Source organism: Schistocerca cancellata, chromosome 5 (genome assembly GCF_023864275.1).
Source record: "Schistocerca cancellata isolate TAMUIC-IGC-003103 chromosome 5, iqSchCanc2.1, whole genome shotgun sequence".
Classification (NCBI taxonomy): Eukaryota; Metazoa; Arthropoda; class Insecta; order Orthoptera; family Acrididae; genus Schistocerca; species Schistocerca cancellata.
In genome coordinates this window covers 648,225,157-648,801,872 of record NC_064630.1, presented here as the reverse complement: position 1 = coordinate 648,801,872, position 576,716 = coordinate 648,225,157, and the positions used below count along the sequence as shown (strand labels likewise).

The window sequence follows — 576,716 nt, the reverse complement described above, 5'->3', positions numbered from 1 at the left end:
TATGTGAAAGTTTCAGTGTTTACTTCTCCTTTACCAACAAACTTACCAAAACTGTGAGCTCATATCAAAAGTGCTTTGAACAGATAGGGACATACTATGACAAACGTGGGAAGAACTTGATTGTCGACTTGATATATCCAGAATCAATAGGGAGCGTGTTGTAATACGTCAAAAAACCTTTTTTAGTTTTTCTATGTGTGTGCAAAGCCTTGTGACAATATGTGCAACAACAAAAGCCACAGAAAATCCGTGAGGTCGCTTCATTCATTAATAGTAACCTTGTATAACTTGGGTTTTCTTAGTCGCCACTCTATTCGCGGGAAATTATGCTGTTTGATTGGTGCAGCTGCGGTTTTGGCGCCTTCCTGCAGTCAAGATGGATACGCACCCTTGCAGAACATTGCTGAAATAATTTCTTCAATTGATTTCTGTCATTTCCTCGTTCAGCCTTTAACGTGCTGCAAAAAAGGAGCCGGTTGAACAGCATGGCGCACAGGTTCGTTGCCTGTTCCCAGCACATCATAAACATGGCAGCCCTGTATGTGCCAGTCGTTCATTGACTCTTAAAACTATGCAGTCACCTAGTTGTTCTTCCGTGATTTCAGAGCGGCACTCTTCATGTCACAGGATGTCTTTGTAGCTGATTGCAGGATTGTAGGTAGGTACCTATCATGACCCCATTGCCAAGGACACTAATTCATCTACGACATTGTGGCACGATTTCGAGGCAGCCAGTTCGAATCCTGGTGGTGGAAGATATTTTCACCACCAGTATTTGGCCAGTAGTAGTAGGAGAGGTGATGGCGTAAAGTTCCTGATCTCCAGACTTTGCAGCAATGTCTTGAATTAAATTCGGTATCCCTTTACACGATTTCATGGTCTGAAGGCATGTGTTTTAGAATTCGCTTCAAAAAAATAATTTACGGAAGCTAATCATACATGTGGTATCATCCAAGGCTCATGGTGCCACACCAAAGTTGTCAATGCGCATTGATACCACAGATATTAGCAAAGTCTCGCTGCAATCCACAATGACCAATGGGAAGTGCTCCTGAGGACATACTCTTTCTCCCAGTACCACAACGCCATCACACGTATCCAATATATTGCGAGCATGGACTCGCTCTATTCAGTTCGTGATCTCTCATCCAGCAGTCAACATCATATAGTTAGGACACAAGCGTCATTCATATCTCAGATGGAACTATACTTCAAGAGAAGAGTTTGTAAATGTGTGAATCAAGTAAGACTTTAATCTTCAAAGACGGCTGTAAATATTAGGCACACTCCTGTGTCATTGGATTGTATAAAGTCAGGTAAACATTTTTATCATTCATTTAATAAAGTGAGCCGGCCGGAGTGGCCGTGCGGTTCTGGGCGCTACAGTCTGGAGCTGAGAGACCGCTCCGGTCGCAGGTTCGAAACCTGCCTCGGGTGTGGATGTGTGTGATGTCCTTAGGTTAGTTAGGTTTAATTAGTTCTAAGTCTAGGCGACTGATGACCTCAGAAGTTAAGTCGCATACTGCTCAGAGCCATTTGAACCATTTTTGAAATAGCTCAAGTGACTATCATATATGAGAAAGGTAAAAGAACCGACCCACAAAATTACAGACCAATATCCAACACATATCTGCAGAATTATTAAGCGTATTCTTTGGAGAACAATAAATTTCATTGAGAGAGAAGAGCTACTATCCACAAATCGACACGGAATTAGAAAGCACCGCTCGTGCGAAACTCAGCTTGTCCTTTTCTCACACAATATCCTGCGAACCACAGATGAAGGGTATCGAGCAGATTCTGTATTCCTAGATTTCCGGAAAGCGTTTGACATAGTGCCACAGTGCAGACTGTTAACGAAGGCTCGAACATGTACGAGTAGAATAGATTTTCATATTAGTTCTTTTTTCTCATTTTTGTTCGTTTTCGTTCGTTGTATATGCTCTGGGCGGACGTCGAAAGACACCCATTTCAGTTCGTTGTTGATCCATTAACTCAGTTTTTTTATTACAGAGGGCAGCTATCCCTCTGACCGAACACGCTGAGCTACCGTGCCGGCTGTTAGTAGCTAGAAGACTTTTTAAGTAAGACGACCTAGTACATTTTCTAGGAAAGCAAGCGTTGAAACTTCCTGGCAGATTAAAACTGTGTGCCGGACCGCGACTCGAACTCGGGACCTTTGCCTTTCGCGGGCAAGTGCTCTACCAACTGAGCTACGCAAGCACGACTCTCGCCCCGTCCTCACAGCTTTACTTCTGCCAGTACCTCGTCTCCTACCTTCCAAACTTTACAGACGCTCTCATGCGAGTATCTGCCCGGCACACAGTTTTAATCTTCCAGGAAGTTTCGTATCGGCGCACACTCAACTGCAGAGTGAAAATATCATTCTGGAAAGCAAGTGTTCATCGGAAACAAAGGCGTCAGAAGTGCCCCAGGGAAATGTTAACAGGACCGCTCTAGTTCTCTATATAGATAAATGATTTGACGGACGGGATGAACGCAAATCTGCGACTGTTTGCTAACGTCGCTGCAGTGTGCGAGGAGTGGTCGTCTTTGAGTGACTGTAGGCTACAGGAGAACTTGGACAGAATTTTTAGTCCAGTCAACGCGGGAAAGTTAGGAGGAAAAATTCTTGTAGTAGCAAATTTTTGTACAGTGGTAAGAACAGTGTCATAAGCAACATACTAAAACTTCTGACCGGACGGATGTAAGGCGTTTATGGGGCACTTATTTACACTCCTGGAAATTGAAATAAGAACACCGTGAATTCATTGTCCCAGGAAGGGGAAACTTTATTGACACATTCCTGGGGTCAGATACATCACATGATCACACTGACAGAACCACAGGCACATAGACAGAGGCAACAGAGCATGCACAATGTCGGCACTAGTACAGTGTATATCCACCTTTCGCAGCAATGCAGGCTGCTATTCTCTCATGGAGACGATCGTAGAGATGCTGGATGTAGTCCTGTGGAACGGCTTGCCATGCCATTTCCACCTGGCGCCTCAGTTGGACCAGCGTTCGTGCTGGACGTGCAGACCGCGTGAGACGACGCTTCATCCAGTCCCAAACATGCTCAATGGGGGACAGATCCGGAGATCTTGATGGCCAGGGTAGTTGACTTACACCTTCTAGAGCACGTTGGGTGGCACGGGATACATGCGGACGTGCATTGTCCTGTTGGAACAGCAAGTTCCCTTGCCGGTCTAGGAATGGTAGAACGATGGGTTCGATGACGCTTTGGATGTACCGTGCACTAGTCAGTCTCCCCTCGACGATCACCAGTGGTGTACGGCCAGTGTAGGAGATCGCTCCCCACACCATGATGCCGGGTGTTGGCCCTGTGTGCCTCGGTCGTATGCAGTCCTGATTGTGGCGCTCACCTGCACGGCGCCAAACACGCATACGACCATCATTGGCACCAAGGCAGAAGCGACTCTCATCGCTGAAGACGACACGTCTCCATTCGTCCCTCCATTCACGCCTGTCGCGACACCACTGGAGGCGGGCTGCACGATGTTGGGGCGTGAGCGGAAGACGGCCTAACGGTGTGCGGGACCGTAGCCCAGCTTCATGGAGACGGTTGCGAATGGTCCTCGCCGATACCCCAGGAGCAACAGTGTCCCTAATTTGCTGGGAAGTGGCGCTGCGGTCCCCTACGGCACTGCGTAGGATCCTACGGTCTTGGCGTGCATCCGTGCGTCGCTGCGGTCCGGTCCCAGGTCGACGGGCACGTGCACCTTCCGCCGACCACTGACGACAACATCGATGTACTGTGGAGACCTCACGCCCCACGTGTTGAGCAATTCGGCGGTACGTCCACCCGGCCTCCCGCATGCCCACTATACGCCCTCGCTCAAAGTCCGTCAACTGCACATACGGTTCACGTCCACGCTGTCGCGGCATGCTACCAGTGTTAAAGACTGCGATGGAGCTCCGTATGCCACGGCAAACTGGCTGACACTGACGGCGGCGGTGCACAAATGCTGCGCAGCTAGCGCCATTCGACGGCCAACACCGCGGTTCCTGGTGTGTCCGCTGTGCCGTGAGTGTGATCATTGCTTGTACAGCTCTCTCGCAGTGTCCGGAGCAAGTATGGTGGGTCTGACACACCGGTGTCAATGTGTTCTTTTTTCCATTTCCAGGAGTGTAGTTATTTCTTGAATTTCTAAAAACCATTGCTTCTAGCGAAAATGTTTCACAGTGCAAAATTAAACTGCATTAAATTTCCTACAAAAGTGGTCCGAATGATCTTTTGTCTAGTTCCCGCGTTGCAGGGTGCGTAAATATCGCAGATAATTAAAGATAGCGTTTTAATGGTGTCAAATCGATGTTTATTGTTGAATGAAGTAGATTAAGAACGAATTTTAAATGTATGTACCATATCTAAGTGCAGCAGAGCCATATTGATGGATAAGTGTGTTCTGAGGTGATGTAACAGGGTGGAAAAAGAGGAGGGGGGGAGGGCGGAGGTTAGAAGCATGAGAGAAGATAAGTGGCCGCATTGTGGTCATGCACTTCCCTCTTTCATAAGTCTGCGTACTTGAAAGCGAGCTGGCAATTCCCCCTCCTCTCCACACTACGTCACAAAAAGCAACTACGAGGTGTTTCACAAAGTTATACTGCCCCCACCACAGTCCGCCTTATGAATCACTGGTCACAGTGTGCAGACATGCGAAGGGTTTTTATTTTCCACAAAATGTGTTAACTTTACATACAACACAGATATGAATTACTAATAATACTGACACAAGAAATGCATGTGGATAGATTAGATTGGATTCATGATTCTCATAAGTGTGGAACACGTCGGAAAGTATAACTAGAAAAACATAAAAGATTTGAATATATACTCACTACGCAGATCATTTGTCAGAAGAGTGCCAAAATACGTGAATACATTACAGTAAACTTGAACTGCTAATAGTTACAGAATTAATACACTGTCAGAATGAAACATAGTTATGCAATTTTAATAATTGTGCCATACGCAAAGTACCTAATCTTGACTGTTGTGACAAAGTGATGTCAAAACTGAAACCTAGCAGACATTTTTACTTAAGCTGGTCTAACAGTTCCTGTTAAGATATTCATCTACAGATTACAACAAGTTGCCTATCAAAAGTCTTTCAAACTGTGTTTAAACTGTGCTTTATCTGAAACCAAGTTTTCAGTTGTTGCTGGCAATTTATTGAAAGTGTGTGTTTCTGAATATTGGACCCTTTTAGAGCAAGGTAAGTGATTTTAGGTCTTTATGTAGGTTGTTCTTATTTCTAGTTTGATACTATGTACGTCTGTCTAAGAAGAATCCGACCTTTGATTTTCCCGCGCAAAATAGAGACGATAGCGCAGCGCCACTGTACACAGTAAAGGAGGAGACCTTTATGCGCATGCGTGAATTCTGACCCCGCCTTCCAGCGCGTCAGTCGCTGCTTGTCGGTCGCTGAGTGAGGTGCTACACGACGTGTTCGTCGGATTACCGATTTTCTCAAGATGACTGAACGTGTTGAGCAAAGATACTGCATCAAATTTGGTCAACTCGTAAGATTTAGCAGGTGTTTGGAGAAGATGCGATGGGTGTAACACAAGTTAAGGAGTGGTTCAACCGATTCAAAAATGATCGCATATCAGCGGAGAGTGACCAGCGTTCTGACAGGCCCCAAACTGCTCGGAGTGCAGCTGTTGTTGAGAGGGTGCAAAATTTTGTGATGGCAGATCGTCGTTTGACCGTGCGGGAGATTGCCCAAGAGGTTGGGATGAGTGAAGATTCTGCACATGCAATTCTGCGTGATAATTTGAACATGCACAAAGAGGCTGCGAAATTCGCGCCCAAGTAGTTGTCACCAGAGCAAAAAGAACCCCGTTTTGACGTTGCACAAGCCCCAGCACTGATCCTGGCTTTCTGAACACCGTGGAGCCGGAGATGTGTCATGGGTGTACAGGTTCGACCCAGAAACAAAAAGACAGTCGTCGCAATGGAAGCATCCCGTGTCTCCAAGGCCGAAGAAAGTGCAGCAGGTGCGAAGAAAAATCAAGGTGATGCTGACTGTCTTCTTTGATGTCTGTGGAATTGTGCATCACGAATATGCACCAGGACAAACAATGACAAATGAGTACTATGAAGATTTTCTCCGGCGACTCCGTGACGCAGTTCAGCATAAACTGCACCACGACAACGCCCCTGCACATTCGTCCCACTTGATCCAAAATTTCTTGGCCAAACATGGAATTACAGCCGTTCGCCAACCTTCCTACTCTCCAGACATGGCTCCTTGCGACTTCTGGTTGTTTCTAAAATTGAAGACGGCACTGAAGTGATCTCGTTTTGAGAGTAGACAAGAGATAACGCGGAACACAATGACAGAGCTGAACACCATTCCAAAAGAAGACTTCCACAGGTTTTTCCGGCAGTGGAAGGATCGGTGGGCTAAGTGTGTGCAAGTACAAGGGGCGTACTTTGAAGGAGATTAGGGTCCCAACCCCATCAGATATTCGAAATACTTTTTTTGGCCAAAGGTCGGATACTTTTTAGAGAGGCCTCGTATTGAGTTATTGGCTGGAAAAAGATAAATATTACTTGCAACAAATTTAATTTAGGAATAAATATACTAAGAATCAATGGCTAGAACACAAAGTTCTTTGAACGGGTCTCTTCATGATATTCTTGAATTTAAACCACGAATGATTCTTATTACACGCTTTTGTGCACTAAAAGCTTTTGCTCGGTTTGATGAGTTACCTCAGAATATGATCCCGTATGACATAACAGAATGAAAGTAAGCAAAGTATGCAAGTTTTTTATATTTATATCTCCTACATTTAACATCATTATCACTGGAAATACAGACTTGTTTAGCCACTTCAGCAATTTTGTGGTATGCACTTCCAAACTGAATTTATTATCAAGTTGTAATGCCAGGAATTTAACACTGTCAACCTCTTCGAGCTGCACATGTTCATTTGTTATACACATGGTGGAAGGAAATCTTTTACAGGTTCTGAACTGCATATACTGGGTTTTTTCGAAGTTTAATGACATAAATTAGCTTTAAGCCATTTATTAATGTCAGTGAAAAATTGATTAGTAGCCATTTCTAAATCTGTGCTTGACTTGGTACTTATTGCAATGCTTATATCATCTGCAAGCATAACAAATTTAGCATCTGGCAATGCAACAGACGAGAGATCATTAATGTACACAAGAGAAAGCAACAGACCCAAGATGGAACCTTGAGGGACACCAAAAGTGATTAATTCCAAATCTATGTAAATCTCCACACACTGTTCTACACTAATAGAGGGAGATGGATTCTTAGGAATCCTCTCTGACAGCTATATCGTTCTTCTGGGAAAGGTAACTTCCCCCCTTACGACCGCTGCTTGAGTTTGAATGTACAAACAGTTGTGCCTTCCCAACAATCCTCGTCCATTTCTCTCGTGTGAGTAAACAAAATAACTTCACTGGACTCACGTTTACATAGTGCAGTTATTTTTATTTTATTAACTGAGTATTCATTTGCAGTTGTTAAGTGAGCCATCATGTATAAAAGCGCCACAGCTGATGCAGTCAAGTGTCAGCCACACTGAAGAGGAGGAGGAGGAGGATATTAGTGTTTAACGTCCCGTCGACAACGAGGTCATTAGAGACGGAGCACGAGCTCGGGTGAGGGAAGGATGGGGAAGGAAATCGGCCGTGCCCTTTCAAAGGAACCATCCCGGCATTTGCCTGAAGCGATTTATGGAAATCACGGAAAATCTAAATTAGGATGGCCGGAGACGGTATTGAACCGTCGTCCTCCCGAATGCGAGTCCAGTGTGCTAACCACCACACTGAAGAGACTGCCCCAAATGAAAATACTCGCAATATATAGTCAACAATGTTGATTTCATTGTCTGCACTATCAATGGTACTGTTCGAAGCATGAGAGGTATCAAAATCATCATCCCAACCTCAGCTCTCCCAACATCTGAAGAGGCCCACAGGCTTCAGTTAGCTCCTTCTGTACCAGAGGTAGTTCACCAAAGTGTTATGGAACTTCATATATTTGAACATAAGTCAAGCAATGCATTACAGCAAATTACTGTTCTACACTTGAACATGATCAGTTCCAATCTATCAGGCACACTGACACCCTTCTTACAAAGCATAATGCGAACGTGTTGCCCACTCTACAAGTGCCAGCAATTCCAGAATGGCCGGCCGGAGTGGCCGAGCGGTTCTAGGCGCTACAGTCTGGAACCGCGCGACCGCTACAGTCGCAGGTTCGTATCCTGCCTCGGTCATGGATGTGTGTGATGTCCTTAGGTTAGTTAGGTTTAAGTAGTTCTAAGTTCTAGGGGACTGATGACCTTAGAAGTTAAGTCCCATAGTGCTCAGAGCCATTTGAACCATTTGAATTCCAGAATGGACAAGTTTTATGCAAAATACCAACAACACAATTAATGGTGAGAGAAGTGCAGTAACTTTCTGATCATTCACTAATTCATCACCAAGTGACTACAACACAGTGACGTGGCTTTACAACATGCTGTCAACGACATACAGCAACAAGATGCCACATTTATCAATCCAACCTCTTTCCTGTCAACACTACAAGCGTCGCTCACAACATCACACTTACAAATTAAACATTTCCCAGCCGTTGTTTATAGGTTCATATTTTACATATAAGCTCAGTTAGCAATTGCAAATAAATACTCAATAAACTGAAAGGAAATCAGTTATGTAAAAACGAGCTCAATGAGATTCTTCTGTCTACTCGCTTCAGAGAACTGGCAATAAATGCTGGGGAAGTTTCGTCTGTCTGTAAACTGAAAAGCGAGCTGAACTCGTAGCGAAGGAAGCCACCTTCTCAGAAGAACGTTGTAACTGCCGCACTGGATGACTTAACACCCAGTTTCGCTTCTAATAGTTTAGAATAGTGTGGAGAGATTTACGTGGAATGTGTCGCAGAGGCGAATAGAGAGGGCGAGAGGCTGTTGGGCTGCAGCCCCCCCCCCTTCAAATACACCTGTTTCTCCACTTCTTACACCTCTTATACACTCCTGGAAATTGAAATAAGAACACCGTGAATTCATTGTCCCAGGAAGGGGAAACTTTATTGACACATTCCTGGGGTCAGATACATCACATGATCACACTGACAGAACCACAGGCACATAGACAGAGGCAACAGAGCATGCACAATGTCGGCACTAGTACAGTGTATATCCACCTTTCGCAGCAATGCAGGCTGCTATTCTCTCATGGAGACGATCGTAGAGATGCTGGATGTAGTCCTGTGGAACGGCTTGCCATGCCATTTCCACCTGGCGCCTCAGTTGGACCAGCGTTCGTGCTGAACGTGCAGACCGCGTGAGACGACGCTTCATCCAGTCCCAAACATGCTCAATGGGGGACAGATCCGGAGATCTTGCTGGCCAGGGTAGTTGACTTACACGTTGGGTGGCACGGGATACATGCGGACGTGCATTGTCCTGTTGGAACAGCAAGTTCCCTTGTCGGTCTAGGAATGGTAGAACGATGGGTTCGATGACGGTTTGGATGTACCGTGCACTATTCAGTGTCCCCTCGACGATCACCAGTGGTGTACGGCCAGTGTAGGAGATCGCTCCCCACACCATGATGCCGGGTGTTGGCCCTGTGTGCCTCGGTCGTATGCAGTCCTGATTGTGGCGCTCACCTGCACGGCGCCAAACACGCATACGACCATCATTGGCACCAAGGCAGAAGCGACTCTCATCGCTGAAGACGACACGTCTCCATTCGTCCCTCCATTCACGCCTGTCGCGACACCACTGGAGGCGGGCTGCACGATGTTGGGGCGTGAGCGGAAGACGGCCTAACGGTGTGCGGGACCGTAGCCCAGCTTCATGGAGACGGTTGCGAATGGTCCTCGCCGATACCCCAGGAGCAACAGTGTCCCTAATTTGCTGGGAAGTGGCGGTGCGGTCCCCTACGGCACTGCGTAGGATCCTACGGTCTTGGCGTGCATCCGAGCGTCGCTGCGGTCCGGTCCCAGGTCGACGGGCACGTGCACCTTCCGCCGACCACTGGCGACAACATCGATGTACTGTGGAGACCTCACGCCCCACGTGTTGAGCAATTCGGCGGTACGTCCACCCGGCCTCCCGCATGCCCACTATACGCCCTCGCTCAAAGTCCGTCAACTGCACATACGGTTCACGTCCACGCTGTCGCGGCATGCTACCAGTGTTAAAGACTGCGATGGAGCTCCGTATGCCACGGCAAACTGGCTGACACTGACGGCGGCGGTGCACAAATGCTGCGCAGCTAGCGCCATTCGACGGCCAACACCGCGGTTCCTGGTGTGTCCGCTGTGCCGTGCGTGTGATCATTGCTTGTACAGCCCTCTCGCAGTGTCCGGAGCAAGTATGGTGGGTGTGACACACCGGTGTCAATGTGTTCTTTTTTCCATTTCCAGGAGTGTATTTTTAAGAACAAAGACCAAACACAACTTCTTGCAATTCAGCTCTCAGACTTAACTCTCTCGAAAGTTTTCAAGTTATTGTAGTTGGTACACATGGCACAGTGATACAAAATATCAGTGTGCCCCCCGCGCCCTCCCCTCAAACTAAACTCCTGGAGTCCACTCTGATCTGACCGTATGCTTTTCTTGCATTAGTGTTATTAGAAACTCGTATCTGTAACCAGGGCAGTGTAGTGATAACACTCTTCGCCGGCCGGAGTGGCCGAGCGGTTCTCGGCGCTTCAGTCTCGAACCGCGCGACCGCTACAGTCGCAGATTCGAATCCTGCCTCGGGCATGGATGTGTGTGATGTCCTTAGGTTAGTTAGGTATAAGTAATTCTAAGTTCTAAGGGACTGATGGCCTCAGATGTTAAGTCCCATAGTGCTCAGAGCCATTTGAACCATTAACACTCTTTGTGGAAAATAAACACCCCCTGCATGAGTGTCTGCACACTGTGTTTTAAGTGATACACAAGGCGAGCTGCAGAAGGGTCAGTATAACTTTGCAAAATACCCTGTAGTGGCTTTTTGTGATATAATGGTGTAGAGAGAGTGGGGATTCGTCTGCTCGCTCTTCAGGTGCAGACCAACAAAGGAGGGAGGTGCATGACCACAATCCAGTGGCCTATTATTTCTCACGCTTTTAATCTTCGCACCCCTCCCTTTTCAACTCTGTTACAGCCTCAGAACACAGTTATTCCATAATAATAATAATAATGTCGTGTGACTAGGGCCTCCCGTCGGCTAGACCGTTCGCCGTGTGCAAGTCTTTCGATTTGACGCCACTTCGGAGACTTGCGCGTCGATGGGGATGAAATGATGATTAGGACAACACAACACACAGTCCCTGAGCGGAGAAAATCTCCCACCCACCCGGGAATCGAACCCGGGCCCTTAGGATTGTCATTCTGTCGCGCTGACCACTCAGCTACCGGGGGCAGACAGTTATCCCATAAAACTGTTCCACTGCACTTAGATGTGGTACACACATTTAATATTTGGTCTTAATCCACTTAATTTAACAATAGACATCGATTTATACTATTAAAACACTATTTTAAATAATTTGTGATGTTTACATCCCCTACAAGACGTATATTATTGGTTCGAGAGAAAAAAATGAATGGGGCCTTTTTTATAGGAAATATTACGTATTTTCTGCTTACTGGGAAATTTTCGCGGTAGCCTCGGTTTCCGAGATATTCAAGAAAATCCTTAAGATGCAACCTTTAAAGATACCCTCACCTCGCACTATTACACCCTAACGATAAGGATTTTCAGTACATTGTTCATGGCGCACCCTCCTACCACTGTTCCAAAATTTGTGGACTACACGAATTTTTTTCTCCCAATCGACCTTTTTGGTCTTCGTTGACTGGCTATTCTATTGGGAGAGATGTATGGTAGCGTGTTCTATAAGTGCAAAAATGTGTGTCAAGAAGACTGGGCACACAACGCCTGTACGACCCATTCTTGAGTGCTGTTCGAATGTTTGGGATTCCCACCAGGTCAGATTAAAGGAAGACATGGAAGCAATTCAGAGGCATGCTGCTAAATTTTGTAGGTTCGATCAAAACGCGAGAACTACGGAAATGCTCCCTGAACTCAGATGGAGGGAAGCTGGAGGGAATGGAAGGAAGAAGACCTTCATTTCGCGAAACAGTATTGAGAAATCAGAATGCAGATTTTAACAGTCAGTATATGCGTAACTGCTGATATCTTAGGCAGCTGTCTGATGACGTCACGAACTGGCTGTTGCGTAATACGTATAAACCGGCTTGCTGAGCTTGTTCGAGTCTGTAACTATTTTATGAGTCGTCGAAGCCTCTTGGTGAGGTCTCCAGCGTAGGAAGACGAAACGTTTAGGCAGAGAATTAGATCTTGGACCATGGCCTTAAGCACATAAAAGCAGTTATACGATTGAGAAACTTTAGATACCAGAATGAGATTTTCACTCTGCAGCGGAGTGTGCGCTGATATGAAACTTCCTAGCAGATTAAAACTGTGTGCCCGATCGAGACTCGAACTCGGGACCTTTGCCTTTTGCGGGCAAGTGCTCTACCATCTGAGCTACCGAAGCACGACTCACGCCCGGTACTCACAGCTTTACTTCTGCCAGTATCTCGTCTCCTACCTTCCAAACTTTACAGAAGCTCTCCTGCGAACCTTGCAGAACTAGCACTCCTGAAAGAAAGGATATAGCGGAGACATGGCTTAGCCACAGCCTGGGGGATGTTTCCAGAATGAGATTTTCACTCTGCAGCGGAGTGTGCGCTAATATGAAACTTCCTGGCAGATTAAAACTGTGTGCCCGACCGAGACTCGAACTCGGGACCTTTGCCTTTCGCGGGCAAGTACTCTACCGTCTGAGCTACCGAAGCACGACTCACGCCCGGTACTCACAGCTTTACTTCTGCCAGTATCAGCAAAGGTCCCGAGTTCGAGTCTCGGTCGGGCACACAGTTTTAATCTGCCAGGAAGTTTCAAACTTTAGATAACTGGCACTTGGCGGTATTGGGCTTATTTCACATCTACCCGGCACCGGCTAGCCGGTTGTGAGGTTGAGGCGCTTACGGGACGTTTCACATCGGGACGACAGACGACATGGGCGGCTAAACGACAGCCGACAGCCGGGGCCGAGGCTGTGGGATGCCCGTGGCCTCCATTGTGTCGGCCCGTTGTCGGTGTGCGGAAATACCGGCTCAGGCGGGGAGGCATGCAGGGGAGTAGAGCGCTACACATCTGCCCGACAACTATCGTGTGCCGGCCAGTTGTGTTTTGCTTTGTTGGTGGTTCAGTCTGTTCCTGGACATTTCTAGTCTGCTGTGTCATGGCGGAAATTGATATCGAAATCCTTATAACTTTAGTTCAGCAACGACCAGTTTTGTGCGACAAGACTTAAGGTACTTTATAAGGACAGGATAAAACAAGGAATGCATGGATCGAAGTTTGCAAGAAGAACTGAACGAAGGCCTTGAACGGATGTGTGACTAACACAGAGACGACTACGGTAAATACAAATCTTAAATTAAAAAAAAAATTACACCAGTGGCACATTAAATTTTAGATAATTGTCATTTCACAGATCCCTCAGGTGTCATAAACTAATCCATCATTTTTCGTACATTATTGGCAGCAATTCCCCCACGTACACATTCACTTCTTGTTATACTTTCAAGTCCAGTTAGGGACAGTGTATCCTCGGGGTTGTAGCCTTCTTTTTTAAGAATCACACACCTTGATAATGTCAAGAGCAAAATCGCGTTTTAAATTTATAGCTCTGTGGAAAATCCTCCATTTATTAGTCAGTATCCCATGTGAACATTCTACGTACCTCCGGGCTCTTGACAGGCGATAATTGAACGCTCTTTTAGCAACTCTTAAATGGTGTCCAGTGTATGGTCGTAGAAGGTGTTGATGCAGTTCAAACGCTTCGTCACCAATAAAAAAAAAAAAAAAAGGTACCGTCACAACAACACGTAATGGCAGCGAAAACTCCGCCTATGTTTTGAGATATCGAAAAAAGTGCAGTGCCAAGCGAACATAGGTTAAGAATAAGCCTATTTACATCGCCAACAACATAGGAGAACGCACCACAAATTCAAAACTATGACAAGTTGCATATTGTGTAGCAGAATAACTACCAAAATAAATGGATAATAACATTACGTAAGTTAAAAAAAAACTAAAAAAATTGAACCCACTGACGATAGCACAAAAGTGCTGAAACATGTATGGGTGAAACAAAAAAAAAAGTGTCTTGCATAAGGCGGAACTTCTCATCCTATTTTCGTAGCAAGAACGGATACAACAAGAAGAACTGCACCACAAGGTGCTTAAATAAGATACGTTTGGACTTTCTGTACTACGAAGACACCTGTCTTCAGGAATTACCAGTTTTTTCCCGTCAGTGATTTCCACAATGGACGTTCTTTAAATATAGTAGAGTCACTCTCTTTGCCATAACTGCCGATATCTACGCAGATAAATCTATAGTCAGAGTCAGCCACAGCCATCAACACTATTGATGAATATCCTCTGTAACTGCAGTATATTGAGTTAGACGACTACGACGTTGAGTTACATGGATGGACGGTATGAATGTGCTTTCCATCTACAGCTCCAAAGCAGTGAGGAAAATTTGCTCTTTGCTCAAATTTTCCAACAATGTTTTCAAAGTCGTCTTTGGTGGGTAGAGGCATACATTTATAACGTAGAAACCAAATAGCTTGGCACACACATCTGACCATTTTACTAATTATGGAAATGCCAAGTCTTTAACTATAATGAAGATCTGTGGACGTACAGCCACTGGCCAGACATCTGGAAAAGAAACTAATTGTTTCTGTAATAGTACATTGTTATAACTTTCTGGAAAAGTGGATGGTGCATACCTAACGTAAACAATAATGGAGAAATAAAGTGCACCATCCTACATTAGGACCATTCCGCGCCCAGTGGTCTAAAATGGTAAAGAACCCCCGCATGATTATCACAGTTATTGATGAAATTATGTACGAACATTTGTACATATCCCCAATTAACAATGGCAGTGTTCTGCTTTCGTGAATTAAATACTTGTGGAAATATAGTCACTTGTTTCACCCCATAGCGCACCTTTGCACAGTACACCCACAGTTTTCACAACACTGAGACATATCTCCGGCAAAATTTTCGTGAAAGATACACGTCTACGACATGTACAACGTTTTGCGCTATCTTAAATGAAATAATAAAAAAACGATTGCATTACCAACTTTCATATAGATAACTTAAAGCTGAATCAAGCGAAAAAATAGCCCCATGAAAAAAGTGTGAAGTTTGGCCTTTTATACCACGGGAAGAAATTGCGAAATACACCTGAAACTTTGTATGTAATAGCTTACTAACCTGTTGTTGTTGTTGTCTTCAGTCCTGAGACTGAAATCTACACTCGATGTTAACAAATTTCTCTTCTTCAGAAACGCTCTCCTTGCCATTGCCAGTCTACATTTTATATCCTCTCTACTTCGACCATCATCAGTTATTTTGCTCCCCAAATAGCAAAACTCCTTTACTACTTTAAGTGTCTCATTTCCTAATCTAATTCCCTCAGCATCACCCGATTTCATTTGACTACATTCCATTATCCTCGTTTTGCTTTTGTTGATGTTCATCTTATATCCTCGTTTCAAGACACTGTCCATTCCGTTCAACTGCTCTTCCAAGTCCTTTGCTGTCTCTGACAGAATTACAATGTCATCGGCGAACCTCAATGTTTTTATTTCTTCTCCATGGACTTTAATACCTACTCCGAATTTTTCTTTTGTTTCCTTTACGCTTGCTCAGTATACAGATTGAATAACATCGGGGACAGGATACATCACTGTCTCACTCCCTTCCCAGCTGCTGCTTCCCTTTCATGCCTCTCGACTCTTATAACTGCCATCTGGTTTCTGTACAAATTGTAAATAACCTTTCGCTCCCCGTATTTTACCCCTGCCACCTTTAGAATTTGAAAGAGAGTATTCCAGTCAACATTGTCAAAAGCTTTCTCTAAGTCTACAAATGCTAGAAATGTAGGTTTGCCTTTTCTTAGTCTATTTTCTAAGATAAGTCGTAGACTCAGTATTGCCTCATGTGTTCCCATATTTCTACGGAATCCAAACTGATCTTCGCCGAGGTCGGCTTCTACCAGTTTTTCCATTTGTCTGTAAAGAATTCACGTTAGTATATTGCAGCGGTGACTTCTTAAACTGATAGTTCGGTAATTTACACATCTGTCTACACCTGCTTTCTTTGGGATTGGAATTATTACATTCTTTTTGAAGTCTGAGGGAATTTCGCCTGTCTCATACATCTTGCTCACCAGATGGTAGAGTTTTGTCAGGACTGGCTCTCCCAAGGCCGTCAGTAGTTCCAACGGTATGTTGTCTACTCCCGGGGCCTTGTTTCGACTTAGGTCTTTCAGTGCTTTGTCAAACTCTTCACGCAGTATCGTATCTCCCATTTCATCTTCATCTACATCCTCTTCCATTTCCATAATATTGTCCTCAAGTACATCGCCCTTGTATAGACCCTCTATATACTCCTTCCACCTTTCTGCTTTCCCTTCTTTGCTTAGAACTGGGTTTCCATCTGCGCTCTTGATATTCATACAAGTGGCTCTCTTTTCTCCAAAGGTCTCTTTAATTTTCCTGTAGGCAGTATCTATCTTACCCCTAGTGAGATAAGCCTCTACATCCTTACATTTGTCCTCTAGCCATCCCTGCTTAGGCATTTTGCACTTCCTGTCGATCTCATTTTTGAGACGTTTGTATTCCCTTTTGCCTGCTTCATTTACTGTTTTTTTTAAATATTTTCTCCTTTCATCAATTAAATTCAATATTTCTTATGTTACCCAAGGATTTCTGCTACCCATCGTCTTTTTACCTACTTGATCCTCTGCTGCCTTCACTACTTCATCCCTCAGAGCTACCCATTCTTCTTCTACTGTTTTTATTTCCCCTATTCCTGTCGTTCCCTTATGCTCTCCCTGAAACTATGTACAACCTCTGGTTTAGTCAGTTTATCCAGGTCCCATCTCCTTAAATTCCCACCTTTTTGCAGTTTCTTGAGTTTTAATCTACAGGTCATAACCAATAGATTGTGGTCAGAGTCCACATCTGCCCCTGGAAATGTCTTACAATTTAAAACCTGGTCCCTAAATCTCTGTCTTACCATTATATAATCTATCTGATACCTTCTAGTATCTCCAGGATTCTTCCATGTATACAACCTTCTTTTATGATTCTTGAGCCAAGTGTTAGCTATGATTAAGTTATGCTCTGTGCAAAATTCTACCAGAGGGCTTCCTCTTTCATTTCTCTCCCCCAATCCACAATCACCCACTATGCTTCCGTCTCTTCCTTTTCCTACTCTCGAATTCCGGTCACCCATGACTATTAAATTTTCGTCTCCCTTCACTACCTGAATAATTTCTTTTATCTCATCATACATTTTATCAATTTCTTCATCATCTGCAGAGCTAGTTGGCATATAAACTTGTACTACTGTAGTAGGCATGGGCTTCGTGTCTATCTTGGCCACAATAATGCGTTCACTATGGTCTTTGTAGTAACTTACCCGCATTCCTATTTTCCTATTCATTATTAGACCTACTCCTGCATTACCCCTATTTGATTTTGTATTTATAGCCCTGTATTCACCTGACCAAAAGTCTTGCTCCTCCTGCCACCGAACTTCAGTAATTCCCACTATATCTAACTTCAACCTATCCATTCCCCTTTTTAAATTTTCTAACCTACCTACCCGATTAAGTGATCTGGCATTCCGCGCTCCGATCCGTAGAACGCCAGTTTTCTTTCTCCTGATAACAACGTCCTCTTGAGTAGTCCCCGCCCGGAGATCCGAATGGCAGACTATTTTACCTCCGGAATATTTTACCCAAGAGGACGCCATCATCATTTAACCATACAGTAAAGTTGCCCTCGGGAAAAATTACGGCTGTAGTTTCCCCTTGCTTTCAGCCGTTCGCAATACTAGCACAGCAAGGCCGATTTGTCCTTGCAAAAACATATGTTATTGTTAAAGCAAACACAGGCAAAAGAACTTCAACCTCAAGAAGAGTATTTTTAACTTTTCCTTTGTGCAAACGGTACCTCCAGATCCGTCAAGGGGGCTCCTATTCCTTCTTTGCTGATTTCCATCACCGTAACGGATACTAGTTTCCTCAAGGAAGGGAAGGAAGATTAGGTTAAGATTGCGTCGACATCGAGGCCATTAGAGATGGAGCAAAAGCTCCCGATTGGGTCTAGGTGGGGAAGGAGATCGGCCGTACTCTTTCGAAGGAACCATCCTGGCATTTGCCTGGAGCGATTTAGGAAAATCACGGAAAACCTAAATCAGGATGGCCGGACGGAGGTTTGAACCGTCGTCCTCCCGAAGGCGAGTCCAGTGTGCTAACAATTGCGCGACCTCGCTCACTTTTCTTTTCTCATTTGCCTACATCTCGTAATCTTCAAATAATTCTCACTTTGAAAGTAAAAAAAATCTAAATTCAGTATTTTTTTTTCTTTTTAGATTTACTGACACCATTGATTCGATCTAATATGGCAGCCCAGGATACTGCAATTACGGCATTTTCTTTTTTTTTCTCCCCAAGTCCATTAATAGACATCTGGGCTCGTGAATCGCTTGTGATGGCTGAGTCTCATCGATAGCAATAGACTGCGAAGCTTTCTGAAAACTTGTAAACTTTTGACAAAGCCTCAGTCGCATCGTCCTTGCACACCACTTTGTGTCGGATACTCTGTTCAGAACTCATGACTGGTATTGCTTACGTTCATCACCTTTTACAAGATGTCTGAGCATTATTGCCCAGCGATGAGATGACGCCGAAAAAAGTTGTGTAGTGCCTCTACAAATCCGAAGAATGAAATTGTCCCTGCGCAGCTCACCGCAGCACGTATTCCAACCAAATTCAGAGTGTGCACTGCACATGGAACGTAGTGTGCGGGGTGATTTATTTTCATGACATACGCCAGTAAGCCATTGTAACAACCAGAAATGTTTGATGCATTGCCGTAAGACTGGCCTCTCAAATTTTTTGATCAAGGTTATATTAGTTAAAAAATTTTTAAATTGTAATGTCTCGTTCTTCCCCTGTGACTTCCTATAGGATAAAATGTTACACCAATTGACGTAACGTATCCCAGCACTACAATCAATTTATCAGTTCGAGATATGTCTGGTGTAGAATCGGCGCTGATTGAGAAATATTCGGCTTCTGCAATTGCATTAACAGGCAGTTTTATTTCCCAATATATCAATAAGATCTTCGCAAATCATTGAAGATAAATATGATTGTTTTCTCTTGCCTACATTGCCATATTTGACTAAATGCTAACGAAGGAACGGGTCGTACTCCGCGATTAACTCTAAAATTCCGAGATAGTTGCCATAATGTCGAGAACCATGTATTTCATTATCCCATCGAAATGCTAATCCACGGTATGATAAAAATTTGATCACTGAGAGTATTCCTAGTAACCCTTTCATCGAATATTCTCTTTCTTTGTTGAATGTAGTTTCCAATGAGGTGTCGATTCGTTCGTGAATACGTCGTCTACTAACCAGTGACTGTACACTTGCTCGTTGTGTCGCATTATTCTCATGCGATTGTATTCCGTGCGACGCATGTTTCCAATTAGAAAATCCAGTTTGAAACTGTGGCTGACTTTGAGCATCATAAAAAAAGTCATATGGAAAACAATATACTTTTCTAGTAGACGGAAAACATATGAGCGACTCCCGTTTAATTTTAACACCACTTGTATGTTTCCGAAAAAAATCATAGATTGAGGAAAAAAAACTTTTTCTATCTTCACATTGTCGGCATGAAGCAGAAAAATCACACTCAAACAGTTGACATTCGTTGGGATCTCTAGCACATCAAAAATCTGGCATTTCGTTGGTAATTTTTTTCATACGCCATTGTCATTCTGGAATTCTGCTCCTAGATGGACTACGTTTTGATGTAGTAATTGGACTTCAGCCTCTGTCTCACTTTCCTCTTCACCCACTAAGGTAGCTGTTTCTCGATCCTGGCCGGTCTGACCAAAACACTCGCAAGGGATATCTACAGGGTACACCGCCATCGTGTGGGTGGAAGACGTACTTGGAGACGGATGAGGTTGATTTGCCATTAATTGGCGACTAGATACTAGCTTAAACAGGTTTTATTTCTTCTTTAATTGTTCGTGACTCTTCTGTTGTTGCTCTTGCCGATTTTTAAGTCTTTTGGAACCACTTAGGTCTTTTTCCCATACGGGTACCTCCGACATATTGTTCCTGAACAAAAGGTAAATAATCGTGTGATCAGTGTCGGACCTGAAATTTACAAATAACGTTTGGAAAGTTCTTGCTTATCTACTTAAATAAGATTAACTGAACCTGAATACTTACCTATTCTCCATATTTTAACCATTACATCGTTTATTATTTTTCTGCTTGCTGTTAAGCTAACAGAGAGGAAATGAAGATAGGCGCGAGATGAAATAGTTACAATTTCTACAATGAAGAGCTAAATAAACTGTGTATCTGCCTAATGTCGTGTAGGGCCACAGTGAGCACGCAGAAGTGCGGCAACACGACGTGGCATGGGCTCGACTTATGTCTGAAGTAGTTCAGGAGGGAACTGACACCATGAATCCTGCAGGGCTGTCCATAAATCAGTAAGAGTACCAGGGGATGGAGATCTCTTCTGAACAGCACCTTGCAAGACATCCCAGATATGCTCAATAATGTTTATGTCTGGGGAGTTTGGTGGCCAGCGGAAGTGTTTAAACTCAGAAGAATGTTCCTGAAGCCACTCTGTAGCAATTCTGGACGTTTGAGGTCTCGCATTGTCCTGCTGGAACTTGCTCAAGTCCGTCGGAATGCACGATGGACATGAACGGAAGGGGATCAGACAGGATCCTTACGTACGTGACACCTGTCAGACTCTTATCTAGACCTATCAGGGGTCCCACACCACTCCAACTGTACATGCCCCACACCATTACAGAGCCCCCACCCTGCTGACATGCAGGTTCCATGGCTCAGATGGCTCTGAGCACTATGGGACTTAACATCTGAGGTCATCAGTCCCCTTGAACTTAGAACTACTTAAACCTAACTAACCTAAGGATATCACACACATCCATGCCCGCGGCAGGATTCGAACCTGCGACTCTAGCAGCAGCGCGGTTCCAGACTGAAGCGCCTAGAACGGCTCGGCCTTAGTGGCCGGCGGGATCCATGGATCCATGAGGTTGTCTCCATACCCGTACACGTACATCTGCTCGGTACAATTTGAAATGAGACTCGTCCGACCAGGCAACATATTTCCAGTCGGTTTTGACGGGCCCAGGCGAAGCGCAAAGCTTTGTGTCGTGCAGTCATCAAGGGTACACGAGTGGGTCTTCGGCTCCGAAAGCTCATATCGATGATGTTTCATTGAATGATTCGCACGCTGACACTTGTCCTTGGCCTAGAATGAAATCTACAGAAATCTGAGGAAGGGTTGTACTTCTGTCACGTTGAATGATTCTTTTCAGTTGCCGTTGGTACCGTTCTTGCAGGATATTTTTCCAGCCTCAGTGATGTCGGAGCTTTGATGTTTTACCGGATTCCTGATATTCACAGTACACTCGTGAAAGGGTTGTATGAGAAAATCTGCACTTCATTGCTACCTCGGAGGTGCTGTGTCCCATCGTTCGTGCGCCGACTATAACACCACGTTTAAACTCACTTAAATCTTGATAACCTGCCATTCTAGCAGCAGTAACTGGTCTAACAGCTGCGCCAGGCACTTGTCTTATACAGGGTGTTACAAAAAGGTACGGCCAAACTTTCAGGAAACATTCCTCACACAAAAAGAAAGAAAATATGTTATGTGGACAAGTGTCCGGAAACGCTTACTTTCCATGTTAGAGCTCATTTTATTACTTTTCATCAAATCACATTAATCATGGAATCGAAACACACAGCAACAGAACGTACCAGCGTGACTTCAAACACTTTGTTACAGGAAATGTTCAAAATGTCCTCCGTTAGCGAGGATACATGCATCCACCCTCCGTCGCATGGAATCCCTGATGCGCTGATGCAGCCCTGGAGAATGGCGTATTGTATCACGGCCGTCCACAATACGAGCACGAAGAGTCTCTACATTTGGTACCGGGGTTGCGTAGACAAGGGCTTTCAAATGCCCCCATAAATGAAAGTTAAGAGGGTTGAGGTCAGGAGAGCGTGGAGTCCACGGAATTGGTCCGCCTCTACCAATCCATCGGTCACCGAATCTGTTGTTGAGAAGCGTAAGAACACTTCGACTGAAATGTGCAGGAGCTCCATCGTGCATGAACCACAAGTTGTGTCGTACTTGTAAAGGCACATGTTCTAGCAGCACAGGTAGAGTATCCCGTATGAAATTATGATAAAGTGCTCCATTGAGAGTAGGGGAAAGAACGAAACTAAAATGAGCTCTAACATGGAAATTAAGCGTTCCCGGTGACATGTCCACATAACATCTTTTCTTTATTTGTGTGTGAGGAATGTTTCCTGAAAGTTTGGCCGTACCTTTTTGTAACACCCTGTATAGGTGTTCTCGACCGCAGCGACATATTCTGCCTGTTTACATACCGCTGTATTTGAATACGCATGCCTAGACCAGTTTCATTGGCGCTGCAGTGTATAATATCTACACAAGTAACTTTTCGGCATTTCACAGTTCCCAAATTCTATAATGTTAGATGAAAGAAGTGTGTAAAATAAAATCTAGTAATTAAACTGACGTGGTAAATTTGACGTCAGTTTATTACACTCGTCGTCTTGACGATTTACCCGAAACGCTTGCAGTCTTTATAAAAATCTAGCACCCTTATCCAAAGTCGTAAGCGTTGCTGCTTGCCATGCGAACTACTACTACCAACCTTAATAATGTGACGTGGCCATAGGATAAATTAATACATGTACCAGTAAGTGTGAATGCAGAGCACGATATTATATAATAAATAAGTCAATAATATTGTCTTCGGAGGTTTGTTACATACTAATGTTCAAATTTAATTTTCATTGGAAGAAGTAGTTTTAAATTTTGTTCTTGGGGCTCGGGGCCGCTGGCCGATGCGGGGCTGTTAGGCCTACACTACCTAATGGAATATGCGGCCCTGGTTTCACCATTTCGCGTCTCTCATCATCGTACAACACAGACATGAGGACACACTACACACACACACACACACACACACACACACACACATATTACAGTCATCCACTCCCAAGAGATACACTTAAGACACAACTCACGCACTGCGAAGAAAGGGGCCATTGCGCGTGGAGGAAGGAAACAGTTTCCGATTAGGCGGGGCCTCCCAGCCAACAGTGCTACACAACTCCTTCTTTCCGTGCTTTAGCAGCTCGGTGGATCATTTTAGTAATATGGTACACCAATTCATGGATGTTCAAATATGGCAAGTCGATTGTACAACTTGCTGACACCTATCTAGGCAATTTCCTCTCAGCCAATGCCCTGACATGTGAACCGAAATGAAGAAATATCTTCCACTGAGTAGTGCGCGCCAAGGAAAGGAGAGGAAAGCGAGGGATTAGCATAGAGCATGTTAGCAACGCTTTGCCTCTTTAGCTCTGCCTGGTGTATATTAAACAGCTCAAGGCTGGAGCAGATGGTAGCACTAAAATTCCAACATAGGGAAAATGATTAGGGTGATGAATCAGCGAGAGCATCTCGCTCGAGGCCTCCATGCAACGGCAGGTATAAAGACCATGTTATTATTCTACTATGCACGTGCACTGATACAACGAATGATTGTAATCTGATTGTTAAGGGGTAAAGGAGAGGAGTGGAATGTCATATTTACGAAACTAAAAAATAACTCCTTTATTGCTGTCTTGCCACGAAAGTTGTCGATTTTTCGGAGTCTGTAATCACTTAGCACTGAGACGTCGGTAACTTTAAAGTGTTCTTTTTCTTCTTCTGCTTCTTCTTCTTCTGCTACTCCAGGGCTAAGCCTAGGACCTGTTCCGGTCTCGTTATCCCATCCTCGGTCTTCTCACACTTTCTTGCCCCACGGTTTATAATCCATTGCTAGTTTAGGAAGTCTTTGTGGTGACAAACTTTGTACATGTTCTCCCCGTTTTTCTTTGTATGGATGGTCTTCTGGGTTATTGGTTGGATCTCTAATTCTTCCCTTATTACTTCGTTTCTAATTCTGTCTTCCCTACTGCATCCTATCACACATCTTAGAAATATCATTTCTGATGCTTCTAGTTGCTTTAAATCTTTAATGCTCAGCTTACAACTTTCTGCCCTATATTGTAAAGCAGAAACTGCTGTGACTATAAAATTTCAGTTGTGGCTCTTTGTTTGTTTTACTCTTAAGTAGTCTCCTTACTGTGGCACATATACGCTAGTAAGTATTATTTTTCTCTACATCCATATCTTGCTCATATGATACGTTACATCCTAAATACTTGAAATTGGCTACCTGTTTTATCGGTTTATTATTGAGGACTATTTTTGTTCCTATATGGTGAATATCCAAAAAGGCCATGGTGTTATTTTTATTTATGAATATAGTCAAATTGTAGCTTGCACGTGTCTCATTTAGTTTATGTAAAGCTATTTATAATTTTAAACGTGTTTTTAGGGAAGTATTCTTACTGGTCTCCCTGGGCCAGCAGTATCACTTAATCCATAAGTATCCTAAACACGTTGGTATTCTACAGTAGTATGGGAGCCACGATGAGGGCGGCGCTTTTCCCTTTTCCCCATTTGCTTTTTCGCCAAGATAGGGAGTATAATATTCAGAGTTGTTTGTAAGTGTGTAGATACGGCGTACTCTGCTAGAGATTTTCATTTGATAGTTTCCATTCTTGGGCAGCTTGCTCTCTTGACTGCAAAACTGGAACAGTTCATTGATACAGACAGACGGCAATTTCTCTCACTTACCTCCCTTTTGCTATTTTTCATACGACGAGACCTGTTAGTGTTCTGTTGGGCATATTACCTTCTACTGAACGTTCATTATTAATTGCAAGTCCTCTTGACTCAGCAAGAACATTTCCCCAGATATAAACACTTTTATCAAAAATTTACAGCTTTAAATTGCTTAAGGAACATGGCTGTAACGATAAACATTGTTGTTCCTAGAGATGTAATTTATTCAAAAGGTAACTTTCTCGCTCAAACCTATTAGTTTTCACGTAAGGGTGACAGGTTGCTTGTTTGTCAGATCATAAGTGAAATAATGCCATGAACTGTACAATATATTCAATTGACAGTAAATAAAATTTCCTATCCTACAGAAAATTGATTAGGAGAGAAACGGGAAAGGTTACAGTTTAACATCTTGGCTGTAGCGAAGTATAGGAGACTGAGCCCAATCTCACTTGGAGAAGTAAAGGAAATGGAATCTGTCACGGCCTTAGAGAAGTATTAATTAGAGGGCACATATTGTAAATAGAGATACGCGATCTTTAGTATTTAATAACAGTTTATTTGCCATCACGGTCTCATGTCAATTATATGACGACAGGTTTCGGTCAATAATACATTCTTCAGACCTGTAGTCATCACTAAGCGAACCGTTTCAGATCTGCTGAAAGGCTCTCATTTTGATGACTTCATATCTGAAGATAATATTATTCATTGAGTCCTGAGATCATAAAATTAATGCTAAACTGTAAATCTGAACCTTAAATAATTTACATAAACTAAGGAAAGACTAAACTAGGATCGTCGGACAGTGATTTTAACTTAGCTCTCTCCGAAAGCAAGTGTAATGCCTTATTCACTGCGCATCGTCGCTCGGTAGAAGGGTGCGTATTCTTTACTGAACCAGTTGCCTTTCTAAGCACTCCTGAGTTCCTGATGAGTACGGACGGTTACGACGTGGTGCGCGCATTAGCTGAGGAAGTGGAGGCAGTACGTCACGTCAACAAGGTCTGCATTGTCAGACTAACGAGAGGCCCTGTCACACTCGGTGGATGACGCTCTATGTAACGGAAACACGAAGACCAATCTGCCAGAAGGAAGGAGGCCACGTTCTCCAAGTCCGACGTCGAGCGCTGGGGCTTCTGCACCGCCCAGGAGTCACGTATTGCGGTTGGAGGATCACCTTTCAGCAATTGCAGATAAAACAACACAATTACGAAGAATTTCTGCCTAGCCTACCATTATCTTTCCAACATCCTTTCTTTTTCCTCCCTTTACTGCCAGTCAGATCCTGCTCAGGGATTTCACCGCGCCGTGTGAAAATTTTTAATGACACCCCCCCTCACCGCATCGCCCCTTCTCCCCCCCCCCCCCCCGCAACACCACCATTGCGCCCACCACCGCCCGCGTCGTTGCATTTTCAGACATAGTCAACTTTTTTCACGAAGTCATTCATCCATGACTGTATCGTTTTTACATATCACACTTTCTAATGCGTCTTTATGACGTGAAGACGTCTTTAAGGCGTATGCCTGGTATGGGGCACCAATCAGTAAAATGGGAGTCAAACGTTTACAGTGCTCATTACAGTTATTCTTTATTTATTACAAAGTGTTTGTCTCAGTGGCCAACGACTTTGCCGCCGTGGTAACACCGGTTCCCGTCAGATCACCGAAGTTAAGCACTTTCGGGCTGGGCTAGCACTTGGATGGGTGACCATCCGGTCTGCCGAGCGCTGTTGGCAAGCGGGGTGCACTCAGTCCTTGTGAGGCAAACTGAGAAGCTACTTGATTGAGAAGTAGCGGCTCCGGTCTCGGAAACTGACATACGGCTGGGAGAGCGGTGTGCTGACTTCATGTCCCTCCATATCCGCATCTAGTGACGCCTGTGGTCTGAGGATGACACGGCGGCCGGTCGGTACCGTTGGGCCTTCATGGCCTGTTCGGGAGGAGTTTAGTTTTTTTAGTTTGTCTTCGCGATACTACTATAGCTGTTTAAGAATGCTGTCTAGGAACTGTTATGCCGTATTGACATTTATTTTTATTTTACGAGGGCGTGCTGATAAGTAATGCTTCCGATTTTTTTATTTTAAAACTCTTAAAGTTTTTAAATAAAGCAAATCTTATTAAAATTCTACATCTTGTCTACATGTTCACGCACATTTTCAGAAAAAAAAAACAGAACACCTTGAACGACTAGAGACAGGGTGCTCATATTCACAGGACATATACGTTAGAACGTTCTGCAGAAATTATTAGCATTTCAGTCACCTTACTTGAGTGTGCGTGCTGCTGCCTAGTAGGCACAGGGTCCGCCATGGGCCCTAGAAACTTCTTCCACGCGTGATGGCATCGACACGTATAAGGCGCTAATGGCGTCCTGTGGTATAGCCATGCATGCGGCATTCACCTGTTTCCAAAGTTCATCTGTTGTGGTTGACATTGCGTCAAAGCGCTCCACCCTTTGTTTCACCACAGACTGGTTACAAGTCTGCTGATCTGGCGGGCGAGGGCTCAAGGCTGGCATACTGTGTCAACAAGAAGGCTCGTATTCGTGCAGCAACTCGTGGTCGTGCAATGTCCTGCTGAAAAACGGCGTCTGCAGTGTTGTGCAGAAATGTTGCGGCTACTGGTCGCAGGATGTTCCGCATAGGTTACACTCTTTACAGTGTCCTGGACACGCACCAACTGTGATTTGTGGCTGTACCCAGTAGTACCCCACACATAAGGCCTTGAGTGGGCGCTGCATATCTTGTGCTAATGCAGTCACTGTGATGCCGCTCCCCTGTCTGCAGCGAACCAAAATGCGGCCATCATTTTCAAACAAACAGAACTTGGATTCGTCCGAAAACGCTATCTGACGCCACTCCTGTCACCAATGACGTCGTTCAACACACCACTGGCGTCTAGCATGTTTCTGCACATTCGTGAAGATAGGCAGAGAAGTGGACGACACACACGTAACCCATGCCATAATAAACGCCTGATAGTGTACGATGTGTTACACTCTTCCACTGTCACGCCAGAGCCCGAGAGGATGCACATCTGTCCTGCAACGCCATTCGGATGAGGTGTCGACCTTGTCGGGGGATAGTGTAGGTCAGGGGCGGGCAAACGTTGCACGCGGCTCATGAGCACACGGCGCTGCAAGTGTGCTGCTCGCGTGCAATCGTCAAACGGGACAGTGACGACAGCCGGCAGGTTGCGGCAGTGTAGTACCAGGCTAAGCTGCGGACGTTGAAGCGAAGCAACCACTACGTAGTGAACGTTGTATTTCAAGAACCGGATAATGCAGAGTGAATCAAGGAAACGGAGAAGTGGAGATTTTTAAAAAGGAATGGGAGAGTAATTTTTTCTTTGTGCAAAAACGTGAAAATTCGAAATGTATAATATGTGATAGTATTCTCGCTGGTCAGCGGAAGTTTAATATTGAATGCCATTATAATAAATTTCAATATGTTCCCGTACTTAGTGCAATAAAAGAAGAATTTCTCAAGCGATTTGGGGATATATCACCCTTATCCAAAGGTTTTGTATAGTTCTCGAGACAATTTGCTGTTTCTGTAGATGATATTCATCCCAGTTTGCAAATGGAATTAAAATAGATCTGCACTGTGGATTCTACAGCATAATTCTCGCCTGAGAGACAAGTTCCTTTTGGCAAGACGTGTAGTAGATTTTGATCACGACTTTCCACAGCAAGAGTTTCCTCGTCTTCATCGTGAAGCCGCGAAGATAATGTCAATGTTTGGCTCGACATACGTTTGTGAGAGACTTTTTCTGTTATGAAAATTAATAAGTCTCGGTTAAGAGCAAACATCAGTAATGAAAATTTACGTAACTGTTTGCGTTTGTCTGTATGTAGAAATTTTGTTCCAGACATTAAATGTATTCTAAACTCCACCTGTGATAATTAAATAAAACGTATCGTAGGTAATAGGTACTCTTTCAAACCACGATTTCTTTCAAACACTCCTACTAACCTTATTCCTTCATTCAATAAAACAGGCCAGGAAACAAAACGCATTGCAGAGGAAGAAGCGGAGAGACGGTATGGTGGGGAGTGGAGAGAAGCGCGTGGCCAGCTTGCCCCTGTGTGCACGCAGAACACCTGTTAACTGCACACGTGCAAGTGCATCGCACACGTGCAGGATTCCTGCCCGCCCCTGGTGTAGGTGGTGCGATCTGACCATCTCGTCGTGTTTTGCGGCCTGTAGTGAATCATTCTGCACACACCTGTTACACTGCCGAAGCTCTTCGTTCCACACGAGAAGCAATTTTCCGGACGGTTGCATCACATTCTCTCGTGCCAATAATGAGCTCTCTTTTAAACTCACTGATTTGACGGTTCGGTTTGCGCATCTTACACGTCTGCTCGAGTAACACTGGTTCATTACCTTAGGTTTGTAGTGACTACGACAGCCGCAGGCACGTATTATCGACAGGCGGTGTTGCATCGCGATATCGATGTTGACCAAGAACCCGTCGGCCGACGTGTTCCAAATGCTAATCATTTCTGCAGAACATGCTAATGCACATATCTTGCGAATATGAACGTTCTATTTCTAGTCATTCAAAGTGTTCTGCTTTTTTTTTTATGAACATAAGTATATTTCTCAACATAGTCACCGTGGCGACGAACATACACTAATGGCCATTAAAATTGCTACACCACGAAGATGACGTGCTACAGACGCGAAATTTAACCGACAGAAAGAAGATGCTGTGATATGCAAATGATTAGCTTTTCAGAGCATTCACACAAGGGCGGCACCAATGGCGATACCTACAACGTGCTGACATGAGGAAAGTTTCCAACCGATTTCTCATACACAAACACCAGTTGACCGGCGTTGCCTGGTCAAACGTTGTTGTGATGCCTCGTGTAAGGAGGAGAAATGCGTACCATCACGTTTCCGACTTTGATAAAGGTCGGACTATAGCCTATCACGACTGCAGTTTATAGTATCGCGATATTGCTGCTTGCGTTGGTCGAGATCCAATGACTGTTGGCAGAATATGGAATCGGTGGGTTCAGGAGGCTAATACGGAACGCCGTGCTGGATCCTAACGGCCTCTTATCACTAGCAGTCGAGATGACAGGCATCTTATCCGCATGGCTGTAACGGATCGTGCAGCCACGTCTCGATCAACAGATGGGGACGTTTGCAAGACAACAACCATCTGCACGAACAGTTCGACGACGTTTGCAGCAGCATGGACTATCAACTCGCAGACCATGGCTGTGGTTACCCTTGACACTGCATCACAGAGAGGAGCGCTGCGATGGTATAATCAACGACGAACCTGGGTGCACGAATGGCAAAACGTAATTTTTTCGGATGAATCCAGGTTCTGTTTACAGCATCATGATGGTCGCATCCGTGTTTGACAACATCGCGGTGAACGCACATTGGAAGCGTCTATTCGTCATCGCCATACTGGCGTATCATCCGGCGTGATGCTATGGGATGCCATTGGTTACACGTCTCGGTCACCTCTTGTTCGCATTGACGGCACTTTGAACAATGGACGTTACATTTCAGATGTGTTACGACCCGTGGCTCTACCCTTCATTCAATCCCTGCGAAACCCTACCTACATGCACGACCGCATGTTGCAGGTCCTGTACGGGCCTTTCTGGATACAGAAAATGTTCGACTGCTGCCCTGGCCAGCACATTCTCCAGATCTCTCACCAATTGAAAACGTGCGGTCAATGATGGCCGAGCAACTGGCTCGTCACAATACGCTAGTCACTACTCTTGATGAACTGTGGTATAGTGTTGAAGCTGCATAGGCAGCTGTACCTGTACACGCCATCCAAGTTCTGTTTGACTCAATGCCCAGGCGTATCAAGGCCGTACTTACGGCCAGAGGTGGTTGTTCTCGGTATTGATTTCTCAGGATCCTTGCACCCAAACTGCGTGAAAATGTAATCACACGTCAGTTCTCGTATAATACGAGGGCTATCCACAAAGTACATTACGTTTTGGACTTAAAAATAAATAAAGTATTGGAAATTTTTTTTATTATATACAGATGAAAGCCACACTTAAATACTACTTTTCTACATAGTTGCCATTTAAATTAAAGCACTTATCGTAGCGATGGACGAGCTTGGAAATTCCTTCGTCGTAAAATTCGGCCGCATTTCTCCGCCTTACACGAGGCATCACAACAATGTTTCACCAGGCAACGCCGGTCAACTGCTGTTTGTGTATGAGAAATCGGTTGGAAACTTTCCTTACGTCAGCACATTGTAGAAGTCGCCACCGGCGCCAACCTTGTGTGAATGCTCTGAAAAGCTAATCATGTGCATATCACAGCATCTTCTTCCTGTCGGTTAAATTTCGCGTCTGTAGCACGTCATTTACATGATGTAGCAATTTTAATGGCCAGTAGCGTAGCAACATTGTGAAGGAAATATGTTATTTGATTAAACTATCGCACAACTGAGGCTATGAAGAAAATATCCATAGCCTTTGCACCTTTAAAATGTATTTCGTAAGTGCAGATATGGGTTCAAAGCGCTTCTTTTTCTCTCTTGTTCCTGTCTGTTCCTCATCCTTTCGATACTAAATGCGAGGAACGCCACTTCACTAAAAGGAAGAACTGCAGTAGTAAAACATTAGCACACTATTTGATAATGTGGGCTCTGGCTCGATGGCTTTAACCGACGAAGGGTAAATACAGAAAAAGAAGTCTACTACGACAAATTGTTTCCTCAATTCGTGTATCAAAGAGTACAAAGCCAACATTTAGCTGCAACTGAGTGTAATGTTATTGTTCGGTACATCCTTCCTGGTCCGTATCATCGTAAGTCATATCACGTATCTCTGTTCAAAAGAGGAAGAGCAGATTTGGGCATGGGGAACTGGTGCAGCTGTCCGCCTACAATCCTAGCGTCACATGATGATAGCGGCGGTGCGTTAAGGAAATTGAAATGTTCGCCAACTTCCTGCCGCACCCACGACCTAACTTTATTGTTCTGCTTTTGCCTTCTTAAATTATACTTGAGTCTGGGTTGTGATCTAAACGACGACCAGTCTTTGTATTGGTATTATACCGTTCGCTATCTCGTTCTCTTGTGCGGTAGTCTTTTCATCTTTGAGTGCCTGTTACATCCAACATCCTTGAAAACATGTTCCTAATTTTTTTAATCTTCGTGTGGCCTCACATTTTTGTTCCAGTGCTGTTGGCTACAACATCAGTTTGATATTCATAAATGTCTTAGCACATCAAGTAGGTATGACAGCAAATCATTGAAAGAAATCACATCCTCTGCTAAGATCGTAGCACGCTAAATTGTGAAGTGCTTATGAGCACAAAAGAACTCGATACCACTGAAACGGTGCAAATCATTCGCTACAAACCTCATGCTGTTAGAAACTTTTTTTACGTTTCGCTACAATTCTTTTGATGAAGGCTGCCGACGCCAAATAGTGCTAGTGTAGAAAATGGCAACTACATTGCAAAAGAAGAGCTGATGCGTCCTTCAGTTATCAAAAAGGACGTCGGTAACCGCTGCGCAACGAGCACTTGAAACACATTTTCCCAGGAAACACCCATCAAAGTCTCCATTCACGCCTGGTGTAAACAGGTTGATGACCATGGCTGTATTTCAAAAGACAAAAATCATGGCCGGTCTCCCGTATTAAAGAGCAAACTGTTGATTGCGGTCGAGCAACATTATGGGGAGCCCACCTAAATCAAGACGTCGCGCAGCCCTTTCCAAAATCCCGCGTAAATTCTTGCACGTGAAACGGTGTTAATTGCAGTTGGTGCAGGCACTCTCTCCAGGAGATTATACTTCACGCTCTGACTTCTGTACCGAGATTTTGACAAGGATGGGCAATGACAGTGACACGCCAAAAAGGTTAATTTTTAGTGACGAAGCAACCTTTTACAATTAATGGTAAAGTTAATCGGCACAATATTCGTTTTTGGGGAGCAGACAACCCCCTCTTTTCCATCAAATATGAACGAGATTCGCTAAATGTATGTTCTGCGCAATGACGAGAGAGATGAATAACGGCTCCTTCTTCTTCACGCAGCAAACCGCCACAGGAATTTGTTGCCGCGACGTGCTTTCTTTGTGGCTTCAACCTCAGTTGCAAGAAGACTCTAACATTTCGTCTTGCTCTAAGGTGATGCACCTCCTAACTTCCATTTGGCTATACGGTAACACCTAAACCCACATCTGTAGGGCGACCAGTTCTCCCGTATATTCCGGGCTCTCCCGTATTATAGCAATTATTTTTTAATTCTCCCGGTCCCTTATTGATCGCCTGTTTCTTCTATATATGTCGCCAGTGATCGCTGTTATAAAAATTGATCCCACTATCTACGGTTCAAATGCTGTGACTGACAGATCACGGAAAGTTTTCATATAATTATTCGGTAGTAGTCTATTGTCGACTTATACTCTTTTTTTCTGTTCATGCTCCTACGAGAGAAAGACGGTTTAGCTCAAGCGAAGCGAGGAGCAGAGAAAATGGATGGCAGCCTAGGCGTCTAGAGGTATCGTGAGATTGGGAATGTTTACTTGTTTCTCGACCAGTACTGGCAAACCACGGATGCGCTCTCTCCTCGTACCAATCTGCAGCTATGGTATAAATGAGACACGACAGTAACAAGGACTGGCGGAAATGGATTACAGATACGTCCATGTTCAGTCACATTCGTTACATTGTTAGTTCTCAGTTGACTCACACAGCACAACAGTATTTCGCAAAGTTTCGAAAGAGCCAGCACTGCTAGATCGCTGAAAGTGGTTCAAATGGCTCTAAGCACTATGGAACTTAACATCTGAGGTCATCAGTCCCCTAGACTTAGAACTACTTAAACCTAACTAACCTAAAGACATCACACACATCCATGCCCGAGGCAGGATTCGAACCTGCGACCGTAGCAGCAGCGCGGTTTCGAACGGAAGAGCCTAGAACCGCTCGGTCACAGCGGCCGGCTGCTAGATCGCTGAAGTTGGTAGGAATCAAAAGTAGAGGACAGTCAACATAAACGTTCCAATTTGTGTAGTCTTCTTTCAGTAATCGTGCATACTACGCTGTACTATACTATACTGCGGCTTATTACACGCTTTTGCGCTCTAAAAACTTTCTCTTGGTTTGTTGAGTTACCCCAAAATACCGTATGACATAATACAGTAAACGTATGCCAGCTTATTATTATTATTACATGTATTATTATTATTATTATTACATATTAATATTTTAATACATTCATAAATAATCACTGAATGCAAATACAATTAACATAGGTGCTAGATTCACAAAGGAAATATTTTTGTACTGTATCCAATAGTTAAATGTGCAAACTGCATCATAGTTTACTTTATAATAAAATTTTCTTTATATGTGAACATAAAACTATGCACTGAATGCAGATACAGTTAACAGTTTATAAGAATTAAGTACGTTCACCAAAATTATTTTTGCACTGCATCCAATAGCTTTACGTTCAGACAGTACTTTAAGTGAAGAATTCATTTCCTTGTAGTAAATTGTTCCATTTCCATCATTGAACCACAAGTTACATTAATCACTTGTATACAGATTTCAACATATGGATCTTATGAAACACCCTTTTAGAATCTTTAATATTCCTCGCACCAGTGCCCTAATCCACAATGAGCTGGTTAGTTTTCAAGTCTTGAAATATTCGTGTTGATAGTTATCTTAGTCTTGCGTATAAATATAGGATGTTGGTATTTGTAGTGGTAGAGCAGGGGCTATTAAATTTCAAGCAGTACCCTGCTGTTGTTCACAAAGTAGTCTTCTACCGGATAGTTGTGAAACAGAAATTTTCTTTTTTTTCTTGTATCTTTCTTAACCTTTTCCGTAACTAAAAGAATAGTGCCACGTTAGTATGGCAAGTGATATTTGTCTTCAGGCAAATGAAAGTAATCTTCTCATGATTTAAAATGTATTCTTGTAGAAACTAAAATTGGCTCCTTGCCAAATAAAGTAAAAAATAAGAAATAATAGTAAAATTAACGTAGTGTAGTTCAGTGAGTTTTGCTGGTTTTTCTACACTCCTGGAAATGGAAAAAAGAACACATTGACACCGGTGTGTCAGACCCACCATACTTACTCCGGACACTGCGAGAGGGCTGTACAAGCAATGATCACACGCACGGCACAGCGGACACACCAGGAACCGCGGTGTTGGCCGTCGAATGGCGCTAGCTGCGCAGCATTTGTGCACCGCCGCCGTCAGTGTCAGCCAGTTTGCCGTGGCATACGGAGCTCCATCGCAGTCTTTAACACTGGTAGCATGCCGCGACAGCGTAGACGTGAACCGTATGTGCAGTTGACGGACTTTGAGCGAGGGCGTATAGTGGGCATGCGGGAGGCCGGGTGGGCGTACCGCCGAATTGCTCAACACGTGGGGCGTGAGGTCTCCACAGTACATCGATGTTGTCGCCAGTGGTCGGCGGAAGGTGCACGTGCCCGTCGACCTGGGACCGGACCGCAGCGACGCACGGATGCACGCCAAGACCGTAGGATCCTACGCAGTGCCGTAGGGGACCGCACCGCCACTTCCCAGCAAATTAGGGACACTGTTGCTCCTGGGGTATCGGCGAGGACCATTCGCAACCGTCTCCATGAAGCTGGGCTACGGTCCCGCACACCGTTAGGCCGTCTTCCGCTCACGCCCCAACATCGTGCAGCCCGCCTCCAGTGGTGTCGCGACAGGCGTGAATGGAAGGACGAATGGAGACGTGTCGTCTTCAGCGATGAGAGTCGCTTCTGCCTTGGTGCCAATGATGGTCGTATGCGTGTTTGGCGCCGTGCAGGCGAGCGCCACAATCAGAACTGCATACGACCGAGGCACACAGGGCCAACACCCGGCATCATGGTGTGGGGAGCGATCTCCTACACTGGCCGTACACCACTGGTGATCGTCGAGGGGACACTGAATAGTGCACGGTACATCCAAACCGTCATCGAACCCATCGTTCTACCATTCCTAGACCGGCAAGGGAACTTGCTGTTCCAACAGGACAATGCACGTCCGCATGTATCCCGTGCCACCCAACGTGCTCTAGAAGGTGTAAGTCAACTACCCTGGCCAGCAAGATCTCCGGATCTGTCCCCCATTGAGCATGTTTGGGACTGGATGAAGCGTCGTCTCACGCGGTCTGCACGTCCAGCACGAACGCTGGTCCAACTGAGGCGCCAGGTGGAAATGGCATGGCAAGCCGTTCCACAGGACTACATCCAGCATCTCTACGATCGTCTCCATGGGAGAATAGCAGCCTGCATTGCTGCGAAAGGTGGATATACACTGTACTAGTGCCGACGTTGTGCATGCTGTGTTGCCTGTGTCTATGTGCCTGTGGTTCTGTCAGTGTGATCATGTGATGTATCTGACCCCAGGAATGTGTCAATAAAGTTTCCCCTTCCTGGGACAATGAATTCACGGTGTTCTTATTTCAATTTCCAGGAGTGTATGTTCTTGTGGTACGTCGTTTTGTACTAGCACTCTGTCTTCAGGCTACAAGTGGCCCATCGGTACCTACGACCGCCATGTCATACTCACCTGAGGATGCGGATAGGAGGGGTGTGGGGATGGTCACCCATCCAAGTGCCAGCCACTCCGGACAGCACTTAACTTCGGTGATCTTGTTTTGTACTAAGTAGTGACTTAAATAAACGATTGACATCTGCACCATAATTTTCAAGATGTTACCATATGTGTCAATGTAATCTCTTTGTCCTCTTATCTCTGCATGTTCGTATTCCATATATGCACAGTATTCTTCAAGTGTTGTATGACAAAGATTGACACTATAAGCAGCGGTGTGACCCAAAATTCAAATGGCGAAATTTTGCTTCGTGAGAGGCATCGTATTTTTCCTGGTCTGGTTAATTCCGTGATGTCGACGTTGTGCGGACCCGTTAATTATCACCAGTCTACTTCGCATGTGCACCGTGATCAGTCTAGCTGTACCACAAGTGAACCTGTGAATTGAGGTGCCAACGTGACCGCGAATCGTACAGGTGGGTCTGGAGCTCAGGTGGATATTGTGGAGTTTCTCATTAGTTGGAACTTTGTCGTTGATGATTAGATAACATGTAGACCGGACGCATGATGGCAGTACAGAGCTATGGATATTTCACCGGATGGTATTCAACTTAGCTTGCGGGTATTTTTGAATGACTCTGTTTTCCGTAACATCTATTGTGGGAAAACTATAGATTTTCGCGTTGGTGTAAAGTGGATGGGTGCTGTCAGTTTGTCGTATGTAACTGAATTCGCAGTAGCAGAGTCTAATATGGCGAAAGGTTATTGGTATCATACCTTCGTACGAGAGGCGTTTGAATAGTCCGCGCAAAGTCCGAGAGATGGCACCACCGGCGTGTATCGAGGCCATGTTTAGTTAGTAGCATCTTTGGAAAGAACTTACACCAAGTTTCAGCCATATTGGTCTATTTCTTTGTGTTTGGCATTCGTGTGAATCAAGGAAGTCGAGTGATTAAACATGGAATTCTTTTAGATAAGCTAAATCATTATGGTTTGAGGGGGGCAGTGCACAAATGGTTTAATTCATACGTAACTGGAAGAATGCAGAAAGTTGAAATAAGTGGTTCATGTAATGTTAAAAGAACAGCTGATTCCTCAAACTGGGGGGCTATCAGGTACGGGGTCCCACAGGGTTCGGTCTTAGGTCCTTTACTGTTCTTGACATACATTAATGACATACCATTCCACATTGATGAAGATGCAAAGTTAGTTCTTTTTGCTGATGATACAAGTATAGCAATAACATCCAAAAACCAAGAACTAAGTGATATAATTGTAAATGATGTTTTTCACAAAATTATTAAGTGGTTCTCAGCAAACGGACTCTCTTTAAATTTTGATAAGACACAGTATATACAGTTCTGTACAGTAAATGGCACAACTCCAGTAATAAATATAGACTTTGAACAGAAGTCTGTAGCTAAGGTAGAATTTTCAAAATTTTTAGGTTTGTCCATTGATGAGAGGTTAAACTGGAAGCAACACATTGATGGTCTGCTGAAACGTCTGAGTTCAGCTACGTATGCTATTAGGGTTATTGCAAATTTTAGTGATAAGAATCTCAGTAAATTAGCTTACTATGCCTACTTTCATTCACTGCTTTCGTATGGCATCATATTCTGGGGTAATTCATCGTTGAGTAGAAAAGTATTCATTGCTCAAAAACGTGTAATCAGAATAATTGCTGGTGCCCACCCATGGTCATCCTGCAGACATCTATTTAAGGATCTAGGGATCCTCACAGTAACCTCACAGTATATATATATATTCACTTATGAAATTTGTTGTTAATAATCCAACCCAGTTCAAAAGTAATAGCAGTGTGCATAGCTATAACACCAGGAGAAAGGATGATCTTCACTATGCAGGGTTAAATCTGACTTTGGCACAGAAAGGGGTAAATTATGCTGCCACAAAAGTCTTTGGTCACCTACCAAACAGCATCAAAAGCCTGACAGATAGCCAACCAACATTTAAAAATAAATTAAAAGAATTTCTAGATGACAACTCCTTCTACTCATTGGCTGAATTTTTAGATATAAATTAAGGGAGGGAAAAAAACAACTTAAACATTAGTGTCATGCAAAGTTTTGTGTAATGTAATATCTTGTACAGACATGTTATATTAACCTGACACGTTCCACATCATTACGAAGTGTCGTATTCATGATCTATGAAACAAGTATTAATCTAATCTAATCTTACTTTATGAAAGGCAAAACGCCTCTGGAGACTAAAGAGAAGCTTGATAAACATTACAGTGCACCTTCGATTAGAACAGTTTATAAGTGGTTTCAAAATTTTCGGAGTGGCCATATGGACACAAGTGATGCTGAACATTCTGGACGCCCTGTGGAGGTTACGACTCCAGAAATCATTGATAAAATCCATGATATGGTAATGGATGACAGAAGAGTTAAGGTGCATGAGATTGCTAGTGCTGTGGGCATCCCAAATGAACGGGTACATAATATTTTGCATAAACATTTGGACATGAGAAAGCTATCCGCAAGGTGGGTTCCGCGATTGCTCACGCTTGACGAAAAACGCAATCCTGTGAAGTGTTGCAAGGATGGTTTGCAGCTGTTCAGGAAGAATCCGCAGAACTTTAAGCGTCGTTTCGTCACTGTGAATGAAACATGGATACATTCCTATACTCCTGAGACCAAAGAACAATCTAAACAATGGGTTACCATGGGAGAGTCTGCATCAAAAAAGGCAAAGATCATTCCTTTGGCCGGAAAGGTTATGGCGACTGTCTTTTGGGATTCGGAAGGAATAACCCTCATCGACTATGTGCATATTATTCATGGTTATTGGACCGTTTGAAAACCGAGCTGCAAGAAAAACGCTGGCGATTGGACCTCCAAAAAGTCCTTTTCCATCACAACAATGCACCATCACACACCTCAGCAGATGTGGTCGCAAAATTAATGGAAATAGGATTCCAACTCGTTTCAAATCCCCCCGATTCTCCAGACTTGGCTCCCACGGACTACTACTTGTTTCCCAATTTGAAGAACTGGCTCATGGGACAAAGATTTTATTAAAACGAGGAGGCTATTGCAGCAACTAATAGCTAGACTTGGACAATTCCTATTATTCGGAAGGGATCAACAAATTAGGACAGCGTTGGACGAAGTGTATGAGTCTAAGAGAAGACTATGTCGAAAAATAAAAAAGGTTTACCCCAAACTCGTAAGTAGATTCTATTTTTGCACGGACTTTTCAAACGCTCCTCGTAATCTCCATCGTCACCCAATCCAAGAAAATGCTATGTATTTGTGCAGTTGAAATTTTTTGCAACTAAATCTCCCTTAAAATACCCTTAAAACCATGGTCAGGTGTTGGTCATCTTCCTCAAAAGCATGATCAAACGTTGGTCGCCCTGCACATCTGTCTGTACGAAGATTCGTCTGCGCAGCTGCTGATGATGACGTTTGGTGCAGATGTCAACCAAGCTCTTCAGACTTAACCCCTTTTGTTTTTTATGGGGTTATGTGAAAGGCAAAGTGTTCGCTGCATCCCTGCCACAATCCTTCCTACAGCTACAGCAGCGAATCGCAGTTGTGGCAGAATCCACCACCACCGACATGTCGCACAAGGTTTGTTAAGAGTACGAACATCGTGTCAATGTTTGCCTTGTGACTCGAGGAGTAAATATCGAGTCCCTATAACTCGTAAAAAAACCTTTTAGAGGTACGCAGTTGAAGGGATAGGTTTGAAGTGAATCAGTTGCACTGTTTCGGCTGAACACTTTGTTGTCATCCTGTACATGCCCTGGGAACTGAGACGAGAGTCTTAGTTTTAAAAAAAAGAAAAAAAAGAAAAAAAGGAAAAAGATACCTGCAACGTTTTCTCGCCAACCTCTTGAGTAAATTTAGTGAATCGATGTTCGAGGAAGAGCATACTATACATACTGTCATTTTTTTCTCGCTCCATATGCATATGGAACAGGATAAAATGGTTCAAATGGCTCTGAGCACTATGGGACTTAACATCTATGGTCATCAGTCCCCTAGAACTTAGAACTACTTAAACCTAACTAACCTAAGGACATCACACAATACCCAGTCATCACGAGGCAGAGAAAATCCCTGTCCCCGCCGGGAATCGAACCCGGGAACCCGGGCGTGGGAAGCGAGAATGCTACCGCACGACCACGAGCTGCGGACTGGAACAGGATAATCAGTGCATAATATTATCATAGCCATGTAATGTGCAGCTGTGCAGTGACCAGAAGAATGTATAATAAGTTTATGATAGATCATACCCCAGAATGCTAGACGCTCTTATTTTATTTTACGTCGTGGACCAGTTACATGTGATAGGCACGTGTATAAATATGCGAACATTCATTGTGAAGGAACAATCCTTGATGTCGTACAAATAAAAGTTGGTCGAGATCTATGGTTCTGAAACGATACACTCATCAAACAATAGGGCCTGTGGCCTATAACAACAGTGACCCTTTTCTATTTACAACTGCTTGTCGGTGATTACAAAGCTCGCATATTTGTTATGCTACAGAAGACACAACTTTCGGAAGACGAAAACTGAGTTTAGGTAAACCTTTTTACGCTTTCGTATTTACATGTTAAGGCCTGAAGCGGTTTTGCTACATCCGTCAGATATCTGCTTTACGATCTACGGTTGTCTTACACAAATGCCTTCTGGAAATCATCTGTTGCACTTTCTGAATTAGCACAATGGCTGTTTCTCTTCACTTAAATATCGGAGTTAGACAACTTCACGCTGTCTACAATTTCTCCTTCACCGCTCAGAAAATCTCTCTGTCCAGATTAGCAGAAAATGTTTAAAAACAAGACGTAACCTGTCAACACAAGCACTTCTCAAAAACGACTGTACGTTTACAAGAGAGCGAAAATCGACTGTGGATGTGGAAATTCGGCTGCCAGAACCGATTTTCCATAATCGATATTGGGTGTATTTACACGATTAACCAGAAGCGATGTTAGGAAACCGATTTTCGAAATCCGGTTTTGAGGGAGTCATGTAGACGTTGTATGCACACCTATTGGCTATACATCCTAGTCGTACACCACTACCTTTACGTGCGATACTTCTTCCGAAAGACGAAAACCGAATTTCGGAAACCGTTTGCGCTGTGGTGTTTGCGTGTTAACTTCTGAAGCAGATTTGCTAGCCAAGTTAAATATGGCGTCTGGACAACAGCTGATACACTTTTGAATTAGCATAATCGCTATTTCTCTTCACTTAAATATTAAAGTATTCAGTTTCATGCTCAGTCTAATAGTTCTGCTTTTTCTTCACTGCACAATAAGTCCATAATAGGCGAATATTTTGAAAACAAGACGTAGCCTGAGAATCCAAGCACATTTCAAAAAGGGCTGTGCGTTTACATGGAAGGGAAAACCTATTGTAGAAATAGAAAACCGACAGCTAGAAACCCACTTCCAGAATAGATTTTAAAGTGTTTTCATGACCAACCAGAAACGGTATTGTGAAATCGGTTTGTTGGGAGCCCCATGGAAACACAGAGCATCGTGCGATTATTCGTACTGCGTTTTGATTAATAGGAAAAAGCGACCGTTATCGTTACTCGGCCGCGTTATCTTGAAACCTTCGATCAGAAATGCATATTATTCAAACACTTTGATATCCATATATGAAAGCCTGAGTACAGAGGCGGTGTAAATCCCCTGGTACAGCCTAACTCCTGGGTGCTAGCTGACGAAACATGAAGGTAAGTCAGTCCCGGATCGAGTGTGTGCGTTATGTCAACGGATGTTGGCCTGGTACACCGACCAGCCCGGTTGTGGTTTCTAGGCGGCTTCCTAAGTTTGTTTACGAAATGCCGAGGTTATTCCCCGATCTTTACCTCAGAAAAGACAACAGACAATGAGTTACAATACGAAAAGACACAGTAACAGGCTTAGACGATTCGTAGAGAGATAAAGGGTATGACTTACTAAAGTCAACTGATGGCTATGGCGGCATGAGGGGCATCAGGTCACAAAGTTAAAAACAGATACATAATTTCAAAACCATGAAAAAGAAAAAAAGTTGATGAATTCCGTAACCTTTTCAATCTAGCAATTAAACACTTATTCAGCTATTTATTTGTGTAGAACAATGACAGTCAAACTGCGGCCCGCGGGCCGCATGCGGTTCGCAGTTCTCAGCCATAATTTATAACAATAAGATTCTAACAACTAACAGCCGAATTTAAAAAACGTCAACTAACGTGAAGGACTGTCAGTGTCAATGAAATTCACGAACAGCTGTGTAACTTAAGATGCTATTGTATTTTATTTTGAAGGCTCCCAGTTTCAGCATTTCACTATGCCGTCTTCAGGCTCCATATGCATCTCCTCAAATAAACGAAAATGTCATATGGAGCCATAAATCTCTGGCTGTCGTGAATCCAGTCGTTACACTAGTGCTTCATTCGAAGACTTGATAGCAACTATTTAAGTTGAGATTTATGGCTCTTTATGTCATTTTCGTTTATTTGGAGAGTTACACATGGGGCTTGAAGATGGCATAGTGATATGCTGAATCTGGTAGCCTTCAAAATAAAATAAAACAGCATCTTAAGTTACACGGCTGTTAGTGAATTTCATTTACTTAACCAAGTAAAACTGGCCTCTTACCTCAGGGGAAGAGGGGTAAATAGTGTGGGCGCTGCGAGATTAACAGATTTGAGAAGGGGAATATTTCATTGTTTGTCTTACGATACTGACAACTCAAACACGAGGGCGACTCGTGCCGTCAGCTGCTACGGTATTAAAATTTCAAACGGAAGTAACGTGGATTCCTGAATGCGCATTACAGAGAGAGAGAGAGAGAGTCATCTTCAAATACGGTACGCACTTGTCGCACGGAATATGAAACTGAATTAAAGCAGTTGTAATACAAAACAATGAGTAGAACATAAAAACATCAAACCACGTAATAAACATTTGCGACCATGTGTCGAACTGCGTAGTACATTTAAATATAAGTAGAACTGTTGTTATTAGTCAGTTAATCATCCGCTGACACAGATAACACATCACCACTTCATCAGGAAATCAGAGCGTCACGATTTTGGAGTATCTGAGGATGACAACAGTCTGAAATAGAGAACAGTCGACATGAAGTGTTCCACATGTCGCCGACTTTTAACGATCAGTACTTGTGGGGCCGGCGGCCAACTTGGTCATGCACGTACTACACTAGTCTGTTGGCGCCTCATAACATACTTTATTAACAATAAGATCGGTATAAATGCGGCACGAGATGCCGCCCCACAACACCAGTATTGGCTCTTGAACAAAAACAATTGACTACTACTTGTGTAGAAGGTAAATACACGGGTGTACAAAACTCAACGACGAAAGTGAATTTCGCATGTTGTGTCACTACCAAGTAACATACACTATGTGATCAAAAGTATCCGGACACTTGGCTGAAACTGACTTACAAGTTCGTGGCGCCCTCCATCGGTAATGCTGGAGTTCAATAAGGCGTTGGCCCACCCTTAGCCTTGACGACAGCTTCCACTCTCGCAGGCATACGTTCAATCGGGTGCTGGAAGGTTTCTTGGGGAATAACAGCCCATTCTTCACGGAGTGCTGCACTGAGGAGAGGTATCGACGTCTGTCGGCGAGGCATGGCACGAATTCCGCGTTCCAAAACATCCCAAAGGTATTCTATAGGTGCAGGCCAGTCCATTACAGGAATGTTATTGTCGTGTAACCACTCCATCACAGGCTGTGCATTATGAACAGTTGCTCGATCGTGCTGAAAGATGCAATCGTCATCCCCGAATTGCTCTTCAACAGTGGGAAGCAAGAAGGTGCTTAAAACATCAATGTAGGCCTGTGCTGTGATAGTGCCGCGCAAAACAACAATGGGTGCAAGCCCCCTCCATGAAAAACACAACCACACCATAACACCACCGCCTCCGAATTTTACTGTTGGCACTACACATGTTAGCAGTTGACATTTACCGGGCATTCGCCATAACCGCACCCGGCCATCGGATCGCCACATTGTGTACCGAGATTCGTCACTCCACACAAAGTTTTTCCACTGCTCAATCGTCCAAAGTTTACGCTCCTTAAATCAAACGAGGCGTCGTTTGGCATTTACCGGCGTAATGTGTGGCTACTGAGCAGCCACTCGACCATGAAATGTAAGTTTTCTCACCTCCCGCCTGTCATAGTAGCTACAGTGGATCCTGATGCAGTTTGGAATTCCTGTGTGACAGTGTGGATAGATGTCTTGCTTATTACACATTACGACCCTCTTCAACTGTCTGTGGTCTCTGTCAGTCAGCAGACGAGGTCGGCCTCTATGCTTTTGTGCTGTATGCGCCCCTTCGTTTCCATTTCAGTGTCACATCGGAAACAGTGGACCTAGGGATGTTTAGGAGTGTGGAAATCTCGCGTACAGACGTATGAGACAAGTGACACCCAATACCCTGACCACGTTCGAAGTCCGTGAGTTCGCGGAGCGCCCCATTCTACTCTCTCACAATGTCTACTGACTACTGAGGTCACTGATGTGGACTACCTGGCAGTAGGTGGCAGCACAATGCATCTAATATGAAAAACGCATGTTTTTAGGGGTGTCCGGATACTTTTGATCTCATAATGTAGCTCCCTCAAACTTGGACAACGCGTAGAAGGAACTGCTGCAGTACTGCACAGAAAGTAACTGATAGACACAATGTGACGAACAGAAATGACACTTTTGTTCAAATATGGTTACACTGAAGCCACCACAATTCATGATTATCCCCTGGATATTACAACGGCGGGGCATAATAGGGTGTGTGACCAACAAAGACGGTAATGCATGCTAGGAAACGTGCTTCCATGGTGGCACTAAGTTGGCAAGGAGGTCTTGTGGTAGGGCGACATCATACCTCCGCAAACCACAACACCTGGACCACCAAGACGATAACGTTCGTAAATGCAGGACATACCCTCATTAGGCGAGAGTAAACATAATACCAGGAACATCATTGAACGTGATCGGTAAGATGGTGCAGGGAGGGTATGGGGGAGGCATAATGTTGCATAGGCGTACTGACCTTAAAATCTTTGAACACTGTACACTCACCAGTCAACGTTATAGTAACGATATGCTCCTTCTCCAAGTGCATCTTTTCAGGGGTTCAATCGGTCTGACTTCAGTTTTATGGATGGTCACGCGAGACCGCATCGAACAGCTGAGATGGAGCAGCTTTTGGAACGAGACGGTAATGGGCGAATGGACTGGCCTCCCCGTTCCCCTGACTTAACTCCCAACCAGCAAGTGTGGGATGCGTTGGAGAGACGTATGCAGCTCTACTCATGCACCAACGACCACCCAGCAGTTGCTAGCCGCTCTAGTGAAGGAATGGAACCCCCTACCACAAGAACTCGTTACTAAGCATCGAAGCACGTTGCAGGGCTCTCGACCAGTGTTTCCCTCGCTCTCGTCTGGTGATGGCTATACAAGAGTCCCTCCATACTCTTGCACGTTGCGGCCGCTCTGTGGTCTTTGTGTGGACCCCGGGTCATGTCGGCATCCCGGGAAACGAACGCTGGCCAAACAGGCTGTCGGTGCACCAGACTTGGAGATTGGCCTTTCGGAGAGTGACCTCAGGTCAGTTTTGCTGCAGAAGGTACTTCGCACCTGGGGTGAAGAATGGCGCACCCTTTCTTCACCCGACAAACTTCGGGCCATCAAGGAGGCTACCGGTGCGTGGCGCTCCTCCTTGTGGGCCTCTCGCAAAGACTCTGTTGTCCTCTGCCGGCTGCGCATTGGCTACACCTGGATAACGCACAGCTGTTTATTGCGCCGCGAGGACCCACCATTATGTCGCTGCGGGTCAGCTTTGACTGTGGCCCACATCTTGTTGGACTGCCCGCTTCTAACTCCGCTCAGGCAGACGTTTGCGCTGCCTGATAGGCTTCCTGTACTTTTATCAGATGACGTTGCGATGTCAGATTTAGTTTTTAGTTTTATTCGTGCAGAGGGTTTTTATCGCTTGATGTAAGTGTTTGTCCTTTTTTGTGTTGAGTCTGGCCTTTGGCCTACGATTTTAGACTGGGATTTTTAGTGCGTTTCTTGGTGGTTGGCTTTTCCTTTTTTGTTTCTATGGTCGGCCAACCACTGTCACACTCGGTGTGATTTTAATTCCTTTTTTCTGTGTCTGTATGTGTTTTTCTTGTCCTGTGTCGTCTCTTGTCATCTCCATTGTTTATTCTTATTCTTTGTGGGTGTTTCAAGTTCGTGGAAAAAGGGACCGATAGCCCTAGTAGTCTGGTCCCTTCAGTTTCACAAACCAACCACGTTGCAGAGCACACAGTGTCATCCGCACGTATCACACACAAAGCTAAGAGCCTTTCCCCGTCGTTTGTAATGTCCAGAGGACCATCATGAATCACGATGACTCCAGAGAAATAAAATTGCTCTCCATGTCCGTGTCACTGCATATTTTTTCCGTTACCTACTGCATTATACTGTAGCAGTTCTTTCTATATATGGCCCAAGTTCCAATTAGCTACACTATGTGGTCAGAGATATCCGGACACCCACAATAACACACTTTTTCATATTGGGTGCATTGTGCTGCCTCCTACAGCCATGTACTCCACATCAGGTATCTCAGTAATCATTAGACATCGTGAGAGAGCAGAATGGGGCACTCCGCAGAACTCACAGACATCGAACGTGGTCAGGTGATTCGGTGTCACTTGTCTCATACGTCTGTACGAGAGATTTCCACACTCCTAAACATCCCTAGGTCCACTGTTTCGGATGTGATACTGAAATGGAAACGAAGGGACACATACAGCACAAAAGCGTAGAGGCCGACCTCGTCTGCTGACTGACAGAGACCACAGACAGTTGAAGAGGGTCGTAATGTGTAATAGGCAAGACATCTATCCACACTGTCACACAGGAATTCCAAACTGCATCAGGATCCACTGTAGCTACTATGACAGTTAAGGCGGGCGGCGAGAAAACTTACATTTCATGGTCGAGTGGCTGCTCAGTAGCCACACATTACGCCGGTAAATGCCAAACGACGCCTCGCTTGATGTAAGGACCGTAAACTTTGGACGATTGAGCAGTGGAAAAACTTTGTGTGGAGTGACGAATCGCGGTGCACAATGTGGCTATCCGATGGCAGGGTGTGGGTATGGCGAATGCCCGGTAAATGTCAACTGCTAACATGTGTAGTGCCAACAGTAAAATTCGGAGGCGGTCGTGTTTTTCCTGAAGGGAGCTTGCACACCCTGTTGTTTTGCGTGGCACTATCACAGCACAGGCCTACACTGGTGTTTTAAGCAACTTCTTACTTCCCACTGTTCAAGAGCAATTCGGGGATAGCGATTGCATCTTTCAACACAATCGAGAACCTGTTGGTAATGCACGGCCTGTGGCGGACTGGTTACTCGACAATAACATCCCTGTAATGGACTGGCCTGCAGAGTCCTTACCTGAATCCTATAGAACACCTCCGGGATGTTTTGAGACGCCGACTTCGTGCCATGCCTCATCAACCGACATCGATACCTCTCGTCAGTGCAGCACTCCGCGAAGAATGGGCTGCCCAATTCCCCAAGAAACCTTCCAGCACCTCACAACATAACGCCTGCGAGAGTGGAAGCTGTCACCAAGGCTGAGGGTGGGCCAACGCCTTATTGGTTCCAGCATTACCGATGGATGGCGCCACGAACTTGTAAGTCATTTTCAGCCAGTTGTCCGGATACGTTTGATCACATAGTGTATGTTACTTGGCAGTGACACATCATGCGTAAGTTGCTTTCGCACTTAAGTTTGCACACCTGTGTGTTTCTTACAGAAACCTGTTTAATTTCGTAGCCTTTTGAAAGGTGTAGTATTCCAGCGGTATGAAGAAGCACTCGTTCACACATCGGTACTTCAATTTCACAGATCTCTAGCCAACACTGTAAAACTGGTTGTCAAACTAATCAAGTGTTAGTGCGACCCGCGGTTCTCGGCCCTATTTTACAAAAATATACAACTAGCCACTACCAGCACAATCCAGAAACGTCAACTAACAATAAGAGATTGTTAAGATAGTATTTTTCTTGCTCTGTGACAAACTAAAACGCTTACAGAGACAGTAATATTTTAAGATGTGCTTAATTTGAATTAACATTGGTGAGCTCGGCCGTGAGCTGAGTAAAGTTTGTCGCTTACTTCAAGGCTAGAGCGACATGCTGTTTGGCCACTGTGGAGTTAATAGAAGTCACAGGGGGAATATTTTATTATTTGTCTTCCAATGCTGAAAACTCACCAGCGTGCGTATCTATGTAACAAAGATCAGCTGCTATGGTATAAATGTCAAACGGAAGTATGCATTAGTGAATGCACATAACAGAGAATGTGGTACTTGTTCAAATGGTTCAAATGGCTCTGAGGACACTGGGACTCAACTGCTGAGGTCATTAGTCCCCTAGAACTTAGAACTAGTTAAACTTAACTAACCTAAGGACATCACAAACATCCATGCCCGAGGCAGGATTCGAACCTGCGACCGTAGCGGTCTAGCGGTTCCAGACTGCAGCGCCTTGAACCGCACGGCCACTTCGGCCGGCGTGGTACATGTCTGCAGCAAGTAATGTGAAGTCAAATAAAGGCTATTGTAATACAATGAAATGAGTAAACGAAAAATGACTTTCAAAACATTTGGCAAACATCTGTGACCGTGTCTCATATTGCAATAACCGTTATTAATTAATATAACTTAACAAATTGTGACGGTTAACAACAAATAGTAAGATCGGTAGGGGAAGGCGTGGTAAATGGCCAGGACGGGAAAAGTGGCCACAGAATATTTGTTTTGCTACGAACAGCACTGCTGTCTTCCAAGAAGTTGTTTAACTTATTCTAATATACAGCACATTGTTGTCAGCGAGATTGACAGAGGAAGCTTGTGCCGTTATTTTCAGTAATTTTTTGGTTTGTTTTTGAGTCATCTGAAGTAAGATAAGACGTTTATATAAGACATTTATATTATTCTTATTACCTTACGTGTAGGGAGAGTAAAACTTTTTCACAATATCAATGGAACGTCTTTAGACCTACAAATGCAGTTACTTGTTATTTCTTTCAGTTTGACAGTTTCTTCTGAGGATAGAGAAAAGTCGCCACACTACGCGTCTGGAAAAGTGGCGAACGTATTTACCTCTAATAAGCGTTACTTTCTTCCAAGAACATGCATACTGCAACAGATAAAAGTGACATATAAATTCTTTTCTATGCAAAGCTATGGCCAGAATTCTAGCCCTCATGACATTTTTGAATTAATTAATTGAATTAATTTTGAATTAAGTAAGTTATATAGTTTAAAAGCGTCTCTGTCCTGTTATACTGGGCCTAATACAAAATTCCGATTGTAAACTGTCTGCTGCAGACCCTTGGTAGTGTTTCGGATATTTTCCGAAATCGGAAAAACAAACGTGGGATCCTGCTGTGATGCCACTGGCCACAGGATACGCTTCAGTACGGAAAATTGTCCTTCACAAAAATACACGGAGCTCCAAAACATTATTCTCTTTTTCACTTGAAATATTTGTCGTGATACCTTATTTTATTTATTCATCGTATGGCAATACATGTAAAACGATTGCAAAACTACTACATGTCAACATTTAACCAAGGCTCTCCAGCGTAAAGTAACACAAATTACAACAGCTATATATGGATATCAAGGTCTTTTATGCATTTTATTACATAATTCGTCGTTGTCAGGAAATCTTCGAAAGGACCCCTGTAGACACGCGCGGGAGATGTTGATACAACTGTCAGTCTTTCCGCACCACAGTCACACGACAGTGATGAAGATTTGTCCAACTTGTTGGAAGTAACTGCACAACTTCCATAACCCGTTCGGATGTAGTTCAGGGTAGTCAAAACTACCAGAGGCTGGTCGACTCCAGGGGGTTTCTTCTGGATGCAACGCAGTTTCAGGCACTGTTGCCAGCAGCGTTTTCATTCATCGATGGTTTCCGTGATAGTCCTGGCTATGTTGAGAGTGGGAAGTCTTGATCTTTGTCTTTTTCGCTCCGCAGGGAAACACCGTTCTATATTGGATGGCCGTCGTTATCAGCAGTATTCTGGTATTCACGCACTAGCGGGCTCTTCCGTCTGATATCACCAGGTGGAATGTGGCTCGAGGTAACCAATATGTGGGAGCGGATCGTATTGACACACTAACAATGTGCATGGTCTCGTGCATCTTTTTTTTTCACAGTACTCTGCTGCTGAGTATACCAATCCGACCCCAAGAGTGTCTGCTCACAATCCCCAACGAGTGCCTCAGAGTTTATGAGAATGTTGTTTCTGCTTCTGAGCTTAGCAGATGTTCGCGTCAAGTGCTCCTGAAAAGAAAGTGTCCTATCTAATGTGATCCCATGGTGCTTTGGATACATGTTATGATGAAGTTTGTCTCCCTCAAAATAGACATCGAGGCCTCTGTGTGCCAGTCCGTTGGGTAGAGGACAACATGTAACTTTTGTTTTATTTGAGTTTGGTTATAACCTCCATTTACGGAAATATTGGCTTAAGATGTCTGGATCAATAGTTAGGATTTCTTCAGTTGTTTCATAGGTTTTGTGGGGGAGCTGTTGCCCAGTCCACATAGCCAACCTACATGGAATGTGTTGGAGGAATAACAGATACATATAAATTAAACATTAGAGGAGCAAGAATGGATCCCTGTGGTAAGCCGCTATGCTGTACTTTTGGGCAGCTATTGTCTTTTCCTGTAGTTACTATAAGTGTCTTTCCAGCTAACATGTCAACAAGTTTTGTTCTCCATTTGCATGGGTCAAGTTGAAATAATTTATAAAGCAATCCACGCCACCAAACCGTGTCGTATTTTGCACTCAGATCAACGAAAGCAACTGATGGTTTTCTGCTTCATATGGTATCCTGCTGCAATAAATGCTGCTAAAGATAAAGATTTGATCAGTGCAGCTCCATCCTGATCAGAATCTAGCCTGCTCAGTAGGAAGGTTCTGAAATTACACTGTATTAATCCGCTTGCATAAAATTCTTTCAAGGAGCTTATAAATAGTGCTCAACAGTGCGACTGAGCAACAGTTCTTAGACTGGCCTGACACCTTGCAGCTATGCTTTTTGATTGCTTCATTTTTGTGGGGTTGAACCACATATAATATCAGGGAAGAAATCCGCCAGCCATCTTTTTGCATAGTACGCACTATACAGAAGAAATTATGGGTGGATTCCATCATATGCCGGTGCCTTTTCAGGTTTTAGAATTTTAAGAGCACCAGAAATATCAGATAAAGAGAATGTTCCTGAGAAGTCACATTGTTCATTAGTGTTCTTTTTGAGCAATGTAAGTTTACATCTGATGTATCTCATTAGATTTTTATCCTTTGGTGCTCTTGATGTGGACAATAAATGTGACGAAATTCTGTTAGCTGATACATGAGGGTTGTCCCTTATTTTAATTTTGTTTCCATCCAACTTCTTTAGCAATGACCTTGCTTCTGTACTTGACGTTTAAAAACTGAGTGATTTAACAATCTCTATTCGCCTAGAACGTCTGGCTGTATCGAGTTTACGAAGTATGTTATCCGCTATTTCCGGGTCCCTACTTTTTAGAAATTCATCATATTGTTTCTCATTAGTTTGGCTCCAGCTTGGGATATATTGCTTCTGGTAACCCCTTTGGATTGCCTTTTTTGCTGCAGTTATCATAACTCCAACAAGCTTCTCACAGTTTTTTTGCTTTTGGGGCAATCCAACCAGGACATTTGTCCAGATATTTAGCAAATACATTTCACTTTGTTTTTCTAAAGTTCCATCAAGGCCGTGGAAAGTATGATACGAGAGGGACATTTGTCCCTATTTCAATCAAGATTGGACAGTTTTGGCTGCATGTGAAGTCTTGTAATAAGAACTGCGAACTTAGTTGTTACATAGCATAGATCAGGATTATACTCTTGTGTCCAAGCTGCCGATACATATGTTCCTTTATCGTTTGCATCAAACACCAGATATGAACTATTGTGTTCTGCCCAGTTTGCAACGGCTTCACCATTATCATCACTTTCCTTGTACTTCCATTGAATATGATGGCTGTTAAAACCTCCGAGGAATATGGTGGGCTGAGGTGATACCGGGATGACGTATGGAGGCCAAGAGATGGCTAGAGGTTTGCATATATTGATTACTGTTATTTCTCGAATTTTTACTGTAACTTCGTGGATGTCGTTGAGATCAGATACAGAGCACTGACGCACTGACGATCGTACATATGTTGCCACCTCGTAAGCACGATAGTAGGTTGCTCCTAGTAAATCCAAGCCAGGAATTTTTCCTCTCTGATTCATTTGCTCTTAATTTTCGGTATGTCCCTCCTGAACAGCAACAACATTGATTTTATATTTTGATAAAATCTTCTGTAAGATTTGGCATTTTGATTTACAAATGCTTTCAAAGTGCATCCGACAGCTCTTGATAACAGGTTGAAAGTTTATGGAGGGAGATTCCTGAGAAGGACCCTGTGAGTCCATTTCTTATGACAAATTCATTTTAGGCAGGACATCTTTGAGATTATGTGACTGTCTCTGCTTCCTGACTTTCCATATTTACATTGAAGTGAATGTTCTTTAGCACTACCCAGAGGGCACACGTGTGAATTATAGAATGCCACAGGCGCGAACAGTCATTGTTCTCAGGTGTGATACCTTGGTTACTGATTTAAGCTTACCACTTACATATTCTGAATCTACATATTATAAGGTGTGATATCTTATAATATGAAGATTCAAATTGTGTAAGTGGTAAGATGTGATAACTTATGACATGTAGATTCAAAACCTGTATTCTATCAATAACCATGGTTTGGTGGAAACTGAATTTCTGTTTGAGTGGCCACTTTATCCTCCTCCCCCTCCTTCCGCTTTCTTATGCGGCCTGAGATGTCGCCCTATATTGCCAATATTGGCTCTTAAGCTCAAAGGTTTGACGACCACTGCTGTGAAATGTGAAGAGTCTGTAACCAAGTACCCACCAACCCAGGAATGCTGGGATCTACAACTGTATTCGTCTGAGCCCAAGTGCAGAAACAATCGATCGTCTTGCGTTGTTGGAACAAAATTGTTCGCTGTACTCTGTTATCGCCTGTCGCCACTGTTATTGTTGTTTCGATCTTTGCTGTTTATGTTGTGCCAATAACCCTTAAATCACGAGGTGTGGTCTCTCAGACCACGCCAAATTGTCCGAGTCGCTCTCGTAGGTCAGCTATAGCGGAATGTTTTTATACACCACCTACTCTCCTTTAATCACCAACCCTACAAATTATTGTTGTCAGTTGCGTTATCACCTTATTTGATTGTTACTGACATGTGTTGTTGACACGTGGTGGGGTCTCCCAGACCGCGTCTCGTGAACTACCCACCTGATATCGTCAGCTCAGTACAAAATGCGTTCGCAAGAATGTTACAGTTTTACGCACTCTAAGTTCGATGAAATTTTTAGTCAGTGGATGGAGAATGAAGTCAATGACCATAATTTTTCAGCACGTAAAATACAGTTCTCTATCAGTTCATTTATGTGTACTACTGAAAAAGCTTCATGAAAGTATCTGGTTTTTGACTGATACAAAAATAAAATATGTTGACGTTATTTAGAGCAATAAAATCAACAAGGAGTATTTAAAAAACACTTGTATAGTTGTAACCATAAATGTTACATAACATAAATTAATTTTTCAAATGATTTACAGCAACTTGATTTAAAGACAGAGGTCTCAGAGATCACACCTCGTTGTATACATTACAGAAAAGTCACCTCATGAGTTAAGGGATAAGTAGCTTTTCGTTCAGGTTTTAGTCCACGTTTATGAATAGTGCATTCACTTAACAGTAAACTTATGTCTGGGTTAGAATGCTGAAACGCTCACTAGCGTTGGGAAATAATATGACGCGATAAAAAGTGAGCCTCAAGATAGATTTAGTGTGACATAAGTGTATGAAAGGTTGATTCGTACTCTAAAATCATAGTAATTAACGTTTTTTGTCTCTAAAAAAGTTAGCAACACCAGTCATGGTCCATGAAGAACCGAAAAGGGTAGACTAACATGTTAGTAAAATCACTGAAATTTGGAAGACTGAGTGAAAACATTCACATAACTACCGTAACGGTCAGAAACGTGTGTCGATTGTCTCTCGTAGATGGTTGTCCTTTTCACTGGAGGAGATTTTCCTGTTTTATTATAAGCGCAGGCATCTGCAGAGCCTCGCACGTCACAAAATTCTGCACAGAATTAGTTCGTTGTCTAAGGTATAAAGTAAAGGCGACTTCAAGTTTTGAAACGGGAGAAAGTAAGAAGATAGACAAGGATAACTTTCTATTCATTTCATAGGTCATGAAATGGTAATTTATTTTCGTTCTTCATTTTTGCTAATATTTTGTTGCTTACTGTAGCTCTTTCTTAGCGCACACTGACGACTTTTGCCTCTCCTGTTGAACGACTGACATCGATGCACAGCGACATTGGCAAGAGGTAAGCGACAAGAGAATGCAGTGTTACGTAAATGAAGGGGGAGGGTTGGGGGAAGGAAAGGAAAGGGAAGGAATTAATGATTCAGCTGTATCGGAACCTTGTGTGGAATCAGCGCCGACGAATGAAAATGTGTGCCGGGCCTCCTGCTTACAAGGCAGTTGCATGAAGCAGTAGCCCACTTGGTCACAGTGTTAATCGCAAATGCACGGATTATCTCGGCGCGCTCCCCGGTAGACTCACATTCGCACTTCGCGCTACCTATCCTCAGTCCCCTATCCATCCATGTCTTCCATGCTCGCTAATTTTAGATTCCCACTGGCGGTCGAACATAAGTGTATATCCGCACTGAAGTTTTGTGGGTTCATTGCACATTGAAGCTAATCAGTTACATGAATGCGTTGTCTCTCTTCTTTCGGCCATGTCAAAAAAAAAAAAAAAATAGACTACCGATTCATAGAACAGAATGCAGGCTTGTGCTGCCCCTCGACAATAGAGTCGTCACAGCCTGACTACTCAAAAGTCTAATAATTTGGTGCTAACAAGTTGTTGTGTCAGAGTACTATTAATGTGGATATACTCTCGCGAAACAATTTATTCTTTTTTAAGACCAAAGAAAGGTTCCTAAAGACTTCCTAATTAAGCATTTTCCGTGTCCGCTGCTTGATAAACTGATTTACCTCACGAGATTCAGCTGTGCACCACTGAGCCAGACAGCTTCTTGAAAAAGCCCGCTGCACGTTTTAAACACGATGTCTAACGTCAGATAATTGAGCGATCTTTTCCTTTTTCTTCTTCTTCTTCTTTCAAAAGGCTAAGATTTTCTCTGCAGCCAGAGCCCCCTCTCTTCAGCAGTTCTCTTCATTTCCATGTATGAAGGATATCCCATCTCCTTGATCCTATTTTTTTAAAAATAGGATGTTCCCTATCGTCTCCTCGTTTTCTTTCCTACGATCTTGCCTTCGAAAATGTTTTATAGCAGAATGTCGTGTCTGATTAACAGCCAACTGCACCAACTTCGATTAAAAGTTAACCACAGTTAAGTCGGCAATTAACCCTGGTCAAAGCAAAACCCTGTAAATTGTCGCCGCAACCGCACTGGTGTACTTGTGGAAAGGGGAACTACACCAATGATAAGTGTAATACATCGTGAGAAAATAATAAATAGGGTGGAAACTTCAAAATTATTAGGGGTCCATACTGATGAGAATTTGAATTGGAAAAAAACACATTTTGAACTCCTAAAACTACTGCGCTCAGCCACATTTGTGCTTCGAATCATTGCAAATCTTGGAGAGAGACAAATCGGCAAGTTGACATATTTTGCATATTTATATTCAACAACGTCATATGGGATAATGTTCTGGGGTAACTCATTTTTAAGAAAGCCTCCTTGCGCAAAACCGTTCTGTAAGGGTAACATGTGGGGCTCACTCATGATCATCTTGCAGACATCTCTTTGGGCATTCTGACTGCAGCTTCATAGCGTATTTATTCCGTCATGAAGTTTGTTGAAGATATCCACTACAGTTCACAAGGGACAATGAGGTACATAATTACAATACCAGAAGGAAAAATGACATTCATTACTGTACATTAATGTTGCCTTCAGCGCAAAAAGGGGTGCAAATGTTACAACAAAAGTTTTTTATCACTTACCCAGTGATATAAAATGTCTGAGAGACAACAAAGTAAAATTTGATAACAAACTGAGAAAGTTTCTTCTTGGCAACTCATTTTATTCCGTAGAAGAATTTCTAGTATCGTAAAGGGTGGTAGGGTGATGGGTAGGAGAAAAAAAGCTTAGAAATGTTCAGAATGCAACTTATGTACAATTTAATTTGTGATCATCATCATCATCATCATTATCATTTAAGACTGATTATGCCTTTCAGCGTTCAGTCTGGAGCATAGCCCCCCTCATACAGTTCCTCCATGATCCCCTATTCAGTGCTAACATTGGTGCCTCTTCTGATGTTAAACCTATTACTTTAAAATCATTCTTAACCGAATCCAGGTACCTTCTCCTCGGTCTGCCCCGACTCCTCCTACCCTCTACTGCTGAATCCATGAGTCTCTTGGGTAACCTTGCTTCTCCCATGCGTGTAACATGACCCCACCATCTAAGCCTGTTCACCCTGACTGCTACATCTATAGAGTTCATTCCCAGTTTTTCTTTGATTTCCTCATTGTGGACACCCTCCTGCCATTGTTCCCATCTACTAGTACCTGCAATCATCCTAGCTACTTTCATATCCGTAACCTCAACCTTGTTGATAAGGTAACCTGAATCCACCCAGCTTTCGCTCCCATACAACAAAGTTGGTCGAAAGATTGAACGGTGCACAGATAACTTTGTCTTGGTACTGACTTCCTTCTTGCAGAAGAGAGTAGATCGTAGCTGAGCGCTCAATGCATTAGCTTTGCTACACCTCGCTTCCAGTTCTTTCACTATGTTGCCATCCTGTGAGAATATGCATCCTAAGTACTTGAAACCGTCCACCTGTTCTAACTTTGTTCCTCCTATTTGGCACTCAATCCGTTTATATTTCTTTCCCACTGACATTACTTTCGTTTTGGAGATGCTAATCTTCATACCATAGTCCTTACATTTCTGATCTAGCTCTTAAATATTACTTTGCAAACTTTCAATCGAATCTGCCATCACAACTAAGTCATCCGCATATGCAAGACTGCTTATTTTGTGTTCACATATCTTAATCTCACCCAGCCAGTCTATTGTTTTCAACATATGATCCATAAATAATATGAACAACAGTGGAGACAGGTTGCAGCCTTGTCTTACCCCTGAAACTACTCTGAACCATGAACTCAATTTACCGTCAACTCTAACTGCTGCCTGACTATCCATGTAAAGACCTTTAATTGCTTGCAAAAGTTTGCCTCCTATTCCATAATCTTGTAGAACAGACAATAACTTCCTCCTATGAACCCGGTCATATGCCTTTTCTAGATCTATAAAGCATAGATACAATTCCCTGTTCCACTCATAACACTTCTCCATTATTTGCCGTAAGCTAAAGATCTGGTCCTGACAACCTCTAAGAGGCCTAAACCCACACTGATTTTCATCCAATTGGTCCTCAACTAATACTCGCACTTTCCTTTCAACAATACCTGAGAAGATTTTACCCACAACGTTGATTAAAGAGATACCTCTGTAGTTGTTACAATCTTTTCTGTTTCCATGTTTAAAGATTGGTGTGATTACTGCTTTTGTCCAGTCTGATGGAACCTGTCCCGACTCCCAGGCCATTTCAGTTATCCTGTGTAGCCATTTGAGACCTGACATTCCACTGTATTTGATGAGTTCCGACTTAATTTCATCCACCCCAGCCGCTTTATTGCACTGCAATCTATTGACCATTTTTTCCACTTCCTCAAATGTGATTCTATTTCCATCATCATTCCTATCCCATTCTACCTCGAAATCTGAAACATTACTGATCGCATTTTCACCTACATTGAGCAACTCTTCAAAATATTCCCTCCATCTGCCCAAGGCATCCACAGGATTCACCAGCAGTTTTCCTGGCCTGTCCAAAATACTTGTCATTTCCTTCTTACCTCCCTTTCGAAGACTGCTAATTACACTCCAGAAAGGTTTTCCAGCAGCTTGACCCATAGTCTCCAACCTGTTTCCAAAGTCTTCCCACGATTTCTTCTTGGATGCTGCAATTATCTGTTTGGCTTTGTTTCTTTCTTCAACATAACTTTCTCTGTCTACCTGGGTTCTGGTATGTAGCCATTTTTGATACGCCTTCTTTTTCCTTTTACAGGCTGCCTTGACTGTATCATTCCACCAAGCTGTTTGCTTCATCCTACTTTTACACACTCCTGTTCCAAGACATTCTTTAGCCACTTCTAGTACTGTGTCCCTGTACCTCGTCCATTCCTTTCCCAATGACTGTAATTGACTACATTCAACTAACTGGTACCTTTCTGAGATCGCTGTTATGTACTTGTGCCTGATTTCCTTATCCTGAAGTTTCTCCACTCTTATCCTCCTACATATGGACCTGACCTCTTGCACTTTCGGCCTCACAATCCCAATTTCACTGCAGATTAAATAATGATCAGTGTCATCAAAGAATCCCCTGAATACACGTGTGTCCCTCACAGCCTTCCTGAATTCCTGATCTGTTATTATATAGTCAATGACAGATCTGGTTCCCCTGCCTTCCCAAGTATACCGGTGAATGTTCTTATGTTTAAAAAAGGAGTTTGTGATTACTAAGCCCATACTGGCACAGAAATCCAAGAGTTGTTTCCCGTTCCTGTTGGCCTCCATATCCTCTCCAAATTTACCCATATCCTTTTCATACCCTTCTGTTCGATTTCCAATCCTGGCGTTAAAATCACCCATGAGCAGAACACTGTCCTTGTCCTTTACTCTAACAACTACATCACTGAGTGCCTCATAAAAACTATCCATCTTATCTTGATCTGTCCCTTCACAATGCGAATATACTGACACAATCCTAATTTTCTTGCTAGACACTGTCAAATCTATCCACATCAGTCGTTCGTTTACATACCTTATTGCAACTACGCTGGGTTCCATTTCTTTCCTGATGTAAAGCCCTACACCCCATTATGCTATTCCTGCTTTGACTCCTGACAGGTAGACCTTGTATTCTCCCACTTCCTCTTCCTTCTCACCCCTTACCCGAATGTCACTAACAGCTAAAACGTCCAGCCCCATCTTACTTGCAGCCTCTGCCAGCTCTACCTTCTTCCCAGAGTAGCCCCCATTGATATTAATAGCTCCCCATCTCATTACCATTTGTTTGCCAAGTCGTATCTTAGGAGTCCCTGGTTTGTCAGTTAGAGGTGGGACTCCGTCACCTCCAAAGGTCCGATGCATTTTGCTCTGATTGTTGCCAGCATCATATTTAAAGTACCAGGGAAGCAGGTTGCTAGCCTTACTTGCCCCGAGTCCCATTGAGTTTTACCCCTGACGGTTGAGGGACTAACCGGTGGATTTGGTAGTCTTTGCCGTATGAGCACAAAGGTGACCACGACTCAGAATATGTCCGAGATGCCCAGCCTTATTCCAAAGTAACTGGTATCCCGACAGTCGGGACCACTTACTTGGCCACTCATACGTTGCCTGTGGTTCATGAACTAGGACATGACTACAGGAACCCACACCATGAACCATTAATTTGTGATATGAATGTAAAATGACTCAGTCCACACTATCACTATCTATCGTGCAAAATGACCCATGGAACACAGAAGTAACTAACTTTCGAAAATTGTGGGGAAACGAAATACGAAAAGAGATTTCGTCGTTCCAAAGAAACTTGGTAGTAATAATGATGTCAGATCAACGAGAGGTTGGAATCTTCTACTCATCGTAACAACCATAGCTTCCCTGTGAACAGTCTTCCAAAGACATCAAAGACATGCAAATGATGTGCAAGGTGATCTATCGTGGATGGTAGCAGCAATGTCTCCACGATACATAAAATTTAATTTTCTTCACGAGCAGAATTACACTCCGTGGTAGATGATTTCAGTGTGTTGGATGAATTTCCTTGGAGTCACTGGTATAGTGGATTTCAGTGTGACGACACAATGAAGATATATCAAAAGCGCTCGCTTTTTATAGAATTTGTCACAGTTAAATCTCAAATAATAATATTTGTAGATACGGTCTTTACACAGTGTATACATATATGGAGAGCTTGGTATCACGTTGAACCAGTAACCTAAAAAAAAAAGACCTGTAAACGAATGGTAGTAGTAGGTTCGTGTCCGCGTCCTACTAAAATTTTTTTTAACCTTTTGTTTCCGGAAAGATTCCAGGTGTTTCTTCTTAATTTAATAACAGTATCACATGCCGTAGTCGATGTTATTTATTATAAATAATGTCTCTGCTGCTGTTGTTGTTGTAAAGGCCAACATCTGTAGTGTTACCCCAGTGGCCAGAAATCTTAACGCAGCTGTCAGTCTGTGACAGAAAATAAATACAAGTTACACACTGCAAGTTTTTGTTACTATGAACCTTCGGGTAATATTATACAATTGTACATGTGTAAGCTGATATTAGACGCTATAGTTTAACTATATTCAATCTAAATCCGAAATTTTTGTGTTAAAGAGTAAATTCTACTAATGTGTATCAGATAGTTGTACAGCATTGCCGGCCGGGGTGGCCGAGCGGTTCTAGGCGCTACGGTCTGGAACCGCGCGACCGCTACGGTCGCAGGTTCGAATCCTGCCTCGGGCATGGGTGTGTGTGATGTCCTTAGGTTAGTTAGGTTTAAGTTCTAGGGGACTGATGACCTCAGAAGTTAAGTCCCATAGTGCTCCGAGCCATTTGAACCATTTTTTTGTACAGCATTATTCGCTGTTCAAACCATCGACGAGCCCTGAATCTTCTTAACACTACACCAGTCGTCTTTCTGCATTCTAAAAGGTTCTCGTTCCAGCCGACCAACTCTAAAACGATACCAATTTCAAATTTTCTTGTTCTACACAGCGCGTTACTCACGTTACGTAACAAGCTGAAACGGACATGTAAGTACCACAGACAGCGATTATCATTATCTTTGCATGTATAATGGACGCCTTCCCTTGTAACACATGGAGTTAACCGTGGCCAGGTTCCCAGTTAGCTGAACATGTTTTTCTAACTGCATTTAACGTTGGTGCAGCGCAGGGACTACTTACTCACGATTTAGCTTTAACCGTGATCGCGGGACCCTCGGTTATCTTGCTGTTAAATCGACGTTGGTGCAGCCGGCCATAAGTGTCCAACAAGTTTTGCTTTGCGTAGACCTATAACTTTCAATAGTTCTTTCTTCTCTCATATTTCCTGTAGAACCGCCTCATTCGTTTTTCTGGCAGACCAGCTATTTTTTGTAATTCTCCCCCAGAATCACATTTCTCCAGCTTCGAAACGAGCTTTCTCGTGCTTTGCTAATGTCCAGGTTTCACATTCATATTTCAGGACACTCCACATGAAGGTCTTTACAAATCGTTTCTTAGTGTGGAAGCTGGCGTGTTTATTCAACAGAAGGTTCTTCATCTTTTGGATGGAACTCCGGCCACTGTTATCTTTCTCTTGACTTCCTTGAAGCATGTATTTCCTCCTCAGAGTTACTGCAGTAGTGAAATTCGATTACTTCATCAAGATGTTCACTTCCTATTTTGTGTCAGTCTTGTCTCCACTTCCTTTCTTGTCTATAACCATGACTTTTGTCTTCTTGGTATTCATTTCTACTTTTGTTTAAGTCCTGAAGCATTTTACTTAGTTCTTTCTCTGTGTCAGTCACTATTGCGTGTCATTGACAAATTTGATGCAGTTAATATAAATATCATTAATTTTGATTCCAGCTAACTTTTCTTTCATTGTGGTTATTCCCTCCTCGATGAACATATTAAATAAGTAAGGTGACAGACGGCATCCCTGACTTACTCCCCTTCTGATTTTTGCTTCCTTCTTTATACTATTGATATCTATACTCAGAATTAGTCGCCTGCTCTTCCAACCAAGCCCTACTTTGCACATTACTTTAAAAAATAATTTCCAATCGACCATATCAAAGGCAGTACACGACACGCTATTTATGTTTTCTGTTTTCTTCTAATCTTCTTTCCAATATTTGACTTAGTGATAATACTGCATTTCTTTCCCTGTTCTGAAGCCACATTGATTATTGGCTAAGTTCCACTTTGTTTTCTTTTTAATCCTCTCTGTAACTGTTGATTATAATATTTTTTACCCATGTCACAGAAGGGCAAGTGTTCTATAGTTTGTAAAGTCCTTTGCATTTGCCCTCTCGAGCAACGCAATAGTTCTACTTTTTGTGAAGTCAGATAGTATGATACCCTCTTCATAACATTTAGATACCATAGTAAATAATTTACTTTTGATGTAGTCACTACTGCTTTAAAGGAGTTGTCATCTAAACCCGTTGCTTTATTCAGTTGTAACCTATTTCGTACAAGAAAGAACTCTTCTTTTATTATCGGCGGCCCCTTATTGTTATCATCAATTAGTTTTTCATCTTCAATATTCTCTTTTAAACTTTCAATTTCAGCATCAGTCCATCTGCTGCTTACATCTTATGTGTAAACAGCAAGTCTTGTCTCTCACCATGTTACCCTTGGTTATCAGTGTTGCAACAGTTTAATTTTGGAGTAAACTTCATCCTTTTCCCCTATTTAGAATCATCTTCTATTTCTTTGCTAATTTTTGCAGCCACTATTCTTTTTCTAAATGCTACATTGTTGTTAGTTCGTTTTTTATTGCTTTATATTGATCACGGGGCTCTTTTTCTGTTTAGTCTATTCCTTTTGACAATACGTTCCAATATTTCGGGAGTCATTCAAGGATTCCTAGGCTCAATTTCTTATTCCTAATACGCCTGCGGCTGCATTTGTTATATTTGACTTGGTAAAAACCCAGCTGTTTTCTTCCCTGTCTGCTTCCATCGATGCATCCTTGAATTTCTGCACAACCTCTGCATCCTTCAATTTATATGGTGCCCATTTCTTTGGATACTGCAGATGGTGTTTAATAAATCTGATATTGCACTTCGCCACCGCAAGTGTATGGTCGCTATCTATATTATCATATGGATAACTATGACTAGATTTCACTTGGTTCCTGTACCTCTGCTTTGCTATTATATAATCAGTCATATTTCTCCCATTTCACCAGGTGTCTTCTAAGTGTAGCATCTTCTCTTTGAGGCTTCGTTATACGTGTTTCTTATAACCATTTCGTCTTGTTCAGAAATTTTAATAATTTCTCATCTCTTGAACTTTCCCATCCGAACTTCTCAGCACATCTGTGGTTCTCTTGTACGGCTACTGAGGCTTTAAAACCTCCCATGAGAATAACATTGTCTTTGGTGTTTATCAGTTTCATTAAATGTTCAATGGAATCATCATTTTTTTTATTTTTCTTCGCCGTTACTATTTGTCGTTGATATGTATACTTGAACTTTTTTTTTTTGAGAAGTGGTTTAGCTTTCAACTTTATCATTAATGTCCTATCACTTAAATGGTTGGTATTCATTCCATTATGTATCCATTTCTTTGTTAAGATAATAGCTACTCCATTGTTCTCTGACTGATGGCTTCCACTACGAATTATTCTCAAATCTTCTGATTTAAATTCACCATTTCGAGCTCATCTTGTCTCACACAGTCCTAGAATATCCAGTCTTTTTGACTTCCTACAGTTGTCTAAATTTAACGGCGTTCACACATTTCATGTGCCAATGCTAAATTAATCTTTTCCTACTTTCTCAAGTGTTCTTCCTCCCTCTCTGCGTGTGTTTCGCGGGATGGTGACCGGTGTAGTCTCGCCCCTTTTCACGCCAGACCTTGGGCTCCGAACGAAACCCATGATTCTCAAGGGTACATTCATATGGATGTACCGCGGTGGGGGGGGGGGGGGCGTCAGATTGGGGAAGCGGAACAAGTGAACAACTGCACTCCACCCCCCTTCAGAATTTTATATGCCTGCGTTCCTATTGTTGTCAATAAAAATTATGTTAGTCCCCCCCCCCCACCTTACGATTTACTTTACTATATATTTTGCGTTAACTTTTGAAAAAATCGCGTTGCGCACCCGGTCAACTTGCGTTAATGCAATACACTGAGCACGGAAAGCAAGCACCACGTTCGCCAGCCACCATTGCGTCGACGACAGACGAAGACTACCAAATCTGGCCGAGTGCGATCCAAAACGGTAGCAGTTGCGATCGGCTTGCAGTTATTTGCCATGTTGTTGTTTTGAGGGAACCGAACGTAGTTAATGAAAAATATTCATTAAATGTTCATATTACACTAATTGGTTGATACTGTGTTGTGATACGTTCATTCTGTTGAACGATAAAAAGGAGTGTCACGCTGAATAACAATGAGATTCGGAATTTTTTGCGAGTACTTTTTATTATTATTTTTAATATTTCTACTTAGAAAAGGAATTACCCAGATTTAGGTTAGGAAGGTATCTGATATTATGAATGTTGCAGCTAGAACTGATTTTACCTACGTAAACACGTTGCAGTTTTTCTATAGCCTGGATAACGAAAGATGAACCAAACGTTTTTACGAACGTCAACACCACACAAATCAAATGTCAGCTTTTAAGTCAAACTTGATGTTCTTGATACTTGATTTGATAAAATTTCGTTTTCATCCATCTCTCTTTTTTCACAATACTTTTTTTCTGTCTGTGAACAGGAACTTGAATAAAGATTATTTTGATACATCGCCCAACGTATTTCGTGATTTCAATAGTTATTTGAACTATTGAAGGGCGCCACGAGCAATGGCGAATGCGATACCGCTTGTAATCAGTCACTTGGCTTGATACCCCATCACACGGGCGATTTTGCCAAGTAATTTAAATCAGTATTAGGAACATCACTGTATCGAGAAGTTCTGCTATGAAAAATGAACTACGTTCAGCAGCAGGTGATTTCCGTATCCCAGGAATATTTGCAAAACATACATTAAAAATTCTTGAGAATTATAATTTATTAATTTTGTTTTGAAACCAATTTCTTGGTAACTATAAGTTACTTTACAGAATATATTACGTTTTTCACAGATGGCAAATGGGTTGTACACATCTCTCCAGCGTGCCAATACACGTCGTTTTACGTTTATTATTCCTCAAATTCTTTTTACTCATTAATCTTACAATTTAACTGCAAGTATTTACACAATGTACTCGGCGTGTCTATAGGGATGTTGTCAATAGCAGCACTACTGATTACCGTAACTCTTGTTATAAATTGTATGAAGGAGAGTTAGTTTACATGAAATGAGAAGGGATTTGAGTGTAACTGAAATGATAAAATCATAAACCCCTTATGTCCCATACCACAAATTTTTCAGAATAAGCAGAAACGTGGTTATCAGAAAGACTGATAATTGAAAGTTGTTGAGAGAAATCCCACATTTTCTACTACACGATGTGCTATTCTAGACCCAAAATGTTGCACGTATCTATTATAGGAACCGAAATGTTAATATATATATAAGTATTGGACATGATGGGTTTCTGCTCAAAAGTTGGACATGAGTGTTTCTACATCAAATGAACTGCAACAAATGGCGTTTTAGTGCGATTTATTAATGTATCAATAACAAAATAGTGCATTATATGTGCTACATTTAAACCATGAGCTTTGGGCAAAACATCCTTTCCCTTATAGTTCGTGTATTTTCTGTTGTTTAGTCTCGCTCTCATTATAACGTCACAAACATATGCTACGAACGCCTTTCCTTCTCTTTCTTGGTGATTCTACATCACTCATATTAGAAATGTTTTAACAATGCAGAAGTATGGTTAAACAATAGAATAATGTAATGAAAACTGAGTATTAATTGCACTACAGTCATACAACTTTTATGTATACTTTTGACTGCCATCTGCTTAGCGGCCCGGTACAATAGCCGTTGAAAACAAAGTGAACCGCCAAGGAAACGAAGGAAATCAAAGGGAAAGATATTTCAACCCCTTAAGTGCAGAAACTCCTCATGTCACTGGACATGAAGCGTTTCTGAACAAGAATAAAATTGACTATCTAATAACATGGAAATCATTAAGTGGACATGAGGAACTTCTATCACAATCAATGCAGCTGCCTTCAAAGATATGTAATCCACCATTACCTCACTTTGCAAAAAATATGGACGAGGGGTTTCTGATTTTATCAATTCAACATTTAAATTAAAATGTCCTCTTAAAATTGTAGTAGGTATGTATGTCATTCTGTTTATAAGTTAAAAACTTTAATAATGCTTATAATTATTTCACATACAACTCAGAATCATAAGAGGGAGTCTTTTGTATCACAACTGTTGACTTCCTACAAGTTTACTTCTATAGCACAAGCTTCAAAATGTTAATCACTGTATTTTGTATTATTTCTCAATATAAATGGCAACTTCGGCTTCCACTTCACTTCTCAGAGTGATTCGTGGTCATTGGATAACTTTAAATTCTATCGTAAATTTCCTACTCAAGGTGTAAAAATAAAAACGGAAGAAAACTGCAATGAATACAGAAACGGGTCACTGTCCTAATGCCACACACCTCTGGTAACTATCTAGGTAGTCATACTGGTTGCACAAATCGTATGTAATCCGTAAGATTGCCTGGGATTTCGACATGACCGGCGTTCAGCGACCGAGTGCTGGGTTTTGCTATCACACATGCGATTTACGAAGCGATCGGTGGCCCATGCTGCGGATCACTGCGATCCCTCGCTCAGTGTGGAGCCCTTAAAGGATGCTGACAAATACGCATGGTGCATAAGTATAATCAATTTATTACCTACATATATACAGCTCTAATAAATGAAATCTCCTTTTCTGAAGTCGGTTAAAAATATTGTTCAGCGAGGGTGTGAGATCAAATTAATTTATTAAATAAGCCAGCTTTCGCTGACGAGGCTATAACTGAAACATGATTTTTAGGCTTGTTTATTTATTTTTTCAGCCAAAGAAACAAAAATGGGGAAAATAACAAGAAAAGAAGATGAGTCAAGTGACAGTAAATCTAGTGAGGTGGATGCAGCGTCAGTTACACAATTTTGTTCTGGTCGTCTAAGAGAGAATAGTAATACAAATTTGTGTAACTCATTACTGAATCCCTTAGAAGGATCGGACGCGAAACCCCTAAATTCTGGCAATATTACTGACGAGGTAGCTTGTGGATCTAATGCATCTGAGTCCACATCCATTCTGGAAGATGGAGATAATTGTCATGAAAATGACATCGGCTGGTGAGTTGGACTGTCTTTTGTAATGAATACCGAAAAGCGAATGGAAATGTTAAAGCTGTGCTGGATACATCACGAAAACTATGATTATGCTGGTGATGCTTCGCATTTCAAATTCAAATTGAATCACACTTGGTTAGAAATGCACAAGCCTTGGCTTGCTTACTCAAAGAAATTGAAAGGTGCATTTCGTTTGTTTTGTGTTTTATTTCCGCAACACTCTCTAATTGTCCGACCATTAACTAAGTATAAAGATATAAAAATGGTTCAAATGGCTCTAAGCACTATGGGACTTAACATCTGAGGTCATCAGTCCCCTAGACTTAGAACTACTTAAACCTAACTAACCCAAGGACATCACACACATCCATGCCCAAGGCAGGATTCGAACCTTCGACCGTAGCAGCAGCGCGGTTCCGTACTGAAGCGCCTAGAACCGCTCAGCCACAACCGCCGGCTATAAAGATATAGACAATTATTGTAGGGCACATGTAGATAGTCAATGGCACCGAGAGTCGTGTGCGTCTGCCAGGTTTTTTGGCCATTCAAAAACAAATGCACGGGTTGCTCTCCAAAAAGACTACGCAAAAATTATTAAAGATAACAGAAATGCATTACAAGCTGTAGTCAATACAATTATTTTTTGCGGAACTCATGATTTGCCATTCAGAGGAAAAGAAAAACATAATGACGTATTTCAAGATTTGCTTAAACTAAAAACTGATTCAGATGTCGAATCTTTGAGCAAACACTTGCAAAAAGAACATACACATGCTCAATATACATCTCCAAAAAATCAAAATGGGATTTTCAACATATGTGGAGTCCTAACCAGAGAAAAATTAGTCGATAGTATCTAAGTTGCAAGTGCCTAAGGCATTTTGGTTGACGAATCAGCTGATATAAGTGGAAGGAAGCAACTATCAATAGGTCTTAGACATTACTATAAAACGGGAAAACTTGTAAGGAATAATTTATGTGTTTTGGCGAGATAGAAAGAATGAATCCCAAATTATAGCTGCTGAAAGTAATGGATTAATCAATGCATTAAACACTGATGTTAACAAGTGCGTTGGATAGGGCTACGACGCATGTGCTACGATGGCGTGGAAAGATGGCGGTGTTCAAAAAATTTTGAAAGTAACATATAGAAAAGCTTTATATGTTCACTGGCCTACCACAAAACAAACCTTGTAGTAAACGACTTGAATAACGCTCCTGAGATCCGCGGTGCATTGGAACTGTAAAAGACACGCTACATTTTTTAAAGGCAATCAGTTTTGCGTCTGAAATTAGCACCGGAAATACCATTGCTCTGTGAAGCAAGGTGGTCTCATTAAGGGGAAATAGACTTCCATTTTGAAGAAACGTAACGTCGAAATTGTGGAAGGGTTGGAAAAGCTTGGTCACGAAGGGAATCCTGAGACAAGAAAAGTAGCTTTCCAGTTGTTATCCACAGCTGGACAATCCACATTCATATTGTCTTTATATATTGCAGACAATTCCCTACTGCAACCGGTCGCAAACACACTGCATTCTAAGACCTTGGAAGTTATTAAGTGTGCGGAGCACGTCCAAACCATAACAGCTGCAGTTGCAGAACACAAACGTTCTGCCGAAGAAGGGAGTGGGGAATTATTAAAATCAGCTAGTGAAATTGCTAAGGCTTTGAGCCTAGAGTTCCGTCTTCCAGACAGCAAACCACCAACAGTATAAGGGGCAGATTATCCAGCTGGTTCGTTAATCGAGTGTTTCCGTCGCTCGCTACACGGGCCCTATTTAGTTCCGTTAACAGCCTCATTAGAAGTGAGGATCGGCAAAGACCAATATCTTTCATTGTTACTCTCTGTACAAAGAATGTATGGAGAAAGTATCTAATTTTATGAATTAGGAAGGATTACGCGAACGGCCTTGCCGCAATGGTAACATCATTTACCGTCAGATCACTCAAGTTACGTGCTGTCTGCTTTGGCTAACACTTGGATGAATGACCGTCCGAGTATGCTGAGCGCTATTAGCAATCGAGGTGCACTTAGACCTCGTGAGGCCAACATTGAGTAGCTACTTAATTGGAATGTAGCAGCTCTTGACATGAAAGCTGACAACGACTGGGAGGGTGGCATGCTGATCACATACCACTCCACATCCGCATCCAGTGACGACTATTGGCTGTCGGTGCCGTTGGACCTTCCGAGGTCTGTTCGGACGGAGTTTAGTTTAGAAGCAGCCGGATTGTGGTGCACTTATTACACTCCTGGAAATTGAAATAAGAACACCGTGAATTCATTGTCCCAGGAAGGGGAAACTTTATTGACTCATTCCTCATGATCACACTGACAGAACCACAGGCACATAGACACAGGCAACAGAGCATGCACAATGTCGGCACTAGTACAGTGTATATCCACCTTTCGCAGCAATGCAGGCTGCTATTCTCCCATGGAGACGATCGTAGAGATGCTGGATGTAGTCCTGTGGAACGGCTTGCCATCCCATTTCCACCTGGCGCCTCAGTTGGACCAGCGTTCGTGCTGGACGTGCAGACCGCGTGAGACGACGCTTCATCCAGTCCCAAACATGCTCAATGGGGGACAGATCCGGAGATCTTGCTGGCCAGGGTAGTTGACTTACACCTTCTAGAGCACGTTGGGTGGCACGGGATACATGCGGACGTGCATTGTCCTGTTGGAACAGCAAGTTCCCTTGCCGGTCTAGGAATGGTAGAACGATGGGTTCGATGACGGTTTGGATGTACCGTGCACTATTCAGTGTCCCCTCGACGATCACCAGTGGTGTACGGCCAGTGTAGGAGATCGCTCCCCACACTATGATGCCGGGTGTTGGCCCCGTGTGCCTCGGTCGTATGCAGTCCTGATTGTGGCGCTCACCTGCACGGCGCCAAACACGCATACGACCATCATTGGCACCAAGGCAGAAGCGACTCTCATCGCTGAAGACGACACGTCTCCATTCGTCCCTCCATTCACGCCTGTCGCGACACCACTGGAGGCGGGCTGCACGATGTTGGGGCGTGAGCGGAAGACGGCCTAACGGTGTGCGGAACCGTAGCCCAGCTTCATGGAGACGGTTGCGAATGGTCCTCGCCGATACCCCAGGAGCAACAGTGTCCCTAATTTGCTGGGAAGTGGCGGTGCGGTCCCCTACGGCACTGCGTAGGATCCTACGGTCTTGGCGTGCATCCGTGCGTCGCTGCGGTCCGGTCCCAGGTCGATGGGCACTTGCACCTTCCGCCGACCACTGGCGACAACATCGATGTACTGTGGAGACCTCACGCCCCACGTGTTGAGCAATTCGGCGGTACGTCCACCCGGCCTCCCGCATGCCCACTATACGCCCTCGCTCAAAGTCCGTCAACTGCACATACGGTTCACGTCCACGCTGTCGCGGCATGCTACCAGTGTTAAAGACTGCGATGGAGCTCCGTATGCCACGGCAAACTGGCTGACACTGACGGCGGCGGTGCACAAATGCTGCGCAGCTAGCGCCATTCGACGGCCAACACCGCGGTTCCTGGTGTGTCCGCTGTGCCGTGCGTGTGATCATTGCTTGTACAGCCCTCTCGCAGTGTCCAGAGCAAGTATGGTGGGTCTGACACACCGGTGTCAATGTGTTCTTTTTTCCATTTCCAGGAGTGTAGATAAACAAATAGGAGAACTTTGAAACTTTGGAGATAACAGAATTAATCCAACAAGCAGAGTATTTTCATTCTAAGTTGGAAACAGCCCTAGAAATTTTACTGGTTCAAATGGTTCAAATGGCTCTGAGCGCTATGGGACTTAACATCTGAGGCCATCAGTCCCCTAGAACTTAGAACTACTTAAACCTAACTAACCTAAGGACTTCACACACATCCATGTCCGAGACAGGATTCGAACCTGCGACCGTAGCGGTCGCGCGGTTCCAGGCTGAAGCGCCTAGAACCGCTCGGCCACACCGGCCGGCAAATTTTACTGACAGTGCTTTATGAGCAGTGGTAAAAATTGCTGTTTTGAAGAGTGAGCCGCAGCGCGTAGTGTGAAGTAGTCGCTCTCCGTTTCTGGCGGTGGCGCCGTTGTGGCAATCGCAGCTTTGGTGTCTCCCTCGGGTGGGAAAGGGGAAAGGTAGCCTGCTCACGTGCATTTAAGGGGCGCTACGAGCTCGCTAGGCGGCGAGTCTGGTTAGTTGGTCAGCCGGGTCAGTGTGGGGCAGTCAGTGTCTGTCTGTCGTCCGGAGTGCTAGTATGTGTTAGGCCGCCATCTGCTCGAGTTTGTTCAGGCAATGGTCATTGGCGGTTGGATCGATCGGTTGGTCGGTCGCGTACTGGAACACAAGATGACTTGTCCGTCTTGAGCGTCAGCGCATGTGAGGTCGCCACGTCAGTCCAGTGGGCCGCGCCGTATAGCGAGGGGTAGTCGCTTCGTGGCCGACACGAGAGCAACAGGAGCCAACCCACGACATCGGTCTGGCCGGTGCGAGCTGCGACGCCGTGAGACGGGAGATCGGCGTGCCTTCCTGCGTCCGTTGAAGCGGCTGGCAGCGGACGGTTCGGGAGAGCGTTTTGGGGGGTGCTGCGCCAGGTCTTCGCCAGACATAGCAGTTTATTTGAATTTAAGTTATTCGTGATATGTTGTTTCATTTACTTGCTAAATTCTACTTGTTTTCTTGGTCAGTCTCTCGTCCCTAGCTTGCTCGTCTGTCTCCCGTCCGCATTTGTTAGGCAGTTAGTGTCTGTCTGTCTGTCTGTCTGTCTGCCGTACGTTAATAGCTGCCTTTGTCATGTTTGTCGAATTTGGTGTTAACGAATTTATTCCTTGAAGTGTAACGGCCGAATTCCTGAAATGTTTTATCTTGGCCATCATCTTGAGAGGCGGTATTTGTGTAATGTTGGGCATGTTTATTAACCTTGTATATTTTATGTAAGACTGCATTTCATGGGTTTTTATTTAAATGCTTATTTTAGTATATAAAGTTGCCACCCTTCCACAGTAAGATTTTTTTTCTTTATCAAGTTGCACCTTCGGTGGCAAGTTAATCTTTTAATGTTAGTGTTTGTACCTTTTCCATCCCTCCTACAGGATGCATAGTTTATGTGCTTGTGTGAGTTGTTAAAATTTTTACTTTAAAGTAATCTGGTGTGTTGCAGATTTGCGACAGTGTAGTCTTTCAGAGGTTGTTGTCAGCAGTCGTGACTACGACCGTGTCAAAAGGGAGCGGCAAGGTTCTCAGCCCGAAAGCTCATACGGTCAAAAATTGTTCTTTCTGCCTCTGAATAAATTGTAACGTGATATTTAGAGGGTGCTTTCTGATTATAATTTTAAATCTGTTTCTAAAAAAAAGGACTTTTAGGAATAAAAATTTCCATTTGTTGAAAGAAATTTGATTTGTTTTCCATCAGTTACCCACTGGCAACTACTTCCACGCTCATATAGTGTGATTAAATGTGTTAATGTTCTTGATGAATTGCTAGTAAATAAAGTAAATTCTAAAGAAAAAGTTTTGAAAGTAAATTCACGGTTCACTTTATTTCACAGCTACAACTGAAATGTCATTCATTACATTCAGTCTCGTTAAATCATGGTTGAGATGATCGAAGACAGGTTAAATGGGCTCTATATACTCAGTGTAGATAAAAAAAACTTGTAAACAGTATGGGTGATTCTTTCACAGGAGACGTCATAAACCATTTTGCTGAAGATCCACGAAAATTATTTTTAAAACAGATGTCTGATCGAACAACTTAAATTAAGTAAATGCTTATTTATATTTATGTTTATTTATCTGACTACCTATAAAGCAAGATCTTGTGTGGGTGTTTACTGTACACACTACGTCCACCTAATGTTTCGTGTAATAGTCTTCGTGCAGGTTGCAGGGCATAACAAGAGTGGGAGACCCAGCTTAATAAATGTTTTAGTTGACTCCCCCCCCCCCCCCCCTTCGGCCAAAATCTGGGTACGCCCACGTACATACATTATTAGATTCTTACATGGTTACCACCCATGGAATATCCAAATGCATCTTTAATGTGGTACCTTCCCGTCGTTTTCCACATCTCCATGCCGTTGGCTTTTGTGGCTCATGTGCCTTCATGGACAGTTTCCTAACGCAGCGGGAAGGGGATGCCCTGCCTCTACCACCTCATCCGCCTGCCAAGGAGACTGTTTGCACATGCCAAAGTTTCTCTCTTACAACGGAAGACATTTAGTCCCCGCCTACGTTAACTGCCTGAAGTGTTGGCCGGTCCCCAACACTACGAGGTGTAGGTTGGGTTTTCGCTTAATTGAGGATGAGTCTATAAGGCATTCCTCATACTTCTCCAGTACTTCTAAGGAGCATCGAGCGATCACAGCAACAAAAATTATTTGAAGTCGATTATCCTTGTATAATGTCTTTCACGCGAAGTAAGTGTGTACGGCTCTATAAACTATTCTTTAGTTATGATAAATCCTCTTACGTGCAAAATTTTTTTTAATCCGTAACCTAACATTTCATATTAAGTGGAATAGCTGCAATAAATGGTTGTTTAAGGAAAGGAGGTCAAGTACGAAGGTTAATATATAACTGGGGCGTGAAGTGCCTATGGAATCTTTCGTCAGTATATACAGGGTGATTTATTCCACCGTGCACAAACTCTAGGGATTGATCGATGAGAGGATATGGAACAGAAAAGGTCTAATGAAGTTATGTCCGGAAATGCATGGTTTCCATACTGGAGACCATTTATTCAATCACACTTTGTTACAGAGACTGAGTCTAATACGCGCTCTACTATGCAGCTACAGTTACAGTATGTATGGCTTCCTCCTAGGGGGTGGTAATGTCACTCATACGTCACGCCCTAGAGGCGTCTCCTGTAATAGTTATTGGTATTGTTGTGTCCGATTTACTTCTTTTGCTGACTCACCTTGTACTGGACTAGATACGGCGTTGTACGCAGTGGTTCCGTATTCGAATTGAGAGCTCGCTGACTTGGAGTTTACTTACGGCAAGGCATATGGCATGGGACGGTGGGCAGCAAGTTTGTATCAGGAGACCTATTCCCACCGATAACAATCACAGCATTCAATGTTTGCAACAGTGTTTCGCCGTTTGTCTCAGACAGAGTCGTGACAACTGTTACTACCCTTATCACTTGTACCGTGTGCAGGGGTTACTAGCGACAGACTTTCCACATCGGGAGCAGTTTTGTCACTGGCTTCTTCACCAGGCAACCACAATTCCGGGATTTGCGTCATCCGTCCTATTCACAGATGAGGCCACCTTTACGTGGAGTGTTACCATTAACTTTCATAACAGTCATCTGTGGGATAGTATACATAACCACCACGGTATGGTGACAGCGAATCACAGCATCGGTGCAGCCGGAGTGTGTGGGCGGGGATTATTGGCGACTGTATTTTAGGACCAGTCTTCCTTCCACGTCGCCTAAAAGGCCGGAACTATCGGCATTTCTTGCGGGTGACTTTCCCACACCTGCTGGAAGAAGTGTCATTGACGATTCGAAAGGTTGTGTGGCTGCTGCATGATGGCGCTCCAGTCTACAGGGCTATTACAAATGATTGAAGCGATTTCATAAATTCACTGTAGCTCCATTCATTGACATATGGTCACAACACACTACAGATACGTAGAAAAACTCATAAAGTTTTGTTCGGCTGAAGCCGCACTTCAGGTTTCTGCCGTCAGAGCGCTCGAGAGCGCAGTGAGACAAAATGGCGACAGGAGCCGAGAAAGCGTATGTCGTGCTTGAAATGCACTCACATCAGTCAGTCATAACAGTGCAACGACACTTCACGACAAAGTTCAACAAAGATCCACCAACTGCTAACTCCATTCGGCGATGGTATGCGCAGTTTAAAGCTTCTGGATGACTCTGTAAGGGGAAATCAACAGGTCGGCCTGCAGTGAGCGAAGAAACGGCTGACCGCGTGCGGGCAAGTTTCACGCGTAGCCCGCGGAAAATTGGCTCATGCCAGAACTGGAGACCGACAGTGCCGACTTCATCTTTCAACAGGATGGTGCTCTGCCGCACTTCCATCATGATGTTCGGCATTTCTTAAACAGGAGATTGGAAAACCGATGGATCGGTCGTGGTGGAGATCATGATCAGCAATTCATGTCATGGCCTCCACGCTCTCCCGACTTAACCCCATGCGATTTCTTTCTGGGGTTATGTGAAAGATTCAGTGTTTAAACCTCCTCTACCAAGAAACGTGCCAGAGCTGCGAGCTCGCATCAACGATGCTTTCGAACTCATTGATGGGGACATGCTGCGCCGAGTGTGGGAGGAACTTGATTATCGGCTTGATGTCTGCCGAATCACTAAAGGGGCACATAGCGAACATTTGTGAATGCCTAAAAAAACTTTTTGAGTTTTTGTATGTGTGTGCAAAGCATTGCAAAAATATCTCAAATAATAAAGTTATTGTAGAGCTGTGAAATCGCTTCAATCATTTGCAATAACCCTGTACTTCGCCGATAACGTCCGGACGCATCTCAATCGCGTCTTCCCTGGTCGATGGATCGGACGAGGGTCCAGTTGCATGGCCTGCTCGTTCACCGAATCTCAACCTGTCTGATTTCTCATTATGTGGCTATCTCAAAAGTATCCTGTATGCAGAGCCCATTCCAAATGTGGAGACACTAGAGCAGCGTATTCATGTTGCCTTTGACACTGTTCGGATACAGCCTGGTCGATGTGAACGTGTAAGACGGAACATGCTACGGCCTGTACACGCATGCGTTGAGGCACATGCAAACACCATTTTCAACACAAGCTGCAACTGTAGCTGCATGGTACAACGCGTATTAGACGGCAGTTTCTGTAACAATAATGAATGGTCTCTAGCATGGAAACCACCCACTTCCGGACATCATTAGACCTTTTTTGTTCCGTGTACTCTCATAGATCGGTCCCTAGAGTTTGTATGCGGTGGTAAAAATCACCCTGTGAATTGGACACGGAACAGTCTGGCGTAGCGCTACCAGAAGGGAGATTGAAAAAAAAAAAAAAGTTCGCATCGGCGGAAGTTCTGTAATTGCTAAGTTTCTGCACCATCGGTACCATTAAAAAAATCTTACTTCTATAATTAATTCAGGGCTTCGCGGCCCTCTGCAGATTGCTGTGGTTTCCCCACAGGTTCCTTTCTTACAATCGCCGACAGCTTCCTTGTCAACCATCTACGAGGTGCGAAGCGAAGTGGTACTGAATGTGCCAGCGCTGTCGAAAATGAAAGGGGAATACGCTGAAGTGCCAGATAACCTGGTATAGGCATGCGTATTCAAATACAGAGACATGTAACCAGGCAGAATACGGCACTGCGGTCGGCAACGCCTATACAAGACAAGTGTCTGGCGCATTTGTTAAATCGGTTAGTGCTGCTGAAATGACAGATTATCAAGATTTAAGTGAGTTTGAACGTGGTGTTACAGTCGGCGCAAGAGCGATGGACACAGCATCTCGGAGCTAGCGATGAATTCGGGGTTTTCCAGTTCGGAATTTCACTAGTGTGTTGTCAATATCAGGTAAAACGTAAAGTCTCCCACATCGCTGCGGACGGAATAAGATCCTGAAGAATGGGACCAACGACGACTGAAGAGAATCGTTCAACGTGACAGAAGTGCAACCCTTCCGCAAACTGCTGCAGATTTCAATCTGGGTCAACAACAAGTGTCAGCATGCAAACCATTCAACGAAACATCATCGATGTGGGCTTTCGGAGCCGAAGACCCACTCTTGTACCCTTGATGACTGAACGACACAAAGCTTTACGCCTCGCCTGAGCCCGTCAACACCGATATTGGACTGTTGATGACTGGAAACATGTCGCCTGGTCGGACGAATCTCGTTTCAAATTGTATCGAGCGGATGGACGTGTGCAGGTGTGGAGACAACCTCATCAACCCCTTGACCCTGCATGTTAGCAGGGAGCTGTTCAAGTTGGAGGAGGCTCTGTAAGGGTGCGGGTCCTGTACAGTTGGAGTGATGTAGGACGCCTGATACGTTTAGATACGAATATGATTGGTGACACATACGAAAGCATCCTGTCTGATCACCTGCATCCATTCAATCCCGACGGACTTGGGCGATTCCAGCAGGACAATGCGACACCCCACACGTCCTGAATTGCTACAGAGTGGCTCCAGGAACACTCTACTGAGTTTAAACACTTCCGCTGGCCACCAAATTCCTCAGGCATAAGATTATTAAACGTATCTGGGATGCCTCTGACGTGGTGTTCAGAAGAGATCTCCATCCCCTCGTACTATTACGGATTTGTGGAGAGCTCTACAGGAGTCATCGTGTAATTCTCTCCAGCACTACTTCAGACATTAGTCGAGTCAATGCCACTTCGTATTGCGTCACTTCTGCGTACTAGCGGGGCCGCTACACGATATTAGGCAGGTGTACCAGTTTCTTTGGCTCTTCAGTGTACTTCAGACACTGCAGGTAGCACATGTCGAAAATAGTACTGCCGACCAGTGCCTGAAAAACGAACCAGTGGGAGTTTCTACAAGTTTTTATTCAGCAAAACGAACTCCAATTCGTGTTTTCTGACCTCTTAATATGGGCCAGTACTTTTGTGAACTGCAGAGTACATTTTAAAACTGATTACAGAAACAAATTCCAGGAGCAAAAATACAATAAACATTTCAAGATAAATATTATAATGATCAATCTCTTTACGCGAAACATGAAATTATGCACACAGAACGAAATATATACGTTTGATGATACTACAGAGATTTTCACACAGTAATAAAGGCGATAGAGGCAGAAGCCCGGTCGGAGTGCGTTCACAAAGCCGCGTTTTTGTGATTGCTCTGTGATATCGAGGGCTGGATAGTGACGTCCCAGACTGTACTGCATTCATAAAGATCATCTTACTTTTACACCCCGATCTACTGATTATAATAATTAAGAATTACGTTAATTAAATTCAATTGTTATATAAAAATCATATTATTTTAAAAAAAGGAGAAACTGTATTTGGCGACAAGTAAATAAAATAAGCTCGTATATACATCAGCACTGATTTAATTCTTTAAGAGACAGTTGTAGGTGGAAGGTCAACGCCTAGGGGCTCACTATTTCTGTTTTACGAAATAACACGTTTACAAAATGTTTCGTTTGTTGTAAAAGGCTACTTAATGCGTACTAGCCTTAACTTGCTCTTAATTTTTCTCCCTTTCTAGTGCTCCTCTTTTTCCATAATTTGCGCTAGACAGTTTTCTGTTTTTCAGATTTTTTTTTACTTTAGTTGGTTCGTCTTTACAAAGACAGTAAAAACACAAAGTAAGTTCACAAAAGTTCTGGACATGCAGACACATAGCAAAGGGCTGGCATGGAACGAGAGCATTCGAGGAGATCAACTGAACACTGCGGTCTGGAATCAGGTGTTGCTAACTCATTGTTTGAATGGGGAAGGAGGGTAGGAAGGCGCCACTGATGGTTAGAACGCGTGATTTTGCTTTCGTAAAACAGTTTATACAATCAGTATGGAATCTGCACAGTCTCTTTATGTGAATATGAAAGGTAGACACACTAAACATTTTGGTGTAGTTGTCAGTGGACACAGTGTACGTAACTAGTCCCTTAGTCTGACTACACTCTAACTTGTGTGTTCTCAAATGAATATATTAACATTTCGGTGTGGTTGTCGGTGGACGGCCGGCCGAAGTGGCCGTGCGGTTAAAGGCGCTGCAGTCTGGAACCGCAAGACCGCTACGGTCGGGGGTCGAATCCTGCCTCGGGCTTGGATGTTTGTGATGTCCTTAGGTTAGTTAGGTTTAACTAGTTCTAAGTTTTAGGGGACTAATGACCTCAGCAGTTGAATCCCATAGTGCTCAGAGCCATTTGAACCATTTTTTGTCGGTGGACATAGTCTGAGTTGTCCCTGAGTCTTCTGCACCTAAAACGTATGTTCCTTTACCTGGCTTTCTATTGCCAAATACTACTTACTTTCTTGAAGAACTGTAAATAACACTTTGTTATCTTGTCAAATGAACTACAGCGAGTGTCATGCAGAAATGAGTGCTTATATGCACAACGATAACTGTATATTTCTTTTCTCTCTCTTAGCAGTATTTGTAGTTCTATATAATATTTATATCTATACATCTGAGAGACATTTTTTACATTTTTAAAGAACTATAAATAACTTTTTGTTATCCTATGAAATGAAGTACTATCAATGCCATGTGGATATGAGTGCTTACATGCACAAGATGACACATGTATATTACAAAGCGTACAACTTTGCTTCCGCCGTTTGCCGATAGGAGGCGACAACGGTAGGTAGCGGTCGAAAGAAACAGATCGCAGACATCAGGCAGTTAGCTTGGACCTCGGTCAACCTAACCTCATTCAAACATTGGTCGATTTGTATCCGCATCATAAAGTTGTTCTTGATTGAAAATGTCAGTTTATGAGCCTGATTCTCGTCATTTGCGGGAGGTGTTACAGTCTTGTTTCAATATGAAGAAAACAGCGGCTGAGTCTCATAGAATGTTCTCAAGTACGTATGGTAAGGGCGCTGTTAGTGAAAGAACGCGTCGTGAGTGGTTTCAACGCTTCAAGAACGGTGATTTTAATGCCGTAGACTGGCATAGTGGTGGAAGAGAGAATGTTTTCGAAGATGCAGAATTGGAGGCATTGCTGAGTGAAGGCTCGCGTCAAACTCAAGAAGAGTTGGCACGATTAGTGGGAGTGACACAGCAAGCTATTTCAAAACGTCTCAAGGTTATGGGCATGGTTCAGAAAGAAGGAACTTGGGTCCCTTGTGAGCAGAAACCAAGAGACGTTGAACGGCGCTTGTGTGTTTGTGAACAGTTGCTTCAGAGGCAGAACCGGAAGGGATTTCTGCATCGCATTGTGATCGGGGACGAAAAATGGGTTCATTACGATAACCAAACCAAATATTCACGGCTCCAAGATCATGCTCTGCATTTGGTGGGACCAGCTCGGCGTCATGTACTATGAGGTGTTAAAACCAAGTGAAACAATCACAGGTGCTCGTTATGAAATGGAATTAATGCATCTGAGCAGAGCATTAAAAGACAAATGGCTGCAATACAGCGAGAGGCACGATAAAGTGATTTTGCAGCACGACAACGCTCGACCCCACGTTGCAAAAGAAGTCAAAACATACTTGGAAACGTTAAAATGGGAAGTCCTACCTCACCCGCCGTATTCTCCAGACATTGCTCTCCCTGACTATCACCTGCTTAGATCAATGGCGCATAGCCTGGCTGACCAACACTTCCGATCTCTTGAAGAAGTCACAAATTGGATCGATTCGTGGATCGCTTCAAAAGATGGAAATTTTTTTCGACATGGGATTCATATACTGCCCGAAAGATGGGAGAATGTAGTGGCCAGCAATGGAAAATACTTTGAATGATACATGTGTAACCAATTTGTTTCATTAAAACCTCAAATACTGTGGGAAAAAATGGGGGAAGCAAAGTTGTACGTACACCTTGTATTTTACCTGACTACATTGTACAGCTTATCAGTTTACTATTGTGTACATAACTTATGTATTCTTATACTTATGTTTGTATAATTTACCACTTCTGTAAAACATCTGACGCTATTTTTCCCAGTTTTGTTGTGTAAGAATTTGCGTTTGCTCCTTTCCAACGTGTTAGGCAAGACTAAACACACAAAATACTTTAAAGTTAGGGTGGGTTTTATGGAAGCTGGACGTCAATATTTCTTTGGAAAGTTGGCCGCGCGACATGAGAGGTCGCAGCCTGCCGTGATCGTGCTAGTAGCACCGGAGGAGACTTTGGTATTAATTGAGGATTTTTGGTAATTTGCCCTTTTGCTTCACGTAGTTGTTGCTTGCTTGCGCACTAGAGGGATTTTGTCTGATTTGTGTATGCATACATTATTTGTTGCGTACAGATATGTGGTTATTGATTATAGACGTTGTGGAATAATTAAAGTTGTTGCTAATCAATCCATCGAAGAAAAGGAAAGCTCCGAGGAAAGTTTGTCAGTGTTTAAACTGTCAATTTTCTGAATATAGAAAATTAAAACTTTTCATTGGTTTCTTTCATTTTTTTACGCCGCTTGTGATCTATTGACCAAGCCCCTCCTGATCATTCAATTTCTATATAAAAAATGGCAGTAATTGTGACCATGCAGTATACTCTGCATGGATCGCAGTATTCCTTCTGAATTAGTTTATTACGTTGCTGGACGCAGAATGTTCACGCAGTTGCAGCGGCAAGATGAGGTAAGTTGTCTGTTGCGTGCAGGAGCATTATTGTATCAATGTTAGGAGATACTAATATTGTCAGAGATGGAGCTTTGCACGTTTCCGTATATCTTTCACCAGAATTATAAAAATTGAAAATAGAGAAAAAAATAAATTTTCGTCCTGCCTGAGTGCGAAACACATTTGACCTACACTTTGAGTTATGGTCTAGGATTCGGGATTTCGTACGGCAGCAAGAACACTCTTATAGTTACCCCACTCAACCTGACTGCAAAACTGTATGTCAATCTGCGGTGCTGTCATTCATGAACAGCATTTCAGGGGATGTTTTCCAACAGGATAACGCTTGCTCACATACCGCTGTCGTAACCCTAGATGGTCTACAGAGTGTAGAAATGTTGCTTTGGCCTCTTCGATCATTAGATCGGTCTCAAATGGAGCACATATGGGACATCATCGGACGAAAGTTCCAGAGTCAGACACAAACAGTATTAACCGTCCCTGTACTGACCGACCAAGTGCAACAGGCATGGAACTCCAACCCACGAACTGACATCTAGCTCCTGTAAAACAAAGTACATGCACATTTACAGACTTGCATTCAACATTCTGGCGGTTACATCGGATATAAATGTATCGGGATTTCACATTTGCATTTCGGCGATTCTGTTGTTATCTCATCAGTCGTGGCAAATGACCTCCTCTTCAACCTCGGGAATAGAAAGAAGTGGCCGGGGACCATGTGCGGCGAATATGGTTCCTGAGGCAACATAGCGGTTTTGTTTCTTGCCAAATGATCACGAACAAGCGTTGATATATCAGCGGGAGCATTTTTGTGATGCAATTTCCACGAGTGTTTTTGCCACAATTGTGGTTGTTATCTTTGGATGTGCACTATCCTATTATAATCGAAGAAGATACTGAGAAGAATCTCCACATGTGATACAACTTGGTGATTTTTTTTTTCGGTTTTGGCTCTCTAGGCAGTTTCTATTCGGGCGATTGGGCCTTGGTTTCGACGTCATACCTGTGTATCCACGCAACCTTCTTTAGAAGTTCTAGATCGTTGTCGCAATTTCTGAGCGATATCTACGCGAGGTCGTTTATGATCGAAATTAAAAATTTCGGAACCGGCTTTGCTGCTACAGTTTCATGCCCAAAACAACTGAAAAAATTTCTTGACATGAGCAAAATTTCTTGATGTAGCAACTTCTCTGATGGTGACTCGTCGATTTTCCAGAGTCATTTTCTTCCCTTCTTCCACACTGTCGACAGAAATTGATGTGCTAGGGCGTCCGGGAGGTCGTCGTCTTCATTGTTTTCTCGACCCTCTTCGAAACGTTTATAACACTCGTAAACTCTTGTCTTACTCATTAAACTGTTGTCTTACTCATAGTAGATTCGCCAAAAGCCATAATCAACATTTCGAATGCGCAGCTGCATTTTATTCCGTTTTTAAACCAAATTTAACACAAGTTCTTTGATCCATCTTTTCGAAAGTAACAATTCGTTGAGCACTCGAAAACACTTATAACCTTTTCGATTGTCAACAATAAACTAAGTATTCAAAACAGTTGAAAAAGCAAATATACATTAGGAACATGTGGAGAAACAAGATAAAAAAATTTTAAATTGGATGTATAAAGCCCGCGAAATTAATAAATTCCCGTTACTTTTTGATCTTACCTCGTATGGTTCTAACTTTGTTTACAGCCGCTAAAGAATCACGATTACCGAACTTACTTGACTTGCTAACAAGCTTCTGTGCCTGCAACTGAGTTCTATTTTCTCTCCACAAGATATTTCAGCAACTTCCCTTGTTCTCTTCCTCCTCATCTGGATATTCGTGGTGTTGTTCCAATACTGCACGGAACCGAGAAAGGTTGCTAAATTCCTGCAGTATGTCATAGACCATCGAATTCAACGGCCTGTGAGGTACTCTGTGTTTATGGTACCGTCATTGGTACTCCATCCTTCCAATTACAGCGATCACCGACGTTCACCACATGATGAAACTGTTAATCAGAGAACACTTACGAAACGACAAGACCAGGCACTTCTTCTCTACACAAGCAGTGTGTAAATCTCTGTGTAAGTGATGGTAACCCGGCGTGAGTGTTAACCCGTTAATACCTGAATAGATTTTTAGGTGAAAGGCAAAACTCAAAAATCGTGGAGTTTAAGAGTTACGCGAAACACTCAGGAGAATGTAGCACTTGCCAGAATCAAAGGTCATACAGAATCAGCATCTAACGGCACTCATGGTCAAGAACAATTAACTTTCGTTTTATTATCGCACCACTGGCATGAAGCGAATTCGTGACATTCGGCCTTAAGCAGTTAAATAGGAATACCGCGAAACAGAACATTTACTTATATTGTTTTCATTTTAGAATTATTCACGCACTCTTTGAAATGCCTTCCTTTCCACTTGAAACATTTTGTATTCCTGTAACGTCCCTATCTCCTAACTGCAGATATAAAGGGCGAATCAGGAGGAAAGGTACATACTCTCAGGGGAAACAGTGATTCTGAACAAAAAACGTCATATGAGCAAATGTCCTGTTTTTAGAAACTAATGAAAACAGAAAACAATGGCCAAAAGGACAAATGCAGATAATAGAAAATGAATCATTGTGATGTAAGGTTTTTTCAATTGTGTACAGTTCCTCACAGAAGATGTTCAGAAAGTCCACCGCCAACTGCACTGCATTCTGCAGCTCTTGTAGACAGCTGCTGTTTTGCTAATCTGAGCTCATTCGTAAGTCCATTACTTGAGCACACGCATGTAAAATACGAGCGAGAAATTTATCCTTTGTGTCCACTCTGCGCTTGTAGACGTCGCTCTTAAGCTAAGCCCACAAAAGTAATCTAATGGAGAAAGATCTGGTGAGCTTGGTGGGCAAGAAATGACTCCACGGCGACCGATCCAACGCCCAGGATTCGTTTCAGGGATGTGCTGTGACTGGCTGTACGGAATATGCAGGAGCTTCACCGTACTGATAGTATATACGACGCCGTGTTGTCGAAGAGATTTCCTGCAAATATGTTGGTAACACATTTTGGAGGAAATAAAGATACCGTACTCAATTAAGAAGGTTATCCAAGACAACTGGACCGATGAGCTGGTCATCAATAACACCGCTCGCATTGAAATGTACAGTAAAGTCACCACTACGTACACTATGTACCTTCATAAAATCCTTTTAACATTACGTAGCCTAATGTCACTTAGCTGGTATTCGCATGTGAGTGCTGGTGAAGAAGGAAATGCGGATGACGCCCGTGGCTTTCAAACACTTACTTGTTGGATACAGTTAAGAAAACGGCATGTGTTCATTTTAAGTTTTTGTTCAGAATTGCCAATACTATCACCCCTTAAACGATGCACCTTTCCTCCTGACACACCCTCTATTTATTTTTCTCAAGGTACCTAGCTGCCTTTACACCCATCATCATGTCAGACATCTAGGAACTCCTTTCTTGTTGCTCCAAGGCAGTCGCCTGACTGAACTAAGCAGCTACCATCACATCTTGTCACACTTTTTACCGCTCTGAACGTGAAGACTATGTTGAAACGAGTCTGCTCTCCAAGTATTTCGAAAGCCTGCAGCCGAGGGTTATCGGATAGTAGCAGTGCAGGCAACCACGTAGTGACTTGCTGTCGCAATAGTGGCTCACGCTATCGATAATAAACCGGTAGCGACTCGGCGTGCTTCACAACACGATTCCAAAAAGGCCTACCGTTTATGAACATTTCTGACGTCTCGCCTGCGGTCATTTTTGGCGATCACGAGAACAGAAAATTCAGCCTTTTTTGTCTTATTACTGGTTTGATGAAACCTGTGCCACTTTCTGTCCTCTGACAACCTTATCACGTCAGAATAACAGTTGCGGCCAACGTCCTTAATTATTTGTTTGATATATTTCAATCTCCGTCTTCCCCCCCCCCCCCCCACTTGTCCGCAGCTCGTGGTCTTGCGGTAGCGTTCTCGCTTCCGGCGCACGGGGTCCCGGGTTCGATTCCCGGCGGGGTCAAGGATTTTCTCTGCCTCGTGATGACTGGGTGTTGTATGTTCTTCATCATCATTGACTCTCAAGTCGCACGAAGTGGCGTCAACTAAAAAAAGGACTTGCAACACGGCGGCCGAACTTCCTCGCATGGAGCCTCCCGGCCAACAATGCCGTACGATCATTTCATTTTTTACGTCTTCCCCTAACGCTTTTTTACCCTCTAGAGCTCCCTCTAGTACCGTGGAAGTTAATCCCTGAGGTCTTAACACGTGTCTTATCATCCTATCCCTTCTTCATCTACATCTACATGATTACACTGTAATTCAACTTAAGCGCCTGACAGAGGGTTCATCGAACCACTCTACCGTTCCACTCTCGAGCAGCGCGGAGGAAAAACGAACACTTAAATCTCTCCGTGCGATGTCTGATTCCTCTTGTTTTATTATGATGATCATTTCCTCTTAGATGGACGTCAACAAAATATTTCCGCATTCGGAGAGAAAGTTGGTGATTCAAACTCTCTTAAAATATCTCGCTCCAACGAGAAACGCTTTTGCTTTAATGATTGCCACTCCAACTCGCGTATCATATCCGTGACACTCTCTCCCTTAATTCACGATAATACAAAATGAGCGGTCTTTCTTGACAGTTTGTAATGTATCTTTCCTCGATTCTGCGGTGAGTCTCTTCATTTGTTACCTTAACTGTCTATCTTATTTCCAACATCCTTCTATAGAACATCTCAACTCTTCGATTATCTTCTTCTTCAGTTTCCTACAATGCTGTGCTCGAAACGTACATTCTCAGAAATTTCTTCCGCAGACTGAGGCCAGTAGTAGACTTCTTTTGGCCCGGAATGTCCTCTTCACCTGGGCCACTCTGCTTCTTGTGTCCTCGTTACTTCGCCCGTCACGGTATTTTGCTCCCACAGCAATAGAATTGCTTTACTTTGTTTACTTCTCGGTAACCAGTGTCGATGGGATCACTGGGCGCTCCGGCTCGGGGGTAAGCCAGTTAGAATCTTGGTGGTGGATAAAATTTTCACTGCCACTACTTGGCTGACAAGTGGAGGAGAGGTGCGGTGCTAAGTTTCTAATCACCAGTCCTCGCGCCAATGTCCTAGGTTAAATTCCAAATCTCTCAGCAATTTGGCATGAATTGAGGGCATGTGACACAATTGATGGCGATCCGTCCGTCGGATGGAGACGTTAACTTCGGTGGCCACTTTGTGCTTTTCGAAAGGAGTAGGCTTTGCGCCGGAACCGAGTTTCACGCTCTTCCTTCTCTCGTCAACCAATACTAACATGACACTATGCTCCATACATACACACACACACACACACACACACACACACACACACACACACACACATTACAGTCAATTTCAACACACAAACACACACACACATTACAGTCAATTTCTTTGTTAATTGTTAAGTTTATCGCTAATCTCATTTCTGCTACTCCTCATTACTTTAGTCTTTCTACAGTTTTATTTTCAATCCATATTCTGTCCTCGTTAGACTGGTCGTTTCCTGCAACAGGTCCTACAATTCTCTTCACTTTCACTATTGATGTAATCAGCGAATCTTAATAGTTCATATCCATTTACACCGAATTTTAATTCCACAGCTGACCCTTTCTTTTATTTCTGTCATTTCTTCTTCGGTGTATAGACAGAGCAGAAGTGGCGAGAGACTGCATTCCTGTCTTACGCCCTTTTTAACCCGAGCACTACGTTCTTGGTCTTCCATTTTTATTTTCCCTCTTGGTTTTTATACATACTGCATATTATCTGTTTTTTCCTATAGCTTACAGTTATTTCCCTGAGGATTTCAAAAACTTTGCACCATTTTAGTTGTCGAACGCTTTTTCTAGTTCGACAAACCCTGCGGCAGGGTCTTTGATTTTCAGAAGTCTTATTTCCATTATCAAATGCAACATCAGAACTGCCTCTCCAGTGTCTTTATCCAGAACGACCTCTCTGGAGCCTTTACCTTTCCAGAAGCCAAACTGATCGTCATCTAACATATCCTCAACTTTGATTTCCATTCTTCTGCACATTATTCTTGTTAACATTTTTGGTGCATGAACTGCTAAGCTGATTGCACGATAGTTTTCGCAGTTGCTATCTTCGGGATTGTGTGGATGATATTTTTCTTAATGTCTGCATATACCTTTATATCTATAGCCTCATAGAGTCTACAAACCAAATTGAATAGTCGTTTTATTGACACTTCCGTGAATAACATAGGAAATTCCGAGCAGCTTCCGCCTTATTTGATTTCAATGTCAAGAGATTTGGATCTCTTCTTCTATCAGGTCATCATAGGGCATCTCCAAATCGTAGAGGCCTTTAATGTACTCTTTCCACTATCCGCTCTCTCCTCTGCGTTTAACAGTGGAATTTCTCTTGATTCTTTATGAAGATGCCATAGGTTTTAATGTCACCGGGAATTGTTTTGACTTTTTTGCATGCCGACAACCATTTCTCTTTCGATTCCTTCACGTTTTTCCTGAAACCATTTCGCTTTTGTCTACCTGCAATTACTACTTATTGCATTCCCAAGTGACTTATATTGCCGTATTCCTCTCTTTTCCTGAACGTCTTTGTACTTCTTGCTTTCCTCGTTCTACTGCTGTATTTCTTCTGTTAGCAAATGTTTCTTCGCAGATATCTGCTTGCACCCATATATGGCTGTCCAACGTCTATGATTGTCCTCTTTAGGGAAGTCCATTTCTCTTCAACTAAAAGCCTACTGTGCTAGTCATTATTGCAGTATCTACAGCTGAGCCTCAAACGTCCCAAATTTCCTCATTATCCCAGTAATCCACTTCTTTCTATACTGATTCTTTTGGACGATTCTCTTATACTTCAGCCTACTATTCATCATAACCAGAGCGTACATTGGAGAGAATTCTGAACATTTGGAGAGAATGATTTGGTCACCCTGATAGCCCGACATGAAACCCATCTAACACGTACGGGGTATAATCGAGAGGTCTGAAAAGTTGAAAGGCACTTTAGGAAATAAGCAAAAGTTTTAAAGGGTTAATGGATGTGCTTAATACGTATTGCTTCATTAAGTTCTTATTGTGAAAAACATTTTTCTATCCTTTTCTATTTCAAATAAATGCGTTTCATTAGAAGAAATGCGTTTCAGTTTGCAAGCAGTTTTTTTTCCCCTTGTTGCAAGCATCTTTGTACTACATCTACGTATCTCAAATGAGTTTTGTAGCTGACACGACGGATATGCTTTCTGATCTACATCTGTTATCTCAGCTCTTTCTGCAGGACACTTTTGATTTACTGTGCCTTTCATGCCTCGCTATAACAGAAACTGTAGGTAAATTTAGTCCATTGAAATGAGTTTTTTATTGAAATTATCTCTAGTCACTAATTAACAGAGAGGTAGGTATACTGGTTCCAAAACAAGTAAATGTGTTCTTTTTCAGGAATTTCCAAATATAATATTTTTTTCAAAATTTAGACCATAAATATTTGCAGTTGAAGTGGAAGAATCTGATGTTACATAAGTAGTAATTGTAAAATAATTTTTCCCTCACTGAAAAATTAAATTCTGTATGATCAGTTATTACATAATATTTCAGTTTGGTTCAAATGGCTCTGAACACATCTGAGATCACAAGTCCCCTAGACATAGAACTACTTAAACCTAACTAACCTAAGGACATTACACACATCCATACCCGAGGCAGGATTCGAACCTGCGACAGTAGCAGCAGCGCGGTTCCGGACAAACGCCTAGAACCGCTCGGCCACAGCGACCGGCTTTTAGTTTCTTTCCTTAAATTGTAACACTTCACTATAAGGAAAAATATTTTAACGAAATCATCGAATCGGTTCAAAATTTCAAGAGGATTTATAGATGAAAGTGTCCAGTTTTGAGTGATCTACTCGACGAAATTGATTTTGCACTATCTTCTCAGTTGAAATTGCGAAGTCGACCAAGTTTCCTTCAGCTTACTAAGACCCTTGGCAATGCGAGTTTCAGTGTTCAATTCATTCTTCCTTAATAGTTTGCTCGAAATTCTTTTTCCTGACAGAGTTCAGGCGTGCCGTTTCTGAGTCATGACAGCTGCTACGATAGATGTCTGATCCCTAGAACTACACTTCTTCCACATCTAACAACCCTACCACAACAAAGGTCAAAAATTAATTATGATTGTAGTGTTGCTCACGCTGCTAAATATGCATTTTCGGGCAACAACAAAGTTATATTATGTGGCAGGTGTCATTAGAGTACAGTTAATAAAGTCATTTCTTGAAATAATGGATAAACTAGGCACTCATCTTTTCGTGTTTCCCACGCTGGTCTCGTTGTGAACTCATGGCTCAATCGTCGAAAATCTAGGTAGTGATGATTCCAAGCTCGGATGCAAAGAGGCCTAGGTGTTATTCTGCGATATTCAAAAGTTTTATAGATGTGTGTCATGAACCATTCTTGAAGATTAAACTTTTGCAAGTTAGGACAATGGTGATGTAAAAAAGTAATCAGCACTCCGAATTTAAGTAACACTTGTTTTTTATTACGTAACTCGTTCCAAAACATCACTTCATAATATAAAACATACTTGAAAATATCCTCCTCAATGTTAAAGTTCACATTTCATAAACTGACTACAATTTGCGTCTTTTTAACATGACGACCAATGTTTGACTCTCTAATAACCGCTTACGCGCCCAAAAATCAGAGTTACAAGTACGTTAATGATCATAGTGACAAAAAAATACACATAAGAATAATATCATTGCAATATATACGTATCGATGTATCGAAGTACCTCTACATTAATGAAATCAAATCTGAATGTTGTCATAGAAATATGTTAACTATTTTACAGAAACACAGTAGAATATTGCTGGTATCGAGAGGTTGAGGTGAGGTGCCGTAATGGTTACGTAATTCAAGTACCATTACACACATCAACGCGTATGCTCATTGTGTAACTTCATTGAAAATGAAATATTGCGATATATTAAAACCGTGTGCCTCACTAAGGACGGGCGGCCAAGTGAGCGTGTTTAGGATTTAACGTCTTGTGGACTGTGACCTCATTACAACTGAGCGGTCGAAACACCTTTAGTTGGACTCATCTATATATAGCCTACTGCTATTTACATACTCCGATAGCATGGAGGTAGCGACGGTCGTGCGGAGTGACACTATCGCGGAGACGGAACGTACTGACATTTCTCCGAACTTTAGGTAGTTCCTCCTTTCATATTCGTTGGCTTCACCAACCTAACCTAAACCTCGGGCTAACCTACGGATCAGTCTGTCACCACAATCTGGATTTTTGCTGTCACGTTCACCGTATTGCCCGATTCACAGACTGTCACCGTCCAGATTAATCTAGACCTTGTCTGAAGATGTGCAAGCCAGGCTGTAAATGGTAAAGGCGAAATAAATTACAAAAAGTTACTGTTGTAGTGTTTTATCGAAAGGGTATCTTCAACCTAGCGCTTTGATGGGAGGATTGTCTCAATGATTACAGCGATGATGCCTGATTGCCATAGCAATTCTGTACAGTACGGCCTTCGAACGGAAACTTTTTCGTAGCCCCTTATAGATAGAGAGAGGAATGTACATGGTATTTAACATAAACTTTTTTTTAGTGAAACAGAGAGAGAAACTCTTTGACGAGGCAGAATTTTAGGTACTTACGTAATTTGTAATAACACAATGTTACACCCACTATACAAATTTTTAAGTGCTACGTGTGAGAGCACAAGTGAGACGATTTTATTTATTTAATTTATTTAATCGTATGGTGATTTTATACAATATACAGTTGATATAAGGCAAATGATTTTATACAATATACATATGATATTAGACAAGATTAAATCTTAAAGTCCGTGTTTTTCAACCAGTTAATTAAGCTGGGTGTGAGAGTGAACAAGTCATCGGGAATTCCAGGGTATGAATGAAGTGGACAGCGTTGGACTAAATGTTCAATTGTCTGCTCTTTCTGATTACATTCACACATTGGTGAACTGATCCAACCCCATTTGTACCTGAAGTACCTACAACAACCATGTCCAGTCCTTAACCTGTTGAAGCGGCACCAAAGGTTCCTCGGTAGGTCAAAACCTTTTGGCTTCTTTGTGGGATCCAGGTGATGGGCTCTTGTTCCCAATGTTTCTGTTGACCATTCATGCTCCCAGCTTTCATTTAGATCAAAACCATCCGCGATGAATTGTCCTGCAGTAACACTTGCTGGTCTTCTTGATCGCAATCGTTGCTGTGGCGGATGACAGAATTCCTAGTGCAATGGTAGAGAGGGTGATGCAGAAATTTTCTTGGCCTCCCTCAGTAGAGTTTGTTTCCGCCTTAAGTGAGGTGGAAGAATGTGACTCAGTACAGGTAACCAGTGGCATGGGGTTGATTTGATGGAACCAGTAATGCAGCGCATTGTGTCGTTAAGTTTTGTGTCTACCTTCTTCACATGTACACCGTCCAACCAGACAGGTGCGCAGTACTCGGCAGCAGAGAACACAAGACTGATGCCAGTTAAACGCAGTCAGCAGGGGTTCCCCAGGTGGTACCACTGAGCTTATGTAGTATGTTGTTCCTTGCAGCAACTTTATGAGAAAGCTTGGTGATGTGCTCTTTGTAGCTCAGGGATCTATCTAGAGTGATTCCGAGATATTTTGGGAAAGGATTGTACCTCAACGTTTGTCCATGGAGCAGAACTCTTGGTTTGTAGTTCGCAGCACGATTCGCTAGATGGAAACAAGAGACTTCAGTGTTTGATGTGCCTGGGATCAATCTCCAGGTCTTAAAGAAAGCTGACATCTTCTCCAGATCCTCCGTAAGAATTTGTTCACCATCTTCGAAATTACTGCTCTGTGCTACCAGTGCGATGTCATCAGCATAGATGAATTTAGTTGATATTGTGGTTGGTAAATCACTAATGTATAAATTGAATAGTGATGGGGCTAAAACAGATCCCTGTGGTAGTCCATTATTTAGTTCCCGTTTGTGGCTTTTAGAGCTGCCTAGAAACACTTCAAATTGCCTTTCACTAAGCATGATGGATATTAGATGTAAACACTTTTCTGGCGATGTGTAAAACCAAGAGAGAGGAATTTACTGATGAGGCAGAATTTTAAGTGCTTGCGTAAACTGCGCAACAAAATTAAAGGGTCACTTTTTCTGGAATCACGTCATTTTCTCCCACTGCGACGCAGAAGTTTGAACTTTGGCTCGAAGGTGCACACAACCTTGCTCTGCAATGGTGCAAACGAATGACACCCTCTGACGTCACCCTCTGTCTCGGAGACGCTTTAAACAGCAAGGTGGCGACAAGTGCAAAAAAGACCAGAGCTCAGAAGTTCATGCTGGGTGTAAGATGAGTTAATGATGTCGCATTGGCATCACATTTCACCACAATTCTGCTCAACACCATGGAAAGATTGTGACACCCCCTCTTACTCACATCTACCTCTTCTCTTGACTCTTCTGCGACCGAGTGCAGAACCGCTACAAATAGTGTAGAAATCATGTGATTTGATTATGGGTGGTCAAGTGAAATATTTCGGGTACACCGTTGCTCACGATCGACGCGAAAACGCCTCAGGAGGTGCCACATAGGGCTGGAATGAAACCATCCTTTCCCTTGGTGCATTCGTTTCCACACCTTTCGTGGTCGAGAACGACTATTTGCAGGGCTAAGCATCTCCCGACGAATCCACCCTGCTCTTAGTACATCGCAGGACTGCAACCCTACCGGACATGATCTCACACTCCTTTGGAGTGTAGTGTGACCACAATTTTTGCTCTGGTGTATCGGGTGGAAACACTAGGGACCATTGAAAACCATTTGACGAAATTTGAACGTGTCCACGCTTTTTCATCCCTCCTGTTTGGTGACCCCATGGGACGGGTGCGTAGGATATGCGACATTGACAGGCGAATATATAAAACGACTAACGGTCCCTCTAAGGAGTCGTCGTAGGCCTTTTTGCTCAAGAGCCAACACTGACATTCTGGGGCGGCATCTCCGACCGCATCCGCGCCGATCTTATTATTAACTGGTAATAAAAAAAATGGTTCAAATGGCTCTGAGCACTATGGGACTTAACATCTGAGGTCATCAGTCCCCTATCTTAGAACTACTTAAACTGAACTAACCTAAGGACATCACACACATCCATGCCCGAGGCAGGATTCGAGCCTGAAGCCGTAGCGGTCGCGCGGTTCTGGACTAGAACTGCTCGTCCACTCCGGCCGGCACTGGTAATCACATAAATTAGTATATTATGAGCCCCCAAAAGACTAACTATAGTAAGGGCGTGATAAGCTGGTCGCCGGTTGGCACGTATTGATCGTTGAAAGTCGGCATCATTCGGAACACTTCGTGTCGACTGTTCTCTGCTTCAACTTGATGCCACCCTCGGCGACCGCAGTGTTGTTAAAATGTAAAACTAAAAACTCTTTAGCCATAATTATTTTTTGAATGTAATTTAATTTCCTATTCCTTGCTCCAACTATGTATTGCTTAAATACATTACATTCAAGTTATAGATGGTTGAAGGCGGTTTTAATTTTATATTTTATCTTGAACAGCCAAAGTCCCTCAACAATCTAGAACAAAGATGGACTTGCAGAAACCGAAAGCAATTACGTTGTAATTGCCTAATTGTGTTGCCTGAGTGAGCCGATTATTAATTGATTAATAATAGTAATTGTACTTAAATCTAATGTGTTATCCAGTGTGAGAGACGATCACAAATGTTTACTAGATATTTTGAATGTCATTTCCTGTTGCACATTGCATTGTATCACAACAGCCTTAACTTAATTTCACATTCCTTGCTACAACCATGTACTGCAGTTAAAGATGACCGTCTCCATAAAGGCGCAGTGACGACTCCGTGTTAGTTCCTTGTCAAAATTTACACCATTTTAAGAGATCGGTACGAGTTGAGCATGCCCGTGAGTTGTCGGTACTGGAAGACAAACAATAAAACATTCCCCCTCTCGTGTCGTCTAACCCCGCAGTGGCTGCGCTAGTTACCCCTCTATCCCAAAATATTGCTGTCTCCGTAAGTATTTTTGTTTGCTTCTAAGCAAAAACTACACTCTTAATAACCTCTTAACCTTAATTGACGTCTTCGTATTCGGCTATTAGTTGTTAGATGCAGGTTATTATAAAACACAGCTGACAATCGCAGGCCGCACGCGGGTCACATTTTGACGACCACTGCTCTAAGATCTACCAAACTGGCAACACTCTCGTTTGCACCCGCACACCTTTGTTCGGCACTTCAAAAATTTCCCTGTTCAGACACCCATTCACCGATCTGTAGGCACGGGATTCGATACCCCGCAGATTTCCCGTGCAGCGAGCGTGCGCCTGTGAGTCAGTATAGCACCACTCAGCTGTTTTGTTTTGACACACAATCAAATCATTTTCATGGCGAAGATAGGTACAAATTCTTATTTTATTGATTCTCGTAATGATTTGAATCAGTTTTTAGTAACAGGTGTCACCATCTCTAGCATTAATGAAAACAGTCAAGGGCGACTCCATCTGCCGTTCAAGGAATTGATGTAGGCCTGGGGTATGTTGTCCAGATGTTTTGTAATGCATCACCCAGTTCCTCAGTTGTTCGTGGATGGAGATTTGTGCACCCCACGCATGTTCAACTGAATCTATGTCCGGGCTTTTGGGTGGTCATTCCATCACTGGGATGCCCACTACACTGAGATGATCTCTGATGATGCAGGCAATGTTAGGTCGAGTGTAGTTCTGCATCAATGTGAAGTGCGGTCTGACTGCTGCAGCCTCTGGAATGATGTACGGCTACACTAACTCATCTCAGTAATGCCGGAGGTTGCATGACGATGAGGGGCGTTTACCTGTTTATCCTGATACCACCCCAAATGGTTCAAATGGCTCTGAGCACTATGGGACTCAACATCTTAGGTCATAAGTCCCCTAGAACTTAGAACTACTTAAACCTAACTAACCTAAGGACATCACACACAACACACACCCATGCCCGAGGCAGGATTCGAACCACCCCAAATCATGAAAGATCCACTCCCAAATGCGGTCTTTGGGAAATTATACGCAGATGTTTCCTCATCTCCACATTGCAACACCAAATATGGATGCTGCCATCATGGCCACCCTGGAGAAGTGAAACTCGTCTATGAAGAGCACCTGATGCCATTCCCCGTCCCATGTATTCTCTGGCAATCTGCAAACTGGTCACACGATGTGTATGTGTCAAATTTGGCACCTTCATTGCCTTGCACGGACGAATACACAGTTCCCGTAACCATCACCAAACTGACTACAGTGGCATCACTTGACAAGTAGCAGCAGCAGCAGAGTGATCAGCTATAGTCCGTGCTGCCACACTTCTATCCTGGACTCCCAGCTGTCCAAAAGCATGTTCCTCCCACGATGTACTGCAACAGCGACGTCCCTGTGCTGGATGTCACATGGTAAGGCCTGTCTCCCAGTGTCGTTGAAGTATTCTTGCTGTCACACTCTGTGACATACCTAGCGCATTTGCAATGTAATGCTGTGACCTGTCATCTCCAGATAGAGCAAGAGCTTGGATAACCTCAGAGCAAGACAGCTGTCGTCTGCATACAATAATTCTGTAAAACAGAATAAACATTCCACTCCTCTGCGCTGAGATGAGCCAGAACATAAGACACATGTCATCATCCACAGGATCCTTACCCTGCACTGAAAACAAAGATGAAAATACCAGATAGAAATGCACCATACTGTGCAAGAGCTGTCTGCAGAGTGGTGTGATTGTACATCAGAATGAAATAGCTCTTGCCGGCCACATGAGCAATCTGGGGAGTATCGAAAGGGTTAACTATCCTTGTGGCGCCTAGGAAACAGTAAATGAGTGTGTCTGCACAGGGTCATTATTAAAGTGCTCGGCAAAGGTACGGAATAGTACTGAGGGTGTTGCCAGGTTTCATTCACACCATAGTGACACCACCTAAGGCATTTACGTGCCGATTCTGAGCGATGGCGTGTCTGAAATATTTTCCTTGGTCACCCACACGAAAATCATGTGATTTCTATGCTGGCTGCTGCGGTTCTGGCCTACATTGCAGAAGATTCAAGAGAAGGCGTGAGGTATAGGTAAGAGGAGGTGTGACGACCTTTTCACGATGTGACAAGTACACGGTGGAACTGAGCAGAATTGTGGTGAAATGTTCTGTCAATATTAACCCACGTTACACCTCGTATGAACTTCTAACTTCTGGCCTTTTCTTTTGCATGTGTAGACACCTTGTTGTTTGAAGCATCGCCGAGCCTGAGGGTGATGCCACACTTTTGCCTTTTTGTGGATCTTTCAACAAAATTTCGAACTCCTGCATCACAGTAGAAGAAAATGACGGGGTATCAAAAACTAACCCTTTAATTTCGTCGTGTAGTTTACTTTTGATGTTGGAAGTAATGTTAGAGAGACTAGTTTTGAGTATGGTGCAAAATTCAGGTGTATGTGTGTGTGTGTGTGTGTGTGTGTGTGTGTGTGTGTGTGTGTACATGTGTCGGTATGCTGCTGTGCTGCATGGCTCCAGTTTACCCAATGTGGGTGAAGGAACTTATTTAGTATTTGCAAATACTTTAATTTTACATTGCAAATAATTTTTCTTGGGACAGCTGGGTAAAATTAAGACGCCTTTCTTGGTTAAAGCAAGAAGCCAAGGAAGTAGATAAAGTCAGATGGCTGAGCAGAGTTATGCCAGGACTGCCTGCTGATGTAGCGACTACTGTTGTTGAAACAGCGAGTTGGTCAGCTCATGTTGTCACCAGGCAGAGGGCCTGAAACGTAAATAATATCGATACTGCAGAAAGGCAAAGATACCACAGTCTGGATGGCCTTGTTGTTTCATGAGCTATGGGTTTGTTGTGGCTTACATGACAGAAACCAGTGTTGTAGAAAAATAAGGATGGGAAAAGACTGTATAAATACATTTTTAGTCAAAGGTATCGCAGTTTTCCAGTCACCAGGCCCATGGATAGACATATATCGGTCCTTGAGTCAACAATCTATGACTAACCACGGCTCAACTAGTCACCCTCTCCAGACTCTAACGCTGCTAGCTGCAGCTTTCTGTTCCTGTGAAGTCCAATCCTGCAGACTTCGCTTCTAACTGGCAGGCCAATCGGGGGCCTATTTCAGCTGCTGGCGGCCTTCCATCCTGGAAGTCTCTTGCTCTCCTTTAGGACCATGCAGCTGTTCAACCACCATCACCTGTGTGAACAGGTTGAAACGTCCCCTTAGAAAAATTCATGAATGACTGTGCTGATAAACCTCTTACGTTATTTGATTTTCAAACAGCTGAGCAGAACTGAACGTACTCAGACATTTCTCTCTTTACTTATTCTGATCAACACTAAACTGACACACAATATTTTTAGCGCAACGCAATCTGACTTTCAATAATCTCTACAAAATGATGGCCCTGACTAACAATAACCTATACCTTTCATGAATCACTTACCTCACAAAAATCTTCGTTACTCGAACTACTGAAATACAGCGAGCGCCAATACTGCCAGCTAAATAAGATTCTAACTACTGAAGGCACTAACTACTGATAGGCATACTAAGCAAATGAAAGATTTTGATAGAGAACAACAATGTATTTACCTTAATAGTGTTCAAAAGTCATAATATATATATCAGTTCATGACATCCAGTCTTACAAATTTACTGTCTCTGATGGACACACGTCCAGATCATCCGCTCTCAAAACTCTGCCATCTCTCTCCCCACATCCACCACTGCTGGCGGCTCACCTCCAACTGCGCAATGCTATGCGCTGTTCACATCCAACTGCCCAACACTACAATAGCGAATATTTCAACAATGCCAACCAGCCACAGACTGCAATCAGCAAGGTCAGTGATTTTCATACAGAGCGCTACGTGGTGTCACCAACATAAAACCTAAACAGCCTACTTACGAGGTGTGCTGCATCTACAGCTGTTGACAGCTTTTAGGCAGCAAGGATGGTGCAGGGTGATCGTCTCGTTTGGTCAGGGCCTTGCCATCCCTTTAGCCATGCCCACATGATGGCTGCTGGCTGTATGCTGACCACTGAACCTTGCTCGCTGTCCATAGACTGCTGACGTCCTGTGGGCACTGGCTTCCCAGACAATGATACAACTATTGTAACTCTGAGTAATAAATCAATAGTTTTACACTCATGGTCAGACAAAACAGAACACCTTGAACGACGTGTGTCCTGTTACGTAGCAGGCACAGTGTCCGCCATGTGCCTTGTTAACTTGTTCCATGCGTGATAGCATCGGCGCGTATAAAGCGCAAATGGCCTTGTATGGTACAGCCAACCATTCTGCATTTACTTGGTTCCAAAGCTCATCTGTGGTGGTTGGCAATGGGCCAGAGCGCTGCACCCGTTGTTTTATCCCACACATTTTCGATTGGCGACAAGGCTGATGATCAGGCGGGACAGGGAAAACACTGACATCCCGTGACGCCAAGAAGACACATGTTGATGCAGCAACATGTGGTTATGCATTGTCTCGCTGAAAAATGGCGTGTGGGGTGTTGTGCAGAAAGGGTATGGCTGTGGGTTGCAGGATGTCATTCACAAAGGTCACACTGGCCACAGTGCCCTGGACATGAACCAGCTGTGATTTGTGATTGCACCCAATAGAAGCCCACACCATGAGGCCTTGAGTGGGCACTGTGTATCTTGCGCAAATGCAGTCACTGCGATGCTGCTCCCCCCTATATGCAGCGAGCCAAAATGAGCCATCATTTTCAAACAAACAGAACCTGGAATCGTCCGAAAACACTATCTGATGCCATTCCTGTTCCATTCACTATCTGCGTCTAGCATGTTTCCACACATACGTCAAAGGTAGGCGGAGAAGTGGAGGATGAACATATAACCCATGTCATAATAAACGGCGACGGACTGTCACCCCTCACAGCGTACGATGTGTTATGCTGTTCCACTGTTGCACCAGAGGTTAGGACATAGATCTGTCCTGCAATGCGATTTGGATGAAGTGTAGATCTTCTCTTGGGGGGGTGGGGGGGGTGGGAGGGGGAGAGTGGTTGGATGGTGCCACCTGAAGCATCTCGTCGTGTTCTACGGCCTTGCGTGAACCATTCTGCACACAAACGTTGCACTGCCGAAACACTTCGTCCCACGCGAGTAGCAAATTTCCCAGATGGATGGATAACATTCACTCGTGCCAATTATGCGCCCTCTTTCAGACTCACTGATATGATGGTACAGTTCGCGCATACTTCTGCAAGGCAACCTGCACGTCTGCTCATATCACACTGATCCACTACCTTCGGTTTAGAGCGAAAACGAGAGCCCCAGGCACATTTTACCAGTAGGTGGTGTTGGTCTGTGATACTGATGTTGACCTTGAACCCGTGGGCCGACATGGTTCAAATGCCAATCATTTCTGCAGAACATACTAATGTACATGTCCTGGAATAAGGGGTGAGGAATCTTTGGCGGCATTATGGGACGAACCTTCTTTCATGGCATTTCATACTGCTACATTTCTTTCTCAGGTAGCGAAATGGCAGAAATACACAGCACTCGTTTTTGGGGTGGAAAAAGGTTCAGTTGCTAGTCCTGACTTCAAATTCTGCTGTCTGCTCGTTTTTCCTGATTTACTGCAGGTGTAAGCACGCCGGACAAAAATTTGTCACTTTGTAACAAAAAATGGCTCTGAGCACTATGGGACTTAACTTCTAAGGTCATCAGTCCCCTAGATCTTAGAACTACTTAAACCTAACTAACCTAAGGACATCACACACATCCATGCCCGAGGCAGGATTCGAACCTCCGACCGTAGCGGTCGCGCGGTTCCAGACTGTAGCGCCTAGAACCGCTCGGCCACCCGGCCGGCCACTTTGTAACATCTCATCCAGTCTTGAGAATACCCTCAATTCTTTAGGTAAGCCACTTCCAGCGAACCCACTCATTGATGAATAGATCCCTTAGAGCCACCAAAATTTGTGAATGTTTATTGCTGTATTCCATCTGCTCTTCCGTGTAGTCCCAGATATTTTCTGCGGAGTTAAGATCGGGTGGTTTAGCGGGCCGTCTAGGTGCAGGATGCGTGAGTGTTCGTTAAATGAGACATGTAAATGTGCATCCCTGTGAACACGGCTGTCTTCATCTTTTCTGGCAGGAGTATCCACAGAATGCTCATTACGAAGGTATAGAAGAAAGGATAACACCTGGCCACTGAGAATTTTGAAATAAATGCCCTAGTTCATGTCCGCAGTGACCTGCTTGACTAGGCCCAAATCAGGGCAAGGAAAACAATCCCAAACCATCACGGAACCACCCCCAGCCTGAACTTCCTTGTCAGCCCAAAACGGTTCGAGAGTGGATTAGCAAAAATAGAGAAAAGTTAAGATGGTGGTTTTAACATTTCGATTGTTATACACAATCTTACCCCACTTGAGTACAACGCACAGAACATTCATACAGCCATGTGAAACTGCTAGAAAAGTCCTCCTTTAAGATGTTATTCAACTTGCGCGTCACATTGGCTTGGATGTCGGTTTGAAAAATGTCAACTGATCTGGACATGCCATCTGGCAGAGCCAGTTATCTGCATCGGAGGTACCTCCCGGGAGACAGATCACTTCCATCGAACTCAAACGTGGTAATCAAAACTGTTGCGCAGTGGAGTAACACTATTAAAAGGGTAATTTGACAAATGAGTCCGGGGCGTTTTTTCTCTCAAAAAGCTTTAGTAAACTCAATAAAAAATGGGTTTCGTCTCTCTACTGAAATAAAACATTTGTCCGATTTGAACCCAATTTATTACAAGCGTCTAAGACAAGACCATAACACGAATCCTGAGATAAAAAGAAATGATGTAAGAAGTCACACACACAGCAAGTAAGATAAGTAATCTTTATAGAAAAGGGGCAACTTAAGCTAATACTTGATTCACAAGGCTTGACTGTAGGGAATAAGGGAGGAAGGAATAAACCTTTCCAAACAAATCATTGATGAAGGAAACGACCGCAGTAAACGAACAGTGATCATTTTGACTTCACCGCAATGCATAGGATATCAGATGGATCTACCGTACCTAACTGGGACGCTACTGATTCGAGGAATCCTAACCGAAACCATCAATATTCAGAAATCTAACTTAGTCGAAACTGTGTCCTAATCGAACGATTGATGATTCTCATTCCCTGTCACTTTTGCCGCAGCTTCTCACCATGATGACTTGGAGGGCTGTAGCCCCAGTCGACAGACTGCTGGCTGGCACCTTTGTCCCCAGAGCTATTGACCAGAGCCTCTGGTAGAGTTGAGTCATTACTGATGGCAGAGCTGATTCCAAATGCCAAGTCTCCTCTCCAAAATCCCAGACAGGAGTGCTTAGCTCAGCTCTCTCCGCTCTGCTCTCTCGTAAGTTCTCCCCGAACTCTCTTTCTCCAATTGTCGGTCTTCGTCAATAACTGACGAAGCCAAAATGGTCGTAACGAAACTGGTAAAACTCTCCTCCCCTCCCAGGATCACTATTCACATATGACCAAAAGTTCAGCCAATGTGGGGTTCTCCCACGATCCTAATTTTCCCAAAACAGTCTGCTGTTTCCCACTCTCTGGTAATTTTTTAAGAGCAGCCATTCGAGTTCTACGCTGCGCTTTCTACAACCCGAGAGGACATCGGCCCGCAGGCACACCAGCCACCTCTGGTACTGACACCTAAAACGAATTCTCTATTTCTTCTCCAAAGCAAAAGCTAGCATTCTTTATGTGCGTAGAATGTCCGGGTTTCTTACTTCCCAAGAAGGCCCCTCACTCATAGCAAGCAAATTCTATAGATCGCTGCTCTGACCGCAGAGCTTGTCTTGTAATTGTGGACAGTTTTCCGCAAAGGCTTAATTTTTTCATCAAGGCTCATTATTCAGTTGTTTTAAGAATGAGCCGATGCATTCTAATGCTGGGCTGTCCAGAGCTTTCTGAGAAAGCAGTGTCGACCCCTGGTGATCGGCTCCGTACTAACAAAAGCGATTAGCCACCTACCTGCCTCGCACCGGGACTGAAGACCAGCTGGGTCTCACCACTGAGAACCTGATGTCGTTCCCCCCCCCCCCCCCCCCTCCCCCGTCCTGAACTCATTAACCCGAGCCCGAGTTTCCACAGACATGAATTACTTACAAGTGCATCCCGCCATCACTGCCTTCACATGCACGTTAGCGTTTCCCCACACCTGAGTTGGGAAAACTACCTACCCGACTTTCAAGACGGCGACAAGTGAAATTATTCGTATGGGAGTTGCGCATCATTTATACGAAGAAGCCGACAAGTGAAATTATTCGTATCGAAGTTGCATAGCTTTTAGATGAAGAGCTTATAATGACGTTGACAAAGAAAAAACGAACCCATAGGTGTTGGATAAGGAAATGGGCATCTAATATGAATCATTTGGGAACATCAAATATACTAAAAAAGGAGTTATCTGACGTGGACGAAGTTTCGTTCGAAAGACATTTTCGAATGAGTGAAACAATTTTTAAATCTTTTTCAGCCATATTTCTTGCTCTGTACAAAAGTCTAATACGAACAGGAGCGATGCCGTGGCAGCTCGTACTGATTTACAAGAAACACTAAAATATCTGGCAACTGGAGTCACTGTAATATACGTATTACATTCGGAACAGCATTAGTTCTAAATTTTTATGCTATCTACAAATCACTGAAAGTACGTCGAAAGTTAGGTCTTTTGTCTCAGCAGTTCAGCTTTGTATTTATTTTCAGAGTTAGTCAAGGTTCTGATAGGTCACAGGAGCCGTAAATATGAGTTTGTTTTACTAATATGGTACTTAGTATTGTACCCAAACATCGTTCTCGTTCTACTGTGCAGAAAAATCATTACTCAATGATAGCGCCAATACAAATGGTTCAAATGGCTCTGAACTCTATGGGACTTAACATCTGAGGTCATCAGTCCCCTAGAACTTAGAACTACTTAAACCTAACTAACCTAAGTTCATCACACACATCCATGCCTGAGGCAGAATTCGAACCTGCGACCGAGCGCCAATACGAAGCTGTTGTATTTATACAGTACTTTAATGAAGTTCAAGAGTAGTTTAAAATCTCTAAAACCACCAGGAAACCTCCAGTTTACGGTAATACTTACACTCAAAGACTAAAGCAAAAAATTACTGCCATCACACTGAAATAAAAAAGTACCTTTACAGTACCGACTGTTCTGCCGTAAAATGAACTTCAACAAGTTCATATTCTCAGTTTCAATACTTTTTAATCCATTTCACCACTTCAAACGATGGTGTGTTACTCTCTTAGAAATAAGTGATTATAACGAATTGCTGAATGGTAGAATGACACTCCTATCGCACAGTTTAAGAATATTTTTCCACTTTAGAGAGTATGTATTTAATTAGTTGAAGACTAAGACCATTACTTTGGCACGAAGCTAACCTTTCAAGTACATTAACAAACGATTCTAGGTCTGTGCTGTCTAAGGGACCAGAGCAAAGCCATCTATCGGCAGATTGGCACGCTCGTAGGCGACGTGGGAGAAGCGACATAGTACAAGAAAGTAGAATGCCTTGTGACACTGATAACTTCAGCGTAAGCTGACATGACAGTGTATAAGTAGGGTGTTTCCGTATGTAAGTTGATTTATATGATGAGTAGTGATTGGGGGGGGGGGGGGTGCACGGATAAGAAATTCACGCCTATGGAAACCCGGCTTTACGCCTCCCAGGCACTCAGCTATAGAAATTTTCCTACATGCATAAACTACCCAGAAAGGAACCAATAGAGAAAGAGGAAGTGACAGCTTAATCATCGCAATCATTGATGGTAGTACATAATCATTACTGAATTATTTGATCGGTACACATATATCTCAGATCCGCAGTGAATTGAAGAGAAAAAATGCAAAAATGAGACGACGCAGTCCAGAACAGATTGGCGCTTTCCAGATTATGTCATCAAAGTATTGACCCCTTATATGAATTTCTGAAATTTGTCATACTGTGCTGAGTGCCTATTGGTAACAGTAAGGTTCTTCATCCGTGACGATTTTTTCCAGTAAAAATCCGTCCACGTTTTGCATTTCAACCACGTCGCGTCTAATATACACGCGTCGTTGTTTTTATTCAGGAATTGAGGTGTTGGGATAAACTTTGTTCACACGTTTCTCATCTTCAAAACATACTGGAGAGTGTCTTTAACACTTGAATTATATATGTGTGTAAGGGATCCACTTGTACGTGGAGCCCGATCTTGTAAAATATTTCATGAAAAATGACATGAAACGGTTATCACATGTAAAAGAGATTGTATCTTTGACACCACTGAACCAAAGATGTTGCCTGAAAGGCAGAATCAATTGTAAGCAGAGGCGCGCAGAGCACAGTAGCTGTAGCTGTTGCACTCTGTTAAAGGTAGAATGTAAGACTTAAAATTTAGTGGCTAGCTGTGAGAATTTAGCTGTTGACCTATTGACGCAGCAAAATATAGTTTTGTAAGGTAATGACATTTTGTATATTTAGTTTTACGTATGCAGCAACGCAATGTGCATCTTGGTGGTTTTACAGTACTGACCCTTCAATGTAGGAACCAAGTATTTGCCATTAGATGTAATGTATCGGTTGACTAGATATACCCGATATGTAAATATTTTGTGTGTTTTGTAATTCTGATACAGACAAGTTAAATTTTGGAATCTGTTTTGTTAAACGATGTTGAACTTTTGTCATGTAACAATCCAAGTGTATTTAATTGTGAGTGGTGGAACAATTGAGAAGTTCACTCATTTTGAAGTTAATGTAAACTGTTTCATATTAGATTTTGTGAAGGAGGAACTTTATTTTGAATACAATTTTCGAACTGAAGCATTCGGTCTTAGCATATCCCGTTATCAATACCTCACCCTCTTCCATATCGTGTTTGTTTAAATCCAAAGAGTATTTTTTAAAAGAAATGATTTTTCGATCAGAGCCAAGAAAATATTAATGTGTCAGAATAAGAAAAGTTTAATGTTTGTAACAGTTTCAATGTTGGCAGCATTGCACAGTGTTGAGCCAGTATCCAAAATTATCACTGAACATTTACAAGGTTATTCATTTATCAACTAATCTACTGACATTGTTTGTATGAAGCTATTTTACTGCCGGCACTTGTCTTCGCTGAACCAAGATCGAATATTTTATATGCCTACTGTGTAGAGAACAAAATACCAAGATTACATCCGTTGCGACTCAAGAGCTAAGGAAAATGTATTTAATTGTTTATTTGCATAGGGAATTTTATCAGTTTATTGCATTGGGCTATAGAACTCGGTGCTCACGAGACTGGATAAATTTCAGAGGGATTGATTTCATCATAGGCGCTACATACTAGTTTTCCAGATTAAGTGCTTAAATTTTTCTTTGGATTACAGTAAAACTGATTAAGCACACCACTTGCTGAACAACACAACACACAGTAAATTTGGATAACACAAAGTCTTGCATTAAAGAACGTTACAATTGGACATTTTTAAAGAACATCACATGTGCCCCCAATACGATTTGTAACATAACAGTGTTGACAGACTACGACCGCACCTCCATTTCTTGAGACAACCTGCTTACAACTGGTCGGATGCACTTCTGTTGTTTATAGTGGTTAGTTCAAGCTGCCACCATAATTATTACGCTGACGTCGCTTATACTTCAGGAATAAAACCAGTCTCGGAAGTTGGACGGGCAGTGTACACACACGTAATGTTAAATACTTGATTGGGCCACCCGTCCACTCAACGCCTTGCATCACTTGAAAAGAGAAAAAATCGTGACCCGCCAGCCCGTACCTCCAGTCAACTACTGCCCAGTTTCCGTGTTGTTTAGCCCATTGAATACAGGGCTATTACAAATGATTGAAGCGATTTCATAAATTCACTGTAGCTCCATTCATTGACATATGGTCACGACACACTACAGATACGTAGAAAACCTCATAAAGTTTTGTTCAGCTGAAGCCGCACTTCAGGTTTCTGCCGCCAGAGCGCTCGAGAGCGCAGTGAGACAAAATGGCTACAGGAGCCGAGAAAGCGTATGTCGTGCTTGAAATGCACTCACATCAGTCAGTCATAACAGTGCAACGACACTTCAGGACGAAGTTCAACAAAGATTCACCAACTGCTAACTCCATTCGGCGATGGTATGCGCAGTTTAAAGCTTCTGGATGTCTCTGTAAGGGGAAATCAACGGGTCGGCCTGCAGTGAGCGAAGAAACGGTTGAACGCGTGCGGGCAAGTTTCACGCGTAGCCCGCGGAAGTCGACGAATAAAGCAAGCAGGGAGCTAAACGTACCACAGCCGACGGTTTGGAAAATCTTACGGAAAAGGCTAAAGCAGAAGCTTTACCGTTTACAATTGCTACAAGCCCTGACACCCGATGACAAAGTCAAACGCTTTGAATTTTCGGCGCGGTTGCAACAGCTCATGGAAGAGGATGCGTTCAGTGCGAAACTTGTTTTCAGTGATGAAGCATCATTTTTTCTTAATGGTGAAGTGAACAGACACAATGTGCGAATCTGGGCGGTAGAGAATCCTCACGCATTCGTGCAGCAAATTCGCAGTTCATCAAAAGTTAACGTGTTGTGCAATCTCACGGTTTAAAGTTTACGGCCCATTTTTCTTCTGCGAAAAAAACGTTACAGGACACGTGTATCTGGACATGCTGGAAAATTGGCTCATGCCACAACTGGAGACCGACAGCGCCGACTTCATCTTTCAACAGGATGGTGCTCCACCGCACTTCCATCATGATGTTCGGCGTTTCTTAAACAGGAGATTGGAAAACCGATGGATCGGTCGTGGTGGAGATCATGATCAGCAATTCATGTCATGGCCTCCACGCTCTCCCGACTTAACCCTATGCGATTTCTTTCTGTGGGGTTATGTGAAAGATTCAGTGTTTAAACCTCCTCTACCAAGAAACGTGCCAGAACTGCGAGCTCGCATCAACGATGCTTTCGAATTCATTGATGGGGACATTCTGCGCCGAGTGTGGGAGGAACTTGATTATCGACTTGATGTCCGCCGAATCACTAAAGGGGCACATATCGAACATTTGTGAATGCCTAAAAAAACTTTTTGAGTTTTTGTGTGTGTGTGCAAAGCATTGTGAAAATATCTCAAATAATAAAGTTATTGTAGAGCTGTGAAATCGCTTCAATCATTTGTAATAACCCTGTATATACGTCCTTACGTCCCGCCGTGAGGAATGGCATTTCGCAAGGCAGTAAACTCCGAACGTCCACTGCATGAAGTTCCCATCGCAAAGTTCACTCGGAAACTGGTTAAAATGGAGGTGCATTCACTGACAGCAGCAACACTTCACGAGTGTCAAACCGATTGTCGTTAACAAGGCGTGACACTCGACTGCAGCACCTGATGGTCGGGACATTTTTACAACGATTGTTCTTAAGTCGTAAAGCTCAGCTCCTGGCTGTAAACAATTTCTTGTAGATACTTCGGATAATCCACGCTGATACGCCGAAACATTGAGAACTTCATTGACAGTGTCGTCATGGGCACCTCCAAACGCAATAGTTCCTTTCTGCCATTGCGCTACCCGCCCACGTCGACAGATCTCGCTAGAATGATTCAATACAATAGGCTGGCATATATGCAGCACTTCTCGGCTGCGGCATATGTCAGCCGTGGTGAGTTGGATAACCGCCCGATACAAGTTCTACGCCATCTAGAGTACTCCAGTTTGCTATTGTAAGGGGTGTGACAAATAATTTTCTTGGTGAGCTTCTGAAGGGATGGTTTCTTCAAAAAAGCTACGAATACTCCAATTTCGCATCTGTCTGAGATGTTGCTACCTCTAATGACCTCGACGGGAATAGCATGCCACGCCATAACCTCATTTGCTCGTTTTACTGCTAGAGTTTTCCTGATTTCAGTGCGATCACAGATTGCAATGAGGCTTTCACTTGTCTAACGTTGCAGTGTTTTCGGAGCCGAATACTGTTCCTAGCTTGATGCTGTTTCCACATACGTGTGCTGAGGATTAAATTTATGTCTTCGTTATTCTCCGCCATTAGTATGTGTGTATTTTTAGGCAACAACTGGAAAGTAGCACTGTAGTTGTCTTAATAGGCGGGGAAGGCCACGGCCGATCAAGCAGATCGTCCGTCATCGATGAGCTGCACAAACTCGATTGCTATCCAGATCTCGGTTAACTAGAAAGTGAGCAGTTATGTTGCTAGGGGGGTCTAGGTATGTAGAGTCCATTCTGGGGATATAATTCATAAAACTGATTTGGAAAACTGCAATGACTACTTCAGTTAATCGCGTTGCAGATCCCTTGTGCTTTATCATCAGACTAAAGAGCACCAGATCACTTTTTTTGCCATGGATCTAGTGGTACCACTATTCCTAGACATTTCTCTAATATTTTAGTCGGCTCACCCAGTCACTTCGAGGAGATCATCCACGTAAGCTTTGCCTAGGTGTACAACCAACTGGATAATCGAACAATACGTAACTAAATCAGTGGAAAACCATACACACTATTTAGAGTAATGTACTAATTTCTCAGTCACACAATTCAGATTATTTTCTGTTAGTTGATATCAGATAGGAGCTAAAAAAGCGGTCATTTCTTGGATCATGTTAAATTTCCTCTTCTTGAAGTCCAGAAATATTCAGTTCTACAGCTCCAATTGAACGAGAGACTGACTAGTAGTTTTCCTCAAGGCTTCATCATCTTGCCCTGCCACATACAGTCGAGCATTATCATGACTAAGAAATCGTTCGTCTTGAACGTGTTTATGTTACTGTTTTGTGAAACCTTCCCTTCAGGTTGACTGTGAGGTAAATATGTGACTAGATCATTAATTTATTGTGTCATAAATCGATAAATAATTTCGTTCTGTACATTCTTAGCGAGGAAATATTCAGAATGCAGAACATGTATTAAAAAAAAAAAAAACAAGATATAGGAAGCATACTGAAATACTTAGATGCTCTGCTCGTCACCCCCTTTGATAATTTCACGCATCCCGCGCAATCATGCTAGCCTGAGTCACTTACTTGCAAACTGTGGCGTGGCTAGTGAGTTAGCCCGGCCAGTGGCAGATATTTTTAAGCCGTTTTGAGTGTCATACCTCGGTCAGTTCAGGAACTTTGGCAGACGCGAGCCAGGGAGACCACAGACCGCCTAAATTTAGTTGTCCCGACATGCTCTGAACGAGAAGGCTTTATGCTTCGTTATACGTTCTGCATTGGTGGTATGGATGTTTTCACTGACAGTGATAGTGGTTCAAATGGCTCTGAGCACTATGGGACTTAACATCTGAGGTCATCAATCTCCTAGAACTTAGAACTACTTAAACCTAACTAACCTAAGGACATCACACACATCCACGCCCGAGGCAGGATTCGAACCTGCGACCGTAGCAGTCGCGCGGTTCCGGACTGAAGCGCCTAGAACAGTGATAGTATTTTGGTGTTTCAGAATGCTGCCAAATACAATACAGATTGTTCAATGCTGTAGGTTTTGGCTGTGCTACTCATCCACGTTTCGCTAACTGTTCATGTGTTTCAATACATTTTTCAAGTAATGTTTATTCAGAACAGCTTCTTGTGCTGCGTTTTTGTAGATTTGCAATAGGACTTTGATATTCCATTGTGTGTCGTTCCATGTGCCCACATGGATGGCTGTATCCATTCATTATTATTCCATCCGTGAATATACGAGGCTTGCAATTTCTCTCTCTCTCTCTCTCTCTCTTAAAAAGAATAGGAAACATTCTGTAGCTTCCATTGTGGTTTTCACAAATGAATATGTGCTTTACAAACTCCTGCAGCACTTGTATGGTGATTTATGTTCTTCATGTGGGACTACCATTTGTGTGCTGTTGTTTTCAACATTATAACATTCATTTCTCTAATTTTTTCGTATGCATATTTACTGTGTTAAAAGATATTCTTTGTCCGTATAAACAGCGATGTGGCTGGTCCATTCGTATTGCCAGAAGGTAGCCTCAGGGAACCTAGCCCCAGCAGAATGGGGTACTGAAGCACTATATGAATCAAACTTGAGGTTGTTTGCTACAAAGTGACACATCTACCGATTCTGTAAGTTATCTCAATTTCTATATCATTCCAAATTTGTAATTTTTTGACTCACCCTGAACAACGGCTGCTGTTCAAATTACCGACTATGTGAACCCAATCGCACTCCTTACCATGATGCCCCTATGATGATGACAAATGCAATCCGGCAATGATCATTCTTCTTAGAGCTCTACACATGAATACGTTCATCGTGACGCTGTATGCAAAACCTAGTCTCGTCTTTTCCTGTGTACAGAGTTGTCAGTAGCTGTGGGAAGGACCAACAATGGTCGCCGTTTTGACGATCACTAGTGCTCCAGATGAAGTCACACTGTCGGTTTTAATACTTGTCTTGCTGCAAACAAGCCTTTCTCGTGATTACAGGTGTGTAATGTGGCTAACGAAAAATCAGGACACTTTCATAGGATGTGTCGACCTGGAAAAAGCGTTCGACAATATAAAATGGTGCAAGCTGTTCGGGATTCTGAAAAAAGTAGGGGTAAGCTATAGGGAGAGACGGGTCATATACAATATGTACAACAACCAAGAGGGAATAATAAGAGTGGACGATCAAGAACGAAGTGCTCGTATTAAGAAGGGTGTAAGACAAGGCTGTAGCCTTTCGCCTCTACTCCTCAATCTGTACATCGAGGAAGCAATGATGGAAATAAAAGAAAGGTTCAGGAGTGGAATTAAAATACAAGGTGAAAGGATATCAATGATACGATTCGCTGATGACATTGCTATCCTGAGTGAAAGTGAAGAAGAATTAAATGATCTGCTGAACGGAATGAACAGTCTAATGAGTACACAGTATGGTTTGAGAGTAAATCGGAGAAAGACGAAGGTAATGAAAAGTAGTAGAAATGAGAACAGCGAGAAACTTAACATCAGGATTGATGGTCACGAAGTCAATGAAGTTAAGGAATTCTGCTACCTAGGCAGTAAAATAACCAATGACGGACGGAGCAAGGAGGACATCAAAAGCAGACTCGCTATGGCAAAAAAGGCATTTCTGGCCAAGAGAAGTCTACTAATATCAAATACCGGCCTTAACTTGAGGAAGAAATTTCTGAGGATGTACGTCTGGAGTACAGCATTGTATGGTAGTGAAACATGGACTGTGGGAAAACCGGAACAGAAGAGAATCGAAGCATTTGAGATGTGGTGCTATAGACGAATGTTGAAAATTTGGTGGACTGATGAGGTAAGGAATGAGGAGGTTCTACGCAGAATCGGAGAGGAAAGGAATATGTGGAAAACACTGATAAGGAGAAGGGACAGGATGATAGGACATCTGCTAAGACATGAGGGAATGACTTCCATGGTACTAGAGGGAGCTGTAGAGGGCGAAAACTGTAGAGGAAGACAGAGATTGGAATACGTCAAGCAAATAATTGAGGACGTAGGTTGCAAGTGCTACTCTGAGATGAAGAAGTTAGCACAGGAAAGGAATTCGTGGCGGGCCGCATCAAACCAGTCAGTAGACTGATGATCAAAAAAAAAAAAAAAATGTGGCTGTGCGATTCTGCGCGGCAGAGCCAACAATTTGTCTATCCCATCAGGCACTAGCCGTGGGGGAGCAAGCGAAATTCTGTTTGGCGTTTATTGTGGCCTTCCTGCACCCATAGGTTTCATATTTGCAAAACGATTGTGGGATTCTGACCAGTGCGAGCTGCAATATCACGGAACACTAAACCCCACACTCGACAGGCCACCTTCCTGCCACTGACGAATTATGAAACATGCTTGAAAACGTTATTCTTTCTTACACGATACATAAGACGATCTTCTCACAAACAGCCATCTTGCAGATACGATTTCTGAATGAGAAACCGGTTATGTAATATTGCCTTCTATATAGGATTTAGATGGCGTAACCCGTACCTACCTTGTTGGACTGGGCTGATATGTTTGTTTGCGTGGCCATCCTCCGCAGCAAGCATTTTTCTCTCTTTAAGGCATCGTTCCATGCCAATGGACGTTTATACATATATTATTCACGGCACTACCCATAAGTGGATATACATTAAAGTGTATACTATAATTTTATGATTATTTACACAGCCTCAGCACTGCTCTACTGCTCTGAAGATATGCAGAAGACAGATTTTATGTAACCCTCATGTTGTGTGATAATCATACATCTATTGCTTCTACTAAAAATTTCGTCAGAGGAACAGAAGGAGTGGGTAACCAATAACTTCTTTAGCTTCCTCTTCAAATGGTTCAAATGGATGTGAGCATTATAACATCTGCGGTCATCAGTCTCCTAGAACATAGAATTACGTAAACCTAACTAACCTAAGGACATCACACACATCAATGCTCGAGGCAGGATTCGAACCTGCGACCGTAGCGGTCGCGCGGTTCCAGACTGAAGCGCCTAGAACCGCTCGGCCACAGCAGCCGGCTGGCTTCCTCTTAAAATGTACTGAATTAGAAGATGAACTTTATGTGGCTGTTAGGAAATTATTGAGATTGTTTTTACTTGAATAAAGAACACCTCTCTGGACCAAAGTAAATAACTTTATTTTTTATGTTGATTATTCCGGGATGGTTCCTTTCAAAGGGCACGGCCGACTCCTTCGCCATCTACCCTAACCCGATAGGACAGATGACCTCGCTGTTTGGTCCCCTTCCCCCAATTCAACCACCCAACGGTTGATTATTCTTATTTCAGATACTGATCTCACGAATTAAGCTGCTGGTTTGAAAAAGAGATTTCATCGAGGAATAAATATACAAGGAAGCAATAGTTAGTATGTCCCTAGTCCCTTGAACAGGGCTCTGCAAGGCAGTCTAGATTTCGCTCCATAAATGATTCACATTTCACGGTTTTTTCTCGAAAAATTTTAGCTTAGCTTGATGAGTCACTCTAAAATGTGTTCCCTTATGACACATTACGTAATGAAAGTAAGCCGAAGATGCCATCATTTTTTTTTGTGTTACTTACGTTTGGGAGCAGCCACTTTGTAAATAAACATTTGTTTAGGCGTTTCAGAAATTCTGTAGAGTGTTTTTTCTAACTGAATTTACTATCAGTTTTTAATCCCAAGAATTTCGCGTTGTTGACCTTTCCTGTCCGCCTGGCATCTTATTGTAACGACCCGGCCTATTCCGAGTCGGTAAGTGTCAGGATGAGTGAAAGAAACGGTAGGGGAAAGGGCCGATTCACGCTGGGGCCTGTAGTTACGCAGTGGTAGTATTGACAGGTGTTTATTCAAGCAGCACTCCGAGTGGCCCGAGGGCCGCTCTGTATGCGTGCAAACGCAGCCGATCGAGGAATGCGCTGATGCCCCTATCGCGCCGGTGACGTCCGTTGCCCTGGGTCGCGAGCGGCAACTGCCGCGTCGCCGTATGCATCGCCAGCGGGCGAAGAGCAAGCGCGGCCCGGCCAGTTTCATCGCCTGTGCAAACCGCGCGTACTCGTTGTCCCAGGTCGTGCGCTTGGGGGCGACAGCCGAACAGCGTTGCCCTGGTCATACCATCCCCCCCCCCCCCCATCACCCTCTCCCAGGGCTAGACTAGGATGGTGGCCGAAGACGTCTAGGTGTCTAGGAGGCCGCGAGGGCGCGTCCCCTATCCAGATTGTGGACAGCTTGCAGTCCGTCCGCCGAAGTTCCTCAGAGCGAGGAGGCGGGCTGGACGCCAGCTCCCCGCGTTGGTGAAGTTTTCCATGCCCCGCAACCACCACGTCGCAGGTATGGTACGCCTCCTGTCGGAAATCGATGAGTTAACCAGCGGACAGGTAGCTAGCCGACTTTCATCACCAAGTGTTGGCCATTGTTTCTCTTAAACTCAGAAGCACGTCATTCTCTCTTGTTCAAGATGCAGACAGAATAGTGACACGACTGAGTGCCTTGAGCCCCCACACTTCTCACGTAGTCCTACTGGGCGGGGGGGGGGGGGGGGGGGAGGGGAGTAGAGGAGGGGGGGAGTGGAGGATGAGTAGGTTTGCCTCGTATCACTCACCCTGTCAGATTTTCCTAGCTTGCTCTTCACTCCGTCACACTGTGTTCGCGTTTCTATGCGCCTATACAGTGACTGGTGTTGAAAACCGCGTCTGATCGGCGTGTTTTGATGTGGTTAGTTCCTAGGGCCCCAAGGCTTAAACACTGCTTAATCTAACTTAAACTAACTTACGTCAAGGACAACACACACATCCATGTCCGAGGGAGTACTCGAACCACCGACGGGGGGAGCCGCGCGAACCGTGGCAAGGCCCCCTAAATGGAGCGGCTACCCTGCGCGGCTCGTGTTTTGATGTAGTGTCAACAATACTGCCCAGTGGCTTACTTGATCAGCACAACGGCCTAGCTGGCCGTTACTACCTAGTAGCAACTGGATTAAATGGTTCAAATGACTTTAAGCACTATGGGACTTAACATCTGAGGTCATCAGTCCCCTAGACTTAGAACTACACTACTGCCCATTAAAATTCCTACACCAAGAGGAAATAGAAATGATAAACGGGTATTCATTGGACAAATATATTATACTAGAACTGACATGTGATTACATTTTCACGCAATTTGGGTGCATTTTTTTTGGTCATCAGTCTACTGACTTGCAACCTACGTCCTCAATTATTTGCTTGACGTATTCCAATCTCTGTTTTCCTCTACAGTTTTTGCCCTCTACCGCTCCCTCTAGTACCATGGAAGTCATTCCCTCATGTCTTAGCAGATGTCCTATCATCCTGTCCCGTCTCCTTATCAGTGTTTCCCACATATTCCTTTCCTCTCCGATTCTGCGTAGAACCTCCTCATTCCTTACTTTATCAGTCCACCTAATTTTCAACATTCGTCTGTAGCACCACATCTCAAATGCTTCGATTCTCTTCTGTTCCGGTTTTCCCACAGTCCATGTTTCACTACCATACAATGCTGTACTCCAGACGTACATCCTCAGAAATTTCTTCCTCAAATTAAGGCTGGTATTTGATATTAGTAGACTTCTCTTGGCCAGAATGCCTTTTTTGCCATAGCGAGTCTGACGTCCTCCTTGCTCCTTCCGTCATTGGTTATTTTACTGCCTAGGTAGCAGAATTCCTTAACTTCATTGACTTCGTGACCATCAATCCTGATGTTAAGTTTCTCGCTGTTCTCATTTCTACTACTTCTCATTACCTTCGTCTTTCTCCGATTTACTCTCAAACCATACTGAGTACTCATTAGACTGTTCATTCCGTTCAGCAGATCATTTAATTCTTCTTCACTTTCACTCAGGATAGCAATGTCATCAGCGAATCGTATCATGGATATCCTTTCACCTTGTATTTTAATTCCACTCCTGAACCTTTCTTTTATTTTCCATCATTACTTTCTAGATGTATAGATTGAAGAGTAGGGGCGAAAGGCTACAGCCTTGTCTTACACCCTTCTTAATACGAGCACTTCGTTCTTGATCGTCCACTCTTATTATTCCCTCTTGGTTGTTGTACATATTGTATATGACCCGTCTCTCCCTATAGATTACTCCTACTTTTTTCAGAGTCTCGAACAGCTTGCACCATTTTATATTGTCGAACGCTTATTCCAGGTCGACAAATCCTATGAAAGTGTCTTGATTTTTCTTTAGCCTTGCTTCCATTATTAGCCGTAACGTCAGAATTGCCTCTCTCGTCCCTTTACTTTCCCTAAAGCCAAACTGATCGTCACCTAGCGCATTCTCAATTTTCTTTTCCATTCTTCTGTATATTATTCTTGTAATCCAGTTTCGATGCATGAGCTGTTAAGCTGATTGTGCGATAATTCTCGCACTTGTCAGCTCTGGCCGTCTTCGGAATTGTGTGGATGATGCTTTTCCGAAAGTCAGATGGTATATCGCCAGACTCATATATTCTACACACCAACGTGAATAGTCGTTTTGTTGCCACTTCCCCCAATGTTTTTAGAAATTCTGATGGAATGTTATCTATCCCTTCTGCCTTATTTGACCGTAAGTCCTCCAAAGCTCTTTTAAATTCCGATTCTAATACTGGATCCCCTATCTCTTCTAAATCGACTCCTGTTTCTTCTTCTATCACATCAGACAAATCTTCACCCTCATAGAGGCTTTCAAGGTATTCTTTCCACCTATCTGCTCTCTCCTCTGCATTTAACAGTGGAATCCCCGTTGCACTCTTAATGTTACCACCGTTGCTTTTAATGTCACCAAAGGTTGTTTTGACTTTCTTGTATGCTGAGTCTGTCCTTCCGACAATCATATCTTTTTCGATGTCTTCACATTTTTCCTGCAGCCATTTCGTCTTAGCTTTCCTGCACTTCCTATTTATTTCATTCCTCAGCGACTTGTATTTCTGTATTCCTGATTTTCCCGGAACATGTTTGTACTTCCTCCTTTCATCAATCAACTGAAGTATTTCTTCTGTAACCCATGGTTTTTTCGCAGCTACCTTCTTTGTACCTATGTTTTCCTTCCCAACTTCTGTGATGGCCTTTTTTAGAGATGTCCATTCCTCTTCAACTGTACTGCCTACTGCGCTATTCCTTATTGCTGTATCCATAGCGTTAGAGAACTTCAAACGTATCTCGTCATTCCTTAGTACTTCCGTATCCCACTTCTTTGCGTATTGATTCTTCCTGACTAATGTCTTGAACTTCAGCCTACTCTTCATCACTACTATATTGTGATCTGAGTCTATATCTGCTCCTGGATACGCCTTACAATCCAGTATCTGATTTCGGAATCTCTGTCTGACCATGATGTAATCTAATTGAAATCTTCCCGTATCTCCCGGCCTTTTCCAAGTATATCTCCTCCTCTTGTGATTCTTGAACAGGGTATTCGCTATTACTAGCTGAAACTTGTTACAGAACTCAATTAGTCTTTCTCCTCTTTCATTCCTTGTCCCAAGCCCATATTCTCCTGTAACCTTTTCTTCTACTCCTTCCCCTACAACTGCATTCCAGTCGCCTATGACTATTAGATTTTCGTCCCCCTTTACATACTGCATTACCCTTTCAATATCCTCATACATTTTCTCTATCTGTTCATCTTCAGCTTGCGACGTCGGCATGTATTGGGTGCATACATCCTGAGAAATCAGACCCCAGAATAACCACCTCTGGCCGTAATAACGGCCTTGATACGCCTGGGTATTGAGTCGAACAGAGCTTGGATGGCATGTACAGGTACAACTGCCCATGCAGCTTCAACGCGATACCACAGTTCATCAAGAGTAGTGACTGGCGTATTGTGATGAGCCATTTGCTCGGCCACCATTGACCAGACGTTTTCAATTGGTGAGAGATCTGGAGAAAGTGCTGGCCAGGGCAGCAGTCGAACATTTTCTGTATCCAGAAAGGCCCGTACAGGACCTGCAACATGGAGTCGTGTATTATCCTGCTGAAATGTAGCGTTTCGCAGGGATCGAATCAAGGGTAGAGCCACAGGTCGTAACACATCTGAAATGTAACGTCCACTGTTCAAAGTGCCGTCAATGCGAACAAGAGGTGACCGAGACGTGTAACCAATGGCACCCCATGCCATCACGCCGGGTGATACGCCAGTATGGCGATGACGAATACATGCTTCCAATGTGCGTTCACCGCGATGTCGCCAAACACGGATGCGACCATCATGATGCTGTAAACAGAACCTGGATTCATCCGAAAAAATTACGTTTTGCCATTCGTGCACTCAGGTTCGTCGTTGAGTATACCATCACAGGCGCTCCTGTCTGTGATGCAGCGTCAAGGGTAACCGCAGCCATGGTCTCCGAGCTGATAGTCCATGCTGCTGCAAACGTCGTCGAACTGTTCGTACAGATGGGTGATGTCTTGCAAACGTCCCCATCTGTTGACTCAGGGATCGAGACGTGGCTGCACGATCCGTTACAGCCATGTGGATAAGATGCCTGTTATCTCGAGTGCTAGTGATACGAAGCCATTGGGATCCAGCACGGCGTTTCGTATTACCCTCCTGAACCCACCGATTCCATATTCTGCTAACAGTCATTGGATCTCTACCAACGCGAGCAACAATGTCGCGATACTATAAACCGCAATCACGATAGGCTACAATCCGACGTTTATCAAAGTCGGAAACGTGATGGTACGCATTTCTCCTCCTTACACGAGGCATCACAACAATGTTTCACCAGGCAACGCCGGTCAACTGCAGTTTGTGTATGAGAAATCGGTCGGAAAATTTCCTCATGTCAGCACGTTGTAGGTGTCGCCACCGGCGCCAACCTTGTGTGAATGCTTTGAAAAGCTAATCATTTGCATATCACAGTATCTTCTTCCTGTCGGTTAAATTTCGCGTCTGTAGCACGTCATCTTCGTGGTGTAGCAATTTTAATTGCCATTAATGTACTTTGTAAGTTTACAATTTGTGTGCCGCACGTTTTCGCAGCACAATACTGTTTTAGACATACACTGAGATGAAACCTCTCACATGTTTTGAACTGAATGTAATGTATTTTTTCTAAGTTTAGTAATACAGAATTGGATATAAGCCATTTACTGATATAAATGAAAATGTAGTTCACAGCTGTTTCTAAAACTAATGTTGATCTCCTGTTTATCGCATTATTTGTGTCATCTATAAACAAAGAAACTGTAGCGTTTAGTAATGATTCTGACAAAAGATCATTAATATACTCAACTAAAAGTATGATCGTTACGATGGGATCTTGTGGAACATCACAGGCAATAAGTTCTCAGTTGGACGCTGAATTACAGCTTAACGTAGCTCTCTTTCCTAATGACACCTTCTTTTCCTGCTAGATATAAATGACTTGACCAGTTTCGCAGAAGTTTCTAAGACACCATAATATTCTTATTTTCTTAAGACGATTTATTTATGTACGCTGTCAAACCCCTTCGACACAGCACAGAACGTATCATTCCCATTCAGTTTATTGTCTAATGAATTAAGTACATTCTCTTGGTATGTGCAAACAGCATTCTCAGTGGAAATGTAGTATTGTGCAATTTTAAGAAAATTTCGCCTGCTGACAATACCTATGTTGTTGTTGCTGTTGTTGTCTTCAGTCCTGAGACTGGTTTGATGCAGCTCTCCATGCTACTCTATCCTGTGCAAGCTTCTTCATCTCCCAGTACCTACTGCAACCTACATCCTTCTGAATCTGCTTAGTGTATTCATCTCTTGGTCTCCCCCTACGATTTTTACCCTCCACGCTGCCCTCCAATACTAAATTGGTGATCCCTTGATGCCTCAGAACATGTCCTACCAACCGATCCCTTCTTCTGGTCAAGTTGTGCCACAAACTTCTCTTCTCCCCAATCCTATTCAATACTTCCTCATTAGTTATGTGATCTACCCATCTAATTTTCAGCATTCTTCTGTAGCACCACATTTCAAAAGCTTCTATTCTCTTCTTGTACAAACTATTTACCGTCCATGTTTCACTTCCATACATGGCTACACTCCATACAAATACTTTCAGAACTGACTTCCTGACACTTAAATCTATACTCGAAGATAACAAATTTCTCTTCTTCAGAAACGCTTTCCTTGCCATTGCCAGTCTACATTTTATATCCTCTCTACTTCGACCATCATCAGTTATTTTGCTCCCCAAATAGCAAAACTCCTTTACTACTTTAAGTGTCTCATTTCCTAATCTAATACCCTCAGCATCACCCGACTTAATTCGACTACATTCCATTATCCTCGTTTTGCTTTTGTTGATGTTCATCTTATATCCTCTCTTCAAGACACTGTCCATTCCGTTCAACTGCTCTTCCAAGTCTTTTGCTGTCTCTGACAGAATTACAATGTCATCGGCGAACCTCAAAGTTTTTATTTCTTCTCCATGGATTTTAATACCTACTCCAAATTTTTCTTTTGTTTCCTTTACTGCTTGCTCAATATACAGATTGAATAACATTGGGTAGAGGCTACAACCCTGTCTCACTCCCTTCCCAACCGCTGCTTCCCTCTCATGCCCCTCGACTCTTATAACTGCCATCTGGTTTCTGTACAAATTGTAAATAGCCTTTCGCTCCCTGTATTTTACCCCTGCCACCTTTAGAATTTGAAAGAGAGTATTCCAGTCAACATTGTCAAAAGCTTTCTCTAAGTCTACAAATGCTAGAAACGTAGGTTTGCCTTTCCTTAATCTTTCTTCTAAGATAAGTCGTAAGGTCAGTATTGCCTCACGTGTTCCAGTATTTCTACGGAATCCAAACTGATCTTCTCCGAGGTCGGCTTCTACTAGTTTTTCCATTCGTCTGTAAAGAATTCGTGTTAGTATTTTGCAGCTGTGGCTTATTAAACTGATTGTTCGGTAATTTTCACATCTGTCAACACCTGCTTTCTTTGGGATTGGAATTATTATATTCTTCTTGAAGTCTGAGGGTATTTCGCCTGTTTCATACATCTTGCTCACCAGATGGTAGAGTTTTGTCAGGACTGGCTCTCCCAAGGCCGTCAGTAGTTCTACTGGAATGTTGTCTATTCCGGGGGCCTTGTTTCGACTCAGGTCTTTCAGTGCTCTGTCAAACTCTTCACGCAGTATCGTATCTCCCATTTCATCTTCATCTACATCCTTTTCCATTTCCATAATATTGTCCTCAAGTACATCGCCCTTGTATAGACCCTCTATATACTTCTTCCACCTTTCTGCTTTCCCTTCCTTGCTTAGAACTGGGTTTCCATCTGAGCTCTTGATGTTCATACAAGTGGTTCTCTTATCTCCAAAGGTCTCTTTAATTTTCCTGTAGGCAGTATCTATCTTACCCCTAGTGAGATAAGCCTCTACATCCTTACATTTGTCCTCTAGCCATCCTTGCTTAAACATTCTGCACTTCCTGTCGATCTCATTTTTGAGACGTTTGTATTCCTTTTTGCCTGCTTCATTTACTGCATTTTTATATTTTCTCCTTTCATCAATTAAATTCAATATTTCTTCTGTTACCAAAGATTTCTACTAGCCCTCGTCTTTTTACCTACTTGATCCTCTGCTGCCTTCACTACTTCATCCCTCAAAGCTACCCATTCTTCTTCTACTGTATTTCTTTCCCCCATTTCTGTCAATTGTTCCCTTATGCTCTCCATGAATTTCTGTACAACTTCTGGTTCTTTCAGTTTATCCAGGTTATAAGGTAGTGAGTAGAGGGATTTGTTGCCATCCTTGTAGGAAATATTTTCGGGGGGAGGGGGGGGGGGATGCAGCGGGGAGAATAGAAGAGGCTCTCTCCTGGAACTGCAGAGTATGCAGTAGGAACATTTTGATTGGGGAACAGGAAAGGAAAATCTGTGCCCTACAGGCACAGTTGGAGGAAGCAAGGAAGGAACTCATAAGGATCAAGGGAGATAGGGGGGAGGAGGGTGGTTGGGAGCTGGCAGCTGGTAGGAGGATAGGAAGAAAGAGAACACGATCTGACAGTTTTATCATCAACACCAAAAACAGGTATCTACCGCTGCCAGAGTTAAGTGGAGAAGAGCCTAAGGTAGAACAAGGAGCACGAAATTTGCAGCACACTTCAACCAAGGCCAAAAAGCCTAGGAATGTACAAAGTGTTAGGAAGAAGAAAGTGCTGCTGCTAGGTAGTAGCAATGGGTGAGGTGTAGGCCCTCAGTTACAGGAAAGATTAGGGGCAGCGTACCAGGCCACCAGTATCTTCAAGCCAAATGCAGGCCTAAGTCATGTGATAGAGGACTTAGGGTCTTTATGTAAGGACTTTACAAAACAGGACCATGTATTGATAGTTGGTGGGGTGGGAAACAGTTTGGACAGGGATGGGGCATATGACATAGGTGGTGACCTGGACAAGATAGCTTCCTTGACTCATGGCACCAACGTACACTTTCTTGAGCTGTTCCGGCGTCATGATCGACCACATCTTGATGGAGCTGTGAGGCGAATCAGTGTGGGGTTAAAAATGGCTCTGAGGCCAGTCAACTTTGCTCATGTTTCTCTGGCGCCTGTCGGGACTATCAACGATGGGGCTTCACTCGGCATGGCCTACACCTAAACAGGACTGGGAAGGGAAGATTGGTACAGCTGATTCATGAAAGTGTAGGGGGTGCATTTCGGGCCACACATGGTCAAATATATTTTGTCATGGGTAGGAAAAGTAAGTTTTTTTTAGGATAAATCGAGACAGCAGTTTAAAAAATACCGAAACAATCACTCACAAGATAGATTTTAACATTCCAAATTCACGCATATCAGATGTCACAAAGAAAAAACCATTGGAAAGAGTAACATGGGACATATCAAAGATTTAACAATCCTCCATCAAAACATGCAATCAATAAAAAATGAAATACAACTGTTGGAACTTGAGCGCAAATCTTTGAACTGCACAGTAGTTTGTGTTACTGAGCACTGGTGTGGAGAGACAGAAATTCAACGCATTGTATTTTCATCATATGAAACGGCAAACTCTTACTGCAGAACTGCTTCAAGGGTTGAAGGATCACGCATTTATATCAGAAAAGGAACACAGTTCAAATCAAGACACGACCTCAGTACTGTAAGTGAAGACAAACACTTTGAAATAGCAGCTATTGAATTAACAGGGCTTGATACCAAGAAATTAATCTTTTTGTGCATGTATAGGTCTCCCAGTGGCGTATGGACACTTTTTTTCAATAAATTAACAGAAGTTCTAGATAAAGTCTCAAACACAAAGGTCAACATAATTCTGTGTGGGGACATTAACATCAACACTAATATCATAAATGAATCCAGCAGCACTCTCATAAATATCCTTCAAAGTTTTGGCATGTCCCTATTGGTCATTAGTGCAACAAGGATTACTACAATGACTGCATCAGTAATGGACCATGTGGCCACAAATATGGGCAGGGAAAAATGTTATGTAGCTGTAAAAGATCTCGGAATATCAGACCATCTCTGTCAAATAACAACAGTAAAATCAGGAATCAAATCATTCCTGAAACTACAATCCTACAGATTATATCTATCAGAAATCAAAATAAAAGATTTTTCAAAAGAACTATCAAAACAAAGCTGGAATGAAGTGTATAAGGAAAGCAGTGTGAATATGAAATTCTCTAAATTCTCCACATTATTTAAATTGAACTTTGAAAAGGCATTTCCAAAAGTATGCAAGTCTGTATCAAAATCTCACAAAAATAGTTGGATAACAGCAGGTATTAAGAAGTCATCCCAAGCACTTAAATACCCCAGCTCCATGAAAAAGGGTCGCAATGATCCAGAATTCTTAAATTTATATCAAAGATACAAAAAGATCCATAGGAATGTGCTGATTTCTGCAAAAAAGTCATTTAATGACAAAATAATATATAATGCAGAGAATAAAAGTAAAGCAGTCTGGGATGTTATGAAAAGGAAACTGGGAGAAGCAATCAGACGCAGAATAACATACTGCTAAGGGAGAATGAAGTCAATACCTACGTGTGTACTGAAACAATGCATAGAGATTATACAAGGCCCCTTAACAAATATAATAAATGAATCCTTCACATCAGGGACACTTCCAGAGCAGTTAAAATAGGCAAGAGTTTGACCTTTTCTTAAGAAAGGTAATGCAGAAGTCATAGAAAATTACTGGCCCATTTCCCTGCTGTCACTATTTAAAAAAATAATAGAAGCAGTTATGAAAGATAGATTAATGAATAAATACAATCATTTAAGCGAATCACAGTTTGGTTTCTGAAGTGGCAAAAATACAGAGTCAACAATAGCAGAATTCACAAAAGTTGTACTTGATGCTCTTGACAAAGATGAGCCTTTCTAAGGCCTTTGATACAGTCGACCACAAGATTCTATTAAATAGAAGCATTATATATAAGAGGGGTAGCAAATGACTGGTTTCAGTCATACATAGCAGATAGGGTACAAAGAGTAGAGACAACATATACTTCAAATAGATCTAAATATTTAGTAAAACACTTATCAGAACCAAAATACATTAATATAGGGGTTCTGCAAGGTAGCATATTAGAACCAAACAGTATTCCTGATATATATCAATGACTTTCCCAGTACTGTTACTCACGGTGAAAAAGTTCTCTTCGCTGATGACAGCACTATTATAGCCACTGAGGAAACAAGAGAACTCCTTGTAGAGAAAGCAAATGAAACTCTCAGGGAAGTTTATGATTGGTTAATAAACAATAAAGTGACATTGAACATCAAGAAAACTAATGCCATGAATTTCAGTTTGAAGAGGGAAAATGACAACGTTAAATTAAATGTAGATGGCACCTCTATAGACTGTGTAACAAATGTAAAATTTCTAGGAATGAATATTGATTCTCAGTTGAAGTGGTGTGAGCACACAAAGGTACTTGCAAACAGAATGTCATCAGCATGTTATGCCCTTAGAATGCTACCATGTGTATGTAACATGCAGTGTGTTTTAGTTACATACTATTCATATGTACACTCAGTTCTTAGCTATGGCATTCTTTTTTGGGGAACAAATGTTCAAAACATGAACACAATTTTCAAACTCCAGAAAAGAGCCATAAGAATAATAACTAAAAATAGTAGTCAAGCTGATTGTAAAGATCTGTTCATATCACAGGAGAAAATCTAACTAGAAGTCTGTAAATGTATGTGTATACGGATTAAATTATTTTAAATTGGTCTAAACTTGTAAATTGAAATGTCCTACATCCTTGTAAAAAGAAATTTACGGATGAATAAAGCTACTACTATTACTATCGTTTGAAATAAACTATGAAATAAATATGTGTCCCTGAAGATGTGGCTATAACGCGCTGGAACTTGTTGGATCATAAATAAAAGTTTATCATAGAGCTGAAATGGTCTTTCTCATCGTGGTACAATTCTACAGCTGCGGATGCCCAAAATACAAAATCTGCTACCTGTTTTAAAGGTTTTACACATTAAGACAGCTATTGCAGTTAGAAACTGGGTGTGTGTCTTCAGGCAGCGTACCTCACGACGCGCAAGTTACCCAGACTATACTCATCCAGTATATGAGAATGAGACCACTTAGCGACTTCCAACAAACTTTACGCATAATTTCAAACCTTTACAAAGCTTATCCTCGCTGACATCTCCCTTCCCCCACAAAAATGATGAAAGGAAAAAGAAACTTTTTGGCTTACTACTTTTTCGCTGTTCACGCAGTAAACTTCAGTATCAGCCATGATGTTTTAATTTATAACTTCTTTATTATTAACTCTGTTCGTAACACATTTTACAGATGGTATCCGTATATGCCATTGAATATACCTAAAAAATTATATTACTGTACGACACCTAGTTCAGTAGATACGCCTTCAGAAACAATAAGATGCGTGAAAATGTGTATGTTGTTTAAAACGGAGCGCTAATTACCCAGACTATATTCTTCCAATGATTCATAATGAGAGCACTTAGCGACTTACAACAAACTTTTAACATAATTTGAAACCATCTCTGAACCTTTTCTCACTTACATGCTTAACATCAAATATTTAATATTTTAATTTGCTCACTTTTACTTGTATGCGATCAGGCAAAACACACAGCGCAGCGCTACAGATTTCCTTCTCCATTTAAGTACCGGTACCAACAACTTTGAAACAGTTTTATACAGAGAAATTATATTGTTTAAAGAATCGGGGTGTACCACTGGTTACGTGTTGGGAAGCGCTCGAAAAACATATTAAAGCATAACTCTTATTCGGTGAGCCTGGAGGCGTGCTCGGATAGCCGAGGTAGTTGAAGCGACCACTCGCAATAAGTGAAAAATTCGGATTCGAGTCACAGTGCGACACAAATTTTCACTTGTTTTTCGCAAACAGAAATTCTAATCAGTTTCGCAATATTTACCACAGCTGTAATCGTCAGAACAGTGTCTGTTTGGTTCAAATGGCTCTTAGCATTATGGGACTTAACATCTGTTGTCATCAGTCCCCTAGAACTTAGAACTATTCAAACCTAACTAACCTAAGGACATCACACACATCCATGCCCGAGGCAGGATTCGAACCTGCGCCCGTAGCGGTCACGCGGTTCCAGACAAGCGCCTTGACCCGCACGGCCACACCGGCCGGCACAGTGTCTGTTTCTTCAGACGTGCATGCAAGTCAGAATGACATGGTAATGTGGAGATAGACGCTGTATAAACATAAATATTTTAACCCTCTATGATGTATCCAGGCCTCGATGGGCTAAAATGACGATAAAAATATTTGTCTCTCCCTGTGCGGGAATCACGAAATGTGCAAGTGTCAAGGGTTGTGGACTCCGTGACATGGGTGTTTGGGTCGGTCCTGGATGCGTTCTCGGATAACCGTAGTTGTTAAAGCGAATGGTCGCGATATGCAGGCAGTCGGGTTCGAGTCCCGGTCAGGCACAAATTTTCATCTGTCACAAGCAGCTGACGTCAATCTGGATTCACAGAAATTCGAATCAATTTCATAACCTCTCACTTGAGTGCAAAACATTCTGTTATCATTATGGTGCACTTATTTGGGAAAGAATTAGCGCTATACAATGTACGAACTTCCACATCGTCCGAAATGTTTCATTGACAGCTAGAAGGAATAGACACGATATCCTCGAGTCTCCTGCACTACACAATGCCATATAATTTTTTATTGACGACTGTGCACATACCCATAAAGCTCAAATGGTGCAGGACTTCTTGTAGGCGTGACGCGTATTCTCTGTACGTAAATGCTATAAAAATATAGGTGATTCGATTCTAAGACGCATTGCAACAGGAAGTTCCTTGAGTATTTCAGAATTAGGTGTTGCACTCTTTCAGAAGGGGCAAAATACAGGTATCTCTCAGCAGCTGATCAGTAATCTCATTAGAGAGTGATTCCAAATAAATATGAACCAACATTAGCCTTTCTAGGCTTAAAAAGACTGTATTAGGGAACAGAAATCGTATTTCTTGATGAGATACCATTTATGAGATTTAGGCTGATGTGTTTGACATGATATTTTGTCTAACGTGTCGTCTCCTTCTGCAGAAGACACCATCAGAAATTCTGAAGATAAGTGTTTAATGCAGAAACTCTGAAGATAAATATTTAATGGTCCGAATACTGCAGTGCTACGGTACACGTGGTCCCTCAGAAGGTGGTATGTCTTTTCCTTCCTCTAACCTTTGAATTGACTTACCCCTTGAATTCACATACCCAGCCATTTATATGAAAGCCCAGCCATTCTGTCGGCAGGGTCAGCCGGACTGGACGAAATACCGTCCCTGCCATCAGCTAACGGCGTCACCTGGATATGTGTTGGGAGACGTGTGGTCAGCACGATACTCTCCCGACTGTTTGCGGTTTAGTACATCCGGAACCACTACTACTTGTTCAACCAGCTCCTCAGCTGGCATCACGAGGCTGAGTGGAACCGTTATAGTCCTCTCCCGCTCTCCTGACAGTGCTGGGAATCGAACCAGGGTCCTCCACATAGCAGCAAGGTACTCTAACCATTCGGCTACGGAGGCGGGCAGCCAGTTATAAGAAGACCTGCAATTTATCGTGAACTCTGGACCAATAGGATTTTTTAACCTTAAAAAATCATTGCCAGAGGTGAAAGGCTCGACGTGTCAGAAAAAATATCGAAATCCGACTGGGGATCGAACCTCAGTTCTTTGGCTTGTAGTCTGGCACTTACCCACTGAACCTGTGGTGTCACCGCCAGACATCACACTTGCTAGGTGGTAGCCTTTAAATCGGCCGCGGTCCGTTAGTATACGTCGGACCCGCGTGTCGCCACTGTCAGTGATTGCAGACCGAGCACCGCCACACGGCAGGTCTAGAGAGACTTCCTAGCACTCGCCCCAGTTGTACAACCGACTTTGCTAGTGATGGTTCACTGACAAAATACGCTCTCATTTGCCGAGACGATAGTTAGCATAGCCTTCAGCTACGTCATTTGCTACGACCTAGCAAGGCGCGATTACCAGTTACTATTGATATTATGAATAATGTACCGTCAAGAGCGACGTTCACCATTTATGGATTAAAGTTAAGTATTCCACCAGCTACGTCCGTTTTTTCTAAATTCTAATTTCCTTCACCTGTTCCAGACCTCACGCAAGCCTGGGTGAGCTTTCGGCTTCCTCTAGTAACACGGTGTTGGCTCTCCTGCCAACCCACAACAGAATCACATAACTTTTACGAAAATGAAAATTTAACAAACGTTGCTAACAGTAATAGCAAGAACAGTTACACTGTTTTTCCAATCCTAACAACGGCCACAGCGTCATGACGTCATCCAAACACTGCGAACAATCTCCTGGTCGAGCCGAGGTTGGTCCTGAAACTCGGCGAACCGCTGCTGTCTAACATCAAGATCAATAATTTATCAAATTTGTGTCTTGTTTTTCTGTTGAGCTTGTTTTAATGACGTGGAAACTTTCATTGTATGGTCAAGCACTGTATCATTTCGCCTGTTCGAAAACTATCACACTGGCGAAAACTGGTCTCTTGTGTCGTACACCATATAGAGCTGCGGTTTTCACAGATTTTTCCTCCTCCTCCCCCCCCCCTTTCTGGAGGAAAGCCTATTTTATTAATAAAATTAGTTATTTTTCTATTTTCTTCGTGTTTTTCTGTGCTTTATCAAATTCAATTTAGAAGGATTTTAACAAAAGAAAGCAAAATTGCATGAATTGTTATAGCTAAAATACGGAAGAAATTGTTTATTTTATCTCATTTTGATTTATTCAGTATATATGGAAAGAATATTATTTATAATTCAGCAAATAAGGATTACAAAAACATTAAAAATTTAAATTACGAAGTTCAATATGATGAATGAGCTTCCTTATGAGAAGAAAGTTTCTCAAGACGTGGTGTAATAGAGGAAACAGGCACTTGAAAACCTTTGTTTACATTTAGATTTGAAGGGTAACTTGACTTCGCAGCTACCAGAGCTGAATAGTCAGTCCCGCCCTAGGTCGTTGCTACAAAAGAAATCAGAATCTTCATTGCATTTTGGCTTGGCGTTGGAAATTCCTTGCCGATAAAAATCCAAAACTTCAACAAAGACACTTCATTAAATTTACGCTTCAGTGAAGTACCACAAGTGAGATCAATATATTGTTCTTGCTCTATTATATTTAGACATGATTTCCAGGAGCATTTTTGATTAGATTTTTTATCCAGTTAAATTTATCAAAATCATTGCTGAAATACTTTTGGAAGTGAACTTCTAGTGTTGCAAGATGATGAAGAAGGCAGGCTTTTACTCCCTTTGGAAGTATCAGATTATCTGTATCCTCTAAGAGTCATACTAGAGTGGAGATCATACCCTAGCGTGCCAGTTTCCATTTGGTTTTGCCACAGCTCTAATTGCTTTATAAACACCTTCACTTTTTCATCCAAAGTAGCGCTGTTGCCTGATTACCTTGAAGTGAAGTGTTAAAAATATTTAGTTTCTCAAAAAGTTAGCGAGGGAAGCAGTTTTCGATAGAAAATCTCCGTTGCAGAAACAGTCTGCCAGAGGGTAATATTTCTCCTATAAGAAATATAATACCTCATTCCTCAATTCAAACACTCTTGTTAGTTCTTTATCCCTTGAAAGCCATCGAGCATTACTAAAACAAGAGTAATTGTGTTTGTTCAGCACCCATCTCCTCACACAGTACTTTAAAAAGCCTTGAATGCATGGGTTTTTCCTTAATAATATTAACTGTTTCTATAACCGTTTGCAGCACTTCATTTTTTTTTTTTTTTGTCATCAGTCTACTGACTGGTTTGATGCGGCCCGCCACGAATTCCTTTCCTGTGCTAACCTCTTCATCTCAGAGTAGCACTTGGAACCTACGTCCTCAATTATTTGCTTGACGTATTCCTATCTCTGTCTTCCTCTACAGTTTTTGCCCTCTACAGCTCCCTCTAGTACCATGGAAGTCATTCCCTCATGTCTTAGCAGATGTCCTATCATCCTGTCCCTTCTCCTTATCAGTGTTTTCCACATATTCCTTTCCTCTCAGATTCTGCCTAGAACCTCCTCATTCCTTACCTTATCAGTCCACCTAATTTTCAACATTCGTCTATAGCACCACATCTCAAATGCTTCGATTCTCTTCTGTTCCGGTTTTCCCACAGTCCATGTTTCGCTACCATACAATGCTGTACTCCAGACGTACATCCTCAGAAATTTATTCCTCAAATTAAGGCAGGTATTTGATATTAGTAGACTTCTCTTGGCCAGAAATGCCTTTTTTGCCATAGTGAGTCTGCTTTTGATGCCCTCCTTGCTCCTTCCGTCATTGGTTATTTTACTGCTTAGGTAGCAGAATTCCTTAACTTCATTGACTTCGTGACCATCAATCCTGATGTTAAGTTTCTCGCTGTTCTCATTTCTACTACTTCTCATTACCTTCGTCTTTCTCCGATTTACTCACAAACCATACTGTGTACTCATTAGACTGTTCATTCCGTTCAGCAGATCATTTAATTCTTCTTCACTTTCACTCAGGATAGCAATGTCATCAGCGAATCGTATCATGGATATCCTTTCACCTTGTATTTTAATTCCACTCCTGAACCTTTCTTTTATTTCCATCATTGCTTCCTCGATGTACAGATTGAAGAGTAGGGGCGAAAGGCTACAGCCTTGTCTTACACCCTTCTTAATACGAGCACTTCGTTCTTGATCGTCCACTCTTATTATTCCCTCTTGGTTGCTGTACATATTGTATATGACCCGTCTCTCCCTATAGATTACCCCTACTTTTTTCAGAATCTCGAACAGCTTGCACCATTTTATATTGTCGAACGCTTTTTCCAGGTCGACAAATCCTATGAAAGTGTCTTGATTTTTCTTTAGCCTTGCTTCCATTATTAGCCGTAACGTCAGAATTGCCTCTCTCGTCCCTTTACTTTTCCTAAAGCCAAACTGATCGTCACCTAGCGCATTCTCAATTTTCTTTTCCATTCTTCTGTATATTATTCTTGTAATCCAGCTTCGATGCATGAGCTGTTAAGCTGATTGTGCGATAATTCTCGCACTTGTCAGCTCTGGCCGTCTTCGGAATTGTGTGGATGATGCTTTTCCGAAAGTCAGATGGTATATCGCCAGACTCATATATTCTACACACCAACGTGAATAGTCGTTTTGTTGCCACTTCCCCCAATGTTTTTAGAAATTCTGATGGAATGTTATCTATCCCTTCTGCCTTATTTGACCGTAAGTCCTCCAAAGCTCTTTTAAATTTCGATTCTAATACTGGATCCCCTATCTCTTCTAAATCGACTCCTGTTTCTTCTTCTATCACATCAGACAAATCTTCACCCTCATAGAGGCTTTCAATGTATTCTTTTCACCTATCTGCTCTCTCCTCTGCATTTAACAGTGGAATTCCCGTTGCACTCTTAATGTTACCACCGTTGCTTTTAAGTCACCAAAGGTTGTTTTGACTTTCCTGTATGCTGAGTCTGTCCTTCCGACAATCATATCTTTTTCGATGTCTTCACATTTTTCCTGCAGCCATTTCGTCTTCACGTGGGGGTGAGTTGATTTCTTTAGTGGCCATAGCCCCTCGATGTGTCATGCATGCAGAGAATCCATACCGCATCAGGAGCTACAGCTGTAACTTTCGCTTGCAATCCACCATCAATTCCAGGTATTGAGCGAGTGCCATCTGTGCATACTCCAGTGCACCTGTTCCTTGATGTTCCGTTTTGATTTTAAAAAAGAAATGTTGATAATATCAAAAAGGCTTTTAGCTGCACTTGTTTTCAGGATCGGCTCACAGATAAGCATTTCTTCTCGAATGTTAAACGAAAATAAGCAGTCAAATGACCATCTTTATGAATATCAGTCGCTTCTTGTACTTGAAGTGCAAAACAGTTGTTGCGGAGTTTGTCGATTAGCTGCTCGAGTAAATAAATAATCAGCAATGTCTAAAATTACTCTGCACACTGTGATTAGAGATAAGAACAACTTTCAACTGTTGAGCAAAGGAGTCAACAAACATTGTTGATCCTTTCGGGTTAGTGCACAAATTCGTAGCGTTTTTACCGTAAATTTAATAAACACAACAGATACGCTTAACAGAGATTTTGGACTCTAAAAATATATTCTCCTTCACTATTTACAACAGTCTGTCAACGCTGGGGTAAGTTTTCGATTCTGCGACTGTAGAAATCAAGTGGTTTTGAGGCGAAGAACTCGTCGAGCCATGCTCGGAGCGCATTTTCATCGAGAAAAGAAGTTCCTTGAAGAATGTTCGATACGGAGCGGAAAAGGTAAAAATCTGAGGCTGCAAGATCAGGTTAATAAGATGGGTTCGAAATGACTTCCCAATCCAACTCCTTCGTAGAGCTTTTTGTTAATCTAGCAGAATACGGGCGTATGTTATCGTGGGGTAGCGTCACTTCACCCAGCCTTTGTGGTCGTTGTCCTTGGATTGCGTCTGCAAAGACGTCTCAGTTGTTGACAATAAATGTCGGCAGTGATGATTACACCTCGGGTAAGCAATTCACAATCCACCACACACTCTCACTGTTCCACCAGATACGTAACATTACCTATTGTGGATGCGCGCAGGCCTTTGTACAGGGAGTTGCTGCTTTATTCGCGCTCCTCTCTTTTCCTTACGGCAACATATGACACCATTTCTGGACACCAATAACGACACAGGATATGAATGGTCGGTGTTGTGCACGAGCCAATTGACGTCGAGCAAGTATAGATGCACATATGGCCACCCACTGTTTTTTGTGATTTTGGATTAGGGGATGCGGTACCCATACACCTGATTTTTGAACCTTCCCCATGGGATAGGAATGTCGCACGATGGTGGAATGATCGCATTCATCACATTTGCCGGTTCTCGAGAACTCCGAGGTGGACCATTGTGGAGTAAGGTATTTAAACGACCTTCATCAAACCCCGAAGGTCTTACAGGACGTGGAGAGTCACTAAGTCAAAACGATTCTCTTTAAAACGAGAAGACCATCTTGTTGCCGTGCTCTATCCAGTGACGTTATCCCACACACGTCGCAAATATTTCTCGCTGCCTCCGCCGCTATCATACCTCTACTGAACTCAAACAAAAGAATATGTCATAAATGTTACGATTTCTCCACGTAGCACTGCATTTTCTAGCGTCCGCAGCTCCATTAACTATATCAATTGCAAAATGATAATATGTAATCTCAAATAGCAACAGTGAACTACAAATAAAAATGACACTTGATAAACAAACCAATAGGAACCGGAATACTGAAATGCAAAACAAAAACGATACGAACTTATCCACCAACCTAATATATCAATCGCTGCTGGTAAAACCAGAGTTTCTGCAACTGTGTGTGGCTTTTTGCATTTAGAAATCCTAAGCGAAATCTCTGGTTTTTTCAGTTTATACAGGTCCCATCTCCTTAAATTTCCAGCTTTTGCGAATTTCAGAGGGAGCATTAGGGAACGATTTAACAAGAACGGGGGGAGGGGGGGGGGGGGGGGAAGAAATACAGTAGGAGGAGAATGGGTAGTTTTGAGAGATGATATAGTGAAGGCACGAGAGGATCAAGTAGGTAAAAAGACGAGGGCTAGTATAAATCCTTGGGTAACAGAACAGATATTAAATTTAATTGATGAAAGGAGAAAATATACAGGGTGTTTCAAAAATGACCGGTATATTTGAAACGGCAATAAAAACTAAACGAGCAACGATAGAAACACACCGTTTGTTGCAATATGCTTGGGACAACAGTACATTTTCAGGCAGACAAACTTTCGAAATTACAGTAGTTACAATTTTCAACAACAGATGGCGCTGCGGTCTGGGAAACTCTATAGTACGATATTTTCCACATATCCACCATGCGTAGCAATAATATGGCGTAGTCTCTGAATGAAATTACCCGAAACCTTTGACAACGTGTCTGGCGGAATGGCTTCACATGCAGATGAGATGTACTGCTTCAGCTGTTCAATTGTTTCTGGATTCTGGCGGTACACCTGGTCTTTCAAGTGTCCCCACAGAAAGAAGTCACAGCGCTTCATGTCTGGCGAATAGGGAGGCCAATCCACGCCGTCTCCTGTATGTTTCGGATAGCCCAAAGCAATCACACGATCATCGAAATATTCATTCAGGAAATTAAAGACGTCGGCCGTGCGATGTGGCCGGGCACCATCTTGCATAAACCACGAGGTGTTCGCAGTGTCGTCTAAGGCAGTTTGTACCGCCACAAATTCACGAAGAATGTCCAGATAGCGTGATGCAGTAATCGTTTCGGATCTGAAAAATGGGCCAATGATTCCTTTGGAAGAAATGGCGGCCCAGACCAGTACTTTTTGAGGATGCAGGGACGATGGGACTGCAACATGGGGCTTTTCGGTTCCCCATATGCGCCAGTTCTGTTTATTGACGAAGCCGTCCAGGTAAAAATAAGCTTCGTCAGTAAACCAAATGCTGCCCACATGCATATCGCTGTCATCAATCCTGTGCACTATATCGTTAGCGAATGTCTCTCGTGCAGCAACGGTAGCGGCGCTGAGGAGTTGCCGCATTTGAATTTTGTACGGATAGAGGTGTAAACTCTGGCGCATGAGACGATACGTGGACGTTGGCGTCATTTGGACCGCAGCTGCAACACGGCGAACGGAAACCCGAGGCCGCTGTCGGATCACCTGCTGCACTAGCTGCGCGTTGCCCTCTGTGGTTGCCGTACGCGGTCGCCCTACCTTTCCAGCACGTTCATCTGTCACGTTCCCAGTCCGTTGAAATTTTTCAAACAGGTCCTTTATTGTATCGCTTTTCGGTCCTTTGGTTACATTAAACCTCCGTTGAAAACTTCGTCTTGTTGCAACAACACTGTGTTCTAGGCGGTGGAATTCCAACACCAGAAAAATCCTCTGTTCTAAGGAATAAACCATGTTGTCTACAGCACACGTGCACGTTGTGAACAGCACACGCTTACAGCAGAAAGACGACGTACAGAATGGCGCACCCACAGACTGCGTTGTCTTCTATATCGTTCACATCGCTTGCAGCGCCATCTGTTGTTGAAAATTGTAACTACTGTAATTTCGCAAGTTTGTCCGCCTGAAAATGTACTGTTGTCCCAAGCATATTGCAACAAACGGTGTATTTCTATCGCTGCTCGCTTAGTTTTTATTGCCGTTTCAAATATATCAGTCATTTTTGAAACACCCTGTAAAAACTTAGTAAATGAAGCAGGCAAAAAGGAAAACAAATGTCTCAAAAATGAGAAGTGCAAAATGGTTAAGCAGGTCATATGCAACAATGTAGAGGCGTATATCACTAGGGGTAAGATAGATACTGCCTACAGGAAAATTAAAGAGATCTTTGGCGAAAAGAGAACTACCTGTATGAATATCAAGAGCAAAGATGGAAAACCAATTCTAAGCAAAGAAGGAAAAGCAGAAAGGTGGAAGGTATATATGGAGCGTCTACAAGGGCGATGTACTTGAGGGCAATATTTTGGAAATGAAAGAAGACGTAGATGAAGATGAAATGGGGGATATGATACTATGTGAAGAATTTGACAGAGCACTGAAAGACCTAAGTCGAAATACGACCCCAGCAGTAGACAACATTCTTTTAGAACTACTGATAGCCTTGGGAGAGCCAGCCATGACAAAACTCTACCATTAGGTGAGCAGGTTGTACGAGATAGGCGAAATACCCTCAGACTTCAATCCCAATGAAATCAGGTGTTGACAGGTGTAAAAGGTACTGAATTATCAGTTTAATAAGTAACGGCAGCAAAATACTAACGCGAATTCTCTACAGACGAATGGAAAAACTGGTGGAAGCCGACCTTGGGGAAGATCAGTTTGGATTCCGTAGAAATGCTGAAACACCCGAGGCTATACTGATCCTGCGAGTTATCTTAGAAGATAGATTAAGGAACGGCAAACCTACGTTTCTAGCGTTTGTAGGCGTAGAGAAAGCTTTAGACAATGTTGACTGAAATACTCGCTTTCAAATTATGAAGGTGGTAGGGGTCAAATACAGGGAGCGAAAGGCTATTTACAATTTGTACAGAAACCAGATGGCAGTTATAAGAGGCGAGGGGCATGAAAGAGAAGCAGTGGTTGGGAGAGGAGTGAGACAGGGTTGTAACCTGTCCCCAATGTTATTCAGTCTGTATATTGAGCAAGCAGTAAAGGAAACAAAAGAAGAATTTTGAGTAGGAATTAAAATCCATGGCGAAGAAATAAATACTTTGAGGTTTCCTGATGAGCAGTTGAACGGAATGGACAGTGTCTTGAAAGGAGGATATAAGATGAACATCAACAAAAGCAAAACGAAGATAATGGAATGTAGTCGAATTAAATCGGGTGATGCTAAGGGGATTAGATTAGGAAATGAGATAATTAAAGTAATAAATGATTTTTGCTATTTGGGGAGCAAAATCACTGATGATGGTCGAAGTATGGAGGATATAAAATGTAAATTGGCTATGTCAAGGAAAGCGAGTCTGATGAAGAGAAATTTGTTAACATCGTGTATAGATTTAGGTGTAAGGAAGTCTTTTCTGAAAGTATTTGTATGGAGTGAAGTCATGTATGGAGGTGAAACATGAACGATAAATAGTTTAGACAAGAAGAGAACAGAAGCTTTAGAAATGTGGTTCTACAGAAGAATTCTGAAGATTAGAGATGGGTAGATCACGTAAGTAATGAGGAGGTACAGAACAGAATTGGGGAGAAGAGGAATTTTTGCCACAACTTGACTAGAAGAAGGGATCGGTTGGTAGCACACGTTCTGTGGCATCAAAGAATTACCAATTTAGTATTGGAGGGAAGCGTGGAGTGTAACAATTGTATAGGAAGACCAAGGGATTAACACACTAAGCAGATTCAGAAGGTTGTAGGTTGCAGCAATTACTCGGAGAGGAAGAAGCGTGCACAGGATAGAGTAGCCTGGAGAGCTGCATCAAACCAGTCTCTGTATTGAGGACCACAACAACAACAACAACAAGCGAAATCTGATAAGGGACTAAAACGGCCTTTTTAGTTACATTGGTCATTAGTTCTTCTGGACAAACAATAAAACATTCAGTTCCTTGACAAAAAATCTTCTGTTTTTCCCGTTTATTTAGGATATGTGGCTTCAAGATTTCTCTTTAACTTGTTAGGCTTCATGCTGTCAGCAGCCGAACTGGCTAAACGGGTTACATATTGCGGACGTTCTTCACCATTGATTGTAGTTTTCGTGAAGCCTAAGAATAAATATTTCTCGTCATCCCTTTTCGTCTCTGGAATACTGCATCACTAGTGTATTCATCTCAGTCGATTCATACTGCAGTCAAGTTTTCCTCACAAAGTCTTGAAAGACGGTAAGGAAGGGTCGAGATACAGGAGTCAAAGCTTGCATAGCGCCCCATCGTTTAGGCTACAGGCACAGTGCAGCCCAATCATTTCAGGCAATGCTAAAAATATGACAGCGGTTTCACTGTCATCGACCGAACCTGGTATAACATCGACGACGGGCGGCATTCAGTCCAGATCAAGGACGTCTAATTTGTTCGCAGGGAAAGGTAAACGTAATTGTTTGTTACTAAGAAATTTATTTTAATACACCGAAACCCCCCCCCCTCTTGCACGCCACACGCTATCTGCGGCTCCCCCCCCCCCCCCCCCCTCCTTCTACCTCTCTGGTGGAGTCGCGCCACACAGTTTGAAAACGACTGATATAGAGAATACAAAAACGAATAGCTCCTCTGTATTTTTGTGTAAGCGTATGCTGCAAGACATGATGTAAGAGGGAAGACAAGATTCTCATTCACTAGAACGTTGGAAAGGTAGACTTCAGTTGAATATTTAAGCATTTGTTTTACAGCAACGCTATTCTGTTCGTCTGTTTGTCTTCACTGCTGATTTATGTGAAAGTTATTTCACGTCTTATTCTATTTACTATCTAACGCTCGTCAGCATAGTTCACGCTAGAAAAACGAACCTTACAGACGTATGTGATTCATTTGCCTCTTATTCGCCCCGTACTGTGTTCACTCCATACAGTAATAGTGCAGCCAATTACCAAACGCAATGCGGCTCTGCGGTTGTCTACGGCGACCGAATAATACAGGTCGTTAGAGGTTATCAGTTGCCACTGCTGTATCAATCACAGCTGCTGCTGTTAGAGTGATGCACATCCTCTCAACTCATGTTCAGGAAACTCCTTTTGCTAGCTACGGCTACGAATAGTGTCATTGTCGAAGCCTTTTCAGTGTTGAGTTCGTACCAGAGATTTTGCTGATTACGTGTGTAACGTGTTCACCGACACTTGGAAGTTAAAGCTTTTGCCCCGGTGACGTCAATGTCTGCCCTATGGTAATTGTCTCATTACCGCCGACCCGATGTCAGCGCAGTTACGCAAATAGCAACAGTGTCGCCACTGGATACACGATTTTCCACATTCACTAGCCGCTGTCGGCAAATTGTGTGAGCTTGCAGTTTCGTTGAAACAGAAATGAAAATTTCCAAAAATATCTTATACGGACTTTTTTACACTCCAATCAGTTTAATTTAGTTTCTCACACTACAATCTTGATGTCGACCCTCGTCTCGAGTACAACAACATAACATTTACATAGCAAAACTCTGTTTCGTTTCGCTTTAGTTTGGTTTTCAGTCAGTGATCTCAGATATCTGATGGGCCTATTACATTTGCATGATACAATGCTAATCATTCTTTCTTCATTGAACTTCTTCTTTTGTTAACAGTCTTTTGACTGGTCGGATGCGGACCGCCACGAATTCACCTACTGTGGCAACCTCTTCATCTCAGAGTAGCACTTGCAATTATTTTCTGAATGTATTCCAGTCTCTATCTTCCTTTACAGGTTTTACTCTCTACAGCACCCCCTAACCCCATGGAAGTTATTCCGCGTTGTTTTAACAGAAGTCCTACCATCCTGTCCCTAATTCTTGTCCGTGTTTTCCGTATATTCTTTTCCTCGTCGATTATGCGGAGAAACTTCTCATTTCTTACCTTATCAGTGTATCAATTTTAAACATTATTCTGTAGCACCACATCTCAAATGCTTCAAGTCTCTTCTTTTCCGATTTTCCCACAGTTCATATTTCACTACCACACAATGCTGTGCTCCAAACGTACATTCTCCGAAATTACTTCCCAGATTAGGGCCTATGCTTGGAAGTAGTAAATTTCTCTTGATCATGAATGTCCTTTTTGCAAGTTCTAGTGTGCTTTTTATGTCCTCCTCGTTCCGTCAGTCAAGGGTTATTTTCTGCCTGGGTAACAGAATTCTCTGATTTCGGCTACTTCGTGATCCCTAATTCTGATGATAAATTTCTCGTTGTTCTCGTTTCTGTTACTTCTCATGACTTTCGTGTTTCTTCGGTTTACTCCATCCATTTTCTGTACTCGTTAGACTTCATTTCATTCAACAGATTTTGTAATTCTGCTTTACTTTCACTGAAGGTAGCAACGTCATCAACGAATTTTATCGTTGATGTCCTTTCACCATGAATTGTAATTTCCAACCACGAACCTTTATTTTTTTCCGTTATTGCTTCTTCGACGTATAGATTGGACAGTAGGGGGCGAAAGACTATAACCCTGCCTAACACCCTTTTTAATCCGAGCACTTCGTTCTTGGTGTTTAAGTCTGATTATACCTTTTTGGATCTTGTACATATTGTACGTTATTCGTTCTTTCCCTATAGCTTACCCCCATTTTATTCAGAATTCCGAACAGCTTGCACAATTCCACAGTGTCGAGCGCTTTTTCCAGGTCGACAAATTCTACGAGTGTGTCTGATTTTTCTTCAGTCTTGCTTCCATTGCCAACTACAACTTCAGAATTGCCTCTCTGGTGCCTTTACCTTTCCCAAAGTCAAACTAATAGTTATCTAACACAGCCCCAATTTTCTTTTCCATACTTCTGTAAATTACTCTAGTCAGCAGCTTGAATGCGTAAGCTGTTACGGTGATAGTGCGATAATTCTAGCTGTTGCAATCTTTGGAATTGCGTGGACAATGCTTTTCCGAAAGTCAAATGGTATATTGCCTGACTCATACATTCTACACGCTAAAGTGAATAGTCGTTTTGTTGCCGCTTTCCCCCAATGAAATTCTGATGGAGTGTTATCTACTGCATCTGTCTTACTTGTTTTTAAGTCTTCTAAAGCTCTTGTTAAATTCGATTCTAATACTCGATCCCCTATCTCTTCTATATCGACTACTGTTTCCTCTTCTATCACGTCAACAGAAATGTTCTTCCCCATCGTGAAGGCCTTCAGTGTAATATTTCCACATACCCGCTCTCTTCTCTGCATTTAACGGAATTCTTATTGAATTCTCAATGAACACTTTATGTTACAACCTTTACTTTCAATTTCACCGAAGATTGTTTTGATTTTTCTATATGCTGGGTCAGACCTTCCGACAATCATTGCTTTTCCTATTTCTTCACATTTTTCACGCAGACATTTCGCATTAGCTTCCTTGCACTTCCTATTTATTCCATTCCTAAGTGACTTGTATTTCTGTACTGAATTTCTATGGACATTTTTGTACTTCCTTCTTTCATTGAACAACTCATGTATTTCTTCTGTTCCCTTGGTTTCTTCGCAGTTACCTTCTTTCTACCTATGTTTCTCTTTCCAGCTTCCGTCGTTCTTCTTTTTAGATATGTCCATTACTCTTCAAACTGTACTGAACTTATTAAATATTGTTGAACTGCTACCAGCAACGAAAAAGCAGCGATCACAAAACAGACAATATATTAGGTTGCTGAATAGTGCAATCCCTCAGGAAAAGAGAAAAAACAATAATATTTGGTTAATTGATTACACACAACAGTACTGAAGGCTACAGTCTAAATCAGGGGTGTCCAGCCTTTTAGCTTATCTGGGCCACATTGGAAGAAGACGAGTGTTTAGGCTGACAATGACATACAGGGTGATCAAAAAGTCAATATAAATTTCAAAACTTAATAAACCACGGAATAATGTAGACAGAGAGGTAAAAATTGACACACATGCTTGGAATGATATGGGGTTTTATTAGAACAACAAAAAACACCCCATATTGCTAGACGCGTGAAAGATATCTTGCGCGCGTCGATTGGTGATGATCGTGTGCTCAGCCGCCACTTTCATCATGCTTGGCCTGCCAGGTCCCCAGACCTCAGTCCGTGCGATTATTGGCTTTGGGGTTACCTGAAGTCGCAAGTGTATCGTGATCGACAGACATCTCTAGGGATGCTGAAAGACAACATCCGACGCCAATGCCTCACCATAAGTCCGGACATGCTTTACAGTGCTGTTCACAACATTATTTCTCGACTACAGCTATTGTTGAGAAATGACGGTGGACGTATTGAGCATCTCCTGTAAAGAACATCATCTTTGCTTTGTCTTACTTTGTTATGCTAATTATTGTTATTCTGATCAGATGAAGCGCCATCTGTCGGACATTTTTTGAACGTTTGTATTTTTGTGGTTCTAATAAAACCCCATGTCATACCAAGCATGTGTGTCAATTTGTACCTCTCTATCTACATTCTTCCGTAATTTATTTAGTTTTCAAATTTATACTGACTTTTTGATCACCCAGTACTTAATACTAAAATTAAACTATAAGCAAAAACTAAAAAAAATAAAAAATACGCGGGTTGTATAATGAGAGAATAGCATCATCATCATGTGGCAAGAGTTCTATATAGCGTAAGTTTCCGTAAACATAACTGTATAGTTTTGTTTCTTTTTTTCTTTCTTTTTTCCGATCTTCTGACAGATGCTCACTTCTTGGCTGGCATTCATACCTCCTCTGGCCGTATGCGGCCCACAGACCGCGGATCGTACACCCTGATCTGAATGATATAGTTCATGACTAACATTTCTGTTCTGGGAGAGGGAATGAATTGTTTGCCATAAGTCGGCTTCCGATGCGTGTTGTCTTAGCTATTTCATTTCGACCAAGACCTCAATATCCAGGGCTCAGTGAGGTGATAAAGGTGTTGGTGATTTTGTGAAAAAATTGGAGTGAGTTGACTCGCTTTTAAACTGTTAATAAAATTCTTATTCAGGGATTTACGCAAATTAGTCATGTAACGATTAGTGTTTAAAATGAAAAAATGATTTTCAATGTATGACATATGCATAGACTCAGACAAGATGCACTGATGAGCCAGAACATTATGCCCACTGCTCATCACGAGACTGAATGCCGCCGGTGCCGAGAAAAAAAACTGAATACGGTACAACTGGCGTTCTGTTCAATTCAACCCGTTACGTATCGTGTGAATGTAAATATTAGCCGGCCGCGGTGGCCGAGCGGTCCTAGACTCTTCAATCCGTAACCGCGCGACTGCTGCGGTCGCAGGTTCGAATCCTGCCTCGGGCATGGATGTGTGTGATGTCCTTAGGTTAGTTAGGTTTAAACAGTTCTAAGTTCTAGGGGACTAGTGACCTCAGATTTTAAATCCTATAGTGCTCAGAGCCATTTGAACCATTTTTTTTAATGTTAGGCTACGGTACTGATCATTTTCTTACCACAGCTTTTATTTGGCTTTCACAATCGTTGGCTTCACCAACTTAAAACCAAATTATCACCTATCGACCTAACCTAGGCATCGGGCTGCACTACAGACCAGTCTGTCACCACACCCAAATCGTCGTATTTCATCCGAACGCCAGCTGCACCGTACTCTTTTTAGCGACTCATCCAGTCGCATTAATGTGATACTACCTATGTTCGACGTCAAAGTGCAATAAGCACTCACAGACCGTAGGTGGCAGCACTAGCGTTGGAGAATATATAAACTAATGCTGGGGAGAGAGGGGATGCGGAAAACAGTGCAGTCGTCGTAATGCTGAAGTGGAGCGACTTATCTGTCGTCCAAAGGGGCATGATCATTAGCTTTCAGGCCAAAGGTGGAAGCATTTTAGAAATGCCTAAGTTTGTTAGCTGTTCGCGTGCGACCGTTGTTAAAGTCTATGGTGCATAGCAAAATGGTGCTATCCAAAACCAGCACCGAGGCAACCGTGCTGAAACACGGGCCATAGATGACAGGGGTTAACGATGACTGCAGAGATGTCTACGGGCGAATATACGGGCACCTGTTGAGATACTGACTGGCCAGATGAACCAATGTGCTACTTGCTACTACCAGCGTCTCATAAACGACCATTCAGTGAACATTGGTTCGCATGGGCCTCCTCAGCAGGTGCCTGATTCATTATTCCAAGCTGACTGTTCTTCATCTGCGAAAAGACTGGAACTTGCAGGGCCAATACCGCAACTTTAAAGTCCTTGAGTGGCGACAGGCGGCCTTTTCAAATGAATCACGTCTTTTGCTCCATCGGGCAGACGCCCATTGGCGCGTACGTCGTGAAAATCTGAAAGCAAACACCCTGCAACAATAGTCGGAAGGGTTCACTGTGGAGGAAGGAGCGTTATGGTCTTCGGAATGTTTTCGTGGCATTTTCTAGGCGACCTCTTTATTCTGGAAGGCACAAAGGATCAACACAAGCATGGTTTTATCCTCTGGGACCATGCCTAAATGCAGATTTTTTTTTCATTGGCACGATGGAATCTACTAATGGGACAATTCAATGTGTTCCATAGATCGCAGTGTACACGTGTGGATTGTAGAGCACCAGGATGAGCTTGCCATACACCCTGTTCATCAGTTGAGAATCTGTGTGACCACTTCAGTCGGGCTGTTTGTGCCATGGATCCTAGCACAGCAGGCCACGGCACTGGAGCCAGCATGGTTCCAAATCCTTGTCGGCACCTTTCAGAACCTCACTGGCTCTCTTTCTGCATGTCTTTCAGGGCTCCACACTACAAAATGTGGCATTTAGACTTTTGACAGTTGGCCACATTAATGAGAATGGACAGTGTAGTGGAGCAGAAATGAATGAGGGGTCATTCTAGCGACAATACGAGCCGCAAATGAGGAACTCCACTAACATAAGCGACTTTGGCAAAGGGAAGATTGTTATGTATCAGCGTCCCAGAATGAGTATTTCCGGAACTGTGAAGCTGGATGACTGTTTGTCCATGGTCGAATGGACCATGGTCGAATGCTGAAACTACGTGTAGGCATCAAAATGTTGGATGTCCACACTTTGCCACAGAACGTGGAGGTCGGGATATTACTCACTCTGAAAAGTAAGGTAGGTGGCGATCTGTAACAGATCTGACGAGAGAGCACTATGCTGATGCAGGCACAGGTGTCCTGGAAAACATCGTTCGGTGCTCACTGTCGACCGTAGGCTCCGTAGCAGACGACTCCTACGCGTTCCCATGTTGATCGAACGACATCGTCAGTTACGATCGCAGTGGCCCTGTGCCGGGCCACTGCGATTGTACCATGGATCAGTGGAAACATGTCACCTGGTCGGATGAGCCACTTTTTTTTTTGCTTACATGTCGTCGATGGTCGAGTCAGGGTACACCAACATCCAGGCGAATCGCTGCTCGAACCATGCGCTACGCCACAGAGACAGGTACGTGGGGTCCGCCAGCTTAGTTGAGTGGTAACGAGAGTGCCTCCCACGCAGCAGACCCAGGTTCGATTCCTGGACTGGATGTTGTGCTGTCCTCATCATCATTTCATCGCCGCCGACGCGCACGTCGCCCAATGTGGCATCACCTGCAGTAAGACTTGTACCTGGATGGGGTCTCCTGGCCATCAGCGCCACATGATCAGTCTTACAGGTAGGTGAGGCCACTATTGTAGCTGTGAGGAACATCTACCTGAGATTTATAATATTGTAAGGTAGCAGATTTTCCACCTTACATGATGCTAAATTAGTACTAATACACCGAATAATAATTGATAATTGGCCCACCGGTAGGAGAGAATGGACACAGAAAAGGAAGTTGTGTGACAGACTAACGAGATGGGCTCAGAGCCGGGAACACGGCCGGAACCCCTAAGGAAGGTGTTTACGTCATGTCAAACTGACGGGATGGCCGCGGCCGGACCCCTTTGTCGGCTGGCACTTCAGACCACCAAAGATGTTCGGAGAGGCTGGGCCATCACAACAAGAAGCGAGAAGGAGCTATATGCGAAAGAGAGAAAGACGATTTCGCGCCACAGTGGAAAATTTGCGGAAGACTGTGACGGGATTGGCGCAGAGCGCGTAGAGATACGTGTTAAAAGTTTGGCGGCAACAGTGACCGCGGGAGAATTCTGTGTCGTGGTTAGGTACAAACGAGCACGGATGCATGGAAGTCTGTGTCGTGATTGGCTACCAACGCGTACGGATCCATGCGGCGCAGAACAACCAGGTTTGCAAAAACTCTGAAGGAGGACTCTGGGGTCGGCTGTGGAGGAGAGCAGTCGCGGTGTCTGGCTGCCCTGCTTGGAGAGCGTAGAGAGAAGTAGGTTAGAGAAGTTACTGGCATTGAGTCCAGTGGTTACTCTCCAAGTCTGAATAGAGCATACGACTCCACACACGTAGCATTATCTGTTCCTCTGAGGAGAGAAACAGATTTGTACTAACTTGTAGTGTTCATATGCAATCTGAAGTGTACCTTTGCTGCCACGCACTTGAGTCGACCAACTACTCTTGGTATATGTGCAAGTAGCTTGATTATTGACTAGTGGCGGACTCCGCAATTGAACACTTACGTACAGGAGTTTACGGGCGCAAACAACGTCCACGCTGGAGATTAAAGCCAAGCTCGCTCACAGGAAAGACGGCATCACGACGTTGGCCGGGCCGACCGTCGTTATCATCACGGAGAATTACGGTGATATTAGCAATCATCAGCCAAAGTAGAGCACTGTAATTCTAAATGAGTTCGTATTCCGCTAGCTCTTTGACTGGCGCTCTCTGAGTCTGTGTCCGTTCAGGCAGAACTGCAATAGAGTCACTTGCGGGTTCAGTGTTGACATTAAGTAGTTATGAAAAGAGGATACATTGTGCCAATGATAGGCTAGTTAGGCTAGAGAGTATATTGTATTGTCATGTTATGCTAGAAATATTGCTCATCCTGTTCTGAATAAATCTTAATTTGGTATCATATGCTAATCACCGCATTATTGATTTCGTAGCTTGCACTCACCATATTTTTGTTTAATAATTAGAGTGTAATGATAATTTCGATGCAAATGATACTGGGGACATAACCGCGCGTTTAAACAGAGCCAACTTAAGTCAGATAGCAACTCAAGGTCGACTAAGACTACCAATAGATAATTTTTCAATATATCGATAATTTTACAATAAACTTCCCGTACGTTGCAATATAATAAAAAATAAAATTTAGATATATGGAAACAATGAAAATAATTAATGGCAGATAAGAAAATAATAACGAGTTGATCTGAAAATGGAATTCTGAATACTGTCTCTTATGAAATTTTCCGGCGTGTCGGACAAGCACAATAAGCTAAGCTATGCCTGTAAAAGGGTAAAAAATCTTTTCATATTAGTTCCCCATAAACGAAATAGTCTTTCTCTTGTTGTAGATTTATGCCTACCAGTTAATAATACTACGTCTGATCGCCGTATTCACCTACAAAATCTTAACCGTTTTCTTTATATTGTTGTAAGTAATCGGATCTTCGTGATAACTCCGAAGTACACAGGTGGGGTTTTTTGGTTTTCTATATATTGCAGTACTACTTGGAATAATGACTCATACAACTTTTCACTGGTAAAATAATACTATATTCTTCCTTTGAAGCACTTAAAAAAATGCAGACTTTCTACTTATTCCCACAACCAAAATGGCTACCGCCGATTACGCTCTAAAATAGCGTGCATCTACCTTTGTCCATTAACACAGAGCGAGTCCTTCCTCTTACCGAGGGACAGAAAAAAGATCTTCTGTTTTTTTAACATCTGAAATTCAACGTACATGACGGTAGGAGCAGACTCTACGCTGCGCTACCGCTTCACATTTTCTCTTTGCTTTTGAAGAAAACGAAAAGATAAAAGCGAGAAATACAAAAGGTACATCATAGATTCCGTGGGACCACTGGTCGTAACTGAAGGCACTATGACAGTTAAGGACTATGCAAACATCTGCATCAGTTCATGTTTGATGTCTCCCCCAATGGCGATAGCATCTCTCAACAGGATAACTATTTGTATTATAAGGCCAGTATCGTGCTACAGTGTTTCGAGGGAGAGGGGGCAGGGGAGGGGGGGAAGGGGGAGTGATAGTGAACTCACGTTAATGTCTTGGCCACCAAATCTGCCAGCTTTGCGCCCACAAATTACCAGCCCAAAATTTACGGGAATTGCGTGACTTTATGTATAAACGTTTTCTGTCATACAACTCTGGAAACCTACCAAAAACGTGTCGAATTTATGCCATGCAGAATCGCTGCTGTATTGCGCTCCACAGGTAAACCAACACACTAATACTCAGGTCACAATGTTTTGGCTAATCAATATACTCCAAACTGAGTGAGAATTTTCAGTAATTAATTTGTTTACATGTAAATTTATGTGTGGTGTCCGTTCTTTCGGACATGTCCGAAAAAACAGACACTGTACATATAAATACATGCACCTTGAAGGCAAATAATGATACTTTCATTGCGCATGCACTCTTTATTCGACCTCTTGTGAAAATTAGACTGCGAACAATGAGGACAATGGACAGGGGACACTGCGTGTATAGTGCGTGACATTAGGTTGGACGGGAAGCATGTTTCGATTGCCGAAGTGGTTAGGCGACCACTCGCGAAAGCGGGAAACCCTGATTGTACTCCTGGTCCGGCACAAATTTCCACTTGTCACCACTGGATTTATTTAAACGACCTAATGCAGCTGTTGTCGGAATTTATCTTTCGTCATGTAATTACTTTGTGACATGACATCGTTTTACTATAATAAGACTCCGTTACAGCCAGTAAAGATTTACAGGCGGTAAAGATTACGATGAACCACTGTCAGCAAATGAGAGATGAGCACAACGTTGATAGTTTAAACGTGAGATACTGCTATATGTCGTCAGATGCTCTTTCAGGCGCCGACGATACCTCAAAAGAAGGATCATTTTTTAGGAGTCATGATGATGTACAGTCTGATATGCCCCAACCGATAGTCCATACTTGTTGGTTGGTGCTAGTCTAACCTCTACTTGTGAGATTATAAAGGCACCATAAAACACATTTCGTGCTTTACAGCAGAAATTTGATTGATGGCGAAGACTGTGCAGGTTCAATTCCCAGACCATGTGAGAGTTGTCTATTTTAAGCTTGCACTGATTGAATTTCAACCAAGTGGCAAGTACACGTGTTTGGTATCCCAAGTGTTCGATAAGCAAACTGTAAATATCGTCAAATGATAAGTAAGTTTGTTACAAGAGTTTTTAACCATCTCACACAACAAACAGTGAGTGCTGTGTGACGAAGAGGATCTAGTCTTATTTGCCTGGCAGTACAGCTGGAACCTGCTAATGTAAATCACCCAACTCTAATGAGTTTCGTCAGAATTTGCAGTGGAAGGTACATGAGGATGATACTGGAGAAGGTGCTGGTGATAACTTCTGCCGTCACGAGGTCTGAATTAGTTCCCCGTTCTTTTGTTGTTGCTATTCCAACTGTTGGTTTTGTGCTAACGCTAATCTAACTGTTGCTCTAAGGTACTGTTGTAGACGACTTTGCAGCAGATGTTGTTGCCATAACTTCATGAACGATGGATCCATTTTGATTTCGTTAACTCCAGTGAATTGTACGATTTCAAAACCATTCGCACACAATTACAAATAGGTAGTAGCCTCAACGCCTCTTTCATACCACACACACTACCATTTCCTAAAGTAACAAGTCTTTCGTACCATAGACGTAAAACAACTAAGTGATAAATGTATTCATTTCTCCAGATATGCCACAGTCAACAATGTTTGCTCTGTGTTGTCGTGAGTTAGCTAGTTTACGGAACAGCTTGCGTGTGAAGTCAAAACCGATAACAGAATCCGAAGTAATCCAAACAGAAGTAACAGAAACGTCAAGGAAAAAATTGAGGTCGTAATAGAGTGTCGACGGTGCAGATCAAAGCTGTATACAAACAGCGAACTCACTCCGGTTACGACGTCACCAGGGTTAGGGGGTTGTGTGGATCACAGGTTCCGCCCAGCATACATGCTTCTGGCAGTCTCACGCACTTCCTGGTCGCTGCCTCGCACAATGGTATGCTAACAGCGTCAATCCTACCCATCTCACAAGTAAACCTACCCAAGGATATACTTCCATTTTGACTGGCTTTGAATTTGTTGTGATGTAGAGCAAAACAAGAGACACACATTTTTTGGTACACGCCCAGACGGCCGTTCAGGGGTAAAACGGCTACCTGAAAAAACTACGATTAATATTTCTAAGCGAATACCGTTGAGACGGTACCAGAACTAAAAGAGCTACTAAGAAATTTTCTGTGGTTTCTAATGTACGTTGCAACAGTGCACCCAGATTTGTCAAAAAAGTATTTTTTTCGAAAACCCCTCCCCCTCCCAGTTTGTTATTCATTTCGACATTTGACTAACTGCAAAACGTGTAGCATCGCTAATACCAGATTCAACTATACATGATGAAGTGGAACTATAAATGTTCGATGTACTTGGTGCGCAAAATCAAAATTCATTTAGCATTTTTTGATACAAACAATTCCGTGCTTCCTCATTATTGTACAGATTTACAATAATGTTCCAACAATAATGTACAAAGAATTTCGAATATAACACAATCAAATCCACAAAAGTTACAACTTGAAAACAAAAGCACACCAAATGTAAAAACAAAAAACAAATACAATACAAGATCTTTTATACTTCATAAAATGAAAAAAAATATTTATGGAACAACTAGCTTAGCGCCCACAGCTTCGCTTGCGTAGATTTCATGGCCTGCAGAGATGTTTTTTGAAGACCATGTAAGTGTGGCCTTTTGCGAAAGTAAAGACAAAATTTCGAAAAACACAGCCCTCAGTCGGGAACACAATTAATTTGTGACCTAGGTTTCGGTGTCACAAGGGACACCTTCTTCGGACAAAAATAAAACTAAATTGTTGACTACAGCAGAGGACATTTGGCAGCCCCTAGTGGCTTCCACCTCTGTTGCATTTTATTTTAATTTGACTATCTGATGCTGTCAGGTATGACCGCAGCTTTCGTATTTTTTGGTACGTTATGCTGTAACATTTAGTTTTAATTTTGTCCGAAGAAGGTGTCCCTTGTGACAACGAAACCTAGGTCACAAATTAATTGTGTTCGCAACTGAGGGCTGTGTTTTTCAAAATTTTTTATTATACAACAGTCCCTGATTGACAGCCATGTTAAAAATCTTAAGATTTTCCGAATGTATTTCTGACCAAAGAGTCCAAGGGTTTGGTTAATCATGCATTTGCGTTCTTTTGGAGATATTTCCAAAGCAACTTTCATTGCCTAAAAAAGATGTCTTTATATCTGAGAAGTGAAATAGCAATTTTCATAAATTTAGCATTAAATTTTTTTAATATAATGAAATATTTTCTTAAAAGTTTTCATCCCCTATTGCACTCCCATAGGTGTCGAAATTCCATAAACACTGAAACACATAGTTTTTTTTATTTACAACCAAGAAGCCAAATACTAATTTTCGTATGTGTAGCCTTAAAAATCCTTTAGCAGTTATTTGGTGATTATTTATTTTCAAAAAAACTTTCACCCACTGTTTCGTCCCCTTCTTAAAATTACTCTAGTCAGCAGCTTGTATTCCCAAGAACGTTGAAATACGTATTTCTTTGATTTCTGACTGAGAAAGAAAACACCAGTTTTTGCAGTTCTGCTTTCAAAATTCCCTTAATAGTGGTATACTTTCAGAAAGCCTTTCATCCCCCATTTCACAACCTTGGGAGTGGAATTCTGGACAATCCATTCCTAAGTGGTCCGTACAGTATAAGATCCACACCCTCTCCAAACTTCAAGTTTCGATTGTTAGCGGTTTGGGCTGGGAGGTGATAAGTCAGTGAATCAGTCTGACCGTATGCCACCCCCTTACGGGTTGAATTTTCATAAGCAGTGGAACACATATTTTTTTCATTTCAAACCAAGAAGCCAAACATCAATTTTCAAAGATTTAGCTTTAAAATGCATTTGCGATGAAATATTTTCATAAAATGTTTCACCCCTAATTTCCAAAAAAAGTGACATGCATATGTTTTCTTCCTAACAGAGAATCTAATTCAAATTTTCATAGATTTAGCTTCAAAAATGCTTGCAAAATGAAATATTCTCTCAAAGACTTTCTGAAACCAGTGAAATACGTATTTTTTTATTTCTGAGAAGCCAACTTTAAATTTTCGTAGATTTAGCTTTAAAAATGCTTTTATAATAAAATATTGTCATAAAAAGATCTTATCCCCTATTTCAAGCGTCAAAAACACTGAAAACATAATTTTTTATTTGTAACCAGGAAGCCAAACATCAACGTTCGTTGATGTAACTTTAAAAATACTTTAGTAGTTCTTTAATAATTACATAATTTCCAAAAAGATGATTTCACCCACTACTTCATTATTTTACCACCGTAAGGTTCAATTTAAAAATATTCTGAAACACGTGATCTTTATTTCTGACTGGGAAAGCAAATATCGTAGATGTACCTTCAAAATTGCCTTAATAGTGACATTTTTCAAAAGAAACCCTTCATCCCCTATTTCACACACTTAGTGTTGGAATTTCGAAAAATTCCTTCTTAAACGAGACCTGCAGTGTAAGACGCACACTGTCTCCAAATTTCAAGTTTCTGTCATTAGTGGTTTAGGCTGGGTGATGATCACTCAATTGCCTTTTATATATAGAGATATAAGATGCTACAGTAGAATATACATTTAGAATATGAGAAAGACTTATTAAACAACCCAACATGACAATTGACATTGAAGCAAACACATATAAGGTACATGTACAGTGAAATAAAGACATTTTAGCTTATTTCCGACAAATGCACCTTTGGAATACCATTTCATCATATATGACTGAATTTGGTATTAATGATGCTATACATTATGCTATTAGTCAAATGTACAATTGAAAAGCAAAATAGTGGGGGAGGGAGGACTTCGAAAAAATGACTTTTTTCGACAAATTGGGGTGCACCATTGTAGTTTACATTAAAAACCATAGAACTTTTATTTGAAATTTTTTATATCTGCTACTGTTTCAATGGTGATCATTTAGAAATATTACACTCTACTTTTTTAGGGGACGTTTCACCTCCTTAATGGCTGCCCGGACACATATAAAAAAATATGGCTCTCTCATTTTGCTCTGTGCTACAACATATTCAAATCTAATCAAAATAGGCGTGTATGTATGTTTACTTGTCAGTCTGACGGTACATAGATTTAAACTGTAGTTTATTTTCCATCCATGTTCCACACCTCTTCAAATTAGTATCATTCCGAGCTTCAGAGGATAATAAATTAAACTTAACCTATTTCTGTTATCGTGGAAGGAAGAGCATGAATGAGCGTTCCCTTAGTTACAACATCATTATATGCAAAACACTAGTTCAGAGTGGACAAGGATGGGTAGTAAATCGGTAACTCATAGGAAAAATAACCATCCTGAAATTTCCTAACGTCATGTGAGAAAGCCACAAAAATTTGTAATAACGATGGTCATAGTAGATGACAACTTACATGAGTATTTATAACATAAATTCACATTAATGTGAAACTCTGAACAAAATCGATCAAATCTAGTCATGCCATCTACCATCTCTATTTCTTACAGAAGAGTCATTCTTATTTCTAGTGTTATACACATGTATGAAAAGTGCTGTTGATTTTTTCTTCTGAACATTTCTTAGTAATATAAAGACGTAAACACACTGTAAATGGACCGAGCGAGGTGGCGAACACTGGACTCGCATTCGGGAGGACGACGGTTCGATCCCACGTCCGGCCATCCTAATTTAGGTTTCCGTGATTTCCCTAAATCGCTTCAGGCAAATGCCGGGATGGTTCCTTTGAAAGGGCACGGCCGACTTTCATCTCCATCCGTCCCTAATCCGATGAGACCGATGACGTCATAGCTTTGTCTCCTCCCCCAAATCAACCCAACCCAATTCTATGAATGTGCCTGATTACTTACATAATTATCTGCAGATGAATAGGGATTGTATAAAGCTGGAATCCCACACAAACTAAAGTGGCACCACACCAAATGGCATACTGCAGTGGCACTGCAGTTGGACATTTTGACAGTAAGTTTTCAATGGCGCAAGTCAAGTGCCGCAACTTTTGTCATGCCACAGAAAGCTCAACTTATTTGTTCTTTGTGAGGCCACTTGCCTCCCACCACTGCTCCCTGGTGGCTGTATTTCGAAACACGAGCATTCTTTCACATTTATTGTGGAGTAATTCTTGCTGTACTCCACTCAATTCCAGTGTTTTTTTTTATTTTATTACTGAGAAAAGACAAACCAATGGTTTTAGTATTGACAATCCAATTAATGGATGCAGATGAGCAGACAGGATGCTTACATATGTGCCATCTGTCAGAGTCGTGTCTAGACGTATCAGTGGTCCCATATCACTGCAACTACACACACTCCACACCATTACAGAGCCTCCACCAGCTTGAACAGTCTCATGCTGACATGCAGGGTCCCTGGATTCAAGAGGTTGTCTCCATACCCGTACATATCCATCCGCTTGATACAATTTGAAACAGGACTCGTCCAACAAAACAATATGTTTCCATTCATCAGTAGTCCATTATCGGTGTTGACGGGCCCAGGCGACGCGTAAAGCTTTGTGTCATGTAGTCATCAAGAGTACACAAATGGGTCTTTGGCTCCGAAAGCCCATATAGATGGTGTTTCGTTGAACGGTTTGCATGCTGACACCTGTTGATGGCCCAGCACTGAAACCTGCAGCAATTTGCATAAGGGTTGCACTTCTGTGACGATGAACGACTCTCTTCAGTCGTCCTTGGTCCCATTCTTTCAGGATCTTTTTCCAGCCGCAGCAATGTCAGAGATTTTATGTTTTACTGGATTCCTGATACTCACAATACACTCGTTAAATGGTCGTACGGGAAAATCTCCACTTCATCGCTACCTCAGAGATGCTGTGTCCCATCGCTCGTGCGCCGACTGTACCACCACGTTCAAACTCTCTTAAATCTTGATAACCTGCCATTGTAGACGCAGTGACCAATCTAACAACTGTGCCAGACACTTGTTGTCTTATATGGGCGTTGCCGAGTGCAGCGCCATATTCTGCCTGTTTCCATACCTCTGTATTTGAATACACATGCCTATACGAGTTTCTTTGGCACTTCAGCGTAGAGCAAGTTGTTAGCACAGTCTAACATAACAGTCACGACACTCACTGCTGCAAAAGTTGTTACCGTTTAACAGATGGAGCGATACTAGCGCTCCAAGCGGCGAGTAAGTCGAACGTCAGACGCGTCGTAAGCATAATGTTTGTTTTGCATCCATTTCCTACATAATTTACGAAATATTTTAGTTATTTCCTTGCCTCCAAGGGTTTGTGTAGTATCAGAAGGCATATATGTTTCTAAAATGATTCTAAAATAAGCGCAAATTTGGACAAAAACCATGAATCGAGTGGCAAGCTACAACACATTCATGAAGAAACACTTGTGGTGTTGGATAGAACTGCAGCTTACCACGTTGATATCAAAAGAATATAAACACACAGACTCACACGTAAAAAGCACAGACATGTACCTCTACATGCAAAAGCTATCGACAGCTCATTTATCGTTCTGTAGGTCTACTTTGTTTTTCATTGTCGCCTGTTGCCACAAGTACGACTTTCATCTTTGTATCATTCTAAGTGGGACAAGCAATTTCTAAATAGTGGGAGGAATATGTTGGAAACATTATAATGAGCTGATTACATTACATTTCATGTAAAACTAATTATGTGAATTATTTTCAAACAATCTGTCAGTAACAAGGTGCTATCACATGAAGGAAGCAAGGAAAATTAAGTGACTAACAACAGAAGTGAATGAAATACATACTAAACATTACGCATTTTTAAGACACGAATAACTGCACTTAATCTAACCACTTCATCGTCAAAACGGGTCTTTGTTGACGATTTACACGAATCTGGCACTGAGACATGGAGAGTTGAACTGGCTGCTTCTGTGTCATAGGACCGTTTTACAGCTTTAGATGGATTGTCGAATTTTTGTGGCAGTTTCCTCTTCATCGTCAGTTGAGGTGGCTTACTTGGGATGTCAAACAGTGTGGGTACTGCATTCCACACGAGTTTATTATTGTCTGCGTTCATGAACTGTTTTTGTTCGAAACAAAACCAAATATTATTATACAGGTCTTTTCTCATAAGGTCTTCTCGTCTGCTATTAACTAACCATTTTCTGCTCCTAAAACGAAACATTAATCATTAATACACATGTAGTTTGCAAGTGAATGCTGATGATACAGTTTAGTAACATGATGCTATGTACCCCTCAGGATTCTTAGGAAACCTAAAAAACGACAACTTTGGTGTCTTCTTCCTGTTGCTGCAATTTATTGCGCTACAAACGCGCCCGATTCTAAAAACCATTGGAGAAATCAATATAAACAACCACTACTCGCTTTCACGATCCCGCCGAACTCACGGTTTTAACTTACCGGCCGCTTGTGGCGCTGCTGGCGCGGTGGGCAACAAAATCGAGGCGAAGTGTCGATATTGGTATGTTAGACTGTGCTGTTAGTCAGTGCATAAGTCCTTTATACATTGTTATTAAAGAGGATGAATCGTTACGCCTTGTTCTTGATTCAGACCAGATCAACAACATCATAGTAACAGAAATTGATCGACCACACCCTTTAGACAAACTTTTACAGAAATTTCATCGTATATCTGTTTATTCAACAATACATCTAAAATCAGGTTTTTGGCAGACTGAACATCATCCCAACTGTTAGAAATATACAGCATTTCTCTGTTTTGGCAATTGCTATCAGTATTTTAAACTAGCATTTGGTTTGACAATATCTTCTGCTGAATTCACACAAAGTATAAACACAGTAATACCAGCTCGACTGAAAGACAGAATAACCGCAAATGTTCATGACATTTTAATTGCATAACCCACTTGGTCTGTCCATGTCAACGCACCTCAAGCTTTACTTCATACATTTCTTCAGTAGGGCCTCACAATTAATCTGAGTCTTTCCCACTTTGGTAAAGCTTCTATTAAATTTCTAGGTCATGTCATTTCTGCCGACGGCATAGCGTCCGATAGATACATTACGATTCCTACTTCAAAAAAGCAACTTCGTAGCTTGCTAGGACTGACCAACTTTCTTCATTATCCTGCACTGGATACCCCGAGATAATGTCAATTAACAGGCAAAAACACTCTCTGGACATGGGATGAACAAGCTATTTACGAATTCTTGAACCCTAAGCATGCACTCTTGAATGAACCGATACTATCACATTCTGATCCCACCAAGAACTTTTCGATCGCCAGTAACAGTTACTCGGTGTGTACATTTTCCAAGAGATAGAAAAAGATGGCATCATTCTTATTAAAAGCATAGCATTTGCGAGCCGCATTGTGTCTGTTGCAGAAAGCAATTATTCGATTACAGAGTTGGAAACCTTGTCTATCGTTTGGGCCTATCCCAAATTTAGACACTTTTTGTATGGAAGACATACCACTGTTTATACTGGCCATGGTGCTATTCAGTTTCTGCTTTCTGCAAAATTTTCTCACGACTGCCTTGGACGATGGAAGTTATATTTACAAGAATCTGACTTTATTATAATCCATATTTTCGGTTCTCAAAAGTGGTAGCTGATGCTTTAACCTATTCTCTTACTACCAGACAACGAGACAGTGCCACACATTTTTGCCAAACTAACTGCAGTATTTTGTGCATACAGGAAGTAGCGTTTGAAAACTTTATCTCTTCATCTCTGAAAGAACAGGATAAGTACAGTATCTGGAAAAAGATTAAGCAATTTTGGCATGACAAGACCAATTCAAGAATCAGACTTCACTACTTAGTATGTAACAATGTTCCCTTATGACATACACATCCACACAGCAACAATTGGGTCTTGTGCATACCTGAAGATTTAGTCAACAAATTAATGTGGTATACACACTTAAGTTATGCTCATTAAGGTTCACGAAAGTGTTTCCTCATGCTCAGACAAATGGTTCAAATGGCTCTGAGCACTATGGGGCTTAACATCTGAGGTCATCAGTCCCCTAGAACTTAGAACTACTTAAACCTAACTAACCTAAGGACATCACACACATCCATACTCGAGGCAGGATTCGAACCTGCGACCGTAGAGGTCGCGCGGTTCCTAACTGTAGCGCCTAGAACCGCTCAGCCAACCCAGCCGTCCATGCTCAGACAGAATTGTTACTTTGCAAATTTGGGAAAACGTATACATGCAAGCTTTGTCAGCAAACGAAATCATCGACGACTTGTTATCTCTTTCCATTATATCCCATTATACCAATAAAAACGTTACATTGACACTGTGGATATCTATGGACCAATTCCCAGAAGCAAAAGAGTATTTTCTTAGATTTTTGTAGCAGTAAGTTGTAACATTCACTCCGTTACGTAAAGCAACAGCCAAAACTGCTTCAGCAGCTTTCATAAAACATTTCTTACCGATTGTTGGTCATGTACTAAAAGTTATTTCTGATAATGGACCACAATTCAGATCAGCTATATGGCCTGTACTCTGAAAGCTAGGAAGATTACACCTATATACATATCCAGTTACCATGCTTCATCAAACCCATCAGACGCATTATGCAAGAAATTGGTAAGCTTCGTCTTCTATACTGTCAGAAGAAACACACTGATTGGAATAAATATATCTACACATTTCAAGAAATTATTAACTCCATTCCAGATGATTAAACATTTTTGTTTCTGTACATGGTATTAAAGAATGTTGAACCGCTGAACAAAATTAAGGAATTAGCAGCATTTCTGCTTCACGACGACTACATCACCATGAAGTCACCGACATTGCGATCAACAATATTAAGCATGCAGCTGAATGAAGGAAGAAACAACAGAAACAGATAAGTCTGCTCCACGAATTTAAAATCGGTCAATAAGTATAGTACGTACTCATCATCTTTCCAACAAAACCAAAAATAGCTGCAACAACTCTGAGTTGCTGTGGAGTAGCCCGTACAGAATAAGACATTTTCCACATCCAAATGTTGTTCATGTCGCAAGGGAGCCATCACATCTGTAATGTAAGACATTTTATTGAATGAAACCATTTTTTTCTTGATTGAGACGATATTTTATACTACACTGTCAAAGAGTGACATAATAATTTCTTTTGCATTTTTCTCTAGTTTTGGCACTTTTATTTCCACTATGTACTAAGTATTTTTTATTTTTCCTGTAACTTATTACCATCTTGTGGACTATTATGTTTTTATAGATAACCACCTTTTAGGCAGACACAAGATTTCACATGTTTACTGTATATTGTCATTACTATTAATTACTTGAGCTCATTCACTGTTTCAGACCAAGTTGTTACCATGTAAAGTAAAATAAGAGGTTAACATCTATACATTTTGAAGCATTAAGGATATGCAATACATTAACGGAATATGAAGTTAACATGTGCAACAAAAGTCATCCTTCATCATATACCAACCAGTTTTTTTTTTTTCTTGCAGGTTTTACAGGAAACAACAAAGTATAAACTTAAGGGTAACATCCATATACTACAAGCTAATGTATATACTGTCACTAATCATTCTTTTTCAAAGTGCTACATGAGTATTATAGCAATACCAAGAATGACATGTACTAACGATTTTTCTACATATGCTAGATATATGTTTCAATTTAATATGGTAATATTTTATGAAGTGATAATAATGAAGATCCTATGATGTTCTACTAATGATAATAATGATTTTATGTGAATGATAGGGTAAAGAAAAGTGATGATACAGAGATCACATTGTTTTAATCAAAAATGTTGTATGATAATTTGAAGTTAATGAAAACACAATGTGGATTAATAGAGGTACAGAAACCAGTTTTAACTATTATAGAACAACATGCAATTAATCAGTACACAAGTATATTACTCCATGTATTACAAAGAAAAGTTTTCCTTTTGAATGGTAGAGTAGTCATGTGTGTTCTGCTTGATACACTGCTTTTTTCTGAACTAATGATTCTTTTACATGATATGTACACTGACATTTAGCATCTGCTGATGTTACTTTTGTTTACATTAACTATGCTATTAACAATTCCAACATAACAGGTTCCTCATGATTTACAGGTACAACTAGCTATTTGTCATCACCAATTTTTTTTCCTTTTGTATGCTTTGTGATCTACACGTATGCTTCTAGCTGTTAAGTCATTCTGATTTCTTTAACATTTTCGTATCTATACTTAGAATAGTCTTGTGTTCACACGTTTTCATCTCCCTTTATACTGACTGACCAATTTGATGACTATGGACAATAATGATTTTGTTTTTGAGCAAAACTGCACTTTCATTTGCCTTACTCCCACCTTTCCCAGTAGTTATGCGCATTCCTTACATCTGCTACCATTATTTTATTTTCACTTCTCTGTATGAGATAATTACCTATGTATAGTCAATATTTGCAACAAATACCATTTTTAAATCTCATGTACTATAGAGATATTCTACTGTACTGATCTTTCTTATCTGATCTGACAGCATATAGACTGATTAATAATGAACTCCGAAGGTTGAGTAAAATGCAATGCGTGCACCTTTGTAACTCTTCAACAGTTGGCAGCATTGGTATGCAGCAGGTACTGGCTTGTTCCATAGCCTCTTCTCTACAGCTCCAGTTGGCGGAAGCATCTTTGTCTAGCAAATTCCACTGTTTCAGGCACAGACCCATAAGTTCAGCTTGTGCCTTAGAAAGATTCAGGTCCTTAACAAGTTCATACAAATCATTTTGTGTCAGGAGACGTGGCGTCATTTCTTCATCGTCGAAATCAGAGTTTTCATTCTCCATGTGTATTAGATTCGACTTGGGTTTCAACTTCCAATGGTTATGTGTCTGGACGAAGTGTGCACTATGGGTCGAATAGCTAATTTGATGGAGGTGTACTTGATCGTCTTTCTGTCGTTGCCCTTCAACCCTGCTATTTTAACCATGCAGAAATAGCAGTCATCTACGTGATTGATCAGTTCCATCCGTTCCACTGCAATAGCAAAAGGTATTGCAACTTCACCTTTTACTTCACCCAACCATTAAGACGAGATCAACAGTTTCCACAGAAAATATGCGGTGCCTATTTTTGTTCCTGAGCACCTAACTTGCACCCAAAATAAAGATCATACAATTTCTTCACTACTCGTGTCACATGTCGTCTTCGTGATTTAATACTGTACTTCCCACGCATGTAGCGAAAGTTTTTTGGGCGGTTTAAAGATACCTGTGACATTGTACAGGCGTCTACACAAATGCACAACTAAAACAAAACGAAACACACACACAAGCTATATTTAGATCACACTACTGACACTCGTGAATGCACAGACAAGTAAAGGAAGCATGAGAAAATGGTGTTCAGGAGCAACAGTCAATGAGTCACATCCAGTGTTTTCATATTGTACGAGATTAATTATAAGAAAACTTTCCGGTAGTGGTGTCATGAGGGCTGCCTCGGTAGGATCCACTTATTAAGAAATCTAGCTGTTTACTTTTTACAACAAATCTATAAGAAGTGCCCATTTCCATTCTTGAAAATTTTTCATGTAGACTGGTGTAACTGAACTCGTTGGGTAAGATTGGCAAAGATCAAGCAAAAAGGTCACCATTATCAATTGGCTTGTCTTACAAAGAATGTTGGGTTTATATTTCATCAGATTTGGCTTCGTTTCCTTGTATATAACCAGATGCTTGCTACACAATGTTACGAAATTTGTGTCTAAGCAGATCAATATTTTGAGCTGCGTGAATATCATAAATCTTTGGTGGTCTTTCATCCCGTGACACAAAGAAAGACTTGATGTCGAGTGACAAAACTAGTAGTTTTCTTGCCTCTGGTCCACTTATCAGGATCAGTTAGATAATTTTGAACACTTTCTTCTGGTTTAACCAATTTACCATTAACAATGTCAAAAATTTCGTCAACCCTAAAATAGCTTTCATTATAATTCTCCAAGTCCCACAATTTTCTTGTGGAATATATGTTAGCTGTTCTGTGACTGGACTAAGCCCACAGAAAGTGTTACCTTCCAATCGATTTGACGACCTAGTGCTATCCTGCATACTTCTTACCTTAGTTATTTTCTTGTACAATCGTCTTTGTTGAATTATCTTGATGCAGTGCAGCTGCTATGCAGTGCCATCAACTCTTGCCATTCCTTCTCCACCTGCACAGACTCGAAGGTTGCAAGAGATCTTTGATGTACTCAAGCTACTACATGATGTAAACGTCTTTCTTTAAATCTTCTGTATTTCGTTGCTCTGATAGAACAGTTACAGTTTCACTGGGTGAACAGATCTCTTATTAATCAGTTCATCAGAACATCATTTCCTCACAGAGTCTTACAACATAACAGTACAAAATCTCAGAAAGAATATATGACATTTCTCATAAGTTCTTTCAACTGTTTTCTTGGGCATTGTCATTTAGAAGCACCTATTGTTTTCAGCCATTCAAACTACTGCCAAGCCACAATGCCAAACCATATGCGATCCCTTCACGGTAGGTGGAGTTACGCAATTGCCATCGTACCTTGATGATGATCTCTGCTCACATGCCTCACCCTGACTCTGTACACCCATCAAACCAGTGTGTGCATGGTGTACAATTATCTACGCACTCTAATGAGAGGAGTGCTCTGATATTTTTGTAATTTATGCCACCACTTAGCGCGCAAGGAGTGCTCTGTAAAGGAAAATATTAAGCCTGTGAACCCAGGCCCTGCCAGGTTGGGAGATCCCAGATATGCCCACTGTTAAAGAGACCAGTAGAACAGCTGTTGTCAGTGTACCTAAAATATGTTAGTGAGGAAGTGGGATCTCTGTTTTAGGACAAGAAACAGTCTATTCCCTGTATATAGCAATTTTTTATTACGTAAATCACCATACAAATTCGGGTTGAGGACATGAATATGGTAATCTTAGTAAAATCCTCTACAGCCTAGAACGATCCTGTCTCAAAATATAAGTTAATTTCCAAAGTACGGAACATGCTACATCAATCGAATCAATATGTTGTTGAGAATCACATGTGAAGTGGGAAAATACCCTCCCACGTAACATATCCTCCCCCTTCCAGGTTAGTTTTGGGCTGGATTTAATCAATAGTTGAAACACTGATTAACTTAGTGCAAAATTACATAATACTCTCAGTGTGATAATTAAGCTCTATCCTGCATTGTCTAGCTACTTAAAATTAGACTTACAGTAATATCATAATTAAATTTTAACTGTCATCCAAAGTATCTTTTCGATGCTAGCTCGAAGTAATCTCAATGTTGATACTTGTATGTGGAGTCTCATTACACTAAGTCAAAAAATCAAAAACTTTCTTTATCTCTTACAATTCTGAAAAATGTGCTGTCAGTATAGATATGATATGCAGGTGAATTGTTCCAATGTAGTTTAGTGATCCTGATCTCATACTAATGATTAAAATTGTAGGATGGGATTCGGGAACGTAAACTATTCATGCTTCTAGTCCATGTTCTTTCTTTCCTCTTTCTTGATGTGCTTCTCTTCAATTCTTACTGCATCTTCCCTTCTTCTCTCTTGTAATTCCTTTAATCTTTGGGTTGGGATATGCAGAAAAGTATTTAAATAAAGAATTTGTGGTTATGGTTTACAAGGATATATCCTGATATATTTCTTATACCAGGATATGATATGTCGCGTGCTAATTATAGGTGTTGTTATAGTAAATTGTCCCAAACACATTCTTTCAGCAGTCCGGTTCACACTTCCAATGCGTGATACAGTAGTCGAATTCTATCCTTCTTGAGAGGCTTGTTTAATAAGCACTCTGTCGAAGAGCTTCCCATTATAAAACTTGCCGCTTATCGTGGCGAGTGACCCTCTTAATGCCTTTATAGCCCCAGGCTGCTTTGCCGATCAGGTATGCGCTGCCTGCCAAACAGCTCTTCCAAATTCTTGCTGACCCTACGTGTGACATGCCTGGTTCCGCTTTCGTATCCCACTGCGTCTGTCATCTGAATTTCTTAAAATTGTCTGCTACTACAACAATATGAGTGATGATTGCAGTCGCATCTCCGCTCACTTTTTCCGTCATTTTCTATCGCCTTACACTGCCATATCTTCCGATGCTGGAATTTCTTATTGCCACTGGATCGTCGTCCAATTGTGGCACTGTGTTGTGGTGAGTGTCGGTCTATCATTCTTACAACGTCTGCCTTTCTTACACTCTACTGTGTAATGACTTAATCTTACCTTTACATCTTGCCCAGCCTTGGCCCTTACAGTAGACATATAAACTCAACATAAATTTAAATTACAACAAAAGGAAGTAATATTCAGTCATAAAGTACACATTTCGGATGTTGCATCAAAGTGGCAATAACGCTTTCTGTATCCAAATCTTACAAGTTTCCTACAGCTTCGTAAGGAAAGTATAAGCATGAAATAATGTTGATGCACGATGTGCTAGGTTAGTCATATCATGCAGTTAGTTCCCCTTTTTTTCACCTTATAATCTAAATCTATGAAATGTTAGTATGATCATGCTTGGTAATATAACTTTTTACTGCTTGGGTTTTTGCCTCTATAACAACATAGTTGTTTCCCATCAGTACTCTATCTTTCCTTTTTTTCTCTGAAACATAGATCTTCGAAGCATAGGCGTTTCACCCTGTCGATTAGATTTTTTCTTTCATCAATAGGTATCTAAAAATTATTTTTTCAAATTATCGTTCGAATATCTGTGGATGTTTTACTTTACATATGTTAACTCTCCCTTGGCTCTTTATCTTTTCTGTAACTATTTTTTTCTGGACAATGTATGTGCTAATATCCAGGTGATTACTCCACTTTTCCTTAATTATGTGTACAACTGTAATGACCATTACTTTTTCACTTGCAGAACTATGATTTATTAATGTCGCCTGAAAGTTAAAAGGTCACTGGCTTACTCCTCCTCAGTCGACCTCTCTTCCTCATTTAACGAGTTATCTGTCACCAAACCGCCTGATTTGCGTTCCTAGATGCCAGTCCAGAAATACCGCTTACGGCCCTTCCTGTCAAACCTATTAATCATTATTAAAGGTCCTCATATTTTTGCAGTTTCCTATAAAAATGTCGTACCTCATGCCCTTTCTCTATGAGCCCAAATGTTTTTAATGGTTCGGTCGCATTCTGCGTACAGAACCTCATCCTACACCTTCCTCAGTTTAAAGTTTGTGGATCTTGGATCCACCAACCATGTCGACAACACTCCCTGTCGTTCTATAGAAGAGCTTTCAACTACATCAGCAAAGACTACTTTTAGTGTTACTTTGCTACAACCTTAATCAATTCACAATGGCGTCTTATAACATCTCATTTCTGCTGTTCAGTATATCCCTTGACTTAAACGTACATGAATATACACACTTTCTTCACCGTTCTTTGTGTTAGCTATTTCGTCCCTTATGCCTCATATACAGAGGATAAAATAGTTGTCAGTAGCATCAGTTTTATCGCTATGTTTTAGCAAATAAAACTAATCTTGTTCTCTTTCTATGTAGCTGCAAGTACCATTCTGGTTATGGCTGAACAACGAATGTTTTTAGCGCCGCTGCAACTACAGTATATGCCGGTGTTGTACTTCTGGCGGTATCGTAGGTAAGTCGGTTAACTTGCTTAGCTGCGGAAACCAAGATTTGCAGCGAACATACATCTACAACTTCATCTTCTGTTACGCCAACTGCATTTCCAGTCTCTATTGGTGAAATTTCTCCATAATCGGTAGGGTACACAAGCATCGTGGAGTCACATTCGGCTGGTTGTATACATTTGCTTTTGTTTGTGATTGCACACATGCTTGTGTTTCATCTGGTCGCGCATTGTCTTCCTGAACTGTGCTTTTATCAGCCTCTGCGTCGGGCATTGGCGCCAAACAATTTAACTCACAGTCATCTTCAGGTCTTGTTAGATGTAGCGGTGGCAATTCACCATCATCGGTTGAAACCAAGTCAATAGTATCCCAACACGATAACTGTGACTTTCGACCTATCTGTTCGACCTTCGGTACTCTTTCCTCGTTTCCTGTATCATAAACGAGTCTATTAATCTGTTTACCGGTAAATACGCAATTTTAAGTGGGTCATACATTATCCTCCTGGTCTCTCACTGCCACAGCTAGTCAGTTTTTACGTTTTCCTGGGTTGGGCGGTCTAATCTCGACCTCAGATCGTTGTTGTTTCGCCTTTGATAATCTCATGTGTTCAGATTCTGTTGCTCTGGTGCAACATCCGGAGGGCTACTCGTGTTCAAATTGTTCAGATTACGTTGCTGGAAACCTCTTGATTTATTGTCATTGTTCCTCTAGTTACCGTTTCTGTAATTATTATTAATTCCATAGAACCCATTGTCATACCCATTGCCATTTCGTGGTGGGTTTCAGTTTACCCCATTTCGACCATAATTCCGCCCTGGATTCTGTCTTCCATTACAACCATTGTTCCCACTGAACCCTTTTCCATTTCTGGGCCTATCATTGTTACTTTCTTGTTGATTTCTACTCTTGTGTGCATCATCCTCAGTGAGTATGAAATCTAAATCACGGATGGTTCCTTTAAAGGCTTGCACGTTATCTTCCCCTCTTCCCGCCCATCATTGTTGATATCGTTATGGGAGCCTCATCGTACAGAGACAGATCAACTGCCCATCGCTATAGAGATTATCTAGGCATTGATTCTTCTTCACCAAGTTCTCAAAGAATTTTACAGCGCCTTTCTCTCCCGGATTTTCGCACAATATCTTCTGAAGGAGCTCATACTTGACATACTTGACTTTTTCTTTTTTAGAGATGGGGCCCCTCCACGCCCGCAACAACGTGGTGACCAAACCAAAAGTTCTACTGTCACCTCCGTCAACATGTTAGTTATCTAGTAAGTGGATCACAGGATGCTGGGCTGTGATGTTATCCGTGCGTCTGGGTAAGACTACGCATTAACACGGTCCATCAGGTGATAGATAGTGGACGAAACGCGAGTGAGGGTAGCGATTTGAAGAGCAGAGGGAAAAAAGTGCCAAGGCTCGTGCCGTGGGAAAAAAAACCTCTGCGACAGTGGGATGGGTAGTAAGAGCTATAGTGGCTTACTAGGTGCGATAGTTCATGCAAAGTTGGATTTGTTAGTATGGGTGTCATGCATCATTACCGTGGCAAGCGATGGCGATGTATCTCAGTTGCTGCAGCCGCTACATCCCTGGAACAATCAAGATCGTTATATAGTAGTGGGAGATCGGCCATAGATCATCTCACTGTGTGGGGTGTGTGTGGAGCTTGTCTGCATGCAGTGTACGGTACGGCTTTCCTGTGTGGTGCCAGTTATTCGGCAGTGTGGTCCAGTAATGGCGTCTGATTAACAGGGGCTCACCTGTACCATTGTGTTTGCGTGTGCTTGGCTATAGATGTCAGGTCCTTACAAGTATGCCTTTTGGTCTTTTATGTTTCCATCTATGGTTGTGGTCGTAGTTCCCCATATTCAGAATAAACGGGTTCTGCGAATGTCTGGAGTTTCTGTATAGTCTTGTGGTGAGTTTGTGGATTACCTCCGTGAGAGTCCGCGATGCGTGTGTATCGTGGAGCATTGCTTATGATTTTGAGTACTTTGTTTTGTATGAGCTGCAAATGGCGCAGGCGTATAGGCGCAGCTTATCCCCAGACAGGAGCTGCCTACGTCATCAGGAGTCGAATAAGTGTCATGTACATGGACCTCGACACCCTTCTGTTCAGTGTACTACGCCTGTTGAGCATAGGGTAGAGCTGTTGGAGCCTCGCGCTAGCTCGGTTGGTCATGTGTTATATGTGGTCCCCCCAGAGTAATTTCCGGTCCAGCCAGACACCGAGGTATTCCACTTTCTCACGGAAACGTATTGGGCGTGCATGTAGAGTTATTGGTCTGCAGTATCGGTGTTTGCACAGTTGCTTCGGTCTTCTAGTGAACAGAACGGCTTCGCACTTGTCGACGTTTACTCTAACACGCCATTTCTCCAACCAAGGCTCAGCCACTCTGAGTGCAGTCTGTAAGCGTGACGTAATGTTAGATGGTTTCCAATCTTGCGCGAGGATGGCTGTGTCATCCGCGTAGATTACCGAGCGAGGTGGCTCAGTGGTTAGCACACTGGACTCGCATTCGGGAGGACGACGGTTCAATCCCGTCTCCTGCCATCCTAATTTAGGTTTTCCGTGATTTCCCTCAATCGCTTCAGGCAAATGCCGGGATGGTTCCTTTGAAAGGGCACGGCCGATTTCCTTCCCCATCCTTCCCTCACCCGAGCTTGCGCTCCGTCTCTAATGACCTCGTTGTCGACGGGACGTTAAACACTAATATCCTCCTCCTCCTCCGCGTAGATTGCCATCGTTGTGTTGTGTGTCGTTGGGAGATCGTTTATGTAGAAGTTAAACAGTAGGAGCCCTAGGTTGCTTCCCTGGGGTACTCCAGCGTGTATACCGTGTCGTGTTGATTTTTTCCCTGCACGTCAGTGTTGAAACTCCTGTCTGTGAGGTATGAGTGTATTAGACGCACCAGCCCGTCGGGGAATCCTGCGTAGCTGAGTTTGCGAATGAGGCCGTTGTGCCATAGACGGTCGAAAGCCTTTTCGATGTCCAGGAACACCGCCCTTTGTTGCTTTGTTTGTGTTGTAGCCATGTGTTATATGTTCAGCGACTCGTAAGAGTTGTTGTGTTGTGGAGTGGTGATTCCTGAAGCCGAATTGCTCAGGTCTCAGGATGTCATTTGTTATGCAGTGCCTAGTGATGCGTTTGAGAATCACCTTCTGAACAATCTTACTGAGCGAGCTCAGAAGACTGATGGGTCGGTAATTTTGTGGGAGGCTGTGGTCTTTCCCCGGCTTCCTGAACATCAGGACCTTGGCCGTCTTCCAAAAGGCGGGGAAGTGTTGGTGTTTTAGTATGGCATTCGTTATGTGTGTTAGGTACTCAGTAGCTTTATCCGTGAACTCCTGGAGGACACGGTTTTGAATGCCATCATGACCTGGGGCTTTCCTAGCAGCGGAATGCATTATAGCCCAGGAGACTTAGGCTGTGCTAGCATATCGAATGTCGTCTCGCGATAGTTGGGCTAGAATGCGTGTAACCTCCTGGTCAGTAGCAAGTGTGAATACTGGATCTGATGGTACCAGGTTCGGTGTGAAAGACGCTGCGAGTGTGCGGGCCATTAGTTCTGCTTTCTCTTCCGCTGAGTATGCAGGTCCGTCAGGCCCTTGAAGCGTTGGGGTATATATTTTCTCCCTGGTGAAGTGTTAGGCTAGTTGCCACACGTCAGGTCGCGCGGTGTCCAGCCTTTCGAGTTTTCGACTCTATTCTGTGCTTCGGTTGACCAATAACGTGAGAGTAGCAAAGATTGAAACTTATCGCATGACTTGCAGGTTAAGGCTACTCTTTGCATTCTTTCTGCAGTTGCACCATCCATGTGAGCACAAGCAAATTCTACTTTATGAGCTAAGGACCAATGTTATGATAAACCCACTTTTTTAATTTATAAGTGTTCGGGGAGAATGGTATTTCCATTCTCTTTGCAATGTAGAAATTTTCTTAAAGTGAGGAAGTGGTCATTGTCAGATTTCGTTGTGGCGCCATATGGTGTTTGTTCTAATACGCCATGCCTCCCTTCTGTTGTACCTACATTACTCTCGTCTGTACGTTAACAGCCATCGGGTATTGGAGACTTTCACTGTCATCCAGATGTGTGTTACATCGTCGCAACTGTTCGCAGTGATGTGTCTCAAAATTGCGCCGTATATACTGGACTATCTGTCACGGGTAATGCTTCGCGACCTTGGTTCATGCTGTTCATTACAGGGCCTGTGTCGTGTCTCGCCAGCGGCACTGGACTATTGTATGGTATGTACTGTTCTATACAGTGAGTTAGTGATACCTGGTTCGACTGTTGTGGAGCTGTGTATTGATTTGTTTGACACCTGCCCGCCTGTCAGCGTAAGCTACATTTTCGCCTGAAAGAGACGGACTCTGGTGGGCTCCATGTTACTCCATTCCCATCTGAGGATCGTTTGTCCCTGAGCAATTGGTGACTTCATTTACTGATAGTCAGTACTCAATGTTTGCAACGGAATACTTGACTTTTCGCACATTTTCCCCTTTGAAAATTTATCCATTCAGACATACTCCCACATTCTCGCATGTTAACTGCTTCACGATATTTTTCCGTGCCATTACCACACGCAGGTGATTCTGCTGCATTAACAGCGTTATCGTTCGGACTACTGTTGACTCTTGGCGTCACAATAGACTCTGAACACACGCTGCAATTGTCACTCCGACCTTCAGTACTCTGCAACAATTCTGATCTGAGCGGTTGGATCTGGTCCTTGTTTTTCAATTCTATTTTTAGAGTTCGGCTATAAAATCGCTTTAAAGCTGTTTTTGCAAGAAACCCTCCTCTGTACTCTTGTCTCCTAGATTGCATCTTTCGCTTTACGAGTTGACCTCGTTGCAAATACTTTGACCCGTTAGTTATCTTTTTCGACACTGTTGAGTATCGTCACGCAACATATTCATGTCTTTCTGTACCTTATCTTTGTCTGTCCGCATTTGTTTGCGACGAGCCATGAGCGTCCTTTCGAATTTGATCTAATTGTTTAGCTCTGTTCGTGTGTGTTGGATTTCGTGACCGATATCCTCGCGCATTTTTTTCTCTTCCTTTTCAAGGTTTCCTATTCCCATATTCGTTTGTTTTAGCGTTTCCTGCAACCCCATTTGCATGGTTTGCGTGGTCTGAGTCAAGTATTGAAATATTGCAACCGTATTATATTGTACCTTCATGCCTCCCCTTGTAGTCATTTGATGCAGCCTTTCCCTGTTCTGCCTTCCCTATGCCGATTCATTGATTTGAGAAGACAGTGCTGATGCATTAACGCTCGTTCTTTCGGTCATACATTGTGCCAGTTGGTCCAGTATGTCATTTTACTTGTGTCTGAATCTCATGTACAGCTGCTTTTACTCTTTATCCGTTGTAGCACATGTGGGGTAAAGTGATTGTGTTGTCGATTCGAGTGCATGAGTGTGAAACAATTTTCGAGGTTTTAGCACAATTCCTTTGTTTTAATGAGTGCATGGACGCTGATAACCTCGCCACTGAGCGTCCATAAGCTCCAAACACACACACACACACACACACACACAAACACAAACACACACACTGGTTACGTTCGGTTCTACATTCTCTAACTGAACGTTATCTGAATCCACGTCTACCTCACTCAAACCCTCTTCCAGTTGTTCGTCATTTGCAACCAAGTGCATGTGTTATGTAACTATGCCTGTCTCATCATGTGACACTCTCTGCTCTAAATTGTGGTGGTCACGCAAATCATTGTCCCACGTGTCGAGCTCGATCACAGTCCAATATAACAGTCACGACACTTCGCCCCAATTTTGTTGCCTACTGCGCCAGCAGCGCCCAAAGTGGCCAGTAAGTAAATCTGTTGAGTTCGGCGCGATCGTGAAAGCGAATAGTAGTAGTTTATTTTTCTTTGTACAATTGTTATTACACACGGGAGCGTCTGCAGTGCAATAAATTGCAGCAACAACAAGAAGAAGACACCTCATCTGTCTTTTTGTAGGTTTCCTAAGGACTCAGAGAGGTATATACCATCATGTATCGTCAGGATTCGCTTGCAAACTACGTTGTGTTAATGATCAATGTTTCGTTTTGGGAGCAGAAAATGGCAAGTGAATAGCAGACGAGAAGATCTTATGAAAAAAGATCCTGTTTACCATTTTATGTGATGTTAAGTTTTCTTTGCTACACTTTCGAACAAAATGAGTTCATGAATGCAGACAATAATAATCTCATGTGGAATGCAGAACCCACACTGTTTGACATCGCAAATAAGCCACCTCAACTAACGACGAGGAGGAAACTGCCACAAAGGTCGGACAAAAACTGTAAAATAGTCCTATGGCACAGAAGCAGCCATTTAAACTCTCCATATACCGAGCGGGGTGGCGCAGTGGTTAGACACTGGACTCGCATTCGGGAGGACGCCGGTTCAATCCCGCGTCCGGCCATCCTGATTTAGGTTTTCCGTGATTTCCCTAAATCACTGCAGGCAAATGCCGGGATGGTTCCTCTGAAAGGGCACGGCCGACTTCCTTCCCAATCCTTCCCTAATCCGATGAGACCGATGACCTCGCTGTCTGGTCTCCTTCCCCAAACCAACCAACCAACCAAACTCTCCATATCTCTGTGCCAGATTTATTTGAATCGTCAACACAGACCTGCTATGACGATGAAGTGGTTAGATTAAGTGCAGCTATCTATGTCTCGCAAAAGCTTGTGAAGTATCAGGTTGTGCAGATCGCTAGACTTCGTGCAAAACTATTATGGGACAAGGAAAATGGCTATCATTTTAAGTACAGACAGCAACAGAAACTGTATTAGAAGGACCAAGTCAAGGACAAACAAATTTTGAAGACTATAGGATCCTGATATTTAAAAACAGATGTCCTTGAATTGTTGTTAAGCCAGATTATAATGGCACTGAAGGAGGAACGTGCTGAGGCAAAAATAAGCTGTTTGCTCTAAAATTATTATATCTCAGGCATATAGATTTGTCAGAATATCTTATGCTTCCATCATTGTGTACGTCACAAAGGTATGTGGAAGGCATACAAAAGAAATGTGGGTTAGTGACAATGTATTCCACCTTTAAAAGCAGAAGGTACAGCATTTTTCAAACACCGACAAAGTAGTGAATATGTCACTGGATGAAAAGTCTCTAATTTAATGTACGACAGCATTTCTGACAGTGTTATTGGCTTTGAGAACTTGGGATTTACCCGCACTGCATATTTCTCCCAGTATTTGGCTTTTGCTTGTCCCACTTAGAATGATATAAACATGAAGGTCGTACTAGTGGGTTTTACACGCACTGCATTTTTATCGCACTATTTGGCTGTTGTTTATCCCACTTAGAATAATATAAACATGAAGGACGTACTAGTGGCAACAGGGTGACAATGACTAAAACACAGTAGGCCTATGGAACGACAAATGGGGTGTCGATCCCTTTTGCATGTAGAGGTACATGTCTGTGCTTCTTACGGGTGATCCTATGTGTTTTTATTCCTTTGATAACAAGTGTTTCTGCACAAATGTGTTGTAGCTTGCCACTGGATTCATGATTTTTATCCCAACTTGCTCTTATTTTAGAATCGTTTTTACAACCATCGACATCTTCTGATGCTGCACAAACTCTTGGAGGCAAGAAAATAATTCAAATATTTCGTAAATCACGTAGGAAAGGGATACAAAACAAACATTATGCTTACGAAGCATCTGACGTTCTTCTTTCTCGCCGCTTGGAGCGCTAGTGTCGCTGCAGCTGTCAAACGGTAACTACTTTTACGGCAGTGATTTACGAGTGTTTGTTTGTTAGACTGTGGCTCGATCCTGTCCAGGTTGTCAACAACCTTACTTTGCCCTGATCTACGTCTTCCGCCATTTCGGATCTTCCTAAGGACTCAAGTACATAGGGCGTGTTTACAAGCTACAAGCCGGTAGGTTAGAAGTCGACGAGTTGGCGAGTGCACCAGTAGTCGAGACACACGAAACTTTCCTCTCGCTCAGTAGCCAAGTAGCTAGAGTGTAGAAATCATGCGGTGTATGTTGTGACGTTTTCCTGTTTGTATTGTGAAAATATGTTACATTTCTGGTTGTATTGGTGTTTCCTGGTGGTTTCTCTGCACTGTCCTACATCCTGTTGTAAAAATGAAGTGAAATGCGAGTAATATTACGTTGTTTTTACAAGTGTACCAACAGTTTCCCACATTGCGGAACGTTAAAGATAAAGACTACTGCAACAAACTGTTGAGGGATACGATTTTTCAAGGACTTATGTCTGAGCCGCAAGAAAATTGGCTGTTGGGGCAAAAGGAAGCGAAGCAACTGAAGTCAAAAATCAAGTCCATTAAAGATGTCTACAGAACGGAATTACATAAAGTTGAGAAAAGCCAAAAGATGGGAGTGGGACAGAAGACGTTTATGTACCAAAGCTAACCTGATTCAACGATGCTGCTTACTTGAGCGAGATTTTTATGAACAAGAAGCAGTACATCAAATTTGGTAAATAAATTTATTGACTTGTTAATTTAATATATGGCAGATGCATACTGTTTTTTTGAAATGCATTGTTTATGCTCTTTTAAATCTAAGTTTTCCCATTGCCAAGGATTATAGGATTTACTTACGTGAAGTATTTCATAATAATACTCTGATCTCTGTAGCAGTTTTGCTTGCATTGTTGCTGCCTAGTCTGGTCACTGGTTGTAGGATGTTCGCATTTTGCCTCCATTGACCAGGTGTCACATATCCTCTCCATTGCTTGTTGTGACAAATAGCCCAGACAACTCTGTCGATGGTATCAGGTTTCAGCTCAACTGGTCTTGAGAACACTCGAAATCGCCAGGCAAGTATGACAAAAGCATTCTCGGAATCCCGCCTGGGACGGAAATGCTATAATTAAATATTTTTTCTTCATTACTGACTCCATACTTATTGGAAGGCTTCATAAGAAAAGGTCATAGAGGAACAGCGTCGTTCCCGATGACAACAGAGTTCTGAGGAAACCCTATGATTTTATTTTCCATTGCAATGTTCAGGGTACTATCTCTAAATACTGCACTGTCATTTGCTCTGCCATTTCCTCCTGCATCAATGTAAGTGAAGCTATAATCAGCGCCCGCCACAGCATGTAGAATGATACTGGTGCTTTTCTTGTGGTTATAGAATACTGTACCTGAACAAGGATGTCTCAGCCCTACAGCATCTAGGGAAATCCCAGCGTTGGAGGAATAACGTTTCATTTTTTTCTACTCTTCAACAGTTTTGGGTACCTGAAAAGGAAATACAGCTTGTTACTACCTTTTTGGTTGCAATGAATGAAATGTGAAATTTACATCATTATTCCAGGACCTAAAACAAAGCCAAACACCAGAACAAGGTGAAGAGGGAGACAACATCATTGACCCTGATGAGCCTGGCATCGAGAAAACCTACACTGTTGAAACAAATGCGGCTCACACGTCTGGAATTGTGATACCACCTGAGCCGCCGAGAAAACGTATAAAAACATATAGAAGCAATCCAGGAATCAGACGACATTGCAAACAATACTGTTGTGGATAAGCCATGTAATCTGTTTGGCAAGTATGTAGCAGCTGAACTTTGTCAGCTACCAATGTGGGAAGCCATCTTGCTGCAGCAGGATATACAGAACTGTGTCACTCGTTGCAAGCTGACGATATTGGATAATGAATCAGTTCAGCAAGAAAGTGACAACTTTGCTCTACTCTAATCTCCTCAACCAATGGCTTCCGCAACTGGTTCTCAAACGACGAAGGGGACAACTTGATAACAGCTATAATCAATACACTTTCACAGATTCCTTAATACTGTATCTGTCCTTCTATTAAATAAACTAAACTCTCCATCCGAACAGGCCTTTGGAGGACCAACGGTACCGACCGGCCGCCGTGTCATCCTCTCAGCCCAGGGGCGTCACTGGATGTGGATACGGAGGGGCATGTGGTCAGCACACCACTCTCCCAGCCGTTGTCGGTTCTCGTGACTGGAGTCACTACTTGTCAGTCAAGTAGCTCCTCAGTTGGCCTCACTAGAGCTGAGTGCACTCCGCTTGCCAACAGTGCTCTGCAGACCAGACGGTCACCTGTCCAAGTGCTAGCCAACCCCACAGTGCTTAACTTGGCTGATCTGATGAAAACCTGTGTTACCCCTGCAGCAGGCCCATTAGTTTTCTATGAAATAAAGTGAAATTAATTATTTCATCCTATCAGATCATTTTCTTAACCAAAAAGGTGTTATCTCAGATACACAACACGGAATTTGTAAAAGCAAAAAATGGCTCTGAGCACTATGGGACTTAACATCTATGGTCATCAGTCCCTTGTAAAAGCAGATGCACTGTAGATGCAATTAACAGTTTCAGGGAATATGTTATTAAAAGCCTTCAAGCAAACGAAAACCAAGAGCAAATTTTTAGATATATCAAAAGCATTTGATTGTGTTCAACCTTACATTTTAATTCCGATTGTGAACAATTTTGGAGATGGAGAGCTGTATTTTTACCATCTGTGTACATTTTTGAATCCATCTTGTATTGCGTTTAAAAACGTTACTTAATACAAGGGCAAGAAGTTCATTCGTGTAAAACGACGTTTTAAAATAAAAATAAAAAAATATATTTACACTTACCTCAGTGAATGGTCGTCAAAGAACGCAACAAATCGCCATAAGTACGTGGGGAATGAACCTCGACATTGTTGTTTGTGGAACTCGAAACAGGTACTCCAGAGACTTAAACGAATCGCCAGTTGCTACATAGCGTATTGTGATTTCTAATTTTGTGGTTACTGGGATTTCCATTCTCACTGTCATGTCCTGTTTTGACAACATTTCGTCTACCATTTCCAGTAGCTCACCAAACTGTTCACTTGCAAGTCTCAAAATATTTCAATAAGCTGCTGGTCTTTGTTCTTCAGCTCTTTCAGTAAAGTAGTTGATGCACCATAATCGGTATGTCTTCCTACCAAGGGTTTCACCCACACTTTTCTCATACACACTTTCCATTTCTCGTTTTGTGGCCTAATCAACTCGTTTCAAATCACTTTTGATACAACTACATCTGCCGCTAGAACCAATGCCTCCGACATCTTCAAGACCAATGCTACTTTCTGCTTGTGCCCAAGCAACTGGGAGTACACTTGGCTAGTTTACAAGCTAGCTCGCTCAAAAGCAGGCGAGCGGTGTATAAAGTCGCTGGCAGAGTTAACTTTTACCAGAGCATTTTAAATACCAGCTAATGGAGCGAGTGCTTCTAGTGCACTTGACTAACTTACAAGCTGCTTGTAAAAAAGTAGGTTTGCAACTTGTAAACTCGCCCCATATACTTGAACCTTAACGATCTTCGAGTTTCATGGCATTTGCACGCATGACTTCACGTTAACATTCGATCATACGAAAAATTCATTTCCAAAACCATGTACACAGTCGATACATAAATTCCCTGCGTTTGTTTAAGGTCACTTGCTAGTGAATCTGCTTCGAAAATTCGAATTTTTTTCTGTCTTAAATCAATATTTAGCGATTTGTGAACAAAATGGTAGTTAAATGAATCGATTCAGACATCGGGAACATCTTTAAAAACAAATATAAATATATGTCGGTATGTGGTAACCACGCTGCGGTCGGATGTCAAATGGCGTCATTATTACTTTGTGACTTCTAAAAGATACACTGCGTAATCGTTTTTTGAGTTGGCAGCCCTGTTAGCACACACGCTTTCCGATGCTCCTTAGTTTTCCTTTGTATATCTATGGTTTTTGAGACTTGTTTGTGTTCAAACTTCTGTACATTGTTGAGTTGTTGGCGCTGTGTCATTCTTGGAAGTAGTTATGCCTCCAAAAAGGTGTTTTGGAATGGGAAAACGTAAGTTTTATGGTAATCGGTTTACTTCGTTGGTAAGCAGAGACTATGTAATTACATCCACAAACCAACTGGATGTTGTGTCGACTCCGCCAAGTGCCTCAAGACAGAAGCTAAAATATTTGAGTACCCAGAGTGACATTTCTATAAAATATGATCAAAACACTGTAACAGAATGTGTTTCCACACTTGCCGAATTGAGTGCTTTAAGTTCGCTTCTATAGAATGCTGCTGTGTGTCCGCTTTGTGGGAAAGGTGGTATTAAAATCTTTGAAGATTTTGAAAGCAGGAAAGGTGTGGCTAGTAAGTTACAAGTGTTTTGTGATTTCTGTGGGGTAACTAAAACTGGGTATTCTGGATTGTGCAAAGGAAGAGTTTATAACACAAATATCAGATTTTCCTTTGGAATGAGGTGTATTGGGAAGGGTAAAAAGGCAGCTCATACATTTTATGCAATCATGAATTTGCCCCCACCTACAAGATTTGAGAAGTTCACACAGTTACTTCTTGCAAGTCTTGGTCAAGTGAGTGCTGTGTCAATGAAGAAAGCATTAGAAGAAACTGTGTTATGCAATGAAGGTGACACTGATATAGCCACAGCCTTTGATGGGACATGGCATAAGTGTTGTCACCTATCATTGAATGGTGGTGTCACAGCAACGTCCCTAGAAAATGGAAAGGCGATTGACATAGAATGTATGACAAAGTGCTGGCATGGTTGCAAACGAAATAACCAGGATCATGTTTGTGTTCAGAATTTTTCTAGGTACAGTGGTGGAATGGAATCAGAGGGAGTTCTCAGAATATTTCAAAGGTCAGAAGAGAATTGTGGTGTATGGTATGTAAAGTACCTTGGAGACAAAGACACTAAATGGTTTGCAAATGTGTTGGAAAATATGCCTTATGGAAGAACTGTAAAAATTGAAAAGTGTCTTGGTCATGTCCAAAAGAGGATGGGCACACGTTTACGTAAGCTAATAAAAGATATAAAGGGGAAAAAGCTCAGAGATAGTAAACCGATTAGTGGTTGGGGCCATCTTACTAAGGAAGAGACAAACTACAGCTCTATTATGGTTTAGCCATAAGAAGGAATCGAGACAATATTGAGGCGTTGAAAAAAGAAGAATGGGCCACCTTTATCCATAAAGCTTCTAGGGATGACCATCCACAGAATGCTCTCTGCCACAGTGGTATAGACACATGGTGTGAATACAAAAAAAGCATTAGTAAATGGTGAGACTTATGCACACCATCAGTCCCTGCCATTTGAGGTATTGGAAGCAATTAAGCCCATATACAGGGACCTAAGTACACTAAACTATTGTCACAGTGCTTACATGGAAAGACACAACATGTTAATGAATGTTTCAGCCATGTGATATGGGAACGCCTGCCTAAAACTGTGTTTGTTGGTTTCAATGCCATGAGATTAGGAGTATTAGATGCAGTTATTTGCTTTGATGATGGGGCAGTTAGCAGATGTGATGTTTTAGAGTTGTTGGGATGATCTCCTCGTTTCAATGTGAGACAAACACTGATGGCAATTGATTCCTTGAGAGTGGTCAAAGGCGAAAAATGGGTCCTTGAGATAACTAAAGAGGTGAGAATAGCAAAGAGGAGCAAGAAAAGGAAGGAGAAGATGAGCCACACACAAACCAAGAATATTATGCAACTGGAGGGTTTTAAGAATAGCAGCAGTGAGTAACAGGTGAAATGTACCATTAAACTGAATTTCCCAAGAATCAAAATTTTCGACATGTTTATTTCATTCAAAAAATTGAGCTAGAGGTCTGAAAGTTTTTGTGATATTTCAGGCTACCATTTGGAGGAAAGGAGACTACAGAAACCAGCTTACTATCACCAGTAGGAAAAATATAGTGTTATTAATTATAAAAAATTACCTTAATTTTAATTGTCTAATTTATGTATTTATAGTATAAAAACTATTGATTGACATCATTTGATTGTAGTCTACTTTTTTGATAACAGTCTCATAAATGTGTGCACAAAGTTTTAAGCATCGAAGAAAAGTAGGTAATCAGTCTATAGACTTCAAACTTGGACTGGCAGGAAAAATTTTAAATTGCTGACCAACATAAATGTTTATGTAATAAAGTTTATATCAAAGAAATTCTGATTATTATTATACCAAAATCTTCATCCTTAAAACACTTTCCTCTTGTCCTAAAATTTCTTTGTATTCAGACTTCACATTACACAGTTAGACCCTCATAAACATCATGAAAATTCTTACTGTTTTTCCAGCAGTTCACTGGCAAGTTACCCTAAACAATCCTAGCATCATTTTGGAGTAAGAATTGTTTTTATATCAGGATAAAGCACCTCATGACTGTCACTAACTCACAGAACATCAATCAAATTAGAATCCTGGTAACTAATAGTTAAATGTATTGGCAATTTTCAACTCTTATTTCCAGTAGGATAATTGGCCCTGTACTATTAATGATCAGAATAACAACGATTTAAGCACTCTCGTAAGGTCGCCATTATTAAACATACAGAGTGCTCTGGTATTTTTGTAATCTATCCTACCACTTAGTGTGGTAGGAGTGCTTTGAAAAGGAAAAATTAAACCTCTGAACCCAGAACCTATCAGGTAGGGAGATCCTAGACACTCCCAGTGTTAGACATAGGAAGAACAGCTGTTGTCAGTGTTCCTAGAATATATCAATAAGAAAGTGGGACCTCTATTTCAGGAGAAACAAAAAGGATGTTCCCTGTACACAGAAATTTTGTATTAGATAAATTACCAGACACATTTGGGTTCAGTATGCGAAAATGGTAATCTTAGGAAAATCTTATACGGTCTAAGACGATCCCTTTTTAAAAATGTGAGGCAATAAGAGTATATCTATCAAACCTAATAAAACATAACATGAAGAAATATGACAAAAGTGCCAGAAGAAATCTCAACAGAAATTTCTGGCAGAAATATTCACTCTGACAATATAAAAAGGACACTTTCACTTCAGCATTTGGTGTCTCAGTAATGCTTCCTCTACCTTTTGAAGTGTGCAGTGAGAGTGCGGCGGTGGCTGACTGCTGCATGTCACGTATCTTGTAGCTGTCAACCTAATAACACTAATCTGACCTCCAACTGAATTTAACTAGTCCAAACTTCCCTAAGTTTCCGTGAAGTGGAAGACTGTATGTGTTCTTGGCTAAGAGAAAATGGCTCTCTACTTTCGTCAAAGCTGGGCAATGTGCACAATATTGCGCTCACAGAACGTTTGCTGCACTTCAGAGATCTACGAGGGATTCAGCATGAATATGGCTGAAACAGAGCCTAGTGAACCAAAAATTTTCACAGAAAACCTCTCTCTGCATTACCATAGGGCGTCAAGTGCCCTGTGCAACACTCGATGCCTAGAGAAGAGAACCTGAATTTTCCTTATGCAATTGACTATATTGTCATTAACTTCCTTCACATTACCATGGCCTTGCTTCTCACCAACAATGGTATTGGTCAATAGGAGTGCTTGGTAGTTTCTTGATTGCTTGTTGTTTTCCTTGTAAACTTCTGCATCACAATACCGTCGCCTTCTCCCTCCTTGCTTCCCTTTCATTCAATTGGTCTCCAAGTTTTTGTTACTGCATTTAAGTTTCGCCACGACAGGTGTCTTTCCTGCGAAGCCCATGCGCTATTCACGACAAGATCACGCAAAAAGTATATTTACTAAAACTGAGACGCAGAGGGTTTTTTCCACATCTCTCAGAAATGCACAATGGTGAGGGCCCAGACCATTGTCGTCTAAGATTGGCTCCCTGTGGTGAGGGTCAGTTTGTTGTGCCTTGCTAATGTTTCTGAAAGCCGATTTCCATGTTGCACTTCTGTATCCTAAGCTGAGCGACTGGCCCCTTTCACTTCAGTTTCATATTGCTACAAAAATGTACGCATTTATCTGTATGCAACTTAGGAAAGGACTATTAATATAATGTACATGAAAGCCGTGTATGTGCCCATATCTCATTGCACACTGCATTATGGAAACTAATCTGACATGTTTCACGATAGATTCCCAATTAAGATGAAAAATGTTGTGTAAAACAACATACTTAACTAAATACGATCATTCTATTCTTTATTAAATTATTATCATGATTTGACACAAGATCTTTTAGAATCCAGCTCAATTTTATTCCTTCCAAATGCCATACACAGGCAAGCGTAGTTCATGGATCAGTCTCCGACTTGTTATTACTTTGTTTCCCAAGTATTGCATTTCCCCTTTTGATCGATCACATATTTTTGTTTCTGTAATTAAAAAAACAGAATATTGTCTTAGTATCATTGTTTTTTTCTTAATGTAACTTGTCCAAATTACTAATATGTAGATACTTAATCGTAACATTGTTTCATATGTGAATACAAATTATGAGAGATATTAGCTTTTACTCAAGGGTAATTTGCTGTTTACTATTGTTTCATCATCATTTGTAACAGCACAAGGTTCTCGAATTTTTTGAGATAGAAAGGGTTTATGTCCTTATTTAACATAACGAGATTAATAGCTCTCTAATCCCTTCATTTTATATTAAAAGACATAATATATTAATAACTGTCACAATTTCTTACATTTATGTAAGTCTTCTATGCACTAGCGCACTCTTATCAGAGATAAAATAAATCATTTAGACTAATTTCGCTCCTCATTAGTTAGACAAGTGATTAGCGCTCAGTGCTGTCTTTCGAGCAACAACATCCATTAGCATTTACTGCAGTCAAAGGACTTGCATGTTACACCATTTCCTTTTCACAGCTGTGATAGTACATCACAATTTCCTTCAGGGATACCTTCCTGTATCCCCCTCCCCATTTATTTGACGCCGCTAACACATATTTTACATCAAAATACCAAAGATATTTTATCTTGCCATTCGAAAGACATTACTGTCTATGTCACTACGTCATATGTTTGTTACCCTGGATTACCTGAATCGTCTCTTGGCTTTTCCTGTAAAAAAAGTTTGTAATACCACAATGTGACATGGATTAAAGAAGGATTTCAGCGATAGAAACATATGAACCTAGACAGAGGGAAAATGTATTTGGTACTCCTGTTGGAGAAGAAAGGAATGAAAGGTAAGAAAAAGTGTGTTAGGACCAAAAAATAAAGAAGACAGATCCACAAAGACAGGTTCCCATACCACACCTACAAATAACCAATAGCGATTATACAGCAATGCATCAGTAGAAACTAATTTTTGTTCATCAGTTTGTAAGTCCAGAGTCATTCATTGTATTTTACCATTGTATAATGTATGTACTTGTTTGTAACCACCTTTGTATTTAACGACTTATAGTACTTATTCAACGTCTTATATTACCTAATCTCCCCCGTATATGACTTACAAAACCCTAGCATTATGTGAGGAGAGAAAAAGGTAGAAAATTATTTGCACAGAACATACAAAAGAACATATGTTTTATTAAAATAAAGCGTGTAATCGTTATTCACGAAAGTATGTCCTTTACACTCAAATGACAGGATTTCCCTGTTACTTTCATAGTTTATGATAGGTCAGTCGAATATGGATGTAGATTACAGACAACAGGATAATTGGAGAGGAAGAAATTACTTCATGAAGGACTAAATATAAAGTAATGAAGCAGTTAACTTTGGCTGCCAATGGATGTCACTCTGCCGAATATGTGAAAGGGTGCAAGTACACCTGGATATTTTATTTTCTTTATCATATCGATATTGTATAAATCTTTTTCTTGACAACATAACTAGTTTTGGTAATACTTTTCAGCATCAGGATGACACAATTACACTACTCATTATAAAGATACATTTTTAGTACTTCATTAGCATCTCATGATAAAGCAGCACCACTACTCCAGCAACTGTCTAATACCAGTTAATCTAACACCTGATGTCCAATAACCAAAGGTATTTCTAGTTGTGTTTGTCATTTAGTTCAAAACCTCTGCTTTAGGTTTAAACCACTGAGACTCAGGTAAGTAAATAAAACTAAAAAATATAAAGAAAAAAATTCCTATAACACTCATAAAATAAAAAAAGTATGGCAGTGTGCCAGATTAAACGAGACACTGTATTCGTAACGATCTTTAGGTGCACTCATCACAATAAACGATAGCCTCCTGCAGGGTAAGGAGAATAGATACATCTTAGATCTTTACTTTCAACCATTGCAGTAAACATTACACTTATTACTCATAAACACAGTGCATCCATGTAACATAGGATGTATGAAATATTATTGCTTCCACTTCCAACAAACTTTCCTTCTTTGACTGACAATAATTGACATAACACATTATGTGAAACACATTCTCAGACTAGTATTCCACTCAAATATTCATTAATGTTCACACACTAATTACAATAAGCTTAAACATGATAAACATCTTAGCACCTCCACTAGTATTCTAACTTCCCGGATAAACAGAGTGTTCAGATCTTAATTCCTCCTCTGAAGGGTTTTCCATAATCAGACTTAATCAGGCTTTACTCTAGCACACTCGCTAGGACACAGAAATTGTTTTTTGCTTCTCTCCTATATTGCCCACAGGATTAAGTGCAATACTTTGCATAAGTTACTTTTCTTGTACTGTAAGCTCCAAAAATTCCTGTAATCGTTCTACCAAATTAGTCAAAGTGTTTGCGCCACTAGTTACATCATTCAACTCTCTACTATGTTCTAACACAAGTATTCGATTTTGCATGTCTAATATTTGACTGTTTATGATTTTGAACTCCCAAGTGGATAGTCCTATGTGTTTTATTTTACAGTCAACGTCTCCAAACGATTATTGGACCTCTTTCTGGAATAAATCGAATTGTTTTTCCATTTCAAGCTGTAACTCCTCAGGTAAGTTTGTTAAGTTTATTTTATTATGGAAATTTTATCTACTTTTACAGATACCTCATCTCTTCATCTCTTTATATTTCTGTTTCTTTTATTCTTCCCTTAGAGTTACAAGTATATGAATAGTATCAGATAACTCTTTTTCAGTGGCTTTTCTTTCACAGTTGATCTAGCTCTTCAAATTTCTTTAGTTTTTCTAATATTCCAGCTAAACCGATTTCCACATTATGTGTGGTAATCCACATATAGCAATAGCAGTAATATACAACTCAAGAATATGGGACTCATGTGATTCTATTTTTCATACAATGCAAAGAACCAGTGGGATGTATATATAAAACCCTTAACAAACACGTCACTACAAATAATTCAGCTTGGGGCTGTTTATAGCTCACATAATCTGGTGCACTGCAAGCTGTACCATGCTGGCAATGTGCTTCATATGGCCTTTATGACATAGATATGGTCTGTGGCATGCTCATTGTGTTGTCAGGTGATGAAAACTTGATCATTTACACTCTGCCACCTTGTTGGTAAAACACCATAGACAATAACTGAAAAAGCATTTGTTTCAAAACTTGAAAAGTACAACAATATTGAAAAATCCACCAAATGTTCAAAACACAGCTAGCACAACTCAACAAACAGTTTCTATAATGTCAAGTGACAACTTTCAGAGAATATTAATAGATATAACAACATTGAAAACACTAATACTTCTGCACAAAATACCCTGAAGGCAAATATAAAAATACATCCTTTATTTTTAATATTGCTTATCTCATGTTTATTCTGGTTCTGAGAGAGATCATAGGTATCATAAATACAGCTAGTTTTTGTATGCTGCATTTTCAGTAATCCTACTTGGTCACAGCAAAATGAAATCAACATCAAGCAGTCATGCCAATACTTACAGTGTGTATTTGAAGACCAGAGGAAAAATTTGTTGTTGTTATGGTGTTATTATGTTTATGTTGCTTTGAAAATATTGCCACATTTGCAATAATGTATTATGAAATCTCTTGGAGTAAGTTGAATTGCTTGAAATGATTCCATTTTGCAATAAATGTAATACGTCTAAGGCTAGAAGAAGGATCTAATCAGCTTCTAACTTTAAGTACATTTTGGTATAATCAAAAGATGTTTAATTACACTCTCTGCACGTTACTTGTTACAGAACATGCTCTGGAGATACACATTTAAAATATTGGTGAACATTCCAATATTGCAATTTGATACTAATTACTGTACGAATTAATAAGGGGGTTCTTGTTAGAGGCCAAACAGAAAGCTCATGACTACATCACATTCAAGTATACTTAATATATGGACTCTGCAATCGGTAGGAATATTTTTTGTTAACATTAAAGCCACTATTCAGTTTAATTATTTAATGGCTACCAATGTTCACTAGAATTTATATTTGCCTGATATTCTACTCACATCATATGCATTACGTCTCAAAGTTTGCAATACAACAGGACACCATTAGAAAATGCATGCAACATTGATTATAATTAAACATAATGTAAATATATACTGATTTTCAGCGCTAGCAATCATTTTGAACTATGTGGCTATTATTAAATGAATGCATATTTAATATGTAATTCCAGAGTATGTTAGGAAAATAACACAAATTATATTTTGATTATAAATTAATCAAATGTAATTCACATTGTTAATTTCTGTATATTATCTTCTTTCACACATCTGAACTGTTTATTTCGCAAACTGCCTATACATGCTCATCAGGAAATAACGTACCTAAATTACACACTCCATAGATTATCTCTGTGTATTAATTTTCTATTGTAATTTTGCAAATTTGCATCTTAAACAATACGCTTGATTGATACTAGAAGTACAAAAAGATTGCAACAGCACTGTCATCACACAGATCATAGACAGTTTTCAGAGAGTCAAGGTGTAGTCAGTTTGTAACACCAGTTGTTCATAGCCGCATGCCACCTATACAGTAATAAAAAAAACTCATTGCAACTCCTGAACATTCATTGATGATTTCCACAATGTGGCAAGATTGCTACAATTTCTTACAGCAATATATTTAGCAGTTTTAAATAAGTATATCTATTCGCATTCTAAGCAGTTACATGATATCCTCTTGTAGAAAGCTGCAATGGGAAAACATACATTAACAATTTCTTTAAGTACCTCTTTCTTCTCAGTTCCACCTACATCTAACTCGCTTCTGTGATCACAAAGGCATGGTCTTTACTTGTAGATGTTAAGTGAGTGAATGGTTTCACAGAAGTTCTTTTCCGTATCATTGCTAGGCAATGAAAACCTCATAACTCCATCTGACAATGAAATCCACGTAACAGCATTACCAAATGTAGACAATTATGCCACATAGGCTGTTGAAATCTTCCTTCTTCGAGTTGAACGGTGTTTCCACCTAGTGGCAATAATGAAAAACTCACATCTCCAGCGATATGTAGTTTGTGCTGTAAACCTCGCATCTCCAATAATCGCCATTGTTAGTGTGCAGAGCGAACGCATGCTCCGAGATTAAAACGTATTTTGATGTGATAGTAACTTTTTTGACTGACAGACCCAACACTGCTTTATTGCTACAGGTAAGTGTTAGTATTTCTAGGTATTTATGTATGGTATTGTAATATACAGAATTAATAATGACCACGTTAAATACAATGTTGACTTACGAGTTTTTCATCGCGCGTAAAGCAGACTGCACTCGGTACATACGAGGTTCTAATTTTAGAACTGAACAGAATCCTATACATTCTACAGTAACTACTTCCTTTTCAGCTATGGGTAAAAAGAGTAAATTCACTCTTCACCTTGTGAAACAAGCCCTCAACGGATCATATCGTATAAAATCACCGGAAGAAGATTCTAGTCAGGTTCCTCCTTGTCCTGCACCAAAGGAAAGAGTAGACTTACAAAATGAAGGTAAACCGTAGTTCATATTGTTGTAACTTCAAGTAAGATCCTTGTTTGGAAGTTGAGGTGATTAAATTATTTAAATATCATTGATGACATTATTGTTTACACTACAGATAATGCAGAAAAAGAAGCCAATACAGAGGCGAATTCCACTTCTGAGTTTGAAATTCTTTTCGAACACAGCAGCGAGGATGATATTTCCAGTGCAGCAGTGATGTGTATGATCCAGATCAAAACAAAAATGACCATAGCAGTAACAGCAGAACGGAAGACGACGATGACGAAGTTGATGTGGGAGTAAAAAGTACTAAGCAGCGCCATAAAAGGATAAGCAGTCAGTCACTTCAAAGTTTGCAGAAAGAAAAACGTATGAGGGGACAGGATTATTTAGGAATGCAAAAAGATGAGTTTGACAAAAAGAGACCAACAATGAGCAGAAGTAGGAGGGAAATGAAACCACGATGTACTTGTAAACATTCTTCCTTAAATCGGAACAGGAATTGCAAGGATATTACAGAAGAGCAGACACAGCTAATATTTAATCATTTCTGCCAGGATATGTCTTGGGGTGAAAGAAAAAATTTTGTTAGAAGTCATGTCTACTACGTTCCAGTTAAAATCCGCAGAAATAATTCAGAATCTAATAAATCTCACCGTTTTAACACACTATTTTACAATTTTGTAATAGAAGGACAGAGAAAAACTGTCTGCAAGACTATGTTTCTGAATACTTTGTGCTTAGGCGAATGGAGTGTCAAAACATGGGCATCTAGTGCATGAGGAAGAACGCTTGCAGAAGGGCCCCAAATGCAGGAGAGACCAACGAAAGTTTCAGGTGAACGGCAATCAGCATCAGATTTTTTTGCAGAGTTGCCGAACTGGAATCGCATTACTGCCGTCGTTCTTCCACAAAACTCTACTTGGAACCTAACTGGCAGAGTAAATTAGAACTACATAGGGAATATATACAATTTTGCAAGAAAGGGGACAAATCCCAGCTGCTTACAAACAGTTCTGCGAGTTATTCGATGAAAATAATCTTAACTTATTTTCACCTAAAAAGGACCAGTGCGATCTTTGTTGTTCTCACCAGACAGGCAATCTCTCAGACAATGAATACTCTTTGCATATGGCCCGAAAAACTGAGGCAAGGGAAGTGAAAAATAGTGATAAATTAGGATCAGCTAGAGTGTTTACAATGGACCTTCAAGTACTTCTGCACTGTACTATAAAAGCAAACTGAAGGTCCACAACTTTACCATCTATGATTTAAAAAGTAACGATGGTTATTGTTACCTTTGGCACGAGAGTGAAGGTGGACTAACAGCTTCGGAATTTGCCAGTATACTTGTGCATTTTATAGAAACGTACGTCCAAAATGATTCAGAAGCTATTTTCTATACTGACGGATGCATGTACCAGAATCGAAACTCAGTCATGAGTAATGCACTGGTTCATCTCGCCAATCACAAAGGCATTACAATAGTGCAAAAATTTCTGGAGAAAGGTCACACTCAAATGGAGTGTTATTCTATGCACTCCACCATAGAAAGGAAGTTAAAAACAGACACATTTATACTCCTGCTGGCTATGTAGAAGTTTGTGCTACCGCAAGACAAAGTCCTAGACCTTATGTTGTCAATTATTTGGACCACACGTTTTCAAGTCCTATGATAAACTCTCGTTGTATTCGTCTATTCAAGTATGATCCCTCCAGAAAAATGGAATATAAATTGAAATTCAGCGATATATGGGAACCACTTCCAAGAAGGATGTCAAACATACCCAGCTCATTTACAGTGCCCCCTCTCTACAGTTCACCACTAAAGATCAGCACAGAAAAGTTTATGCATTTGCAACAACTAAAGCTGGTCCTTCCTAAGGATGTGCATTCATTTTATGACACACTGCCTCACATTTGTAATGAGAGAACATGTCCATGTCTAAAAAAATGCAGCCGAAAATAAACTTGTTTACAGCCACCTATGACTGTGAATGTAGCAGCAATAGTAACAATAATAAATGTTAATAAGCAGCACAAATGTTTACAGTAATAAAAGGTTAATTAAAGCTAACAACATTGTTTCTATGTTTTTTAAACACTGTAATTCATTAACATCCAGATTCCAATATTTTGATCAATGTGAAATTATTCATTTCACTTTATATCTGTAACAATGCATCGTTACAGATGTTTCATGATACACAAATAATGCAAAATTTAACTAAGTTTTTTTAAAACAAATTCATTTCAATTCTTAACCATGCACTCGTTACATGCCTCTTATCTCCATCACTACCAAAAAAATAACTGTAAAAACCTCGTAACTCCAAAAACTGGCAGACAATTTGAAGTGCATAATAAAGTCTTATGTACCAATGACCGGATCCATATTGTGTAGCAGAAACCACTACATTTGACTAATCAGGTCCTCATATGATTTCCATAATTAGTTCTTCGTTTCTCCTGTAAAATTTGACCAATTTGAGTTACGAGGTTTTCATTGCCTAGCGACGATATGACTAATTATTTAAGAACCAGTAACTAAATAAACGAATTAAGAACTGTGAAAGCAAACAAAATAAAACAGACTGAATTATCTTTGGCCATTGTCAAAACTCGCGAGGGATGGTGGAAAATTGGTATATAACAAATAAATTTAACGGTTTTCTTCTCTTTTTTACATTTCTGTCCTGACATCCAAGCGTGCATAATCAGGAGTTCCCACATGTAATTTGGTTTACATAAGTCGATGAAACTAAACTGATGGGACCAGAGGTGGTGGCAGCAGGAGGGGGGAAGGGAAGTTTATGCTTGTGACAGTTTTCAGCGTCCACAGAAACTCTACTTGCCAGAATAATAATGTTGGAAACTGTGCACACATGTTCTGAATAACCTGATGGTGTCCTAAGGCTTCTCAGTATTATAAAAACCATGTTGCCCACCTGAAAACCCAAACAGGTGCAGCTGTATTGTCTTTCTATTGGACTTAATGTGCACATCATTTTGTTAGAAAAACAACTTTTATCAAATTAATGATATGGTTAACAGTTGTTTCATGATATGCTTCATCATTATAATCCAGACTGTTGTTCTGCATAATTCAACATATGATATGGAGAATAGAGAAAATGTCATAACTGAGGAGTAATCATTGATGAAGTTCCAGTGGATCAATCTTAGGTATAATATTGCTTCTCATACATATAAAAGAACTTCCATATAACATACTACAAGCTAAATTTGTTTGATTTTCCAGGTGACACAAGTACTAGAATCAATTCCACCAGGCAAAATGTAACAGAAAAAAGTTCAACTAACCAGTCTGAAAGAAATATTAACTTGTGTTCTATAAGTTAGCCCATTCTCAATTAAAACTGACTCCTAAAGAGCGGAATACCAATATTAATTAATGAAATAAGTTTTACATAGAGTGCCACATGGGGAAATGTGTAAAGAAGATAAAGTATGGACGCCTCCTAGCTTATACATTTAAGAAAGTATGAGGTTTCTGAAAAGTCACCAGAAATTTTCAGTGATGAACAAACAGACTCATAACTACAAAACAAGAACTAGAGATGATTTTCACAGAGACACCCACAAAAATCCCTTTACTAAAAAAGTGAACCTTATCAACTTAAACTATTTATGCAATGTTGTCCCACAATTATCTTGTAAATAACTGTTTAAGGAGCAACTTTTTTAACTACAGCATCACAGAACATAGGAATGCAATCCCTCCTGAAAACTGTTGCAAGAAATCCACTACAGTTTAGAAGGAATAACTGTGTTCATAATGCTAGAAGGAAAAATTCTCATATCCGTTTTTCTTTTTCACAGATGAGCAGATGACTATAACTTTAAAAAAAAGACAACTAACGTTACTACTAAAGTCTTATCTAATGACGTAATGGTTTTAGAAATACAAAACAAATATTTTTAGATTATGTAATCCCAGACATATATCATACTAGTATATTCTAGTTTTGAGTCCTGGTTGTACACACACAGAATAACTATTCGTTTCTATGCTTAGAAAACTGTGGGAAACACATTGTACCACTGTAGAATACCACCTAACTGGAGAATAAGCTAACAATTTTTGTAATGTGTCAACTGATTTGTTCTGGACCATTAAGACACCATATGTTGTACAAATAACCCTTGACATAGAAGTAACTAGACTGATTGAAATGGGTCTAGTGAAGGAGGGGATACAACCCGTTGGCTTTGACCAATGACGTCAGAATTGGCCAGAGAGCATTTATTACACAGATGAAAGAGCTGACAAGACTGTTCAGAAAAAAGGAATACGAGAGACGAAAAATATAGTTGACATATATAAGGCAAGTAGTATTTTCATGTTAAGGATATCACGTGCTTGTATCGTATTATTTCCGTGGAAAATGAAGGAGAAAAAAGGGATGGAAATATTGGTGGCATAGAATACCTCACGTCACATATAAATGGGTTGTATCTCGAATCTCATTCCAATTGTATTGCTTAACTGCAGTACGGGATACCAGTTTAGCGTACGTTGATTTCTTCGTTTTCGTTAGCATTAATATTCTGTTGTTCAGTTCAACTATATAGGTCAACTGAAGCACGGGATACAAATTTTACATGTGTTGTTTCTTTCGCCTCCACTACCACTAACAGTCTGTTCTTATGTAGATACTAATACCCCAGATCACATAAGAAACAGATTGACCGTTCTTACGGCGGAACAGGCAACCATAAAAATAGTTTTCCCGTCGGTCATAAGATGTCACAGGCGACGCTACAATGCTCACTGACCTGTCCATGTCGCGGAATTGGCAACGCCGTATCTTCGGTGACGTGAATTAGGCTGATTTTCGTTCAGCTAGAGCGCTGGGCGCGAAGTTCATTCGTCACACTGCTGACTGTAGTTCATGATCGGCTGTGGTTTTTCCCGAGTTTTCAGTCTAAGAATGTAGATTAGCTCCTGTAATTCTACAAACCAAATTTATTTCTCACAATCATATGCGAAATGAAACAAATGAAAAGTAACACACAAACATTTCTCGCGAGTTACTGTTTAAATGCAGACTATATTGCAATCGCAAGGGTTTTACACTCGCCTTCCATGCCGTCATTTTCCTCTTTGCTATACAGCTCTTCTGATACGGATTATGGTGGTAAAAAAGAACTCCACGTGCAGGTTAACACTAGAAAGTTTTCAAAATCCGCACTCGGTTATGAAGCGAATTAAGGCTGGACATATTTCAGTGACAGTCATTTCAAATTTAAATTCTTTTACTTTGCATGTAACTTATCGTAAATGATATAAGAGTGGCACAAAACGATGAATTTTGGAATGTTGTTGAAAGGGGGCTGCAAACGCGGTAATATAGAAGTGAAAGCGTGTTTTTCGAGCATATTTTGGCGGTGTCAACTTTGAAGGGCCACAGACGGCAAACCATAATTATGTTAAAAATTTACTTTGTACAGTTTAAAGATAACCCGCAAATATTCGCAACAGACGTACGCTTTTATCTGCAACACAGTTATTACTGTGGATATCCATACTCGCGCAGACCTGTTACTATAAGTAGTGTTGTTTTCGAGTGAAAGATGTGTGAGGATTATTAGCGCACAGATAAAAAAAAATAAAATAGGCAGCGTCAATAGTTTGCATGTTATGCTCGTTCTCTTCTATTCTCCTCCCTTCATTCCGGTATAAACGCTTGTTCACAAGCATAAACGAATGGCAGTGAACATTGGCGAATTATCTATGAATACCCGTTTGCAGCAGTGTAAACGAGGTTTTACACTCGTTCACTTCGTTCGCTCTTGTATATACCAGTATTTAGAGGGACCGATGACTTAGCAGTTAGATGACAGCTATTATTCATTTATTTCACTGTTGCGATTTCAGCTCTAGAGCCATTTTCAAGTACAAAGGGAAAGGTCTTGTAAGGTAATGCTTCTTAAATTGTTTAACAAATGTTACCACACTATACTTTGCATTTTGTTATCCATATGTTATATTGGTTTCAGTTTTCACATTGCACACAAAAATGCCTCTACACCCAAAATCATGATAGTGAAGTGAATAAACAGTTTTAAAAAGTCCAAATCGCAGCAAAGATTTCATTTCAAATTTATATGATATGATTCTTGTACAGGAAGGGCTGCCACGTTATATCGAATATAACATCGACAAAATTTAAATAGGATCGAATGCTTATGGCTCTTTATTAATTCTTACTCGTAACTAATTTATTGATTTACCTGAATTTAAAATCCTCTCGCGTAACCTTTCTCTATCTTTGACAGGAAATCTGAACATTTTTAGTTCAGGATTTGTTCGTCTACTCCTTCCACAGTTGATATACTCGTAGGTCCTCGGTATGACGACTCGATCCACTATCACCGGTATGTCAGAAACAGCTGTACTTCACAGACGCAAATAGTGGAAAGCAGCACGTATTCGGCCGATGTTGCCACATATTTCACAGAACGGAGTGCCATCTAGTGGTTGATTCCACAAGTAAGGGTGTGAAGCTGTTGCCGCCTGGTGGCCGTTCCCTGACAAGGGTTGCCTGCTAGACCAAGCGATCGGGCAATCTGTTTCTTACGTGACCTGGCCTAATACTACCGATGGCAGAAGGAGCTACATACATAATATTTGTATCCAATACTTCTGTTCACCTATATATATATTTACACTGCTAACTAAAGTGTGGAAATGGACATATGTTACATTTGCAATTTACCTCAGTTGAAATACGCGAAGAGGCAATAAGATGACACATATACAATTTGTATCCTGTACTTCACTATGGGCTACAGTTTGTACTCCACCTTCGATCCTATTAGTATCGACTGAAAGTTATAGTTTTGATCACAGCAGTGACAACAGTATCCCATTCTTTAGTTGAGCTATATAGCTATACACAACATTTGTATCCTGCTCTCCAGTTGACATATGTAGGTAAATCTCATAAGTGTTACATATGTCGTTCTTTTCGAATAGGTAGTGTCAGTGTAAAGGTCAACTGAAGGACGGGATAGAAATTTTAGTTGTGTTGGGCGTTTCGCCTTTAATATTGCTAGCACAGATCGAAAAAGTCGTACTAATACTAGTGCTGGGAAACGAAAGAAGAATTATAGCTGCGAAATTTCTATTATGTACGGGAGTACACGAAAACATACCTAATGGTGTAATACAACGATGAAATACGTCAAAACAGTCAAATGCAGTAAAAGAAACAAATGGAAAACTGAATTTATGAAATGGGAACTTCTTAAAAGAACCGAAGGTCGCCCCCAGACAGCACAGTAAGCTGGTTTCAAACTTGTTTCCAGATGTAAAGTTCAAGTATATAAGCTTGATCAAAGCTGGAATATTCAGGCCTGTTAGTTGGATTCAAGCTTGAAACAAACATCAAAGTTGGCAGAGTTCAAGCTATATTTCAAGCTTGACTTATCAAGTTTGGCTCCAGCTGTACCTACACATGTGGAATGCAGCCTGGTATTTACAGCTTGTTTTAAGCTATATAATTATTAATCTGAATTTATTGAACCTAATTAATTAAATAAATATCAGAATGGAAATGGTGTGAAAAAAATTATCAAGACATGTATGTTTAAAATTTTTTATATTTTCAAAGTGTTTACAATTGTTTTATTTTAAAATTTAATTATTCTGAAGCCCCTCCAGCCCCAGCACACAGACCAGAGAAGGATCAAATATAGCTGACTTCTGCCAGTATAATGATCCTGTAACAGGTAAAAGAAAATGTTAGCCATACCTAAACATAAAAAATGTAAAAAGTTGAAACTGATCAACCTAAATATAATTTATACCCCAGATTAGCAAAATAACTTCAAACTCACCGATGTAGTAAGAATCATTAACTAGTATAAACGTCACTGAGTAAGCAGCTGCTTCTGGTGACTTCATTCCAAAGAGTTTTAAAGTAATTTGAAATAACTTTTTGTTTGAAATTTTTAAAGTAAAGATGACATTTGGGTAATTTTGCGATGATTTCATGAAGAAGCCACAAATCACTATTTCTAACAGTTTCAGGGCCATTTAATCTGAATTATAAAGAAACAATTACTTGAAATGATATACACCTCATACTGTAAGCTTATAAGGAATCTACTGTTTAGAAAAATGTAGACTTTTATTCTACCCACAATTATTTTTTGGTGAGTAAAACTGAATCAAAATGAAATAAAAGATGAAATCGAAATGAATTTAAGAAACTATCAGTTCTGTGGAACTGAAATGTAAAATAACAAAAAAAGGCGAGATTTTAAAAAGGTAAAATGACATTAAGTTTTAATTTATTGGTGCCACGTACTAGAGAGCTAGTTTAAAATGACCTCTTTTTGCTGAACAACTTGTAATATGTATTCTTAGCTGGTAATCCATTTCACTTTCATCCAGGCTCAATTTTTTCTACATAAAAGAATATGATATTTCTTTACGTTATGTAATAATATTTAACATTTGTAATATTAACGTACCACTAGAGAAAAATGCACCAACGAACCTGTAATACACTATATATCCTCTTCAGACCCGGTGTAGCAGTAAGGCAGGAGACGCCACACACTTACCGAACTATGTTCCAGTATAAAACAAACTTCACAACAGTCAACAATCATTAACGCGTGTCACAAAAGTAAAATGGCCGTAAACCTAGCAGAGTCAGTGCAAGGCTTATAAACGCTTGTGGCGCTTCCTGTGGACGTCTATGGAAGCTATGCTGCGCGCGCATCTGCTGTACAGGCTTCCAGGGAAATTACAGTTTATTTCAAGCTTGGGAAAATTATTTTAATTCAAGCTAAATTTTTACAGCTTGATGTGAACTGTGTAACAGGTTGATTTTTCAATCTTGAATTTTCAACTGAACCTAAACTCAATATCCACCTTGAAATAAGCTGTGTAACAGGCTGATTTTTCAGTCTTGAATTTTCAACTGAACCTAAACTCAATATCCACCTTGAAATAAGCTTGAGTGCTAGCTGGGCCTAGAAAAACATCAACAAAAATCACATACCCACATAAACAACAAACAAAACATTACGAAAACACACACACACATACATGCACAGACACACACTTTCAGCCCCCACCCCCAGAGCAGGAGTTGTAATGCATGACATGGGAATTAAAAACGAGTACATGTTTCGAATTAAACGAAAAGCTTACTGTTACCTGTCACTGTTTATTTGTATCCATAATCCACAACACGTTGCAAAAGTTTAAATGTCCATCATGAAGTGGATTTACATGTGTTCGTATTTTATATGCGTGTGTTGTGTTGCGATTTTGGTGTAACTTGCGGCACTGTCTCCAATGGTAACAGGCTCCTTTCTCTCTCGTAACACATCACAGGTAAACCACAGTCGCGACACTCCGTCTCTTTTTTGTTACCTATGTGATAGCAGCATGCCAAGCGGCCAGGAAGCTATGTTGTTGAGTTCGGCGAGATCTTGTGAAAACGAAAGCGAATCGGAATTCTTTATATTGGTCTGTAGAGTGGTTTGACAAACGGGAGTCTACAGCGCATTAAATTGCAGCAACACCAAGAAGAAGACACATTTCTCTTTTTTAGGTTTCCTAATGACCCTAGGAAGGGTGAACCGCTACGTTACAGAACAGTTTATTTGCGATTTTCTTGCAACCTGCAGATATTTACTGGAGAATGTCGTGTTCTTTAAGAAAAAAAAATTGCTAGTAAACAGCAGAAGACCTGATCTTTTGCAGACAGGTGTAGTATATCTACTCAAAAACGGGAAGTTTTCTTCGCTAGTGGAACAGGTAACGTGTATGGAATGCAATACCTATATTACTTAACGTACCAGATAGGCTACCACAACTGCAGCTGAAGGGAAAAACCACGTAGACGTGATAATAAGAGAAAAAAGCAATAAAACTGTTTCCCCAACACAGAAGAAACCAATTCCACAATGTTTGCTGCATCTGAGCCACAAAAGGCGAGAAAGGCTTGAATATTATTTAACGTACCAGATAGGCTACCACAACTGTAGCTGAAGGGAAAAACCACGTAGACGTGATAATAAGAGAAAAAAGCAATAAAACTGTTTCCCCAACACAGAAGAAACCAATTCCACAATGTTTGCTGCATCTGAGCCACAAAAGGCGAGAAAGGCTTGAATATTATTTAACGTACCAGATAGGCTACCACAACTGTAGCTGAAGGGAAAAACCACGTAGACGTGATAATAAGAGAAAAAAGCAATAAAACTGTTTCCCCAACACAGAAGAAACCAATTCCACAATGGTTGCTGCATCTGAGCCACAAAAGGCGAGAAAGGCTTGAATATGTATTTATATTTTCTTGTTTTCAGTGGACCAAGCTGCAGTTATACACATATTTGAAAGTATTTCATCATCATTAAGATGTAGCTTATGTCATTGAATCAAGGATACTGGGCTCTTTTTACGTGTTTTCACTCGGGGCGCTGGTGTCGCACCAACTGTCAGATGGTAACAATTTTCGCAGCAGTGAGTGTCGCGACCACAGTCTATGTTAGGCTGTGGTCGCGACTGTGTATGTGTAAACTGCCACATTTTGTCTTTGTTTACAAAATATGATAGTTTACATGTCGTGTGCTACGACAGAGAAAGGATCTTGTGACCATTGGAGACAGTACCTCAAGTTATCCCAAAATCGTACACACACACACACACACACACATACACATATGTAAGTCCACCTCATGATGGAGGCTTATACCTTCTAAACGAGTAGAAGATGTAAATAAACAGTGACTGGAAACAGTAAACACACACGCACACACACATATGTAAGTCCACCTCACGATGGAGGTTTATACCTTCGAAACGAGACGTTGAAGATGTAAATAAACAGTGACTCGAAACGGTAAACTTGTCTTATTGGATGTCAGTAACAGTCACGGCGAAACCTAACCTAAAATGCTCCCATTTAATAAACATGTGCTCATCTACTGAAGGACATGACATATACGAAATCCTGGTGACAATGGACCGTTTGTATATTTCAGTAATGATGTCACAGACAAGGCGATATAGACAATACTGAACATAAAATGCTATATTAATCGAAACTGGATTATTGGTATATGAAATTGTAGCCTATATGGTAAGCTGGAAACGTGAAATCATTTTTTGGTTAGACAATAAAACGTGCTCATATTTTAGATTATCGCATATTTGCAGCTGATAATGATTTCAACGTCGACGTGAAATGCACCGTAGCCTAAATGTCTGAATAAGCTCTACATTACTGCAGTGGGATATTAAAGGGTTTCCTACAGGATAAATTCTTCATTGAACTACACGGCAAATTATTTCCTTACAGCGTCGCAACTGCTGTCATCACTTATTAAGCTTGTTGTTTAATTTTGTACCCGTACATTCCACTCAGAAGCAATAAAACTGAAATAACTCGGTTGTTAAATGTCCACACTTGTGATACCGGCTTCACATTTAAATCTCTTGATACGCTCCATGTGTTGGACGCGAAGTTGAAACATCGTATCACATGTACTCTTATCGTCGGATTGTTGGCTGCACTGTGTGTCACATTTTGTCGCAGTGTGGACAGTGTGTTGTTGCGTCAGGTTTAAATTTAGGAAGTGGGTGTAACTTTGCTCACCGTATGAATCCAAGAGAATAACGCCCTAAGCTTAATCATGTCACAGAATACGTCTAGTGCTGAACTCATTACATCTCCCTTGGATAATGTCTTTAGTTTTTTAGGTGGATTACCCCAGGGCCACGAGAAAGCTCTAAAGCAAGCTCTGTACAATGCCCTTGCCCTATTTTTTCTGTTTGTTTGTTGCATTGCGGGAGTGGCATTGTTTTACGTGTTGGAACCTTTTATCAAACCTTTAATATGGGCTCTTTTATGTGGTTCCGTGCTGCATCCTTTCAAGTATTCCTTGTCTACCGCAATGCAGGGATGGATTGATTCATTATCAGCTTCGTCAACGCCGTTGATAATTGGCATTGTTTTAGCACCTATCAAGATAGTTGATAACTTATCTGAAATAATTGGCGATATTACTGTTAAATACATAAATTACATTGTAGGTTTTTTTGCTAGCGTTTCAATTTTGCTTTTTGTGTACTACTACACTCCAAGTTTTATTGTATGTCTGATTCTTCGTCTTGGATTCTTTGCTAGTCGAGCAGTTTCTTTTATTATAGGATTAGTTAATCAGTATGTGGTGAGTTTTATATCCAGATTACTGGTTTTTTTCTATGTTGTTATGTGACAATGTTAAGAAGTATCTGCTAGAGCGACTGATTTTTATTTCATTTCAAATTAAAAGGCTTTGTTTTGTTATACAATGGAAACAGGCTGTTTGATTAATTATTGAATAGCATATGTATATCACAGTTAACTTCAATTGTAGACTTAAATGTTGTATACTATTGTATGTGCCTCAAATATGTTTGAAAGGATGTAGACATGATATTGTTGAGAATATGCCTTCGTTCAGTCTGTAGTAATCATTTGAAATGTTGCATTTGCTTACATAAACACAGTGTATGAATGTTTAAAATTAATCATTGTTGAACAGGTTTTTGCAGCCATTGCGGGATACATCGTAATGGTGAAAATGTCTTGGAAACGGGAGATAGCACGACAGTTCTGTATGATGTCTTATGGTGTTTGGCTTCTGGTTACGTGCTATGTCTCGGGATTTGCTGGTCCATACAGAGTTGCAGTATTTTTTACCATAGTATTGTTATTACTTATGGGTCTGGCTTATCAAGTAATAAGTGTGCACAGTGCAGTGAAGTCAAGAGGTTAGATTTACTTTACACACTTTACAGTAATAGAGATTTTTAATAGATTTTATGTGATGTGGTACAGACTGAAGATACACATTGTGAGTATTTTTATGTAGGTTATATTGCATGTTACAAAACACAATATCTCACAGATGTGTTTTAACTGTGATAACGTATTTAAACAGATATTTAGTGTTGTATAATAATATTATCAGAATGAATATTTTGTACTGTGGCATTGTATTGGCTACATATACAGCTTAAAACTGTGTGCCTGTCTGGGATTTTAACTTGACCCCTCTTGCCAGTGGCCAACATTTTTCCATTTCTTGTGGGTCTCACCTCCGGATAGATTAGCTGTAGCGAACCGTTTTCTATCTTTATTTTTACCCTAGAGTCCCAGGAACAGGGTTGTTTTAGAAATAATGGATACATATCAGCTGATTGAAGGTATTAGCTAGGCCCTGAGATGTGCCTGGAAAGCTTGGATGATGTTACTATCTCCTGTGAAAGACAAATGTTTGGGTTTTAGTGTAGTCAGAGACTGTTTGATTACCAGTAAGTTTCAAAGTGATCTGTGTAGGGAACATACCATCGAAAACAATATTTCTGAGGATTGTTGCTGTCGTTAGATGACATTGCCACTTACGTTTTAGATCTCAAAGGAATGAAAACAGATAAAGTTTTGGACTCCAGGTGTACTCCATATGATTAATCTCATTGTTACTTTTTACAAAGAGGAACTTTTGTAGCATGAACTGAACAACTCAATACATTATAATTGTCCTGAACAGTTTAGTATTCAACTTTTATTTTATACTTTGTATGCTTGTATGGTCTTGGTTACTGTTACCTGAAGTATCATTGAAATAAGTTATGCTATTGTTTTTTGTGCTCGTATTTATGGGGGTTAAACAATATGAGCATTCTTTACCTCCTATTGACTGATCATGTGCAAAAGCAAAACTGTCACCTACTTCACTGCAATGCATAACCCTCATTCTTGGAGTGTGGTTGCAGTGGACCAAAGATTGCAACATTGCATTTGGGAACAACAAAATACTCCAACTGTGCTACATGTAATATTGTTGGATCTTAAAAGTTGGCAGTTGCCAAAAATGAAAACTAGCAGCTAGAAGTATTCAGACTTCTAGTGGTTCAGACATAGTATCAGTGCCTGTGCGATCCCCATGTTATGTTTCGTAGGTTAACTTCATGCCTGTGACACAGGCTGTCAGTAAGAACCTTTTCTTTCTGTTAAGAAAGTCTGTCCATGCAAGAGGATCACTTCAATATTTCAGTTTGTCAAGTAAAATTTTGTGATTGACGCAGTCAAAAGCTGATTTGGCAAGGTCAGAAAATATCTACCCACAGCATAATTCTTTTTGTATAGTTTTGCCATCATTTCATTTGTGTGGTACTTTAATGCTTTCTTTTATTGCTTTCTCTGTGAAGAATCCTTCACAAAAGCCAAGTCAAGAGAGGTTTTATTTTTGAAGGTAATGTCTGTTGCTGCAGGCAGTGTTGACACAAATTAATCTAATGCATCTGTATTCAGTTGTTATTGAGAAAGTGCCTTGTTTGCCGCTTCTGTGAGGAAGTATGGTACTGTAATAACAGAATTTGTTGCCCAGTGATGTTAAAGTGTTGCTATTTCTGCCATAACTGTTTTCTTGGGGTTTAGTTTGCTCTGGATCACCAGTTTTGTTTGTTTCTTCTTCAGTGATGTTCAGAATCATTGTTTCTTTGTTTTTGCAGCGTTTTAGTTGTGAGTGTAGTAATCTACGTGAGATCCAATTGGTTGTTGATAAGAGGCTTGACATTATAATTCTGTCACAGAAGATACAGGACTTGGGAGAGCAACTGAACAGAATTGATATTGTCTTGAAATGATATTTGATAATGAAACTCTATAAAAGTAAAACAAGGGTAATGGGATGTAGTTGCATTAAATCTGGTGATTCTGAGGAAATTAGATTAGGAAAGGAGACACTAAATGTGTTAGGCGAGTTCAGCTATTTGGGCAGCAAGATACATGATGATAGCTGTAGTAGAGAGGATATAAATTGCAGACTGGGAATAATAAGAAAATGATTTATGAAAAGAGGAAGTCGCCAGCGTCTAATATAAATTTAAGTGTTGCGATGTCTTTACTGAACATGTTTGTGTGGAGTGTAGCTTGCATGGATGTGAAATATGGATGATACTGTATAAGAATTATGGTAGACCAAATAATAGAGGGGAAGGTGCTGAATCAAATTGAGGAAGAAAGACATTTATGATACAACGTGACTAAAAGACAGGACCAATTGATACGACACATGCTGAGGCATCAAGGATTTGTCTGTCTGGTAACGAAGACAGTGTGGAGGATAAAAATTGTAGATGGAGTCCAAAGCTTGAATACAGCAAGTTGTTTTCCAAATGGATGTAAGTTGTAATTAGTTAAGCAGAAATGAGGAGCCTTGCACAGGACTGTCTAACATGGAAAGATGCATCAAACCAGGCGTTGATCTGAAAACCGTAACAATTTCCCCAAATTGCTTCAGGCAAATGCCGAGATGGTCCATCATAAGGGCACGGCTGACTTCCTTCCCCATCCTTCACTAATGTGATAGGATGGATGACCTCACTGTTTGGTCCCCTCCTCCCAAATCAACAAGCCAACCAACAATAACAGGATAGAGCACTCATGATAATGGAGGTTCAGCTCTTGAATACACCTTATCTTTTGAATTAAGTATAAGTCCTTTGGCCTAGCATAAGGTCATCACATAATATCATCACATGAAGTTTCAACGTATGGATACACCTTGTCCTCTTAGTTTGGTAGAACCCTTATTTTTCTCACTGTCAATTTTTTCATTGCCCTTATTATATGAGGAAAAGAAAACTCTAAGAGCTGTAGGAAAATGTTTGAGTAAGAGTTTAATTTCCACTACCTGCATTAAAATTTTGCCTCAACATTGTTCTTATAATTCTCTCCAAACTCTGTGATTGAATCATGACATGATTCTGCAATACACTACTTTTATTCTGAGATTTGTATCTAAATGGTCAGTATATTTTGTAATTGACATTGTAATTGGCTAAACCACTGACTATTCATTTTATAAGTAAATGACGGCAGATTTTTGGGAATAGAAATTAACGGTCAGTGGGGGTTGCTTTATGTCTTTAAATGATCATTGGGAATTTTACTGTAAAAAAAAAAAAAATTCAGAATTGGATCAGTACTATCTGACAGAATAACCAAATTAAAGCCTCCATAAACAATTTTTCTGCAGTTAAGTCTGCATAATCTTTTTAGAGCTGCCTCTATGTGATCATTGAAGCTTATGATAAATCCTTGTAACTAACAGCATTACAAGCTTGTGTGTTTCCTGATCCATTACTGTAACCCAGTATTCAAACAGCTGCTTAGCACAATATCCCTTAACCTGAAGGGTGTGGGACTTAAATCCGTTTTTATGTACATTGTTGGTCTTCCGTCCAAAGACTGGTTTGATACTGCTCTCTATGCCACTCCCTCCTATGCAAGCCTCTTCATTCCAATGCTGAATTGGTGACCCCTTGTCATCTCAGAATGTGTCCATCAACTGATCCCTTCTTTTAGTCAAGTTGTGCCACATATCTCTTCTCTCACAAATTCTATTCAGTACCTCTTCGTTAGCTACACAATCTATCCATCTAATCTTCAGCATTATAATGTACACTACATTTCAAAAGCCTCTGTTGTCTTACCTAAACTGTTTATAGTCATGTTTCCCTTCCATACATGATCACATTCTAGACAAATACCTTCAGAAAAGACTCCCTGACACTTAAATCTGTTTCGAAGATTAGATAGACTGCTTCAGCTGTAAGTCCTTTATTGATAAGCACAATCAGTTTTGCAACATTTTAGGTGCATCAGCAAATGCAATCTGTACAAGTCAATAGTCAAAAATTCATGTAGGGTACCAAAACGTAACTCAGTGGTCTTATCTTCAAAATGATATATCAAGGCTGTGGCTACTCTGACTAAAAAGTCTGCTGACTTGAATGTGTATTTGATATTAACAAATGTTTAGCTTTTTCACTCACTGCATTTTACCCCTGCTACCTTCAAAATTTCAAGAGAGTATTGCAGTCAGTATTGTCAATAGCTTTCTCTAAGTCTATACATGATATAAATGTAGGATTTCCTTTCCTTAACCAATCTTTTGAGAGAAGTCCTAGGGTCAGTATTGCATTGCATGTTCTTGTATTTCTCTGGAATCCAAACTGATCTTCCCTGATGTCGGCTTCTACCAAGTTTTGCCATTGTTCTGTAAAGATTTCATGTTAGTGTTTTGCAACAGTGACTTTTTGAACTATCTCAGCACTGGCCTTCTTTGGAATTGGCATTATTACAGTCTTCTTGGAATCTCACAGTATTTCACCTGTCTCATAAATCTTGCACGCCAGATGGAATAGTTTTGTCATGGCTGGCTCTCCCAAGGCTATCGATAGTTTGACTGAATGTTGTCTACTCCAGACGAAATACTTTGAATGTTGTCTACTCCAGACGAAATACTTATTCACTTTGCATGTTCTACATCATAACAGTTACCACAAGATTGATCAATGGAACACGTAACTTAACTAACCAACTAACTAACTACTAACAGGCCTTGTTTCCATGTAGGTCTTCCATTGCTCTGCCAAATTCTTCTCACACTACCGTATCTCCCATTTTGTCCTCATCTTCATCCTCTTCCCTTTCTATATATATTGGCTTTCTCTTGGCTACCTCCTTTATATATTCCTTTCAATTTTCAGCATTCCCTTCTTTGCTTTGTACTGGCTTTCCATCCGGGCTTATGATTTCATGCAGTTGCTTCTCTTTTCTCCAAAGGGCACTTGAATTTTTGTGTAGGCAGCATCTGTCTTTACTCTTGTGAAACATGCTTCTAAATCTTTGCGTATGCCTTCTAGCTGTACCTGCTTAACCATTTTGGAATCTCTCTCTTTCTCTCTCATCTCTCTCTCTCATCTCTCTCTCTCAAACGTCTGTATTCCCTCTCGCCTGCTTTATTTGCTGTAAAAATCTGTATCTTACCATTACATAATCAATCTGAAATCTGGTGTCTCCAGGGCTCTTCTGTGTACATAGCCTTCTTTCATGATTCTTAAACCAAGTGTTAGCCATGATTAAATTAAGCTCTGTGCAAATTTCTACCAGTTGGCTTTTTCTTTCATTCCTATCCCCCAGTCTGTATTGCCCTACTAGTTTTCCACCTCTTCCTTTTCCTACTATCAAATTCCAAGCCCCTCATCACAATCAAATTTTTGTCTCCCTTAAATATCTAAATAATATTATTTATCTCATCATTTATTTCTTCAATCCCTTTATCATCTGTGGAGTTAGTTGGCATATAAACTTGTACTACTTGGCAGTTGTGAGCTTAGCATCTATTTTGGGTACGTTAATGTGTTCACCAGCTGTTCGTAGTAGCGTAAGTGCTATTCTGTTATTCATTATTAAACCCACTTCTGCATTACTCGTATGTGACTTTGTTTGTATAACCTTTATTCATCTGACTGGGAGTTCTGTTTCTCCTGCCGTCGATATTCAATAATTCCTACTTTATCTGATTTCAGCTTATCAAGTTCCCTTTTTAAATTTTCTAACCTACCTGCATGATTAAGGGATCTAATGTTAACTCGCTCCGACCTCTAGAATATCGTGTTTGGTTCTGGTGATGACAACCTCCTGTGTAGTCCCTACCCGTAAAACCAAATGGGGGCTATTTTACCCTAGAGGATCCCTTCATGATTTAATCATACAGTGCCTGGGAGTTACCCCTTGCTTTCAGCTATTCACAATATGGGCACAATAAAATCATTTTGGTTGATTTTACAAGACCAGATCAGATAATCGTCCAGATTGTTGCCCCCTACAACTGCTATAAAGGCTGCGGCCCCTCTTCAGGAACCATGTTTGGCCTCGTAGCAGATTCCATCAATTATTCAATTATTGTTGCACGGCTATCTGTATTGCTGAGGTACAAAAGCCAACTCACCAGTGGCAAGGTCCATTGCTAAATATATTTTGCCTTTCATGTTATTGGTTCTACAGTAATACTGTCCCTCAAAATCACAATAAAAATTTACTGTAGATATTTTAGCATGCAGCTGAATCATCTCTTTCTTTGTTACAAACAAAAATTTTTAATTGTAAACAAGAAAACTGGCATCATCAGTCGTAAGAGGTTTGAAATCATTTATTACTTGGAAGCAATTTCAGTCACTGTGTGACACCGTCAGTGCAAATATTAGTCTTGAAGACTCACGTAATAAAAGCATGTATTAAAACAGCCATGTTGAAGTTGTAAAATGTGCTTTTATTACGTGAGTCATCAAGACTGTAATATTTGCACTGAATATCGTCACACAGCGACTGAAATCGCTTTCATGTAATACATGATTTCAAACTTCTTAGAATCGATGATGCCAGTTTTCTTGTTTACAATATTAATATTGCAGTCACTGAGCTCATGATTCCCAATGGAATCCAACCTCAAGACTGATTTTTGAGATTTAGGAGGTAAATAGTCAATCATTGCTCTTGCTCTTCAAATGATGTGTTAAAGAGCCTCACCCATGAAATCATCTATACTAATGTGAATTGTGTGTAAAATAACGAAAAAGCAGTCACTCAGCTATAGCGGATCAGTGCATGGAAAACAGTTACATATAACAGAAAACAGCTTTCACACTAGCTGTTGAGCACTTTACGGGATTGTGTGCTAGGGTTTTTGTAGGTGTGAATGCGTGTGCTATTGTAACGAAAAAAGCAGGTGTGAATGCCATTTTCTGTTATATGTTATTGTGCTCCACACAGTTATCTGCTGTAGGTGAGTGGTTGCCTTTTCCTTGTTTTATGTACTGCTCCATCTAGGGATAGGAATTGTTGTACTGATCATAATCTTATCACTCTCTTACACTTCTCCAGCTTCTTTCTAGAGCAAAATAATTCCTTTAATTTCAGTTCAAATTCTTGCAAAGTGCTGCAACTTGATTGAAGGAAATATGAGGAGGTTCATTCAAATGAAGCCTGGTCAGTGCGTCTACCTTTGGCCTACACCATCTGTTGGTAGGGAGAATGACGCATGCTTACCATTTGATGTTGCATAGTACCAGTGTGGTTTCACGCCGAAGAGAAGGTGGTCCCACAAGTTATCGTCCACTACTGAACATGCAAGCAAGTAAGCAGGAACAACGAGGAGTTATTCGAGTTTTGCCGGCGGAGGGAGTTGGAGGCCGTGAAATGTAGCGATGGTTGAAGGCTATGTACGGTGAGTACAGTCTGAGTCGTTCAGGTGTTGTGGAATGGTGCAAACGATTCCTTGAGGGGTGTGTGTCAGTGGAAGACGATGGTCGTCCTGGACAGGCTCATTGTGTCATCACACTGGAAATGGTCGCAGAAGTGAGTGCTTTAGTCTTGAACAACTGCAGAATCACCTCCAAAACAAGCTATTCATGGACATCGATTCGCAACTTACGACAAAGTGTGTGACTGGATCCAACAGCAGCCTACTAGCTTCTTCATGGTGACTATTTTGGAGTATGTGTACTGTGTATAATTACATTTTTGAGTTAATAAAATTGTTGCCATTACTTTACAATAGTGACCAAGTTTCATTTGAATCTCCCTTGTATAAGTCTTGTGTCCCGTGTGTTGGGAAGTTGTCACTATTACTTCCTTATATTGTGTCTATAATAGATTTTTCCAGGCAGTTTTTCAACTTACCCGATAAGAGTAATTTATTTGCTTTGAGTGAGTCTCCTCCTGAAAGTTTATCTTGGTTGATTAAGCATTATGCAGACTGCCAGGCATACTCATGAATATGAATATTGTTGGTATCAATATTTAGCAGTCCTTTTTTTTCTTATTATTGCTCCCTCTTTAGTCCTCATTCTGTAATCTGTTTCCCACCTCACTGTTCCACTTCACCAAATTTTCTTTGTTCATTGCCAACAATTTATGAAATTACTGAACCAGAGCATTTGTATCTTGCTTGCTTCTAGTAAAACTGGTAGTGTGTTGTCAGATGCAACACTCCAAAATCTACTCATTCTCTCTAATCTACTGTGCCAGTTATGCACAACAGCCTTCAAGTCATAGCCAAAACACTTATTTGGTGCACTTCTCTCATCCTCACCCCTAGTTACTTCAAATATTGACAGTCATCACTTGCAGTGTGTTGAAAATTATTTTAACTGTGGCCATGATGTAAGGTATTGGCTTCAGGAAGGACAGGTTTGCACCAAATTTTGGACTGCATCTAATGCGAGGGCCCACATTGTAAGATTTCGATGTGCCATGATAAGATTAATTGTTTGTGCAGCCACACAAAGAATGAGATAGCATTTTTATGACTTCAGTCATGTAACTCCTAGCCAATAAAGAGTTTGTTTAAAGACTTAAGTTCACATAATTCATATAGCCAGCGTGGGTATTATGATGGCTGATAATTCTCTTTTGATTTTCACTTATTTATAATTGTAGCACTACTCCCAGACCTGTATATGTTCTTGCCCCCAGATGCCGTCTGGATTCCCTCCACATTACGACAGCCTTTACTTTATCAGTCCTTCCTACAACTCTCTCCTAACTTACTACCACAGAACATTCACCCTATGATCTCTGTCCTCTCTCAAGCCTGTGAGGAACATTGACATCATCACTGTCTGCCAATTATGAGCAGGAAAAGGCCACAAAAATTCTTATTTGCTGCCAAAGATGGGTGCTTTCTTTACAAGGAAAGTTAAAATCAGTTCTACTGTCACACTTGATGTGGTTATCTCCTCATCGTCTAGAATTTGTCAAGATGCCCATCCCTTCTGAAGATTAATGTCTGAAGTGATGTTCCCACTCTCCAACATCTGGTTTCCAGTAACAATCTGATGCTTGTGACACTGTTAGGCACCGGGCTTACTACAAAATGCTCAGGTCACTGGACTCAGGCAAGTGGGATATCACATACTAAGTAGATTAACATGGACTTGCAGTGGTTTGAAACTATAGTATGTTCAGGTTAGAAGGCAGTTGCTTGATGTGATCTGTGTTGAGTGTGTTCTTTGTTTGCATCTCTCACAACAGGCTCAAGTTGTTGTTTTTCTTGGCAACTGGCAAGACTTTGTTATGTTCCACAGTGGGGCACTTGTTTCGCTACTTGCTAATCTTTCAAAAAACATTTGTTGTTGTTGTTGTTGTTGTTGTTGTTGTTATAGTGGTGGTGATGGTGTCAGAGTGCACTTGCAGCATGCCTAAGGCATGCACACTGACTTTGGTAGCTTATGTTATTGCCCATGGATTTTTGGGATTCCAGTTTTGTTTTCTGCTCCTTGATTGCTAGTGCAATGTAATCTCCATAATTTGTAATGTAACTATGATCTCCTTATTCATACAAAAGGAAAACTGGGTTGCTTTGCAGATTTTCTTCAGCGAACTATGAAAGGCTTGAGGAATTATGAGACGCTTTAGTGGGTGCAGAACTGTTTGTTAATAGAAATAAATATTTTGTGTCATTTTGTTACAAATCACGTAAGAGATTTTGTTTCAGCATTGAATTGTTTGTTGCTTGATTGTGGCTACTTCCGCTTTCTGACTGTGGAATATTTGTTATTGTTCATAAGTTCTTGGCCTCCAGACCCATTTCCCACTGCAAGATTTTTAGGTATATGGACTATAATGAGCATCTGAGAATTTTATTAATGAAAGATCTCTGAGAATTTTATGAATAAAAGGCCACACCAATTGCTTGGATATAGTTTATTTAAGTCCATGATGGGTTTCAGCCTCCACATCAAGGCCATGGAATAGAATAGAATAGAATCTTCATTGTCACATGACATGTTATATACAATCATTCGATTGAAACATTGGTGACTTGTCAATGAATAATTCTGTGCCTACCTAAGTATACCTTAAAACAAGATACATTAAGATAAAGCATATGGGTGCTCCCAGAAGCACATTACAACATAAAAAGATAATTACATGTTAAATTTCTTCCTTTTTCTTAAAATTTCCAGTGGTTTAAAATCATTCTTTTTAAGTATTTTTCATATTTGTTTCTCTTGTTTATAAATATGGAGATACTTCAAAGAGCATATACTTTCATAAAAGTAGTATATATGTATACATCTAGATATTTAGATACACAATCAGACGATACATAGTTTATAAGTATGGACGCATATAAATAGAACATATATCTCCATTAAAAGGGAACATAAGCATACACATAGAATGTAATGTAGAAAAAAAAAACAGGAAAACAAAACAATATCTCTTACTTGTCTTCCTCATTTATAAAATCATCCACACTACAGTAGCATTTGCTTTTTAAATATTTTTCAATGTTTACACCTGTGGGTTCTAGCTTGCAGTCCAACTTTGAACACATTTTATTGCTAAGCTTCAAAGCCACCTAATATGGAGTATTTTCAAATAATGTTAGTCTGTGACAAGTTTACATGTGTTCTTGTTTGTGCCTTGTTTCATAAGCATGTGTAAATGAATTTCTCTCAAAAAGATGTGGGTTTTTAACTCAAAGAGAAGTGTTTCATATATAAACATGGAAGGAATTGTCAGTAAGTAAGGCTTGCAAATAAAGGTTTGCATGATTGTCTATTATTTCTTCCAGTCATAGCTCTGATAATTTTTTTCTGTAGCTTGAACACACTGAGGAGGCTTCCTTTTTCAACTCCCCAAAAAATTATGCCGTATCTTACAACTGACGTGAAATATGCATGATTCTCAGTTTTTTAACAGCTAAGTCAGTTTCTTTATTTAGAACCCTCATTGCATAAACAAAACTATTTAACTGCTTCAGTAAGCAGTCCACATGATCAGTCCATGCCAAGTTTTTATTTATGGTCACTCCCAGAAATTTAACAGAGTCTGCAGTTATCAGTTCTCTGCATTCATAACTTAACTGTGTTATATATTCAACAGTTTGTTTGGTCCTGAAGTGTACAATTTGTGTTTTTGTTCGTTTTAGTTTCATAGCATTATTATTTATCCAATTTTCTAGTTCTTGAAGAGTCTGTTTTGTTTTCTGTGCTAATTCTTCAGTGTTTATGCAGCAGACTACTGCTGTTGAGTCAAGTGCATACAAAATCTTATCTGAAGTTACGTTGCCTGGCATGTCATTTATATAATATAAAAATAGTAATGCGCCTAGTATGGACCCCGGGGTCACCCTTATGTTGTATAATTTCCCTCTGACCGAGCGAGATGGCGCAGTGGTTAGATACGGGACTCGCATTTGGGAGGACGACGGTTCAATCCCGTGTCCAGCCATCCTGATTTAGGTTTTCCGTGATTTTAAATCACTCCAGGCAAATGCTGGGATGGTTCCTCTGAAAGGGCACGACCGACTTCCTTCCCCATCTTTCCCTAATCCGATGAGACCAATGACCTTGCTGTCTGGTCTCCTTCCCCAAAGAACCCAACCCAATTACCCTCTGTTTCCTATTTTTTAGATACGACTTGAACCAGTTTAAAGGTTTTTTCATGGAAGCCATAAGAAACTAATCTGAGGAGCAGCTGCGTATGGTTTACCATATCAAATGCCTTACTGAGCTCACCGAAGATACCGGATACTCTCTCCTTGTTATCGAGGCATTTGCTTATTTTAGTGATTAGTTCATTAATAGCATGCACAGTGCTTCGGCCCTTCCTAAATCCATACTGATTATTACCAATAATGTTATGTTTTCTGTTATATTTTTCTAGTTGGTTACACACTACTCGCTCAAATATTTTAGAAATAATTGGTACTGGGTGAAAATATAATTGGTACTGGGTGAAAATTTCCTATCTGCTCTTGTCTGCCCTTTTTGTGGAGAGGTGGAACTGCATACTTCAGCCTGTCTGGAAAGCAGCCCTCATCAAACGATTGATTTATTATGTGACAGAGTTGGGATGCAATATTATCACATCCTGCCTTTATTATTTTTGTTGGAACTTCATCCCAGCCCACAGATTTGAGATTTTTTTAGGGATTTTATAATGTTAGCCATTTTATAGCAGGATACATGAGTAAATTTGTATTCTACTTATCTGTGCTGCATTATATTGGGACTTACAGGTGAAGGAAGGAGATTGTCAATTTTGTTAGAATTTATGAAATAGCTGTTGACTTCTTTGCAAATGTGTCTGGAGTTTGTGATTATTTCCCCACCGATTTTTAATTTATTATTAAAACTTTTTGTTTTTTTCTGCAGACATTTCACTTCTGACAATTTGCCATGCAGCTTTTGATCTATTTGTGGCATCTGATATGTATTTACTACATGTCATTTGTTTTGCCTATCTACTCTACCAAATATTCTTTTGTATTTGTTTACATAGTTGACAAACTCTGCAACATGGTTGTTCTTTGCTTCCATGTGCATTTTCCTCTTTCTAGTACTAGAGATCCTGATGCTTTCAGTTATCTATGAGTTTTTTTTACAATTATTGTCACATGCTGTTATGAAGAGGAAGCATCATTGAAAACACTCGTGAATTCTGATACAAAAGCGTTGTAGTTTGTGTTTACTGAGTACCGCTTGCTGAAAGACCAGGGCATTTCATTTAGTCTTGATACAAATGTATTCACATTGTGTTGGCTGAAGCTCCTGACTCGTTTCACTGTTACTGTTTTATCTAAATTTGGCAATGAGATGAAAAGGGCTGAATGGTCAGATATACCTAATTCTAAGATGAACTTTTCTGTGGAACCATAGTTGATGCTGCTCACTGTATTATCTATACATGTTGCGGAAGATGCTGTTGTTCTAGTGTACTCACTAAAGTTTAATGTTAAGCTGTTTGTAGATAACATGTCCTTCAGAGAAACAGCAAATCTGTCATCAGCTCTTCCATTTATGTTGAAGCAAGCACAAATTATTGCCTTTTTACACAACTTTTCTACCTGCAATCTACACAACAAGATTTCAGATTTGTCTAAAAATGCACATGTAGCTGAGTAGTCAGGGATATGATATATACTAATAATTAATTTGCCATTCCAAAAGCAGCAGCAGCTTTCAAATAATAGTTTGTCATTCAAGCAATTAAAAGTCTGTCTGACTTCAAAGCTTAGTGATTCTTCTACTAGAATGCACGATCCTCCATAATCGTTTTTTCTACAAAAACTTGCTGCTAAATTGTAACCTTAAAGTGAGTTTATCAAGTTTATATTTTCAATTTTGAGCCAGTGCTCGTTTAAACATATAACTTTTACATAACTTGTGTTCTCCAGAAATACTTCTAGTTCATACAGTTTGTTCATCATTCCAACTGGTAGACCGCCTATGTTAAGATGCATTATGAAGTTATTATGAACTAAATCAAACAGAGAATCATTTAATTGGTCGTCAAATGTGGCACCTGAGTGGGCTTTAATTCTAAATTGCATTCTGTTATTGTGTTTCTCGTGGACCAAATTCCATGGCAATTGGTCCACTCTGTTAGTTTCCCTGTGAAGGATCGCCCAGCATAATAACAGACTTATTTCTGCTTTCATTGCGAGGGAGATCTCTTCAAGAGCATTGCTTATGTTAGAAGCTAGCATCCTTTTACTGTATCTGTTGAGATGTAATCCAAGGCATGTGAAACAGTTTCTTTCATAGTAACTAATGTCTATCACCTTAACATTCACAAACTTGGTGCCTGGTTCATTGTGAAATAATCACTAATAAGATTACTTACAATTCAAAAACTGTAATTACATTCAAGTAGTGAAGCAAAACTTTCTATCACATAAAATGAAAATTTGAACTTTTCAGCCTGGAGAGGGACTTAATGTTTGCCCAGTAATCCCGCATTCTCTGGCTTTGTTTCTCCTTTCTCTCCTTTGTCCAAAGGGCGCAAGTCTTTTTAGGGGTGATCTCTCCTGAAACCCCTTTTCTTTTAGTAGCCTTCTGAGAAGTGCTTGGTTTCTAAAGTCAGTTTTAGTTATGTTCAGTTCCTGGATGTCTTTCTTGACTTCTATCGGCCATGGTGTCATGGTCTTCCTGCTCAGTCTTGTTTGGTCGATCCTTGTGATAAGTCCGTAGAAAGTGAGACGTCTTTCCCTTGAATTATTATTATTATTAATTATTTCCTTTTTTTTTGGGGGGGGGGGGGGGGGAGGAGTCGGAAGTCTGCGTACATGATATAGGCAGTGTGCCTTCCCCTGTCTGAACTCACTCAGCCAGTTATAGTGAATTGGTATTACCTGCATTTTAAAATGTTATGTAATGCTTTAATTAGCCATTTCTCACTTTGAACTAGTTTTTTAACATTTTATAATAACATGAAGTTTCAGAACAATATCATCTGAGTCTCAAAGCTCCAAAGTTTTCTGTAGTAACCTTGATAATTTGAAGCACAAATCACCCAGTTTCAAATAACATCTTGATACAGAGTCTAGGTGTGTGTGTGTGTGTGTGTGTGTGTGTGTGTGTGTGTGTGTGTGTGTGTGTTAATTAACAGTGTTGATCACTTGTATATTTTGATACCTGGGTGACCATTTAATGATGCTTTTTCTTTCACAGGTCGTGGAGTCTCCGTTGTGGAAGCCATGAAATTAGCATTGGAGAATGTAACTACAGAAAAGGTAAAAAAGAAAATTCGAGCATTATTTGCCCACTACTTTGTGTCTGCTTAATAAATATTGTTGCTGAACACAGGAAGTGCAAGCAGCAATAAGCTGCATAGTGTCCCCATCTACACCCAGGCAATATATGTACTGAAGGGCCAAAGCTTAGGTGTCCCCCCAGGGGGTCCACAACTCTTTTGTGGATACGTGCGTAGCGAGCACGGGACCCCGAGCTAATGTGGCCTTCCTTCCTTTCCGGGCTGCATACCTTCCCATTCCGCATCCTTCCCCATCCCTATCTTCGCCCCTCCTCCCCTCACCTCTGGCTCTTTCCATCCCTTTCTCCCCATCTGGGAGTATGGTTTGTGCCTACGTCCGGAGACGGACGCTCGTAAATGTACTGCATTCTTTGCCTTCCTTGCTTTTATGTCTTCTTCCTTCCTTTGTCCTTCTCTGTCTTCTTCCTTCCTTTGTCCTTCTCTTTTCCTTACCTCTTCTCTTTCCCTTTTCTCCGCTGCAGCGTTTGAGACCTCTCTTCCTTCCTTTCCCTTTCTCTTTCTTCCTCCCTGTGCGTGTCTGAAGGCCGACCCACGCCCTTCGTGCGTAGCCGTTGACGGGGTAACGCGTAATTCCCCGCCCCGGGTAGACAGGTAGGACACGTACGTACCCCCTGGTAACGGCCAGGCCCAGGGAGGGGTGATTACCCGAGCTGATACCTTCCGAAAATGCCGATTGGTCCCTCCGTCCGTTTGTCGGGAGGTGTGACCTGAGGTGTGAACAATCACCTAAGGCGGGAGTGCCCTCAGAGAGGGCCCCCACAAGGGAGGAGCGCGCCATCGGAGACGCCGGTAATCATGGGGGATTCTTCCGCAATGGTTTCCTCACCTTCCACTAAGTCTGCTCACAAACGTAAGTATACTGAGTCTCAGCCACAGACGATTCTTCCATCGTTGCCACAGTTCCTTGTTGTTTCTCGGTCTGATGAAGGTCACGACTTCTCCACGGTCAACCCTTTCATTATTCAGAAAGGTGTCGACGCAATAGCAGGTCCTGTAAAGTCTTGTTCCAGATTACGGAATGGCACCCTGTTGTTAGAAACACACAGTGCCCTCCAGGCACAAAAATTGCTGCGTACTTCTCTGCTCCACACCTTCCCTGTCCGGGTGGAACCGCACCGTACCTTAAATTCCTCGCGTGGAGTCGTTTATACACGCTCCCTCGATGGATTGTCTGACGAAGAAATTCAGCACTATCTGTCTGACCAGGGCGTAACGGCAGTTCATAGAGTAATGAAACGGGTTGACACGAACATCATTCCAACCCGCACTGTCTTCTTGACATTTGACACAGTTCAACTCCCATCGAAAATCAAAGCAGGCTATGAGATAATTTCCGTTCGCCCTTACGTCCCAAACCCTACGCGTTGCTATCGATGTCAGCGGTTCAATCACACCAGCCAGTCCTGTTCCAATCCAGCCAAATGTGTTACGTGTGGCAAGGATGCCCATGAGGGTGCTTGTCCACCTCCATCCCCTCGCTGCATCAACTGTATGGGTGACCACGCTGCTTCCTCTCGAGATTGCCCCGTTTTTAAGGACGAGAAGCTCATCCAGGAAATAAGGGTGAAGGAAAAGGTGTCGACCTTTGCTGCTCGAAAATTATTCGCCAGTCGCAAGCCCACCGTGCCTCAGACAGGAAAATACAGCACTGTCCTTGCTTCTCCTCGGCCAACAAAGGAGGCGGCCACGCAGACTTGCGACCTCACCTTTAGTACCACGGTCGTCAGATCGGCCAGCGCAAAGATCGCTCGTTCAACCTCACCACTTTCGCCTGCCCACTCTATGGCTCACCCTTCGTCGGGTTCTGCTACATCTCGAGCCCAAAAGTCGGACGCCAAGTCTTCGAAAAAAGAGCATACTCGTGAAGAGTTTTTACGTACCGCAACTTCACAACCATCGGTTCCTCCTTCATCTAACCAACATTCTTCCAAGAAGGCTACAAAGAAACCCAGTTCCTCTCCTTCTCCGCCAAGGCGTGCCCCCTCTACAGCACCACCTGGCGGAAATCGCCCTTGGCCATCTTCTGTGTCGCCGAGGCGCACTGCTGGTGGCCGGTCAACCGGCCGATCGCTGGTGGCAGGGACTGCTCCTGACCAACCTATGGATCAGGATCTTCTGCCTTCGGCTGAATGCCATTCCATGTTGTCGGTTGCTAGCTCTGAGCAGTCTTTGAGTTGACAGCAACTTTGGTCACATTCCTCCATTTTCTTTTCACCCCATGTCCATTATCCACTGGAATATCCGCGGCATTCGAGCCAATCGGGATGAATTGTCGGTCCTGTTACGCTCCTACTCGCCGGTCATCTTCTGTCTTCAGGAAACAAAGCTGCGTCCCCATGACCGCTTTGTTCTCCCTCACTTTCAGTCCGTCCGATATGACCTCCCCTCTGTTGAAGGCACTCCAGCCCATGGAGGTCTCATGATTCTTCTCCATGATACTCTCCATTATCACCCAATCCCCTTAAACAGTTCCTTCCAAGCTGTCGCCGTCCGTCTTTCCCTTTCTCTCTTTGTACTGTATACATTCCATCATCCACACCAATGGCACGAGCTGATCTCCTTCATCTTCTTGGTCAGCTTCCACCCCCCCTATTTGCTGGTTGGGGACTTCAATGCCCACCACCCGCTTTGGGGATCTCCTCATCCTTGTCCACGTGGCTCTCTATTGCTAGACGTCTTCCACCAAGCAGATCTAGTTTGCCTCAACACTGGGGTCCCCACATTTTTGTCTGCCTCCACGACAAATTTATCTCATTTGGACCTTGCGGTCGGTACTGTTCCGCTAGCTCGGCGCTTCGAATGGTTCGCCCTTGATGATACACACTCGAGTGACCACTTTCCATGTGTCCTTAGACTGCAGTCTCCACTGCCATATATGCGCTCGCGACGCTGGAAATTTGCCCAAGCCGATTGGACACTTTTTTCGTCTCTCGCGACATTCGATGACCGTCGCTTTCCCAGCGTCGACGATGAGGTCACACATATTACCGACGTTATTCTTACAGCTGCGGAACGTTCAATACCACGCACCTCCGAATTGCCCCGGCGCCCCCCAGTTCCTTGGTGGAACGAGGCATGCCGTGACGCACTACGTGAGCGGCGACGTGCTCTACGCAATTTCCGTCACCATCCTACTTTGGCCAACTGTATCCGCTATAAGCAGCTCCGTGCGCGATGCCGTCGCGTCATCCGCGATAGCAAGAAGGCAAGCTGGAAATTCTTTATTAGCTCATTTAACACCTTCACTCCCTCCTCGGAAGTTTGGAGTCGGCTTCGACGGTTCTCAGGCGCGCCTAGTTTCTCCCCGGTCTCTGGGCTCACTGTCGCGCATGATACCTTAGTGGACCCCGTCGCAATTTCTAACTCGTTGGGTCAGCAATTTGCTGAGATTTCGAGCTCTTCAAATTACCCGCCAGCGTTTCTCCCGAAGAAACGTGCAGCAGAAGTGCGACATCTTGCTTTCTCCTCTCCAAATCACGAAAGCTACAATACTGTTTTCTCCATGCGGGAACTCCAACGTGCCCTCTCTTCTTCTCGCTCCTCCGCCCCAGGACCGGATGGAATCCATGTCCAGATGTTGCTGCATTTATCAACCCATAGTCTGCGTTACCTCCTTCGCCTTTATAATCGAATTTGGACCGACAGTACCTTTCCCAGACGGTGGCGGGAAGCTATTGTCGTTCCCGTTCCGAAACCTGGAAAGGACAAACATCTCCCCTCTAGCTATCGTCCCATTTCTCTCACGAGTAGTGTCTGTAAGGTTTTGGAGCGTATGGTGAATTACCGTTTAGCTTGGTGGCTGGAATCCCGCAGTCTTTTAACACCTGCCCAATGCGGATTCCGAAAGCATCGTTCTGCAGTTGACCATCTTGTTGCTCTCTCCACTTACATCATGAACAATTTTCTCCGGAAACGCCAAACGGTAGCAATATTTTTTGATCTGGAGAGAGCATACGATACCTGTTGGAGGACAGGCATCCTCCGCACACTGTTCTCTTGGGGCTTTCGAGGCCGGCTGCCCCTTTTTCTTCACGAATTTATGGCAGAGCGCACATTTAGGGTGCGGGTGAACACTACTCTCTCCCGTACTTTCTCCCAAGAAAACGGGGTACCCCAGGGTTCCGTGCTGAGTGTTGTACTGTTTGCCATCGCCATAAATCCAATTATGGATTGTCTCCCTCATGATGTCTCGGGCTCCCTCTTTGTGGACGATTTTGCGATCTACTACAGCGCTCAACGGACCAGCCTTCTTGAACGACGTCTTCAAGGATGTCTCGATCGCCTCCACTCGTGGAGCATCGAAACTGGCTTCCGTTTCTCACCCAGTAAGACCGTTTGTGTCAATTTTTGGCGACGTAAGGAGTTTCTTCCGCCCTCCTTACATCTAGGTCCTGTCAACCTTCCGTTTTCAGACGTCGGTAAATTCTTGGGTCTTATGTTTGACAGAAAACTATGCTGGTCCTCCCACGTTTCCTATCTTTTGGCTCGCTGTCTGCGATCGCTTAACACCCTCCGTGTCCTGAATGGTACCTCCTGGGGAGCGGACAGAGTGGTCCTTCTCCGCCTCTATCGCGCCTTAGTGCGCTCGAAATTGGATTATGGAAGTATAGTCTACTCCTCTGCTCGGCCGTCTATTCCTCGGCGTCTCGATTCTATCCACCACCGTGGATTACGTTTAGTGTCTGGAGCTTTTTACACTAGCCCTGTGGAAAGCCTTTATGCTGAGACTGCTGAACCTCCGCTGTCCAATCGGCGAGCAGTCCTCCTGAGTCGTTATGCTAGCCATCTGTCTTCCATGCCTGCTAATCCAGCCCACGACCTTTTTTTCGACGCCTCCTTTGATGTAGGGTATGCAGGCCGCTCCTCCTCCCTACTACCCCCGGGAGTCCGCTTCCGTCAACTGCTCCATTCTCTTTCCTTCCGCTTTCCTAAAACCTTCTTGACAACTTGGGGTACAGCACCGCCTTGGCTCCGTCCCCGGATCTGCCTGCTCCGTGACCTTTGTCAATTTCCCAAGGATGGTACCCCTACACTTATTTATCGTCGGGCATTTGCTGTTCTATGTGCACAAATGACGGACGCCACATTTATTTACACCGACGGCTCGAAAACAACGTTAGGTGTAGGGAGTGCCTATATTGTTGGCGACACCCCAAATCGCTTTCGGCTTCCCGACCAATGTTCGGTTTATACTGCGGAGCTTTACGCTGTTCTCCAGGCTGTCCACTACATCCGCCGCCATCAGCGGATGCAGTACGTTATCTGCTCCGATTCTCTCAGCTCTCTCCTCAGTCTCCAAGCTCTTTACCCTGTACACCCTCTGGTCCACCGGATTCAGGACTGTCTGCGCTTGCTCCACCTGGAGGGCGTCTCGGTGGCGTTCCTCTGGCTCCCGGGACACGCTGGTATCTGTGGGAATGAGGCGGCCGATATAGCGGCCAAGGCTGCAGTCTCTCTTCCTCGGCCAGCTATTAAGTCGCTTCCCTTCACCGATCTACGGAGCGGTTTATGTCGCCAAGTTGCTCATTTATGGCATGCGCATTGGTCGGCACTTCCCCGTAATAAATTGCGGGAAGTGAAAGCCCTTCCTTGCGCTTGGACCTCTTCCTCCCGAACGCGTCGTCGGGAGGAGGTAATTTTAGCCAGACTCCGGATAGGGCACTGTCGTTTTAGCCATCGACATCTTTTAAGCGGCGATCCTCCCCCACTCTGTCCCCACTGCTCTCAGCTGTGGACGGTAAGACACATTTTAATTGAATGCCCCTATTTTAATCCGTTACGCTCCCGTCTACAGCTATCGCCTGATTTATCGTCGATTTTAGCAGATGACACGCGCTCAGCCGACCGCGTTCTCCAGTTTATTAGTGACAGTGAAATGACGTCAGTCATTTGAAGCTTTTTTTGGGGACAACCACCCCCTTTCTGTAGCAGATTTTTAAGCATTCTTCTATTTTTAGTTTCTCCAGTTTTCTGACTTTGTTCCCATTGCTGCTGGTTTTCAATTTCGGTTTTTTACTGTCTTAAGTCACGGGCTGGGCGCTAATGACCATAGAAGTTTTGCGCCCTAAAACCACAAAAAAAAAAAAAAAAAAAAAAAAAAAAAAAAAAAGCTTAGGTGTGAGAGGTTTGCCATTGAGCAACATACAGAATTTACAGTACATTATAGTGTAAGGAAGCAGAAATCACAACCCAGGGAGCAGTGTTCCTCATAGCTAACAAAAGAACCCCTTCAAACCCAGAAAGGTGGTGCTGGAGGCTGAGGTAATAATGCAAGGGATCCAAGGCAAAGCCTGGGGGTTTTCCCGCGGCAACAGCAGATGCTATCGTGGTACTAGTGATGGGAAAACCATCTACTGCATTCTGGTTCTCAGTGTCTAAATAGAAACAATGCAACTCATTCTGTTCAAACACCAGGCCCATCCCAGTTGGAAGGCGAGATAAGACATAGGCATTGGCATGTTGTGCCATCGGCAGGTAATGGATCTGATAATGATACAGGAGAGGAATAGAGCCCACCGCTGCAAATGATGTGCTGTCTTTTCCGGCACAGAAGTTGAAGGGTTAAAAAAGCAACCAATGGCTTGTGATTCATTATTAAATGGAACTTAAAAACATACAAGCAGACATGAAATTTCTTCAGGGTGAACACTATTGCTGAAGCATCCATTTCAATGTGAGAATACCACTGCTGAGCGGGAGTGAAAGTCTTAGAAATGTTAGCATTCAGACCCATTCACATATTTTTGTGCCAACACCACACCAAGACCGTGCTGAGAGGCATCTGTAGCCAACACAAGATGCTGAACTGGTTGAAAAATGTCCAGGCACAGATCAGATTGAAGCTTAGATTTAAGCAAAGTGAATGCCTGGTCAAGCTAGGAACCAGAAAAAAGGGCACATTTTTAAGCCAAAGCGTGTGCAGAGGCTGAGAAACAGATGGTGCATCTGGTAAAAACTTGTTTTAGTACACTACTTTACCTAGAAATGCATGCAGTTCCTTAACAGAGGTTGACTGCAGCAAAGCTGCAATTATGTCAGCATGGTGACACAACGGCTTGATCCCTGTGCGAGAAACCTCAAAAAATAGATACTCAGTTGATGGCTGAAAAAGTTGAGATTTTTCACTATTGCGCTTGAGACCCGCAGACTGCAAAGCAGAAAACAGCGATTGGAGATTTCTAAGGTGGTCTTCAATGGAAGAACCGAAAACGATGATATTGTCGAGGTAGCTGGTGCAGCTGAGCACAGACGCTGTCGCTGAGAAATTGTGGGCGTGCTAGTAATGCCAAAAAGCAAAGCGTTGATACTGGTATAAACTGAAAGATGTATTGCTAATAAGAAGATGCCTAGTGCCCTCGTCCAACGAGAAATGGAGGTACGCTTCTGACAAATCAGTCTCACTAAAGCAGTGCCTGCCTGATAATTTTGCAAGCAACTTGTCAGGGTGGGGCAAAGGGTATGTATTTATCACAGACTGTGCATTAATCATGACAGTGAAGTCACCACAGAAGTGAAGCTTACCTGTCGACTTCTTAACAGTGACCAGTGGTGTAGCTCATTCCCTGGAAGAAATAGGCTAAATGACATTGAGAAACATCAAACAGTCTAATTCAGCCTTGACAGAGTCGCGCAGTGCGACAGGCACCTCCCATGCCTGAAATAAAACGAGGGTAGATGGACTCTGCCATAGTAATGTGAGCCTGAAAACTGGTAGCACAACCGAGCTCAGGGGAAAACAGAGATGAAAATTCAGAACAGAGGGTCTCCAGTTGCTGATACGGAACTTGATCAGATAATAATTTCCTCATCAGCAATGGAGAAACTGAAAGTGTTAAACACATCTAATCTGAGCATGTCTGTGGTGTGGGCTCCACAACAAAGTAAGGGACAGGAGTGTAGAACTGACCTAGGGTCGAAATTTGCTGTTTATTGTAGCTAACCAATTCCGTGATACCTGTGTGGGGAGGGGAGCCCAAGTCCATATACGTTCATGCATTTACTAAAGTCACTGCTGTTCCTGCACCTAATTGCATTTTTAGCACTTTATTAAACACACACATGTCAGTAAACAATTTGTTTGGGGAGACAGTCATTGTGGAGATACAGTTTACATCTGTTAGTACTACTGTGTCGGCTCTGTTTGAAGAGGAGTTACACACAGATGCAATGTGGCCTTCCTTTCGACACTTGCTGCAAACACCGCAACGCTTAGGGCACACAGCACGCTCCTGTTGGATAAAGCTGTGTGGGCAAGACGGAATGGGGGACGCACGACCGCTTTTGTGACATGGCCTGTTGCTGTTGTGGCCATAAGCAATGTTGCCCCATGTGATGCTGTCGAAAGTTGTACTGATGCAATGGTTTCCCCATTGTCTTGAACACCAGGGGTTGACTGAGCCACTTCCAGTACCTCCCCCCTCCCCCTCCCCCCCCCCCCCCCCCCACACACATGGCAATCTGATCGCTTGTGGCCCGTGACACTTCAAAGGACTGCGCTGTATTGAGCACATCCATAAGTGTCAGATTCTCACACTGAAGCCCTTTTTCGTGAACTTCCATATCTGGGTCCATCCAGGTGAATGGTATTGTGCACCATGTGATCATTGTAGGATCCGTAACGCGTACGACAACAGCTCAATCTGTGTAATTCTGCAACTCACACTTTGTATGGTTGGTATGGGCATTTCTGACAATGGTAAAATTTTACATGAGTAGCAATGACATGCATTATGTCTCAGTAATAGGTTGAGAGAAGCTTGCTCATGTCATCAAATGACACACTGGTCATGTCTTGTGAAGGTGCAAGGCACAACACTGATAAATGCACAGCAAAAGTCAGGAAAGAAAGAAAGCTCCACACAGGTTTGCATCATCCCCATGAAAAACCTGGAAATGTTAGTTAACCATGTCTCATAGGAATCCAAGTCTTCAGCCGATTCATCATATGCTGGTAAGGGCGACAGTTGCGGTGAGTAACCTGCATAACACACAGATCCCACTTGAGTGAGAGTGGTGGCTAGAGCTTGCTGCTGTTCTGCAAAATCTTGCTGCTGCGCATTGAGATTTTGGAGTGTTTCTTCTATCGAGATGTTTGTCAGGTGACGCAGCACTGACACTAATGTGCAGAGAAAACATGACACTCACTTATTGGCATGTTTGGTATAGCAAGAACAAACACAATCTATGGAACATAGTACTTTGTAGAGCAACATGTAAGATACAGGTTGTGTGTAGCACTGAACACGTTGACTGTACAACAGTTATATGGTACACAGTAGGCCAAGCACTCATTTGTGATCGCGTAAATAATACTGTTTCCATTGTGGCTCACCTGAACGTGCTGGGAGGTGACCCAGGTGGCCTCTATGAGCGGGACTGTGAACTGTATGAATGCTCAATCTCTGAAATCAAGTGCATCATGAGTGAAGATGCATCAGTGAAAGAGGGTGTAAAAATGGAAGAGAGCTGGAGTCACTGGAAGATTTCAGAGTGACTGTTCGTCTGTAAGACAGAGCTTTGGAAACCAGATTTTAAAATGTATAAATGTTCTGGTTGCGTCAAATAAGAGTTAAGCTGGAGATTTTGAAGATTGTTACTGTCTTCAAAAGAAGACAAACCCACAGCATTCTTTCCATTTAAGAAACGTCTGAATACAAATTTGTGCATGTATTATGTAATTATGGTGTTAGGCAAACTTCCTGACCTATACAGAAAATTTCGGATTTGCTGCATCCAGTGAAAGACAGCTTGAATTTGAGAGTACCTGTTGCAATGCGAATGCTGCGAAAATTATATAGGGCAGACAGTCTGCAGCATAGTCCTATACTGCACCGAAAATAGATAGCACATAAAGTATAGAAACCTTGAGAAATCAGTAATAGTGGAAAATATAGCTTTATGTAAGGGCAAAAGATCAGTTTGAGGAAATGAAGGTCTTCTCTCATCCATCAACCTTCTGGGATTCTGTTATAAAATAAGCAATAGAATTTTGTAAGTGCAGTAATAATTTTGATAGAGATGAAGGTTATTATAGGAGTTGTGCCTGGAGATGAGCATTTGAGATGGAGCATCTTCAGAAAAATAGAATCAAAAATTTTAATTCATAAAATGATAGGGAGTGCTGGTGTTGATCTATCCCCTTCAATGTGCGTGGTGGGGGAAGTGGGGTATACTGCTGCATTGTTAGATTGAAGTTACGTCATCTGACCGATGACTAGCTTGAATACCAATAAGCACTCTTTGCTCCTAGATGGTCATCTGATGAAGATGATTGTGATGCACAGGCACTTTCACAGCATTGCATTTATTATGTATATATACACACTTGAGAAAGAGTGTAATAATTCCAATTCCAAAGAAGGCAGGAGCTGACAGATGAGATTACTGCTGATCTATTAGTTTAATAAGTAATAGTTGCAAAATATTAATGCAAATTATTTACAGAAGAATGGGAAAACCGATAGAATCTGACCTCAAGGATGAACAGTTGGGATTCTAAAGAAATGTAGGAACACATAAGGCAATACTGATACTACAACTTATCCTAGAAGAAAGCTTGAAGAAAAGCAAATCTATAGTTATAAAATTTGTTGATTTAGAGCAAGCTTTTGACAATGTTGACTGGACTACAGTCTTAGAAAATTTGAAGTTAACAGGGATAAAATAGGAGTAATGTAAGTTTATTTACGATTTGGCAATTTAACAGATGTGAGAGGAAAGTAGTGTTTGAGGAAGGAGTGAGATAGCGTTGTAGTGCATCCCCACTGATATTTAGTCTGTACATTGAGCAAACTGATAAGGAAAGCAGGAGGATTTTTGAGAGTGGATTAAAATTCAGAGAGAAAACTTTTAAGTTTCGATGATGACGTAATTTTGTTAGAGACAATAGGGGTGTTGGAAGAGTAGTTGAATAGAATGGATGTTGTCTTGAAAAGATACTATAAGATACATATTAACAAAAAGTACAATAAAGGTAATGAAATGTTGTTGAATTAAATCAAATGATGCAGAGGGAATTACAATAGGAAATGAGACATTAAAAGTAGTAGGTGAGTTCAGCTATTTGGGAAGCTAAATAACTGATGATACCCAAAGTGGAGAGAATGTAAATTGCAGACTGACAATAACAAGAAAACATGGAATATAAATTTGAGTGTTAGGCAGTCTTATCTGGAGGTATTTGTCTGGAGTGTAGCCGTGTATGGAAATGTTACATGAAGGATAAGCAGTTCAAGCAAGAAGAGAATAGCTTTTGAACAAGGTGCTGTGTAGATTAAGTTGGGTGATTGAATAACAAATGAGGAGGTACTGAATTGAATTGGGGGGAAAAAGAAAGCTTATGGCACAACTTGACTAAAGGACTGAACTAGTTGATATGACACATCCTGAGGCATCAGGTAATTGCCAGTTTGATGAAAGGAAGTGTGTGCGTGTGTGGGGGAGGGGGGGGGGGGAGTCCGGTGCTTGAATACAGTGAGTGAGTTCAAGTTGATAGGTTGATATAGTTATGCAGAGTGAAGAGGCTTGCACAGGATAAATTATCATGGAGAGCTGTATTGAACCATTCTTCAAACTCAACACAATATTGAGATAAAATATATTATAATTAGGCAAAAGAATAAAATTACTTAAACTGGGTATTACACAATTGACAATTCAGATGTCGTGAACAAAATTATAGATTGTGGCATTGAGGATGATTTCCTACTGTGTCTGGGAGTCAAAAATTTTGAGAAAGCTTTTGCCTCAGTTTTAATTAGATATGTACCTAGACTGGTGAAACAAATGAGGCATATGTGTTATTGGAATGTATCACCTCTGGTCTAGGGGTAGTGCCTTTGATTAGTAATCAAAATGTTCTTGGTCCCAGATTTGAAGCCCACCACTGTTTAAATTTTGAATAAAAATCATCAGCAGTCGTGACTGAAGACTTCTGTCATAAGAAGTCATCCTCATTCTTCCAATGGCTTTGTCAAAGAGAGTGGAGGAATAAACAGAGGTTCAGGGCACATGGTGTGGGGAAACTGCCCTTAAAAGGCGGAAGAATCAGCAATGATCAGCAGCATGAGATTGCAGTAGTCAGTAGAAACCACTGCATTAAAGACACAGAATATGAATGCATAGGACATGTGACCTGTAATTGGAAAAAGTGCCATGATTTCGCCATTGGCAGAAGATTCTGGACTAGTCCCCAATTTGTATCGCTGGGAGGGGATGGTGACCATGAGACAAAGATTGAATAACCAATGAAAGGATAACATTCTGTGAGTCGGATAATGGAATGCAAGGAGTCTAAACGTGATAGGGAACCTAGATAATCTGAAAAGGAAAATGGTAAGGCTCAAATGGTGGGCATCAGTGAAGTGAAATGTAAATAAGACAAGGATTTATGGTCAGATGAGCATAGGGTAATATCATCAGCAGCAGAAAATAGTATAAAAGGAGTAGGATTTGTTATGAACAGGAATGTATTTTGGGGAGTAATCTACTGCAAAGAGTTCTGTGATAGGGTTGTTCTTATCAGAATCGACAACAAACCAAAGCCGACACCATAAGGTCATGTATATGTGCTGAAGTCACAAACTGAAGATCTGCAAGATAAAGTATATGGGGATATTGAATGGGTAATGCAGTGTGTAAAGGGAGATGAAAATCTAATAGTCGTGGGGGATTGGAATGCAGTTGTAGGGGAAGGAGTAAAAAATAGGTTACGGGTGAGTATGGCTTGGTAGTAGGAATGAGAGAGGAGAAAGACTAATGAAGCTCTGCAATAGAATTCAGCTGGTAACAGCAAATACTCTGTTCAAGAATCACAAGAGGAAGAGGTGTATTTGGAGGAGGTCAGGAGATACGGGAAGATTTCAGTTAAATTACATCACGGTGTGGCAGAGTTTTTGAAATCAGCAGACATAGACTGACATAAAAATTTAGTTGTAATGAAGATTGGGTTGGTATTCAGGAAGAATAATTGTGGGAAGAAATGGGATATGAAAGCATAACAAATGAAGAGATTGGCTTGAAGGTTTCTAAGACTATCAGTGTTGTGACAATGACCAGCTAAATTGACAGTTCAGTTGAAGAGGAATGGACATATTTGGAAATGGCAGTCATAGAAGTTGGAATGAAAAACATATGGACTAGAAGGTAACTGTGATGAAACCATGGATGACAGAAGAAATACTTCAGTTGTCCAATGAAAGAAGAAAGTACAAAAATGTTCAGGAAGATTCAGGAGTAGGCAAATACAAGTCACTTAGGATTGAAATGAATAGGAAGTGCAGGGAAGCTAATGTGGAATGGTTGTATGAAAAATGGGAAGAAATTGAAAAAGAAATGATTGTCAGGACTGACTTGGCATACAGAAAAGTGAAAACAATCTTCTGTGAAATTAAAAGCAAGAGCGATAACATCAAGAATGCAACGGGAATTCCAGTGTTAAATGCAGAGGTGAGAGCGAATAGGTGGAAGGAGTACATTGATGGCTTCTATGAGGGGTGAACTGGTCAGATGATGTGATTGGGGGGGGGGGGGGGGGGAACTGGAACTGATAGGAAAGAGATAGGGGATCCAGTATTAGAATCAGAATTTAAAAGAGCTTTGGAAGACTCAAGGTCAAATAAGGCAGAAGGTATGGGTAACATTCATCAGAATTTTTAAAATCTTTTGGGGACTGACAACAAAACAACTATTCTCATTGGTGTGTGTAATGTCTGAGTCTGGCGATAGACCATCAGACTGTTGGGGAAAAAAATCATCCACACAATTCCGAAGATAGCAAGAACTGACAAGTGCGAGAATTATCCCACAAGCAGCTTAACAGCTCAAGCATCCAAGTTGCTGACAAGTGTAATATACAGAAGAATGGAAATGAAAATTGAGGGTTTGTTGGATGATGATCAGTTCGGTTTTAGGAAAAGTAAAGGCACAAGAGAGGCGGTTCTGATATTGTGGTTGATAATAGAAGCAAGAGTGAAGAAAAATTCAAGACATGTTTATGGGATTTGTCGATCTGGAAAAAGCGTTCAACAATCTCAAATGGTGCTAGATGTTCAAATTCTGAGGAAAATGGGGGTGAGCTATAGCGAAAGACAGTTGGTATACGTCTACATCTTCTTCTATACCATGCAAACCACTGTGAGGTGCATGACAGAGGGAGCATCCAATTGGACCAGTTATCAGGATTTCTTCCTGTTCCATTCACATATGGAGCATGGGAAGAATGATTCTTTGAAAGCTTATATGCTTGCAGTAATTATTCTAATCTTTTCCTCATGATCCCTATGTGAGCAGTACATAGGGGGTTGTTGTATATTCCTCGAGTGGTCGTTTAAAACCAGTTCTTGAAAATGTATTAATGAACTTTCTCAGGATAGTTTATGTTTATCTTCAAGAGTCTTCTAATTCAGTTCCTTCAGTATTTCTGTGACGCACTTCCATGGATTAAACAAACCTGTGGCCAGTCATACTGTCCTTCTCTGTATACATTCAGTATCCCCTGCTAGCCCTATCTGGTATGGGTCCCACACACTTAAGCAATATTCTAGAACTGAGAGCACGAGTGATGTGTAAGCAATCTTCTTTATAGACTGATTGCACTTCCCCAGTATTCTACGAATAAACCAAAGTCTACCACCTGCTTTACCCACGACTGAACCAATGTGATGGTACCATTTCATATCCCTACAAAGTATTACATACAGATATTTGTATAAGTTGGTTGATTTCAACAGTGACTCGTTGATATTATAGTCATAGAATATTGTGTTTCTCTGTTCTGTGAAGTGCAAAATTTTAAATTTCTGAACCTTTAGATAAAGTTGCCAATATCTGCACCATTTTGAAATCTTATCAAGCTCTGACTGAATATTTATGCAGCTTATTTCATATAGTACTATATTATAGATAACTGCATCATCTGCGAAGAGCCTGATTGTACTATGAATATTGTCTGCTAGGTAATTAATACACAACATGAACAGCAAAGGTCTCAACACACTTCCCTGGGGCAAAACTGAAGCTATATCTAATGATGAATTTCCATCCAAGATATGATGCTGTGTCCTACAGGTTTCAACCAGCTTTCTGGTACCTAGTGTTATGAGCTTCACTGCTTTTCATGAGCCCTTCAAACGCTGGCACTTTGTTGTGAATGGTTTGGCAGTTCCCATTGGCGTTTTAATACTCTCACCTATGGGAGGCATTTCTTTCAATCTTATACTGACAATTCTGTGTTTCATACAGCTATTGTTACGTGGATTGGATGGAGAGTTGCCTAATGTAAATAATCCTTATGTGCACCTCACACACACACACACACACACACACACACACACACACCACACACACACACACACAGTCGGCTACCTGAGTAGCAGCCTCTAATGCACACCTGACCTATTTAGGGGGCCTTACAGTTCTCAACCCTATGGTGCAAGTCCAGGAAGTCACAGCCTGGCTTGTCACAGAACCTTTGAAGTCTCTTGTTCAGTCCTTCCCCTTGACTCAGAACCAAAGGGCCACAATCAGTTCTGGAACAATGAGCTTCATTGAACTCCATGTGCAAGGCTGGTCTTTTCAACCTTCTCTTCCAGTCACTGGAATGAGCAAGAATGACCTCGAGTCCAAATGACGGGCATAATTTGTTCCAATGAGTGCCACAATCTGCAGTTGGTTGCAGCCTTTTCCTTCAATGGCTACCAGCATAGGCTCTTCAACATGTTGAATAAAGCTGCCAGGCCTACACATTGAGTGCATCTGGTATCTTTTCTGCTCCCTTGCTGCCATTTCCATAAGGGATACCATCATTCGCCGTATGTTTGAACTGCTGACGATTTAATAGCCTCCTACCCTTTTGTGTTTGCCTCCTCCTAACACTGGACAAAACCGGTTTCCCTAAAACAGGTGAAGTGAGTCCCACTGGCTCAGTTCCAGCTGCATTTTGGCTGGTGCAATGTGTTACAAGGCAATGAAGAAATAACTTTGAATTAAGCCTGCAGATTATCTTTTAATCTGTTGAGCTAAAAAAGCTGCAAATTCTCTTTAACAAGTGAAGCAGATACACAAAATGAGATTTCTATTAAGGCAACACAGAAACCTGTGGTAAAAAATAATATTTTCCTAAAACATTTTTACGTTGATTATAGTTGTTAGCAAGCTCAAAAACAGAATTAATTTATGTTAAATGCTGGTAATATATAGGGCTACTCCTTTTTAATGGAAAACTAGATGTAACACGGTATGTTAGGTAGAAAATCTGCTGCAGTAACTAAATTACGAACACTGATTTGCTACAGACTGTTCGTAGATTATGCAAAGGACAATGGTAGCTTTTGAAAATTCTCAAAAATGCACGTTTATTTGCGTTGATATAAAATGAAATTCAGGTGTGATGTATTGTGGAGCTGAATTGTGAACAACAAATGCTGATTTGCTACAAAATAAATTATGTGCGTTAAACACTCGTACAGGTAACTTGCAAAAAAATAGTTTTGTAAGCATCCAAAAATTCTCAAACTAACCTATTTCTCACATAATTGTACAATGAAATTACTGAATGATTGTTTTGAACAAGGATAGGCCTACTGTTCTAAAAATTTTGAAAGAGCACAATTTAGTTTAAACCTGCAATTGACGATAACAGTACTAGTTTATCACAGCACTCGCAAATGTTCATAATAACACAATACAAACTGGTATTGATGCCGTCAGAGAAAGATTACGCAGAAGCAATGTGAACAGAAATTTATGTGAATCTAGAACTTTCTGTTGGCACATGATCTTGTACGCAGGGTCTCACACAAGGGAAAATTCGTAAGTTGGCTTTTTATATACAATATGTACAAGAACCAAGAGGGAACAATAAGATTGGAAGACCAAGAAAGAAATGCATGGATTAAAAAGGGTGTAAGACAGGGGTGTAGTCTTTTGTCCCTACAGAAAAAAAAGGAAAGTTCGAGAGTGGGGTTAAAATTCAAGGGGAAAGGATATTAATGGTAAGATTTGTGATGACATTGCCATCCTCATTGGAAATTAAGAAGAATTAGAGGATCTGTTGAATGGAATGAGCAGTCTCATGATTACGGAATATGGCTTGAGAATAAATCTAAGACAGACAAAAGTAATGAGAAGTAGCAGAAATGAGAGCAGTGAGGAACTTACCATCAAATTGGTGATAATGAAGTAAATGAAGTTAAGAAATTCTACTATGTGAAGGCAACAAAATAACCCATGATGGACAAAGCAAAGATGATATAAAAAGCAGACTGGCACAGGCAAAAAGAGCTTTCCTGGCCAAGAGAAGTCAGTTAGTATCAAAAATAGATTTTAATTTGAGGAAGAAATTTCAGAGAATGCATGTATGGAACACAGCATTGTATTTTAGTGAAACATAGAATGTGTGAAAACTAGACCAGAAAAGAATCAGAGCATTTGAGGTGTAGTTCTACAGAAGAGAGGTGAACTTGCAGAATTAAAATTCAGATGTCAAAATTGATAAAATTAACTTTTTCTAGGTTTGTCATTATTAATGAAAGTTTTATTTCTGAAGATATGAAAGGAATCACCAGTCCCATGCCTTACCCAGTAGAATGTCGCTATCACAATTAATAAGACGTGCCAAACATACTTCCATCAATTCCTTAATAATGGAATTCCAGAAGGCCAATATTTACATGGCAGAATAATCTGTGCAATGTTCAAACCACTCACATAAAGATGGCTGGACGGTTGTCAGCAGGGAATACTCTTTACCCTGAGAAAATTTCAAGAATCGCAACTGCCCATTACTTATAAAAAGTCACACTCTGATACTGTTGTGCAGCATGTTAGTAAAGTTGAAGCAATATCACAATCTCTTACAGATGTTGATGAACTAGTGGGATTTATAGACAAATTGCCAAAGTTTTAGGCAGACTTCCGGCAAAATACATTATGTTTGTTATGGCTTGGCACTCCTGTGATGAAACCAGACTGACTTTTGATAATTTAACAGAAAAGTTATTGAAAGAAGAGCAATGTTTGTCACAGACTGAAGAAACAGCAACTGCATTCACTGCTATTAAGTTCAACTTCACAGGGGATAAAAATCAGTGTTCACAGGGCAATTTAAGCAAATATTCTGTGAACAGAAAAATAGTGAGTGCTGTTATTGTCACAAGGGAGGCCATTGCAAGGCTGAGTGCTACAGAAGACTATTTAAATTGTCAAGGGAAAGTCAAGACCTAAACGTATAGCTGTGAGTGCAGAAATTAGAAACATTTTGATTACTAATTGTGGTAGCATTTGGTTTTCAGGTAGTGCTTTATGAAAATGTATGACTTCAAACCAGTGATGGTTTTTAGTGCTTAAACCATTGGGGAAGTTCGAAGTTCCTTCCTAGAAAGTAGGTAAGGTAGATGTCTATGTTGATAACATTGCATCAGTCATGTTAAATGCACTAGTCAGTGGCGTATGGCAACCTCTTACACTGGAGGATACATTATGTGGAACTGGTTTAAAAAAGGAAATTTTTTTCAGGGGGAGCAGCAGGCTCTAAAGATTTTTTAAATCACTTTTCATAACAGTAATATTGATGCATGAGTATTTAGTAAGAGGCCTGTGACTGTTTTGTATGGGAAATATAGAATAAGCAAATTGTTCATCATCTAGCATAGCTCTCTTATGGCACAAGAGGCTGGGAATTGCAAACTTTGACAATATGAAGAAAATGGCTGATTGTGATTTGATTACAAATTTAAAATCAAATACGAGGGGCAGTGAAATGAAAACAAGGCAGTTGGAAAAAAATAAGTAAACTGTTTATTATTTCAAATGTAATTATGCTAACTGTTAATACTTTTATCACACTGTGAGACAAGATTACCAATATCTTCATGGAAAAATGTTTTTGGTCACCTACAGAACGATGAGTGTACCCAGGCGTGCACATTTTTGTTCGAAGCCAATGGGAAGGGGGGGGGGGGGGGGGGGGGAGGGAGGTAATTCCCATCCATGTGTTGCCAAGAGAGTGCTGACTACACTGTAGAAATTTCACTGCAAAGCCCTTACACATCCTCTATACATCACTATCACTCCTCATGCCTTTTCCATGTTTTTGGAGCTGTGACGAAAGGTATTCATGGCCCCTGATGTGCTTCAGAAGAAGAGATGCACGCCTGGGTGCAATCATCATTCTGTAGGCAATCGCAAACTTTTTTCCATGAAAACATTGACCATCTTGTCTACCAATGAGCTGTGAAATAATAAACAATTTACTTACTTTTTTCCAATTGTCTCATTTTAATTTGACTATTCCCTATACTTTAAGAAAATTATTTCCTGAATCACTTCAGTATGGTGAACTGCATAGTAAGAGGTTGAAATTACAATTGCGAACTACAGGTGAATTTGTTCATGATTATGTATGTAGAAAGATGCGACACACATCATTAGGTGGAGCCAACTATTTTGTTGTTTTTACTGATGATTGTATTTCGTATGGATTTGTATATTATGACAGGAACAAAACTGACATTGCTTCTGTGTTCCAATAGTTTCCATGTTTGGCTGAAAGGCAGTTGGGGAATAGGCTTAAATTTACATGGGGTTTCGAAAAGAATATATATATTTTGAATGCATATATCTACACTCCTGGAAATTGAAATAAGAACACCGTGAATTCATTGTCCCAGGAAGGGGAAACTTTATTGACACATTCCTGGGGTCAGATACATCACATGATCACACTGACAGAACCACAGGCACATAGACACAGGCAACAGAGCATGCACAATGTCGGCACTAGTACAGTGTATATCCACCTTTCACAGCAATGCAGGCTGCTATTCTCCCATGGAGACGATCGTAGAGATGCTGGATGTAGTCCTGTGGAACGGCTTGCCATGCCATTTCCACCTGGCGCCTCAGTTGGACCAGCGTTCATGCTGGACGTGCAGACCGCGTGAGACGACGCTTCATCCAGTCCCAAACATGCTCAATGGGGGACAGATCCGGAGATCTTGCTGGCCAGGGTAGTTGACTTACACCTTCTAGAGCACGGGATACATGCGGACGTGCATTGTCCTGTTGGAACAGCAAGTTCTCTTGCCGGTCTAGGAATGGTAGAACGATGGGTTCGATGACGGTTTGGATGTACCGTGCACTATTCAGTGTCCCCTCGACGATCACCAGTGGTGTACGGCCAGTGTAGGAGATCGCTCCCCACACCATAATGCCGGGTGTTGGCCCTGTGTGCCTCGGTCGTATGCAGTCCTGATTGTGGCGCTCACCTGCACGGCACCAAACACGCATACGACCATCATTGGCACCAAGGCAGAAGCGACTCTCATCGCTGAAGACGACATGTCTCCATTCGTCCCTCCATTCACGCCTGTCGCGACGCCACTGGAGGTGGGCTGCACGATGTTGGGGCGTGAGCGGAAGACGGCCTAACGGTGTGCGGGACCGTAGCCCAGCTTCATGGAGATGGTTGCGAATGGTCCTCGCCGATACCCCAGGAGCAACAGTGTCCCTAATTTGCTGGGAAGTGGCGGTGCAGTCCCCTACGGCACTGTGTAGGATCCTACGGTCTTGGCGTGCATCCGTGCGTCGCTGCGGTCCGGTCCCAGGTCGACGGGCACGTGCACCTTCCGCCGACCACTGGCGACAACATTGATGTACTGTGGAGACCTCACGCCCCACGTGTTGAGCAATTCGGCGGTACGTCCACCCGGCCTCCCGCATGCCCACTATACGCCCTCGCTCAAAGTCCGTCAACTGCACATACGGTTCACGTCCACGCTGTCGCGGCATGCTACCAGTATTAAAGACTGCGATGGAGCTCCGTATGTCACGGCAAACTGGCTGACACTGACGGCGGCGGTGCACAAATGCTGCGCAGCTAGCGCCATTCGACGGCCAACACCGTGGTTCCTGGTGTGTCCGCTGTGCCGTGCGTGTGATCATTGCTTGTACAGCCCTCTCGCAGTGTCCGGAGCAAGTATGGTGGGTCCGACACACCGGTGTCAATGTGTTCTTTTTTCCATTTCCAGGAGTGTATTAAACTGTAAGATATAAAACTGTGAAACTTGGGTCGCATATTTACGAATCTCTCTCAAGTTTATATTACAGATATTTAGTGTGTCCTCCACCAATGACATGAACAATGGTACATTGATACTCGGATTCCTCCTGTAATTGGGTAAGCATGTACATTGTCACTGATGTTACGGCAGTATGGATCCATTTCTTCAACACTTCTAGGTTCTGTGGTAGTGTCGGTGCATAAATGTTGTTAATGAAACACGACAGTAAGAAGTCACAGGACATTAAATCTGGTGACCTAATAGGACAGCTAAGAATTGCTTAGTCACTGGCTGTTTGGCAATCAATCCAACGGCGTGGTAGAGTTTCATTCAGATATTCACACACTTTGCATCTCCATGGAGGGGTGCCTTTCCCTTTCTTGTTGAAAATGAAGTCGTCTGTGTTCAGCCTCAGAAACAGCATTTTTTAACTTATTAAGATATTAGTGACTCATTAATCATGTTTCCACCACAAAAGAATGAGCTGTGAACAGATGAGTGGGTATTGTACAAAACTTATTGATTTTAGGTGAATCTTGTACAAGTTCAGTGTGTGCATTTGGGTTCTATACGCCTTAGATATGAACATTGTGTTTGTTTACATTCCCGCTAAGGTGAAAAGTTGCGTCATCAATGAACACAGTATGTTATGTGAAAGTGTTATCATTGTCAACAGCATTTTGAAGCTCGTCAGAAATTGCTACACATTTGCTTTTGTTGTCATAGCACAGAGCCTGTAATGGCTTAACTTGTACAGCTTTCTAACCAACCAATGTCTCAAAACATGTTAAACTGTTGTTGTAGGCAGTTGTAACTGCCGACTGCCACAACAAGTTGATTTTTCAGCACTACATTGGAAAGCAGTTTGAATTTGTGTGAAATTTTCTTCAGAAACATGAGGGCAGCCAGAACTCTTTCGTTTGTGTAGACATCCTACATCCACAGACAGTGAATGTTACATCCATTTGGAGGATCAGTTTGGTACCTCAACCTGAAATGTCTGCACTGTAATCATAAAATTACATTTCGCAAACTTGGAAACACAAAATGATTTCTGCTGTGAAGTAGCCATTTTGCAACATGTGACAGTAATTAAGGTAACAGACCACCAACATCTAGCAACAATGAATATAAACAAGACAATGCATTTGTTCCTCCAATTCTTTCTGTGGCACAGCGATCGATAGTTACGATAACACAACACTTTATAATATATACATTCTTTCCAAAACTCCCTGCTTTAGGGCAGACAGTGGGACAGAGTTTGTTGATCATCAATTATGTGCAAAAGAATATTATGAGTAACCTGAACTTGATTGTGGAGAACATTTTACCCTGTTGTGAGGTATGAATCAGGTTATATTCTTCTGGCTTAGGATGATATGGACATGAAGCAGTTTGATGTGAAAACTGTCTTAATGGTGATTTGCAAGAATATATTTCATGAAACAGCCAGAAGTTTTCAACAATGACAATGCCGATTTAGTCTGCAGGTTAAAGGAAAGCCTTTATGGAGTGAAGCAGCCTCCTTGATGTTGGAATAAAAAATTGGTTCAGTTTATTATGTTTTTTTTATGGAGTAGGTATCATAGCAAAACCAGACCTAGAGGAATATGTGGAAGCAGTAGAATACACAAGTGATAGGGTGATGAGGATTCGGCTGAGGACAAGGAATGCAGTGAAGGACTTCATCCAAGTATATGCACCGCAAACAAGAAATAAAGAAGAGAACATAGAGTATTTTCTTAAGCTATTAGTGAGTAGAATTACAGATGTAGAGTAGAACCAATAGTAATAGGTGATCTAAATGTGCAGGTAGGCAAAGAAAGGCTAGGGAAGGAGGAGACAATTGGCCCATATGGATATCGGAGGATAAATGAGGAAGGAGAGAAACTGGTTGATTTCTGTGAAAGAAACGGGCTGATTGTGGGCACCAAATGATTCCTTAAAAAGAATAGCCAAAAGATAATGAGATATGAATGGGGTGATAGATGGACGAAGAGGTGGAAAAGAAAAATCGGAGACAGTTGACGGATGTAACTGCACTCCCAGGAGAGACTTTGGATGGAGACCATTGAGTGGTGGTGGCAAAGATGAGATTCGATGAATTGAAAGACATAAAGAAAGGGAAAGGAAGGAAAAGTGTGGAAACTAAAGGATGACATGGTACAAGAAAAGTTTAAGGAGTTACTTAAACGTAAATTCTCTATAACCGAGTATGGCAATGTGGAAGAGGAATGGGGTTAGTTCAAAGAAGTGTTTGTAAGCTCTGCTGAGAAGACCTGTGGCAGAGTGCCTGGAAGGGCAAAGGAAAAGGAGACACCATGGTGGAATGAGAGGGTGAAGGAGGCAGTAAAAGAAAAGAAGAAAGCCTGGCATGAATGGAACAGAGACCGAACAGCTGAATGTAAAAGGAAATACCAGGATAGTAAAAACAAGTGTAAGAAAATGGTAGCAGAAGAAAAGAGGAAAAGTTGGGAGAAATTAACCCAAGAGCTGGAAAAAGATGTTACTAGTGGTAAGAAGATGATATATGGAATTACAAAGAGTATGAGGAAGGAGTAAACATACACAAAGCTAGTGAAAGGGGAAAGCGGAGAGCTATTAATGCAACCAGAGGAGATAAGGAAAAGATGGAAGAGTACTTTGATAAATTACTAAATGTGAAGAACGACAATGGAAAGGGAATAGAAGTACGGCAGGGAGGCAGGGGTCTGGAAGAAGAGGAGGATATAACGGTATTAGAAGTGGAACTAGCTCTGAGAAAAATGAAAACAGGAAAGGCACCTGGGATAGATGAAACTACTGTGGAGGTGTTAAAGGCAGCTGGACCAGTTGGGCTACAGTGGCTATATAGACTAATAAGATGCATTTGGACTCGAAAATGTGTACCTGAAGAATGGGGAAAGGGAGTAATAATCCCAGTTTTCAAGAAGGGTGACAGGAAAGTACATGACAACTATTGAGGGATCACACTCATATCCCAAGTAGCAAAAATAATGGAGAGGATACTAGAAAGAAGAGTGAGAGAAATAGTGGAAGGGCAGTTAAAAGAGGAGCAGTATGGCTTTCATCATGGTAGATCCACAGTGGACCCAATCTTTAGTATGAGACAGTTGATGGAAAGACATTGGGAGTATGGGAAAGATCTGGTGATAACATTTCTTGACCTAGTGAAAGCATGTGACAGTGTTTCCAGGGAAAAGGTATGGGCAACCTTGAAGAGAAAGGGAGTTGGAAAGTAAACACTTGAAGTCCTCCAGGTAATGTATGAAGAAAGCTCTAGTTGTGTGCAGACACCAGTTGGAAGAACTGAGTGGATTTGGGACTAAGACAAGGAAGTGTGATATCACCACTATTATTTATAATGGTGATGGATGAAATAGTCAAAGAGACTAAAGAAGCCCATAGAAGAAGGGGGATGAAGCTGTTACTATTTGCTGATGATATTGGGGTGTGGGCAACAAGCCGTAAGGGTGTACAAAAACAAATAGACATCCTAAATTATAAGGTTGAGAAATATGGAATGAAATTTAGTGTGGAGAAAAGCAGGACCATGGTGGTTTTATTTATTTTTGTTTATTTAGCGTATGGACAATCATGAATATAATTTATGTTTATATTGGTCAGATAAAAGGTTATATCGAGGTTTGAGATCCATTCTAGCGCCGATGGGGATGCCTCCAGGAAGTTGGACCAGTTCCCTGCATATGCTCGCAAGGAGCATTCACCATGGATGTGTTGGATCGTCTGTCTAGGGGCACCGCAGTCGCATTCTGGTGACATCGCTCTTCCCCATTTGTGTAGTGAATCCGCACACCTGCCATGTCCAGTACGTATTCGATTTAATGCGGACCATGTTTTCCGTGTTAGTTCCATTCCAGAGATGTTGCAGTTATAGCTCTCAAACCAGGTCTGTAGTTGGTCATTTGTCTTTTGGTTCCAATCTAGTCTCCATAGTTTCATGTGGTCATAGTTATTATTTTGAAGCTGCTCAGCTGTGCGTATGGGTGGCTTTCTTGATTTCAATTGAGTGTGTCGCAGTTGTGAAAATTCTTCTTTAATTGGTAGTTCTGGTTTTGTCTCAATGGTGGTAACCAGAGGAGATAGAGAGGGCGAGGGACAAATTCATATTAAGGGACGAGATATTGAAATAGTGGACAACTTTAAATATTTGGGAAGTGTATTAATGGGTATTGCACGTTTGGAGACAGAAATTAGCAAAAGATTACCACAGAGTAGTACATTTTACCAGTGTGTGAGGGGCTTGGTGTGGGGAAGGGAAGTGCCAATGAGGTGCAAGCTTTTGCTATACAAGACTGACTTCACACCCTTACTAATTTACAGCTCAGAGACTTGGACTATGACTAGAAAAGAGGAGAGTAGGATACAATCCAGTGAAATGAAGTTTCTGAGAAGTGTGCTAGGGACGACAAGGAGAGACAGAGTGAAAAATGAAGATGTTAGGAAGGAAATTGGAGTGGAGAAGTTGACTGAGAAAATCGAAAGGAATAGAAAATGGTTTGGGAATGTGAAGAGGATGGGAGAGGGAAGAATGATGGAATTCAAGATTGAGGCCAAGAGGAAGACCGAGAACAAGATGGATTGATACAATAAAGATGATTTTGAGGAGGAGAAACCTGCTATGGAACCAAACTGTAGAAGAAGAATGGCAGAGAGACCGAGTAAAATGGCGAAATATCATTGAGAGCCCAACTGACCAGATGTTGATAAAGGGGAAACGAAGATGATGATGATGATGATGATGATGATCCATGTGACACCTATTGATTACAGTTTATAGTTATGTTTGAAGCACTGCCAAGTTAATGAAGACAAGAAATTCTTGGAAAATGTACCATTTTGTGAGGCTGTTTTGTTTGCTGCTGCAGTGACAAGGCTTGACATAATGTTTTCTTTCAGTCAAGTGAGTTGGTTTCTCAACAACTGGGGATCTGATCATTGGACTCCTGCTGGACACATCCTAAAGTATCTTCAAGATATGAGAAACAAAGCTTTAAGTACAGTGGTTGTCAACTTCACATATACTTAGATTCAGCTTTTGCTGGAGGCATCAGTATTCGTTTAACAAGAGGCTACGCCATTAAATTGACCAGTGGACTTGTTACCAGGTCATCTCACAAACAAAAATGTATTGCCAGATATACAATAGAAGTAGAGGCTATTGCAACATCTGATGCAGGTTGTTGAAATCACTTGGCTTCTTATGTGCCTTGAGAAGCTTGATGTCAGCATGAAGCAAAGTACTCACCTTTTTTGTGGACAACCAGAGTGAATTACAGGTAAAGAAAGCAGTGAAAATCACTAACAAATTAAACACACTGGCATAAAGCTTTATTACATTCATAATAAAATAAATAACAATTCTGTTCTTATTTCCTGTGTTAGATCATAAGATCAGTTGACAGACATGTTGACAAAAGCACTTTCAAAAGAAAAGTTAACAAATTAATTGCATATCTGTATCAAATATGTTTTTAAAATCGGCAAACTAGAGTGGAGTGAATAAAGAGTTGTCTGTAAACTTGCCATGTTACAAATCAGATAAAATCCCAAGCTTTCATTGTCTACCTCCATCATAGTTGTCAGGGGCTAAGTTTGACTTGTGGAACTGGCAAGGCTCTCAGTTATAGGCCCAGTGATGACATCTGATTGGCTGGATTATGTCATGGTGAATCATGGAACTGGCACATACTGAAGTGATTACCTCTATGTCCATTGATCATATTTGTATACTCTATCCACCCTCACTAGCAGCACCGTCACTCCCTTTGAGCAATAAGCTATGAGAAGTCTTCCTCTGTACTCTTTCTTTGTCAAGTGAATGCTTCCATTCATTGCTAAGTATGTAACCGGTGTCTCTCTTGTCATTTTTATCACAGGGTCTAATTTTCACTGCTTCTTTAATCACTGATTTCCAGCAGTTTGCAGCATGGGCCAGAATTGTTATAAGTTCAGACATAATCTTATGTTTATTTAACAGGCTGTGCTCAGCAATCTCTGATTTTTCAAAATTCCTGTATGAAGAGAGAGAGAGAGAGAGCGAGAGCGCATATTATTCTCAGTGCATCAATGAAGTTGGTTTGTTAGTGTCTTTCCTCCAACCCAACTATGTTGTCACATGTGTATTTGTGTTAAATTGATGAATGTCACTTGTGTGCTGTAAAATTTTATCTAATAAATCTTATAACCTACAAAGTATTTGAACTGATTCGTACCTTCTGATGCAGGTACTAGGGAAGGCAGAAAGAGAAGAGAGAGAAGAAACTGATGAACCTCACCTCAAGGCTGTGGAAGAAACTGTGGAAGAACTTGAAGAAAAAACTGAAGACTCAAAGAAGGAATCAACTGAAGTCAAGGCAGAAGAAATGGATATGTATTCACCAAACCGGGAGCAAGAACATGTTCGATTTTCAAAAGTGTCAGATGTTAATAATATGCGGATGTTGCGATACTTAAGAAGACTACAATTCAGAGAAAGTCATCCATTGCATATGCAAGAGCAGAAGAAACCTTTCATCACAAGTCAGACATATCTATGTTTACTAGCCTGGGCTTGTTCTGCACTTATTGTATGGAGATACATTTCATTCTTCTCAATCATCATTCCACCCCTGTTCATCATCTACCTAGTTAAACGACTTGGTAAGTACGTTATCTACATACTCGGTGTTGGTGAATTGGAAAATAATAATACTTAATGCCCAAACTCTTCAAACTTTAGAGGTGTACAATATTGTTGTGAGCATTGCCCGATTATTGTTATAAAGTAAGAAGTTGCTACGCATAACAGATGTGCACTATCACTTGCTGTTGAAGGTGGATGCAAGGAAGGAAACTCATTGATTAACTCTCTTGTCTAGCATTATTAGGAGAAGAGTTTTTATTTTTCTACGTTCAAGTCTTTTATGGCACTCAACTCTTCCTTGGTCTTCCCAGACTTCTTCAGCCTACTGGATTATAATTTCTAACCATGTTAGGTAGTTGCTGCAGTTCATTGTGTCAAGTAGTTGACCATGTTTTCTTCTGTTGTCTTCAATTTAAAGTTTCTTACATTAAATATGTTTATTGCTTCCTAATGCCACTTTTTTTAATCTGTCTGCTCTGGTACAGCTTAAACTGCCCTAACAATCCCATTTCAGCTTCCTGGATCTTACTTTCCTGTCGTTTGTAATACTCATATTATTGAGGAAAAAGACCTTGTTTCACAAAGTGCCTAGCATCCAGCACACGTTGGTCTATTGATTACTCATATGATTTTGAACGCATCCCTGTTGGTTTTTGAACATTTTTGATCAAATTCTAAGTTGGTTTCTGAATGAATCATAAGTTGATTTTTGAATGTGTGCATAGTGCACGTGACGTCTCTGCCAGGGGAATCCCCGTCGCATCTAGAAATAAACTTTCCTGTGGACAAAAGGGGACGGGTCCATACGAACTGAGCAAATAAAGCCAAAAGGGTGAATGACAATCGCTGTTTATGTGGTTGGGTTTGCAAATGATCAGCCTCGTTATAATTACTAGTGTATTCCATTTATTCAGACTGCCAGAGTGGAAATAAGCAACTAACAGGAATAACAGGCAACAAAGATTACATATTGTCTTCTCTGTGTATCCAAAAAAATGAAATTTTGACAGAAAATTTTTGGCCATACCGCTACACCACTAAGGGTGTCACAGTCCCCGGCTAGCAGCCGCTAAAGTTCTGTTCTGGGAGTAGCGCGGAAAACGCGTTGCACGAATTTGTAATATTGCCTAACTGGAGAATAAATGCGGGATAACTAAACTGGTGATTGTGGCAGGGTTAGTGAAGTTAACCAGAGAATAAATTTTGACACCGGCAGGAATAGTTACAGAATTGGTTATAACAAGATTGTTTGTTAGTACGAGGAAGGAGATGTAACGGGTACTCACACAAATTACGGAAGAATATGACGGTTCCAAATTTATATAAAAATTTTGTACTACTACTGTTCGATCTCATGCTTCAGAAGCTAGAGAGTATGAATGAAATATTGAAACTATTTCCTAACATAAAACTTTTTGCTTGTAGTAGGCCTAATAGGCATTTGATGTGGTACTTCGTGAATTATATTCTGTCGTGTTATAAAAATGACCATATGTGCCAAAACAGTCTTGTTTATTTGGCGTGTGTAGCAATTGCTGCGCTATTAGGCAGGCCTTTTTCATTTTATGTAGCAGACAGTAACAAAATACACGTAATCAGATCGAGAAACCACACCAGTCTTAGTACTGTTTGTATTGACAGCTTTTCTAATATTAGACAACAACATTTCGTTTTTTCATGTAGCAAAGTGTTGACGAACTTTGATGAGGTACTAGATTCTTTCCCAGAAAGGAAAGTATGTCATATAACGCTGTGGCAAGATTAGAGAAAAAAATCGGTAGGACCAAAGGATTGATGAAATGTGTACTGTCTTGCTTGTCTCTTGTCTTTTCTGAATTTATGTATCCTATAATTAATTTTATGTCACACAAAACAGCAAGTTATTAGCTAATAGGCAATAAAGAGTGCATATTTTCTGAAGAGTTCTTGTTCTGCCGGTTACAAATAATCCCATCCAGTATTAATTGCGAGATTTTTTAAAAGAAGGGCAGGATGTCAAAACAGCCGATTGGGAGCAGGAGAGGCACCACAGGTCATTTTAATTTCCACTGACCTGAATATAGTTTGGTGGCACCCATTACAAAATTTTATATGTTTGAATTCCACGGAACGAAATATAGAGACGTGCGCTGGAAGAATGCTGTGTGAAGAGGCGTGGCACTGCACTTCGGCACACTTAAGACCAAATAACATGTCTTACGTTCCCTCAAATGTATATGTTTTATGTACCAGACTCTTAAGAAACAAGTGCACTACAAAATGAAGATATTTTGGAAAAGTCAATTTTTTTTAATTTTTGGCGTCCTACCTCAAACGCTCGAGGGAGGAGGTGCCACTATCTAATATTGCCCTGGTCCGGAAATATCGTAGATCTGGACCTGATGCACAGATCAGTCTGAGTTGTAGTGGGAAGGTGGTAGTCTCCACGTGACCCGTATTTACTTTTAAGTGATCTTGCTGTTTCCTCTTCGTTTATTGCTCTCCCGTCAAATGAAAACAAAACGGATTTCTGTGACTGGGAGCTATAAAGTGAATTAAAATACATTCACATAATTACGGAAGGCTAAAATATGTTATTAGTTCCATATTTTATTTTGTTTCCACCTTTCTGACAGTCAAGCGTTAATCGCCTTGCGGAACAATGAAGTTATTTTTTTCGGTTTGTTAAAGAAATTTGACTTTTATTAATCTTTTCTGCTGAGGCAGTCAATTTATTTGAAACGAAGTGTTTAATTCCACGCTATTGGCAAGTTTCAACTGTTTGCTGCATTTCAAGTTCACATTTTCATCTTCTAGCACGCATGGTTATTATGCCTTAATAAAGAACTAAACATGAGATAATACAGTACTGGTACTCCAAGAAAATTATATCTGAATCTGCACATACAAATGTGCACTTAAGCCGAATTATGCATTTTAGTATGGTTCACATAATTCCCATGCTCTTGGAGTATGCTCTAATGTTTTCTTTTATGACATAATGTAAACTCTTTTAATGTTGTACATGTGTGAATGTACGAGTTTCCTGTGTTATTGTAGCTGCGCAAGCATGGCGACACCTGTCATCTGGTGCAACTGCTGAAACGAATCTATTTCTAACAGGTCGCGGGAAAATATTCTGAATGGTTGTTTGAAAAGTGTTACTTTCAAGTAAAGTAAATTTCCTTTTACACAAGATGAACTCTGAGTGCGAATGTCTGATGAATTTCTTAAATCACAGAGCATTTGACTCTCATTCAAAAATCAAATCTTTGAGGACGGCCATTTAAAATATTTTCGAGCCCAGAAGATCAGACATTTATGTCATTGTTAAAAATTTTACTGGCGCATTTGTGTGATGTATCTTAAAGTGTAACACGCTCAGAAAAGATCAACATTATGTGTGAAAGCTTAGCTTCTCTTGAAGCTTATTAATCTTAGAGACCAATGCTATACGTAAAGGCTTTTCTTTTGTTGTAGCAACACTATGTACATCAATTTAAACCATTACCTTTTCCTATTTGTGTGTTCGTGCTACTTAACAGTGATGTTGCCATTGGCTGACTACATCACGTGTCCTATGCTCTGAATATCCGCTGTCATCAACTGGCGAGATCGCTTGACATGAGCTACGACTGGCTTACAAAAATGCATTGCAATCTCGATTTCAATCCTTTGGAAAGTAATATGCAGTGTTTAGTAGAATTCGAATTTATACTTTCGTAATACGAAATATGCAGTATATGTGTTGCTGCACATCAGACATCTTTCCAAAATGTGTTTTTTCCCCTGAGTTTCGTTTTCTAAAGCGCTGGAAAATTCTATGCCGGTATGTAAAACCACAACCATTGAAAGGATTGATAAGTTTTACAGTTCTGAGGAAAAGTATACTGGCCATTAGTTGCAGTAATTCCTGAAACTTTTAAAGTATACTGTTACTTAACACGTAAAAAGTGTATTTTCATCCGGGAGAAAGTGTATTTTTATTCGGGAAATCTGGAAAAAATCCGGGACTTTTTTTTCTTTGTCCACGTATACACCCTGTTTATATATTTATTAATAAGTGTGGTTAAAATGCTGTTATACTCTTGTCTTACAGCCCTAGTGCTGTCAGCTCTCCATTCTTATCTAATGTGATTGTTGTGTTCTTGTGTAAGCTTTTTAAGTTGTTTATTAAATGGAATGGGCACTCATTATTATGATCTGCAGTTTTTTCTGTGTTAACTTTATCAAACACTTTTTCTGGACCAACAAATGCTTACTGGCTCTCATGTTTAAATTTTTTATGTTTTTCAGTGACCTGTTTCATCTCAAATACAGTGTCTGTTGTCATTTTCTTCAAGGAAATCCATTTCATTCATGACTTAATAAACATTGTGACCTTATTTTGAATGTGCTAATCAGGATCTAGCATAAGTCTTGCATGCTGTCTCCGGGAAGGAATCCCTCTAAAATTTTGGTAGTTACTTCTATCTCCTTTTTATTAAACATTAGGTTAAAAGGGTTTATTGTAGCCATAACTTAAAAATGTGTCCTACTAACCAATCCTTTCTTCTAGTCAAGTTGTGCCACAAATTTCTCTTCTCTCCAATTCTATTCGGTACCACCTCATTATTTACATCATCTACCCATATAATCTCCGGCATTTTTCTGTAGCACCATATTTCTAAAGCGTCTACTCTCTTCTTGTCTAAACTATTTATTGTCCATGTTTTAGTTCCATACATGGCTACACTACGTACAAATACTTTCAGAAAAGACTTCCTGACACATAAATCTATACACAATGTTAACAAATTTCTCGTCCTCAGAAATGCTTCGACCATCACCAGTTATTTTGCTCCCCAAACAACAAAACTCATCTACTACTTTAAGTGTCTCATTTCCTAATCTAGTTCCCTCAGCATCACCTGATTTAATTCGCTTACATTCCGTTATCCTCGTTTCGCTTTTGTTGACGTTCATCTTATATCCTCCTTTCAAGACACTGTCCATTCCGTTCAACTGCTCTTCCAGGTCCTTTGCTGTCTCTGACAGAATTACAATGTCATCAGCAAACCTCAAAGTTTCTATTTCTTCTCCATGGATTTTAATACCTACTCCGAACTTTTCTTTTGTTTCCTTTACTGCTTGCTCAATATGCAGATTGAATAACATCAGGGATAGGCCACAACCCTGTCTCACTCCCTTCCCAACCACTGCTTCCCTTTCATGCCCCTCGACTCTTATAACTGCCACCTGGTTTCTGTACAGATTGTAAATAGCCTTTTGCTCCCTGTATTTGACCCCTGCCACCTTCAGAATTTGAAAGAGAGTATTCCAGCCAGCATTGTCAGAAGCTTTCTCTAAGTCTACAAATGCTAGAAGTTTAGGTTTGCCTTTCCTTAATCTATCTTCTGAGATAAGTCATAGGGTCAGTATTGCCTTGCATGTTCCAACATCTCTACGGAATCCAAACTGATCTTCCCCGAGGTTGGCTTCTACCGGTTTTTCCAATTGTCTGTAAATAATTCATGTTAGTATTTTGCAGCCATGACTTTACTAAACTGATAGTTCAGTAATTTTCACACCTGTGAACACCTGCTTTATTTGGGATTGGAATTATTATATTGTTCTTGAAGTCTGAGGGTATTTTGTCTGTCTTATACATCTCGCTCACCAGATGGTAGAGATTTGTCACGGGTCCCGGCTGGTTATCCCAAGACTATCAGTAGTTCTAATGGAATTTTGTCTACTCCCGGCCTTGTTTCAACTTAGGTCTTTCAGTGCTCCGTCAAATTCTTCATGCAGTATCATATATCCCAGTTCACCTTCATCTACATCCTCTTCCATTTCCATAATAGAACCCTTAAGTACTTTGCCCCTGTATGGACACTCTATATACTCCTTCCATCTTTCTGCTTTCTCTTCTTTGCTTAGAACTGGTTCTCCATCTGAGCTTTAGATATTCATACAGGTGATTCTCTTTTTTCCGAAGGTCACTTTAATTTTCCTGTAGGCAGCATCTACCTTATCCCTATATGCCTCTACATCCTTACATTTGTCATCTAGCCATCCCTGCTTAGCCATTTTGCACTTCATGTCGATCTCATTTTTGAGACATTTGTATTCCTTTTTGCCTCTTTCTTTTACTGCATCATTATATTTTCTTCTTTCATTAATTAAATTCAGCTACTCTTGTATTACCCATGGATTTCTACTAGCTCTCTTACCCACGGATTTCTACGTCTCATCTCTTTTGCACCATTTTGCAGTTTCTTCGGTTTTAATCTACAGTTCATTACCAACAAATTGTGAGCAGAGTCCACGTTTGCCCCTGGAAATGTCTTTTAATTTTCAACCTGGTTCCTTTATCTCTGTCTTACCATTATATAATCTATCTGAAACCTTCCACTGTCTCCAGTCTTCTTCCCCCTATACAACCTTCTTTCATGATTCTTAAACCAAGTGTTAGGCTATTATTAAGTTATGCTCTGTGCAAAATTCTACTAGGCGGCTTCCTCTTTCATTCCTTGCCCCCATTCCATGTTTACCTACTACTTTTCTCTCTCTCTTCTTTTTCTACTATCGAATTCCAGTCCCCCGTGCTATAAATTTCTGTCTCCCTTAACTATCTGAATAATTTCTTCTGTCGCATCATACATTTCATCAATCTCTTCATCATCTGTGAAGCTAGTTAGCATATAAACTGTGGTATGCATGGGCTTCATGTCTATCTAGGCTACAATAATGTGTTCATTATGCTGTCTGTAGTAGCTTACCTACTCTCCTATTTTTTTTTTTTATTCGTTATTAAACCTACTCACGCATTACCCCTAATTGATTTTGTATTTATAATCCTGTATTCACCTGACCAGAACTCTTGTTCCTCCTGCCACCGAACTTCACTAATTCCCACTGTATATAACTTTAACCTATCCATTTCTCTTTTTAAATTTTGTAACCTACCTGCCCAATTAAGTGATCTGCTTCCATGCTCCGATCCGTAGAATGCCAGTTTTCTTTCTCCTGATAATGCCGTCCTCCTGAGTAGTCCCTACCTGGATATCCGAATGGGGGACTATTTTACCTCTGGAATATTTTACCTAGGAGGCTGCCATCATAATTTATTCACACAGTAAAGCTGCAAGCCCTCGAGAAAAATTACGGCTGCAGTTTCCCCTTGCTTTCAGCCGTTCACAGTACCAGCGCAGCAACACTATTCTGGTTAATGTTACAAGGCCAGATCGATCATCCAAACTGTTGCCCCTGCAACTACTGAAAAGGCTGTTGCGCTTCTTCAGGAACCACACATTTGTCTGGCCTCTCAACAGATGCCGCTCCATTGTGGTTGCACCTATGGTACGGCTATCTGTATCATTGATGCACGCAAGCCTCCCCACCGATGATAAGGTTCACAGTTCATGGGGGTGGGGGCAATTCTGCTATATTTTGTGAATTTTAACAACCATCGAGTGTCAAAGGAGAGCAATGCAGTCTTGATGATAAAAAAATTTCTTTAAAATACATTTCAATCATTCCTTCTCATGTCTCATTACGAGAAACATTAATTAAAAGCAGAATAAACTTACTGACAATTTTTCTGAGCGTTCTATATCTTGAAGCTAGCTTTATAAGCAAGGTTACTTGTAAAATATAGGATAGTTAAAAGTAACTACAATTTTAAAAAGATATGGAGAAGGGTAAATACACTCCTCCTCCCCTGTGGGATGGTGTTTAGAGTAGGCCCGAGGTGTTCCTGCCTGTCTTGTACTCTCTTGGTAACCTTAAATGGTGAAATTTCAAGTAATTCACAACTTTCATTAAATTATTGAAGAGCTGTAGATGGATCTGGTGTATATTCTTGATCTTCAACTTCACATTCATCCATCCCTGGAAGGTTATTCCCAATAGGAGATAAAATGTCCTTACGGCATGTTATGCACAGCTTGTTACCTGGGATATGTCCAAGGATTTTGTATTTTCTTGCCATTGTTTAAGAAATAGGTTTCAAAGATTTCTTAGCAATCTTTTTACCATTCTTCTTAAAAGAGTCACAGCAAATTCTTTGTCTGTCTTCAAATGTTCCCAAATAGAGCCTTTTGTGAGAAGAACAAACACACTCAATATTTTCACAGGTGCTTCTTAGCTTCAATAATTCAATAGCAGCTTGATTCAGGCTTGACATATCTGTTAAAGCGAGCTCTTCACTGCTACTTCTTTTCTTCTGACACACAACTGCTGACACAAAACAAAAGAACATTTGTTTTCCATTGTGATTTTTAATCAACTGTATATGTTGCAGAAAAGAACTGGATGGTTTGAAACTTTTTCTTGTTCTCTAATTAGTCAAGAATGTACTATGAAGAATCTTTAAGGGAGAAATGAGAAAGAGTTAATGACTACTTTATTAATGTTAGAACTTCAAGTTTAACACACATATTTCGGAACGACACAACAACACATATAAGTCACAGAGTAAGTTGACAAGTAAGACATGTGTACACGTTAGCATTCGAATGAGCACTGAGTCCCAGTCTAGCGGCCGCTGCTCGGCTGGCCGCTTAGGTGGCGCAGCTGCTGCATGGCTGGCAGACAGCGCTGCACGTAGAAGACGCGCGTAATTGCGCGGCGGCACTTTGAATGATTGGCGAGTCACAACACTTTTCCCCCCTTTGAAATTGTTGCACTGCTCTTGATGGAGGTGTCCTGGAGATGGCTAACGTCCATAGGCGTTGTTTGACTCGCCGTAAAGTCTCGAGGAGGAGGCTTCCCGTACAGATGGAAGTGTCCCCGATGATAACGGGTCGAGATGACAGGAGACGTAGGGGTCGAATCTGCTGGGGTCCCATGCACCAGTCTGCCCGTTGTGGCAAGTCCAGTTGATATGACAGGAGACATGGGCGATGTGTCGGCGTCCGTTGGAGGAGGAGGTGAGTAGACTTGCTCTGACAGAGGATGGTCCTCCAGTTCCTGCATGGGCACGTCTCCTGGTGGCGTCCGTTCTGGTGCTGGCATCGCAATGACGGTGAGAGGGCTGCGTTGTGAGTATTGAGTGATGCCAAGATCCCGAGCGTCAGGTAGAGCCAAAGGTGGTGTGGCGGCATTCGGAACAGGTGTTGCTGGCACCCAAGGCCGAAGCTGGTCCGAATGACGCACTGCAACACCCGTGTCCGTCTGGATTTCATACAGGTGTCTGCCACAGTGTCTTAAGATGCGGCCCGGGCTCCATTTTGGCCGCCTGCCATATCCCCGTACCCAGACGAGGTCGTCGGCGGTGAACCGGCCAAGTGAAGGCACCCGCGGCCGTGAGGTGGGAGGCTGCAGAAGATGAAGTAGCGTGCGGGGCTGTCAGCCATGTAAGAGCTCAGCCAGGCTGTGGTCGCCCGTGGGGGTGAGACGGTAAGACGCCAGAAACTGGAGAAGCGCATCATCAGCAGCAGAAGAAGTCAGAAGTTTCCGCATCTGAGCCTTAAATGTGCGCACCAGTCGTTCAGCCTCATCGTTTGATTGTGGATGGAACGGCGGGGCCGTGACAAGCGTAACGCCGTGACGAGCAAAAAAATCCGCAAATTCGGAAGAGGCAAATTGCGGACCATTATCAGTAACAAGATTAGAGGGGAGGCCTTCCAAAGAAAAAATGCGGGCGAGAGCACTGGTGGTTGCCGCGGTGGTAGGTGACGTGCAACGGACAATGAAAGGAAAGTTAGAGTAGGCGTCAATTACGAGGAGCCAATAAGTACCTAAAAAGGGTCCCACAAAGTCAGCATGAATGCGCTCCCAGGGCTTCTCAGGCGAAGGCCACGGTGACAAAGATGACTTCGGGGCAGCGGCCTGTGACGCACAAGGGCCGCAGGCAGCGACCACGTGTGCTATTTCAGAGTCGATGCCAGGCCAGTACACATGACGGCGCGCCAGAGATTTTGTGCGAGACACACCCCAGTGCCCTTGGTGAAGGAGGCGCAAGACAGAAGCACGCAAAGACGGAGGTACCACAACACGCGGCGAAGCATTGTCAGTGGAGAGGAGGATAACACCATCCCTAGCAGTGAGGCGGTAGCGCAAAATGTAGTAGTTCCGCAACGGATCAGAAGTCTTAGCGGACGGGCGATCTGGCCAACCCTTCTGAATACAGCGTAAAACCCGGGAGAGGGTAGGGTCCGAACCCGTAGCAGCCGCCAGCCTGTCCCCAGTGATGGGGAACCCGTCCACAACCCGCTGCTCGGCAACATCCAGGTGGAAACACAAAAATTCGTCCCTATCGAATGCCTGATCAGGACCCATGGGAAGGCAAGACAGAGCATCAGCATTCGCATGTTGAGCCATTGGCCGGAAATGAATCTCATAATTGAAACGGGACAAGTAAAGAGCCCAACGCTGGAGGCGGTGTGCAGCCTTGTCGGGAAGTGACGTTGATGGATGAAACAAGGAAACAAGTGGTTTGTGATCCATAACAAGATGAAATTTTGAGCCATAGAGAAAAACACCAAACTTATGAAGAGCATAAATGATGGCCAAAGCTTCTTTCTCAATTTGAGAATACTTTTGTTGGGCATCCGTGAGCGTTTTGGAGGCATAAGCAATGGGTTGTTCCAAACCGTCAGAAAAACGGTGCTCAAGGACTGCACCAACCCCGTATTGAGAGCCGTCTGTGGCAAGAACAAGATGTTGGCCAGCTCGATAAGTAGCCAGGCACGGGGCCTGTTTCAGCATAGTCTTCAATTTGTGGAAAGCCGCTTCACATGATGAGGACCAGTGAAAAGGCACGTTTTTATGCAACAGGCGATGCAACGGCTGAGCCGCCGAAGCCGCAGACGGTAAAAACGTGTGATAGTATGCAATTTTCCCCAAGAAGGCCTGCAGTTCCTTAACAGATGTAGGGCGAGGAAGGGCATCGATCGCAGCAACAGTTTGTTGAAGCGGACGAATACCATCCTGAGAGAGTTGCAACCCCAAGTATGTGATAGATGCCTGAAAAAATTGTGATTTCTGAAGATTACACTTAAGACCGGCAGTCTGTAAGACATGAAAAAGTGTGCGGAGATTTTGAAGATGTTCTTCAGTGGTGGAGCCAGTGACAACAATGTCGTCCATGTAATTGATACACCCAGGGACAGGGAGCAATAATTGTTTCAAGAATCGCTGAAAGAGAGCAGGGACGCTAGCAACCCCGAATGGCAAGCGTTGGTACTGATAGAGGCCGAAAGGCGTGTTAAGGACCAGAAACTGCCGGGAAGCAGTGTCGAGAGGAAGTTGATGATAAGCTTCTGACAGGTCAATTTTAGAAAAATACTGGCCTCCAGCAAGTTTAGTGAACAGTTCTTCAGGACGGGGCATAGGGTAAGTGTCGATGAGGCATTGAGCATTTACAGTGGCTTTGAAATCGCCACAGGGACGAATATTACCATTTGGCTTAGCAACTATGACAGGAGAGGACCACTTACTGGAAGTGACAGGAAGTAAGACCCCTGAAGCAGTGAGACGATCCAACACCCGTTTTACCCGATCACGAAGGGCCACAGGAATGGGCTAAGCCCGAAAAAACTTAGGCCGGGCAGTGGGTTTGAGCGTGATGTGAGCTTCAAAGTCGTTTGCACGGCCTAACCCAGGAGAAAAAAAGAGACGAAAATGTCGTCGACAAGGAATCCAGTTGAGCATAAGGAATAGCGTCAGAGACAATATTGACAGTCATCTATGGAGAACCCAAAAACGCGAAAGGCATCGAAACCAAAAAGGTTTTCTGCGTTGCTCTGGTCGACCATAAATATGGGAACAGTGCGAACGACAGATTTGTAAGATACCTCAGCATTAAACTGTCCCAAGAGAGAAATCTTATGTTTATTGTACGTCCGTAATTGCTGAGTGACAGGGAACAGGAGTGGAGAAACCAGCTGAAGATACATCTGAGAATTAATTATAGTGGCAGCAGAACCGGTATCCACTTGCATGCGAACATCTCGACCAAGGATTTGGACAGTGAGGAATAACTTCCCTGAAAGGGAAGAAGTGCAATTGACAGACAATCAGAATCAGAATCAGCGTCATGTTCATGAGCATCATGTATGCGGTCGGATTTGCAAACGAAAGACACATGACCTTTCTTTTTGCAGTTGTGACACACAGCCCAACGTTGGGGACAATCCTCGCGTGAATGTTTCGTAAAACACCGCGGACATGAAGGAAGTTGCCGGGGGTTTTGCTGCAGTTTCTTAGCGGGGTGTTTACGGCTAGGCCGAGGCTGCACGTGGGAGCGCACTGCGGCCACGTCGGCCGGCGGGGACGCGCCGCACGCATCGTCAACAGCGCATAGAGGTTGTATTTCCCCGACATCACCCCACGCCTCTATTTGCACCCCAGCGGCGCGAGAAATTTCAAAAGACTGTGCAATGGAGAGAACTTCATCTAGAGTCGGATTCGCCAACTGAAGGGCATGTTGCCGAACTTCTTTGTCGGGCGCCGACCGGATAATAGCATCCCGTACCATGGAATTGGCATAGGATTCTTTGTGAACGTCAGTAACAAATTGACACTTTCGACTGAGGCCGTGAAGTTCAGCAGCCCAAGCGCAATAGGATTGATTTGGTTGTTTTTGACAACAATAAAAGGCAACACGAGAGGCTACCACATGCGTTTGCTTTTGAAAATAGACAGACAGAAGTGAGCACATTTCAGCAAAGGACAAAGATGCAGGATCCTTCAAAGGAGGCAATTGCGACAACAACCAATACGTTTGAGATGAAATCCAGGAAAGGAACAGAGACTTACATGGTTGTTCGTCCGTGACATGGAATGCCAAGAAGTGCTGTTGAAGAAGTTTTTCATAATCAAGCAAGTCTTCCGCTGTCTCGTCGTAAGGAGGAAAAGGAGGTATAGCCAACGACGAGAAACGCCCCGCATTTGACGCCGCGACGAAATCGCGAATCGCCGCTGTTAGAAGCGTTTGCTGTTCAAGGAGATTTTGCAATAGTTGCTTGACAGTAGCCATGGAACCCTGTGAGTCAACGGTGAAAAAGAAAAATCCACTACCTCGTCGCACAGTTGTTAGAACTTCAAGTTTAACACATATATTTTGGAACGACACAACAACACATATAAGTCACAGAGTAAGTTGACAAGTAAGACATGTGTACACATTAGCATTCGAATGAGCACTGAGTCCCAGTCTAGCGGCCGCTGCTCGGCTGGCCGCTTAGGTGGCGCAGCTGCTGTATGGCTGGCAGACAGCGCCGCACGTAGAGGACGCGCGTAATTGCGCGGCGGCACTTTGAACGATCGGTGAGTCACAACAATTAAGTGATCTCTAATATTCACATTATGGAACCAGACAGAATGGCTGCTTATGTAAGAAGCACAAAATCAAGACAAAAAAGTCCTTCAGATATATATAAAGTGCACAGACACACAAAAACCTAACAAACACGGCCAGGGTTGCATGTGCGAGTTGCTGCTAGACTGAATTTTTCATTGTTGTTTCATGTATTGTTGATTAGCTATTTGAAGCAATTAGTTATTACAGCACTATTGAAAAAGTATAAGATCTACGAATAGAGGACAAACACCCTTCTGATTTTTTTAATGTTGAAAAGTATGGCAGTAGGAATTATTTGAAACAAAAATTCAGATGGTGAAACTTGTGATTCTGCTGAAAAAAATTCCTGAAATTTGAAAAAAATGGTAATTACATTAATTACAAATTTTCAATCATTTTTTGCTTACACACAGCACTTTAATCATTGTTATATTATAGCTGTATTCTTTTACTTTCCATTGTCACCTAATTGAATAAAATTGATTCATAAATAAAGAAATTATAGTGGTTACAAACTTACAAGGCACTTCGTTTCTCAACACCAGTTGGTAGAAGGGGCCCACATTTCAAAATGGTCTCCTAATTACAATTTTGGTCAAAAAATTCCAGAAAAATATTTTAACCCTAACTCATTATGTAGATTCTTACACCAAATTTTCAGAAAAATTTGTGACATAAGGGCAACGGCCACTGGGTGATTTCACGTGAAATTAACCACAGGCAACCACCTTTTATCCCCATAAAGCAAGGAAGAAAAGTCTCCAAAACTGGAACAATGCTGTAGTTATTCTACTTCATCAGGAAGAAGACAGACAAGCCAAAAAACTATAGATGTATCAGTATCTTTCTCCGTAATGTACAAGATGTTCACAAAAATTATCAGCAGTGACACAGAAAAAACATTGGATTTTACTCCATCAAAGAAAACAAGCTGGTTTTCAGCGTAGTGTCTCCATTGTCCAGTATGCAGAAGTGATACAGTTTTCAGATAAATTAACTGTTAAAATAACTGGTGGTACAGTAAAATACTGAATGAGGCCTATAACAAAACATAACTAGTTGAGTACAATGCTTTCATAGCTATTAAGTACATGCCTTTGATCACTGGCAAAAGTTCTGGATTGTTTTTTGTGTTTGAGTGATTAGAAGTTTGTGTTTGTTGTGATTTTCTAAAATTACATGAAATTTATATAAACCATCACTGATGTTTTCCAGGGTTCAGCAGCATTTTTATCATATTGATGTATAACATTTTTTTAATTTCCTTCCAGGTCACTATTTTGGAGTGTGGGCTATACTGAAAGACAATATATACATCCTATACAGCTCAGTTGAAAACTGGTGCACCGAGCGGCTAAATGCTCTGTTTCCTGCTCCTGTGATTGGCCTATACAAGGTATTTCTCCACATTCATGATATTGCCTGCTCTTCATCACAGTGAGTGTTGAAGTGTTACTGAACCATAATCATGCCTCTGAAGTCTTGTGGAATTTGTTCATAATTCTGTGATTGATAAATTTGGTGAACAGTTGTGTTTAATATGTATAAAACTGCAGAAATGAATATTCTTCAGCTTGTATTCATGATTTTAGATAGTTAATATATCACAGCTCACCACTTTTACCTAGTCTAGGAGTGTTTTCACAGCACTTTTAAAGAGGCAATATATTAATTTCACACTTCAACTAGTGGGCACTGGCTGACAAATAACATAGTGCATGTACTGTTTGACTAGCTTCACACTGACATAGAAGTTATCATTTAATTATAGGACATGACCTCACTCACATAGTTGGTTACATTTTGAATACCAAACACCAAGTAACTGAATCCTTATGTAAAGATGACACATTGATTAGCAGACAGGCTACACACTCAGCTTCAGCCAAAGCCTTTTTCAGAAAAGAAGGCTGTGGCCAAAAGCTCAGTGCTTAACATTTTTACATTGTGTGAATATTTTTAAAAAGATAGGTTGCTACTCACCATGTAGTGGAGATGTTGAGTCGCAGACACTCACAACGAAGAGAGAGCTAAACAATTAAACTTTCGGCCAACAGGCCTTCGGTGAATGGACTGTCCTGCCTGATCTCCAACTTAAACCTTGTTGACCACATGTGGGTGCTCAGTAGACCCCACACCATAACACCTGGACCACCAAAAAGGCTGCCAAGCGTAACATCCCCATCTGACTAGTGGATCACCAAAAATAATTTCACATGCCCTCACTTCACAAGATACTGCATCCAGGGTGTAGGTTCTGCAAATATCATATAAATAACATTTTCAGGACATAAGCAATGAGTTCCTGTTTTATATTATACTCTGCTGAAAAAGTTGAAAAAAAAAATAGTCCATCATATCTAACATCTCCATGCATCAGTGACAAATTTCTTTGTTCATAATGATGTTGTCTTCATATCTGTTATAACTGTGTACTTTAAGGTTGGTTACTTAAAAGAAAGCAGTTTATTTTCCCAAGTGAAACAAGGGACAATACGGACTGTCCGTGATGACCAGTATTCTCAGTTGTATGAGCAATTGGTGGTGGCATTTTATTCTGACCACCCTATTTTTTCGGTAATGCTTTATATCCTCCCCCAGGAACCATGGACCTTGCCGTTGGTGGGGAGGCTTGTGTGCCTCAACGATACAGATAGCTGTACCGTAAGTGCAACCACAACGGAGGGGTATCTATTGAGAGGCCAGACAAATGTGGTTCCTGAAGAGGGGTAGCAGCCTTTTCAGTAGTTGCAGGGGTAACAGTCTGGATGATTGACTGATCTGGCCATGTAACACTAACCAAAATGGCCTTGCTGTTCTGATACTGCGAACGGCTGAAAGCAAGGGGAAACTACAGCTGTAATTTTTCCCGAGGGCATGCAGCTTTATGGTATGATTAAATGATGATGGCGTCCTCTTGGGTAAAATATTCCGGAGGTAAAATAGTCCCCCATTCGGATCTCCGGGCAGGGACTACTCAAGAGGACATCCTTATCAGGAGAAAGAAAACTGGCGTTCTACGGATCAGAGTGTGGAATGTCAGATCCCTTAATTGGGCAGGTAGGTTAGAAAATTTAAAAAGGGAAATGGATAGGTTAAAGTTAGATATAGTGGGAATTAGTGAAGTTCGGTGGCAGGAGGAACAAGACTTTTGGTCAGGTGAATACTGGGTTATAAATACAAAATCAAATAGGGGTAATGCAGGAGTAGGTTTAATAATGAATAAAAAAATAGGAGTACGGGTAAGCTACTACAAACAACATGTTGCTGTTGTTGTGGTCTTCAGTCCTGAGACTGGTTTGATGCAGCTCTCAGTGCTACTCTATCCTGTGCAAGCTTCTTCATCTCCCAGTACCTACCACAACCTACATCCTTCTGAATCTGCTTAGTGTATTCATCTCTTGGTCTCCCCCTACGATTTTTACCCTCCACGCTGCCCTCCAATACTAAATTGGTGATCCCTCGATGTCTCAGAACATGTCCTATCAACCGATCCCTTCTTCTGGACAAGTTGTGCCACAAACTTCTCTTCTCCCCAATCCTATTCAACACTTCCTTATTAGTTATGTGATCTACCCATCTAAACTTCAGCATTCTTCTGTAGCACCACATTTCGAAAGCTTCTATTCTCTTCTTGTCCAAACTATTTACCGTCCAGGTTTCACTTCCATCCATACACTCCATACAAATACTTTCAGAAATGACTGCCTGACACTTAAATCTATACTCGATGTTAACAAATTTCTCTTCTTCAGAAACGCTTTCCTTGTCATTGCCAGTCTACATTTTATATCCTCTCTACTTCGACCATCATTAGTTATTTTGCTCCCCAAATAGCAAAACTCCTTTACTACTTAAAGTGTCTCATTTCCTAATCTAATACCCCCAACATCACCCGACTGAATTCGACTACATCCCATTATCATTGTTTTGCTTTTGTTGCTGTTCATCTTATATCCTCCCTTCAAGACCCCATCCATTCCGTTCAACTGCTCTTCCAAGTCCTTTGCTGTCTCTGACAGAATTACAATGTCATCAGCGAACCTCAAAGTTTTTATTTCTTCTCCATGGATTTTAATGCCTACTCCGAATTTTTCTTTTGTTTCCTTTACTGCTTGCTCAAGATACAGATAGAATAACATCGGGGAGAGGCTACAACCCTGTCTTACTCCCTTCCCAACCACTGCTTCCCTTTCATGTCCCTCGACTCTTATAACTGCCATCTGGTTTCTGTACAAATTGTAAATAGCCTTTCGCTCCCTGTATTTTACCCCTGCCAGCTTTAGAATTTGAAAGAGAGTATTCCAGTCAACATTGTCAAAAGCTTTCTCTAAGTCTACAAATGCTAGAAACGTAGGTTTGCCTTTCCTTAATCTTTCTTCTAAGATAAGTCGTAAGGTCAGTATTGCCTCACGTGTTCCAGTATTTCTAAGGAATCCAAACTGATCTTCCCCGAGGTCGGCTTCTACTAGTTTTTCCATTCGTCTGCAAAGAATTCGTGTTAGTATTTTGCAGCTGTGGCTTATTAAACTGATTGTTCAGTAATTTTCACAACTGTCAACACCTGCTTTCTTTGGGATTGGAATTATTATATTCTTCTTGAAGTCTGAGGGTATTTCGCGTGTCTCATACATCTTGCTCACCAGATGGTAGAGTTTTGTCAGGACTGGCTCTCCCAAGGCCGTCAGTAGTTCCAATGGAATGTTGTCTACTCCGGGGGCCTTGTTTCGTCTCAGGTCTTTCAGTGCTCTGTCAAACTCTTCACGCAGTATCGTATCTCCCATTTCATCTTCATCTACATCCTCTTCCATTTCCATAATATTGTCCTCAAGTACATCGCCCTTGTATAGACCCTCTATATACTCCTTCCACCTTTCTGCTTTCCCTTCTTTGCTTAGAACTGGGTTTCCATCTGAGCTCTTGATGTTCATAGAAGTGGTTCTCTTATCTCCAAAGGTCTCTTTAATTTTCCTGTAGGCAGTATCTATCATACCCCTAGTGAGATAAGCCTCTACATCCTTACATTTGTCCTCTAGCCATCCCTGCTTAGCCATTTTGCAATTCCTGTCTATCTCATTTTTGAGACATTTGTATTCCTTTTTGCCTGCTTCATTTACTGCATTTTTATATTTTCTCCTTTCATCAATTAAATTCAATATTTCTTCTGTTACCCAAGGATTTCTAAGAGCCCTGGTCTTTTTACCTACTTGATCCTCTGCTTTACCTACTTGATCCTCTGCTGCCTTCACTACTTCATCCCTCAAAGCTACCCATTCTTCTTCTACTGTATTTCTTTCCCCCATTCCTGTCAATTGTTCCCTTATGCTCTCCCTGAAACTCTGTACAACCTCTGGTTCTTTCAGTTTATCCAGGTCCCATCTCCTTAAATTCCCACCTTTTTGCAGTTTCTCCAGTTTTAATCTACAGGTCATAACCAATAGATTGTGGTCAGAGTCCACATCTGCCCCTGGAAATGTCTTACAATTTAAAACCTGGTTCCTAAATCTCTGTCTTACCATTATATAATCTATCTGATACATTTTAGTATCTCCAGGTTTCTTCCATGTATACAACCTTCTATCATGATTCTTAAACCAAGTGTTAGCTATGATTAAGTTGTGCTCTGTGCAAAATTCTACCAGCCGGCTTCCTCTTTCATTTCTTACCCCCAATCCATATTCACCTACTACGTTTCCTTCTCTCCCTTTTCCTACACTCGAATTCCAGTCACCCATGACTATTAAATTTTCGTCTCCCTTCACTATCTGAATAACTTCTTTATACATTTCTTCAATTTCTTCGTCATCTGCAGAGCTAGTTGGCATATAAACTTGTACTACTGTATTAGGTGTGGGCTTCGTATCTATCTTGGCCACAATAATGCTTTCACTATGCTGTTTGTAGTAGCTTACCCGCATTCCTATTTTCCTATTCATTATTAAACCTACTCCTGCATTACCCCTATTTGACTTTGTGTTTATAACCCTGTAGACACCTGACCAAAAGTCTTGTTCCTCCTGCCACCGAACTTCACTAATTCCCACTATATCTAACTTTAACCTATCCATTTCTCTTTTTAAATTTTCTAACCTACCTGCCCGATTAAGGGATCTGACATTCCACACTCCGATCTGTAGAGCGCCAGTTTTCTTTCTCCTGATAACGACATCCTCTTGAGTAGTCCCCGCCCGGAGATCCGAATGGGGGACTATTTTACCTCCGGAATATTTTACCCAAGAGGATGCCATCATCATTTAATCATACAGTAAAGCTGCATGCCCTCGGGAAAAATTACGGCCGTAGTTTCCCCTTGCTTTCAGCCGTTCGCAGTACCAGCACAGCAAGGCTGATTTGGTTATTGTTACAAGGCCAGATCAGTCAATCACCCAGACTGTTGCCCTTGCAACTACTGAAAAGGCTGCTGCCCCTCTTCAGGAACCACACGTTTGTCTGGCCTCTCAACAGATACCCCTCCGTTGTGGTTGTTCGTACGGTACGGCTATCTGTATCGCTGAGGCACGCAAGCCTCCCCACCAACAAACATCATAGTGAATGAATTATTGTAGCCAAGATAGACATGAAGCCCATGCCTACTACAGTAGTAGAAGTTTATATGCCAACTAGCTCTGAAGACGCCGACGAAATTGATGAAATGTATGATGAGATAAAAGAAATTATTCAGGAAGTGAAGGGAGATGAAGGAACTTGCACAGGATAGAGTAGCATGGAGAGCTGCATGAAACCAGTCTCAGGACTGAAGATCATAACAACAACATACATAATAGAGGGAAACATTCCATGTGGGAAAAGTATATCTAAAAACAAAGATTCTGTAACTTACCAAACGAATGCGTTGGTACGTTGATAGAAACAATAACAAACGCAAACACACACACTAATTTCAAGCTTTCGCAACCAACGGTTGCTTCATCAGGAAAGAGGGAAGGGGAGGGAAAGACGAAAGGATGTGGGTTTTAAGGGAGAGGGTAAGGAGTCATTCCAATTCCAGGAGTGGAAAGACTCACCTTGGGGCGAAAAAGGGACAGGTATACACTAGCACACACACACATATCCATCAGCACATAACAGACACAAGCAGACATATGTAAAGGCAAAGAGTTTGGGTAGAGATGTCAGTCGAGGCGGAAGTACAGAGGCAAAGATGATGTTATTGAATGACAGGTGAGGTATGAGCGGTGGCAACTTTGCCTTTACGTATGTCTGCTTGTTGCTGTTATGTGCGGATGGATATGTGTGTGTGTGCCAGTGTATACCTGTCCCTTTTTCCTCCCAAGGTAAGTCTTTCCGCTCCCGGTAAAGGAAAGGTGGTGATGGAGTTGTTCTGTATGATATTATTGAATGAAATTATGAAATGTAGACCAACTAAGACAAATTATTTCATAGTGAAAAAAATGTATTATTAATATAAAAATCTGAGAGTAGACTATGAGGAACATTGTGCTGCCAGTAAAGTTTTCATTCTGTATGAAGACCCAAGGAATTAATAGTATAAACCCCTTGCATCTGTTGATTATTGTAGGTTACCATTATTTCCCAAGGGTCTTTGGCATTGTGACATTAATTGAAGGCGGTTTTGTTAGGTTTGCTGACAGAGGGTTAACAGTAACGCAATTCAAGATTTTAAACAGTATATTAATATGAGAGATGAATTGTCAGATTCAGTGCTAGTGCTGAGCACAAACGCAGTAAACTTGCACGTTTTGCTGAACAAAATAATGAGGAACAACAAGGGGCTAGGGACAGAAGCGGTGAGGGTCTCCGTAGTGGATAATTCCTCAATCTGATGTACAACTACTCCTGATTTTCTGTTATTTGGCTTCCAAACTGTTTTGTAGTCTTACAATAAGGTTTTTTTGAAAGTGATTTATGATTAAATCTCATATGAGGTAATAAAAGATACCCATGATTGATTGATTCGTCTAAGTTATCAGAGTAGTTCTAAAAGTTTCTGACTTTATCACCATTTGAAGGGCATAAAAAGCAAACAGTTTGCCACTTTTCAATATAATCTCTCTTTACTTCAATATATTTCACATATTTTGGTTTGCAGTTGTACCGCAGAAGAAGGGAGAAACAACCAACGTAAGCTTTTATCCCCAATTGATTTGGAACTGTATCAGAACATTTCCTTCTGGAGTATTCTGTATAAGTTTTGAAAAGAGGTAGATTTCACCTGCCAATAAATCAAGACTCGTGGCCACTGGAACGTCCAAAACCTATGGCAGTAAGTGCAGTGTTACCCTTAACGTTATTATGAGGGACACTAGTGTCGTAGCTCAGGCACAGAAGTGAAGTTTAGTAGTGCGGTATAATAAAGATATATGAAATTACAACTCTGATGAGCAATACTCAAGAATCATTCTTACAGGTGCTTTGTTAAGTCACGTCTTTCATGGATTAATAGCATTTCCTGAGTATTCTTCCAATGACACTGTCTGGCATCTACTATTTGTTTTATGTGGTCTTTCCACTTAATGTCACTCTGGATGGTTACTCCTATACATTTTATGGTTTTATAGTTTTCAGAGGTTTATCAACAACAGTAATGTGTGATCAGTAGTGTGTGTCTAGGCCCGTTTATGTGCAGTACATTACATTTATTTACATTCAGCATCAACTGTGAACCCCACCTCCAGTTATTGAACTTCCATAGGTCTTCCTGTATTTCACTGCCATCTCCTGGATTTTTAGCTTTCCTATAAACATCATCATCTTGAAACAGCCTCGTGGAGCTCCTGGTTTTATCCTTTAGGTATATGTAAGCTGTGATCAGAAAGTAACGGGAATTTTTGTTTTTCTTGAAGAATCTGTATTTATTCATCACCATCAACTTTGTCCTCTTTAGAGTAATCCTCCTCAGCTGTAGTACACTTCTTCCAGTTCTTTTTCCATTCTTGGAAGCACTTGAGGAACTCTCTTTTCGTTAAGGTGTTCAACTCATTCAGTAGTTCTGGTTTTATCTCATCAATAGTAGCAAAGCAACGTCCTTTCATGATTCTCTTCCACCTCAGAAATAGAAAGAAGTCACAGGGCCCATGTACAGCAAATACAATGGCTGAGGCATCATAACATTTTTATTTTATTATATTATCATTATTATTTTCGATTGTTCCCATTTAAGAGAGTGTTTGAACTTGAATTCCTTTATGATGATTGTTTATGCTTTTTCTGAGCCCAAATTTTCTTCATGTGTTCACTGTGTTGTTTCTTTCGCTCCGCTGTCCATTTGCATCCTGGTCTCTTCTGGGTTGTGGTGTCAAATTTATGTTTTTTGATGATGTTCCTGAATTCAGTTCTGTTTTCTGCATCGTTTACTGTTATGTGTGCTTGTCTGAGGTCCTCTTCAACTTCTTTTATCCATTTTGTTTTTCCCGTGCCTGAGTTGATGACTTTAAGAATTCGCTTTGAAATTCTGTTTTCATTCATCCTGTGGATATGTCCGTAGAACTGCATTCTTCTTTTCCTTATTGTATCCGTAATCTTGTCTGTGTATTTATATAATTCTGATGTTGGTCTCTTCTTCCAGATTCCTTGCTCTTGTATCGGGCCAAAAGTTTTCCTGAGAATTTTCCTTTCTTGTTTCTCTATTTCTTTGATTTTAGTTTGCCCACCTATTTGTGTTGTTTCAGATGCATACAGTGCCTCCGGAAGTACGAAAGTGTTGTAGTGCCTCAATTTTGCGTTAATGGATATGGACTTTTTGTTATAATAGTTCCACGTGAGTTTATATGCTTTCTGTGGTTTTTTTATTCTTTCCTCATTGGCCTTTAGGTTGATCCCTAATGGCTGGATGATTTCTCCCAGGTACTTAAAATGTGGTACTTGTATGATTTTCCCATGGGTTGTCACAATAGGCAATTTGTCTTGTGGCACTCTTTCTATGTATTGGGTTTTCTCATATGAGATTTGCAGGCCAGTTCTTTGTGGATTTTTATATTTTTCCCAAAAAATCACGAACAAACATTAAGGTGTAAGTGGAAGCTGAATCAGGACACATTTTCCACGAGCTGTTTTGCCACAGTTATGGTCATTTTCTTTGGATTGCTTCACACAAATTGCATGTAACTTCCAGGTAGTATTCCTTATTGACTCTGCAACTGTTAGGCAGGAACTCATAATGCACTATCCCATGTTAATCGAAGAAGTCCGCGAGAAAAACCTTCACAAATGATTGAACATGCCAATTTTTTATTTATTTATTTATTTTTTCAGTCTCAGCTCTTCAGGTGGTTTCAGTTGGGACAATTGGGCCTTGGTTTTGATATCATAACCCATGTATCATTGTTTGGTCTCCTGTTTATAACTACCTTTGGAAGTTCTGGATTGCTGTCGATTTCATTCAGCAACTCCTGAAGAACGTCATTTGTGGTTGAAATTCAATAATTTTGGATCAGACTTTTCTGCCGCACCATTTTCTTTACTTTTCCACATTATCATCAGTGATTTCAGTAACATATCTGGTCTGATTCATGTTAAGCTTGTAGTTTGTTCAGTAAACCACACTGTTAATTTTGGCCCCACTGCACTCAACCTACTTGGTTGCACATGCTGGTGTAACATGCTTAATAAGTCGCACTGTTTCCATTTGAAGACTCCATTGCTTTTTGTCACTGTGGTTCATAAGCTGATAGCAGATTTATGCTTGGGCTCTGAACATGGTGCTTTTTTGTGTCGACACTGGTAGATGTTTTGAATAAATGACCTTTGGATCAACAATACAGCTGTTTGTTTCAATTTTCAGTAATCAAGTACTTTCCCTTTTTTTCTTGCCTTATTCAACTGCCTTTGGCTTTTCAGTCTTGCCTGTGACTCCAAGAATCATGTCAAATATGTTGTCAGCAGCAGGTACTGCTGCTCTGTGAATGGTCGCCTTTACCTGACTGTAATTTTCCCTGGAGTCAGACACAGTACGAACCCATCGATGTGCACAAGAAACTGAATTATCTTATGTTATACACAGTTTATAATTTTCTAGAATTCTTCTCTGTTTTTGATTATCTTAGCTTTTGTGCTACTTTATTCTCCAAAAGTTAGCCAAGAAATTTGGGAATTCATATATGTAATTTTTTTTTCCACCTGTGCCTTGCGGGAGGGGGAGAGGAGGCAGTAGGGTAGAGGTCGAGGTCGTGACACTTGTGACCTGCCATTTGGATTCACATCTTGTATGTTTTACTGTATGATTGTCATAGGGGACAGTCCATAATGACAGCAGCTAGTATTATATAAAAATATTCCGTTTCATGGAGATATTGTTTTCTACTTATGTGATTGGTAGTGAGAAGTTCTCAGGGGGCACTATTAGAGGCAATTATCATTAATAGATTATACATCTCTAGGTCAATGTCTAAATGTGATAAAATACAAGCTCAAGTAATTTTCAGATTGTGATACAAGATCAAACATCAGTTCCTGATTTACCTCTATGCATAGCATCACAAGATTTAATATTGTAGTTAAAGAGAAACATATATGCACTTCATACATATAGCAATTGAGACTCCATTTGCTAAATTACAACCAAAAACAGTAAGTTGAATACCTGAAACTTTCTAGTGTGGCCATGACAAACATAGAGGCCAAAGGTGATACAGCAAGTTTGACTGTAGGATGAGAAGAAGGAATCTTAATTCCATGAAGTTTCTTCTTATTTACATGTAGACATAAAAACAAAAGGTGTACTGATTGTATGCACTCTATTCCACAGCAGAGAATGTGAAAAAGTTCCTTGTTAGGGAAATGAGTTATGCCTGAGTTTCTTTGTGTACTGTTTCATTATCAGAGATCAGTTGTTTATATAACCACATTCTAATTTTATTTTACAATCCATTATGTATATAACTGCATATTAATTTTTCTGATAATGTAGGAGCTTAAGGAACACATCATTGTGCATCACAGTGTTATAGCAGCTGATGTATTTTGATGACAGAGGCCACTCATAATATAGAAGTAAAATTTAGTTTTTGACAAAAAAATTTCTGCTTGGTAGAACTACTGTTTTAACCTTTAACAGATGATAAAAGTGCTGTGAAGAGAAAGAGAGAGAGAGAGAGAGAGAGAGAGAGAGAGACTACTGTTGTCTCCAGTCGGTTGAGGGCCTCAGAGCCTGGAGGTTACAGTGGCCATGTGTACGTGAGTTGTGCATGTGTGAATTCATGTACAATTTTATAAATCTGAAAAGGGGGGGGGGGGAGGAAGAGGCTGATACAATAGCTTACTGTTCTTTTAAATGTGTCTGTCAGTCGCAGAATTCCCCCTTTATGTGGTGAGTAGCAGTCTATCCTAATTCATATCGTTTTTATTCCAGACTGGATTTTCCATTGTTTAAAATATCTTGAATTGTATGTCTACTGAACTGTGAAAATGACTGTTGCATTTTGTGTTGCAGATATTCCTCAGGTGTAATGAAAAACTTGTGGAAGCGATTAAAAACCTAATCGACACTGCTGCAAGCATTACTGTAATCCTGGCATTAATCATATTTTTGTGCTGTACTTCAGTTTTTCTTGCACTTCAGGTAAATTTATTGATCAAACTTTTAATAATCCAATATCAAACACTTAAGCCATGAAACAGCAGAAATCAAGCGGACAAAAAAGTTCAAAAACATAGACATTGAATGTGTAGATTCAGAGTATGAATCAGAAGTTTCACCAGCAGTCAGATTCAGACTACTTGTAACGATGTACATCCAGTCAGTAAGTCAAACATGATGGCATAAACTCGTAACGAATTACTGGATTCTGATTAAAACAAAAGTAGGAAATGCGAATAAACTACTGTGAGGGATACACAGAGGGGCGATGAAGAGCAGCTCATAAAAAATTATATATTTCAAAATAAATTATCAAGGAAGGACAAAATATTTAACAGAAAAAGAGGGAACTCAAATAAAGAAAATAACAGTATTATGTGATTTCATTGTTGAGAAAATTTTTCGAATTTGCAGCAATCTTCAGCAGTTGCATTTAAAAGGATGAGGTTAAGATATGTGTGGATATGTTGGTTGGGGTTTTTGGGGTAAGAGACCAAACTGCAAGGTCATCGGTCTCATCGGTTTAGGGAAGGACAGGCAAGGAAGTCGGCCGTGCCCTTTCAGAGGAACCATTCTGGCATTTGCTTGGAGCAATTTAGGGAAATCACGGAAAACCTGAATCAGGATGGCCGGACGCAGGATTGAACCTTCGTCCTCCCAAATGCGAGTCCAGTGAGGTTAAGAACATTGTCTAAATGTAACTGCTCAATTATTCTTGTATTATAATCAGCCCTATTTCAATGATAACAGTATTGAAGAATACAATGTTTTGTGCAAGTGCTAAGGTTTTGGTCTATCTATGGTCTATATCTATAAGAGTCCAGATATCATGACCACAGACAGAGTGTGTGTGTGTGTGTGTGTGTGTGTGTGTGTGTGTGTGTGTGTGTGTGTGTGTGGATGTATCTCAGAATTATTATTTGGTGACATGATATTTAAAATAATTAAATTGCAGGAATCCCATGTTTTTTAGGGTGATGTACAAATTGTCTCAGTTTACAAGTTTCTTGTACATAGAGATTTTCACTACCTCATTCTGAGACTATCGTTGGGCATTATGCAGCAAAATACCAATGGGATGATACTGTTGAAATTGATGAGGCACAATGTGTAGTTGTAGCAACCGCCTATTAATATTAGGGAATCAGTTTTTGGTGCCTTGCTATTCTCAGTGTCTGCCAATCCTACCTCCCATTTATGATAACATACACAGCTCTCTGCCACTTCTTCCCTGTTTCCTTTATCCTTTTCTGATATTGTGCTATCTTCCTCTCTATTTCTACAGTCTCTCAGTTCTGCTCTTGCTTATTCATCCACATCATTTTTCCTTTTCTACCTGTTTCAGTACTTCTTATTACTTCTGCTTTTGTCTTTACTTTCTTCTTTTAGCATCCTTTCAGCCTTCTATTATGTTTTTTATTTTATTTTGATTTTCCCCTGACATCACTTCTTTGTTTCTGTTTTATTTTTTCCATCTCCCTGTTGTTTCTACATAAACTCCTCTTAAAATATAAAATTTCATGTATGGAAAGCTATGAAGAATTATTTTCGATTTGAAACTTCACCACATGATGTCCTTCTCTCTCTCTCTCTCTCTCTCTCTCTCTATCCCCTCCCAAAGTGGTTACTGTTAGTTAAGTATATTGTGTGTGCCCAAAAAAACTCATCCTCTTCCAATGTGGGTTCCAGTAGCCTAAAAGTTTGAACACTCCTGTTCTAAATCTTTATGTCCATTTCTTTGTTGCATTCTTGTAACTTTTCGCCTGTTTAGTATCACATTCATTTTATTTATTATTTATTTTTTGTCCAAGACTTTTTTTGTTGTCTTCGGTCCGAGGACTGGTTTGATGCAGCTCTCCGTGCTACCCTATCATGTATGTGTCTCTTGATCGCCGAATAGCTAGTGCAACCTACATCTTTCTGAATCTGCTTACTGTACTCATCTCTTGGTCTCCCTCTATGATTTTTATGCCCCCCCCCCCTCACACACACACACACACACACACACACACACACACACACACACATCCCTCCAGTGCTAAATTGGTGATCCCTTGATATCTCAGAATGTGTCCTACAAACTCTACAAACTGATCCCTCCATTTGGTCAAACTGTGCCACAAACATCTTGGCTTTGTGATGTTCGCCTGCTTTATTTGTTTGCTGATAGTCTTCGGTATCGACGTACTGCATTGTTGTACTGACTGACTGACTGTACTGGGGGAGGGGGGGGGGGGGGGGGAGTTCAACATTGACAACTGTAAATGATGTAGCCAATAGTAGCACTATTGCATTTTACAATTCTTTTCTTTCATTTCTCTGTTCACAACCCAATATTACACAATTATATGGCCAGTTCGCTTTTGGTAAATGTTGAAAAACCTCATCAACAGGTTTCAGGCAGTATCTGCACATTGCTACAGTAGTTTACTGTTGATTATCTGTGAGCAAAAAAAACCTAACCAAACAGTTCACAGTTCTTGCAGAATAATACAGTATGTGTGACACTATTTTTCAAATAAATTAAAGAGACATTGTCATTAATTGTTCTACCACATGGCCTATTTGTGTTTCATTTATTCCACTGTTAAATTGATGCATTGTTGTTATTCTAATCAATACATGTTTCACATCTGATAATCGACCGTGGACTGACTGTCTCGGGAGCAAAAATCAGTCCTTTATACAGGGTGTGGCAATCAAACCTGCATTTTTTAAATGAATGTAAAATAAACACGGATGCAGATATCAAAATTTTATTCATACAATCTTATTGTTTTTTTCATTGTTTGAAAGTAATTTCAGCAAGATGGTGCCGTTATCGATTGCGGCATTGTCACAGGCGATTTACAAAGTTGTCCATCACATGATGGAGCATACCCTGAGGAATTCTCTCAGCAATTGCTTCATTCTTGGAAAGCACCCGCTTAGGAAAAACTTCATTGAGAACGTTAATGCTCATGCGGGCTGTGGGACTTGTTGCTCCATCTTGTTGAAATAATGTTTCAACATTCACTGCATATTGATGAAGCTGAGGTATGAAGAATGTCCTTAACATTGTTGAATAGTGCTCAGCATTCACAGTAACAGATTGCCCTCTTTTGTTTTTAAAAAAAATAAGGACCTATTATTCCCAATGAGGGCACTGCACACCAAACTGTTACCTTGGTTCAGTGTAGGGGTTTTTCATGGAGTTGGTGAAGGTTCTGATCACTCCAATATCTGAAGTTCTGTTTGTTCACATATCCATTGGGGTGAAAATTTGCCTCGCCAGTCATCCAGAGGTTGTGAACCTCATCATTTTCTTCAATCATTTGCCAAAGACTTTCTCAGAAATGCTGTCGGACCATAAAGTCGTTATTATTCGAAGCATTAACCACTTGGATTTTGTATGGGTGGTGATGTAAGTCTAAGCTGAAAATCCTTCGGACGATCCTGACAGAAATTCCAAGTGCAACACTCTGTCTACGAGCTGATCTCTGAGGGCTTTTTCCATACAGCAATTTATACATGTTCCACATTCTCTCAGGAGTACGAACTGTCTTCACTCTGCCACCTTATCCTTGTTGTTTCACTGATATTTTCAATGTTTTCGACCTAAGTTTTTATTGAGTTAACCAAAGACACCGGCCTATTACGATTAATTTGAAAAATGAATCTGGAAATAATGCTGTGCGGCTACATAGCTACCGCTTTGGTAGAATGCTTTCCCTGCAAATGACCGTTGTTGCTTAGTCCTTTGCTCCATAGCTACTGAAATGCTTTGTGTTGTGGAATGCAGTGGTGACCTTGGTTACTCACTCCACACTACTTCCAACGCTTCCACACATTAATAATAAATGCAGGTTTGACTGCCACACCCTGTATCCTTACAATAATAGGAACTGAAACCATACATTGTTCGATGTTTAAGTACAGAAATCACAGTTAAAACATAAGTTAACTGAATACATGTAAAAATTCCTTCTTTTTAACAGTTACTCCTACCAGAAAGGTTAGACCAAATTATTTGGTTAAATAACGAAAGTAACAGATATAGTTATACAAACAATACTTTTGACAAACCTGGTAATTATTTTGGAAAAAGGGGTGGCTCTGCTAATATGTTTTCGATTAGAGCCAAGTAAATACTTTAAGAATCCTAGTAGTTTTTCTTCCAAATGTTTGTAATTAGTACATAATTTATATTTGTTTATAAGTCAACTGTAGAATATAAGTCAGGAAACAATTACTGATTTCACCCTATAGCAAAAGATATTAACTAGGAATGCTCATAATAAATTAGGAAATTAATTACATACACAAAACTAAGCACACAATTAGACTGGTGCTATATTCCTTAAGGCTGAGGGCCAACCTTTCTCTTTTATGGAAACACGGATTATACACATGCATGTTAATGGTAATTAGGCAAAAGTGAAAATAAAATGAATTTAAGCATGCAGATGGCAAAACAAGAGAGGAAGTGAAGAGATCCCAGCTTGCTTCATCACAGCTTCCCAATATTAGTCAGTACTTCCTCATTAATTATGTGATTGATCCATCTAACCTCCAGCATTCTTCTGCAGCTTTTATTCTCTTTTTATCTAAACCTTTCATCATGCATGTTCCGTTTTCATACATGGCTACACTACTGACAAATACCTTCAGAAAAGATTTTGTAACACTTAAATCTGTATTTTATGTTAACATATTTATGTTCTTCAGAAATGCTTTTCTTGCTATTGCCAGTCCCCATTTTATATCCTCTCTACATTGACCATCATCAGTTATTTTCCTTTTCAAATAGCAAAACTCATCTACTACTTTTAAGTGTGTCATTTCGTAGCCTGATTCCCTTAGCATCACCTGATTTAATTCGACTACATTTCATTATCCTTGTTTTGCTTTTGTTGTTGTTCATCTTATTTCCTCCTCTCAAAACAGTATCCATTCCGTTCAACTGCTCTTTCAAGTCCTTTGCTATCTCTGACAGAATTACAGTGTCATCGGCAAACCTCAAACCTTTTATTTCTTCTCCCTGAACTTTAATTCTAACTCTAAATTTTTCTTTTGTTTCGTTTACTGCTTGTTCAGTGTACATATGGAATTACATTGGGGATAGGCTACAACCCTGTCTCACTCCCTTTCCAACCAGTGCCACCCACCTGTCAACTCTTATAATCGTTGTCTGGTTTCTGTAAAAGTTGTAAATAGCCTTTCGCTTCCTGTATTTTACCACTGCCACCTTTAGAATTTCTAAGAGAGGATTCCAGTCAACATTGTCAAAAGCTTTCTCTAAGTCTACAGATGCTATAAATGTAGGTTTGCCTTTCTTTAACCTATCTTCTAAGATAAGTTGTAGGGTCAGTATTACCTTGTGTGTCCCTACATTTATCTGGAATCCAAACTGATCTTCCCTGAGATTGGCTTCTACAAATTTTTCCATTTTTCTTTAAAGAATTTGTGTTAATAATTTTGCAACCATGCCTTATTAAACTGATAGTTCAGTAATTTTGTTCCTGTCAGCAATTGATTTCTTTGGAGTTGGAATTACTGTATTCTTCTTGAAGTCTGAGAGCATTTCACCTGTCTTACACATCTTGCACACTAAATGGAAGAGTTTTGTCAGGGCTGCCTCTTCCAAGGCTATCAGTAGTAATAATGGAATGTTGTCTGCTCCTGGAGCTGTGTTCCAACTTAAGTCTTTACTTGCTCTGTCAAATTCTTCATGCTGTATCATATGTCCCATATCATCCTCATCTACGTCTTCTTCCATTTCTATAATATTGCCATCATGTACATCTCCCTTGTATAGACCATCTATATACTCCTTCCACCTTCCAGCTTTTGCTTCTTTGCGTAGTACTGGTTTTCCATCTGAGATCTTGATATTCACACAGATGCTTCTCTTTTCCTCAAAGGCCTTTTTAATTTTACTGTAAGCAGTATCCATTTTTTCCCCAGTGAAATATGCTTCTAACTCTTTAAATTTATCCTGTGGCCATTCTTGCTTAGTAATTTTCTACTTCCTGTCAATCTCATTTCTTCAATGTTTGTATTCCATTTTGCCTGCTTCATTTGCTGCATTTTTAAATTTTCTCCTTTCATCAATTTATTTCATTCCCCTTTCATCAATTAAATTCAGTATCTCTTCTGTTACCCAGAGATTTCTACTAGGCCTTGCATTTCTACCTGTTTGATCATCTGCTGCAGTCACTATTTCATTTCTTAAAGCTACCCATTTATCTTCTGCAGTATTCCTTTTTCCCGTTCTTGTCAAACATTGCCTAATGCTACCTCTGAAACACTCAGCAACCTCCGGTTCTTTCAACCTATACAGGTCTCATCTCCTTAGTTTCCTATCTTTTTCTGCAATTTATTCAATTTTACTCTACACGTCATAACCAGTAAATTGTGGTCAGGGTCCACATCTGCCCCTGGAAATGTCTTACAATTTAAAATGTGGCTCCTAAATCTCTGCCTAACCATTATACAATGTGAAGAAAAATTTGTGCTTTCAGACTTCGTAGCGCAATTCCTCACATGCTAGCAACACAAAAATGTCTGTCACAAAATTTCATACTACCCATATTTCCATCAGTAAGTGGACATTAAATATTGGCAATCTAGCAGCACTGTAATCACATAACCGCCTCTGTCAGCATACAGTAGTAGTACTGTGCAGTTGGTGCAGCAGGTAGCGTTTTGTATTAGCATGCATGAGGTTGAGGGTTTGATTCTGGGTATTTATTTTTATTTGCCAGTTTCGTTCTGCCATATAACATTGTAGCATACACTATTTCTTATGTTACATGTATCCGATATTTACATCTCAGTGTTTTGTAACAATGAACATAACAAAAATGTGGTCAGACAAATCAGAAATTTACTGCTGAAATAAATGACCTGTCATAGGACAGAGCAACTACAAAAGCAATATCAATTTCAATATGTTAAAAAGGATCACACAGTTCGACCATCATCAGTTATTTTGCTCCCCAAATAGCAAAACTCCTTTACTACTTTAAGTGTCTCATTTCCTAATCTAATTCCCTCAGCACCACCCGACTTAATTTGACTACATTCCATTATCCTCGTTTTGCTTTTGTTGATGTTCATCTTATATCCTCCTTTCAAGACACTGTCCATTCCGTTCAACTGCTCTTCCAAGTCCTTTGCTGTCTCTTGACAGAATTACAATGCCATCGGCAAACCTCAGAGTTTTTATTTCTTCTCCGTGGATTTTAATACCTACTCCGAACTTTTCTTTTGTTTCCTTTATTGCTTGCTCCATATGCAGATTGAATAACATCGGGGATAGGCTACAACCCTGCCTCACTCCCTTCCCAACCACTGCTTCCCTTTCATACCCCTCGACTCTTATAACTGCCATCTGCTTTCTGTACAAATTATAAATAGCCTTTCGCTCTCTGTATTTTACCCCTGCCACCTTCAGAATTTGAAAGAGAGTATTCCACTCAACATTGTCAAAAGCTTTCTCTAAGTCTACAAATGCTAGAAATGTAGGTTTTCCTTTCCTTAATCTTTCTTCTAAGATAAGTTGTAGGGTCAGTATTGCCTCACGTGTTCCAACATTTCTACGGAATCCAAACTGATCTTCCCCGAGATCGGCTTCTATCAGTTTTTCCATTCGTCTGTAAAGAATTCGTGTTAGTATTTTGCAGCTGTGACTTATTGAACTGATAGTTCGGTAATTTTCACATCTGTCAACACCCGCTTTCTTTGGGTTTGGAATTATTATATTCTTCTTGAAGTCTGAGGGTATTTCGCCTGTCTCATACATCTTGCTCACCAGATGGTAGAGTTTTGTCAGACCTGGCTCTCCCAAGGTTGTCAGTAGTTCTAATGGAATGTTGTCTACTCCGGGGGCCTTGTTTCTACTCAGGTCTTTCAGTGCTCTGTCAAACTCTTCACGCAATATCATATCTCCCATTTCATCTTCATCTACATCCTCTTCCATTTCCATAATATTGTCTTCAAGTACATTGCCCTTGTATAGACCCTCTATATACTCCTTCCACCTTTCTGCATTCCCTTCTTTGCATAGAATGTATTATAGTGGGGCCAAATTGATGTAAGTTTGCTGTTTTCTGGGTAATAGGTGGATTTTGTTAATGCATTTTCATCATAAAGTAAAATCTTATTTTTAATGTCAGATATTGATTGTTTTAATATATCTCATTGCAAGAAACCACATAATTTTTACGATTATTTAAAGAAAGAAATTGGTGCAGAGGAAAATGGACTTTGTGTTACTTGTAGTCCATAGTCAAGCATTCAGTCATTAGAAAAATCAGTGATAGGAACAACTGAACGAAAAAAATCGATTTAGTCAGTTGCTGGAAAACAGTAGATTTGTTCAGTTGTAGTTTTACATATCAGTTGAATTATTCATTCAATCTTTCGAGTGAAACTAGTCGTGGGTCGTGGACCAACCAAATGAAAACAGCCAACACATTTTGGCGCAATCAGTTCTGAGCATAAACATTCCATTGTTTTGCCATTGTTGAATCATCTGTGTTGACTGCTTTCTGTTATAGCCCGCCATTACTAGTACTTCTGTTTCAGTATTTGCTTTTTATTGATTGCCAAAAAGTGGCTTTTTGTTCAGTTTTTCATCCATGTTTATGAGTAGATGTTTTCTTAATGGTGAATTTTGTGTCTAGACTGGGATTCCGAAAAGCTCAGTGGTGTGGAAATGGAGAAAATCAAATGGTTGGGTAAAAAGTGATCTTCAAGATGAATGTGATATATAGTATCAGTAAGGATGACTCATATTATGAAACTATATTAATTAAACAAATTCAGAGAAAATTAATGAATAGTGACAAATTTCTCTCACCAAAGAAGTGCTTCCGCCATGACACTCTTGCTTTAAAAGCAAATTATTATGTCATCAAAAAATTTATATTACAAGCTTTCTTTTTATGTTATCTCAGCATTTACCAAAATAGAATTACTGGTGTCAGATGCTGAGAACCCGAGAAAATTCTGGTCCTACATAAAATTACCTAGCAGGTCGAAGGCTTCTATGCAGTCAGTCATTGACCAGCATGGTTTGGCAATAGAAGACACTAAAAAGAAAGTTTAAGTTTTAATTTAACATTTAATAAATCATTCACACAGGAGCATCATACAAATGTACAATTGTTTGACTTTTGTACAGACTCCTGCATGGAGGACATAGTAATAAAGCATCACCCTTGAAGCTTATTTAGCCCTTTATTCGCACGATATCCTGTGAAATGTGGATGAAGGGCCAAAGGCAGGTGCCATGCTTCTAGATTTCTAAAAAATGTTTGAAATGGTGCCCCACTACAACTATTAATGACTGTATGGGCATACGGAATAGGTTCGCAGATACACGAGTGGTTCAAAAACTTCTTAAGCTCTTGACATTAGCTATATTTAATACTTATGAATGTTCACTGTCTTTGAATATTACTCTTCCAAAATCTGATCATTGCAGGTATATGCAGAAGGTATAAATCTGGTCCAAATAATGGGTAGTGCTATCAATAATACATTAGTGAAGAATTCGCAATTGTCAGAACTCCTTCCTAAAGATTGGGAACAACAGGTTGATACTCTGGTGGACAATGCGTATGTGTATGGACGTGAAGGCATATCAAAGCTGGTTAGTATGATCTGTATATTTTGGTATACACTCTTTAATTTGTTTTGATTTATTGTTATTCAACTTTTCTTATCGCAAAACTTTCACATCTCAACTTTTGTCTAGTTATTTCTGTCAGTATCTCTCTTCAGTAAAGAATAATCCCTATGAAATTCAAACAACAGAAGGCAAATAACAACATAACAAATCAGTGGAAAAAGGTAGGGTGTGATATTTTCATGTGAGTAGATTGTTATTCAGTGAGTACATGGGATGTTACTCGCATGAGTACTTGTATGAGATGGTAATATAGTCTGCATAAGTATCCCACTGAAATGAACAGGATGTTAATAAAGAAAGCAGTGATTGTAGCAGCAGTTTTAAGTGTCCTACATATAATAAATAAGTACAGATAAGGGTACACTTTTTAAAAATATATTGCCTAAAAATGAAAGTTGACATGTGCAAGAGCTTAAACTATGCTGTAAGTTAAAAAGAAGTTGAGGATTATTTATTAGTATTGAAATAATTGACACTGTGAGGCAATAATAGATTTGTTGTGTAAGTAAATCAGAAACTGCCTTAAAGTAGCCCTATCCATGTGAGTGGAGAGTTTTGTGTGGTCGTGTGACACTAAGAACTACGGCAATGATAGTGCAGCTGCTGGCATGGTCTTCCAAACTGGACACGTCCTAGTCAGTGAACGAGACAGGTATGTATCCCACAGTGTCCTGTCTTCCCACTCTAAGTCCATCATCCTGCCAGATTTGTAAGGAAAAGGGAGATGAACTTCGAAAACTATAGGGAAAGCTATTCATCTTGGAAAGATTACCCCAGAATCAAAATCCATGCGCCTTCAAGTTGGTGGCTAACATTGGGTTATCCCCCATCATAGAAAAGTTGGTGGTGGTAAACAGACTATAGGGAAAATTCAGAATTTAATAATATGAAATAAACAAAAAGTGCAAGAACAAGGTATACAATTTGGTATTTAGAATAGTTGTAGTTTATGGAAAACAGGTGCCTCAGTCAGTCTAGTCAAGGAGATTGAAACATATAGGATGGATTTAGTCACTTTCAGGAAGTTCCCTGTGACAATACTGGTACCATTGATATCAAAATGTATATGAGCTTTCATGAAAGCTGTGATTTAAGATGCAAATTACATACTGTATCACCCCCCCCCCCCCCGCACCCCCCCTCCCCCCCGCCCCTGCTCTCCCTTTTTTTAATGGTGTGTCAAGCAAATTTCTCTGTAGTTGGCTATTTACGTGTCTTACATCTGTCGTAGATTGACTAATGAACTGTAGTTGGCGAAATTGTTGGGCAGAACAAACCTCTATGAGTTTCTTTAAAGTGAAAGTATATGGTTAATGGTTCATGTAGATTACAAATGGTCTGGCTTCTATATAAGATGGAAATGCCGCACAGCTTTATAGGGGGCCATCACCTCTCGTTTTATGCACTCCAGTTGCTTTGTGCCTCTGCCAGTTTATAGGAGAAAAAAATCGAAGATTTTGCAACATATTTACGAAGAGCAGCAGTTGAGATGAGAGAACAGCTTTTTGTGAGCTGGCTTTTCCAGAGGTGTGTTGCACCAAAGATAGAACACATTTTATTGGATTTACCATTAAACAGTATTTTCGTATTCCATCGAACATCACACTGAGGTGACAACTCTAGAACACAGGGAAGCTTGAGCAGAATCCAAGATGGGACCTGGTGGTATAGTGCACGCCTGAAAACTGAAAGGTTGCTTGGTCACATTCTGGTCAGACCAAGCAGTTTTGTCTCTTGTTTCTTAATGTAGCAGTCACGTCTCAATTATATGGAGATTTTTCAGAAGCAAAACAAGTTTTGCATTCCACATTTAACTGTAGGTTGCATTTTCCTGGATGGATAACTGTCTCTGGAGACACAAGTCTCTGAAGTGACTTTTCATTGAAAGACTCATACCAGGACATTGAGCCACACACAGTTATTATTACCAGAATCTATCCATGTTTACATACAAGGTGTACAATTTTGCTTCTGCCGTTTGCTGATAGGTGGCGACAATGGTAAGTAGTGGTCGAAAGAAACAGATCGCAGATGTCAGGCAGTTGGCTTTGACCTCAGTCAGCATAATCTCATTCAAGCATTAGTCGATTTGTGTCTGCATCGTAAAGTTGTTCTTGATTGAAAATGTCAGTTTACGAGCCTAATTCTCATCATTTGCAGGAGGTGTTACTGTTTTTGTTTCAATATGAAGAAAACAGCAGCTGAGTCTCATTGAATGCTCTCAAGCACTTATGGTAAGAATGCTAATAGTGAAAGGCCATGAAGTGAGTGGTTTTAATGCTTCAAGAATGGTGATTTTGTCACAGACTGGCATAGTGGTGGAAGAGAGAATGTTTTCGAAGATGCAGAATTGGAGACATTGGTGAGTGAAGATTGCGTCAAACTCAAGAAGAACTGGCACAATTAGTGGGAGTGACACAGCAAACCATTTCAAAACGTCTCAAGGCTATGGGCATGATTCAGAAAGAAGGAACTTGGGTCCCGCGTGAGCTGAAACCAAGAGACATTAAACGGCGTTTGTGTGTTTGTGGACAGCTGTTTCGGAGGCAAAAATGGAAGGGATTTCTGCATCACATTGTGACCGGGGACGAAAAATGGGTTCATTACGATAACCCTAAACACAAAAAATCATGGGGATATCCCAGCATGCTTCCATGTCGACGGCCGAACCGAATACTCATGGCTCCAAGATCTTGCTCTGCATTTGGTGGGACCAGCTCGGCATCATGTACTATGAGGTGTTAAAACCAAGTAAAACAATCACAGGTGCTCATTATGAAATGGAATTAATGCATCTGAGCAGAGCATTAAAAGACAAATGGCTGCAATACAGCGAGAGGCACGTAAAAGTGATTTTGCAGCATGACAACGCTCAACCCCACATTGCAAAAGAGGTCAAAACGTACTTCGAAACATTAAAATGGGAATTCCTACCCCACCTGCCATATTCTCCAGACATTGCTCCCCCTGACTATCACCTATTTAGATCAATGATGCATGGCCTGGCTGACCAACACTTCTGATCTCATGAAGAAGTCACAAATTGGATCGCTTCCAAAGGTGAACAATTTTTTTGACGCAGGATTCGTACACTGCCCGAAAGATGGGAGAAAGTAGTGGCCAGCGATGGAAAATACTTTGAATGATACATGTGTAACCAATTTGTTTCAATAAAGTGTCAAATGTTGGGGGAAAAACAACAGAAGCGAAGTTTTACACCTTGTACATTCTCCTTCTATGAAAGCTAATCACAAGTAGGCACATTTATTCACAAGGAAGGTTTGCGTCTATAATTTATACTTAATTGGCGTAAATTGACTGTACTACGATGAATTGCAGCACTTCACCATGTTTTCTATATGTAAGTGAAGTCTGCTTTCTGGAATTACTGTACAGATTTTGATGCAGTGGCTGACACAGCCACCCCACCAACAAATGAGTGCTGCAGAGATGCAGAATCTTCGATGCACGGCTGGCGTTGTTAGCTGGTTGGCTTTAGGCACTGCATTATGCTAGCAAATTGTGTGTGCTGCTTAAATCATTAAATTTGTATGAAAGTGGTGATATTCAGTTAGAAAACATTGTTCTCTGATTTTTAATCATAACAACACGCAGTGTCCCGTAAACAAATTTAGTGCTACGCCACGTGAGTCATCTGGCTGTAGATAGTACCCATATGAAGCTGGAGCGAGTCAGTAGCCTGTTATATTAGGGACTGGCTACCAGTGGGGGGATCACAAGTGCACTGGAAGTGAGCTAATCTCAGCGGGGACTCTCGGTGCCAACTCTCTTCTTCGCAACAGTAGCCAAACTGGGATATCTGCCCAGGCGGCAATTTCTGTTGGGGAGACCTTATTTCACAAAGCACCTAGCATCCAGCGCACATCGGTCTATCGATTATTCATATTATTTTGAAACGCATCCCTGTTGAATAATAGATAAGAAAGATTACGTATTATCTTCTCGGTGTAACCAAGAAAATGAAATTTTGGCAGAAAATTTTTTGCCAGAACACTACACTGGTAAGGGCCAGTTGTACAGTCCCCGGGTAGCAGCCAATAAAGTTCTATTCTGGGAGTAGCACGGAAAACATGTTGTACGAACACGTAATAACGCCTAACCATAGAATAAACGCAGGATTACACCAGTGATTGTTGCAGGGTTAGTCAAGTTAACCAGAGAATAAGTTTCAACCCTGGCAGGAATAGTTACAGAATTAGTGATGACAAGATTGTTTGTTAGAACGAGGAAGGAGAAGAAACGGGGACATCACACAAATTATGGAAGAATATGACGATTCCAAATTTATATAAAAAATTTGTACTACTACTTTTCAATCTCGTGCTTCAGAAGCTAGAGCGTATGAATGAAATGTGAAACTATTTCTTTACATGAAACTATTTGCTTGTAGGAGGCCTATTAAGCATTTGATATTGTTACTTTGTGATTGTATTCTGTCGTGTTATAAAAAATGACTATTTGTGCCAAAACAGTGGTGGTGTGTGTTAAAATTGCTACAATATTAGGGAGACCTATTTCGTGTTATTTAGCAGACAGTGACAAAATACACGTAATCAGATCGAGAAAACATGCCAGTCTTGGGTACTATTCATAGGTATTAATAGTTTTTTCAGTATTAGACAACGGCATTTGGTTTTTGCATGTACCAAAACCTTTAACGAACTTTGATGAGCTAATGGATTTTTTCCCAAAAGGAAAACACGCCATGTAAAGTTGTAATAAGGTTAGTAAGAAAAGCAATGCTAGAATTTAAAGATTGAAGAAATGTGTACTGTCTTGCTTGTCTATTGTCTTTACTGGTTTTATGTATCCCATGTATAATTTTATGTCACACAAAACATAAAGTTATTAACTAATAGGCTATAAAGAGTGCAAATTTTGTGAAGAGTTCCTGTTCTCCAGGTTACAAATAATCCCATCCAGTATTATTTGTGAGTTTTTTTAAAACAGGGGCAGGTTGTCAAACCGGCCGACTGTGAGCAGGAGTGGCACCACAGGACATTTTAATTTCCACTGCCGTGAATACAGTTTGATGGTACCCATTACAAATTGTTACACATTTGAGTTCCACAGAGCGAAATACAGACGTGCAATAGAAGAAAGCTGTGTGAAGAGGTGTGGCACTGCACATTGGCACATTTAAGACCAAACATTTCCTCATATGCCTACGCTTTACGTATCAGATTCTTCAGAAAGATGTGCACTACAAAATGGAGATATTTTTGAAAACTAGATTTTTAAAATTTTTGGCGTCCTACCTCAAACGCTCGAGGGAGGAGGGGCGCCACTATCTACTATTGACCCGGTTCGGAAATACCGCAGATCCAGGGCTGATCCACAGAGCAGTATTAAGTTGTAATGAGGAGATGGGTAGTCTCATATGACCCGTGTTACATTTAGTGATTTTGCTGTTTCCTTTTTGTTTATTGCTCTCACATCAAATGAAAACAAAATGGATTTCTGTGCCCAGGAGCTATCAAGTGAATTAAAATACATTTCCATAATTACGGAAGGCTAAAATATATTATTTGTTTCAGATTTTATTTTATGTCCCCTTTCTGACAGTCAAGCATTAATTGCCTTTCAGAACAGTGAAGTTATTTTTGTCGATTTGCTAAAGAAATTTGGCTTTAATTAATCTTTTCCACTGAGCCAGCCAATTTATTTGAAACGTTGAGTTTCAACTGTTCGCTACATTTCAAGTGCATGTTTTCGTCTTCTAGCATGTATGGCATTATGCCATAATAAAGAACCAAACATGAGATAATACAGTACTGGCATTCCAAGAAAATTTACATATGAATGTGCACTTTCAGCCGAATTATGCATTTTAATATCTTGCACGAAATTCCCGTGCTCTTGGAGTATCCTCTAATGCCTTGTTTATTTTATGGCATTATGTAAGATCTTTTAATGTTTTACACATACGAACATACGGGTTTCCTGCGTAGCTGCGCAAGTGCGGTGACGCTTGTTACCTGGCAACTGCTGAAATTCATTTCTAACAGGTCGTGGGAAAATGTTGTGAATGGTGCTTTGAAAACTATTACTTTCAAAATAAATTTCATTTTACACAAGATGAACGATGGGTGACTCTCATTTAAAAATCAACTCTTTAAGTACGATGATTTAGAATAATTTCGAGCCCAGAAGATCTGACATTTATGTTGTTCTTAAACATTTTACTGGCACATTTGTGTGATGTATCTTAAAGTGTAACACGTGCAAAAAGGGGCAACATTATAAGTGAAAGTTTTTCTTTTCTTGTGGCAACACTACGTCTATCAATTTAAACCATTAACTTTTCCTATTTGTGTGTTCGCGCTACTTAACAGTGATGTTGCTATTGGCTGACTACATTACATGTCCTATGTTCTGAGTATCCGCTGTTATTGGCTGGCGAGATCATGTGACGTGAGGTATGACTGGCTTACAAAAGCGCATCGCAATCTCGATTTCAATACTTCGGAAAGTAACATGGGGTGTTTGGTGGAATTCCAATGTATACTTTCGTAATACGAAAATACAGTGTACATGTTGCTGCACGTCAGACATCTTCCCAAAATGTGTTTTGTTACCTGAGTTTCTTTTGCTAAAGTGCTGGGAAATTCTACTCTGGTGTATAAAACTATAACCATTCAAAAGACTGGTAACTTTAACAGTTCTGAGGAAAAGTATACTCTCACTTAACACGGAAAAAGTGTATTTTCACCCGGGAGGAAGTATACTTTTAACCGGGAATTCCAGGAAAAATCCGGGAATTTTTTTTCCTCGTCCACGTATACACCCTGTGGTGGTATACTTGGCAAAGGCCCAAGGCACTGAAAGATTCCAGCTGAATTACATCATGGTCAAAGAGAGGTCCTGAAGTCAGATATTTAATTCTAAGGCATACCAAGGAGCAGATATAGACACAGATCACAGTTTAGTGATGATGAAGAGTAGACTCAACTGTGGAAGGAAGTTGGAACATTGAAGTACTGAGGAATGATGAGAAGCTTTTGAAGTTTACTAAGGTTGTGGATTCTGTGATAAGAAATAGTTATGAAGATAGTAGACATTGCTAAAAATAACTATCACAGGTATTGGATAGACAGAATTGGGTACAGGGAAAATGACTGTGAAGGAACCATGAGTAACTGAAGAAATACATCAATTAATCGGCAAAAGAAGGAAGTACAAAAGTGTTGAGAGAAAGATAGGAATACATCAATATAAATCACTTAAGAAATGCAAAAATAAGTGCAGGAAAGCCAAGACAAAATGGTTGAAGGAAAAATGTGCAGAAATTGAAAAAAAAAATAGTTGGAAGGACTGACTCTAAACAACCTTTGATGAAATTAAAACAAGGGCACAAACATTAAAAGTGCATTGGGAAATCCACTGTTGAACAAAGATGACAGAGTGGATAAGTGGAATGAGTACTTGAAGGCTTCTGTGAGGATATGGGGTTGTCTGGTGGCATGATAGAAGAAGAAATTGGAGTTGATGTGGAGGAGATTGGAGATCTGTTATTAGAGTCAGGATTTTAAAGAGTGGTGGAAGACTTGAGATCAAATGGGTCAGAAGGTATAGATAACTTTCAATTGGAATTTCTAAAATCATTGGGGGGAAGTTGTAATAAAACAACTATTCAAGTTGGTGCGTAGATTCCATGAGACTGGAGACATGGCATCACACTTTTGGAAAATATCATGGATACCATTCTGAAGACAGCAAGAGCAGAAAAGTGGGAAAACCATTGAATAGTCAGCTTAACAGCACATTCATCCATGTTTCTGACAAATAATATGTGGAAGAAAGGAAAGAAAACTTTGGATCTGTTAGATGATGGTCAGTTAGGATTTAGAAAAGGTAAAGGCACCAGAGAGGCAGTCCTGAAAATTGCAGTTAATAGTAGGTTTGAAATTCTGAGAAAAATAGGAGTAAGCTGAGGGGTATGACAGGTAATATACTATACATACAATATCTAAGAGGGAACAAGAAGATTGGAAGACCAAGAACAATGTACCTGGATTAAACATGCAGTAAGGCAGGGATGTTGTCTTTTTTATCTCTACTGTTTAATCTGTGCATCAAAGATGCAGTGATGGAAATAAAAGCAAGGTTCAAAAGTGGAATTAAAGTCCAGGGTGAAGGGCTATTGAGGATAGGATTTACTGATGACATTGCTATCCTCATTGAAGGTGAAGAAGAACTGCAGGATCTGTTGAATGGAATGAACAGTCTAATGAGTACACAACATAAACTGGAAAAAATCAAAAGTAATGAGAAGTAGCTGAAACAAGAATAGCAAGAAGGTTATTGTGGTGTGCGTACTGTAAGACCTTCGGTACACACACCATCAGATTATTTGACTTGTCACTCTAACGAAGTAGGCAAGTGTCAGCAATATGTCTCATGGTCTTATCGTGGCGTGTTTATCTTCTGCCGTTAGGTCAGACGATAGAAATGCCACTTGCACACTTAGAGTAGCAGATTGACAGTGACCAACTTTAAACAGAACTTGATTAATTTTCACACACATTTATTAAAATAATAACAAGCATAAAAATAACTTGGTTCTGGATGCTATTTACAATTGACAATCTGTAGTTCCTTTGGTCTTGGTACGTTAATCTTATTCTCGCATATCTCTGATACTTGACAAAGTGTCTATACATTTCTCTTCATGGCTATGTACAGGAATATGGTAATCTTATTAGGCGCAGACTGAAACTTGACTATAGACTGGTACAGACTAATGCAGACTGACTAATCGGAGATCTGTACACTCTTTATAACATCTCGAGCGTTCAGGTATCACTGCGCGAGTGTGATCCGCGTGGAGAAAATGTTCTACGTTAGCAGCAATCTCATTGGCTGCGTTACATATTAATACGTGGATCGGCGGAAGCAGGATTTGGTCCGTCTCTTAAGACAGCTCCATCACGTAGTGCGGAGATGGACGAGCGCTGCGCCTGCGCTGTTGTGCTTAGCGGGGCGCGCTCTAGTGGGAAAGTTGTGTACGTGCTGACTACGCGGAACTATGTACACAACATTATCTTAAAAATTGGTGATCCCAAAGTAGAGGAAGTTCAGAAATTCTGCCACCTCGGAAGCAAAGTGATGGATAAAGCAAAGTGGGTATAAAAAGCAAAAAGCAAAGGCAATGAACATATTGAATACCTTTTAATAAAAATCACAACTGCCTTGCCTGCTGACACTCAACCAGCTTCGTGTTTGTGGCAAGGTTCTGCTATCCCCTCAGTTTTAAATATGGACTACCAGTTTTAGCGTGCTGTTTGTTTACAACTTGACGTGAATGATGAGGAGTGGCAATAAGGCAGTTATCTCTTGGTGATGATTTTCTGAAAAGAATCTCTGGGAGGATGTGTCTTCTAGTGGTGCAAAACTGGTAGTGATTTTTGATAAAAGACAACCAGTGCAGATTAATTCTTTCAAAAAAGGCAAAGAGGACATTCCTGGCCAAAAGAAGTCTTCTGGTATCAATCATAGGTCTTAACTTGAAGAAAAAATTTCTGATAATGTACGTTTGAAACACACCGTTGTATGATAATGAGTCATGGACTGTGGGAAAACTGGAACAGGAGAGAATATTAAGTGTTTGAAATGTGATGGTACAGAAAATTGGTGAAAATTAGATGGACTGTTAAGTTTAGGAATGAGGAAGTTCTTCGCAGAATCTGCAAAGAAAGCAACATATGAAAAATGCTGACAAGAAGAAGAGAGAGGATGATAGGACATATTTTAAGATACCAGGGAATAACTTCCGTGGTACTAGAGGGAACACTATAGGGTAAAAACTCTAGAGAAAGGTACAGATTAGAATACATTTAGCAATAAATTGAGAATGTAGGGTTGTAAGGCAGTGCTACTTTGAGATACTACTCTGAAATGAAGAGATTGGCAAAAGGGAGGAATTGATAGTGAGCTGCATCAAACCAGTCAGGAAACTGATGACTCAAAATATGTAATGGTGATGCCCACAGAAATTCTGATTTTGCCCTGGAAAAATGGTTAAGTGCCAATAAGAGACGTGTTGATGTGGTGTTGTCTTAATATAGTCCACTGTGGTATGCAGCAAGTTACATAAGCTGGTTATAACTTAGTCTGGTCTCTGGTATAACAGAATTGTAGAGTGAGGTGGTGGTATTGGTAGTACCATTACCTGTTACCACATCAGTGCCCATGTTGATCTGTGACATACAGTCCACTCCCATTATTGCTTCCATGACATTTGCTAGTACGAACTTCCATTTGAACTTTGGACTGAAGCTGAAGTCAGCTGTTTCTTCATGCTTGCCATATGTTATAATGTGTGAGTTATAGGCTGCATATAATGTGTGAGTTATTGGCTGCAGTAAGGTAGAAAGGTGTGCCCACTGGATCTGTTCACTCTGTCTGTATGGTAGCATACTTACGTCTGAACCTGAGTTGGTATATATCAGTGGTTTACTTGCCTGTCGTAGTCATACAAACAGTGTGATAATGTAAACGAACATGCTTGATTTGTTGCACGTGTTGCCATGGTTGATTTATTACAATATGCCAGTTTTGAGCACCGTGCTTCGATTAATTCTAATTATGTGCTTGCAGGACTAATGATGGCTCATTCATTTATGATTTGGCACTTTTGTCAAACAGTGCAGCCTGGTGCTCATGCTGCAGTCCACTGAGGCCTTTTGGGAATGTAGATGGACATGTGCATTCATAACTTGACTGACAAAACGCATGTGGCACCAGCTCACTCACACGTTTGATTCTGCATGTGCAATGAGTGACGCGCGCGCATGTGCAGGGGAGAGGAGGGGGGGGGGGTATAAAGATCACTCTGTCTGTTTACTTTCCTCCATCTTTATAACACGACACCTTCAGTAATTAATATTGTGTATCTATGATATGTGATTAATATTCATGGTCGAAATGTAATAATGATGTTGATACCTCATTTTATTGTTGTTGCCAAGCATGTTTTGCGCTAACTTATATTAACACGGAACCTTTTTCAGTGGATCCAAATTTGGTGTTGCACAATAGGGCGGAGTCCTGAAAAGATTTCAATTTCTGAACTAAATGTAAAAATTGACCTGCGCAGGGTGTATATGTCCCAGGACAACTGGAATATCTGGGGTAAACCCAGGTATTTTTCCATCCAGGAAAAAACCTGGAATTTTTTAGATTTCCAGGAATGTTTCATTGCTTTAGTTTCCAGTTAAATTTTTGTAATTTTGTCTGGTAAGAACTGATATTCTAACAGAGAATTTTTCTTCAGCCCACTACTGCCAAATAATACTGCAGTAATGAAACATACACGAGGGAATAACACCAAAATAAAATTTTAATTGCAGAGAAAATGTACCATTTATAACACCAAAACACATTGCACACACAATCGTCTGCTAACAGGAAGATATGTCAAAGGCTTTGGGACCATGTAAAACTTCATAACAACAAACAGCTTTGGTGAGGACATCACAGCTATTTAGGTTTTATATGTCTATGGAAAATATTGCGAATGGTGGTTTGAGAAGCGACATTTTTAAACAAAATTTCCTTTTACACAAGATGATGTGTGTTATGTGTGAGAATGTCCAATAACTTTCGTAATTCATGTAGTATTTGAACCACATTCAAAACTTGACACTTTGAGGACCACCCACTTAGAAAAATTATGTGTCCAGAAGACCAGCCATTTATGTCATTTTTTTAAAATTTTACTGGCTGATTTGTTATAATGTGCTGAAAAAGACAAAGCCTCAAGGTTAGTTTTTCACATTTATTTTAGTTCTTTTGTAGATAAAAAATTATACAATAACCAGCAGGGAGGGGGGGCAAACACAGAAGTGCCAAAGAAACTGGTATAGGCATGTGTATTCAAATACAGAGATATGGAAACAGGCAGAATACAGTGCCACAGTCGTTAATACATATATAAAACATGTGTCTGGCGCAGCTGTTAGATCAGTTACTGCTGCTAAAATGACAGGTTATTAAGATTTGAGTGAGTTTGAATGTGGTGTTACAGTCTGTTATAGCAATGGGACGCAGCATCTCTGAGGTAGCGATGAAGGAGGGATTTTCCCATAGACCATTTCACGGGTGTACTGTGAATATCGGGAATCTGCTAAAACATCAAATCTCCGACATTGCTGCGGCTGGAAAAAGATCCTGCAAGAACGGGACCAATGATGACTGAAGAGAATCATTCAGCATGACAAGTGCAACCTTTCTGCAGATTGCTGCAGATTTCAATGCTGGGCCTTCAGCAAGTATCAGCGTGTGAACCATTCAACAAAACATCATCAATACGGGCTTTTGGAGCTGAAGGCCCGCGCATGTACCTTTGATGACTGCATGACACAAAGCCTTATGCCTCACCTGGGCCTGTCAACACTGACATTGGACTGTTGATGACTGGAAACATGGTGTGTGGGTGGGCGAGTCTCGTTGCAAATTGTATTGAGCAGATGGACATGTATTGGTATGGAGACAACCTCATGAATCCATAGACCCTGCATGTCAGCAGGGGAAGCTCTGTAACAGTGTGGCGTGTGTACAGTTGGAGTGATATGGGACCCCTGATATGTCTAGATACAACTCTGACAGGTGACATGTATGTAAGCATCCTGTCTGATCACCTGCATCCATTTGAGTCCATTGTGCATTCCGAAGGACTTGGGAAATTCCAGCAGCACAATGCAATACCCCACACGTCCAGGATTGCTATAGAGTGGCTCCAGGAACTCTCTTCTGAGTTCAAACACTTCCGCTGCCCACCAAACTCCCCAGACATGAACATTATTGAGCGTATCTGGGAGGCCTTGCAACATGCTGCTCAGAAGAAATCTCCACCCCCTTGTGCTCTGTTGGATTTATGGACAGCCCTGCAGGATTCATGGTGTTAATTCCCTCCAGCACAACTTAAGGCAGTAGTAGAGTCCATGCCATGTCATGCTGCAGTACTTCTGCATTTTCGCGGGGGCCATACACGATATTAGGCAGCTCTCCCAGTGTCTTTGGGGGGGGGGGGGGGTGGGACACATTTATGGCCAATACTATGTATTAAATCTTAGGTTTTCTCGTAGCTATACTGTGTGTATATTAATTTAAACTTTTCATGTTTGTGTGTTCGCTCTATTTAACAGTGATGTTGCTGTTGGCAGACTACATCACATGTCCTATGCTCTGAATATTTGCTGTTGTTGGGTGCAGAGATTGTGTGACATGTGCTATGACTAGCTGACAAAAACACTTCACAGTCTTGATTTCAGTGCTCAGAAGCTACCATGCTATATTTGGTGGGATTTGTATTTTTCCAAAATGCATTGTTTTTGGTGGGTTCATTTCCTAAAGTATCAGGAAGTTCTATATCAGTGTATAAAACCTTTACCACTCAAAGGATTGATAAGCTTTACAGCTCCGAGGGAAAATATATTGTCACTTGACATGGGAAAAATGTGCTTTCATGAGGGGGTATAGAATATTTTCACCCGTGAAAAAGTGTAATTCCACTTGGGAAAAAGTGTGTTTTTAACCAAGAAAAATCGGGAAATTTTTCTTTTCTTGTCCGCATATATGCTCTGCTCCAGTCAGTGATGTTTATATAAGGGTTGAATGAAAAGTAATGCCTCCACCTTCGTTAATTGGGTTTGGATGGGAATATTTTAATAAATCAAATGCAGAAATAATGTGATATTTAATTACCAATATTCACTTTTCCACATAATCACCAGCCAATTGGATACATTTCTGCTAATGATGAAAAAGTTTTCTGAAGCTGTCACAGAAGAAGTCGACACTCTGTTTCCATAGACCGATGTTTCATCTCCAGGTCATGATGGTGTACCCACATTTCGTCTCCTGTCACAATTGAATGGAGAAAGGCATCACCTTCATTCTCGTAACGCGAGAGGAGTTCCTGGCAAATTTCAAGTCTGTGAACTTACTTACGTTTCAGGATTCAGCATCTGGGGTACCCATTGTGCACAGATCTTCCGATAGCCAAGCAAAGCAATAATGTGACCCACATGTTCTTGTGAAATGGCTATTGTGCCTGCAATTACTCTCTGAGTGATATGATAATCATCCTGAATCAATCTGTCAGCATTTTGCTTGTGAAACTCGGTGGCTGTTGTCACAGGACGTCCAACTCTTTGTTTTTTACGCAGGTCAGATGTTCCTACGTCAACATTTTTAAACTTACTCGCCCAATGACGCACAGTACTCACATCAACACAATCACCATAAACTGCTTTCATTCTCTGATGAATCTTCTTTGGGGTGACACCTTCGGCTGTCAAGAATTCAATGACTGAATGTTACATAAATTCCATTGACCTACCGTCTGTGCAGGGTTCCATTCTTTACACTGTAACAACACAACTGTTCAAGTCTGCAGCTCGTGGTCTCGCGGTCGCGTTCTCGCTTCCCGAGCATAGGGTCCTGGGTTAGATTCCCAGCGGGGTCAGGGATTTTCACCTACCTTGAGATGACTGGGTGTTTGTGTTGTCCTCATCATTTTATCATCATTCATGCACGTGGCGAGATTGGACTGAGAAAACATTGGGAATTTGTATGAGCGCTGATAACTGCACAGTTGAGTGCCCCACAAACCAAACATTGTCATCAACAACCATTCAGTGCTAAGGCTTCCCGCCAACTGGAGCTGTAGAGAAGAGGCTATGGAACAAGCCAGTACCTGCCGCATACCAATGCTGCCAACTGTTGAAGAGTTACAAAGGTGGAGGCATTACTTTTCAGTCAACCCTTGTACAATTGGCCCTTGAAGAAATGACACCGTTCACTCACAGTATCTTCACTCATCAGATTTGGTATGTATACACCATGTTTACTCTGCATGAGAAAAAAAATAAAGCACAAATAAGGGGAGAAGGAAACAAAATGGAATTTTATGATTTGAGAGGGTATGTGACATCATTTCAGTGATTCCAAAACCGAGTTAAATTTATGAAGAACTTTGCGGTATGAGCTCTCTAGGGCCCAGATTTGACTGAGAAGTCATATTTTTTTCCTGAACTTCAGGGTGAATTTTACAACAATTTATGTGCGAATCTGGCTATTTTGGAGTAGAAAAATGTATTTTTATTGTGCATATAAAGTCATATTTACACCTCTTTTAGTAAAAGGCCAACTTTTGCCCAAATACATACATTTGTCATATCTTTAAGGACACAAGAATAAAAACATGAACATTTTGCTTACATGAGAGTGTTCCTGGTGATATTGTCACAAATAAGAAAAACAATTACTGCAAAGCTGTATTTGTCAGGATTATAGTAAACAAGCAGTGTAAAGCACTAGTCGGTTCACTGACGTAGTTGCTTATGGTTGATAGGACATTCTCGAAGCTAATGAAGAAGTAATAAATATTGCATGTGTAGTCACACTATTTAACTCACAAATTACCAATATTATTATTATTATTATTATTATTATTATTATTTCTTTATTTTTTATTTTATTTTATTTTATTTTATTTTATTTTTTTATTTTTTATTTTTTTTCAACTCTTTGAAGCTGCTGTGGCTGGTTTGTATGACGAGAGAGAACTGCCGGCCGCGGTGGCCAAGCGGTTCTAGGCGCTTCAGTTTGGAACCGCGCGACTGCTACGGTCGCAGTTTCGAATCCTGCCTCAGGCATGGATGTGTGTGATGTCCTTAGGTTAGTTAGGTTTAAGTAGTTCTAAGTTCTAGGGGACTGATGACCTCAGATGTTAATTCCCATAGTGCTCAGAGCCAGTTGAACCCATTTGAGAGAGAACTTTTTGTTGCTAGTAATGGATGGTGCTTCATACACAGCTGTAGAAGCTAACAGGCTTTAGATTCTCTACCTCAGTATGGTGTGCGTCACGTGCCTTGCACATTTATTACACGGAGATGCAGAAGCTGTGCAATCAGATTACTCTAATGTGGACAGCAGATGAATTAGTGATGAATCTTGCCTTCAAGAAGCAAGGTCTGCTGGTGACAGCGACATGAATAGAAGGCGTAAAGCTGAATATAGAATGCCAGTATCTACAAAACCTAGACCCATAATAGTGAAGCTTGTGTCGTCTGCCAAAAGATATGAAAACTTCAGAACGAAGAAGAAACTCGTGAAGTCAGGTCTGACAATATGAGCGGATATCGCCTCTGGTAGATCAAACATATTTAACATTATGATTTCGAAATTTGGGCTGTGAAATTGTGTGGTCAAATGATGGCAGAATGATGGTGAAGAATGAAAATGGAAAAAGATCTGTGCTTTAAGAGCTAAGAACATGTCAACTCTTGCTGCCACTGATTTGTGTATTGTTATTTTTGTTGTAGATTATAGTTAGCCGTAACTAAACTAAGGTGTCAACTGTTTTGTTTCACTTCCTTACTAATGCCTCTGTTTTTTTTATTTTTTCTCCCCAGTTACTGTACTAATTATTACTATTACTCATCATTAGCAATATTAATACTGAGAGACTTCAGTTTTATGTTACTCAATTTTATGTTCCCCAATTTTATGTTTTTCCCGATCCTGCATGATAAATTTGTAGTCCCTGTGAAGAAACCCATAAGATTGATGCTAAGAATTCCCTGTTTTTACTTTTCTTCCTAGTAAAATTTACTCGATTCTGTGTTCTTATTTGACACATTGCATGACTTCGTACTGTTTTGTTCATATTGACATTTGATGTGACTAAACAAGTTCTAAGTGGCACAAAAGACAGAAGATTGGCACCGTGGGTGATGACTGAGTTATGGGAATATTTTAGGCCATTGCAGAGAGGGGAGATGTGAAAGAGGAAATGCTGATGTAATTCACTATTGATGTTTCCAACACAATTTGCAGTGTTTAGCATCGTCGCACAATGATGATGGGCCGAGTATGTTTCACAATACTTTTTGCAGGAACTGACATAATCATAACATGACGGCACTATGAAGGCAACCAGGAATGATGCTATTGATCTGTAGATTGCCATAGCATGAAGTCGGTGTTTATGGATGGACAGGAGAATCTCAGATGTAGCAAGAACTCTTTAGAGGAGTATGTTTGTGGTTATGCAATGTGCAAAATATTTCTGGCAAGGAAGAATATGAATGTTTATTGCTCATCATTTCACTTGAAGCAATTTAAGCTGTCCTCTTAGGTTCCTGCCTAACCACATACTCCGAAATCATCACATATTGGGAAATAAACAACAAAGTATTTGTGACAAGGGAACAATACAAATTTTATTGCTGCTTGCTTAACTCGCAGGAATGTAAGCAATCCTTTTCGGTTTCTGTCTAACCACACACTCGGGAATCAGCACACTTTTGGAAATAAACAGGCAAATATTTATTTCGCCCTTCATCTTCTAATCAGACAGAAATGTTTGACAACATTGAATATTGCAGAACATATTGTATTACGGTCATAATGAGTGTCATAACGACACTAAGTTGAAAAAAAATATTGGCCTTTAAGTCAGCTAACCAAGACATTCTCCATTATGATACACGCTTCTCATCTGAATTTAGTATTGTGCATTAGTTACATAAACTCTCTTGAAGCCTCACATCATTGATGCTTTATTAATTGACATCTAATAATAAGTGTGATGTATTTGTGATACACTTTCATTGCACCATTGTTTTGAAATCAATCAAGTAACTAGAAACATGTTTCTAGGAACATGTTTCAAGCTTAATGTGTACGTGTCTTGAAGTCTACGCAACCCAGTTAAACTGCTATTGGCTACGGAAGGAAAGCACACACCACCACATGTTAGATTCCAATGCCTTTCACTGAACGTCACAGTTTTCAGTTGAATTCGCCGTATTCATCAATTTTTGCTGTTTTCTGGGTGAAAACAAAGGAAAGATGTCTCAAAAACGCATGTTTTCATGTATAATTTGTGGTTGCAGCATGTTGGAAAATAGATTGATTACCTTGTACCCAGACACCAATTTCAATTTTTTTAGAAATTTTTACTTGCTGTTACACATCTGTGATTTTTAAAGAACTGATGAAATTCATTAACACAAGTTATTGTGTAAACATTGTGTTATACATTTAATTTCCTTCACTTATGCAGATTTTATACAATTGGTGAAGATTACGATTTTTAATCATATATGCCAATTTCCTTTCCCCCCCCCCCCCCCCCCCCCCCCCCCCCCCCCACATATTTTGGGGGTTTTTAACATTACACCTGAACGCACCAAGTTCCATGTCACACACACAAATGTCCAATATCTGCTAGCTCATCTCAACTTGCGTCGTATGTTTAAGACAAGGACAGCCGTATAATAATTCTATTGGAGATCTGGCTCGAACCCAGTATACCCAGAAGTTTGATAAATCTAGATGCCCACATCTTTCTAAGACACACGAAGGGATGGAGTAGGGGCATACATATCTACTGTGATACATACATCCAACAGTAAGGAAGATAAACAAGTGATATACATTTTTGTAGAGATCAAATCACTTAACAGAAAGTACCTAATATATGTCCTCTGCAAACAAACTAAGGTAGGCAGGGTTAACTGCTTTAAAACTGGTCTCTCTAGTCTCAAATCAACATTCAAGCATATAATTATAGCTAGGGACACTAATATAAATTTTTTAAGCAACTGTGATTTTAGTGTGAAATTTAAGCAATTTTGTTTGCTTCTTCAAATGTTATGCTACTTCAGCTTGTGTCTACCCAACACACTCTACAAAATTCACACAATAATTTGTAGCTCTCAAATATCTGCACCTGACATGTTTGCCCATGACATAATTTTCCTGACATACTGTTTAGAATGACCAAGAAAGAAACCAAAAGTAACTACATCTTAGGCTTTAAACATATAAATTTATCTGTACTTGCAACTAAGACGCAGGAAATAGTTTGAAGAATGATATCTATTCCCTTCTCGGACATAAAAGAAAAACTTCATGGATTTACTAACAAACTTACACAACTAAATGACGAATACACACCCCTGAAGACCAGAAACAAAAAGGAAACCTGTATCATAGATAACTGAAGGCTCATAAATCGGACATACAAACTATGCCCTACACCTAAAAATTAAATTGCTTACAAGCAGAAACAGAACACTCAGTCAAGTTATGAGAAATACTAAACTCAAGTGTGCCCATACATTAACGGACAACCGACATAGACCAGCTGTGCTATGGAAAAACCTGCATGATCTTGATATATGCAGAGCAAAGGCTCTAGCTGATCCCACTGTCCCAGCCAATGAATTGAACAGGTACTTAAAATCACCTAGAATTACAATTGAACTCCAGATGAAACAGACTCATTGATCACTTCATGGGGACACTAGCCACAAAAAATTCTATCTAAAGAATATTACTTGCAATACCACCAAAACAGGCATCATGCGCATCAGATAAGCATTTACTGGACATGATGGCATCACATTCAAAACGATGAAGCTTATTATTGACTCACTACTGTCTTCTATAACAGGTATCCTCAACCACACCTTAACCACAAGTGTTTTTCTCTGAGGCCTGGAAACATGGAGTAGTTAAGCAACTATCTAAAAAGCACCCTCCAATTACCAGTCTATTTGCATTCTTCCTGCACTGTCAAAGGCCTTAGAATATCTTGTACATGACCAGCTAACAAACTACTCGACTACAAACAACCTGCTAGACAAAGACCAATCAGGTTTTTGTAAACATCGTAGCACAATGTCTACCTTAATAAAGTTAACAGATGATATCAAGCTTGCCGTGGATGGACAAGAGAGGACTATCATGTGCTTCTTTGACTTCAGCAAAGGCTTTGACACTATTGACTTAGACATTGTACATACCAAACTTAGAAACCTAAATTTCTCACCTAGTGTAGTACAATGGTTTCGCTCATACCTGACACCTCACCAGCAATGTCTCATGTCTGGCACCATAATGTCACAAAGGAGGCATGTAGTATTAGGCATCCCCAAGGACTCAGTATTAGGTCCTATATTTTTTTCGTTGTGTGTCAATTATAATGTCATCAGTTTTGTCCTATTGCAAATATCACGTTTGCTGATAACCTCCAGTTGTATCTAAGTCTAAAACCAACGAAAGTGGAGACAGCTATCAAGAATTTTAATACTGACTTGCTTGAACTACCAAATGCACACAGAATATTGAGTTAAAGCTTAACACGTTCAAAACCTAAGCGGTAGTGGTTGGTTGTTCTTGGCTCATTAGCCCAAAATATTGGCAATTCTGACCATTTTTAATCCTAAGTGCAACAGGTATCACTTCTCTCCCTCAGCGAAGAGTCTGGAGTAACAATAGCTGAAAATATAAGTCAGTGTGCAATAATGCAGAAGCTTCCCTCCATGTCCCACAGTATAAAAATCTCTTTCCTCTTGACATGAAAAAGAAACTTGCACAAATACTTATATTAGCTTGGTGCATAAGTTTGTAGCGTTTTTGTTTTGCGTATTGCTATTCTGATTGCTGTGGGTGTATTTATCAACTGTCATTTTTTATTTGTAGTTCACAGTTGCTATTTGAGTTTACATTTTGTCATTTGGAGGTAGCAAGTGGAGCTGTGGAGGCTAGAAAATGGAGGTCCAAAAAGAGAAATCAGAACATTTCCAAAATATTCTTCTGTTTGAGTTCAGCAGAGTGGTGACAAATATTTGCGCCCTGTATGAGGATAATGCCTTTGGACATAACACGGCAAGAAAATAGTTTTCTCGTTTTAGGGAGGATCATTTTGACATTGGTGACTCTCCATATTCAGGAAGACCTTTGGGGTTTGATGAAGAGCATTTAAATACGGTCATCCACATCAGTATTTGAGGACTGGCAGATATGATGAACTGTTATCAATCTACAACCTTGTGACATTCACATGCAGTGGAGAAGGTTCAAAAATCAGATGTATGGCTACCGCATGTCCTAAGCCAAAATCACAAAAATCAGCAGGTGCATCTCTTCTTTCTCATCATCAATTCGCTTATGAACACCACCGACCATTCCTGCCTGCTTCATTACTGGTGATGAGAAATGCTGTCTTTACTCTAACATAAGCAAGAGAAAGGAATAGCTGAGCCCAAACAAAGTAGCGACTCTCCGTAAAAAGACCTGCATGCATCCACAAAAGATAGTTATACGCATGTGGCAGAACAGCAATGGTGGGATGTACTAAGAATTGCTTCCCTGGGGTATATCCACCACTGCTCACATTTACTGTCAACACCTGAGACATCTTGGAAGCACAATCCAATAACAACAACAAGGAAAATTGTGTGAAATGAAGCTACTCCTTGATAATGCCCACCTGCATTCTGCTAGACTGACAAAACACACTATACAGGAGTTGGGTTGGGAAGTCTTTCCCCATCCATCTCATTCACCTGGTCTTGTGCCCTCAGATTTTCACCTTTTCCACCCTCTATCAAGCAGCCTTCATCAAACTTCCTTTCCAGATGAAAATAGGTTCCAAACATGGCTCGACAAGTTCACCTGAAAAGCACATGATTTCTATGTTCACTGAAATGAAAAGTTATTCCAGCATTGGCAAACTGTTGTAAGTAGTGAAGAATAATATATCAAACTACAGGTATGAATATCAACAATGTAGGAAAAGGCAGATTGCTACTTGCTGTAAAGAAGACATGCCATGTTCCAGGCAGGGTCAATTAAAAGACACTTTAAAAAGCTTTCAGCCTCAGCCTTATCAGTGAAAAAACACACACACACACACACACACACACACACACACACACACACACAGGTTCAAAAATCAGATGTATGGTTACCGCATGTTCTAAGCCGAAATCACAAAAATCAGCAGATGCATCTCTTCTTTCTCATCATCAATTGGCTTACGAACACCACCAACCATTCCTGCCTGCTTCATTACTGGTAATGAGAAATGCTGTCTTTACTCTAACATAAGCAAGAGAAAGGAGTGGCTGAGCCCAAACAAAGTAGCGACTCTCCGTAAAAAGGAGCGACCAGGCACATCTCGAGCTGGAATGCAACTATAATGTGGAATGCAAACAGCAGTCTGGAGGGGGCGGGGAAGGGAAAGGGATAATAGTCTATATATGGGGAGAGAAATGAATGCTGTCTGGTGGCGTGTGCAGGGACTAGATTGCTAAACTGCCAACAGGCACAGCATCAGGAGGTTGTGGGGCAGGGAGGTGAGGAAAAAAGGAGAGGAGCAGGGAAAGATAGGTGGATGCATTGGCAGAGGGCTGCAAATAAACACGGTGGGAGACAAGAATGGGGAGGAGATGATAAGACAGAGGCGGTGAACACTGTTGGGGGGAAGGATGTGAGGACATTATGTTACTGTAGGTTGATGCCAGGATACATATGGGAGCAGAGAATGTTTTGTAAGGATAATTCCCATCTGCACAGTTCAGAAAAGCTGCTGGTGGAGGGAAGGATCCAGATAGCTCTGTAGTGAAGCAGCCATTGAAATCCAAAGTTTTATGTTCAGCTGCATGTTGTGTCACTGGGTGGTCTACTTTGCTCTTGGCCACAGTTTGGTGTTGGCTGTTCATCTTGATGGACAGCATGTTGGTACTCATACAGTATAAAAAGCTGTGCAATGATTGCAGTAGAGCTGGTAAATGACATGGCTGCTTTCACAGGTGGCCTGGCCCCTGATGGTGTGGGATAAACATGTGACAGGACAGGAGTAGAAAGTGCTGGGTGGGTGGATTGGGCAGATTTTGCACCTGGGTCTTCCTAGGGATATGAACCTTGTGGCAGAGGGTTGGGATTGGGAGCGCTTAGGATGTTGTGGAGGTTGGGTCGGCAACAGAACACCACTTTAGGAGGGGTTCGAAGTGTCTTAGGTAGGATGTCCCATATTTCAGGGCATGATGATAATGAGAGCCCTGGTGAAGGATGTGGTTCAGTCCGGGTGGTTCTGGGTGATGAAGGGCACATGCCTTTGTGGCTGGTTCTTGGGGGTGGTAGGAGGATTGACGGTGTGAGGGGAAATGTCTTGTGAGATCTGTTTGTAGACTTGGTCTGGGGGATAGTGAAGACCTTGATGATACCCTCAACATACAGTGCAAGGGAGCTTTCATCACTACAGATACGCTGTCCCTGGGTGGCCAGTCTGTTTGGAAGAGATTTTTTGGTGTGAAAGGCATGACAGCTGTCAAAATGCAGGTACTGTTGATTGTTGGTGGGTTTAATGTGGACAGAAATGCGTATGGAGTCATCACAGAGGAGGAGGTCAACATCTAGGAAGGTAGCATGCTGCGTTGAGGAGGATCACGTGAAGTGGATGGGAGAGGTGTTGAGGCTGTGAACGAACAAAGACAGGGTGTCTTGGCCCTCAATCCAGATCATGAAGATATCATCAATGAACCTGAACCAGACTAGGGGTTTGGTGTTTTGGAAGACTAGAAAGGTGTCCTGTAGATGACCCCTAAGTAGGTTGGCATAGAAGGGTACCATGCTTGTGCCCGTGGCTGTGACGCAGATTTGTTTATGTACCTTCCCTTCAAATGAGAAATAGTTATGGGTTAGGATAAAGTCAGTAAGGTGTATAGGGGATGAGGAAGTGGATCTGGAGCCTGAAGGATGTGGGGAAAGGTAGTTTCCAGTAGTATCAAGACCATGGGCATGAGGGATATTGGTGTATAGGGTGGTGGTGTCAACAGTGTCAGACGGGGATCCAGGAGGTAAAGGAGTAGGGATGGTGGAGAGTCGGTGAAGCAAGTGGTTGGTGTCTTTGATATGGGAGGCTAGATTATAGGCAATTGGTTGGAGGTGTTTGTCACTGAGGGCAGAAATTCTTTCAGTGGGGACACAGTAACGAGTCACAGTCAGGCGTCCAGGACAGTTGGGTTTGTGGAGTTTGGGCAGTATAAAGAGGTGAGTGTGCAGTGTGTCATAGAGGTGAGGAAGGAAATGGATTCTGGGGAGATGTTCTGGAAAGGACCTAAGGCTTTAAGCAGGGCCTTGTAGTTTGTGTTGGACTTCTGGGATGAGATCACTCTGGCAGAGTTTGTAGGTGGAAGAGTCAGATAATTAGCAGAGGCTTCTGCCGGGCAGGGTTTCACTTAGGCTTTCGCAGACCATAATTACCCTCCCATCCTTGTACAAAAACAGATCTCCCATGCCTTATATCTCAGTCACCCAACACCTCCCAAAGTCTCATTGTCCAGCCAAAGACAAGCATTCTCCTCATGACTCAGTACCATCCAGGACTGGAGCAACTAAATCACATTCTCACTAGGGTTTCAACTACCTTCATCGTACCCTGAATTTAGGAATATCATACCCACTACTCTACACGTCCTTCCCACAGTGGTATTCTGCCTCCCACTGAACTCTTACACAATATCATCGTCCATCCCTGCGCAACCCCTGCTCCCAACCCCTTGCCTCATGGCTCGTATCCCTGTAATAGACCTAGATGCAAGACCTATCCCATACATCCTTCCACCACCACCTATCCCCGTCATGTCACAAGCACAATACCCCGTCAAAGGCAGGGCTACCTGTGAAACCAGTGATATGACCTACAAGCTAAGCTGCAACCACTGGGCTGCATTCTACATGGGCATGACACAACCAACAAGCTGTCTCTCCGCTTGGATGGTCACTGAAAAATGGTGACTAGGAAACAGCTGGACCACCCAGTTGATGAGCATGCTACAATCCTTCGTTTCAATGATTGCTTCACATCCTGCGCCATCTGGATTCTTCCCACCAACACCAGCTTTTCTGCCTCAATCTTCATTAGTTGTTGTCCTTACCTACCTAGTCCCTTCCCTGATCCCTTTCCAGTATTAGACAGCCTTCTATTCCACCAATGCATCCACCATCTTTTTACTTCTCCTCTTTTCTGTACTCCCCCTCCCCTCCCCCCTCTGTGTATCCTCCTGACTGCATGTAGCTGCCCTACCCTCTCCCTACCTTGTCCCTTTGTGTTTCCACAAGCAGCACTTTAGCATCCCCCACCCCTATCCTGCTATTTGTTCTCTTCCCTGCCCCAGCCTCTCATTACCCCCACCACCTGGTTGCTTCTCCCATCATGCACTGCTGCTCGAGTCTGGCCTGTGCAGCCAAAGACTGTGTGTGTGTGTGTGTTTGTGTGTTTGTGTGTGTGTGTGTGTGTGTGTGTGTGCATTTATTTCTGATGAAGGTCTTTCTAGCCAAAAGCTTACTTGCTGACTGCCTTTTTGTTGTGCCTATTTCCCACTCAGCATCTTCTTTGTTGGTGACACAGTTTTGTATGTAGTCAATGGCTTTTGACCGTTGGAAACGACTCGGCTCATCGAAACAGTACACGGACTCGACTGAGAGAGGGACAGGGGCTGGAACTTGGGCTTCTCTGCATTTTGCATAGTCCAGACTGCAGGTCTCCACAGAACCGCATCTCGTAAAATGGTCGTGAAGATAACAAGTATTATCAGTTCACCCAATAGATAGTTTAATACCCTGCCAGGGAAAAACTAGTGTCATTTACATCCAGACTCCATGTCTGGGTGTCAATGTTTATGTTGATGCTTTGTTAAGCAATATATAGTCTTGGTCGACTCAGGAGGTGTGCTATTCACATATGACTCTTTGCCTGGCGACACTGAGCACTACGTATAGATCTAGAATGAGCATCTTTGGTAATGCAAGTGCCGAATATTTACATATACATCATTTGTTGGCGTCTGCAGTGCTCTCAGCTTCCAAGTGACTGCAATGAATGTTCATTGCTGCTTGCTGCATGGGTACAGTCTGTCTCACAAGTTACAACACCGATTTTACTCTTCACAGTTCATTGCTGCTAAAAAGGATCTGACTGCTTTTCTTAACTACTTATTTACAGAATTACAAAGTGAACGTCCTCCCATTTGGATTGAAAGTGTTGTTCATACTCATAGAACATCTTTTATTGCACTGATTCCTGTTGCTTAATGTGGTTTATCAGTTCACTTACACATTTCTAAGTAGTCATGATTATTTATATGTAGTACGTGGGAGAATACAGATTAAAATTAGTATTCACTGTCTGTACTTCACTCTCTTCATCATTCATACATGACTACTTCGATCAGTTCGTTTAGCCAATCACATCTTTGTACCAAGTAGATCTTAGGAAAATTTCCACCATTGATGTATAATTACATAAAATTACCTTTCCTGGATCACCTTTCTTTTAGTAAAATAGCATCCTTTTCTGAGTTTCTGTCAATTGACCACATTGGACTATAAATACCTGTATATTTCACATTAACATTTCACTCATACAGATTCTTTCACTTATTTAGTGACTTTCATCTCAGTGAGGTCCTATAAGCATGTATCTCAGTCGAAACAAAGAAACAAAATTGAAACATGAACCAAAAAAATGCGACTTTACTGTACACAAGGTGAACTAAAATTGACTGTTTTTTAAAACTAGAACTCGGTATATCTCTGGTCCTGTATCAGCCATCAGCCAGTCTGCATGGCATGCATGTATCCTAACTGATAGACTATCTAGTATCTGGGTTCATATTCTCTGTATTTCATACTAATTACTTATGCTGGCAGTATTTCACACTATTACTTATTTTGGCAGTATTTCACACTAATTACTTATTTTGGCAGTATAATCTGGCTAACCAAATGTAATACACACATATGTATTCGAACATGAAATGAAATCTTTACAAAAAGAAATTAAAACTACTCCATTAAATAAAAAGTGGTCAACGTTGATGCTCACTTCCAGTAGTATCTCAGGGTTTACTCAAAAAATGAAGGATTCTTACATACACAATCGCTAATTAACTTTTTGTAACTGGTATTATGCATTTACAACTAAACATACACATGTTGATATAAATACAAGATAACAAAAAGAAAAGAAAAATGTACCTTAAGTAATGCCACTTCTTATTAATTGGTGATGCCTTCAGTTGGGACCTAAGCGACACTAAATCTCCTAAATTGTATGATTGTGTTTTTGTTAATGTTTTGTCTGATTGTTTCGTATGAAAGCTAGCTTGCTCTGCAAGAGTGACAGAGCTTCCACTGTTTTATTTTCCTGGGTTGTTTCTTTAGGAAGATGATTTAACCATTCATAGGGTTCCATAACTGCAAACATATGACCCGGGACAACCGGGAGATTCAGGAAAAACTGGGGAATTTTTACATCCGGGAGAAAACCAGGAACAACCCGGGAATTTTTTAGAATTCCGAGAATTTATCATTGTTTTAGTTTTAAAGTTAATTTTTTGTAATTTTGACTGGTAAGAATTGATACGCTAACAAAGGCTATTACTATGTCTCGCTACTGCAGAATAATACTGCAGTAATAAAACATGAACAAGAGAAAAAAACGAAAATAAAACTTAAATTGCAAAAGAAATGCACCATATACAATAACAAAACACAGTGCTCATACAAGTGTCTGCCAACAGCGAAATGTGTCAAAGGCTTTAAGAAGACTGTGCAATGCTTCATAACAACAAATTGCCTCCAATGAGCGCGACGTCACAACTGTTTCCATTAGATTCATTTGATCAGTTACGAGCTGGCTCATGTGCAAGTGCAGTTGAGTCACATATGGGTAGTACCTTCTCCCGCTTCTGGCTACAGAAATGTGTCCATTGGCTGTGTAAGCCGTTGCAGCAAGCAGCCAGATGCTACCTGGTAAAATTTTACTGGTGCAACCAAGCTCCCAGATTCACACATGCACAGAGGGCCCGGATCTTGGGGGGCCGGGTGGGGGAGGAGAAACGTCAGATTCGTATTATTGAGGGAAAAAACCTTGCTTCAGAGAGCGCCTAGCATCCAGCACACATTGGTGATTTTGAACACATCCCTGTTGGTTTTTGAACACATTCTAAATTGATTTCTGAATGAATCAAAGTTGATTTTTGAATGCGTGCATAGTGTACTTCATGTTTCTGCCAGAGGAATGCTCGTCCCATCTAGAAATAAACTTTCCTGCAGACAAAGGGGGATGGGACTATATGAGCTGAGCAGAATAAAGCCAAACGGATGAATGCCAATGACTGTTTGTCTATGTGTTTGACAGAGTTTGCGAATGATCAGCATTGTTATAATTACTAGCAAAATCCATAGAGTCACACTGTCAGAGTGGAAATAACGACTAACAGGAGTAATGTGTAAGAAAGATTACTTATTATATTCTCGTTGTATCCAAGGAAATGAAATTTTGACAGAAAATGTTTGGTCAGATTGCTACATTATTAAGGGCCAGTTGTACAGTCCCAGGCTAGCAGCTGCTTAAATTCTATTCTGGGAGTACCGCAGAAAATGTGTTGTATGAACATGTAATAATGCCTAACCAGAGAATAATCCTGGGATAACTAAACAGGTTATTCTGGCAGGGTTAGTGAAGTTAACCAGAGAATAAGTTTTGAAAATGGCAGGAATAGTTACAGAATTAGTGATGACAAGATTGTTTGTTAGAATGAGGAAGGAGAAGAAACGGGAACATCACACAGGTTATGGAAGAATATGATGATTCCAACTTTATAAAAAATTTCTTACTGCTGCTTTTTGATCTCATGCTTGAGAAACTGGAACGTATGAATGAAATGTGTGTCCTAACATAAAGCTTTTTGCCTGTGGTAGGCCTAATAGGCCTTTGGTATTGATACTTTGTGAATTATGTTCTGTCGTGTTGTAAAAATGACTTTTGCGCCAAAATAGTCCTGTTTATTTGTTGTATGTTACAATTACTGCAATATTAGAAAGGGCCTCTTTTGTTTTATCTAGCAGACAGTGACAAAATAAGATGTAATCAGGTCAAGAAACCACACCAGTCTTGGGTACTATTTCTATTAACAGCTTTGTTGATATTAGACAATGACACTTCGATGTTTCATGTAGCAAAACATTTGATGAACTTCGATGAGGTAATAGATTCTTTTGCAGAAAGTAAAGTGCGCCATGTAAAGCTGTAGCAAGATAGAGAGAACAAAATTGCTAGCACCAAAGAATTGAAGAAATGTGTACTGTCTTGCTTGTCTCTTGTCTTTTCTGAATTTATGTATCCTATATTTAATTTTATGTCACACAAAACAGCAAGTTATTAGCTAATAGGCAATAAAGAGTGCATATTTTTGGAAGAGTTCTTGTTCTCCCGGTTACAAATAATCCCATCCAGTATGAATTGCGAGGGTTGTTTTTATTTATTTATTTTATTTATTTATTATTATTATTATTATTATTATTATTATTAAAGAGGGGATGTCAGGCAGGATGTCAAAGTGGCCGACTGGAAGCAGGAGAGGCATCACAGGACAATTTTAATTTCCACTGTCCTGAATATAGTTTGATGGCATCCATTACAAAATACACATGTTTGAGTTCCACAGAGTGAACTACAGTGACGTGCAGTAGAAGAATGCTGTGTGAAGAGGCATGGCACTGCACTTTGGCACACTGAAGTCCAAATAACATTTCTTACATTTCTTCGAATTTATATGTTTTATGTATCAGACTCTTCAGAAAGATGTGTGCTACAAAATGAATATATATATTTGAAAAGTTGATTTTTGTAAATTTTTGACGTCCTATCTCAAACGCTGAAGGGAGGGGGGGCATCACCATCTAGCATTGCTCCAGTTCGGAAATACCGTAGATCCCTGGCTGATGCGCAGAGCAGTCTGAGTTATAGTGTTGATGTGGGTAGTCTCCACATGACCCGTGTTTACAATTAGTGCTTTTGCTGTTTCCTCTTCGTTTACTGCTCTCGTGTCAAATGAAAACAAAATGGATTTCTGTGACCGGGAGCCATCAGGTGAATTACAATACATTCCCATAATTACAGAAGGCTGAAATACGTTATTAGTTTCAGATTTTATTTTATTTCTGCCTTTGTAACAGTCAAGCATTAATTGCCTTGCCAAACAGTGAAGTTATTTTTATTGGTTCGCTAAAGAAAGTTGGTTTTTATTAATCGTTTCCACTGAGGCTGTCAGTTTGTTTAATTCCACACTATTGGCTAGTGTCAACTGTTCGCTGCAATTCAAGTGCATGTTTACATCTTCTAGCATGTATGGCATTGTACCATAATAAAGAAACAAACATGAGATAATACAGTACTGGTACTACAAGAGAGTTTACATCCAGAAAACCACAGTGAAAAATTTAAAATCAGGTCAAGTCCTACCTCATTGGGAATCTGGACTTATGAATATTAGTATGGTTCACGAAATTCTGATGCTCTTGGAGTATTCTCTGATGTCTTGTTTCTCTTATGACATAATGTGAGATCTCTTAATGTTTTACATGTATGATCATATGTGCTTACTATGTCATTGTAGCTACAGAAGTGCAGTGACGTCTGTTATCTGGCGCTCTCTGGCAACTGCTGAAAAGTATCTATTTCTAACAGGTTACAGGAAAATGTTTGGAATGGCGGTTTGAAAAGCATTACTTTGAAAGTAAATTTCCTTTTATGCAAGATGAATTATGTGTGAAAATGTACGATGAATTTCTTCATCACAAGAGTGTTTGACTCTCGTTTAAAAATCAACTCTTTGTGATGAGCCATTTAGATAACCTCTCCTGCGAACCTTGCAGAACTAGCACTCCTGAAAGAAAGGGTACTGCGAAGACATGGCTTAGCCACAGCCTGGGGGATGTTTCCAGAATGAGATGTTCACTCTGCAGCAGAGTGTGTGCTGATATGAAACTTCCTGGCAGATTAAAACTGTGTGCCCGACCGAGACTTGAACTCGGGACCTTTGCCTTTCGCGGGCAAGTGCTCTACCATCTGAGCTACCGATGCATGAGTCCTGCCTGGTCCTCACAGCTTTACTTCTGCCAGTATCTCGTCTCCTACCTTCCAAACTTTACAGAAGCTCTCCTGCGAACCTTGCAGAACTAGCACTCCTGAAAGAAAGGATACTGCGGAGACATGGCTTAGCCACAGCCTGGGGGATGTTTCTAGAATTAGATTTTCACTCTGCAGTGGGATGTGCGCTGATATGAATCTTCCTGGCAGATTAAAACTGTGTGCCCGACCAAGACTCTAACACAGGAACTTTGCCTTTCGTGGGCAAGTGCTCTACCATCTGAGCTACCGAAGCACGACTCACGCCCAGTCCTCACAGTTTGGAAGGTAGGAGACGAGATACTGGCAGAAGTAAAGCTGTGAGGACCGGTCGTGAGTCATGCTTCGGTAGCTTAGATGGTAGAGCACTTGCCCGCGAAAGGCAAAGGTCCCGAGTTCGAGACTGAGTCGAGTGCACAGTTTTAATCTGCCAGGAAGTTTCATATCAGCGCACTCCACTGCTGAGTGAAAATGTCATTCTAGTAGCATGTGATATTTGGTGGAATCGAATTTATACTTTTGTAATCAGAAAATATGCAGCATATATGTTGCTGCACATCAAAGATCTTTCCAAAAGGTGTTTTTTTTTTTTCCCCATGAGCTTTGTTTTCTAGAGTGCCGGAAAATTCTATGCCGGTGTATAAAACCATAACCATTCAAAGGATTGATACGTTTTACAGTTCCAAGGGAAAGTATAATGCCACTTAACTCACTCGGTAGAAAGTGTACCTTTAACTGGGAAATCCGGGATTTTTTTTTTTTTTTTTTTTTTTTTTTTTTTTTTTTCCCCTCCTTGTTCGCTTATACACACTGCATAAGGTCTGAAGATGTAAAACCTGTATTGAGGTATGAGGCAGATTATTGTAAATTGTTTCAAACAGAATGACACAATCAACCCATTTGGTTTGTTTGGGCTGAGCATAAGTTCTTATAAGTCAATTCAGCTCTCGATATACTCTTTATTTGATTACTGCTTGAGCTGAAGTGGGATATTGAAATATGCTTTATATCCTGTAGTCGCATGAAATATTTCCACTTCCTACTTACAAAATAGGAAGCATTATCAGATATAGTGGAAATAGGCATTGAAATGGGTTTTCTTAGCGCTTGTAGGACATTGCAGATTTTATAGGGTATGTCTTTAAATATTTACTAAAGATGTCATACATAGTGACTAAGTGTGTAACACCTCCACCCTGGCAGTTGTGAAAGGGGTCCTGTTACAGCCAAAGCAATATTAGATACAGTTCAGTTTTGTTGTACATGTTTATTGGCTTTGACTTCTGGCAGATGACAGAAATTCTTAGTAAGCTTTGTACCTTCTTTTTCAGGTTAGGATAATGACAATACTGGGTTATCTTGTCTGTGCACATGCCAAAATGCCCCCAGGTATTACAGGTACACCAAAGGGAAAATCCTTCATAACAATGAAAATAATCAGTTATCAATAATATAATTTAAATGTATTAAAAGCAAAGATTCCATGACTTACCAAACGGGAAAGCGCTGGTAGATAGACACAATAAAAAACACATAAGCACACACACAGAATTTCAAGCTTTCGCAACCAACAGTTGCTTCGTCAGGAAATTGGGAAGGAGAGGGAAAGACGAAAGGATGTGGGTTTTAAGGGAGAGGGTAAGGAGTCGTTCCAATCCCGTGAGTGGAAAGACTTACCTTAGGGGGAAAAAAGGACAGGTACACACTCACACACACACACACTCACACACACACACACACACACACACACACACACACACACACACACACACATATCCATCCACACATATACAGACACAAGCAGACATATTATTGCCTTTTAATATGTCTGCTTGTGTCTGTAAATGTGTGGATGGATATGTGTGTGTGTGCGAGTGTATACCTGTCCTTTTTTCCTCCTAAGGTAAGTCTTTCCGCTCCCGGGATTGGAATGACACCTTACCCTCTCCCTTAAAACCCACATCCTTTCGTCTTTCCCTCTCATTCCCTCTTTCCTGACGAAGCAACCATTGGTTGCGAAAGCTTGAAATTCTGTATGTGTGTTTTTTATTGTGTCTATCTACCAGCGCTTTCCCGTTTGGTAAGTCATGGAATCTTTGTTTTTAGTATATTTTTCCCATGTGGAATGTTTCTTTCTATTTTATTTATATAAAATAAATATATACACTCCTGGATATTGAAATAAGAACACCGTGAATTCATTGTCCCAGGAAGGGGAAACTTTATTGACACATTCCTGGGGTCAGATACATCACATGATCACACTGACAGAACCACAGGCACATAGACACAGGCAACAGAGCATGCACAATGTCGGCACTAGTACAGTGTATATCCACCTTTCACAGCAATGCAGGCTGCTATTCTCCCATGGAGACGATCATAGAAATGCTGGATGTAGTCCTGTGGAACGGCTTGCCATGCCATTTCCACCTGGCGCCTCAGTTGGACCAGCGTTCGTGCTGGACGTGCAGACCGCGTGAGACGACGCTTCATCCAGTCCCAAACATGCTCAATGGGGGACAGATCCGGAGATCTTGCTGGCCAGGGTAGTTGACTTACACCTTCTAGAGCACGTTGGGTGGCACGGGATACATGCGGACGTGCATTGTCCTGTTGGAACAGCAAGTTCCCTTGCCGGTCTAGGAATGGTAGAACGATGGGTTCGATGACGGTTTGGATGTACCGTGCACTATTCAGTGTCCCCTCGACGATCACCAGTGGTGTACGGCCAGTGTAGGAGATCGCTCCCCACACCATGATGCCGGGTGTTGGCCCTGTGTGCCTCAGTCGTATGCAGTCCGGATTGTGGCGCTCACCTGCACGGCGCCAAACACGCATACGACCATCATTGGCACCAAGGCAGAAGCGACTCTCATCGCTGAAGACGACACGTCTCCATTCGTCCCTCCATTCACGCATGTCGCGTCACCACTGGAGGCGGGCTGCATGATGTTGGGGCGTGAGCGGAAGACGGCCTAACGGTGTGCAGGACCATAGCCCAGCTTCATGGAGACGGTTGCGAATGGTCCTTGCCGATACCCCAGGAGCAACAGTGTCCCTAATTTGCTGGGAAGTGGCGGTGCGGTCCCCTACGGCACTGCGTAGTATCCTACGGTCTTGGCGTGCATCCGTGCGTCGCTGCTGTCCGGTCCCAGGTCGACGGGCACGTGCACCTTCCGCCGACCACTGGCGACAACATCGATGTACTGTGGAGACCTCACGCCCCACGTGTTGAGCAATTCGGCGGTACGTCCACCCGGCCTCCCGCATGCCCACTATACGCCCTCGCTCAAAGTCCGTCAACTGCACATACGGTTCACGTCCACGCTGTCGCGGCATGCTACCAGTGTTAAAGACTGCGATGGAGCTCCGTATGCCACGGCAAACTGGCTGACACTGACGGCGGCGGTGCACAAATGCTGCGCAGCTAGCGCCATTCGACGGCCAACACCGCGGTTCCTGGTGTGTCCGCTGTGCCGTGCGTGTGATCATTGCTTGTACAGCCCTCTCGCAGTGTCCGGAGCAAGTATGGTGGGTCTGACACACCGGTGTCAATGTGTTCTTTTTTCCATTTCCAGGAGTGTAGATATAAGATCTACTCACTGACTGATCATCTTTCCTTCTCATCCCGTACAGTAAGTCTCCCCTACCCAGGGTTCTGGGTGACTTTTTCTATTCTGTACCCCTTTGCCTAAACTTCTCCAGTCCTTTTCCTTCACCCCTCTTCCTTTCCCTTCACCCCTCTTCCTTTCCCTTCAACTTTTTTGTGAGAAGAAGGGGCCACTGGCTCCCAAAGCTCGTAAAAGTTAAACCCTTTTGTATGTGTGTTCTCCTGCCACCGCTTGGTAAGCAGATATTTTATCTAAACAAAATCCTTTAGATGACTAGTAGGCACTTGTGAACACACACACACACACACACACACACACACACACACACACACACACACACTTGATTGGGGTTTGTGTTGTGTCTATAGCATAACACTTGTTCATGCAACTGGTAATGTTGACCAAGAGCATGTATAGAATTGGTTCTTAATGATTCTTTTATGTTTCTCCACAAAGGGTTTGTATGCTGCAATGCTCCTATGTTCCTGCACATATTCAGGTACCATGTAGCATCTTTGATCAGGAGTATCTTGTACTCTGAAGATTTTTGTACCATGTCAGTGAATTCCGACAGACCTTGGGTTAACCTGGATAAGGCATCTGCTACTATGTTACACTGTCCACTTAAAAGACAAATCTTGAACTCATATTCCTCTAAGGATGATGTCCATTGAGACAGCAGTACATGCTATAATTTGCATGACAAACGGAAACTGAGCACCTGTTGGTCACAGAATACCTTAAAATGTTTTCCATAAATGTAACAAAGATATTTCCTAAATGTCCACACTACAGCAAGGGCCTCGTGTTCTGTCACTGAATATGCTTTTTCACACCCTGACAGGATGCTATTCGCGAAACCAATAATTCTGACTTCAATATTCCTGAGTGTTTCATTTCTGGAAGAGGCACGCCCCCAAGCCACAGATTGCAGCATCCATTGCCAGACAGAAATCCTTATTCATGTCTTAGTGTTGCAGAATCTCTTAATTAACTAGGGCCTGTTTGATACCATCAAATGCTGTCTTGCAGTCATCAGTCCAGTGCCAGTGAGCATTTTTTCTCAATTGGCATAATGGCACATCGTTATTTAGTTGCTGCACTGGCACAGAGTGCCTAAAAATTGTGGCAAGTCCTAAAAATGCTTTTAATTGCCTCTTGGACTTAGGGAATGGAAACATTTTAATTGCATCCATCTCTCCTGACTCAGTTACAGTTCCATTGGGTGAAATTATATGCCCAAGGAACTTCATAGTTTGCATCCAAATTTGGACTTTTTTAAGTTAATTGTGATGCCAGCATTCACAAACTTAATTAGTACCTTCTCAGTAACTTCCACATGCTCTTTCCAAGTAGTGTGGCAATAAGTAAGTTATCGCCCCCAAGCCACAGATTGCAGCATCCATTGCCAGACAGAAATCATTATTCATGTCTTGGTGTTGCAGAATCTCTGAATTAACTAGGGCCTTTTATAGAAGTTTCACCCCCAATCTGGTGTCAAGTGCAGCAATAAATACACCCAGACTTACATGAGATCAAAAGGTAACACCTTAAACTGGTAACTATGTCCAGCAAGTATGAAAGCTGTATACTTTTTCAGTGATCATGACAGTGAAATCTGCCTGTAGGATGAATGCATGTCGGTCGAGGTAAGGTATTTCATTCTCTAAAACTTTTGAATCTGTTCTTCTAAGTTTTCCGCTCTAGTCTGAACTGGGATAATGACTTTTTTTATGTCCCTGTGTTGAGTACTAGGTGAATGCTTCAATCTACTTTTGTAATAGCCACAGATGGACTGCTGTAAGGTGAGAATGATGATTCTGTTACATCTCAAGCCAATAGCTGTCTTCTCTCCCTAATGACAATTTCTTTTTGGGTCCAAATGGTTCAAAAATGGCTCTGAGCACTATGGGACTCAACTGCTGTGGTCATAAGTCCCCGAGAACGTAGAACTACTTAAACCTAAGTAACCTAAGGACGTCACACACATCCATGCCCGAGGCAGGATTCGAACCTGCGACCGTAGCGGTCGTGCGGTTCCAGACTGTTGCGCCTTGAACCGCTCGGCCACTCCGGCCGGCTTTTGGGTCCACTGCACTGAGTGGGCAGCACAACAGTAGGTCTGATGCTCGTAAACATGCATGTCATATATGCATCCAAGGATAACACCAGGTTTTTCTGAAAAAACGGCTTCATGTTGGTGCAACAGCTGTGAAAGTTCTTGCTGCTGTGCTGGACTTCGATAGTCAAATTCAGATACTTTGGATTCAATCAAATTGGCAGTTTGCAGTGTTTCTTGAATGTGATTCATTTCAATCTCACAATAACCCTTCTTAGATTGATTATTGCCTATTCATAATGTGTTCAGTTGGATACACCGTACTCAAAATGCACGACAAAACTTGCAATGAGTATATATGGTTTTATCCACTTCCAGTGCTAATTTTTTTCCCTGGTCTATCAGGCTGAAAAGCCCACATGAGAGGTCAATCTGTGCATCCCTCATGCACATAATATCCCATCCCAGGAAAACGGGGACTGATAACACAGGGTAAAACTGATTCTGCACCACAGGATTTGTAAATCAATTTCAGGTAATTTTGGTCTAATGAATACAAAAAATAATAATAATAATAATAATAATAATAATAATAATAATAATTTTTTGTTGAATTGACTCTACTTTTGAGATAAAGGCAATCCATTTGTAATGGAAATTAAATTAAAAAAAGAGGAGAATATTTTTAAAGCATTTATTTTAAGGTTATCAGATGATTTCAAACAAACAAATTGCTATAAATGACATGAAGAATAATATAAATTAATTGTAACAATAACAACATATCAGTACGAAGTAAAAAAAAAAACATTTTGTATGGGATTTTCCTCAGTGTTTTTGGTCCGGACAGTCCCTATCTTGAAGTCCTGGTGGATATGTTCCTATTGTTCTTTGCTGTAATCGTCCAAGTTGTCAGGAAATTTATCTAAATGACTGTGCAAAAATTGCAATTTGGCACTCATATTAGCTCCTAGTTTTGGGAAATTGTGGAGCATTTTTTACACTATTTTGGAATATTCTTCAGCTTTGTGATTCCACAAAAAATTTTGACAACTGATGTGAAGCTTGTTCATGCTTCCAATTCAACTTGAGTCACATGGTTTGTGAACTCATCAATGTTTGGAAGAGTACAGATTCGTGGCCTACCAAAAATGTCTGCTTTTAACTTTTCTATAGACAGGGAAATGATTGACAAATATATTTGAAGTGATCACCATTCATATCTAAAGCTTTAAAAACTGTTTTATAAACCCAAGTATAATATGTAGTGGCAGAGGAATGATTTTTTCCTGATTGACCAATAGTTAATGGATGATGTTATCTTGTCCTATAGTCAAGTTCATTCTTGGTGGCCAGTCTTTCCTGCAACAATGTTCATTTTTCGCACGACTGTTCCAGAGACAAAGAAAACAGTGTATCCATTTTGCTGACCCAATAAAAAATTCACAAATTTTAAATCTACACAATCTGACCACTGATGTTGATGAAATGAACTTTTCTCTAGAACAAGTTTAACATTTTGATATACACAGTAACACACATTTAAAACATTTTTTTTTTTCCATTGTGCTATCTGAGTCACTAGTCTCTTGGATTGTTTGCTTGAAGACCCATTAAATTTAAAAGCCCAGAAACACTACTACAGTATATTTCATCAAAATGTGGGAGAATATTGCATTCTCTAGTTCAATAAGATGTTATTGATACATGAGGCTGAAGGCAATGTTTTTCTTTTAGTCTTGTCATATGAACATCAGCTGATTTTTTAGATAAATTTAAATCTCAAATAAAATTGTTTAGCTGACCCTGAGAAAATCCTTGCAGTGCTGGACCGCATTCTTTGAATTCACTTCCACTATTGCTTTTATTCTGACACTCTAACATTTTGACATCATCACAGCCGTCGCCTGATAAGGAAGTAAAATATTCGTATTGGAAAATCTTCACAGTGCAAGATTGATGGCCTAGCGGATTCTATATTTGGGTAAACCCAAGAGTGCTTCTTTTATCAACTCATATCTTTTACATTAACAGCATGAAAGTAGCAATCATCGATTTGGTTTCTTGGCTCTGTCCATATCATCGGCATTCCAAACAGAAGCCCTTTTCACATCCATGACTCCAATATTGAAGTGACTCCACGCAAGTTTTACAAACATTGTGTGGGGCCCAACATTTATCTTGTTGTCCAGGTTGTTTTCCAAAATATCTAAATTGTTTACCAGAATATGCCTGATAGCTTTATTTTACAAAATCATTTATATTCCGTCATTGCTTTTCTTGACAATATTTACCATGTACATAGCAGAAATGGTCGGAGTTATTAACACAAGACTTCCGTGAAGAACTCATACTTTCTGTAACGAAAACACCCAAACAGGACAGTATCACGATTGTAGAAAAATTTTAACAAATGATTTACACAAGAAGCTTACACGGCGCTCTCTGTGAAAAGCAGAGATAGTTAACATAGTTTGCCAAATGCGCACAAGGTGCCATCTGTTCGATTCCTCTCATAGTTACCAATACAAAGGCACTAGGCTATGTTGAGTCACACAGTATAGTTACCTTACTTCAAAAAAGACACGGTAATAAGGGTAGATCAGAAAAAAAGGTTTATTTTTTATAGAACAGTTTATCATGAGAACTAGAGTTTATTCAAGCAAAATAATTTACAGGCTAAGTACTTTGTCATCAAATGTATCTAAATGGACTCCATAAACTTCTTACATAAAAGAAATTTTTTTTTGTTCCTCTGTGTAATTTATTTACCAATGGAAAAGGGCATACTGTTGTACCTTTTCCGAATACCACTTCGGCCTCCACTTGGTGCTTAATTATTTGACCTGTTGCACCGAAGGCTCCAACTCCTTTACAGTTTTGCACTGGTAACATGGGTAGCCTTTTAATGTGATTCACACGTCTAAAGAAATTGCTATCCTTAACTTTAACCAATGCTGCGGTATCGATTACCAGTTGTAATTGAATGAAATTTATACTGCAGCAGCTTGGACTTTCTTTACACTTTCCTTCTGATAATTACAGGTTGCATCAAACAGTTTATGTCTGAGGTCTTGCCCGTCGTTATACCTTAGCGTGTTCAGAACACTGTGCTGTGTGCCTTCGCCCTGTGTTGAGACTGCCTGCCAAAGACTTATAGGGGTTGTCATACTTTCATATTTGTGAAGGTTTACTCTGAATGTTATCAGTCATCTCCACAAGATGTACAGTATGTTGTGGTGTTTGATTTTGAGTATTTTGGTGCAAAGGCTGCCAGTGCGACTGATTTCCTGCATCAGGCATAGGAATCACATAACTTGATGTAATGGTTCTTTCTGAGGTTGTTGCCCCGAATCAGGGTTCCAGCCAGTGGATCCTGGGTTCGGCCTAGACCCGGTAGAGGGTCACAAGTTTTTATTTCTGTTTAAATTAAAGCTATTGTCATTTCATCTTTTGGTATTAGAATTGTTGTAGTTACTCTGGTAGCTGCCATTGTTGGGACTACCAAACTGTGACCTACCCTTACTGTTTGTACTGCTATTTGAATCTTGGTTATAGTAGCCATTATTTTTGTTACCATTGCTACTCGGTCTGAAACCATTTCCCTTTGATTACTATCACCTTGATGGTTGTTGTGGTTCCTGCCACTCTCTCCATTATTATGATTTGCCACATTATTCTCTCTCGAATTCTTCACATCCTCCTGTGTGACGTCTAAAGAACTGACTACAGAAAGAAAATGTTCCAAATCTGTATCGGGCACCTGAACTAGGTTATCTCCAGTAGAGACTGGTATGCATGCTTTAGTATTCGTAAAACATCCCTGTGTGATATCAGCTTGTCCCTGTGTCATGTCATATTCAAGTATTATCTTCTAAGATTCTCCTGCTTAGGGTTACATATCTCTGGGCTACATACAAGTTTCCTTAACTGCTCTTCCATAGAACTTGACAAGAAACACCCTAAAACCATTTTTCAAATTCTGCAAAGGTGTTAACAACTTTCAGCAACATGGAGTACCTACAATGAGGCATCTCCCATTATGTGTGAAATTACGAATTGAATCTTTTGCCACTCGGTCCACAAATGAGGCAAAACACTATTAAAGTTCCTAATAAAAACTACAGGATGAATTGTTTTCTTATGTTTGTTAAACATCTGAAACTGCTGGTACTTCATTAAGCTTTCTTCCTGCATTAGACTGGTCAATATTGGCATGGCTGGTTCTGTTCCAGTCATACTCTGTTCACTTTTGGCAAATGTGGGCTAATTTGGCCCTCGTCTCCATGAAACATGGATTCGAATCTTGATTGTGGCAAAGATTGTTCCCTTTCTGTAATACAGGATGAGATACATTCATTTGCTCAAACATTTTATTACTTCTTACATCATGTTCAGGTTATCTGACATTACTTGTGTCCCATTTTCGCTATGCTGAAAACTTGTTTTGCAAACCTTGGCAGGTCTCGCTCTTGCCAAAGGGTGCTTTGATAGCTGCACCTCCTCCTTAATGATTTCTCTCGTACCTTTTTAATCTCATCCAGAAATGTTTCTGACATCTGCACTCAGCTGAACCACAGTCTGTGGTAAATCTTTGCAACTAGTTTGCAAAACACTGATCTCGCTAGGAATACTAGCTAAATCTTCCCTGATACTTTCAGCAAGAGCTGCCGCAAGTATCAAGTATGTGATGATTTAACCTTGTAAATCGTACTTCGTCACAACTAGCTAAAGCTTCATTGAACAGTCATATAACCTCTTTCTCCCTAAGAATTTGTTTTTGCTCTCACTCCTCCTCTAAAACTCTTGTTTTTATTTTCATTGTTTTCAAAAATTTGTGAGAAGTTGCCTTTCTCTGATCGCCTGTCTTTCCTCTCATTCCTTGTCTAAAACATTTTGTTTTCCTCTCACTGTTTTTCAGAATTGGCAAAAAATTGCTTTTCGCTTATTGCCTATCTTTCCTCTTGTTCCTTCTCACACAATTCCAGCATGTTGACTAAATCATTTTCTGGTTTTATTATCGGCAAGGGATCACTTGTTGCTGCCCCTGCCTCATAATGTCTACCACATTACTGCAATGTAACACCGTAGGTACACTTTCACTGTTAAGAATCCAGTGTGACTAAAGATATACTATGTATTTTTTGTTTCTTGTGTATAGGATTCAGAATTCATTCCATCATATACAGTCTTGGGATTCTGTACTTGGAATTACTTCCACATACGCTTTATCTTCCCATTTTGTGCTAACCATTTCATTGTACTAATGTAACACGGTACACACGAACACACAGTGATGCACAGCTTAAATGTGAAGACACACAAATACACAGAAAAATTGGCCAGGTGTCAGCAGAAAATTATTCCTAACAGTTGACAATTACGTAGCAGCTGATACCTAGGTGCAGTTATAGCATCAGTTGTTTGTAAATTCTTAACACAAATCGATAACTAGCAGCATGTCCTGCAGACTCACTGATGTGCAACCTGAAAACACACGACATGCACACAGTTCCTTACCTTTTGTAGACTCTGGATCTATTCTTGTCATATAGTTATTATAACTGTTGTTTCTGGGTAATTCTCATATATTACGTTTCTCCCTCAGTATATTTTTCATCGGTATATGAAAGAGAAATTACACTTGTATTAATATGAAAAAAAAAAGACAGCTATCAAGCAATGGAAAATCCAGGATGGAATGTAACAATATTATGAGAAGAAAAGTTGCTACACACCATATAGTGGAAATGCTGAGTCGCAAATAGGCACAACAAAAAGTCTCACAATTATAGCTTTCAGCCATTAAGGCCTTCATCAACAACACACACACACACACACACACACACACACACACACAAAAAATGCAACTCGCACACACAACTCAGTTGTTTGTAACGAGTCGTGTGTGTGTGAGTTGTGTTTGTGATGCACGTGTGTGTGTGTGTGGGAGGGGGGGGGGGGGGGCAGCGGGGGCACGTGCGAGCGTGTGTGTGTCTATTGTTGCCAAAGGCCTTAACGGCCGAAAACTATAATTGTAAGAATCTTTTTGTTGGGCCTAACTGCGACTCAGCATCTCCGCTGTATGAAAAAAGACAGCTACATATATATACATTTTACTTAACTAAATACAAATATTGTAAAATGGAGGCCCATATTGTAGGTGGCAATTTAATTCTAAAAAGGATTTTACTAATGTAATAATATGAAGTGATATTTGTTGTACAGTTTAACATTATTTGCAGATGTGGGCTTTTATACACGAAGTGCCAGTAGTTTATGCCTGCATTGTTATAAGAGAGATAGAATTACAACACTGTTATATGAATTCCTAATAATGCAATATTGCTTATCTCACAGCAGGGATTTTCAAAAGAATAGCTAGGAATGATCTAAGTGAGATGTTGCCCTCTTCACATAAAAGCAGTTTTTCAGCCAAGAGCAAGATGTTCTCTTATTTACAAGGAAAATATGGTCTTTATGTTTGTTGCCGATGTAATGTAGCTTTTGATAAAAGATAAAAATTTTAGTTGCGTCAGTGCTGGAACGTATTTGGCTATTTGCAGTCTGGTGCGCTTAAAACATGCAGAAATTCTGGAAAATTAGAATATTAGTAATAACTTATTGTGAGCAATGACATAGTTTCGCTTGGAATAACTGGCCACTGTGGCCATATAATATTCCAGGAAGGAATGGCTGTCAACAAGAAAATCTCTATCTGACATTAATTCTGCAAATACTCAGAGAGAAGATTTTAATTTTTACACAAATAAAATCACCCATCACTTTAACAATCATAAGTTATCTTTTAAAGATAACAAGCAATGAGGATCCATTAAAACTATGTCAGATGCTGATAACATTGTCTCACCTGAGCAACATTACCACGTGTTCGCGGCCTTTTGGCTAAGATCAAAGTGTGATATCTGTTCTCATCAGCATAATCGCTTGTAAGCTACAATGTTGTCCCACACTAAAATGTGACCTATGATTCTTCAGACCCTTCTTTTTTCAAAGGGTGACGGCTGCGGTAGCCCTTCCTACGCGAAAGTTGTCTGTCGAACTCTGGCCGTCTTTGCAAAAACCTTTATGGCTCTGCGTGGAATTCCGGGGTTAACTTAAGCATTTGCCTCTTTTATCTTGGCTGGACTGTGCCACTGCACTACACATCAACTAAAGATATCCTATTTTCTTGCTAAGATAATTCTTACACCAGCACTATTATTGGTCCGGTATGAGCTGGTGCGTTATGACTCCCTGGCCAATCTGAAAGCACGCTACGGCTCCCAGATGACTCGGCCACCAAACTGGTCCTCTGGCTTGATCTATACCTGAAGTGTAACCTATCCTGTGTTCCTTCCCACTTCTAAGTATTACCTCAAGCCTAAAAAATCTGTCCTTATCAGCTTAATATGTGATACATCCTGCATCACAGGACCAGAATATTAAACTCATTTTTGGCTCATAATAGTTTATGTACCCACTGGTAGTTCGTACACATTCACATTGACATCCAACTATTTCTTTTGGGTTCTTCAATTTCTTATCAAGCAGTATATCATGGTGAATGTCAACAACTTTGAGAAGTTTTGCACAACATCTGCATTACTGAAGGCATCTCAGTTGAGATTTTCAGTTTCAAGTCTAATTTTGTACAGCTACTGTAGGTGAATGAGAAGAATTGTTACATTCTTGTTACAGCTAATGTAAGCACATTGACCTGCTGTGTGTGTCAACGCAGCTTTCTCCCCGAGCAGAGATTACTTTCCAGGTAGCCCTCGTTAATTGAGGAGGAGAGAGAATGTAGATCTGATTCCATATGTGTATTGGTTGATGAAATTTCACCAGTTAACAGTGTGTGTATGGGTAGTGTTAATGTAGGGTGAGACAGTACCATTCCTCATTAGTTAGACAGGGTACTGGAATGAAGTTACCCAGAAAATTGTGCCTTTAATACATGCCATAGGTGTTTGAGTAGGAAGCCTGTGATGTTACATATCATTCCGGAAGAGCGATACAGTACCCTACATCTAACTTTTTGGTGGATGATGCTTGTGAACAATAAAAGGTTATAATGAATTAGAATCTAGGAGAATGTAACTATTGTGTTATGTATTCTGCATTTGATGAGTATGGCAAGGGGCTCTGTGTATGTACAAGGTGGGAAGGCGATCTTTATGTCCGTACTCTGTGCACCATCGACTCAGTTTGGAGTTGCGTGGCAAGCCTGGACTAAATGTCCCAGCCTAATAATGATGGGAACGATGTGAAAAGAAACAGCAGAAGATAGTAATTTTGATTCATGTCATTCATATGTCAGATCTGTACAGAGAAGTTCATGTAATGTTCTTGAAGTACAAAAGATTTATTATGAAAATTGGACTGTGCTTTTTTTTAAGAGTACATTGCATATGTGTCTGAAGAAACTCTCTGTATTTATTTCAAAGAATTTGATTCTGTGTTAAGCAATATGACCTCCAGCGTTATTCCAGATATCAATATAAGGCAAAGAAGCAGTCATAAAATTCACACGCCCAGAACTACAGTGAGCTAAGTAATATTCAATACATGTCGCTCACCTGAAAGTCAGTGCTTTGAGAAGTGTACATACTCAGTGTAGGGAACATTACAAGCTTCAGATGTTGACAAACCAAACAAAGAGATGTTCTCAGACGACGTAAATGACAACAAAAATAAGTTAGCAGGAATGTCAAGTTTTTTGTGTTCGTGAAAGATGAAAATGTCTATGATTTGTTACGTGGGTGGGAGGGGGTGGCAGCAGAAAGGGCAACCAGTCACTCCTTAACATTAACCTTGCCAAATCCGTCTCTAACCATACCGACCCTGCGCAGACGCAGGATAAAGGCATTAGGAAAAGAAGAAGAAGATACTTTCTCAGTTTCTCATAATAAAATCACTCAGTCATAAGAAAGCAGAGGTAGGGTCTAGTTTAATGAGAAAGAAATACAAGACTTGGTATGTAGTGTCATGAATGTTAGTAGCCATCTGATCAAATGTAGCCAGACAACCCTATGTGATATGGAAGTGACCACTAGATGTCACAAGAGGCAGACATGCCAGAATAAAAGGAGGTGGGGAATATTGTGTCATCAGTGGAGAAGCAGTAACAGCAGAATGGGTCTCACAGAAGAGCATGGCATCTTCAATGTGGACTGGTCACCTGAGTAACAAATCCATCAGGTACATTTCAGCCTTTCGAGTGTTGACTAATGTGATTGTGAATTGGAAATGTGAATGGGTAACCACAATTAAACCAAGACCAGGCAGACCACGTGTACTGGCTGACAGAGACTGTGAAGCATTCCGGAGGGTGGTTAGAGAAAATCACACAAAACCAGTGGAAGGAATTAGTTGTGATTCCAGAGTAGTAGCAGCTGTCCAGCTAGCGCAATCTCTGTGCGTAGGGAGTTAAAAAAAAAGGGCTAAGTTATCAGTCTGATGGAAGGATTTGGGTGTGATGAATGCCTGGAGAATATTACCTGCCCTCCTGTGTAGTGCCAACAGTGAAGGGAGAAGGTGGTGTTGTGTTATAGGGGTATGTCTCGTGGGTAGGGTGTGGTCCACTTACTGTGCTAAAGAAAACACTAAATACAGAAGGATGTGAACACACTTCACAGCAGTTTGTACTGTGTACAGTAGAGAAACTGTTTGAAGATGTTGATTGATGCTCGCTGTCATAAAGCAGCATCTGTGAGGCAACGGTTTGTGGACAGTAACTTTCCTGAAATATACTGTTCTGCCCAGAGTCCTGGCCTGAACTCAATGGGACACCTTAGGGATGAGTAAAACATTGACTTCGCTCTACACCCTAGTGTCCAACATCATTACCTTCTCTGGTCTCGGTACTTGAGGAAGAATGGGTTGCTACTCCTCCACAGACATTGAAAAACCTGACTGAAATTGTGACCAGCAGACTTCAAACATTCATAAAGGTGAAGGGTGGAGACACCCCATATTAATGTCTCTAGTAAATTTCTGGATACATTTGATCAGATAGTGTATTTGGTGGGAAGGTATGCTGTTGGATGAGGCCAAGAGGTTGAAAGATAGCTGGGCTATATGCTATATTTGCATGAGAGTGCTTGGGGAACTATGGGTGGACAACAATTTGGAGGTAGCCACAGTCAATTGTTGCTTGTTGTGACAATGTGTAAGTAGCTTAGTGGATTGAACATAAGGGACAGACGATTTTTTCTGTGTGATACGTGACACCAGATGGTGAAGAAAGAGATTGATTCTGCTTAGAATGCAGAATGGTCCATTGCAGGACTGAATCATATCCAGAAATGTATATAAGCTTTAAAACTGTTGGAATTTTGAAACAGAAAAGCAGTGAAGATAGTTTGTTACAGGACTGTTAAGTAAAGAGAGGCAACCTTCAAGACCTGTACCAAATGTTGATAGCAAAAAATAATTAAATTTTATTTATTGGGTGAGAATAAGATCTGCTACCAATCACAGATGAAGATGATTTATTTAAAATGTGGCCAGTTCTGGGTTTGTGCCCATCTTCAGGTGATTATACATTAGTTTTCATTTTTCCACGGTCAGTGTTTGAGTTTAATGTAGCTGGAGTGTCCAAATCATAATTGCAATTTTTTTTTTTTTTTTTTTTTTTTTTTATAAACTCATTTTTAAGGGGGGATGGGTGGCAAATGTGCACTTACAATTTTGATACTCCAGCTACATTGAAATCACTGAATATGGGAATATGAACATGAGTGTATAATCATCTCAAACTAGGCACAAGCCCGAAACAGGTCTTGTTTTAAATAAATTACCTTCAACTCTTGAGTGGAGCCGGATCTCATTGTTCACCTTATAAAGGAACTATCACAAACTTCAACACATTCAATATTGATACAATTCATTTCATTTATTCTTTTTCTTTCGTTTTGTGCTTTAGGTCAAAGGCTGGTTGAAGGATGTGGAGCCCCAGAAAGGAGCCCAATTGGAAAGCCAGTTTCTTGAACTGTGGGACAGGACATACCAGGCATGGATGAGCTCTGGAACAGAAGCTTCATTTGTTGGGCCAACTGTGTCAACTGGGGCAATTACCATGTCTTGGGAAAGTGTGATGGACAGTGTTCATAAGGTTCCAGGTATGGTTGTGGTTTATCTTGATATTATTTCTTCACTAAATAGCCTTTCCATTGCACATGGTATTTTGTTTAGATGTTGCTTTCTACCAGAGCAACACTGTGAAGTATTTAACATACAGAGGTCATTTCAAAAGCCCTGCACACTGTGCACGCGCATCTCTCACAGTGGCTTAATGAAGTTGAAATTCATGTCACTGTCAGATATGTGTTTACTGGTTCATGTGAGTAATTCAAGTTTTAAAATGGAAGCTGCAATCGAGTCAGGTCGGAATATACACAGTGACAAGTGTTCCTACATTAAAATTGAATCCATATGTGGAAAGAACCCAACAGAAATTTATAATGCTTTGAGAGAAGAGTGTGGGAATAGTGTAGTGGGTCATAGCACTGTATCATGGTGGTCTGCTCGTTTCTGTGACAAAGCTTGGTTAAGCATTGAGGACAACCCCAGAAGTGGAAGGCCATCAGCTGGGACAGACACACCTCTGACAGTTTGAGAGAGGATTGGCGAAAAACACATGAGGAAATTGTGTTTGGAACCAGAATGTCTGTCGCTTCAGTTCACAGAATGAAGGCTGAAAAGTTAAAGATGAGAAAAGTTGCTACCAGATGGGTTCTGCAAGATCTGAGTGAAGAGCAGGAAGCAAGTTGCAAAAGGATCACAGAAGAATAGCTTCAATGTTATTGAACAGAAAGAGCACATTTCTGAAAAGGATTGTTGCACTTCATGAAAACTGGGTGCAAGATTTTGAGTCGGAACTGAACTCTCGATAGTTGTCACAATGGAAAAATTCCGACTCTCCACACCTGGAAAACTTCTTTTGCCAACAAGCAAAGGTGAAACTGATGATCTTTGCATAAGACATGAATGGTGTCACAGCTACAAATGAGACCCTAGGGGACATCTACAACAGGCGCATACCACAAACTGTTCTGCAAAATGTTTTGCACCCAAAAATTCGTCAAAGAAAGCCCGACATACTAGCAGCTGATGTTTCCATTTTGCACGATAATGCAAGACCGCATATTGGTCTACCAATGAGAGAAAAGCATGACAAATATAAACGGGAAATACTTCCCCACCCTCCATACAGTCAAGATATGAGCCCACCATATTTTGATTTGTTTCCCAAAGTAAATCACTCTGTAGTAAATGTTTTGATACAGTGGATGAAGCTTCCAGTGAGGTGACCCAAGTCAGTAGACAGCTCAAAAATGAAGGTGTCCTATCCAGAATACAGAAGTTGCCAAAATGTCGGGGAGCTGTCATGAGCAAGAATGGAGATGATTGTGAAAACCTCTAAAGGTATTTTGTAAAATAACTCATTTTCTTCATTTCTATCGTACAGCATGGAGAACTTTTGAAAGTTCTCTCATATTATCATATTTATTTGCCTATTAATTCATGTTCTGAACTTGAACTTGCCCAGAAATTCCCCATGTTTCTTCAGTATGGTGTACTGGCTGACATGCTTTAGTCTTTTCTTATGTCTGCTTGACACTCTGCACCCGTCTCATGGCCCCATGTGATATTCTTTATGTAATTAAACACTTCACAGTTTTGAGAAATCTTCAAATATCTGTTTGTTTCCCAATTTGACTTACGGTTCCTAAGCAAAGGGTTAGAATTGTTTCCAGAATATTTATTGGGTCTTAGAGTGAAAGACCTCTTAGCCTTCTTTGTTATTTCTCTTTGTAGTAAAAACATTCCTTCACCAGAGGCCATTAGTAACACCTTATGATCATAAGCTCCATAGTTACATCTGCAATCATCATTATGTGTAAGAATGGAATGTTGTGGATTGTCTGGAGCAGGGTTATTGACTTAATCACCAAGATCATGAAATTGGTATAAATCTTTTATGAGAACCGCTCACACTCATGAAGAGCTTCACTATGATTGGTTGCTTGGTTATTGAGGAAAAAAGCATTAGTGTGCAACCTCTAGGGCACATGCTGCACCGTGTGACAGAGCCAGTGAATTTTTTCCATCTCTTATGTTTTTCTGTTCCCAAGAAATAATCTTATTTTCTAAGTTTTATCTTGTGTTTGATATATTTGCTTAATGATACATAGCACTTACCTAAAAACTTCTGATTTTTAATTTTGACTTAATTTCTCTGGTACTTATTTCTCAAGTTATTGTTTCAACTGTTCTGATATCATTTGTTTAGTTATTTTTCATTAGAATGCTGTTAATTAAAAGTTACATTTAATTAAAGTTAGCACTATAATTCGCTACATACAAAAACCTATGAGATAATCAATCAGCTAGTTCCGTAAAGTAAACCTACACCATTTGAAAGTTAAAGAATACCTCTTTTTTTATATTATTATCTAAAATGTATTACCTTCCACAGTAATTAACATCAAAGTTAATAAACAGTACCATTTTCTATTGCAGATTTGATTACAAGCGCTGTTAGACTCTGAACTTGGACTACATTCTTTTGTTACTTTATTTTTTCTGTACAAAATGACCTACAGTGTTGATTGATTAACTTATTAATTAATAATGTCATGTAATTTGCTATGAACAATGGGGTTCATATTATAGAAGGAAAATAGTGTCCATGTATTTTTCTAAATTTGTAACATTTTCTGTAGTCCAAAATCTGATTGGTTTTTGTAGTTCATCAGCTCCAGGCTAGCCATTTTTCAAAGTTTTTTGTAGTTTCAAATTAACTGTGTGTTCCTGTGCCCATCATCACCAAAAATTGGCAGTCCATGGTTGGAAAGTAAAGGGCTAATGTCTATGCCAGAGTTGCTTACATTGTTGCCTCCATTCTTTTGATGGACTAACTTGAATGAATCTCTAGTATGTAATTGTCTTTGACAGGAACGGGACACAGTTTTAATCTGCCAGGAAGTTTCATATCAGCCCACACTCCGCTGTAGAGTGGAAATTTCATTCTAGAAACATCCCCTAGGCTGTGGCTAAGCCGTGTCTCCACAATATCCTTTCTTCCAGGAGTGCTAGTTCTGCAAGGTGCGCAGGATAGCTTCTGTGAAGTTTGGAAGGTAGGAGACGAGGTACTGGCGGAATTAAAGCTGTGAGGACGGGACGTGAGTCGTGCTTGGGTAGCTCAGTTGGTAGAGCACTTGCCCACGAAAGGCAAAGGTCCCGAGTTTGAGTCTCAGTTTGGCAAACAGTTTTAATCTGCCAGGAAGTTACATATCAGCACACAATCCGCTGTAGTATGAAAATTTCATTCTAGATAGATCTGTATACATTGGCCTGCGGTGTCCCAAGGTTCCGTCTGCTTTCCTTCGTACCAAAACATCAAGAAAAGGTAAAGTACCATCTTTTCCACTTGCATTGTGAAGTTCATGTTCAGATGGTTCGAATTTAAATGCTGAAGAAACATAGGTAGAGTATCAAGGCCATGTGACCACACCACAAATGTGTCATCCACATAACCGCAGGAAACAAGGGTTTGAAAGTGGCTGACTGAAGTGCTTTTTTTTTCAAAGTCCTCCATAAAATAAATGGGCACCACAGGAGACTGAGGGCTTCCCATGGCAACACTTTACCCTTCTTTAAAATATTGGTCATGAAATGAGAAGTATGCTGAAGTAAGCACCTGTTTAAATAATGCTACTATGTCCTCCTCAAACTTGTTGCTAATGAGCCCTAAAGAGTACTGCAAGGGCACCTTTGTAAATAGACGCAACAACAAAACTTACTAAGAGATCCAATGATTGCAATCTTAAGAGTTTTGAGGCAATCTATGAAATCCTCAGAGTTTCGAATATGATAGTCACAATTGCCTGTGAGAGGTCCCAATAGTGATGTCAGATATTTAGCAACAAAATAAGTAGGTGCTCCTACATTACTTACAATGGTACAGAGAGGCACCCCATTCTTATGGATCTTGAGTAGGCCATAGACTCTAGGAGAAACTGCAGCCTGTTAAGGCAAACCCTTGGTGTCTTGTTCTGGAAGCGAACTTTTCCTGATGACTTGCAAAGTCTTTCTTTGGGTCCTACCTGTCGGATCACTTTTTAATCCACTGTATGCAGGATGGTCGGGCAGTTTGTATCTCTTGCTATTATATTCTGTGCATGAGAGAAGTGCAGTAGCATTTTCTTTGTCAGCAGGTAAGATTATGATGTCTTGGTCTCCTTTCAGTTCTCATAGAGCATTTCTTTCAGCTAAGGTGATGTTAAAGTTGGACTTATTAGGTGGAGCTTGAGTCAAGATGCGGCATGTGTCACGCCTAATCTCTTCGGCAGCATCCATAGGAAGTTTCGAAACAGTCTGTTCTGTTCCACTAATCACGTCTCAGATGAGAATGGTCACTGGTGTAGGTGCAAAATTTAGGTGATTTCTAGCACCAAAACTGTGGCATTGTCCAAAGTCATCTCCTTGTCTTCACGCATTTGGGCCTCAAGTTGATCGTATTTTGTCATTTGATGAACTTTAGCTTGTCGTTCAGTCCAGTCAGCCAGCGCCCAAGTGGCACTATCAACCCAGCCCCAGGATACCGCTGAAAGGTTCTCTGAAATTTTCGGATGGAGTGATAGTAATTGTCTGGAGACCAAGCACAATTCCAGTTTGACAATTTATGTCTCAAGAGAGGTAGATTGTTAAGCACCCTTGCATTTTTACTGAGGTGCTGGCAACAAGCAAATCATTCCTACATTTGTTAAATTTAAAAATTATACGAACTCTGTGGCCGCTGTTAGAAATAAAATGATGGGTGAGTGCAGCACTTGAGAGAGAAAGGGTGCACCATACACGTCAAGAATTGTGGAAGTCTTGCACGCTGCACCTACATACTTACTGTCTAATAGCCCATGTCACTTGGCAGCAGACCATATTGCAATGCTGTAAAAATTGTTATGTCATGCATTTGTTACTAGTTTCTATCTGTAGACTTGTTATTAAAATTATGCTGGTTGCTCTTCCCAGTTTACTGTAGTAATTGAGTATTTCAAACCAATGAAAATTTTATGAATAAACATTATCAACTTTTTAAAAAAGTTTTATTTAAAAACCAAAAATATTTTGCACTGCTGCTATGACAAATTTATATAAAAGTGTTTTTTTCCAGGTGTAAGTTAGTAAGGAAGGAAGATTAGAAAAAAACCTGTTGTCCCTGAGGTCAAACAAATAAGAAAAAATACTGGTTATTCAGAACTAAAGTACTGATTTCAGTTTTGACCAGTCGGTTTTTCCCATCCCTAACCTGAAGTGCCCTCCACTGCACACGATTGGGTGGCTTGTGGAGTGTGATGTGGATGTAAATGAAGTGAGGCACATCAAGTTGGGCAGCATATAGCTCTCCTATCCCATCAATGTCAGGGCTACCTGTGAAAGTGACCACATTCCAGAAATCCAACAGGATATCCAGTTCATCTTCAAATCCTTAGACCCATCCCAGAACTTCTGCCCTGAGTCTCTTTCTCTTCTCACTTCTACCACTCCCTGCACTCCTATCCTGTAGATGCTTCGTAAAGCACATAAACCGAACTACCCACTGAGAGAATCTCTGCTCTTGTAGACAAACACCTTCAACCTATTCCCTGTAAACTTCCCTTCTACACAAAAGACACTTACCAATTCCTCCACAAAGTGTCTACTGTTGCTGGTCCTTTACAAAATGACGTCCTGCTCATCGCTGTTGATGCCACCTCCTAAATGCTCATGGCCTTGTTGCTAGTGAACACTACCTTTCCCGATGCCCAACTGACTCCAAACGTACAACCTCTTCCTGGCCCCATGACCAACTATACCTTCAGCCACAATTACTTCTCCTTTGAAGGCATGACCTAGAAACAAATTCATGGTTCAGCAATGGTCACCCACAAGGCACTGTCTGATCCCGACATATTAATCGGCCATCTAGAGGAGTCCTTTCTCTAACAACCCAGAATCCAAAACCCCTCACCTGATGTAGATTTATTGATAACATCTTTGTGATATGGGCTGAGGGTGAGAACATCCTATCCACATTCTTCCAGAAGCTCAACACCCTCTCCCTCATTCACTTCACCTAGTCTTCAACCCAACAAGCTACCTTCCTTGATGTTGACTTCCACCTAAAGTATGGCTACATCAGTACTTCCATCCGTGTGAAACCTACCAACCACGAGCAGTATCTCCGCTCTGACAGCTGCCATCCATTCCAAACCAAAACGTCCCTTCCATACGGCCTAGCTACCTGTGATCATTGCATCTGTAGTGATGAGCAGTCTGTCTTCATTAATATAGCAAAGATATCATTGGGGCCTTCACAGACCAAAATTACCCTCTCAACCCTGTACAGAAACAGCTCTCCTGTATCTTGGCTCTCCAGTCATCTACCACCTCCTTAATACCCACAAAGAAGCACAATCTATATTGTGACTCAGTACCTCCCAGGACTAGAGCAACTGAATTGCTTGTCTGCCAGGGTTTCGACTACCTCTCGTTGTGCCCTGAAATGTGGAATATCCTGCCCATTATCCTTCTCACCCCTCAATGTTATTCTGCAACCCACAAAAACTACGCAATGTCCTTGTCCATCCCAACTCCATCCTTCCAAACCCCTTGCCCCATGGCTTGTATGCCTAGTTGCGAGACATATCCCATATATCCTCCCACCAACACCTAATCCAGTCTGATCACAGGCATCCTCTATCCCATCAAATCTGGGGCTACCTGTGAAAGCAGCCATGTAATCTACAAACTAAGCTGCAGCCACTGTGCTGCTTTCTACGTGGGATGACAACTAACAGACTGTTGATCTGCATGAATGACAACTGACAAACCCGACCTAGTCCCCAGCACACTCCAACATCTTCCCCTGTCCCCACTCTGCTATCCTCCCCCCCCCCCCTTCCCCCCAATTGCTTTCTCCTTATAGCCACCACCCATGCCAAATAGCTGCTCCTATGAGGTGCAGTTGCTGCCCACAATCCGGCCAAGCAGCTGGAGACAGTGGTTTTGTGTGTGTGTGTGTGTGTGTGTGTGTGTGTGTGTGTGTGTGTGTGTGTGTGTGTTTTCTGTTTCAGAAGAAGGCCATTTGGGTGAAAGTTTACCGTATTTTACTGGTCATAAGACTCTATGGACATAAGACGCATTTTAATTTTTAAGTAGTTTCTTAAAATATAACATTTTTACCATGTTTGTTACTAAATCGCAACACCAGACTAAAAAGAATTCCTAGTTTATAAGACCGAACTGACCTTTAAAATCCTGAAAATCATCATCTGAAATTTTTTTCTTCTTTCTTTTCGTTGTCCTCTTCATATATAAGATGGTCTTCACTGCTATCGAGAGCGCTACTTACGCTGCACTTTTTGAAAGATTTAACCATAATGTCTTCTCTCACTCTAGACCATGACTGTTTTATCCACAGACACACTTGTTTGATTGTAGGTTGTTTTAAAGCTCCCTTTGACATGAATTCATGTTGGGATTCATCCATCATCATCAATTTGTTCCATTCCTCCTCTGATGTATCTACACTTTAAGTGGTTTATTTATCAAGACATCAAGAGGTTGCAGTTGTGAAGTACATCCTCCCAGAATAACAGCAAGCTCTCTGTTTCAATTTCTCTTTCACAGCATTGTTGAAATGACTACTAAACTGATAGAACACAAGAAAAGAACTCTTGTTCAATAAGTCACCACTCTTTTCTCCCACACTCTGTTAATCCATAATGCCATAGTAGCTCATTCAACTAACCCCTGTCATGTACATGAACAACAGCAGCAGGCAGTATTTCAGAAGATTTGGACATTGTTTTGTGCTTGAAAATGATCATTGGGTTAAGTTTAGTGCCGCCAGCACAACATGAAAGAACAACAGTGTAGTGCATTTTTGCAAGTCCACTTGTTTTTATAATTGCAATTTTATCACATTTCATGGCAACAGTTCTGTTACTCGGCACATGAAATATCAGAGGAGTTTCATCCATATTCGATATTTGGCTTAGCTCCACACCAGTTTTCTTTCGATGTTGAATAGTAAGGCAATAGAAAGATAATATTTTCTCTTCATACTCTTGTGGCATTTTCTGAGACATTTTGGGTTTTGGTTGGCATGTTAAGTCCATTATACTTCATAAAACTGTAGCTCCAACCAACTCTACCCTTAAAGTCTCTTAAGTTCCACTGTAGCGCTAGCTTATGAGTGTGCATTTGAATCATTTTTGTATTAATTCCAGTGCCATTTTGCCGGTGTCATTGAATCCATTTCAGTACATCATTTTCTAGTTTTTGCCATTTTGCATACAGTCCTCTGTTTGCACATTTAGTTCTCCTCATTTTTTTCAGTTCTTCTTTACTAGCCAGCCAATCATGAATGGTTTTTCCTCTTGGTGGAGGGCCTAAATGCCACCCAGCTGCTCTGTTTCTGTGTTGTTCTGCATATGCTATTACTTTCAATTTATAGTCTGCATCATATGTGAATCCTTTTTATTTTTCCGTTATGAAACTAACTACTAACAAAAATATTGTACTGTTACCGATAACACAAATCACTCTCAATTCAAGTTCACTGGAACCATAGACTGCAACGACACGTTGTAGGCAAGACAGGTTTGTGATGGGAGGATGGGAGGGAGAGAAGATGCATCAGAATTTTGGAGGCAATTTTTCAAAGAAAAAAGTGCTTCTTATATACTGCAACTCAACATTTCCTCTATATGGTGAGTAGCAATCTGTCCCTTTCTCAATTCCATCTTGGATTTTCCATTGTTCAAAATCTTGATATCTCATACTAAAGAAAGACTCCTGAATTTCTACAGTGGTATTGAAGAAAACTGTCTTGGTAAATGTATTTTTTTTAACTTAACAATCAGGCAAACTCCAGCATTGTAGGCCATCATCAAAAGTAGAACGGAAGTTTGTGCTTCATTTCTAACAAGGAAGGAACATACAATCACCAAAATGCATAAAATTGCTGCATTTTGTTGCTTCAGCATGTAAGTATGGAGTGCGGACAAATCTTGTCATCTGTAGTTTTGTAAATGGCAAAATATTTCCAACTGGCATTTTCTGTGACTTAGTAAAAGCATTTTATTGTGCAGTTCTTAATGTTATACAAGAGAAGCTCAAATACACTCCTGGAAATGGAAAAAAGAACAGATTGACACCGGTGTGTCAGACCCACCATACTTGCTCCGGACACTGCGAGAGGGCTGTACAAGCAATGAATGATCACACGCACGCCACAGCGGACACACCAGGAACCGCGGTGTTGGCCGTCGAATGGCGCTAGCTGCGCAGCATTTGTGCACCGCCGCCGTCAGTGTCAGCCAGTTTGCCGTGGCATACGGAGCTCCATCGCAGTCTTTAACACTGGTAGCATGCCGCGACAGCGTGGACGTGAACCGTATGTGCAGTTGACGGACTTTGAGCGAGGGCATATAGTGGGCATGCGGGAGGCCGGGTGGACGTACCGCCGAATTGCTCAACACGTGGGGCGTGAAGTCTCCACAGTACATCGATGTTGTCGCCAGTGGTCGGCGGAAGGTGCACGTGCCCGTCGACCTGGGACCAGACCGCAGCGACGCACGGATGCACGCCAAGACCGTAGGATCCTACGCAGTGCCGTAGGGGACCTCACCGCCACTTCCCAGCAAATTAGGGACACTGTTGCTCCTGGGGTATCGGCGAGGACCATTTGCAACCGTCTCCATGAAGCTGGGCTACGGTCCCGCACACCGTTAGGCCGTCTTCCGCTCACGCCCCAACATCGTGCAGCCCGCCTCCAGTGGTGTCGCGACAGGCGTGAATGGAGGGACGAATGGAGACGTGTCGTCTTCAGTGATGAGAGTCGCTTCTGCCTTGGTGCCAATGATGGTCGTATGCGTGTTTGGCGCCGTGCAGGTGAGCGCCACAATCAGGACTGCATACGACCGAGGCACACAGGGCCAGCACCTGGCATCATGGTGTGGGGAGCGATCTCCTACACTGGCCGTACACCACTGGTGATCGTCGAGGGGACACTGAATAGTGCACGGTACATCCAAACCGTCATCGAACCCATCGTTCTACCATTCCTAGACCGGCAAGGGAACTTGCTGTTCCAACAGGACAATGCACGTCCGCATGTATCCCGTGCCACCCAACGTGCTCTAGAAAGTGTAAGTCAACTACCCTGGCCAGCAAGATCTCCGGATCTGTCCCCCATTGAGCATGTTTGGGACTGGATGAAGCGTCGTCTCACGCGGTCTGCACGTCCAGCACGAACGCTGGTCCAACTGAGGCGCCAGGTGGAAATGGCATGGCAAGCCGTTCCACAGGACTACATCCAGCATTTCTATGATCGTCTCCATGGGAGAATAGCAGCCTGCATTGCTGTGAAAGGTGGATATACACTGTACTAGTGCCGACATTGTGCATGCTCTGTTGCCTGTGTCTATGTGCCTGTGGTTCTGTCAGTGTGATCATGTGATGTATCTGACCCCAGGAATGTGTCAATAAAGTTTCCCCTTCCTGGGACAATGAATTCACGGTGTTCTTATTTCAATTTCCAGGAGTGTATTATGGTATTAGACGTCATGCTGGTAAGTGGTTCTTCATCCTATCTAACTTCAAGAATGCAGCCTGTCTCTTGAGAAAGCCGGAGATTAATGCAACAAAAGAGCATCTGCAGAGTGGGGAATAATCATTACAAATGTACCACATGGATTGTTATTAAGTCTTCTCTTGTACTTTTTGTATGTGAATGATCTGCTTTCATACACTGAACAGCCAAAGAAACTAGTACTTGCATGCATATTCAAATACAGGGATATGTAAACAGACAGAATATGGTGCTGCAGTCTGCAATGCCTATAGAAGACATCACGTGCCTGTCGCAGTTGTTACATTGATTACTGCTGCTACAATGGCAAGTTATAAAGATTTAAGCAAGTTTGAATGTTGTTTTGTAGTCAGCACACAAGCGATGGGACATAGCATTTCCGAGGTAGCAGTGAAGTGGGGATTTTCCCGTACGGGCATTTGATGAGTGCACTGTGAATATCAGAAATCTGGTAAAACATCAAATCGCTGTGACTGGAAAAAAAATCCTGCAATAATGGGACTAACAACAACTGAAGAGAATTGTTCAACATGACAGAAGTGCAACCCTTCTGCAAATTGCTGCAGATATCAGTGCCAGACCATCAACAACTGTTAGTGTGCAAACCATTCAACGAAACATCATCGATATGGGCTTTCAGAGCCAAAGGCCCACTCATGAACCCTTAATGACTGCACGACACAAAGCTTTACACCTCACCTGGGCCCATCAACACCGAAATTGGACTGTTGATGACTGGAAACATGTTGCCTGATCGGACGAGGCTTGTTTCAAATGGTATCAAGCAGATGGACGTGCATGGGTATAGAGACAACCTCATGAATCCATAGACCCTACGTGTCAGCAGGAGCTGCTCAAGTTGGTGGAGGCTCTGTAAAGGTGTGAGTTGTGTGCAGTTGGAGTGATATGGGACCCCTGATATGTCTGGATACGACTCTGACAGGTGACATGTATGTAAGCTTCCTGTCTGATCACTTGCATCCATTCATGTCCATTGTGCACTCTGATGGACTTGAGCAATTCCAGCAGGACAGTTTGACACCCCACACATCCAGAATCACTACAGAGTGGCTCCAGGAACACTCTTCTGAGTTTAAACACTTCCGATGGCCAACAAACTCCCTAGCCATGAACATTATTGAGCATATGTGGGATGCCTTGCAATGTGTTGTCCAGAGAGATCTCCACCCCATCTTACTCTTACAGATTTATGGACAGCCCTGCAGTGTCCATGGTGTCAATCCCCTCCAGCACTACTTAAGACATAGTCAAGTCCATGCCACATTGTGTTGCGTCACTTCTGCGTGCTTGCGGGGGCCATACACGATATTAGGCAAGTCTGCCAGTTTCTTTGGCTCTTCAACGTATATCCAAGAACCTAAAATAATTTTCTTCACTGATGGTGCAGGTATTATCCAGTCTAATGGAGATATTCAACATTTCCAAAAAGTTAATAAAATTTTCTTGACTATTATTAAGTAGTCCTCTACAATAACATCAAACAGTGCACATGCAATTCTGTAATGTACAAGGCCTTACCATGCTGTTAGAAATAATGCACAAGGGAAAATTGATAGGTGAAACAGAATATTTTAAATTCTTGGTTGTTCGTTGATAAGAATGTGAGCTGAAATCACATTGCAGATGTTTTTAAATGTGTAGCCTCTACAAGTTTTGCATTAAGGGGTTACCCCATATCTGATTTTCACTCACTAATGTTGTACATCATCTTATTCAGGGCCAACATGTTATTGAGGAAGAATGTATTCATTGCACAGAAAAGTGTAATTCAGGTAATCAGTGTTGTTAAAGCTAAAATGCTTAGTAAACAACTCTTCAAGCAGCGAACCTTCCTGACAACAGACTTAAAGCACATTTTCTGCCATATGTAGTGTAAAAGACCGTCACTTAATGTTCAGCATGTTGCCACATTTTTTACCAAGATACAGGGTATTCTGTGAGTGTTTGTAAGCTTATCGCTTCCATGGTGTAGTAAGGGATCACAGTTAAGATCCATGTAACTTATAAATAACTATCTAAAGCATTCACATTTTTGTGAACTGCTTTTCTTATATCACTATTATGTGCCCAGGTCAGAATATATCAGACAGTTGATAGCATGAGGACCAAGATCTCCTTATTAGGTATAACCAGACATCTATTCCATTAAACTTATGATGTATGTAGTGTATACTAAATTAATTAACCAGTGATATGATAAAATATTATGATTTAAATAAGACAGGTCAGAATCAAAACTAACTTAATTTAATAAGAAATTTTCATTGTATATACATAATTATATTTTCGTTTTTTCACAGCGCTTGCTTATACACTGTATTTGTAGTTTTATTGTTTTGGCTAGAAATAAACAAATTAACTTGTGAGCATGCGACATACAATTAGCCATGTGAAAACCATGATTCCTGTAAGTTATCGTCACAACATCAAAATGTTTCGCCCTGTGCTTTGCAGATTGACATACTGTAAGCAGACTTTACTGGAAATCACAGTTGCCTTAAACTGAAGGGCAGTCCAGTTGTCATTAAAGATATTTACTGTATAAATATCTTTGGCTTTTTTTCCTTTGCCAGTCATTGTACTGGCTTCGATAATGATGATCTACAGTTGCTTGATGCAGAATCTTGCACCATCTCACATTTTTGGCAAATTCAAATTCCACTGTAAAATGACTAGTGAACCAAATTTCTATTTGAGGCAGGGTAGCAGCATTCCTGGAACATGTGTTCTCTTAAAATTATTCCGTTCATGACCCCATACAAATAATAAATGGTTGCGAAAACACACTTGATCTCTTAGCAACAGATAATCCAGAGCTAATAATGAGTATCAAAACAGGTACAGGATTGTCATAGCGAGATTGAGTATTGCAACCCCCAAATCCTCCAAAAATAAATGGAAAATATGCCTATTCAAAAAAGCAGATAAAAATTTCCTTGACACCTTCTGAAGAGAAAATCTCCACACTTCCAAATTATCAATGTATGTGTTGACCGGGTGTGGCTTGAATTCAAAGAATTAGTGTCAACAGCAATTGAATGATTTGTACCAAATGAATTAACAAACAGCAGAGCTGATCCCCTATGGTACACAAAATGGGTCAAAACACTGTTGCTTAAACAATAAAGACAGCATGCCAAATTTAAATGAATGCAAAATCTCCAAGATTGGCGATCTTTTACAGAAGCTCGAACTATAGCATGGACTTCAATGCAAGATTATTATAATAGTTTCCACAATGAAACTCTGTCTCAAAACCTGACAGAAAATCCAGAGAGATGGTCATATGTAAAGTGTGCTGGTGGCAAGACAAAATCAATGCCTTCCCTGCGCAATAGCAATGGAAATACTATCAATGACAGTGCTGCCAAAACAGAATTACTAAACACAGCCTTCCAAATTCCTTCACCAAAGATGACGAAGTAAATATTGTAGAATTCGAATCAAGAGCAACACCCAACATGGATAACTTAGATTTAGATATCCTCTGAGTAGTGACGAAACTTAAAACACTCAAAAAAGTCTTCTGGTATACCAATTAGGTTTCTTTCAAAGTATGCTGATGCAATAGCTCCATACTTAACAATCATATACAACTGCATATCCATACCCAAAGACTGGAAAGTTGCAGAAGTCACACCAATATTCAAGAAAGGTTATAGGAGTAGTCTACTAAATTACAGGCCCATATCATTAACATCAATATGCGACAATAATTTGGAGCATATATTGGGTTCGAACATTATGAGTTACCTTGAAGAGGACGGTCTATTGTCACACAGTCAACAAGGGTTTAGAAAACATCATTCTTGTGGAACACAAATAGCTATTTCTGCACGTGAAGTGCTGAGTGCTATTGACAAGGGATTTCAAATTGATTCCGTATTTCTAGTTTTTCAGAAAGCTTTTGACTCTGTACCACAAGTGGCTTGTAGTGAAAGAGCTTCCTTATGGAATATCGTCTCAGTTACGTGACTGGATTCGTGATTTCCTTTGAGAGAGGTCACAGTTTGTAGTAACTGACGAAAAGTTCCGATTTCTGGTGTTCCCCAAGGTAGTGTTATAGGCCCTCTGCTGTGTCTTACCAATATTGTCACTGACACGATATGAATTTGGGTTGGGCATCATTAAAACAAAGGTGTTTTTCGTTGTGGCGGAATCTACTCACACAATTTCAATCACCAATTTTCTCCTATGAAAAGGAAAATATTTTGTTGATGCCAATCTTCATAGGGAGAAATGATAATCATAATAAAATAAGAGAAATCAGAGCTCGCACGGAAAGATTTAGGTATTTGGTTTTTCTGCACGCTGTTCGAGATTGGAATAATAGAGAATTATTGTGACGGTGGTTCGACGAACCCTCTGCAAGGCACTTCAGTGTGATTTGTGGAATATCCATGTAGATGTAGATTTAGGTGTAGATACAGATTCAAAAATTCGGTAGTAAAATGCGCAGTTTCTTACACTTTGATATTTTATGTGTAACAACTACTTTGAAAGATAAATTTATAAATGGTAGTAAAGATAAATTTATAAATGGGAGTAAATTGTTAGCAGTAAGTAATAAAAGTAAAAAAGTTTTATAGTCACATGGATAAAATTCTAAGAAAACAACTGAATACAAAAAAGAAAAAAATGGTATTTTTTCATTTGATCCTTGATTACTATTAAAATGTGACTGATGGAAACACACTGAGCTGCAAGTAATATGAATTATCAGAATTTGGTATGTTTGATTTAGATGTTCTACAAAATTCAGATATATTTGAGTTCATAAACTGAAGAAATATCGCGAGAATTTCGTCTTACATATTTTCAGGTATGTAAAACTAAAATTTTGCTCACCTTATTATTTCAGCACACTCCCCAACCTCTTCTGATCAACCTTATTTTCTCAAAATTTGCTGTTACTACTGGAAATTAATAAGAGTAAAAATCCAACACCCAACTCTCAAAATTAATGCAAGGCTTCTCATTAACAGCATTTTGAATACTCTTATTTACAATAACTGTGCATTACAAAGTTGTTGCACTATGCAGAACATCACAAAAACATGGTTAAGGACAATTGAATATAAATAACCAGTTTTCTATTGGCCCTGGGATGTCATGGGCATTGTCATGGCCACTCTTCCTCTATAGTGCCCAGTACCCACTATATCTCCAACAAGAACACCCTAAAACCTGGAATAAATCATTCAGCCAGCAGATTCCGCTAACGTGGTACAATGTTTATCATCTTTTCGGCTTGCAGATCTGCTGCACCCATTCACCTCATGCTACATGTGCATTAATAAAACATACATCCAAACAATAGATTATCTAATCATCATCATCATCATCTTGGACAGTTTCCAGCCTCTGGCTGGGTCTGTACGGAACATCGTCTTCTGTCTTGCCACCATTTCTCCATCTTCACCTTGGTGCAGTCTTCTCTTTTCTTCTGGACGCATTCCTCTACTCCTTTCAGCCATCTCTCTCTGGTCTTCCTCTTGGTCTTTTTCCTTCCAGTTTCATCTTGTGTATCCTCCTGGGTATCCTCTTGTTCTCCATTCTCTTAACGTGTCCATACCATCTCAGCCTTGATTTCTCTCTCTCTCCTCCTGTAATGGTTTCACCTTCATTAACTCTTTGATCGTATCATTTCTTAACCTGTCTATCTTTGTCACTCCAATACTGTTTCTCAAGAATTTCATCTCACTAGCTTGTACTTTGCTTCTCTCTCTTCCTTTCATAAACCAGGTTTCTGATGAATATGTCAAGATCGGGACATAGTATGACTGGTATATAACCTTTTTACTGATTTGTGGTACATCCTTGTTCCATATCAGGCTTCTGACACTCTTCCCAAATGCTTCTGCTTTTCTCCCCCACTTGTTTTATTTCCCTGTCATTTTTTCCATCTTCCTGTATCAGGCTTCCTAGGTACTTGAAACTCTCCACTCTCCTCATCATTCCCCGCCAATTGTTATTCCCGTTGTTCTTCTCTCCTTCTTTCTTGTTGTGACAATTATCTCACTTTTACTTATACTAAATTTCATCCCATATTCTTGTACTGTTCATTCCCATACGTCCAACTGCTCTTGATTGGATTATCTAATACATTAGGTAATAAACGTTTATAGTGGCGATGATCATTGCTCGGTTCGAAAAATGCTTGTGCAACACATCTCTTCATCAAAGTGATATGTTACACTACAGGTTCCCCCCTTAGGCGAATGATATCAGCATTACATTGAAACGTTAACGAAACAATAGATATTTAAAGTTCCAACTTCACAACAAGTATTAAAAATTATTTGTAACTTTGATGTACCATTACAGTTGTAATTATATCTCATTTTCAATGAATATATTTATTCATGTTTATTAACTGCGAAATGCTCCACAATTCAGTGAAAACCATTAATCATAGGTTACCTGTTTTACTTTTACTAAGTTATCTACCAGGTAATCACCCTTACTATCGATATGGAATTTCAGGTAACAAGTATTTATCATCCATAGGGATCATTAGCAGTCCTGTAGTTTCATGGGTTTTGCTCATGTACCACTCATTACTAGGATCTACAGTCCAGTAACCACTTCTTAACCATCTAATCACATATATTAATGCCAGAATTCAGACTTTTCTAGCCATGCTCATAAACCGTTTGGAAGTTACTGGACATTTGCTACATCTCGAGCAAGCCATTGAGTACAGGTTTTAATATATATATCAAACCCACCAACAAGCAACAGTACCTCCATTATGACAGCTGCCACCCATTCCACATCAAACGGTCCCTTCCCTACAGCCTAGGTCTTTGTGGCAAACGAATCTGCTCCAGTCCGGAATCCTTGAATCATTACACCAACAACCTGAAAACAGCTTTTGCATCCCGTAACTACCCTCCCAACCTGGTACAGAAGCAAATAACCAGAGCCACTTCCTCATCTCCTCAAACCCGGAACCTTCCACAGAAGAACCCCAAAAGTGCCCCACTTGTGACAGGATACTTTCCGGGACTGGATCAGATTCTGAATGTGACTCTCCAGCAGGGATACGACTTCCTCAAATCCTGCCCTGAAATGAGATCCATCCTTCATGAAATCCTCCCCACTCCACCAAGAGTGTCTTTCCGCCGTCCACCTAACCTTCGTAACCTCTTAGTTCATCCCCATGAAATCCCCAAACCACCTTCCCTACCCTCTGGCTCCTACCCCTGTAACCGCCCCCGGTGTAAAACCTGTCCCATGCACCCTCCCACCACCACCTATTCCAGTCCTGTAACCCGGAAGGTGTACACGATCAAAGGCAGAGCCACGTGTGAAAGCACCCACGTGATTTACCAACTGACCTGCCTACACTGTGAAGCGTTCTATGTGGGAATGACCAGCAACAAACTGTCCATTCGCATGAATGGACACAGGCAGACAGTGTTTGTTGGTAATGAGGATCACCCTGTGGCTAAACATGCCTTGGTGCACGGCCAGCACATCTTGGCACAGTGTTACACCGTCCGGGTTATCTGGATACTTCCCACTAACACCAACCTGTCTGAACTCCGGAGATGGGAACTTGCCCTTCAGCATATCCTCTCTTCTCGCTATCCGCCAGGCCTCAATCTCCGCTAATTTCTAATTTCAATCTGCCGCCGCTCATACCTCACTTGTCTTTCAACATCATCTTTGCCTCTGTACTTCCGTCCCGACTGACATCTCTGCCCAAACTCTTTGCCTTTACAAATGTCTGCTTGTGTCTCTGTATATGCGGATGGATATGTGTGTGTGTGCGCGCGAGTGTATACCTGTCCTTTTTTCCCCCTAAGGTAAGTCTTTCCGCTCCCGGGATTGGAATGACTCCTTACCCTCTCCCTAAAACCCATATCCTTTTGTCTTTCCTTCTCCTTCCCTCTTTCCTGACGAGGCAACCGTTGGTTGCGAAAGCTAGATTTTTGTGTGTATGTTTGTGTTTGTTTGTGTGTCTATCGACCTGCCAGCGCTTTTGTTATATATATATATATATATATATATATATATATATATATATATATATATATATATATATATATATATATAGACTAAGGATATTAGAACATAAGAAAGAAAGAAGGTAGACCCCAAAGACTGATAACCATTCCACGCCTACCTTAGTATTTCCATCTTAACACGTTCTTTGCTGAAGAGCCAAAGGATAAAGTTGTTCAGCGACCCTTCACAACAGAATTTCCCATTTCCATCCATACGGACCCTGAAAAGTGGTCCTGACACCTTACTATTGACGCCAAATGGAAAGATTAGCAATGTGACACAGCTTGTGCAAATTCCACATTGAACTAATTCCATAGATTAACTTATCCCTAAACCCAGCCATATTACTTATCGTTGTTGTTGTTGTCTTCAGTCCTGAGACTGGTTTGATGCAGCTCTCCATGCTCCTCTATCCTGTGCAAGCTTCTTCATCTCCCAGTACCTACTGCAACCTACATCCTTCTGAATCTGCTTAGTGTATTGATCTCTTGGTGGAAGGAGTAGATAGAGGGTCTATACAAGGACGATGTACTTGAGGAGGGTGTAGATGAAGATGAAATGGGAGATATGATACTGCACGAAGAGTTTGACAAAGCACTGAAAGACCTGAGTCGAAACAAGGCCCCGGGAGTAGACAACATTCCATTAGAACTACTGACGGCCTTGGGAGAGCCAGTCCTGACAAAACTCTACCATCTGGTGAGCAAGATGTATGAGACAGGCGAAATACCCTCAGACTTCAAGAAGAATATAATAATTCCAATCCCAAAGAAAGCAGGTGTTGACAGATGTGAAAATTACCGAAGTATCAGTTTAATAAGTCACAGCTGCAAGATACTAACGCGAATTATTTACGGACGAATGGAAAAACTGGTAGAAGCCGACCTCGGGGAAGATCAGTTTGGATTCCGCAGAAATGTTGGAACACGTGAGACAATACTGACCCTACGACTTATGTTAGAAAATAAATTAAGGAAAGGCAAACCTTCGTTTCTAGCATTTGTAGACTTAGAGAAAGCTTTCGACAATGTTGACTGGAATACTCTCTTTCAAATTCTGAAGGTGGCAGGGGTAAAATACAGAGAGCGAAAGGCTATTTATAATTTGTACAGAAAGCAGATGGCAGTTATAAGAGTCGAGGGGTATGAAAGGGAAGCAGTGGTTGGGAAGGGAGTGAGGCAGGGTTGTAGCCTATCCACGATGTTATTCAATCTGCATATGGAGCAAGCAATAAAGGAAACAAAAGAAAAGTTCGGAGTAGGTATTAAAATCCACGGAGAAGAAATAAAAACTCTGAGGTTTGCCGATGGCATTGTAATTCTGTCAAGAGACAGCAAAGGACTTGGAAGAGCAGTTGAACGGAATGGACAGTGTCTTGAAAGGAGGATATAAGATGAACATCAACAAAAGCAAAACGAGGATAATGGAATGTAGTCAAATTAAGTTGGGTGATGCTGAGGGAATTAGATTAGGAAATGAGACACTTAAAGTGGTAAAGGAGTTTTGCTGTTTGGGAAGCAAAATAACTGATGATGGTCAAAGTAGAGAGGATATAAAATGTAGACTGGCAATGGCAAGGAAAGCGTTTCTGAAGAAGAGAAATTTGTTAACATCGAGTATAGATTTAAGTGTCAGGAAGTCGTTTCTGAAAGTATTTGTATGGAGTGTAGCCATGTATGGAAGTGAAACATGGATGATAAATAGTTTGGACAAGAAGAGAATAGAAGCTTTTGAAATGTGATGCTACAGAAGAATGCTGAAGATTAGATGGGTAGATCACATAACTAATGAGGAGGTATTGAATAGAATTGGGGAGAAGAGGAGCTTGTGGCACAACTTGACAAGAAGAAGGGACCAGTTGGTAGGACATGTTCTAAGGCATGAAGGGATCACAAATTTAGCATTGGAGGGCAGCGTGGAGGGTAAAAATTGTAGAGGGAGACCAAGAGATGAATACACTAAGCAGATTCAGAAGGATGTAGGTTGCAGTAGGTACTGGGAGATGAAGAAGCTTGCACATGATAGAGTAGCATGGAGAGCTGCATCAAACCAGTCTCAGGACTGAAGACAACAACAGCAGCAACCTAAGGACATCACACACATCCATACCCGTGGCAGGATTCGAACCTGCGACCAGAGTGGTCGCTCGGCTCCAGACTGTAGCGCCTAGAACCGCACAGCCACTCCTGCCAGCTCCAGGTTAATCAACAAACACTTTCAACATTTGTAAAGTGGTACCAACCAGAAGAGTTACATGTTTTGAGCAATTTAAAAGGATTTGTTGACAAACATTCTGTAATCCACTTCCTATCTTTCCAAACGTGAAGAGTAGCATACAATACTTGGACTGTTGTCTCTTTATGATGTCATCATTGTCTCTAAATTAGCATTTGGAACAGATTGACCAACTCAGATAAATTAATCCAGTTTGCTCCTTTTGAGAAACCTCTAAACTAATGGCAGCAACCTATGTAGTAATAGTCAAGATACACCTCTTTCCACAGAAAGGTTATCCCAACACAGTCATATAATTAACAACAGCGATATTGTCCCAAATAATGCATTCTTCTTTTTCTCTCAGGAATAGGTCATATTTTTCCTCTAGATCCACATACCGTATCTTTTCCATTACGCTGTACATACATACATACATACCCTATCACCCTATCCTGTTAATAACATTTACAACTCTGCCTTGTCCTTTTATGTCTGTACAGTCAAAACCGTTTGTAACAATGTTGATGAAGGGACTGGCGATTTACAGTCATTGTAACTGACAGTTGCACAAACTGGGTTTTTGCTTTGTTTTTTGATAAAAATTTGTTTGTCTAAATTTTAGGCTGCCATAGAGTTAACACTTAGGAATGCAGTACAACTACAGTATTCCCAAAACAGTATTTGTGGAAAAGTACCAAAGATGATTTTTTCTTATATTTTTGCAGTATGTACAGCAATAAAATGCTACCAAAATGTAAAAGTGAATAAAGAGTAGCAACAGTGTAAATCATTCAGTAGTGTTGAACACGTTAGTGCATAGCGTAATAGTCATTAATGACAAAGCTGTGTTCCAGTTATTGCACTACAAAAATAAGTCAGTAGTAGCAAAATGATAAGACAGTATTCAATACAAAAATTACATGTGGCCTACACATTTTCATATGTTTCTCTTTAAAATGTTGTGCTAATGTAATGTAATGTACTATACCTATCACATTGAAAATATTTAACGCAAATAACCACAAAACATCAATAATGAATTCACTGTTATTCCACTTCTGTACTTTGGAAAAAAGGAGGACACATACTGGAATTTGATTTTGTAGTTTTCTACATTCACAGCAAAGACACTGTTGGTTACATTTTTAACCAGTTGCTTTAACCTTGAAATGCAGTACAGTAGCACATATTACAGTATATTGTCTTACTTAAGGTAATAAGTTATCTTTGTGTGCATTTTGCATGTAAGGTGTACTTCTCCTTTTTTCATTTGACGATGCATTCACTATAATGCTTGATTTGACACCAACAATCTGCAGAAAACAAGAGTTTGAAAATAAGCATTGCAGTGTTGGTAGTAATCTCCATATATGTAACAAACAAAAATGAACATTGGCTGTTACAGCTGCTGTATCTCTCTGAAAATGTAATAAAAAATTCATAGTTTAATGCAATAAGTTGCAATAATCAGTGTTGTACTAAGTGATATTTTAAACATAGGATTTAGACAGGACCGTAAGATTTTGCTGTTAGAGCAAATACTTCAGTAAAAGCAATGTCACTACAAAAGGTATCAACTGTGTATCAAGGTAACCTATTCCTACTGTAGCTCGTATTCATACCTGGTTTTTAATCTGTCTTCTGTGCTATATTTATTTTTCTCTCCTGTACACACCCATTACTGTAACTCCAAATGTCCTCATATTTTATTTGGGAATGTGTGCTCTGCAGTTAAGAGGTGCAACAACCATATCTGGGCGCTAGTCCATCATGTTTATACATCATATCTAAGGGCATATCCTCAATTTCCCTCCATCATAAGTGACAGAGTTAACACCCATATCACCTAGAAAAAGAAATAACTCCTCTAGGATCTGCAGTCTGTTTGCTGTCTAAAGATTATTAATTTCTATTGTCACCACGTCCTAAAGTAAAAGTATGTTCGATTTAGAGGGATGCTTTTTATGACACACCTCTTTTGATCATATTTATATTATAAAGACCTGTATCTTTTCCACTCGGTAGATGTACTAAGAAAACAACTTTTTGGTGTGGAATCCTCATAATTTTGTATGGACATTCATAACAATAGGAAATCATGAAACTTCCTGGCAGATTAACACTGTGTGCCCAACCGAGACTCGAACTCGGGACCTTTGCCTTTCGCGGGCAAGTACTCTACCGTCTGAGGTACCGAAGCATGACTCACAGCTTTACTTTTGCCACTATCTCGTCTCCTACCTTCCAAACTGTGAGGACTGGGCGTGAGTTGTGCTTCGGTAGCTCAAATGGTAGAGCACTTGCCCGTGAAAGGCAAAGGTCCCGAGTTCGAGTCTCGGTTGGGCACACAGTGTTAATCTGCCAGGAAGTTTCATATCAGTGCACACTCCGCTGCAGAGTGAAAATCTCATTCTGGAAACATCCCCCAAGCTGTGGCTAACCCATGTCTCCGCAGTATCCTTTCTTTCAGGAGTGCTAGTTCTGAAAGGGTCGCAGGAGAGCTTCTGTAAAGTTTGGAAGGTAGGAGGCGAGGTACTGGCAGAAGTAAAGTTGTGAGGATAGGGCGTGAGTTGTGCTTGGGTAGCTCAGTTGGTAGAGCACTTGCCCGCGAAAGGCAAAGGTCCTGGATTTGAGTCTCGGTCCGGCACACAGTTTTAATCTGCCAGGAAGTTTCATATCAGCGCACACTCCGCTGCAGAGTGAAAATCTCATTCTGGAAATAGGAAATAATGCTCATTTCTTTCTTTGTGAAATGTGATGAAAGACTTTACTAGCACAGTGTCATTAAGTTTAAAATTAGATCAAAGTAACTTATACTTTCATTTATATAACCAGTAATGGTGTAAGCACACTTAACATAAGCCAAAAAAATTCCTATACTGTAATAAAGTATCATGAGATATTGAATCATAGTCTAATAATTAAAGGAATTAACATGCATTACGCAGTGACCCAAATTCACCTAAACACTGTTACTTTCCTCCAACAGTTAACAAATATTTATGTAGACAATTTCATTGCCTCAAGTGAGTAAATAAGGGTAAGTAAATAATACTGTAAAATCTTAAACAACATTGTACACTAAAAATGCTTCCATTTCAGATATCAGTGTTCTGGAGGCACGTTCCATCAGGCATATACTATGGTGCCCTCAGCATAAATCAACCAAACCACCTCCAGGATTTGGGCTAGTGACACATATTAAATCTAGGCTTCTGACTGTTTTACTGAACATCATCCTTATTGCCATTCAGCTCCAAACATTTACACTCATGTTCATAATAAACAGATCACCTTGAGCAACTAGAGATAGGATGTTCATATTCACAGGACATGTACATTAGTATGTTCTGCAAAAATGATTAGCATTTGAACCATGCCAGCCCACAGGTTCAAGGTCAACACCAATATTGTGGCACAAACAACTCACTGGTAAAATGTACCTGTGGCTGTCGTTGTCACTATAAACTTAGGGTAATGGATCAGTGTGACTTGAGCAGCCACAAGGGCGTATGCGCGAATCGTACTGTCAAATTGGTGAGTTTGAAAGACAGTGTGTTATTGCCACGAGAGAATGTGATCTATCCATCTGGGGAATGGCTGCTTGTGCGGCACAGAAGTGTTTTGGCAGTGTAACGGATGTGTGCATGATGGTTCATGGAAGACTGTAGAATGCGATGAGATGGGTCAGGTCACACAATCCAATCCAGACCAGACCAGACACCCCCTGGAAACCACTACTGGAATCTCTTCCCAAGACGCTTATGCAGTGGACCTCTCTGATGAGGCTCCCCCCTGACAAGACCTGCCGTAAGGCAGAACACAATGTTTTTTAATGTTTTATTTCATTGGCAAGTTGTTCGCCGTTTTTTTAAATCACACTGGGACATTTGAATTAATTTTTCTTGTAATGATTAGCATGCAATATTTAGAATAATACATGTCTAATAGGTCTTAGTTCAATACTGTAACAAGGCTTGCAGACACAAATAAACAAATCAACCACATGTTTGGAAACTAATCAAGTCAGACTATATACAGCTCATCAGAATCTTGCCGCACATAGATGCCAATGGGAAGTGGTATTCGTGTGTAGATCGCAATGTCACCAACTGTAAATGCACCATAGATACTGCTGCTGCTGTAGATCAGCATGCCAGAGCTTTAATCCGCAACTGCTGATGTTGGCTTTGGCTATTTATCTTCATTACCAGTGACAACAAATATCAGCTACCACAAAGCGGTGGTTTGCATTGTATGGATATAGATGTATAAGCTGTGTACTCAAAATTCACCAATTCTCTTAAAATTTCAAATGTCTGTTAACTGTTCATATTCTTCGTAAATTTTATTTACTCCCAACCATATTTGTTCTCAGTTGATGTCGATGGTTGCCATGTGTGATGTTCCTCTGGTTCTTTTTTTACTGTGATATTTGGTGGTGAAGTGAAGGCAAGTCTCATCGGGAGCTAAGACTGGAAGTTACTTAATCTTACTCACCTTGTAATTTCAGCACACTCTCCAGCGTCTTCTGATCACATTTACTGCTGGAAGATAATCCAACATCCCGCTCTCAAAATAAATGCAATGCTTCTCATTAGCAGCATCTCGTGTATTGTACACTTATTTACAGTAACTGTGGATTATACAGTTGTTGCATTATGTGGAACATCACAAAAACGTTAATATTATGTGGAACATCACAAAAATGTTGATAAGTACAAAGACCAAATATGTTCTGTCTTCATTAACAGATGTCAATTTAATATGTCTGTTTAACAAGTTTTGTATTATCCCTGGGAAGTCGTGGGCTTTGTCATGGCCAATCTTCCCCTGTAGCATCCACTACATCTCCAAGACAGGAATGGGCAACCAGGAATAAATCACCCACCAGCAGAAACCGTGAACATAGTACATTTTCCCAGCTTGCAGATGTGCAGCATCCATCCACCTCATGATACATGTGCGTAAATAAAATATACACCCAAACAGTCCTATTATCTAATATATTATGAAAATAAACTTTTCATAGTGGTGATCTTCATCAGTCAGTTCGATAAATGCTTGTGCAACACATCACTTTATCAAAGTGATATGTTGTGCGCATGTGTGTGTGTGTGTGTGTGTGTGGGGGGGGGGGGGGGGGTTCAGAAATCTATATTATGTGGCCAAGCCATTTGGAATATACACCCATGCACCTGCCCTGATGACTTCAAAGACCCAAAACGATTTTAAGTTTTACTGGGTACAAGAAAACCTTTTACTTTAGACTAAATTTTTAGAAATGATTTATCTTTAATTTTATATGTATTGATGAGGAATACATGAGGGGGAAATACTTTGACAGCTCCACAGTTTACCATTATAATGTCTTCAGATTTCTGCAACTTTATGGACAGTGAACAATTATGGCACAGAAGTATATGCTACCCTAAGCACACTGGAATGGATCAAAGGCCATCACAGCAGAAAATTTGTTATCAGATCTCACTCTCACCCTTTCTGTACTTTACAAGTATAACCAGATAAAGAGGGAGATACCCAAGTATAAGACCAAGGCTATTTTGCTGGAATACCTGGATCCATTAGGGTACTGAAATTGTTGCACTTGATAAAGCAACCAAACCTCATTTTGCTGTGTAATACTTTATGTTTACAAAATTTTAGTTTCGTTATACTGAGATGACATAATCATAAGCTAAACACAAACAAACACCGAAGCGCATTGTGTTCTTTATTTTCATGTATTGATAAGTAAATATTTATGCAAGTTACGCTTACTAGTTCAGTATTTTTTCCTGTCTCTAGTAATGTCGTTATGTGGAAGACCACTACCTGATGACCTCTGGAGTGACTCCCTAGTACTGGTTTGGTAGAAATCTCACTACTCTGGACTGCAAGTGTTTTGTGTCTGGCCTCTGCTAACATTAGCAACTCTAAGACAAAGTATCTGTGTATATGAAGTGAAGTGTAGTCATTCCATATCCTGCTACAGTAAATGGTTGACAGAACAGTTCTTATTGTTGTAGATGGTGATACGAAGCAGTAAGCATAAGCAGAGAATTCAGTCAACTCATTGTGAACAAATAGTAAGTACCCATGCTGTGAGCCCTCAGTTGACAGCTGCCCGACATAACCATGTAGTGAGTGATCTGCATGTACCTCCTGACAAGGGTTCAGACTTCCCAATTCCTCTAGATTGTCTCACACGGCGAGATTTCGTTACCTGTCGTAGAGTTGTGTTCCCTAGTTATTATCGAGCTGCCATTGGCCTATGAAGTACCTGCACTGCCAGTATTGTGTAGCAGAGTTGTCACACCAGTGCAGATACCAAAGTGGCGATGGAGGACATTTTTACGCATGCAGCACCCCTAATTTTTGTTTCTCTTTTGTAGCATTAATTTTGGGTCACCACAGACACGGTATTTCTGCAATGATAGCAGGAACAGTTGCACCTACCAAAGGAACAGCAGCAGCACAAATAGATGCAGGTGCTGATGAACCGGGATGTAGAGTTGCTTTGCTCCCTTGCCCTATTGGCGGCAACTTTGTGCAGTTTTCTTCTCTGCCCCTGATGTCATTTGCGAGTTTTGATGAATCTATCCACTGCTGCACTGCCATGTAAGGTGTATTGTTCATTCAGTTGTTAAGGCCGCCTTGTTGTTCAGCAGTCCAAGTTAATACGAGGTTGTCCAAAATGTGAAGCCCTCAACTGACCTCAATCGACTCCCTTTTGACAAGCTTTGTTCATGGCTGATGCAGTATTTCAGACACCAGACCCACTTGGTGGTGGCCGGTTGTAGTTTATTGAGCGCCACAAGCACCGTGGGCAGTCATATGCAGCCTGGATCACCAGTTTGCAGGATCTCTTGCATGAGAATCATTTTGAATGCCCCAAATTTGCTATCTCTTTTGCTGACTCACTAATTTAGGACCTGATCCTGAGATTTGATTCAAACTAGGAAGTTGGCCTCTTCCGACCCTTTATCAGACGTTACCCAGATTGCATTTTTGTGTGAGCTGACAACAGCAGCAAGGGACATTGTTTCTGATAATTGGCAGTTGGCTCAATTAGGTGTGCTTGATAAACAGATCATGTGCCACATGGCGTACCCCTGGAGCCTTGCCTCCCACCGAGTTGCTGTGTGTTGACAATTCCGGTGCAGTGTCATCATTCTCCTTGTGCTCATTGGGCAAGATGGTGCTATTGTCCCAAATGTCAGTTGTTGCATGTTTGCCGAGACTGCCCACACTTGGAAGCCATGTGTGGGGTATGCTGTCAGAGAGGCCATTTAGTAACTGTTTGTGATAGGTGAGCTGCAACTCAGTTGTCAGATACCCCGTTGTTTATACTGGACTGTCGAGACATCCCAACCTCCCCACATATGTTGCCCCAGTGTGTTTTGTTGACATTTTTAGTGTGCGTGTGTTTGGTGGGTGAGGGTGGGGTGGGGTGTGGGGAGCAGGTTTAATTTAAAGTCAACAAAGCAGAAACAGCCAGTCTCGTAATTTAGATATTTACAGGCTCTTGGGACTCCTTGAGTTGCAGTGGCCACTGCATCAGGTTGTATATTATAGTAAACAGTGCATTCCTTTGCGGGGGCAGTACTCCATCTCCAGGTGTTCTAAGAATTTGGAATGGCAGCTTATATTATTAGTGAACAATTCACGACTGGCCAAAATATTTTTGAGCTAGGCATATTTTCTGTTTTTGCCTTCCAGATTGTTAGTGCATTTAGTGTCTCAATCTGTTCCTTTTCACGATTTTGACTCCTTACTGCATTCGTCATTTGGCCTGCTGTTTGAGAATACTTTGGGCCAGGCTGAAAATTTCGATGCATATTTCTTTTAAGCAATTGGCGGTACCTAAATTTTATCATCCTCCCTCCATTCTCATTGCCATGGGTGATGAGGTAAAGGTCAAATTGCAGTGTTGGTAGGATAAAGATTTTATTTCTCGTATTCTGTTGAGTAACCAGTTTGATGGTGATTCGAAAGCCTGATGGTGCTGTGAGCCTTTGTGGCAATTTTAAACAGATGGTCGGCACACAATGTGTCATGGATCCAATCCCACATCTAGCTGAGTTGTTGGTGAAATTGTCAGGGAGCTAGTATGTTTCATGCAGCGAACTGAGCAACGCCTACCTGCAGTTGCCATCGGCCGCAATCTCTTGGACTTTCTTGGTTCTCAACATCTCCCTTGAGTGTTAACAGTTTCGTTGCTTGCCTTTCAGAATCTTGTCTGTGCTAGGAATTTGTCAACAGTATTTCGAGCAGGTGAGTCAGTTAATTCCCTGTTGTGTGAATTACCTTGATGATATCTGGGTAGTGGGCCCTACTAGGAGGAGCATTTGTGAAACCTTCAGTCAGTTTTCCAACACCACCTCGAGAATGACCTACATTGCGTGCGGGAAAAGTGCAGTTTTTTCCCCAGAGGGTGTGTTTTTTGAAATATATTGCTAGCAAAGATTGCCTTATCCTTACGGACATCCTCTTAACTGGCTTCACCAGAAAAGAGTTAACTTTGTCTGACCTGTGGATTGTCAGGGGGCCTTTCTGTCCTTCAAACAGTGATTTTTCTCTGCACCCTGTTTGGCTTCTTTCACACTGGTTAAACATTTAGCTTTGGCAAATGGTGCGACCCAGTATGGTATCGATGTCGTCCTGTCCCATTAGAACCCAGATGGCATTGAACAGCTCATCACCTACACATCGAAGGCTCTTTCTGCTGTGCCGCGTAATTATTCACAAGTGGTAAAGGGGGTGTTAGTTGTTATTTTTGGAGTTAAAAAGTTCCCCATTTTCCTGTATGGGGCAAGGTTCCTCCTCATCGTCAACCACAAGCTGCTGGTTTCCTTATTTTGCCTTTGTTACAAGGTGCCAGATGGGACCGATCATAAGTTGCAGTAACTATTTATGTGACATTCGTTACTGCTCCCACTGCCAAGCATGCCAGTGGTGATGCGCTATTGTGGCTTCGGTTGGGCCCGATTTGTTGTTCGATCAGCAGGAGGCTCCTGTGTTCACATTGGATGATGCCATGCAGCAAACTGGGTGATGCCTTCCTTACAGAAAACACTGTCAGATTTTCTATTAGTGGCATGAGAGGTTGCAACCATGGTTGCTGACCTGTTTTTCCAAAAAAATTGTTTCAGCAGTTCAGGTGGATTGGCTGGAATACCTATCTTTGGGTGCAGATTCATTTTTTCTCATCAGTGATCAACTCAGCATTGTCCAGGGGCATTAAAAATAATAAATTTGTGCAACCAATTACATTGCTATGAGTATTATTTCTTATTTGAACTGTAGACCTATTTCAGCTACACATCCATCATCAGTTTTTTCTGTAATAGAATATCTTGTACATTTTGGTGCGTCTGTTGTATTATATGTGAGTTACTTATGAATAATATGATTTTACACATGTTTTCAAGTCCTGAATTGCATGCAATATTGTTGTTTCTGTCGCTGTCTATTTGTTACTGGTTATGTTTTATATTAATGTAATGATAATAATCAGTTTTGTAGTACGTTTTGACTTTTCATTTAGAAGTGATCAGAAATAAATCTTAATCTGTAATGGACGTTTAGTGAAAGCAGTTGTGGCAGATCTCAGAACTTCTGTTATTTCAGTTGCTGTCTATTTGTTTACAGATTATTTTCTTTCATTGTTATTCTAGTATTAATCAGTTGTTTGTTATGTTCTGACATTTCATTAATAATGGTCAGAAATAAAACTTAGTTTCCAGTTGAAATTTCAAGACAGCAATTATATCTGATGATCAGCATATTGAAGGTTACATCTGCTTGTTGACAATTTTGTCAGCAGTGTTATTGGGTTTATGATTTATCCAGGATCTTGGTGGATGATATCAATAAAGTTTTCGATTATGTCTTTATATTTTAGGTCAATTTGTTTTTTGAGAATTCAATGTGGATTATTTCTTGTGTGTAGATTTATCTCAATTTCCTCCAGGATATTCATTATCAGCCCCTTTGATGTTATGTGTAAAACATCAACAGCATTTTCCAATTGGTGTGTTGTTCATTTTTAATGTGATAGAAAAAGATAGATATATTGTTGTCACTTAGTCTAACATGTTCTTGATATCTAGTGGTGAAGTTCCTGCTTGTCTGTCCTATTACAACATTTGGTAGTCTTTGCACTGAATTTTACATATTCCTGGGTTTTAGTATATTGGTGGTTTCGAGTTCATGTATTTTTGTTTTTGTATTATGTCATGTTCGGTAAGCAAAATGTATGTTGGTGGTTTTCAGTAGTACATTAATGTTTCTGATGAGTGTTATTCCTTTAAATATAGTAGATTGTGAGGGTTTTGTATATTTGTTACGGCACATTATGATTATGGATTGTATTCTTTCTGTTGTGCCTCATAATGCAAGGTTGCTGTTTCAGAGGCAGGTTAATCGTTTTATTGATCATGATGTGAAAATATGTATATTTGTGTGATTTTAGTAGGCAAGAATTAGCATTAGTAATGTTATCAGACTTTCAGTTTGTTTTGGGGGTTGTTACTTTTACTTATGGTCAAGTCAAGGAAGTTTATTGATTGTTTTGTTTCTAATTCCATTGTAATTTCATTTTGGGATGTTGTGTGTTTAGTGTTATATGTATGTGTTCTGTGTCATCATCGTTTCCGTCTGTAAGCATTATTGTGTAGTTGACATATCTGTAGTAATATATTATTTTAGTAATGAAAGTGTTTGTGGTTATAAATAATTTTTCTTGTAATGTGTTTAAGAAAACATCCTCTATTGTGCCAGCAATGCTACCTCCCTTTGCTATTCCATCTTCTTGCATGTAAATTTTGTCCTTGAGTGTGAAGTAGTTTTGGTTTAGTACTAAGTGTAGCAATCATATTATTCCATTAGTTTCTATTGTAGATGTTTTCCTGTATCTTAGTACATTTTCTTCTCCTTCGCTGGTCCTGGAGCACCCCCGGGACAGGGTGCTCATCTATTTCATGGGTATTTTTATGGTCAGTGCATGGTTATTGATGGTCTGTGCATTGTAAAATTTCCTATATGTAGCCGAACTTTCCTTCTTGTCATAGGGTGCCATTGTTCGTACTTTATCAGCTATTTTTGCCAATGAGAGCTCCCCCTGGACCCTTATGGCTGATAACGGTAGGCATTTTGTAAGACAAGTTTATTTGTGTGGCCATCCTCCTTAGTAACCACAGAAATATTTGTTTTGTAAGTAAAACTGCTTTTTATCGCTGCACTGTAATTTATTTCTCCCAGACCCGTTTCACCTATTTTTTTACTCTAAGGCCTCTTCAGTGGGATAGTTTGTTAGTGGCATCTGCATTTCTTCTCATTTGGTCTGGAGGTCGCTCTACCGCTTCATTTCCGACACATAAGCACATTTTTATATTCTGAACTTTTTCTTCACACTGTTCATCATGTTTACCTTTACTTTTACTCTTTTGCCACTACTTATAGATATTTTTTCGAAAACTGTGTGTTTATAGATGTAAGTATTGAGAGGTCATTATGTGTTTTCCTCCTTTTTGGTTTGTATACCTCAAACAAACCAAACAGGAGGAAAACATTTGTGAGACATTTACATTCATAACAGTAGCCGGCAGCATTGGCTGTTAGGTATCATGACAGGCCATGAAGATCGGCAGTTGTTTGTCATGGATGTTGGTAGTGAGCAGCTGACCAGTCATACAAATCAGATGCACACACCTCCTGTTGGGACGTCACCACCATGATCTAGTCTGGCAGGTGGCATGATGTTGGTCCAGGTGCGGGCTCCCACTTGCAGTGACATGCTTCCCTGTTGCCGTCCCCTCTGTGTCCTTGTGGCACCTGCAGCCTTGGTTACCAATGAGGCTTGTACCTGCATCTGCTGATGTGTAGCCCATGGGTTTTGATCTGCCCTCCTCCTCCTCCTCACCCTCTCATCAGGTGGTCTCACCTCCACCTCGGCTGCTGACGGACCCCTGTAGCCTCAGCCTCCATGCCCTTCCTTTGGAACTGGCAGCGTCAGCATTCCCTTCTTTAGTGGTCGATCTGCTACTGGGTTCTCCAGCAGTCTTTTCTGTTCTGCACCAGAAGTCGTGACCCGAGCTTGGCTATTTTTGGCCCTACATGGCATTCGCAGAGAGCCACTGCCAGTGGACATTGCGATGGAGACAGATGATCCGACTCAGCACATAGTATGGGACGCACTGGCAGAGATGTTTACCTGCAAGTGGCAGTAAGCCAAGCAGGTGACTGATTACACTGCGACTGTAGACCTAGCCTTGTGCATTGTACCAAGTGTTGTTTCCAGGTGCTCAGTTGACAGCCTCACTTCCAGTTGGATGCTGAGTTATCCCTATGCATGTCTCTGTGAAGGTTTTGACTTGCTACTCTCATGGGGTTCTTTTCCCCAGTTATTATGAAGACCCTGTCGACCTATGAAGTACCAACACAGGCAGTATAGTGTAGCAACGTTATCACATCGGTGATGATACTAAAGTTTAAATTTTTTGGTTTAGTTCAGTGTGTTATATGGCCCCTGCTCCCCAAAAAATGGGAAAGTTTTATTGCATTACAAGTTGGCTGATCAATCTAATTTTTGTCAGGTGCCATGTGCAAATGCCCAAGCTAGAATTCTAATGTTTTAGCAACAGCTTTCCTTTTTTCTAACAATATAAAGAGAGGACAAATAGTTTCTCTTAGTTTTCCTACCTTAATTGTTCCTTGACCATTAGCTCTCCAATGATGTAAAGGGATCCTGTGGAATGACCCAAACTCTGATATCTGTAGGATAGGTCGTGTTTACTTTGATGGAGTTTGGCAGGATTGGTATGCATTGGATGTTAAGCCTTAAGGAGCAACCTGCACTTTACTCTTGGATGTTGATGTTGTCCGATGATTCTCAGAAAAATTATAAATGACAGGTCCCCCCCAGTTGCCTGCCACCCCCCCCCTCCTCTCACTCACACTCACACACACACACACACACACACACACACACACACACAGACCAAAATGACACAGAAGATTGTGAAGTCGCACCAACCCGAGACAGCATAAAGAACAGACAGAGTTAGCTTGATAAGGGGAGAGGGGATGTGCAACTCCCCCTCACCTGGTAGATGGAGTTTGGAGAGACAGTTAAATTCTGCCTAAACAATATTGACATTGTGACTATAGAGTCTGTGGATAAAAGGTTAACAGTGAATTTACTTATCAAATACAGGTAAAATCTGAAGCTTTCGATCATTGTCTGCATGATCATGGCCAGGGGTCAAGTCTGATTATTGTGAACACTACATGTAATTCAATACCTTCTCTTGCTGACAGTACAGGTAATGTAACTGATGATGATAAACAGAAGGCCGAAATTCTAAACCTAGCTTTCAAAAACTTGTTTACGGTAGAGGACTGCAGCAACATTCCCCCTTTCAGTTATTGAACAAACACAAGGATGGTTGACATAGTGTTTAGTGTATCTGGGATTGTAAAACAGTTAAAATCCTTAGACACCAGGAAGGCATCTGGCCCAGACAGTATTCCCATAAGATTATTGTTGACTATGCAACAAATATAGCACCATTCTTATCCATCATCTATCAGAGATCACTGGAACAGCGGAAAGGTCCACGGGACTGGAAGAAGACCCAGGTCATAGCAATCTATAAAAAGGATAGAAAATCGGATGCAAATAATTACCGGTCAATTTAACTGACATTGATTTGTTGTATAATCATGGAACATATTTTGTGTTCAGGCATAATGACCTTTCTAGACTCTGAGAAGCTCATCTGCAGAAACTAGCATGGTTTTAGGAAACAGCGGTCATGCGAGACACAGCTGGCCCTCTTTGTGCGTGATATACAACAGGCTCTAGATACCAGCTCCCAGGTTGATGCCATATTTCTCAACTTTCAAAAGCCGTTTGACTCAGTTCTGCACTGATGCTTGCTCCAAAAAGTGTGCGCTTACGATCTATCCAATGACATATGCTGTTGGATACAAGGTTTTCTAACAGACAGGGATCAGTATGTTGTCCTGAATGGGGTGACTTCAACGGAAACAAGCGTAACTTCAGGTGTGCCCCAGGCCAGTGTAATAGGTCCGCTGCTTTTTAAGATTTACATAAACAATCTGGTTGATGGTATTGACAGCGGCATTAGACTGTTTGCTGATTTTGCTGTAGTCTACAGGAAATTAGTATCACACGAAAGTTGTGAACAAATCAATGAGGATTTGCAGAAAATAAATGCTTGGTGTAATGACTGGAGGTTATCTCTCAGTATTAGTGAGTGTAACCTACTGCGTTTAACAAGGTGAAAGTCCCCATTAATGTATGAGAAAAAAATAAATGCCCAGTCTTTGAAAGCGGTACCATCCGTCAAGTATCTGGGTGTGACTATTTGAAATGATCTGAAATGGAGTGATCAGATTACACAAGTAATGGGCAAGGCGAATCTATATTGCGGTTTATTGGTAGAATCCTAAAGCAGTGCAGTCCTTCAACAAAGGAAATAGCTTACAATACATTAGTTCATCCAGTCTTAGAGTATTGTTCGTCTGTATGGGACCCTTACCAGTTAGGTCTGATTCAAGAGTTTGAGAAGGTCCAAAGAAGAGCGGCAAGATTCATGACTGGTAAATTTAGCCATTGCGAGAGCGTTACAAATCTTGTAGAATGTTTGAAGTGGGACATACTTGCAGATAGATGGCACGCTAAACGGAAGGAGCTGCTCACTAAATTCTGAAATCCGATCTTCACTGAGGATGTAGAGCATATATTATTACCACCAACTTTCAAATTGTGCAATGATTACCATTCAAAGATAAGGGAAATTAGAGCTCGTACTGAGGCACTTAGACAGTCGTTTTTCCCTCGCGCGATCTGTGAGTGAGTGGAACAGAGGGGGGGTGGGGAATATGACTTTGGCGCGAATTGTGCCCTCTGCCACACACCGCTTGGTGGCTAGCGGAGTATATATGTAGATGTAGAGGTAGGTGTAGGCTCCCAGTTTTATGCCCAGAGGACAGCATTTGATTGGCTAGATTATATCACGGGGATGTTGCATGCTGAGGTAGTGCCCTCTATTTCCATGGATTATGTTTACACCTACTGTCCAGCATTGCTTTCAGTGCTACCACTTATGCCAGACTGTAAACTACAAAAAGTATTTCTTTGTACTCTTGCTTTAAGTGCACAGTTCCGTGAATTGTTCAGTGTGTAACTGGTGTGTCTATTAAAGTAGTTGCAACAGTCTTAACTTACATTGCTTCCCTAATGACAGAAACCCAATAGTTTGATGTATGAGCCGGAATTATCTTTGTTCAAGCATAATCTTATGTTTATTTAATAGGTTGTGCTCTGTGCTCAACCACCACTGATCTCCCCCCCCCCCCCCCCCCCCCCCCAATATTCCTGTATTTAAGATCATGTCTATGGTAAACACAGCGATGGGGAAGTAGACGTGACAGATTGACCGAGAACTTTTTATGTATTATTGACATTGCCAGGTTTTCTGATCATTTTCATAATAATAATAATGATGATGATAACCAGCTACTTTTTGTCCATGGGACCGTAGCAGTATTATTACGTGTGTTACTGTGTGTTCAGTTTCATTAAATGCATGTGAGTAGCAGCACCATGTGCTTTTTTGACACATTATGCGATTTACTGGTAATGTTTTCCTTATTTTCCAGAACTTTTCAATCTTAGTGCACTTTTTACATTTGCAAAAGAAAATGTAGAAACTTTAATTACACTTTTGGAATCTATATGGACAATACTGAAAGGCAACGTATCACTTGCATTCGACTCATTTACTGCATTGTTTGCAGTACTATTTGGAGGTGGAACAGCTGTTATAAACTTCTTTGTTAACTTGGTAAGTAATTTTGGCCATGTTTCAATTTAAAATGTTGCAGAAAACGATTTTTTTGTGTTTATTAGGTGACTAATTAGATAACATATGCCATCACTGTTAGTTATCTAAAAGAGAACTGTTGAGATTAGCCAAGTTACATAATTTGTTTGAAATACTTAAAAATTAATTTGGACCGTGGTAATTCAACAGTTGTGTAGTAACAAAAGACTTTGTGTAACTGTTTGTGTACAGATTTCTTCCACCCCCCCCCCCCCCCTTCCCCAAGCACATAGTAAAAAAACTGAAGTTTGATTGGAACAAATACATTTTATCAATAAAATGAGACCTCTTTTGTTAATGTTTAAATAAAGTTTTCTGAATCTAGTTCATTTAACTTACTGTTGTTCATTGACAAATAGTTAATGATCATTGTCTCTTGCAGCTGAGTAGTACATTAGTACAGTTTGCTAGCAAGCAAATAACAATTCTAAACTGACTACATTTAGTCAGATTCCAACTGGCCATTGCATTAAATTGTACTGGATAACTTATCACTAGATGAAAAGGTTGCTGTAACCCTGTACATCATACATGGACGCACACTGAGGCACCAGACCACCAGTGTGCTACGTTCAAATACTCTGCCTGTGGCAGTCCCGTCTGGATTATGGGAGCCTGGCTTATGGTTCAGCAACCCCTTCTGCGTTGCAGGTGCTGGACCCCATCCTCCATAGTGGGATCCAACTTGCCACTGGAGCTTTCCAGACCAGCCCTGTGAACAGCATACTTGTGGAGGCAAGTGTCCCTCCACTGCGGTTACAGTGCCAACGGTTACTGGCTGCTTATGCTACACATGTTTGTAGCTTGCCTGGGCATCCCAATTATCATCTCCTGTCCCTCAGTCTGTCGTCCATCTCCCAGAACGTTGGCCCCGGTTGGATTGTACAATCGCAGTTCGCATCAGAGAGCTTCTCTCCGGACTTGGGGTTTTCCCTCTTCCACCTCTTTTCCAGGCCCCCCTCCGTACGCCCCTGTGGTGTGTGCCCCGCCCATGCCTTCGGCTCGAATTGGCACAGGGCCCGAAGGACTCGGTCCCTCGGCCTTCCACCGCCGCTTTCTTTCCACCCTTGTCACGTATCAGGGCTCTGGCGTTGTCTACACTGGCGGTTCAATGGTTGCTGGTCGTGTCGGTTATGCTCTCGCTCTAGGGGACCATTTCGAACAACACTCATTGCCGGCTGGCCGCAGCATTTTCACTGCTGAGCTGGTTGCCATCTCTCGTGCCCTAGAGTATATCCACTCCTGCTCAGGTGAGTCCTTCATTATCTGTATCGACTCCCTGAGCGGTTTACGAGCTATCGACCAGTGTTTCCCTTGCTCTCGTCTGGTGATGGCTATCCAGGAGTCCCTCCATACTCTTGCCAATTGCGGCTGCTCTGTGGTCTTTGTGTGGACCTGTCGGCATCCCGGGGCAATGAATGTGTTGACATGCCGGTCAAACAAGCTGTCGGTGCACCAGCCTTATCGATTGGGCTTTCCCGAGAGTGACCTCAAGGCAGTTTTGCGGCAGAATGTACTTCGCACCTGGGGTGAAGAATGGCACACGCTGCCTTCACCAAACAAACTTCAGGCCATCAAGGAGGCTACTGGTGCGTGGCGCTCCTCCTTGCGTGTCTCTTGCAAGGAGTCTGTTGTTCTCTGCCGGCTTCGCATTGGGCGCACGTGGATGACACACAGCCACTTATTGCACCATGAGGACCCACCTCTATGTCACTGCGGATCCGCTTCGACATTGGTCCACATTTTGTTGGCCTGTCCCCTTTTAGCTGTGCTCAGGTAGACGTTTGAGCTGTCTGATATGCTCCCTGCCCTTTTAACAGATGACACTGCCATGACAGGCTTAGTTTTGCGTTTTATTCAGAGAGGGGGCTTTTATCACTTAACCTGAGTGTTTGTCATTTTTTTTGTTTTGAGTCTGGCCTTTGGCCGACGTTTTAAGACTTTTTTTTTTTTTAAGTGTGTTTCTAGGTGGTTGGCTTTTCCTTTTTTGTCTCTATGGTCGGCCAACCACTGTCGCACTCTGTGTGCTTTTAATTCCTTTTGTCTAGTCTCTGTCTGAGTCTTTCTTGTCCTGTGTCATCTGTTGTCATCTCCATTGTTCATTTTTATTCTGTGTGGGTGTTTGAAGTTTTGGAGAAAGGGACCGATGACCGTAGCAGTCTGGTCCCTGAATTCCACAAACCAACCCACCTTTTCTGGTAGTAGATGATATGATGTTGGTACAAAAAAATTAGCTCAGTCTGGCCAATTCAGTGTTTTTGACTTTTCCGTTCTGGATGTAGCGCACCTCGTTTCCCACCAGATACCTTACCAGAAGTTAGATTTTCTGTGTTCTCTTCTCTTTTCTTATACAGGTTAGATTGTGCCACTAATTTTATGGCCCACATTACCTTGGAACATGTGGTGCAGCCACGCTTTTTCCGTGTGCACCCTATTCCAGTGGCTGTGCACAGTCAAGTTAAATCAGAATTGGACAAGTTGATGCCATGAGGGGTCAAATGGTCTACCCCCATTTTGATTGTTAAAAACTGAATGGTCAGCTTTACATCTGCAGTGACTTCAAAGTTTCCATTAATGCTCAATCTGTCATTGAGACCTACCCTTTGGCCAAACTATACAGGGGCCAGTTTTTCTTTATATATATATATATATATATATAAAATAAAATAAAATAAAAAATAAAAAAAAACTGATTTATCTGAAGCCTATTTTTCAGGTTCTGTTGGATGAGAATTTGAAAAGGCTTCTTATGATTAACACACCCTTTGGATTGTACCAGTATCAGTACATCCTGTTTGATGTGGCTAGCACCGCTGTGATTTTTCAGCATTTTCTAGCATAATTTACAATGTCTATTTTGGGGTGCATCATCTATGACAATGACATTGTCATGACGGGTACATCGTGCACAACGTAACGCTCTTTGTTTATGGTCTTACATACTGTGTAGTTGGAATGCAATTTGGCCCAACCCTGCTTTTTACCCCATGCATTGTGTGTTTGGAGTTGAGGTTTCTGGGATGGTGTAAAACCTGTACATACAGATGCCTCTCAGTATGGCTTCGGGGCAGTTCTTACATAGTGATGTGAGGATGGTTTCAAACATGTGGTAGCTTATGCATTAAAAACTCTCAACTCCTCTCAGCAGCACTACTCCTAAGTTTCAAGGAAGTGCTAGCTATTGTCTATGCCCTCAGTAAGTTTAATGTGTTCTTGTATGGGTATAAGTTCCACTTCATTATTGACCATAAGCCCTTGGATTCTTTGTTTCATCCTGACAAAGCAGCACATCAGCTCCAGTGTTGGGCATTGTTTCTGTTTTGCTAAGACTAAGAAATACATTTCAGCCTAATGTGCAGCAGCAAAAGCCTACATGCTGTCCCAGCTCCTGATGGGCCCAGATCCTATTTTTGTTTAGGGTGAGCTCCTTTGTTTTCACTTAGATGTTGAGGTACAATGTACAGTGGAAGGACTTCCTATTATGGGCTACCTGATAGCAGTCACTGTTACTGCTGACACAGTTATGTGACACATTGTTTATCTTGTTTACAGGGTGTATACACCCTGGGACAACCTGGAAAACTTGGGTATTTTCTCATCCAGAAGAAAACAGTGAAAAACCTGGGAATTTTTTAGAATTCTGGGAATTTTTCATTGTTTTAGTTTTTGTAATTTTGACAGGCAAGAACTAATATTCTAACAAAGAATATTATTTCAGCCCGCTACTGCAGAATTAAAACAGAAATGAGGGGAGGGGGGGGGGGGCGGTAGGTGGGGGGAAAACAAAGTAAAACGTAGTTTGCAAAGGAAAGGCGCCATTTACAACAACGAAACACTGTGCCCTCACAAGTGTCCGCCAACAGCAAAATGTGTCAAAGGCTTTAGGACGAAGACTAAGCAATACTTCAGAAGGACAAACTGTTTTCGATGAGTGTGATGTCACAACTGTTTACATTAAGTTTTTACTTTAAGTTCATTTGAGCCGTTACCAGCAGGCTCAAGCGCATGCTCAGTTGAGTCACTTATGAGCAGTAGTACTGTCTCCTCACCTCTGGCTACCTGAAGTGCAGCTGTTAACTGTATTGGCAGTAGCGATAAGCAGCCAGATGCCACCCGGAAAAATTTTTTTGGCACCCCCAAGCTGCAAGATTCGCACGTGCACAGAGCAGTCTGAGTTGTAGTACGTATAGGAGTAGTCTCCATGTGAACCATGTTTACATTTAGTGATTTTACTGTTTCCTATTCATTTACAGCTTTCACGCCAAATGAAAACAAAACGGATTTCTTTGTCCAGGAGCTATCAAGTGAATTAAAATACATTCACATAGTTATGGAAGTCCAAAATATGTTATTGGTTTCAGTTTTCAGATTTTATTTTATTTTCAGGTTTTTGGCAGTCAGACATTAATTGCTGTGCAGAACAATGAAGTTTTTTTGTCAGTTTGCTAAAGAAATTTAGCCTTTATTAGTCTTTTCTGCAGAGGCAGTCAATTGATTTGAAACAAAGTGTTTCATTCCATGCTATTGGTTAGTGTCAAATGTGTCTTTATCTTCTGGTTCATATGGCATTATGCCATAATAAAGAACCAAACATGAGATAATACAGTACTGGTACCAAGGAAATTTGCATCCCCAAAACTACACTGAAAAGCTTAATATCAGGTTGGGGCCTACTTCTTTGTGAATCTGGACATGCAAATGTACACTTTAAGCCGAATTCTGCATTTTAGTTTGTTTTACGAAATTCTGATACTCTTGGAGTATCCTCTGATGATGTGTTCAGTTTATGACATAATGTGAGATCTCTTAATGCTCTATACGAACGTATTGGTAGGGCCAACAATATATCGTGGGCCTCGCATACGAGCTTCCTATAGGTTCATTTGAGCAGTTAACAGAAAGTGCCAGAAAACTGGCCATAGTACACATGCATTACGTAGGCATCCTGTGCTTGATATTTGTTTTGCTTATATGCATTTTGTTGAATTTCTGTTTGTAATTTCATACGTGGTTGGGCATCATGTGCCCAGAGCAGCCCTGTGTCATGTTTTTGTTAGGACTTAGGGAGTTGTACCTGGAGCAATAGTTTTATCATACCCTACCTATATAAGGAATGCAAATAAAGAAGCGGTTCTTGGCATAATATTTATTTCAAAACTAGACCCTGCAGCTCAAAGTACCCTAACATTTTGCTGTGTTGTGACTTCAAAACATTTTTTGTACTCTGCAGTATTGTTTTGTAGCATTTCCAGTCAGGTTTACATGAGCACAGCACTGTAAAAAGCTAGTAAGATGGAATACAAATTTCTAGCAAAAATAAAAGAGACAGTTCCTTGCGTAGCTTACACCAGAATAAAGGACAATAAATTATTTCATGACTGTTTCAAAAAGTGTAAAAAATTAACAAGGTTGTCTGTGAGGCAAAGAAGCTGTACAACTGACAGTTTCTACTCTAGAAATAAGCTTAAAGCCATGTGGGGAGTTAAAATGATAAAACACGGTATGCTGCCAGTCTGTAATTTAGCATGGAACGACATTCCATAAATTTAACTTGTAGACAACACAAATTAAGAAACAACGTCAACCCTAGATGAATTACTAGGCAAGCGTTTTGTGATCGAAAAACATTGTGTTTTGCAGAAGGCAGATTTGTAAAATTCTGCTAAAGCTGTCAATATATTTCAAACAAAATATTTAATTCAAAACTACTGACCAAATTTGCCTGCTTAGTCAGCTTCAAGTCAATATTTATGTATGTGCGTACATACATAGCATTAAAAGATCTTACTGTCTCATAAAAGAAACAGGGCATCAGAGACTACTTCAACAGCATCAGGATTTCGTAAGCCATGCTAAAATGCTTAATTCGGCTTGAAGTGTACATTTGTATGTCCAGATTCACGTGGAAGTATCTGATATTCAGCTTGGGATACCAATTTTGTTGAAGTACCAGTACTATATTACCTCATGTTTTGTTCTTTATTATGGTATAATTAGATTTGTGCCAGAAAATGAAACTGTGCACTTGAAATTGAATGAAGTTGATATCAACCAATAGTGTGGATTGAAACACTTTGTTTCTAATAAATTGACTGCCTCGACAGAAAAGATTACTAGAAGTAAATTTCTCTAGAAAGCTGACAAAAATAACTTCATTAAGTTGGTTAATGGTTGATTGCTAATAATGTGGAAATAATATAAAATCAGAAAATTGAAACTACTAACTTATTTTAGTCTTCCATGTATGGTCTTATTCTAAATGATGGACCCATTTTCAAAGATTCTTATGTATTCAAGTACAAATCCAAAATGAACAAGCTATATACCAATAAAAAGAGGAAGTTTCAAAGTTTTTGGCGGGTGGGCAGTGATGGTTTCAGAAGCAGCCTGTTAGAGTTCACGCTGCAATAGGGCTGTCATTCCATATCACTGTCAGTTGTGAGAGAGATGGTGACTGTGGAGCACAAGGTTTTCTGTGTTCTTGAGTTCATGAAAAGTGAGTGAAGGAAGCTGTTTACATCACGCCTATACCAACCACTCCACAGTCTATGGAACTAGACCACTGCTGCCGTGCACTCAGTAACGGCAGATATGCTTTCGCATATGTGGGACGGCGTCGATGTTTGCCATGCTGCCAATGGTGGCCACGTTGAACTTTAATAACATTTATCACACTTCTAATTGTTAAATAATTATTAAAACTAATTAATTACAAATAATTAAAAATTATTAAATTTATTAAATTGGTATCGAACTTTATGAAAAAAATTTTGAAGCTTCCTCTTTTCATTGGTATAAATCTTGTTCATTTTGATTTGTACTTGAATATATAGGAAGTTTTCCAAATGGACCCATCATTTAGAATAACCCTGTATTAATTCACTTTTTTCATGGCTCCCGGCCACAGAAATATTTTTTGTTTCCATTTAATGTTGGAGATATAAACAAAGAGAGAACAGAAATACCACAAAACATATACACGTGTCACGTGGAGAATGATCCCTCACTATAACTCAGATTGCTCTGCACATGTGTGAATCTGGTAGCTTGGGCACACCAGAAACATTTTCCGGGTAACATGTGGCTACTTGCTGCTACTGCTCATATGGCAGACAGCCACACTTCAAGTAGACAGAAACGGGAGAAGGCACTGCCATATGCGAATTCAGCTCTGCACATGAGTGTGAGCCTACTGTCAACTACTCAAACGAATCTTATGTCATCGTAGCTGCGCATGTCCAGTAATGCCATCTTCTGGTGCTTTCTGACAGCTGCTGAAACGAATTCTGAAAGGTCACGGGAAGATATTATGAATGGTGGTTTGAAAAGCATTACTTTCCAAGTAAATTTCATTTTACGCAAGATGAATTATGTTATGTGTGAGAATGTGCTTTGAATTTCTTAAATCACAGAGTGTTTGATTCTCATTTAAAGCTTAACACTTTGAGAGTTAGCCACTTAGAATAATTAGAACCCAGGAGACTGGACATTTACGTCATTATTTTAAATTTTACTGGCAGAATTGTGTGATGTATCTTAAAGTGTAACAGACAAAAAGAAGACCAATACTATATGTGAAAGCTTAGCTTTCCTTGTAACTACACTGTGTATTTTAATTGAAACCATTAACATTTCCTATTTGCGTGTTCGTGTTACATAATAGTAATGATGCTATTGGCTGACTACATCATGTCTCCCATGCTCTGAATATCTGCTATCATCAGCTGGCGAGTTCACGCAACATAAGCTATGATTGGCTTTCAAAAGCTCATCACAATCTTGATTTCAATGCTTCAAAACTAACGTACCGTGTTTGGTGGAATTCAAATATATACTTTTGTAATACGAAAACATGCAGTGTACATGTTGCTGCACATCGAAGATCTTTTTTTTCCCCTGTGGTTTGTTTTCTTAAGTGGCTGAAGTTCTACGTCTGTGTACAAAACCTTAACCATTCACAGGATTTATAATTTTTACAGTCCCGAGGGAAAGTATATTGTCACTTAACACAAAAAAAGTGTGTTTCTTCCTGGGAAATCTGGGAATTTTTTTCCTTGTGTGCATATACATGCATTGTTTAGTATGGTTGGCTGGACAGGCCTCCAGGTAGAGCTTCTGATCATTCACGTAACTATTTTACCTTCTGTCACTCCCTTTCCATGTTTGATGATGTATGTACAGGCTGTCGCCCAGGGTTGTGATCCTGGCCACCTTACAGTGGTATGTGCTTCAGCTTATACGTTCAGGACATGAGGGGGCTCTCTTACCGTGTCATTGGCCCGTCAACATGTATTTTGGCCTGGCATCAATGGTAACATTGTGTGTGTCATTGCGGCCTCCTTGCAGTGTACTACACAACATGCAGTGCTACAGGCAATGGTCTCCCCGTAGCCCATACCACAGCATCCACAGAAACATATCCATGTTGATTTCGCAGAGCCCTTCCTAAATTCTTACTGGCCTGGAATCTCCTTCTGCCGCTACCATCACCACATGTGGCGCCCACCGCAGAGGCCATGAATGTGTCCTGTCGCCCATCTCAGATGATGCACCCTTTCCTCAAGAGGGGAGGGATGCTGTACGTCATACCTGGACAAGCGTTGGAGCACCAGGCCACCAGCGCACTATGTCAAATACTCTGCCAGGGGGACCTGCGCAGGCCAGCCACTAGAGGCAATCCATGACTTGTGCACATGGTACAACACTACAACCACCACGCCATCTAGCAGAGGTCCCCTTGATATAAGGACAGTGCAGCAGACACTTGTTCTCAGACTGTTTTCTACTGCTTAATGTACTGTTCATATATTTGTTGTTTATTTGACTGTGAACAAATGCACTCTTGTTTTTTGTGGCTGCACTATTGTTTTGTTTATAGCATTACAACAAGAGTAGCATGACGAAAGATAATAGCTGCTACAAAATGCAATATGCTCCGTCTTTCTTTCTTTAAAGATGCAGAAAATTGCCAATTGCTTGTCCTGATGGAGTTACTGTTAGTTCTGAGGAAGAATTGCACTACATCTATTAGCAGTTCATGTGCAAGATACAGTCATGGATGGACCCCTTTATTTCACTTTGGAGTTGTAATTCTAGCTGGCTATAGCGTTAGATATTGTCATTGTTAGTAGACCTAGTTCAGAAGAGTGTGCCCTCCTCCTCATCCCCCCCCTCCCCCTCTCCCATCCCCTCCCCTCCCCAAGTTTCTTTGTATTAAAAGATTGCACACATTTACTATCAGGAAATTTCACAACAGAATACACTCTGTTGCAGAACAAATAATTCCCTCAATAATGTTCTCATCATTAAATTTAGCAGTAACAAACTCTGCCTCTGTGTTATGTTTAAAAGCTCAGTAACAATGTGTAGGGTGTTGCAGTTGTGGATGAAGGCCATGACATCGTCTCTCTCATACTCCAGATTGTAAGAGAAGAGATACAGCAGTTTATGGTAGCCAGTATTGTCAGACTGATTAAGCAAGACATAACAGCCATAAATGTTGACCCAAATGGCAGTAGATGATTCAGAATGTTGGATAAGAGGTGTATTAGTTTTTAGAACCAATCTCTGCCACCAGACGAACACACCAGAAAGAACTGACTTAGCCAAAATGGACTTCTGCTGTAGCTGTCAAATGACAACCCAACACAGGCACAACTAACAGCCCCCTACCCCACCAAATATAATGCCCCCTGAAGAAAAAGCATTTGGAGGATAGAAGCATGTTTCCACTTTTTACACCCTGATCGCATTGTATTCTACTGTATAGAAAGATGAGTTTTTTCACAACTAATGTGCTGCCTGGCATCAACCATTATAACAGTTCAGTTCACATCAGTGAATTGCAGATAATTTAGTCAATCTGTGTGATGAAGCCAATACTATATCCTTTACAAGGTCACTTCCCAACACACTGTAGCCATTCCCTGTCACTGTACATGGGTACCAGCTGCTCACCTGGCTACCAATTTCAGGAAGACTAAGTGCAATGACTATCTGTGTAAGTGGCTGCCACTGATGAAAATATTCCATGATGACAGTCAGAAAAATGTCCAGAAATCTCATTGACAACATTGCTAGTTAATACAGGGGTCTTTCTTTCTGTAATGTCGAATGCTTTTCGTCACCAGCTAAAGAACACAATGTTCCATGATACGAAAGCAGTTGTGTTGAAAATCACAAATGGGAAGTTGTCCAGAGCATGAATTTCAAGAATAACTATCTCTAATGGAACATATCCCTTTGAACTTACCATTTTATCAGAATTTAGTTATAATGTTCTTTTTGGGTGGAACTTCTTGAAAGCATTACAAGTAGTCATAGTCCATGGAAGATCAGAACTCAAGATTAACAAAACTATGCCAACAAGCACACATAACAAGATCGCTCTGGACAGTTGCTTACCATTGAAGACATTATTATATCATCCTCATCAATTAAACAAATTCCAGTCATCAACTTAGATTCTTGTTGAACTGTGAAGCTTTTGTCATTTGCAGAAATCTACTCAGGCTCACAAAAAAATCTGCAAGGCAGTGACAATCATAAGCAGTTTAGGTGGACAAAGAGAACTTTGGGTCACTAAGTGTCACGAGGAGCCACAGTTGATCGCTAAAAGTATCTGCATAGGGGTAGCTGAACCAGTCCAGGAAGGGCAGTTTAAGGGGAGATAGAAAGCTATTTTTATCCCTACTCTGCCAATGCTATTTCACCCTTTGAATAGGTACACTTTCCAAAAGGAGTATAAGAGTTGAAACAGTGAAATTTTTACTGAATGAGTATAACATAAATGCCTGCATTTACAAGTAAAATGAACAAAAGACCTCTTATGGAGTTGAATAATTTTTTTATTCTTTCAGTAATTAAATTTCACTTTTTTTTAAAGTACATTAATTATTATTAAGTTGCTACGCACCATATAGCAGTGATGCTGAGTCACAGATAGGCACAACAAAAAGACTGTCACAATTAGTTTTCGGCCATTAAGGCCTTTGCCAACAATAGATAGACATACGTGTACACACAGACACTCACTCTCTCTCTCTCTCTCTCTCTCTCTCTCTCTCTCTCACGCAAACGCAACTCATACACACATTACAGCCTATATTTTCCATCGTTTAATTATTATAAAGCACTTTCTGTTGAGTTACTGGTTCTCAATTTACTTGTAATAACTTATTATCATCCTGAGTACAGATTGACCGAATTTCATCTTTGTTTAGAAAATAATGGTATCTAAAAGTCAAAAAAATGTAATTTCAAGAAAAATCAATTTAAAGTTTAGTATTGCAATTGTAGTATAGTTATTGATGAGAATTACTTACTATTAATATTTTCCTACGCCATATTCAGCATCATCTGAATCATACTGATCCTCTTTTCTTCTCTTGGTCCCTCTTCTTTTCTGTCTAGCTTCTTTTGTGCATTTTAAATTAGCAATTTCTGCTTTGCAGATTATCTCTTTAATTATTTGCACCAAGGATTTTGTAGTATTTCTACTAGATTTTATGCCCAATACTTCCAAAATATCCAGTTTTCTTGTTACGCCATCATTAAAGCATAAAATAGCATCATAAACACAAAATTTAAGGGTTGTAATCTGAACAGACACAGTTTTCGGTAACTGGGCCCAAATGACAGAATTCATACATTCATTTAAGTTTTGCGTTTTCCCATGGAGACATTTCTTCAACAAAGTATCTTTACAAAGAACTCTAAATACAGGTTTAATTTCTTTCATTACTACTGTAGTTAAAGAACATTTGTGGTCATGTGTTGCACTTCTGCACTTGCACCAAGTGTCAGGATCATTCGGGCAAAGACAGTACTGAGGATTTCCCTTTGTGGAAAGCTTATGGAAAAAGACAGCCCGCACAGCTTTTTTCATGTTTTCTAAATTCCCAACGTTTCTTCTTATGGCCAAGCCATAATAATTCTATAATCTATCTGTTTCAGTACGTCAGGCAACCTTTATCACCTATCTTCTCACCAACTTCCAGTACTATTTTTTACTTTTCTGTTAATAATTTTTCAACCTGAACCCCATTACCTTCTGAACATGACCAATGCATTCTAATTTAGAGTAAAAGCAGCAAATAATGTACAAGGAATAAAAGACACCTGTGCATTATCTCTGCATGGTGCAAGAAAGAAGGCATGGCATTTAAATGCCAGAATGCATAGAGCATCAGGAAAACTATCATAACTCACGAAAAAATTATCGTATTGATAGGAAACAAAAACTGTTTTACGCAGGAAATAGTGGGAATTTCAAATACACAAAAATCTAAAAATCGATTTTCTTAGCCCATTTGCCTTCCATCTCCCCTAATGCCTTCTATGTAGAAGAAGGTGCTGAGGTACCATTGCAGACAACGTAGGGAAGGAAGCTGCTGTTGAACTATCAATATGATCTGGCATGACCAAGAAACAACATTGGTCAGTTCCAGCCATTCTGCGCCAATTTTCGGATACTTTCATATCCAGAGTGGAGAAAGGTAGACCAATTGGTCCACAGTAGAACACTGTATCATCTCTGGCAATCATCCACCAGTTAGCCAGCACTTGTATGGGGTATCATCAGCTGAACAATGGACAGCCCATGGGAGTGGAGAAGATACTGCAAGATAACTTCACTGAATCTTCAGAACATCCTTTGTCCTCTCTTGTGGTCCTGATGAAAGAGGACAGTACATGGTGTTTCTGCATTAACTACCGATGACTGAACCAAATCACAAAGAAAGTTGTCTACCTAATGCCGTACGTTGATGACACCCAAGACTTCTTGAAAGGAGCAAAGAGTTTCTCAGCTGCAAACATGGAAACGGACTACCGGCAAATCAAGGTTGATGAGGCTGATCAGGAAAAGACCCCCTTCATAACCCCTGATGGATTCTGGGGGTTCAGAGTCATGCCATTTGTTATATGTAATGCTCCAGCCACCTTCGAACATGTGCTAGACAATCTGTTTGAACACCTTAAATTCATATCTGGATGACAATGTCACTTTTTTAAGACATTTGAAAAACATCTAAGCCGTTTGACGATCATATTGAAGCATGTTCAGATTCTGAAAAAGTGTTCCCTCTCTGCCCAAGAAATAAAAATCTTGAGCTATGTTGTGAATCTTGATGGAGTATGTCCAGATCCAAAGAAAATAAGAGTAGTCATACATTTTCCGACTCTTGGCACTTCTGTGATGTAAAAAGTTTTCTTGGAATGGGCTTGTACTACCAGCGATTCATAAAGGACTTTTGTACCAAGACACAATTACTGCAGGGGCCTGCCACATTTTCCTGGGATGAGGTGCAAGAAGGACCCTTCCCTGTCCTTAAGGAGGCACTAACATCCATTTTTAGAATTGTATGATGAGAATGCTGAGATAGAACTTCATACTGATTCTAGTGGTTGTGGGATTAGGTACTGTTCTAGTACAGCTCCAGGAAGATGCTGAAAGGTGATAGCTTATGCTTCCACAATACTATACTGAAGTCAGAGAGAAAGTTCTCTGCAACCTAGAAAGTGTGCCTTTTGCAGTTGTTTGAGCCATCAACAAGTTCTGCTTGTATTTTTTTGGCAAACCACTCACTGTTGTGGTGGACCAAAATACATTGTTACAGTCATATACAAAAACAGATTGAAACACAAAGATGCTGATTGCCTTTCAGGGAATCCTGTGGTGAAACACAGCAGCAAGGATGAAATCTGTCATTGCTGCATGATATGGTGTTGCTGCTCAGCAGAGGAAAGGTCCATCAGTGCTGAAAACTATAGAACCCTCAAAGAATGGGGAACAAACCAATGGAGAATTCCAATTAATGAAGGGAATATAAATGACTTGATGTAGAGGGTGTGCAGCAGTCTGCAGTTGTTTGCTGATGATGCTGTAGTGTACTGTAATGTGTCAAAGTTAAGTGACTGTAGGAAGACGTGAGACGGCTTAGACAAAATTTCTGGTTGGCATGATGAGTGGCAGCTAGCTCTAAATGTGGAAAAATTTAAGTTAATGAGGATGAGGAAGAAGAACAAACTTTAATGTTGAGATACAGCATTTGTAGTGTCCTGCTTGACACAGTCCACTTGTTTAAATATGTGGGCACAACATTGCAAAGCAATATGAAATGGAACGAGCATGTGAGAACTGTGGTAGGGATGGTGAATGGTTGACTTCAGTTTTTTTAGAGAATTTTAGCAAAGAGTGGTTCACCTATAAAAGATACTGCATATAGGACACTGGTGTGACCCATTCTTGATGGGATCTGTACCAGGTCAGATTGAAGGAAGACATTGAAGCAGTTCAGAGGTGAGCCGATAGATTTGTTACCGGTTGGTTCCAACAATGTATAAGTGTTGCAGAGACACTTTGGGTACTCAAATAGGAATCCCTAGAGGGAAGATGATGATCTTTTTTGGGGAACACTATTGAGAAAATTTAGAGGATGAGAACTGCTGAACGATTCTATTGCTGTCAACATGCATTGCGTGTAAGGACCACAAAGATAAGATTCGAGAAATGAGGGCTCATATGGATGCCTAGATACAGTTGTTTTTCTCTTGCTCTATTTGGGAGTGGAAGAGGAAAGCAAATGACTAATAGTGGTACAGGGTACCCTCTGCCACGCACCATAGGTGTGGCTTGTGGAGTACCTATGTAGATGTAGGTGTAGATTTTGTGAGGAGCTACAATCTGTTGGGGCAGAAATGCTTGCGTATCATCCAGCTCATCTACAGTGAGCTAGTCTACAGTTTTTCCATAATGCACGAATATCTGGTCACCTGGGGTCCATGAAGACTCTAAACAGAATCAGACACATGTTTTGCTGGCCACTGGCCACTATATGAGTCGAGCCATTGTAAGGAATGCCACAGACGGGAGCAAGTGCTGCAGTTACCTCCAGCACGTCTAGTACTAAATTTGTCTACAGCAGCACCAGTCCACCAGAATTGGAATCGAAGTCTTGGGGAAATGTGCAAAGTTGACAAATGGGAATCAATCTGCACTGACTACCTGAATGTTACGCTGTCACCAAAGCTGTGCTGACTACAGTAGATCTGAGGATTGTGAGGTGTCTTGTAGAAGACATCATTATGAAGCACAGAACAGTCCCTGTAATGATCTCTTATCATAGAAAAGTCTTCCAGTTGAGACTAGTATAAGAGGGAGTTTATTATTGCAATGTCACAAGTGCCTGCCATCCACATGTGGATGATTTCATAAGATGTTGGCAGATATGCTCTCAGTGTATGTTTCTGTTAAAAAGAGATATTGGAATACAATTCTGCCCATTGTAACATTCACTTCCAACCCAGAGAAGAGAGACACTTCAAATTTCACACTATTCTTTTTGCTTCATGGTGATGAGGCTGGAATGACAGTGGATATACATTCGATGCTTTGGATGACTATGTGAAACATTTCAACATTAGGACCGAAGAAGCAGGATGGTCATCTTGCATACGGATCCTGGACCTCCCCCCCCCCCCCCCCCCCCCCCCAATCACATCCTTTATCGCTTGTTGGATATCACAAATAAAGTTGAGTATTATGTTCCTTTATCAAGAAGATAAAAATGCAGACATTGTGCATGTCATCTCTATGGTGTCCTCCTATGGTCCTGAAGCATTCAGGAAACCTCTGAAGCTCGTCATAGTGAAGAGGATGTGACAACGTGACCAGAACATGAAGATATGCAGATGCTGCCATACAGGGGACCACTGACAAGCTGGGTCATTCAGTCCACGTGAAATCATCCAGTGATCTGGTTCTTGACATCACAGATTTTGCTAAGTTTTTGTTCATTTATAGTAGTAATTGTTTGCATAAAAAATCCCAAATTAAAATTTTTTGGACACTTCAATTTTGAGTCATTAATTTTTAAAACTTCATTAAATATGCAGTTTTTGTTACATTTTGAAACCATAAAATCACCTTGCCTCCAAAACTATTTGATTTTCAGATCTAAAATTTACACCACTTTATTCAGTTTCTTATAAGCTTTAAAAGTGGATGCTGCTTGATGGTATTCATAATGATGCTGAATTTTCCCAAACAATTTTTTTTTTAATTTTTGAAGTGTTGGAACTGGAATTTTTTTGTTTTAATTGAAAAATTTACATTAGTCATGAATTATTTGTTAATGTGTGTGCCAAGTTTTGTTGTAGTATTCCAGTGGAAACATATTAGAATACATTTTATTTTACTGGTAAACGCAGCAACTAGTGTGTAGTCTGTGGGACTTTGGACATAAGTTATAATACAAACCTTAAATATCAAAAATCAAAAAGGCTGTCAAATCTTTATTATTTTTTATTTGGTGACAATCAGTGTATTACGTTATTAGACTTACACACTTGAATATGAATTCAAATTTGGGTTTTTCATATTAACTGTGAAAATAATGAGAATATTATAAAAAAGATAGTTGGTACTCACCATATAACAGAGATACTGAGTCACAGATAGACACACCAAAAAGACTGGCAGAGACTGGGGTCGTGTGTTAGTTGCATTTGCACACATGCACGTGTGTGTGTGTGTGTGTGTGTGTGTGTGTGTGTGTGTGTGTGTGTGTGTAATTCTGATGAAGGCCTTTTTGTTGTGCCTATTTGCGACTCAGCATGTGCGTTGCATGGTGAGAAGCAACTGTTCTTTTCATGATGTTTCAGTTTTCCATTGTTTGATTTTAACTGAGAAAATATTTTAACACACACTATACAGCGTGTACTCAGAACAGACTCTGAATAATTTAAATAATTATACTTTAAAATACATTAATATTAATCAGTATAATTAATTAAACAGTGTTGTCGTTATTTGACAGTTTGTTACTTGGGTGTCATGAAGTGAGAAATTTTTTAGTCATCTTCAACAAGAAAGACAGAATGTTCTTCCTGTGGCAGTTGTGGGATTTAATTTACAAAGTCTGAAATTCTTTTTAGTACAGTCAGTTTATTTTGTCTGCTTGATTATGAAAAAGAAAGAATTGGAGCACAAGGATGTATAAATAAATGCTTTATAATGTAATTGGATAGATAAAAAATCTACTCACCAAGCAGCACCAGGAGAACACACATATGCAGGTACTAAAGTTTACAAGTTTTTGGAGGCAGTGACTCCTTCTCCTGGCAGAAGAGCTGAAGGGGAAGGAAGAGGGTCAAAGGAAAATGTGGTGAGGTTTAGGAAAAGGGGTAGACTTTGGAAGAGTTGGCCAGAAACCCAGGTCAGGGGAGAATTATTGGACAGAATGAGAAGGAAAGACTCATTGTTGGTGACTGCAATCTTGTCTGGTGCTGTCCCCAACAATCACTCTTTCCTTCTCATCCTGTCCGTTAAGTCTTCCCTGACATGGGATTGTGGGTGACTTTTCCTAAACCTCGTCAGCCCTTTTCCGTCATCCCTCGTCCTTCTCCTTCAGCCCGTCTGCCAGAGTCTTTGGCTCTGAAAGCTTGCAGACTTTTAATAGCTTTATATATATGTTCAATGATGATGCTTGGTGAGTTAATTTTGTATCCTTCCAATTACATTATATTTTCAAAAATTGATTGTTTTTGTTGATTTTAATAAATGGTTTACTTCTCCTTTTTTTATCTCTTGATAACACACAAACCATCCACCATTTGTTATCAAAAGCTGAAGCAACAAGTCCTGTAATCCATCTGCTGCTGGACTCACATGAATGTTATGAACATGAAAAAATTTTTTAAATCGGAAACAATTTTTCTTAACTTTTAGCTTTGCTCATAGGAATACTTCTCAGTCAGTGTGACTGCAGTGCCTTCATAAAATCTTTTTGCCAAGCTCCTTTTTTGTGCCTTATGCTCATCATATCTCATATAGAAAAAGTTACTGATGGCGTATATTCTTTACCCAACTGAAACAATTGGAAGGAAATTTAAATTTGATCATGTTGTGCTTTCGCAACTGATCAATATGAATGTAAAGAAAACCGTCTCAACTTTTATTTTAGGTGCATTTATTGAGCAACTGGTTTCATTCCACATTAACATCCTCAAGTGCCAAAGTGGAAAAAGTTTGTTAGTTTCATGATTTAAAATGCTTAATTATCCAACAAAACACTGAAAAACAGATGATTGAATACAAGTACAATATTCCACTTCAAAGGCTTTGCTTGATACTTCTCATATTCTAAAAAGAGCCTTTCAGCATTTTATCGGGGAGTTAAGCATTTTAAATCATCAGACTGATACTTTTCTGTCACTTGAGCCACTGAGCAAGTGTGCTTAATGAGTTACATGCATGCGCCAAGACTTCTCTTTCCCTCACCAGTGCTTTGGCAATTTTATCTCAACAGCTCATCTCTACTGAAGTGAATACTGTCAATATGAATTAAGGTTTTTCTTTTATTTCAGGTTGGCAGTGCATATTTTCATGGTGTTCCATAAATGTGAACTAAAAGTACATTAAAAGTTACATAAAATGGAAAAGGCATAATATCCATTATATATTTATGTTAAATGTTGTATGATATGGTCTGGTACAATTTGAAAATGACAAACCAAAGTATGCTTAATTAGTACTCAATAATTTCTTTTTAACTATAGTTTTATGAACCAGCTGGCAAACCATGTACAGTTGAGGTACAATTGGCAGTGTGAATTGCAGTGAAATAAAATTTATTTCTATACGTTCCACTTGGAATACCACTATGAAATGTGACACACATGTTAACAAGTAGAACAACTAACATAAACACCCCCCCCCCCCCCAATAAAAAAATCGTATTTTGAAAGTTTCAAAAACTAAAAAAGTTTTGTTTGAGAACATTTAGTATTTTAATGCATTTGATAAAGTAGCACATGTTTTTAAAGCATGTAATATTAAACTGAATAAAATGGTATAAACTTCAGGTCTGTATGTCAAATAGTTTTCAAAATATTGCCATTTTAAGGTTTACAAAAATCTTACAGTATTGGAAAACTCAAAAATGAAATGTCCAAAAAATCTGTAATTATGGATTTTGTCATCTTTTTTAGATAGAATAAAATGACAAAAAATTACAAATTTCCAGGTTGTCAAGAACAAATATATTTCTTATTGTTTGATTTCACATGCCCAGGTATAGATCCAGAGTGATGTAGTCAGCTCCAATGAGAACTTCTGAAATGGGGGGGTCACTTTTTCTTTCCACAAACAATAGGAGACTGGAATAGAAGGGAGAACCGATAGAGGTACTCAAGGTATCCTCCGCCACACACTGTCAGGTGGCTTGCGGAGTATATATGTAGATGTAGATGTAGAAAGGGAGCAATAATGTGAGCTGTGCTGGATACAGTGTGGCATCGTGGTTAGAGCTATGGGTCAGGTTGCCCCTTCAGTTCTGACCATCAGTAATTGTTTTCCATTTAACATTTATCTGTTTTGGAAGGTTCTCAAAATTTCTTGTGTTTGTAGTGTTTGTATATTCTGGAATATTTGATGCTTGTATAAATAACAGGACTCTTTGTCCAGGAGTTCAGTTCTGTTCTGGCTCTACTTTGGTGTTCGTAATAAACTTGCTTTTAGTGCTAAGTATTGTACTTTATTGATGACCCACCTTTCCAACTTGGACTTTATCATGGTTGCGATGTGGCAATATTTAAAATGAACCAACATGTAATACCTGTCCCATATCAACATACAGGTTTTGATGGTTATGCTATTATTTAAGGAGGACAACAACCGATTCCTTTCCCAACTCTTTACCAACTGAGCAAACACTATATCAACTAGGGACATCAATTTTAAGTTTGCTCCTCTTCCCCCTCCTCTTCCTCCTCCTCCCTGTTGTGCTTTATGATATAAGCATATAAGCATAATACCAGTTCTTGAAAGAATCAAACACCTCTGCATAAAACAGCTTCAAACCTCAGATTACTTTACAGATGAGTAAATATGTTAAATATTTGATGTTAAGTATGTAAACAAGAAGAAATTCAGTAAAGGTTTGAAATTATGCTTAAACTTTGTTGGAAGTCGCTAACTGCTCTCGTTGTGAAATACTGGATGAATATAATCTGTGTAATTTGTGCTCCATTTTAACCAAAAGTAAGTTTTGTTGTGCATCTCAATGTTTATGACATCACATCATCAGAACTGTGTGATGTACAATAATATAATTTCGCAGATACATTCAGTGATTGCCTCAAAGTGTAAGTAATAAATTAAAACATCATGCCTGATGAAGTTTTACTGTGTGTTGTTTTGATCAGGAGCTAGTTCTTCATGCATATAAATGTCTATGATGTCAGTGTTGTACAATGATATAATCTTGGAAATGCATTCAGTGTTATATGTGGATACCGTCTATTTCTTTACTACGACTGTGTGGAAAATTGTGTTGCCAGTAGTCAGTAGTAAAGAAGTGGTAAATTAAAATGCCATGTCTGATGCTGAAGTTTTGTAAAGGTTTTAAATTATCTGTAAAGTTTATTGGCAGTTGCTAAATGTTCTCATTCTCAGATACTGGATGAGTAAAATTCCGTTATTTGCGCACCATCAGTTATGCTGCCTCAAGACAAAAACGAAGTTTCTAACTGTAATACTTACCTTTGTGTGTTCAACTTTTAATATAAGAGTATACCTCTTAATGAGTAGACTAAGACAGCATTTTAAAAGTTCAAATTCCATTGATGTTATAAAGAATATTGAAAATCAAATCCTTGTTGCCCCTGGAGGCTGTTAGGCAAACTGCAACTGGCACTGGTTTCCATTTTCCGGGACAGTCGCATTGTAATACAAACAGGCAGCCGCCCCAACGTGGAAGAATTTTACTTTAGTGTTCATATACTGTATAAGACCTGTTAGATGTGGAATATTCCTGTAACAATTTCTAGATTCACCTATATTTAAGGTATGAACAATTTTTCTGTTGCTCATTTGTGCTCACTAGATTTAGTGTAATATAATTTTCCTTTTTTGATGGAAAAATACATGCTGTTAATACAATTTTTCCTAACTTTAGTGGTTTCTTGAGAGCTGTTTAGTATTTATTCAGTGAGGATTAGTTTTAGCTGTTCTTCATTTGATAACAGTTTTGTATCCACAAAGAGATTAAATATATTTTTTTGAAACATTAAGTTTAAAGCTGTAATTTAGGGAATGAATACTGATGACATATTCTTTTAATTTTAGATAGTTTTCTTCACAGCACTGTTCTACCTCCTGAGTTCTAGTGGACAGGAATACAAACCAGTTGATCTCATACGGAGCTTCAGCCCAGATAGTGGCAGTAGGTATGCTGAAAATTTTTTATCTGAAGAGACTTCCATGGAAATAACTTATTTTTATTGTCTTTCTAGCTTGTAGGGAATACATTCTGTTACATTACTTCCTAGTATGAGTGTGAATGTTGCTGATGGCTGTATCCAAACATGATTTTCAGTTATTAGCCATTCCTACAATTTCATATTGATACATTCCTGCATGGTGTGAACAAATCAGTGCCCATCCACGCTACTTTCTTCCAATTATTCTCAGTGTCCTGTGTTAGATAAATCTGGCATGGATCCCATTCCTGGAAATATGGAACTACCCGCACCATACCACAGTCAACCATGATCACATTTACACAGATGCTAGTGGATAAAGGTATTCTGTAAACTTTTTTCCTCAGCTATTGCCGGCCGCGGTGGTCTAGCGGTTCTAGGCGCGCAGTCTGGAACCGCGCGACTGCTACGGTCGCAGGTTTGAATCCTGTCTCGGGCATGGATGTGTGTGATGTGCTTAGGTTAGTTAGGTTTAAGTAGTTCTAAGTTCTAGGGGACTGATGACCACATATGTTAAGTCCCATAGTGCTCAGAGCCATTTGAACCATATTTTTCCTCAGCTATTATCTTTGTACCTCTTTGTATCAGGCTTAATCTGTACACTCAGTTTTTGACTTTGTTCTGTTATAGATTATTTCAAAAGCTTCTAGTGTCTTTATGCAGATTTTCTGTAGTCTGGATATCATTTTCATGCCATGTTTTTAACTTTAGCCATTGCTTCTTGGACACAATATGTTGCGCAATGGTGAAAATACATTGTTAACTTACCTTACATGCTTCTTAACAGGAATTCGACTTCAATTTTTCCAGATATATTTCCTCCACTTAGTTCTTGTATGCATCTTAGTTTACTCAACTTATTATTCATATTTGAGCGTCTTATTCCTTTTTAGAATCTGAAAGACTTGTGTATGCACCATGGCTTAAAGTTATCCTGGTTTTCCTTTACTCTGCCATTAGTTACTCAGAGCAAGGAAAAAATTAGTTATCTAATACAAATGTCTTTTCTGAAGTAAAATTAATCTTTATCCAGTATCTCTTCCATTTTACTTTTATTTTTGGTAATTTACTTCAGGAAATGTTCATATAAAACTATGTCTAAAGTTCAAGTGAATAGACTATTAATGACCAGAAAAATGTGTGTATAACAGAACAATTAAATATGGCAGAGGTCTTGTTTAATTTACAAACAATATCAGGAAACTTCTTTAGAAACACCGCTCGCAGTACACCAGGTATAAAACAAAGTTTAAAATTGCAGATAGCCAGCATGATTTGTAAAACATGCTTGGCTGCTTGAAGACAATAAGTGGAACCGTTAATAACTATTGTAATAAAAACTTATCACAAGACCCGTTACAGACCTTAAGAAATAAAGATAAAGTGACAGAAACTGTTATTTATACAAAAATTAAAATCCAAACTTTAAATATTATAACGAAAGTCCTTTGTGGAATATAAATGACAACATTTTATATCCCATTTGATGTAGGCAGAATCAAAGTTCATGATTACTTGCACAGACATTAGCCAAGGAGACCATTGGAACAAAGAGGCAGATCTAAACCGTTGATCATGATGATTTCACGTACTGAACAACTGACTCACTGTGGAACCAAGCCTCACCTCAGTGGTTACACAGCCTCTCTCTGACTGTGTGTATCAGTACTCAGGTACAAAGGGGAATGACAATGGTGAAAGTCACCATGTAGCTGGGGCTGCAACCATACTGGGATGAGCAGTTGTATCAAGTGGAGTGGTTGAGGGAAGAAAGGAGGCAGGGAAGATAAGAGACAAAGTGGCTGACAGCTTGGAGCATGATGCAGAGGGCTGACAAGGTAGGAATGTGACATCAGTGAGCTCTCTCTGGTTCAGGTGATCTTATGTGTGCCACTTGACAACAGGGAGGACTGTACTGGGAGGGGGGGATAGAGGACAGCGAAAGAAGAGGTGAATGTTGAACCAAATTAAACTTCTCCATGGCAGCTAGCACCCGCACCCCCTCTTCCTCTCACACACATTTTAGATACTATCTATTAACGTACACATGCTCATGAACATGCACATGCACATGCACATGCACAGACACACGCCGCCGCGCCCCCCCTCCCTCCCCCCCCCCAAACCAACCTGTAGTTCAAAATTGTTAAGGCTTTCGTAGCCACTTGTTGACAAACTGCATGTTGGCTTCTGTCTTGCTTCTTTGGCTGACGTTCATGTGATGATTTTTCTGACTTTTCGCCAGCGTGAGTGGCCAGCATAGTCAAAGTTTCACCCTCAATTGCTGATGGTGGACTGGGGCCAAGCTTGCAGCTGCAGACTTTATGTACCTGGTGTGCCAACGTCACAGGGCTTCTCCATGGTCATTTCCAGTGCAGTTCTCCTCTTACTACCTGCAGTGGTCGTTCGCTGCAGCACTGAGAGCCAAGACCCCTTTACCTTGAGGCATTCTTCTTTCTAGTTGAAGCTATTCTTGTGTTTATTTTTGTAGCTTCTCTGAACAAGCGTGTGTAATACCTGTTGTCAGTAGCCAGAACTTTTGTGTCGGCAAATTTTACTATGTGGTCAATCTCTCACAGCTCGTGCTCTGCCACAGACGATTTCTCCACCTGCCCCAACCTGCAGCATCGCTTGTGTTCTGTGATTGTGGAGTCGATTGATTGTCCAGTAATTCCAACATAAAACTTTTCCTCATGTCCATGGTATGCGGTATATTCCCAACATTGCAAGTGGGTCCTTTTGTCCTTTCCTGATCTGAGACACTCTTTGATCTTCTTTGCCAGTTTGTAAATAGCCTTTATGCCATGTTCGTGCAGCATACAGTCGATGCTGTCTGTCGCTCTGCGAATGTATGACAGAAAGGCCATACCCGACATTTCTTTTCCTGATGGTATCACTTTGCTGAGTGTTTGACTCTGTTATACTTCTAATATAACTTGTGAAGTACCCATTGTTCCGCAGAACACTTTCCAGGTGTTGCTTTTCGCGTCTGAGGTGCTGCGGCTCACATATTGGTCTTGCTCACATTATGAACATATTAATCATACCTCTTTTCTGGCTCTCGTGGTGATTTTGATAGTTTGTACAGGTGTTGGTCCGTGTGTGTCAATTTTCAATACACGCTGTGTCCCAGGTTTTCACTGTTCCTTGTGACCAGCACATCTAGAAATGGTAGTTTTTTGTCCTTTTCTTCTTCCTTAGTAAATGTTATGGAGGCTGTTCAGATGGCTTAGAAAGTCACCAAGCTCGTCTTCACCATGGCTCCACAAAACGAACGTATCATCGAAGTATCTGTACCACACCTTAGGTTTACAAGGTGCCAAGTCATGTGCCTGTGCTTTGAAATGTTCCATGAAGAAGTTGGCCATCACTGGACTAAAAGGACCTCCCATGGTGACACCTTCCAGCTGTTTGTAGAAGTTGCCATTCCATGTGAAATAGCATTGTAATGTCTTGCGGGAAAATGGAGACAATGTGCTCCAGAGAGTCACTCAGAGGCACTTTTGTAAATAAAGAAACAATGTCAAAGCTAACCAGGATGTCATTTGGTGCAAGTTGTAGTTTCTTCAGCTTCACAATGAAATGTCCAGAATCCTTTATGCTTGTATCAGTCTTCCTCACGTGTGAATGGAACAGAGACACTATGTGTTTTGCCAGTTTATGTGTCGATGAGCCAGGAGCACTAATAATCGCTTTTAGTGGAACTTTATTTTTATGGATCTTTGGTGATCCTTACAGCCAAGGTGATAGGGCTTCTGTGTTGCAGAGGTTCCTCTGTATAACCAATTCATATTCCATGTGGTGCGCTGCGTTGGATCTGCACTTAGTTTTTGGTATGTCGTCGGATCTAATAGGTCTCGGATCTTCTGCTTATAATCTGCGGTCTTCATTAAGACGGTCACATTTCCATTATCAGCAGGCACAACCAATATGCTCTTGTCAGCATTAAGATTCTTAATAGCTTGTACCACCTCTTTCTTCAGGTTGCAAGATGTTGGTTTCGCTCGGCGCAGTATCCTGGTTATTTTGGTGTGTATTTCCTCTTCTGTTTCTTAAGGCTGCTTCAGTATTAGCAGTAATGTCCTCCATAGATAAAGTTCTCTGCTAATACTGAAGCAGCCATACAGACCCTTCCTTGTAAAAGAGCAGAGGAAATACGCACTGAAACAGGCAGGATACTGCACCAAGCAAAACCACCAGCTTGCAACCTAAAGAAAGAAGAGGTACAAGCTATTAAGAATCTTAATACCGACAATAGTATATTGGTACTGCCTGCTGATAAGGGAAATGCGACCATTGTAATGAAGACCGAAGATTATAAGCAGAAGATTGGAGACTTATTATCTCTGATGCCGTACCAAACACTAAGTGCAGATCCAACAACGTGGAATACGAATCGATTAATCTAGGCATCTTCTCTGCCAGTGGACATATAGAAGAACCTGCACTACACAGAAGCCCTACCTCCTTGGCGGTATGGATTACCAAAGATCCACAAAAATAACATTCCACTAAGACCAATTCTTAGTGCTCCTGGCTCACCGATGTATAAACTGGCAAAACACTTCACATCTGTGCTCCAACCGCATATAGGGAAGACTGACACATACATAAAGGACTCTGGACATTTCATGGAGAAGCTGAAGAAACTGAAACTTCCACCAAATGACATCCTTCTCAGCTTTGATGTTGTTTCTTTGTTTACGAAAGTGCCACTGAGTGACTCTGGAGCACGTCGGTTCCATTTTCCCTGCAAAACATGACAATGCTATTTCATGCATGTCTCACTATGAGCTATTTCTTGTGGAAAGCCAACTTCTGCGAACAGCTAAAAAGCATTGCCATGGGTAGGTGGCCAACTTCTTCACGGTACATTTCGAAGCACAGGCACAGGACGTGGCACCTTGTAAACCTAAGGTATAGTACAGGTACTTCAATGATACATTCGTTGTGTGGACCCATGGTAAGGAAAAGCTCAATGACTTCCTAAGACATTTGAACAGCCTACAGGCCAACATAAAATTTACTGTGGAAGTAGAAAAGACAAAAAAACTACCATGTCTAGATGCACTGATCACAAGGGATGGTGAAATCCTGGGGCACAGCATTTGTCGAAACCGACACAACTGACCAACACCTGCACAAACTATCAAATCACCACCCAAGCCAGAAAATAGACCAATATGTGAGCTGCACCATTTTAGACTGTTAATTCTATCTCATTTGCAACACCCTTCTTCTTAATATTTGTATTTCAGTGTGTGTGTATTAATATGCACACTTTCTATTGCCAATCAATTACTTATATGGTTGCCATTGCCAACAGCATAATTTCCCAATACATCTTCATGTAAAATGGTTTCTTCTTCTGAACTCTTTTTATTTGAATCTTGTTGTTATCACTTATTGCTTCATTCTTCTTCCCTTTTTCACTCTTCTTGGTACCCATATATTTCTCACAGTTTCAATTTCCTTTAGTTTTAAACAATAATTCAGCCCCACATCCGCAAACTGCCAATCTAATCACTCTTGAATAGAATACTGACTTGCTTCACATTAATAAACTCCATATTAACATCCAACAGAAAGTTTCTACATAAAACGAACTAATCTGAATGTAACATTTTATTTGTCATGTTTCAAACATCATTTACATTATTAAAGTTATATACCTTCTTGGAGCTTCTGTGCCTCCTCAAGTAGGTCAGTGATACATGGAACAGGTTTATTTGTACCTAAGCACATTCTTCCTCATGCGAAGTTGCTACGATGGCTCTCCGATCTTGACAGTGTGTGTTGTCCCGCGGTATGACGTGTCACAAGCAAAGAAAACAACAGACCTGCATAATATCTGTCATCTCACCTACTTTACATTTTTTTCAGTTTTCATTCGCAGGTATCATTCATTGGTAAGATGCTGTAGGGATGCACATCACTCCTCTGGAGCAGTATGCCTGGTGATAATTTATTGATTATGAACTGTATGTTAAAACTGAAGAAATTGTGGAAAGGTAGAAATTCAAGGAGATGTGCCTAACATGGGAGGGAGCATTAGGCAACCATTGACAGAAATAGTGGAAAGAATAGAAGACATGGATAACTGTGAAATATGGAATAGTGAAGGCAGCAGAGGACCAAATAGGTAGAAAGACAATGCCTAGAAGAAATCCTTGGATAACATTCGAGATGTTGTATTTAATTGTGAAAAGGAGAAACTGTAAAAATGCAACAAATGAAGCAGCCAATAGCATACGGACACTTAAAAAATGAAGTTGACTTAAGATGCAAAATTGCCAAGCAGGTATGAGTAGAGGACAAATGTAAGGCTGTAGAAGTGTGTATGACAAGGAGAAAAATGGATACCACCTACAGGAAAAGTAAAGATACCTTTGGAGAAAAGAGAAGCAGCTGTCTGAATATCATGAGCTCAGATGGCAAGCCAGTGCTAAGCAAAGGAGGGTAGGCTGGATTGTGGAAGAAATGTATTGAAAGACAATGTAAAGGAATTTAACTTGAAAGTAGTATTATAGAAAGGGTTGAAGAAGTAAATGAAAATTAGATCAGAGATATGATACTATGAGAAGATTTAACAGAGTACTGAAAGACATAGTCGAAAGCAGGCTCCAGGAATCGTTCCCTCTGAATTGTTGAGATACTTGGAGACTGAGCAATTTTGGAAGTATTCCATCTGGCATGCAAGATACACTCCTGGAAATTGAAATAAGAACACCGTGAATTCATTGTCCCAGGAAGGGGAAACTTTATTGACACATTCCTGGGGTCAGATACATCACATGATCACACTGACAGAACCACAGGCACATAGACACAGGCAACAGAGCATGCACAATGTCGGCACTAGTACAGTGTATATCCACCTTTCGCAGCAATGCAGGCTGCTATTCTCCCATGGAGACGATCATAGAGATGCTGGATGTAGTCCTGTGGAACGGCTTGCCATGCCATTTCCACCTGGCGCCTCAGTTGGACCAGCGTTCGTGCTGGACGTGCAGACCGCGTGAGACGACGCTTCATCCAGTCCCAAACATGCTCAATGGGGGACAGATCCGGAGATCTTGCTGGCCGGGGTAGTTGACTTACACCTTCTAGAGCACGTTGGGTGGCACGGGATACATGCGGACGTGCATTGTCCTGTTGGAACAGCAAGTTCCCTTGCCGGTCTAGGAATGGTAGAACGATGGGTTCGATGACGGTTTGGATGTACCGTGCACTATTCAGTGTCCCCTCGACGATCACCAGTGGTGTACGGCCAGTGTAGGAGATCGCTCCCCACACCATGATGCCGGGTGTTGGCCCTGTGTGCCTCGGTCGTATGCAGTCCTGATTGTGGCGCTCACCTGCACGGCGCCAAACACGCATACAACCATCATTGGCACCAAGGCAGAAGCGACTCTCATCGCTGAAGACGACACGTCTCCATTCGTCCCTCCATTCACGCCTGTCGTGACACCACTGGAGGCGGGCTGCACGATGTTGGGGCGTGAGCGGAAGACGGCCTAACGGTGTGCGGGACCGTAGCCCAGCTTCATGGAGACGGTTGCGAATGGTCCTCGCCGATACCCCAGGAGCAACAGTGTCCCTAATTTGCTGGGAAGTGGCGGTGCGGTCCCCTACGGCACTGCGTAGGATCCTACGGTCTTGGCGTGCATCCGTGCGTCGCTGCGGTCCGGTCCCAGGTCGACGGGCACGTGCACCTTCCGCCGACCACTGGCGACAACATCGATGTACTGTGGAGACCTCACGCCCCACGTGTTGAGCAATTCGGCGGTACGTCCACCCGGCCTCCCGCATGCCCACTATACGCCCTCGCTCAAAGTCCGTCAACTGCACATACGGTTCACGTCCACACTGTCGCGGCATGCTACCAGTGTTAAAGACTGCGATGGAGCTCCGTATGCCACGGCAAACTGGCTGACACTGACGGCGGCGGTGCACAAATGCTGCGCAGCTAGCGCCATTCGACGGCCAACACCGCGGTTCCTGGTGTGTCCGCTGTGCCGTGCGTGTGATCATTGCTTGTACAGCCCTCTCGCAGTGTCCGGAGCAAGTATGGTGGGTCTGACACACCGGTGTCAATGTGTTCTTTTTTCCATTTCCAGGAGTGTAGATCCAAGAGCTGAGTATGTATTTCAGTTGCGATTCACGTGGTTGCTTCCATGCCTACTAGGAACAATATTGCTTTATTTAAGATTTGTAAGTCCACTAACAGTTTTTGATGGTTGTCCATTTATGGTTCCCTAGTTTTCCATTTTAGGCACTGTGTCTCTGTGGTTTGGCTCATTACCTTGCACAAAACTCCATGACAGAGCAAGTGATGTGACCATGTTCCTGACATTGAAAACAAATTGCAGAACTGTTATGGCTATAATTGTGTGAGAAGAACAATTCTGAATCTTAATTACGCGACGTGGAAGTTGGTTGCCTGATTTGCTCTGTGGCCAAGTACCTTACTATTGCTCTCTGGACGTTAGCATGTTTCCATGCTAATTGGGCTAGCCTTTTATTAAAGTAAGCCATGAAACTTCGTGATGGGTTTGCCAGTGCTTTCCTGCCTCTCTGAAATACTTCTTTCAAAGAAATATTTGATAGCCAAAAGGCCTGAATAGATAGCCGCAAGGCCTGAATATGCAACTTCTTTGTCAGGTGTGTACTGTGTGACTCAGTCCCTTCGACACTGTGTCAGCATATTATTGCTTGCCATGTTTGTTTGTACATACAAAATTGCAATGCTTTAAGGTTTGCCATCCATCTTTGATGCAGTGTAGATTGATGCATCCATTACTAGTAGTATTCCTGTCTGTGCTTACAGACTTTGTGTGCATTGACTGAAAATAATAATAATAATAATAATAATGCCGCATGGCTTAACAGGCTGGTGCAAATCTTTCGGTTGGATGCCACCGACATTGCTTGACTTCAGCGATTGGATGAGAACCAGAGTATCCAACACGGCAAGACTGTTCACTGACTGAAACAAGCTTTATAACAAAATGTAATGTGCTCTCTGATGCTCTCAGCCAATAATGTGTTAAATATGTTAACTCACAGTTCTCAAAAAACCAGTTCTAGTGTGATTATCAATAGAAGCAAATAAAAGTCTGGCCAGAATGCAAACCAAGTCAAGTCAATATGCAAGCAGAATTCATAGTAGAGTAGATGGCCAGGGTCTAACAAGCGTAGTGGGACATCTCTACTGACCCGTGTGCTACTCTTGGTGAAAGCTTGTAGCTGGGCACACTACCGGTGATACAGACAAACAGGTCTGTCACTGTCCTTGATACTGCAGTCATTGTCATATACAAGACTTGGGTTGTAAAATCATGAAGGCATGATGAGTAAAATAATCCTAGTAAATATCTCTTGAGATTGTCGACTCTCAGTAGGGATGCTGTCCAATCAGTGCATTATAATACTCCACTAGAAATACTGTCATCACCAAAAGAATGACTGTGTTTTAATAATGTATTATTTCTGCTTTCATTATTATTGTTATTCTTTCTTTCTTTCTTTTCTCAGACGTTATGTCTGGTCAAAAATGGAAAGTGACGCAGACCTTAATCAAGCGTGACTTCCTTTTAACTGTACGGTATATGTTATATTGCATTTAGGAAATTTCGGGTGATTGAACATGTATCAATAATTACGGATTTCTGTAGTTGTATATATACGTTTGGATGTAGCTGTATTGCGTTGATGTACTGGTGGATATTGTGTGGTATGACTCCTGTAGTTGATAGTATAATTGGTACGATGTCAACTTTATCCTGATGCCACATGTCCTTGACTTCCTCAGCCAGTTGGATGTATTTTTCAATTTTTTCTCCTGTTTTCTTTTGTATATTTGTTGTATTGGGTATGGATATTTCGATTAGTTGTGTTAATTTCTTCTTTTTATTGGTGAGTATGATGTCAGGTTTGTTATGTGGTGTTGTTTTATCTGTTATAATGGTTCTGTTCCAGTATAATTTGTATTCATCATTCTCCAGTACATTTTGTGGTGCATACTTGTATGTGGGAACGTGTTGTTTTATAAGTTTATGTTGTAAGGCAAGCTGTTGATGCATTATTTTTGCTACATTGTCATGTCTTCTGGGGTATTCTGTATTTGCTAGTATTGTACATCCGCTTGTGATGTGATCTACTGTTTCTATTTGTTGTTTGCAAAGTCTGCATTTATCTGGTGTGGTATTGGGATCTTTAATAATATGCTTGCTGTAATACCTGGTGTTTATTGTTTGATCCTGTATTGCAATCATGAATCTTTCCGTCTCACTTTTCTTAGCCATGTGTTGGATGCGTCTTGATCGATGTGTGGCTGTGTTAGATGATACGGGTGCTTGCCATGTAGTGTTTTCTTTTTCCAATTTACTTTCTTCGTATCTGTTGATGTTATGTGATCTAAAGGGTTGTAGAAGTTGTGGTGTCACCGCCAGACACCACACTTGCTAGGTGGTAGCTTTAAATCGGCCGCGGCCCATTAGTACATGTCGGACCCGCGTGTCGCCAGTGTCAGTAATTGCAGACCGAGCGCCACCACACGGCAGATCTAGAGAGACGTACTAGGACTTGTCCCAGTTGTACGACGACTTTGCTAGCAACTACACTGATGAAGCCTTTCTCTCATTAGCCGAGAGATAGTTAGAATAGCCTTCAGCTAAGTCCATGGCTACGACGTAGCAAGGCGCCATTAACCATTTCTAGAGAGAGTCTCACTTGTATCATCAAGAATGCTGTATACAAATGATGGATTAAAGTTAAGTATTCCAGCAGCTACGTACTTTTCTTTATAGCATTCATTACGTATCCTGTTTCAGACCTGACGCCAGCCGGCGTGTGTAAACGCGTGCCTTTCGGTTACCCCTCACTGTGGACTGGCTGTCTTGTCAGTCCACTACAGAAGTGGTTATGAAATTGCATTGGTGTAGCCGATGTATTTATATGAGTGATTGCTTTGTGTATTTTGCTAGTTTCTGTTCGTTCTAGAAAGAATTTTCCTAAATTGTCTACCTGTCCATAATGTAGGTTTTTTGTGTCGATAAATCCCCTTCCTCCTTTCTTTCTGCTTAATGTGAATCTTTCTGTTGCTGAATGTATGTGATGTATTCTATATTTGTGGCATTGTGATCGTGTAAGTGTATTGAGTGCTTCTAGGTCTGTGTTACTCCATTTCACTACTCCAAATGAGTAGGTCAATATTGGTATAGCATAAGTATTTATAGCTTTTGTCTTGTTTCTTGCTGTCAATTCTGTTTTCAGTATTTTTGTTAGTGTTTGTCTATATTTTTCTTTTAGTTCTTCTTTAATATTTGTATTATCTATTCCTATTTTTTGTCTGTATCCTAGATATTTATAGGCATCTGTTTTTTCCATCGCTTCTATGCAGTCGCTGTGGTTATCCAATATTATTATTAGTATTATTATTATTATTACAATTATTATTATTATGTATTATTTCTGTTATTATTATTATTATTATTATTATTATTACAATTATTATTATTATTTTAATTGGTATTAATGTACTTGTGAGCACACTGCCCATGAAAGGTAGAGACAGGAGCTTGAATCAGTTTTGCATGTGATCTTAACTTGTCACACTTAATTTTTAGGGACTGTGTGTTTCATAGCAATATCTTTTGTTTTGTGTATGGTCTGTGTCAAGAGTAATTCTAATGATCTGTTTGTGACTTGTGAGCTTCCTTGCTTGCTGCTAGTGTTAGTACGTAGTCATTTGTTAGTACGTAGTCATTAGATTCAGGGACCGGTGAAATCAAAGTGGCATCTTATCTGCCATATTGCTTGTTGTAAGCTGAAAATAATTCACATCAATGCTTGTTATTGCTTTATTGTTTGATAATGATCTATATCATGCCATCCATCCCTGCTTCATACTTTCATACAGTTTCATTCTTGATTATTTTAGGGTAAATCAACATTCAAAGTACTAAGTAATGCAGGTGTTTGCTTCATAAATCTCATTTCAACATTCTCCCCATAAGTTTCCAAAAGGTGAGGTGAGCTTTGACTGTTTTGTGCTTGGTACTGATTGCACAGTACAGTAACTAGTATGCTCCATACTATTCGAGTGTGTAACTACCCAAGTGTGTTCAAATTTATAGGCTTTATTGTACCAGGGTCTACCTCTATCCATATTCAGTTTATTCATCAAATCAAGAGAAAGTGGGAACACTAACTGTAATGTAATGAAAGTGTTTAAGTTCTAATTATTCAATATTTATTTAGGTGCATGTCAGATATGCTAAATCTCACTCATAGTACCTCCCATTCACTGTACACAGAAACATCAGGCTTTACGCAATACAGTTACTAATTGCTCACGTGTTGGACAAAGGATTGCAGATAGCAAAAGGTTCATTGCATGGCTTGATTACTCATACATTTCACAGAATAACTGGTCTGATCATCCTTTGGAAGAGGTGGTGACACACAGGAGAAATTAATAGTACATTACTGGCAATCAGCTGGTTAGCCTCCTTCATCTTCTCCACATTGGTGGCCACATAAAGGAACCACCACGAAAATCATATCAATGTTAACCATGATTGATCACGAAGGATCTCTCACAATCCCAACAAAATCAAGAAAGGGATTGATTGTAATTACTTGTTATCTACAAGCCAGACAACATACAAAGACACTTCGTATAATGTGTGGCAATTGCCAAAAGAATTTCAGTAAGTTTTAAAATAATCCATGAAAAGAGCTCTAAACATGATATTAGATTGGGGTTTTAATCAGTTTAAGCTAGCAGAGAAACTGTGGGGGATCTACGTGGTATAAATGACTTTAAATACTCTATAATGCCAAGTGAACTCTCTCAAACAGGAATTTACATCTGGAAATCACTGGGTAAGTTAGAAAGCACTATTGAAATAATTTAAATTTTGGGAAGAGCATTGGGGGATGATTTAACTGATCTGAATTATACGAGACTCTGGCTAGCACCACATGCAGTCACACAACAAAGGTAACTTGGTTTAAATGCAAAAATTTTAATAATGAAATGTTAGGGGAACCAGAAAGTAGTGTCATTTTTTTTTACATTGAATCCAAACAGATCAGATAAATTATCAACAAACTTTTATTTTTAATCAATGATGTAATTATCCCCATTATTAACAATCTATTGCCATATAGTTTGCAAATTGTCAGTGACGGATCGATAAAAATAGTGGGTTTTTGAGCAAAATATGTGGAAATGGAATCATCTCCAGTGAGCAAGCAGTCAATAAACATTTCTGTATTGTTTTGCTGAAGCAATAAGTTGCATGTGACGGACCAGTTACCTTTGTTTGTCTTTAACAATCTGCAGCAAATGTTCATGGATGGTCGACCATGGTTGGCTAAAAATGGTTGACAGTTCCTCAGTTGTTTGACATGGATTTAATTCAACTTCTGCCTTTAAATTGTCATTGTCTAAAGTTGTTGGTCTGCTTGATAGATATGAGTCAGAAAGATCTAAATTACCAGATTTGAACTTTGAGAACCTTCAGCATTTACAAGTATTTATTGCACTTGTATGAACTTCACAAATGTTTTGGTAACAATTCTTTTGCATTACTTCTCTCATGGAACTCAAAAAGTGAACGATGCCAGATGTGTACCTCTTCTGGTATTTTAGTGGACATTTCACCATAAATTACAAAATAGTATTTCATTATATATGAGTAAACAAGTCACTCTAACCTTGAAATAACCTTGAAACAACTTACAAGTACACAATGACCTGGTAAATGTCAAAACAGATATCGACACATGCAGAAACGACACTACTTTCCAGTCTCATAGTAGCAGAACTGTTGTAAAAGCGTAAGTTAAATAGATGCATCGAGTGTGAAGCACTACAGGTCTACTTGGGACTACCAGACATCACAGATCCCACGTGGCCGGCATTCATGGTTGCAGTCGCAAACACTCATTCTGTGGATTAAAAATTGTAAAACACTGAAAAATAATGCAGAAATAGTGATTAAGCCAATTTAAAATGGAAAGGACTACAAAATCATTGACTGCACCTATCTAACTTCACATTGTTACATTATCACTCGCGCCTTGACCAAGCCTGAAGGTAATATTTGTTTGTCACATATCAAAGCTACTTGATCTGCTATGTATGAAATTGAGTAGAAATGAATAGTGTGTAAATGATTTTCATGCTTGACAGTTTATTTTTAATAAGAGAGGAGATGTGTGATGACCATATCTGTTTTAACTTTATTAAATTTTTCTGTATATGTGTAGGTTTGCTGTTGCACTTGAAGATGCTGTCGCAAGTGTGTTCAAGGCATCATTCAAAATGGCACTTTTCCATGGGTTATGGACTTGGCTCATCCATAATTTATTTGAAGTCACAGTTGTGTATATACCAACTGGTGAGTACATTTTAGTTAATTTAATAATCTTTTATAAACACAAAAAAGTATTCTGCATTACAGTTCCTAGTGAAGTCACTTTTTAGATTCATGTCTGTAAATATTAAATAGTGCATAACTTGATTACTAAACTTTTATTTCAGTAATAGCAACAATATTAGGAGCTGTGCCTTTTCTGGGAACCTATTGGGCATCTATACCAGCAATTTTTGATCTCTGGTTCAATCAAGGACGCCAAATCAGTGCAGTACTGATGTTAGTGTGTGAAATGTTGGTTACTAGTGTGGTTGATTCAGCAATATATCAGGAAATAACGGGGTAAGTTGACAGAGTGCTGTTTAATCTATAACTACAGATGATAAGTTTCACATATAAGAAACAAGATTAGCAACTGTAATGGTAAGGTATTGTTCATATCTCTTCTCTCCAACTATAAAAATTACTTGGAAAATCAGGTGAAGTAATTAATTGTGTCCATGCTGGCTAAGTTCAGGAACCATGACTGTCTTTATTTGTATTTTTCTACTAGCAGGCACATTTATTTATTTTTGTTTTAATTTAATATGTTGCAACACATTTCGAGCATTTTTTGCTTGTTATTATTTGTTTGTGGGTACAGATGTTACTTCAAGGTGAAATGTCTTAGTCTAAATTAACCTAGAACTGTTTTGTTCTCTCTTCTGATGATGAAGTATTTGGGGAGAGGAGCTGGCAGTGGGTGCCTGGAAATCATTATCCAGTACTGTCTTCTGTGCTGGCAGTATTGTAATTTGTACCACAGCCTGTGAGGTATTCACATAGTTTTGCATCAGCTGTTACGACATGATGATCATGTGATACACTTTTTATGTGTCACTTGTTCACTTATTATAATTTTAACACCCCAAAGCTTGCATCTGCACAACTACTGGCTTTTTCCTGCGTTACTCACAACACTGACAGTCTGATAGTATTTTGTTTCACACTGCCACATCTTAAGTCTATAGTATCAGGATTGGTTTGAAGCTGTTGAAGAATTCTGTTATCTCATTAAGGATATTACCACCATTTTTTGGTATTATGAATGAAAATCCCCATGACCTACATTCTTTTACTTTTTCAGATTTTGTGCAAAATTTCAAGATTGTGTTTGGATTTCAAAGGGTGGTCTGTGTCATTAGTCTGTTGCTACTGCTGATCTATTACATTTTTATAGTCCGTTGCAGTCTGTATGTTCTTTAAATCAAGTTCTGAAATTTCCATCTATTTGGTCTGTATAATATTTGTAGCATTGGCTGTTGGTAATCGTATAAATGCCAGAAGCATCAAGACCTGTATCTGACAGTTTCATATTGTGGCTTAAGTCCCCTACATAAGTTACTGGTGGTGCAGTAGCTGATTTTTACATTTATTTATTTACCTATTTACATTTTCTTTCCATGGAGCCAACACAATGATGGCTTTTTCAAATGTCAGGCATAGTAACATGACAAAAATTATATTTAAAAGATAAGTTACATACGACAGTACAGTGTGTTTCAAAAAGGACTTTACAACTTTGAAAATTCGTATAAATTAGTTCATAGTACCTACAGAGGTGATTGTAGCGCCAGTTTGTAGGGCAATACAAGTTTTGTCTCGTGCAGTTCGCTAGTGCCGAATCGCACCATAACGAGCACTAATGGCAGTTGCGTTAAGGCGACCTTCACTGTACCCAAGTGTGGTAGCTGTGTGTTTCGGTTTGAAGAATCGAAGTCGGCAACAACAGTTCAGCATAATTTCTGTACCAAGTAAGCAAAGAATCCTCCTGGTAGGCTTACAGATTGAGTGGCATAAATGTTCTATAGAAACAGGGTGCTTGGTAAGACTTGGGAAACCATCAGGTCATCCAAGCACATCAGACGACATTGTGGAGCAAGTGAGACAATGTTTTGCCAACAGCCCTACGAAATCAACCCAGCGTGCATCTCACAAACTGATTGGCATGTGTTGAGAAACCGTTTGCATTTGAAACCGTACAGATTGATGATCGTACAAGCAATAAAAGACACTGATAAAATTGCTCGCAAGAACTTTCATGTGTGCAGATATGTTAAATCAATTACAAGAGGATGAACATTTCTTGGACAAAATCATGTTTTCTGACAAGTCGACTTTTCACTTAAGTGGCAAGGTTAACACACATAACTGTAGGATTTGGGCCAGTGAAAATCCATATCAAACATTACAACATGTTCGTGATAGCCCTAAACTGAAAGTTTTTTGTGCATTGAGCAAGAACAAAGTGTACAGCTCCTTTTTCTTCCGTGAGAGAACCATCAATGGGATAATGTACTTCAGTATGTTACAACAATTTTTGATACCACAAATCGATGAAGGTGACCAAGAACAAAACGTTTACTTCATGCAAGATGGTGCACCACCCCACTAACTGGCTGACGCCCAGGATTTTCTCAGTGGCCGCTTTCCAGGTCAATGGATTGGCTGTGACGCTCCAATTGATGGCCCCACATTCCCTAGACATGACACCACTCGATTTTATTTATTTTTTTTTTAAATGGGGTTTGATCAAGGATATCATGCTTGTACTTCCTGTGCTGGCTTCTCCACCCGAACTTAAAGCAAGAATTTATGTTGCCACTGAGCAAGCTACACCTGCAGTGCTACAGCAAGTTTGGGAAGAAATTGACTTCCAGTGGGATCAGTGCAGGATAACCAACAGAAGCCATGTACATCATCTTTAGCTTAAGGTAAAAAATGTTGATGTGTTTCCCTACAAGCAACACGAAACTCAGATCTATATCTTCCTTCAATAAAGTTACATGAATTTTGAAAGTTGTAAAGTCCTTTTTGAAACACCCTGTAGATGCATCTTAAAGCTATTTTATGCATTTATTATTTTATGTCTGATGTGCTATTTGCTCATGTTGCAAGCAGTGTCTTAGAATTCATTGTATGAATATAAACATTTTTCTGTTAGAAAAGATTTTAATTTATTATTAAAATCAATCACCTTATATTTTCTTAAATAGTTTGGCAGTTTGTTAAACCAAATCAAACCATTTTTATATCAGCTCCTGTCTGTATTTTTAATTTTGTTCTTTTCCTATATTAGTTATATTTTGTTCTGGTGTTGTGCTCATGTACATAGCTGCACTTGATAACTTCAGCTCATTGGCTCACAAAAATTTAAGTAATTTAAATATGTATTAAGAATATATTGTTAAGTAATTTTACTGTGCTGACTAGGAACTATCTTGGAGATCTGGCTAAGGAGGTATAAGCCACTACTGACTTTTCAAAATACAAAATTAATGTTTTCAAAATACAAAATTAATGTGGTTAGTCCACTGTAGATTTTCATCAACATGCACACCTAGAAAATTTTAGCTGCCTTTTCCTGTTCCCAAGATGTTGCATGCATTATATACATTGGGGTGATGAGAACTGCCTGTTTTAAATGATAGTAATTGAGGTTTAGTAACATTTACCATGAAGCCGTGGTTGTTGAAGTATTTTGCTAATTCTTTTACACTACTAGTAGCGAAAGATTCTCGTTTCTTATATTCTCTACCATAGAATAACATTGAGATGTCATCTGCATAGCTTACAATGTTCGAATTAATAGTTTGTACAATGTCAGTAATATGTATGAGGAAGCGAAAGGGACCAAGGATTGAGTTGTGAGGTACACCTTGTACTACTGTTTCATCAATATATTGAAAGCTTATAATTTTTTCATCTAATTTGTGTGGCCATTTAGTACATTGCTTACGATTCAACAAGTGTGTTGCTATAAAATGATAGGTTGACATGTATATGATATGACTTCACCCTTAGTAAGCTATGGTTTATTGTGTCAGCTGCCTTTGTCAGGTTTGAAAATGTACTTGCAGTTTACATCCTCTGGTCAAGCAGACAGCGCACTTCATTAAGAATTGTGTAACTGTTGTGGTTGTGCTTAGCCCTTTTCTAAAGTCATGTTAGGAATTTATAAATACAGTGTTTTGTGGTATAGGCACTAAGCTGAGACAGGATAGTACATTCTAATATCTTACTAAAGTTGGGATTAGTGATCTTGGTCCATAGTTAGATACATCTTCCTTACTTCTCATTTTAAGCTCTGGTTTCACAACACTCATTTTTAGAATGGATGAATGCATGTTTTCTCCGATGCTGCAGTTAATCAAGTAGGTAAGAGGTTTTGAAATTTCTTTTATGAACATCTTAGTAATTGCATTGCATAAACCATCCCATCCAGTTGAAATTTTTTTCTTTAGTTTGTGTTTTACCTTGCCAACTTCCTGCTTCTCCACTTCCATAAATTCAAAATCAGTACACTGAGTGAGGTGGCATGGGGTCTCAACCTGTGCATCTACAATTTGTCCATAGTTATAATGATTTCTAGGCAAAAGTTATAGTCCTACAGGAACCCCTGCTAGAATTACGGAATTTGCTGTTTGATTTATTTTAGTAATTTGACAACACAATGTTTTTCATTGCATCATTTTGTAAATCAGTATTGTTTCAGAAGTAATGCAATACCCTTTCATCACCTATTTACCACAGACTATGTAATATACAAAAACTCTTCTCATCTACAGTGGTGCCTCGCTAATTTAACTACTGTGTGTGCATAAACTTGTACTTATGTTGTGATTTGCTGTACTAATGTTTATGCTGTGAAGTCATTATTGAGTGAAAAACAATTGAGTAGCATTTAAAGTAACTCTCTCATTTCTTTTAGTTCCTTTCGGACTTAAATATTTATTTTTCAAGTGTTACAATTAGGCTTCAAACTGAGGTATTTGCCCTGTGTGTGTGTGTGTGTGTGTGTGTGTGTGTGTGTGTGAGCGCATGCGCGCAGGCGTGCCTGTGCCTGTGACTGTGACTGTGCATGATATATAGAGCAACCCCCCACCCCAATTCTATTGTCTTCTTTCCAAACTTGGCATCTCTGTATCTATAATAAATGTTAAATGGTCAGAGTTATTTGAAATATTACAATCATTTCTTACACTGAGTGGTTCCAGGTACATCATCTTGGACATTTGCAATATCTGTCAACTAAATCCCAGGATGCTTTACTTATATTATCAAAGTGCTCTATTGCTGTGTTGTAAATCTGTTTTCTAAAGTTTCTAAAGTTACTACACGCAACAAGCGGCTACACGGGTAGCAGGGGTTGTGTGGCGTGGGCTGGGCGGTTTTTTAGGTTAGATGGCCTCGGGCAAGTGCAGAAAGGGCAACAGCCTCAACGGGTGCGGGGCAAAGTCAGGACATGCGGGGACCAAGCAGCAATCGGTATTGTAATTGTAAACTGTCGAAGCTGCGTTGGTAAAGTACCGGAACTTCAAGCGCTGATAGAATGCACCGAAGCTGAAATCGTTATAGGTACAGAAAGCTGGCTGAAGCCAGAGATAAATTCTGCCGAAATTTTTACAAAGGCACAGACGGTGTTTAGAAAGGATAGATTGCATGCAACCGGTGGTGGAGTGTTCGTCGCTGTTAGTAGTAGTTTATCCTGTAGTGAAGTAGAAGTGGATAGTTCCTGTGAATTATTATGGGTGGAGGTTACACTCAACAACCGAGCTAGGTTAATAATTGGCTCCTTTTACCGACCCCCCGACTCAGCAGCATTAGTGGCAGAACAACTGAGAGAAAATTTGGAATACATTTCACATAAATTTTCTCAGCATGTTATGGTCTTAGGTGGAGATTTCAATTTACCAGATATAGACTGGGACACTCAGATGTTTAGGACGGGTGGTAGGGACAGAGCATCGAGTGACATTATACTGAGTGCACTATCCGAAAATTACCTCGAGCAATTAAACAGAGAACCGACTCGTGGAGATAACATCTTGGACCTACTGATAACAAACAGACCCGAACTTTTCGACTCTGTAAGAGCAGAACAGGGAATCAGTGATCATAAGGCCGTTGCAGCATCCCTGAATATGGAAGTTAATAGGAATATAAAAAAAAGGGAGGAAGGTTTATCTGTTTAGCAAGAGTAATAGAAGGCAGATTTCAGACTACCTAACAGATCAAAACGAAAATTTCTGTTCAGACACTGACAATGTTGAGTGTTTATGGAAAAAGTTCAAGGCAATCGTAAAATGCGTTTTAGACAGGTACGTGCCGAGCAAAACTGTGAGGGACGGGAAAAACCCACCGTGGTACAACAACAAAGTTAGGAAACTACTGCGAAAGCAAAGAGAGCTTCACTCCAAGTTTAAACGCAGCCAAAACCTCTCAGACAAACAGAAGCTAAACGATGTCAAAGTTAGCGTAAGGAGGGCTATGCGTGAAGCGTTCAGTGAATTCGAAAGTAAAATACTAGGTACCGACTTGACAGAAAATCCTAGGAAGTTCTGGTCTTACGTTAAATCAGTAAGTGGCTCGAAACATCATGTCCAGACACTCCGGGATGATGATGGCATTGAAACAGAGGATGACAAGCGTAAAGCTGAAATACTAAACACCTTTTTCCAAAGCTGTTTCACAGAGGAAGACCGCACTGCAGTTCCTTCTCTAAATCCTCGCACCAACGAAAAAATGGCTGACATTGAAATAAGTGTCCAAGGAATAGAAAAGCAACTGGAATCACTCAACAGAGGAAAGTCCACTGGACCTGACGGGATACCAATTCGATTCTACACAGAGTACGCGAAAGAACTTGCCCCCCTTCTAACAGCCGTGTACCGCAAGTCTCTAGAGGAACGGAAGGTTCCAAATGATTGGAAAAGAGCACAGGTAGTCCCAGTCTTCAAGAAGGGTCGTCGAGCAGATGCGCAAAACTATAGACCTATCTCTCTGACGTCGATCTGTTGTAGAATTTTAGAACATGTCTTTTGCTCGAGTATCATGTCGTTTTTGGAAACTCAGAATCTACTATGTAGGAATCAACATGGATTCCGGAAACAGCGATCGTGTGAAACCCAACTCGCTTTATTTGTTCATGAGACCCAGAAAATATTAGATACAGGCTCCCAGGTAGATGCCATTTTCCTTGACTTCCGGAAGGCGTTCAATACAGTTCCGCACTGTCGCCTGATAAACAAAGTAAGAGCCTACGGAATATCAGACCAGCTGTGTGGCTGGATTGAAGAGTTTTTAGCAAACAGAACACAGCATGTTGTTCTCAATGGAGAGACATCTACAGACGTTAAAGTAACCTCTGGCGTGCCACAGGGGAGTGTTATGGGACCATTGCTTTTCACAATATATATAAATGACGTAGTAGATAGTGTCGGAAGTTCCATGCGGCTTTTCGCGGATGATGCTGTAGTATACAGAGAAGTTGCAGCATTAGAAGATTGTAGCGAAATGCAGGAAGATCTGCAGCGGATAGGCACTTGGTGCAGGGAGTGGCAACTGACCCTTAACATAGACAAATGTAATGTATTGCGAATACATAGAAAGAAGGATCCTTTATTGTATGATTATATGATAGCGGAACAAACACTGGTAGCAGTTACTTCTGTAAAATATCTGGGAGTATGCGTGCGGAACGATTTGAAGTGGAATGATCATATAAAATTAATTGTTGGTAAGGCGGGTACCAGGTTGAGATTCATTGGGAGAGTCCTTAGAAAATGTAGTCCATCAACAAAGGAGGTGGCTTACAAAACACTCGTTCGACCTATACTTGAGTATTGCTCATCAGTGTGGGATCCGTACCAGATCGGGTTGACGGAGGAGATAGAGAAGATCCAAAGAAGAGCGGCGCGTTTCGTCACAGGGTTATTTGGTAACCGTGATAGCGTTACGGAGATGTTTAACAAACTCAAGTGGCAGACTCTGCAAGAGAGGCGCTCTGCATCGCGGTGTAGCTTGCTCGCCAGGTTTCGAGAGGGTGCGTTTCTGGATGAGGTATCGAATATATTGCTTCCCCCTACTTATACCTCCCGAGGAGATCACGAATGTAAAATTAGAGAGATTAGAGCGCGCACAGAGGCTTTCAGACAGTCGTTCTTCCCGCGAACCATACGCGACTGGAACAGGAAAGGGAGATAATGACAGTGGCACGTAAAGTGCCCTCCGCCACACACCGTTGGGTGGCTTGCGGAGTATAAATGTAGATGTAAATGTAGATGTAATTTCAGTTTTAAAATTTTTATGCGCCTGACTGTACTTTTCCTAAAAAATCTATAGAGTAGTAGTTTTATAAAGCAGGCTGAGATTGTAAATAGTCTGCCTGAGTCTAATCAGACTTGGTGAGAGCTTTGGTCTAGGATTACTTTCATTTTAGCAATGCTCAACTGCCTTTTGGATGATGATAATAATAACAATGTCATAACAGGGGTGAAAAAAAAGCACTCTGTCTTTAGGCCATGAGTGGCCTACCGGGACCATCCGACCGCTGTGTCATCCTCAGAGGAGGATGCGGATAGGAGGGGCGTGGGGTCAGCACACCGCTCTCCCGGTTGTCATGATGGTATTCTTGACCGAAGCCGCTACTATTCGGTCGAGTAGCTCCTCAATTGGCATCATGAGGCTGAGTGCACCCCAAAAAATGGCAACAGCGCAAGGCGGCCCGGATGGTCACTCATCCAAGTGCCAACCACTCCCGACAGCACTTAACTTTGGTGATCTCACGGGAACTGATGTATCCACTGCGGCAAGGCCGTTGCCAACAGGGGTGAAAGAATTTATTCTATTTGTCATCAGACCTTTTCATCTGGTATATAGAATCCCATTTCTCCTCTGCTAGTTTATATTTAAAGGCATTAGTATTTGATCAACTCAGAGTTCACTTCTGCAGAACAACATTTCTTATTTTTGGCACAGCTGAATTTATGTACTCTTATTACCTAACAAAAGTGATCAGATTGATGAAGATGTAGGTGCTATAACTTACCTGGTCTAATACATTTCTGCTAATTATAGCATCATCTATTCTAGTGGAGCATGTGTCACCCACTCTAGTGTCTGTGCTTACAACCTATATTTACAAGATTATACGAGCCTAATACATCAGTGATTTTCAAATCTACTGTACTATTATAGGGTTCCAACTCGTTGAAAAACAGGGAAAACTAGGGGTTTTTTTATTCTGGAAAACTTGGAGGAAACTAAGAGATTTTTTTGTATTTTGCCTAAACTTCATGGAAATGGCATGGTACCTAATTTGATTTTGGGCAGAGGCATTTACTTTACTTCTGCTGGGCTTGAGGCAGTGCTACCCTCACCATTCACCCTCAGTTCAGTGCTGTGCGACTAGCCTCCATCTGTGTTTTGGCATCCCCCAACCCCTCCCCTCATTCAGTCTAGTGCAGTGGCCAACTAGACAGCACAACTGGGATGAACCCAAACAAGTTTTGTGGTGGTTTATTGTTGTTGATGTGAAATCACATGAGTGACTTGCTGCCACCTGGCTGTGCTCTCCTACATTTATGGTGTCCGTGGTTTTGTGCATTTGTGATGCAATGAGACCAGTAAGAATCTGTGAAGAACATTTGGTATGATTAACATTTACAACTGTTCAAATGTAAGTATTACCTTATTAGCTCATGCAATATGATCACAAAGACATGAGCTTTTAGGGGAATTTGTGGCCTGTTCAAATCCATTTATTTTGAGCCAGGGATGCTAGGGCATGATAGGTTTGCATACAGTTCATTGTTTTGGATATATATATTGAAAACTTATTGTTGTAAACTTTGCATTGTGTATGAATAAGATTGATTATGGATTTTCAGTGGTAGGCATAAAATAGTGTAACCCCTGCAGTGCCACCTGCCACCTCTGGATGCAATCAGCTGATTGTCAATGCTGACGATGGAAAGGCCAATGCTGATGGTTCCCCCAATTTGTTATCTGCTCTGGAATATAAAATTACTAATTTTAGTTAAGAAAAACAGTATTTCTAATTAGCCTGTGTTTATTTTTAATCTGCTGTGGCGCAGGCATGAAATGCATCTTGCAGTTGTGGTGTGGCCCAGCAACCACATCCTACCCCAAGGCATTCGCATCAAGCACCTGCTGCAGGGACATATAGATGACGACCGATGATGCCAGATTACATGCAGAGGGATGCCTTGACGAAGCCAGAGATCCATTTGTGTCTGTTGGCGTCAATGAGACACCGATCTTCTGGAGACATTGGCACTCATTAATCTTTTATTGGATGTATTCCCAGTAGTAACATTGCCTCCAAAATGCAGACTTAAAATTTAAAAATAAATTATGTTCAGGCCCCAGCTGTTTTCCCCAAACAGCAACAGGATATTGTTGCTCCCTGTGAGACGCTTGTGATTGATTTTGTCTGTTTGTTGTGTTTATGGGAAAGTGCATTGTGCCAGGTTTCAAACAAGCATGGCACTCCATTGTTTTGGAGAAAAAGTGCTGCTAAAGATTTAATTGAAGGATTTGAGGCAGTTGCATCCCAGTCTAGTAAATCTGAAAAAGTAAGTTGTTCAATTGTCCACGGATGGCCCCAATGTTAATGAGGCATTCCTAAGAGGACTAAAAAGCAAGCTCAGAGTCAAGGGTGTTCCACCATATGCAATTTTGGGACACATGGCTTATACACAGTGCATGACGACTTTGACAAGTTGTACGATCATTGGTTGGAAACTTGTTCAGTTTCTGAGAGCTTTATATAATCTTCTAGCTCAGTGCCCACTAATATACCTTCTAAATTTAAGCTTTTCGTGCTAATTAAGGCCATGTAAGCATGGTCTTTTTTGAATGTACTTCTAACCAAAAAGTGATTCTGGTAGTTGGAGTCCAAAGCTTTTGTTAATCATGACTTTTGAATTCTTGTGGAGATATTTCTGTGGCAACTTTCATCCCCTAACAAATACTTCTTTATATCTAACTGAGAAGTGAAATAACAATTTTCATAAATCTGACTTAAATTTTTTAGTGTAACATAATGTTTTCTTAAAAATTTTCACCCCTTATTGCCCTCTCTTAGGGGATGAATTTTCAGAAACACTGAAACATGTAGTTTTGTGTTTCTAACCAAGAAGCCAACCCTATTTCACCCCCTTAGGGGCCGAGTTTCCGAAAACAGTGAAACATGTATTTTTTCATCTCTAACCCAGAAGCGAAACACCAGTTTACAAAGATGTGCTTTCAGAATAAAATATTTTCATAAAACATTTCACTTCTTATTTCTCCCTTTAGGGGTTGGATTTCCAAAAACAGTGACATGCGTATGTTTTATTTCTAGCAGAGAAGCCAAATACAAATTTTCATAGATTAAGCTTCAAAAATGCTTGCACAATGAAATATTTCCATATAAACTTTCATCCCTATAGGGGTTGAATCTCAAAAAATGCTGAAATATGTATTTCTTTCTTTCTGACTGAGAACCTAGATACCAAAATTCATAGGTCTAGCTTGAAAATTGCCTTAAATAGCAACATTTAAAAAAAAGGAAAATGCCTTCTTTACAGTATAAGATCCACATGTTGTCCAAATTTTAAATTTCTGCCCTTAGTGGTTTGGGTTGAGCAATGATGAGTCTTGTCAGTCAATCAGGACATTATCTTTTATATAAAGAGATTTAAAAATGTTCCGTCATGCCAAGGTGATGTCAACAGTATTACAAGCACTTCTGTTTCCTCACGGAAGTTTTGCTCCATTTGGTGGGTGGAAAATAAAATGGTGTCCATCTGTGATCAGCAAATATTAACTGCTGTTTGAAAATGTGTAAAGGATGTAGAAAGGGTAAAGAAAGAACAGGAGGAGGTAAAACAAAAAGCTAACATCTTTACTGCAATTCCTAAGAGTCATAGCTATTGAATAGTGTCTCATGATACTTGAGGGAATTGAGTCTTTCAGGGACAACATGCTGATAGCTCATCTCATCATTTGAGACTATGGCTGCTCAGGTTGATTCGTTTCTGACTAAATGATTCCTTAGCTTCTTTCCTTTATGCATCCCTCCAGTCTATAATCAGAGAGCTAATGAGAAAATTTGTTAAACAAGAAGTTTGTAGAAACAGACTAGCTTGAGAATATATCTTAAGGGTAACATAAATCAGTCGCTACCTCAGTAAGTGGACATCAGGTTCAGAACCAAAAATGCACTGTGTCAGTGTGATACATCGGAATAGATATCTTGGAGTTTGAAAAAGATATCTTGGCATTCTCAAATGAGTGCCTTACATTTATGAAATGTATGATTTTCAAAATTCTGGATGAGTTGCACCTGGCATATTTCTGTATGAAGGGCATATTTAGATTCAGAAGTGGGAATTAACACTGACCATGAGAAGAGATTGTTAGGCATAGCATTGACACATTTCACTACCTTGAACTGATTTGGTTGTACTGAGGTTGATGCCATTGCCCTGCAGTTCCAAAATCTAACAGACGTCAGACCAGTAAAGAAAATCCTTAAAGAATTTGATGAGCATTGTGTTCCCATCAATAAATTTTGGTTGATCGTCATCGGGGTGAAGAGTGGACAGGAAAATGTGGAGACATTTATCTTTGCATGAAGTCTCCTCCATGGCAACACCAGCCTTGAAAGAGGTATCTGTGACAGCTTCATTATAGTGAAAAATTTGACTGAAGCCTCCCTCATAATCATTTGTACTGTTCACAATGTGCTCAAAGTTGTTGAGGATGTTGGATTTCTATCACAATGCAGTTAATACACAACTTCGAAAATGCACATGGTAGGTACAATCAAACATTAGCAGAGAAAAGGCAGCTGGGATATCCTTAAAAGAAAATGAAAGACAGGAGAAAGTAAATAGGGAAGAGCTAAGAGTGCTTCAAAGTATGAAAACAAAACTCATTTTGATGTAGTAGTTCTATTACTAAAAACTTTGTTTGTGACCTCGCTTAATGTTGATGTATGTGTCCTTATCAGACTAGTCTATTGCTATTCCCTGCATATCATGTTGTTCAAATTGTATTTGAATAAGTGTATTTTGTTATTGAAATAGACCATGCTCTGTATTTTTATGTCTGTGTACTCCAAACGGCTGAGTATTCTGAATGTCTCCTGGCTAAATAACTTTGACAATCAACTTTTGTAACACATCTGAAAGAACATGGCCACTCAGCCACAGTCATTAATGACAACCTACAGATACTATACATTGTCAGCAAAGGAAAGATATTAAATCTCCTTTGAAGAGCTCAAAATTTACATTCATTGCCCCAAGTCATCACACCTAATTCTGAAACAACAACTTTATATAATTTGCCATCAACCATTCTGTATGTTATAACTGGCATAACAATTTCATTTTCATAATTTGTAATATATGTTTTATGTCTGTATGTGTAACATATCTATACCTCTTAGAGCCAAGTCTTTGGACCATAACCTCTGTTTGCTAATGTAAACACTTTGGATGTTGCAAGTGCATGTGCTTCTGAAGTTACTAACATCTAAAGTGCTACGTTGTATCAAAGACATAATATGGAAATACCAATAATTACCATGGTGAATAATGTACAGTTAACATGTACTAAATTGAAAGTTTTTTCTAAAAAATGTGATGAATGTAATGTGGAAATAACATGGACATTCCAGTTATACATAAGAACTATAATATCTTCAGCATATGTTGTGTAGCCACTTCTACTTGTGTCAGTTGTGTCTATTTAGTCATCATCACAGTATTTGACAATGCTATGAAAAGCATAGATTGCTACTCACCATATAGCGGAGATGTTGAGTCGCAGACAGGTAGAACACAAAGATTCGCAACCCCCGGTTGCTTCGTCAGGAAAGAGGGAAGGAGAGGGGCAGATGAAAGGATGTGGGTTTTAAGGGAGAGGGTAAGGAGTCATTCCAGTTCCAGGAGCGGAAAGACTTACCTCAGGGGGAAAAAAGGACAGGTATACACTCGCGCGCGCGCGCGCACACACACACACACAGACACACACACACACATATATATCCATCCGCACATACACAGACACAAGCAGACATTTGTAAAGGCAAAGAGTTTGGGCAGAGATGTCAGTCGAGGCGGAAGTGCAGAGGCAAAGATGTTGTTGAAAGACAGGTGAGGTATGAGCGGCGGAAAATTGAATATAGAAATTAGCGGAGATTGAGGCCTGGCGGATAATGAGAAGAGAGGATATACTGAAGGGCAAGTTCCCATCTCCGGAGTTCTGACAGGTTGGTGTTAGTGGGAAGTATCCAGATAACCTGGACGGTGTAACACTGTGCGAAGATGTGCTGGCCATGCACCAAGGCATGTTTAGCCACAGGGTGATCCTCATTACCAACAAACACTGTCTGCCTGTGTCCATTCATGCGAATGGACAGTTTGTTGCTGGTCATTCCCACATAGAAAGCTTCACAGTGTAGGCAGGTCAGTTGGTAAATCACGTGGGTGCTTTCACTCGTGGCTCTGCCTTTGATCGTGTACACCTTCTGGGTTACAGGACTGGAGTAGGTGGTGGTGGGAGGGTGCATGGGACAGGTTTTACACCAGGGGTGGTTACAAGGGTAGGAGCCAGAGGGTAGGGAAGGTGGTTTGGGGATTTCATAGGGATGAACCAAGAGGTTACGAAGGTTAGGTGGACGGTGGAAAGACACTCTTGGTGGAGTGGGGAGGATTTCATAAAGGATGTATCTCATTTCAGGGCAGTATTTGAGGAAGTCGTATCCCTGCTGGAGAGCCATATTCAGAGTCTGATCCAGTCCCGGAAAGTATCCTGTCACAAGTGGGGCACTTTTGTGGTTCTTCTGTGGGAGGTTCTCGGTTTGACAGGATGAGGAAGTGGCTCTGGTAATTTGCTTCTGTACCAGGTCGGGAGGGTAGTTGCGGGATACGAAAGCTGTTTTCAGGTTGTTGGTGTAATGGTTCAGGGATTCCGGACTGGAGCAGATTCGTTTGCCACGAAGACCTAGGCTGTAGGGAAGAGACCGTTTGATGTGGAATGGGTGGCAGCTGTCATAATGGAGGTGCTGTTGCTTGTTGGTGGGTTTGATGTGGACGGACGTGTGAAGCTGGCCATTGTACAGGTGGAGGTCAACGTCAAGGAAAGTGGCATGGGATTTGGAGTAGGACCAGGTGAATCTGATGGAACCAAAGGAGTTGAGGTTGGAGAGGAAATTCTTGAGTTCTTCTTCACTGTGAGTCCAGATCATGAAGATGTCATCAATAAATCAGTACCAAACTTTGGATTGGCAGGCCTGGGTAACCAAGAAGGCTTCCTCTAAGCGACCCGTGAATAGGTTGGCGTACGAGAGGGCCATCCTGGTACCCATGGCTGTTCCCTTTTAGTTGTTGGTATGTCTGGCCTTCGAAAGTGAAGAAGTTGTGGGTCAGGAGGAAAGAGGTTTTAGGTGGGGTGGCAGGTGATTGGCGTGAAAGGAAGTGCTCCATCGCAGCGAGGCCCTGGACATGCGGAATATTTGTGTATAAGGAAGTGGCATCAATGGTTACAAGGATGGTTTCCGGGGGTAACAGACTGGGTAAGGATTCCAGGTGTTCGAGAAAGTGGTTGGTGTCTTTTTTCTGTGGGGGCTTGGTAACCAGCTACAGTGGGATGGCCGGGATAATTGGGTTTGTGAATTTTAGGTAGAAGGTAGGGGTTTTGGGTGTTGGTGGGGTCAGGAGGTTGATGGAGTCAGGTGAAAGGTTTTGTAGGGGGCCTAAGGTTCTGAGGATTCCTTGAAGCTCTGCCTGGACATCAGGAATGGGATTACCTTGGCAAACTTTGTAAGTAGTGTTGTCTGAAAGCTGACGCAGTCCCTCAGCCACATACTCCCGACGATCAGGTACCACGGTCGTGGATCCCTTGTCCGCCAGAAGAATGACGATGGATCGGTCAGCCTTCAGATCACGGATAGCCTGGGCTTCAGCAGTGGTGATGTTGGGAGTAGGATTAAGGTTTTTTAAGAAGGATTGTGAGGCAAGGTTGGAAGTCAGAAATTCCTGGAAAGTTTGGAGAGGGTGATTTTGAGGAAGAGGAGGTGGGTCCCGCTGTGACGGAGGATGGAACTGTTCCAGGCAGGGTTCAATTTGGTTAGTGTCTTGGGGAGTTGGATCATTAGGAGTAGGATTAGGATCATTTTTCTTCGTGGTAAAGTGATATTTCCAGCAGAGACTACGAGTGTAGGACAATCAAGTTCACCACAGGATCAACATACCTCAGCTTTAACCACCACTTTTTCGCCTTTTTTCACACCAGATCTTCAGTTGCCTTCTAGTTCACCTTTATCTCTCCCCATATATTTATATTTTTATTTTCATTTTCATTTCAGCCTCATGTTACACTTTCCACCTTCTAATACCATGTCGCCCTCACAACATCCCCACAACGACCCCATTAAGTTTTATTTACATTCCCTCCACAAACATGCCTTCGCCTTAGCCAGATTACGCTCCCATATTTTATTTTCTCAGGCTTGTCTGAAATTTGGCATTACCACCAAAGGCCTCACACTTAAAGTTCCCATCTCTGGCTGTAACCCTTCTTTCCATCAGTCCCTATACCAGTTCCAAACTGAACAATCCATTGCCCTCACCCACCTAATCCTTCACCTACACATCAATTCAGCCAATGAACACACCCGTCAATTCCTATACTTAATAAAAGTCCTCAGTCTTTCCTCTCCCACATCCACACCAGCTGTTCAGAGCATCCTCCTACAGGCCAACCGCAAATTAGAACAGCATGCCACCCTCCACCTCAAAAAACTATCCAATCTCCTGGTTTCCCACCTCCGGAAGGGCAACTCACTCACCCTTCACAACCTATCCAGCAAACCTCAACCTCCTCTCATTGCACACAGACCCAGTCTCTCCCATCTACTCAATCTCCAACTTCCAGCTCCACTCCCCCCAAAACCACATAATTCCAATCAACACAATCTTGAACCACAACACCCTAATTCAGCAGTTAACCTTTCCTCCAAACCTCTCTCCCAATCCGAAACCTCTGTCCTATCCAAAGGCCTCACCTTCAGCCCCACTCCCAGATTCAACCAAACAGCACTCGTCAAAGATTTACTGTCCTACACTCATAGTCTCTGCTGGAAATATCACTTTGCCATGAAGAAAAATGATCCTAATCCTACTCCTAATGATCCAACTCCCTAAGACACTATCCAAATTGAACCCTGCCTGGAACAGTTCCGTCCTCCGTCACAGCGGGACCCACCTCCTCTTCCTCAAAATCACCCTCTCCAAACTTTCCAGGAATTTCTGACTTCCAGCCTTGCCTCTCAATCCTTCTTAAAAAACATTAATCCTACTCCCAACATCACCACTGCTGAAGCCCAGGCCATCCGTGATCTGGAGGCTGACCGATCCATCGTGATTCTTCCGGCGGACAAGGGATCCACGACCATGGTACTTGATCGTCGGGAGTATGTGGCTGAGGGACTGCGTCAGCTTTCAGACAACACTACATACAAAGTTTGCGAAGGTAATCCCATTCCTGATATCCAGGCGGAGCTTCAAGGAGTCCTCAGAACCTTAGGCCCCCAGAAAAACCTTTCACCTGACTCCATCAACCTCCTGACACCACTGACACCCCGCACCCCTACCTTCTACCTTCTTCCTAAAATTCACAAACCCAATCATCCCGGCCGCCCCATTGTAGCTGGTTACCAAGCCCCCACAGAACGTATCTCTGCCTACGTAGATCAACACCTTCAACCCATTACATACAGTCTCCCATCCTTCATCAAAGACACCAACCACTTTCTCGACGCCTGCAATCCTTACCCAATCTGTTACCCCTGGAAGCCATCCTTGTAACCATTGATGCCACTTCCTTATACACAAATATTCTGCACGTCCAGGGCCTCGCTGCGATGGAGCACTTCCTTTCACGCCGATCACCTGCCACCGTACCTAAAACGTCTTTCCTCATTACCTTAGCCAGCTTCATTCTGACCCACACCTTCTTCACTTTCGAAGGCCAGACATACCAACAATTAGAGGGAACAGCCATGGGTATGGGTCTACCACAGAAGAACCCCAAAAGTGCCCCACTTATGACAGGATAGTTTCCGGGACTGGATCAGTCTCTGAATGTGGCTCTCTAGCAGGGATACGACTTCCTCAAATCCTGCCCTGAAATGAGAGCTATCCTTCATGAAATCCTCCCCACTCCACCAAGAGTGTCTTTCCGCTGTCCACCTAACCTTCGTAACCTCTTGGTTCATCCCTATGAAATCCCCAAACCACCTTCCCTACCCTCTGGCTCCTACTCTTGTAACCGCACCCGGTGTAAAACCTGTCCCATGCACCCTCCCAGCACCACCTACTCCAGTCCTGTAACCTGGAAGGTGTACACGATCAAAGGCAGAGCCATGTGTGAAAGCACCCACGTGATTTACCAACTGACCTGCATACATATTGATGCCTTCTATGTGGGAATGACTGCAAAATTAAAGATGTATATTGTGTATACCAACTGCACAACAGAAGCAGACATCACTAAATGTTAAACTGTAAGTTATTTTCATATTATTAATGCTGTTAAACTTATATCTACAATATACCATGTTTTAACACAATAATGTAATATCAACAGGCAAACAACTAAAAAACCTGATGTAAATGTCTGCTTGTGTCTGTGTATGTGCGGATGGATATGTGTGTGTCTGCAAGTGTATACCTGTCCTCCTTTCCCCTTAAGGTAAGTCTTTCCGCTCCTGGGATTGAAATGACTCCTTACCCTCTCCCTTAAAACCCACATCCTTTCGTCTTTCCCTCTCCTTCCCTTTTTCCTGATGAAGCAACCGTTGGTTGCGAAAGCTTGAATTTTGTGTGTATGTTTGTGTTTGTTTGTGTGTCTATCAACCTGCCAGCGCTTTCATTTTGTAAGTCACATCTTCAGGGACAAAGAGGAGAGACGATATGGCTACACTGTACACTCCCACAAACAACACTTTACCCACCCCCAGCCGTACCGCATCCCTCTCCCCTCCTTGCCCCAGTCTCCTCCTTACCCCCACCATCCAGATTGTTTTTCTCATCATGCTCAGTTGCTCACAGTCTGGTCCAGGCAGTCAGGAAAAGTAGTCATGTGTTTGTGAGCTGAATTTGCAATATAGTGTGTGTATGATGCCTATTTCAGAAGAAGGCCACCTGGCCAAAAGCTTACATGTTTAGCAGTCTTTTTGTTGTGCCTGTCTGCGACGTAACATCATCGCTATATGGAGAGTAGCAATCTGTCTTTTTCATAATATTGGCATTATTCCATCCTGGATTTTCCATCACATTATTTGTCTTTTATTTAAACGTTGATCTCCAGCATTGAGTATGGAAATAAGTAAATGAGTGTAAACCACCTAAAGTTGGATATAAGCCTGAAGCCGATCCTGTGTTAAATAAAATCACCTTCTGTTATGACCGGTAGCAGATATTATTCTGTATCCTATAAATACTAAGGTTTATGGTCCATTGGCATAGTAAATAATTTAAGCTTTATGCCAGTGCATATTCCACATATTTTCTTAATTTAAAATTCACTCATTGAAACTTATAATGGACTATTATCTCTACATACATGATCTAGCAGTAAAATGTGTGCTTGGAAACTGAGAAGTTGCTGGGTCAGATCTTATCAGACAACAAATTTTTCTGTCTTCGCGTTAGCCCAGCCTTCATCCCTCACTAACGCGAGGAGTCACAAAAAACAACACATGGTTTGGATTCCATTGTGAACTCTAAGTTCCCTTTCCCCAATTCGAAACTAGGGTAAGTTGGAGACACGCAAGCCATTGAAGTGGCATCCAATAGAAAGACTTTTACCAGGCCATTGAGCCACACGAAGTTATTATTATCAGCTATATACATAAATAAGTTTGTATGGAATCCTCAGAGCATGAGTCGTACTCGCAGTTGTCTGGTTTTTATTTACATGGTATGTCTAAAAAATTCAGTGAATGCTATCAGACAACAAACAGAACAAAAGATACTAAGAAGTTTTCTTTATTGCCCTTCAAAATAGTCGCTACAACACACTTTTGACAATGTTTGTACATGGGCTGTCACACGATCTTTGATGGCATTAACAGAATCTGCATAACATTGTAATATTGGTGTTTTTCGCCTCACAAACATTGGTATATGTTCAATAGTAAACACTTGATGGCCTGAAGTTATCAAACAATTGCTATGTAAAAGAAATGAACCATCGCATAGCAGCAACAGAATCTATTATTCTTTACGTTTACCACTCCTGCGCGGTGGCTGTAAATCTCTATGTACATATGTCGATTAATGATGTAAAAAGAATTCTGTTGTTTCAAGACAAATGAGGCCTTCAGCGCTTCGTCTTTTACTGTTTCTATTCCATGAAAGGCAGACACGGACTTGCTGCGTTCCACAATCTGTGTTTCATAATTTTTAGAAAATATTCTATAAATGTGCTAATTGTCATCTCAATCAGAGAACATATGTTTATGTAATTAATAACGAGCAGGCGCCATCAAGAGGACATTAATCTCAAGTATTGCCTGTTATGTGCTAAGCTTTTGTTAATACAACCAGCTATTGTAACTGTAATATAAAAAGGTACGTAGCATTTAAAAATGTGTGTTATGTATTAAGTGTGCTTATTTAGACAAATTATCCTTAAGTAACTCCATCTCCTCATTACTTGAATGTTAATCATTTTTTATCAGTTTATCTCCAGAACTTATGATCACACTGATGGACTGAATGCAGCATTGAGGCAGGTTGAACATTATCGTTTTCCTGTCATTTTTGAATCAATCCTTTTTAATTGTGTAGTGTTGTTTTTCTATTAAAGTCAGTAAATCTTTTGGTCCCTTTGTGTCGATCCAGGTATGACTGCATCACAGTCATGAAAACCTGCGGAAATGATAATGTTGCTTCCTGCCAATCTCAAATAAATTAATCTGCTGCTCTATGTCCGAAGTATGTCAGGTATTTAAAAAATATTTATCAGGTGAAATAATCATTACAGTCACTTGTTACAATAAGACAATACAATCAATCTCTGATTCTGTTGCCAAGTTACACACATAATTTCGTTATATCTTCAACGCTATATTTTTTATAACACTTCAACTTTCACCTTTCATGGCCACCTTCAAGTGGGAGCCAGATCAGGTAGTATGGAGGTTATTCAAGAACAGTTACCATCTTTGGCACCACGAATTGGTGCACACAGATAGTGCAGTGCATTGTGCAGGGGCATTGTCTTGGAGCAGCATCCTTTTTCCAGTCCTGTGCAACTCTGGCTGAACCCACTGCATATGCTGTAGCAATCAGTTCAAAATGGACTGCTGAAGTGTAGCATTAATGGTTTGACCTGCAGGAACAAATACCTTGTATATGATGCCATTGTTGTCAAAGAAGGCGATCAGTGTTTCTGTATTGGATATTTGCAGACAGCTTCCCCCCCCCCCCTCCCCCCCCCCCCCAAAAAAAAGAAAAAAACGGGAAGACAGTGAACACCATGACATCAATTGCCATTTCGATTCCATATGGAACTGGTAGCAGCAGGTCTCAATTCCTGTGATGGTGTTCAGAAGTAATGGATCCTGGTCACAAGTGGAAAGGAAATGAAATCACCAGCAGTTTCCTTCTGTTTTGCTTTCTACTCATCTGTGAGCTTGTGCGACACAAATCAGGAGCAGATCTCCCGCTTACCCAAATCGTTGTGGACAATGGTGTGCACCGTGACCTTGTTGATGCCCAAATCCTCCGCAGTCAATCTGAGAGTCTGTCGCCAATCTTGTGCCAGCATTTGTCACACTTTCTCGATCTTCTCTAGGGTTCTGCTTGTCGATGGCTGACCTGAACATGGATCATCCTCAGTTCTTTCATTCCCTTCATGGAAGCATTTAAACCATTAATAAACACGTTTTCTGCTCACGACTTCCCTCCTGTACACCTGCACCAACATTTCATGTGTCTCCATTGCAGTTTTTCCCAGTTTGTAGCAGAACTTGATGTTTACACATTGCACCATTCTGCTGCGACACTTCGTCTCACACTGACTATGTCCAGTTGTTGGTCACAGTCTTTTTTTACAGCCAGTCACATGCAGTACATGCCGTGTATTGATTCTCCTCTAGTCTCCGAAGACCCAAGCACATGCACGAAATTGCTATTCAGATATGACACCATTCACCGAGCTTTTTAGACACACCACATATTGCTCTTACTGTACATGGATAATGTAATTGTTTAATTGTATTTCTTTGCAGTGCTATCTTTGGTTAAAATGAAACTTAATTACTAGTGATCTTTTGTGCTATTTATAGGCACTTGTTTTTAATCAGTGTAAATATTTTAAAATTAATGTATATAATTGCAATTGCAGGACGGGGCACCCATATTTAACAGGTCTCTCAGTGGCAGGTGGAATTTTTTTGATGGGAGTGGAGGGTGCTATTGTGGGACCCATCCTGTTATGTGGCGTGTTCCTTGCAATTAATATGTCAAGTACACTAATGAATGAAGCGTCAAGTTCTGATACCCGCATTTCTGAACATCTGTGCCACATTACTGACATTAGTTCAATCAGTCATATAAGAAGGTAATTTATGTTCTCTTGAATGGAATGCACCCAAATAGCCAGTATAACAAGTAAAACCAACTAAAATTTATTTATATGATATGTATTTGTTAGTTCTGTTATTATTATTATTATTATTATTATTATTATTATTATTACTTTTTGTTGATGTTGTTTACTACTACTATGAAGCTAAGAAACATCTATTTGGCATTATAAATGCTCCCTTTTTATTTCAGCAAAACTCAGTGATGCAGTGTACTTGCCACATGTTGAAGTAGAATACAACAACCAAGGTGAGTAGTTCAGTTGACTCATTGTAAAGTTTCAATTTTTTTATTACTTTAACATTGTATTCATTACATGCATGGGGGTTTCTATCATGAATCAGCTTCAGAATCTTGGGTTTGTGACCACATTATTGTGTAACTTATTCCACTCTTTTTGCCATTGTTGTATATGATCTTCTATTAATTAGTTTTGTTTTGTATGTCTGATAAAGGACTTAGTCCAGAAGTTGAATAATACCTAATTGTATTTTTCATTGTGCCTGTTACCTGTCAACAACTTCTGTATAGTGAGTTGTTGTTGATCCTTTCCTTGATGTTGCTATTTCCTTAACAGATTTTCTATTGTTTGATTTCACTCTAAAATCAGATATATTAATATTTCTTCTGCACCTTATTATAAATTGGAAAATGCATTATAAAACTCATTACTTGTGACTGAATGAATGTTGGAATTGACTCTTTATTGAGAGTTACTTTTATTTGAATATTATTCGGAAATATTTTGAATGAGGAGGAGGTTGCTGCCATGGCATCATGCTACTCTTATGATGCCCTGCAGTGATTAAGAATTATCAGGCAAGCAGCCTCCCAACATGAACTGTGAGTGTTGTTACGGTCTTACAGCATCCCAACTATCAATAGTATCATACCTACAGACCAATAGAGATATAAAGGCTGCCCCTGGGACCATAGCTGCAAACATCATGATACGTGGACTCATTTTATCTGCTGTAAGGCATAGGTATCACAGAAATAGCCCAACACCATTAAAGGTGAAACTTCCTGGCAGATTAAAACTGTGTGCCCGACCGAGACTCGAACCCGGGACCTTTGCCTTTCGCGGGCAAGAGTGAACATTCAAGAAAAGGTACTCCAGCGCTCAAATGCACAGTATGCTTGAAACAAAGAGTGCATCAACAAACTGGGCATGAGTGCAGAACATGTAAGAAATCACCAAGTGTAGTGCCATGTTTACTGAACACAAAGATTTAGTATCTACGGGAAACTGTAGAAGAAGGATGAAATTACATAGCTACTTCTCTAAAATTAATTGAGAACAAAAGTACCCTACCTGTCAAAAAGTGAAATACCTAGAAGAAATGGTTGGATGTCAATGTAAATTCGTACACGTACACACTAGTGGTGGATATGTAAATGATTAAGAGTTATGATACCAGAGAAGGAAGGCTGCTACTCACCATATAGCGGAGATGCTGAGTCGCGATAGTCACAAATGCAACTTGCACACACATCTGCAGTCTCAGTGGTTTCAGCTCTCTGAGACTGCAGACGTGTGTGCATGTGTGTGTGTGTGTGTGTGTGTGTGTGTGTGTGTGTGTGTCTATTGCTGACAAAGGTCTTAATGGCCGAAAGCTTTAATTGTGTGAATATTTTTATTGTGCCTATTGCCCTCCATGAACCATGGACCTTGCCGCTGGTGGGGAGGCTTGCATGCCTCAGCAATACAGATGGCCGTACCGTAGGTGGATGATTGACTGATCTGGCCTTGTAACAATAACCAAAACGGCCTTGCTGTGCTGGTACTGCGAACAGCTGAAAGCAAGGGGAAACTATAGCCGTAATTTTTCCTGAGGGCATGCAGCTTTACTGTATGGTTAAATGATAATGGCGTCCTCTTGGGTAAAATATTCCGGAGGTAAAATAAGTCCCCCATTCAGATCTCCGGGTGGGGCTACTCAAGAGGACGTTGTTATCAGGAGAAAGAAAACTGGCGTTCTACGGATCGGAGCGTGGAATGTCAGATCCCTTAATTGGGCAGGTAGGTTAGAAAATTTAAAAAGGGAAATGGATAGGTTAAAGTTAGATAAAGTGGGAATTAGTGAAGTTCGGTGGCAGGAGGAACAAGACTTTAGGTCAGGTGAATACAGGGTTATAAATACAAAATCAAATAGGGGTAATGCAGGAGTAGGTTTAATAATGAATAAAAAAAATAGAAGTGTGGGTAAGCTTATTACAAACAGCATAGTGAATGCATTATTGTGGCCAAGATAGACACAAAGCCCACGCCTACTCCAGTAGTACAAGTTTATACGCCAACTAGCTCTGCAGATGATGAAGAAATTGATGAAATATATGATGAGATAAAAGAAATTATTCAGATAGTGAAGGGAGACGAAAATTTAATAGTCATGGGTGACTGGAATTCGAGTGTAGGAAAAGGGAGAGAAGGACACATAGTAGGTGAATATGGATTGGGGGTAAGAAATGAAAGAGGAAGCCGTCTGTTAGAATTTTGCACAGAGCATAACTTAATCATAGCTAACACTTGGTTCAAGAATCATAAAAGAAGGTTGTATACATGGAACAATCCCGGAGATACTAAAAGGTATCAGATAGATTATATAATGGTAAGACAGAGTTTTAGGAACCAGGGTTTAAATTGTAAGACATTTCCAGGGGCAGATGTGGACTCTGACCACAATCTATTGGTTATGAACTGCAGATTAAAATCGAAGAAACTGCAAAAAGGTGGGAATTTAAGGAGCTGGGACCTGGATAAACTGATTAAACCAGAGGTTGTGTAGAGTTTCAGTGAGAGCATAAGGGAACAACTCACAGCAGTGGGGGAAAGAAGTACAGTAGAAGAAGAATGGGTAGCTCTGAGGGATGAAGTAGTGAAGACAGCAGAAGATCAAGTAGGTAAAAAGACGAGGGCTAGTAGAAATCCTTGGGTAACAGAAGAAATATTGAATTTAATTGATGAAAGGAGGAAACATATAAATGCAGTAAATGAAGCAGGCAAAAAGGAATACAAACATCTCAAAAATGAGATCGACAGGAAGTGCAAAATTGCTAAGCAGGGATGGCTAGAGGACAAATGCAAGGATGTAGAGGCTTATCTCACTAGGGGTAAGATAGATACTGCCTACAGGAAAATTAAAGACACCTTTGGGGAAAAGAGAACCACTTGTATGAACATCAAGAGCTCATATGGAAACCCAGTCCTAACCAAAGAAGGGAAAGCAGAAAGGTGGAAGGAGTATATAGAGGGTCTATACAAGGGCGATGTACTTGAGGACAATATTATAGAAATGGAAGAGAATGTAGATGAAGATGAAATGGGAGATACGATACTGCGTGAAGAGTTTGACAGAGCACTGAAAGACCTAAGCCGAAACAAGGCCCCGGGAGTAGACAACATTCCATTAGAACTACTGATGGCCTTGGGAGAGCCAGTCCTGACAAAACTCTACCATCTGGTGAGCAAGATGTATGAGACAGGCGAAATACCCTCAGACTTCAAGAAGAATATAAAAATTCCAATCCCAAAGAAAGCAGGTGTTGACAGATGTGAAAATTACCGAAGTATCAGTTTAATAAGTCACAGCTGCAAAATACTAATGCGAATTATTTACAGACGAATGGAAAAACTGGTAGAAGCCGACCTCGGGGAAGATCAGTTTGGATTCCGTAGAAATGTTGGAACACGTGAGGCAATACTGACCTTACAACTTATCTTAGAAGCTAGATTAAGGAAAGGCAAACCTACGTTTCTAGCATTTGTAGACTTAGAGAAAGCTTTTGACAATGTTGACTGGAATACTCGCTTTCAAATTCTAAAGGTGGCAGGGGTAAAATACAGGGAGCGAAAGGCTATTTACAATTTGTACAGAAACCAGATGGCAGCTATAAGAGTTGAGGGGCATGAAAGGGAAGCAGTGGTTGGGAAGGGAGTGAGACAGGGTTGTAGCCTCTCCCCAATGTTATTCAATCTGTATGTTGAGCAAGCAGTAAAGGAAACAAAAGAAAAATTCGGAGTAAGCATTAAAATCCATGGAGAAGAAATAAAAACTTTGAGGTTCGCCGATGACATTGTAATTCTGTCATTTAGCAAAGGACTTGGAAGAGCAGTTGAACAGAATGGACAGTGTCTTGAAAGGAGGATATAAGATTAACATCAACAAAATCAAAACGAGGATAATGGAATCTAGTTGAATTAAATCGGGTGATGCTGAGGGAATTAGATTAGGAAATGAGACACTTAAAGTAGTAAAGGAGTTTTGCTATTTGGGGAGCAAAATAACTGATGATGGTTGAAGTAGAGAAGATATAAAATGTAGACTGGCAATTGCAAGGAAAGCATTTCTGAAGAAGAGAGATTTATTAACATCGAGTATAGATTTAAGTGTCAGGAAGTCGTTTCTGAAAGTATTTGTATGGAGTGTAGCCATGTATGTAAGTGAAACATGGACAATAAATAGTTTGGACAGGAAGAGAATAGAAGCTTTTGAAATGTGGTGCTACAGAAGAATGCTGAAGATTAGATGGGTTGATCACATAACCAATGAGGAGGTATTGAATAGAATTGGGGAGAAGAGGAGTTTGTGGCACAACGTGACGAGAAGAAGGGACTGGTTGTTAGGACACGTTCTGAGGCATCAAGGGGTCACAAATTTAGCATTGGAGGGCAGTGTGGAGGGTAAAAATCGTAGAGGGAGACCAAGAGATGAATACACTAAGCAGATTCAGAAGGATGTAGATTGCAGTAGGTACTGGGAGATGAAGAAACTTGCACAGGGTAGGGTAGCATGGAGAGCTGCATCAAAGCAGTCTCAGGACTGAAGACCACAACAACAACATCGCGACTCAGCATCTCCGCTATATGGTGAGTAGCAACTTTCCTTCTCTGGTATTGTTACATTCCATCCTGGATGTTCCATTGTTTGATTAAGAGTTACTGTTCTCTGTGACAATTATAAACAGCCATCAGAGTGCATCAGTGTTGTACATGTATAGTGTTGTTAACCGGGCATCGTAAGGTATATATGGTGCATGAACAACTTTAGAAGTAGAGGGATCACTAGGAAGGACGCAGGGATGTCCCTTACTCTTGTGAGGCAGTGTTATCAATACCTGACAGAGTTTGAAAGGGGTGTCATTGTGGCTTTCCATCTGTCCATCTCATCAGTATCTGGATTTGTAGAACTTTCACTTGTGAGAGTGGCATGAAGTTGGACAGCATAAAATGTCCTTGCATTGTGTTTTTGCCACCATGGACAACCATCATTGATGAGTATAGTAGCAACCTGGGGAGAAGCCCCATTCTTTCTGTGTGTTGGAGAGACACTCAATGTTACTCCTGGTGTCATTATGTGGGGTCCTTTGGATATGTCTTCAGGTCACAGCAGGTGGTGATTTAGGGAATTCTGACAGCACTAAAATGCATCATGGACATCCTACATCCTAATGTATGTGATCGTATTGCTATGTCATTTTTTCAACCTGACAGTGCTCGTCCACACATGGAACATGCTTCTGTAAGCTGTCAGTGTGATGTTGATGTACTCCTACGACCAAAAAGATCCCCAGATCTGTCCCCAACAGAACATATCTGGGACCAGCTCAGATGTCAACTGTGTCTCAGTGCCACTGTCCAAGATATCAAGGACTAGCTACAACTGTTATGGTCCACCTTGCCTTGAGAAGATACAGCGGCTTTGCAGTACCATTCCCACCTGATCAGTGCATGTGTAGAGGCTAGAGGGGCTACATTGTCATACCAATAAGTAGAATCACACTACTAAGTTCTTTGTAAATTTGACATTATATTGTAATAACTGAAAAATTGTCACACACCCTCTCATCCCTTGAAGTTTCATTCCTTTTCCTTGTACCCTTCTGGATGCTCTTTTGTCACACATTGGAAAATAATGATGTTAGTAATAATATATTTTTAGCCGCAAAGCCTGGATCAATGGAAAGGATGGGAAATATGTACAGAAAGTGTTAAAGTTATTTGAACTCTTGAAAGTTCCTGACATTGAAACTCCTTTCCATAAGAATTGCATACAGACTACATATTGTAGATGTTATATTTATTTTTTAGATGACATACAAAAAATTAGAAACATGGTGTACATTGCGTCAATGAAGCTAAGTTGCACCTAAATGTCAATTTCCAATGCATAAGTGTTATTTGGAAACAAACAAAAAATGCTCAGAAACCTTGACTCTTCGTTTTAGAAGGTTTCTATAGGAAATTTTTTTGGACTTTTGTGGTCGGAGGAAATGGTAAACATCCAAATAATTTCACAGTACATAGACATCTTTCCTTGAAAGTGTTTTGCAGAAGTGTTATTGTGATATAGTGATGGCATTAAGGAACAGTTTGGTGTTTTGGATTATACATTCCTTATTCATTCAAAAAACTAAAAATGATGCATAGTAAATCAAAGAAAGCTCAGGTGTGGTCAAATGTTTCAGGTGACAGGAAGTGATTTTAAATTAAAGCATTACTTTGATTAATTGCTGCAGTGCATGGATGGTGGCATCTGTGCTTTAAAACTGTTTACACAGGGTACTTACTACAGGTGAACAATCTGGTCACATGTGACAAAGCACTCACTTTACTATAGTCTCAAAAACAGCATCATGAAATTATCAGTTAGCTCTTGTGAAACGGATTCAGTAAAATGGAGCAAAAATGTTCTTGTTGTGATTCATAATAAAATACAGTGTATTAGAGTGATATGGCATATGGTCAGTGTAGTCCTTTCATCTGTAAACGGTAAACGATGTAGTATAACTGAATAAAATCATCTCGGTTTTCAAGCTATGGCAGTTCAAATAAAATTCTCAAGCTCTTCATGGCAATCTTCACCGTCTTTTTCAGGAGTGCAACCACTGTCTTCTGGGACTGTGACAATTTTCCACTTATATGGGCACAATTGCAACCTCAGTCACAATTAGAGGGGGCCAAAACTATGCATGAACAGAAGGTGAGTTGGGCAGCTCAAAGCAGCTCTGGCCCACCTTGGAAACAAGTGATGTCAGGTGGCATGAGAGGCCAACGCCATGTATGAAACTGCCACCGACTGATGACCTCCGCTGTTAAGTCCCATAGTGCTCAGAGCCATTTGAGCCAAACTGCCACTCCTGGCTCCCTACAAGTGTCCACCTTTGCTTCCTTTCAATACCCAACCGCCCCCCCCCCCCCCCCAAAAAAAAAAAGCCACCCTCTCTCCATACTAAGTGTGTACCCATGGTCTCTGTTGAAATTGTTGCTGTTTATTGTAATCTCAGCTGCCTCCTCTATAACAAAAGGATGGCAAGCCACCATTCTTTGATTTTTAGCTGAGCAGAAGGCTAGCTTGGTCATTAAGTGTAAAGGAAACTGACACACTGATTGGTACTTGAACATCTATAATTTTCACCACCTTGTACACAAGAAAGCTGTACTGAACACATTAATTCACAGAGCAAAAGTTATTTCTGATGAAGACCGCCTACAGTGTGAATTGCAGTGCTTGAGACATGTTCAGAGGTAATGGTTAGAGCAAGAGAGACAGTGCAAACACTTTCAGGTGCCAGTGGAAAAAGTGGCCTTGTGAATCAGCAGAAGGGACCAAGCTGCTATTTTCCTACCATATCATGTGACAACGAGCAGCAAGTTAGAGCATGTGCTGCAGTGGCATGGACTGAGATCAGTGTTCTGCCCTGCCCTTGAGGTATGAGATATGCTGCGCCATGTAAAGACAACATACCTAGTGTGTGTAGTATCCCTTGCAAATCATACAGCATCTACATAGATCAGACAATCCATACGACTTCAGAGTGTTGCACTGAGCACAATTGACATGTTAAAACAAAGGGAGCTATACAAGTTGGCCATATATGAGCATTGCATGGAAAATGGACGTAAAATATAGTTTGAACACATGAGAGTCTTGGCTTATGCATGAACATATTCTGTAATAAAGGAGGTGGCTGAGATTAGAATGAATAGCAACAATTTCAACAGAGATCAGGGGTACACACTTAGTAGGGCAGGAGAATAGGCTTTGGATATTGAAAGGAAGAAAATATGGATGCTTGACACTTGTAGGGAGGTAGGAGCTATGATTTTAAATGGTGCTGGCCCCTTGTGCCACCTGGCATTGCTTGTTCCCATGTCAGGCCAGAGCTGCTTTTAGCTGCCCAACTCACCTTCCACACACACGTCATTTCAGCCCTCTCTAATTGGTGTCAGAGGTTGGTGGAAAACTGTACCAGCCCTGGCAATCAGTGGTTTTACTCCTGACTGGGATGGCACGAATTGCCATAGAAACCTTGAGAATTTTATTTGAGTTGATGAGGCTTGAAAATCAAGAATATTTTATCCAGGCATGCTGCTGCAAAATACTCTGTGGTTGTAGTATGACATTTGACCGGTGGCGAGGGGGGGTTAGAACTGCGGCTTATTTTATACTGTCTTGAGTTAGTACAGTGAGGAATACATTGAAAGGAGCAGGTATAAAGGAGCAGCATTGTACTGCTTAGGTAAAACTAAAGAGCATGTTGTTATTGTGTTGAAAATGTCCGTAAAACTGTAATTATTAGTCAAGAAAACAGTTGTAAAAAATCTATGAGTTTAGGCAATAATTGATATGCAGAGGCATTTCAAAATTAGAAACTTTGTGTCCAATTAACTTAAACTCACACAATGTATTTTTGTTGTATCATTGTTGACAAAACTCGAGAGACAGTCGGAATAGCCACTTGCTCTAGAAAATATTCAACAAGGAGTGAGTTAAACCATGCAAGTAACACTGCCCCAAGTAGCAGCCCAAGTCCAAGGCCCTAAGTGCGCAGGTAGCAAAATTACCAATAAAGATGCAGTGGTCAACCCAGCTGGTAGCAGGTACTTCTGCTGCAGTCAGTGTACACGGTGCACATTAATGAAACTGACAAACTGCAGGGATGTATTTCTGACAGAAAATGGGGGAAAAGAGGTCCTGTGAGAATGTGCCCGGAAATACATAGTTGCCATGGCAGATGGCAGTGTTGAGAAACAGCTGAAATCATTAATATTGAGCATGATGTAATCCCTGTCAGGTTCTATATTGAATTTGCAGCTGAGTTAGCCTCTCTTCGTACTATGATGTATCGTAGATCCCTGGAACAAAAAACCAATCACAGTTTTTCGAAAAAAGGCACAGGTCACACCCATCTACAAGAAGGGTAGTAGAAGTGATCCACAAAACTACAGTCCAATATCCTTGACATCAATTTGTTGTAGAATCTTAGAACATATTCTGATCTCAAACATAATGAGGTGTCTTGAAAAGAATGACCTCCTCACTGCCATCCACCATGGATTTAAAAAACATCGAACATGTGAAACCCAACTTGGATTTTTCTCACATGGCCTACTGAAAGCTTTAGATCAAGGCAACCAAGTAGATGCAGTGTTTCTTGCTTTCTGAAAAGTATTTGACTCAGTACCACACTTATGCTTATTGTCAAAAGTATTTTCATATGGGTATCAAGTAAAGTTTGTGACTGGGTTGAGGGATTTTTGGTAGGGAGAACACACCATGTTATCTCGTATGGAGCATCGTCAGACATAGGAGTAACTTCAGGTGTGGCCCAGGGAAGTGTGTTGGAAACCTTGCTGCCTGTCTTGTATATTGATGACCTTGCAGACAATCAGCCTCTTTGCAGATGATGCAGTTATCTATATTGAAGTAGTGTCTGAGAGAAGCTACAAAAATATTCAGTCAGATCTTGATAAGATTTCAACATGGTGCAGAGATTGTCAACTTCCTCTACACGTTCAGAAATGTAAAATTGTGCACTTCACAGAATGAAAAATGTAGTATATCCTATGACCATAATATCAGTAAGTCACTGTTGGAATTGGCCAACTCTTAAAATACTTGGATGTAATACTTTGTTGGGATACAAAATGGAATGATCACATAGATACAGTTGTGGGTAAAGCAGGTGGTAGACTTCAGTTTATTGATATAATACTGGGAAAGTGCAATCAGTCTACATAAGAAATTGCTTACAAATCAGTCATGCAACTGGCTCTAGAACATTGCTCAAGTGTGTGGGATCCATACCAGATAGGACTAACAGGGGATATTAAACATGTGCAGAGAAGGGCAGCACAAATGGTCACAGGTTTGTTTAATCTGTGGGAGAGAGTCACAGAGATACTGAAAGGATCTGAGCTGGAAGACTCTTGAAGACAGATGTAAACTATCCTGAGAAAGTCTGTTAAGAAAGTTTCAACAATCTGCTTTAAATGATTACTCTAGAGATATAGTACAACCCCTTATGTATCCCTCACATAGGGATTGTGAAGATAAGATTAGAATAATTACTGCATGCACAGAGGCATTCAAACAGTCATTCTTCCTGTAATCCTTCGATGAATGGAACAGGAAAAAATCCTAATAACTGGTACAATGGGACACTCCCTCTGCCATGCACCTCATGATTGTTTGCAGAGCATAGATGTAGATGCAGATGGTGCTGACGAATAACAGTTTCTCTGACCATGTGCTGTGTGGTCCTTGTTTGTTACAGGCTGTGTGATCGATGCTGCATAATGTAAGCATCTGAATGCTCCAGTAGTCATGTGAGGAACAAGCTGAGATTGTGTATTTGTACAGCCAAGGTGATGGAAACAGTCAAGAGGCAGCACAGCCATACAAAAACAAGTACCCTCACAGACACCAGCTGCATCACATAACATTTCAAGCAGTTTTTGGGCATTTGTGTGATCATGGGTCCTTTCAGACAGACAATTGTGCAGGGAGGTGGCTGGCTTTGAGGACCATGTTCTGCAGGATATTGAGACAAAACCTATTACAAGCTCCAGGCAAGTAGCCTGCTAATGTGGTGTAAGCCACTGTGCTGCTTCTTGCCCATTCCACCCGCTTGACCACCCTGACATGAATACCAGACCAGTCTGCTGTTTTGTTTATGTTCTCCCTATATACCATAGAGAAATACAAATACAAATACAAATGGACACTTATTTTGTCTTCATTAAGAGCTGCATTTTAGTATAAACTAGTACTGTTTGTCTTCCCCTACCACCTACCCTCCCTACCTGACAAAGTATGAGGTATGTCCAAAGGAAAAGGTACAAAACAATACTGCGAGTAGAATTGAAGTCTTCATTCAAAAGTAGTCACCAGAGGGCTGAGACAACCATCCCACTGTTCCATGCTCCGAAGGATTCCCTGTTCCGAGAACTCCTTTGGCTGTGATAGGAGCCAGACCTCCACTGCGTCCTTCTGTTCATTGTGTGAGTTGAAGTGCTTCCCTTTGAGATGTTTTTGGTGGACCAAACACATGGAAGTTGGTGAGCATCACCTGGCCTGCCAAGTGCACAGCTTTGAATGTTTTAGAGGGGAGGTGATGATGCATGCCTCGGGCTTGAAGTGGTTGCACCAGCTCTTGTCACAGGGGACAGTCCGCTCCAGGAAAGCAGAGTCTTCATAATACCGGAACAGGTCTTGCAGTGCTAGGCCCGATATGAAGTGCCTTTTGCAGTTTGCTGAGATTGTTTGGCACCCACTGTGCACACAGCTTCTGGTAACCAAACCTATCATGTACAGTTGTCCACACTGTTCCAACAATAGCCCTCACCATCACTGTCAACATTTGTCAAGTGACACATTGATCATTTCTCACACCAGGTTGTTCACCTTGTCAAAGAGTTTGGCCATGATTCCCTTGTTTGCTAGCCTGGTCTAAGGAGATCCCTCATACACTTCCAACCTTCACAATAACAACTGCTCCACTTTTTCACTGACATGTCAAACACACAGTCTTGCCCCGTATACAAATGCCACCTGTCAATAAATACTGGCCACTCTAACCCTTTCGCAGTTAGAAATCCAATAACATCTTGCTGCTCCTCTTCACTCAATTTTGCAGTGTGAACACTTGCGTCAAATAGGTGGATCACAGAACTGCCTGCTTCTCTCTTGTGTCATGTGCCTGCACACGTGCACAACCATACCACATACTACATTCACATCCCTAGATGATGTGCTATTTTATCTCAAAGCAGCATATGCGAACTTAAACTGGTTTGGTTGTTATGACATTTCATACCTTTTCATTTGGATACACTTTGGGATAAATGGAAGATAAATCAGACAATAACTCAAGTGAAAAACAACCCACAGCTTTATTCAAAGTGAAACAATGCATTGTATTTATACCCAAAAATCATCTACACTAAGATTTGTTCTGTGATATTTCCTACACAAAGCAGACTCTTTAAGTTCATAGTATCTTGCATATGAAGTCAAAGTCAACATTCTGCACCTTTCAAAATAGATCAGTGGAAAATGCTGCCGATGTTTAAAAAGACCTAACTATAATGCTTCAAGAGAGCAAGGTGGCCCATAGATTTGGCACTGAATTTGCATTTCAGAAGGCAGTGACTCAATCACTGTTAGGATGTTCATATTTTGGTCTTCTGTGATTTCCTGAAAACTGCATAAGCAAGTGGCAAATATTGGAATGATTCTTTTCAAAAAGACATGAATGGTATGCGTATGCCATTAAAGTTTGTTTTCTATTTCTGTTGATGTCATCATTGACGAGACATTAAACTCTAAATCTTCTTTCCATTTCATTTGGGAGAGGGGCATTGACACTTCAGTGTGAATAGTGCATCACAGTCGCCTGATTGTATTGTACACAGAATAGTTTGCATTTGAATGCTTCCAGTAAAAAGATACTTACAAGGCTAATTGCCAGAAGTGCCCAGTCAGGCCAGAGCAATATTCATCCTATCCCCCTGATTTCCAGTCTGTTCCTAAGGCACTTTTCAAGGTAAATTTGTCACAGAGACAGAGCTTGGGATAAATACAGTTAATGCAGCTTCTAGCAAAATAAAGTGATACTGCCTGTACAAAGACACTGATGTTAAGCAGAACACATTAAATGTCTTCCATTAAAAAATCAGAGTATCTTGTTAATAAAAAGGATGAAGTTCTCATATCAACATAAGAAAATGTAAGGGCAGATGGACTCTCAGCAGATAGTGTTGGAATGGTAGAGAAGGTGAATGGTCAACTTTGGTTTATTGAGAGAATTTTAGCTAAGTGCAGTTTATGTGTAAAGCAGGCTGCATATAGGACATTAGTCCTACAATAATTTATAAAATTTAGAAACTTCGGAAAAATGTTCTTATGGTATGTAGTAGTAAGAAACAGAAAAACACTCTTCCCCCCACACCAACACCACTAAAAGTAAATTTCCACCTTTTTTTACAAAATGGTTCATTTTTAGAAGACAACTGTAATTACAAAACAAAATTCCTGATAAAATTGTACACAAAAAATATCTTCGTCATATTTTCAGTCAGACAAATAGCTTTAGAGATATACAATTTGGAACAGAATTCTGTTGATGCATAATTTTTGCAGCATTTGTTGTTTAGCCAGTTACAAAAATAAGGAGAGTAATTCAGTATATGGAAATATTTTGTATATTTTCAACTTGATAAAATTTATTGTGTGTACAGTATTTCTGAAATAAGAATTAGGTGCCCAATAATGAAAACAAGAATTTCCAGTTCCTGTTCACTCACTGTTTCCCCACCACTTTTGCTGCTGTTTATCCCTACATGTGTCCACTTTGGTTGAGTTTATGTTGTGAACTTATTAAAGCTGTGCAGGACGTTGAGTTTATTGTTATGTAGTATTTCTTCTTACTCTCTTTTCATTTCTATGGACTGAGAAAAGAATGATGCTGGATCCTATGACCTGTTTAATTTGCGGTACATCTATTTTAGAAGGAGAGAGATCAAAAGTGACAAAGAGGTTAATAACTTCTGTACTTGTCAGCAAGGAATGGAAGTACAGTGTAAAATTTGTGAATGACTGCTGTAAAAGATGTGGGTATGATTTATATAGCTTGAGTATGCCATTTTACATTACTGTCTGTCACCTCAAATGTCTCTTCTTGATGAATTATTGTATTGCTACTTCATTCTGGTGTTCCGGATCCTGCGTGTCACTGCCATGCTCAAACATCAAACTCTTCTGGACTTCATTCCTTCTTGCAGGGAATGCTAAATAAATTACTTTTGAATGCATTACGGGAACAGCAGTGATCAATGTCTTATAAATAATTACTATTAAAAACAGTCTTGACCACGATTTATTTAACAAGGTGACCGCTAAGTTCTACTTAGAGCTTTGTATACAGCTTGTAGGCCTGAAGATGACCACAGTAGTGGTCAAAACTGGTCACCTTGTTAAATAAATCGTGATCAAGACTGTTTTTAATAGTAATTATGAATGCTAAATAGATCATCACAACTTCTACTCCTAGCTATGAAATGACTGAACAAACTCTCATTTCAACTTCTCATTAACATATACTACAGTAGCTCAAATAGGTTATATCAGTGAAATCAGACATCAATCGTTAAAACACATCTGACTTGCAGGTCCTACAGACAGTCAATGGTGTATTAAAAGATAATTAATTTGTCTTGATGATGATGATGATGATGATGATGATGATGATGATGATGATGGCATTGTTGGTAGGCTGCATATTCCGGGCAGTCCGTGACACCTTCAACTGGAGGCATCACAGTCTAAACATGCACACCGAACTGGTAGATCCCATGCATTCACCTCCAATGTGCCTCAGCTGTCCCATAGCATTTGTGCCAAAATAAAGAGCAGCTGACAGTCTCTAATTTCAGCTTACACACTATTTCTACCTATTTACTCTATTGTGAACATCTGTTGCCGGGAAGATTTTTCATAATGGACCAGGACACTTGCTAAAACATCCTGATACACTACAGAAGGATGAGGCTAGTACTATTCTCCCTTCTACACATTGTTGGAATGATCGACGTGCATAAGATATGTTGCCACAAATATACATTAAGTAATATAACGTAAAGAAACTAATTACGCAGAAAGGTGCACAAGTATATGAGGAAAATCTAAGATCATCTTTATCCTATCCATTAAATTTCAAAAAAGATTTTTCATATATGCTGAAAAATGTCAGTTAGAAGCTGAAGGAAAAACATCAATCCAGAGATGTCATGGAAAGTTTGCAGTTTGTGCTTTAACTCTGAAACACACACTGCTTGAGAAAGAAAAGAAATGCGATGATGATTGTGGTAGAAGCTTGTCAAACACATCAACAGTGTGTTATTTTTAGTAGCTGCAGAGGCTCATTATCATCAAGATTCCTATGCTAAATTAGTGTCAAACCTGCCCTCTATTTGAAAAAGAGGTTGTCCTTGTGGTTCCAACTTTGATGGTTCTGTCTAAGACATGTACTGTTTTTTGCAGATTCTTTGGACAAATGTCAATTTTCACTGCCAGATTTATTGCAGAAAGTCAATGAAAGCCTTCCAGAATGAGATACAGTGGCCATAAAAACTAAAAAACAAACTTGACTGAACACTATGGTGATGGAGTCCTGTTTAATTGTTCAACAGATGTTGTTGTGTAGGTGTTGTACATAGGTGATTTTGAATTTATTATTCAGTTGTGCAATTTTTAATTCTCATGACAAATGATTTTGATTCCAATGTAAATGCATAATATTGAACAAAACACTGTGTACTAGATATTTTGAATCAACAAGTGACAGTTCTTTGGAATTTCACTTTATTTTACCTTCAGATTTTAATTTTATTATTATTTATTTTATGGCCTTCATTGGACCACTCTAGTCAAAAACACAAAGTTGTAGGCAAGTTGTTACACAGGGATACAATTTGGCTCAACAATAACTGAATATGATATTTAGGTAATATAATTATTAGAGTCTATTCTTATATGAAAGGTCTTTTGCTCTTGTGTCTGCCCAATATTTCTTCATTCCTTCAGATATTTTCTTTCTTTCTTCATCTGAGACCACTCTTCCTGTACTCCTTTTATTGATTTTCATTTGTAGTCTGGTTTGTGGGTCTTGCAGTATTCTGGTTTTCTCTGTCTTGTTTTTTTAGGTCATCTACTGTAATTTGGAGTTCTTTTATATCTTCCTTAATTTCTGTGACCCATTTGATGTCGCTCTTGCTATTCCACAATTTTTGGATTATTTTGTTACTAATTCTGTTTTCTGGAGTTCTCATCAGATGTCCAAAGAATGAGATGCGTTTCTTCCTGACCGTCCTCATGACTGGTTCTATTTTCTTATATACTGTTTCATTTGATGCTATTCTCCAATGTCCATTTATTGTATACTGTTTATTTATACATGTCCTAATTATTCTTCTTTCTATTTTTAGTATTCTGTCAATTTCTGCTGTATTAGTTGTTTTGAAGATAGTTTCAGCTGCATGCATTATTTCTGGTTGTGTAACTGTTTTATAGTGTTTTAATTTTGTGTCTATAGATAGGCTTTTTTTGTTGTATGTAGTTTTGGTAATGTAATTTGCGTAGTTCAGTTTTTTTATTCTATTCTGCCATGATGGCTTCTCATTTAGATTGTATGTTATTATTTCGCCTAAATATTTAAATTTATCAACAATTTTGATTTCCTGTTCTCCTATTGTAATTTTGTTTGCAAGTGGTGGATCAGTTAGCATAATCTCTATTTTTTCAAATGATATTCTAAGGCCTACTTTCTCTGCTATTTCTTGTAGTGATTTCACTTGTTGCCTGGCTTATTGAATGGTGTTGGCTAGGAGAGCAAGATCATCAGCGAATCCCAAGCAGTTTAAGCTAATATCATCTTTTGCACTTCCAATTCTTATCATCTTTGGATTGTCCTTGTACCATTCTCTCATTATGTATTCCAGTGCACAGTTGAACAGTAATGGCGATAGGCAGTCACCTTGTCTTTAGCCGGTTTTTATGAGGAATGGTTCTGAAATTTCTCCTCTAAACTTCACTTTTGATTTGGTGTTGGTTAGAGTGAGTTGTATTATTTTAATTAGTTTTGGAGTCCTAGAGTTCTTAAAATTTTTAATACTGAAGGTCTGTGGAGACAGTCATATGCGGACTGATGACCATAGATGTTAAGTCCCATAGTGCTCAGAGACAGTCATATGCCTTCTTAAAATCTACAAATGTTATTGCCAGAGGTTTCTTCCGTTTCTTGTAATATGCCATAATCAATTTTAAACTAATTATCTGCTCTGCACAGCTTCTCCATGGTCTGAAACCTCCCTGATATTCCCCTAACTCCTGTTCTAATTACTCCTTGATTCTTTCATATAGGATCTTGGATAGAATTTTGTATGTGCAATCTAGGAGAGAGATTCCTCTGTAGTTGTCTGGGTTGCTCTTATCTCCCTTTTTGTGTAGTGGGTGGATGATAGCTGTGGTCCAATGTTCGGGGAATCGTTCTGTTATCCAAATTTTTGTTAGAGCCATGTGTAAGGAGGTCTTGACTGTGTCACTTGCATATTTCCACATTTCAACAAAAACCTGATCTTCTCCACATGCCTTACAATTTTTTTGTTCTTTAAGAATTTTTTCTACGTCTTGGAAAGTTGGAGGGTCTAGTTTGTTAGGTTTAGTTTTTTGTGGGGTATTTATGTTGATTTGTAAGGGTTCTTTGGGTTCCTCGCAATTTAGAAGTTTGTTAAATGCTTTTGCCTTGATTTCTGCATTTTCCTTGTTACTGTGTGTCATTCTTCCATCTTCATCTTTCAGTATTAGTGTAGGGGCCTCATATTGTTGTAGTTGTTTCCCAAAGATTTTATAGTAGTTCCTGGAGTTGGTTTTATGATAATTATCTTCTATAGAGTTTATAACATCTTTATGGAATCCTCTCTTGATTCTTCTAATATTTTGTGTGAATTTTTTTCTTTCATTTTTTAGGTTAATGGCATTATCTTCAGTTTTATGTGTTTGAAACTTTACCCATGCTTGGTAAATGGAATTTGTCACATTCTGATGTCCACCATGCATGTTTCCTTCGGGGGTTCAAGGGAGCTAGATTCTCTGCTTCTTTTTTAAGATTAGGCACTAGTTGTTCTAGATCATCTGTTAATTTGATGGTTTGTGTTATTTGTTGGTATTTATTATTTTTAATTAGCTGATGTGGCTCAAACCTCCTTTTTATTTTAGTAGTTTTTCCAGTCCTCTTCTTTAACGGAGTGAATTTGATTTTAATTTTAACTATATAATGGTCTGAGCCTGTATCTACTCCTCTCAGTACTTTAACATTGTGGACCTCCTTATGAACATTTTTGTCCATACAGACATGGTCTAGCTGCCACTCCCCCTTCCTCCAGTCTGGATGTTTCCATGTTTTAAGTTTACTTGGCTTCCTCTTAAAGTATGTTGATTTAGATATAAGGTTGTGTTCTCTGCAGAGTTCTACAAGTCTTTGACCGTTTTTGTTTGTAAATTTATGTGGACTCCATTTTCCAATTATATCTTTATATTTCTTTTCTTTTCCCAACTGAGCATTGAAATCTCCCAATAAGATTTTTACATTCTTTTTATTTACTCTGTTCACAGTTTGTTCTAGAAGGTCCCAAAATTTATCTACCTCTTCCTTTGTTTTTGTTAGACAATTTTTTTAATGTGTTGGGGCATGGGCATTTATTATTGTATAGGTTTTATTCATTGTTTTAAAGCTTAGAGTCGCAATTCTTGGTGATACTGCTTGGAAATCTGTTACTGAATCTATTATTTTTATGTTTACTAAAAACCCTGTTCCAAACTGGGGACATTGTTTCATTGCCCTCGGCCCTGGTTTCCCATTATAAATTCTGTATCCTTGTGATTCGAATAGTTCCTCTGTGGTGTTTCTCATTTCCTGGATCCCTGTTATTAAAATTTTTTGTTTATTTAGTTCATCCGTGAGCTCCTTGAGTTTTCTGGTCTGAAGTAGTGAGTTTATGTTGTGTGTTGCTATATAATTTATTTGCTCATGTTTAATCTTCCTTTTGTGTTTTAGTGTGCTTTTTGATGGTGGCAAACGCTCCGATTCATTGCTGTCTTCTAGTTGACAACCCACCGAATCCGATGTAGCCTTTTTCCTGCCTTTTTGAGCAGGACGCTGGAATTTTTTTCCTAAAAGACCTTTCCATTTTTGACTTTCGAAGGTTGTCAACCTTAGTTGGAGCAAGCTCCGATTTACAACTATGGTTGTTAACCGCAGAGGGTGTATTTGGTCCGCGAGAGCTATTTTATTTCGCTCAAGTCCGCCGGCAAACCGGTGTGGACTTTCCTATCTGCCACCTGGGACGCGCCACGTAGGAGTATCACCTCTCCTCCTACTGTGACAGCATAGTAGGTTCGTGGCTTCAGATTTTAATATTAACATTTATGTGCTACATATGTTTCTGTATGTACAAAAGGAAACTAGATTTTCATAAAAATTTAAAAGATAAAAAGAATTAAGGGGTGGGGAAGGGGATGCTCACCCATTAGGGGAGGGAACTTTTCTCTTTCTGACTACCACATTCCCTATCAGTGTTTTTCCAAAGTTTCAGAAATTTATGAATTATTTTCCCCATTTTTCCTAATTTGCCGACGGTATTAGGGAGTTTCAGTGTCCCAGTGTAGAACACTTGTTTTAATTTTCACCATAGCTAGAATTCCAGAGGTATTAGAGCCAGTGAGCATGTATGCCAAGTTTTGTGAACAAAATACTTGCATACATCAGAAAATTTACCACATTGTCTACTATAGCTTAGCAAAAACTTCTCCACTATATATTTACTCATTCTAGATGGCTTTGTGGTTGCCTGTCTTAGCTGTCATGCTGTATTCTGTAGGACCACCCATCAATTATTCTGAAGTTAAGCAACCCACATTGAATTGCAGAGCCAGTTCGCACAGTCTAGTCTTTCCAAAAGTTTTCGAGAAAGTAGTCTTTCCCAGAATACTGCCTGATTTATGTGAGCAGATCTTGGTAACAACCTCTCAGTTTGGCTTTCATAAAAGATTACAAGAACTTACAAATTAACTGCTATAAAAGCTAATCGTGGAAAATTATCCTTTTCTTATATTTTGTCACCTTGCTAGTGCATTATACTGTGTTGGTATCACAAAATTGTTCCTGGCAAAGTGTGTTTTATGGCACTAAAGGCATCCCTTTTGTGTTAATGGAGTTTCATCCTCATAATTCCCTCTCTTGTATGGATGGAGTTTTATCCCCATAGCAGAAGCTGCAGTGTCACTAGACAGACTTTTGCTTGTATGACATTAACCTTGCAATGAAAGAACTTACCATGTTGGATCCCATAAAGATTGATACTGGGCCTAGCCTTCTTTTTATTCTACATAAATGATCATCCAATGACTTTATAGGACTGTTAAAAAACTGTAATATTTGCTGATGATGACTCAGGCATACTAATGAAGGATCCTGACTTAACCCCAGAAAAGACTTGTAATTGCTTAACACCAATTAGTTTGTCTTAATCTCACAAAGACATATTTAATTTCATACAAGCAAGAAAACCTGCTAGCACTGTAAGCAGATGTTAGTGGTCATACATTAAATGAAACATGACATGTAAAATTCCTTGGAGCTCAAGTGGTAACATGTTAAAAGGTAGACAACTCTAAACTAATTAAGAAGCTCAGTTGGAAATATTAGTAAAGGGTGTAAATTTCATAAAGGAGTTCAGGTCAAATCTTTTTTTCCATGTTTAAACATTTTACAATGCAATTGATGTAATCATGCAAAATTACATAAAATACAGCACATAAAAACATATACATAGAAAATACATGGACATTTTATAAAAAAAGTGTGATGGTTTAAATATTTGCATAACAGAGCTACAAGACCGTACCATTCTTTCACATAAGAGAGTCAGGAAATAGGGTCATCTTTACAGCATGTATGAAACTCTTCTGGCATCTAAAAAGCTTTAGCTTTTAGCCACTTCTTTGTAACAATTTTAAAAGCAGATAGTGGAACACCATATCTCTGTGAAGGCAATGAATTAAAAAACTTAACTCCTAAGTACTGCTAGTTGTTAATTATCTTCTGAAGCCTAGTTACAGGCATGTCTATTTTTCCTTCCTGTCATGTGCCCTGCAGATGTATTTATTTTCTTAGGATATAGGGTACATTTGTGTTGATTTTCTTATATGTGTAATAAACAATGGAGTATAAATAATGATGAGATGGTCAGTGTTTGTTTGTAATCATTGTAGATTTTTGTGAATAAATTGGTTAATATATTTGAATATAATAGAGGGAAACATTCCACGTGGGAAAAATATATCTAAAAACAAAGATGATGTGACTTACCGAATGAAAGTGCTGGCAGGTCGATAGACACACAAACAAACACAAACATACACACAAAATTCAAGCTTTCACAACCAACGGTTGCTTCGTCAGGAAAGAGGGAAGGAGAGGGAAAGACGAAAGGATGTGGGTTTTAAGGGAGAGGGTAAGGAGTCATTCCAATCCCGGGAGCGGAAAGACTTACCTTAAGGGGAGAAAAGGACAGGTATACACTCGCACACACACACATATCCCTTTTTTGGGAGTGTATACCTGTCCCTTTTTCCCCTTAAGGTAATTCTTTCCGCTCCCGGGATTGGAATGACTCCTTACCCTCTCCCTTAAAACCCACATCCTTTCGTCTTTCCCTCTCCTTCCCTCTTTCCTGACAAAGCAACCGTTGGTTGCGAAAGCTTGAATTTTGTGTGTATGTTTGTGTTTGTTTGTGTGTCTATCGACCTGCCAGCACTTTCGTTCAGTAATTCACATCATCTTTGTTTTTAGGTTAATATATTTGTTTATAAATAATGACATTTCAGCTGTTGCCATTATCAGTTCAAAACTTAAGAGCTTGTAAAACAATATTCAGTGTCCATTTCAATGAAATATGTGCATAAGTGAGCTGTCAGCTCTTAATTTGCTTGATTTCCCCCATTTAGTCATAAGTTTGATTGAAACTTACATTAAATATTATGAAAGGGATAGTTGCTCTCACCATGTAGTGGAGATGCTGAGTCGCAGAAAGGCACAACAAGAAGACTGCCAGGAAGTTAGCTTATGGCCAACAAGGTCTTTGTTACATTCCATCCTGGATTTTCCATTGTTTGATATTGCATTGAATATTGTTTTATAAGTTCTGAACTTTGATCTGATTATGATCGAAGTTGCAGAAACCTAATTATAAATAAAGAAATATATTAAGTGATCTAGAGAGCTTAATTCAGTGGAATAAGTCTTGAAATTATGTCCCATTGTGTTGTAAATTGTCTCTCATTGTTTTGTCTTAAAGATGAGAGTCATAAATTATTTAGTGCATTTTCACTCCCTGTTGTTTTGTGGAATTATCTTCTGGGGCAATAGACTTAAAGTAAGTGAAATATTATTCTGCAGACGTAAACAATAAGCATATTGTATGAAAAAAATGACTAGGCATTTCACACAGGCCTTCTTAAGGTTGCGCTAACTCCTTAATGATTTTCATTGCTTGCAATAAGCAGTTTCAGTTAAAAACTATGATCTACATAATCACACTACAGATACAAAAACAGTGTTCGTATATAATTCGCCTCTTTGTCTAGGGTTCAGAATGGAGTTACATATCCTGGTGCAAACGTATTCACCAACTTTCTGACTAACATAAAACAAGAAGTTGTGAATCTCAGATTAAGATCACAGCTCATTAGCTACACACTCTATAAATTATCTGAAAATCTGAATTCAAACATGAATAGTTGTGTTAGCAGCGGAATGAGAAGTTGTGGTGTTCATTGTACTGCTACACGATGAATAGTAATGTATTGTAAACAGGACTTTGTATTAACAGATGTGGGTAACTATTTTCTTTGAAAGTGCCAGTGTAATCCAGTAAATACTGAGGTAATAAAAAACAGCTATTTACTATAACTAAGGAAATAGTTCACTTTTTCTAAAATTTACTGTGTTAAATTTATCTGGCATAAGCATTAAACAATATAGTGACAGACTGTTGTTAATATGGTGTACAGATTAATTTTTTTCTACAATGCACTTGTCTTGATTTCTCCCACATCCCTGATTGCTCTCATTTCTGACAGTATCTACAGAACATGATGAATGAACGAATGATATGCTTAATGAGAGTTTTGGGGATTTGAATACTGATTTAAATGCCAGAGTGAGAGAAACCAGTCACAAAATGTGATCAACAAATTCCTCAACAGTGACTAAATACAGTGTCTGAGGGCTGTACAAATATTCTAAAGCAGTTAATATAGTTAATATAATTCTATGTTAATTTTAAATAGTATTGAAAATATTCTAACAGGAGATTAATACTTAGTGGCAGATTAAAACTGTGTGTCGGACTGGGACTCCAATTCAGTTCCTTGCCATTCACGGGCAAGTCCCAGGTTTGAGTCACGGTCCGGCACACAGTTTTAATCTGCCAGTAAATTTCATCTCAGTACACACTTTACTGCAGAGCAAAAATTTCATTCTGAATTAGAGAGTAATGAGTTACAAACCATTTATCTATTTTTGTTTAGATAATCATTTTATCTTTTCTTTGTCGCAGATGTACGGCCTAGGAGGACCCTCTGCTTCGTAGTGTCAGTGAACTGATACCGCATGATTACAGTAACTGTAAAGACATTCTGACAAATTATTTTTAATTTGTGCATAACGCTTTATACATCCAAGGAAATGAAGAATCGTTTATGTGTTGTTTGCAGTACATTTTTTGTGTTTTGAACATCATCAGCAAAGTAATTTCTGCAAACTGTTGGCTGAACAGCTAGAGGTAACTGTTCCAAGTTATGAAGCATAAATTATTTTTGTAAATGATTGGAATGATTACTATATCAGTAGTACACCTGTAACACTATAATAGTACACAAAACTGTAAATGTATTCTTCTATTGACAGGAAGAATTATATTGTTTTTCTGTGCAATGCATAGTTTAAGGTATTTAATTTGCTACGTAATTTGGATTTATGTCAGTGCTGCAAGACTGTTTATAAATTCAGAAGTTTTGGTTTAACTTTATGTCCATCCCAAAAATGGGATTTTCTTTTCAATATGGAATTAAATGTGCATGTATCAAAAGGAACAACTGGCAGTCAGAGCAATTCAGAAAAGAAAATGACCAAATACTTCAGTGTCACACTGCTTTCCTTCCTCTTCACTGTTATAATTTTAAGAAGAGGGAATTTATTGCATGGACAGTAAGATGTAACAAGGAACTACATTTGTGTCTACTTCATGAGTCTTACAATCAGTTAGCACCTCAATATTAATAAACTTACCTGTTGAATGTAAATGCAGCCTCAGTCCTACTGATCTCTACAGTCATCTGTCAGATTTCTCTACTGGAAATTACTTATAGTTTTAAAGTCTCTTCATGGTACACATCTTACATACTGTTGTAGTTTCTCATTTACTGTAATAACATAGCTATATGTGTTTCAGAATATCTTAAGAGAGAGGAGAGAATTGCAGTCCCATACCTGTTGAAGCCATTTCCATGGTATGCAAGTAATGAACAGTAGTCAGCATGCTTTGTAACTGCTAGTTGTTCCAAAGATGTCATCCTTGTATTATATTTTTATTGGCAAGAATTTACCGTGCATTTTAGGAAATTATGAATTTAATGTTTGTGACATTGTTGGCGATATGCATATCATCTGCTGTTTAAAAATATCTATGAAAACTGCCAGAAGTATCTGGTAAAAGTTCATTTAGCATATTGAACTTACCGGAGTTCTAAATATTTGTGCAGAGCTTAGTATTCTGCGTCTTTCAGATTTATTACAGCTGATCATGTGATTGGCCAAAGTTAACCATGTTAACTATAGAATCAAATCACTGATAGAGGTGCTTGCAGTGTTTTTGGCAGTGTAGTCATCAACAAAGAGCGATTAGAGCAACAATCCATGAGCTTTGGGGCAGTTTATATAAGTTCTGGTTTATGTGCATAATATAAGGATAACTGAATCTATCATCTACCAGTGTAAAAAAGGAAAGGGAGCATATATATGTATTATACACCTTAAAAATGTTTAGTTTGATTTTCTGATTAAAGAAAAAAAAGGTTTTTGTAGTCCTGGAATGTAAATGTAATCTGAAAATATTTTATTAATTTAAAGCTTTTGGTAGATTCCACTTTGGACTTTTTGTGGACATTCTAAAATAATTGCTTGACTGCTTCATTGCTAATATCTAACCATTTTCCCCAGAAAAAAATATCAGTATTGGAAACCGGGAAAGAATCAAGATGCTCAGTCATTCTGTATTACAAACCATTGTGTTTAAACTAATGCACTAACATGTGGTTAAGAATAAATGGAGATGTGAAACATAAAGGTTGAATGAAATATTCTAAATTTTTTTGGAGTTGCTCATACATAAATTGCTGGGATGTGATGCACAATATGAAGCGGTTATGAGTGCACTATATATTACTTTTTGTTGTTATTAGATTGTAGGAAATATGTTCTGCAATTTGAAATGCACATTTTTGACTTATATGGTCTTACCAAAGTTGTTGCTTGGCTTGATGTGTTGGCTGTGACAGAATGTAATGACAATTGTTGTGAATATACAATTGAATTTTTGATGAAAGTGTTGTTACTGTATTTTTAAAATTGAATATGAAATGTTTTAACTTCATTTGCAATTAGGAAGAACTGTTGAGATTAGTTTATAGGAATGATTTTGGCTTGACAATGCCCACATCTTATTGTATGTTTGTGTTGCTTTGTAAAGTTTGTTTCCTTCATTTGGCAAAGAGTGATGTTCTAAAATGAAATATTTAAGAACTGCCGTAAATATTGCTTTTAACTTAAAGAATGTTTTATTCTAATATTTACTTTCCATGTTGTAGATGAATAAACTTTATATAGTTTTTTTTATTTTGTAAAAGTTTTAATAACTAAATAATGTGGCTGTGTCTTTTTTTTTTACCTGTTCCTTGTTTATTTCTGTGAATTTGCTTATGTAGAAAATTATTGTAGTTTTAAAATAAAATTGAAATAAATCATGTGTTATAATTATTTTAAGCTGTAACAAATTTTCATTATTCATTAACAACATTTTTATCTTCATTCAGCAAATCTTTGAGAAAAGATATATTTTCTGCAGATCTCATCTCTTGTATTTAGGATGCTGAACACCATTCTGATGTAAACTGATTGCAGTCTTTTCATTTTATGTTAGGGACACTGGGAAATTTTAATATTTTAAGTATTTTGCAAAAATGATTATGTGTATATTCTAGTTGTAATATAAGAAGTTGCAAAAGTCCTAGCCTTTTCTCTGCAAATGGAAGCAGGCATAGCCTATATTCCTGCTTATGTCACATTTCTGCATCTACATTGCTGCGTCAGCTTTTTAAATCTGCCATTTAAGAGCTGAAGCAAATGGAGTTGTGTACATTGGAGTTTTCATAGTATCTTTTCTTTTTTGTTTTGTCAAATGGTATTGTTTTCATGATGTACTGTATTTTTGAAACTGAAGTGAAGTGGACTTGTTTAGATCAGCAAGCAGTTCTTTTTCTTTGCAGCTGTGTAGCATGTTGCAATTCCCATACAGCCAATTCCTGAGTTAATGATGCATGAATTTTCCATTAGACATTCGAATAGTTCTAGTGAGCTAAATATCAGGATTGTTCTTATCATTCTGACTTTCTGTATACCATTCCTTTTCTTGTTGGACAGTATACAAAAAAATTAAAAGTTCGGAGTGCTATACAACTCTGTTAAAATGGTGTAATTTTTGTTTCTCAAGTGTTCTGAGTGTGTGATGTGGTGGCTAATAGACATTCTTCAAGCAAGTGACTTTTCTCAGTAACATAACATATTCTGATGCCCCGGGAGTCTCATCCAACCTGTTACTGATCTGTAGAAAGGAGACTGCTTTTCAAAACAGCAACCTTCTTTTTCACAACATTGAAAATATTATGGTATGCTACCAGTCTTTTGTCACTATTGTTGTTTTTATCCTGAATGTAGAATGCTCCGTACAACTTTCCAATTGATCTCCCTTTGTTTGTGCTCTTCCAGGGTAAAGTTGTTTCTTGGACACCATAGAATCCCTGCATGTAAATATGAAAGAAACAGTGCAACCAAGCATGGTCCTGCAAGCTTGGATAAGCCTAATGAAACTAGAGTGTAACAGCTGCTCCAAATTCTCTCTGGATACTGTTACCTGATCTTTCCAGAGATGGTAGCCTTGGACTAGTAACGCATTTATTCTGTTATTACAGCATTTAATCTTTAGAAATTGGTTTTCCATGAAATTTTGACATCCTTCCTGTAACTTGATGAATAATTGTTGCCAAATTCTTCAAGAAATTCTTCTGATATGTGCATTATGTTCTGGCAAAATACATTTGATATGATTCCTATCATGGGTTTAAGCAGATCAGTCCATCAAAACATACTGATTGTAGAAAGCATCCCAGGTTCGCATCCCAATCCAGCAGTTAGTTTTAATTGCCCAGGAAGTTTCCAACTGATTTTATTTAAAAATTACAATGCAGTGGTCTTTTTCTTGTGCCCAGGATCATTCTCTCACTTATACAGAAAAGAATCAGTTTCAAGGTGTTGAGTGTATTTAAAGTGTTCAATGAGAAAAAGATTTCCATCAAGACCTGCTTTCATTTTGGCATTGATCAATACTTGTAGTCCAGCCCTAAAACCCCCCCTGCGGGTCCGGGGATTAGAATAGGCCCGAGGTATTCCTGCCTGTCGTAAGAGGCGACTAAAAGGAGTCCATCCCCCTCACGGGGGTAGTTAGCGCCTGCGTCCGGAGACGGACGGTTTCACGACCTATAATCGTGGTCTTTTTGGTTTTTCACTTCTCGTTTCTTCCTTCCTTTTGTTGGTCCCTTTCTTTGCTCTTCTCCACCTCACTGTCTTCCTTACTCTTTCCCTTGACTTCTCCTTGCCTTCTCATTGCCTTTTTCTCCTTGCCTTCTCATTGCCTTTTTCTCCTTGCCTTCTCATTGCCTTTTTCTCCTTGCCTTCTCATTGCCTTTTTCTCCTTGCCTTCTCATTGCCTTTTTCTCCTTGCCTTCTCATTGCCTTCTTCTCCTTGCCTTCTCTGGTCTCCGCCTCGGCGTTTGAGACAGTCTGTCCTCTTTCTCCCTCTCTCTCTTCTTTTTCCTCTTCTTCCTTCCTCCCTGTGCGTGTCTGAAGGCCGACCCACGCGTTCGCACGCGTAGCCGGTGACGGGGTAACGCGTAAGTCCCCGCCCTGGGTAGACATGTAAGGCACGCGCGTACCCCCTGGTAAAGGCCAGGCCCGGGGAGGGGTGATTGCCTGAGCTGATACCTTCTGACCATGCCGATTGGTCCCTCCGTCTGTTTCTCGGGAGGTGTGACCTGAGGTGTAAACATTCACCTAAGGCGGGAGTGCCCTCTGAGAGGGTCCCCACAAGGAAGGAGCGCGCCATCGGAGACGCTGGCAATCATGGGGGATTCCTCCGCAATGGATTCTACTCCATCGCTTTCGACTTCGACCCAAAAACGGAAACGTGACCAGCCAACAGTGACAAAAGTACTACCGCCTGCCCCACAGTTCCTCGTAGTTTCTCGCACTGAGGACGGAAAGGATTTTTCCTCTGTCAACCCTTTTGTTATTCAGAAGGGCGTTGATGCCATAGCCGGATCTGTCAAATCTTGTACCAGGTTGCGTAACGGCACCTTATTACTCGAAACTGAGAGTGCCTTTCAGGCACAAAAACTGCTTCGGGCCACCCTCCTGTACACGTTCCCTGTCCGGGTGGAGGCCCACCGAACTTTGAATTCGTCTCGTGGTGTAGTGTATACTAGCTCCCTCGACGGATTGACTGACGAGGAGCTTCAATCTTTCCTCGCTGAGCAGGGCGTGACGGCTGTCCATCGGGTCATGAAAAAGGTCAACAACGACCTTGTACCGACCCGGACACTCTTCTTGACCTTCGATAGTGTTAAGCTGCCATCGCGCATCAAGGCGGGCTACGAGGTTATTTCTGTTCGCCCCTATGTCCCGACACCTACGCGCTGCTACCAGTGTCAGCGTTTCAATCACACTCGACAGTCTTGTTCCAATGCGGCTAAATGTGTCACTTGTGGCAGGGATGCCCATGAGGGTGACTGTCCACCTCCGTCTCCTCATTGTGTGAACTGTCAGGGTGAACATGCCGCATCCTCCCGCGACTGTCCTGTCTATAAGGACGAACGTTGCATCCAAGAAATTTGTGTCAAAGAGAAAGTGTCCACCTCGGCTGCTCGCAAGCTATTGGCTAGTAGGAAGCCCACGCTGCTCCCAGCGGGGAAATATAGTACTGTCCTCGCCTCTCCTCGGACTACCCGGGAGGTCGCAACCCAGACATGCGATCTGACCTTTAGCACCACGGTCGTCCGTTCGGCCAGTGCTAAGATCGCGCGGTCGACGTCTCCTCTTCCTCCCATCACACCACAGACACCAGCCACTTCCTCAGCTTCTGCTAAGTCGAAGACCCCGAAGTCAGATGCACGGTCCTTCAAGAAGGAACCATCCCGTGCAGACTTCCTCCGTCCCTCGACCTCCCAGCCTTCGACCGGTACTTCCACCAAACGTCCTTCCAAAAAGGCGCATAGGAAGCACAGTTCTCCTTCTCCGCCACGGCGCATCTCTTCTCCTGCGCCACCCAGCGGTTGCCGCCCCAGGCCGTCATCCGTTTCGCCTGGCCGCATCGCCGGTAGCCGTACATCTGGCCGTTCACCGGCGGAGGAAGCTCCCCCTCCTGGCCATCCTCCCGAGATGGCCGATGACCCTATAGACCCAATGGACGATGACTGTCCGCCTACTGATAGCAGCGGCAGTGCTCGCTCGAAGCCAGGCCCTAAGCGGCCTTCGAGGTGACCCCTTCTCTCATCTTCCTTTTCTTACGATGGCACTTATTCACTGGAATATTCGCAGCATTCGCTCCAACCGAGAGGACTTGAAGTTGCTGCTCCGCTTGCATCGTCCGCTCGTCGTAGCCCTCCAGGAAACGAAGCTACGCCCATGCGATCACATTGCCTTGGCACACTACACCTCTGTGCGTTTTGACCTACCCCCTATGGTAGGAATCCCAGCTCATGGAGGGGTTATGTTGCTGGTCCGGGATGATATTTACTACGATCCCATCACGTTGCACACCGGCCTGCAGGCAGTTGCCATCCGCATTACTCTCCCCACTTTTACGTTTTCCTTTTGTACCGTTTACACTCCCTCGTCATCTGCCGTTACCAGGGCAGGCATGATGCAACTCATTGCTCAGCTACCTGCACCATTTTTGTTAACTGGAGACTTCAATGCCCACCATCCCCTTTGGGGTTCTCCAGCCTCCTGCCCGAGGGGCTCCTTGTTAGCAGACCTTTTCAACCAGCTCAATCTTGTCTGCCTTAATACTGGCGCCCCTACTTTTCTTTCGGACACATCTCATACCTATTCCCATTTAGACCTCTCTATATGTACTCCCCAACTTGCACGCCGGTTTGAGTGGTATGCACTTGCTGATACTTATTCGAGCGACCACTTCCCGTGTGTTATCCATCTCCTGCAGCATACTCCCTCTCCGTGCTCCTCTAGTTGGACCATCTCCAAGGCAGACTGGGGGCTCTTTTCTTCCAGGGTGACCTTTCAGGATCAAACCTTCACAAGCTGCGATCGTCAGGTCGCACACCTCACGGAAGTCATTCTCGCTGCTGCTGAATATTCCATCCCTCACCCTACTTCTTCTCCACGTCGCGTACCGGTCCCTTGGTGGACCGCAGCATGTAGAGACGCTTTACGTGCTCGTCGACGTGCTTTACGCACCTTTAAACGCCACCCTACAGTGGCGAATTGTATTAATTATAAACGATTACGTGCTCAGTGTCGTCGTATTATCAAAGAAAGCAAGAAAGCCAGCTGGGCTGCTTTCACAAGCACCTTCAACGGTTTTACTCCTTCTTCTGTTGTCTGGGGTAGCCTGCGCCGGCTATCTGGCACTAAGGTCCACTCCCCAGTTTCTGGCTTGAAGGTCGCGAATGAAGTCCTTGTGGCCCCTGAGGCTGTCTCCAATGCCTTCGGCCGCTTTTTCGCCGAGGTTTCGAGCTCCGCTCATTACCACCCTGCCTTCCTCCCCCGCAAACAGGCAGAGGAGGCTAGGCCACCTGACTTTTGCTCCTCGAATTGTGAAAGTTATAATGCCCCATTCACCATGCAGGAACTCGAAACCGCACTTGGCCGATCACGGTCCTCCGTTCCAGGGCCTGATTCTATTCATATTCAGATGCTGAAGAACCTTTCTCCTGCGGGTAAAGGTTTTCTTCTTCGTACATACAATCGCATCTGGATTGAGGGACATGTTCCCGCATGCTGGCGCGAGTCTATTGTTGTCCCGATTCATAAGCCGGGGAAGGACAAGCACTTGCCTTCCAGTTATCGACCTATCTCACTTACCAGCTGTGTCTGTAAAGTGATGGAGCGAATGGTTAACTCTCGATTGGTTTGGCTGCTTGAGTCTCGACGCCTACTTACCAATGTCCAATGTGGATTTCGTAGGTGCCGCTCTGCTGTTGACCATCTGGTTACCTTGTCGACCTTCATTATGAATAACTTCTTGCGGAAGCGCCCGACCGCGGCTGTGTTCTTTGATTTAGAGAAGGCTTACGACACCTGTTGGAGGGCGGGCATTCTCCGCACCATGCATACATGGGGCCTTCGCGGTCGCCTCCCTCTTTTTATTCGTTCCTTTTTAATGGATCGACAGTTCAGGGTACGTGTGGGTTCTGTCCTGTCCGACACCTTTCGCCAGGAGAATGGGGTGCCACAGGGCTCAGTTTTGAGCGTCGCTCTGTTCGCCATCGCGATCAATCCAATAATGGATTGCCTCCCAGCTGATGTATCAGGCTCTCTTTTTGTGGACGATTTTACCATCTATTGCAGCGCGCAGCGTACACGTGTCCTGGAGCGCTGTCTTCAGCGTTCTCTTGACCGTCTTTACTCCTGGAGTGTCGCCAATGGCTTCCGTTTTTCTGCCGAGAAGACGGTCTGTATTAACTTCTGGCGCTACAAAGAGTTTCTCCCACCGTCCTTACGACTTGGTCCCGTTGCTCTCCCAATCGTAGAGACAACCAAATTTTTAGGCCTTACCTTTGACAGGAAACTTAGCTGGTCTCCACATGTGTCATATTTGGCCGCCCGTTGTACCCGTTCTTTAAATGTCCTCCGTGTTCTCAGTGGTATGTCGTGGGGAGCGGATCGAACCGTCCTACTTCGTCTATATCGGTCGATCGTCCGCTCCAAGCTGGATTATGGGAGCTTCGTATACTCCTCTGCACGGCCATCCATCTTACGCCGCCTCAACTCCATACAACATCGGGGTTTACGACTTGCGATCGGAGCATTTTATACCAGTCCCGTAGAGAGTCTTCATGCTGACGCTGGCGAATTGCCACTCACTTACCGGCGCGATATACTGCTTTGTCGGTATGCCTGTCGGCTACTGTCAATGCCCGACCATCCGTCTTATCGTTCCTTCTTCGACGACTCTCTCGACCGTCAATACGGGTTGTATGCCTCTGCCCTGCTACCCCCTGGAGTTCGCTTTCGTCGCCTCCTTCAACACCTTAATTTTTCACTCCCTGCAACCTTTCGAGTGGGCGAGAGCCACACGCCACCTTGGCTCCAGGCTCAGGTCCGCGTTCACCTTGACCTCAGCTCGCTCCCAAAAGAGGTCACCCCCAGTTCGGTCTACCACTCCCGTTTTTTGGAACTTCGTTCGAAGTTCATCACCATGACTTTCATTTATACAGATGGCTCTAAAACCAATGACGGGGTCGGGTGTTCCTTTATAGTCGGGGCACAGAGTTTCCAATACCGGCTCCATGACCATTGTTCGGTCTTCACAGCTGAGCTCTTTGCCCTCTACCAGGCTGTTCTTTACATCTGCCGCCACCGACATTCTGCTTATGTCATCTGCTCAGATTCCCTGAGCGCCATCCAGAGCCTCAGTGATCCGTACCCGGTTCACCCTTTCGTACACCGGATCCAACGCTCTCTTCAGCGGCTGGTGGACGTCGGTCCGCCGGTTAGCTTTATGTGGGTTCCTGGCCATGTCGGTATCGCTGGGAACGAAGCTGCAGATGCCGCGGCCAAGGCTGCGGTCCTCCAGCCTCGGACAGCTTCTTGTTGTGTCCCTTCGTCCGATTTTAGCAGGGTCATTTGTCGGCGCGTTGTGTCGCTGTGGCATGCCGATTGGGCTGCACTTACCGACAACAAGCTTCGGGCCTTAAAACCTCTTCCCGTGACTTGGACGTCCTCCTCACGCCCTTCTCGGCGGGAGGAGGTCATTTTAGCAAGGTTAAGGATTGGACACTGCCAGTTCAGCCATCGCCATCTGCTGACGGCTGTGCCGGCGCCGTTCTGCCCATGTGGGCACTTGCTGACGGTTAGACACATTTTAATGTCCTGTCCCGATCTTAACCAACTGCGCCTCGATCTTAACCTGCCTAATACTTTCGATGACATTTTAGCGGATGACCCACGAGCAGCTGCTCGTGTTCTTTGTTTTATCAATTTGACACACCTCGCTAAGGACATTTGATGAAGTTTTTTAATCCTATGCCTGTCAGTCTGTCTTTTATTGTGTTTTTCCTTTTAGTTGTTGTTGTCAACTTGTGGCTCGCGGTGCATTTTTAGAGTAGTCAGGGCGCTAATGACCATTGAAGTTGTGCGCCCTAAAACCACAAAAAAAAAAAAAAAAAAAAAAAAAAAAAAAGCCCTAAAACAGAAAAAGCAGCCCCAGAACATCAAACTTCTTCATAAAGTCTTCCATGGTGGAGTCCCTGGATAAAAAATTTTTCAGTTTCATGCTGCATCAAATATGGATAAAATTCCAAGCTTTTGATGACTGCCTTCTCATCATTGATGATGATCGAGGCAGTCAAGGAAAACATGGGAATTTATACCAACTGATACTGTAGAACTTTTTACCCGTCAAATGTTCCATTGAATTCTTAAACTAGCACTTGCGCCCAGTACCCCTAATTATTTGTTGAATATATTCCAGTATCTGTCTTCCCTTATTTTTTGGCTTTCTCTAGTACTTCAGAAATTATTTCCTGACGTCTTTATCCTTTCAGACCTAGCATGCACAATTGTGTGGGTGCAGTTTGTTTGCGTTACAGCATCATATGATTGCACTAAGCAGTTATGTCCTGATAAATAATTGCACAGGAATTGCTGCTACATATACAACTCAGAGCATATTGGTATATTGTTGCAGGCATGAGATATTGTCTTAAATCAGATCAGATCAGGAGCATCTGCGTTGAGGGAGGTCTTGACTATGCATTATTTGTCGTGTTTTGACACTTTCAAAATGTTTCAGAATCTGAAATGCATACAACAGTAATTAAAAATTAGTGTGCCAATTTTTTAAAAATATTTTCATAGCTGCAATGACTATAACTTTCATGCACACAGTTGTGCATGTTGAGACTATGTTACTGGCACACACTCATTTTAGCCGATATCTGAGGTTAGGATTCAAAGCAGACTACAAAATAAATATGTCATTTTACCATTAGCTTTACACATTATTGTCATAGTGTCTCTTTTTATTTTTAGGGCTTATTGATGAAATTTTAGCGGAAGTAAACGAATCCAAAAGAGAGGTTTCTGACAGGTAATTGGAGAAGTGCTTATTTCTTCACCTTCAGTTGAAGAACACATAAGTGGATCAGATGAAGAGCTACCAAAAAATAAATAAATAAAAATAAACCATCAAATACACCATATGATGATAAGGAACTGAACAGTAATCAGCACTGGCCATTGATGATTTGCACTCCACTTAAAAAAAGAAAATCAAAATCTGAAGGTGTGTTGCATGCCAATGAGATGGATGTCTGTTTAGGCAGAACAGTTGTTAGTGGGCATCTCTGGAGAACCTGCTGAACCTCAGTTGTATTAAGTTTACACAGGCAAGTGGTGCTGTGTCTGTGCTGATCCTTATTTCTCTAGTTGCTCTTGGGATACTCATGAAGGCTGCATCTCTTTCTGACACTGTCAGTGGTTTGGGTAGTATGTTGAGCAGTCTTAGCACCTAACTGCCAAAGAGACCTCATGTGGCAAGTCCACCTGAAGTGTCTCTCAGTACCAGTAACAGACCACGTCCTGTGGAGAACAATATTTTTATCATTAATAAATGTGTGGATGATACATTTGAGAAACTGTCGCAGTTCTGCATATGTAAAGCATTGGGGGCCAGGTGGGAGGCAACCTTCAGGGTAACTTCAATCAATTGAGAGGCTGTGTAACAGTAATGGCAAGCTACTAGCCAAGACAGAAAGTTACCCAAGTAAAGAAGATTTCTGTAATGGTGCCATAACCTGTCAGGATATCGTGGTTGTGTCAAAGAACTGTAACAGGAATAGGAAACTGAAGGTGTCATTGAAGTAAAAAATTTCATGAAAAGAATAAATGATGAGCATGGGACTCCACCATCTTCTATTCCAGTGTGGCAATTCTTCTGGAAAACCTGGAATTCTCAGGGAATTACAAAGCACGTGTAGAAAATCAGGGAATTTCAGGAATTTCATAAAACCTCAGGGAATTCTGTGTTTTTAACCTAGCATTGTAATTTAATTTTATTGAGTTTTATAAATCACAATTTTTAAAATACTTAGTATTTCAAAGTGTGTTAATTGTATGACTATTATTCCATATAAATTATCAGGGCCTCGCTGTAGATTTGATCAAAGAAATCACTTGTCTTCTGTTCACTGCAATGTCACATGTTACCACGTGGAGCGCTAGCATCGCTGCAGCATTCTGTCATCTGTAGTGTTTTTATAAACATTGTCAGTAAATATAATTGGTGTGTGCTGATAACTACAAAATTAATAGAGATGTATGAAGCTGATGAGGCGCTTTACAACGTGAGGCACCCTGAATACTAAAATAGATTAAGAAGATTGGAGACGAGACCTGACCTGACCTAACCTTACATAACCCTCTCCTGTAGCAAGGAATCGGAGTGTTACAGTGAGCCTGTCTTCTGAAGATGTAGCAGTTCTTAAGTGAATATTGTGCTTTGTGATATGAGGATACACTTCACTGAGCACATACAGAAATGTATGCTCATCCATTCTTAAGTAATTGATATACGACTCGACGTCTTCCACTGTAAGCTCATGAACAAGTTTTGTTGAATGCTTTTGTCGTGTCGTCGTAAAACCCACGGCTTCACCCAGATTAGATTAGTTTTTCATTCCATAGATCCGTGCTGAGGAAATCCTCGTGGATTTGGAACATGTCAATTTTTTTAAGCTGAAATAACAATGCTAATAGTATGAATAAATACAACACAACATTTGTTTCTATTAAAAATTTCGTCAATGGAGTAGTAGGAGTTGGCCACTAGTAAGTCTTTCAGGCTCCTTTTAAACTGATCTTTGTTTGTAACTAAATTTTTTATGGTTGCTGGCAAATTATTGAAGATGAGTGTTCCTGAGTAATGGACCCCTTTTTGAACTAAAGTAAGTGCTTTCAAGTCCTTGTGCAGATCATTTTCGTTCCTGGTATTGTATGTATGAACTGAATTGTTTGTTGGAAAAAGAGATATATTATTTATGACAAATTTCATTAAGGAGCAAATATACTGAGAGGCAGTAGTTAGTATATCCAGTTCTTTGAAGAGGTTTCTGCAGGACGTCCGTGAATTTACTCCACAAATAATACATATTACACGCTTTTGGACTCTGAAAACTTTTGTTTGACTTGAAGATTTACCCCAAAATATTACACCATATGACATTATGGAATGAAAGTATGCAAGCTTTTTCATTTTTATGTTGCCTATGTCTGCTAACACTTGAATTGCACATACAGATCTGTTAAGGCGTTTCTGCAGTTCTGTGGTGTGCTCCTCCCAACTGAATTTATTATGAAGTTGTAATACCAGGAATTTAAGACTGTTAACCTCGTATGTATGGTTCCATTTTTTCCCCCCACTTCTTTTCCGCATGTGCACACAATGCAATTGGGGTACGTGCAACTGCTGCGGTTAATAACAAGTTGTTGTCAGCCATCTTGAACTTTGACGAAAAATTTGATGACAGTGTAATACCCCTTCTAGCGCTATGTCAAAGATCTTTGTCAAATATATATTTGACGGAATATTTGATCACATCTTTGATCAAATCTTTGACAAAGAAATTTGATAGTGTAATACCGTCCTAAACCGAGTGCTGCTTTATATGTCAATACTTCAGTCAAACCACCATGGCTTGTAAAGATCAGGCTAAATATGGAAGATGTTTTTCAACTGTCCATGAATCAGGCAATCAGTGCACTGCTGCACATGTGTAAATTGCTCCCTGAAATATCCAATTTGGTGCAAAAAATTTTCATTATTTGAGAATTATTACACATATACCTACTTTTGTGAAGTCATTCATTTCAGCATGGAAGCACCTTGTTCTAAAAAGTAGGGTTAGCACCCAAACATTGTCAGCTGAACAGAGCACAGCAACCTTTACCTGTGAGTATGGCTTTAAACTTGTGACACTGGCTGTACCAATAATTTTGCTTTGTGGCAGCAAAATGTACTTTCAGAAACAATTATACACCTACACAGCAGACAGAATAAGAGAGACAGAAACAGTGCTGCAAAAACAGCTTTGCCGAAAGTCCACCCACAGAGGAACAGTAAGAGGAAGGCTAGAGAAAAACTTCATTGCTAAGATGGCATCCATACTGTAGTGGAGCTTGAATGGATTCAGAACTCACAAAGAAGAACTGCAACTTTTAGCTCGGGAAATACCAGTGTATATGTATCTCTGATGCCCATAGCTACATACTCCACAAAAAGGACGACTTTAGTGGAGAGAGCGACAGGAGAAGTTGCTACTGTCATTTAGTATGCATACCACTCGTTGCCTTCCCGTCACCACCAGCTTGTAAGCAGTGGTGTAGTGTAGCTTCATGCATTATAATGCAAGAATAACCAATCACATGTCCTCCAAGAATTACAAATTAGTGCATTACATAAGTGGTTGCAGGAAGTGCTATGGGAAATAGTGGCACAAACGTGCATTGAAAGGTTAACATATGGGTAGTGCCCACCCCGATAACTGAGTGGTCAACGCGACGGAATGCCATGCAAAAGGGCCCAGGTTCAATTCCTAGCTGCGTCAGAGATTTTCTCCCCTCAGGGACTGGGTGTTGTGCAGTCATCATCATCGCCATCATCATCATCATCACTCATCCCCATCAACGCACAAATCGGCAAAGTGGCATCAGCTCAAAAGACTTGCACCAGGCAACTGGTCTACCCGACGGGAGACCTTAGCCACATTACATTTCATTTTTCCATATGGGTCACTACCCATGGTGTAGGATAGACATACACATCCATAATGTCCATCATAGGTTAATAATATGATTCTGTACCATTCGGTACCTTCATATTATACTTTCAATGCAGCCTTGTATTGCCATTTCCTGTAGCAGTTACTGCAACCACCAAAGAATTGAAAGAATTTGTAATTTTTGGAGGATGTACTCTTCGTCATCCTTGTGCTACACTACAAATTTAGTGACCTAACTATAGGCCAGATAAGATAAGGAGATTGTTTAACATGTACTGTATATGTCATTTGCCCAAGACTGTACAGCAAGTGTCATGCAAAAATTTGTATTGAATATACTAATTTTGTATTGAGTATGCTGTCTACACTTTCTTTGCGACCTTATAGTGCTACAGTAGAAGTGGACTAAGAAAAAGAATAGGTGGTTATTTATTGTTATAACTGTTCTGTCTCATTAAACTATGTCTCTCAGTTATGTTAATTGATATAAGTGAGGAAGAGCATTATCTTTTTTTTCTGCTAGTTTCCAGACAGTATTTTTAACTTCCACCACAAAGGGTGAGGCAGTGTTATGAAACAGGACGTGGTGAAGGTAGTGCATAAGAATATTAATAATCTTTATTTAGCCATAATAACTTTACAGTCTTGAACATTGAAGGGTTAAGTGTACAAAAAATGAGAGTGATAGCATGATACAAATATGATGAATATATAAAAGTAGCACATCATATACTATCATATATACAGTTAAAATTTACCACCACTAATACAATGAAATATACAAAAGTACTACTATCAATCATGGGGTTCAGAAATCTTCGAGTATAAACGTCTGTTAATTAACAACTGTTACAACTTGCTCTTGAGAAGGTTTTCACGCAATTTCTTCATATTATGTGACAACCTTTTACAGAATTGTCTTCCACTTACTATAATGGGCTGCAAACTGTGGCTCTTTTATTAGTCAGCATCCTATGATGATCACATCTGCTTTGTTTATTGTAATTACGAATGTCTCTAGTCATTACTCTAATTTCACCGTTCTCTTTTACTTACAGAATTGTGTTAAATATATCACACTGATTACACAGTCACTAAACTATACTCGATGAAGTAATCTGATGTTTGCTGATATTAACAGTTATTGTAAATGAGCTTGCAATTGTTGTAACTGATTTTTTCTGAAGCTCGAATATCCTAGCCATGTAGGCTGCAGGTGCCCTTTTCCAAATTTCAATCCCATATTGCAAATGCAAATGAATCTGTAGTATATTTGTTTGAGAAGAGGATGAGTTGTATTTGTAAGATGTTTGAGTAAGTAAATGCGCCTAATATTTTTACAGGTATAGCTGACATACTCTTTCAACATAAGATGTTTATCAGTCACAATGGTTGAAAATTTATGTTTAAGCTGCATACGGTGATTCAGTATTTATGTCCACTTGAGACTGGTTTTAATTTAATGAGAACTCCTTTGCAACAGTCTTTTCCTTTTTCAATGTATGCAAAATTGGCCAAAAATATTTCCCTGGGGACTCCATAGTTGAGTCTTTCATTCTGATTTTGCTCTTAAGCTTGTTTGCTCTTAAGCTATGTTTCTTAAAAGGTAGCGTAGAACACTGTCTTCTACCTTTGAGATAAGAAATGTAGTTGCACTTCTCTGCATGTAGTTTCTAATTTGGATAAAAGTACTGCAGCTCACAGCCTGCAAGGCTGTAAACAAATTACAAAAAGTTTCAATGACTGTTTCTCCTGAATCCAGCCTGTTTAGCAGCTAGTGGGTGAGGTGGGGGGGGGGGGGGGGGGGGGGGCACTGCATGTAAAGAAGAAAATTGTATTTGATGTAGAATTACTTTTTCAATTAATTTGTCTGCACACTGTTATGTACTTCACCATTCATTGAACTGTGGATGTTACTGCTGAGTATCTTATTTGTTTATATAATTTTGAAGAATTCAGGCAGTTTTACATTTTACGTATATTTGATTCTCTAGAGATTGACACAGTTTAAAAATGGATACAGTTGATATACCTGGATAGAATGTGAAAATTTTACTCTGTTCCAAAAACAATAAAACCTAAAAAAAAAAGTTTGCTGGAATTTTCCACAATAAGTCTCCTATTAAAGAGACACGTACACCTATTATATCCACAGAAATTAAGTCAGTGACTGTACATTCTGCCCTTTGGAGTTTGCTATTATTTTTCTATTACCCCATAGAGGAGAAGATATTCAGTCTGTGGCTTTCTTATATACCTCTCAGAATACTTTTCAACGAAGGGCCAACAAATATGGAGAAAATTTTACTACATCAAGCCTTGATTCTCACGTCTTATATTAAAACGACTTGTGTGTTTACCATTACGGCTTTCAGTTGTCTTGCATGAAGACATTAGGTGATTCATCTTACTTGCATGTAATTTCAAGCATGATTCCATGGCAGAATTATAATTGTCAGACAAATTCATTTTTTTATGTATGTTTTAGTGTTGGTTCTGTATCAGAAGACGTAGGACTCATATTCAGGTGGACAGTAGTTCTACCTGTCTAGATTTTGGTTTCGTGTGGTATAGCTGGCAAGTCATGTAGCAGAGTGAACCAAATAAAAAATTGTAATTTACTGACTGTTGCAGTTTATTCGTTTTAGGCAAGTGAATTCTGAGACTGTATTGAAGTACTGGTCATATCGCATAAATACAGGGGGTCAAAATATAACTGTCCCAGAGATGTCTGACACAAAACGATTTAACTATTAATCAACAGGGAAACAGTTGTATGCTGGAAACTGTGACTGATTTCATCAATGTAGCGCTATAAATGATTTATCAAAGTGTAAGGAGCTCTGCCTGAGGTAAGGGCAGCAATAGTGTTTACAGTGTTCTGCTGGATCCCTTTCAGTGCGTGGGGTTGTTCGAGTCCACTTGACCCATCAGCTGGCCTCACCTGTTAAAGATCAGAGGCAGAGAGAACAAGTGATCTGGGAAAGCGAGAAGGTTTTACTTCTTTGCTGACTGCTCTCTGCTCCCTGAACACATCACGAAGTCATTCTAAAATAGAATTTGCTATTGCTCCATGTTGTAGGCAACATCCATGCAACTGTCCCTATAACATGAATGCTTTGCTGCTTCAATTATATTGTTACTATATTTGTGATTCTGGAAACTCTTTTTAGGCTAGTTCTATTTTGTCTATCCTGTATTCATTCAAATAAATACCTAGGCACAGGTGGAGATTTTTAAAAGCAGGTCACATGCTAGTGTTTATTTACATTATACAAATAAAGCTTGGGCTCAGCACATTCCATCGCAGTTTTATTTAACAGCTTAATGTCTGTGATCAAATACATCTTCATTAGCTCTTTTATTTTGTAAGGCAGTTTCTGCCAGAATGTAAATACTTTAGGAATAAAGGAGACCACTCATGACTAGTGGAAGAACTGAGTTATCCACAGGCAGAAATATTACTGTCCCTGACCATTGTGGTTACGTGTGAATTTTGCAGCTTTCTGTAGCACCAGGTGCAGCTGCTTCAACTGAATCATGCACCATCCTATAAACCTACTGGCAGCTGGGTCACAATTATACATCGTCCAAGCAGCGAATCCCTACATTTGGTTTCCAAATTGGCCCACCTCTCCTCATACACTGCATCCATATAATTTTACATTTGTTCTTTTTTTCCTGCATGTGACATCAGCTTACACGTGATCAAACATCATCACATCGCAGAACTATCATACAATTCTAAGCACAATTTCCCATTTCACTCCCCAGACCCACACCTTGTTATCCATTGTTCCCTTTAAAACAATCTAATGGTTTCATTCATTAATTTCTTTTGTGTTTTTCATGCTGCACTAGTGACATTCACCTCAAATAGACCCCTACTCCGCCTATCTGCATCAATTCAGGAAAGATCCCTACCCCTAGGTAAAACCCAGTCCCAAATACTCTTCTTTAAAATACTGCCTAAGTGGTGGGCAACCCCTCCCCCCCTTTCCCCCCCTCACCCCCAGCCGCAAAGGGCCTAACGATAAAAATTTCTTTCTCTGGATCACACCCTTCCTTTTTTCAGATCCCCACAGTCACTACCCCTCACAAACATGGTACTACAGAAACAAATCACCATGGAGCAGACTCCCCAAAACCACCTCTGCTGTGTCTCAATGTACTCTTACTATGCAAGTCCAAATAAACTTTTCCCAAATTGAAATCCTTGCCCACCAACACCCAGAAGAGCACTACAGACACAACCGTCATAAATTGTCAAACTTATTGTACCACTAACAATAAATTCCCATCCTACTCACAGTGAACCCCCTGTCAACTCTCCATAGCTCCCAGACCCTGCCTTGCTGACTTCCATTTGCCACATTGCTCAAACACTTCTTTGCTACCAATCCCTGCAACCAAAGATAACCTAATCCCAACACTGGACCTTGCCTCACTGAGTTCTTACCATTATTCAACCAAGACCCCTCCCACCTAATCACTGGTGGTCACTTTCCAGGAATTCGTTACCTCCAACTTGGCCACATCAGGGCCCTTCCCCAAGAACACAAACCTCCAAACAGGAGGAACAACAACCTTTTGCAACCTCAAGCCAACCCTGATTTAAACATCCTACCTACTCACAAAGGCTTCAACACTGTCATGATGAATTGCAGTGACTGCCAGACAGAAGGCTTCTGTCAATTGTCTTACTCCTCCACCAACATAACTATCCATCCAAAAGTCCAAAACAACCCCCTAGATAGGTCAGGGGTGCACTACACAAAGGAAGCAGCTACTTGGGTAGCAGAGTACTTGTGGCATGCACATGGGGTTTTTTTAGGCTAGGCAGTAGTGCGAGGTGTCCTGATGAACACTCACCAGTCGACGTGCAGGCAGGGAAATCAGGACATGCTCAGTGTAAAGACACTTCAGCTATCAAGATATTAGCAGTAACTTTTCAGTGTTCGGAATAAAGTTCTTAAATTTACTGCCCTCCAGGAAGCATATGATGCGCAAATTATTCTCGGGACTGAGACCTGGCTGAACCCTGAGATAGGAAGTTCTGAAATATTTAGTGAGGGTTAGATCATGCATCGGAAAGACAGATTAGACACTGTTGGAGATGGTGTCTTCATTGCAGTTGACAAAAATATTATGTCTACTGAGATCGAAGTAGAGTGTGATTGTGAAGTTATCTGGACACGTTTAACAGGGCTAGGTGAAATAAAGTTAATTGTGGGGAGTTACTACCGGCCACCAAGTTCCACCGTGACAGTTCTAGAATCATTACTAGGAAGTCTACATTCTGTACCGCAGAAGTACCCGGATCATGCTATATTAGTCGGAGGCGACTTCAACCTACCTAGTATAGACTGGGATGTCTATGGATCCATTACAGGTGGTGCAGACAAGCCATCATGGGAATTACTTTTGAACACATTATCCGAAAACTGTCTTGAGCAGCTAAATCAACAGCCAACGCATAATGGAAATATTTTAGATCTGGTAGCCACAAACAGACCAGACCTCATCGACAGTGTCAGTGTTGAGACAGGGATTAGTGATCATGATGTTGTCATTACGACTATGGTTATGACAGTTAAAAAGTTGGTCCAGAAGGCTAGGAGAGTATTCTTACTAGAAAGAGCAGATAAGCAGTTGTTAGCATCCCACTTAGTAAATGAATTGGCTTCATTTAGTTCCAGTACGACAGACGTGGAGGAATTATAGACAAATTTTAAACACATTGTAAATCATGGATTGGACAAGTATGCGCCGAAAAAGTGGGTTACGGATGGAAAAGACCCATCGTGGTTTAACAGTGCAGTTCGGAGAATGCTCAGGAAGCAAAGGCAGTTGCACTCACGGTACAAGAAAGATCGGGAGAATGAGGACAGGCAAAAGTTAGTAGAGATTCGTGCTGCTGTAAGAAGAGCGATGCGCAAAGCATTCAACCACTACCACCGTCATACCTTAGCAAAAGATCTTGCTGAAAACCCAAGGAAATTCTGGTCTTACGTAAAATCGGTAAGTGGATCAAAGGCTTCCATCCAGTCACTCACTGATCAGTCTGGCCTGGCAAAGGAAGACAGCAAAACGAAAGCTGAAATTTTAAATTTAGCATTTGAGAAATCTTTCACGCAGGAGGATCGTACAAACATACCGCCATTTGAGTCTCGTACAGATTCCCGTATGGAGGACATAGTGATAGACATCCCTGGGGTTGTGAAGCAGCTGAATGGGTTGAAAATAAATAAATCGCCAGGTCCTGATGGGATTCCAATCCGGTTTTAGAGAGTGCTCTACTGCATTGGCTCCTTACTTAGCTTGCATTTATCGCGAATCTCTTGCCCAACGTAAAGTCCCGAGCAACTGAAAAAAAGTGCAGGTGACACCTGTATATAAGAAGGGTACAAGGACGGATCCTCAAAATTACAGACCAGTATCCTTAACATTGGTTTGTTGCAGGATTCTCGAACATATTCTCAGTTCGAATATAATGAATTTCCTTGAGACAGAGAAGTTGCTGTCCATGTATCAGCATGGCTTTAGAAAGCATCACTCCTGTGAAACGCAACTCGCCCTTTTTTCACATGATATCTTGCGAACCATGGATGAAGGGTATCAGATGGATGCCACATTCCTTGACTTCCGGAAAGTGTTTGACTCGGTGCCCCACTGCAGACTCTTAACTAAGGTACGAGCATATGGGATTGGTTCCCAAGTATGTGAGTGGCTCGAAGACTTCTTAAGTAATAGAACCCAGTACATTGTCCTCGATGGTGAGTGTTCATCGGAGGTGAGGGTATCATCTGGAGTGCCCCAGGGAAGTGTGGTAGGTCCGCTGTTGTTTTCTATCTACATAAATGATCTTTTGGATAGGGTGAATAGCAATGTGTGGCTGTTTGCTGATGACGCTGTGGTGTACGGGAAGATGTCGTCGTTGAGTGACTGTAGGAGGATACAAGATGACTTGGACAGGATTTGTGATTGTTGTAAAGAATGGCAGCTAACTCTAAATATAGATAAATGTAAATTAATCCAGATGAATAGGAAAAAGAATCCTGTAATGTTTGAATACTTCATTAGTAGTGTAGCGCTTGACACAGTCATGTCGATTAAATATTTGGGTGTAACATTGCAGAGCGATATGAAGTGGGACAAGCATGTAATGGCAGTTTTGGGGAAGGCGGATAGTCATCTTTGGTTCATTGGTAGAATTTTGGGAAGAAGTGGTTCATTGGTAAAGGAGACCGCTTATAAAACACTAATACGACCTATTCTTGAGTACTGCTCGAGCGTTTGGGATCCTTATCAGGTTGGGTTGAGGGAGGACATGAAGCAATTCAGAGGCGGGCTTTTAGATTTGTTACTGGTAGGCTTGATCATCATGCAAGTGTTACGGAAATGCTTCAGTAACTCGGGTGGGAGTCTCTAGAGGAAAGGAGGCGTTCTTTTCGTGAATCGCTACTGAGGAAATTTAGAGAACCAGCATTTGAGGCTAACTGCAGTACAATTTTATTGCCGCCAACTTACATTTCGTGGAAAGACCACAAAGATAAGATAAGAGAGATTAGGGCTCGTACAGAGGCATATAGGCAGTCATTTTGCCCTCATTCTGTTTGGGAGTGAAACAGGGAGAGAAGATGCTAGTTGTGGCATGAGGTACCCTCCGCCACGCATCGTATGGTGGATTGCGGAGTATGTATGTAGATGTAGAATTCCTACTCTCAAATCCATAGGCCCAGAATATAATCTGTGCCCTAAATCCATCTACCATTTCACCCTGACACCCCCCCCCCCTCAGTCACACACCCACCCCCTTCCACATGCTTCCCAAAATCCATAAACTCAACAATCCTGGACACCCCATTGTAGTCATTTCCTATGCCCCGATTGAAAGAGTTCCCACTCTTATCAACCAACACCTCCAACCAATTGCCCATAGCTTAGATCTTAAAAGATACAAACTATTTCCTTTGTTTACTATCAACCACCCCCACCTCATTAACAGTTGGATCCCTACTTATCACTGTTGATGCTTCGTTTCTGTAGACCAACATCCTTCATGCCCAGAGCCTTACTGCTATCGAACACTACCTCTCCCAACATCTTACTGATTCCAAACTCACTACCTCATTGCTTATACACCTCATCAGTTATGTCCTCATATAAAATGGGGGCAGATATTTAAACAAATCTGTCACACAGCCATGGACAACTGCATGACACTCTTCTATGCCAACTTGTTTATGGGCCACCTTCCTAGCCTCCAAAACTGCCAAACCTGTTGTCTGGTTCTTCATGATCAAGACCTAGAACGAAGATATCATATTCTCATTCTGCCACAACTGCAGCACCTTCTCTCCCATCCGCTTCCTCGAGTTCTCCCCAGCCCAATGTGCCTCCCTCCTGGTTTATGACCTCCACATCTCTGGTGGCTCCATCCATGCCTCTGTCCATATGAAGTGCACTGACCATCAACAGTACCTGAATTTTGATGTCATCATTCCACACCAAAAAATTGTCCCTACTTTGCCTGGCTACCCATGGACAGCTTATCTGCAGTGATAAGAATTCCATTGCCCAGTATGTGGAGGGTCTAACAAAGAGCTTCACAGGTGGGCAGTACCCCAAAACTTTGTCAGCAAACAGATTTCGTTTGCCATATTCTCACGCACACATTATCCTCCCACCACCCCCTATAATCTACTGCAATGGACTGAGACCCTCTAATCACCATGAAACAGAGCAACTGAACCATATCCTTCGCCTGTGCTTTGACTATCTATTACCATGCCCAGAAATGAAGGACATCCTTCTGAGCATATCTCCCAGATCTCCTAAAGTGCTGCTCTACCACCCGCCCAACCTACAAAACATCCTAGTCAATCCCTATACCATACCCACTCCCAACCCCTTGCCACATAGTTCACATCCATGTGGAGGACCCAGATGCAAGACTAGCTCGATTCACCCACCCAGCCTAGCCTACTTAAGTTATGTCACAGGCTTACGCTATGCTATCCTACCCTGTCAGAAGCAAGGTCATCTGTGAAAGCAGCCATGCCTTATACCAACTCTGCTGCAATTTCTGCACAGGATTTTATACAGACATGATGACCAACCAGCTATCCAGCACAATGAATAGCCACCAATAAACTGTCCAATATGAGAGTTGATCATCCAGTGATGAAACACACTGGCTGTCTCTCCGCTGAGACTTGGGATAGTCAATTACCAGTGCAAACCAGCTGCTAGTCAGTCGATGGGAGTTTCCTTTCAACACATGGTTCACTCCTGCAATCCTACTGACCTCAAGCTCCATTAACACACTGTACCCACACCCTCTACCCAACAGTCTCCCCTTCCTATATCATGTCAGCCCCTTCCAATTCATGCCTCCACATCGTCATCATCATGCACCACATGAACTCACCAGCTCCTGTACCTGTGTGTTCCATTCCTAGTCCATACATCTGCTGTCTCTCCATCCCACATTCATACTCTACACACCTACTGCCTCCCTCCAAGCCACCAGCTACACTTCTGCAACTCCTGCTCCATGCCTTTTTCTCCCTCTATCCACCCTATCCAACTCTACCCTTCAACCCAGTCCTCCTGCCAAACTTCACTACTGGCAGTGTATGTTCAGTCGAAACTGTGTGTGTGTGTGTGTGTGTTGTGTGTGTGTGTGTGTGTGTGTGTGTGTGTGTGGGTGGGTGTGCGCGCGTGCGCGGGCATGTCCTTGTTAAAGAATTTGTCTGAAAGCCTTTGTGTGCCTGTCGATGACTCCATGCTGCTACTATTCAGTGAGTGATCTCCCACACTCCTAAAGTATGTAAGTCCTTTTATTTTGTTTCGTAATAAGTTATGTCCATATTTAGTTCTTCTCTCTTTCCTCAAAAGCAGGGCTATCGTGAGATGTGCCCTGATTTGGGTACAAAATGTGTTAGTGAAACTCAGTAATTTAAATGTTGTGGTAATTTTATGAAAGTGGCTTTTTGGTCATTTGTAGCCAGTAATAATCCCTGTTAATGTTGTGTAAAACAATGGCCACCACCATCACTGATTTTGCACATGCAAAAACTCACAAAGCTGGTCATTGCAGAGTTGATCTTTGAAATGTGTGGTTGTTCTATACTGATTTCACTGATGCAGTTGCAAAAGTTTTTCGTTTATAGAAATTTTGTGCAGTGTCCAAAAATTAATTTGTTAAGTGTGTAACATAACCACCTTTCATGGCCAAAAAGGTATGTGTCCATCCTTCCATTAGTCATTTTAGTCCCTCTGTTGACACAATGGATTTTCGTGATCAGTTTTCTTCCTTTACACACACACATGTATTTTCTTAACTAAGTACAAAATTGTAGGAACAAATTACATAGTTAAGGAGTGTTACATTGTCCCTCACATATTCTACGAATAGCAGTTTTCTATTATGGATACCAGGAATGAACCTTAGATAGACACTGTGGCTTTACCATTTTTAGTTCCTTTCTCTGATGAACTTGACACTTATGACCATATTGTAATCTGCAGAAGTGCTTCATACCTGTGATCTTCCATAAAGCCAAGCAGAATCTTGCAAAGAAGTAGAGTATTTCCACACATGAGAGAACACTTACACCTAAGAAGAGACTCATGATGCCTCCAAAGGAAACTGTTGACCCAAGAAAAGCAAAGAAATATGAATTTGTGTATGCACAAATCAATTAATATTTTAAATTATACATCGTAAATTTTTGAGTTAAAATAATGTATACACAAAAATTGTATATTAGCTCTTATCTTTTATTGATAACAAAATGTTGTGTCAGTATTATGTAGTTATCACAGAGCAGTATCAATCTGAATTGTTAGCTTCAGTAATCATATGAGTAGAAATTGTAAGTTCTCATCCCTATAGTGAGTTACAGACACTAAGGGAACAGGATTATCTCAACTCTCACTCTAAACACATGCATTTATTTCTGGCTTGGTAGTTTCACAATTATTTCAGGATGCTGTCTTATAAATTATTTTTGTCTGTTGTCAAAGATATTATTTTCTGTCATCTCTTCGCTGTAGTGAGAAATCATGCTGTGAATACCAAAAATGAAGCAAGTGATTACATTGAAATTGCCTCAGCTGAATTCACATGAAAATTTTTTCGTTGACAATCTAACATGTCACTCGTTGTATAATGTCTATAATGTAATATAACACTGACTTTTACCAGTTATCATCATTAGCAGCAGCCATTTGACATACACAGCTAGATAAAGGCCCTATCTATATTTTTCTGAGCATTACAGTCTTTAGTTACATGGATCCATGTCACTCCTATGTGTTGTCTAATATTATTTACCCACATGTTATTTGGTTATCATCTCTGTATTTTGTATGCTTTGGAATCCAGCAAAGAACGTCTTTGCTTGCCCACATATATTGCCCAATTCCATTTTACGTGAGTTAATAAAGTGAGTTATTTTCTACATACTCTTGAACAAACATAAACAGCTAAAAACATTCACAATCATGATTATCCTGCTTGAACCTAAGTTGATACATGTTTCTACCCTCAGGAGAATAACTTATTATTTCTGTCTAGACCAAGTTTGCATAAAGCCCCAGGGAGATTTCTTTGAATGTGCTGAACATAAATATAAAAAAATGTGGTGGGGTGAAAACAATAATAAAATCTGCACGAACAAGTTGTCTTTTTGGCTGTTGATTTCTACACCTCTGATAGCATCTTAAACATCTACGTTCATATCAAATACATCACCCTCTAATAATACCTCCATCTTGAAGGCTCTCTCCCCTGAAACTTGGGATAGTCAATTCCCACTGCAAACCAGCTGCTAGTCAGTAATACCCTTAATCACCTAACTGAGTTCCTGAATAGCTCTACTCCATTCTTTGCAGCCATATAAGATGATACATGGCTTACAGTAATAACCTTAGGTCCTCCATGGCCCTAAATGAATCTAGGTCATTCTTTAGATGGGTATTTTGAAAAGGATTTGGCCAATTTTCTTCTTGATTTTAGTCCAGTTCAAAAGTGTGCTCCATCTCTAATGATCTCATCATTAACAGGATGTTAAATTAAAGTTATCTTCAAATCTTTCACCAGAGCCTTGACTATCTCTCAGATATTAGATATGCTATCTTAATCCTCCAGTGTTACTTTACCACCCATCCAGTCTATGCAGGGTCCCAATCGGCTCCTTATTTTAAATATGCTATGTGATCTACATAAGTGAACTGTCTCTGATATATGTTTGTTACAGAATCGGGCATAGGTATTATTTGATTATGCACATCACAGTGTTTACATAAAAACTGTGTACAGGGTGTATACGACCCGGGGAAATCAGGAGATCCGGGAAAAACCCGCGAATTTTTTCATCCGGGAAGAATCTGGTAATTTTTTAGAATTCTGGGAAGTTTTCATTGTTTTAGTTTTCTGTTAATTTTTTGTAATTTTGACTGGTGAGAACCGATACTCTAAAAGGTTATTACTGTATCCCGCTACTGCAGAATAATACTGCAGCAATAAAACATGAACTAGAGAAAAAAACAAAAATAAAACTTAAATTGCAAAGGAAATGTGCGCCATGTACAACAATTAAACACAGTGCTCATACAAGTGTCTGCCAACAGAAAAATGTGTGAAAGGCTTTTGGGAGACTATGCAATGCTTCATAACAACAAAATGCCTCTGATGAGCATGACGTCACAACTGTTTACATTTAGATCATATTCTTGAGGGGGGGGGGGGGGGGGGGGGGGGACTTGTTTCACAAAGCGCCGAGCATCCAGTGCACGTTGGTCTATCGATTACACATATGATTTTGAAGCTCATCTCTGTTGGTTTTTAACACATTCTAAGCTGACTGCTGAATGAATCATAAGTTGATATTTGAATGCGTGCATAGTGTACGTGATGTTTATGTCAGGGCGAACCCTTTTAGTATCTAGAAATAAACTTTCCTGCAGGAAAAGGGAATGGGGCTATACGAACTGCTGCAAGTAAAGCGGAATGGGTGAATGCCAATCGCTGTCTGGTTATTTGAATGATTGAGTTTGCGAATGACCAGCATTGTTATAATTACTAGCGAAATCCATAGATTCAGACTATCAGACTGAAAATAAACAACTAACAAGAATAACAGGATAAAGATTACGTATTATCTCCTCGGTATATCCAAGAAAATGAAATTTTGACAGAAAATATTTGGTCAGATCACTACACTAGTAAAGACCAGTTGCACAGTCCCCAGTTAGCAGTCACTTAAAGTTCTATTCTGGAAATAGCATGGAAGAAGCGTTGTACGAACATGTAAAAACGCCTAGACGGAAAAAAATCATGCGATGACTAAACCGGTGATTGTGGCAGGGTTAGTGAAGTTAACCGACGAATAAGTTTTGACAGTGGCAGGAATAGTTCAGGAATTAGTGATGACAAGATTGCTAGAATGAGGAAGGAGAAGAAACACGGACATCACACAAATTATGGAAGAATATGAAGATTCCAAATTTATATAAAAATTTCGTACTACTATGTTTCGATCTCATGCTTGAGAAACTAGAGTGTATGAATGAAATGTGAAACTAACAGAAAGCTTTTTGCTTGTAGTAGGCCTAATAGGCATTTGATGTTGGTACTTTGTGATTTATATTCTGTTGTGTTATAAAAAATGACCATTTGTGCCAAAACAGCCTAGTTTATTTGATGTGTGTTATAATTGCTGCAATATTAGGAAGCCTATTTTGTTTTATCTAGCAGACAGTGACAAAATAGATGTAATCAGTCTGAGAAACCACACCAGCCTTGGGAACTATTTGTATTAACAGCTTTTGCAGTATTAGACAATGACATTTCGATTTTTCATGTAGCAAAACGTTTGACGAACTTTGTTGAGGTACTAGATTCTTTCGCAGAAAGGAAAGCACTCCATGTAAAGCTGTAGCAAGATTAGAGAGAAAAAATGCTAGGAGCTAAGGATTGAAGAAAAGTGTACTTTCTTGCTTTTCTCTTGTCTTTATCGGTTTTGTGTATCCTATATTTAGTTTTATGTCAAGCAAAAGAGAAAGTTATTGCCTATAGTCAATAAAGAGTGCAAATATTCTGGCAAATAATTCCATCAACTATTAATTACAAGGTTTTTTTTATGAGGAGCAGGATGTCAAACAGGCCTACTGGGAGCAGGAGAGGCAGCACAGGACATTTTAATTTCCACTGCCCTTAATATAGTTTGATGGCATCAGTTACAAAATATATGCATTTCAATTCCACAGAGCGAAATACAGTAATGTGCGGTAGAAGAATGCTGTGTGAAGAGGCGTGGCACTGCACTTTGGCACACTTAAGACCAAATAACATGCCTTACATTTCCTCGAGCAAATATGTTTTATTTATCAGACTCATCTATGTGCGCTACAAATGAACATATTTTTGAAAATTCATTTTTTTTTTTTTTTTTTTTTAACTTTTGACATCCTATCTCAAATACTCGATGGAAGAGGGCTTGGAAAGGGGGGGGGCGGGGGGCACTATCTATTTTTGCCCCGGTGTGGAAATATTGTTGTAGATCCGGAGCTGATGCACAGAACAGTCTGAACTATAATGGGGAAGTGATCCCGTGTTTACATTTAGTGATTTTGCTATTTCCTCTTCGTTTACTGCTCTCTCGTCAAATGAAAACAAAGTGGATTTCTGTGGCCAGGAGCTATCAAGAAAATGTCCATTCCCGGTAGCTGAATGGTAGCCGGCACGGTAGCTCAGCCTGTTCAGCGAGAGGGTTACCTACTCTCAGTAATAAAAAACTCAGTGAACGGATCAACGAAGAACCTAAATGGGTGTCATCGGACGTCTGCCCCGAACAAATTCAATGAACAATATAGAACAAAATGAGATAAATAACAAAAAACAAAGAAAGTCAGTGTGACGGATTGTCAACCCTCTGGGCCTGGGTTTGATTCCCGCCCAGGGATTGGGTGCCGTGCTGTCATCATCATCATCCTCATCGACTGCAGGCCGCCGAAGTGGTGTCAAATTGAAAGACCAGCACCCCGGTGAACGGCCTGCCAGGTGGGGGTCCTAGCCATACGATTAAATAAATAAAACCGAGTGATTAAAATACATTCACATAATTATGGAAGGCTAAAATATGTTATTAGTTTCAGATTTTATTTTGTTTCCACCCTTCTGACAGTCAAGCATTAATCACCTTGCAGAACAAAGAAGTTATTTTTGTCGGTTTGCTAAAGAAATGTGGCTTTTATGAATCTTTCCCACTGAGGCAGTCAATGTATTTGAAACGAAGTGTTTAATTCCACACTATTGGCTAGTTTCAACTGCTCGTTGCATTTCAAGTGCACGTTTTGATCTTCTAGCACGTATGGCATTATGCCATAGTAAAGAACCAAACATGAGACAATATAGTACTGAGAAAATTTACATCCCGAAAACCACATTGAAAATCTCAATATCAGGTCGAGGCCTACTCCATTGGGAATCTGGACATACAAATGTGTACTTTAAATATGCAATTTACATGTGCATATTTTAGTATGGTTCACGAAATTCCGATGCTTTTGGAGTATACTCTGACATAATGTAAGATTTTATGGTTGGTTGGTTGGTGGGTTGATTTGGGGAAGGAGACCAGACAGCGTGGTCATCGGTCTCATCGGATTAGGGAAGGATTGGGAAGGAAGTCGGCCGTGCCCTTTCAGAGGAACCATCCCGGCATTTGCCTGGAGTGATTTAGGGAAATCACGGAAAACCTAAATCAGGATGGCCGGACGCGGGATTGAACCGTTGTCCTCCCGAATGCGAGTCCAGTGTGTAACCACTGCGCCATTATGACATAATGTAAGATCTTTTTATGGTTTACACGTATGAACATACAGGCTTCCTGCGTCATTGTAGCTGCGCACTCTCTCTCTGCTCTCTGGTATGGACAACCTCCCCTGAGGTGGTCTACAGTATCGGAGTCTCTTGTCTATTGACATTTACTCCATGAATATAAGATAAAATTGACTGGGATTAAAAGGGTTAGCTAAAACTTGTCTGAGCTCGACAGGATAAAATGCAGTGGGTGCTAGGAAGCTAGCGGTGTGAGAAAGAGGAATGTTTGTTCTTCTTCTTCTGATTAATTCTTGGAATAGCAGCCATTATGCGTTGCCAGTCATACTCGGTAAAAATAGGGAAGCAGTTTATAAGGTCCAAGTCCCTCTTAGGAATGACGGTGGTTAGATTTGCAATTGCCCAACTGAAATCATAAGGCTTATGGGGTAGAGGTGGTTTAGGAACATTGGAGTCGGTAAAATGGTACGGGGTATTGTGATGTGTGTAAGTCTTGTCACACAATGACTTTGCAACCGTCTTCAGTAGTCCTGGCGCAGTCATCTCTGTGTCTGCTAGTGGTGTATTGACTACCTCTACTGTGTCTTGTTATTGGATGGGCGCAGCAGTTGAGTCTTCGTCTTCCAGCAGCGGCTGTTCCGCCTTGTCCTCGGGAAGGTGGGCAGGTGGTTCGATGCCTTCGGCCACATCATTCCATGTTGCTGGTGGAACTGGCTCAGAATCTTGTTTCTGCAGGTCCTCCCCTTTTGAGGAGGGGGCACACATCTCATTTGCCACCTCCATGGGCACCCACACAGCGCCCTGCGTTACCGCAGGAGCTGGGAGAGCGTCCATCTGCATGGTGGAGGTGGCAGTCGTAATGTCTCGCCCCTTGCAAGACTTGCAGGCCAGCAATGCGAAGCTGCGCGAGCTGGAGGTGTACCTCGGCCTCAAGTGTGTCCTTCTCCTCTGCCATGGCAGATTTGAGAGTGGATACTGCGTTGGCGACAGCATCATCAATATTGCGATTGCTGTCGGGACTGCAGCAGCGCTGTCCTCCAATCACACCAACACCAGCAAAAGTACCAGTGGCATGATGCACAGGTGGAGCATTTACCACATCTTGGTCCATTGCCACCTCCTCTTGCGCAGTGATTCGCTGTTGGCGTGTGTGCCACCCCTTCCCGCGACCACAGCTCTTGAGATAACCGCAGCCACGGTGGTTGGCGGCGTGTGCACCGCTGCAGTTGGAACATGTAGCGGTGGCATCCCTAGGCTTCGTGCACTCACGTGTGAGGTGCAACTTTGCACACTTTAAACATGCGAATATGCCTGTGCAGTCCACGGCGAAGTGCCCCAGCTTCTGACAGCTTGATAGCGGAAGCACTGTACAGGCTTCTTCCTCTTCTGCTTTTTGTCCAGCCGGAGCGCTTGGCCCAGGAGGCTAACGATCGGGGCAAATTGTTCTCCGCATCTTCCCTTTGGGCGTCTAGACCTGTTGGCGCTGCGGGCGAGAGTAGCAGCGAGCAGCAGCAATGTGACCCACACTGAGTTGTAGCTGCGCAAGCGCAGTGTCGCCTGTTATCTGGCACGCTCTGACAGCTACTGGAACAAACCTGTTTCTAACATGTCATGGTGAAATATTGCGAATGGTGGTTTGAAAAGCATTACTTTGAAAGTGAATTCCTTTTACGCAAGTTGGACTTTGCGTGAGAATGTACGACGAATTTCTTAAATCACAGAGCATTTGACTCTCACTTAAAAATCAGCTCTTTGGTGACAAGGACAAGTCATTGGACTGAGCAATGACTGGCTTACAAAAGCAAATCACAATCTCAATTTAAATGGTTCAGAAAGCAACATGCAGTGTTTGGTGGAATTAGAATTTATACTTTCGTAATATGAAAATATGCAGCGTACATGTTGCTGCCCATCAAAGATCTTTCCAAAACATGTTTTTTCCCCCAGGGATCGATAAGTTTTACAATTCTGAGGGAAAATCTACTGTCATTTAACATGGGAAAAGTGTGTTTTCACATGGGAAAAACAGTGGTATTTTTAACTGGGAAATCTGGGATTTTTTTTCCTTGTCCATGTATACGCCCTGTGCATAAAGAAGTAGCAACTCAATCAGTTGAGTCAGTTATGTTGTAATGTGGCAGTGAACCCAACAGCTTTCCTAGCCACTACTCCAAAGCAAAGAGATTGGTGTAATTAATATAAAAATGGTACATATTCATTAGAGGTAGAGAACAGCATCATGGAACCACCAAAAGTTTTGTGACATATTTTTTTATTGCAGACAAGAAGCTATAGTAAAGTGGCTATCTTCAAATCATCTATCAGTGCTGTGTGGTTAGGGACAGTCTGAAAAGCATGTAAGGGAGTTGCAGGATAGGTTGTGCTGAGAAATAATTGTTAAAAAAAATTCAATACATTAAGCTACTTCCAAGTTAATTAGCATTAAAGGTAACCAATCAGGCTGTTGAGCATGCAAATTCAAGTGGCTTGCCAGATATTGTCACTGTCAGTTGTTGTCATTGCATAGATGGTAGCACACGAGACTGCTCAGCCTTTGGATCGGGTTCAGTCCTTGCTATTGTCCCATATCCAATTTTTGTATCAGTCTCTTGTTTGCTTTTAGGACAAACAATTATTTCTCAGCACAATCTACCCTGCAACACCCATAGGAGCTTTGCAGCCCGTTTCTGCCTTGAAGTTGGTTGTATGACTGAAACTAGTCATCTATGAACAAATATACATCAACACAGCATTTGGTGGCTCCATGATGCTTTAAAAAATAAATAAATAAATAAATAAATTAAAAAAAGACACATTGAAGCTGTGTGCACTGTTTGCAGAAATTCATTTGATATAGAGGACTGACCTGACCATAATTACAATATTGCTTTGGAGTTGAAACACTGACTCATACTGACTTGTATTCAAACTGTAGCAGTCTGCACTTGCTGCACCAAGTGTAAATGCTCTATGATATAAACTTTTTTGGCATAATTCTGTCAAAACATTGGCAATTGTTGAATGTTTCATTTGACTGCTCTCCCATAATTTGCTTCAACATTTTGTACACCAGGAGAAACTCAAGTTTCGCATTATATACCTCTATGAGAAGGAAATGTATCATTACTTGCAGAAGTTAGATAAGCTCCCCAGTAGAAGAGTGAGACTGCAATGTGCACTTTTACTTTTATTAAAGTGTCGAGACCATAATGTTGCAACATTTATCAGAGTTGTGGTTCATATTAATTCTCCTGCCATTAATTGCACCAATAAGCTTGCTGATATAGCGCTTGCTTGTGAAAGGATGCATTATACTCACGAATAGCTCAATTCTGTTTCCAAGTTATGTTGCCTTCATTAGATGATGGCTTTGAAAATTTTGTCATTTTCTGTGGATTGGCTGTAGGGTGCTTCTTAACTGCAGTCTGACTGGGAATTTCATCATGTAACTGCCCAGCATTTGGCTAAGTTTGAATGTTTCTGTGGCTTGGAGGGTAACATCTCGACATTCTGTGATCAGTCTCATGGAGAAAGCTTTAAACTACCTCATGAAGTTACTGAAGAGGTTAGGAGAGAAGCGTGTCATGTGTTGACTAGGACACTTTTGCCCAAGAGTAATACTCCAGCTGCTTTGCATTCATGCAGGGTGGAGCGTGATACTGTTATCTTACCCATGGACAAAGCAGATGTTGTGTTAGACGAGCATATTTAGTGTTGATCTGGCAGAAAGGGTTGAGAGCAAGACTTAACAACTTCCACGTTGCAACAGACTATCAAGTGCCTAGAGATTATATGGCCTTCCATAGATCCACATGCAAAGGGATCCTCTTAGGACTATTGCCAGTACCATTGGTACTCTGACACATCATGTAGCAAAATACAAGGCGTATTTTTTAAGTAAGGTCCATTTGAACATAAGTACACAATGAAAGGTTATTTCAAAAAAGTAAATTTATTGTCAGAAAGTACATACTTTACTCTATTTTTCGACATAGTTGCCAAGTTTGTTCGATCACGTATCATACCTCACAACCAATTTTAAAATACCCTCAGCATAAGAACTTGCCGCCTGCTCCGATAACCGAGAGTTCACTGCTGTTTTCATGTCGTCGCCATCATTGTAACGGTTGCCACTGAGGTGTTGCTTGAGGTGGAAGAGCAGATGGTAATCGCTTGGCACAAGATCAGGACTGTAGGGTGGGTGGTCTAAAACTTCACAGCCAAAATTGTCCAATAAATTGCAGGTCTGACCTGCAGTGTGAGGTCTTGCATTGTCATGGAGAAGGACAATTCCCTTTGTTAGCATCCCGCGTCTTTTGTTTTGAATCGCTCTCCGTAGCTTTCTCAGGGTTTGGCAGTATGCTTCTGCATTGATAGTGGTCCTCGTTGCATGAAGTCGACCAACAAAACACCATGTCTATCCCAAAACACCGACACCATGATTCTGTGCTGGGAAAGAGTCTGTTTGGCATTCACCTTTGAAGGTGAGTGTTTGTGTCTCCATCCCATGCTCTGTTGTTTTGATTCGGGCATGATATGCAATGTTTCGTCTCCAGTTATGATCTGACTCAAGAAGCCATCACCGTCTTCGTGATAAACGAGTCAAGAACTTCATCGCACACTCAAATCTTTGGTTTTTGTGGTCCTCCGTTAGGAGTTTCGGGGCCCAACAGGAGCACAGTTTCCTAAACTTTAGGTGTTCAGAAACAATGTTGTAAAGCACTGACCTCAACACATCAGGAAATTTGTTTCAGAGACCTGTTATTGTGAAGCACCTGTTCTCATGAATACTCGCTTCAGCTGAAGCCACCAAATCATCTGTAATCAAAGAAGGGTGACCAGAGCGATCCTCATCATGGACATTTTCACAGCCATCTTTGAATTCTCCTACCCACTTATGCACTTTGCTTTCACTCATAACAGTATCACCGTACACTTTGCAAATCTGTTGATGAATTTCTGAGCAGACAGGTTCATTGCTGACAAAAACTATATCACTGAGCGAACCTCACACGGGGCGGGCGTTTTGATAGTCTTAAACATTTTGAAAGCACAAAACAGAACTGTACAGGTTAGCTACAGAGCTGAAACTGAGCACAGTTGTTCACAAGGCATGCCGGTACACGATGCACATGCTTGTTGCAGTATGCGCGCAAACTACTAGTGTCTACAACAAAATGGACCTTACTTAAAAAACACGCCTTGTACATTGCTACACTGTTGAGCCCGCAAGTAGGTCGATGTGCACGTCAAATTAAGAACACAGTATATTTCTTACACTGATTTGAGGGACTGCATTTGAAAGAGTGATATTTTAGCAAGTTTCTATGTGATCTCTCTCTTCAGTCCCATTCCTCTGACTGGTTTGTTACAGTTAATTGAGATAAGGCTGGTGTTGAATTAAGTAAGTAACCTTTTTTTAATATATTATATTGACTTCCACTTTCTTTTTTTTCAATACCAGTTCTATAAAAATGTAGATGGATTTGTGATGGGAGCCCTTTGCCAACATTTATTGCCAATCTGTTCATGGGAGATTGCAAGGAATATGCTCTGGAGTCACTGCATTGAAACCTGTATGCTTTTTCAGATATGTAGGTGATAGATTTGTTGTTTGACCTCGTGGAATTAAGAATTTAAATTGATTTTTTTTTTTTATCTTACTTCAGTCTATGCAAATATTCATGTCACAGTGGAGATGAAAAGGAATGGCTGTCTCCCATTCCTAGACATGTTGGTCAGAAAGGAGGTTGATGGTATATTGGGACATGCTGTTTATAGGAAGGCAACTTACACTTGTTTGTATCTTCAGGATGATAGTTGTCACCATCCAACTCACCAGGAAGGGATACTTTTTTATCTCGTTTCATGGGACCCACATAATCTCACATCCTGAAAGCTTTTTAGCTAAGTTAGCCACTGTTGACCAACTATGAATTGGGTGAATGATGGAAATCATGAAATGTCACTAAGTCTTCATTCTTTTTGCCTTATGCAGGTGGTACTTTCAGCAGGATTGGTAATATTATGCAGAAACATTGTGTGAAGTATGTTTTTCAATCACCATCTAATATCAAGGCTGTTTTAGAGCCGATAAAGGATGGTCATGGTTTGCCTGACGTGGGTGTCTGCAATGTCTCTTGCAGTTGTGGCATGTCATACATGAGTCGGACCCTGAGACCCATGTATTGAGTATGAGTGTCATACATACATACAACAGCTGAGCAAATCTGCAATTACAAAACATTGTGTTGGTACCAGTCACCCCATGGAATACAACACAGAGATCCTGGCATGCACTCCCAGTTATCAAGGTAGTGTTATTAAGGAAGGAGTTGAGATTAAATAAGCAAATGAACTTATAAATAGAGTCAAAGGGTTTTGGTTAAATTCTGCTTGTAGTCCTGCTCTCTCACTGATTAAGCACCTGTGGAACAGAGTTAATACTTCTTGAGCACCTACTGGTAATAAATATTCACCATCAATAACTTCTGGCATTGGTCATCCTTGGTTGTGTTGTGGATTTTATATATATATATATATATATATATATATATATATATATATATATGTGTGTGTGTGTGTGTGTGTGTGTGTGTGTGTGTGTGTGTTTGTTGGTGTAGCCCTGGCATACTGGTGTTAAATTTTCTTCCACACCGCTATCTCTTTGTACTTGTTCCATGAAAATAATGGGGGTGTGCACTGTCAAAATAGCTTCTGTTGCCAGAGAAGTCACCCAGCTACATTCCTGCAATTTGTTTAAACATTTTATTCTTCTTTCCAATGCTGTTGCTCATTTATATACACTGTCTAGTCGCATTAATGTGACTATCTATCAAAAACCCGAATAAGAACCTTTAGCAGCACAGACCATGTAAAAGCATGCAGGAAGTGTGTCATTGAGATCAGGAAGGCATTGACAGGGATTGGAACTGTGCCAACTCCATTGCCATGGCCAGCTGTACTAGGTTTCTCAGTTGAGTATCCGTGGCATGAACAGTCCAATCGAGTTGGCCCCACAGATTCTTGATAGCGTTTAAATCCAGGGAGTTTGGTGGCCAAGGGAGTATGGTAAACTCATCCTTATACTCTTTGAACCATGCATGCACACTGCGAGTTGTGGGACACATTGCATTGTCCTGCTGGTAGTGCCAATGTGCCAAGGAAAAACAAACTCCACGTAGTGCTGGACGTGGTCCCCAAAGATTGATGTGTACTTGTATTGATCCATTGTGCCTTTCAGAGTGACAAAGTCACCTAGGGAATGCCACAAAAACATTTGGCAGGCCAGAACACTTAGGCCTGGACCCAGCCAACCATTGATGCAGGGTGCTTGCTTTAAGATGTTTCATGCAGATGGTGCATAAAACGTGACTCATCTGAAAAGGGCATTTGTCATCAGTTGGTGGACATCAAATTCTGCAACTGGCATTCAAATTCCAGCCTTTGTTGTAATGAACAGCAGTTAGCATGGGTGTGTGAACCAGGTGCCTGCTACCGAGACCCTTAAGCAGCAACATTTGCTGAACAGTAGTTGAAGAGAGACTGTTAGTAGCCCCTTAGCTCATCCGAGTGGTCAGATGCTCAACAGTTACACGTCTAATTGCTTGTCCACATCTCTGCAAGCCATAATTCACTCTGTCAAATACGGCCTGTGGTGCATCACAGTTGCCTCAGCACCAGTTTTGGATAGTGTCAGTTTGTCATGCACAATATACTTTAACCATGGTGGCTTGTGAACAGTTTACAGACTTAGCAGTTTCAGAAATTCTTGCACTTTTGGCCTAAAAGCCAATGACTTTGCCTTTCTGGATGAGATAAAATTGCTCTGTTTCCGCTTTTTGACTACAACTGCACTGTTTCTCGTATCTCCACAGACACGATATATCTACCCTCCATTGCTAATGCTGCCACTTGCCATCTGTGAGTGGTTACTGTATGTTAAAATAGAACATAGGTGATGGTCACATTAATGTCACTGGGCCATGTATGAAACATGCATATCATTAAATTTGTTTATAATTAATAATAATAATAATAATAAAAGTAGAAAATTAATTTTTCTGCCTATAATTAATCACTGATCTACAGAAATGCACACTCACTGCATGAGTAATTCTTTGAAACTGTCTGTTTCAACCATGAGTAACAATTAAGATGTATTACATTGACAAGTTGTATGCAGATGGCCATTAATATTGCAACTCCATGAAAATGGCGTGCAGCAAACACCAAATTGGGTGAATAGCATTTCAGTGCAGCTGCACAAAGTGGGCAGCAGGAAGGCCATGTGCATTCTGAATACAAGAGCTAGTCATTAAATATTATTTTCACCTAAAAAGTTACGTAACTAGTTTTCAGTTTGTTTGTTAGTACATATATAAAGTACTGGTACATATTGTGATCCTTGTGCCTTCACACACTGCTAAAGAAGCCAAAAAAAAAAAAAATTTCAGCTCATTGATAAACTGGAGTATTGGGCAATAATTCATGTTCTGCATTTGAAGGGAAACACTGCTGCAATAATCCATACTAAGTTTGAGAAAGTGTGCTGAAACAATGCACTATTTTATGATACTCATGCTCAAAGATGGGTGTATCACATTCAAGGTGATTGTGGGAATCATGAAAATAAGCTATGGGTCAGTTTTCAATATTGTGCATGACAGTTTGAACATGACAGATGGTGTCTCCCACTGAGTTCTGTAAATGCTCACACTCATTCAAAAAGCCCATTGAAGTGAAGCAGCAGTGGAAAAATTGCAGCTTTGTCAGGCCAAACCAGATGACTTCTTCACCCACCTAAATGCGATGGATGAGTGTTGATTGTATCAGTATATCCCAAGATAAAGACAAGGCAATATTGAAAACATATGGGTACACCTCCATGAAAAAGGTGAAGATCCAACCATCATCAGGCAAGACGATGCTGTTCATTGTGGCCGTCACAGTGGTGGTAACAGATTATACTTATAAGGAGCAACAGTCACAGAGGTATACTACCGAGGCACTGTGATGAAGGTATGGGAGACTGTTAAGATGAAGCATTGCAGCAATCTGTCCAGGGGAAAATTTTTGCTCCATCACAACTGCCCAGCTCATTTTACAAAGGAAACAATCACACATGCTGCGACTTTGTGCTGTCACATTTTGGTTTACCCCATATCCTCCTGACATGGCAGTCACAAAGAACCCCTTGAGAGAGTGGTGGCAAAAGGCCGATGATGTGTACAGTATTTGATGCCCCACGTATTGTCTCCCCATGCAACCACAATACTGGCTGCTAATGGCACCAGGGGGCAGGACTGGAGGTATCAAATGGTGAACACAGCGTGAGGCTATGGAGCATAGTTGAAATGCTTAGTCGACAAATAACTCACAACAGTGCTACAATGCTAGTGATGTTGATACAAAGCAGATCAATGGCAACGATAAAACAAAGCAAATATTGCATTATATCTACTTCCGTTATATCTACAACAGTTGCCGAAGTTGACATTTCATCAGAAAAGAAACAAAGAAATTTCACGGAGTGAGACAGAAGTGGCAGATGAAATATTAGCATTTCTGCAAGATGAGTCAGTGGAATGTGTGGTGTCATATACACACTACCATGTGGAAATGTATATGAAGAGTGCCATTGTGACGATACGTGCGGAACAAGTGAAAGTGATATTGAAACAGGTGTCATGCCATGTAGTTCATCATGCTTGTCAGACTGGAAGCCACAAAACCCATCTTCAGTGATTAAAAATAATTGTGATTGTGTACGTGGAAGATCATTTGCCGCATAGTAAAAAAACAATTATGAACACATTTTGAATAAGTCTGCAACAATATGACTATGTAGTGCATAAGGAGAACTACAGATATTGAAGGGAGGGCAAGGTGCACTTCTTACAAAAAACTGCTGTTTGTGCATTTCAAAAATGCTTGATGTAATTTACAGGATGTGCATGATAGTGATCTACTATGTTATGCACATCAGACTGCACATGACATAGATTACAGTGATTTCAAGAAAAGCCATTAATGATTGCATAACTTCAAACAGTGTTACAGAATTAGAAGACATAAGATAAAGAAATTTCTAACAAAGTGTCAACTTTGTCGCTGAGATAAACAAACTTACCCCATCATTTGTTAAGTGATGTATATTCAACTGTGACCAGCTTGAATTTGAAGAGGAAATGAATATCAAAGGAACCGGAAATTAGAGGTACCAAGAGAGTTTATCATGACCAACTAACATGCATTCATATAAAATTAAGCCAACTGTTGATCGGGATGATAAATTGGGTGGAGAGTTATTTATTATGCTGTGAGAAGTTGGAAGTTCTCTGCCCTACATGCGTGATCTTGCAAGGGCAGTAGAAAATATTTGTGTCACAGCAAGCAAGAGTGACAAAATGGGTGTAAGACAACTACAACTATGATATGAGCACTGCTTTTGACCAAACAGCTGGTTAAAATAACTTGCTTTTGCTTGATTCCTGGTCTGCATATAAAAATCATACACTCTTAGAGCAAACTATCCTTCCTGATAGTGTGTGACATTACAATTCATACCACCTGGAACCACTGGACGAATTCAGCTCAAGATTTTTTTTTTTTTCCATGTCTATAAAACATATTATTGCACTGTCTGCAGCTACAGCTTAAAGGATAGCCAGTTTCATGATAAGCTCCATGGCAGACTGTTTCACATTCAGTTGCATGCCATCACATTCCATCAGTTCTCATCACTCCATTACAGTAATATGATTATATATGTATTCCTTAAGAGTGGATACCCAGCTGAACATCCTTCACAGTTTGTAACTCCCAAGGAATTCAACTTCGATCTTGATGGTATGGATGTAATCACTGTGGTGTTCCAGTTTTCCTTCAGTGTTCATGGTGCACGTAATGGTTTGTTCTGAACATTTATTGAATATCAACAATGTCCGTTTTATGAAGTGTAATACTTACATCTCATAGAAGGTCGATCTCTGTACCTCCTACACACTCATTTTCTGTCACCCTCCTAGTGCACCGGTAAGTCATTAGCAGCTAATATTTTCTTGTCATTATTGTTGACACTTTCAAATGAGCCTTACTAAAGATTGAACTTGCGATCTCGCACTCCAGGGCTTTTCATTCAATGGATGAAGAAACCGTTGTTTGTTAGGCATTACCAGAGGTGATTTTCAAGGTGGAGTGTTTCCTGAACAGCCAAAATGCAGACGTGTTAACCAAGTTCTCCACAAAGTCATCCATTATTGGGGAAAATGTATTGCATTGACAGGGAAATATGCACTAACACTATCAGCATGTTTCATGGTCACACCTTGTTTTTTTCTGGGTGATAATAAAAATTTATGAGTGCCCCTCTTAAGGAAAGCTTATATAAGTATTTCTCATTCAGAAATCACATCTGAATGTTAACTATTTGTGAGAAGATTGTGTTTGGCCTCATGTAGGAATTGTATCAAGTTCCTGGAAAAACATTGCAGTTGACTCTAGATTTACGTGGTCTGGAATTTGAAACCCACAAAAGCACCTAAATCTAGAATGTAAATTGCCATCAAAGAATTTACTAGTTGTATAGCCAAATTTTTGCATTTAGCTTGGACTGCAGTGTGAGCCCCACAGGATGTACTGCCTGGTGCTTGTCACCACTCGTAGCTGAGCTTTCTACAGCAGTGGTTGACTAATGTATCAATACTTATCCAGTGTAATCAGACACACAGGAGTGCCTGTGTCCAGCTGAAAGTCTGCCGCAGCATCACTGACATCCACTTACAATGTGAGCTTCTGTTGCTTTTAGTCAGCTGCTGAAAGCACTGGTTGGATAGCATGTAGCATGCTGGCAGCTGTTATTGATTGTTAGCCACAGAAGACACTTGATAGGTGCCCCAGCATTTTGCATGTAAAACATATGTCATGGAATGAACAGTGATGCCTTTTGTGTCAGGCTTTGTAGGTGGAATCTGATTTATTCACACTAGCTGTTCTGGAGCTTGTGAGCTACAATGTGGGTGAAAGTTTTTTTTTTTTTTTTTTTTTTTTTTTGAACTTCTGCCCATTTTGTGAGATGATGGCAAACTAAGAGCTTTTTTCTGTGCACATCTACCAATAATGAAGATGACTGATCTAACTGTTGTTGCCCACATCACCAGGCTATTGGGCAATCAGGTGGTGCTTGGTAATTTGGATGAAGATGTTGACTGACTGTCATTAGTTCATTGATGAACACTACATCAGTTGCTACTAACAAATAAACACTGTTATCTTTAATCACTGCTTGCAGTGAAGCTGTTATTTTGTGAGCTTTGGTAATTTTTTAAATTTTGTTCAACATTTGATTGATGCTTTAGCACTGAACTTCCCCACTGCTCATTGCTTACATGAAAAATAAAACTTACTTGCTAAACCTTGTAAATCTGCAGTCCATGTTATACTTGTTTGGTTATGTTGGTTAGCTCACTGTTGAAACTTGGTGACCATAGTAGTCAGCCAGCAGACCATAAATATCAGAAAAAAAACTAATAGGATCTGAAAGTGGTCACAATTTTGCCTACTCCACAGAGTTTTCCAGTATTGCATAGTCTTATGACAATCATTGTATCTTTGAAGTGACCAGCATCATTTATTATGTTGTTAACACTCCCATCCAGCGACACCACAGTGGTGTCGTGCACGAAATAGCGGTCAACGGCCGGCGACACCACAGTGGTGTCATGCATAGAATCGCTCAGTGGCCGGTGACACCAAAGTGGTGTCATGAGCATAGTATTGCGCAGTGGCTGGCAACAGCACTTTAGTATCTTTTGCATTCTGTTGGTGTTTTATTCAGGTAACAATAAGTTACACACGTCAACAAGTTTTTCGTTTTTGTAATTACTTGTGCTCTTTCATCATGGCAGACAAAAGAGATGATACGATTATTTACAATGAATGTGCAGAGCAAAATTTGGAGGTTGTCAGGCACGTCTCATCATGATCCAGTTGACAGAATTTCCAGTCACATTAAACAACACCAACTAATAGGCCTACATATTTCCAAAACGAATAAACATAAATGAAGAAACTATCATGTTTGTTCCAAAAACAAAACAAAAAAAGAACAACAACTTAATGTGCAAGTCTTGTGGAGTTACGTTACATCTTGGAGACTGTTTTGCTGGATATTCATATGAAAGAGAAATACTAAGTACCAAAGACAACGCAAATAAACAAATATATGAAACAAATAAATTTTGTATTTTTTTACATATGTATATCTTCTAAATTTCATGAAAGTAGGGGGACAGGGTTGAGATCTTATGAGAACTAAAGATGAGATTAGTAAAACATAACAATTTATAATCTCCTGATAATGTCAGGAATGGCCGGTGACAAGGCAAGTAATCCGAATTACCGTTGCCGGCGCCAAGCAAATAGATTTGTACGAGACGTGTGGACGGCAAAGTCCTAATATAACATCCCATATGAACACAATGCTGACAACCCTTACACTGATTTCCATTCCAGACAATTGTGTGACAGTATGCAGCCTTATTTGTATTTCGCTTAAGGTATTTAATTAAAGACCTTTGTTTAAGGAAAAATGACAACTAACTGTTTTTTAAATCTGATTTGTTGATAAAATAGTTTATGAATGAGAAATATTTTGCAACAATTGTGCTATGTAATTTTAATGCAAATTTTTAGCTGAAATACTTTGCATAATTAAATTTATTTATAAGAGAAAATGGAAATTTTTACAAAGGATAACTTTCACAAAATTTGTAACAGCCGTTATTTGATCTAAAGTATTGATCAACAATGATTATAAGATAAATGAGAACACTGATCGCCATAGAAATAGATGCTATTTTTGCTCACAACCTGTACACTATCAAGATAAAGGATAAACTTTTGTCAGTCAGATGATGTTCAATCAATAGTTTTATGAACAATGAAGTGACACAGAACTAGTTACTACAAAAATATACAAATATTTTTGTAAAAACTAAATTTAGTTTTGTTGGACTAGATTGTTATATATTTCCCCACTGTAGTACGTTTTACCCCATTAAGTACAGAAACACTGATGTTGCTGTAGCTGAAAATAGACTGAAACTGAACTTCAGTGGTTATGAAACCTCATCATCTAAACTATTAATATAGCTGATCTACATAGTACTTTGGTTACAAGACATTCTTCATAGTGCAACTACTGCCACTGCATGTGCCTGGTAAGGTAGATTGTGCATTCTTGGCTAGCATGCTTATTTCAGTAACAGACATTACAGTTTTTGAACCATCACTTAATTTTAAAGTCATTGACAAGTGGTTTATGCAAGTCAATAACAAGAGGAGATCCACTACAGATCTTTGTGAAATCCTGCCATTTACATTGCCACAATCTGGAGTTAGTTTCATTCCTGTGACACTCTGCTTTCTGTATTGAAAGTATGATTCCATGCACTGAAGATGGATTTCATTAGTGCAATAACACTGCTGAATGCCAAATAGAATTTTGTAGCCCACACAATCAAAATAATTGGAATGATCACAGAAGACGCAAACAGGATAATTTTTTTCTGGATTATCTCTGGAAGGACTACATTTATGAGCCTTGCATCCCTATTTTTATTTATCTGTTGCTTGATAATATTCCAAACTGCCAGTCAGCCTTTGTGCCACTTATAGTACATTTAGTCAAGAGGGTAGCAGACTTCAATTCACCGCACTATTGCAGTGTCATTTGGTGTGGAATGTTTATTCCACATAAAGAGGTCCATCAAGACACTATTGGTACTAACAACTGCATGATATGAACATGTGGATTAGATACTGGGATGCAGCCTGGATGGTTCCCTTAATTTTCACTGAGATGTAATTTTGCTATTTCCTCCCAGTTCTTGCAGCTTGTAGTAGAGTTACTTTTTTTCACATAATTATCTGCTTACAAATTTCTTTTCATATTGTTTCCTCATTCCTCAGTTCTTACCCAATTCAGAAAAGTCCTGCTGAAGCTTGCTTAAAGGATTGAGGATGTTAGTCTATTTAATCCTGAATGACATTTGTCACAAGCAAGATACTTCTTTTCAAACAAACAGCACAATCAAAAAATCAATCATAGGAATGAGAGCATTTGAGTTAATGATATAACAACATATATGTGGGTCCAAACAAATGTAAATTATTCAGGACCATAATTATATTTTCGATAACTTACTGACAACCATAAAAAGTGTAGTTTTTAATAAAGATGAGCTTAAGAGGAACTTGAAAAACTCATTGGTAGTCAACTCCTATTCTACCAATTCATTTTGTAACATAGCAGACTGATACTTATATTTTTACATAACAATAGTTCTTTATAGTATTTGACTTCTCCATCTTAAGTCCAATACGATTATTGATGTAAATAACCAATTGACAATATTCATATTTAAGGGCCTAGGAATGTTTTATGTACTGTAGTTTGTATACAGGGTGTCCCAGCTATCTTGTCCACCCAAAATATCTCTGGAACAATAACAGCTATTGGAAAACGACTTTCACCGGTATCAATGTAGTGCTGGGGTCCATAAATGTACATATTTGGAAACATTCTAAAACGAAAGCATATGTGTTTTTTAACCCCCATGAACCATGGACCTTGCCGTTGGTGGGGAGGCTTGCATGCCTCAGCGATACAGATAGCCGTACCGTAGGTGCAACCACAACGGAGGGGTATCTGTTGAGAGGCCAGACAAACGTGTGGTTCCTGAAGAGGGGCAGCAGCCTTTTCAGTAGTTGCAGGGGCAACAGTCTGGATGATTGACTGATCTGGCCTTGTAACAATAACCAAAACGGCCTTGCTGTGCTGGTACTGCGAACGGCTGAAAGCAAGGGGAAACTATGGCCGTAATTTTTCCCGAGGGCATGCAGCTTTACTGTATGATTAAATGACGATGGCGTCTTCTTGGGTAAAATATTCCGGAGGTAAAATAGTCCCCCATTCGGATCTCCGGGCGGGGACTACTCAAGAGGATGTCGTTATCAGGAGAAAGAAAACTGGCGTTCTATGGATCGGAGCGTGGAATGTCAGATCCCTTAATCGGGCAGGTAGGTTAGAAAATTTAAAAAGGGAAATGGATAGGTTAAAGTTAGATATAGTGGGAATTAGTGAAGTTCGGTGGCAGGAGGAACAAGACTTCTGGTCATGTGACTACAGGGTTATAAACACAAAGTCAAATAGGGGTAATGCAGGAGTAGGTTTAATAATGAATAGGAAAATAGGAATGCGGGTAAGCTACTACAAACAGCATAGTGAACGCATTATTGTGGCCAAGATAGATACGAAGCCCACACCTACTACAGTAGTACAAGTTTATATGCCAACTAGCTCTGCAGATGACGAAGAAATTGAAGAAATGTATGATGAAATAAAAGAAATTATTCAGATAGTGAAGGGAGACGAAAATTTAATAGTCATGGGTGACTGGAATTCGAGTGTAGGAAAAGGGAGAGAAGGAAACGTAGTAGGTGAATATGGATTGGGGCTAAGAAATGAGAGAGCAAGCTGCCTGCTAGAATTTTGCACAGAGCACAACTTAATCATAGCTAACACTTGGTTTAAGAATCATGATAGAAGGTTGTATACATGGAAGAACCCTGGAGATACTAAAAGGTATCAGATAGATTATATAATGGTAAGACAGAGATTTAGGAACCAGGTTTTAAATTGTAAGACATTTCCAGGGGCAGATGTGGACTCTGACCACAATCTATTGGTTATGACCTGCAGATTAAAACTGAAGAAACTGCAAAAAGGTGGGAATTTAAGGAGATGGGACCTGGATAAACTGAAAGAACCAGAGGTTGTACAGAGTTTCAGGGAGAGCATAAGGGAACAATTGACAGGAATGGGGGAAAGAAATACAGTAGAAGAAGAATGGGTAGCTTTGAGGGATGAAGTAGTGAAGGCAGCAGAGGATCAAGTAGGTAAAAAGACGAGGGCTAGTAGAAATCCTTGGGTAACAGAAGAAATATTGAATTTAATTGATGAAAGGAGAAAATATAAAAATGCAGTAAATGAAGCAGGCAAAAAGGAATACAAACGTCTCAAAAATGAGATCGACAGGAAGTGCAGAATGGCTAAGCAGGGATGGCTAGAGGACAAATGTAAGGATGTAGAGGCTTATCTCACTAGGGGTAAGATAGATACTGCCTACAGGAAAATTAAAGAGACCTTTGGAGAAAAGAGAACCACTTGTATAAACATCAAGAGCTCAGATGGAAACCCAGTTCTAAGCAAAGAAGGGAAAGCAGAAAGGTGGAAGGAGTATATAGAGGGTCTATACAAGGGCGATGTACTTGAGGACAATATTATGGAAATGGAAGAGGATGTAGATGAAGATGAAATGGGAGATACGATACTGCGTGAAGAGTTTGACAGAGCACTGAAAGACCTGAGTCCAGACAAGGCCCCCGGAGTAGACAACATTCCAGTAGAACTACTGACGGCCTTGGGAGAGCCAGTCCTGACAAAACTCTACCATCTGGTGAGCAAGATGTATGAAACAGCCGAAATACCCTCAGACTTCAAGAAGAACGTAATAATTCCAATCCCAAAGAAAGCAGGTGTTGACAGATGTGAAAATTACCGAACAATCAGTTTAATAAGCCACAGCTGCAAAATACTAACAGGAATTCTTTACAGACGAATGGAAAAACTAGTAGAAGCCGACCTCGGGGAAGATCAGTTTGGATTCCGTAGAAATACTGGAACACGTGAGGCAATACTGACCTTACGACTTATCTTAGAAGAAAGATTAAGGAAAGGCAAACCTATGTTTCTAGCATTTGTAGACTTAGAGAAAGCTTTGGACAATGTTGACTGGAATACTCTCTTTCAAATTCTAAAGGTGGCAGGGGTAAAATACAGGGAGCGAAAGGCTATTTACAATTTGTACAGAAACCAGATGGCAGTTATAAGAGTTGAGGGGCATGAGAGGGAAGCAGCGGTTGGGAAGGGAGTGAGACAGGGTTGTAGCCTCTCCCCAATGTTATTCAATCTGTATATTGAGCAAGCAGTAAAGGAAACAAAAGAAAAATTTGGAGTAGGTATTAAAATCCATGGAGAAGAAATAAAAACTTTGAGGTTCGCCGATGACATTGTAATTCTGTCAGAGACAGCAAAGGACTTGGAAGAGCAGTTGAATGGAATGGATGGTGTCTTGAAGGGAGGATATAAGATGAACATCAACAAAAGCAAAACGAGGATAATGGAATGTAGTTGAATTAAGTCGGGTGATGTTGAGGGTATTAGATTAGGAAATGAGACACTTAAAGTAGTAAAGGAGTTTTGCTATTTGGGGAGCAAAATAACTGATGATGGTCAAAGTAGAGAGGATATAAAATGTAGACTGGCAATGGCAAGGAAAGCGTTTCTGAAGAAGAAAAATTTGTTAACATCGAGTATAGATTTAAGTGTCAGGAAGTCATTTCTGAAAGTATTTGTATGGAGTGTAGCCATGTATGGAAGTGAAACATGGACGGTAAATAGTTTGGACAAGAAGAGAATAGAAGCTTTTGACTTGTGGTGCTACAGAAGAATGCTGAAGATTAGATGGGTAGATCACATAACTAATGAGGAAGTATTGGATAGGATTGGGGAGAAGAGAAGTTTGTGGCACAACTTGACCAGAAGAAGGGATCGGTTGGTAGGACATGTTCTGAGGCATCAAGGGATCACCAATTTAGTATTGGAAGGCAGCGTGGAGGGTAAAAATCGCAGGGGGAGACCAAGAGATTAATACACTAAGCAGATTCAGAAGGATGTAGGTTGCAGTGGGTACTGGGAGATGAAGAAGCTTGCACAGGATAGAGTAGCGTGGAGAGCTGCATCAAGCCAGTCTCGGGACTGAAGACAGCAACAACAACAAACAACACAAACTTATGTTTTTTTAAATGTACCTGCTATATTTTTTCTTCATAAATCCATAGCATTACAAAGCACATACACGATGGCGTTGATTGCATCACAATATTCCCATTACATCCCGAGATATTAAGATGCGAAGTTGACACTTGAAACACCCGACATGCGCTGCTAGCGCACGTCCTGAGGCTCAGGCATGAACCCCATGCTGCCCGTAATCACAATGTGATTGACATGCGTAATTACACTTCCATACTTATCAAGAGGTCCGAAACGAATAATACGGTCTGCTGCCATTCTGCATTAACGTCATACATTCCAGCAGGTATTTATCCCATAGGCTAGGGGTGGTGTGGTTCTGTAACATATCTGTGTACTGCAACGTTAGTCACAAAGTTAACTTTGCTTATCATTAATCCGTTACTAAAAAGGTAATGCCGTTCAACGTTAAAACTTTACTTTACTGTAGATCTAGCACAAGTGACAGTTAATCATTCACTCATAATAGTAAAATTCATGTTGATGGTTTCAGTGAAACGAGCAAAAGTTTTACCATTGTTTAGGTACAAATGTTTTGATTTGGGAAGTTCAGGTAGGACATAGAAGATGAATGTAAACATATTTAACCAATTAGTTTTATTATCACATAATTATCAATGTTATGTTTATCTAATGTGTTAAATGACAAATTGTTGCAAACAAATGTTTCTTAACATCACTGGGTAAAATGGCCCTTTGTAGAAACTTCCACTGTGATACCAGCACTACATACTAAACATAGCGTTCACATCTCATGCTGAAAGTGATGCCCATTGGCTTGCATACATAGGGTCACTCTGCGGATGAAGGATGCCCTACTTCGTGCTACTGTTTCCTCTTTGATGGCTGTACAAGCATCAATAATGCGTTGCTTCATGTCCTCTGGTGTTGTTAGTTCATGTTGGTAAACAGCATCCTTCACTGCTCCCCAAAGAAAATAATCCAGCGGTGTAAGGTCCGGAGATCAGGCAGGCCACCTAACTGGGCCACCTCGTCCAATCCACCTACCAGGGAACTTACGGTTCAGAAGTCATCGTGCTCGAAATGCGTTATGTGCAGGGCATCCGTCATGCTGATACCACATGATCATTCTCTGGTTCAGAGGTACGGTGTCCAAGAGAACAGGAAGATTGTGTCGTATAAATCTGGAGTATTGTCTGCCATTTTGGATGCCATTTATAAAGAAAGGTCCGATAATGGTATCTCCAATAATCCCACACCAAACATTAACTTTCCATGGATGTTGATGCTCTACCTGACTGAGCCATTTTGGATTGTCTGCGGACCAATAATGCATATTCCTCATATTGACAATTCCTTTGTTGGAGAATGATGCCTCATCGGTAAAGAGAACATCTGCAAAAAATTTGGATTAGTCAGAAGGTTTTGCTGAGCCCACTGACAAAATGCTACCCTATTGTGGAAGTCATTTCCATGAAGATCCTGGTGTAAATGAACTTGGTAAGGATGAAATTTATGACGTTTAAGAATACGCTGTGCACTTGATTTCGACACACCAACTTCACGTTCAATTTGACGTGTGCTGATTTGAGGATTCACAGCTACGGTAGCGAGCACAGCAACTTCAGCATGTTAATCTGTGCATGTTCTAGGACGATGTCAAGGTCTTGAATTTAAGCTTCCCGTTTCACGTAGACGAGATGTGAGATGACCAAACATCCGGTGCGAAGGAGATGGCTTGTCAGGGAATTGTCTTCTGTACAGTCGTTCTGCATGAACAGCATTTCGTCCACCTACAACAGGGTACAGTACAGGTATGTAGAGTAGGGTAGACAACAGACATATTAACTTAATAATCATAATGTTCGCTAACATTACTATCAACAAACAAGCAATCTCATAACATATTTCCCGTCAACATACATTCTCCATAGATCAGCAGCATTTCTGCCATATCTTCATGTGTGTACATTATACTGTACAATATAAGTTCCACAACACAACGTTTATTCACAATGGGTACTACCTCCGTGCCGTCACTAGATTACTCTAATGCACGACTACACTGGCAAGCGGTGTACTGCACGCCAAAGCAACAACAAATGGGATGCTCGGAGGGTGATGAAGTACAGGAGTTTGCATGGGTCGCAAATCATAAACAAGGCGAAGTGGTAACTGTGGCAGTAGTGGGAACTACATTGGACACTTGACTAGGTAGAGCCAGGCCCTGCGCGACAGGCACAATGGGTCATATAATGCATTATATAAACCTTATTTTGGGTGTGCAGGATAAATAAGACAACCTGACGGGTGTACATCGATTGGTACTGATTCATATTGTGTACATAGGTACGTAAAACATGCTTATGAGAGTTGATGGCAGCAGACCGTATTATTCGTTTCGGACCTCTTGATAAGTATGGAGGTGCGATTACACATGTCAATCACATCGCGATTACGGGCAGCATGGGGTTCACGCCTGAGCCTCAGGACGTGCGCTAGCAGCGCATGTCGGGTGTTTCAAGCGTCAACTTCGTGTCTCAATATCTCGGGATATAATGGGAATATTGCGATGCAATCAATGCCATTGTGTATGTGCTTTGTCATGCTATGGATTGCTGAAGAAAAAATATAGCAGGTCCATTTACAAAAACATAAGTTTGTGTTAAAAAACACATATGCTTTCGTTTTAGAATGTTTCCAAATATGTACATTCATGGACCCCAGCCCTACATTGATACAGGTGAAAGTCGTTTTCCAATAGCTGTTATTGTTCCAGAGATATTTTGGGTGGACAGGATAGCTGGGACACCCTGTATATTTACATTTTTAATACAACTATTGTACTAATTTATAAATGGAAACTAGTTTTCTTACTTGTTCCACATAATGTAGGACATTTTATTTACTGTCTGTGTACAAGAATTAAGCCCAAGCATATTAATTATTGTGTAAAATGTGTATTTGATTCTTTCTGTCTGCTGCTGTTTTGTGTGTAAATTTGTCTGTATCCATTCAAAAATATTTTCATGTTACTGAACACTTTCACGGATACATGTTATATTGTCTTTTTTTCTAACATCATATGCATACAAAGTGGTCTCCTTAATGTGGGGTGTGAAACAAACAATGAATGTTATCTAATCTAACATCAAGGAACAGAAGTGGCATTTTCAGTTTTTGTTTGTGCTTTCCTTTTTTCCAAGTCTAATGATCTCAATATCAATAGATTTTAAACTCTAACCTGTCATATTTTTAGTCTTTAATTTGCCCCACTCGAAAGAGGCCCCACAAACAAACATTTGCTTAAATTACACTTAAAGGTTTTGCATAAAAATCAGGAAATGAAATTGAATCAACATGTTGTACCTTCTTCATGGGGAAATAAAGATGAATCACAAAATGTGCTGGAGGCAACCGCCCTCAACTTTTAAACACAGTTGAACACACCGCTGCAGATCCTTGAATGTTGCTGCCAAAACCTCTGGTGTCACTACCTGGATCTCACGGATGATGTTCTCTCGTAAATCTTCCAAGTTGTATGGTTTGTTCCTGTAGACCTTACCTTTTAGGCCACCACAGAGGAAACAGTCAAATCTTAAATCACATAGCCACAGGGGCCACAGTCCTTTCAAAATCACTCTGCCAGGGAAAAGTGATTTTACCTCAGCCATCGTCACTCGAGATGTGTGGCATGTGGTGCCATCCTGTTCATACCAGCTGAGGGTAAGTTCTTCATTGTCCAGCTGGTTCACAAATTCCTGAAACATTTCAACGTAAACTGCTCTTGTCACAGTAGGCTCGAAACAAATTGTTCCGATGATGCAACGCTGTGGTACTGCACAGAACATGCCAATCTTTTTCGAATGCAGGGTTTGCATGACCATTGCATGTAGATTTTTGTTACATCACAAATGTGTATTTTGAGAGTTTAGCTCTCAGGGGCTCAGCATTCATTTGCTGGGTACGAGCTTGGTGACTCCGGGGTTCACGAGCTGGGGACTGGTCAGTGCCGCCAGTCCCCTGTCACCGTAAGCTCTGGACATGCTCCAGTGACCACTGTGTGACGTGGCAGGGGAACATTGTGTGTCTCAGGGAATGTGGATCTTGCCTTAATCACGTGGACCGTGAGGATGGTATAAACCTCTATAAAAAACTCCTCAATCTCAAGGTGTGCTGCACACTGATGACATGCATGGCTGTTGAGTTGGAGCAGTTGCTATTGGGCAACCTCTGAGGAATCTGCTGCACTTCAGTTGTATAAGGCTTACTCAGGCATGCGGGGCTCTGTCTGAGTGGACCCTTATTTCCCTAGGCGTTCATGGGACCAAAATGGATCCTCCAAAATTTTCTTTTCCTCCTCCCAGAGGAGACACTCCATCTAACAAGAGGTCTCATGTTGCCAGTCCTCCTGACTCAGGAGTTCATTTGAAAAGTACAGTCTCTAGTAACAGAATGCAAGCTGGTCCTCAGAATGCATTTTTAGTAGTGAAATGGAAGGAGGGCAGTTCGAGAAGGTTTCACCCTTCTATATATACAAAAGGGTTTAGAGGGAAATCTGTGGCTCCTTAAAATCGGTAACATGTTTGCCCAATGGGACACTGCTAGTTGGAAACTTCAAATTCCCAGCAAGCCACTAACCTACAAGCATCTAAATACCTCGGTGAGTATGCAATACACACTGAACTGCACAGCATCTTGAATTACAGCAAATGTGTTGTGACATGCAGGGATGTGGTCAGCATTCCCAAGGAGGAATTGCAATGTGAGTGGGTGCCAGAAGGTATAGTTGATGTGCAAAGCGTCATAAAGATGGTGGATGGAGATCTTATCAAATCCGACTCCTTTATCCTGACATTCAGTAGCATGAAACTTCCAGAGCATGTTAAGGCTGGATTCCTTCACCTTAGCGCATGGCCTTATTTTCCAAACCCAATGCATTGTTTTAAATGCCTGTGTTTTTGGCATACAGCCCTAGTGTGTAGGGGAGAAGTGACATGTGGCTACTGTGGTAAGGCCACTCATGAAGTAGCTGGTTGCTCTTCTCCTGCCAAATGTATCAACTGCTCTTGAAACCATACTGTTTGGAGTGCAGAATCTTTCTAGAGGAACTCAGAGTGCAGGAAATAAAAACAACCAAGTGTATCCCCTATGGTGAGACCACAAAGATCTACAAGTCCCTGCAGCCATCCACATTTGCCACATCTTTTGCATCAATGCTTCAGAAGCCTACTCCAAAAGTTGATGCCTCTACACTAACAGAGATGGCAAGTGTCAGCACTAACACCTACATATGTCAGTGCACTTGCAAGGTGGCAAGTGTTTCACAGCCTGTAGCACCCCCTAGAACAACTGATGAAGTACAGTGACCAACATGGGAGAGCGTGAGGGACCCTCAATGGCTGAGGCTGCTCAAAGCCCAGCAGAGCCATTACCACTCCTACTCCAGCTCCAGCAAAGTCCTCAAAACAATGAAAAGCCACTATTAAGCAACAACAGCAGGTAAAATCAAGTAGTAAACCTTCGGAACATGTCAGTGTGATTCTACCAGTTGCTTCATCTGACTCCTCCCCAGAGCTGATGGAGTATGAGGTATGTGTGGTGCAATCACCTCGCCCCATGACCGAACCTCCAGCCCCTGCAGTCTCCCCATCCTGGCGGATCCCCATGGTAAATGGCTCCCATACTTCAGTGGAACTTTCCTGTAGAACTGAAGATAACGAAGGTAGAACCAGTATACAAGAAAGGGTATAAGGATGATCCCAACAACTACAGACCAGTTTCACTGATATCAGGTTTCTCAAAAATCCGAGAAATGCTTATGTATACCAGATTAGTTAACTATTTGGACAAACATAACATTCTCATACCCTCACAACATGGTTTCAGAAAGGGTAAATCTACAGAATCAGCAATTGCCAGTCTGACAGAATACATTTTACAGTCCTTAGGTGAGAAAAAGGTTGTCTCTGCAATGTTTCTGGATCTTTCAAAGGCATTTGACACCACTGATCATGAAATGCTGATACAAAAATTAAGCAACTTTAGCATTCTAGGGCTACCAGGTGAATGGATAAAATCATACTTGTGCAACCACAAGCAGTATGTATCATTAGGAAACTTCTACCAATCAGAAACCAAACCCATCAAATATGGAGTGCCACAGGGTTCGGTAATGGGGCCATTGTTATTTAATGTGTTTGTCAATGATACAGGTGTTGAGGAGGAAGAAAAGAAAATATTGTATGCTGATGACATGACAATACTAAATAGTGACCAAAATATGGAACAGCTTGAGAGAAGAGCATACATATCTGCAAATGTCACAGCTCAATGGTTGTTGGAAAATGAACTGGTCATAAATCTAAAAAAGACTATGTATGCAGTGTTTAAAAACAAGGAAAATGCTGTAGACATGGATTTAGAGGTTGATGGAACAAGGCTGGAAGAAGTAGAATCTGCTAGATTCTTAGGTATTCTTGTGGATAATGAACTGAAATGAGAAAAAAAAAACATATTAATAATGTCTGTTAGAAACTGAGCTCTATCATATTCTTAACGAGTATTCAGACAAGAACCTTCTGTGTACAGTGTATCATGGACTTTTCGAACCATACATGGAGTGACTGTGTGGGGAAACTCAAACAAACAAGAGACAAAACGAGTGTTCACATTTAAAAAAAAAAAAAAAAAAAAAAAAAAAAAAAAAAAAAAAAAAAAAAAAAAAAAAAATTAGGACCATTTTGAGAAGAAAGACCTCTGAAACGTGCATAAACTGTTTCAAGAATTTAGCTATCTTAACTTTTTCATCATTGTATATATACAAAACAATAATGTACATCACGAAAGGTAGTAAGGACTGGATTACAAATGCTAATGTACACACCCACAATACAAGAAGGAAGAATGAAGTACGGAGCATACCCCACCGACTGGCAATGCTAGAAAAAGGACCCCAGTACTCTGGTATCAGACTACTAAAAAGTCTGCCTAAAAACCTGCAAGATAGTGTACTTCACAATGACTTTCCAAAGAAACTTAAAGACTATCTCATTGAAAAAGAGTTTTACAGTGTTGCAGAATACTTATGCCATTAAATTTGTATATATTGTTATTCATTATCAATTATGTAAAAATGTAAGCTAAAGGTGTAGAAAAATAAGTGATAATGAATGTTAATACTTTGACATGTCCTATATTACACGTACATTTACTGTACACAATGCAATCAAATAAAATTCAATTCATTTCAATTCAATTCAATTCAATCCAAAGTTCAGGACACATGTGGAGGAACTTTGTCTACTATCTCAGGGTAGACCACTGTGTCTGTGTCTCCAGGAGACTAATTTCAATCAATAATGCACCCCTGAGCTCCAAGGCTACACACTACACAAAAAGGACAACTTGAGTGGAGAGAGAGCTAGAGGAGGAGTAGGTATTTTCGTCTGTACTGACTACCACTCCTCGCCTCTCTCACTTACAATGAATTTACAAGCAGTTGCTATATCAGTGCATGTGCCTCATCCATTGACAATATGCTCCCTATACCTGCCACCACATGATGCACCCGATAAAGAGGCTGTAAACGACCTTCTAACACAGCTCCCCCACCCCTTCACCCTTTGTGGTGATTTTAATGCACACAATGTACTTTGAGGCTCTGCAACTATATGCCCCAGGGGTAGGACAATTGAGAGGCTTCTCATGTCATGGTATGCATATTTTTAAATATGGGAGAGAGCACACACTTATGCACTGCAACTGGGTCATTCTCTGCCACCAATATCTTGCTTTGCTCTCCAGCCCTTGCTCACACTGCTCAATGGGAAGTGGTCAACAACCTGCATGGAAGTGATCACTTCCCTGTCTGGATTCACCTGCCAGATAGGGTGGAACCCAAAAGGAAACTACTGTGATGGGTGCTCAGTAGAGCAGACTGGACACTTTACAGACAGCTGCCCCAGTTTGAGCATCATGTCAATGTTGAGGAATGGGTGGTTTATATTACCAAAATGATCCACCATGCTGCTGAAGCATCCATTCCACAGTCCAAGGGACAACTGAAGAGGCAGCCTTTCCTTAGTGGAATGATGAATGCCACTCTGCAATCAGGACTAGGTGTGCAGCTCTGCATCAGTTCAAGTGCTGGCTAGCAGCAGAGAATCTTGCAGCCTTTTGGGTGTCAGGGGCAAAATGTTGCCAGATTATTTGAGAGAGCAAGAAGAGGTCATGGCAATAGTTCCTGAACATCATTAATCATTCCATGAAGAGTTCTGATGTGTGGAAGACCATCAGGAGAATTTCTGGGAGAGGAGGGATGTGCCTCATGGATGCTGTAATGGGGAACAGCACTCTCCAAACCAATCAATGAGACACTGCCCAGCCACAGTTACTGCAACCATCAGTCATGATCCAGATTTCCGGCGCCATAGAGCCGTTGCTGAGAGGAGCAGTTTGGACTTTCAGTTCACCACTGATGAAGATAACAACTGCCTGTTTTCCATGTGAAAGCTGGATTCTGCATTGTCTGCAGCTTGTGACACATCTTCTGGTCATGACAGAATCCATTACAATATGCTGTGGCTCCTCAGAAGGCAAAACAAAGATATCCTTCTAGCACTTTTTAATGTCATTTGGGTATCAGGTCACTTTCCCAATCATAGTGTAAGACAGTTTTAACTCCTCTTTTAAAACCTGGAAAAGACCTTACATGCCCGAGTAGTTACTGTAGTGTTGCCCTCACTAACTGCATGGGAAAGATTTTGGAGCAGACGGTTAACCACTGCTGTGTCTATATCTTAGAATCAAGGCAACTCCTTAGTCGCTTTGAGTGTGGTTTCCGGAGGCATATCACTCCACCTTTGATGACCTGGCCCTACTGGAGGTGTATAGACAACAGGTTTTGCTGCACCAGTATCACCTTCTAGGTATTTTTTTGACATCGAGAAGGCCTGTGATACTACTTGGAGGCATCTTATCCTTGAGCAGCTTCACAAAGGGGGTTTTTGTGGTTGTCTTCCCATTTTTATTTGGTCCCCTCTCTCACCATGGTATTTTTAATGTTGAGTCAGTGATGTCCTATCTGATCGCTTTGAGCAGGAGAACAGTGTCCCTCAAGGTAGCATTTTAAGTGTGACTGTCTTTGCCATAGCTATTAATAGCATTACATCAGTAGTGAGAAGTCCTGTCCAGTTTTCTTTGTTTGTCAATGATTTCTCTGTGTTTTGCTCTTCAAGCCTTGTAACGACAACAGGTCAGTTGCAACTGACTGTTCAACGTGTGGATGAATGGACGCAGGCCTTGTAACGACAACAGGTCAGTTGCAACTGACTGTTCAACATGTGGATGAATGGACGCAGAAGAGTGGTTTTAAGTTTTCAACCGAGAAGTCTTTGTGTATTGCTTTTAACCATTTTCATTCCATTTTCACCTTTCATGAGTTTAGGATGGGGGATACTGTTCATAATTTTACAGATACACTGAGGTTCCTGGGCCTCTTATTTGACTCTAAGCTTACATGGTTCATGGTTGCCACATCTTAAGGATCTGAAAAAATGGCCCCTTAAAGTGCTAAGTATTTTAGAATGGGGGGGGGGGGGGATTAGTAGACAGAACTTGTCTACTCCAGTTTCACATGACATTTGTGCAATCTTAGGTAGATTATGGGTGCACAGTGTATGGGTCTGAGAGACTCTCTTATTTAGAGGTGTTGGATGTGGTGGTACACCATGAAGGGATTTGGTTGGACACTGGGGCATTCAGAATAAGCCCCATACAAAGCCTCTGTGCAGAGCCTGGTGAACTGCCACTTCACATAAGGCAACGGTTACTTACAGTGCACCAGGCATATTAAACACTGTCCATGCCATACACACCCACATACCATATTGTTGTTCGACTTCCAAAGGAAAGGCTTTTTTGTAATTGGCAATGAGCAACAAAGCCCTATAGGACTCACACACAGGATTGCCTTTTACAGGTGGGTGTGGCTAGTCTTAATGTTTTACATCAAGGTTGGAGCAGATTTCCATCTGGGCTCCTTCGGAGACCCAGACTTATGTTAGACTTGACTAATTTTTAGAAAGATAGTATGCCAGATTTTTCATTCCATTCTCCGGTTTTTAAAATTTTAGATACACATCACAGTTCCACAGTAGTGTACGCTGATGGCTCCAAGCCAGGGAATCCCTTGGCTGCTCTGTCATGTTTCCCGACCATGTCACCAGGATTTGCCTTCATGATGAGTGTACCATTTTGTCAGTGGAGCTCCACATGATCCTGAAGGCACTGGGAGCAGGTGTGACGTATTCAGGGCAAATGGTTTCTCATCTGCTCCAATTCCCTTAGTGCCTTATAATTGTTACAGAATCTGTATCCAGCTGAGAAGTTGGCCTAGCTATTATATGACCAACTATACTTGCTCCAACAGCAGGGCAAGCGGGTGTCATTCTACTGGGTGCCAGGACATGTAAGGATACGAGGAAATGAACAGGCCAATTGGGCTCCCAAGGAGGCTTTCAGAGGACAGAGTGTGGCACAGTGTCCTATTCCCTTGCAGGCTGTCGTTTCTGCGCTACACAGGAAGAGCATGCAATTGTGGGATGAGGAATGGCTGATGGTGACAGCCAGTAAGTTGCGGTTGGTGAAGTCAACTACCTGGCCAGGGCATTCCTGCTGCCAGTTGCTCAGGCAGAATGAAGTGACCCTCAAATGTCTTCGAACTGGGCACTGCCCTCTCACATATAGCTTTTTACTACAGTGAGAGGATCCCCAATTTTTTTATGCTTGTAGCATGTGCACCGCTGTACACTATATTTTAATGGAGTGCATTTTATACCATGATGCGAGGGCAGAAGCAAATATTTTAGCTAATGATGGGAAGAGCATGACTAAGTGTTTAAAGTTTTGTGATGTGTCTGGACTGTGGCTTAACCATTTAGGCTGGAGGTTTTAGTGTGCTGCAGAGGGCTGGTTGCTCCTTTTTTTATTTTTGCAGTCAGCCAGCCACATCCACCTGCTGTATTGTTTTAGCTCCTTATACCACTTTCTACCTGTTTAGTTAGTGTTTTAGTATTGTCACAGTACTTCGTTCCATGCTTCTGTGTAGGATGCACATAGTTGTCCAATTTTTGTTACCTAAGTTTGCATGCTGTTTTATACTCTTTGATTAGTGTATTTTACCAACATTCACTCAAACTGTTTTCATGCTGGCACTGAAGACCTTGCTGCCATGCACTCATACCAACATATCCATCCATCCTGAGAGTATACATAGCCAGAGAGGTGGAACCATACCTCATCACTGAACTGTGTGTACTGCAATATTTCTACCTCTGAACAATAAACTGCTGAAACCAACAGCAAAATCTAATGTGTTCATCTTTGTTATTGAAATTCAGTTCCTGAACAACTGTAAACATTTTGACTTTCTTCACAACTCTGTGACATGCACTCTGTGGCATTGCACATTCCCGAGATAAACATCAACTTTACAGGACAGGCCAACAATCATTGTTTTGTATCAATTGCTTTTTCTTCCAATAATGGCAGCTGTCCCCTGCCATAAAAATCTAGCGCCATTCCATTGATCTCCATTTTGTCCACTAACTTGTGTATGCAGCATTTAGTTGGTATAACCAGTCACTAAACCGTTCAACAAACATTCGCTGGCATTTCTTAATGGAGCCAATTATCCATCATTACTTCACTTCGGCAGAGTAGATGTACATTGCCAGTAAACAATGAACACTGAGCTTCAGCCACAGAGATGTGTGGAAACACACTGTTGTGTCAAATGACATTGCAGAGTGCAGTGTTGTCATTTCAAATGTCACAAACTGTATAGTGCAATTTCAGCGAAATTACTATATGCTTGTGGGGCTTCTTTTGAGTGGAATGCCCTGTAGTTCAGTTATTCGGAAATTGGTCCATATTTTTAGTTAATGTTTCTTGTTAATGTGTTTTCAGAATGTGATTTTTTGCTAATGAGCTAAACAATGTGATTCCTGTCTTGAGAACTAAAAGTGATGATACATTTAAAGTGGACTGTTCAGTAAGTATGAGGAACAACCATTCATAACTCACCTATGAGTTCTATTGGTGTGAAGGCAAGAATTCTTTCATACTTTATTGCACTGTTTTTTGTGTAGTGGACATCAATGTAAGGACCATTAAGAGTAATATAGTTTTCTTCTTCAGTATAAATGTCCAGTGTGTATGCATGTTGAAAGCATGTTGGTAAACATATGGAACAGTTAATTGAGCCATCCATAAATTTGGAGCCACTGTTAATGTTGTCTGTTGGTCGATGAAATCTCAAATCCCCTGAAAAACAGAACAAAAAAGTAATAAGAAATGAGTATAATGAACGAAAATTAGGAAATATCCTAGAGTTATTATTAAACAGCTGTTAGTTCAAGGAAAAAAGCTTTCAGCCTGCAACAAGTGAGAGTCATTTTAAGTCAAGAACTTACTTTTCTAGTGATGAACTCCCCTTTTAGGTCAATGCCTGTATCAAACAATTATGTGGTGGGTAGATTCCATCTTTGAATTTAAATTCTGGAAGGTCTGCAAATTAGCAGTCTGTAGCTGTTATAACTCCGTGTTTTACCAAATTACTTTCCATCTACAAATTTCTTCAGATGTGGGAATAGGCAGAACACAGTGTGTGCCAAATCTAGTGAGGGCGATGGATGTTTCAGCAATTTGTACTTCATATCTTTCTGTTTCCCCCTTTCCAAAGCATTTTTCCATTATGGTATCAAGGATATACGTAATTGCGAAGTTTTCTTTGGAAATGTGGAGTATAACTCAGACAAAATGAGTGTTTGTTTGTGTGTGTGTGTGTGTGGGGGGGGGGGGGGGGGGGGGGTCAGTAGGTGTGGCCAAAAAATAAATCTTTTTTTCGACTGTGTTCTGTGTCACATCTATGGATTCATTAATTGTGTCAGAAGATCTTACAAGTGGTAAATCCACATTGTGAATGCAGCTTTGTACAGTGCAGTTGACAGGATATTCCAATGTAACTGAATAACATGGCTTGTAAGTGCTGTACTGAGAAAATATGTTCAAAAAAACTAAAAATCTTGATGCTTTTGCTAGGAGGAAACAATCATGTTGATGATGACAGTGTACATACAAGGTGTGATTGGAAAGTTTTAAGAATGGGCTTATAATTGTACAGCGGTGCTACTTACATGCTACTGTGATGCATCTTCTTCAAAATAGTCCCCTTTTGACTGAACACACTGACTCCAACAGTGTTTCCTCTTTTGGAAACATTCCTGGATAGTTTTTTTCCTGAAGTGTGTTAAGGACACTCTCCGTACTTGCATGGATGTCTTCAGTCGAGTCAGATTGCTGCCCTTTCAGTAAAAATTTCAGTTTAGGAAACAGGTAGAAGTCTGCAGGGGCCAAATCAGGGGCGTATGGTGGTTGTGGAAGCATAGGAATTTTGAATTCAATCAAAAATTCAATGATGGAGAAGGCACAATGAGCCAGAGCATTGTCTTGGTGTAGCACCCAACTCCTGTCTTTCCACAATGCAGGCCTGTTCTTCCGCACCTTTTCATGCAAACGCTTAAGGACACATTTGTAGTATTCCTGGCTAATCGTCTGTCCTCCAGGGGTAAATTCATGATGCACAAATTGGTAGAATCGAAAAAAATCACCAACATTGTCTTCACCTTCGACCGACTTTGCCATGCTTTTTTCGGTCATGGTGAACCTGGAGTCTTCCACTGCAAAGACTGCACTTTGGTTTCAGGATCATATCCATATACCCACGATTCATCACCTGTAATTACCCTATTTAACAAATCTGGGTCATTTTTAGTCCGATTAATCAGTTCTTGGCACACTTCAAGTCGGTATTGTCTCTGATAACACTTTGGGAATGAATTTTACAGACACTTGACACATATTCAGATCTTCAGTTAATGTTGACTGAACTGCATAGAAACTTAAATTAAGTTCAGCAGCAATCTCCCTAATTGTAAGTCTATGATCAGAATGCACTAAGTTGCGAACTTTCACAACATTTTCATTTGTTTTTTAGGTGGAAGGACGGCCGGACTGTGGTTCATTTTCAAACTATTTGCAGCCATTTTTAAATCTGTTGAACCAGACAAAAACATTTGACTGGCTCATACAGTTATCTCCAAAAGCTGATTTTAATAGTTTGTAAGTCTTAGAAGCTGATTTCCCGGTTTTAAAACAAAATTTCACACAAACTCGTTGCTTCGTTTTTAAGTCCATTTTCATGCAGACAGAATCCAGCAACAAGCCCTAACAGACTTGCACACAACCAGCTGCCACAATGAACCAAATAAAGGAAATGCAGTTTCCTATCAGCGGGCATTCAAGGACAAGGCAATGACTCACTCCCCATCCTCCATGTATCTGCCTGCCAAACCAGTAAGCAGTAGCAGATTCATTCTTAAAACTTTTCAATCACACCCTTTACAAAAGAATTTCACTCAAAATTACATGGTCCTGTTAAATTTTGTGTGGAAAATATTTATGAAGAATGAGTAAGAACTAAATGCACTCCACAGCTAATCAAGACTTCATGTAGGTGTAAACTGAGTGTTTTTGAGTGGTATAGCAAATATTCAGCTGAAAGATGTGGTAATGCTAAATAAATATTTTAAACAGTGTTCAAACTTGGATGACTTGCTTAATGAGCATATACAAAATAGAAACATTCACAAGGAGAAGAACATGTTTATTCTCACAGACAGTCATGGATGAAAAACTTCAAGAACATCCATGAATAAAATTTAACAGCAACAAGTTAAATGAAGCCAAGTACTGTTATGTCTGAAGTAATATGTGACTGCAGAAAGCAGAGTGTTCGACAAACAAAATATGGCCATAATTCCATCTTGCAATTATGGAGGGTGGGACAGTGGCTGGTCAATGAATTGTAAAAATAGTATTCCAACAGCTGTTATTTTTATAGCTTTTTATTTAGGTTACCAATTTAGACTACTCAGTAGAGTTATCTTCAGGCCCTGTCACATGAATGACAACAACCATCCAGTCACACTAGTATATAATAGGAAAGCAATATCTGCACCTGGTTTGCATAGAAGACTTCATGGACAAAACCATTGTGCACAGCGACTGTATATTATTATAAGGAAGGATAGAAATACAGCAATCAGTTGCACTTCCATTAGTTTTTAATTATCCTTGCATATCCAGATTACAGATGTAAACAGCCATCTTCAGTGCATTTAACTGAGCTACAATCCAACAGACTTCTAGCAATATGTGCCAATATATGACATTACTTGTGTACAGGCAGGGGAAAGAAAAGAAAGAAAACCAATAGGAATGTGACAGTTTCTGCAAAAGATTGTTGATCTTGATGAAACCTGGATGTGAGGTTCTCAGCCACAGCTGAAGTCTCAGTCATCACTGTGGAAAAGTTCTGACCCTGCACGCCAGAAAACATTTTGCCACCAACTATCAGAGGTGAGCATGATGATGATTTTATGTATGACAGGAATGGAGTCATAGCTACAAATACAGTATCCCATGTGATGTCTGTAACTGACATGTACTATAGCCTCTTTCTGCAAAATGTCTTGCATTCAACAATTCTTCAAAGAAGACCTGACATGCTTGCAGCTGGTGTCCTCATTTTGCACAATAATACAAGACTGCATACTGATCTATCAGTGAGGGAAATGCTCAATAAATCATTTCCCAAACTGAAGGAACAACTACATAGAAAATATTTTTGATACAATTGATGAAGCTTCCAGTGAGGTGGCCTGATTGATCAGACAGCTCAACAGTGAAGGTGCCCTATCCGAAATACAGAAGTAGCCAAAATGTTGGGAAGAACAGGGATTATACTGAGGGCATGTAAAGGTATTTTGTAAACTAAATTGTTTTCTTCAGTTCTATCTTACAGTGTATAGAACTTTTGAAATAACCATCATATTTTTAAAAAATCCTATTTTTTAGTAAGTTGATATGTACACATACTAAAAATCCAGGGTAGAATAACACAATAGGAAAAGGATAGTGTGTTACTTGCCACATAGAAGAGGTATTGAATGCAGACAGACACATTGAAAAAAGAGTGGTAGATATTGTTAGAAATCAGACTAAGTCCTTCATCAGATGCAGACAAAACAAATTCACACATACTTAACTCACACGCACATGGTCACTGCTTTCTCTGAGTGCTAAGAGCTGACTGCGACTGCATGTAAGGTGAGCAGAAGTATTTTGTGGAGCAAGTAGCAATTGTGCATGAGAGGGTGGGGCAGGGAGAGAGAGGGATAGCAAGGTAGAGGTTGAGGATGCTGTTGGTGCTGCCTGTGGGAGTTTGCAGGTATGTGATTGATGGGGACAGGATAGTGAGCTGTCATGTGTATCATCAGGAGGTTGTGCTGGGGGGGGGGGGGGGGACAAGAGAAAAGTAGAGATGAGGAAATGTGTAATGCACTGACAGGCAGCACTAGCACCTGCCCTCAACCTTTTCCTCCCTCTTTCCCCCTCTCCACTCACACCTCCTCTGTACCTCCCACAGGCAGTGCTAGCATCATCCTCAACCTGTACCATATTGTGAGTTACCCCACCCCCTCCACTACACTTCTTCTGTACTCCCACAACCTGTCCCAGCAAAGGACGCAGCCCACACCTGTACCCCCACTACCTGTCCCAGCAAAGCTGGTTGCCCACACATGTGCAGTTGCACAAGTTTCTTGTTTCTCATTTACTGTGACTAATACACCACCTACATTTCCTATTAGCCTATCCTTTTGATATACATATTGGTTTACACCAAAGTTCTCATTGTTGTTAATTTTGGGTTATAACCTACGTACTGTATCTAGAGATCCAGTGGTTCTTAGGACTGCTTGAAACTGTGTCTTTGTTGTGAAGGCACAGCTATTGATCACATGGGGACATGGTAGGGGACATTTCTGTGAGTCTTACACTGATACAATTGAGTCTCCTACAGATTTCATTGACTGGACTGAATGGAGACTTGCCTGAACCAAGAAACCACTGTGTGCATTCAGCACATACCTAGCCACCTGGATAACAGCTTCTTATGTGTAGTGCACCTCCAGGCTCATTTAGGGGAACCCTATAATTCTCCATACTGTGTTGTAAGTCCAGGAATTCACAGCCTAGCTTGTCACGGAGTTTCAAAGTCTCTACTTAAAGCCTTCTGCTTAGCTCACAACCAGAGGACTCGATTAGTTCTGGGGACAATATTACAGATAGCAAACTTAGTTGAAACTCTAAGAGCAAGGCTGGCCTTCTCAATGCTTTCTGCAAGTGATTGAAATGCTACAAGTATGATCTTAGAACCCGTATGGCAGGCGTCATTCATTTCAGTGCACACCAAAATTTGTAGTTACCTGCACCTTGTTCCCTTGAAATGTGAAATGTGATTTATTTGTTCATTGCTGGAATGATCCAGTGACCATACAACAGGCAAAATTCATTTCAATGAGCACCACCATTTGCAGTTGTTTGCACTCTGTTCTCTTGAAATGTGGTTTTTTACCATGTGACAATTTTCAAATCATTTGATTTGATGTAAAGATTTACAGTGAGAACACTTTTAAGAGGAATAAAAATATTAACATTTTTGTACACTTTCACACACACACACACACACACACACACACACACACATCAAACAAACACATACACTTGCGTGTGAGGCAGGTATTTAGGTATTTGCAATTTAGTTTTTGCATTGTGTAGCTGAATCAACTCAAACCACTACAGTCCCTCATGTGATGCCCAATGTTGACAGAAAGCATCAGTTTTTTCCCCTGTTACAAACAAAATTATTTTTTAATTGAAATTTTAATTATACATTTGATACAGTGGTTCCAAATTAGTCTAGCGCAATACTCGTTTCACCAGTATGCATTAACAGTGACATTAAAACACGGTAAATAACCAGTACTCTAGCAGTGACTTGGCAGCGCTGCTGCATGATGATAGCAGTTGGCATGGACCAGGGTGGCACACGAGTTGCTGCTGGAGTTAGGTCACTCTTAATGTTTTACTGTCTCTGTTAATACATATCGATAAAACAAAAATTGCACTAGACTAATCTGGCACTATTCTATTAAATGCTCACATAAAAGTCCACTTTAAAGATCATTTTGTTTGTAATAGGAAACACCTGGTCTGTGTGTATGTTTCTACTGTGAAACTGTACTCAATGAATTCAAAGTAGCAGTGATAGACTGTCTTTTGGTGTCTATATGTAGCCTTAAGAACTTCACAGGTTTTCTTCTGTGATATTGTGATCATTGCAAGTTATTTTTATTTTACTCCATTCTAATGACTTAGTTTAATTTGTGTCATTTTGGTTTTAGATAAATTTGGTTTTGGCCCATTTCGATGAATCCAAGACTCAAGCTTTTCTAAAGTATTTTGGACACTGGAATTCTTTTAGGCACTCTATCTTCAGTTAGAACAGATTCAACCTGATTGAAACAACCCTACCCTTTTGAACTTACTCCCCCCTGGCACAGGACATAGTAGACTTCACAATGGGTGAAGTGTGTCTCACTACCTCAATTTTGGTGGGGACACCACCTCATACTTGTTGGTTAGGGGGATTAGTGTAATACACTGAATTCTCCCTGGTCCATGCCTGCCCTCTGCGTAGTATGTAACCCTCCCACTGACACACTACTCACAGTCAAGTGCACAGTCAGTTGCACTTTTGAGGAGACAGTATCAAAGTTGTGCACTGCTACTGGTCAACTCTCCCCTTGGCCACAGTCTCGCAATGACCATTAATTTGGGTGTATAGACGGTTGATGATCACAAACATATAAAAGACTCAAGAGGTTATATAAGAGGTGGGACATGATATGTCTGATAAGACATGGGTCTGAAGGGACTAGAATAGGATGTTGTGAGTGGATTCATAGGACAGTCTTGAACATAGGTCTTCCAGAAGAGTGTGACCCATGTAGTGGGGTTCATGAGCAGGGTATTGCATAAGGGTGGAATTATGGTATTTTATAGATCAGATAAGCAGCAAAATATTACTTTTTGTGGGATGGGAAAGTTTTCAGGTAGGATGCACCTTCAAACGAGAGGGAGGTGTATTTGAGGGAGAAGTTGTGAATGCCAAAAACCTCAATTCCACTGGGTCACATTGAAATGGCTCATCATCAGTCCCACACCTGAATTCAATCTTAATAGACTCATCAAAGACCTGTTCCCCTTCTCTCAATCCCTACTGTGGAAACATTTTTTTTTTGTCATCAACCCTCCTGACCAAATACAACCAATAGCCAACACTGAACCTTGTCACTCTGAATTCATACCTCCATCCAATTGTGACCCTACATGACTCCTATCACACCAAGCTCTGGTCCCCTGGTTCCCTTCCAAGAATTCTGTACTTCGACCTTGACATTCCCCTCCTTTCCTAAATCTGTCACCAATAACACTAACTTCTCAGCAGAGGAGAGAATAGCCTTCCATTCCCTTAAAGACAGACACTCATTTAATCATCCCTGTTAGGCAAACATTCCACCACCATCATGACGAGTTATAGAGGTTACCTCATAATAGGTACCCACCCAACAGACTCTCTCATCTACAGACCCTGTCACAGTGATTCCATCCCAGAAGTCCAACATGATCTTCGATCTGTACTTGATTCTTAAGGCCATACTATAACCTATACAGCAAATCCATCTCCATCTCCCTCCTTACACCAGCCCCCCCCCCCTCCCCCTGCACATCCAATTTCTACATACCTCATAAAATCCATAAACATAACCATTTTGGAGACCCCATTGTAACTTGTTACTTTGCTCCAAAGAATGTCAGCTGTTGTTAACCACCATCTCCAACCCAGTACTTGCAGCCTGGTGTCTCACAACAAAGATACAAACCACTTCCTTTTTTGTCTTTCAGGCATTACCATCTGGATCCCTCCTCATAACTGTGGATTCCATCTTCCTGTATACCAATATCCCCCATACCCATGGCTTTCCCATGGGTTGATGATTACAAGTACCAATGTTGTAATGGCTCCAAACACACCACCTCATTCCCTGCACTTTACCAGAACTACCAGAAGATACACAAACAAATGTCTGACATGGCTATGAGTAACTACAAGGCACCCTCTTATATCAGCTTGTGTGTTCCCAGTCTAGAGAAAACCTTCCTAGCCACCTTCCTTTGTTTAGTTCAGCTTAATTGATGATATGATCTGCATCAAGGACCAAGACACTGCTCTGTAGTTTGATTTAAACTAGTTGTCATGTGACATCTTAAGCTCCAAAGTTGCAGCATTGTTGTGTGAAATACAATCTGCGCATTGCTCTCCATGCATCAGCATCACTTTGAAGCCTCTGTCTTCCACAAAGATCAAGTAAAAAATTGCAAATTCAAAAACTGTGTAGATCTGTATTGTGCCTTAGCATGTCAAAAATATGTTTTGAATTTTAATTGGGGTAGTAATAACATTAATTTTTCTGAAACAGATTAGTTTCCCATTTGTAAACAGCTTTGTACTTACCACTTTGTATCTTAAAAACTAGTGCTGTCACAGCAGTACCTATTTTTTTCCAGTGATTGCTAAAATATCTCACTTGGCAATGAATATTTTAAACTTTTCATACCGCATTGCATTTATTATATATATTGCATCTGAAAATGGCGTTTTTGAGCAGTTTTGTCAGTATTTAACTTGTCACAAGCATGAAGCTTAAAGTCTCAATTTCCTACAAAAATAATGTAAAAATTTTGGAATTTATGTATAGTCACTAAGCTCTCAGTGGTATCTCTAAGTGTTCCAGTGTAATGACAAGTGCCGGCATGAAGATCAAGAATGCAAGAGCAGAGAGGGCTGTAGGACGACATCAGCCAATATCACGCTGACTAGGATGTCACCATGACAGGAGCGGCCTCTACATGAAGAAAATAAAAGTGACACACTGACTAGCCTTGGCTGCACTAGAAAACAGGAATGAGAAGAGCCGTGACTTATGACCTTGTGTGATTAGCTTGCATGGAAATTGTATATTTCAAAGAACACTAATTATTTGCATGTCACCATTTGCTTGCGACACCACCTTGTACTTATGCAAGTTAAGTATTGCCAGTTCAGTTACTGTAATAAATCTGTTTGTATGTTGTCTAAATATCTGAGAAAACAGTTTCCTAGGCACCTTATAAGAGATGAGTGGGCAGTATCCCACACTAAAAATGTCAAAAATCTTTCCTTAATTTTAATTAGGGCCAATGTTACATTGTTTATTGAACTGGGAGAAATTTTTGAGTCCGGGAAAGTTTCCTTCTAATCAGTGCATATCTTTAAAACTATTACTATGATATAATGTCTTGGTGTCCATTCAAAATAAATTATATCTAAAATGCAGTCTAGCTTATGATAAGGAGATGATAGGAAATGGCAGAACAGCATTCCACAGTCTCACAGCAGGAAAGAGAAACTGATCAAAATAAAGTCACAAACACAAGGTTTAATAGAGGTATGACACTTATTAAAGTACACTATACACTGCATGCTAATCAGACAATGGGAAGATAATGCTTATGTTAGTGTCAGTGGAACTATCTGCATCACTGCTCATAGTAACGGATGTCAGGTCTTCAATGCACTGTTGTAACACACCTTCATTGTTCCATGGTTCCTGTATCATCCCTTTCACATAATTTGTACCTTTTGCCAGTCTTCTGGTGTCACTTTTTCAGCTGCCTCTTTCAAAAGCTGTTCCACTTTGGTCAACATAATTCTTTTATTTTCTGCAGCAATATGACATTTAACCTGAATCCAAATCAATTCTGTTGCATTGAAATAGTAATCTGAGATATTTATGCCCATATTGTTTTGCTATGTTATCCACAATGTAAACTGGGTTCTTTGGCCTGCGTTTTGACAGAAGTTCTAATAATTCTGCCCTTGTCAAGTTACTGTCAAACATATCTTACAATTCTCTAGCCAGCAAACAATGTTGTTTTTCTTCATTGCATTTGTTGGTGCCTTGTATTCTATAACTATATGACAGTTAGCATTATTGTGAGTTTTTCATTAAGTTTTGAAGCACAGTGTCTTCAAACCACTTCACAAAAGTTTTGTGGTTCTTATTTTAGTGGTAGTTGGATGTCTTATTTAAAGTGAATAACAGAAGACAATTAGAAATGAAACCTTTTGAATTTCTAGCATATTTTGCAATTATTCTTTTTTCCTCTGCCAACGGGAGCTGTTGTACTACTGCTGATGGTATCATCTGTCCAGCCTTTTTTTAAACTGTGTCCCACATTCGCCCATGTTTTATCAAGCCAAATTATATCATCAAAACTTGTCCCTACTAATTCTCTAAGAAAGCAGAATCACCAGGCTGCAATATCTTGGTGTTCCATTAATAACTTTCAGCCTGAATTGATTTATACCAGAATCCTAAATTTTTCATGACTCGTAACAAGGATGATTTACCATCCTGAAATAGGTCTGCTGTTACAAGGGTAGCATGTAGCTTTGAGCATTGCATAGTCCTCCCATGCATAATATGCATATATCTGGTGATGAATTGCATCTTTCTGAAAAGAATCAAGATTTGCAATCCTCTTTTTCAGATTCTTCCTCTTTCCAAGTGTCTCCAATTTGGATGACTTGCCTGATTCTTCTTTTGCAAATTTCTCCTTGCAGATTCTTACCACTGATCATTCACTGATATGTAGAGCAGCTGCAGTTCGATCCACCACTTTATCCAAAGTAGAGACACTCTGGCATCTCACTCGCTCTCAAACTACTCCCTTGCAAAACACAAGAATTCATGCAACTGATTGCATATAATCACACTGTATTGGACACTTTTTTGAAAGTTTGCTGGAGTGTGCAGCCTCAGTCTGCCCCTCTTTTGACTACTTTCATCACACATTGTAACACACATAAATCTGAAAGTCTCTCAAATCTCTCACTACAACAGCTGGCTGAGGACTGGCAGGTACAGTGCTTTAGGCAGTGCATTGGAAGTGACAGTGCCAAGCTCGCATTGCTGTATTGGTGGTGCAGCCAACTATTTGTCAAGTGACAAGTAGTTTAAATCATCCACAGCTGAGCATGTCACTCTCCTGGACACTGGTCTTCACTTGTTAAATGGCTCCTTAAATACCTGTGCTCATTGGTCTATATCAAACCCGCCAACCACAAACAGAATTTCCATTTTGATTGTCATGATCCTTTACACTAAAATATCTCTTTCATACAGTCTGCCCACCCATGGCTAACACATAGACACTGATGATCCATTCCTTGTGCAGTACGCTGACAGTCTTTCTGAGGTCTTCACAAACAGGCATTAGACTCAAAACCTAGTCCAGAAACTTATCTCCCATAGCACACACTGATACCTTCAACCATCCCCATGGACCAACTGCAGAGGAGCAACCCCCCCCCCCCTTCTCCCCCCATTCCCCACTGTTTCGCCTTACTATTGTGCAAGCAAATGAGGAACACCCTACCCACAATCTTTCAACCCCTACCAAAGTTTATTCCACAGACCATCTAATCTACAGAATATATTGCACCATGGCACTTTTACTCACAACCGACCACTACGGTCGCAGGTTCGAATCCTGCCTCGGGCATGGATGTGTGTGATGTCCTTAGGTTAGTTAGGTTTAAGTAGTTCTAAGTCTAGGGGACTAATGACCTCAGATGTTAAGTCCCATAGTGCTCAGAGCCATTTGAACCATTTTGAACTCACAACCACTTGCCACATGGGCCGTACCCCTGTGGAAGACCCAAGCATAACATGTGTTCTGTTCACTCATCCACCAAATACTATTCCAGTACTGTCACAGGCATATCCTATTCTATCAGACACAAGGCCACCTGTGAAAGAAATCATATCATACATCAACTTTGAAGTAAATAATGTACAACACTTTTGTGTGGGCATGATCACCAACATTCATCCTCTGAAATGAATAGTCTCTGCCAACCAAATTGTGGTCAAGAACACACTGTTGAACACAACATGCAGAACTTCAGCGGCTGCTTCACAGCCCATACCACCTGGATCCTCTCCTCCAGTACCAGCTCCTCCAAAATATGTAAATATAAATTGTCCTTACAACACATGTTTCTACCCTGCAATCCTCCTGCCCTCAGTCTCCACTAGTCTATGTTCCTCACCCACCTCCATCTATGTCCACATGCCCCACTTCACTCATTCTGCACTCACATCTCTCTGTTCTTCAGTCTCCCTCTTCTTATGTTCTACCTCCCCCTCTCAGCCCACAGACATCGTTTGTACACTGTACACAACTCCCTTTATCTGTTTGAGAATGAGCTCACTAGTGCAACATTCGTATCTGTGCACTTGTTTCCTCTCCCTCCCAGCTATCAGTCACCCTTCCTGCGAACCTTCCATCCCTCTCCCAGCTACCTTTCTTCCCTAAGCCACTACACGCCATACAACCCGTCAACCCAGTTGAGATATGCTGCTGGTACAATGCAGTTGTCTGTGAAGCACCCAAAACACATGTTGGCTGTCTAAGTAATTTTCTACTTGTACACACCAACAGATGAGAATGTATGTTATTAGAGTTGCAAACATCTGTGATAGGTATAATAGCCACCAGAGTGCATTAGTATTCTTGAAGTTTTCCCGGCGTATCGAATATTCCACAAGATTTCGGGATTGCAGCCGGATCTCGTCGACTTCTTTCCACGATATTTCGACTGACAACCTTACAGCCATCTTCAGGCGAGTGTTTGACACTGGAGATTGCTAGTGCAAGTCGCTCTATTTATACGTAAAAGTGCCACAAGATGCTCATGCGCAAGTTACCATTGCATGCGCACCACCTGTCAATTCCAAGGCCCTCTACAATATTACTACATCTATGGAGCGCAAATGAATGCATGATACAAGTAAAACATGCACGCAGATGTGTCCAAAACAATAAAATGCAAAATTTCAATATTAAAATTAAAATTACCTGTCACTCGACATGTCAGAAGCCATAACAAGTTTTCTTTTGGTTGATATTAAAGAAATCAACAGGTCCCAGGCCTTATTCAATTGAAAGCCACCATCACGATTAATGAGATTTTCCGCCAAACGTATTTCCACGGATTCTTTAACAACTGAATCCCAGAAGGATCTTGATGGGGCCAAGATTTTCGTGGCCGAATAATCCATAGTATGTCCTGTGGAAATACAACGTTCGGCTATGGCCGACTTACTGGGCTGTAAAAGGCGAGTGTGGCGCTCATGTTCAATGCAGCGGTCATGTACTGTGCATGTGGTCTGACCAATGTAGGCTTTCCCACACTCGCAAGGTATTTTATAAATTCCAGCCTTTCGTAATCCCAAATCATCCTTGGCTGAGCCCAGAAGAGCACGAGTCTTTGTAGGTGGCCGGAAAATTGCTTTCACACGATGTTTCTTTAAAATTCTGCCTACTTTCGATGAAATGTTACCGACATATGGGAGAAGGTCGTCAGCCGAAATATCGTGGAAAGAAGTCGACGAGATCCGGCTGCAATCCCGAAATCTTGTACATTAGTATTGTTCAGGTGTAGTGTTCTTATTATGCCTGGTACAACACATAAGGGGCACGAACAGCATCAGATAATGAGTGATCACTGTGAAGGACATGGAGGTGCTGCATGCTCATGTGAAACAGTTTTACCAGCAGCTAATAGAGTTTGAAAGCGGTCTCATTGTGGGTCTCCATTTGGACTGATGGAACCGTACAATTTCCAGATTTGTGGGGCATTTGGATGTGATATTGAGCAACTGCTGGACTGCTTGAAAATATAAGGGCAGGTATACTTGTCATCCAGGTTCCAGTTGGCCATGTCTGACCACCACAAGTGAGAATTGCTTTATTAAGTGCAGAACACATTGTAACCCCACCACTTCTATACCTGCCATCCAAGAACAAGTAATGGACTCCCTGTAATATTCTACATCATCCCACACCATTGTTTGGACATTAACAACTACTGGATTAGGGAATTACTGTTGCACATAGGCTGCAATTAACACCACAACATGAACAACTGCATTTTTAGTGATGCCATGACTGAAAACCATGGACTGCTGTTGAATGGCATTGCATAGTGTTCAATGATGAATCATGGTTATACACTATCCCTGGAGACCATTGTTGGCAACTATGGAAATGACCTATGGTCTGGAAAGAGGTCTCATTCTTCCAATGTTTTGGGGAGACAGCAGTGATACTCCTGGCATCATGGTGTGGGTAAACATTGGGTATGACTTCAAGCCACAGCTAGTAGAGATTGACAGAACTCTGAAGACATGGTGGTACATCAGGGACATCTTGCATTCTCATGTGTTTCCTATCATGCAATAGCACCATGGTGCCATTTTTCAACAGGACAATGCCCATCCACACACGATATGTGTCTCTATGAACTCCCTGCTTGATGTTGATGTCATCTTGTAGCCTGCTGTGGACATCACAAAGATCCTCCTTGTTATTGGAGCTTTGCTGGCCATACCATTGAGATGGAAGTAGCAAGGCACATCCACAGAAGTTCTCCACACCACTCTCGGTTGCCTGTCTTGAAGTAGACCGACACATGGACATGAGGTCGGGTCTACACCAGGCTATGTTCCAGTCAATGCCTAGTCCACAGCAAACTGTGAGAAGAATACCATGTCCAGTAACAAAAGGATTAGAGGCAACCAGTTAGACTCTTGAAGTTAATATGCAACTACTTGCAAATGTTTATGAACTTTGTCTTTGTCAGTGTTAGGAGAAGAAGTTTCTACTGAACTAACAGTGCTATGAAAAAGCATTTCTATTGACCAGAAGCTATGAATTGTGTTAGGAATGACAGGCTAATTCATCCCAACTGATAGACTGGTTCTATCAATGTATCTAAATGTTCCTACGCTCTGGCCCACAGTCACAGCAAAGAAGAAGTTGTATAAGAAAGATAAGTATCCATTTTGATCATGAATATATTGCAACTTGTACATTTTATGTTTGCAATACTCATTCATTCATCACCTGTTCAAAACCCAATTCATTTGTGACAACCAATTACGACACAGTACATCAAGGAACAGTTAGAACAGTTGTGGGCCAGCTTGTTTCAGGAGAGAATACAACAGCTAAATGGCACTATTTCCAAACAAATTAGTGCAAGCATCCAGACCAGAAGGGTGTGCAGTGTCATACTGATAAGTGGGTTTGCACTGCTTCACTGTAAATTTCATTCAATTTTGTAATCACTAAAATAACATCATGTACACTCTTGGCCTATGAAGTTTCAATTCCTTTCCTTCTCCCCTTCTGGGGAGGAGGAAATGCATTGGTGGTTTTCAAAAAATGTAACTTCCTATATTGAATTTAATTTCTGACTTCTGTAACATTAGATAATCGTTTACAAAACACAAATATTTCTCAGAAGCTGTACAATAGTTGCTACTTGCCACGTAACTAACAGAAATCTACAGTTCTTAAATCCATATACTCAGGTAATTTGTAGGAGTGGTTAATGATGTATTTTTTGTATTTTCTTGTGATTAGGTAGGGATTCCCAGTTTCTCACTTTTTATTACATCGTAATTTGTTGAAGGCGTTTGCTCTAGAATACATAATCCTACCCATAGCACTAGACAAAGAGGCAAAATCTACATGAAAGTTATTTTATATGTGTGTATATCTTTGGGTCAAAGCAATGAGAGATACAAGAATGTCAAACTGAGCTTTTTGGTTAATTTATTCATATATTGACTCCATTAACTTGTTATCCAGCTGGGTCTTCAGGAATTACACACACAGCACATGATTTTGTGTATCGCCATTAACACGTTATTAATTCTTACTCATAGCAGATAATTTTATTTGTTTGAAATGGTTTAATGTGTGTCTGTATGAAGTTAAAGTATTTGCAGTGAACTAGTTGCAGACCAGTTCATCTGTCATCTGGGACATGCCTGGTAAAGTTGAGTTTCGACTTCTATTTAACATACTTGTGTCATCAGCAAACATGTCCGTTTCTGAATCAGTCTTTAAACTCATTGAAAAGTTATTTATGTGAGTTATGAACAGGAGGTGACCCAGCACCAAACATTGTGGGACTCCACGTGATATGTTCCTCCATTCCTAGTTTTATTCCCGTGATGCAGTCTATAAATGTGTTCCTCTGATTTGTATGTGGATGTAGCACTCCTTTCATGCAAGAGGGGTATTGTGCTAATATGTTACAATAAACAGTTCTTCATGAATATGAGCAACCTCATATGTTTAATGTCATGGCAATGTATTTTTTTAAACTGAAATGAAGGACATGTTAAAGTAGAATTAGTAACAAATTTTGGGCCCTTCATTCAACACTAATTCTAAAAAGTAGCCCAGCTATGAATATATACTTACAGCCAATAGATGAAATGCAGCTCATATCTGTCAACTTACATATGTGGTAGCCTAGAAAAGATTTAGCTTATCAGTACAGTGACAAAATTAAATTAACAAATGCAGAATTTTGAATGTGTGGAAATACAAGTCTTAAATATGTTAAATAGCTAGTAAAACAGAAGTACATACCAAATTAGACATATTATGCTAAGCATCGGTATTGTCAGTTATTACAAAATAATCTTTTTCACTCAAGCACAAATGACTTCAGCATCTTTAAATGATTTTGACATTATATCATCATCAGATATTGTGACTCATCTTCAGTAAACTTCTATAGCTGAATGTGTAGCTGCTGCTCAGCTTCAAAATTCCACTTATTTTTTACTTATCTGAAATGTCACAAATAGGTAGTCTGTCTGTACCTAATGCAGTGAATGTCAAAGACCGCAGTCAGTGAATAAATTTTGTAATATTCAACGTTATGCTAAGTCATGGGTATTTTTAAATTTATCCAAGATGGTCATTGGGTATAGATGTAATATCATAATTCTGTTTCCTGGTTTATACATTGCGTAAATGGCCATAAGAACTTGTCTCTATGATTGTTGGTTGCTTTGTTCTTTAGTTTTTTCAGTTAGGAACTTCCCAAAAGTTAAACCACATTCAATTGGGTCAGTTGCTTATATTTTCATAATGTTTGTGGTTACTCAGGAAAAACTGATACTGCAACTATAGTTTCCTCAGTCATACACTACAGCTGTTTCTATAAATCAAGCAAAAATCATTGATGAACAGATACTATGAGTTAAAAACAAAATTATTTGTAATGTGATTAATGATGATGTGAGCGAGCGCTCAGGTTGAGAAACAGATGGGCATTGCATTGTTGCCAGTTTCAAGCAATACTTGCGGTACATGTATACTCATTCTTTGCGCTTGCTGTAAGGTTGTATCCTGTAAATTATGTTCTCTCACTTCTTTGTGTAGAATCTGTTGCTTACCACCACTAACAGCCATAACAACTCACAACAAATGGAATAAAAATTCACTGAATAACTTACTATGGTCACATTTAATGTTTGAATTGGGCACAACATTCACAGCAAAGCACTCAGAACACATCTGAATGCTCATTGGCTGTCAGAAAATGTGGGACATAGGTGCGCAGAATGAGCCTAAACTCATCCACCATCATTTGTGTCTCTGACTATAACAGTGCAGATTGCTGGAGTATGACTGTGATCATGACAGTAGTGTATAACACATATGCAGCCACAGCTGTAGGATATGTTGAAGCAAAACTTGTGTGAAACTAGATTTCGCTGCTGAGCTTGCCAACTACAATGCTCAAGTCCTCATTGTGGTATAGGGCATATGCGATTTCTGGGCAGTGGAAAGTGGTACAGTAGCAAGCAAGTCTCTAATCCATCCTGCAGCACACGTCACTGAACCATCACAGCAGACAGAACTACAACCACTCCTTCAGAAAACCACAACTCTAATAATGCTGTGTCACCCATTATAGCCATGTGCACAAGTATCTGTTTGAGGCTGTACATGACTGTCATCTCTACACTGATCTCCCACCAGCATTGCTTTTGTAGCAGTGTGATGTGAGTGAGCCAAATTGTCATAGTGTTATCAAGTCGGTTATCTTCTCAATTCTCATTCTTCATTTCAGCATAACTACTGTATGCCCACATCATCAAAAATCTACACTCCTGGAAATTGAAATAAGAACACCGTGAATGCATTGTCCCAGGAAGGGGAAACTTTATTGACACATTCCTGGGGTCAGGTACATCACATGATCACACTGACAGAACCACAGGCACATAGACACAGGCAACAGAGCATGCACAATGTCGGCACTAGTACAGTGTATATCCACCTTTCGCAGCAATGCAGGCTACTATTCGCCCATGGAGACGATCGTAGAGATGCTGGATGTAGTCCTGTGGAACGGCTTGCCATGCCATTTCCACCTGGCGCCTCAGTTGGACCAGCGTTCGTGCTGGACGTGCAGACTGCGTGAGACGACGCTTCATCCAGTCCCAAACATGCTCAATGGGGGACAGATCCGGAGATCTTGCTGGCCAGGGTAGTTGACTTACACCTTCTAGAGCACGTTGGGTGGCATGGGATACATGCGGACGTGCATTGTCCTGTTGGAACAGCAAGTTCCCTTGCCGGTCTAGGAATGGTAGAATGATGGGTTCAATGACGGTTTGGATGTACCGTGCACTATTCAGTGTCCCCTCGACGATCACCAGTGGTGTACGGCCAGTGTAGGAGATCGCTCCCCACACCATGATGCCGGGTGTTGGCCCTGTGAGCCTCGGTCGTATGCAGTCCTGATTGTGGCGCTCACCTGCACGGCGCCAAACACGCATACGACCATCATTGGCACCAAGGCAGAAGCGACTCTCATCGCTGAAGACGACACGTCTCCATTCGTCCCTCCATTCACGCCTGTCGCGACACCACTGGAGGCGGGCTGCACGATGTTGGGGCGTGAGCGGAAGACGGCCTAACGGTGTGCGGGACCGTAGCCCAGCTTCATGGAGATGGTTGCAAATGGTCCTCGCCGATACCCCAGGAGCAACAGTGTCCCTAATTTGCTGGGAAGTGGCGGTGCGGTCCCCTACGGCACTGCGTAGGATCCTATGGTCTTGGCGTGCATCCGTGCATCGCTGCGGTCCGGTCCCAGGTCGACGGGCACGTGCACCTTCCGCCGACCACTGGCGACAACATCGATGTACTGTGGAGACCTCACGCCCCACGTGTTGAGCAATTCGGTGGTACGTCCACCCGGCCTCCCGCATGCCCACTATACGCCCTCGCTCAAAGTCCGTCAACTGCACATACGGTTCACGTCTACGCTGTCGCGGCATGCTACCAGTGTTAAAGACTACGATGGAGCTCCGTATGCCACGGCAAACTGGCTGACACTGACGGCGGCGGTGCACAAATGCTGCGCAGCTAGCGCCATTCGACGGCCAACACCACGGTTCCTGGCGTGTCCGCTGTGCCGTGCGTGCGATCATTGCTTGTACAGCCCTCTCGCAGTGTCCGGAGCAAGTATGGTGGGTCTGACACACCGGTGTCAATGTGTTCTTTTTTCCATTTCCAGGAGTGTATATTATGTACACACATATAGACCTGCCACTGTGGTTCTTTCTATATACCATCCCTTCAACTATAGTTTTCACCTACAGCTAATGCTTTAAATTGTTTATGACCATTCTAGCACTTCAATTAAGTAAGTTCTTTATTATTTATTTTTACTTGTTGTCATTGTGGGATTTCTACATTCCTAACTTTATCAACTCCTCTGATCTTCAACAGTCTCTTGTAACATCCCATTTCAAAGATCTAATTGTTACATTTCTGTCTTCCTCATTGTCCAAGTGTCACAACATACTGAGCTGTGTTCCAGAGTGTAGCTTTTAATTAATCTCTTTATGGTTGCAAGTTTTATACTTTTGAATGTTAGTAACTGTTTGTAGAAACCTCTTTTGCTTTGTGAAAGCCTTTGCAGCTATGTTTTTCTTCCAGCTTCCTTTTTTATCTATTCATCTTCTGAGGTAGCCTGATTCGTGAACCTCTTCCACAACCTATTTCCCAGTTACCATCTTCAATCATCCAGCATGTCCATTCCATGCAATGTTAGCTTACTTTTCATTTCATATTCATGTACACTCATTTTTACAACAGACTTAAGGCTGTAGGGCATGATGTTAAATGAGAGACAAGACAACCAGCCACAGACCACGATAACATCACTAATGGATGAGCTATAAATGATGAGTCACAGGTAGCAAATATACTTAATAACCATTTCTTAAATATAATAGAATGTGTAGGACAAACAAAGAGAAAAATCTCAGAAGTACGTTGAAAAAGCAACTCACATAAATTCAGTCATGTGAATTAGCCTCAACTTCTTTTTCTGAAATTAAGAAAATTATATAATATCTCAAAAATAAAAGATCATCTGGATTTGATGGTGTTTCCAATGGAGTATGAAGGATTTGTTCTCATATAAGAAGCCCTGTCTTATCTGAAATATGTAATGCATCAGTAACTCAAGGTATTTTTCCAGAGAGACTGAAAAATGCAATTGTGAAACTGCTGTGTAAAAAAGATGATAAGAGAGAGGCCAATAACTACCAATCTGTTTCACTACTGACAACATTTTTCAAAATTTTTAAAAATGTGATATATTCTAGAATAGTATCTCACCTGAGTGATAATAATATCCTCAGCAAACCAAAATTTGGATTTCAGAAGAGTTGCTCTACTGAGAATGCCATTTACATTTTGACTCACTAAATTTTACAAGCAATAAATATCAAAATAATGGCAGTTAGTATTTTCTGCAACCTATTAAAGGCATTTGACAATGTGAACCACGATACCCTCCTATATAAACTGAAGTTTTATGGGATTGATGGTATAGCCAACCAATGGATAATGTCATATCTAACCAAAAGAATGCAAAAATTTGTACTTAGTAATTCAACTAGTGTAGTCCAGGGACATTATTTTGACTAGAAAGAAATCATGTATTGGGTTCCTCAAGACTCAGACTTAAGTCCTCTATTGTTTTATATGTAAGAGATCTTTTTGTAGAAGACACTGGTATTGTAATCAGTTGTAGCAAACATATAGCAGCAGAAGAAATGGTAAGCAAGGTTTTAATAGTGTCATTGACTGGTTTTCAGTGAATGGTATCACCCCCAATTTTAAAAAGACACAACATATTCACTTCTGCACATCCAGGTGTACTACACCAGTGAGATCTGTAACAACTGATGAGGAAACAGTAAAATGGGTGGAAGTTTGAACAAAATTTTTTGGTTTCCATTCTGATGAGGATTTAAACCAGAGAAAGCAAATTTTGGCGTTCTTAGGAAACAAGTTAATTCTGTCACGTTTGCACTTAGAACCGTTGCCAAACTTGGGGAGAGACAAAGCGATATTTTGACATAGTCTGCATATTTTCATTCAATAATATCATGTGGAATAATGTTCTGGGGTTTATGTTTAAGGAAGAAAGCCTTCATTGCTCAGAAGCTGTAAGATGAATATGTGTTGTTCTGCTGTGATCATCTTGTAGACATCTGTTTAACAAGCTGGGAATTCTGACTACTGTTTCACAATGTATTTATTCTCTCATGAAGTTTGTTGTAAATAATCCACTGCATTTCAGAAAGAACAATTGTGTAATTAATTACAACATGAGAAGGAAAACTGACAATCATTACACCACATTAAGGTCAATTTTACTGCAAAAAAAGGGTGCACAATGCTGTTACTAAAATTTTTGATAACTTACTCAGTCATTCCACATCATTATGATTTATTGTGCAAATGATCTATGCAACATGAAACTAACTAACTAATCAGAAACTTCCTGGCAGATTAAAACTGTGTGCCCGACCGAGACTCGAACTCCGGACCTTTGCCTTTCGCGGGCAAGTGCTCTACCAACTGAGCTACCGAAGCACGACTCACGCCCGGTACTCACAGCTTTACTTCTGCCAGTACCTCGTCTCCTACCTTCCAATATCCTTTCTTTCAGGAGTGCTAGTTCTGCAAGGTTCGCAGGAGAGCTTCTGTAAAGTTTGGAAGGTAGGAGACGAGGTACTGGCAGAAGTAAAGCTGTGAGTACCGGGCGTGAGTCGTGCTTCGGTAGCTCAGTTGGTAGAGCACTTGCCCGCGAAAGGCAAAGGTCCGGAGTTCGAGTCTCGGTCGGGCACACAGTTTTAATCTGCCAGGAAGTTTCATATCAGCGCACACTCCGCTGCAGAGTGAAAATCTCATTCTGGAAACATCCCCCAGGCTGTGGCTAAGCCATGTCTCCGCAATATCCTTTCTTTCAGGAGTGCTAGTTCTGCAAGGTTCGCAGGAGAGCTTCTGTAAAGTTTGGAAGGTAGGAGACGAGGTACTGGCAGAAGTAAAGCTGTGAGTACCGGGCGTGAGTCGTGCTTCGGTAGCTCAGTTGGTAGAGCACTTGCCCGCGAAAGGCAAAGGTCCGGAGTTCGAGTCTCGGTCGGGCACACAGTTTTAATCTGCCAGGAAGTTTCATATCAGCGCACACTCCGCTGCAGAGTGAAAATCTCATTCTGGAAACTAACTAATCAACTTAGGTACCCTGCATTTCAAAGAGCAACTGACTAATTTACTTTTGATATCTACTGTCATGTTATAAATAAATTGTATCACTCCCATGTGATTATAGTACTTTAGTTCCCAATTTCCCTCTTCTACTCATAGATTAAATATCAGTGCTCACAACGAATATGCCTTCCACTTTCCCTGATTTTGTCTTATCATATAATTCTGATAGCGTTGACTGCTTCAGTCTTACTCACATAAAGAAAAAAGATTATCTTTCTATCCCTGCAGTTAATACCTCTCTGTGTAGTAACAGGAAACATTTTATTGCATTCCATGTTATCAAAATTCTTTTACAAATCTAAAAATGCAGTTTGTTTCTTTGTTTTCCTCAAATCTGCCCTGTATTATTAAAATTACTATGAGTGTCTCTGAAACCCCTAATAGCTGATTGGATTTCTCCTGATCTTCTTTCAGTTTCCCCTTTCTTTCTTCAGTGAAGTGTGCTTGTCAACATTTTTAATGCTTGTGATTCTAAATATCCATTCAATGAAGCTTGTGATTCTAAACATCAATTCAGCCTGCCTTTCTGTGGGAGTAACATAATTAACCATCTTCTTATACTCTTTTATGCTTCTAGTGCCAAATTATCTTTTTCTTCTTCTTGTTCTCTGACCTCTAAGTCGTTGTTTGTTAGTCTGTGTTCAGCAACAACATTACGCTGTTTCAATTTTGTATTATTCTCATGACATCTTTCATATATTTTTTCTTCCTTAGCATTTCTACAGTTCTGGGTAACTGCATTTCTGTCAGAACTATATTGTTTACTATTGATTGCTTTTACTGTTCCCTTATTAATTCCTGTGTCACTTCTGGTATCCTTGTCTTCCAACTTTGTGTCTCTTTAATCATAATGCATTTTCTGTTGCAGCGACATTTATTTTAAGGCGATCACATCAGTTTTATACACCTGTAATTCCTTGAAGTGTTGTTATTTGCTTTGTTGTGGACTATCTATCAAAAAATTTATGAGAGTGATTTTATTCCTGTTGTATAAGCAACATTAGTGCAGTAACTATAGTGGCAACTGTAAACAACAGATGTGCATTTGACCAGGCAGTTGTGGGCATGCATTGTTAAGTAATGGAGCTTGCAGCCGTAGTTTATGAATGTTCTTGTGTTACAAATTGCAGTGGAGCAACATCTCTATATCAAACATTCAAGACACTCTATAGAATGGTTTGGGGAGGATAAAAGTGTGTACAAAAATGTTGACATGTAGACATCTTCTGCAACTTGATTGAAATGCAAAAAGTGCACCCACTGGACATAGAGTCACAATGCACTTGGGTGATTGATAGGTGCTTCAACTCTCTGCTAGAGGTCATCAACTGTAATGGCTGACAAGGGTTGGTGTGCCAGTCTCTGGGCAACTTAGGACCAGATGTTTTAATGGGTGAAATATCTAGGGAACATGTTGGTCACGGTAATAGTCGAAGATGCTCTCCATCAAACTACATCAGAACAGCAAGGGCAACACATTGTCTTGCATTGTTACCTACTGTATGGATTACCAGCTATGCAAGAACCAGGACTCTTCTGGAAGGATAACGTGTCGCCACTCATGTCAAATGTCATCATTGGGCAGGCCTTTCTCTGCTGCTGCATCAAGGGAAACCACAACAAATATTGCTATGCTGACAGTCCGTGGTGGTACAACTGTTGCCATACTGAAGATGTGGCTAGTGTTCTGGCCTGAAACAAGCCCACTTCCATACTCAGTGACACAGCATGAATGTACAATCCTTGGCCAAGAAAAGAATGTACCTATCTTCTCAGGTTCTAGATATATGGGGCTATTGAGATCGTGCGTGGTATGGAGTATGACCCTCCTGAGCCCATTGATGCTACACTGATGAGCCAAAACATTATGACCATTGCCCGTGAGGCTGGACGCCACCTGATGGCGTTTTGGGCATGTGGCACGATAGCAAAAGTATGTAAGCGGGGCAGACACAGACGTAGGATAACCATAGCGAATATATATGATGCAAATGGGGAAATCCATTTAGATAAGCGAGTCTGACAAGTGCAGTTTGTTATTAGGCAGAGGCTGTGAATGAGTATCTCTAAAATGATGAAGCTGGTCAAATGTTCATGTGCTACTGTTGTGAGCATGTATGGAAGGAGGTTTAAGGGCAGTGAAACTACGACTAGGCGCTAAATGGTTGGACGTCCACGACTCTTCACAGAACATTTGGTTCAGATGCTTGTCTGCTCTGTAAAGTAGGATAGATGGTGAATTGTGGCTTTTCTGCTGAAAGAGCACAATGCTGGTGCACGTAGAAGTCTTTCGGAGCACACTGTTCATCATGCGTTGTTGAACATGTAGCTCCACAGCAGACCACCCCTTGCTTTTTTCACATGTTGACTCAACGACAACGTCAATTACGATTGCAGCGGGCACAGGACCATTGGGATTTGACCATCAATCAATGGAAACGTGTCGGCTCTTTGGGTGAATCATACACACTAAATCGCTGGTCGTCTCCACAAACGCCGTCATGGAACTGAACAGCGGCTCGAAACGTGCAGCGTGCCATGGACACAGGCTGATGGGAGCAGTATTAAGCTATGGGAGACATTCTCCTGCGCTTGCACGGGACCTGCGGTAGTAATCGAAGACACGTTGACAGCTGCAAACCACATGCATCCCTTCATGCTTGATGTCTTTCCCAAAGGCGATGTCATCTTTTAGCAGTATATTTGTCCGTGTCTCGGAGCCAAAACCGTGCCACAGTGGTTTGACGTACATTATAGCGAACTCTCGTTGACGTATCGGCAACCAAATTCTCAAGTCGTAAATCCTATGGAACCTACCTGGGTCGCTATCAGGCTCCATCACCGCGTATACAAACCAGTGGTCCGTTATTTATGCGAATTGCGTGACCTGTGCGTTGACATCTAATGCCACGTGCCTCCAAAAACCTACCAACAAGTCGTTGGATTCCTGATACGCAGAATTAGTGATATATTTTGTTCCAGACGGTCAAATAATCTATTAAGCACATGTTCATAAAGTTTTGGCTCATCATATTTGCATTACAGGCATGGAATTGGTCACGATACTGCCACTGTTGAATTCCAGCACATTCTGGTAGATGTTTTTCCTTCTTGCATGAGACATGACGCAACGCTGCAAAAAAATACGATTCCTGAATGAGAAACCCGCTTTTTAATCTTTCCTTATATTGAGAATGTAGATGGAATTAGTGCTACCTCCTTTCCATTGTTGTGCTGAAATGCTGATCATTTGCGTATCCAAGCTTGCAGTACACTTTGTGACAATTTGACATTTGTTGTAAGCCATCTTCGTGCTGTTTTAATGACCAACACTGTAACTACACTAACTTATCTAGGTTCCAGTGTTTTAGGTATTTCATCAATAACTGGATTAAATTCACTGAAATGAAATGGATCAGTGGGGATGGAATCATTGAACCTTGCAGCCCTTCACTTGATTTAGTAACCTTTATTTTACCGAAATAGAATTCTGTTAATGTTCGCGTCCTCTCGTTTTGCTCGCCAAGGCTAGAATGTCCAGTTATTTTCCGTTCCTTACCTTCACTTACAACTGCATTCCAGCCTCACATTATGAACAAATTCTCATTCCTTTGACAATTATGGGCAGTGTTTAAACTGGTTGCAAATCACGCTCTGGAGAAGTATGTGCTGAATGAGTGGATTAAGTACAGTAAAGACCAACTGTGGTTTAATAATGAAATTACGAAGAAGCAGATACTGTTGCACTACCAGTTAAAAAAAAAATGCGTTTATGGCAGCAGCAGAAGTTAGTAGAAATTCGTGCGGCGAACAAATACTGTCGTGCCGATCAGCGGGAACGTGATTTGTGGAAGAAGAGCTGCTGCAGCAACTCTGGTGGCGATGCTGGCAGCTGTGGGACATGCGATTGACAACAAACGCAGTTGCTTAAGTGTCATATTGTTTATCCTGCATCCTCTGCCTTGGTATCGCCAGTGGCCTGGAAAAGCAGCAACCCGCACTACATACCTGTGTTGCTTAACGGGGGATCCCAGACAAATACGGGGTACCCCTCATTTATTTGCTCATATATTTGTAGATATAGTGGTAAGTTAAGTTCCGATAATGTTGAGTGCACACTTTGATCAGGATGTATATACGGACAACCGAAAAAAAATCCCAGATTTTTCCAGAGTTTCCCAGTTAAAAATATATTTTTTCTCAGATGAAAATACACTATGCCCCAGATGAAAGTACATTTTTTGTGCGTTAAGTGACAACATACTTTTTATTGCAGCTATAAAACTTATCAATCCTTCGAATGGTAAAGGTTTTAGATATCGGCATAGAACTCCCGGTACTTTAGGAAACGAAAAAAAAATGGCTCTGAGCACTATGGGACTCAACATCTTAGGTCGTAAGTCCCCTAGAACTTAGAACTACTTAAACCTAACTAACCTAAGGACATCACACACACCCATGCCCGAGGCAGGATTCGAACCTGCGACCGTAGCAGTCTTGCGGTTCCGGACTGCAGCGCCAGAACTGCTAGACCACCGCGGCTGGCTAGAAAACGAAACCCATCCAAAAACAACTGGTTTCGGAAAGATCTTTGTTACTCGGCAACCTGTACACTGCATTTTTCGTATTATGAAAGTATAAATGCGAATGCTACTAGCCATAAAGGACAGATAAAATACAATTGGTGGTGGAATGTTTATTGCTGTCAGAAGCAGTTTACCTTGTAGTGAAATTAAAGTAGATACTGTGAGTTAGCATGGAAAGAAGTTATACTTGACAACCAAATCAAATTAATAATTGGTTCTTTTTAACGAAACCCCCTCAACTCAGATGATTCAGTTGCTGAACAGTTCAAGGAAAATTTGAGTCTCATTTGAAATGGATATCCCACTCATAGAATTATAGTTGCTAGTGACTTCAGTTCACCTTCGATATATTGGCGCAAATACATATTCAAAGCCAGTGGTAGGCATAAAACGTCGTCCAGAATCACACTGAATGCTTTATTCGAAAATTATCGTGAGCAATTAATTCAGGAGCCCACTCGAAGTGGAACTGGTTCGAAAACATACTTGACTTCTTAACAACAAATTATCCTATGCAAGTAGGGAGCATTGTGATGGATACAGGAATTAGTGACCAAAAGGTCGTTGTAGCAAGATTGAATAACATCCAAATCCACCAAAAATAAGCTCAAAATATCTCTATTTAAAAAGTAGATAAAAATTTGCTTGACGCCTTCTTAAGAGTCTCTCCACTCCTTCCAAATTAACTGTGTAAGCATAGATCAGATGTGATTAAAATAGAAAGAAATAGTATCGGTAACAATTGAGAGATTTATGTAGAAAATAAATTAATAACAGGTAGTACTGATCACCCATGGTACACAAAACGTAAGAACAGTGCTTCAACTAATGAAAAAAGCATGCCCAATTTAAAAGAACGCAGAATACCCAAGAGTGGCAAAGTTTTACAGAAGCTCGATATTTAGTGCAAACATCAATGTGAGATTCTTTTAATAGTTTGCAAAATGAACTTCTGTCTCGCAATCTGGTAGAAAATTGAGAGAGAGACTCTGGTCATATATAAAGTGCACCAGCAGCAAGACCCAATCAATACCTTCACTGCTTGATAGGAATGGTAGTGTTACTGATGAAAATTCCACTAAAACAGAATGAGAATACATGGTTTTCCAAATTGCTACACCAAATAAAATGGAATAAATATCCCAGAATACGTCGCTCGCTCCTCAAAAGATCTTTATCTAAAGACTGGAAAGTTGCACAGGTCACATCAATATTCAAGAAAGAAAATTGGAGTAATGTGCTGAATTACAGACCCATATCATTAGCATCAAATTGGAGTAGGATTTTGGCCAAACACATACAACATCTGAACATCATGAATCATCTCAAAGAAATCGATTTCATGTCAAGTAGCCAACATACACTCCTGGAAATGGAAAAAAGAACACATTGACACCAGTGTGTCAGACCCACCATACTTGCTCCGGACACTGTGAGAGGGCTGTACAAGCAATGATCACACGCACGGCACAGCGGACACACCAGGAACCGCGGTGTTGGCCATCGAATGGCGCTAGCTGCGCAGCATTTGTGCACCGCCGCCGTCAGTGTCAGCCAGTTTGCCGTGGCATACGGAGCTCCATCGCAGTCTTTAACACTGGTAGCATGCCGCGACAGCGTGGACGTGAACCGTATGTGCAGTTGACGGACTTTGAGCGAGGGCGTATAGTGGGCATGCGGGAGGCCGGGTGGACGTACCGCCGAATTGCTCAACACGTGGGGCGTGAGGTCTCCACAGTACATCGATGTTGTCGCCAGTGGTCGGCGGAAGGTGCACGTGTCCATCGACCTGGGACCGGACCGCAGCGACGCGCGGATGCACGCCAAGACCGTAGGATCCTACGCAGTGCCGTAGGGGACCGCACCGCCACTTCCCAGCAAATTAGGGACACTGTTGCTCCTGGGGTATCGGCGAGGACCATTCGCAACCCTCTCCATGAAGCTGGGCTACTGTCCCGCACACCGTTAGGCCGTCTTCCGCTCACGCCCCAACATCGTGCAGCCCGCCTCCAGTGGTGTGGCGACAGGCGTGAATGGAGGGACGAATGGAGACATGTCGTCTTCAGTGATGAGAGTCGCTTCTGCTTTGGTGCCAATGATGGTCGTATGCGTGTTTGGCGCCGTGCAGGTGAGCGCCACAATCAGGACTGCATACGACCGAGGCACACAGGGCCAACACCCGGCATCATGGTGTGGGGAGCGATCTCCTACACTGGCCATACACCACTGGTGATCGTCGAGGGTACACTGAATAGTGCACGGTACATCCAAACCGTCATCGAACCCATCGTTCTACCATTCCTAGACCGGCAAGGGAACTTGCTGTTCCAACAGGACAATGCACGTCCGCATGTATCCCGCGCCACCCAACGTGCTCTAGAAGGTGTAAGTCAACTACCCTGGCCAGCAAGATCTCCGGATCTGTCCCCCATTGAGCATGTTTGGGACTGGATGAAGCGTCGTCTCACGCGGTCTGCACGTCCAGCACGAACGCTGGTCCAACTGAGGCGCCAGGTGGAAATGGCATGGCAAGCCGTTCCACAGGACTACATCCAGCATCTCTACGATCGTCTCCATGGGAGAATAGCAGCCTGCGTTGCTGCGAAAGGTGGATATACATTGTACTAGTGCCGACATTGTGCATGCTCTGTTGCCTGTGTCTATGTGCCTGTGGTTCTGTCAGTGTGATCATATGATGTATCTGACCCCAGGAATGTGTCAATAAAGTTTCCCCTTCCTGGGACAATGAATTCATGGTGTTCTTATTTCAATTTCCAGGAGTGTAGATTCAGAAAATGTTGTTCTTGTCAGATTGATTCCATATTTTTAGAATTCCAGAAGGCTTTCGGGATCGTTCATCACAAGCGACTTCTAATCAAATTGCATACCTATGGACTATCGTCTCAGTTGTGTGACTAAATCCGTGATTTCCTGTCAGAAAGTTATAGTAGCTGACGGAAAAGGCTGGTTCAAATGGCTCTGAGCACTATGCGACTTAACTTCTGAGGTCATCAGTCGCCTAGAACTCAGAACTAATTAAACCTAACTAACCTAAGGACATTACACACATCCATGTCCGAGGCAGGATTCGAACCTGCGACCGTAGCGGACGCTCGGCTCCAGACTGTAGCGCCTAGAACCGCACGGCCACTCCGGCCGGCAGCTGACGGAAATTCATTGAGTGAAACGGAAGTAATTTCTGGCATTCCCAAAGGAAGAGCTATAGGCCATCTACTGTTCCTGATCTGGAAGTGTTTTAGGCCCTCTGCTGTTCCTGGTTTGGAAGTGTTTCTGATCTATATAAACTGTTTAGGAGACAATCTGAGGAGCCCTGTTAGAGTGTTTACGAATGATGCTCTCATTTATTGTCTTGTAAAGTCATCAGATGATCAATACCAATTGCAAAATGATTCAGACAAGGTATCTGTATGATGCGAAAAGTGGCAATTGACTCTAAGTAATGAAAAGTGTGAAGTCATCTAGCATGAGTACAAAAAGGAATCCGCTGAATTTCAATGACATGATAAATCACACAAATCTAAAGGCTGTGAATTCAGCTTCATACTTATGGGTTACAATTAAGAATATACATGATTTAAGAGAAATACAGATCTCAGCCAAAACTGGCTACTGATTTAAATTCAGTGACAACAAGTAAAAATTTGTGCTGAACCAGAACTCGAAACCAGATTGCCCACTTTACTTGAGTGAACGCCTTAACCAGATTTGCCACTTTATTTGAGTGAACACCTTAACCGCTTCAGCTATCCACGCACACCTTCTGCCCAATCCGAATTCACAACTTGTTGCACATGACTTGTGTAGCGTCCATCATCCATTATCCTCATTACTCACAGCTTTACCTGATTCCTCCACGAGTTTGGACGAAGTTGTCATTACCATCAAGACGAATGTGCATTATTATATGTGTGGCATGTGTTCTCTCAGAGGAGTCTGATAACTTAAATTGCAATGAGCACGTAGATTATGTTGTAGAGGTAAGTGAATCAAAGACAGCGACTGAACAATTTTTTAAACTTTGGATGGGATCTACAGCTCACTCCATTCTCGAGAAAATGGATTGTGCCGAGTCCAGTCACATTAACGTGGCCAACGCCTATGTTTCACGTCAATGTGCAATAAATACTCACAAATAGCTGGCAGCAACACTAGAAGTGGAGGGCTTCTAAAGGATATTGGGAGAGGGGAGGCGAAAACAAGTGCAAGTCGTTGTCATAATCTGGAAACGGAATGATCTATCTGACGTTCAAAAGGACATGAAACAGGGTGCAAGCGTTTATGAAAACGCTATGTTTGTAAACTGTTCACATGCCGCTGTGGTTGAAGTACACTGCACATGACAAAATGGAGCTATGCAACTGTAGTGCACCGCGGGCGATACATGATGGGTGAACGACGGCTGCTGAGATGTGGAGAGACGAATGGACATCTAACTTTGAGAACTGACTGCCCAGACGAACCAAGGGGCTAACAACAGTGTCTGCACAACGTCCCTTCAGTGAATTTGCTGCATATGGACCTTTATAGCAGGCCCCTTGTTCATGCACCCTTGCTGACTGCTGTTATCGGCGATGAAGACTGGAATACGCACGTCAGTATCGCAACTATCTGCGAAGTTTGGAAGGTAGGTGAAGAGGTGCTGGTGGAATTAAGGCTGTGAGGACGGGTCGTGAGTCGTGCTTGGGTAACTCAGTTGGTAGAGCACTTGCCCGCGAAAGGCAAAGGTCCCGAGTTCGAGTCTCGGTCCGGCACACAGTTTTAATCTGTCAGGAAGTTTCATATCAGCGCACACTCCGCTGTAGAGTTGACAATTTCATTCTGGAAACATCCCCTAGGCTGTGGCTAAGCCATGTCTCCACAATATCCTTTCTTCCAAGAGTGCAAGTTCTGCAAGTTATGCAGGAGAGCTTCTGCGAAGTTTGGAAGGTAGGAGACGAGGTACTGGCGGAATTAAGGCTGTGAGGACGCGGCGTGAGTCCTGCTTGAGTAGCTCAGTTGGTAGAGCACTTGCCCCCGAAAGGCAAAGGTCCCGAGTTCGAGTCTCGGTCTGGCACACAGTTTTAATCTGCCAGGAAGTTTCATATCAGCGCACACTCCGCAGCATAGTGAAAATTTCATTCTGGAATTTTTCTCTTAATTGCGCTCTGACTTCTATGACTTCCCAAATTTGACACTCGCCAAAAAATGATCAAAAAAGCACGCTTTTACTTAAATATTACCGCGTATGCCGCCCCCATTTCAACTAAAATGTAATACTCATACACCTTATAAAAGTAAACTTTTCCACAATTCGGGCAAGGTATAAGACATCGATGTTAGTCATGCGATATGACCAGCATATGAGCTCCAAGTCAGGGGCCTGTCAATATGAAATGGATAATATGATCTATACATTTTAAATAACATTTTTCGATGAATATAGTTCTATGCAGGATGAGGTGGGATTGCGTTCGGCATGTTTTCGACATAGTAGTAGAATAGCTGTGTAGTACAGTAGTGTTGCATAGAGCATGTTCGTACACTGCCATATTCTGGAGCTTATGTTAACTGGATGTGATTATCAGAGAAGATTACTAATAAAATGTGGGCAATTGCAGAAAATGGCCTGTTATCTTTCATTTAATAACGTACATTGAAAAAATTGGCACCTTGATATCTATTTCTTTATGTCCACGCTTGTAGTAGGTGATTACAGGCACTTCGACTGCTCAATATGAAGTGAAAATCAAAATACCTGCAGCCGTCTCTTTTCCATTTAATTTATTTATGCAACCAGTTTCGGTTTTCCATTACATCTTCTTCACAACCCTTCACCAACGTAAATTGGGAGCTATCCAGTCTTGTGTGCAATCATAACAAAAGCCAATATTATATAACTGATGTCTGTGGATCTCTGTTTGCGCGACACTATCACTTCCCCGGCAGCTGTGACCGAGTGGTTCTAGGTGCTTCACCGGCCGGTGTGGCCGAACGGTTCTAGGCGCTTCAGTCTGGAACTGCGCGATCGCTATGGTCGCAGGTTCGAATCCTGCCTCGGGCATGGATGTGTGTGATCTCCTTAGGTTAGTTAGGTTTAAGTAGTTCTAAGTTCTAGGGGACTGATGACCTCAGATGTTGAGTCCCATGGTGCTCAGAGCCATTTGAACCATTTTTCTAGGCGCTTCAGTCCGGAACCGCGCTGCTGCTACAGTCGCAGTTCGAATCCTGCCTCGGGCATGGATGTGTGTGATGTCCTTAGGTTACTTAGGATTGAGTAGTTCTAAGTCTAGGGGACTGATGACCTCAAATAAGTCCCATAGTGCTTTCAGCCATTTGAACCATTTGACACTATCACTTCCTCCATCAATCGACGACTTCTGAATTTATCTCTTATTTATTCTTAGGATACTAAGAACAAATTTTGCAAATATATTCACACAAGAGACTCGTGGTATTCCGTAGCTGAACTGCATCTTTGCACACCACCACTCGACTCCTGCAGTGCTGTGGCCGCATCTTCTACTGATGTCAGATCAGTTGTTTTCCTCCATGTGACACGTTGCATTTCAAAAGATGCTGTGTTTTCTGATTTCGTAACCACTTTCTTCAGGCCGTTGGCAGACATTGGACCATTGCCTTTTTTGATAGCCTTGTGTGTCCGGAACTTCTGCAGAGTTAATGGCGTACAGTCACCATTCTTGTAAAAGAGCTTCAACAGCAGTGCACAATCCTGCATGGAGGCAGTCATATTGAATATCTCAGATGCATACTCAGGAAAAACCATGTACACCGCTGCGTCTTTAATTTAGCATATTCTGCTGCTTCCAGCACCATCTAGTGGTAAAACTTATGTTAATTTTTGTTTGCTTCCATAATGTTTCCCCCTTTTTCGGTAATATTCCTTTCAAATTTGATGTCATTCTGACCAGTTGTTCTGTTTTTATAGTGTTTCAAATTATAATCACCCTGTATAATGACTTGATTGTATATTCTATTTTACGCTGCAGAATTATTGTATTAGTCTGTGGATAACACACTCGTGCTGTTCACATAGGGATTTTTTTTTTATTTATTTGCAACATGCTCCACTGCAATATTCGCAATATTACACGTATTGTGTGTGTGTGTGTGTGTGTGTGTCGTATGGTAATAATGACGATGAGAGAAGGGAGATAGTGAAACCCTATTCCTCGCGAATAGCCCAAGGGGGCCTTAAAGCCAAACGTCCCCAACCAACGGATGGACCATAATCAAGTGTCACATGCCCTCACTTTATGAGACACTGCGGAGAGGTTTGGTATTTAAACCAAGAACTTTACGCCACCGCCTCACCTCCCCCTGCCGGCCTGAAACAAGCAGTGCAAATTTTTTCTACCACCAGGAAACGAATTGGCTTACGCCAGATCGAGCGCCACCCGCCAAAGCGTGCGCTAGTGACCTCGGCCACGGAGGTGGGTTTCATCTGTGGGTACAGATGCATCAGTCGCGAAGGGAGGAAAAACTGTGAAACTACGAAATACATGTACACACACACACTGTTACTCCGAAAGCCATCCTGTGGAGCATAATCAGAGGGTATCACTACTCTAGCTTTGGGCAGGCGCACTGAGTGCTGATTGCAAGCACGCTGATGCCCCATATAACGCCTGGTCTCACGTAACGCTCGTGCTCTCATTCGAAAATGGCAACGCTGAGTGTCCGTAGTTGGCCCTATCGAGCTCCAGTTGAGCGTCAGTAGCGAGATGGTGTGCTGATTTCACGCAGTTCTCGTTTTCCATTACTTATTGAGTTATTAGTTTCAGCAATTTGACTCAATATAAATAGGTGTATTTTATGTTATTATCTGTGTCATTTATTTACTGAGTGCAAGTGTTCGAGTAAGATGAAAATGGAACAGCAGGAAGAAAGAGAGATTTCCCGTGTGCCATGTAGGATGGATATAAAAACAACTCAAACAAGGCGCACTTTGACAGCAGGAAGAATGCGACTGAAAAAGGCAACTGAGTTTTGGCTGCAAAGCAAATCCATAATCCACAATGTCTATAGATATTTAAAACATATTGTAGGCGATGATGGTGAAGTGTTAGCATCTATATGCACAGTCGCTGGGAAGATTTGCAGAAAGTAGATGTAATCAATAGCGATGACATAAAAAAAATGCAGTGGTATAGTACCTGGAAAAACAACCATTGTGCCGAGCGAGGTGGCGCAGTTGTTAGCACACTGGACTTGCATTCAAACCCGCGTCCGGCCATCCAGATTTAGGTTTTCCGTGATTTCCCTAAATCGCTTCAGGCAAATGCTAGGATGGTTCCTTTGAAAGGGCACGGCCGATTTCCTCCCCTAATCCGATGGGACCGAGGACCTCGCTGTTTGGTACCCTCTCTCGAATCAACCAACCAACCAACAACCATTGTAAGAAAAGACCATGATAATGTACAAGCTATTTGTGCTGCAGCTTGTGGCGCTGGTTTAAGAGCTATCCAGCGCGTGTGTCGAGAGGGAAAATCCCCAATGTTCTCTTCTCCCAGGAAAAATATTAAGTGACACAATTTTATAACCAAACTAAACGAATTTGGCAAAGACGTTGTCAGGCGGACAGTCTGTGAATTTTACAACGGCGAGTATCCAATATCAGAAAAAATGAGGAAAAAGTTAATAGACAAAATAAATTCTACTGGATGTGCTAGATCTGTGAGAGTCATATTAACCGATGGAGGATTTAAATAGAATAGTCAGAATGAAAGTTGACAATTTTTACTTCAACGCAATGACATAGTGGCCTCCAGAATTAAATTTTTGCGGACGATGAATTCGCTGTATATTTCAGGTGACATGCGATGTGTATTCTATTTGGACGAAACTTGGATTACTCAAAACCATTCACTAAAGTACATGTGGCAGAATTCTAGCCAAAGTGGGGGCCTTAACGATTCCATAGACAACTGATGTGATCAGCGACTGTTCAAGGATTTGGAAAACAAGGTAGGCATTTACAGCAATCAGTCGCGTAGTTATCTGGTTTTATTGCAGATGTACATTTCATCTATCTTACAGCGAACATTATTGTGTTTAGAATATATCATATAGATCAATTATGCATTTTCGTTAGCGAGCTAATTTGCTTCATACCACAATAGTTCTGTTTTAATCTCGATATGAATTTCTGTCACAGATTTTCGTACATGTCCACTTGATAAAAACATATAACATTGATGTTGTCTATAATAATTTTACACATTGCAGATGGCAAATAAGGGATTGAATGACAAAGCTTTTAAAATGTTGTTGAATTCAAATAATGCCCACTTACATTGCTTACAGCATGATGTAACTGACATAGCCTAAATCAATATTTCACCACAAAAACGTAATTACATTTAATGCTTACCAATGCAGAAACTATTACAATGAGTAATAGAATTGGATGTGACTATGAAGTGCATGTGACACACGGTCTGCGAACAGCATGCTAATAGCCACCCGCCAGTATGCCAGACCAGAGCTACAGTCATTTCCTTTCCTGTTCTACTCATTAATGGAACTGTCTCTATGCTTCCATATAAGCCCTAATTTCTCTTACTTTGCCTTTGCGGTTCCCGTGTGAAATGTACGTTCTCACCAGTAGAATCATTCTGTAGTCAGCCACAAATGCTGGTTGTCTAAATTTTGTCAATAATGTTGCACGAAAAGAACATCGTCTTACCTCCAGGTATTCCCATTTGAGTTCATGAAGCATATGTGTAATACTCACACGTTGATCCAACCTGCCAATAAAAAGCCTAGCACCACGCCTCTGACGTGCTTTGATGTCTTTCTTTGATCTGATCTAGTGGCATTCACAAACACATGAGCGTTATTCAACAATGGGTTGTGTCAATGTTTTGTATGTGCTCTCCTTTATATATGAGCTACGCTTTCCTAAAATTATGTCAATAAACCGAAGCTATCCCTATAGCTACCTTACATGCTCATTCCATTCCATATCGCTTTGCAGTGTTACTTCTAGATATACACTCCTGGAAATTGAAATAAGAACACCGTGAATTCGTTGTCCCAGGAAGGGGAAACTTTATTGACACATTCCTGGGGTCAGATACATCACATGATCACACTGACAGAACCACAGGCACATAGACACAGGCAACAGAGCATGCACAATGTCGGCACTAGTACAGTGTATATCCACCTTTCGCAGCAATGCAGGCTGCTATTCTCCCATGGAGACGATCGTAGAGATGCTGGATGTAGTCCTGTGGAACGGCTTGCCATGCCATTTCCACCTGGCGCCTCAGTTGGACCAGCGTTCGTGCTGGACGTGCAGACCGCGTGAGACGACGCTTCATCCAGTCCCAAACATGCTCAATGGGGGACAGATCCGGAGATCTTGCTGGGTAGTTGACTTACACCTTCTAGAGCACGTTGGGTGGCACGGGATACATGCGGACGTGCATTTTCCTGTTGGAACAGCAAGTTCCCTTGCCGGTCTAGGAATGGTAGAACGATGGGTTCGATGACGGTTTGGATGTACCGTGCACTATTCAGTGTCCCCTCGACGATCACCGGTGGTGTACGGCCAGTGTAGGAGATCGCTCCCCACACCATGATGCCGGGTGTTGGCCCTGTGTGCCTCGGTCGTATGCAGTCCTGATTGTGGCGCTCACCTGCACGGCGCCAAACACGCATACGACCATCATTGGCACCAAGGCAGAAGCGACTCTCATCGCTGAAGACGACACGTCTCCATTCGTCCCTCCATTCACGCCTGTCGCGACACCACTGGAGGCGGGCTGCACGATGTTGGGGCGTGAGCGGAAGACGGCCTAACGGTGTGCGGGACCGTAGCCCAGCTTCATGGAGACGGTTGCGAATAGTCCTCGCCGATACCCCAGGAGCAACAGTGTCCCTAATTTGCTGGGAAGTGGCGGTGCGGTCCCCTACGGCACTGCGTAGGATCCTATGGTCTTGGCGTGCATCCGTGCGTCGCTGCGGTCCGGTCCCAGGTCGACGGGCACGTGCACCTTCCGCCGACCACTGGCGACAACATCGATGTACTGTGGAGACCTCACACCCCACGTGTTGAGCAATTCGGCGGTACGTCCACCCGGCCTCCCGCATGCCCACTATACGCCCTCGCTCAAAGTCCGTCAACTGCACATACGGTTCACGTCCACGCTGTCGCGGCATGCTACCAGTGTTAAAGACTGCGATGGAGCTCCGTATGCCACGGCAAACTGGCTGACACTGACGGCGGCGGTGCACAAATGCTGCGCAGCTAGCGCCATTCGACGGCCAACACCGCGGTTCCTGGTGTGTCCGCTGTGCCGTGCGTGTGGTCATTGCTTGTACAGCCCTCTCGCAGTGTCCGGAGCAAGTACGGCGGGTCTGACACACCGGTGTCAATGTGTTCTTTTTTCCATTTCCAGGAGTGTATAATCAAAGTAACTGTGTCAAGCAGTGCACCACGAATACTGTATTTGAACATTACATGATTTCTTTTCCTTCTCATAATTTTTCTACATTTAGAGCGAGCTGCCATCCAACACACCTGTATCCTCCAACAGTCACTCAGTGACCATAATTTCCTGCATACTACAGCATTAGCAGCAACAGTCACAAATTGATGCTTACCACATCAGTCAACTAATTTGTGTATAGAGAGAGCAAGGGCAGTCCTATCACGCTTCCCCGGGGCGCTCCTGACGATACCCTTGTCTCTTATGAACACTCACCACACAGGACAACGTATTGGATCCTGTTGCTTAAGAAGTCTTTGAGCCACACACTCTGTACACCAGTCAGCTAAAACATTGTGAATACTGCCCACCGCGAAGTTGGTTGCCGCCTGGTATCATTGCGGGGATGTTACGCAGTAACAAAAGTATGTAAGCGGAGCAGTCACGGACGGGGGATCACCCTAGCGAAGATATGAGCTGCAAATGGGGAAATCTATTGACGTAATCAACTTTGACAAAGGGCAGATTATTCCAGAATGACATTTTCACTCTGCAGCGGAGTGTGCGCTGATATGAAACTTCCTTTTTATTTTTATTTATTTATTTTTTTATTTATCCTGGCAGATTAAAACTGTGTGCCAGACCGAGACTGGAACTCGGGACCGAGTTCGAGTCTCGGTCCGGCACACGGCAGATTATTATTACGCAGAGCCTGTGAGCGAGTACTCGGAATCGGTGAAGCTGGTCGAATGTTCACGTGCTGCTGCCGTGCGAATATATGGAAAAAGGTAGGAGGAATGTGAAAGTACCACAAGGCACTGAAAGGTTGGACGACCGCAACTCTTCACAGAACGTGGGTTTCTGAGGCTTCTCTACTCTGTAAAGTAGGATCGATAGTGATCTGCGGCGTCTCTGCCGAAAGATCACAATGCTGGTGCATGCACATTGTTCATCGTACACTGTTGAACGTGCAACTGTGCAGCAGACAATCCCTACTTGTTCACATGTTGACCAAACGACATCGTCAACTACGACTGCAGTGTGCACGAGACAAAACATGCAGTGCGCCACGGACGGTGGCTGGTGGGAGTAGTGTTATGCTATGGGTGATATTCTCCTGCGCTTGCACGGGACCTATGGTAGTAATCGAAGACACGTTGACAGCTACAAACGACATGCATCCCTGCATGCTTGATGTCTTTCCCGAAGGCTCAAAAATGGTTCAAATGGCTCTGAGCACTATGGGACTTAACTTCTGAGGTCATCACTCCCCTAGAACTTAGAACTACTTAAACCTATCTAACCTAAGGATATCACACACATCCATGCCCTAGGCAGGATTAGAACCTGCGACCGTAGCGTTTCCCGAAGGCAATGTCATTTTTCAGCAGTCGCATTGGTAGCCATCATCGCGTACGCAAATTAGTGGCCCATTATTTACGCTAATTGCATGACCTATGCGTAGGCATCTAATGGCACATACCTCCACAAACCTACCAACAAACAGTCAGATCCGTGATACGCAAAATTAGTGATGTACTCACATCAAAAAAAGATTTGCAACTCCCTCGTTCCCAGAACTCCTGAAGATAGACGTTGACTGTGGATATTGTATCACAGACACAGTCCCTTTGATTCTTCAGAGATGCCACTAAAACCGCCCAAAGATGTAAACAACCATGCATCAGCAGCGCCTATTAGACGGAGGGGGTCCGACAGCCAATCAGTTCCAGTCATTCCACCAGGAAGGAAGTACATGGCTCATATCTGTAGTTCACCCATGCCTAGAAGGTCAATACCGCGGTTCGATCACGTCCGCATTGTTACGTGGTGCCAGGAAGGGCTCTCAACAAGAGAAGAGCCCAGGCGTCTCGGAGTGAACCAAAGCGATGTTGTTCAGACATGAAGGAGATACAGAGAGACAGGAACTGTCGATGACATGCCTCGCTCAGGCTGCCCAAGGGCTACTACTACAGCGAATGACCGCTACGTGGGGATTATTGCTCGGAGGAACCCTGACAGGAACGCCACTATGTTGAATAATGCTTTTCGTGTTACGACTCAGACTGTGCGCAATAGGCTGCATGAAGCGCAAGTTCATTCCCGACGTCCATGGCGAAGTCCATCTTCGCAACCACGACACCATGCAGCGCGGTACAGATGGGCCCAACAACATGCCGAATGGACCACTCAGTATTGGCATCACGTTCTCTTCACCGATAAGTGTCGAATATGCCTTCTACCAGACAATCGTCGGAGACGTGTTGGGAGGCAACTGATCAGGCTGAACGCCTTAGACACAGTGTCCAGCTAGTCCAGCAAGGTTCCCTGCTGTAGTGGAGTGGCATTATGTGGGAGGTGCCGTAACGGCTGTACGATACGTGAAAACCATCCTCCGACCGATAGTGCAACCATATCGGCAGCATATTGGCGAAGCATTCGTCTTCATGGACGACAATTCGCGCCCCTATCGTTTACATCTTGTGAATGACTTCCTTCAGGATAACGACATCGATCGACTAGAGTGGCCGGCATGTTCTCCAGACATGAACCCTATCGAACATGTCTGGGATAGATTGAAAAGGGCTGTTTATGGACGACGTGACCCACCAACCACTCTGAGGGAATCGCCGTTAAGGAGTGGAACAATCTAGACCAACAGTGCCTTGATGAACTTGTGAATAGTATGCCATGATGAATACAGGCATGCATCAGTGCAAGAGGACGTGCTAATGGGTATTAGAAGTACCAGGGTGTACAGAAATCTGGACCACCACCTCTGAAGGTCTCACTGTATGGTGGTACAACATGCAATATGTGGTTTTGATGAGCAATAAAATGGGCGGAAATGATGTTTGCGTTGACCTCTATTCCAATTTTCTGTACAGGTTCCGGAACTCTCGGAACCGAGCTGATGCAAAACGTTTTTTGATGTGTGTATTTCGTTCCAAAGACGGACAAACAAGCTATTAAGCAGGTGGTCATAATGTTTTGGCTCTTCAGTGTCTGTTAGGACCTACTTTCCTAACATTCTGCAGTAGGACATTGTGTCAAACATTTTCTGGAAATCTAGGAATATTGACTCTACCCGTTGTCCTTGTTTTCAACTCTTTTAGCGGCGACTCCTCATCAGGAATGCTTACTACGTTCTCCTTCATGAATCATTTCTTAAATGCAAAATTTAAGACTGCAGGTTCCGTTTCGCTTTTTCTATTGCCACGTCAGTCTGGTCAACGAGTGAATGGATAGTAGCCTTCGACCCACTTAATAAGTACATGTAGGTAAGGAATTCTGTCGATGATAGTGGACTTGAAAATTAAAGAGACCTTTGGAGAAAAGAGGACCACTTGTATGAATATCAAGAGCACAGATGGAAACCCAGTTCTGAGCAAAGAAGGGAAAGCAGAAAGGTGGAAGGAGTATATAGAGGGTCTATACAAGGGTGATATACTTGAGGACAATATTATGGAAATGGAAGAGGATGTAAATGAAGATGAAATGGGAGATATGATACAGCGTGAAGAGTTTGACAGAATGCAGAAAGACCTAAGTCGAAACAAGGCCCCGGGAGTAGACAACATTCTATTAGAACTACTGACGGTCTTGGGAGAGCCAGTCCTGACAAAACTCTACTATCTGGTGAGCAAGATGTACGAGACAGGCGAAATACGCTCAGACTTCAAAAAGAATATAATTCCAATCCCAAAGAAAGCAGTTGCTAACAGATGTGAAATTTACCGAACTATCAGTTTAATAACTCACGGCTGCAAAATACTAACGCGAATTCTTTTCAGACGAATGGCAAAACTGGTAGAAGCCGACTTCGGGGAAGATCAGTTTGAATCCGTAGATATATTGGAACACGTGAGGCAATACTGACCCTACGACTTATCTTAGAAGCTAGGTCAAGGAAAGGCAAACCTACATTTATAGCATTCCTAGACGTAGAGAAAGAAAAATTCGGAATAGGTATTAAAATTCATGGAGAAGAAATAAAAACTTTAAGGTTCGCCGTTGACATTGTAATTCTGTCAGAGACAGCAAAGGACTTGGAAGAGCAGTTGACCGGAATGGACAGTGTCTTGAAAGGAGGATATAAGATGTACATCAACAAAAGCAAAACGAGGATAATGGAATGTAGTCGAATTAAGTCGGGTGATGCTGAGGGAATTAGATTAAGAAATGAGGCACTTAAAGTAGTAAAGGAGTTTTGCTATTTGGGGAGCAAAATAACTGATGATGGTCGAAGTAGAGAGGATATAAAATGTAGACTGGCAATGGCAAGGAAAGCATTTCTGAAGAAGAGAAATTTGTTAACATCGAGTATAGATTTAAGTGTCATGGCGTCGTTTCTGAAAGTATTTTATGGATTTTAGCCATGTATGGAAGTGAAAAGTGGACGATAAATAGTTAGGACAAGAAGAGAATAGAAGCTTTCGAAGTGTGGTGCTACAGAATAATGCTGAAGATTAGATGGGTAGATCACATAACTAATGAGGAGGTATTGAACAGAATTGGGGGGAGAAGGGGAGGTTGTGGCACAACTTGACTAGTAGAAGGGATCGGTTGGTAGGACATGTACTGAGGCGTCAAGGGATCTCGAATTTACTATTGGAAGGCAGCGTGGAGGGTAAAAATCGTAGAGGGAGACCAAGAGATGAATACACTAAGCAGATTCAGAAGGATGTAGAGTAGCATGGAGAGCTGCATCAAACCAGTCTCAGGACTGAAGACCACAACAACAGTGTGACTTGTTGTATTCTTCGTGTGTCGATCTTTTAATAGACACCCAATTATCTACAAATTTCTGCTTGTCGACATTGCTCCGCTATTTTTCGAACAGAGAGTGCAACAATCTCCTCTTCCTCAGCAATATCCACAGTGGTCCTTCCCATCTTTAATTTACTTATTCAGTACATACTTGTCCAGAGAGCGATGTACAATCAGTTTAAACTTTGCTCGTAATTCTTCTACGTCCATCACATCGGAACTAAATGATGGCCATTCACTGTGAAGCAATGGTCCTTTCCCATCTTTAATTTACTTATTCAGCACATACTTGTCCAGAGAGCGAAGTACAATCAGTATAAACTATCCAGAATGAGATTTTCACTCTGCAGCGGAGTGTGCGCTGATATGAAACTTCCTAGCAGATTAAAACTGTGTGCCCGACCGAGACTAGAACTCGGGACCTTTGCCTTTCGCGGGCAAGTGCTCTACCATCTGAGCTACCGATGCACGACTCACGCCCGGTCCTCACAGCTTTACTTCTGCCAGTATCTCGTCTCCTACCTTCCAAACTTTACAGAAGCTCTCCTGCGAACCTTGCAGAACTAGCACTCCGCAGTATCCTTTCTTTCGGGAGTGCTAGTTCTGCAAGGTTCGCAGGAGAGCTTCTGTAAAGTTTGGAAGGCAGGAGACGAGATACTGGCAGAAGTAAAGCTGTGAGGACCGGGCGTGAGTCGTGCATCGGTAGCTCAGATGGTAGAGCACTTGCCCGCGAAAGGCAAAGGTCCCGAGTTCGAGTCTCGGTCGGGCACACAGTTTTAATCTGCCAGGAAGTTTCAGTTTAAACTTTGCCCATAATTCTTCTATATCCATCATGTCGGAACTAAATGATGGCCGTTCACTGTGTAAGACGGATGCTAACAACTGCTTATCTGCTCTTTCCAGCATAATAAGTCTCTTAGCCTTCTTGATGGATTTAATAACTTTAGTAAGCACTGCTCAAGATCGTTTTGAGAAAATGAGTTCAGAACTGTTTCACAGTACTATCTGTACTTCCTGGAATCAAGCTATAGAAATCCTCAGATATACTCAGTTGATTAAAATTGCCTCCAACTAATATTGCGTGATTGCGGTACTTTCATGCAATTAACATAGACTTTCTTTATTGATTCTACGGTTGTTATGGTGGAATCAGTGAGCTGGCAAAAACATCTGATGAGTAACTAGAGTTCTCGCAGGCTGGTTACTCATGTCCCAATAACTTCACAATCAGACTAATTTTCAATTTCGACAAACACGACATTTTTGCCGAGTTCAATGAACATTTCCTGTCCTATGGCATCAGATCTTTCTTTCTGATGTACCATCCATACCTCATAAAAAAATATTATTTGAGCACGACAGTCTCTTTGGAGGATAGTAAAATCAGATATTGTGCTACAAGTGCTTCGATAACTTGACAAATGAAGTTTGTTTACCTTGTACGTGATCTGATTTCAGTTTCTGCGTGTTCTTCAGATAACTTCAAAATAGCGCCTTGCCTAGAAAAAAACCCAATATGTGCACAATTGCTCTGCTACCCAAGTAGCTGCTTCCTCTGTATACCACACCTTTGATCTGTCAACAGGAGCCCTACAATTTTCCAACCCAGAATGCAGATCTAGAAATCTGCAGTCACTACTGTCACGGAGTTGACGGAGCCTCTGGATGAAACCCTACGCTCGGATCCGTATCAAAGTTGTCGCTCAGTTCTGGTTACGATACTGCAGGTTATAAACTCTGCTTGCAACCTGTGGGAGGCCAGCAGTCTTCACATCTTCCTCCAGCAGCTCGCACGAACTGAGGGTGGCCTCAGAACCCAAGCGACAGATGTCATTGGTGCTGGCGTTTACCAAAACCTGCTATGTCTGCACCCCATACCGTCTATAGCCGAAGGCAGGGCTGCCTCCACACCTCACATGAGACCCCTATTACTCATTCCGAACACGCAACGGATTCTTTCTAGCCATAGATGCTCTTTCTCTAAGGGCCCAAACTCGCGCCTAAAATTAGAGTTCGGACCCTACTGAAGCAATGACCACTTGCCCAATCACATGGTCAACAGGCAATGCCAGACGACCTTTCGTGTCAAGTAACGTGAATGTGATACAATTCGCCACTCGCTCTGTGGTGAGTGCGGCTGCCCCGTGTTGGGCACGCTGTAAGGTGGTTCAGAAGCAGGGCCTGTGGGCAAAGCAAGTTACACCATAGTTTTCCTATGTGATGTACCAGTTTCTCCGCAGCCACTGAACACTGAGAAAACAGCCTGCAGATGGCTGACCGCGACCAACTGTGTCTTCAGATGTTAGCAAACTGCAGCCTGCTCTACCTGTTTCCCCACTGAGCATGGATGCACCCTATCCATTCTACAACTAAAATTTAAATGAAAACGCTAGCTATAAAAAGAAGAAAATAAGCCCTATTGTCTTAGACAAGGATTTGCCCTAGCAAACTTGTTAAAAACAGAAACAAAAGCTACTGGAACCCACTGAGACTGTCACTGACACTATTTCACTGCACATTGGAAGACACAAACAAACGATTAAACCTTCCTGTGGTATACAAACGGAAGCCGAGGCCTGACTGAGCTGTTTATAATGGTCGCTGGCCGCAGTGCAGACGGCATTAATCTATACTACACAATTACTAAAATGAGAGACTACGCTTCTTAAATGCAGAAATACACATGGAGTTTAAACAAACATGGAGTTTAAACAAACCATAAAACCACACAGATAAAACTAAGTATATAACTTACTTTTCTCCTCTTGGGTCATGAACAGAGGCTAGTGTCCGACTGAGCTGTCTGCAATGGTCACTGGCTGTTCAAACCAAATGATAACTGTACTAGGTTGAAAATATGTTCTCTCCGAGAGCTGGGGTCTTCTCAAACTCCATACCGTTCAAGAGAATGCAGCATGCAGTCACAGACTCAACAATCCTGCAATCCTGTTGCATGGTTTCAAAATAAACTGGGTAGACGAGGACAACTTTGGTTCAATCCTGGCCTGTTAAAAGTTGATTATAGCAGCCTGTTTCGGAATGATTTTGAGAAGTTTCCCACTATTATCTAGTTGAATGCTGGCCCTGGGTTACACTTAATAGAAAGAACTCAGAAAAATGTTGCTCTGAAAACACATTTTTGCCAATGTTTTTATTATGCTAGCCAACAATAAGAAATATAAAACATGCAAATAATGCAATAAATCCATTTACATAAACCAAATGTGAAGTTTCATAAGCAAACAAATTGTGATAGATGACATCAAAGCTGAATTAGTGATTTTGTTTCATATTTCCCCAATCTGAAGACACTTAATCTTTCATTTTTTTGATTACTTATGTTGCTGTCCAAAACAATTTTCTGTCATTCTGAGTTTTTTTCTGTTCAGGTTTTCAATTGTCAATATAAGCTTAACATTATTGGTAGCTGTAAGAATAAAAATATTTTTGTTGGTGACACTGGCTTTAATCATAAAAAGGATATAATATCAGATCACTGAACTTAGTATGCATTAAGGAAGTATGCATGCCATGTAGGCATCAAAGTAACCGACAGATACAGTAATTTTTGTGAAACGCTTAACAAGTTTAGTTCTATGGGCACCGCTCATTCTCAAAGTAGTCAAATCATTTATATAAAAATAAGTTTTAGTATCTTTCCCCCCTTTGGAAAAATTTGCATTGATGTATACTAGAGGGAGCTGTAGAGGCTAAAAATTGAAGGGAAATACTGAGGCTGGAATATACACAACATATAGTTTAGAACATGCTTCTATGAGATGAAGAAATTGGCACAGGTGAGGAAGTTATGGTGGGCTGAACCAAGCCAGTCAGTGAAATGGTGACAAAAAAGGAAAAAAGTAATTATCTCTATACCTGGTGCTGGACTGGTTATCATATTAAGTCCTAAATAAAGATTTGTTGGAGAATAAATGTCTGTCCCATTAGGTCTGTTCTCATCCAAAGTTTCCTCGAACACCATCCACTATATTGCATTGTTAATAAGACACTTATCACGTACTTATGTCTTGCAAGACAAATGAAATAATGACTATTAGGAAAATTCTAGATTGACATTTTGCATTCTGTTTTAGTTTGCAGTGCTTGTTACAGATGACCTGCATTCTTTTGCATATTATAGCTGATTTCGAAGAAAACATTAGAGCTGTCCATGGCTATAGTTGATTGTGTGACTGAACTCTGATCTTCTTTCAGTTTCTCTTATTAGTTGAAATCGTGTACACAACCATCACATTATAGATACTCCATTGTTAGTTGATGCCTCATGATGTTGCTGAAACATTGCACCAGTCTCACTCCTCTCAAAGTGAGTATTAACACAGAACACTGATAACTCTTGTAGCTGTAGAACTTGAGAGCAATGCTCTTCTTGACATTTACTTGTTTAGCTGATGTCTCAGATGATAAGCACGTCTTCATTCTTTTTTGTGTGGTAATACTTGCTGGTTTGGTTCCAAGCTGTGCCTGACACAACATCTCTCCAAAGGATATATCATAATGTCTTCACTGATTCCCTAAGTGCTTTGACTAGTATATATGAATTCTTTGCAATCACATGCAGAATTACTCACCTGATATCTGGTTGAAGAAATATGTAGTACAATTACAGACTCGCAGCATGTACTCGAGTCTACATTCCACTGTGCATGCTACTTGAGAGTAGCGACTAAGAATTAGGTGGCGCTCATTGGCAAACAAGCAGCGCCGCTTTTCTGTTGGCAGCTGTTCTATTTGTGGACTGCTCTCAGTTACAGAGACATCCAGCTCAACCATGGTGACGTGATGAGTGCTCGAAGGTATCAAGTGGCTCCTCAGTGAGTTTGGCACAGATGATACTTCATTGATCATTAGCTGTGAGGAGAAAAGTGCAAGATATTTTTAATTTACTTTGTTTTTTAAGGTTTTCAGAAACATATCATTGAACTGTTTTGAAAACGACTAAGAATGTCTAGTTAATAATGATGTTGGGAGGCTGAGCTTCCTGAATGATGAAAACTTACAGTGCAGAGTAGCCATTGATGCAAACAACTACTCTCTTTCATTAAATACTGCCTTGTTTACTGTGATTACAAAAATATATCGGTCGGGTTTGAAATCTACAACTACAGCTTTACTCAGACAATCTGTTTGTTTGGAGCCTTTAAATAAGAATTAACTAATGTGATCTCTTGCAAATTTTGTGTAAATTTATGGTGAGACTTAACCAAAATTATATATGTTTTCTGATGTTTGTCTAAACAAGAAAGGGCAAGATACCGGTCCCTGCTTAATTCGCACACTCCTGCAAAGGTTACATAGACATTACTGTCATTGGTGTTGAAAAATGTCTGAAATCACTAAAACTGCGCAAAGCTCCAACACCCAATGGGCTCTCTGTCAAAATTTAGATAGAAATTAAATCTGAGTTAGCCATAGTATGCCATAGATGCCTCAAACAAAACATGTTCCCATTGATTGGATGAAAGTGCATATCACACCTGTTTACACAAACAGCAGCAGAAGAGATCCATGAATCTACTGTCTAGTATTTTTGCTATCCATCTGTTGTTGAATCTTAGAACGCATTCTGAGCTCAAACATAAAGAGGTGTCTTGAGCAGAATTATCTCCAGCATGCCAACAAGCATTGATTCCAAAAACATTGGTCATGCAAACCGAACTTCTTACTTGAGATCCTGAAAGCCATGAATTGGCAATCCCAGAGGTACAGTATTTCTTGATTTCCATAAAGTATTTGTCTCAGTAAGACACCAACACTCAACAAATACAGGGTGTTTCAAAAATGACCGGTATATTTGAAACGGCAATAAAAACTAAACGAGCAGCGATAGAAATACACCGTTTGTTGCAATATGCTTGGGACAACAGTACATTTTCAGGCGGACAAACTTTCGAAATTACAGTAGTTACAATTTTCAACAACAGATGGCGCTGCAAGTGATGTGAAAGATATAGAAGTCAACGCAGTGTGTGGGTGCGCCATTCTGTACGTCGTCTTTCTGCTGTAAGCGTGTGCTGTTCACAACGTGCAAGTGTGCTGTGGACAACATGGTTTATTCCTTAGAGCAGAGGATTTTTCTGGTGTTGGAATTCACCGCCTAGAACACAGTGTTGTTGCAACAAGACAAAGTTTTCAATGGAGGTTTAATGTAACCAAAGGACTGATAAGCGATACAATAAAGGATCTGTTTGAAAAATTTAAACGGACTGGGAACGTGACGGATGAACGTGCTGGAAAGGTAGGGCAACCGCGTACGGCAACCACAGAGGGCAACGCGCAGCTAGTGCAGCAGGTGATCCAACAGCGGCCTCGGGTTTCCGTTCGCCGTGTTGCAGCTGCGGTCCAAATGACGCGAACGTCCACGTATCGTCTCATGCGCCAGAGTTTACACCTCTATCCATATAAAATTCAAACGCGGCAACCCGTCAGCGCCGCTACCATTGCTGCACGAGAGACATTCGCTAACGATATAGTGCACAGGATTGATGACGGCGATATGCATGTGAGCAGCATTTGGTTTACTGACGAAGCTTATTTTTACCTGGACGGCTTCGTCAATAAACAGAACTGGCGCATATGGGGAACCGAAAAGCCCCATGTTGCAGTCCCATCGTCCCTGCATCCTCAAAAAGTACTGGTCTGGGCCGCCATTTCTTCCAAAGGAGTCATTGGCCCATTTTTCAGATCCGAAACGATTACTGCATTACGCTATCTGGACATTCTTCGTGAATTTGTGGTGGTACAAACGGCCTTAGACGACACTGCGAACACCTCGTGGTTTATGCAAGATGGTGCCCGGCCACATCGCACGGCCGACGTCTTTAATTTCCTGAATGAATATCTCGATGATCGTGTGATTGCTTTGGGCTATCCGAAACATACAGGAGGCGGCGTGGATTGGCCTCCCTATTCGCCAGACATGAATCCCTGTGACTTCTTTCTGTTGGGACACTTGAAAGACCAGGTGTACCGCCAGAATCCAGAAACAATTGAACAGGTGAAACAGTACATCTCATCTGCATGTGAAGCCATTCCGCCAGACACGTTGTCAAAGGTTTCGGGTAATTTCATTCAGAGACTACGCCATATTATTGCTACGCATGGTGGATATGTGGAAAATATCGTACTATAGAGTTTCCCAGACCGCAGCGCCATCTGTTGTTGACAATTGTAACTACTGTAATTTCGAAAGTTTGTCCGCCTGAAAATGTACTGTTGTCCCAAGCATATTGCAACAAACGGTGTATTTCTATCGCTGCTCGTTTAGTTTGTATTGCCGTTTCAAATATACCGGTCATTTTTGAAACACCCTGTATATGATCATATGGAGTACCAACAAAACTGTGACTGAATTAATGATTTCTTGATAGGTGAGATGAATCTTATTAACCTGGATGGAGAATCATTGACACATGTAGAAGTACAGTAATTGTAAGTGTGCCTCAGGGAAGTTGTTGAGACACCTGCTGTTCATGTTGTAGATTAATGATCTTGCAGACAGTATTAATAACAACCTCGGATTTTTACTAAAGAAGCAGTTACCTAAAATGTAGTACTGTTTGAAAAAGTTGCACATATATTCAGTCAGATCTTGATAAGATTGAAGCAATTGTATTGAGATTGGAAACTTGCTTTAAATGTTCAGAAATACAAATTCACAAAATGCGAAAACATGGTTTCATACGACCAAATAATATGAATCAGCCATAATTGGAATAAGTGTACTCATAAAATTACCTGAGTGTAACAGTTTGTAGTGATACGTAATGGAATGAACACACAGGCTCAGTCACAGGAAAAGAATGTATCAGACTTGAATATGTAGGACTATGGGAAAATGCAGCCACACTACAAATGAGTTTGCTTACAATCACATCATAGAATATTGCTTTGCTCAAGTAGAACTAATTGTGGATACCGAATGCACACAAAGAACGTCAATATGAGTGGTCACTGGTATGTTTGACCCACGGGAGAGAGTAACCAAAATGGTGAAAAACCTAAATTGACAGATGCCTGAGGATAGGCATTGTAACAGACCAAGATTAAGGCTAAGTAGACAATACGAATCGTTCGATATCACTTTCACTTGCGTAGTTTGTTATACCATCTATCTTGAAATACAGAATAATGAATTTCATTGAAGTTCCAGAAACCCTGGACCATTTTCGGGTTTTGTATTTTACTTTTTTGTTTATAAAATACAAGATCATTCTTGTAAGCATGAAATCCCAGAGAGATAGTCATCCTATGGATTTTACTTTAAAAGTAAACAGAGACATAATTTTGAAGAGAATTTGTGTCTGTGAATTTACGTTCATTTAACCCACTCAAGTAATAAAATATATCATGTGTACTTATTTCCAAATGTTATTTAAGTTGTACCAATGTAATTTATTATTCATTACACAGTAGCTAATTTACAAAAGCGTAATTTACTTCACTAAAACAATTTCATTTGACACGAAACCTCAGTATCACAAACTATATTCAAACTTTTTCATATGTAATATTCTGGAAAGTTCGATTTTTAATTTGTGGCTATTTCACATATCTTTTGTAACTGTTTTGGTTCTTCAAGTTGTCTATTCATAAAAACAACAGTTGCATCTAAATTATCATTGTTAATAAAAACCCGACGTTATTACTACAATTAACATGACAACAGAGGTTTACAGAATATTCTGGCGGCAAACATAATTTATAAAACCACCAAAGGCATGGCAGAAGTTTGTTCCTATTTTGATTGCATACAATACGGTTCGTGTCTCTGCAAGCAATTCATTGGTTTTTTTGTTCTGTGAATATGTGTATGGCTTGAACTTCTTTAGAACACATGTGTTCACTTTGCTCTAAGCATGTCATGGTGTAAATTTTTAACCATTATTTAGTGGAAAAATGAGAAATCAAACATTTCCCACGGGAAAAGTCGATTAATGCATTCCTCTTCTGTAGGAATCCTATTCGCTATGTGCAGTTCCCCAATAAATTTTCTGCATGGGGAATATTCTCATCAAGGCTCCATTTCCTGTCTCAACGTCCGCCTGAGTCTACATACAAACGATCTTTGATTTAGTGCCAGCAGCACCGAATATTCTACTGTTTTGTACAAGGAGAGTATGATGTGTGAATGATTCACAAATCTTTTGGAATAACTCAAAAGGCATGACATCGTGGCATAAAAGGCAGCTTGTATGGCATGGAATCTTTTTTTTTCCCCTTATTCCCGCCACAACCGTCGTTCGAGAGCGAAGTGCGGCCGTATTTAGTTTGACGCACCTGAGGTACCAGATCGATTCCCATCCCCACGACTTCAGTTTGTCTTACAGGCGGGCGTTGCCGCCAGTTTTTCTCTGCCGTATTGTTAGGTGCAGGAGCGCTTTATTGCTGGTTTTCGTTACCAGTTAGTTGTCTCGCATTTCCGATGTCTGAGTGCCAGTTATTCCGCTGACTGTTATTTCAATAATGTTGCCGATTATTTCCACTTTCAAAATACCCAGAGTTGCGCCGCAAATCATGTCGCCTGTGCTCGTTGAAAAGTGACGAGTTTACACCTTCATTTGGCAGCTAATTTGCACCATTTTGCCGCGGTGGCGATGCGCTATTATTTCTTCCATTTCCATTTATTTTTTAGTTCCCATATTGATTGCTACCGTTTGTAACAGAAACACTATTACTGTTACCGTTGTTTTAGATGTTTTACTTGGTCTCCTCAGGTAAGAGGTCTTTAGAATCAAGGGTTGACGCGAACGATCCACGTCAGTGTGAGGTACGCGTATGAGCTTTCTTTCGTTAATATGAACAGAGAATTTGGCTTTTAGCAACCATATCACCTCCTATTGTGACATGGGGTCATTCTAGTAACGAGTCTTGTTTATATATTTTTTAAAACACTTTCAGAGGGTGTCCTGCTTACTGTTATAAGACTCAGGATTGTAGAGTCCGCACAGGAGACGGTGGTGAATGCACAGTCACCAGTTTTCATTCAAAGTGTTGGGCGAGTTAATTCGTTTGTTCAGGAGGGGAGGCTGACAGTGTTTGCATTCCTTCGCCGGTCGGCGATAAAAGAATCGAGGCGCGCCATACAGTCTTTCTCAAACGATTTTACAGGAACTGTTCGGTAAAAGAAATTCATTTTGCGTTCCTTGAAGCTTTATATGTCAGCTTCATGATGAAATGCTCATCACGTCGTTAATGGTCATAGTTCTTGTGATCTTTGCGTGGAAGTAAGACACTGCACGAAATTTGAAAAAGGTTGCAATGAAAGATAGGCGTCGCAGTTATTTTGCATTTGGTGCATATTACATAATATGTTGCTGCATATGAAATTTAGCTAGCATATTGAATTTTTTCTTTAGGATTGGGTGTAGGTCTCTATCTGTCCAATATCGAGAAAATTGATCTGACGTGGCACACTCATTTGGAATCGGACACACCAATGATAAAGCCAGAGTGAAATATCTACAATATTCCACACACAGGGTGTTTCAAAAAGGACTTTACAAATTTGAAAACTTACATAGATTAATTCATAGTACCTACAGAGGTGACTGTAGAATCAATTTGTAGGGAAATACATCAAGTTTTGTTCCGCGTAGTTCGCTAGTGCCGAATCTCACCGTAAGGAGCGCTAGCTTTAAAGATGGCTGCCTTCACTGGACCCGAGTGTGAGAGAATGGGATAGTGTACCTGGATATGTTACAACAATTTTTGATGCCACAGATCGATGAGGATGACCAAGAACGAAATGTTTACTTCATGCAAGATGGTGCACCACCCCTCTACCTGGCTGACGTCCGGCATGTTTTCAGTGACCGCTTTCCAGGTCAATGGACTGGCCGTGATGTGTCAATTGCATGACCCCCACGTTCCCCAGACCTGGCACCACTCGATTTTTTTTTTTTTTTTTAATGGGGATTCATCAAGGATATCGTGTTTGTACCTCCTGTGTCGGCTTTCCTACCTGAACTTAGAGAAAGAATTTATGCTGCCACTGAGCAAGTCACATCCAAAATGCTATAGCGAATTAGGGAAGAAATTGACTTCCGAAGCGATGTGTGCAGGATAACCAACGGAAGCCACATGCAACATCTTTAGTTTATAGTAAAAAAAACTTGACGTGTTTCCCTATAAAATAACGCTAAACCCAGCTCTATATCTTCTTCCTATAAATTTATATGAATTTTTAAACTTGTAAAATCCTTTTCGAAACATCCTGTATTTCGTAAACAGTTCGAGATAGCTAAATGAGATTTTGGCAAATGATAGAAAACAATAAGGAGGGTATTTTGCTACATGGTTATTATGTAAATCATCATTATCCACCGTGTTATTCCACTAACTACAGACTTTTTTCGTGAAGGATGTAACTTTTAAGAGCCATCGATAGCTGGTGAAGTGAGAAATGCTGTAGGTTTTGGAACAACATAAGTGAGGATTTGCTTTTTCATAAGCTACTGATCTTTCTTTCCCTCAGTTCCTCACTTAATAAACCTGCCAACGTGGGGCGATTTCACGGGTAATTTTCATGTTATGTGATGTCGTTATGTGATGTCTCAAAATAATTTCTGGAGATCATGACTTTTATTGCGCCCAGCTTGGGGCTTCGATTTGACTTTATTCTCATGTTGTTGTTAGTGTGAGAACTTCTAATTTTTGTATCACGACTCAGGTAGAATGGCCACCCCTTTAGTAGCACCTGTTAACCTTTTTGTGTGTGATGTCAAGCGCATAGATGATGTGTGTGTGTGTGTGTGTGTGTGCGTGCTGAGTGTGTTGCAAATGAGCATACAAAATGTATGTAACGGTAGCTAGTGTAATACTGCCTGTATTTTGTGATGTAGCTTCAGAACGTGTAGTTTGTTGTTGCGATTATTCTGTTCCACGATTTCATTGCTCTGTTTGTGGATAGCAGCGCTGTCATCAGCGCCGCATTGTCTGTCTGTTTGTTCTGTGGAATGCTTTTAGTTTTTAGTTTCATTTTTCGACCGTGCGAGGTAGCCGTTCGGTCTGAGGTGTCTTGTCACGGTCCGCGTGGCTCCCCCCGTCGGAGGCTCGAGTCCTCCCTCGGCATGTGTGTGTGTGTGTGTGTGTGTGTGTGTGTCGTCCTTAGTGTAAGTTAAAGTTAGATTAAACAGTGTGTAAGCTTAGGGACCGATGACCTCAGCAGTTTGGTCCCATAAGACCTTACCCCTAATTAAAAAAAAAAAAAATCGTTTCTCTATACAACTGAGGTCTGGGAGACTGATTAGTATGGAAACAGTGAGGTCAGGTGAGGAATGTTCGGGAGCGAGCGAGGAAACACATGGCACGTCTGTTGGGGATCCGCAAAGTCAGACTCCACAAGATCGAATTTTCGCGATATTAGAAAACCACACATCACAGTTAACAGCCATGGGGGAAGAGAAAAAAAAACTCGGTTGGAAAGACTGGAGACTGAGTTAAAACTTTGCAATCAAAAGCTTGATGGGCAGATCGCTGAAGTTGGGCACGAATTGGAGACCGAAACCGAAAAGTTATGGACGAAGGTCACCAACAGCGTGGACGAGGTGAGAGAAGAGTGTGAAACGAAGGTTGGCAGCTTAGTAACGCGGGTAAACGCGAAGAATACTGATATCTCTGTGCGAATAGATGAGGAAAGGAAATCATCTAAGGAAACACAAACGCGAGTGTCAGACCTCGAGCAAGAAGTGTCTGCAATGCGACAAGGTAATGTCCGTGTAATGCAGGTCACGCCAGTGAATTTGCAGGCCGCGTTCCCGATGCGCGGGGTGGACACACCACTGCCCAAGTTCGGTCAAACGCGCAGTACCCACCCGAAGGCATACCTAAAGAATTTAGACGCGAATCTGCGTGCGAAAGGAGTGGCGGAATGTAATGCTTTACTAATTGCGAGGTAGACGCTCGACCAGGAGGAGGCTGCCTGGTTTGACATAACAATTTACGAGAACAGCTATTACAAGAATTTTTGCACTAAGCTTCTCGCAACGTACTGGAACCTGGCCGCACAGACAAATGCAAAGGTGAGCATATATCGGAGACAGAATGCACCACAGTCACGCAAATACATTGCAGCATACGCTGCTCACTTTATCGTTCTCGTGAGATATTTAGAAGATAAAATGACAGATGAGGAATGGTATAGCGCGATGCGCTCACGTTTTCCTGCTCACGTACAACGTGCACTCGTCGGAGCATTGTCGAGAGAACAATTCCTCGATATTATACACTCCTGGAAATGGAAAAAAGAACACATTGACACCGGTGTGTCAGACCCACCATACTTGCTCCGGACACTGCGAGAGGGCTGTACAAGCAATGATCACACGCACGGCACAGCGGACACACCAGGAACCGCGGTGTTGGCCGTCGAATGGCGCTAGCTGCGCAGCATTTGTGCACCGCCGCCGTCAGTGTCAGCCAGTTTGCCGTGGCATACGGAGCTCCATCGCAGTCTTTAACACTGGTAGCATGCCGCGACAGCGTGGACGTGAATCGTATGTGCAGTTGACGGACTTTGAGCGAGGGCGTATAGTGGGCATGCGGGAGGCCGGGTGGACGTACCGCCGAATTGCTCAACACGTGGGGCGTGAGGTCTCCACAGTACATCGATGTTGTCGCCAGTGGTCGGCGGAAGGTGCACGTGCCCGTCGACCTGGGACCGGACCGCAGTGACGCACGGATGCACGCCAAGACCGTAGGATCCTACGCAGTGCCGTAGGGGACCGCACCGCCACTTCCCAGCAAATTAGGGACACTGTTGCTCCTGGGGTATCGGCGAGGACCATTCGCAACCGTCTCCATGAAGCTGGGCTACGGTCCCGCACACCGTTAGGCCGTCTTCCGCTCACGCCCCAACATCGTGCAGCCCGCCTCCAGTGGTGTCGCGACAGGCGTGAATGGAGGGACGAATGGAGACGTGTCGTCTTCAGCGATGAGAGTCGCTTCTGCCTTGGTGCCAATGATGGTCGTATGCGTGTTTGGCGCCGTGCAGGTGAGCGCCACAATCAGGACTGCATACGACCGAGGCACACAGGGCCAACACCCGGCATCATGGTGTGGGGAGCGATCTCCTACACTGGCCGTACACCACTGGTGATCGTCGAGGGGACACTGAATAGTGCACGGTACATCCAAACCGTCATCGAACCCATCGTTCTACCATTCCTAGACCGGCAAGGGAACTTGCTGTTCCAACAGGACAATGCACGTCCGCATGTATCCCGTGCCACCCAACGTGCTCTAGAAGGTGTAAGTCAACTACCCTGGCCAGCAAGATCTCCGGATCTGTCCCCCATTGAGCATGTTTGGGACTGGATGAAGCGTCGTCTCACGCGGTCTGCACGTCCAGCACGAACGCTGGTCCAACTGAGGCGCCAGGTGGAAATGGCATGGCAAGCCGTTCCACAGGACTACATCCAGCATCTCTACGATCGTCTCCATGGGAGAATAGCAGCCTGCATTGCTGCGAAAGGTGGATATACACTGTACTAGTGCCGACATTGTGCATGCTCTGTTGCCTGTGTCTATGTGCCTGTGGTTCTGTCAGTGTGATCATGTGATGTATCTGACCCCAGGAATGTGTCAATAAAGTTTCCCCTTCCTGGGACAATGAATTCACGGTGTTCTTATTTCAATTTCCAGGAGTGTAAGTTCCTTGGACGACAACAGAGAGCAAGAAAAACAAATGACGGTACACGCTAACGCATTGAGGACAGAAAATAGTGTGCCGGCAACGGTTTGTGCAGCGCAATGACAGGCAGAAGTGGAGCAGTAACGGACGAAGGAGAGAAGAAGGGAATTGGCGAGAGCAAGATAGATGCCATTGTTCAGATCAGGGAGAGCAGGGTAGGTACGGAGTGCCAAACTGGAGACCTCACATGAACTGCGTGCAAGCGTCGCATACTGGGAGAGACCGTGAGAATAATCGAGGTCCACCACCTCTGGCCCCTTCTCAGGCAGAGGAGTGTGAGATCACACAGCTGAATGGCCAAAGACCATAAGATATTGCAGGGGACGCCACAGTAGAGAAGGGCCATCACATACGCAATGTGCGGTACTGGCAATCACAAGCGCAAGACGATATTGGCCTCTATTGTGATGACCCATAGTTGCCGGAAAAATCGGACAATCGGTGTACCCTCATTGAAATAACCGTGGAAGGAATTAAGACGAGAGCATGTCTGGATTCTGGGTCGGAAGTGACAACACTTTTGATGTCTTCTTACACAAAACTGGTAGGAAGTGGTAGTAAATCATCTGAGATAACAGTAAAAGGGATCTCACTAGTTCTCGCATTTGGGGCGAAAAGGAAGAAGGTAGAGAAACAGGTCTTGGTGTGAAGAAGTAGCTTCCAGGTGAATGATTTTATAACCAGTAATGGCACACTCTCGAGTAGAGCGGTGATCATGGATTGGATCTCTAAAACCGTGATCAATTTGTTCGAAGATCCGATCGTATGGTGTGCAGACGGCACGAATGGCACAAGTAATTTAGTAAAATGTAAGGAGGACGAGGAAATTTTCATAAGTTGGCCACAGAAGCTAAAAGGTGATTTATTAGAGGGAACTTGGGTTCCTGATGAAGTAAGTTTGCCGTCCACAAGTCGTGGTGAGAGCTCCACGCACACAGCCGACCAAAGAGAATCTGACGGACATTATGCGACTGATCGTGGGTTAGAGACCCACGCACATGTACTATTAGGACTTAGAGGGCCAGAGACCATTAATGAGTACGTTCCCGTGATACCACCAGCCGTTCATGAGAGTACGGAAGATACGCTTCAAAAGGTACATAAGAATCCGCAGACAGAGACCAAAGTCAAATGCGTGACGACAAGCGCGTCCAGACATTGAGAAACGTTGAAGGTGAAGCCCCCACAGAAATAGAGAAGCTCGTGTGGAGTGTAGAATGCGAAAGTGATTGCGGAGTGGCAGAGGAGCACTGTGAAGTCCTCCACAGGTGTACTAGCGCCCACTCGCGAGCAGTAGGAGACAATGTTGTTCCCTCCACGGTCGCAAAATCTGCAAAAGGAAGACCGTCTTCGGAGGACTGCAGGTGTTTTCATGCGTCGAAGTGGTGAGATAAATTGATCACGTCTCACTCAGAAACAAGGGACACGGTAGATGGCGCCCTGTGTACAGACGTTCAGCCAGAAGTGTGCATGGATAATGCAGAGGTTGATCAGATGGGAATTAGAAAGAGTATTCAAGCAGAATGGCTAAGCAGGGATGGCTAGAGGACAAATGTAAGGATGTAGAGGCTTATCTCACTAGGGGTAAGATAGATACTGCCTACAGGAAAATTAAAAAGACCTTTGGAGATAAGAGAACCACTTGTATGAACATCAAGAGTTCAGATGGAAACCCAGTTCTAAGCAAAGAAGGGAAAGCAGAAAGGTGGAAGGAGTACATAGAGGGTCTATAAAAGGGCAATGTACTTGAGGACAATATTATGGAAATGGAAGAGGATGTAGATGAAGATGAAATGGGAGATACGATACTGCGTGAAGAGTTTGACAGAGCACTGAAAGACCTGAGTCGAAACAAGGCCCCCGGAGTAGACAACATTCCAGTAGAACTACTGACGGCCTTTGGAGAGCCAGTCCTGACAAAACTCTACCATCTGGTGAGCAAGATGTATGAAACAGGCGAAATACCCTCAGACTTCAAGAAGAATATAATAATTCCAATCCCAAAGAAAGCAGGTGTTGACAGATGTGAAAATTACCGAACAATCAGTTTAATAAGCCACAGCTGCAAAATACTAACACGAATTCTTTACAGACGAATGGAAAAACTAGTAGAAGCCGACCTCGGGGAAGATCAGTTTGGATTCCGTAGAAATACTGGAACACGTGAGGCAATACTGACCTTACGACTTATCTTAGAAGAAAGATTAAGGAAAGGCAAACCTACGTTTCTAGCATTTGTAGACTTAGAGAAAGCTTTTGACAATGTTGACTGGAATACTCTCTTTCAAATTCTAAAGCTGGCAGGGGTAAAATACAGGGAGCGAAAGGCTATTTACAATTTGTACAGAAACCAGATGGCAGTTATAAGAGTCGAGGGGCATGAGAGGGAAGCAGCGGTTGGGAAGGGAGTGAGACAGGGTTGTAGCCTCTCCCCAATGTTATTCAATCTGTATATTGAGCAAGCAGTAAAGGAAACAAAAGAAAAATTTGGAGTAGGTAATACCTACTTTATATAAAACTTTTATAAAAACTTTGAGGTTCGCCGATGACATTGTAATTCTGTCAGACAGCAAAGGACTTCGAAGAGCAGTTGAACGGAATGGATGGTGTCTTGAAGGGAGGATATAAGATGAACATCAACAAAAGCAAAACAAGGATAATGGAATGTAGTCGAATTAAGTCGGGTGATGCTGAGGGTATTAGATTAGGAAATGAGACACTTAAAGTAGTAAAGGAGTTTTGCTATTTGGGGAGCAAAATAACTGATGATGGTCGAAGTAGAGAGGATATTAAAATGTAGACTGGCAATGGCAAGGAAAGTGTTTCTGAAGAATAGAAATTTGTTAACATCGAGTATAGATTTAAGTGTCAGGAAGTCATTTCTGAAAGTATTTGTATGGAGTGTAGCCATGTATGGAAGTGAAACATGGACGGTAAATAGTCTGGACAAGAAGAGAATAGAAGCTTTTGAAATGTGGATCTACAGAAGAATGCTGAAGATTAGATGGGTAGATCACATAACTAATGAGAAAGTATTGAATAGGATTGGGGAGAAGAGAAGTTTGTGGCACAACTTGACCAGAAGAAGGGATCGGTTGGTAGGACATGTTCTGAGGCATCAAGGGATCACCAATTTAGTATTGGAGGGCAGCGTGGAGGGTAAAAATCGCAGGGGGAGACCAAGAGATGAATACACTAAGCCCGTCTCCGGCCATCCTGATTTAGGTTTTCCGTGATTTCCCTAAATCGCTTCAGGCAAATGCCGGGATGGTTCCTTTGAAAGGGCACGGCCGATTTCCTTCCCATCCTTCCCTCACCCGAGCTTGCGCTCCGTCTCTAATGACCTCGTTGTCGACGGGACGTTAAACACTAATCTCCTCCTCCAATACACTAAGCAGATTCAGAAGGATGTAGGTTGCAGTAGGTACTGGGAGATGAAGAAGCTTGCACAGGATAGAGTAGCATGGAGAGCTGCATCAAACCAGTCTCAGGACTGAAGACAACATGCATGCATTCAACCTAACCCATAGTTGAGCCTGCAGCAGAGACAGGAGGTGGAGAAATCTGTCATGGAATTCAGGGATACATTCTCGTCCCAACCGGGAAGATTTCGGGGAGCAGTCGACAAGGTTAGAGTAACGTGTGAGCGGCCACCGACAAGGAAAGCGTACTCAGTGGCCTGGAATCACCGAAAAGTCACCAGGGAAGCGATACAGGCGATGGAGGCAGCCGGAGTCATATCACGGGCCGCATCGGAAGATGTGAATCCGCTTGCAATAGTGCCTAAGAAAGACGGATCGTTACCTCGATGAAAGGGTGTTAAATGATCACATTGAGGCAGACGGAATAAGACCGGAACCTATCCAGTACATACTGCGCCAGTTCTCGGGAAAAATATGGCTGTCAACCTTCGACATTACAACCAGTTTCAGTCTATCTGAGCTCGATCCATCCTGCCGAAAATAAACTGGCATCCTATTCGACGGGGAATAGTACGTGTACAACCGAGTGCCAGTCGAGCTTAAGGACTCAAGTTCGGCATTCGTGAGGGCCTTGAATGGTATAATCACACCAGAGATGAGGGAATTTTGTGTTGCGTACGTCGACGACATAATTGTCGCGTCTGCAACATTTGAGGAACGTATGTGCCGCATAAAGCAGCTGCTGGCGGTACTCCAGAGATAGGGCGTGACGCTCAGGCCTGACAAAGCGAACCTGTGCGCAAATAGGGTGGTACACTGAAGAGTCAAAGAAACTGGTACACCTTGCTAAATCGTGTAGGGCCCTCGCGAGCACAAAGAAGTGCCACAATACCACCTGGCATGGATTAGACTAATGTCTGAAGTGGTGCTGAAGGGAATTGATACGATGAATCCTGCAGGGCTGTTCATAAATCCGTAAGAGTACGAGCGGGTGAAGATCTCTTGTGAACAGTACTTTACAAGGCATCTCAGATATGCTCAATAATGTTCATGTCTGCAGAGTTTGGCGGCCAGCGGAAGAGTTTACACTCAAAACAGTGTTCCTGGAGCCACTCTGAAGCAATTCTGGACGTGTGGGGTGTCACGTTATCCTGCTGAAATTGCCCAAGTCCTTCGGGATCACAATGGGCCTGAATGGATCCAGATGATCAGACATGATCTTTACCTACGTGTCACCTGTCAGAGTCGTATCTAGAGGTATCAGGGGTCCCATATCACTCCAACAGCACACGCCCCACACCATTACAGAGCCTCCACCAGCTTGAACAGTCCCTGCTTACATGCAGGGTCCATGGATTCATGAGGGTGTCTCCATACCCCATACACGTCCATCCTCTCGACACAATTTGAAACGCGACTCTTCTGAAGTATGGCTCTGAGCACTATGCGACTTAACTTCTTAGGTCATGTGTCGCCTAGAACTTAGAACTAATTAAACCTAACTAGCCTAAGGACATCACACACGTCCATGCCCTAGGCAGGATTCGAACCTGCGACCGTAGCGGTCGCTCGGTTCCAAACTGAAGCGCCTAGAACCGCACGGCCACTCCGGCCGTCAGACTCGTCTGACCAGGCAACATGTTTCCAATCATCAACAGTCCAATGTCGGTGTTGACGGGCCCAGGCGAGGCATAAAGTTTTGCGTCGTGCAGTCATTAAGGGTACACGAGTGTGCCTTCGGCTCCGAAAACCCATATCGATGATACTTCCTTTGAATGGTTCGCACGCTGACACTTGTTGATGGCCTGGCATTGAAATCTGCAGCAAGATGCGGAAGGGTCGCACTTTTGTCACGTTGAACGATTCTCTTCAGTTGTCATTGGTCCCGTTCCTGCAGGATCTTTTTCCGGCCGCAGCGATGTCGGAGATTTTATGTTTTGCCGGATTCCTGATATTGACGGTACACTCGTGAAATGGTCGTACGGGAAAATCCCCACTTCGTTGATACCTCGGAGGTGCTGTGTCCCATCTCTCGTGCGCCGACTTTAAAACCACTTTCAAACTCACTTACATTTTGATAACCTGCCATTGTAGCAGCAGTAACCGATCTAACAAGTGTGCCAGACACTTGTTGTATTAAACAGGCGTTGCCGACCGCAGCGCCGTATTCTGCTTGTTTACATATCTCTGTATTTGAATACTCATACCTATACCAGTTTCTTTGCCTCTGCAGAGTATGTCTAGAGTTAAAGATATCGTCGGAAGGTATTCGTCCAGAAAAGTGCAAATTGGTGGAAATCACGAAAATGAAATGCCCATCGCGAGTGCGAGAATTATGATAGTTCTTAGGGCTGATTTCATTTGACAGAGGGCACATTGCCAACTTCTCGCAGATGTTGAGTCCCCTATACACGCTGTTGAAGAAGGGCAAGAGGTGGCGCTCGTCCTCAGAAACGAGCAGGAAAATGCTTTCGAGAAGGTTAAGAGTGCGTTTCATGACAGTATTTGTTTGGCACATCCTGACTTCTCGGCACCTTTCCAAGTCTTTACAGACGCCAAGTGCACAAGGCATTGCGGGATGTCTACAACAGGAAGACAAGGGCGGGAATGTGCACATTGTGGTTACAAGTAGCCGGAAGCTACTGGACGCAGAGACACGGTATTTCACAAAAGAAATAGACATGCTGGCCATTGTCTATGCAACGAAACAATTTAGGAGTTACCTGCTCTGCCGGAAAACTCATTTATATATAGAACACCATGCTCTAACATTCCTAAGAACCGTCAGATACACGAGTAACAGAGTGATAGGTCGGGCCTGGCGATTCAGGAATTCGATCTGAAAATCATTTACTGCCGGGGTAAACACAACAAATTTGCCGACTGGTTAAGCCAAAATCCTTTGTGGGAGGAGGCGACGAAAATGACGCTGGACAAAATAATGAGGTCATAATGGCAATGTTACAGCAATGGGACCATGCGTGCATCCTACAGTACAGCAGAGAGTTAGTCACAGCACAAGACCAACAGGCAGAAGTCAGGAGAGTAAAGGAGTTTCTGATGTACGGCGTCGGTGGAGAGGATGTCCGAATTAGAAATACTGGTGCACGATCGACCGGAGGTTATGTTTCTGGTAGAATGTGAAAGAACAAAGATGAAAAACTTGGCTGCCTGACGCACTATTGGAAGATTTAATTGAACGCTATAACAAGCACATTGGCCACTGTGGAGCGATGAAGTTGTATGCGACAGTTCCCGAGGACTGGGAACTTGCCGTTCTCAGACGGAAAGTTGTCTCGATAATTAGGAAGTGTGACATGTGCCAGCGCGTAAAACTTCCAAACGCGATTGTACGAGGTGAAATCCATGCCATCACACCAGAAGCACCAAATGACCTGATGTGTGTTGATCATTACGCCCCTTTGCCGAAGGAACGGGTCGGGCAACAGTTTGTTTTCGTTGTTGTTGGACGCATTTACTAAGACCGTCACGCTTTACGCCACAAACCGCACCACAGCGAAAAGCTGTGTAAAATTTTTGATGGAAGATTTCGAGCACACACGTAGTAGGCCCAAGACAGTCCTCTCAAACCATGCTATAATTTTCACATCTCCGAGATGGAAGGTAGGATTAGAAAAGGAAGTGATCAAAGTGACATTCTCCGCAATTAGAAACCTTCAATCCAATCCCGCAGAATGACAGATGCGCCAACTGGGAGTGTTCTATAGAATATTGGTTTCTGACAGACACAATGCCTGGGCACAGTAGCTACCAAAGATAGAGGATACTTTATTGAAGCCGTGTATTGTGGTGCAGGATACAGACTAATAGATCTACAGTTCCAGAAACCAGAGAAGTCCGTGGCTGAGAGGATTATCAAATCTCCGACGGGAGGAGAGGCAGAGCAAACCAGCAAAGCGTAATGCTTGAATCGAGCCCGAGAGTTCATGATGGAGAAAGCGACGAAAAGAATCGGAAGGTAGCAGCGAAAAAGGACGAAGACTTACGAGATCGGGGACCGAGTCCTCGTAAGAATGCATACGCCGCCGGATGCCGAAAAGAAAAAGATGGCCAAGTTCATCCACCTGAACGAGGGTCCATATTCGGTGTGACAGGTAATAACTACGAATGCCTACGCAGTTTATGGTGACGAGCGCGAGATTGGGATTTTTAACGCCCGCAAGTGAGAGCGTACAGAAGTAGCGGTATCGAGAATTGTAGATGTCTGTTAACAACACGCTGTATTTTGTGAATACATTTTCTATTGCAGTAATTAGTATGTATTTATAATGATCAATTGTTTTTCTTTTGAATACATTACGGGAAAGGCAGTGGTCAATGTCTTACAAATATTTACTATTAAAACAGTCTTGATCACGATTTATTTATTAAGGTGACCGGTTTCGACCACTGCTGTGGTCATCTTCAGACCATTGAGTAGGGACCTCTTTCTGTTGGAGAACCACTACTAGTAGTGATTCTCCAACAGAAAGAGGTTCCTACTCAATGGTCTGAAGATGACCACAGTAGTGGTCGAAACCGGTCACCTTAATAAATAAATCGTGATCAAGACTGTTTTAATAGTAAATAATTATTTTTCTAATTAAACAAAAATAAAAAATGTCATAAACCGCTTAATTTATTTACGTGAGTAGCGCCGTAACTCTGGAATCCTGCACAGACACACAAATGATCTTGTCAGCATGAGTTTCCTTCTTTAATATTTCGATAACTTTCTATGTGTATTTGATTACAGTTGTGATTCATACAGTAGGTCAAGTTAGTGTTTTGAACCGAGTGCCTGTTGTGACGATTAATACACACATAAAAAAATTGCATCATCTCGATTCCGAGAGTTCCGGAACCTGTACAGAAAATTGGAGTAGAGATTGACATAAACATCATTTCTGACCTTTTTGTTGCTGATGGAAACCACACATCGCATGTTGTACCACCATACAGCGAGACCTTCAGAGGTGCTGATCCAGACTGCTGCACGTACTATTACCTCTAATACCCAGTAGCACGTTCTATTGCATTGATGCATGCCTTTATTCGTCGTGGCATACTATCCACAAGTTCATCAAGGAATTGTTGGTCCAGGTTGCACACTCCTCAACGGCGATTCGGCGTAGATCCCACAGAGTGGTTGGTGGGTCACGTCGTCCATAAACAGCAATTTTCTATCCATTCCAGGTAGGTCCATGTCTGGAGAACATGCTGACCACTCTAGCTTAGCGATGTCGTTTTCCTGAAAGAAGTCATTCACAAGATGTGCACGATGGGGGCGCGAATTGTCGTCCATGAAGACGAATGCCTCGCCAATATGCTGCCGATACGGTTGCACTGTCGGTCGGAGGATGGCGTTCACGTATTGTACAGCCGTTCCGGCGCCTTCCATGACCAAAGCGACGTACGTCGGCCCCACGTGATGCCACCCCAAAGCAGCAGGGAACCTCCACCTTGCTGCACTCGCTGGACACTGTGTCTAAGGCGTTCAGCCTGACTGGGTTGCCTCCAAACACGTCTCCGACGATTGTCTGGTTGAAAGCATATGCGACACTCATCGGTGAAGGGAACGTGATGCCGATCCTGAGCGATCCATTTCGCATGTTGTTGGGCCCATCTTACCGCGCTACATGGTGTCGTGGTTGCAAAGATGGACTTCGCCATGGACGTCGGGAATGAACTTGCGCTTCATGCAGCCTATTGCGCACAATCTTGAGTCGTAACACGACGTCCTGTGGATGCACGAAAAGCATTATTCAACATGGTGGCGTTGCTGTCAGAGTTCCTCCGAGCCATAATCCGTAAGTAGCTGTCATCCACTGTAGTAGCCGGCCGCGGTGGTCTAGTGGTTCTAGGCGCGCAGTCCGGAACCGCGGGACTGCTACGGTCGCAGGTTAGAATCCTGCCTCGGGCATGGATGTGTGTGATGTCCTTAGGTTAGTTAGGTTTAAGTAGTTCTAAGTTATAGGGGACTGATGACCACAGAAGTTAAGTCCCATAGTGCTCAGAGCCATTTGAACCATTTTGAACCACTGTAGTAGTAGCGCTTCGGCGGCCTGGGCGAGGCGCCGGCCGCGGTGGCCGTGCGGTTCTGGCGCTGCAGTCCGGAACCGCGGGACTGCTACGGTCGCAGGTTCGAATCCTGCCTCGGGCATGGGTGTGTGTGTGATGTCCTTAGGTTAGTTAGGTTTAAGTAGTTCTAAGTTCTAGGGGATTTATGACCTAAGATGTTGAGTCCCATAGTGCTCAGAGCCATTTTGAGTCTGGGCGAGGCATGTCATCAACAGTTACTGTCTCTCTGTATCTCCTCCATGTCCGAACAACATCGCTTTGGTTCACTCCGAGACGTCTGGACACTTCCCTAGTTGAGAGCCCTTCCTGGCACAAAGTAACAATGCGGACGCGATCGAACCGCTGTATTGACCCTATAGGTATGGTTGAACTACAGACAACATGAGCCATGTACCTCCTTCCTGGTGGAATGACTGGAATTGATCGGCTGTCGGACCCCCATCTGCCGGCCGGTGTGCCCGTGCGGTTCTAGTCGCTTCAGTCTGGAACCGCGTGACCGCTACGGTCGCAGGTTCGAATCCTGCCTTGGGCATGGATGTGTGTGTGGTGTCCTTAGGTTGGTTAGGTTTAAGTAGTTCTAAGTTCTAGGGGACTGATGACCTCAGATGTTAAGTCCCGTAGTGCTCAGAGCCATTTGAACCATTTTTTTGACCCCCATCTGTCTAATAGGCACTGCTCATGCACGATTGTTTATATCTTTGGGCAGGCTTATTGACATCTCTGAACAGTCAAAGGGACTGTGTCTGTGATACAATATCCACAGTCAACGCATTTCTTCATGAGTTCTGGGAACAGGGGTGATGCAAAACTGTTTTTGGTGTATGTATATCTGAAATTTGATTAAAGTGGTTGAAATAACGCATAAGTGAGTTTATTAAGATGTTGTAAAATGAATGCAAAGGTTTCTGTACGTTTTATCAAAAGTACTTATAGGTAATGAACGCTTACGCTGTGGTGCTCGATCTGGGGGTAAGCTGGTTCGAATTCTGGTGGTAGAAAAAAATTTTCACTGCCTATATTTGGCCGGCAAATGGCGTAAGGTTATTGATCTCCGGATTTTGCGCCAATGTCCTGGTCCTGGTTTAAATACCAAATCTCTCTTCTGTGTCTCATGAAGTGAGGGCATATGACTCTGTTGACGGCGATCTGTCCGTTGGACGTGGACTTCAAGCTTGACGGCCCGCTTCTTACTATTCATAGTGAGTATGCTATGTGCCTGCACCCGGTTTCACTTTCTCCCTTCTCTCACCATCGTCATCATCATTATCATAATCGTACAACACAAATATTACACTACATTCCTTTCTCTCTCTCTCTCTCTCTCTCTCCCCCCCCCCCCCTCTCTCTCTCTCTCTCTCTCTCTCTCTCTCTCTCACACACACACACACACACACACACACACACACACAAACACACACACACACACAAACACACACAATACGTACATGTAGTATTACAAATTTTGTAATGGAGCATGTCGTAAATAAATAAGCAAAATAAATCCATATATGAACAGCATGACAATGTTCTTCAGAGTCTAATGCAATAATTCTCAAATGCAAAATGGAACATAGAATCAACAAGTCATTATACAGGGTGATTATAATTCAAAACACTGTAAAACAGAACGCACTCAGATTGACGTGAAATTTGAAAGAAATGCACAGATAACCTGACGGCCCCACATCCCGTGAAGTCGTCGATTAGTGACTGACACATACGGAGGTGACAGTAGATCGTTTGAGATGGTCACCACGTCGGTGTGGGTGTGGAGGGGCTCCATCCTTCATTTAAACCTGTCCTCCATATAGATATTGAATCTTGTTGGGTAATCCGATTCGTTATCGGATACTAAATGTATCATAAGGAGGAAAGTATTTCATTGATTAAAATGCTGTTCTAGCTTCTGGTGGACTATTTTGGAGGCATCATCATGCCTTTTCAGATATTCTGTGGGAGCCAAAGTTTTACATCCAGATGTAATGTACAATATCATCTTCTTTTGATTCCTACACTTTGTGCAGCATAATCTATTCCTTTGTCTTTCAGGATATTTATATCTACAACTGCATGACTATTCTGCAATTGACAACTCTGCAATTGACAATTAGGTGCCTGGCAGAGGATTCATAGAAGCACTTTCACACTATTTCTGTAGAGTTCCACTCTCTAACAGCGCATGGGAAAAATGGACGTGTAAATCTTTCTATGTGAACGCTGATTTTTGTCTTATTTTACGACCATGATATATTCTCCTATGTAGGTGGGTGTCAACAAAATATTTGCGCACAAGGAGGCAGACGTTGAAGATTGAAATTTCGTGAGAATGTCAAGGAGGATTGAAAAACGCATTTGTTTTATTGATTGCTGCTCCAGCTGGCACTCCCTCTCCCCTACTTCGCAGTAATACAAAACAAGCTGACCTCCTTCAAACTTTTTCGACCTCTGTCAATCCTATCTGGTGACGATTCTGTGCAGCACAGCAGTTCTCTAGCACAAATGTAGTGTAAGCAGTCTCTTTAGTATACGAGTACTTCCGGTAGTTGCTGATTACAGAGACCTCATCTTGTATCGATGGCAGAAATCTTGCAGTTTCTGCATACTAATTTGCCCAACAACAACATTATTTATTGTTTTTAATAGTTCTGCTGTTAATGTAGTGACATGCTCCACTACCGTTATTATGTAATAATAAACAAATAAGTAAATAGCATCTTTAGAAGTTAGCGAAAACTACAACACCACGAACGATTCGAGTGGCTGAAATGAGCTTTACACTACAACTAAGCATGTGACAGTACACTTATGGTTAGGATTACATGACTGTTCATGACCTCTGACTCTGGGAATTTAATGTAAGATGAAGTACACACGTGCCACAGCCAGAGCCTCTAAAACATTTTAGCATAGAGTGTCTGGGTACGTTCTCGTGAAAACCCTATCCTGGCCGGTTCTACGCGAGTTCACTGAGTGTCAACAGTGGTTTTCCTACGATTGTGTAAAATTCATATGTCAGAGATATTCAAAGGGCGACATGTCGGTCAAGATTGCAGGCTAATGAAGTATTGACAAATGTCTTCCATCGACGACAGACTGTGGACTTCTGGCATGATCACTCCACACCAAAACACAAATGGCCAGAAACTATCCTGCTGAAATAAGGCAAATGAAGTTGCTGAAATAGAGGCAGTACCATGGAGACTTAAGAGCTCCCTGATGTAGCGGTTATTGCTAATGCTGCCCCAATACATGGAATTCGAAATCGCATATTGTATGCGGTGCCGTTCCGAACCATAGCGCTTGTTGTTTGTCTGCTCCGCCTCTTAACATAACAGTCTGTCAGATTGTGACCACCACTTTAGAGTCCAACGCCTATGAAATCTTCACCATAGGGGAATGCGGCTGGTCCCGGAGGAG

The 576,716-nt window shown here is 41.1% G+C and overlaps 1 protein-coding gene and 2 pseudogenes across 2 annotated transcripts; all 3 read left to right on the top strand.

Annotated features, from left to right (window-relative positions):
- Window positions 1–26,599: 26,599 nt before the first annotated feature.
- On the top strand, window positions 26,600–26,717 carry LOC126189364 (5S ribosomal RNA; annotated as a pseudogene).
- Window positions 26,718–199,146: 172,429 nt separating this feature from the next.
- LOC126187677 (transmembrane protein 245) lies at window positions 199,147–445,367 on the top strand. 2 transcript variants are annotated; one of them, XR_007537772.1, is made up of 16 exons: window positions 199,147–199,787; window positions 200,145–200,373; window positions 214,921–214,982; window positions 242,334–242,748; window positions 257,270–257,394; window positions 268,408–268,536; window positions 278,027–278,194; window positions 325,636–325,831; window positions 362,302–362,486; window positions 383,656–383,756; window positions 398,073–398,203; window positions 398,347–398,521; window positions 420,434–420,649; window positions 420,868–420,924; window positions 444,137–444,361; window positions 445,031–445,367. XR_007537772.1 is itself a non-coding variant. In XM_049928911.1 (15 exons), exons 1-14 carry the CDS (start codon window positions 199,251–199,253, stop codon window positions 420,878–420,880), a joined length of 2,682 nt encoding a protein of 893 aa, XP_049784868.1. In that variant the 5' UTR covers window positions 199,147–199,250; the 3' UTR covers window positions 420,881–420,924; window positions 444,137–445,367. The 2 variants fall into 2 exon arrangements, 1 of the variants encoding a protein (XP_049784868.1); XM_049928911.1 differs by having other exon boundaries at window positions 444,137–445,367.
- LOC126189806 (U2 spliceosomal RNA) lies at window positions 321,595–321,714 on the top strand (annotated as a pseudogene).
- Window positions 445,368–576,716: the final 131,349 nt, after the last annotated feature.

Coding starts and splice junctions, on each gene's coding strand:
- LOC126187677 (XM_049928911.1), top strand. CDS start 199,251: ATGTCACAGAATACGTCTAGTGCTGAACTCATTACATCTCCCTTGGAT. Junction 199,788..200,144: donor GATTAGTTAATCAGTATGTG/GTGAGTTTTATA, acceptor ATTGTTGAACAG/GTTTTTGCAGCCATTGCGGG. Junction 278,195..325,635: donor GTGAAGGCATATCAAAGCTG/GTTAGTATGATC, acceptor TTTGTGCTTTAG/GTCAAAGGCTGGTTGAAGGA.